Source organism: Lygodium microphyllum, chromosome 15, assembly GCF_053477565.2.
Source record: "Lygodium microphyllum isolate KBCC chromosome 15, Lygodium_microphyllum_v1.1.10, whole genome shotgun sequence".
Classification (NCBI taxonomy): domain Eukaryota; kingdom Viridiplantae; phylum Streptophyta; class Polypodiopsida; order Schizaeales; family Lygodiaceae; genus Lygodium; species Lygodium microphyllum.
The window spans coordinates 146,910,917-147,487,632 of NC_141149.1; the positions used below are offsets into that span (position 1 = coordinate 146,910,917).

The 576,716-nt window shown below is 41.7% G+C and overlaps 2 protein-coding genes across 9 annotated transcripts; both read right to left on the reverse strand.

Annotated features, from left to right (window-relative positions):
• Positions 1-5,659: 5,659 nt before the first annotated feature.
• LOC148025199 (uncharacterized) lies at positions 5,660-274,608 on the reverse strand. 8 transcript variants are annotated; one of them, XM_087695000.1, is made up of 13 exons: positions 274,355-274,608; positions 274,115-274,270; positions 273,643-273,801; positions 226,886-226,980; positions 184,751-184,826; positions 114,351-114,538; positions 82,457-82,547; positions 82,158-82,357; positions 81,772-82,019; positions 77,415-77,566; positions 76,969-77,070; positions 30,596-30,724; positions 5,662-6,882 (listed from the first exon to the last, which is right to left on the reverse strand). In XM_087695000.1, the coding sequence occupies exons 1-13, from the start codon at positions 274,553-274,555 to the stop codon at positions 6,172-6,174; spliced, it is 2,508 nt and encodes an 835-aa protein (XP_087551126.1). In that variant the 5' UTR covers positions 274,556-274,608; the 3' UTR covers positions 5,662-6,171. The 8 variants fall into 8 exon arrangements, with proteins under 8 accessions (XP_087551128.1, XP_087551127.1, XP_087551126.1 ...); XM_087695002.1 differs by lacking the exon at positions 30,596-30,724 and having other exon boundaries at positions 5,660-6,882; XM_087695001.1 differs by lacking the exon at positions 76,969-77,070 and having other exon boundaries at positions 5,661-6,882.
• On the reverse strand, positions 36,586-38,589 carry LOC148025200 (uncharacterized). The gene is made up of 2 exons (XM_087693817.1): positions 37,822-38,589; positions 36,586-37,722 (listed from the first exon to the last, which is right to left on the reverse strand). Exons 1-2 carry the CDS (start codon positions 37,950-37,952, stop codon positions 36,879-36,881), a joined length of 975 nt encoding a protein of 324 aa, XP_087549943.1. The 5' UTR covers positions 37,953-38,589; the 3' UTR covers positions 36,586-36,878.
• Positions 274,609-576,716: the final 302,108 nt, after the last annotated feature.

Genomic DNA, 576,716 nt, shown 5'->3' on the forward strand with positions numbered 1-576,716 from the left:
GAGGATCTTTGTTCTTGGATGCATGCTTGAGAAGAAGAAATCCTATCTTGTAGGAAGGAAATGGCTTATAAATGATTCAATCAATTCAGATTTCCAAAGGAGCCATCATATGACTATGAAGGGGGACCGAGAGAGAGAGAGAGAGAGAGAGAGAGAGAGAGAGAGAGAGAGAGAGAGAGAGAGAGAGAGAGAGAGAGAGAGAGAGAGAGAGAGAGAGAGAGAGAGAGAGAGAGAGAGAGAGAGAGAGAGAGAGAGAGAGAGAGAGAGAGAGAGAGAGAGAGAGAGAGAGAGAGAGAGAGAGAGAGAGAGAGAGAGAGAGAGAGAGAGAGAGAGAGAGAGATTTGGCCTAGGTTGTGACCATACTTTTTGTCTTCTCCCTTCCCACAACCATTCCTTGTCCCAACCCACCCCCACCCACTAGTCTCTTTGTCCCTCTACCTTCTATCTGTAACTTCCACCAGCCTTTTGCCTACCCTCCCAGCCTTTCCTTCATCAGCCCACGTCCTCATAAGTGAGGTTAGGTCACTCATTCATTTTCACATGAATATCTTCTATGTAGATTCGAATAGCTGTTTCAATGTGTTTCTCATGTACACCATTAATGGCACCACTATGTTTGATCTCATGGACATGGCTCAAACCCACACTTATGTTGCAAAAGGCTCGAAAGTCCTGCTTTCACCTTTAATATGATGGATGAGAACATCAATGACCACACTACTCCAATGTCAACACATTCCCATTACCTCATCTCTAAGTTTGCCTACATCACATCCAATTCCACCATGTGCAACTCCAAAATATTCTGCGTGTGTTTCATACTTCCCCCCTCTCATCTTCCACGCTGGATGCTAGATCATGCTATCAAGGCACCAAGTAGCTATTAGATTTGTGCCTAACCTTCCCTTCTTCTCTTCTCCACATGGCATCATGTTCAACTCTACTTTCTTTCCTTATCCTCGAGTCAAAACTGTAAGAAAGAAAGCATTAATCTTAACATTTAATTTCAACAAAGAACCCTTCTCTTAAAGTTTACTTCATATGCTTGGTTTTATTCTCCCTTGTGCCTCCTTTCCCAATCATCAAGAATTCATTGCTCCATCAAACCACACTATAAATTATTTTTCTATATTTCTTACTTTTCTGTTCAATAAAACATACTTTCCTTGTCTTTTCTTTAAAAAAATAGGTGGAGTGCATGATGGTAACATCCTTTGCAAGGGTGTGCTTTGTCATTATACCTTTTTGGGTTTTCTTCATTTCATGGTGTGATTTTTCTTTCTATCCAAAGTGTGAAGTTGTTCGTGTGTGCAAGTTGGTTAAGAGCCCCATCTTTGGTGTGCTACAAGAATTTTTCTTATGGTGTGCTTGTTACTTAGGCAAATACAACCTTGTTGTGTGATTTCTTTTTGTGTGATGTGTGTTCAATGCCCTTTTCACCCAATAAAAGCAGAATCAATCAAGAAGATAAAGATCAAAGAAAGATGAATATAAATATTTTTGCTAGAGCTGATTGTGATTCTTCTTTGACAAGGTTTGTGAGAATGCTTCACACTTAAGTGGGGGAGGAATGATAACCTAGAAATATTGGCAAAAATAGGCATAAACATGTGTTCATCATGGAATGTCTCTTATATCATGAAACTTCCTAGTCATAGCTTCTATTTCTAAAAATAATTTATGAAGCAATGTAAAAACATGTGTAGCCCAAGGTTCATTAAATATTATGAAATGAAAAGAAAGGTTAAAGCCTTTTGTCTCATCCCAAAATTAAAGGATCTTAGATCCTAGCCAAAGGTATGCAAACTTAGTTTTATAATTCAAGAAAGGAGAACAATGGTTTTGTGTCATGGGATCTGAGGAGATGGGTTGTTGAGTTGGTTATATCCTCTCTCTTTCTTTATGTTCTCCTCTCGTGGTCTCTCTCCCTCATTTGGCACAACTCTTGTTCTTTTTCACTTGTAATTTATTGTTCTATCTCTTCCAGAGAAGAGGGAGGGGGGTAAGGATAAAGAAATTGATGTATCTCTTGCATGCCTCTCTTGTGTGTTTAGAAGAGATGGTTTACATTGTGTCATGGCAAGGTGCTTTTCATTCCCTACTATGTCTACACTAACATGGAATATTAATTTTAAAATGGATAGCCATTATACCTTGCAAACATACACTAACACATGCATATATGCTATGTGCATATACTTATATTGCAATTTACATAAGAAGCTAAATTTATATGTATCTAAGCTTTGAACACAATGTAATATACAAAAAAAGATGAAATTAAATACAAATTGCAAGCAATAAGGATAACATTAAAACACATGTTGAAACTAATGACCAACAAGCACCAATGAACTAAGATTTCCCAATCAAGGACAACATAGTCCAATTACCATCAAACAATAACCAAACCATGAACTAACATTGCCCAACCTGGGACACGAGTCCATTAAAAAAAGAACACACATATTTTTTTGCTACAGCCTTGTTCAATGCTTCATCTCTAAGATAACTACAACCCTTAAGATAGATACCCAAGATATAAAGCACTTTGTGATCGTCTCAATGTTTTTCCAAAAATAAGAATTAAGTCTCATAGAGAATCAAGGATTACCTCGTGCTCACTAGAACAAGCAACTTGATCTTGTTTACCACATGGTTTAGTTCTAAATTGTTTTAAAGTATCTCTATGCAAAGAATGGAACCTGGCTCATTGAAAGATTCTCAAAACCATCCACTCAATGCATAAGATACTCTTGATGTTTTGTCCCACATGAGAGTAAGATGAATGCCCTCCCCAAGACTCACTCGAAAGCTAGAGTTATATTCCGTACATATAGTTATATTCCATGTCCAGATAGCCATTGCATTTTTTTGATATCCTGGTGGGACCGTCGAGCTATGGCAATAGCTTGATAGGCCCTTAAAATGTATCTAATTTCAGACAAGTTAACCGGTGTAGCTAGTTTCACCTAGTAAACATTAAATTTAATGCTATTAATATAAAATCTCACGGTCAATATCATTATTTTATTATCAAATCACAAAAATGTAATCATGTCATTGCCATCCCTATCCGTGATGATTTAGGCATTGTCCATGCTAGCCAAAGAAGCATAAATGTTTATGAAGATAGACACTCCCTTGCAAGCTTCTTAATGGAAATCTTACATATCTTTGTCTTCCATTCATTATGATCTGAGCTCTAATTCTCCTTGCCATCACTCTTTTGGGCTTGCTTGTTGTTCCTAGGTTTGTTTGGATTGATGTCTTGTAAGACCTTACCACCATCAAGCCGTTGAGTAGCGAAGCTTTGCACCTTTGCATCAACCACTTGTGCAACAACACTATGCTTTCTCTGATTGTTTGTAGTTTTGGAGACTTGCTACTTGTTCTTAGATAAGGTCATAGTCCCCTCCTTAACATTTGTCTAAGGGCTAGTGTTGGTCTTCACTTCATCCTTATTTGTCTACTAATGTGTCTCTTGAGCTTCCTTTTGCTGCTTATGTGGACAAACCCCAACAAAATGGTGTAACTAATAGCATAGATAGAAAATGTTAAGAAAGCAAACTGGACCTCGCAAATGAAGTGAGCCCGTGTTTATCATTAATCTCCAACATCTCAAGCAATTCCATATGCCTATCCCATAGTATGTATGCTTTGCGTTCACCCTTTGGATTTGAGACTAGAGGAGGAACATATAAGACCTTGCCAAGTGTAGTAGTAAGCGATAAGACCTTTACTTTAGAAACGATGTGTAGGTTGGGGAAAGAGACTTGAATGGGACACTTAGACATAAGTGCTTCTTTAGGAGAGAAAGAGAGACACCATGGCAAGCTATGCACGAGGTTCCCTTTGAAGCCAATGAAGCAAGATAGTATCCCATTTCTTTCACCTTGCGATTCGATTAGAACATGATAGAATCCCTTGCCAACAAACCTATAGTAGTACAGTCCACAATGAGCTTGAAAGGTACTGTGAAACCATTTTGCAAACTCATCTTCAGAGGGCACCCTCCCCATAAAATAAAAACAAGGACCAGTAGAAGTAGAGAAATCATAATAGCATTAACAAAGTGCTTCCATAGGAAGCTCCAATTCAACCTTGTGGGTTCTTTTCTTCTCTAAGAGCAAAGTTTTGAGCTTTGCCTCATTAATCTTAAGTATGTCAAAGGTGAAAGACTACACCACATCTTTAAGGTTTGGAGCCTTGTCCTTTTCTTTTGTGCTGCATATGTCTCAACAAGCATGCTTCCATAGGTTCTCACCCTTGGAGCCTTCAAGCATGCATGTGAGTCCTATGTAGTGTCTTCTATTGTCCTCTTGGCTTGCATGCAATCCACCTAAGGATCACATGTATCACAATGTAGGTTTAAACACTCCTTTCTATCATTCACACCAAACTCTATGTATAGAGTCATGTTGGCAACTTTTGATTGGATCTTTTCTCTACTTATAAATGCTTCATCCTATTTTAGTCACTCATCACAATGAGTGTCAAAGAATGGGGGGTGATCTTTTAATTGCTCCCTTTATCCTGATGGTTGACTAAGTGAAGAGAAACTAGCTAACCAACTATGGTCAATAAGGAGAGGTGAATCAGATCTAGAAAGATCGGATAGACCCTTGTTGACTAGGAAGGAGAGGATGAGGGATAGACCCTTGTTGAGGATGAGCTCCTTTGACCTTTACTTTGTGAGTCTCACTCTTTGTTTCTTTCATAACATTTCTCTCTTGCATTGCAATTTTAGCATTAAAGCTGAGGTAGCCTTGTAGTGCCTTGTTGTGCGATAAGATAGAACGGAGAGGACAAGCTACTTTGAAATTTAAAATTTGTATCACTCTTTGTTTCTTCCACTATCAATTTTTTAAATATCATAGATAGATCAATAGCTTTGATAAGTAGATGTTACACATCTCCATTGTTTACACACACACACACACACACACACACACACACACACACACACACACACACACACACACACACACACACACACACACACACACACACAAAGGAAGAGTAGCAATTGAGCTCCAATGGAAAAGGAATGTGTGGTGCTATCTCAAAGTTGATTATATATGAAATCTTGAGATATCTATTTATACATGCCTTTGAGGCTCCTTCGAGATGTCTAAGAGGAAATCAATATTATTCCTTGTGTCCCACTACAATCCTCCCTCAAGCTCATGTACACACACACACACACACACACACACACACACACTCTCTCTCTCTCTCTCTCTCTCTCTCTCTCTCTCTCTCCAATGCTCCCTAATGATCACGGTGCATGCATGTGCACAGAGAGAGAGAAAGAGAGAGAGGAGGAGGAGGAGCGACAACAAGAGAGCCAACAATGGAAAAAGTGATATGTAACATAGAGTAGCAAGTGCATGGGCATGGTGAAGTGCGCGGGTAAGTAACATAAGCTAGTGTGAGTAATGTGGGAGGTATTAACACATGATGATAGTGACAACCACACCCTTAAGGCAAAATGGTGGTGGAACAAAGCCTCTCATATGGTTGTCATCATTTTGCATTGTTGATAGATGGTAGGAGATTATGCCTAATATGCTTTAGTTCTATCATGTTCCTCATGATTTATTCGATCAAATCTTTAATTGATTGACTAGCCAAATTATTACAATACAAGTTGATAAATGAGAACTTTCTGTTTACAATATATTTTCTATAGCAATCTTCCATTGAAATGGGAAGGAAACATTGATCGCAAAGATTTTGGATGTGTTTTCCCATTGTTTCTTTGACCTTCATGATTATTGTCACTTGTGTACATTGATTACTCCTTTCACAAAAGTTTGGGAACAACAATATGTAGCACGAACCAAAAGTTTAGGAACAACAACTCTATGAAATACGTATCAATACGAATAGTGGTGGCTACATTACTAACTATAACAAAAAGAGCTCAAGTAGAAGTAACTTCCAATTATCATGTAAGGAGAAAGAACTCCCGACTATATCGAACAAAAAGCGAGTCTACGGAGGCTGTTAAATGGAGACAAACAACGCACCACTACAAGGAAACACATCCATCAACCTGGGTGAGGTCAGATGCTCCTTGATTATAGTTGAGACCAACCCGTCAAATTGCAAGCTAATCTGGCGAGGCTGATGGAAGTGAAAAGGGTGCTTGCTGTATTGATCTGCTTAAGGAATTTGATCGTTCAGCGACTTCTCAAGGTCTGCTAACTTGAATAAGAGCGCGGGCTGTCGTATGAGCACGTCCCCGGGCCCTTGCTGCTGTTGCTGCTGCAGAAAGCGTGCGGGAGCCGGTGCTGGCGCATTATTAGTGACAGCACGAGGAGGGAAAAGAGGAGGAGAAGAAGAAGGCGAAGAGAAGGGTTGCATTTCATCCTGCAGCTGCTTTGGAAGGACAAGCGGATGCTCCTTCTCGTAATAGCTCACGTATTTCTCCTCCTGTGAGAACTCCGCCTCTCTGTGTGTCTTGCTTTGTTCCTTACCATTATTATTGCTGTTATTATTATTACTCTTTGCAAGAGAGTACGTTCTCGTAGTATCTGTCGGGGCCAGCCATACCCTAATGGAGTTGTCCCAGGAGCCCGACAAGTACTGGTTCCTGTTGCTCAGATACACCAGCGCATGGACCTGTTCTGTGTGGCCTGTATATGCGCACACTTCTTGCCCTGTCAAGTCCAGTTTATAGGCCCTTATCGAATAGTCTGACTGCATGCTCACCAGCAGAAGCTTGTTTATCTCGTCCACAAGTAGGGCTGTGACCGGCTCTTTCCTGTAGCAGATTGACCTTATTGGTAACAGTGTTGTTGGGTCCCACAATGCGATAGTGCCGTCCTCTGATGCCGTCACCCAGTAACCATCGTCCAAGTTGCACCATTTCACCTACCGATATTGAAACAACCAAAAAAATTAAACGAGTGACACAGAGACCCTGCGCTGGATTATTGTCTATTTTGAGAGAGAGAGAGAGAGAGAGAGAGAGAGAGATTGTGTTTTACGAAAAAAAAAAGAGAGAGAGTGTGTGTGTGTGTGTGTGTGTGTGCGCGCGCGCGCGCGCTCGCACGCATTCTCAATGATCATTTGCATGGTTCCAGTAAAATGCAAAATGCAAAAGACGTCAGTCCTGTTGCGTGTCCAACTGACTCTAGTTAACTCAGGGTAAAATTTTCAAGATTGAAAAAGCAAAGAAAACCATTGTTTAAGCATGCACTTACGGGCAATGCTGATAAAGAACATAAAATAAATGAGTGCAAATCATGCTCTAACATTAAGTATTAAGAGAGATTTTCAAGCATTCTAGGTAAGTCTATTGGTAAGTAAGTTTTCAAAGGGTTTTGAGTGCTTTTACTTTTTCACTGCCATTACAGGCAAAGGAAATTTTGAAGAGCTCATGTTTTCTCCTTTCTTCAAATGGATAACTTCAAGTATCATTGTGCAAATCCTTATTGGGTAAAATGCCTTACATTGCTAGACCAGCTGCTAGAGGGCTTGCTCCTTTTCCCTCTTGCTCGTGCCTTATTCAGGCCAATTACACATCAAGGAAAGTCCCTTGTCAACCTCATAAGTATAGGAGCGTCGAGCCATGTATCAAAAAGGTATAGGCTCTGATTCCTCGTGTTGCAGACAAATCTAGATGGGTAACACCCCCTGCCCAAGTGCATCATCCCCATTTAAGGCACATATAGTCAATTGACATCATCATTAAAAAAACAATGCATTTATGGGGATTTCAACTTCCACCATCTCTTTGGGAAACCATTGGCTTAACCACTAAGCCACACATACATTTTTGAAGGCATTTACTTGTTTTGGTACGTAAAGGATTCCTGCTCGATTTCTTAGTTATTCAAGGTGGGTACGTCGGGGACTGGTGATTGTAACCGACCTCAGCCCCAATACCACCTCCTAGTCTCTTCCTACTCTCAATGGTTTCCAAACCCCCACATTGGCAGCCCTATTCCAAGACGTGGCCTCTACCCTTTCCTCATCAATCATCCCTTCACCTTAGGTGACACCATCATAGAGACCAATGAGGTTGGGAAACTTGTGAAGTACAAGAACTGCATAACAACAAAATGAAGGTGAAAATTGGATCTATAGAAATTAGTTGGTATAGCTCCTCTTCTTTCTTAGGGGACTCCATTGCAACCCCCCTCAATCTTTATACTTGATACTTTCTGGTAGATGAGGTGAAACCAGCCTTCCTTCATCGAAAGGGTGGTAAATCCTTGATTAAGCACTTAATTACAGCAATCAACAAATGTACATAACTTGAAATGCACATATTACCTTAATAATCTTGGACATTGGACACTCAGTTGGCCCCAAAATTGGCACTCCTTTCGGTATTTCTTTAACTTGATTCCTAATGGAATGAGTACAAGTCGAGATTCACAATCTCCTTTGCTATTCCAAAAGCCCCTTGTTGTAGCAACAATCATCACTTTTCTTGTCATTGATAACCAACCTATGCTCGTGCAATTCATTGAACACAATGTTCAAATGTCTTCTATGCTTTGCCTCGTTCTTTGAATTAGACAATCATGTCATCAAAGAAAGTACCCACAAATCCTCTGTGGCTTGAAAATGTGATTCATCATCCAATTGAAAGTGGTAGGAGCATTCATAAGCCCAAAAGGCATGGCAAGAAACTCATATAGCCCAAAAGATGTTTTGAAAGTTGTCTTAGGTATATCCTTTGGTCTAATGAATATTTGATGATACCCACTTTTCAAATCTATATAACTGAATATAATTGCCCCCTATAATCTATCCATAACATCATTGATCTAAGGAATCGGAAAGTGATTCTTTATCGTGATCTTGTTCAGAGTACGATACTCAATGCACATACACCATGAACCATCCATTTTTTGTACCAAAAGCATTAGAGAATAAAAAGGAGATGAGCTGGGTTGAATCAACCCTTTTTCTAACAGCTCATTTACTTTACTCATAATCTTCTCCTACTGGGCTGCACTGACTTTGTAAGGTGGCTTGTTAGATGGGCTACTTCTAGGGATGAGATCTATGCCACGATCTTTCAGCCTTTCAAGCGTTAGCTGCCCTAGAAGTGATTGAGAGAAGCAATCAGCATACATTTTTAGAAATGATATGTGACCTTCTTTAACTTAGATATATTCCTAACATTCTCACTATCATCTTTATACTTAGAAAAAACCAAGTACACTGAAAGATGATTTTTTATTACTTTAGAAATGGCAACTGGAGATAAATAGAGATAGGCTATGTCCATCATATGTTATGACTCCAAACAGCTTTGGCTCTCTATTAGTTGGATAAGTATGATTCCCAGCCTACTGCGTCGTGTGAGCTACCCCTGCCCTAACTAATTCGCCACACCACCATTGCCTGAGCAATCTAGCCCGCTCGACTGTTCCCTCTCCATCGCCCCTGCTTGTTCGTCGCTATCAGTCACCTGTCCCGTCGCCTGTCTTCGCCATATGTCACATCCCCCCCCCTCCCCCGCCGCGACAAAACGTACATGCATGTCCCATAGTTCTTCCTCATCAGCAGCTTCCATACTGAACAGACGCCTGTTTGGTCAGTCACAGGTTTCCCCATGAGCGTATACCTTGTATCCTGGAATGTGAATAGTCTCTACTACAGTGGGGCACGTGGTTCTAGGAAGTTGATTGTTCGGCAGGAGTTGCAGCTGGACCTTGCAAGAAGGATAGACCTCCCACCCCCGCCCAGGCCCATCTTGTAGGGAAGGTTCTTCCAAGCAGGCCACACATCTACTGGGAGTATGCCATCGGTGCCCACGGTAGGACTGGAGGCGTATGTACCTCTATTGGCCTGAGCCTTACCGCTTGCGTACGGGATCATGGGGCGATAGTGGTAGGGAGGGTTCTATGGGTCAGGTTGGATATTGGGGACTCGTGCCTCGGAGTTCTCAATGTCTATGCCCCCACTGAGGTCAGGGCACGTAGCAAGTTCTGGGTGGAGATTGCAGCAGGACTCCCAGAGGTGGAGTCCTGGATTGTTGGAGGAGACTTCAACAACTTGGAGGCCTTAGAGGACTAGCAAGGTAGAGGCAGAAACTACCAAGGCATGGCTGCGGAGGAGCAGGAGGCATGGGAGGTCTTCCTACTGGCAGTAGGAGCTCGCGATGCTTGGAGAGACCCAGCTTTCCATAGGAGGGAAAGGTCGTTGAACTTCTTGTGGGAATATAGGAGGCTAGGCGGAGTCTTGCTGAAGCGGTTAGACAGGTTTTATATGGGAGAGTGGGGATGCTCTCGCAGAGGCCAGATAGGGCAGTTGATTCCCCAGCATCTTTCCTAGGTACACGATCTTGTCGGATCCTTGACTCGATCTACAGGAGAGAGGAGGTGAAGAGATAGATTGAGCAGATTTGGACTAGGGAGTGGAGCAGGAGGGACCGGATCGTAGAGGAGGTTACAGAGGTCCTAGCCGAGTCGGGTAGTATCTGCCAGGAGGTAGCCCTACAGGCCAGGCAGTAGTGCTGGGAGGAGGAGAGAGCACTCCGGCGAGACCTAGGAGCTACACAGAGATTATTATAGGAGACACCAGGGGATCCGATTCTCCACGTACATGAGGTGCGCGTACAAGCGGCCGGCCTAGAGAACAAGCGTTGGAGTTCTCATTCCGCACCACAGTAGCCTTCAAGGCGCGGAAGGGGGACACAATGTGCAGGGAGTTCTTTCAGGCACACCAATCCCGCATCTCAGGAGAGCAGATATGCAACCTTCGGGATCAGTATGGGAGGATTCACTCTAGCCCAGACGAGGTGATGGAGATTGCCACCGATTACTACAGACGCCTTTTCCAGCAAGAGACAACAGGTCTGGGATCACATTCCGTCCCTCGTCATAGAGGGGATGGGATGCTCCCTCCTAGCCCCCTTCATAGAGAAGGAATTAGAGGAGGCTTTCCCATGTTGATTCCTTATTTTGCCCTATGCTCTGCACAACTCAGTAGCATCAACATTGGGCTGATGACTAACAACATCGGGCACCAATTCTACTGATGTTTTGGGCTTCTTTTCTTTAGAATCTCCCAGATTTTCTGATTTTCCAGCTGGTTGCCTATTGGGACAATCCCTTGCAATGTGACTTGCCTGTTCACAAATAAAACATTTATTTGCAACCATCAATTCCCTATGTTGTGCCAATGTTTTCAAGTCCTTTCTTTGTTGTTTTGCCATCTTTATACGCTGATTTTCAGATCTGCCCCTTTTCTCAGCCTTAAACAACTTCTTATTTAACTTTTTTCCACTCTTTAGGAAGCTCGAATCCTTCCCACGCAGCAAAGCATTGGCTATAGCAGCAATCTCTACGAGCTGAGACATGCTAGACACGGTGGATTTAATGCAAAAATCCCTGATTTCTTTGGATAGTCCACAAATATATTTTTTCACTTACTCATGAAGGGGTATGGGGTGTGAAACCAGCCTTGCTCCTCGGATAGGGTGGTAAATCCTTGATTACAACTTAATTACGACAACAAACAATAAATGCAAATCTGAAAATACAAATTTACCTACTGATCTTGGACAATGCATATCCGATTGGCCCCAAAATTGGCGCCCCTCTCGGTATTTATTTAGCTTTATTGAAGAAAAAGTTGACTTACAATGGGATTCTTCTAATCCCTTTCAGTATTTCAACTCCCCTTGCTGTCCAAAGTGACCAGCAAGTCTTCAATCTATTTTGCCCTTTGACTTGGGCACTCAATTGGCCTTCACCCTCTTCATAGACAATGGAAATGCCCCAAATTCAATGGCTTGCTAGTCCTCCACCTAAATTCAGCTGAAATTCACATTCAGCCTTGTTGAAGCTTCCAATTTTTGGCACGCTTCCCAAGGCTACTATTAAACCCTAATTTCTGCAGCAAATTAGGGTTTATAGCAAAGAAATTTGCAATTTCTCAGCCTCCAAGGGTCCAAATGCTGAGACCTTTAGAGCAAGGCTGCTAAACCCTAATTTTTGCTGTAAATTAGGGTTTACAATAAAGAATTTTGCAATTTCTCAGCCTCCAACGGTCCAAATGCTGAGATTTTTTTAGCAGGGCTGTGAAATGGCTGGGAGATGAGAGGAAAAGCTGTAGAGAGAGAAAATTCAGAGTTTTTTCGTGAAGAATGATTGAAAATCAGTCAAGTGTAGCTGCTGCCTTGCCACAATAGCTTATAGATGCAAAGAATTGAAGAAAATCAGTCATTAACAGTTGCTGCTCTGTCTCAACAGCCTGTAGATTGTGCCTCCTGCTGTTGATTGGTCTTCTTTTGCCCTTGGCAACCTCAGAAAGGTCCTCCAATGGTTGCAAATCAGACCAATAGCCTCCTCTCCCTCTCCCTTGCAGGCTGAATTTATAGAAATGCTTCTCTTTAGCCTCTAAAGACGTTTTTCAGTCTTGCATAGGCATTTTTGACAAGTGGCAACCTTCCCAAAGGGTTTTTTCAGCATTTTTCATAATTAAATATTAATTTTTAATCTTTAAATACTGAAAATTGATCTAATAATTATTTCGGTGCTGAAAAATAATCTGACTGGTCAATAATTAAATTGATTAGGTAACTTCCATTCCTGAGTGTCTCTATGCCATCTTTGACCATTAGATTGGCGTTAGGTACCATTAAACGCCACTTCTCTAGTACCACCAATTGACGCTTAAGACCAAATGGATGACCTGGGCCAACAACTAGCACCAGATACTACCAAGTACCTGTGCGGCATAACTTATAGCAACGTTTGCCTTTGACATCCTGTGATTTCTTCGGGTCTCGAGCTCGTAAATTTACTTTAATCCTAGTTGCACCTCACATGTGCGACATTTACTTAATCATGTGATTAAAATTAATCCACATGTTAAGTGAGGTTTCAAAAATACATGTCCTCATGATAGGGTGATAAGAAGTAATAGGTATCAATGCATCCCAAAACTTCTTATTATATTGCTTCAAATTTTCACATTTCTTAGCATCCAACTTATTTCAAGCTATCATGATATCCATCTCAAGGGTACTTGTCAACCAATTTGATGCAAAACATTTGCTTGAATTGTACCCACATTGATGGTGCTCTACCTTGCATCAAAAGAGTGGACCACCAATATAATGCATTCCCTTTCAAGTAAGTTGTTGTCTTTGGAATCTTCGAGGACTTGGTAAAGTTTCCCCCCTGAATATAGACTGTATCAAACTGCTGAATGAAAGTCAAAGCTTTCAACCTATCTTGTGGACCATTGAAGGACTCAAACGTCACTGCTTTTTCACCCTCATCATAGTCTTTTGTTGCCCCTTTGGGTGTCAAGTTGTCATACACGGGCTGTTGCAAAAAGGGCGCATTTGCTAAATTTACATCAAAACCAATACCAAACAGAGCATTTGCATAACCAACATTCATTCCTTGAATCCCATAAGCATTTGGGGATGCAGATGCAATATCAAACATGGTACTTTGTGCCCCAAGCATCAAACCAATGCTATCGTACATAGGGTTTTGTACATTTCCAGCCATACGTGAATACATTGGGCGTTGCACACCATGCATTGGCTGCTGCATGCCATAGGGTTTTGTGCCATACATTCCCATATGTGGTTCCTATCCAATCATAGCATGAAAAATCGTGCTTCCACCAATGTATCATGACTGCTCTACCATAGCATGCATGCCTAGTTGTTCAAAATCCATTGGATTGGCACTTCCACAATAACGTTTGCATTCCTTGCCCATAGGTACCAATTGTTTTGCTTCATTAGCATCTTTGGGAGCTTCAAATGAAGACTTTGCCATTATCTTTCTAAAGGTGTAGAAAATATCTTCTTCTCCTTCCTTTACTGTCCTTCTGAGCATTCAAAAATCAGGTAAATTGAGGATCCTTTGCCAATTCAGCAAAGAGATTTGTTGCTGTTTTCATTAGATTCTTGAATTGGTCATCAAATCCCTCTTCACTTTGCTTGCCATCAGCCTCATTATGCCTTGAAGGCCTTGTATCTTGCCCAACAACAACATTTTTAGCTTGTTGTCCATGCTTTGAGCCTTGTCCAAGATCACACATTGCATTTTCTTCATTCCCATATGAATGTTCATATTGAGAGGCATCATCACTGCTTGATTGCATCTCATTGTATGAAGACATATTGCTGTAATTTCTCAACCGAGAGCAAAAATCAGCACTAGCACAAAGCTTTGGCTTGCAATTAGGTGCCTCGGGCCCACCAAATCAAGGGATTGAGTGGTACCTCGGCAATGGAACCATGAAACTAGTATTCCTTCACTGAAAGGGTGGTAATTTCTTGGTTAAGCACTTAATTACAGCAATCAGCAAATGGACATAATTTGAAATGCACAAATTACCTTAATAATCTTGGACATTGGACACTCAATTGGCCCCAAAATTGGTCTCTCTTTCGGTATTTCTTTAACTTGATTGCTAATGGAATGAGTATAAGTTGAGTTTCACAATCTCCTTTGCTGTTCCAAAAGCCCCTTGGTTGTAGCAACAATCAACAATCAATTCGGGCTAATTGTCCCTTGATTTTTCACCTAGGACTTGCACAAATGGAACCACCAACTAGCTAAATGTTGTCTCAATTTATAGTGAATGGGTAGGCATTTGAATTCCTTGACAATTACACAAATTTCAGGTGCTGAATTCAATGTACGATGCCTTTACCAATGGGCATGGGTTTACAGTAGAGATCTCTCTGTTGTTCACTAAATTTGATTGAAATCTGATCGAAAAGGTTGAGAAATGCTGAGAATGACTGAGTACAATCTGAAGAAGGTGAGAGAATGCCAGAAGAGAGAGATTTCTAATTTTCATGGGAGAAAGACCTAAAATCTTATTGCTGTCTTTACTGGACAACATTTAATGCTGTTGCCAGTTGCTAGGATGCCTCAAACTACTGTCACTTGCCCCAATCAACTGTCGCCAACTCTTGAAGGTCCCAGAATTGCTGTCCCTTGCATCATATGTCTTGATTCTTGCTGCTCTAGCCTCTAGAAGGTCCTCCACAGCAGAAAACTTAGACTAGTAGCCTGTTCTCTCTCTTTTCCTTACTTGGATCTATTGAATCCTCTCTCTCCAGCCTCAAAAACGTTTTTCAGTCTTGCATAGGCATTTTTGCCAAGTGGTAGCCTTCTAAACCCATTTTCCAGCATTATCTAGCCATTCAATTGATTTTCAGAATTAAATAATTCTGAAAATTAAATTCAGCTCTTTTGACTTTGCCCAAATTGAAATGTGCCCATCCATAATTAAATTGGCTAGGCCATTAGCAACTGAAGTGGTCCCCAACCTTTGTTGACACTTAGAATGATATTAATTAAATAATTAATGCTAGTCCCTAGTGTCACCACTGATACTTATTGGCCTATCCACTGCCTTAGGGTTACATCTGATTCCAATTGACCAAGAAAACCCAATCGACATAACTTATTACACCTTTTACCTTCGATATCCACTGCATCCTCGGGGCCCTTGGCCTGTTACTCATAATATTTGCCATGTGCATCACATGTGCTTAAACAACCTTGCACATTTGATTAATAACTTAATCAAATGTTATTAGCAAGATTAAAGCATCTCAAAATTTCATGTCCCCATGACATGAGGTTTGAATTTGGTAGTCCAAAGCATCTTTTTGAATGTTTTTGGAGGAGGAAGTCTATGTAGAGCAACCTCGTCAATTTTCTCTTATAGACCGTAAAGATAAGCTATTTCATTTGCGGAAAGCTCTGTATAGATTGAAGTAAATACTATGACCTTGGTTCCATAGGATGGATAACTTTCCTTAAACTCACGGCTTCAATTCTACCCCTTATGATCTGAACTTATATATGAGAACTATTTCCGAGGGGATCGGCTATATCTTGTTCTATGTCAATGACTTATTCTTTATAGGCTCAAATTCTACTACCATAGCATATATTAAGGTCTAGCTTAGCACCACTTTTGAGATGACTGACCTCGCTCAAATATCTTACTTTTGGAGATGAAGGTAGTTTAATATGGGGATGCTATTTTTATTTCATAGTAGAAGTATGTATTTTAGTTAGTTGAGTAATTTTATACAAATCAAATGCGGCTTGTGGCCACTCCTCTCGATTCCATTGGCAAACAAACTAAGGATCCCCATGGTCAGTCGTGTGATGAGCACAAGGAAATTACTTTGGTTGATTAATACTAGGCGAGATTTAGCATACTTAGTATCATTGCTTAGTTAATATTTTAATGCATATAAAATGTCACATTGCATAGATTGTTTGCATGTGTTGAGAAATGTTTGATGTATCTATTCATATGGATTGACTTATGGTTGTTATTTGGATTTGTAGGTTTGCACCAATTTCAACTGGGTAAGAGATCCTGAAAAACTGGTGTTTCCATGGCCTCTATATCTACTCTTTGGGTATAGATCCTGTTTCGTGGTCTAGTCATAAACAAGAGATGGTGGTTGCTTTCATGGTCGAGGCAGAGTATTGGACCCTCTTCAATGGCACCATAGAGGTTGTGTACTTGAGGGCCTTACAAGTGACACTTCACTTTCCATGTTCCACTTTGATAGTCATCTCTTGCAATAACTAAACTGCTACCGCACTAGGTGATAAATCGATCATCAATCCACGAATAAGGCATGCTGGCATACACTACCATTCCACCAAAGAGAAGGTTGAGCTAGGCATCACCTATCTAGAGTTTGTGCCTTTATTAGATAATTTTGTAGACGTATAGACCAAGCCAGCCAATAGACCAATCTTACAGTACTTGTTATCTCGGATTGAAGTTAGTGCTGGCCCTTTGTACTTCATATTGATGGGGAGAGGGGTTTTCTTCAGCTTTTCCTTTCGCTTTGAGAGGGGGCGACTTTATTCTCTTAGCGGGGATAATATTTTGATTATATTTTGCTTACAAACATTATTATTTTTGTGTATTGTATTATCATCCACATCATTAGGATGGCTACAATTGTAAAAAGGCACTTGGACGGGTGAACAATTCCCTTGTGAGGGTATTGTCTAAGTGGCTGCTGCATAGCATTTCGCATAAGCATGATATCTTGCACTATCCTTTGCATTAAACCATGCCTTGGCATTCTATTCTTTTAAACATGCATCTACGTGCATTTATCCCTTTTTAGTCAAAGGATGGCTTTCGCAAAATAATATTGGGTTTATGTGGCTTTGACAAAATAATTTTTGGCTCTTCCACTTTGGGGCTTTTAAGTCCTGCATTCGCCAAAGTCAGCTTTAGATTCATCCTATTCACGGCAACTTCGATGGCAGTCTCCTAGAGCAATTACTTTGCTTGCATTCTATACCTACTTCCCATATTTCATAGACATCCACAGTAGTTGAGATAGTTGGTTTGATTTGTGATGTCTTTGGTCTAACCATCCCTTTCATTCTTCCCTTGGGTCCTGGATTACTTGATAGGATGGCAACAATTAATCAAACACTCCAAAAAAGAAAAGATTCAAAGTGATTGCATCCACCTTTGCCGGTCTTGATAGACCATTGGGCAGTCAACGAGCGCCCTTTGTTTGATGCCTTGATCTCTTTGCGGTGACCCTTTGGGCTCCCTTGGTAAGATAACCGTCACCTCTCTAGTCTTGGTAGGTGATTGGGTAGCCAATAAACACCCTTTGCCCAATGCCTTGGTTGCTTTGAGGTGGGACGCCTTAGGGATTTCACTTTTGGGTTTGAGAGGGGGGTGTTGAGCTAAAAAATGCATTATAAACTGATTGGCTCTTTATTACAGCCCAAAACTCAAATTAGTGAACTTTCATTAAAAAAGAATTGCATTCCTAGAGAGTATTTGTGTACCATAAGCCAAAGTTGGAAGGACCCATCCATCTATAAATAGACAGGCTGCTTGGCTGCCCACCACTTAGCCTTAATCATGTTTTGCAGATTGTAGGCATGTGTCTTTGCTGTCCACACCTTGTTCGCAGAGGACATCTCAATGCAAGCTGCTGCCCATTGTTGTTCTACACCTGACGCTTGCTGTCCAACCCTCTTCTCCTGTTGGTGATCTGTTTTCAGTCTGGTGTACCATCGGATTTGTTGCATTTACTGTTGCTGATCATGTTTCAGCCTGTGTTTGTCCCAAATCTGCTGTGTCAGCAGCTGCTGATGTCATCATTCAATTAGCGTTTTGCTGTTCCAGCAGTTGGCTCTGCCCTGCCATGTCAAACTGCAGCCTGCGTCTTGCAGTTTGCTGCCATCGCTTGCTTGCCAGGTCATCATTCAGCCTGCATTTGCTGATTTCTACACTTGATTGCTCCATTTGACACTAATATGGCCATCATAGAGCTGTGTTTGCTATTGCTGGACTATTTTCAAAGGCTGTCTATTGCGATTTGGGATCTGTCAAATTATGATACACTCCTACTCATGGTCTTTGTTCTTGTCCTTGAGACATGGGAGTTCAGGGTCAGTATTCACTTTGCATAGTGTGTTTGTTGCATTGAGTATCATATACATTCAACATTCATTCATTTCTTCTTCAATGTTCATTGTCTCTAAGTTACCCTAACCCTAGTTGTGTTCTTTATTAGTCTATGCTTTGTCGTAAGACTGTGTTCTTATTTGTAGATGAGTATTTCTTTACAAAGATGCACTTCTAGATAGAGGAGGAGACAACATAGATACAAGGACAAGACTAACAATTAGAATGGCAATGAGAGTGATCAAAGACTCTAGACTTGTTGCTTATAGAGATGTGGTATCTATTGCACATTTGCATCAGTGGCAGAAAGAAGACGATCCTAGACATGTTGCTTACAGAGATGCAGCATTCAGTGCACATTTGCACCAATAGCGGCAAAGACAACTACGCCTATATTCCCATGTCCTAGGCCATGAGTAATTGAGACACTCCAACTTGGTCGCGCTTTCCTTGCACTTCATGTATGGAATAAAGATGTTTATGTCTTATCACTGGCACAAGGCTTGCCGCTCTTTTTCCAAGGCTAGGAAGCAATGGATTAACCACTTCTTCCTATAGTATGGTTTCAAGCAAATAGCTTAAAACCCCAATCTTGACTTTCAATTGGAGGGCCTTCCTGTGCTAATCATTCTTTATATTGATCAATGATGATTTATCCTTACAAGTAGCCATGTAAAGAAGATTGTTTATATGAGGGAGATAATGAGCTAGGAGTTTGGTATGATGTATCTCGCGCAATTCTAGTTTTTTCCTAAGTCTTGAGGTTTACCAACTTCCTCAAGGCATTGCTACCTTGCATGACCAATAAATCACTGAGATGCTACCATTTTTGGCATTGTTGCTTGCAAGTCCAGATTCTATTTGGAAAGCACTTCACAGTATGTGATAATACCTTGATATCTTAGTTTAGTTAGGTCCTTGATTTGGCTTAGCCACATTTAACTACTCATCTTTGCATGTGTGGCCATTCTAAACTCCTTCATGAAGAAACCTCTTTGTTTCCATAGACTGTATTGTGGATATTGTGGTATCTTCAAGGTACCCATTTTCTTGGGATTCTCTAGGGACAAAAGTACACCCTTTTCAATTGATAATATATAGATTGGGTATGTCACGAGGACGTGAAATTCAAATGCTTTGCTTAGCATTTGATTAAAAGTTGATCAATATGCAAATATGACTTGCACATGTGAGGTGTAAGTTAATTATTTCACAATATGAAATCTAGGATCGCGAGATATTAGTTGGTGCCAAAGGCAAAAGTTGTAACACGTTATGCCTGATAAGTACTAGGTAGTATCTAGTGTTAGACTTGGGCCTAGATCAATTTATTGGCTATTAATTTCAGTGGTGATATTAGAGACTAGGCATGCATTAATTAATTAATGTCGGTCTAAGGGTTAATAACTACTCAAGGATACTTGGGAGATAAATTGGCCTAGTCAATTTAAATATTGGTTGGTGGAGTTAATTTATTGGACACTCAAATAGTTATTAAATTGATTTTTAAAATTAATATTTTGAAAATTAATATTCTGAAAATTAATTTAATAAGATGGATAATGGTGGAAAATGGGATTAGAATGTTGTCACTTGGCAAAACTTGTCTATGCAATTGGGGAGAAGGTTGTTGGAGGTTGGTGGAAGACTATTCTAGCCTCTCAAAGAAGAGGCTGGTAGAGAGAGGAGAGGTTGCTGAATTGATCTACAACATTGGAGACCAGCCCATAAGCTGGTGACAACAGATTTCAAGTCTACAAGTGCAGGTGATAGCTAGAAAGGGGCCGAGCATAGCAGGCAATTGCCCTAGGATAGCAATTCTTGGCTTCCCAGCTATAGAGGACAACATCCAAGGTCTTTTGGATAAAGCAGTTGTTGTTTTGCTCAATTTTCGCGAAGAAAATCAGAAATTTCTCTCTTTAGCATTCTCTCTCATCCTTCAGCCCTCTCTCAGATTAGTTCAGCAAAATCTAGCCATTTGAGCCAAAGGAGGTGGACATTTTGATCAATCTCTATTGTAAACCCTAATTTACAGCAGAAATCAAGGTTTGATAGTTGCCTCGGGATGTGTGCTCAAAATTGAGCACCTAGGACTTGAATTTCAGCAGTTGAAATTAAAGAATTCCAAGGAGATTCAAGAGGCCAGCTAGCTAATATCAAATTTGGCGCTAAATTTGTCTCGCGAAGAGCAGGATGAAGGGGCAAATTGGTTTGAAAGCTTGCTGGTTATTTATGACAGCAAGTGGCACTTTGACTAGAGGGGGAGATTAGAGAATCTTAATTATACTCCATCCATTTTCAATGGAAGATAAAGAAATACCGCAAGGGGTGTCAATTTTGGGGCCAATAGACTGTCCGTTGTTAAAGATTAAAGTGTTAAAGTGTGCATTTTCAGTTTATGTGATTTATTTACTTGCTATAATTATTGATAAATCAAGTTATTACCACCCTCTCTAAGAATGAAGGTTGGTTATAGGGTAGGTGGTGTTTGATAGCTATAAATCTGCCACATATTTTGTATTCACCCTTGGGTCTGGTGCAATTTCTTGGAGTAGCATGAAGCAACCCATTTGCACATCACTTATATATGGAGCATAAAAACAAGCCTTTGTTAAGTTATTTTTACTCTACTTTTAGAGACTATGTCATATCAAGTGACATTGACTTTTTTGGAGAGTTTTTTTTCTTAAGACTTCTCTACATGGGACTGATGAGATTTTTGGACCTAGATTGGATTTTGAACCCAAGATCCTATATCCAAGATTGACATTTTGGACTGGGGTTTGGACCTTGGAATTTGGACCTAGACTAGACCCCAGACCCAAAATTGGACTAGATTTTTTGGACTAAACCTTGGACCCAAGATGCTTGGATTTGGGACCTAGACAGGACTTTGGCTAATGACTGGACTTTGGTCTGCATTCTCCAAGGAGATTTTTTTTGGAGTTAGTCTTTGTCCACAGAAGAAAAGATCTAAGGATATTTCCAATGTATCACCCTTGTCTTCTACAAAAATGAGCAAGTCTCTTATATCAAGGATCATCTAGAATGGATAGAAGTGTGACTTTCTATTGTGCATTTCTTCCTTCTCTTTCCCTATCTATTCCATCTCGCTTCTACTCCATCTCACTTCACCATTGCACTTCACTATACACTTGTCTCCACTCCACCTCAACCAGTACCATAGCTGCACTTCACTTCTCCGCTCCACCACTCTATTGAACTCCTCTCACCTTCCACAATCTTTTCACATCTCTCTTCTTTGTCTTCTATCATCTCTCTCTAGTACTTTGTGTTGAGATGGCAAGCTCAACACGTGCGGACATTGATAATGGACCCCTTGGCTAGATGGGTCTGCACGTCTACACTTAGCACGTTGGTGGTCATTATGATACTCATATAGCCATTGACTTATCAGTGTTACACCTACCACAATCTCCACCACTCTGTTGTACTCCTCTCATCTTTCACAATCTCTTCACATCTCTCTTCTTTGTCTCCTATCATCTCTCTCTAGCACTCTCTTTGTGTTGAGATGGCAATCAACACGTGCGGACATTGATGATGGATCCCTTGGCTAGATGGGTCCGCACGTCTACACTTAGCATGTCGATGGTCATTATGATACTCACATGGCCATTGACTTATCAATGTTACATCTACCTACAACTTACATAGATATAGCACTAGTCGACTAGTGTAGTCAGTTATGCACTGTTTGACTTAGTAGACTACTTTCCTTTATGTTGTATCTTATCTGTACTTTGTGTATATTATATTGTGTGAAAGAAGAAAAAAACCAGCAAGAAAACGTTTTGGCCTCCATCTTTATTATTGTGTTCTTGAGTGAGCTTCCTCTTGAGTATACATCGTGTGTTTGGCGTAGTAGCTCAAGCAAGTCCCCCCACCACGCGATTCTTGACATGGTATCAGAGCGGCACCACTAAGAGAGGCTGGTTTTAAAGGTTGAAGTGAAGGAGAAGAAACAAGGTTTGAGCAAGCAAGCAATGGGTAAGAAGCTCTCCCATTCTTCCACTCCTCTTAGATAGTGCATGTGGAGGCACTGGAAGTAGGGTAGAGTGAAAATCTCAGACTACTTTGAGATTTGGTGTGCGAGTAGAACACTATATATTTTGCTTATAAGCTCTTAAGGGCTTTGCCCGAAGTTTTTTTGGGCATCTGAGGCTGTTTCAAGCTCCATTTTGGAGTCGCAAGGTTACGGACAACAGTTTTAGGGTATACTGCAATTTCAGCTATGTCGACTGAAGGTGGGTACATAAGTTGTAGGTTTTGAATTGAAGCAATCGTGCCTGAACTGCTAATATTTCAGACCTGAATGTCTGCAATTTTCAGCCAAGATATATGAAATTTTTTGTCCTGCCAGTTGTGTGTGCATTATTTCAGCCTTGTGTGTCATTTGTTTGTAAACATTCAGCCTGTTTCATGCAAATTTCAGACCTGAATGTCTGCAATAATAAAATTTCAGCCAATATATATGAAATTTTTTGTCCTGCCAGTTGTGTGCACACTATTTCAGCCTTGTATCATTTGTTTGTGAACATTCAGCATGTTTCATGCAGATTTTAGACCTGAACATCTGCAATAATCAATTTTTAGCCAAGATATATGAATTTTTTTGTCTTGCCAGTTGTGTGCACACATTTTAGCCTTATGTGTCATTTGTTTGTGAACATTCAGCCTGTTTTCATGGCACATGTAGATTTCAGAACTGATTTTTTGCAATTTTCAGCCAAGTTATAAGAATTTTTTTTTCTTGCCAGCCATATATTATTTCAGCCTTATGTGTTATTTGTCTGATGTTTGGACAGCTTGCAGCCAAGAAAATACTATGGCTCCTGATCCTAATTGGTGCCATGTTACTCTCATAACCTCATATGAGGGGTTAGGTGGATCTAAAAAGTGAAAATGTATTTATTGTGGCATGGTGAAAACAGGGAGTGTCACTAGGGTCAAAGACCATCTTGCTCATGTGCCAAGAAGAGGCACAGCTCCATGTGCAAATCTCCGTTGGTCCTTGAGATACAAGAGTTCGGAGTACAGATTTCATTCTCTACACGGTTTGTTTATTGCATGAGCATTGCATGTTTGGTATTCAGTCATTCAATCATATTTTCATTGTGTTCATTGTCTTTGATTTACTGTAACCCTAATTGTGTTTTGTTGAGTTTATACTTTGTTGTACACTTTTATTCATGTTTTTGCGTTAGGGTATTTCTTCCACCTCGGTTTGCGTTAGATAGGGACTATTGGAAGCTCTGGCACTGTTTGCGTTGGTGCCTTTTCTTGCCGTTCAAGCCCAACTCCATATCACCCAGATTTGTTGGGTAGTCTAACTATTGTATTGGCCCCCAAAGGACCACTTTTGCTGCATGGCCCCAACCTGATTATGCAGGTCGGCCAATTTTCATGCTAGAGCTTATTTATAGGCAGCTGGGTTTTGTTTCATTCATTCATTCTTCTTCACTGTCAGCTTTCTTCCTCATCATTGTCAGCAATCTTCCTCTGTGATTGCTGCCCAGTACTGCATGCCCACTTCTGTTGGGATGTAAAGGTCCTCTATTCACCTCCGTGTATTTTACACGTGTATTGTTATGTTGTACATGTGAATGCACCCTTACGGGCCCTAAGTATAAATACATTTTATTCTTTGTGTACCAACACATTTGTTGGTACACCCAAATCTGTTCGTCACTCTTACTCTCACTCTCACTCACCTGTTCACTTCCTCTACTGCAAATCTTCACGCTTCCGCTACCCGCTCGCTCCAACAACTGGTATCAGAGCTGAGGTTTAGGTGCTCGCGCTCCTCGAAGTCCGCATGAGACATCACCAGCTCTTCGCTCGCGAGAAATCAGTAAGTCGTCACTCATACAGGTCAGGTCGCCACTGTTTCAGGCACGTGTATGTGCTGGACAGTCAGGCGACAGTGTTGCAGGTCACGTTTTGTGCAAGCGACAGCCTGATAGACAGGCGACAGGTCGTTTTTGACCTGGCAGGCAGGGACAGGTCGTTTTTTGATCAGGCGGCAGTCAAACAGGTCACGAGCAGCCAGGACAGGTCGTTTTTGATCAGGCGGCAGTCGAACAGGTCACGAGCAGCCATGCGCAGGCTGCACAGGTCACGAACAGGTCACGAGCATCAGGCGCAGGCTGGACAGGTCACGCGATGCTGTTTTCGTCACGTTTTTGATCAGGCGACAGCTCACGCAAGGCTGCCGCAGGCAGCGCAGGTCAACGGCTGCAGTTCGACACGTTTTTTTCTTCCAGAAAATTTTTAAATTTTTTTTCTAAGGTTTACTGCAAGCAACCTCTTTGCCACTGACGGGAGTTCGTGCGCGCAAGCACAGTTCTCAGATTTGGTCAAATTTGAAACAAGAAATTTGGGGCTTTTCCCAGATTTGATGCTGTTTATGCTTGACAGTGACATCTGTGTCAGAAATTGCAGACATTGTGCGCATTGACCTCAATTAATTTGGGGATTTTTCAAAATTTGTTGGAATTTTGCTCATTCGAGTAAAATTTCTTGGCATTGGACCAAGGAAAATTGGGGCTTTTCATGTATTGATGCAATTTTGCTCAGCTGAGTCAGTTTGGCTGACATTTGCGCACATTTGGACCTGGAAATTTGGGATTTTGTGCAGAATTTGATAAAATTCTGCATTATTTGCCTGTGCAATGGCTGGCTTATGTCAAAACAGCAGAGGATTATTGCTGGTTATGCAAGAACAGCAGTGTATTTGCTGATTTAGCTTGTGCTCTTGGAGTTCAGTGCTTTTACACTTGTACTTGTGAAAAATGGCTACAACTTCTTCCAGTTCTGACATTAAAAGTATGATGGAAATCAAGCGATTTGATGGTCAGGGCTTTGATCTTTGGAAAGATCGTATGCAGGGCATACTATTCTTAAAGGATTGTGAGGATGCTTTGCAAATGGATAAACCCGCACAAATGTCTGAGGCGGATTGGGCCAAAGTCAATAAAAGGGCTGTGGCTTATATAAAGATGGGTGCCACTGATGACATTTTGACAGACATTAAGGGTTTAGACACTGGTCATGCAATATGGGAGAAGTTGAAGACTACCTATGAGATCACCACACCTGTTAATCAGGTGCATTTAATACGCAAGTTGGTGAATATGCGGCTGGATGAGTCCAAGCCTGCAGCTGAGCACTTGAGTGCATTTACTGGCATTTTAAATCAGCTCAAGGATGCAAGTTTGGATTTTGATGATAAGTTGAGGGCGATCTTTTTGATCATGACATTGCCTGACTCTTGGTAGACTTTGGTTGTTTCTCTCAGCAATAACCCCAATCTCACTTATGATGGTGTGAGGGGTTCGATCTTGAATGAAGAAATTAGACGTAAGTCTAGTGGAGAAGGCAGCAACGAGAAGGCAGCAACTCAGCTTATAATGTTAGAGGCAGGGCTGAAAAGAAAAATGCAAATGCTGGACAGAGAAGCAGGAGCAAGAGCAAAGGAAAGGAAAAGAGTGATGTTACATGCTATCAGTGTGGTCGGAAGGGCCACAAGAAGCCTGATTGCAGGTATTACAAGAAGGAACAAGAGAGAAAGAAGAATGTAGGAGACAAAAAGAAGAAACAGGAAAAGACAGATGCATTTGAGGCAGGTAAAGGCAAGGAAAAGGCCAATGTGGCCTCTAGTGTTGTCATAGAGGAGCTCTCAGATGCAGAGGCTTATGTATTATGTGCAGTGGATTATGATGCCCTTGTATGTCACATGCAGGATATGCAGATCACCAAGGCTGATGTGATTGATGCACTTTTGTTAGTTGATGATTGTGTCACTCAGACTTGGATTGTAGACTTTGGTGCCTCTTTCCATGTGACTCCATGCTTGGAGTGTTTTGCTACTTTTGATGCAGGCTGTTATGGCAAAGTTTACCTTGGAAATAATCATGCTTGCAGCATTGATGGGATTGGCACCATACACTTGTCTTTGGATAATGGGCAAGAACTTGTGTTGAAAGATGTCAGATATGTGCCTGGCATCAAGAAGAGTTTACTATCTGTTGGACAGCTTGACTTGCATGGTTACACCACACTGTTTGGTGGTGGTTTATGGAAATTAAATAGGGGTTCCATGCTGATTGCTAAAGGAACCAAGAAGGGCACTCTGTATTGTCTGCACTGTAAAGCTTTGAATGGCAAGTTTATTGCAGTTGCTGAAATTGGCTGTCATTTGGAGTTATGGCATAAGAGATTAGGCCATATGAGCCAGAAAGGTCTTGAAGTTCTTACCTCTTTGAAGAGAGTTGATGGAAAAGGCTCTAAACTTGATTTTTGTAATGACTGTCAAATTGGAAAGCAAATGAAAATTTCCTTTTACTCTGGTGTCTCCCGTAAGTCAAATGTATTGGACTTGGTGCATTCTGATGTATGTAGCATGCCTTTGAAATCGTTGGGTGGTGCTGCATACTTTGTCTCTTTTATTGATGATTGTTCTAGGAAGATTTGGGTTTATTTGTTGAAAAAGAAAAGTGAAGTGTTTGCTGTTTTTAAAACTTTTCATGCATTCGTGACCACTCAGACAGGTAGAAAGTTGAAATGCTTGAGAACTGATAATGGGGGTGAGTTCACGTCTAATGAATTTAAGTCCTTTTGTGACTTGCATGGGATCAAGAGGGAGCTTACAGCCCCTTACAGCCCTTCTTCAAATGGTGTGGCTGAAAGATACAATAGGACTCTATGTGAGAGAGTGCGGTGCATGCTGTCCACTGCTAATCTCCCTCATGAATTTTTGGGAGAGGCACTTAAAACCGCGGTTCACATTTGCAACCGCTCTCTAAACAGGTCCCTAAATAATGGCATTCCTGAGGAGGTTTGGTCTGGCAAACCGGCCTCATATGACCATTTACGAATATTTGGCTGTGATGCTTTTGTGCATGTTAGAAATGAGCTGAGGAATAAACTTGACCCGAAATCCACCAAAGGCATTTTCATGGGCTATGGTGATGAGGGTGAATTTGGCTATAGAGTGTGGCTACCTCATTCCAAGAAAATTGTTCGTAGCCGTAATGTTGTGTTTAATGAGGCAAAGTTGCTGAAAGGTACTTTAGCCTCTGATGAAGACATAAAAAAGGTCAAATTTCAGAATTTGCAGCCACCTATTACTTCAAACGATGAGCCTCATGGTGCTGTACCACAGGCTGAAACTGATGATCAGCCGGTTATCTTTGAGCCAGATGATGATGGACAGCAAATAGAAGCACAGGGAGGTTATGGACAGCGAGATAGACTTGCTGATTATGAAAATGCAGGTGCTGGAAATGAAAATGAAGGTGCTGTACAGCATGAACAGCATGCTGAAAATGGCTTACAGCAGCCAATAAATGCTGAAAATAACATGCCTCCAGATGTAGATCCGATTTCTGAGAATGTGGATCATTGGGTACGCAGGTCTACACGCCTAAGAAGGCAGCCACATAGGTATGACCCCTCTTTGCATTATGTGATGCTTACTGATGAGGGTGAGCCTCTGACATATAAAGAGGCTAAGTCATGCAAATTCAGCAATAAGTGGGAGCTAGCTATGCAGGAAGAGATTAAATCTCTATATACTAATGATACTTGGGATCTTGTGTCGTTGCCCAAAGGAAGAAAGCCTCTTCCAAACAAATGGGTTTACAAAGTAAAGATAGTTGATGGGAAACCCAAGTACAAGGCAAGATTGGTTGCCAAAGGGTATGCACAGAAGGAAGGGATTGACTTCCATGAGGTCTTCTCACCTGTTGTGAAGATGACCACACTACGTGTGCTTTTTGCTCTCACTGCTGTATTGGATTTAGAGCTGTACCAAATGGATGTGAAAACAACTTTTCTGCATGGTGACATTGATGAGGAGATCTACATGAAACAACCCGAGGGTTTTGTAGTTCCTGGAAAAGAGCAGTTGGTGTGTAAACTAAAACACAGCTTATATGGGCTGAAACAAGCACCACGGCAGTGGTACAAAAAGTTTGACACTTTTATGCTCTCTCATGGGTTTATGCGCAGCCATGCAGATCATTGTTTGTATATGAAAAAGGATACAGATGGCAGCCCTATCATACTTGTTTTGTATGTGGATGATATGTTGCTAGCTGGGAAGAGAAAGACTAGCTTGGATGCTCTCAAAGATCAGCTGAAATCAGCTTTTTCCATGAAAGATTTGGGGAATGCAGAGCATATATTGGGCATGAGGATTCGTAGGGATAGAACGTAGAAATTGCTGTTCTTATCTCAAGAAAAGTACATTGAAAAGGTACTGGACAGATTTAACATGGCTGAAGCTAAGCCTCTCGGAGTACCCTTACCTCCATACCTTAAGCTTAGTAAAGCCAACAGCCCAAAAGATGACATGGAAGCCAATGCTATGAAGGGAGTCCCTTATGCATCAGCTTATGGCTCTCTTATGTATGCTATGGTGGCTACTCGTCGAGACATTGCTCATGCAGTGGGAGTTGTTAGCAGGTTTATGTCAAATCCTGGCAAACCACATTGGGAGGCTGTCAAGAGTATTCTTAGATATCTGAAGGGTACACAAAGAAAGTGTATTTGCTATGGGCAGGGTGCACTTAATTTGCAGGGTTATTGTGATGCAGACATGGCAGGTGACTTAGACACTCGCAGGTCCACTAGCGGGTATGTCTTTACAGTTGCTGGTGGGGCCGTCTCTTGGTGCTCCAGGTTGCAGAACATCGTCGCACTGAGTACTACTGAAGCTGAATACATATCAGCTACTGAAGCTTCTAAGGAAGCTATATGGTTGAGCAGACTCGCAGAGGATCTCGGCATGTCTGTGAGTACTCCAGTGTTGGGATGTGATAGCCAGAGTGCTGTGTATCTGGCTAAAAATGCCATGTATCATTCACGCACAAAGCATATTGATGTGCGATATCACTTTATCAGACAAATTCTGGAGGATGGTCTAATCACATTGACCAAGATCAAAACACAGGACAACCCTGCAGATGTTCTCACTAAAAGTCTAGGCAAGGCTCAGCATGAGCATTGCATACGACTAGTGGGAGTTGGTTAAAGGTTCACTCCGGACCTTTAAGTGGGAGGTTGTTGGGATGTAAAGGTCCTTTATTCACCTCTGTGTATTTTACATGTGAATGCACCCTTACGGGCCCTAAGTATAAATACATTTTATTCTTTGTGTACCAACACATTTGTTGGTACACCCAAATCTGTTCATCACTCTTACTCTCACTCTCACTCACCTGTTCACTTCCTCTACTGCAAATCTTCACGCTTCCGCTACCCGCTCGCTCCAATAACTTCTGTGTCACTCTAACACCCGTGGAAGGGCTCCAGACAATATATGTAGTATGTTTTTCAGCATTCTATTAAAGTTGTGTTCCTTCTTTTCTCTGTTCGATTTGACATTGTTGCTGAATATGGATTACAGCTGTCAATTTTATGCTGGGGGGACTTTCACATTTAGCTGCTTCAATAGGGCAAGTGATATACCTTCCTCAACCAGCTGGAAACAGAAACACATTTTGCATCCTGGAACATGGACAAGCCCACCCCTCGCTACAATGGCGTTGGTAGACATGAAACTGGGTGAATACTTTAAGCTAAAATGGGGGGTTTTTACAGATGCACGTTTTAGATCTTTCAAAATTGGAAACCCAGCCAGAGAATGTTGAAGCGTAGTGCATTAGCCACCCCTTAATGCTGCTCATCCAATGGCTTGCAAGTTAAGATGCAAGTTTATAAATTCAAGCTCAAGCTAGCAAATGCATCTACTATCCATCCACATAACACATCAAAAGCCAAAAGAATAGCCAAGGAAGGAACAAGATATGGTGGTTTAGGATGGATGCTAGCACCCCAAAAGGTACGCACATTGAGGGAAATACTCTAAAATTTTGGAATTAGAATGCATCTTCTCCATCTCTCGGGTATACTTCCATTTCCAATGCTACCAATCCAATGATAAGGTTATGGGCTGATTTACTGAAAAAGGCATTGCATGATTTTAACACATGATTTGGGGCAGCCTATTGGCAGACATGATGGACATAATGAGCTTGAATTTATGGCAATTGTTTGATGGGTCTTTACTTGCACAGACTTAACATGAGGAATCAATTGCCATGTAAACATTCTAGAAGGGTGGATGAATTACCATAATCAAATCTCCCAACTTGCTGGTAACATTCCTTAGCCGTCTTCTTTTTGGCACATTCCAAAGCTTGAACATGGGTTCTCCAGCGCATGAAGCAAGTTCATCCGTCTTTGTACAATATGCTAAACCCTGCAAATGACTAAAGTGATCATTTGTTAATTTTATACTACTGGGTTGTCTAATGTAAAAGCAACACTGTTAGAAGTCTGACATAAATATTTCTGAGTTCCAGGTTTGTCAATTATCAATCCAACAATTCCATAGTAGTTGATGGTAAAAAGAAAGGCGTTAGTTAGTAAATAGGGTATTGCTCTCCCAAAGCTGTGTGCACGCTTTGTGCTCACACCTTTCCACCGACATGCACCCTCCATAATTTGTGCCAAAATCTCCACCCTCCATAAATTGTGCCAGAATCTCTAAAAAAAGCAAGGAAATATATTGCTCCTCTCCCAATGTTGCATGCTTTCTTCGTGCTCTCACACCTTTCCACCTTGAACATGGACCATCATAATTTGGCCACATCCCTTAATAAAGCAAGGGAATATACCTTATTCCTTTGATGCTATGTAAAAGCACCATCCTTGATTTAGCATTCAAAGAAGTTGACTTGACTACCTGAGTATTTGGGAAAAGTAGTGCCAAGTACATTTCGTCAAAGAAGGAATGGACCAGAACTGAGAAAGAACATCCTTTAATACCCAGGAGGGTCTTGTCTCCAAGCTTCGAATCTTCACAAATCATCTTGCTAGATCATCATTTGCCTAAGATTGATGAACGAGTATCTATTGTGGTGCCTAGTAATCTTCACCTCCTTTTTCCCAAGAACAGGAAAACCCAAGGTAAGAAATCCCTGACAATCTTCACCTTTAATCAACTTGACCCCTTGATTGATGGATGATCATTTGGCATGGTCTATAATAGTCTTCAGTCTCCATCCTCAAGGCTTGGTAAAACCTAGTGGCTTGCTTTGGAGCTCCCCCTTCTGGCTGACATTAGTTATCTCTGCTCTCCTTTGCTATCTCTCTGCCAATTGACTGTTGGAAGATGCCAACCCAACATATCTATAATTTGTGTTCTCTCTCTGAGTAGGCGCAATCTACCAGTCTACTAGGAACCTCATGAGCTCTGTCGCCCGTCATCACTGACCTGCCACCGCGCTCCCGCAACCCCCGTCTCTCCTGTTGACTCGCCATAGCACCCCCCGCGACCCAACCATTTCGCTGATTGTCCCCTCTCGCGACGCGTTGTGCCTCTCCCCCCCTGCCAGATTGTCGCGCCATCGAGCTGTTTCCCACAGCATTGCCCCATGCCCGTCACCCCCTTGCTCTGGCTTTGCCAATAACACCTCTCGCACCAACCTCCCTCCGCCCTTGTTCCGATCCAATACCTAGCGCATTCTGCGAGTGCCCCCAAGTCAAACACCTTGCACGTCGTCCTCTCTGAGGAGCAGCTCTTAGTAGTCCGTGCAGATTGTGGAGGTAGGCCTCATGGGCCGAGGAATCTTCATGGCTCGACTCACCTCTGCGGATGCGACTCGTGAGTTAGTGGAGAGCTCGCCTTATGCCTACACGAAGGGGGGTCATCTACATGGTTTTCTAGTATAGTGGCTTCACTGTGGAGTCATTTGTGCTCCACAACAGATTTCTCAGACACCCAGTTACTTTACTTTTCCCTAGACTAGCGGTAGAGTACCGCCAGTTAGTGGAGGACTTTGGATGACTCTTCGGCATAGTTTTCCCTGCCTCCTTCGCGGATGCAGTGACAGCTGCAAGAGTCCCAAAGATACGAGTGGCTGCGAAAAACACAAAGTGTATGCCAAAGTTCTTAGAGATCGAGGCAGGAGGTCACTCCTTTAGGCAGCAGGTCATTGTGATTGGGCAACCAGGGCAATGGCTGCGTTGCCATGACTTTGGACATCAAGCAGCAGATTGTACGCGCTTTGGAGCCAAGGCGGCTCCGCTGACAGGACTGCAGGTGGACGCTGACGGCATCACACGGGTCCAGAGACGACAAAGAGGGCGACGGCAGGGGGGCCGTAGCCAGTTTCTCAGATGCAGCCCCGAGCAGGAAGGCGAGCGACACCCCCTCGGCAGCACACTCCATAGCCCCCTCCCCCCCCTGGCCCGCCCCACCCGGTACGACGGCAGCCCCCCACAGCCACCACCCGTGCCACAAACTACACTACCTGAGATCCCACAGCCCCCACATCCACACCCCTAACCTCCGAGGCTCCTCCCACTGACCTTGGCCCACAGCCCCCCCTCCAGGGCCACCAGCCCCTCCACACTCGCCACGTATCTTCGACCATCCCACCATCCCTCGATCCTCTTCTCCCCCACCACCCCCCTGCCGAGCATCCCCCCTGATCCGCACCCATTTTAGGAGATGGCCCCCAGACCCACCCTCCCTCCTCCCACAGGTGGCGATGAGCCACATACGCCCACATCCTCCTCACACCAATAGTGTTCCCCCTCCCACACAACCACCAGCTCATCTGCCCCTACTGCCCATCACACTTTCCCGAGACAAGCACAGTTATTGCCATAGGAGTTCTTCCGCGGTGGCCCATGGTCCTATCTGAGAGTTGCGAAGCGTGGAGAGTTCCTCCTACCTCTAGAGGTGGGGATCTTCGTGGTTCGTAAGTCAAGGAGGGGCAAGGTCTGTCTACAAGCACCACCGGATGGACCAAACTATGCCTTTTTCCTTTAGTCCTCTCACTTAGGGGATTGGACGATGACAGATTGATGAGGAGTTGAAGAGTCGGGTGGCGGACCACATCTCCCAGTGGATGGGAGGAGAAGAACTAGCACTGTTTGCACACAGCAGTGGCCTGGTTGCATGATGGACATTAACTGGTGGGCTGGAGCCAAGGTACCACACTTGAGCATCATCTTTCGAGTCCCCTCACAGTGGAGAGCTCCGAGGGAGAGATTGAGTGACCCCTAGCACAGGCAGCCCGTTTCTACCAGTGTACAAAGTCACGACTCTTAGCATGGTTGATAGACGCATTGATAGTACCACTTGGAGCATCTATCACCCCTTTGGTTCGACCGAGAGCCACCATGGGGGATTAGAGTTCATCGTCCAGACCTACGGCAAAGCATACTTGCATGCCCCATAGTTGTTCCTTCTCATCAGCAGCCTCCACACCGAACAGATGCCTATTCGGTCAATTGCAGGTTTCCCCATGAGCTTACACCTTGCATCTTGGAATGTGAATAGTCTCCACTACAGTGGGATACGTGGTTTCAGGAAGTTGATTGTTCGGCAGGAGCTGCAGCCTGCCCTTACCGGACAGATCAACATCTTACTTCTATAGAAGCACAACTTCACTTCCACCCAGGCCCAACGGGTTGGGAAGATACTCCTGAGCAGCTCGCGTACCTAATGGGAGCATGCCATAGGTGCCCGTGGCAGGAGAGGAGGCGTATGCATCTCTATTGGCCCGAGTCTCACCGCTTGTGAATAAGAGCACGATACGATAGTGGTAGGGAGGGTTCTATGGATCAGATTGGATATTGGGGACTCGTGCCTTGGAGTCCTCAATGTCTATGCCCCTACGGAGGTTAGGGCACGCAGCAGGTTCTGGGTGGAGATCGCGGATGGACTCCCAGATGTGGACTCTTGGATCGTTGGAGGAGACTTGAACAACCTGGAAGCTTTGGAGGACCAGCAGGGCAAAGGTAGAAACGACGGCATGGCTGGGGAGGAGCAGGAGGCATGGGAGGTCTTTCTATTGGCAGTAGGAGCATGCGATGCGTGGAGAGACCGTGCCTTCCACAGGAGAGAGAGGTCGCTAGACTTCTCTTGGGGATACAAGAGGCTAGGTGGAGTCTTGTTGGAGCGGTTGGACATGTTTTATGTGGGAGAGAGGGGTGGCTCTCGTGGGGGCCAGATTGGGCAGTTGGCGGCATCACGTTGTTCAATCATTGCCTGGCCGGTTCTCTTGACACTAGATCCCCCAGCATCTGCTCTAGACACACAAGCTTGTCCGATTTCAGACTTGATCTATAGGTGGGAGGAGGTGACGAGACAAATAGAGCAAGTTTGGACTAAGGAGTGGGGTAGAAGGGACCGGATCGTAGAGAGGAGATTGCAAAGGCCCTAGCCGAGTCGAGCAGAATTTGCCAAGAGGCAGCCATACAAGCCAGGCAGCAGAGCTGGGAGGAGAAAGCATTGCGGCGGGACCTTGCAGCCATGCAAAGATTATTACAGGAGGCACCAGGGGATCCCACCCTCCACGCATAAGAGGTGCGGTGCGAGCAGCCATTGTTGGCCTAGAGGACAAGCTTCGCTCCTCAGGAGAGCAGATATGCAGCCTTCTAGACCAGTATGGGAGGACTCGTTCTAGCCTAGACGAGGTGATGGAGATCACCACCGACTATTACAATCGTCTGTTCCAGCACGAAATAGCCTCAGCTAGAGAGCAACGATGTAGACAACAGGTCTGGGATCACATCCTGTCCCTCGTCTCAGAGGAGATGGAACGCTCCCTCCTAGCCCCCTTCACAGAGAAGGAACTGGAGGAGGCTTTCCATACACAGGATGGGCAGAAATGGCCGGGAGAGGATGGCCTCTCTAAGGCCTTCACTACCTACTGGGAAGTGGTGAAGGACCCCCTATTGATGGCCTTCCAGGAGATCTTCACTACCGGATAGATGCTAGGGAGTCTTTCGGCAGGCCTTATCAATCTTCTCCTGAAAGGGGGAGACCGGTTGGAGCTTTCCCAATGGAGACCGATGACATTATTGTCAGTGGTCTATAAGGCACTGGCAAAGATGATAGGCGCCTATGCCCCGTGCTGCCAGACATCATCCATGACACACAGATAGACTTTGTCCAGGATAGGAGCATCTTGGACAATGTATTCACCTTCTTTGAGGTGACAGAGTGGGCTCAGCATAGTGGGTAGAGACTAGCAGTACTACTCTTGGATTTTGAGAAAGCTTATGACAAGGTGGACTTGGACTTCCTAGAGGGCACCATGGTGAGGATGGGTTTCCCCTAGGCTTGGATTCGCGGGGTCTCCGCACTTTACAGATCAGCCACCAGCAGGGTTCTCATAGATGGTAGGTGTGGGGAGGAGTTTCGGTTGGAGAGATCGGTCCGGCAGGGCTGCCCCTTGGCCCTGTACCTGTTCCTACTCTTTACAGATGCGATGTCCCATTTTCGCAGGTCACGTGTAAGCGGATTACGTGGCCTTCGACTTACAGTGAGAGAGGAGACTGAGTTGTTAGACTCAAAGTATGCAGATGATACAACACTCTACATAGAGGACGATGAGTTGATGCTGGAGAGAGTGAGGCTTGCTCTTGAGGTGTTCTGTCTTGCAACGGGAGCGAAAATCATCTGGCGAAAGTCGATTGGTTTCCTCACAGAGCCGGACTCTAGTACGGAGTGGGGCGTCCACTTGGGATTTAGATGGGTGAGCAGAGGGCAGACTGTTCGGTACCTAGGGTTCCAGGTGGGACTTGACATCACCCCCGTCCATCAGTTTCTTCATGTCCTTGATTCTATTCGGAGGAAGCTGACCTATTGGAGCACGGCTTGCCTGTCACTAGCCGGCCGAGCCCTGGTGGTTAACCAGGTCCTCCTAGCGATGGCCTGGTATATCGCCTCGTGTTAGTGCTTCTCTCCTGTGTAGTGCAGCTTCGCTACCTAGTGCGGAACTTCCTTTGGTCAGGGTTAGATGGCTCTAGGGATTCCAGGGCCAAGGTGGTGTGGGCGACCATCATACGGTATCGGTCAGAGGGAGGGCTTGGGAACATAGATCCAGAGTATCAAAGTATGGCCCTCTTGGGCAAGATAGTTGTCTGCGGCCTCACACCAGGCAGGCAGATCTGGGAGGGTTTATTGCAAGAGGGTCTTCAGGATTGTAGACCGAGGCTTTGTCAGAGAGAGAACTAGGGAGAGAGAAAGAGGAGAGAGAAAGACTGCAGAGGAGAGAGAAAGACTGCAGGAAGAGAGAGAAATAGAGTGACGAGGAGAGAGAAAGACTAGAATTGGAGAGAGAAAGACAGGAAAGGTGAAGAAGCCATGGAAGCTTGGAGCAAGAAGGGAGAGAAAGATTGTAATTGTATTGATATGTCAAAAAGATGTGGAAAATTACAACTTATCTCCTTATATACCAATGTCAGTGTGACATGGCATATTATCAACATTTTAACTATTTCCAACTTCTTACAATCCATCCCTTCCCAAAAGTTTTTGTCCTAAAAAACAAACCTAAAAGACTAGAAAAGGATAGATGAAACAGAGTACTACTACTACTCTGATACAAGGGCTACAAAATAGGAAAAGCACTAGTTTGTACTAAGTAATGGAGAGGATCGTAAGTGGGAAATGAAGGTGCAAAATCCTGCTCAAAACCTCCTGGATCAAAAGGTATTCCATCATAATGATTGTCCAAGAGAATAGAATGCCTCTCAACCACATACTCCAATCCTCCCGGATCAAATGGATACGATGAAGTATCCCCATAATCAAATCCATGATCACATCCAAAATCCCCTGGATCATAGGGAAGTACAATGCCATCTTCATATTCATGTGTGCCCAAACCATATATTATATCATCATCAAACATGTGCCAGTCATCATAACCATGATCAAGGTACTCATTATCAAACGCGCTCAATGGCTGTTGTAGACCTTGATTAAGTGTAAACTGATGCCCAAAAATATCATCATGAGGTTTCTCTAAGAGTCTAAAACCTTCAACATGACCATCTACATCTGCAAGTCTTTCATGTGATTCATCAACGAAGATACCATCAGCTTGTACATCTTGCTCTTCATTGTTCACTTCTTGTACATCTTCTTGGTCCTCTTCTTGCTCATCCTCTTGTTGATCATGTTGTTCATTATCCAAATCTTGTTGTTGAAGAGATGGATGCTCATAAGCATAGGCATGTTGACCATAGTAACCACTTTGCTGCCAAGGTTCAATGGAATGATACTCATCAGCATATACATGTTGTCCATAGGCATAAGCATTTGATTCAGGTGTACCATCAGCATATTGATGCTGGCCATAAGCATAATCATTTTTTGGAATGCCTCTTCTTCCAATGATCCCATCTCCATGACCATTTTGGTTGGATGGCTGAAGTGGGACTGAAGGGTCACTGTTTGAACAAGCCTTCTCATTAACTTCTTTTGATGCCTCTTGCAATTGTAAAAGTTTAGAAATTTGTGCCATGAGTAAGTCGTTGGATATTACCAACCTATCAATAGAAGCCTTAGTCTGATCAGTAGATTGAACCATCTGATCCATTCTTGACAGGATGGCCTCATGTCGTTCCCTATGTCTCAGCTCATGGGCACACAAAGTATCAGCGAGTATACTGATTTGCATCCCAAAACCTATATATTCTCAGATGGTGGTTGGTTCATGGATGTTTTCCACAAGAGAGCTAAAACATGTTGTTCTACAGGTTCAGTGATTGAAGAATAGGACTCTGTTAATGAGGCTTTGGTTGCTGCTCAAGCATGTCAAGTCTACTGAGTTGGCGTCTGTTACAGCTCTTAACAAAGTGTCGGAAGAACTAGATGAGTTGAAAGTTAAGCAGACACATGCTGCAGAAAATGAGTTCTCTTCAGGATGTCTGTTGCCACACTTAAAACTCCGAGCTAGTATGCTTGCATCAAACGATTCTGACTCTGCTGCAAAAGTCTTGCATTCCCACGCTCCCTCAAGCTCTGCAACCTGAAGTTTAGGGGTGTTGGGACTTGCCAATCTTCAGCAAGCTAAGTCAGAGGTCACAGACTTGCAGAAGCAAGCAAATATTGCTAAAACCTCCTCCGAAACTGCTACGAGAGAGCTAGAAGTGGCTAAAAGGGACTTGGAAAAAAAACTTTGAAGAGTGGAGCCTCTCTTCATGCCATGGTGATCTTAAAACTCGTGAGAAGAAGCACAGAATCCTGCACGCTGGGGGCACTGGAATTAACTGAAAAGAATGCTGGTCATGCTACGACTCATTTCTCCTCAGTTTTCGCTGTGTACATTGGACAGCCCAAGAATATTATAGGTGTGATTCTTGTAAAGAATCTACTTGCTGTTGAACCTTCTGATGGGCTCACTGTTAGAGATCTTGCTATATGAGAAGTTCGAAGGACTTTCGATAAAATGCCTCTGTATGACATGAAAGTGCACATTGAAAATGTCGATGCTATTTTGGGAGCATTGAATGAACAAAAAGCCAGTCTTAGTTCATCTCAGAGATGATGATACAGTGGAGCCGGTTCAATCAAGTAGTGATGAAACGGAGTCTCATGAGGACGCATCACAGAAGTTAACGAGTATGAAAATCGAGAAGACAGAGAACCAGTCTGTGCAATCCAATCAGATACAGATGATATAATCATCACAGGGCCAAGCAGAGGATTCAGCCTTGGTAGATGGTAAATCTGTAGGGCCTGACGACACAAATATGACGCATCCAGATGGCTCGTGCAAGAAGATAAAACCTGATATGAACAATGAGGAACTGACTGCGAAGTGCAAAAGGAAGAAGGTGGAGGCTACTTTCAGAACCTCACGTCCTTTGCTGCTCGAAGAGAGAGGCCCTGGAACTCGGAGCTCAGAGAAGAGATGAGCACAGAGCTGAACCTATCTCACCTGTTTTTTTTTCTGTGTCACCTTACTTGGGAGAATTATGAATGATCTCTGGAAGATTGCCGTGAAAGGCACGCCTCTGGATAACTTGGAGTTTATACAATGGATGAAGAGATATTGTGATTCGATTAACGGAGGATTCATGAATAGCAGTTACAATCCAATAGAGAGGAGGGCCTTTGGCGCAGAGATCCAGTTGTACAATGGAACACTGGAGAGCATTTTTTTGGAAAAGCAAATGCAGACATTTGGATCATCATCCAAGAGGCTATAAACCTTGCAGCAATTGATTATCCCAAAGAATTCAAGGAGAAACGAGGCGAGATTACAGAGATACTGTTTGAAAGAAGGTTGCTGCACTTGGATGAATCTGTTGAGGTGAATGAGGCAAACCTCTCTGAAGAAGGTGAATTAAGAGACGACGAAGAGGAAGAAGCAAGTGTTGGAAAGGAACACGATGGTTGGAAGAGAGCCACTTTAGTGCTGAATGCAGCACGGAGGTTCAAGTACACAGCAGATGTGGAACGATTGAGGCGGCTTCAACGGCTCAGAACAGGCACACAGGCTGTTCGAGCCATCAAGCTTCCAAAGTGTCCTCAAAAGCGGCCCGAAAGATTATACGATAACTCCTGAGGGTCTAGTGGCTTTAACCCAGGAGAAGAATCTGGATGAAACCCTCCCTAATCTGCTGTTTGGGATCTTGTTGGTCAAGTTCTCACAGCAATGGAAGCCATCTTTGTCTATAGCCAAAAGCTTTTCCAATGCCTCTTCCTGACCTCGCTTCTTGATGCATCCTTGCGGCATATTCTCGCAGCATTGATCGTGTGGTTACTCGACGCAGGTGTCCTCACATGTCCATGTCGATCCAATGGGAGCCTTGTGCCACAGAACATTTATTCTTTCACTCTGCCGTTAGCTTTCCTGCCATTGGAGTCTTTCCATTCTACAGAGCATTCAGTCTCCATTGAAGCTGTCCTTCGATTACCTACAACTGCTTATCGAAGCAGGATTAGTCCGATAGAGGCTCGCAGGATGGTTTTACAGGCAGTAGACCCCATTGAAGCCCTCCTTTGGTTTCATGCAAGTTTTTATCGAAGCAGGATTAGTCCGTCAGAGGCTCGCAGTATGATATTACAGACAGTGCGGGATACATGGAGGCAGCAGAAAGGGTTTTAGAGAAAGTGCGCTAAGGCACGTTGGCATTTTCTGGAGATGTCACAGCAGTTCAGATAAAAATAGAGAGGCAGAAGAATCTGGATGAAACCCTCCCTAATCTGCTGTTTGGGATCTTGTTGGCCAAGTTCTCACAGCAATGGAAGCCATCTTTGTCTGTCTGCCTTATTTTTTTTTGTCCAAACTCCATTTAAGACTCCAAGAAAGTTGCCATTAATGCTCCTGCATGCAGTCCTTGTGGTCCAGAGGTGTAAACTCCCAAGAAAGCTGCCATTAATGCTTCTGCATGCAGTCCTTGTGGTCCAGAGATGCTTTGGAAACTCCCCTACTGCTCCCGTACTTGTGTACCTGTGACTCAAAATTCCATGTAACTAGAAAGTTGTAACTAGGTGAAAATGAGGGACTAACTGGGACCAAGAACCAAGGCTCTGATACCACTTGTCAGAGAGAGAACTAGGGAGAGAGAAAGAGGAGAGAGAAAGACTGCAGAGGAGAGAGAAAGACTGCAGGAAGAGAGAGAAATAGAGTGACGAGGAGAGAGAAAGACTAGAATTGGAGAGAGAAAGACAGGAAAGGTGAAGAAGCCATGGAAGCTTGGAGCAAGAAGGGAGAGAAAGATTGTAATTGTATTGATATGTCAAAAAGATGTGGAAAATTACAACTTATCTCCTTATATACCAATGTCAGTGTGACATGGCATATTATCAACATTTTAACTATTTCCAACTTCTTACAGGCTTGTCCCTGAGATGGATCTTCACGTCAGCCCAGATCACCCCCCCCAGATCACGTTTCCTACGTAGCTTACTCCGCGTGTGGCAGGGCCTCCGTAAGGCCCTAATCCAGAGCACCCCAGGTTGCTAGGAGGAGATAGACCGTCAGACGGTGATCTGGAACCCCCAAGTCAAAGATTGAGAAGGGGCAAAGATTGACGAGCACCCCCACATCTAGTGGGCTGGTTGGGAGGCCGGCCCGGCTTGTACCATCAGTACATGGCGGGAAGTGTACAGGATGGCGGACTATGAGGTGTTGGAGTGAGTATCAAGTTACAAGAGAGGAGTGGAGTTGAGGAGAAGGAAGATAGACGCAGTAATACCTTTGGAGTGGCTTGCTTCCCCGATACGAGTGCCGATAGAGTCCGGGGAGGTTTGGGCTGCTAGGTTTTCACCAGTAGGTATCCCCCTACAGGTGGCAGGTAGAGTGGGCAGTGCCTCGCAGGGGACCTTCACCGTTCGGGGGGGGGGGGGGGGGGTCTCGCCCTTGAGAGAGGGCACCAAGATGAGGGGATAGCTGCCCTTTCGTAGAGGAGGATTCGGGTGGTGGGCCTTCAAGGGAAGACATGGCGTTTGGACCCCTTTGTTTTTTGGAAGGAGCTCAGGGAGTGACGCCTTTGGATCTAAGAGGGCCGATCACTTGATAAGCTGAAGTGGGATCCACGAGAGTGGCTATGGCCGGCCACTGTAGTTGCCAAGAAGCCACCGAGGTTCCTGGAGTACATCGCCAGGATTGACAGACACATACTGATACAGGAGGATATGGATTGGGCACTGTCACGTAGCAGGCACTGGGCGGAGCACAGCATCAGAGAGCCGTTCTGAGGGACCTTCTGGCGCCGCCTATGGGATAGCTGGAGGCCGAGGAGGGTATCGTATTTTCTATGGTTGGTGGTACATGGAGGCTTGGTGGTGGGAAGGTGGCTTGCCCAGATGCAGGAGGGAGGTTGTAAGCGTTGCACATAGCAGCCTCTGGAAACCCCAAAGCATTGCCTTTGGTCATGTGAGAAGGCACAGCTCATGTGGAGAGGAGCATGCCGCATCCTTCGATGTATAGCACCCAGCCTTGGATGTATCTCATGGGGAGCTTTTTGCTGGCAGGCAGTCAGCTAGGGCCCTCACCTTCTGTATGAGGCCGGGATGCAGGACACTATATTTATCATCGAGAAAGGGTCGTGTGCAGAGGTCGGTTTGGAGACTACCCATCCGCCAGGTACTGGAGTCCACAACAGACCGCTCTGAGGTATGGGAGATCATTGGGAGTCTTACTGGATGGCATATCTGGAAGGCGCGGTGTCAAGAGGCTTTCGATGGAGAGAGACTTTCAGTACAGGCGACCTTAGCAAAGCTTTGGACCTCCATCATCCACTCCCTTCGCGGCCGTTGGGATCAGGTGCAGGGCGAGTCTAGGGCTCGTTAGGAGCTCTGTTGTCGTTTCATGCATACTTGGGGCAGCCAAGACCTGTTTTTCGTGATGCAGGCAGGCAGCCCCAGATGATACACCCCCTCTCCATGGCTTCTTGCCCCCATCCCCCCTAGACCGCCTTGAGAGGCTTGTATACATGATGTATTTGTGAGTTTGCATCAGCTCCAACTAGTCTGTTGAGCATGAGCACTCCGTTGTAATCAGTTTTTTTGAGTAATATAATCAGCCACATTTTATTTGCAAAAAAAAACCCAACATATCTATACAGGTCCTAGCCAGCAGAAAGAAAAACCAGGACAGGGGTAGTTTGCTCGGTGTGTAATCTCATTGTTCTTTGCATCCTATGAAATTGTGGGCATGTATCTATAGCCTCCTAAGTGGCATCGTCATAAAACATATTGGTTGGGACAGTGGAGCCCCATGTGACTAAAGGTAGGGATAACTTGAGGATTCAACACTCATAAGCATAACATCTGCTCAGCAATGTCACTCCAGAAATGAGGAGCCATGTGCTGCTCGACAAATCTCACTCAGTACATCTCGTTCAAGGTATCTTTTTGCAGTGCAGCTCTTTGGAGCACATCTGCTAAAGTGAGTGGACAAAAAGCCAACCCAAAGCTAGCAAAAATTTTGTCAATGTGTGAAGTGCAAGTCCATTTTATTGAAAGATTGTTTATATTCTCTACATCTATGTGCAAGTGAACCAGTGAACTTCACATCCAAAATCTCCAAATAAAGCTTGACACACAACTTTCTAGCTGTTGACAAGTTGCTCATAACTTTTTCCACAAGACAAAAATAAATGGTGAGGCTGGATTGCCTTCATGACACAGGTATACTTAATCCTTCCTCTCTAAGTTTCTTGGAGAAGAACCTTTGACTATGGGCTACAGACTAGAGCAAGCAGATAACTCTTCTATAATTCCTAGGAAAGCCCATCCTCTCAATGGATCCTTCCAAGACGTAGAAATGAAACCAAAAACTTTAGACAAGAGTGTCTCCCCATCTCCTATGTACCAAGTCCATTTGATTTCCGTCACACCTCAAGCATAATCCAGATTAGCTAAAGAAGGCTATCCACATGTGCTATGTACCAAGACAGCTATAGTATGAAGATGTTTCATTCCTTGATATCAGACCTAATACATCATAGCTATATTATGCATGCCATGACTGTTGCCATAACCAATAGCCAAGTGACATTCATACTTACGTGTTACTCACTTTCACCAGTAGCAACAGCATAAGGGTACTCCCCACTAAGTTGCATGTGTTAACCATGCTACATGTAAATGTTTTTGAAAAACGATTCATGATCGCAAATAGGCAGTTTGCATCTCTAGAACTTTAGTACTCAACAACATGGATACCTTTGTACTTGACCACATCTCGAAACCGTTGTGATCAAGCAGCAAATATTCATTGTGTTCTGACATAGATACATGTAGAGATTTTTCACTCATGATCTTGCTCCTCCCTTCTTTACAAGGGGGCATGGCAGCCCTGGTAGACATATTTTTGCAATATAAGTGCTATTTCCTTTCTTCTTTATTCTCTCTTAAGTGCTTTCTCTCCCTCCACCTCACTCCTCTAGATGTGGTTCATCAACACACTTTCATTCACCTCACTCACCTCTCAATCCCACTCATCTGTCCTCACCTCTTTGTGCTTTTCTCCCTGCCTCCTCTTGGACTTCCCCAACCCCATCTCTCAGACTTAGCTTCATACCTGAGACCTCCAGTTTTCTTCTGCAGATTCTTTCAAACCTGCATGGTCTTCTTTTCAAGTTTCCTAAGACTACCTGCAACATTTCACAAAGTTCTGTAAAGATTTTCCTGGACTTGTTTGTAGCGTTTTCCAAGGCTCTATGTAGACTTTCCTTCACTTCTTTTGCAGTATTTTCGAACTTCTCTGAAAATTTCCAAACTACTTTGTATCATTTTCTAGTTTCCTTAGACTTCTTTCCATACTAGCGTCTATAGAATTTCCCAATTTCCCTTAGAATGGTCTGTGACATTTTTCTGGAATTCTCTAAAGATCGTCCTTTCATTTAATGGGTTTTCCAAATACTTTCAGGTTCTCTTCAGATCATTACTCTTTGCGGTATGAATTCTGGTCCTCTACTCCCAAAGATTTGACTCACCATTTTAGTAGTACCAGTGGAGTGAGCATATACTCTTCTGCAGAACCCACCTGGCACTCACACCACATTAGTCTACAACACTTGTGAGCCTTGGCTAGAGCTTATGGAGCTCCTTTGATTTCTTCAGCTGGTTTAGATTTTCCAAATTGTCTTAATCTTTGTTTTAACTTGTTAGATCGTATGTCCTTGGGCCCTAGAATTTTCATTGTTTTTTGAAATGTGTTGGATATGAATCCTCCATTGTGTGAACACATTTAAGAGTGCGTATGGATATATACATGTGGGTGTGAAAACCTTGGAGCAACCATCTTGCTAAGAACAACTCCATTAGAAATCATGGAACCCGCTGGCCACAACGATACTCCTCAAATGTGACCCAAGAGACCATAGATACCTGAGGATAAGTTAAAAATGAAGGGCACTTTGTGTCCTCAAGATATGCCAAATACTAGTCCGATTCAAAAAATGACCTTTGTGTGTGTGTAAAGCGTAATTGTATTAATTAATTAAAACAAAATACAAGAGCTAACATTGAACTACATGGCCAACAAAGGTACTGAAGGAACTACAGCATATGAAGAGGCAAAGTCATCCTTGAGAAGGATGTTTGTCGGACGACTACCTCTCCTGGACAGCCACCTTTGTCTTGTTATTTCAATGAAGGTGAAGGCCCCCCCTCAGCCACAGCCGTAGAGGGTTTGAGAATCTAGGAGGTGCATATTGTTTTGTTATTTCAATGAAGGTGAAGACCCCCCTCAGTCACAGCCGTAGAGGATTTAAGAATCTAGGAGGTGCATATTGGATCATGGAGTATGTATCGAGTATCCTCCATCATTGGAGGTATGTCAGTCCAGTTGTGCCAGCACCCAAAAATGAAAAAGTGGAAAACAATCTTCACATGTGGCTGCATAGAATCTATCAATTTGGGTTCCCAAAGGCTACTTCAACTTAGGGGAAACCATTTCAGTATCATTGCATGTTTGGCACCCTTTCCCCACTTACACTTACTTGTATAACCCCTGGCAGGATTGGAGAATTAAATGTTGGCTATTGTTGGACCATGTATCAATTGATCATATATATCATTTGTTTATTACCCATGGTGATGATGGGCTGGCTTAATAAAAACCCTTCCTGTTGTCATGACACTCCATGTCTACAAGTTGAAACCTTACAGGATATCTACTCCTATCGGGATTTCATGTGTGTGTTTACAGGATGTGTTTGTCGGTGTCCATGAGGGTTGTACTTGATCTGCCAATGTATGTCAGGAGTTTTAAAGTTGATTCACATGTCGAATGGAACAAAATAAGTCATGTTCCCCTTGCTGGACATCTAAGTAGTCATTTTAGTGTCCGCAACCAAAGTTTGAGGCTGAATGATGTGGAAGTTGTCTCCAAGAGCAGCTCTGCTTTTTCCAGTGCAATTTACAGGCTGCATGGAGCCACCTATAGGGCAGGGCAAAGTGGCAAGAAAGAAAAGCTTTTTGTCATGCTGAAACTCAAGGAAGATTGGAGAGAAAGCAGGGGTAAGACATGAAAAGACTTGCAGATGCTTGTGAATGCATGTTTGCTACAGATCTGAGTGAGATTTGGGACTGTTATACTGTTGTTATACAGAGATTTGTAGGGCTGAAGTGCTGAGTTGAGAGTTTGCAAAGGATCTTGCCTGGATTAGGGTTCTATCTCTTGCATGTTGAGTACCCGAAAAGGTGGTTTTTGTGGACAGATTAAGATCTCCCTTTTCCTACTGCTGTAGGTGAAAGAATGCAGGGATTTTATGCTGATTGCTCAGGGAATACACAGTTCTTTAGGCTATTTTGATTCAAGTGTGTAAAAGGGTTATATTGGGCCTGTTTTAAGGTTCTACTGGTATTGTCTGTGCGGAGATTGATGTATTGCATTCAGTAAAGCTTTTGGATTGAAGTGTTTGGGTGTAAGCTTTTGTATCACAAGTGTTATTTGACTAAGCCTTTGTTTTGGGCACATGGTTGTAAGTCTAAAAATGACAGTGAAATTACACAGAAATTGAAGCAAAGGTTTTTCGCAAGTAATACAGGATACGATGTGATTTCTCTCTTGCTTACTTCTTTTGCCTACTATTTCTTTTGTCTCTCATTTGTAATCATATTCTCTAAACCCTCGTAGTTTAGGCCTTTTTTTTCCTTGTAAAATGTGGCTGATTATATTACTCAAAAAAATTGATTACAACGGAGTACTCATGCTCAACAGACCAAGTTGGAGCTGATGAAAGTCACAGATACATCATATATACAAGCCTCTCAAGGCGGTCTGGGGGGGATAGGGACAAGAAGCCATGGAGGGGGGGGGGGGGGTGTCGCCATCTAGGGCTGTCTACCTGCATCACGAAGAACAGGTCCTGGCCGCCCCAAGTGCGCATGAAATGACCTTGGAGCTCTTGACGAGCCCTGGACTCACCCTGCACCTGATCCCATCGGCCGTGAAGGGAGTAGATGATGAAGGTCCAGAGCTCTGCTAAGGTCGCCTGTACTGAAAGTCTCTCTCCGCCAAAAGCCACCTGACACCGCGCCTTCCAGATATGCCAACCAGTAAGACTCCCTATGGTTTCCCATACCTCAGAGCGGTCTGCTGTGGGCTCCAGTACCTGGCGGATGGGTAGAGCCTCTAAACCCACCACTGCACATGACCCTCCCTCGATAATGAATATCGTATCCTGCATCTCGGCCTCATACAAAAGGTGATGGCCCTGGCTGACCGCCTGCTAGCAGAAAGCTCCCCAAGAGATACATCCAAGGCTGGGTGCTATGCGGTGAAGGATGTGGCATACTCCTCTGCACATGAGCTGTGCCGCCTCACACGACCAAAGGCAGTGCTTTGGGGTTTCCATAGACTGCTGTGTGCAGCGCTTACAAACTCCCTCCTTCTGCATCTGGGCAAGCCAGCTTCCCACCGCCAAGCCTGCATGTGCCACCAGCCATAAGAAATATGATACCCTCCTCGGCCTCTAGCTGTCCCATAGGCGGCGCCAAAAGGTTGTCGGAACGGCTCCATGATGTTGTGCTCCGCCCAGTGCCTTTTCTACGTGACGGGGCCCAATCCATATCCTCCTACATCAGTATGTGTCTGCCAATCCTGGTGGTGTAGTCCAGGACCCTCGGTGGCTTCTTGGCGACCACAGTGGCCGGTCAAAGCCACTTTCCCGGATCCTACTCTAGCTCATCAAGTAGCCTTCCTGCCTAGACCGAGAGGCGCCACTCCCTGAGCTCTTGCCAAAAGACCAAGGGGTCCAGCCGCCATATCTTCCCCTAAAGGCCAACCACCCGGATCCTCTTCCATGAAAGAACAGCTATCCCCTTGTCTTGCTTCCCTCTGTCAAGAGCCAGACGCCCCCCCTCCTGCACTGTGAAAAAGGTCCCAAGTGGAGCGCCACCCACTCTTCTTGCCACTTGCAGGGGGATGCCTGCTGTTTGTGAAAACCTAGCGGCCCATACCTCCCCGGGCTCTACCGGCTCTCATATCGGGGGAGCAAGCCACTCCTGAGATATTGCTACATCTATCTCCCTTCTCCTCAGCTCCACTCCTCGTTGGCAGTCTGATACTTCCTGCAGCGCCTCCTCGTCCGCCATCTTGTACACCTCTTGCCATGTCCTGATGGTATGAACCGGGCCAGCCTCCCAACCAGCCCACTGGATGTGGGGGCCCTCGCCAATCTGTGCCCCTTCCTGGTCCCTGACCTGAGGGTTCCAAATCACTGGCTGACGGTCTATCTCCTCCTGGCAGCTTGGGGGACTCTGGATTAGGGCCTTACGGAGGCCCTGCCACACGCGGAGCAAGCTGCGTAGGAAGGGTGATCTGGGCTGGCGTGAAGATCTATATCAGGGACGGTCTCCACTCACCGCCAAGCCTCGATCTACAGTCCTGAAATGTTGGGTATTTGACTCACACCTTACTTACGCCTACGCTCATATGGGAGTGTCGGTGATCAGTAGGACATTGGGGCACTTTTTACTCTCGGTAGGAGAGGTTTTTTCCCCCAGACTTATGGTCTTATTATCGTATGTACTTATGTGCTTATGTTACACACATTTGGGCACTTAGTGTGTGTCGGGTGTGAACACCCCCCTACAACCCTAAGGTTTAAGGGTTGTACTTTGTACTTTCGGATTACACTTATTCAGTCTATTATCTTGGGTGTCGTGCTTCAACTCTGTCTCTCACACTCTCACACTGTCTACTGAATCTCTGCTGTACCTTGATCCTCTGTTCTCACATTTGGTATCAGAGCGGTCCTCAGTCAGCAGCCAGCAGTCCCCGCCAGTTTTGCCCCCGTGTTGCCAGCTCCAGTCGCCAGTCTGTCAGCCCGTCAGCGCCTGACAGCCCGTCGTCAGTATTGTCAGAAGTTCGTAGCAGACAGTCCGCCCATCAACGTCATACGGTCTGCGCAGCCTGACTCCTCGAGACTGTTCGATTGTCCGCCTGCAGTCGTCCATGTTAGCAGCTGCGTCGCCTGTCGTCGTCGCCTGTCGTCCATGTCAGCAGCTGCGTCGCCTGTTTGACCACGAGCCGCCCTTCGTCAGACGACGCCCGCCAGACGACCTCGCCTGGTAGGTCGTCAGCCGTCACACGCGACTGTCCTGCGCCCGCCCGTCAAGGTCATACAGCCCGCCTGCCCGCCTGCCGCCGTTTTTAAAATGTTCCGTCTGCAGCCCGCCACGTCAGCCACGAGCTCAGCCGTCTAAAGCGCCGCTGACTGAGCACTGCGACGACTGTCCTGCGCCCGCCAGTCAACGTCTTGCCCACCACGCGCAGCCTGCTCGTCTGACGATCACGTCAGGTAAAATTTTCAACAAATTTTTTTAATTTCAGCCCAGAACACTATTCTGGAAGTGGAGGTTCACACGGGGTTGGCACAGAACAAGTGGAGGGATAAATTTCATGCAAATTTCTGGACTGGATCGTCAGAAATTTTGGGGCTTTTGTGTATTTGGAGGACAGTTGCATTTGAACTGCTGATACAGTCACAGAAAGACTATTTTTGATAGAAATTTTGGCAAAAATTTTGGGGATTTTGACATAACAGTGTTGCAGTGCACTATTTGCACCTTGGGAAGCGTGCATTAAAAGACAGTTTTCTGACAGAGTACGCCCTTGCACATTAATTGCAGAAACGTATTTGCTGCAATTTCTGGAAATTTGCAGATTTCCAGTTCGTCCTGCTTTGACATTGCTCATTTTGTCTTTGGAATTTTGTCATCATGGCAAATCAGGGAGGTGATGTTTTTACGTATGTATCCAAGGAGGACAGACTGGACGGAAACAACTATTCCCTTTGGTCATTCATGATGAAAAATGTATTAGTGGCCAAGAATTTATGGGATTATGTCAGTGGAGAGGAAACTCGACCGGGAGTTGTAGCTCCCGCTACTCCTCCTCCCCATGGCGCACGTGGACAACGGGGACCTCAGCCCGCTCCACCTCAGCCACTTCCTCCAAGAACTGCAGCTCAAAAAGCTTGGGATACCCGTGATGCACAGGCCTTGTCGCTGATTGCTCTGGCAGTTCAGCGGTCCATCATACCTCATATCCGTTCGGCATCTTCTTCACGAGATGCATGGTTGACTTTGGAGCATATGTTTGCAGGAAAGAATGAGACTCGGATCTCTTTTTTGAAGAAAGAGTTGGAAATTCTGAAGATGCATGAAGGTGATTCTATGCAGGATCACTTAAACAAGATTCAGGACTTGAGGGAGCAGCTCATGAATGTAGATGAGTATTTTTCGGATGCACAGTTGATATCCACCACCTTGAATTCCTTACCTCCTTCGTACTTCTCTTTTCATACTGCATTGAACCTCACCATGAGGATTGCTGAGCACCCACTCACTTTTATTCAGCTGGTTAGCTTGCTTCTAAAGGAGGAGCAAACACGGAAAAATAGTGGTGTGGATGCTATAGTCTTTGAGCAGGCTTTTGTGGCAAGACAGAAAGGCAAGAACAGCAAGGTGAAAAATGCTCCACAGAGTTCTGGCACTTCGGGCACATCGCAGAATCAATCACAAGGGGGGACGCAAGCAAAGAAAGGAAAATATCATTATTGTAAGAAGCCCGGCCACTATATCACTGAGTGCAGAAAGCGCATTGCCAAAGAGAAGAAGAAGGAGTCAGGAATGTCTGTTTCTACTACTCCTTCCACTGCTAGTGAGTCCGCGTCCTTTGTTGTGGACATGGACTATTGTTTTTACACTTGCAGTTATGACATCTCTTGGGCCGATCGAACACTTAGCTCTACAGAGGATGCTGACACTTGGTTCTTTGACAGTGGTGCTTCTAGACATATCACATCTCGCAGAGATTTGTTTGCTTCAGTTAGTGCACCTCCCGTTGGGAAATCGGTACAGTGTGCCAATAATGCATCATACCCTGTTCGTGGTATTGGGGAGATTCAGCTCACAGCCATTGATGGCTCTATTCTCCGCTTGCAGGATGCTTTGTTTGTGCCTGGAATAAAGAAGAATTTGCTTTCTATTTCTTCTTTGGCACGTTGTGGTATGCAGGTCACTTTTGATGATGACCGTTGCATGGTTCGAGAAAAAGAATGCATGACATTGGTCTCGACAGGATCTTTATGTCATGGTTTATATGAGTTGGATGCTCTTTCAGTAGATCAGTCAGCATACTTGACATCCACTCTTACTCCTGCTATGATACAGGCGGAGTTATGGCATGCTCGTTTAGGGCATGTAAACTTTGGCAGCTTGATGCTTTTGCAGCGTACTCAGATGCTGGATGGCTTACCTCTCTTGGAGAGACCTCCCGAGCACTTATGCGAGGGATGCATTTTGGGAAAAATGCATCGGTTCTCATTTCCTCGTGATGTTGCTTACAGAGCAACAACCAGATTGCAATTGGTGCATTCAAATGTTTGTGGGCCTATGCAGACCATGTCATTGGGTGGTGGTTATTATTTTGTGACATTCATTGATGACTTCACACGTTTTTGCTGGGTCTATTGTTTGAAGAAGAAGTTAGAAGTGTATGATGCATTTTTGGGTTTCAGTGCACTTGTTGAAAACCAATCTGGATGCAAAATTAAGACTCTCCGTTCGGACCGAGGGGGGGAATACATGTCCTCTATGCTGAATTCTTTTTTGCAGCAGAAGGGCATAGTACATCAGTATACTACAGCTTATACTCCACAACAGAATGGGGTAGCAGAGAGGAAAAATCGGTCACTCATGGAGATGGCCAGATGTATGCTGAAGGCAAAGAGCTTGCCTCATAGTTTTTGGATGGAAGCAGTCATGTGTGCTTGCCATATTTTGAACAGATGCCCTACCAAAGCCTTGAAGACCATCACACCATTTGAGGCTTGGAACAGCCGTAAACCTTCTGTTGTTCACTTTCGTACCTTTGGGTGTCTTGCCTATGCCTATATTCCACAGGTACTTAGAAGAAAATTGGACAACAAGGCTGTTAAGTGCATTTTTATGGGACATAGCAATGAGAGCAAAGGCTACAGACTCTATGATCCCGTTACGAAGAAGGTTTTTGTCAGCAGGGATGTTGTTTTTGATGAAAAATCAGAATTATCCTTGGCTGGTTTGGACACATATCAGGCTGCCCGTGATGTTTTTGAAGGGCTGCTGCCCATTACTTTTGGTGATTCAGCTAGAGGTTCACAAAATGAACCTAATGTTCAGCCAGCTGCTCCTATGGAAAGTGCAGAAATTCAGCCATTGGCTGATCGGAATACTCAGCATCATGCTGAAACAGAAATTCAGCAAGAGCTTGCACACAGCCAGGATGCTAGACAGCTACCTAGATGGTATTTACAGACTATGCAAGATAGTCCTTTGGATGCACCCATGGCTGGTCGTACTAGAAGGCAAACTCGCTTGCATGATTCAGCACATACCATGGAGTTTATTATGGCAGCAAGTACTTTTGATAATGAAGAGCCTGAATGTTATGAGGATGCACAACACAGTGTGCATTGGATGGCAGCCATGCAAGCTGAATTAGATTCTATTACTAAGAATCAAACTTGGGATTTGGTGTCCTTGCCATTTGGGAATAAAGCCATTGGAACGAAATGGGTCTACAAATTGAAAAGAAAAGCAGATGGATCCATTGATAAATACAAGGCACGGCTGGTAGCTAAAGGCTATGCACAAAAAAAGGGCATTGATTATGAGGAGACATTTGCTCCTACTTCCCGTATGACGACCATCAGGTCTATGATTGCTTTGGCTGCACATTATGGTTGGACAGTACATCAGCTAGATATCAAGACTGCATTTTTACATGGGGAACTTCAGGAGGAAGTTTATGTACAGCAGCCCATTGGTTTTGCAGTTGAAGGCTCAAAACATTTGGTATGCAAGCTCAAAAAGGCACTATATGGTTTAAAACAAGCTCCTAGAGCTTGGTATGAAAAGATAGATGCTTTCTTGCTTGGTCAGGGGTTTCTAAACAGCTCATCTGAGTCTACCCTTTACGTATGTAAAGAAGGGGAATCTTTGCTGATTTTATGTCTTTATGTTGATGACCTTTTGCTCACTGAAACACATGCTGATCAGATTTCAGCATTCAAACAAAATTTGCAGCAAACTTTTGACATGTCTAACTTGGGAGTTTTGCATTACTACTTGGGCATCCAGTTCATACATAATGCTCGAGGTATTGGGTTATCACAGTCAAGGTATATTGGGCAGCTTCTTGAGAAATTTGGCTTATAGGATTGCAAGCCAGTTAGTACTCCCATGGAACCTGGACTGAAACTGTCATTACATGATGACAGTGATTTGTTTGATATACATACATATGCTCCTGCAGTTGGATGTCTTATCTATCTATGCAATACTAGGCCGGACATACAATTTGCAGTTTCAGCTTTGAGCAGGTATATGCATCAGCCACATATGTCACATTGGCAAGCTGTCAAGCGTGTTTTTCGCTACTTGCAGGGTACTCGTTCTCTTGGGTTGCTTTATGCCAAGGGGGGACCACTGCATTTACATGCTTACAGTGATTCTGATTGGGCTGGTGATTATGATACACGTCACTCTACTAGTGGCAATTGTTTCTTTCTTGGCACTTCTTGCATTTCTTGGCTTAGCAAGAAACAATCCACTGTTGCCACATCGTCATGTGAAGCTGAATACAAGGCAGCTTTCACTACCACAGTTGAATGCGTATGGCTTAGACGCTTGCTAGCTAATTTGGATGTATCTGTTACTGAGCCTACTCCATTGTTCACTGACAGTCAGAGTGCCATTGCAGTGGCACGGAACCCAGTGTTTCATGCTCGCACGAAACACATTGAGATTCACTATCACTTTGTCAGAGAGAGGCTACATGCAGGTGATATCAGCCTTGTCTATTGTCCTACCACCAGTAATGTGGCAGACATCTTCACCAAAGCTCTTCCTCGTGACAAATTTGAAGCATTTCGCGATGCTTTAAATTTGATATCCTTTGGTGGCGGATGATCCTTGTACTCTTGATCACTCTTCACTCCAGGGGGGTTTGTTGGGTATTTGACTCACACCTTACTTACGCCTACGCTCATATGGGAGTGTCAGTGATCAGTAGGACACTGGGGCACTTTTTACTCTCGGTAGGAGAGGTTTTTTCCCCCAGACTTATGGTCTTATTATCGTATGTACTTATGTGCTTATGTTATACACATTTGGGCACTTAGTGTGTGTCGGGTGTGAACACCCCCCTACAACCCTAAGGTTTAAGGGTTGTACTTTGTACTTTCAGATTACACTTATTCAGTCTATTATCTTGGGTGTCGTGCTTCAACTCTGTCTCTCACACTCTCACACTGTCTACTGAATCTCTGCTGTACCTTGATCCTCTGTTCTCACATGAAAACCCTTCTGCAATAGGACCTTTCAGGTCTGCCCTCCCCGTGTGAGGCTGCGGACAACTAGCTTGCCTAGGAGGGCCATACTTTGATACTCTGGGTCTATGATCCCAAGCCCTCCCTTTGACCGATGTCGTATGATCGTCGCCCATGCCACCTTGGCCCTGGAATCCCTGGAGCCGTCTGACCCAGACGAAAGGAAATTTCGCACTAGTCGGTGAAGCTGCATTACGCAGGAAGAAGAGAAGCACCAACACAAGGTGATATACCAGGCCGTCGCTAGGAGAACCTGGTTAACCACCAGGGCTCGGCCGGCTAGTGAGAGGCGAGCCGTGCTTGAGTAGGTCAACTTTCTCCGAATAAAATCGAGGACTGGAGGAAACTGCTAGGCGGGAGTGATATCGAGTCCCACCTGGAACCCTAGGTATTGGACGGTCTGTCCTCTGCTCATCCATCTACATCCCAGGTGGACGCCCCACTCCATGCTAGAGTTCCGGTCTGTGAGGAAGTCAACCGACTTCCGCCAGTTGATTTTTGTTCCCGTTGCAGAACAGAACACCTCAAGAGCTAGCCTCACTCTCTCCAGCATCAACTCGTCGTCCTCTCTGTAGAGCGTTGTATCATCTGCATACTCTAAGTCTAACAACTCGGTCTCCTCTCTTAGTGGAAGTCAGAGGCCGCGTAATCTGCTCACATGTGACTTGAGGAAGTGAAACATCGCCTCTACAAAGAGAAGGAACAGGTACGGGGCTAGGGGGCAGCCCTGTCGGACCGATCTCTCCAGCCAAAACTCCTCCCCTCGCCTACCACCTATGAGAACCCTGACGGTGGCCGATCTGTAGAGTGCGAAGACCCTGCGAATCCAAGCCTGGGAGAAACCCAACCTCACCATGGTGTCCTCTAGAAAATCCCAGTCCACCCTGTCATAAGCTTTCTCGAAATCCAAGAGTAGTACGGCCATTGTCTGCCCACTGTGCTGAGCCCACTCTGTCGCCTCAAAGAAGGTGAATACATTGTCCAGGATGCTCCTATCCTGGACAAAGCCTGTCTGTTTGTCATGGATGATGTCTGAAAGCACGGGGCGTAGTCGCCTATCAATCATCTTTGCCAGCGCCTTATAGGCCATTGACAATAAGGTGATTGGTCTCCACTGGGAAAGCTCCAACCGGTCTCCCCCTTTGGGGAGAAGATTGATAAGGCATGTCGAAAGACTCCCTGGCATCTGTCTTGAACTGAAAATCTCCTAAAAGGCCATCAGTAGGGGGTCCTTCACCACTTCCCAGAAGGTAGTGAAGAAAGCCTTAGAGAGGCCATCCTGTCCCGGGCATTTCTGCCCGTTCTGTGTATGGAAAGCCTCTTCTAGTTCCCTCTCTGTGAAGGGGGCTAGGAGGGAGCGTCCCATCTCCTTTGTGACGAGGGACATGATGTAATCCCAGACTTGCTGTCTACATCGTTGTCCTCTAGCTGAGGCTGTCTCCTGTTGGAAGAGGCGACTGTAGTAGTTGGTGGCAATCTCCATCACCTCGTCTGGGCTACAACGGGTGTCCTCTAGCTGAGGCTATCTCCTGTTGGAAGAGGCGACTGTAGTAGTTGGGCCCACTGTGCTGAGCCCACTCTATCGCCTCAAAGAAGGTGAATACATTGTCCAGGATGCTCCTATCCTGGACAAAGCCTGTCTGTTTGTCATGGATGATGTCTGAAAGCACGGGGCGTAGTCGCCTATCAATCATCTTTGCCAGCGCCTTATAGGCCATTGACAATAAGGTGATTGGTCTCCACTGGGAAAGCTCCAACCGGTCTCCCCCTTTGGGGAGAAGATTGATAAGGCATGTCGAAAGACTCCCTGGCATCTGTCTTGAACTGAAAATCTCCTAAAAGGCCATTAGTAGGGGGTCCTTCACCACTTCCCAGAAGGTAGTGAAGAAAGCCTTAGAGAGGCCATCCTGTCCCGGGCATTTCTGCCCGTCCTGTGTATGGAAAGCCTCTTCTAGTTCCCTCTCTGTGAAGGGGGCTAGGAGGGAGCGTCCCATCTCCTTTGTGACGAGGGACATGATGTAATCCCAGACTTGCTGTCTACATCGTTGTCCTCTAGCTGAGGCTGTCTCCTGTTGGAAGAGGCGACTGTAGTAGTTGGTGGCAATCTCCATCACCTCGTCTGGGCTACAACGGGTCCTCCCGTAGTGATCACGGAGGCTGCATATCTGCTCTCCTGAGGTGCGAGGCTGGTGCACCTGGAAAAACTCCCTGCACATTGTGTCCCCCTTCTGTGCCTAGAAAGCTGCTGAGGTGCGGAAAGAGAACTCTGAATGCCTGTCCTCTAGGCCAGCAATGGCTGCTCGTGCACGCACCTTCTGTGTGTGGAGAGTGGGATCCTTTGGTGTCTCCTGTAATAATCTCTGCGTGGCTGCTAGGTCCCGCCAGAGTACTCTCTCCTCCTCCCAGCTCTGCTGCCTGGCCTGTATGGCTGCCTCTTGGCAGATTCAGCTAGGACCTCTGCAACCTCCTCTGTGATCTAGTCCCTCCTGCCCCCCTCTCTGGTCCAAATTTTCTCTATCTGTCTCGTCATCTCCTCCCTCCTATAGATCGAGTCAGGGATCCGACAAGATCGTGTATCTAGGGCAGATGCTGGGGGATCTAGTGTCAGGAGAACCGGGCAATGATCGGACAATGTGGTGCCCGCCAACTGCCCAATCTGGCCTCCGCAAGAGCCTTCCCACTCTCCCACATAAAACCTGTCCAATCGCTCCAGCAGGGCTCCACCTAGCCTCCTGTATCCCCAAGAGAAGTCCAACGACCTCTCTCTCCTGTGGAAGGCAGGGTCTCTCCAGGCATCGTGTGCTCCTATTGCCAGTAGAAAGATCTCCCAAGCCTCCTGCTCCTCCCTGACCATGCCCTGGTAGTTTCTCCCTCTGCCTTGCTGATCCTTCAATGCCTCCAGGTTGTTGAAGTCTCCTCCAACAATCCAGAAGTCCACCTCTGAGAGTCCTTCCACGATCTCCACCCAGAACTTGCTGCGTGCCCTAACCTCCGTAGGGGCATAGATATTAAGGACTCCAAGGCACGAGTCCCCAATATCCAATCTGATCCATAGCACCCTCCCTGCCACTATCGTCCCGTGGTCTCATACACAAGCGGTAAGACTCGGACCAATAGAGATGCATACGCCTCCACTCTTGCAGTGGGCACCTATGGCGTGCTCCCAGTAAGTGTGGAGTTGCCTAGGAGTACCTTCCCTACCCGTTGGCCTTGGGTGGGAGTGAGCTTGTGCTCCTGTAGAAGTAAGATGTCGATCCGTCGGGCAAGGGTAGGCTGCAGCTTCTACCGAACAATCAATTTCCTGGAACCATGTGCCCCACTATAGTGGAGGCTATTTACATTCCAGGATGCAAGGTGTAAGCTTATGGGGAAACCTGTGACTGACCGAATGGGCATCTGTTCGATGTGGAGGCTGCTGATGAAGAGGAGAAACTATGAGGCATGCAAGTACGCTTTGCAGGTCAGGACGGCAAACTCCAATCCCCCATGGTGGCTGGCCGGACCATAGGGGTGATAGATGTTCCAGGTGGTACTATCAATGCATCTATCAGCCATGCTGAGAGTTGGAACTCTGTGCACTGGTAGAAACGGGCCGCCTGTGCTAGGGGCCACTTGATCGCATCCCTCGGAGCTCTCCACTGTGGAGGGGCTCGAAAGATAATGCTCAGGTGAGGGACCTCGGCACCTGCCCACTAGTTAATGCCCATCATGGAACCAGGCCACTACTGTGCAAATAATGCTAGTCCTTCATCTCCCATCCACTGGGAGGTGTAACTCTTTAACTCTTCCTTTATCTGTGTCGTCATCCACTCCCTTGAGTGAGAGGATTGAAGAAAAAAGGCGTAGTTTGGTCCATCCGGTGGTGCTAGTAGATGGACCTTGCCCCTGATTGACTTACGGACCACGAAGATCCCCACCTCTAGAGGTAGTGGGAACTCTTCATGCTCCGCAACTCTCAAGTAGGACCATGGGCCACTGTGGAAGAACTCATGTGGCAACAGGTGTGCTTGTCTCCGGAAAGTGTGACAGGCGGTAGGGGTGGATGAGCTGGTGGCTATATGGGAAGGGGTGGATTGCTGGTGCGAGGAGGATGTAGGCGTGTGTGGCTCATCCCCTCCTATGGGAAGAGGGGGGGTGGGTCTGGGGGGGGATCACCTGAACCAGGTGCGGATCAAGGGGGGTGCTCGGTATGGGGGGTGGTTGGGGTGGGAAAGATTGAGGGATCCTGGGATGGACGGAGGTACATGGCGGGTGTGGGGCGAGGGTCGGTGGCCTTAGAAATAGAAGGCTGTGAACCAGGGTCAGTAGGGGGGAGGGCATGGGATGTGGGGGAAGGTGGGTGTGGGGGCTGTGGGAACTCAAGAGCGGTAGTCTGTGGTACGGGTGTGCGGTCCCGTTGGGTGGGGCAGGCTGTGGAGTGCTCTTTCGAGGGGGCGTGGCTCGCCCACCTGCTCCTTGCTGCCAAGACTGGGTCTGAGACGCCGGCTGTGCCCCCCCCGCCGTCTCCCTCTCTGTCGTCTCTGGACCCATGTGAAGCCATCAACGTCCACCTGTGGGCCTATTGACGGAGCCACCTTGGCTCCGAAACGCGTGCAACCTGCTGCATGATGCCCAAAGTCGTGGCAGTGCAAGCACTGTCCTGGCTGCCCCGTCACAATGACCCACTGCCTGAAGGAGTGCCCGCCCGCTCGCCTCAATCTTCTTGACCTCTTTCATTGGCACCCATACCTTTGGGACTCCTGCAGCTGTCACTGCATCCACGAAGGACGCGGGAAGGATAGTGCCGAAGAGCCGTCTAAAGTCTTCCACCAACTGGCAATACTCTATCACCAGGCCGGGGAAAAGAAGGTTGACCGGGTGCTGAAGAAACTTGTTGTGGAGTGCAAATGCCTCCACAGTAAAGCCACTATACCAAGGGACCATGTACATGACTCCCTTCGTGGACGCATATGGTGAACTTGCAAGCAACTCGTGAGCTGTCTGCCGAGCTGAGCCTGACCATGAAGATCCCCTGGCCCAATACAACCGCCTCCATGATCTGTGCTATGCTGATGCGCAGGGTGGGTATGGCGGGGACAACAGGGCGGGCAGGGGGGGGACCAGTAGGAGGGGGGGGTGGAACGGGGGGTCACGGACGGATACTAGGTGGTTGAGATTGTTGGAGCGGTGGAATGGCAGGTCACGGGGACTAGCGGCCGAGTTCGTTGGGGACGGGGGGAAGGACGGATAGGTGGGATGGGCTGTCATGGGGGGGGCGAGCTGTTGTAGCGGCCAGACGTCGTGGGGGGGGGGGGGGGGGGGAGCTGTTGTAGCGGTGAATTGTTGTGGCGAAATGGGCTGTCGTGGCGAAACGTCGTGGTGGGCTGCCGATGGGGGGCGAAATGTTGTGGGAGGCGCGAGCTGTCGTAGCGGGCGTTGGTGATGGCGCAATGGCGTAAGTACACGTGAACAGATGTGACCAGGGGGGGGGGGGGGGCAGCTCGCGACGTGACAAGCGTTGAGCTTCAGGTAAAAAAACTCTCGTAGTTTAGGCCTAACACTTTTCCCTTTTCCTTGGACATTTGGTGAACCTGACGTGAAAGGCCAACTCCAAAACTAAATGATGGAAGACAAGACTGACGAGGTTGTCGGAGCAAGAGATATCAAGGATTTTTTGCATAATTATGAGATGATCAAACATGAAGAGAAAATTACCAAAGCTTTGTAGGACGTTATTGCAGAGGTGAAGAAATTTGATAGAAGAAATGTATCTAGGTTTCTACATATCTATGTAGAGAAACTAGAGATGGTCAGTGTTTTGACTAATGAGATGCTGCAATATTTTATAGGGTTGTGGCTCACGAACTATGAATCTGAATGAATGCAATTTACACAGAGCATGGATGGACTTGGGCTGATTTCAAAGATGAATATTACAATATGCTAAAAAGGTTACAAAAAAGGTCTTTTCTTGAGCAAGTTGTGAAACCTGCCAAAGGCATTTCTACTTCAGAATTGCAGAGGGAATTTGAACAGCATTATTGACTATTTGAGTGCTATAGAGCAGCTTACTCTAGAGATATACAATATTATTTTATTCTTGTAGGCTACAGATCTACAATTACAGATTGAATTGGAAAAACTCTTGGAAGATGATACAACAAAGCAAGGTCTTAAGATAGAGTGGAATGATATTTAGGAAGGTGTTTCTAAATGAGTGAAAAGAAAAAGAAGGGAGCAATTAACTATGCCTAGGATTGTTGTTAGTCCTTCATGGATAAAGCCAGTGCTAAGGCAATTGTAGACAGTGCTTTGGTTGGTCCATCAAAGGATGATGCAATTGATGATCTTGTTAAGAATATGAAGGATTTATAGATTAAGCTTGCAAAGCTTCAAGATCCAAGATGGCCAATAGCTCTGAAGAATTTGCCTAGGGAAGGATTTATCTGTAGATGTATTTGGTGTGACAGTCTAGATCATGACCATAGAGATTATTATATTATAGGGAGGCTTTGCACAAGAATTTGATTTTTTGGAAGGAAGACAAGATTTATGCTAATGAGATAAGATTGCCCCTAGCTACATATTTCGGGAAGGGAGGTATGTAGAAAATTCTTGATGGTTTATTTGTGTGGAATGCCTATGCAGCAGTGGATGTTGCAACCTATGGACTCTTGATAGAAGAGGTTCAAGACAGTATTGCTAGCTCAGGTAGGAAAGTTGAAATTTGGATTCATGCCATATAGATTGCAAGTAAGGGAAAGATCCCTAAAACAAAGTTGAATAATGCAGGGATAAACATTAAGGAAATGACTGGATGGGATTCACCTGCGGATTCTTATTCAGTCTATGTATATTTGACAACAGTACAGAATGCACATGTTATTGTTGAATATAAGGAAAAGGGAAGATGACAATCTAGGGACTTCTAAGAGGGTCACTAGAGGGGGTGGCAGGAGTGATTCTAACTAGTCTACGCCTCTTGCTAGGTCTACACCAGAACATATCATGAAGAATGTTCAAAAAGAGCAAAAGGGGAAAAAGTAGGATCAAAAGCCGAAGCGCAAGCAGCTAGGTTACAAATTACTTTCTGATATAGAGACTTACACAGATTTGAAGAAGGTTTTAGAGGAGCGCATTTTGAATAGTAAGGTTGAATTTACTTTGGGGAAAATATTTGGCATCGCCAAGAGAGAGTTTCATGAGGAGAAAATATATATTATCAAAAGAAAGAGAGTTTGTTGGAGAGCCATCATAGGCTATGATATAGGGTGAAGAGGAAACAGGTTTGCAAGGCATACAGATGATTTGTGAAGAAGATATAGGTGCTGAAAATGATTGTGAAGAAGCTGGAAATATCATTGTTGACAATGCAAAGATTGGGAGGGTGGTGACTTGCAATAATACAACAAAGGGTGTGCGGCCTATGCATTATGCACATGATGAGGCTTCAAGTTTGATACCTCGAAGTCACTATTCCCGTAATCATTGGGTCCATACTACTGCAAAGACAGTAGTGAAAATTGGAAAGCTTGAGACTCCATGTGTTGCTCTCATAGACCATGGGTTAGAGATTAATGTCATGGTCCAAAGTTTGTATGAAAATGGGAAGTGGACAGTGCATGTTGACCATGGATGCAGAATGTAGGTAGCCAATAACTCAGCAGAAGAGTTGCATGCAGCCTGCCTGAATGTGAAGGTTTCTATAAGTGATGTCCAAGATGAGCATTATTTCTTCGTGTAGGATTCTTCTTCTTATCTTGTAATTCTTGGGATACTTTTGCACATATGGAGATGAAGGTTTAGCTTTTGTGTGGTTTAGGAGCAAAGATGGGAAGAGAGTTGTGTAGTTTCTTACTATTTGTGTAAATCATGCTAGGAACAAAGATACTTTGAGAGATTACCCATTGCTGCCCAATGCAAAAGAGTTCAGAGAACCGGGTTTTCAATGAGTACCACCATAGTGCAGGATTATGGTGGTGCAAAGGGAAAGAAGCTCTCACCTATCACTATAGATATAGGTGCTTTTTCTTCGAGATTCTTAGGATTTTCAGCAGAAGGTTTTGTGTGTTATTAGAGAGTTGCAGACATGAATAGGGTAGCAAGACAATATGTAGTTAGGATTGAGAAAAACATGGCAGAATATGGACTGTTGCAAGATGATGAATGTGTTTTCCGGGTTGTATGATGGAGTATCTTATGCAGATAGTGTTAGAAATTGCAGCTATACTAGGATCTGAGCAGAGTTTTGAGACCAACATTATATATGCAAATTCCTTGGATATGTTTTAGGTTATTGCTGATTTTGTGATGCATGAAGAGTTATGTTTGGATTACAGGGCTGAAGTTAGAGTGGATACAAAAAATAAGACAATGGACAAGAAGGTGAAACCAGTTACAATGCCATTGCCTCTTGATAGTGAGGAATTGATTAGATTGGCTTCTTGACAACCAAACTTGAGGGATCCAATGAAGATCAGCCATAGATTTACTATGGATTCCCTGAAAGAGTTGAAGGTTGGAAGCAAAGATTTTTTGTTACCGGCAGAGAGATAATGCTTTGAGAATATGCTATCTAGGCATGGCAGGGCTTTTGCATTTTAACTGCATCACATAGGTTGTGTTAATCCAGGAGTTGTTGCATCCATGGTTATCTTTAAATTCCACATATACCTCGAAACTTATGGCCTATTTCAATTCTGAGACACACTTGCTTAAACTAAATAGATATATTGAATGAGAAGATAAGAATGGGAATTTGAGAGCTCTCTTCAGCTCCATATTCTAACAGGTGGTTCACAATTCTGAAGAAGAAAGGGACCCTGAGATTTACACAAGATATGCAATCAATGAACAACGTAACCATGGGGAATGTGGGAGTAGGACCAGTTGTAGATGAGTTTGTTGAAGCTTTTGTAGGGAGAGTCACATACCTCTTGGATGATTTGTATTCAAGCTATGACTAGTTTCAATTGGCACTTGAGAGTAAAGATCTTTTTTTTTTGCAAGTAAAATGTGGCTGATTATATTACTCAAAAAAACTGATTACAACAGAATGTTCATGCTCAATAGACAAGCTGAGCTGATGCAAAGTCACAAATACATCATGTATACAAGCTCTCAAGGCGGTCTGAGGGGGAATGGAGGCAAGAAGCCATGGGGGGGGGGGGGGGGTGTATCGCCAACTGGAGAGTAAAGATCTTACCACAATGAAGATTCCATTGGGTTTAGTTTGCATATATACCTTGCTACAAGGGGCTACAAACTTTGTGGCCCACATGATGAATGCCATGGACAAAGTGCTTAGAGATTATATTCCACATCTAACTATGCCTTTCTTGGATGATGTAGCCATAAAAGGATGTGCAGAAGATGAGAAGGATGAGGACGTGGATAAGGGATGCAAGAAGTTTGTAGTAGCTCCCATTATTGAATATGAAAGGACATTGACTAGGCTTGAAGAAGTAAATCTGACACTTTCTGATCAGAAATAAGTTTTTGGAATGTATGAAGAATTGATAGTTGGTCATATGTGTAAGCCTTATGGAAGAAGGTTATTCCCAGTGAAAGTGGAAGCTATAGGGAAGATCCAGTAGGCTGGTTAGGTTCGTTCTTTTGTGTCTAAATGAGAAGGTTTTTAGGTGCTTGTGTGTTTTACTTGATTTGGATACCCTATTTTTGGTCATATTGCAGTGATCTATACTGGTTGTTATTGAGAAAGGGTTAGAAGTTCTATTGGGATAGGAAACATAGGAAGGCCATGAGAAAACTGAAGAAGCTATTAAGGACTATGCCTACTCTAAGGAAAGCAGATTATACATATGTAAAATCTATTATCATTATTGTTGATACTAGTTGGATTGGCATCAGTTGGTGGGCGATTGGACAAGATGATGATGAGGGTAACATGTATGTAGTTTGACGCGAAGGTATTGAATGAGAGACAATGAAGATACCCATAGATAAAGAGAGAGTTGTGGGGAGTTGTGACAGCCCTAAAGTGTGTGATAAAGAATATTACATTGGAGCGCAAGTGATAGTGGAGACAGATTGCTTGTCTCTATTAGGAATGATTACCAGTTGTTTGACTCCAAACATAGCTACATTGAGATGGATTGCATTCATAAAATCAATGGATCCAGAGTTTCGACACATAATAGGAAAAGAGAGTCTAGTGGCAGACATGTTATCCAAAGCCAAGTATGAAGACGAAGAGAGTTTGATAGTAGATGATGATGAGGCCGAAATTTCAGCCATCCAGCTCGAGCCGTCGCGTTGCCTGCTACCCCCGCTTCCCTCACGATCGCCGCCTGCATTGGCGCCCCCTCCTTCCCTGCGTGAGCCCTCGCCTTGCCTGCCCGTCGCCCCTGCCAGTCTTCCGCTCAGCCCGTCTGTCCTATCCGACGCCCCGCCCTGCCCTACCCGTCGCCCCCGCCCTGGCCGTCGCCCCGCCCTGTCTGTGGCCGCGACCTGCTCTACCCGTCACCCTGCCTTGGCCTCTTTGAGAAATAGCTCTTAGCCGTCCGAGCTAAGGAGCTGGAGCTAATGGAAACGACGATTTATGGTCAGGTAGGACATTCCCCAGCCAAGGCCCAGCTTCGGGATAGCGCAGATCGAGGAGGCGGTCCTATTGGGTCAAGGGATCTTCATGGTCCGGCTCAGCTCGGCAGACGCAGCTCGCGAGTTACTCGCCAGCTCACCATATGCGTCCACGAAGGGGGTCATACACATGGTCCCTTGGTATAGGGGCTTCACTGTGGAGGCATTTGCACTCCACAACAGGTTTCTTCGGCTCCCGGTCACTCTTCTTTTCCCCGGCCTGGCGGTTGAGTATCGCCAGTTGGTGGAAGACTTTGGAAGGCTTTTCGGCACTATCCTTCCCGCGTCCTTTGCGGATGCAGTGACAGCTGCAGGAGTCCCAAAGGTACGGGTGGCAGTGAAAGAGATCAAGAATATCCCACAGTTTCTAGAGATTGAGGCGGGTGGGCACTCCTTTAGGCAGCAAGTCATTGTGACGGGGCAGCCAGGGCAGTGCCTGCGCTGTCACGACTTTGGGCATCAGGCAACAAGTTGCACGCGTTTCGGAGCCAAGGTGGCTTCGCCGACAGGCCCACAGGTGGACGCTCATGGCTTCACATGGATCCAGAGACGACAGAGAGGAAGACGGCAGGGGGGTAGCCTGCGTCTCAGATCCACTCTCGGCAACAGGGAGTAGGTGGGAGTGCAACGCCCCCTCGGTAGAGCACTCTATAGCCCCCTCCTGCTCCCCCCACCCGGCAGGACCACAACCCCCCACATCCACCACCCGCGCCACAGACTATCTCTCCTGAGTCCCCACAGCTCTCCACTCCCGGGACCACCAGCCCCTCCCCCCCTACACCCGCCATGTACTTCCGTCCACCCCACCATCCCTCGATCATCCTACCCCCCACTACCTCCCGTACCGAGCACCTCCCCTGATCCGCACTTGTTTCAGGCGATCCCCCCCCCAGTCCCATCCCCCTGCCTCCCACAAGAGGTGATGAGCCACACACGCCTACATCCTCTTCGCACCAATAGTCCTCCCCCTCCCAGACAGCCACTCGCTCATCCACCCCTTCCGCCCGTCACACCTTCCCGAGACAGGCACACCTATTGCCACACGAGTTCTTCCGTAGTGGCCCATGGTCCTACTTGAGAGTTGAGAAGCGCGGAGATTTCCCACTACCTCTAGAGGTGGGGATCTTCGTGGTTCGTAAGTCAAGGAGGGGCAAGGTCCATCTACTAGCACCACCGGATGGACCAAACTACGTCTTCTTTCTTCAGTCCTCTCACTCAGGGAGTGGACGACGACACAGATAGAGGAAAAGTTGAAAAGTCGGGTGGCAGACCACATCTCCCAGTGGATGGGAGGACTAGTACTGTTTGCACAGCAGTGGGCTGGTGTCGAGGTTCCTTACCTGAGTATCATCTTTCGAGCCCCTCCAGAGTGGAGAGCTCCGAGGGATGTGATTGAGTGGCCCCTAGCATAGACGACCCGTTTCTACCATTGCACAGAGGCTCGACTCTTAGCATGGTTGATAGATGCATTGATAGTACCATGTGGAACATCTATCACCCCGTTGGTCCGGCCGAGGGCCACCATGGAGAAATGGAGCTCGCCGTTCAAACTGCCGGCAAAGCGTACCTGCATGCCTCATAGCTTCTCCTCGTCATCAACAGCCTTCACACCGAATAGATGCCTGTTCGCGCAATCATAGGTTTTTCCATGAGCTTACATCTTGCATCATGGAATGTGAATAGCCTCCACTACAGTGGAGCACGTGGTTCCAGGAAATTGATTGTTCGGCAGGAGTTGCAGCCTGCCCTTGCCAGACGGATCGACATCTTACTTCTACAGGAGCACAAGCTCACCCCCACCCAGGCCCAACGGGTAGGGAAGGTACTCCCATGCAGCTCGCACACTTGCTGGGAGCATGCCATAGGTGCCCACGGTAGGAGTGGAGGCATATGCACCTTTATTGGTCCGAGCCTTACCGCTTGTGCTCGAGACCACGGGACGATAATGGCAGGGAGGGTGCTATGGATCAGATTGGATATTGGGGACTCGTACCTTGGAGTCCTTAATATCTATGCCCCTACAGAGGTTAGGGCACGTAGCAAGTTCTGGGTGGAGATTGCGGAAGGACTTCCAGAGGTGGACTCCTTGATTGTTGGAGGAGACTTCAACAACCTGGAGGCTTTGGAGGACCAGCAGGGCAGAGGGAGAAACTACCAGGGCATGGTCGGGGAGGAGCAGGAGGCATGGGAGGTGTTATGTGGGAGAGTGGGGTGGCTCTCGGGGAGGCCAAATTGGGCTGTTGGCAGGCACCACGTTGTCCGATCATTGCCCGGTTCTCCTGACACTAGATCCCCAGCATTTGCCCTAGACTCACGATCTTGTTGGATCCCGGACTCATCTACAGGAGGGAGGAGGTGACGAGACAGATAGAGCAGATTTGGACGAGAGAGTGGGGCAGGAGGGGCCAGATCGTAGAGGAGGTTGCAGGGGCCCTAGCTGAGTCGAGCAGGATTTGCCAAGAGGCAGCCATACAGGCCAGCAGGAGAGTTGGGAGGAGGAGAGAGCACTCCGGCAAGGCCAAATTGGGCTGTTGGCGGGCACCACGTTGTCCGATCATTGCCCGGTTCTCCTGACACTAGATCCCCCAGCATTTGCCCTAGACTCACGATCTTGTTGGATCTCAGACTCATCTACAGGAGGGAGGAGGTGACGAGATAGATAGAGCAGATTTGGGCCAGAGAGTGGGGCAGGATGGGCCAGATCGCAGAGGAGGTTGCAGGGGTCCTAGCTGAGTCGAGCAGGATTTGCCAAGAGGCAGCCATACAGGCCAGCAGGAGAGCTGGGAGGAGGAGAGAGCACTCCGGCAGGACCTTGCAGCCACCCAGAGATTATTACAGGTGGCACCAGGGGATCCCACTCTCCACGCACAGGAGATGCGTATGGGAGCTGCCATTGCTGGCCTAGAGGACAGGCGCTCTGAGTTCTCTTTCCATACCTCAGCAGCTTTCTAGGCGCAGAAGGGAGACACGATGTGCAGGGAGTTTTTTCAGGTGCACCAGCCTCGCACATCTGGAGATCAAATACGCAGCCTCTGAGATCAGTATGGGAGGACCCGTTCTAGCCTAGACGAGGTGATGGAGATTGCTACTGATTACTATAGTCGACTCTTCCAGTAGGATCATACACAGGACGGGCAGAAATGGCTGGGAGAGGATGGCCTCTCTAAGGCTTTCTTCACTACCTTCTGGGAAGTGGTGAAGGACCCCCTACTGGTGGCCTTCCAGGAGATCTTCACTTTAGGACAGATGCCAGGGACTCTATCGGCAGGCCTTATCAATCCTCTCCTGAAAGGGGGAGACCTGGAGCAGCCCCACTTTTTCCAATGCAATTTATGGGCTGCATATACGCACCTACAGGGTAGGGCAAAGTGGCAGGAATGAAAAGTTTTTTGTCATGCTGAAAGTCCAGGAAGATCAGAGAGAAAGCAAGGTGTAGATAGGAGAAGACTTGCAGATGCTTGTGAATGCATGTTTGCTACAGATCTGAGTGAGATTTGGGATTGTTATGCTATTGTTATATAGAGATTTGCAGGGCTGACGTGCTGAGAGTTTGCAGAGAATCTTGCCTTGATTTGGGTGCTACCTCTTGCATGTTGAGTACTTGAAAAGGGGTTTTTGTGGACAGATTTGGATCTTTCTTTTTCTATTGCTGTAGATGAAAGAGTGTAGAGATTTTATGCTGAAATTAGAAGGGTTTTGAATCTTTTGCTGAAGGAATACATAGTTCTTTGGGATGTTTTGATTCAAGTGTGTAAAAGGGTTATATTGGACCTATTTTAAGGTCCTACTGGCATTGTCTATGGAGAGATTGATATATTGCATTCAATAAAACTTTCGGACTGAAGTGTTTGGGTTTGAGCTATTGTCTTAGAAGTGTTATTTGGCTGAGCCTTTGTCTTGGTCACAGGGTTGTAAGTTTGAAAGTGAGAGCAAAGTTATATAGAAATTGAAGCAAAGGTTTTTTACAAGTAATATAGGATAAAGGGTGATTCCTCTCTTGCTTACTTCTTTTGCCTACAGTTTTTTTTCTCTCTCATCTGTAAATCATATTGTTTGAACCCCCATGGTTTAGGCTTGACACTTACCCTGCCGACACCATATAAAGTATTTGTTTGGAGAATGTTGGTGGGTGGTCTCCCACTTGCTTTTGCACTCTCAAGTTACAATATTTTCAATGGTTCTTGCTTCTTCTATACTTCTTGTTATGAGACCTGTTGTCATCGATTCTCTTCTGTCCAATGGCAAGAAAGATCTGGTCTTTGTAGACCCAAGTTTTGTGTCATGTAGTTAGAACTACCATGCATCTCTCTCTCTCTCTCTCTCTCACACACACACACACACACACACACACACACATTATGGTTGGCCATGAGCTTGTAAAGCTTTATGGATTTGTACTTGAGCATGAGGTGAGAAAATTGGCAGAGATGCACCAACATCAGGCATGTGGATAGACAAGGTTTAGGAGAGGGTGCCACAAGCTAGACTCATACGACGACTATAGTAGTTGGGGGTCCTTGTTGAGGTGTCCTAGCATTTGGTGTAAGGTTTGAGCTCCTAGAGGGATGTCAGAGGAGATTGTTAGTACTATTAGACTAAAGCAACATTGTCCCTTTCATCCACTCTCTTCGGGCTATACATTGAAGAGATATCAAAATGTTGATAGATTGGGAGGAGATAGGCCTAGCCTTGGGAGAGCATTGATACTTGTACTACTATATGTAGTCAAATGATATGATGCTTATCTTAGACACCCTAGAGGGATTGTAGCACCACTTAGATACACTACATGTCTTTTGCCAAGAGAGAGATCTCACAATGAACCTTGGGAAGACTAAGGCTATGGCATTTAATACCACCACACCAATAGAATAGATGGTCAGTGCCTCATTTTACATATGGTGGGGAGAGAGTGGAGTAAATCCAAAAATACGTCTAATTAGGAATTACTTTTGTAGGGCCAAGATTCACTATGAGGAGAGGATTTGAGGATAAAATAATCCGAGGTTGTGCAGCATTAGAAGCCATGGAGAACCAATGCATGCATATGTAGTTCCAAGAACCTCAAATGAATCTTGGGCTCTTTGACACATTGCTTACACCAACACTCTTATATGGAGCTCCTATTTGGGGATTGAGTCTCTACCATCATAGGATTGTTGGGTTTGACTCACGCCTACGCTCACAGGGGAGTGTCGGTGATCTTCAGTACATTGGGACACTTTTACTCTCCATAAAATAGAGGTTTTTTCCCCAGATTTATTTCTTTTACTTTATATGTATATGTTACACAGTTTGGGCACTTATCGTCTTATACTCTTTGGGTGTGAACACCCTCTTACAACCCTAAGGTTTAAGGGTTGTTCTTTGTACTTGCACCTTATGCTCAAGCTTCGATCCTTGTGCATTCTCTCAACTCACATTTGGTATCAGAGCAGCACTCAGCTCAGCTCAACTTCTGGCCACCACCAGCTGAGCCACCAGCTCACATCTCCAGCTTCTTCTAGCTCTTCCACGAGTCTCCACTGCCCTCCTAGCCAGCACCACAAGGACCGCCAATACCGCCAAGACTCCTCAACGCCTGCATTGCCGCCCCACAGGCAGTGCGCTTGCTACAGAAGTGCCTAGTTCGCTATGACCGCCGCTTGAGTAGGCGTCGCCTTTGCCTGCAACGCCCCTTGCCTCTTTCACCTTTGCTTCTTGCACCCTAGGCACCGCCAGTCTGCAGTGAGTGGCCGCCACCTGAACCAGATGCCACCATGAGTTTCACTGTGCCTGTCCGTTGCGTGCGCGACCTGCAAGACCTGTCAGGTGCCTGTCACCCTGCCTATTCCGCCACCTATGCATGCAACCTGCTCCATCAACTCTGCTACTAGAGGCCAGGTCTGCCTGCCACAGGTCCACTGCCTGCCATGTGTCTGCTCAGTCCATATCAGAGGTAACAAAAGGCAAAATTTATCAATTTTTATTCAAATTTTATTCTCTAGAAGGGGATTTTGCCTTGATAGGGAATCTCTGTTCCAACACATGTCTGGGACACTATTATTGCAGAGATTTTTGTGAATTTTGGGTTAGACATTTGGGGCTTTTGCAGTCAGCTTAGAGATTGGCAAATGTACATCTGTGACAATCTAAAATAGACTGATTTCGTGCATTTTGGAACAATAAATTTTGGGGCTTTTGCACTTTTAGTGCTGCTGAGCATTTATTGCACCTTGGACAGCGTGCATTTCAAACAGTTTTGACAGTGTGTGATTAAATTTGCTAATTACAGCAAAGTACTTGCTGTAATTTCTGGGTATTCTGAGATTTCCAGGTTGTTCCAGCTTGAGATATTGCTCTTTTGCTCTCTAATCAGTGACATTTATCATGGCAAATCGAGGAGGTGATGTATTTTTTATATGTATCCAAGGAGAATAGGTTGGATGGCAAGAACTATTCCCTTTGGTCCTTTATGATGAAGAATGTGCTGATTGCAAATAATCTTTGGGATTATGTCAACGGTGAGGAAGTTAGGCCCGGAGTTGTGGCTTGTGCTACTACTCCTCCAAGAGGATGTGGACAACGGGCAACTCAGCCTGTTCAGCCTGCTCTAGCTCAGCCACTTCCCCAAAGATCAGCAACACAAAGGCATGGGATACACGGGATGCACAGGTTGCGTTGCTAATTGCATTGATAGTTCAGCAGTCCATCATTCCTCACATTCAGTCTGCAGCTTCTTTACGAGAAGCATGGCTAACCTTAGAGCAGATGTTTGCTGGAAAGAAAAAGACACGTATCTCTTTCTTGAAGAAAGAGCTTGAGATTGTGAAGATGGACGAGGGTGATTCTATGCAGCATCATCTAAATAAAATTCACGACTTGCATGAATAGCTTATGAATGTAGATGAGTATTACCACTCAGATGTGCAGTTGATATCTACTACCTTGAATTCATTGTCGCCCTCGTACTTGGCCTTTCATACAGCCTTGAATCTCATCATGGTTCCTTCAATTGATTAGTTTGCTCTTAGAGGAATAGTGGTTTGGATGTCATAGCCTCTGAGTAGGTTTTTATAGCAAGGCAAAAGGGCAAGGGCAGCCAAGCCAAAGATGCTCTGCAGAGCTCTCGGACTTCAGATACTTCATAGGGCAGCAAGAAACAAGGGGGTACGCAATCCAAGAAGGGCAAGTGCCACTATTGCAAGAAGCTAGGACACTACATCATTGAATGTAGAGAGTGCATAGCCAAGGAGTTAGGGATGTCTGTTTCTGATGCATCTTCTACTGCCACTGAGTTTGCATCCTTTGTTGTAGACAGGGACTATTGTTTTTACACATGCAATTATGACTTTTCTTGGGCTGATAGAGCATTTAGCTCTATTGAGGATGCGAGCACATGGTTTTTTGACAGTGGTGCTTCCAAGCACATCACATCTCGGAGAGATTTGTTTTCTTCTGTTATTGCAGCCCCGGATGGCAAGTCTGTATAGTGTGCCAACAATGCATCATACCCTGTTAGAGGTATTGGGGAGATTGTGTTGACAGCCATTGATGGCTGTATTCTCCGTTTGTAGGATGCCTTGTTTGTGCCAGGTATAAAAAAGAATTTGTTATCTATTTCTTCTTTGGCAAAGTGTGGTTTTTGTAGGTCACCTTTGATGATGATAGACGTATGGTCACAGATAAGGAACACATAACTTTGGTTTTGACTAGCACTCTATGTCATGGGTTATATGAGTTGGATGCTTTTTCAGTCGATCAGTTAGTCTATCTAGCGTCTCAGTTGCTTTTAGAGAAATTGCTAGATTATAGATTGTGCTCTCAGTTGTATGTGGCCCTATGCAAACAAAGTCATTGGGTGGCTATTACTATTTTGTCACTTTCATTGATGACATTACTCATTTTTGCTGGGTCTACTCTTTGGCGAAAAAGTCGTAAGTGTATGATGCATTTTTGGCTTTTATAGCACTTGCTGAAAATCAATTTGGTTGTAGGGTAAACACTCTCCGTTCGGACCGAGGGGGCGAATACATGTTCTCTATACTAAATTCTTTTTTGAAACAGAAAGGCATTGTTCATCAGTACACTACTGCTTATACTCCATAGCAAAATGGGGTTGCAGAGAGGAAGAATCGGTCACTCATGGAGATGGCCAGATGTATGTTCAAAGCAAAGAGCTTGCCACACAGTTTTTGGATGGAAGCAATTATGTGTGCTTGCCATGTCTTGAATAGGTGCCCCTTCAAGGCATTAAAGAATGTCATGCCTTTTGAGGCTTGGAACAACTGGAAATCATCTGTTGGGCATTTTCATGCTTTTGGGTGTCTTGCAATATGCACACATTCCCAAGGTACTCAGGAAGAAGTTGGATAACAAGGTTGCTAAATGCATTTTTGTGGGGTATCCTATCTCAAAAAAGATATTTGTCAGTAGGGATGTGGTTTTCGATAAGAAATCAGAATTATCCCTTGCTGGTTTTGACACATATCAAGTTGTCAATGGCGTATTTAAAGGGCTGCTGCCCATTTGTTTCGGTGATACAACTAGAGTTTCAACAAGTGAACTTAATGTTCAGTTGCTCCCTTGGGTAATGCAGAAATCACCCCATGGCTAATTTGAACATTCAGCAAGGTTCTGAATTTGAGATTCAGCAAGAGCTTGTACATAGTTAGGAGGCTAGGCAGATGCCTAGATGGTATTTGCAGACTATGAAAGATAGTCATTTGGATGCTCCTATTGCTGGTTGCACTAGAAGGCAAGCTCGTTCACATGATGTTGCACATACCATGAAGTTTGTTATGGCAGCAGATACACTTGATGATGAGGAGCCTGAATGTTTTGAGGATGCACAACATAGTATGCATTGGATGGCAGCAATGCAAACTGAGTTTGATTCCATCATAAAGAATCAAACATGGGATTGAGTGTCCTTGATTGTTGGGAAGAAAGCTATTGGTACAAAGTGGGTCTATAAGTTGAAAAGGAATGCAGATGGATCTATTGACAAATATAAGGCTAGGCTTGTGGCAAAGGGCTACACATAGAAGAAAGGCATTGACTATGAAGAGACATTTGCTCCTACATCCAGCATGACTACCATTAGGTCTATGGTTGCTTTGGTTGCCCATTATGGATGGACTATACATCAGCTTGATATAAAGAATGCATTTTTACATGGGGAACTTCAAGAAGAAGTGTACGTACAACAACCCATTGGTTTTGCAGTTGAGGGATCCAAACGCTTGGTCTGCAAGCTGAAAAAGGCTTTATGTGGTTTGAAGCAAGCTACTCAGGCTTGGTATGCAAAGATTGATGCATTTTTACTCGGCCAAGGGTTCATGAACAATTGGTCAAAGTCTACCCTTTACGTATGTAAAGAGGGGGGATCCTTGCTGGTTATATGTCTATATGTTGATGATCTTTTGCTTACTAGGACACATGTTGATCAGATTTCAGCATTCAAACAAAATTAGCAGCAAACTTTTGAGATGTCAAATTTGGGGCCTTTGCACTATTACTTGGGCATTGAGTTCATTCATGATGCTAAAGGCATTGGATTGTCACAATTGAGATACATTGGTAAACTTCTTGAGAGGTTTGGCTTACAAAATTGCAAGCCAATTTGTACACCAATGGAACTTGGATTGAAGCTGTCATTGCATGATGACACCAAATGTGTAAGGATACAGGTGGGAAAGTACATTTCATCCAGTAGCTAGAAAGTTAAGAAGCACTAGGGGTTTTGGAGGTGTGTGAAGATATTCTAGGGTTTGCACTAAGAAAACATAGAATGTATGGCCATGACTGAAACACAAAGTCTCAAAAAGTGACATGCAAAAATCAAACCCTAAATACAAAATGCAAAACACAAAACTCAAAACTCAAAACACAAATAGAGAAGAAAGAGAACGCTGAAGTGAATGAATTAATGCTGTGAATGAAGGAAAGAATGTACAAGATGCTCAAGGGTAGAGCTGTCCAACAATTGGTAGCTCTCATTGGAGTGGGTTGAGGGAGGTGTCGATGTGTATCATCCACCGGAGACAGATCTCCAGTGCAGCAACCACCAGTTGGAGTAGAGGCTGATGAAGAAAAGTGCTGAAAACACAAAAATGACCTGATGTAGATGATGGAAGCTGATTAGTGGCAGTAGTGGAAGTTTGGGTGACAGCTATAGACCATGTAGCAGGAGTCGCTGAGGGCTGGACAGCTAGTGGAAGAGGGTTAATTACTGAAACTTGCAAGACAACAATGGGGCAGCTGTCTATTTACAGAAGTGGAAGGATCCCAAATTAGGGTTTTGCATGTGGGACACAGAAACTCTCTAGAACTGCTCCTCGTCTAATGAAACTTTTGGTAATTTGCTATTTTGGGTTTGTTTAAAGAGCTAATCAAGATGTAATGAAATTTTAGCTCAACAAGGTGTGGCTATACTATATCGGGAAGACCTTAAAGGGGGTGGAGGTAAAGAAGAGAGACAATGATGCAAGCTACTTATGGGTTAGGATACACGCAGGAAGACTATAGGAAAAATTCATTGCAATATATTACTTTTCTCGTACAAACTCGACCTTTGCTACATGAGATGGATCGCACTTTGATGTATTCTATGAGTGTACTATGAGATATGCTAGTACTGGGGACATGCTATTAGTGAGGGATTTCAATGCACGCACTGGAGATAGACACAATGACTTCCACATGCATGATGATGCCATGTTCAAGGAGATTGACATAAATGAAGTAGGCCTTTGGAAGAGAGCCTAGGAAAAAGAAGTGAGCACCTAAGGGACACATGTATTGGCTTTAGAAAGTGCACATAGACTAGTCATCTTCAATGGCCTACCACAATGGCAAAACTTTGACACTTTGAAATGTTGGAATCACAGAGGAGGAGCAAGTACTATGGACTAAATAGGCTCACTAGCATTGATACTAGACATCCAAAACTTCAAGGTATCTAAGAGACCAATTGGCATAGTAGCAGATCATGCTATTCTAACTTTTGTGATTTCTTGTGGACATGAAACATGGAACACTATGCCTCTCTAAATGTCCCATAACTACTTTTTAGAAGATACCTCACACATCTATAGTGGTTCTTTGTAGACTAGTTTACATGCATTGGACTTGAGCAAATCGTTGGAGGAATGTACAAGGGACCTAGCAAAGGGTATACATAGATCAGCCATGTATGTATTCCCACATACCTTGCCTTGATGTAGACCTACATGCTCCACTGCTCCCCAAAATAGCTGGCATGATGACAAGTGCAAAGATATTCAGGCTTGCTTATAGAGAGAAGTGGAGTTAGGCACTCCGACACATCGTCAAGCAAGGATGCTCTTCAAACGCCTTGTGCAGAGGATGAAACGAGACTACTTGGCAAAAGGGGAGGTAGAGAGATATCACCTATTTATGGGACAGGATAGCAAGAGTGCATGGTGCTCTAGCGAGATCCATCAACAACATCCACTATGATTCTCACAGAAACTCCTTTATCCTTCATAGACCTTGAAGGCCCTAGAAGTGCTTATCACCACTTAGTGCTTCTAAGCACCATTTGAAAAAGTATAGCGCTTCAATCTCCATATGAGCACAATAGCTCATACCTCTCAGGAAATCAAAGTTTGTAAGTACTTATTCAAACTTAAATGGATTCCTTCTGTCAAGTTCAAATGTAAACATTTCCACAAGCTATTAACAGGATATAACGATAGATGTGAATAAGATGATCAAAATCCTTCACAAAAACCAGGGATAATCAAGTGTGTTGTTTTGATGTAGTACTTGAATGGGTAACTCATGGGCCATCTCAATCATGTCTAATGGTAGACACAAGTTTAGGTCCCACCACCGTAAACTTTTATCATAAGAACCTGAGACCAAAATCTGCAATTACAAGAAAGGAAATTAGAGTTACTTGAAGTAGTTGAACAAAACCATTTTTGTTTATTGTTTACTACAAGTATCAAAAGCTCTGATTCACATTTTATCATAAGAACCTGAGACCAAAATCTGCAATTACAAGAAAGGAAATTAGAGTTACTTGAAGTAGTTGAACAAAACCATTTTTGTTTATTGTTTACTACAAGTATCAAAAGCTCTGATTCACATTTTATGTCATTATGACCTGGTTATTAGATGCAAGATTCATCTGAAAAGTGTTATCATCTCTTCAGTATAAACTGAAAGAGTTACTCCACAAGAGAGAGAAAGGCAAATAATAATCTTACTTCATCCCTACATATAGCAAGTGCTGTTACTTTCCCAGTGTGACCTCGAAGAATATCAGGCCCCCTGCTTGCAGATTGCATTCCTTTTCTCCATTTGGGAACTCCTGGATGACCATCTAAGTTCCAAACTCTCACCTTGCAATCTTCTGACCCTATAGCATAGAAACAATATCTTATCAGATACTGTTTGGGAACAATGGGTTGGACAAATGAATGTTGACGGTTATCGTAATGCAATTGTCTCAAAATCTGGAGTCTGCAAGTTTTCTACTAGACCCAACCCTAATCTTAGAGATGCTGTGGCAACAAAGCTGGTTAAAGGATTCTCTATTAAATCCAACCTTAGCTAGTGGGTAGGCATGATGTATAAGACTTCAAAAATTTCACTACAAGTTTAATTTGAATGATTTTTGCAAAAATGTTATGGTGGAGGATACTTGCTTTAGCCAATGTGGTGGTGGAGACTGAAAAATGTGGTGGTACAAAAGTGGATCAAAGTCTAAGCCTTAAGTTATGGTTGACCATGTTTAAAACCCTAAAGATGTAGATGGACACCTTAACTTGCAGTAGTGGAAGGTTAGCTTAGCCTGGAAGACATGGAGGACAAGAATTGTAAAGAGGTTGAAAAACTTCTGATCTATGTAGGCACATGCAATGAAATCGCTTGACGTTCTGGATAAAGTGTTGTAGCCAAACTCTGGTTTGAACATCTAGATTTGATATCAAGTTCTATATGGACTAGATTGCATGCCATTTTTGTAGTTTTTTTTTTCCCAAACTAAAGTCATTTCTATTAATAACACCTTGAGAAAATCCAAAGTAAAATACAAGTACAAAATAAGCCCTCTAAAGGACTACTAAGTAAACAAACACAATGGCTAGTGAACACCAAGTCCAGCGGGTTAATCCCAAACCATATGTGAATCAAAGTGGAAGAATCTGCCAAAGTCCCATTTGCAAATGAAACTATGCCCCCTCCTCATACACTCAAAGTCACTTGTAGTCCCCCCCATCTCCCACAGAATGAGGATAACTGCTGTCTAGATCCTTGAGAGTCTCTATGGTAAAAATGTCATCGAAATAAATGGTGTGACTGCACCTCATGGTCCAAATGAATCAAGAAATCATGCTAATAATCACTGTAGCAATGTCCCTCAGTCCACTCTACCTCTAAGAAGTCTGGAATGAGAATCATGCTAAAGTGCTAGCCAACAATGAGAAAAGAGCGACTCCCTTAAACATCCTCATATCTGTGTGTTTCCGTGACCTGAGCTACTACCCCCCATGTCACTATCATAGTCTCAGCTTATACCATGAAAGACCGCAAAGAGGGCTCTCCTCCATTTCGCATAAGCCCTAGGGTGATTCAATAGGTAGTGCCTTTGGATCTCCTATGGTATTCCACATCTCACACATGCTACAAGGAGCCTACTATAGCCAAGCCACATGCCAACTACTAAGCTCCTATGTATTTCTTCTTTAGTCTGAAGCTATCATCCAATCTCCCAAAAAAGTAAATCAAGAAAGCCATAGAGATACCTTGTTTGTACGAATGCTGAGTAGCAACTAGTTTCTGCTTTGTGTTCATCTATATCCTCCTCTTGGTGTAGCCAAAGAAGGCTACATTGCAAGATCTGTCCAAGAATGGGTCTGGAAAGCCCCATGTCTATCCCTCCATTGAGCAAGTAGGTGGGTTTGGGTCAATGGACCATGTCCTATCGGAATAAGCCACTACTGTGATCCTCTGCTGAAGCAGCCTGGGAATTTGGCCTTAGTACAGAATTTGTTGAGGGAAAACCAACCTAGAATAAAAGGCTTTTGCCTTAGGCACAGATCCTCGCATGAATGATTTTGGTTATACCCTTACTCATGCAAAGGATTGGATTTTGGGACATTTGCAAGATTCCATACCTATGTGCCCATTTGCTATAAAATTGCTATGAAATTGGTCGCTAGCTAGAAAACACTCTCCCACATCATATGGATGGGAAGGATTAATGCTGAAGGTACTCAACTTTGTATGGAGTGGAAAACCCTAAGATAGGCCTTCCTATTTGTCATAGATGTGGTGCTTTAAATGAGAACACTCCACGCACATTCCACATTCCCTGTAGCTTATTCAGAAATTGTCTTCTTCTCTCAGACTCTCTTCTTCAATTTGGGTTTGGCAACTTGTTGTGGGCTTTCAAGTCATTCTTAGTTACAGCAAAGCCTTTATGGCATTCCTATGGTGTGCATTCAGCTCTACTGATAAACAACACATGATAGTCACTTGTCATTGGAGGGTCTGATAATGAGTGTTCATTGGTGGAAGCCCTGGTGTAGGGACACGATGGATCCATAGATAGTATATGCAAAGGCTTGGATGGCATGAAAAGAAAGAGTATTATGATAACCCAAACCATTGCTTTGGTCTACGATCCACACAAGTACTCCCAAACACACAGACAAGTGATCACCACAAAATACAACAAGAATATATGATGCTTTTGGGGTCGGACATTTGTAGCAATTGGCCTTCATCAGCTACAACTAGCTATAGCTGAAGAGAAGAGGAGGTATCCTTTTCTCTTCAATCACTATTTGAGATTAGAGTCAGGCCACACTCTTGGACTTTCGACTTACCTATCTTAGGGGCGGTTCTCTATACAAGTTGGCTTAGTGACAGACTGGTTTGCATTTCAGGAGCTATTGCATGAGATTCAGAGCTAGAGACTACAGGTTCTCAAGGGATCCAGAGCTATAGTTGAGTCTGTCACAGAGGGGGTTCCACAAGATTGGTGGATGGATACAAATACTTCTCAGACCTGGCTTGTTCCCTTCTGCAGAGGAGACATGCTTCTAGTGGTCATAACAACTGGCAATGAGAGGACATTCATTTTTATGATTGAGGAGGATGGTTGCCTCCAGCGAGAGGCCTTGGTCCAGACAGAGTTCACTCAATGCTCCGTTCAGAGGATCAGAGTAGTGGCACCTTAGATGGATGAAGATATTGAGCTTATCAGAAGAGGCTTCTCCAGAGACTACAGTAGAATCTGGGAGAATGGATGTGGAGGGATCCATTCCTTGACAGGCCATGCAACATAGCCTTCCTTGGCTACAGTCCTAGGCTAAAGAGGAGGATTCACATGACAGGATCTGAGTACAACCAATAGCCACATCCTATTGGCACCGACATGGCATCTCAGACCAGCTCTTATCAGATTTTTGAAGGAAGCTACATGACAGTTTTAGGCCTAGCAAGATATCTGCCCCAAAGCTCAGGAGGTATGGAGGAGAGCCCTTGGTCCTGTAGCTTGGTTCACTGATAGAGGCCCGGCATGTGGTTATGAGGATGTGGACATCATCTGAGCAGGATCACCACTCTGGAGATGATTGCCAATATCAAATCCTAGTACATTTGGACCATGAAGTGTAGCCATGCTATAGTGGAGACTCTTTCGAGGATTTGGACACAGTTTATCCACACTCTCCATGGGAGGTAGGAGAGAATGCAGGGAAAATTTGAGAGGATGAGGGTAGAGGCTTCCAGCCGATTGGGACTCAGGCACCTTTTTCCACACTGCCCCTCAGATGGTCTTACATTATAGCCCACTACATTTGTTGTTCACACAACCATTGTACTTATGACGTACTTAGCTACTCTTTACAGAGTTCCTCATACTTCGTATTTTACCTGGGGGAATTTCCTCCAAGATGTTATTAATAGAATTTTCTTTTCTTGGGGACAAATAAGGTTCTGCCACAGTCACTTCCAAAGCTGATACAAAAGATCTTGAAAGATGCTCTCCAAAATCCAAAAGTGGAGTGTTGCAAGCTGTTGGACATTCCAACAAGTAAGAAGTTTCTCTCCTAAAGGAGTGGGGTGTGGTGGAAACAAAGTTATCCTCTTTGTCACTCACTGGAACCACTGCAAATGGACAGAGGACAGTGCTTCCAGACCTATGTGTGCCAATATCAAGTTGCTCATACTGGCCTACAATTCTGACTCTTAAAGATGTGAATCAACCAAGTCCTGCACTAGAGGGTGAAGACCTGTAGAACACCGTTATCCTAGAAAGTGTATCTTTATGAAAGTGTCAGTAAGTACAAACTTCTGTATGCACAAGAAATGCCATTTTTCCCCAGCAAGAAAGACAGATGCCATAACGTACTACATCATGCAATTGACTCATCTTATGGAAATGCTGCTGGTAAATGTAAGGACACTTCTCATCTGTGACATAACATTTGATTTACCTACAAATAGATCAGAGATACATTTCAACCATAGTGATGCAAAAAAGAGTTGTAATATAAGCCCAAACTGGTTTCTTTTCCATTTATTTATAGTAGGCTTTCAGAGAGCAGGTTGTACCGCTAATAAGAACATCCAGCTTTTGATGGTGTAGCATGCAAAGGATCGAGTGCTGTGAGGGAGGACCCAACTCTGAGAGAGCCCAAGTCTTTGAGGTTCTGTCAGCTTGCCACTTTAGAAGTGCTCCATCACCACCACCACTATAAACCTCAATGTCTGCTGGAATGAATGCATCATCTCCAGAATCAGTATCATCCTGGATCTGAAGCTTTGTTGTCTCTCTCCTTGTGGTAGAAGATTTTTTGAAGCTTTGATTAAGAAACATGAAGTTAGCATCCTATATTCACAAAGGACATTCATAGCTAAAAGATATTACCTGCATTCAAGCAGTAGAAGGATGTCATTATGTGAAATGAAAAAAATGGTAGTGATAATGCACTTATTACAATTTTTTTAAAGTATGCGAGTCTTTGACTGCATCAAGTTTTATCTTGATTCGTTTCCGACATGCAACTACCACTGCTTCAACCCAATCAGTGTGTCCTTGCAAAACACGATGTGGACCGAATTGATTGTATCTCCAAACTATGATCTCACAATCGGTTGTTAAGCCAATGGCTACATCTGTGTCTGCTGCATGGAAGACCTGCAAGAATCTTAGAACTGACCTGAAGCTGCAGCAGTTGAACATTTTGATTTACTAATAGGAAAACTAATGAGGTCCTGGGGGCAAGACTATCTATACTTTGCATAGAGGGAGTTTACGGAAGGAACAGGTATCTGCAACCCAGTCTGTAACATTGGCTGGAGCTAATGCATCAACAATGATGGGGTACCTTTACAGGCCAGAAAAAACAGTTAGTACAGCAGCTTTTCTCCCTATGTTGATTACTTTTAAATCTTTCTAGCAGTATCGTTTCTATTGTGTCTAACATCTGAGATGATGTTCCAATGGCTTGTTAACTTGATGAGAAAAATACAAAAACCATTTTGCTTTCCTTGCACTTTTGCTGCATTGTTCTGAAATGTTATCCTCACACCAACATCATGTTGAAATCAATGAACCACCTCATGCTATAAGATCCAATTATCTCAACTCTACACTAATATGGAAACTCAACCAAATTTCAAAAGTTGCCCCTGAAGTGCTTGAGAAATATGCTATTCAGATTCAATGTTACATGGCATCACAAGTCAGAGATATATGATCACATCACATCACAAAGGAAAAAGGGAGGTGGATGAAGGAGAAAAGCCTTACTATGAAAGGGGGGAGTTGTTCAGAGAAGAAGTGGAGAAGATCAGCAGGCCGGGATGATTTGAAGCAGGGTGGTCCTGCTCAACAAGGAGAGTTGCTACTAGTCCGATGTTTTTTCCTTTTTTTTGGTAATGAAGCATATGGTATGCTGGTCACGCAGACCTATCATCTTGGTGGGCTATAAAAAGAAGACCCTCGAATCATCATCTATGATTGTCCTACTCAGACTTCATCGAGAAAGCTTTAACCTCTTCACTGTCTAGAGCACCACCTAAGATTCACTATGAAAGCTCACGGGTGAATAGAGCTATCATAGTATCACTTTGTTTGCAAATAAGGAAATCTCAATTGTTCTCTAATTTGTTGTGTATGCTCTATTCCTTGTTGACATTGTGTTTTCTTTATTGTGCAATTTTCAAGAAGCTAAGCTAGATAGGACTCCCTCACTAGAAGCCAAGCCCAGTTGGGGTCGAGGATGACTTGATAGCAGTGAAGAATTGCTGCATGGGTGGGGTGGGGGATATACAGGCCGGGGGGATACACAGGCCAAAGTGAAGAAGGGGATGAAGATGGAAGCAGAAGTGAGGCACTCACTGGTAAATCTGAGGAGGAAACCCATGAATATGCACATACGTAACATCCTTATGGAAAGGGGATGCAACTAAGTATTTCAAGTCACTTGCAGAAAATTGATGTAGAAACCTTCCATTTGAGATTGATCTTTGGGTAATGCCATCAGAACGTTTTGTTCTCAATGAAAATTGAACAATCTAATCCTTGCATATGGTAATCAATGTTGGATTGGTAAGAATGAAGATAGGTGTGAACCTTTTGTTATCAATGCAAATTGAACAATCCAATCCTTGCATATGGTAATCAATGTTGGATTGGTAAGAATGATGATAGGTGTGAGTTCAGAAACTTAGAAGAATGGGGTCCAGAGCAAATAATAAACAGGAGATGTGGTTCTTAACTTCACACATGCTCACTTTACTCTTCCTTAAGGGAATTTACTAAGGGCTGACACATATTGGGCCATCCATTGCATGCAGACCTCCTCCAAGCACCAGCCCCTGGTGTGGCTGGCTGTAGAGGTTGATGGACAATCTGGTTGCAGTAAGGCACGAGGATGTGCAGGTGAGGGCATGGAAGTCAACTATGCCGATGCCATACGTGGCTGTGATGTGGATATATAGATTCTGGAGCTTGTGTTATATGAAGACCTCAGGGTGTACAATGGAAAAAGAACAACTGAACTGCAAACCAATAGAAGGCATATCCCAAGGCTCTTGTAGTGTTTTCCTTGGGAAGATTCAAGGACCTTTATGCAAGCTTTGCTCTTACAGATCTATATTTATTATTCATGGGTAAGTTCCTTTTGAAGAAGAATTTGAAAGATGGCTCAGAAATACTTATCAAACCGAGGCTTATCTTCATCGATATAGGTTTTTTGGGAAAGGATTTTCTTCACCATGGTCGCCTCAGCAGCAGAAAGAGAATGGATTATCAACAGTCCAGTTGGTTATATAGGCAATCTGGTTTATGTCTTGCGTTAGTTTGTAAACATTCAAGCCTGAGGATATTTTGCAGCATGTCCTGTTTTGGGTGTCTTTCCCTTGTGGATTGTAAGGTCTTGGTGTGGGAGGTATACAAATTCTAATTCGGGAAGAGATGAAACATCAAGCTTTCTTGGTTGCAGGGGGATGAATCTGTGGTTGCTGTTAGCATTAATGTGAGGAAGAAAAGATCTATGTTGTCTCTGTTTATGCTTCAACTGTTCCAGGTGGAAGAGTCAAATACCAGTAATGGTTGGTTGTATGCTAAGTTGCCGCAATGTAATACATTGGATTTGGGTGATTGGAATATGACTATTCAAGAGTGATAGATCTTAGAGATCTTCTCACATGTGTGAGATGGGAAAGAAGAATTGGGATGATTTGATAAACAAACATAAGTGGGTGGATGTCACAGAACATATAGAAGGGGACTTGGGTCATGTGTATACTTAGTAAAATTGTCACCAAGAGTCAACTTAGAGAATAGAGTGCGCACTCGTAATAAATTAAGGCTAGGATTGATTTCTAACCAGTTGATTTATTTATATAGCTGAAGACTGCTAGGTATTCACTTTTGTCGGTTTAATTGCATTATTTTACTAATGATTGTGAATGCTTCAGTTGATGTGTAGAGATAGCAGCAGTGGCGGAGGAAAGCATTGGAGGATAGCGTGTATTCAAGTTGTCACTTATATTTTGATGGGCACATACCTTAGGCATGGCGCCTATATTTTGTCGCGATTTTATTGAGGCATTGGATATTTATTTATTATTTTGTATGCGCATGGGCATACGATTATGATATTTGTATTTGGACATTGTATTGGGTATGCCTGACTCTTTCGGCGCCCGCCCACTAGCTTTATTTCTATTTTGTGCTAAAGCAAACTCAAAAGCCAAAAGCGTGCAATTTTGTAATTTGGGCTATTATTTGAGCTTGAAGATGATTAATACATAAAATACATGCTTTGTGGAGCGTTCACACAAGGCATGGGGGGAGATTGCACCCAATTGGTCTCTTGTTCATGTCGTGCATGCTTTTTACCTTGAGTTTTGTGCAAAAAGTAGAGTTCTTTTGTTCTTGGGGACCTTCCGGCATTCACTACGCAAGCATACGGCATCCGATCTGCGCACCAGTGAGATTAATACATAAAATACATGCTTTGTGGAGCGCTCACACAAGGCATGGGGAGAGATTGCACCCAATTGGTCTCTTGTTCATGTCGTGCATGCTTTTTATCTTAAGTTTTGTGCAAAAAGTAGAGTTCTTTTGTTCTTGGGGACCTTCCGGCATTCACTACGCAAGCATACGACATCCGATCTGCGCACCACGCCAAGGCATACCTAAAATAATATCACTGGACTGTAATAGTACAACTAGGAAATTCCTTCTTTCAGTGTATTCACCAATTTGAATTTCTAAGTCATGCACCTCTTGTGTTCCATTATACCTTGTGCCTAAGAATGTTGCTTTAATGCGATAATGCGTAGGAACAGTTTGTAATTTCAAATCTTTTACTAGCTTTGCAGAAATAAAATCATGAGTACTAAAGTGGTTTATTTTAGAATTATGAAAAAATCCTAAATTTACCTATTTTTAATGTGCCATTTGGACCTTCCCTATTGCCACTGCATTTCCCATTCTCATTCCCATCTCTTGTTCCTTGTTCAATGTTGCTACGTTGCAAAGTAGACACCAGGTGCAATTAACTTTGAAAACATAAAAGGTCCCTTGCTGTTGTTTCCATGTTTTCTTGGCTTTTGTGGCCTCATGAAAGGTGATTCACACTGCTGCTGCTATGGTCATGCTAAACCCTTCCCAAAAATAACATTTACCTTTAAAATCCTCAAGTTCTAGAATAGTCTCCCTTTTATGCTTATGATTCAATCAGGATCCTCACTGCATGTAGTCTAACATGTTCTTGATGTCGCAAGAATATCTGAAAAGCCTACAAAAGATGAGGTAATATAGGATCTCGGGACTAACAGCCAAGGCAGGCAGAGTACTATTTATCAATCCTGAAACTCCAGCATAAAGATTCTTCGTACACTGAGCTTGCAACTTGCCATTCCTTTTAGACAAACCAACAATAGCACTAGCACAGCCTTTTTCAGCTGGATCTGTATTAGCTTTAGAGACCTTAATCCACACCCTCTTGGCTTTATCAACAACCTTTTTGTTGAGAATAAAACTTATATTGAAGCTAGAAGGATGAGAGCCTGACGTAAACCCTTGATTAATGCAAATAGAAAAATCAAACCATACTGATGAATGATTAGAGGCTTGCATCTCTGAGCATATTTTGTACTCAACCCCAGACGCCAGCACCACCGCACATTCTATACAATATACAAATGAACAATGCATCATATATTAAGATAAATTGATGATACAAAATAAGTATATACTTAAAAGTCTGAAGACTAAAGACTCAAAGAGCCATAAATGTTTGAAGGCGGAAGTACATAAGTCTTATTATGAAAGAGCCAAGGCCAGAGTTCAGGACATTTTTGTCTCCCGAGCCCTTGTAGCTAGGAACATCATCTAGGGTGCTTCTAATTTGAAGCACTAGCTGCTTGCCATAGTTGGTCGATTTATCAAATGGACATCAAAAGTAGCTTTTTGGACAGTTATCTGGAGAAAGAAGTCCATCTAGAGCAATCTCTCGAATTTCCTCTTGCAGAACTTAAGGATAAGGACTTTTGTTTGTGGAAAGCTCTTTACAAGCTAAAGCAAGCACCATGATCATGGTTCCATAGGATGGACAAGTTCCTTTGAACTCATGTTTTCTGTTCTACCCCTTATGATTTAAACTCATACATCCAATCTACTTCAGAGGGGGTTTAGCTACATCATATAATATGTTGATGATTTACTCATTACAAGCCCAGATTCTACTATCATCGCATTAAGGCCCAGCTTGGCTCTACATGTGAGATGACCACCAACCTCAGTCAAATGTCTTACTTTTCGAAAACAGAGATAGTTAGATATAGGAATTCCACTCTCAATAGAAGTATATACTTGAGCTAGTTGAATAGTTTTCCATTGATCAAACATGGCATGTGGCCATGCCTCTAGATACCATTATCAAAATAGCCAAGGATTCCCATGGACAGTGTCATTGCTTAGTTAGTATTTCAATACACCTAAAATGTCACATTGGACAGCTTGCTTGCGTGTGTTGAGATTGTCAGATGGGAGAGGATCGAGGTGCAGCTGAAGTGCAGTAGACAGTGTGAGAGTGAGAGACAGAGTTGAGCACGACACCCAATGCAATAGTACTGAATAGAGTGTTAGCTGAAAGTACAAATGATAACCCTTATACCTTAGGGTTATAAAGGGCTGTTCACACCCGAACACAGTAAGTGCCCGTAAGTGTGCACCACAAGCACATACAAAATAGTACACATAATCTGGGGGAAAAAACCTCTCCTACCGAGAGTAAAAAGTGCCCCAGTGTCCTAGTGATCACCCGCACACTCCCATATGAGCGTAGGCGTAAGTAAGGCGTGTGAGATACCCAACAAACCCCCCTGGAGTGAAGAGTGATCAAGTGTACAAGGATCATCCGCCACCAAAGGGCGTCAAATTCAAAGCATCGCGAAATGCTTCAAATTTGTCTCGTGGAAGAGCTTTGGTGAAGATGTCTGCCACATTGCTGGTGGTAGGACAGTAGACAAGGCTGATATCACCTGCATGTAGCCTCTCTCTGACAAAGTGGTAGTGAATCTCTATGTGTTTCGTGCGAGCATGAAACACAGGGTTCCGTGCCACTGCAATGGCACTCTGACTGTCAGTATATAAAGGAGTAGGCTCCGTAACAGATACATCCAAATCAGCAAGTAAGCGTCTAAGCCATACGCACTCAACTGCAGTAGTGAAGGCTGCCTTGTACTCAGCTTCACATGACGACGTGGCAACAGTGGATTGTTTCTTGCTAAGCCAAGAAATGCATGACGAGCCAAGAAAGAAACAATTGCCACTAGTGGAGTGACGAGTATCAAAATCACCAGCCCAATCAGAGTCACTGTAAGCATGTAACTGCAGTGGTTTCCCCTTGGCATAAAGCAATCCAAGAGCTCTAGTACCCTGCAAGTAACGAAACACACGCTTCACAGCTTGCCAATGCGACATACGAGGCTGATGCATGTACCTGCTCAAAACTGAAACGGCAAACTGTATGTCTGGCCGAGTGTGGCATAGATAGATGAGACATCCCACTGCTGGAGCATAAGTATGGATATCAAACAAATCACTGTCATCATGTAATGACAGTTTGAGCCCAGGTTCCATGGGTGTACAAACTGGCTTGCAATCCTGTAAGCCAAACTTCTCAAGAAGTTGCCCAATGTACCTTGACTGACATAATCCAATGCCTCTAGCATCATGTACAAACTGGATGCCCAAGTAATAGTGCAAAATACCCAAGTCAGACATGTCAAAAGTTTGCTGTAAATTATTTTTGAATGCTGAAATCTGATCAGCACGTGTTCCAGTGAGCAAAAGGTCGTCTACATATAGACACAAAATCAGCATGGATCCCCCTTCTTTATGTACATAAAGGGTAGACTCAGATGGGCTGTTTACAAACCCCTGACTAAGCAAGAAAGCATCTATCTTTGCGTACCAAGCTCGTGGAGCTTGTTTCAAACCATATAGAGCTTTTTTCAGCTTGCATACTAAATTTTCTGAGCCTTCAACTGCAAAACCAATGGGCTGCTGTACATACACTTCTTCCTGAAGTTCCCCATGTAAGAATGCAGTCTTTATATCCAGCTGATGCACTTTCCAACCAAAATGTGCAGCCAAGGCAATCATAGACCGAATGGTCGTCATACGGGAGGTAGGAGCAAAGGTCTCCTCATAGTCAATGCCCTTTTTCTGTGCGTAGCCTTTAGCTACCAGCCGTGCCTTGTACTTATCTATGGATCCATCTGCATTCCTTTTCAATTTGTAGACCCATTTCGTACCAATGGCACGCTTGCCAACTGGCAAAGACACCAAATCCCAAGTATGATTCTTATGAATAGAATCCAATTCAGCTTGCATGGCTGCCATCCAATGCACACTATGTCGTGCATCCTCAAAACATTCAGGCTCCTCATTATCATGAGTACATGCTGCCATAACCAACTCCATGGAATGTGCTGAATCATGCAGTTGAGTTTGCCTTCGAGTACGACCAGCCAAGGGTGTTTCCAAATGACTATCTCTCATAGTCTGCGTGTACCATCTAGGCACCTGTCTTGCTTCCTGACTGTGTACAAGTTCCTGCTGAATTTCAGTTTCAGCAATGTGCTGATTTACTGCATGTTCCATAGGAGCAGCTGGCTGAACATTAGGTTCATTTGCTGAAGTACCAGCTGAATCACCAAATGTGATGGGTAGCAGCCCTTCAAAGACATCACGGGCAGCCTGATATGTATCAAAACCAGCCAAGGATAATTCTGATTTTTCATCAAATACAACATCCCTGCTGACAAAAACCTTCTTGGTCACGGGATCATAGAGTCTGTAGCCTTTGCTTTCGCTGCTATATCCCATAAAGATGCATTTTACAGCCTTGTTGTCCAACTTCTTTCGAAGTACCTGTGGAATATGGGCATATGCAAGACACCCAAAAGTACGGAAGTGGCCAACAGAAGGTTTGCGGCTGTGCCAAGCCTCAAAAGGTGTGACGGTTTTCAAGGCCTTGGTAGGGCATCTGTTCAAAATGTGGCAAGCGCACATGACGGCTTCCATCCAAAAACTATGAGGCAAACTCTTTGCCTTCAGCATACATCTGGCCATCTCCATGAGTGACCGATTTTTCCTCTCTGCTACCCCATTCTGCTGTGGAATATATGCAGTAGTGTACTGATGGATAATGCCCTTCTGCTGCAAATAAGAATTCAGCATAGAGGACATGTATTCCCCCCCTCGGTCCGAACGGAGAGTCTTAATCTTGCAACCAGACTGAGTTTCCACAAGTGCACTGAAAGCCAAAAATGCATCATACACTTCTGACTTCTTTTTCAAGCAATAGACCCAGCACAAACGTGTAAAGTCATCAATAAATGTTACAAAATAGTAACAACCACCCAATGACTGTGTCTGCATGGGCCCACAAACATCCGAATGCACAAGCTGCAATCTGGCTGTTGCTCTAAAAGCAACATCACGGGGAAAAGAGAAACGATGCATTTTCCCCAAAATGCAACCCTCGCATAAATGCTCAGGAGGTCTCTCCAAGAGAGGTAATCCATCCAACATCTGAGTACGCTGTAATAGCATCAAGCTGCCATAGTTTACATGCCCCAAACGAGCATGCCATAACTCTGCCTCTAACATAGCAGGAGTAAGAGTGGATGTCAAATATGCAGATTGATCTACCGAAAGAGCATCCAACTCATATAACCCATGACACAAAGAACCTGTCAAGACCAATGTCATGTGTTCCTTGTCACGGACCATGCAACGGTCATCATCAAAGGTGACCTGCAAACCACAACGTGCCATAGAAGAAATGGAAAGCAGATTCTTCTTAATGCCAGGCACATACAAAGCATCCTGTAGGCGGAGAATAGAGCCATCAATGGTTGTAAGCTGAATCTCCCCAATACCACGAACAGGGTATGATGCATTATTAGCACACTGAACAGACTTCCCAACGGGAGGTGCACCAAGAGAAGCAAACAAATCTCTACGAGATGTGATATGCCGTGAAGCACCACTGTCAAAGAACCAAGTGTCAGCATCTTCTGTAGAGCTAAATGCTCTATCAGCCCAAGAGACATCATAACTGCAAGTGTAAAAACAATAGTCCCTGTCTGCAACAAAGGACGCGGACTCACTAGCAGTGGAAGGAGCTACAGAAACAGACATCCCTGACTCCTTCTTCTTCTCTTTGGCGATGCGCTTCCTGCACTCAGTGATGTAGTGGCCAGGCTTCTTGCAGTAATGGCATTTTCCTTTCTTGGCTTGCGTGCCCCCCTGTTTCTGACTTGTCTGTGAAGTGTTACTACTACCAGAACTCTGCGAAGCATTTTTCCCTTGGCTGTTTTTACCCTTCTGCCTTGACATAAAAGCCTGCTCAGAGGCTATACCATCCACACCACTGTTCCGTCTAGTTTGTTCCTCCTCTAGAAGCAAACTGACAAGCTGAATGAAAGTGATGGGCTCTTTCGAAATCCTCATAGTGAGGTTCAAGGCAGTATGAAAAGCCAAGTAAGAGGGAGCCAGTGAATTCAATGTCGTAGAAATCAGCTGCGCATCTGAGTAGTATTCATCCACATTCATGAGTTGCTCCCGCAAGTCCTGAATTTTGTTGAGATGATCCTGCATAGAATCACCCTCATTCATCTTTAGAGTCTCTAGCTCTTTCTTCAAGAAAGAGATGCGAGTCTCATTCTTTCCTGCAAACATCTGCTCCAATATCAACCAAGCTTCTTGTGAAGAAGCTGCTGAACGAATATGAGGAATGATAGAACGCTGAACTGCCAATGCAATCAGCGACATAGCCTGTGCATCCCGTGTATCCCAAGTTTTCTGAGCTGCAGTTCTTGGGGGAAGTGGCTGAGCGGGCTGAGGTGGAGGGGGCTGAGGTTGCCCTCTTGCACGTCCTCCTGGAGGAGGAGTAGCGGGAGCCACAACTCCCGGTCGAGCTTCCTCTCCACTGACATAATCCCACAAATTTTTTTGCCACTAATACATTCTTCATCATGAAAGACCAAAGGGAATAATTGTTCCCATCCAATCGGTCTTCCTTGGACACATAGGTGAATACATCTCCTCCCTGATTTGCCATTATTTCCCAAAAGGCAATTGAGCAATGTCAATGCAGTACGGGCTGGAAATCTGCAAATTTCCAGAAATTGCAGCAAACACAAGTCTGCAATTAATGTGCAAAGGGTACTCTGTCACAAAAACTGTCACTGATGCACGCTTTCCAAGGTGCAATTAGTGCTCAGCAGCACTAAAACATCAAAAGCCCCAAAATTTTCTGCCCAAAATTTCTGTCACAAATGTCTGTTACAAAAGCCCCAAAATGTGCATTCAATGTGTCACAGACAGACACAGCACGTTTCCCAATGTGCAAACAGTGCAGTGCAACACTGTTATGAATAAATCCCCAAAATTTTGCCAAAATCTCTGTCAAAAACAGTCGGTCTGTGACTGTATCAGCAGTTTAAATGCATCTGTCCTCCAAATACACAAAAGCCCCAAAATTTTCTGACCATTCAGTCAGAAATTTGCATGAAATTTTCTTTCCAGTAGATCTGTGCCAATTGCGTGTGAACCGCCGCTTCCAGAATTTTATTCTGGGCTGGAATAACAATAATTTTCAAAATGTTACCTGAGCGTGAAGCAGACTGGCGTGTGCTGGTTAGACAGGCGGCTAAGGTGGCGAGCAGAGCTGACGTGGAGTTTTGCGGGCAGTTTGGCGGCGCAGATCAACGGGCAGTTTGGCAGCACAGGACAGTCGCGTGTGACGGGTCCGTTGACGAGCGGACTGTTTTACAATCGCGAGCTGCTGACGTGGACTTTTCAAAACGGCGGGCTGACGGGCTGCGTCGTCTGGCGGGCGTCGTTTGACTTAGTGTTGCTGACGTGGACTACAAACGACTCAGGACAGTCGAATTGTGTGGCGGGCGAACTGCAGGCGGACACTCGAGTAAAGGCGACGCACAGAGGAACAGCGCCTGGGCAGGGCGAGTGCAGGTACAGGTGGCGTCTGGGCAGGGCAGTGTTGCGCGCCGTCTGTTGGAGCTGCGCGCAGGGCAGATGCAGAACAGAGGTGGCTCGAGTGCGGTCAGGACTGCACGTTGCAAGCAGAAGCTGAGCTCTGATACCAAATGTCAGATGGGAGAGGATCGAGGTGCAGCTGAAGTGCAGTAGACAGTGTGAGAGTGAGAGACAGAGTTGAGCACGACACCCAATGCAATAGTACTGAATAGAGTGTTAGCTGAAAGTACAAATGATAACCCTTATACCTTAGGGTTATAAGGGGCTGTTCACACCCGAACACAGTAAGTGCCCGTAAGTGTGCACCACAAGCACATACAAAATAGTACACATAATCTGGGGGAAAAAACCTCTCCTACCGAGAGTAAAAAGTGCCCCAGTGTCCTAGTGATCACCCGCACACTCCCATATGAGCGTAGGCGTAAGTAAGGCGTGTGAGATACCCAACAGAGATATATTCACTGTATCTTTCTTATGGACTCACTTATGGTCATGGTTTGGATTTGTAGGATTATACCAATTTTGACTAGGTAGGAGATCCTTACACCCCATGTTTCTATAGCGGCTACATCTACTCTTTGGGCACGACTTCCATTTCATGATCAAACTATAAGCAAGAGATGGTGGTTGCTTTCCCCGTGTACTTTTCGATTGCACCACAAAGGTTGTGCACTTGAGAAGCTCATTGGCGAGCAAGTTGAGCTTGATACCATTCGCCTAGAGCTTGTATCATCATGAGATAACTTTGTAGACATCCTAACCAAACCGGTTAGTAGATTGATTCTACAATATCTTCTGCCACGAATCAGCATGGGTACTTCCTCCCCTTCTACTTTAGCTTGATAGGAAAAAAGGTTTCCCTCTGGCTTTCCCTTCCACTTTGAAAAGGGGTCCACTTTGAAAAAGGCTACATTATCCTCTTGGTGGTGATAGGATTTTGATTACAAATTGCTTCATTGACATTATTAATAGTTTGTATCTTGTATCATAATCTGCATCATCAAGATGACTACAACTATAAAAGGCCACTTGGGCAAGTGAACAATTCCCTTGTGAGGGCATTCTCCATGTGACACAATTGTACGTCATTTTGCATAAGCATATCATTTTACATTCCCTTTGCATTACCCCATGCTTTGGCATTTTGTTCTTATAAATATACATCTGCGTACATTTATCTCTTTTCAATTAGAGAATGGTTGGCTCTTGATCTACCATATTCATAGCAACTCCCATGGCAATCTCCTAGGGTAGTCTTCTTGTTTCCTTCACCACATATCCCCCATAGCTTCCTTCGTCATTGACACCCATGGGTCGTTAGGATAGCTTATCCATTTTGTGATGTGTTGAGTCTAACCATCCCCTTTACTTCTCTACTCAAGGAACAAATTACTCAATAGGATGAAAACTATGATTTAAAAACATTGCCAAAAAAATAAAATTCAATCTGGTTACATCTACCTTTGCAAGTCATGGTTGGCCACTAGGTAGCCAATAAACACTTTGGCCAACCAACAATGAAGACTCTCTCTCTATTTTTCGTAAGGAAGACTCTTTTTTTTTTTTCGTGAAGATAGTTGAATTAAGTAGTAAATATTTACATCAGACCATCAAGTTAGCAAAGAAAAAACAGACAAATGAAAGTCTACCAAGACTTTAACACATAAATATCACGTAGAAAGGACAGCTGGTATGAAGCAAACAATATCTAGCCAGGGAGTAGCAATGTCAGGAAGAGCCAGATCAACTGACACCATAGAGGAGATAACACTAAACCACGAACATGGGCCACATGACCATGGATGCCCAGTACTGAGTCAAAAATAAAGACATTCTGAGTACGCCAAATATGCCACAGGGTTGTCCATCTAAGGAAATGGAAGAGGCAGGAATAATCTGAATGCAAAGTAGACATAGAGGTCATCTTTCCCATACTCCACGAATGAGCTGATATCTGGTGCTGAATCGCCGAGGATCACACAGGGAAACAAAACTCCAAATTTGTCGAGCAATAGGGCAAGAGACAAATAGATGAAACAATGTCTCATCACATGTAGTGCAAAATACATAGTGACCAGTAAAGATCTTGCAGGCATGCAACACATTCCCAGTTGGAAGACCCCCAAAAAGCAATCTCCACATGAACACTTTACCCTGATAAGGAACCTTAGACTTCCAGAGTTGGATAAATCTTTCCTACCACTTCTTTTTGCTATCCCGAATGTGCCATAATTTATTAGCCTTTCCAGTGATCCATCTAATATATTTGGTTGGTTAACATTTCCTCAAAATCATCTGGAAGCACAAATATCCAATCATGCCAGGGAGACAATGGCTGTAACACAGGCAAATGAGAGAACCTCAGAAGCCTGTCATGTATGGACGATCAAATGTTGTGATATCCTCGAGGCACCTGAAAGTGCTAACAAATATGCTGGAAAGATAAAAAACGGGGCTGCCCAGGAATGATACTATCAAGGATTGTCTGCAACCCGAAATGAGCCATCCGATTAAACTTGTCCCGCTGCAAATCCAACAACCTAGAGTTAGCCAATATTTCTTGCAGCGAATTCTCCTCATGAAAATCAAGAGGGCGCCAAACTGCAAAACATAACATCTCCCGCCAAGATGCAATCAAATGAGAAAGGAGAAAAGACTGGGAGACCTTAATAGGCCTCATGGAATTAAGCACATGCTACCAAGAAGCATGAATAACCGTGCTACCATGAGAGATGCCAGTCCGTTCTATGAAAAGTTTTGCAATATCTGACTAGGGATGACTCTCTACACATAGTGCTTGCAAAAGAGCTAGCCTCAAAGCAGCCATACGCAAATTAACATCCAATAAAGCTGCTCCCCCCCATCCTTTTAGGAGTAGTCACATGTTGCCACGAAATCCACACTTGGCCCAAATAATTTCCTTTATTTTTCCACAAAATGAATAAGATAGGCTGAATCAATTCCAAAAGAGACTTCTTAGTCCAAGGAAGCAATGGCAGAAAAAACGAAATCATGCTGATCATGATACATTGACCAGCTTTAAGTCTCACATGAAGAGGCCAGCCTTGAGATTTCTAGTACATGAACCGATCATGAATACATGATGACATCCAATCAAGCAAGGCACGGGGAGCTACATCCACACCAATAGGATAACCCAAGTGTTTTGTTATATCTCCCTTAGAAATCACAACTCCATGCTAGCCCAAGGCTTTCAAATCATTCTCCGTACAAGAGAGCAGTGTAGATTTCTGAGCATTAATATGAAGTCCCAATGCCATAGCAAAAAGATTCCACCCAATCATTGCCTGATTAACATTAGTGCGATCAGCCTTAAGGAGCATAAAGGAATCTGCCAAAGATTAACCCAAAAGTTGGGCACCACTGGGAAGAGACAAACCAACAATCTCACCTTGATCGGCCAACTTATCCAACAAGGAAAGCATCGTGTGAGTGACTAAAGCAAACAGCAAAGGGCTGAGAGGGCAACCTTGCCAAAGAGACGGAGACAATGAAATTTCATCAGTGATTCCTCCATTAAGTGCAATATGAGCCACAACACCTTGACTAATGGTATCAACAAGAGAAATCATGCAAGGACCGAATCCCATGGTGGACATTAGCTACAGTAAAAAAGACGGCTAATATGATCAAATGCCTTTTCAATATCAAGCTAGAGCATAACAACCTCCTGGCCTGAAGCTTTGGCATAATCAATCCCCAGTTGAACATTCAAAATGTTATGCATTATATTCTGACCCTTAATGAAACCCTATTGATGTGGATGAACCAAGTGCGGAAATACTTTCTGCAAGCTGTTGGCAATGATTTTAGAGAAGATTTTATATAAAGAACCCAGAACAGAAATGGGTCTCCATTGTTTCAAAGAGGTCGGAGAGGGAACCCTAGGCAATAACCGAATGATAGGAATTTTCCAATCGGAAGGCATCATACTAGAGTTCCATACTTGCTAACACAGGCGAGTTAATGGGTCCTTAAGTTTCTCAACATGAGCTGAAAACAACTCATTAGAAAGCCCATCCTAGCTAGGGCTCTTCCTTCGAGGCAAATGGGACAGCACATCTTCCACTTCATCCTTTGAAATATCAACCTCCATCAGATCAACTCATTCTCTCTTAACCTCGTTACTAACCAAATCGCAAATGTATCTGCAAGTAGAGTGAACAACATAAAAAAGAATCTCCTGTGGACCCAACAAAGATTTATAAAAGTCAACACACATCTAAATAATGGAAGCAAGATTAGTCAGCATAATACCTTGCTTATCCATCAAATGCACAATATTTTTCCGAGCGTATTTCTGGTGTAAACGAGCAAAGAATTGATGAGATTGAACGTTATTATCATATAAAGATTCTACTCTGGCCAGCAATTTGTATTTAGCATATTCCTCTTCTTGAAGAGATTAAACTCTACATTTCAACCATTCAATGCATGTGAGCAAGTCATCAGTGGTATCCCCTGATTGGCACAGAGACAATGAGTAGGCTAACAAAGATTGCACATGCAGCAATTCAGCTCGTAAAGAGGAAGCATGCTGAATACCATACTGTCCGGATAATGCTTATGCATTATCCTTAAAAATAGCCCATGCTTTCATCCATCCAGATAGGATCCTTGAGCTAAAAGAAGCAATCAATTGCTGAATACACTCCAAAAACTGATTTTGCAGCAGAAAAGATTGGTTGAAATGAAGAGGCAAATGAGCAAGGAGAGCCTTAAAGGCATGAACAGGTCTGTGGGTCAATTCCAAGACCAAAGGATAGTGGTCTGACAAGACATGTTGTTGCTCCACCTACATATCAATGACTGCAGGAAGAAAAGAATCGCTTTGACAAATATAGAACCTATTAAGTTTGACCTAGGTGTTTGGATGCTGAAGAGAACAATAAGTATATCCAGACTATGAAGGATGCATCCATCGCTCTGACAAATATAGATCCTATCAAGTTTGGCCCAGGTGTTTGGATGTTGAAGAGAACGATAAGTATATCTAGACTGTGAAGGATGCATCCAGGACCATGTGTCTTGTTTCAAAGGCATAGTTGCTAGAGCATCCCAAGCCTGTCGCTCAAGACCATCCATGACCGAGTGCAGTGAAGTCGCTTGATCCATAGATACACATGCATTAAAATCACCCATAACAAAGCCTTGATGAGCCATGGCAAGGCAATGAAAGTCATTCCAAAGTTGACGACGTTTCCGTGTAGTAGAAAGAGTATACACATCCACCAGCCACAAAACCTCCCCTTCATATAGGATTTCTAGTATCAGAAGTTTGCTGCGAGGTCCTGAGAAACCAAAGATGGTTGCAAGGAAGATCTGATGGCCAACATAACTCCAGATTTATGTGGAGCATGACCACTAAAAAAGATTGTACAATCCTTATATACATAAGAAGATCCTACCAAAGCATGTTGTTTATGCTCCATAGCATAAAAAACATCCCAATTTCCAACTAACACAACTTTCCACAACTGACATTGCTTACTGCCCAAAGAAATGCCTTTAACATTCTATAAAGCGAGCCTCATGATAAATCACAAAAAAGAAAACTATTGAATCACCACTTTTCCTTTCCCTTTAATATCAATAGCTTTAGCTACGTGAAATCTCTTCATCTCACTTTGGATCACATCTACAAGATCTTCCCTCTGCAAACTAGCAATTGAAGCACAATGACCCAAGAATAATCTTAAGGAGGCAAATTTCGACCAACCGAAGGTGATGCACACTCAATACCAGCTTGGGAAACATTCTTCTTTTCATCATCATGTCCATGCTAGACAAGAGGCACATGATCAGCTTCTGGCTACTGAACCATTTGCTGGGGATGCTGCTCTTGCATATCCATGTCACGATTCAAAGAACATTGCAATACCTCAGGGCTTCTATCACATTCTAAAATGAAATGGCCCAATTGGCCACATCTAAAATAGTGTCCAGCAAATGTGCCCCATTTCACCTCAAAACGAAGAAGCAAGCACCCCACGACCAAGGTTTCTACCAACACGCCATTGCTCCCTCGCCCCAGACATTGAACCAACGCGTCTCTGCCCCCGTCCCGTGGTGTGCGCCTCTGTCCCGCTAGTCCCCCACTACCCCCCCGCCTTTTGCGCCGCCTCTTCCCCAAGTGGGACCCCTTCCCCCAGTGGTACCCCCTCCCTCCCTCCCCCCCCCCCCCCCCCAGTGACCCGTCTGCTTCTGCTCAATGCCGCGTCGTTTGCTCCCCTGCACGCCTCACCTCCCCTACCTCACCCGTCCTGCCTGATCGCCCCCGCCAGGAACCCCCCCCCTTCCCCTCCCCCACTCTGCCTGAACCCATGCCCTATCCTCCTGCCTGAGGATCTGGTTCCCCCCCCCCCCCCTCCCCCACTCTGCCTGAACCCATGCCCTATCCTCCTGCCTGAGGATCTGGTTCCCCCCCCCCCCCTTCCCCTTCCCCTCGCCCACTCTGCCTGAACCCATGCCCTATCCTCCTGCCTGAGGATCTGGTTCCCCACTCCTCCGCCCTGGCCCCCCCGCCTCCCCCTATTGCTGGTGGTAGGACAGTAGACAAGGCTGATATCACCTGCATGTAGCCTCTCTCTGACAAAGTGGTAGTGAATCTCTATGTGTTTCGTGCGAGCATGAAACACAGGGTTCCGTGCCACTGCAATGGCACTCTGACTGTCAGTATATAAAGGAGTAGGCTCCGTAACAGATACATCCAAATCAGCAAGTAAGCGTCTAAGCCATACGCACTCAACTGCAGTAGTGAAGGCTGCCTTGTACTCAGCTTCACATGACGACGTGGCAACAGTGGATTGTTTCTTGCTAAGCCAAGAAATGCATGACGAGCCAAGAAAGAAACAATTACCACTAGTGGAGTGACGAGTATCAAAATCACCAGCCCAATCAGAGTCACTGTAAGCATGTAACTGCAGTGGTTTCCCCTTGGCATAAAGCAATCCAAGAGCTCTAGTACCCTGCAAGTAACGAAACACACGCTTCACAGCTTGCCAATGCGACATACGAGGCTGATGCATGTACCTGCTCAAAACTGAAACGGCAAACTGTATGTCTGGCCGAGTGTGGCATAGATAGATGAGACATCCCACTGCTGGAGCATAAGTATGGATATCAAACAAATCACTGTCATCATGTAATGACAGTTTGAGCCCAGGTTCCATGGGTGTACAAACTGGCTTGCAATCCTGTAAGCCAAACTTCTCAAGAAGTTGCCCAATGTACCTTGACTGACATAATCCAATGCCTCTAGCATCATGTACAAACTGGATGCCCAAGTAATAGTGCAAAATACCCAAGTCAGACATGTCAAAAGTTTGCTGTAAATTATTTTTGAATGCTGAAATCTGATCAGCACGTGTTCCAGTGAGCAAAAGGTCGTCTACATATAGACACAAAATCAGCATGGATCCCCCTTCTTTATGTACATAAAGGGTAGACTCAGATGGGCTGTTTACAAACCCCTGACTAAGCAAGAAAGCATCTATCTTTGCGTACCAAGCTCGTGGAGCTTGTTTCAAACCATATAGAGCTTTTTTCAGCTTGCATACTAAATTTTCTGAGCCTTCAACTGCAAAACCAATGGGCTGCTGTACATACACTTCTTCCTGAAGTTCCCCATGTAAGAATGCAGTCTTTATATCCAGCTGATGCACTTTCCAACCAAAATGTGCAGCCAAGGCAATCATAGACCGAATGGTCGTCATACGGGAGGTAGGAGCAAAGGTCTCCTCATAGTCAATGCCCTTTTTCTGTGCGTAGCCTTTAGCTACCAGCCGTGCCTTGTACTTATCTATGGATCCATCTGCATTCCTTTTCAATTTGTAGACCCATTTCGTACCAATGGCACGCTTGCCAACTGGCAAAGACACCAAATCCCAAGTATGATTCTTATGAATAGAATCCAATTCAGCTTGCATGGCTGCCATCCAATGCACACTATGTCGTGCATCCTCAAAACATTCAGGCTCCTCATTATCATGAGTACATGCTGCCATAACCAACTCCATGGAATGTGCTGAATCATGCAGTTGAGTTTGCCTTCGAGTACGACCAGCCAAGGGTGTTTCCAAATGACTATCTCTCATAGTCTACGTGTACCATCTAGGCACCTATCTTGCTTCTTGACTGTGTACAAGTTCCTGCTGAATTTCAGTTTCAGCAATGTGCTGATTTACTGCATGTTCCATAGGAGCAGCTGGCTGAACATTAGGTTCATTTGCTGAAGTACCAGCTGAATCACCAAATGTGATGGGCAGCAGCCCTTCAAAGACATCAGGGGCAGCCTGATATGTATCAAAACCAGCCAAGGATAATTCTGATTTTTCATCAAATACAACATCCCTGCTGACAAAAACCTTCTTGGTCACGGGATCATAGAGTCTGTAGCCTTTGCTTTCGCTGCTATATCCCATAAAGATGCATTTTACAGCCTTGTTGTCCAACTTCTTTCGAAGTACCTGTGGAATATGGGCATATGCAAGACACCCAAAAGTACGGAAGTGGCCAACAGAAGGTTTGCGGCTGTGCCAAGCCTCAAAAGGTGTGACGGTTTTCAAGGCCTTGGTAGGGCATCTGTTCAAAATGTGGCAAGCGCACATGACGGCTTCCATCCAAAAACTATGAGGCAAACTCTTTGCCTTCAGCATACATCTGGCCATCTCCATGAGTGACCGATTTTTCCTCTCTGCTACCCCATTCTGCTGTGGAGTATATGCAGTAGTGTACTGATGGATAATGCCCTTCTGCTGCAAATAAGAATTCAGCATAGAGGACATGTATTCCCCCCCTCGGTCCGAACGGAGAGTCTTAATCTTGCAACCAGACTGAGTTTCCACAAGTGCACTGAAAGCCAAAAATGCATCATACACTTCTGACTTCTTTTTCAAGCAATAGACCCAGCACAAACGTGTAAAGTCATCAATAAATGTTACAAAATAGTAACAACCACCCAATGACTGTGTCTGCATGGGCCCACAAACATCCGAATGCACAAGCTGCAATCTGGCTGTTGCTCTAAAAGCAACATCACGGGGAAAAGAGAAACGATGCATTTTCCCCAAAATGCAACCCTCGCATAAATGCTCAGGAGGTCTCTCCAAGAGAGGTAATCCATCCAACATCTGAGTACGCTGTAATAGCATCAAGCTGCCATAGTTTACATGCCCCAAACGAGCATGCCATAACTCTGCCTCTAACATAGCAGGAGTAAGAGTGGATGTCAAATATGCAGATTGATCTACCGAAAGAGCATCCAACTCATATAACCCATGACACAAAGAACCTGTCAAGACCAATGTCATGTGTTCCTTGTCACGGACCATGCAACGGTCATCATCAAAGGTGACCTGCAAACCACAACGTGCCATAGAAGAAATGGAAAGCAGATTCTTCTTAATGCCAGGCACATACAAAGCATCCTGTAGGCGGAGAATAGAGCCATCAATGGTTGTAAGCTGAATCTCCCCAATACCACGAACAGGGTATGATGCATTATTAGCACACTGAACAGACTTCCCAACGGGAGGTGCACCAAGAGAAGCAAACAAATCTCTACGAGATGTGATATGCCGTGAAGCACCACTGTCAAAGAACCAAGTGTCAGCATCTTCTGTAGAGCTAAATGCTCTATCAGCCCAAGAGACATCATAACTGCAAGTGTAAAAACAATAGTCCCTGTCTGCAACAAAGGACGCGGACTCACTAGCAGTGGAAGGAGCTACAGAAACAGACATCCCTGACTCCTTCTTCTTCTCTTTGGCGATGCGCTTCCTGCACTCAGTGATGTAGTGGCCAGGCTTCTTGCAGTAATGGCATTTTCCTTTCTTGGCTTGCGTGCCCACCTGTTTCTGACTTGTCTGTGAAGTGTTACTACTACCAGAACTCTGCGAAGCATTTTTCCCTTGGCTGTTTTTACCCTTCTGCCTTGACATAAAAGCCTGCTCAGAGGCTATACCATCCACACCACTGTTCCGTCTAGTTTGTTCCTCCTCTAGAAGCAAACTGACAAGCTGAATGAAAGTGATGGGCTCTTTCGAAATCCTCATAGTGAGGTTCAAGGCAGTATGAAAAGCCAAGTAAGAGGGAGCCAGTGAATTCAATGTCGTAGAAATCAGCTGCGCATCTGAGTAGTATTCATCCACATTCATGAGTTGCTCCCGCAAGTCCTGAATTTTGTTGAGATGATCCTGCATAGAATCACCCTCATTCATCTTTAGAGTCTCTAGCTCTTTCTTCAAGAAAGAGATGCGAGTCTCATTCTTTCCTGCAAACATCTGCTCCAATATCAACCAAGCTTCTTGTGAAGAAGCTGCTGAACGAATATGAGGAATGATAGAACGCTGAACTGCCAATGCAATCAGCGACATAGCCTGTGCATCCCGTGTATCCCAAGTTTTCTGAGCTGCAGTTCTTGGGGGAAGTGGCTGAGCGGGCTGAGGTGGAGGGGGCTGAGGTTGCCCTCTTGCACGTCCTCCTGGAGGAGGAGTAGCGGGAGCCACAACTCCCGGTCGAGCTTCCTCTCCACTGACATAATCCCACAAATTTTTTGCCACTAATACATTCTTCATCATGAAAGACCAAAGGGAATAATTGTTCCCATCCAATCGGTCTTCCTTGGACACATAGGTGAATACATCTCCTCCCTGATTTGCCATTATTTCCCAAAAGGCAATTGAGCAATGTCAATGCAGTACGGGCTGGAAATCTGCAAATTTCCAGAAATTGCAGCAAACACAAGTCTGCAATTAATGTGCAAAGGGTACTCTGTCACAAAAACTGTCACTGATGCACGCTTTCCAAGGTGCAATTAGTGCTCAGCAGCACTAAAACATCAAAAGCCCCAAAATTTTCTGCCCAAAATTTCTGTCACAAATGTCTGTTACAAAAGCCCCAAAATGTGCATTCAATGTGTCACAGACAGACACAGCACGTTTCCCAATGTGCAAACAGTGCAGTGCAACACTGTTATGAATAAATCCCCAAAATTTTGCCAAAATCTCTGTCAAAAACAGTCGGTCTGTGACTGTATCAGCAGTTTAAATGCATCTGTCCTCCAAATACACAAAAGCCCCAAAATTTTCTGACCATTCAGTCAGAAATTTGCATGAAATTTTCTTTCCAGTAGATCTGTGCCAATTGCGTGTGAACCGCCGCTTCCAGAATTTTATTCTGGGCTGGAATAACAATAATTTTCAAAATGTTACCTGAGCGTGAAGCAGACTGGCGTGTGCTGGTTAGACAGGCGGCTAAGGTGGCGAGCAGAGCTGACGTGGAGTTTGGCGGGCAGTTTGGCGGCGCAGATCAACGGGCAGTTTGGCAGCGCAGGACAGTCGCGTGTGACGGGTCCGTTGACGAGCGGACTGTTTTACAATCGCGAGCTGCTGACGTGGACTTTTCAAAACGGCGGGCTGACGGGCTGCGTCGTCTGGCGGGCGTCGTTTGACTTAGTGTTGCTGACGTGGACTACAAACGACTCAGGACAGTCAAATCGTGTGGCGGGCGAACTGCAGGCGGACACTCGAGTAAAGGCGACGCACAGAGGAACAGCGCCTGGGCAGGGCGAGTGCAGGTACAGGTGGCGTCTGGGCAGGGCAGTGTTGCGCGCCGTCTGTTGGAGCTGCGCGCAGGGCAGATGCAGAACAGAGGTGGCTCGAGTGCGGTCAGGACTGCACGTTGCAAGCAGAAGCTGAGCTCAGAGCTGAGCTCTGATACCAAATGTCAGATGGGAGAGGATCGAGGTGCAGCTGAAGTGCAGTAGACAGTGTGAGAGTGAGAGACAGAGTTGAGCACGACACCCAATGCAATAGTACTGAATAGAGTGTTAGCTGAAAGTACAAATGATAACCCTTATACCTTAGGGTTATAAGGGGCTGTTCACACCCGAACACAGTAAGTGCCCGTAAGTGTGCACCACAAGCACATACAAAATAGTACACATAATCTGGGGGAAAAAACCTCTTCCACGAGACAAATTTGAAGCATTTCGCGATGCTTTGAATTTGACGCCCTTTGGTGGCGGATGATCCTTGTACACTTGATCACTCTTCACTCCAGGGGGGTTTGTTGGGTATCTCACACGCCTTACTTACGCCTACGCTCATATGGGAGTGTGCGGGTGATCACTAGGACACTGGGGCACTTTTTACTCTCGGTAGGAGAGGTTTTTTCCCCCAGATTATGTGTACTATTTTGTATGTGCTTGTGGTGCACACTTACGGGCACTTACTGTGTTCGGGTGTGAACAGCCCCTTATAACCCTAAGGTATAAGGGTTATCATTTGTACTTTCAGCTAACACTCTATTCAGTACTATTGCATTGGGTGTCGTGCTCAACTCTGTCTCTCACTCTCACACTGTCTACTGCACTTCAGCTGCACCTCGATCCTCTCCCATCTGACATCCTCCACCGTGTAAACAAGCATTCCCCACCCCCGCCTTCTAGGGCCAAACTTTGGGATTGACTTCACTCCACACTGCGCATCAGCACATCGTAGATAGTGGAGGCTGTTCTAATGGGTAAAGGGATCTTCCTAGTATACGACTCACCTCTGCAGACGCAGCACGTGAGCTACTAGCTAGCTCACCCTATGCCTCCACAAGGGGGGATATCCATATGGTTCCCTGGTACAGTGCCTTCACAGTGGAGGCATTTGCACTCCACAATAGTTTTCTTAGACACTCGGTCATCCTACTCTTCCCCGAATTGGTGATAGAGTATCGTCAGCTTGTGGAAGACTTTGGATGGCTCTTCAGCACTGTCCTTCCCCCCCTTTCGTGGACGCAGTGACAGCCGTAGGAGTCCCAAAGGTACGGGTGGCAGTGAAATAGACCAAGAATATACCATAGTTCCTCGAGATTGAGGCAAGCAGACACTCCTTCAAGTAGTAGGTCATTGTGACTGGGCGGCCAGGGCAGTGTTTGCGCTACCATGACTTTGGGCAATCCCTTAGACACAGCCACGGCAGCAGGGAGCAGGAGGGCGAGCGTCGCCCCCTCAGTAGAGCCCCTCCCCCCCCCCCCCCCAAACCCTAGTTCACACCCTCCCTCCCCTAGAGCTACTAGCTCACCCCCACACCTGCCGTGTGCCTCAGACCACCCCACCATCCCTCGATCCTCCCCCTCCCAACCATCACCCCCTCTGACCAGCCCCCCTGCTGATCTTCACCTAGCACAGGTGACCCTCCTCCCACCCATTCCCCCCCCCTCCCACAAGAGGTGAGGAGCCCTATACGCCGACATCCTCTATCCAACGGCAGTCTAGCTCTCCTTCCCTCCCCCACACAGCCACCAGTTTATCCGTCCATGCTGCCCATCACACTTTCTCGAGACAGACGCAGCTGCTACCATAGGAGTTTTTTCGCAGTGGGCCGCTGTGGTCTTACCTTAGAGTGGCGGAGCGCGGAGTGTTCCCACTACCCCTAGAGGTGGAAATCTTCGTGGTACACAAGTCTAGGAGCGGCAAGGTCCATCTAATAGCACCATCGGATGGACCAAACTACGCCTTCTTCCTTCAGACCTTTCACACAAGAGACTGGATGACGTCTCAAATAGAGGAGAAGGTGAAGAGCCAGGTCGCAGACCACATCTCCCAGTGGATGGGAGAAGGTGGATTGGCACTTTTCTCCTAGCACTGGCCAGGTTGCATGATGGACATTAACTGGTGGGCTAGAGCCAAGGTCCCTCATCTGAGCATTATCTTTCGAGCCCCCCCGTAGTGGAGAGCGCCGATGGATGTAATCGAGTGGCCCCTGGCACAGGCGGCCTGTTTCTACCAGTCTACGGAGTCTCGCCTCTTAGTATGGTTGATAGATGCTCTGGTGGTACCACCAGGCACACCCATCACCCCCATGGTCCGCCGAGGGCTACCATGGGAAAATGGAGTTCACCATCCAGGCCGGTAGCGAAGCATATATGCATGCCTCTTGGTTTCTCTTCTTCGTCAGTAGCTTCCACACTGAATAGATATTTGTTCGGTCAGTCACAGGTCTCCCTATGAATTTACACCTTGCATCCTCCAATGTGAATAGCCTCCACTATAGTGGGGCACGTGGTTCCAGGAAGTTGATTGTTCGGCAGGAGCTGCAGCTTGCCCTTGCCGGAAAGATGGACATCCTACTTCTATAGGAGCACAAGCTCACTCCCGCCTAGGCCCATTAGGTAGGGAAGGTACTTACGAGCAGTTCACACACTTATTGGGAGCACGCCATTGGTGCCCACGGCAAGAGTGGAGGTGTATGCATCTCTATTGGCCCGAGTCTCACTACCTGTGTACGAGACCACGGGATGATAGTGGCAATAAGGGTTCTATGGATCAGATTGGATATTGGGGACTCGTGCCTTGGAGTCCTCAATGTCTATGCCCTTACTAAGGTTAGGGCACGCAGTAGGTTGTAGGTGGAGATTGCGGCAGGACTCCCAGAGGTGGACTCCTAGATCGTTGGAGGAGACTTCAACAACCTGGATGCTTTAGAGGACCAGGAGGGCAGAGGCAGAAACAACCAGGGCATGGCTGTGGAGGAGCAGGAGACATGGGAGGTCTTTCTACTAGCAATAGGAGCACGCGATGCCTCGAGAAACCCTGCCTTCCACAGGAGGGAGAGGTCGCTGGACTTCTCTTGGAGATACAGGTAGCTAGGTGGAGTCCTGCTGGAGCGGTTGGACAGGTTCTATGTGGGAGAGTGGGGAGGCTCTCGTGGAGGCCAAATTTGACAGTTGGCGGCTACCACATTGTCCGATCATTGCCCGGTTCTCCTGACACTTGATCCCCCAGCATCTGCCTTAGACACACGATCCGGTCGAATCCTTCACTCGATCTATAGGAAGGAGGAGGTGACGAGACAAATTGAGCAGATTTGGACCAGAGAGTGGGACAGATGGGATTGAATCTTAGAGAAGATTGCAGAGGTCCTAGCCGAGTCAAGCATTATTTGCCAAGAGGCAGCCATACAGACTAGGCAACAGAGCTAGGAGGAGAAGAGAGCACTCCAGTGGGACCTTGCAGCCATGCAGAGATTATTACAAGGGAGACCAGGGGATCCCACCCTCCACGCATAGGAGGTGCGCGCACGAGCAGTCATTGTTGGCCTAGAGGACAGGCGCTTGGAGTTCTCTTGCCGCACCTCAATAGCCTTCTGGGCGTGGAAGGGGGACACGTTGTGCAGGGAGTTTTTCTAAGTGCACCAGCTTCGCACCTCAAGACATTAGACACGCAGTCTTCGAGATTAGTATGGAAGGACGCTTTAGCCCAGACGAGTTGATGGAGATTGCTACCGACTACTACAAACGCCTTTTCGAGCAAGAGACAGTCTCAGCTAGAGGATAACGATGTAGAAAGCAGATCTGGGATCACATCGTGCCCCTCCTCACAGAGGAGATGGGACGCTCCCTCCTAGTCCCCCTTCATAGAGAACGAACTAGAGGAGGCTTTCCATACACAGGACGGGCAGAAATGCCTGAGAGAGGATGGCCTCTCTAATGCCTTCTTCACTACCTAGTGGGAGGTGGAGAAGGACCCCCTACTGATGGCCTTCTAGGAGATTTTCACTTCAGGAGAGATGCCAATGAGTCTTTTGGAAGGCCTTCTCTGTCTTCTCCCCAAAGGGAGGGACCGGTTGGAGCTTTCCCAGTGGAGACCAATCACCTTATTGTCAGTGGACGATGAGGGTCTCGCAACGATGATTGGTAGGCGACTACGCCCCATGCTTCCAGACATCATTCATGACACACAGATAGGCTTTGTCCAAGATAGGAGCATCCTAGACAATGTATTCACCTTCTGTGAGGCGACAGAGTGGGCTCAGCACAATTGGCAAAGATTGGCCGTACTAGTCCTGGATTTCGAGAAAGCTTATGAGAGGATGGAGTGGGATTTTCTAATGGGTGCCCATGGTGAGGTTGGGTTTCCCCTAGGCTTGGATTCGCAGAGTCTCTGCACTTTACAGATCGGCCACTAGCAGGATTCTCATAGGAGGTAGGCGAGGGGAGGAGTTTCGGTTCGAGAGATTGGTCTGGCAAGGCTGCCCCCTAGCCCCGTACCTATTCCTACTTTTTGCAAAGGTGATGCCTCACTTGCTCAAGTCACGTGTGTGCGGATTACGCGGCCTCCGACTTCTAGAGTGAGAAGAGTCTGAGTTGTTAGACTCAGAGTATGCAAATGATACAACACTCTAGATAGAGGACGATGAGTTGATGCTAGAGAGAGTGAGGTTGGCTCTTGAGGTGTTTTGTTTTGCAGCGGGAGCGAAAATCAACTAGTGAAAGTCGATTGGTTTCCTCATAGACCCGAACTCTAGCACGGAGTGGGGCGTCCACCTGGGATTTAGATGGGTGAGCACAAGGCAGACTGTCCATTACCTAGGGTTCCAAGTGGGACTTAACATCACTCCTGCGCAACAATTTCTTCCAATACTCCATTCTATTCGGAGGAAGCTGACCTATTGGAGCACGGCTTGCCTCTCACTTGCAGGCTGAGCCTGGTACATCGCCTCGTGTTGGTGCTTCTCATCCTACGTAGTGCAGCTTCTCTGCCTAGTGCGGAACTTCCTTTGGTTCGGGTCGGACGGCTCCATGGATTCCAAGGCCAAGCTGGTGTGGGCAACCATACGGCATCGGTTAGAGAGAGGGATTGGGATCGTCGACCCAGAGTATTAGTGTATGGCCCTCTTCGACAAGCTAGTTGTCCGCGGCCTCACACTAGGAGGACAGACTGGGAAGGTTCTATTGCAGGAGAGTCTTCAGGATTGTAGATCGAGACTTGACGGTGAGTGGAGGCTGTTCCTGAGATGGATCTTCACGTCGCCCCCAAATCGATCCCCCAGGTCACCTTTCCTACGCAGTTTGCTCTGCGTGTAGCAAGACCTCTGTAAGGCCCTAATCCAGAGCCCCCCAGGTTGCCAGGAAGAGATAGACCGTCAGCCGGTGATTTTGGAACCCCCAAGTCAGAGATCCGGAAGGAGCACAGATTGGCGAGCACCCCCACATCTAGTGGGCTGGTTGGGAGGCCGGCCTGACACGTACCATCAGGACATGGCGGGAGGTGTACAGAAGGGTGGACGAGGAGGTGCTGCAGCGAGTATCAGGATGCCAGAGAGGAGTGGAGTTGAGGAGAAGGGAGATAGACGTAGCAATATCTCAGGAGTGGCTTACTCCCCCAATACGAGAGTCAATAGAGTCCGAGGAGGTGTGGGCCGCTAGGTTCTCACCAGCAGGTATCCCCCTACAGGTTGCAAGTAGAATGGGTGGCACTCCACCTAGGACCTTCTTCATCGTACAGGAGGGGGGACGTCTTGCCCTTGACAGTGGACAGCAGGATGATGGAATGGTTGTTCTTTCATGGAGGAGGATTTGGGTAATTGGCCTTTAGGGGAAGATATGGCTATTGGACCCTTATGTCTTCTGGAAGGAGCTTAAGGAGTGGCGCCTCTGGATCTAAGAGGGCAGGCCACTTGATGAGCTAGAGTGGGATCTGGGAGAGTGGCTATGGCCGGCCACTACGGCCGCCAAGAAGCCACCAAGGTTTCTGGAGTACACTACCAGGATTGACAGACACGTACTGATGTAGGAGGATATGGATTGGGCGCCGTCACGTAGCAGGCACTGGGCGGAGCACAGGATCAGGGAGCCTTTCCGACGGACCTTCTGGTGCCGCCTATGGGATAGCTAGAGGCCGAGGAGGGTATCGTATTTCTTATGGCTGGTGGCACATGGAGGCTTGGCGGTGGAAAGTTGGCTTGCCCAGATGAAGAAGGAGGAAGGTTGTAAGCACTACACACAGTAGCCTTTGGAAACCCCAAAGCATTGCCTTTGGTTGTGTGAGGTGGCGCAGCTCGTGTGGAGAGGAGCATGCCGCATCCTTCGCCTTATAGCACCCAGGGGGCCTTTGATGTATCTCATGGGGAACTTTCTGCTGGCAGGCAGTCAACCAGGGCCGTTACCTTCTGTATGAGGCCGGGATGCAAGACACGATATTCTTTATCGAGATAGGGTCGTGCGGAGGGGTCGGTTTGGAGGCTCTACCCATCCGCCAGGTACTGGAGTCCACAGCACACCGCTCTGAGGTATGGGAGATCATAGGGAGTCTTATTGGTTGGCATATCTGGAAGGCACGGTGTCAAGAGACTTTCGACAGAGAGAGACTTTCAGTACAAGCGACCTTAGCATAGGGAGTGTTACTGGTTGGCATATCTAGAAGGCGCGGTGTCAAGAGGCTTTCGGCAGAGAGAGACTTTCAGTACAAGCGACCGTAGCATAGGGAGTGTTACTGGTTGGCATATCTAGAAGGCGCAGTGTTAAGAGGCTTTCGACAGAGAGAGACTTTCAGTACAGGTGACCTTAGCAGAGCTCTGGATCTCCATCACCAACTCCCTCCGCGGCTGATGGATCTCCGTTGTAATCAGTTTTTTAAGTAACATAATCAATCACATTTTACTTGCAAAAAAGAAATGAACCTCAAAACAAATTTTGGTTGCTATTCCAAAGTATACAAGCCTTGTTCCTATTGCAGGAGGCCAAGTGAGGCTCCACCAACACCTCACCAAGGGTTCTCAAAACCAAAGGAACAAGTCACCAAAGATGTGAAGGAAAATCAGCCACCTCCACCCAAATTGGGCATGCTTGTCTAAGTACCTCCTGAAACTCAGCCATAGGCCTCCATGGGACCATATGTACTAGCTGACCATCCATGAACAAAGGAATACGTTGCATAATGTGAGCACGCACTTCTGGGAATGAAAAAGGACCTCAAAAAACCCCTTGGGTCCATCGTAGATCTCTTCAACGAGAGGGGCCTGCACTTGCCCTAAAGCATCATCTTGACACACCTCAACACTGATAAGCATGGACTGCAGCCAAGCACGAATCCTAGTAATCAAAGGAGTCCTTTCCGTAAAATAATCAAAGGAGTCCTTCCTATAAAATAAAAGATGGCTACCCTCTCATCGAAAGCAGCAATCTGTTGTAAGACCAGGTCAGTTCCCATGACAGCAACCACATGTTCCCCTTCTGGTAAAGAGCTCACTTTACCCTCATTGGTATGAACATAATCCAACTTAAGATTGTTGGCAGTGGCCTGCATAAACTGAAGAGACCCATCAGTCTATGAGCATGAAGCATGAACCTCTTGTTGAGGCGAATGCAGGGCACATAAAACCAATTCATCAACCGACATCTTACAACGTTTACCCATCTCATCCCCATCCATCAACTGCCTAGAATCTTCAGCCAACAAGTCACCATCCGATTCCGCCAAATCTTTGTCATCCCCATGCCCTATATGCTGATCGAGAAAGGCCATATCAATACCATTAGACACCTGCAGATTTGCCATAACAGAACTTTATGCTGATTACAAGCTTTGTTCTCACCCCTGACTGGCTGTCTCAAATCTGAACAGAATCTGTCTCCTTATTCAGGTCCTGTGTGTATACTGCACCTGTTATGCAGTCAGACTGTGAAGGACTGCACCTGTGCAACTTATGCAACAAAACCCTCACGATGTGCCTTCAATCCCTTTGCGCAGGTCGTGAATCTCGAAGTGAGCAGTCTTTTCAGTTCTTTGCCATCTCCTTCCAGAGTTCGCGATAGGACAGAGCACATCTCCTCTCTGTGCTGTATGTCAAAGGCACCTCACAGGCCCGCAGGTATACAGTGCACCATGGACAGCATTTCAAATCCAGCTAGAAAGCGTTTGATGAAAGGTGATTCTGCAATCATGAAATAGAGACTCCGCATCACGCAGGAACCCGATTACAGAATTCACAACCAAAGACTCTCTCTCCGCCCCTCTGTAAAGAAGTTTGAATTAATGAATTGAATTATTTACAAAGGGCCTTCTGGCCAACCAATAATGAAGACTCACTTCCCCATTCACTAGATAGTAGAATGGCCTCTAGCTGCGTAAGTGCACAAGATCGTCAAATTATATTCCTGTTTGACAAAGCGAGAAGAATAAGAAGGGAACCCCAGGTGGAAGCGTTAGCATAAGTTTGGCATGGAGAAGGGTTCCCAATTTACACCATGGATGACAAATAGCTGTAGTTAAGGATAGAAAATGTTGTTACTGCATGAATTAATGTCAGGTGAACATACTTAGGAAAACCAGGAACGCCTAAATTTATTCACTCAGAGGTATTTGTATCCAAGAGTACCAACATGAGATTCTCACGACAAGGTTCCCACCTCCTAGAACTAGCAAATAGTTTTTGAGATGTCATGGCCTTGAAAACATCTCGCACACATAGAATGAGAATCTCTACAGAAGGGTCTTGAGATGGTAGCCCCTTTTTTCGGCCAGTATAATAGGCAGGGGCAATTAGGATAAAGGAACCCTTGCATTGAAAGTATCAGCATAAGTGGGCTGTGGCCTGCCAAGCAGGCAATAGTAGCTCTCTCCCTCTATCTCAAGACAGAGTAACACTCCTTTCTGTGCAAGACTGACATATAGGCCATGAAGGTAGCTAGAGCAAAGTATCTGTATCATGAAACAGCTTCTTTGTGGAGTCAAGCAGCAGACAAAGTAAGCAGGAACTCTTTCAAACCACAAGCCCATGGACTCTAAGCAAGGTGAGACATCTGAGGAGGATTGATGACTCTATAGCAGAGTCACCCCACGAGGTGAGGTGGGACATGTGACCACTATTAACTGCTTTAATGGGTTTTCACCATAGCGCCACATATTAAAGCTCATTTCTATCATTATTACCTGTTACAGTTCGACAGCAAGACATTTCAAGGCCATAGAGCAGCAACATACCATGATCTCAAAGATGCTTGTGTTTGTAAAGAGTAGATGGAAGAGATAAGGTGACTCACAGCACATGAAGCCTTTCTAGAAACTTGAGATTCATGTACCTTCCATCTAAGGATTCTATATATATGTTGACATTACAGACCACCAGAATGCATTAGACATTCTATCTAAAGACTGGCCAGCCTCAATGATGTTCAGCCCTACATTTATTCCATTGATCGTTTGGGATTTCTGTAATGTATCTTATGATGTTTATCAATGAGGCCTTCAGTAAAATTTCTTTGTGGGAAACTGAAAGCAGTGTTGGCATGAGTGAAAGACCTTGTCTTTCCAGTGATCCAGTAACATTTTGTTTGTGGAATGTATGCTATTGATGTGACGCTATCGATTATATTGTTGAATGTGTCTAAGCAATGCCCTTCGTGGCTCCATAGTTTCACAGATCCATCATAAGAACCAGTAATCAGCAACTTTCCATCTTTGTCATAAGCAGCTGCACTTATTGCTCCCTAGAAAGTTTAATAGCAATGTCCTTCAAAAACTTAAGACAAGAATCATTCCAAAATAAATGTACATATGCTTGAAATGAAAAACCACCTTCACTTAGATAGTATGCAAATAAGGTTTTAATAAGACACTTGAAATGCTGCAACTAAAAATGTTAGGAAGCATATAACTGGTTACTGCTGCAATCCAAATAGGATAAGGGCTAAGGAGGTGGTCCATATTATAGGAACTTAGAGATAATAGGTTCTATATCATGTATAGATTTGTGGCACATGGAGGCTTTAGAAATCAAAAACTAGGGATAAGAGGTTCTAAATTATGTTCAGCTTTGTGACACATACTCCGCCCAAGTCTCAAGCTTGGGACATAGCCTTGCACACCGAGTGTACACATTCCCTTGAAACATGATTTGTATCTAGCCAATGTATTGTGCATCATTGAATTGATATAGATCAAAACATGCTATCCATTTGGCGAGCCGTGAACCAATGTTTCAACTTTCTCTCATTGCATACCTTCTCTCCTTTAAAGGGCTTATTTGGGTGGGACTATGAAGCTTAGCTAGTCAACATTGCATCTCTTTGAGGTGCACTTGTAGAGTTGCCAAAATTGATGAGTCCACATCCAACTTGAAGGAAGAAGAGCCTTTGGGACAATGCCCATGCGTGTGCTAAAGATTGAGAGAAATCAAAGACACCCTCCATGGGTCGGGGTTCATGTCACAACACAATTAAAAACAAATTGTATTCTTTCTATGAATTTGTTTTCTCTATAATAACTAGATATCTAGAAAAGTGCATTAGAGCTAGCCAGTGATGAGCAGTCACAGGTTATGATGGATCTACACAAGGGTTTAGAAAGAAAGATAGTCCACACTTCCACTTTGCCTATGACGAGAGCTGAAGCATATTAGGGTTAGACTTGCACACAAAAAGGACTCCCACACAAAAAGAAAGGGGAAGAGGAAGGAGAAGTTCCTAAAATTTAGGGGATTTCTATATTTTAGGTCCCTAAAATTTAGAAGTTTTTCGGATTGGCCTTAAAATGCTAGTCCTAAGAAATAGGAGTGACATTCTAAAAATAGTAAGTTTGTGTTTTAACAATACTTGCTAAATTTGGTTGTTTTTATTCTTGATAGTTCTTATCCTAAAAGCAAGGCCATGGAAAAAAGACAAGTATTAGGACACTTGGCACACAAGCTTTCAAGAATCTCACCACTTGTCACACCTCATGACATGTGGTTAGACACTTGTGCTACTCCACTTCCCCTCTTTGCAAAAAGTTTATCTTTCTCTTAAGAAGAGCTTATTTCCTCTCATTCTATATTTATTGTAAATCCATGTACAACAGTTGAAGATAGTCTAAAGTTAGTCCCAACCATCTCCATCGTCATTTTTCACTCCACTATCAAATTTGGCTATTTCCCTCCATTTTTCAAGACAACAAATTTTTATAACACATTCTTTTTAAGCTCTTTTGCATTACAATATAAAAAAGAAAGCCATATTGATAAATTGTTAATCAACAAATAAAAAAGATTGGTTTTCTTTCTTTCTACTCTTTTATTGTACAGCTCATGCATGTGATACATGTGTGCATGTTCATCGTTTGCATGATCTTATGAGAATCATAAATACTTTCTCATTTTTAGGTTGATTGTAATTGAGCTCATTTTCTAAGGAACTTGGGTTGAGTAAAAATACATTCCTTTGGGGTGTCATATTTAGATTCTTTATTTCTATTTTCTCTAACTGTTGAGTCTTGAAAAAAAGCTAATATTCTAATTGCAAGCATACTATGTTGTCTATGCACTTAGACTTTACTTGCAACAAGAACCTTAAATGAAAGCATATCATGAGAAGCCATGGTGGTGGTGAAAAGGAGTAGCAATATCGAGAAGGTACATATACATAGAGTGCATGTGGTCATAATTGGCCAACTAAGGTCTTTTTCATTGTTGGTAGTTTAATATCATACAATGTGGAGGCATCAAGGATGATAGGCTTTTTGACATATTGCGATTTCTTCAATTTCTTTGCCATACATGTAGTTCACTTGTGGCTCTTGTATTTTACGTTCATAGTAATTAACACAATTTCCCTCGACAAGAGAAAGACCGTGTGTGTGTGTCCTTAGAGAGAGAGAGAGAGAGAGAGAGAGAGAGAGAGAGAGAGACTACCTTTTACGAAAAAAAAAAAAGAGAGAGAGAGACTCACTGCTCTCCAAGCGAAGGATTTCTAATGGTGGTTGTTTCTTTTGTCAGACGTTGGTTGAAACCCCTTGCCATCGGTTCCTTACTTGTCGGTTGCGATGAAGCTTTGGTCACTACTATCAGCCACTTAGTTCTGGGTGTTTGGGCTATTAATACTTTCAAAGGAATAGGTGGACCCAGTCCTGTATGGACCATCTGAAAGTGCTCTTTCGTTTCTTACCCTTCTAGGGTTGTTGGCATATATTTACCACAAGGAATGCATTCGTCTTCGATGCTTCAGCGGGTGTGCACAGTCATATAGCCTGCTTGAAAGGGCTTCTTCATTGGTGGCTAGACTTGATTAACAGTTAACAGATATTCTCCCTTGATAGGATGTGCTTGCTTAGCACATTGTAGTTTCTCTTACCTCCCTCTATTCACTCTGCTTCCTTTACACCTTCACTGTGATATCTTAGATTTTATGCATGATGGCCTAAAGCCATCCTATACCTTGTAACCATGTAATCTTGTACTGTTTTTTGTTATTTATACAATTACCTTTTATGAGAGAGAGAGAGAGAGAGAGAGAGAGAGAGAGAGAGTGTGTGTGTGTGTGTGTGTGTGTGTGACCAATGCACAAGGGATAGTAACTTAGAGAGAAAGAGCAATATGTATATACTTTTCATTGCTGTTATGGCAAGCTATGGGCAAAACAAAACTATATTTGATGCAGATATTGGCAGGCTATGGGCAAAACAGAATTGTATTTAATGCAGACAAGGATGGTGGCTTTTTGGCTGACAAGGCTGTTGGACAGTCCTTTTGGTTGTACAAGCCTTTAGCTATTTTCGGAAAAAAGGGAGGCCTTTCGTTTAAAAATAGGGCGGAGATTCATTGAATCGACCCGTAAACGTGTTGGCCCGTTGATAACGCAACAAAGGCGGTTGTACAATGGCATCTGCGTGTAGCCCAACCTACGCCTGTCCTGGTGTCTTGGTGATTCAACTTCGCACAACTGTCGTCAGCACAGGCCCGTCTGCTCTCCTGAAAGCCTGAAAGTGACGCCTCCTGACCTGCGAGCTGGCAGTAATTCATTAACTGGCAAACGTCGTCCTGACCGGCCGAACGTAACGGGCCACCTAGGCACAAGCTGCCCCCCTCGACATGCACACACGCCTGTCGTTTCTTGCATGGCACCAATGTCGTGACTTTAGTCGCCTCATAGCCCCGACAAGCCACCAACAGAGCAATGCACGAACATCCCCAACCTTGCTCTCTTTTTTTTTCGTAAACCAACCTTGCTCTCTCTTTTTTTTTCGTAAAAGGTAATTGTATTAATTACGAAAAAAAGTACAAGATAACTTGATTACAAGAAACATGACGCCAATTCCAGGCCATCATGTGAAAAGGGGCTAATTGCTACGAGTTACAAAGTTATGGCAAGGGGGCAGATGAAATTGCCATAAGCCAGGTACGGAAGTCCTCCCTAGAGAGCAAATCAGAATGTCGGAGAAGATCCAACTGCCAATACAAAAGGCCCTTAAGCCTTGCAATATGTCGCTGAACATTATAGGTGGAGTCAAAGAGAAAAGCATTCCTAATGGTCCAGTTATGCCAACAGCCCCAATATCGGAGAAAATGATACATGAGTTTCATATGTGGCTGTGCAGGAGTGGGGTATTTGGGCTGTCCGAAAACCCAATCAAATGGGCGCAGGGTGAATCCAACCGCTCCTTGCCAAATAGCCGACAAAAAGGACCAGACTTTTTTTGCGACGGGGCAAGAAATAAATCTGTGGCGGGCTGATTCCACAGCAGTGGTGCAAAAGAAGCAGTTGCCATTGGAGATTCGTCGCTTGGAAAGAGCTGACGCAAGCGGAAGACCACCAATCATCACTCTCCAAAGAAAGACTTTACATTTGAAGGGGGTCTTGTTCAACCAGCCTTCCATCACAGTTGCCCTCCACCAAGACCGGGGCTTTCGCAAACCCCATAAAGCATTGGATTTGTTAACTAACCATTGTTGATCTTTGATCAGAATATGATAAACTTGATTAGCAGAAGCTTTGCTTAAAGTCAGCCGGCCTTGTAGGTCCCAATCCTGCCAGGGATGATCTGAAGCAAGGTCAGGAAAGGGTTGTCTGCTCTGGAGCATCCGCAAAAGCTGTTCCCATAACGGCCTATATCCCCGCGGGATCCTGTAAAGCCTCCTAGCTGTACGAAAAGATATAAGTACATTGCGACTAGCAAGGGTGGCATCCGCAACCGAAGACAAGCCCAAACGAGCCATCCGGTTGAATTGTGGTCTAAGCTCATTTTTGCCCTCCCATACAAGTAAACGCGAGACTGCCAATAATTCCAATTGAAAAGAATTCATAGCCACGCGATCCTCCGCTGGATGCCATTGAGCCTTTATAAGGACCCGTTTCCAGGAACATACCAAATGATTAAGCAGCGACGAAGAAGAACTGGAGAACCTCGAATCAGCATTAAGAACATGCCACCAAGAAGTCTGGATTTGGGTATTGCCATGTAGAAGCCCATGGCTCTCAAGAAAATAACGGGCTATATCGACCCATGGATGATGATCCAAACACATGGCACGGAAGAGAGACCAGCGGAGTGCCTGCATGTGAGTTTGGGCGTCTAAGATAGCTCCGCCACCCATGCGTTTGGGGGTGCAGGCATGCGACCAAGAAATCCAGGAAATACCTGCATGCAATGAGTCCTTCTTCCATAGCATGAAGCGAATAGACTGAGTAAGCGCATTGAGAGTCATAGTAGTCCAGGGCAATAGTGGCAGAAAATATGTCAACATTGGCAACATAATTGTCTGGGCCACTTTGAGACGAATATGGAAGGGCCAGGCTTGAGATTTCCAATACATAAACTTAGCCTCCATTTTCTGAGAGATCCACTGCAGAAGCTGCTTTGGTGGAACGTCAACACCCAAAGGGTACCCAAGGTGCCTGACAATGGAGCCACGAGGAATAACCCGACCCTGCCAGTCCAAGGACTGCAAATCCGACTCCGTGCAGCTAAGAATGGCTGATTTGAGCGCATTGATGCGAAGGCCGGAGGCTTGACCAAAGATGCCCCAAACATCCAATGCGCGCTTGAGGTTGTCCTTGTCCGCACGCAAAATCATAAAAGTATCATCCGCCAGGGATTGGCTAATGAAGTGCTGTCCTGAAGGAAGCGACAGACCGGCCAACTGAGAAGAGGCTACCATATGGGATAACATGGAAAGAACTGGATGTGTCGCGAGGGCAAAGAATAGCGGGCTCAAAGGGCATCCTTGTCTGACAGAGCGGGCAAGTACAAACGGCTCGGTAACACCTCCGTTCAGCATGACTCGCGAAGACGCTGCCGCGCTAATGGTGTAGATAAGACGAGACATCCGGGGACCAAAGCCCATAGCCGACATAAGTTCAGCAACGAAAGACCAATCCAGATAGTCAAAAGCCTTTTCCAGGTCCAGTTGAATCAGTACTACCTCCTGGTTCGAATGCCGTGCATAATCAATAGCTAGTTGAGCATTCAATACATTGTGCAGAATATTTCGGCCCTTAATGAAACCATACTGTAAAGGATGCACAATGGCCGGGAGATGCTTGTGAAGTCGATTCGCCATTATTTTGGAAAAGATTTTGTACATTGAGCCCATCAAGGAAATGGGCCGCCACTGTGTCAACCTAGATGGCGAGGGGACTTTTGGAAGTAGTTTAATAAGGCCTTCTTTCCATGAGGCAGGCATGATCCCGGTTTGCCACACCTGCTGAAACAAAGCCTGCAATGGTTTCGCCAGTTGGGTAGCAAAAGCTTCAAAGAACTCATTGGTGAGGCCATCCCAACCCGGGCTTTTATCCTTGGGCAAATGTAACAAGACATCCATAACCTCTGCCCCACAAACATCGGACTCCATAAGAGCTTGCACGTCCTGCGGTAGCTGATTGCGGACCAGGTCATAAAAACCCGAACGGGCCTGGGCGATTTGATCTGAAGGTGGCGAAGTGGTGCCGAGAAGGTCACGGAAATAATTCCTGCACATATGCACAATAGTCTGCGGGTCCATGATAAGGTGACCTTCTGCATCCTCGAGTCTGGTCATATTCTCCCTAGCAGGAGAGGCGTGAAGAGCTCGGAAGAACTTATGGGTTTGACATGCATTATCGTGCAACGTATCTGTCAGATGTCGCAGTTTGGCCTGCTGATATGATTGCAATTGAAATTCTTTAAGAAGATCCGCCACCCGCATGGCCAGCGCTAGCAGAAACGCATCATCCGGAGAGTCCACCAGCAGGGAACGAACCAAAGTCAGTATGTCCTCGGCTGCCTTGCGACGCTGCCGAGAAAGCGACGCATGGTGGATCCCATACTGCCGAGCAACCCGCTGCACATTAGAAAGCAATCGTTTAAAGGCCGCAGTGCCCTGAGAAGCGAAGTCAAAGAGAAATCTGTCAATCAATTGCTGCATATAGCCCTGAAAGATTGCATGCTTCAGGTAAGACGAATTGAAACGCAAAGGGAGTCTCCCCAGAAATTGCTTGAACGGGGCAATGGGTTGTGCAAGCAGCTCCAGCTGCAGCGGGAAATGGTCGGACAAGGCATATTGCTGCAACACCTTGATTTCGAGCATCTCAGGAAGAAAATCATCATTCTGCATGATATATATACGATCCAATCTCGACCATGTTGTTGCATACTGGGCAGAATGGAAAGTAAACCCTGTAGCAGACGGGTGTAGCCAGGACCAAAGGTCTTGCTTAAGAACGTGAAGAGCCAACGCCTGCCACATACGACTTTCCGGCGTATCCATCACCAAATGTTGCGACGTGGACTGGGAAGAATCCACACACATATTGAAATCCCCCATGAAGAAGCCCCGTCTGCCAAGTGACAAGGAGGTCTGCAAAGTCTGCCAAAGCGCCCGACGAGAGACGGAATCATTCGGAGCATAGAGGCCAAGTAGCCATAAGATTTCCCCTTCGAATATAATTTCAATCACCAAAAAACGGCCATGAACATCATTTTTAATTAGAACAGGCTAATATTTGTCATGGACAATCATGAGCACACCCGAATAATGCATGGGCTGTGACCCAGCATAAAACAATCTAAAACCATGGCAATCTACCACTTTTCCGGCTTCATCGTGACTCTTGTGCTCAACAGCGCACAGGACATCCCACTGATTTTCATGCAATACAGTCCACATAGCATGTTGCTTGTGCCGAGAACAAATTCCCCGCACATTCCACGTGGCGATTTTCATGTATACTCAAAACAAAATTAGGTACGAGGCACTGCTTGCCTCGCTTTGACCTTGTCAGCGAGAATGTCCAGAACTCCCTCGTCCAAGAAGTCCGCCAACACTGCAAAAGAGTTCTGCGGACCAGATTTGGAAGTAGACGGCATATCTGCTGGCTTTGAGATGGAACGGGGATAGCGACGGTCCCAGGGGGTAATGACATTACCTCTGGTATCAAATGCCAGCTTAGCACAGGGCCCCTTTGAACGATCCGAATACATTTTCCTGGCGGGCTGATGAAGGGGGGCAGAGGAAATCATAGCAGGGGCCGAGCGCTCAGAAGACTGCATTTCCTTCCTGCGCATGTATGTACGCATGGAATCTTGTGATGTAGTAGACGCGTTGTTCTCCATGGCCGCAGCAACCCTGTTGCCTTTTTTTGCACGTACTTCCACCCAATTAGTGGCGGTGGAATCCAGACCCGCAACTTGTTGTTTACCTTTGGCCAAAGCTTGGGGCTGATGGGTAGCATTCAGCGATGGGGCATCACACACCATATCTTCCATGGGCGGCACAGCATGGCCATCCTGGGAAGTGTGTTGCTGTTCCGGGCATTCGGCCATAAAGTGCCCCAACTGTCCACAGGAGAAGCAGTGCCCTGCAAAATTGCCCCATTTCAAACGAAAGTGTAATGGGTGCATGCCAGAGAAATTGAGGCGTAACCAGGCAGGCCTTTTTCGTGCAGTGTCCCAGAGCATACACAAGCGGTTGCGATTGACAGCCCGGAGACTGGGAGGGACCAGAACAGTGCCCACAGCGGCCATAGCATCCTTCAATAATGGCCAATAAACAGCCGGACAGTTTTCCACCTCGACCCAGACCGGGCATTCACGTTGCAGCAGACGCTGGAAATCTGCCATTGGACGCCATGGAACCACATGAACCAACCGGCGATCAAAAAACAAAGGCAGTTTAGACAGGAGAGCAGCACGGTGCGTTTCTGATTTCAGCAGGACCTCAAAAAAACCCCGGGAGCCAACAAAAATCTCTTCAACACATTCCCCTTGTAACAGATGTTGCAACCACTGGCGGATACGGGAAATCAACGGCATTCGCCCAGTGAAGAAGAGTATGACAGCGCGATCATAGAATACCGAAAAGGAGCGTAAGACAGTTTTTGGGTCCACTGTGGCATCCAGCACATCATGAGGTGCAGAGTCAGCGAAGGCTTCCTGATTATGTTGAACATAATCGCCAAGCAAGGTGTTTGCAAATTCCAGCAAATGTTCCCAGTCCACTTCCTGAGAGTCCACCGAATCCGAGGCAACCTGAGCATAGGACCGATCCTGAGGAATGCCTATCTCTTCCGAAGCATGCTTGGTACGTTTACCCGCCGGCTGGATGTCGGGACCAGGGGGCAGCTCTTCGTTGCACGGAACCATATCCTCAGGTTCCTCCGCATCAGAATCCGGGCCCAGTGCGGCCACTGTTTGATCTATGAAATCAAGATCCAAACCAGCCATCGTATCTGATGAGTTGATCTCGAGGGAGGACTGACCCTCTCTTTTGCCGGCTCTCTCGCTTTTCCTTTTTTTCTGTACAAAGGTGCTGTCCCGGGGTGTGCTTGGCAAGGAGAGCTAATGAAAATTGAGATTTACCTGTCACCGTGTAGGAGCAGACAGGCTGGGGTGCGGGGCACGCCGGCCACGGGCGCCAGATGCTGGCGACGGCAGGGCGGGGCACTCAGGCAACGGGCGCCAGGCAGGCAGCGGCAGGGCGGGGCACGCAGGCAACGGGCGCCAGATGCTGGCGACGGCGGCGGGGCCTGCAGGCGATGGCGGCGGGGGCTGTAAGCGAGGGCGACAGGGCATAGGCGACGAGGGCTGCAGGCGAGGGGGCACAGGGGACTGTGGCACAGGCGACGGGGGCACTAGCGACAGGGGCTGCAGGCGAGGGCGACGGGGCGTGGCGGACAGGGCGGCGACGAGCCGGTCCCGCAGGCGATGTCGATGGCTGCAGGAGACGACGGGCTGCCCAGGACGAGCAGGCGAAGCAGTCGCGGCCGCAGTCAGGTCGCAGACGGGGTCGCCATCGCTAACGCCGTCCTGTTGCGCGCCATCGAATTCTTCTCTCTAACACACTCTCTCTCTCTCTCTCTCTCTCTCTCTCTCAACCTTGCTCTCTCTCTCTCTCTCTCTCTCTCTCTCTCTCTCTCTCTCTCAACATCATTTACTCTCTCCCCCTCTCCCCAACACCCTTTTTTCATCTCCTCGATTTCATCTCATACTTTGTCCTTGTGACATCTTATTCCACCACATTATGAGAGTATGTTCATTCTTACAGTAGATGTGAAATTAGCATGAATGTTACATTAGTATTAATATTGTCTTTGCGACATTTTATTCCACCACATTAATGCACATTAGAAGTAAATTTAGCATGAATTTTCACATTAACGTTAACGTGAGTATTAAACTTAACATTAACGTAAAACATAAAAACAATAGACATTGACATTAATGCACGTTTAAGAGTAGATTAAACCGACATTACATGTAGAATTGACATTAATGGTCACTCTAACATGATCATTTCTATTAAATTTTACATTAGCAATAACAAAAAAAAAGTAAACTTCTAATGGTCACACTAACATTATCATTACTACTAAATTTTAAATTAGCGATTTAAAAAAAGTAAACTTCTAATGTTCTCCCGATTGCTAATCATACTTTGCTATGCCTCAAACCCACAACTCCTTGGGTTCCAATCTTTGACACCACCAAACAAACTTGCACATTCATTATCCCATACACATCTTGAAGATAAATACTAAACAAGAAACATACCTTGTACACCACTTGCAACATGTGCCCGAATGCATGCCCCGCTTGCTAGTACCATCCCATATGCCCCTATTTGAGATTAAACATACATGAAAGTTTTGGACCATCATGATCCTATGAGCAAAGAGTGGTTTTGTGTACGTCATTGTATCCCACATCAAATAGCATGTCATTGTATCTTGCATCAAATAGCATGTTGACACTACTACCTATGAAACATTCTCCTAAGATGTAACTTGCATATGATACAAACAATATCCACGACAAAGAACATAAAGGGTATGAATATCATACTCATCTTTCAACCGTCAAGTCGAATAGGCTCAATGACAAACTTGGGAGCTAGTAGTATATCCGGTCACCAAGAGTTGGTGTCACATACCACAAGCCCACACTATTCTAATGTGTAGATAGGTTGGCATATAGGTGAAGAGTTCAAGAGTAGTAATCATGCAATGATGTACACAACAGAGCCTAAAGTCCTAAAAATATGACTCAATTGCCTTGACCCCAAAGTGCCTTTAGTGCTTTTGCACTAGGTCACTTCATGACCGCTTTGTCCAATGCTACTGGCACCCATCTAGATGTCCACGACACCAAGGAGGATGAATAGACACACTATAGCAAAGGATGGATATTCGTGTCTCTAAGTGGCCCATGGAGAGTGTGAATGTGCACCATAATCAAATGATGGATATTCCTATATCTCACTGGTTGTAAGTATAGGTCCAAGAGGAATAAGGGGGATATCCAACAAAGTTATCTTAGTATAGACAAGTTGTTTACTTGTAGATACCTTGCAATAGAGGTCTAGGAGGCATGAGGGGGATATCTAATAGAACTATCCTAGGATAGGCAAGTATGCTCACTCATGGTTACATGGGAGGTAGAGTGTGGGAGTAGCATTCTCAACAATGGAGTACCAAGGTACAAAATGGCATGCAGTTGTGTGTAAGATGAAAGCATTGTTCATGACAAACATTTTTGGTAGAAGATACAAAAACCTCCAACTTAAAAGTTTTGGAGGGATTTTTGAATCAAATTAAGATTTTTTATAAACCTTCTTTGAATTTTGAAGGTTCTTTTTTAAAATTTTTAAAATTTACTTTACATTAAACCTCGATTTTTCATGAATATTGGAGGATGAAAGTCCAAGCAAAGACACCTAAATACGAATGATCTAAGTTAACATGTGAAAATCAAAATGAACTTTGAGATGACATGATTGATCCTAAGCCTATACGTGACATTGAATGAATGGAACCTAAAGTTGATGTAAGTTTAGTGTCTAATCCTTTGCTGCTTAAAGCACATGGAAGAGAACCTAATTACTCGTATGAAGAGTCAAGGATGGGAAGGAATTGAGAATGGTTAGCACCAAAAACATATGAAATGGAAGGTAATAATAAGAATACATAAAGATACACTTTTGCCTCTACAGTCTCCTATATTAACGAATACTGTTACTCATCATGATCCTTGTGGGGACTAAAAAACGTATCTTCTACAATAGGACCAACAAAGGGGGGTTTGGATCGTACAAATCAATATAATTATATAAGCTCGACATCCGGCATAGCTGAGATAAAGGTCCAACGGATATCCACTCAACATTTGGTAAAGTATAGAACGATGAGGGGGAGGATGCATTGTCCTCTTCATTGAGATCATAATAACACCTCGGACCCTTCAATGAAGGAGAAGCCCAAGAAGACACTATAGGTCATCAAGGAAGAGGTGTCTGAGACATTGTGAATGGGTTATGTGTTGCTCGGCTAATTCATATAGATCAAGCCATCATGATAGCCATAGGATACTCTTTAGAAGAGCAATGGCTCTCATATGATGTGAAGGTATGCCAAGGATTGCACAGAGAGCACAGAATGTGGAAACGTGACTGAAACGCAATAACTCTGAAAAAAACACAAAAATGCCAAAATCAGAGAGGAGGATCTAATGAATGATTGAATGAATCCTGAATAGTGAAGAAAATGACATAGATGAGATGCTCTAGGCTTGGAAATGTCCAACAATAGTACCAAATCTGGAGTAGGAGTAGAGGGTGATGTCACATAGTAGCCAAGGGCCAATCTGGGTGGACTATCACTAAATATATGACAAAGGTGTAGAACATGCAGATCTGCTGATGACGATAACATGCAGATCACAAGATGATTTCCCAGCTGTAAATCAGGTTGCCAGTTCTGGAAACAGGTTGCTTGCTGTTTAGGGAGTAGATGAAGTCCTGACACCTGCAGCAGAGCAAAAGAAGATTCCGATTGCAGCAGATGAGGTCATGGATGCTGGCAGCAGTCAAGCACAGCTAATGATGACATGCGGCAGCTAATGGAAACAGGAGTTGTCCATGAACAGGCTGACAGCAGCTTAGTGCTGATGTAGAAGGCTAGCACAAGGGCAGCACCCTCAAATCGTGTGAATGAGTGTAGAAGATTTTGGTAACAATCGTGGTGGCAAAAGGATAAATAGGAAATCTGAAGAAAATGGATTGACTCATGAATGATAGGGAATGTCGAGCTAGAACATGCATTACATGCTGATTGGTCCCTTAAACAGCCCCAAAGCATGCTTGATTAATGTAGAAACCTTAAAAGAGATTCAAGAGAGTTAAAACAAGGAGAGGTTCTAGATTGTTGACGATCCAAACTTTCTATTACTAGACATGTTGCCCTACATTCAGGCTCAATCTCATTTTTGCAGATTCCACGTGATAGAGCTTTGCTGTCCACACCCGGTTCGTGGAGGATATCTCAGCTGGAGCTGCCCATCATCATCCATCATAGGTGCATGCTGTCCAGCCATTCCACACTGTTCGTATTCATCTCTCACTGTGTTGCTGTCAGCCAGGTGATTGTTGCCGATCACTCCACTACTGTCATACAGCCTGCCACATCAGCCCTACTACTGTGTTTCCAGTTCCAACTGCCGCCCAGCTGTCAAAGTCACTTCTCTAGCGGTAGCCATCATCTCAGTTGCCTGTGTTTGCTGTCTTCTCTCTCCTAACAACTCCATTTTCAGCATACTCTCTCTTCTGCCTGTCTGGCATAAGATCTGATTGTCTTAGTTGCGTTTGGTGGTGTTGGACACCTTCAGCGGCTGCCATCTGTGTTTTGGGATCCATTCAATAGTACAACACACTCTCCAACTCAGTCAGTATCTCTGCCTCAGTCCTTAAGACATGAGAGTTCGAGGTTCAATAGTCATTCAATGCATGATTTGTTTGTTGCATGAGCATTGTATATTCAGTAGTCATTCAGTGTGTTAATTGTCTTTGAGTTACCCTAACCCTAACTATGTTTTGTGTTCAATTTGTGCTTTGTCATACGATTGTCTTGTGTTTTCTATGTTAAGAGCATTCCTTCACATGGTATTAGAGCTAAGTACTCTCTGAGAAACATGGGCCTTGATTTGAAAGCTCCTCTTATAGAAGCTAGAACCATATAAGGGAAGATGACTTCGAACACATCTTCACCATGATGCTCTCGAGCCTAGCATATTGAGATTCTGTTAGGTTAGGGTTCAACAACATGCCCATACTCACACACACTCACTATGAATAAGTGAATAGCAAGAGAGAAGAGAGTGCTAGAAGATCACATCCACTATGCGAGAAGGAATGAAAGTACAATCTCTAAGGTACTAAGTACTAGACGCACTCATGGGTGATCATACAGGGAAACAAATCCTTCAACTAAAAGGTAAAAAGTACCCATGAGATAAGGGAGCATTCACACTAGAACTTAGGAGGAACATGATAAGCGTAACAAACCCCCCTTGAGTGAATGATGTAAACATATATAAGGAATAGGTAGGTCAACCCCAAAATAGTATCAAGGCAAGAGCCTTACAAAAGGCTTTGAGCTTCTCTCTAGAGAGCGCTTTCATAAACACATCTACCAAGTTATCCTGAGTAGGGACCTAAACCAAGTCAATCTCCCCTACATAGAGCTTCTCTCTGACATAATGATAATGCGCCTCAGTATTCTTATAGCGAGAGAATGAAAAATTGGGTTCCTTGCAACTGCCATGGCACTCTGACTATTAGTGTATATAGGAGTGGGTGACTATTGTCTCACACTAAGATTCTCGACCAAAAGGCATTTGAGCATTACACATTCCAATGTAGCTGTAAATGCTGCCATGTATTTAGCTTCATAGCTGGATGTGGCCATTGTAGACTACTTCTTTCTTAACCAAGAAATGCATGAATCGCCAAGCATGAAACAATTGCCACTAGTAGACACCCTCGTGTCAAAACAACCAACCTAGCCACTATCTGTAAATGCATGTAAGTAAAGAGTAATGTCTTCAGGATAGAAAAGGCCCAATGTTTGAGTGCCTTTGCAATAACGAAAGGCAAGTTTAACTGCTTGTCAATGTGTAGTACTAGTGCTGTGCATAAAGCATACCAACTAAGAGACCCTAAAGTGAATATCTAGCCCCTATTTACACGGGCTTTAGTGGCTTGAATCAGGACTCTGGTTTCCATTAAATGTGTTATTTCTTTTTAGAGTGTTGTAGCTAGTTCGCCTGCAGCCCGTCGCCCCCGCCTGTACCCCTGCCTACCATTGCCCCCTCCGCCATACCATGCGCCCCCCTCCCCCCCCTCCCCCCCTCCCCCCGTGCGCGTTCTCCTACCTCATCTACCTTGAGATAACACCACCTCTTTGAAAATGAGAACAAAACCTCTTTGAAAATAAGACGCCGGCGCATTCTCCGAGTACCCCCCAGTCCTGTGCGGATGAAACTTGTGAGTTAGTGGAGAGCTCGCCCTATGCCTCCACGAAGGGGGTCATCTACATGGTTCCCTCATATAGCGGCTTTACTGTGGAGTCATTTGCACTCCACAACAAACTTCTCAGACACCCACTTACTTTAATTTTCCCCAAAATGGTGGTAGAGTACCACCAATTAGTGGAGGACTTTGGACGAATCTTCGGCATAGTTCTCCCTACCTCCTTTGTGAAGGTAGTGACAGCTGCAGCAGTCCCAAAGGTACGCGTAGCCGTGAAAGCCACAAAGCGTATCCCAAAGTTCCTGGAGTTTGAGGCAGGACGTCACTCATTTAGGCAGCAGGTCATTGTGACTGGGCAACTAGGGCAATGCTTGCGCTGCCACGACTTTGGGCATTAGGCAGCAGATTGTATGCGCTTCGAAGCCAAGGCGGCTCTGCTGACAGGCCCGCAGGTGGATGTTGACAGCTTCACACGGGTCCAAAGACGACAAAGAGGGCGACGGCAGGGGAGCCGCAGCCAGCTTCTCAGACACAATCCCAACAACAAGGAGCAGGAGGGTGAGCGACGCCCCCTCTGTAGTGCACTCCACACACCCCCCCCCCCCCCCTTGCCCGCCCCACCAGGCAAGACCGTAGTCCCCCACAGCCACCACCTACACCATAGACTACCCTACCTAAGATCGCAGACCCCCACACCCACCTCCCCCACCCCACCCCCCAACCTCCGAGGCTCCTCCCACTGACCCTAGCCCACAGCCCCCCTCCTCCAGGGCCACCAGCCCCCCCCACACTCACCACGTACCTCCCACCATCCCACCATCCCTCGATCCTCTTCCCCCCCCACCACCTCCCCTGATCCGCACCCATTTCAGGAGATTCCCCCCAGACCCACCCCCCCCACCTCCCATAGGTGGCGATGAGTCACACATGCCCACATCCTTCTCACACCAGCAGTGTTCCCCCTCCCACACAGCCACCACCTCTTCTGCCTCTGCCGCCCATCACATTTTCCTGAGACAAGCACAGTTATTGCCATAGGAGTTCTTCTGCAACGGCCCATGGTCCTATCTAAGAGTTGCGCAGCACGGAGAGTTCCCACTACCTCTAGAAGTGGGGATCATCGTGGTTCGTAAGTCAAGGAGGGGCAAGGTCCATCTACTAGCACCATTGGATGGACCAAACTATGCCTATTTTCTTTAGTCCTCTCACTCAGGGGATTGGACAATGACATAGATTGAGGAGTTGAAGAGTCAGGTGGCGGACCACATATCCCAGTGGATGGGAGAAAAAGAACTGGCATTGTTTGCATTGCAGTGGCCTGGTTGCATGATGGACATTAACTGGTGGGCTGGAGCCGAGATACCACACTTGAGCATGATCTTTCAAGCCCCCCCACAGTGGAGACCTCCAAGGGATGTGATGGAGTAGCCCCTAGCACAAGCCGCCTATTTCTACAAGTGTATAGAGTCATGACTCTTAGCATGACTGATAGACGCATTGATGGTACGACCTCAAGTATCTATCACCCCTTTGGTTCGGCCGAGGGCCACCGTGGGGGACTGGAGTTCACCGTCTAGACTTGCGGCAAAGCGTACTTGCATGCCCCATAAATGTTCCTCCTCATCAACAACCTCCACACCGAATAGATGCCTGTTCGGTCAGTCATAGGTTTTCCCATGAGCTTACACCTTGCATCCTGGAATGTGAAAAGTGTCCACTACAGTGGGACACGTGGTTCCAAGAAGTTAATTGTTCGGTAAGAGCTGCAGCTTGCCCTTGCCGGACGAATCGACATCTTACTTCTTCATTTTAGCATACAGCTTACTATAGGTGCCCATGGTAGGAGTGGAGCCGTATGCACTTCTATTGGCCCGAGTCTCAAAGCATGTGTACCAAACCACGGGACGATACTGGCAGGGAGGGTTCTATGGATCAGATTGGATATTGGGGACTCGTGCCTTGGAGTCCTCAATGTCTATGCCCCTACGGAGGTTAGGGGACATAGCAGGTTCTGGGTGGAGATCGCGGATGGACTCCCAAAGGTGAACTCCTGGATCGTTGAAGGAGACTTCAACAACCTGGAAACTTTGGATGACCAGCAGGGCAGAGGCAAAAACTACGACGGCATGGCTGAGGAGGAGCAGGAGGCATGGGAGGTCTTTCTGCTGGTAGTAGGAACACGCGATGCTTGGAAAGACACTGCCTTCCATAGGAGGGAGAGCTCGCTAGACTTCTCTTGGGGATACAGGCAGCTAGGTGGAGAATTGCTGGACGGACAGGTTTTATGCAGGAGAGTGGGTTGGCTCTCGTGGAGGCCAGATTGAGCAGTTGGTAGGCACCATGTTGTCCCTGGTTCTCCTGACACTAGATCCCCCAGCATCTGCCCTAGACACACGAACCTGTCGGATCCCTGACTCGATCTATAGGAGGGAAGAGGTGACGAGACAGATTGAGTAGGTTTGTACCAAGGAGTGGGGCACGAGGGACCGGATCGCAGAGGAGGTTGCAGAGGCCCTAGCCGAGTCGAGCAAAATCTGCCAACAGGCAGCCATACAGGCCAGGCAATAGAGCTGGGAGGAGAGAGCATTCCAACGGAACCTTGCAACCATGCAAAGATTATTACAGGAGGTACCAGGGGATCCCACCCTCCACGCATAGGAGGTGCGCGTGTGAGCAGCCATTGCTAGCCTAGAGGACAAGCACTTGCAGTTCTCTTTCCACACCTCAGCAACTTTCTGGGCGCGGGAGGGAGATACCATGTGCAGGGAGTTTTTCTAGATGCACGAGCCTCGCTCCTCAGGAGAGCAGATACGCAGCCTTCCAGATCAGTATGAGAGGACTCGTTCTAGCCTAGACGAGGTGATGGAGATTGCCATCGACTACCACAGTCACCTATTCCAGCAGGAGACAGTCTCAACTAGAGGGCAGCGATGTAGACAACAGGTCTAGGATCACATGCCATCCCTCGTCTCAGAGGAGATGGGACGCTCCCTCCTAGGCCCCTTCACAAAGAAGGAACTAGAGGAGGCTTTCCATACACAGGACGGGCAGAAATGCCCAGGATAGGATGGCCTCTCTAAGGCCTTCTTCACTACGTACTGGGAAATGGTGAAGGACCCCCTACTGATGGCCTTCAAGGAGATCTTCACTTTAGGACAGATGCCAGTGAGTCTTTCGACAAGCCTTATTAGTTTTCTCACAGAAGGGGGCGACCGGTTGGAGCTTTCCCAGTGGAGATTGATCATATTGTTGTCAGTGGCCTATAAGGCACTGACAAAGATGATTGGTAGGCGACTACCGCCCGTGCTTCCAGACATCATCCATGATACACAGACAGGCCTTGTCCAGTATAGGAGCATCCTAGACAATGTATTCACCTTCTTTGAGGCAACAGAGTGGGCTGAGCAGAGTGGGCACACACTAGTCGTACTACTCTTGGATTTTGAGAAAGCTTATGACAGGGTGGACTGGGATTTCCTAGACGTGGAGAGGGCACCATGGTGAGGTAGGGTTTTTCCCAGGCTTGGATTTGCAGGGTCTGCGCACTTACAAATCATCCACCAACAGGGTTCTCATCGATGGTAGGCACAGGGAGGAGTTTCGGTTGGAGAGATCGGTACGGCAGGGCTGCCCCGTGGTCCCGTACCTGTTCCTTCTCTTTGCAGAGGCGATGCCCCATTTCCTCAGGTCACGTGTGAGCAGATTACGCAGCCTCCGACTTCCAGTGAGAGAGGAGACTGAGTTGTTAGACTCAAAGTATACAGATGACACAACACTCTACATAGAGAACGATGAGCTAATGCTAAATAGAGTGACGCCAACTCTTGAGATGTTTGGTCTTGCAGGGGGAGCGAAAATCAACTAGCGAAAGTCAGTTGGTTTCCTCAGAAACTCGGACTCTAGTACGGAGTGGGACGTCCACCTGGGATTTAGATGGGTGAGCAGAGGGCAGACCGTCCAGTACCTGGGGTTCCAAGTGGGACTCGACATCACTCCCGCTCACCAGCTTCTCATCTTGTGTAGTGCAGCTTCGCCGCCTAGTGCGGAACTTCCTTTGGTCAGGATCAGATGGCTCTAGAGATTCCAAGGCGGCCAAGGTGGCATGGGCGACCATCATACGGCACCGGTCAGAGGGAGGGCTTGGAATCATAGACCCAGAGTATCAGAATATGGCCCTCTTAGGCAAGCTAGTTGTCTGTGGTCTCACACTAGGCGGGCAGACCTCGAAGGTTTTATTGCAAGAGGGTCTTCAAGATTGTAGATCGAGGCTTGGCGATGAGTAGAGGCCGTCCCTGAGATGGATCATCACGTCAGCCCAGATCACCTTTCCTACGCAACTTACTCCGCGTGTGGCAGGGCCTCCATAAGGCCCTAATCCAGAGCCCCCAAGGCTGCCAGGAGGAAATAGATCATGAGCCAGTGATATGGAACCCCCAGGTCAAAGATCAAAAAGGGGCATAGATTGGCAAGCGCCCCCACATCCAGTGGGCTGGTTGGGAGGCCGGCCCGGCTCGTATCATCAAGACATGGCGGGAGGTATACAGAATGGCGGACAAGGAGGTGCTGCAGTGAGTATCAGGCAGCCAGAGTGGAGTGGAGTTGAGGAGAAGGGAGATAGACATAGCAATATCTCTGGAGTGGCTTGCTCCCCCGATACGAGTGCCGATAGAGCCCAAGGAGGTATGGGCCGCTAGGTTTTCAGCACTAGGTATCCCCTTACAAGTGATAGGTAGAGTGGGCAGCGCCCCGCAGGGGACTTTCTTCACCGTTCAAGAGGGGGGGTGTCTAGCCCTTGATAGAGGACAGTAGGATGAGAGGATAGCTGCCCTTTCGTGGGGAAGGATTCGGGTGGTGGGCCTTTAGGGAAAGACGTGGTGACTGGACCCCTATGTTTTCTGAAAGGAGCTCAGGGAGTGACGCCTTTGGATCTGGGAGGGTAGACCACTTGATGAGCTCGAGTGGGATCCAGGAGAGTGGCTATGGCCGGCCATTATGACCGCCAAGAAGCCACCAAGGTTCTTGGAGTACACTGCCAGGATTGGCAGACACGTATTGATACAGAAGGATATGGATTGGGCGCCGTCACGTAGCAAGCACTGGGCGGAGCCCATCATCATAGAGCCGTTCCGACACACCTTCTGGCGCCGCCTATGGGATAGCTGGAGGTTGAGGAGGGTATCGTATTTCTTATGGCTGGTGGCACATGGAGGCTTGGCGGTGGGAAGTTGGCTTGCCTAGATGTAGAAGGAGGGAGGTTGTAAGCGCTACACATAGCAGCCTCTGGAGACCCCAAAGCATTGCCTTTGGTCATGTGACGAGGCGCAGCTCGTGTGGAGAGGAGCATGCCGCATCCTTCGCAGTATAGCACCCAACCTTGGATGGATCTCATGGGGAGCTTTCTCCTGGTAGCCAGTCAGCTAGGGCCGTCACCTTCTGTATGAGGCCAGGATGCAGGACACAATATTCTTTATCGAGGTAGGGTCATGCGCAGTGGTCGGTTTCGAGGCTCTACCCATCCGCCAAGTACTGGAGCCCACAACAAACCACTCTGAGGTATAGGAGATCATAGGGAGTCTTATTGAATGGTATATCTGGAAGGCACGGTGTCACGAGGCTTTCGGTGGAGAGAGACTTTTAGTACAGGCGACCTTAGCAGAGCTGTGGACCTCCATCATCCAGTCCCTCCGCGGCCGTTGGGATTAGGTGCAAGGCGAGTCTAGGGCTCGTCGGGAGCTCCGTTGTCATTTTATGCGTACTTGGGCCTCCATGGCTTCTTGCCCCCATCCCCCCGAGACATCCCTGAGAGGCTTGTATACATGATGTATTTGTGACTTTGCATCAGCTCCAGCTAGTCTGTTGAGCATGAGCACTCCGTTGTAATAAGTTTTTTTTTAGTAATATAATCAGCCACATTTTATTTGCAAAAAAAAAAGTCATATATTACACAGGTACAATAAACAACCAATAGGTTATTGATGAAAAGAAGCATCAAAAGGTTCTCCTGCATCCTCAAGTGTAAACTTGTGGCCAGTCTCTTAACGAGAGTAGAGATAGGCTTGCAGTCTTGTATCTGAAAACACTCAAGAAGTTGCCTAATGTACTTAAGACTGTTGCGAAATAATGCCCCCCTCAATTTCAATAAATTGTATGCCAAGATAATATTGCAAGTGGCCAAGATCTATCACATCGTAATGCTGCAATTTAACTTTTAAAGCTGAAAAATGTCTTACGAGGTCCACTTGACAACATATAATTCATGTAAAGAATGAAAATCAAGAGGCTATCCCCATCTTTGCAGACATAAAGTGTGCTCTCAATCTGTGAATTACTAAAGCCAAGGGCAATTAAGTATGCATGTATCTTCTTATACCATGCCCTAGGTGCTTGCTTGAAATCATAGAGGGCCTTATGCAAATGACACTGTTTCTTGCTAACCCTTTTTGAACAATGCCAAAAGGTTGAGTGACATAAATCTCCTCATGAAGATCACCATTCAGAAAAGCAGTCTTCATATCCAACTAATGCACATGCTAATCATAATGAGCAGCCAAAGCAATGACATTGCGAATGTGATCATATGTGAAGTGGGTGCAAACGTCGCATTGTAGTCAATCCCGTGCTATTGGGCATATCCTTTGGCAACAAGACATGCCTTGTAGCGATCAATGCTACCATCAGATCTGCACTTTACTTTGTAAACCCACTTAGTGCCTAGCACGCTTGCTAGCAGGCAAGTCACATAACTCCCATGTGCCATTTTTATCAATATAGTTTACCTTTGATTGCATAGTTGTTATCCAATGTTTGTTTTGTAAAGTATCGTGTAAAGAAATAGGTTCTTCATTGCATGCAGTAGCTATAAGTGCCTATGCAACACAGTTGCCTTGTGCATGGTCAGTGGCTGCTCTAGTTCTACTTGGAAGAGAAACACGTTGTTTGCTGTCCCATAATGTATCTAACAGGCTAGAGATTGTTTTAGCTTCCTAAATAGCAGCCCTCTCATCGAGCACTTCATAACTAGCAATGTCTTGATCAATGGGCTGAAAATCAGGTTGCTGTTCAGCATGTGTTTGTCACTAATTTTGCTGCTGTAAACCCTCGATAGGTTGATGAAATTGACCAAAATCAGGTTCACCTTGCTGAAATAAAGGCAGAAATTGTTAAACATGTCCATTGGGCCCAATATTGGGTTGATTTTTGCAGTCTATGAAGGGCTTACTAGCATGTTTAATGAATACCACATCTCTACTAACAAAAATCTTGTTGATGGAGGAAGGTACAAGCAATACCCTTTACTTTCTGTACTGTAATCAATAAATATGCATTTGATAGCCTTGTCTTCCAATTTATGTCGGTGCATGGTTGTGGCACTAAAGCATATGCCAAATAACCAAAGACACGGATAAGTGATACCACTAGTTTTTTACCATTCCAAGCCTCATAAGGAGTACAATTAGCCAATGCTTTAGTTGGGTTGTGATATACACTGCATATATGATAGTATCAAGCCAAAACTTTGAGGGCAGCTGTTTGTGTGATAGCATACAATGTGCCATTTCCATCAAAGTACAAATCTTTCTTCTAGCCACACCATTTTGTTGAGGTGTGTAAGGCGTAGTACGCTAATGGATAATACCCCTTTCAACCAAGGAGGAGTTGAACTCCCGTGACATATATTTCCCCCCTCGATTGGTATGTAGTGTAATTAGCTTGCATCCACTGCCATTTTAAGCCAAGACCAAGAAAGTTTTAAAGCATGAAAACACTTTGGATTTGTGCTTCAAAGCGTATGCCCAACAATGACGAGTCATGTTGTCAATGAAGGTAACAAAGTAGAAGTATCATTTGATGGATGTGAAATGCATGGGCCCACAAACATCACTATGCACAAGCTGCAACTTTTGACGAGTGTGCATAGTACCACCCTTGGGAAACGAAGCACGATGCATTTTACCAAGTACACAACTTTCCACATACATTGTAAGTAGGTACTTTCAACGGAGGGAGACTAAGCACCATATTTTTGCTTCTTAGACGTAGCAAACTACCATAATAAAGATGACCAAACGAAGCATGCCATAACTCAATGTCATTCACAATGGTGGCATCAATATGTAATGTATCCTCTAATGCTCTCCTCTCATATAAATCAAGCTAATAAAGTCCATTGTACAAAGTATCAGTGACAATGAGAGCATCCCTATCACTATAGTCATAGACATTGCATCGATCCATGTGGAATTTAATCACAAAACAAACACATGCAATGGCTAAAACTAAAAGTAAGTTTTTCTTTATACCTGGCACATACAAGATCTTTTCAAGTATGAAAGTTTTTCCATCCACTACAATAATAGGAATCTAACCAATGCCTTGAATTGCATATGAAGCATTGTTTGCACGTACAATTGATCCCCCCTTTTGTACATTTGCATATGATACAAACAAGTCATGAAAGGATGTTATGTGCATAGAAGCGCCACTGCCAAAATACCATCTGTTGCAATTTTCAGTAACTAAAAGACCATGCTCATGTGAAGAAGGATCATATGAATAATGCACAACAAAGGCATAAGACAAGCTTGCCATATGTGCAGTTGCAAACTTTGCATTTGTTGAAATTTCACCAACATTCATGCCTGATTGTTTCTTCAATAATATGCCCCTTCTTCTTGCAATAATTAGACTTCTTTTTCTTAGCACCATCATCCTTGTTGATTGAGGAGTCCATAGAAGAAGTTGCTTTGCCTTTTCCTTCCCGGTTTGAGGCCTGCCATGATGAAACTAGCCTTTCTTCTCCCATAGAATGGTAATCCTTGATTAAGCACTTAATTACAAGAATCATCCTTGTTGCTTGAGGAGTCCATAGAAGAAGTTGCTTTGCTTTTTCCTTCCCAGTTTGAGGCCCGCCATGATGAAACTAGCCTTTCTTCTCCCATAGGGTGGTAATCCTTGATTAAGCACTTAATTACAACAATTAATAAATAATCATAAATTAAAATGCACACTTTACCTTAATAATCTTGGATTATAGACACCTTGTTGCCCCAAAACTGGCACCCCTTTTGGTATTTCTTTAACTTCAATTGCTAATGGATTGAATATAAGCCAAGATTCCAAAATCTTCTTGGCTGATCCAAAAGCCCTTTGCTATACCAATAATCAACAAACAAATTGGGCCAATTGCCCCTTGAATTTAACCCACGGCTCGCCCTAATGGAACCCTAACTGCCTAAATGCCCCTAAATTTACAATGGATGGGCTAGCATCTGAAATCTCTCACAATTCCACAAATTTTAGGTGCTGATTTCAATGTGTGATACCTTTGACTGATCACACAGTTCCCGAGGTGATTGCTTAACCCTTATTGCCGCTGTATTAGGATTTACAATAGAATTCTCTTGCTATCCACCAAATCTGAATGTGATCTTCACCAAATGGTTGAGATTTGTTGAGATAACCTGAGAGTGGATTGGAAAGGTGAGAGATTGTTGAGAAGACAAAGACATTAGAATTTTCTCACAGAGAAATCCTTGAATCTACCTGATGTCCTATCCTGGACAGCATTAAATGCTGTCGCCTGTTGCCTAGAATCCCAAACTTGATGTCGCCAACAGCTTCCTATGCTACAAACGCTGTGCCTTGTAGCTCCTGGCCTCTTGACAACTGCCTCCTAGCACCAATGGCTGAAAACACGCCTAAAATCTAATTAACAGCTCTCTGTGTATCTCTCTCTCTCTCTTGCCCAAGTTGAAAGAATTGAATCAATCTCCAGGCTCAAACCCGTTTTTCCCCAATTGGCATTGATATTTGTGCCAAGTGGTAGCCTTCTAAACCTATTTTTCAGCATTATCTAGCCATTAAATTAATTAATTTTGAAAACTTATTTCAATTCATCTAACCCTTCCCTAACTTAAATGTGCATATCCATAATTAAATTGGCTAGGCCATTTGCAACCTGGAGTGGTCCCAACCTCTATTGAAGCTTAGACTAGCATTAATTAGTTAATTAATGCTAGTCCCTAGTGTCTCCATTGACACTTATTGGCCAAACAACTATCCCGGCGTCAAAAATGGCACCAATTGATCACTAAAGCCTAGTTGGCATAACTCATCACAACTTTTGCCCTTGATATCCATTGCATCCTTGGGGTCCTTGGCTTGTTCCCATAAAATAACTACCATGTGCGATGTGTGTACTTAATAACCTTGCACATTTGATTAGCAACTTAATGAAATGTTACTAGCAAGATTAAAGAGTCTCAAAATTTCACGTCCCCGTGACAGACCTCTCCCTTGGAATCCTTGCAATCGTCCTCAATTGCACTACATGTGCTAGAGAAAAAGTGCACCGCACTAGAATTTCCATAAGGCACAGTCACAACATTGGCCACTGTTGTCTGACCATGCTATATGCCCCAAAACTTGCTGAGAATTTCCAGCCAGCATAAGCATGACATAAAACTGAAAAGCATTCTAGAACAATGCTAGAAACCTATTGGATGTATCCATAACTCATGTTTCTCAATTGTTCTGACTTTACAACCATAGTAAAACATATTTTAAAGTATAATCCATGGCTAAAACTATCAATGGCATTGAGTAACATGATGTTGTCCATGGAACCACCTATAAACCATTGAAAATTGATGATTTGCTGATCTGAGCACCGATCACCAATTGTTCCACTTGTGACCCCAAACTGATAATAAAATGATTGCAAAAACTGATGCCAAAGTAATCATAAATTATTCTAAAACTGATCAACGACTGAGCTGAAGTCGATATGAAATTGATCTCAAAACTGACCAAAAAACTCTTGCCAAATTGATCATGAACTGATCCCAAATCGATGTAAATGTATAGTCATAGAGCCGTGGTAGCAACCATACTCATCAGCACACATCTCATAGTGGCTACCACACTAAATAGTGACCTCATGGCACACATATTGTCAACACAGTACCTTCGATGCATGCTGAATACATCCGAGATCCCCTACATATGAGAGCTATTCAAAATTGGTGGAGTGGAAATGCTACCTCCCCCTTGAGCAATAGGCACTGCTTTAAACCCCTACCTTGTTGAACTTGACTGAGCCAGATCTAAAGTTGTCTCTAATTGAAAGGCATCTCAGTAAAGCTGCAACAATTGAGGATGTTTTGCCAAGTTATCCTCTTCCATCCATTTTGCATCCATTGGTAAATAATTCTAAAACTTCATCAAATATCTCTTGGAAACTTTACTTTGATCTTTCTTTCCTTACGTGCCAAAATCTGCTTGGGTACCAAGATCTCATTCAGCTCTTCAACTTTAAGTTGAATTTCAGCAGATGCATCCTTTGGTACATCACCACGAAAAGGCCTCAGCAAACTGACATCAAAGGCATTTGCCAATGTGGAAGTAATTTCAGTTGATATGCCATATCGCTGATACTTTTCAACACTTAGAAGAGCCCAGAGTATCTCATACTCAACTTCCAATATCTCTCTCTTCCTTTCATCTTTTTAAGCATTGCCTTTTCAAAACGCAATAATACATAATGGCCCTCTGCAAACTATGAAGCATGTCTATGGTGATCAGTTGTCAACTTTTGCTTTTCTTGTGATCTCTAAAGTGCATACTTTATCGTTGCATAGGCTGCATCCAAGTTTTCCACATAACGATCAACCTAAAAAATCTTATCCTTAGTATGCAAGATAGGTGGTACCTTCTTGCCACCCACAACCACCTCAAATGGAGCTTTACCAATGAAACTATGCACTGTATTGTTGCATGTAAACTCAACCAATGACAAAAACCGCTCCCATTGTGTTTTGTGATCTGAAACATAGCTCTTTCTCATAGGCGTGTAAAATCCTCTCTGCACCATGGAGAAGATGGCTCTCATAAGCCCCAACTCGGCCATCCTGCATTAAAATAGCGCCAACATTGTTTTCATATACATCACACTGAACTACAAATGACTTCCTTAGATCAAGCAACACAAGCATAAGATCTGAAATCATCTTTTCTTTTAACTTCTGAAATGTCGAAATTCCCATTGCTCTTGATCTAAATGGCACATTTTTCTTTTGCAAAGCACGCAATGGAGATGCAATTTCAGTAAACCCGCATACATACTTCGTGTACTAAGAACGTGAATCCAAGAAGCTATGTATCTCATGTACATTTTTCAAAGGTGGCCATGATCATATTGCTTCAACCTTTGTAGAGTCCATATAAATACCATGAGCCAATACAATATGCCTCAAAACAAGGATTTCATGCAAAAAGAATTCACCTTTTTTATCATTAATGACCAACCTGAGCTTATGCAGCTTATTGAACACAATGTCCAAACGCTTTCTATGCTCTGCCTCATTCTTTGAAGAAACAATCATGCCATTGAAGAAAGTACCCACAAATCCTTCTATGTCGCCAAAAAATGCGATCCATCATCCGATTGAAAGTGGCAGGAGCATTTTTAAGTCTAAAAGGCATGACAAGAAACTCATACAACCCAAAAGATGTCCTAAAAGTTATATTAGGCACATCCTCCAATCTAATGTGTATTTCGTGATACCCACTTTTTAAATCTATATGGCTGAAAATGGCTGCCCCTTCCAATCTATCCATAACATCATCGATCCGAGGGATTGGAAACTGCACATCCTCCAGTCTAATGTGTATTTGGTGATATCCACTTTTTAAATCTATACGGCTGAAAATGGCTGTCCCTTCCAATCTATCCATAACATCATCGATTCGAGGGATTGGAAACCGATTCTTTATTGTAATCTTGTTCAAAGCACGATATCAATGCACATGCCATGAACCATCATTTTTGTGCACCAAAAGCATTGGAGAATAGAAAGGGGCTGAATCAACCCTTTTTCTAGTAGCTCATTCACCCAACTTATAATCTCGTCCTATTGGACTGCACTGACTTTGTAGGGTGGCTTATTAGGTGGCCTACTTTTAGGGATACGATCTATGCTATGATCTTCAGGCCTTTTCGATGATAGCTGCCTTGGAAATGACTACAATAAGCAATCATCAACCAAGTACGCTAAAAGATGATTTTTCATTACTTTAGAAATAAGAGCTACATATACAACAGAATAGATTCTCCTTTCAACTTTACATCAAGTGTGAGAGCCTTTCCCTTATATTGAATAGTGATCTCTTTGCACATGAATTAATCAATGCATGCATACAGTGACACCATGGCATACCAAACAACACATCACAACCCTCCAATGGTGCAATGAAGAGCTCTTCGTTGTCCACATATCCTTGAATGTAGAATTAAAGCTTTCCAATGAGTGATATGGCAAGCTCTGCATGACCCTTGCATGCCATTCCAACTTGCCCATGGGTCCCATCTCATCCTCAACAATGTCTAAATAGGCTGCCATGTCTACACAGATGAAGTTAGCTTGTGCACCATTATCAAAGAATATCAATGCATGTTAATCCTTGATTTTGTCCCATGCTCTGCATAACTCAGTAGCATCATCATTGAGCTGATCATTAACAACATTCAACACAAATCCCATTGATATTTTGGGCTTCTTTTCCTTAGGATCTCCTTGATTTTTTGATTTTCCAACAGGTTGCCTGTTGGGACAGTCCTTTACAATATGACTCTCTTCAACAAATCAAGTATTTCTTTGCAACCATCAATTCCCTACACTACAACAATGATTTCTAGCCCTTTCTTTGTTGTTTTGACCTCTTTTCAGGTTGATTTTTAGATCTTCCCCTTTTCTTAGCCTTAATCAACTTTTTATTTGGCTTCTCTCCACTCTTTGGGAAGCTCAAATCCTTCCCATGCAACAAAGCATCAGTTGTAGCAGTCGTCTCTATAAGTTGAGACATGCCAGACATAGCAAATTTTATGCAAAAGTCCCCTTTGGGTAGCCCACATACATATTTTTCCACTTGCTTATGAAGGGTACCGGATGATGAGAAGTGATGGGCAACAATGCATTCTAAAACTTCTCATTGTATTGCTCTAAATTCTTGCATTCCTTGGCATCTAGCTTATTCCAAGCTATTGTGATGTCCATCTCCAAGGTACTTGTCAGCCAATTTGATGTAAACATTACTTGAATTGTACCCATATTGACAGCGCTCTACCTTGTATTAAGAGTTTGGATCACCAGTGCAATGCATTTCCCTTCAAGAAAGTGGCTGTCTTTCGAATCTTAGAATTAAGTTTCCCCATGAATAGGTTGCATCAAACTGTTGAATGAAAGTCACATTTTTCAACCTATCTTGTGCACCACAAAAGTACTTAAACTTCATTGCTTTTCCATCCTCATCATAGTCTTTTACTACCCCTTTTCAAGTCAAGTTGTGATACATTGGCTACTGCAAAAAGGGTATAGTTGTTGTATTTACATCATACCAAATCCAAATGAAGCATTTGCATAACGAACACTCATTCCTTGAGTCGCATAAGGATTCTAGGGTACATACCTAAATACATTTTGCCTTGCACACCATGCGTTGGTTGTTGCATATCGTAGGAAGTTGTGCTATACATTCCCGTATGCAGTCCTTGTCCGACCATTGCATAAAAATTCGTACTACTACCAAAGTATCCTAGCTTTCCCATCATTGCATGCATGCTCGACTATCTAATATCCATTGGATTGGCACTTCCATGATGGCCTTACATTTGCACACCTTGCCTTGTAGAAACCAACTATTTTGCTTCATTAGCATCTTTGGGAGCTTCATTTGAAGGATTTGGCACTACGTTTGTTACACCTTATTGTCCCGAAGGTATAGAAGACAATTCCTTTTTCTTGTCCTTGTCCTTCTTCGAAGCATTCAAAAATCAAACAAACTGAGGATCCTTTGTCAATTCAAAAAGAGATTTGCTACTGTCCTCATTTGATTTTTCAACTCTCATCAAATCCCTCTTCTTCTTGTTGGTCACCGGCCTCATTCTGCCTTGAAGGCCTTGCATCTTGTCCAATAGCAACATTTTCAACTTGTTGTCCATCATGTGAGCCTTGTCCAAGATCAGGCATTGCATTTCCTTCTTTCCCATGTGAATGTCCATACTGAGAGATATCATTAGTACTTGATTCCATCTCACTATATGAAGACATCTTGCTAAAATTACTAAGTTCAACACAAAAACAAGCACTAGCACAAAGCTTTGGCTTGCAATCAAGTGCTTCAAGCCCACCAAATCAAAATATTAAGTAGTATCCCAGCAATGGAACCATGAAACCAACCTTCTTTCTTGGATAGAGTAGTAATCCCTTATTAAGCACTTAATTACAATAATCAATAAATAAGAATAAACTAAAATGTACACTTTACCGTAATAATCTTGCAAAGTAGACATCTTGTTGGCCCCAAAACTGGTACCCCTTTTAGTATTTCTTCAAGTCCAATTGCTAATGGATTAAATACAAGGCAAGATTTTACAATCTCCTTGGCTGATCCAAAAGCCCTTTGTTGTACCAATAATCAACAAATAAGCTGGACCAATTATAACCAGTCTTCCTTCTTGGATAGGGTGGTAAATAACCTAATAAAGCACCTAATTATAGCAATTAATAAATTCACGAAACTGAAATGCACACTTTATCATACAATCTTGGACATTGGATAGCCTATTGGCCCCAAAATTGGCACCCCCTTGCAGTATCTATTTAACTTATATTGCAAATGAAAGGAGTACAATTGAGATTCTCTAATCTCCTCTGCTAATCCAAGTGCCTCTTGCTATCAAAACTAACCAACAAGCCTCGAAACCAACTAGTCCCTTGGTTTGCTTGGGGATTGGCCTTCACTTTGCTCCTTGAAAGACAAATTCAGCCCCAAATCTAACCTTGGCTGACTGGCCTCTTCAATCTCCCCAAGATTTCTCAATTTCAAGTGCTGGAATTCACATCCTAGGCCCTAGATTGGAGTGCGTGGTGGACCCATGGCAACTATAACTTTGACCTTCTCGGGGTCTGTCGCAATTCCTACCGAACTGACCACATGACCCATCAATAGCCCATAAGGTACTCCAAAAACACACTTCTGTGGGTTTAGGGCGATGCAAAATTGGGTGCGAGCTTGCTAAACATCCATGAGCTCTCTCATTAACCTTATTATCTTGATTTTTTCCTATTCCATCTGTGTTCTAGTTTCATTCGATTGCAACCTGGCTTTGTCTACCTACTTCTACACCTCTTTTAGGCCTTGAATTTGGGCCCTAGACTCTTCTAGTTCTTTTTCCTTGCTCTTCATCTCTTTATCTTTACTTTCTATTTAGTTGTGGAAGTATTGCTGCTATTGTGTGGCTTGCTGTTGAGATATCGAGCTCCACTCATGATACGCCAGGGTGACCGTTGTGTATTTATGTCACCGACTTGTCAGTTGCAGATGCGGTTGGTACACCGCCCCTGAATAATAGCTACATGATAGCTATCCTTATCTACTCTAGTTCGCCTAATTTTTGCTGTAAATTAATGTTTATAGCAGAGATTGATTGAAATCTCTTCCTCTAATGGCTCAAACTGCTGGAAAATGCTGAGATAACTTAAGAGAGGATTGGGATATGAGAGAAAATGCTGTAAAGAGAGAAATTTCAGAGTTTCATCACGAGAAACGTTGAGAAGCTACTGCTGCCCTGCTCAAACAGCCATGGAAGCTATCATCTACAGCTTAGGACCACCAAAAAGACCGTTGTTTCTCTTGTATGTTGTCATCTGCACGAAAAGGATCTTGGGTTGTTGTCACATGCTCCTAAAGAGCTTCAAACTGCACATATTGTAAAATTGATAAATGGTGGTTGCAAATTACATCAGCAACCTCTCCTTGCTCTACAATAGTCTCCTCCTCTCTCACAATGACTGGAATAGACTTCCACTAGCCCATAAGAACGTCTTTCCCACTTGCATGGGCAAGTTTTACCAAGCGGCAACCTTCTAATGCCATTTTTCAACATTATCCACCTTACTAAATTAAATTTCAAAAACTTGCCTATGCAAGTGAGAAGATGTTTTTAGAGGTTGATGGAAGTCTATTCTAGTCATTGTGAGAAAGGAGGCTGTTAGAGAGCAAGGAGAGAGTGCTAATGTGATTTGCACCCACTAGAGCTCAGTCCTACAGCATGTCACAGTAGTTTGGAGCTCTCCAAGAGCAGTGATAACAACCCAAGATCTTTTTGGTGCAAATGACAACATACAAGGAGGGCAACGGTCTTTCTAGTGGTCCTAAGCTGTAGATGACAGCTTCCATGGCTGTTTAAGCAAGGCAACAATAGCTTTTCAGCGTTTCTCACGATGAAACTTTGAAATTTCTCTCTCTCTAGCATTCCCTCTGATATCCCAATCATCTCTCAAGTTATCTTGGCATTTTTCAGTTGTTTGAGCCATCAGAGGAAGAGATTTAAACGTGCTCAGAATTGAGGGCCTAGGACATGAATTCCAATAATTTTCAGGAGATTCAAGAGGCCAACCAACCAACGTTAGATTTGGAGCTGAATTTGTCTTTCAAGGAGCAGGGTGAAGGCCAATTCCCAAGCAAACCAAGGGGCAAATTGGTTTGCAGACTTGCTAGTCAGTTTTGATAGCAAGAGACACTTGGATTAGCAGAGGAGATCAGAGATCTCAGTTATACTCCTTCAACTTGCAATATAAATTAAATAAATACCACAAGGGGTGCCAATTTTGGAACCAATAGACTATCCAATGTCCAAGATTGTATGATAAGGTGTGCATTTTAGTTTAGTGAATTTGTTAATTGCTATAATTAAGTACTTTATTAAGTTATTTACCACCCTATTGAGAAGGAAGACTGGTTGCATGGTTCCATTATTGGGATATGAAACCAACCTTCCTTCTTCGAAAGGGCGGTCGTTCCTTGATTAAGCACTTAACTACACTAATTAATAAATGAATATCACTTGAAATACATAAATTACCTTAACAATCTCAGACTTTGAATACCTTGTTGGTACCAAAATTGGCGCCCCTTTTGGTATTTCTTTACCTTGATTGCTAATGGAATAAATACAAGCTGATATTCACAATCTCCTTTGTTGTTCCAAAAAGCCTCTTTGATGTAGCAACAATAAACAATCAATTCACGTCATTTGCCCCTTGATTTTTCACCCAAAACTTGCACAAATGGAATGACCAACTGGCCAAATGCTGCCCAAATCACAATGAACGGGCTAGTATCTGAATTCTATGATAATTACACAAATTTTAGGTGCTAAATTTAGTGTATGAAGCCTTCACCAATTGGCACAAGTCTTGAGATGGCTATCAAATCCTAATTTCTGCAAAAATTTAGGGTTTACAGTACAGATATCTATGTTGTCCACCAAATTTGGCTGAGATTTGCTTAAAATGGTAGATAAATACTAAGATCTCTTGAGAATGGATTGGAGAAGGGGAGAGAGAGCCAAGATGAGAGAGAGATCCAATTTTCTTTGAGAGAGAACTGTAAATTCTGCTTATGGCCTGCTCCAACCAACACTAAATGCAATCATCTACTGCCAAACACCTCCAAAATGCTATCACCTGATCAACAATGGTGTTGCTAGCCCTTGGAAGGTGACTCTTACTATCCCCTACTTGTTGAGGTTCCTAGAGGACTGTCTTCTACAGCAAATTACTCTTCTCTAATAAAAAAATGGACCAGCAACTCTCTTTCCCTCTCCCAAGCTGTAAATTGATTGAATGGCTGAGACCCAACGCCAGAAGCGTTTTCTCAGTTTGCACGGGTATTTAAGTGGCAACCTTCTAAACCCATTTTTCAGCATTATCTAGGCATTTAAATAATTTTCAAAATTAAATAATCCTGAAAATTAATTTCAGACCTTCTAATCCTATCCAAAATTAAATATGTCTATCCATAGTTAAATTGGCTAGGCCAATTGTAGCTTGGAGTAGTCCCCAACCTGTGTTGACCCTTAGATTGACATTAATTAATTCATTAATGCTAGTCGCTAATGTCACTAGGGACACTTATTGGCCAAATAACTGTCCTAGGGTTAAAACTGACACCAACTAATCCCCAAAGCCCAACTGGCATAACCTATCATAACTTTTGCCTTTGACACCCATTGCATCCTTGGGGTCCTTGGCCTATTACCATGAAATAACTGCCATGTGAATCACATGTGCTAAACAACCTTGCACATTTGATTAATAACTTAATCAAAGGCTATCAACAAGATTAAAGCATCACAAAGTTTCACGTCCCTATGATACCAATTGGCCCTTGAATTTTACCCACGACTTGCTTTAATGGAACCCCAACTAGCCAAATGCTACCCAAAGTTTATAATGGATGGGCTGGTATCTGAAATCCCTAACAATTCCACAAATTTTAGGTGTTGATTCACCCTAAGTTTACAATGGATGGGCTAGTATCTGAAATCCCTAACAATTCCACGAATTTTAGATGTTGATTTCAATGTATGTGGCCTTTGATTCATGGCTCTTCTCTCGAGGTGATTGCTAAACCCTAATTATTGTTGTAAATTAGGATTTCACCACAGCTGCAATCTTCTCCGAATGGTTGAGATTTTTGTTTTTTTGCAAGTAAAATGTGTCTGATTATATTACTCAGAGTGCTCATGCTCAACAAACTAGCTGGAGCTGAGGAAAGTCACAAGTACATCATATATATAAGCCTCTCAAGGTGGTCTGGGGGGGGTGGGGGCAAGAAGCCATGGAGCCCCCGAGGGGCATATCACCATCTGGGGTTGCCTGCCCGCATCACGAAAAATAGGTCCTGGCCGCCCCAAGTGCGCATGAAATGACATTGGAGCTCTTAACGAGCCATGGATTTGCCGTGCACTTGATCCCATCGACCGAGAGGGAGTGGATGATGGAGGTCCATAGCTCTCCAACCAGTAAGACTCCCTATAATCTCCCATAGCTCAGAGCGGTTTGCTGTGGGCTCCAGAACTTGGCAGATGGGTAGAGCCTCCAAACCGACCATTGTGCACAACCCTGCCTTGATAATGAATATCGTGCCTTGCATCCCGGCCTCATACAAAAGGTGGCGGCCCTTGCTGACTACCTGTCAGCAGAAAGATCCCCATGAGATACATCCAAGGCTGGGTGATGTACGGAAAAGGATGCGTCATGCATCTCTCCACACAAGTTGCGCCGCCTCATATGACCAAAGGCAGTGCTTTGGTGTTTCGAGAGGCTATTGTGTGTAGCGCATACAACCTCCCTCCTGCATCTAGACAAGCCAACTTCCCACCGCCAAGGCTCCATGTGCCACCAGCCAAAAGAAATACGATACCCTTCTTGGCCTCCAACTATCCCAAAGGCAGCGCGAGAAGGTCCGTCGGAAAGTCTCCGTAATGCCGTGCTCTGCTCAGTGTCTGCTACAAGACGGCACCCAATCCATATCCTGGTGCATCAGTATGTGTCTGCCAATCCTGGTTGTGTACTCCAAGAGCCTCGGTGGCTTCTTGGCGCCCGCTGTGGCAGGCCATAGCCACTCTCCCAAGTCCCACTCCAGCTCATCAAGTGGCCTACCCTCCCAAATCCAGAGGCGCCATTCCCTGAGCTCCTTCCAAAAAACAAAAGGGTCCAACCGCCATCACTTCCCCTGAAGACTAATCACCTGGATTCTCCTGCATGAAAGGACAGCTATCCCCTCATCCTATTGCCCTTTGTCAAGAGTCAAACGGCCCCTCTCTTGTACGATGAAGAGGGTCCCAAGTGAAGTGACGCCCACTCTACCTGCCACCTGTAGGGGATGCCTCTTGTGAAAACATAGATAACCATATCTCCCTGGGCTCTATCAGCTCTTGTCTTCAGGGGGCAAGCCACTCCGGAGGTATTGCTGTGTCTATCTCCCTTCTCCTCAGCTCACCTCCTCTCTAGCAGCCAAATACTCGCTGCAGCATCTCCTCGTCCGCCATCCTGTACACCTCCTGCCATGTCCTGATGGTACAAGCTGGACCAGCCTCCCAACCAGCCCACTGGATGTGGGGGCGCTCGCCAATCTAAGCCCCTTCCCGATCTTTCACTTGGGGTTTCCAGATTATCAGCTAACGATCTATCTCCTCCTGGCAGACTAGGGGGCTCTGGATTAGGGCCTTGCGGAGGCCCTGCCACACGTAGAGCAAACTGCGCAAGAAAGGTGATCTGGGGTGGGGTGATCTAGGCTGATGTGAAGATCCATCTCAGAGACGGCCTCCACTCACCGCCAAGCCTCGGTCAATAGTCCTGAAGACCCTCCTACAATAGAACCTTTCATGTCAGCCCTACTAGTGTGAGGCCATGGACAACTAGCTAGCCCAAGAGGGCCATACTTTGATACTCTGGGTCTATGATCCCTAAGCCTCTCCCTGACCGATGCTATATGAGGGTCGCCCAAGCCACCTTAGCCCTGGAATCCCTCGAGCCGTCTGACACCGACCAAAGGAAATCCGCACTAGGCGGCGAAGCTACACTACGCAAGACAAGGAGAAACACCAACACAAGGCAATGTACCATGCCGTCGCTAGGAGGACCTGGGTAACCACCAAGGCTCGGCCTGCTAGTGAGAGGTGAGCCGTACTACAGTAGGTCAGCTTCCTCCGGATAGAATTGAGGACTAGAAGAAACTGCTAGGCAGGAGTGATATTGAGTCTCATCTAGAACCCTAGGTAATCAACGGTCTGCCCTCTGCCCACCCATCTAAATCCCAGGTGGACGCCGCACTCCGTGCTAGAGTTCGGGTTTGTGAGGAAACCAACCGACTTTCGCCAGTTGATTTTCACCTTCGCTGCAGAACAGAACACCTCAAGAGCCAACCTCACTCTCTCCGACATCAACTCATCGTCCTCTATGTAAAGTGCTCTATCATCTGCATACTCTGAGTCTAACAACTTGTCTCCTCTCTCACAAGAAGTTGGAGGCCACGTAATCCACTCACGCGTCACCTGAGAAAATGAGACATCGCCTCTGCAAAGAGTAGGAACAGGTACAAGGTCAGGGAGCAGCCCTGCCGAACCGATCTCTCTAGTCGAAACTCCACCCCTCGTCTACCACCTATGAGAACCCTATTCTTGGCCGATCTGTAAAGTGTGGAGACCCTATGAATCCAAGCCTGGGGGAAACCCAACCTCACCATGGTGCCCTCTAGGAAATCCCAGTCCACCCGTCATAAGCTTTCTCGAAATCCAAGAGTAGTACGGCCAATCTCCACCCACTGTGTTGCACCCACTTTGTAGCCTCAAAGAAGGTGAATACATTGTCTAGGGTGCTCCTATCCTAGACAAAGCCTGTCTCTTTGTCATGGATGATATCTGGAAGCACAGGGCGTAATCCCCTACCAATCATCTTTGCTAGTGCCTTATAGGCCACTGACAATAAGATGATCGGTCTCCATTGGGAGAGCTCCAACCGGTCTCCCCCTTTGGAGAAGAAGACTGATAAGGCCTGTGGAGAGACTCCCTAGCATCTGTCTTGAAGTGAAAATCTCCTAGAATGCCATCAGTAGGGGGTCCTTAACCACCTCCCAATATGTGGTGAAGAAAGCCTTAGAGAGGCCATCCTCTCCTGGACATTTATGCCTCAATCTCCAAGAACGTGGGTGTACTCTTTGTGTCTTTCTTCACGGCCACTCATACCTTGGGGACTTCTGCAGAGCTCTCACTGCATCCGCAAAGGAGGCAGGAAGAACTGTGCTGAATAGCCGTCCAAAGTCCTCCACTAACTGGCAGTACTCTATCGCCAGTCCGGGGAAAAGTAAATTGACCGGGTGTTTAAGAAATCTGTTGTGGAGCTCAAATGATTCCACTATGAAGCCGCTATACCAGGGAACCATGTGAATGACCCCCTTCGTGGAGGCGAAGGGCGAGCTCTCCACTAACTTACGAGCTGCATCCGCAGAGGTGAGACAAACCATGAAGATCCCTCGGCCCATGAAGACTGCCTCCACGATCTACATTGTGCCAATGTGCAGCGCAGAGTGAAGCCAATCCCGATGCTGGGTGGGCCCTGGATGGAGAGTATCCTATTACCTGACCGAAAATCGTTGTTTCTTTAAGCTCCAGCTCTGTGGCACGAACAGCCAAGAGCTGTTCCTCAGAGAGGATAGCGTGCAAGGTGTTTGATTGGGGGGCACTCCCAGAATGCACGAGCGTCTGACCAGGGGTTTCCATTGCGCGATCCTGTTGAGGACTCCCGCTATTGTGCTGCTGAAATGGGAAAGGTGTTGCGACAAGTGGAGGGAGCAACGGTTTGGGGAGGGGAGGAAACAACGGCGATTACACTCTTCATGCCATGCAATAGGTCCTGGTGGCCAGCTGGCCCCGGGGGGGGGGGGGGGGAAGTTAGGAATAGGAGGAGAAGGATTTGACGGGGGAAGGGCGGTCACGCAACATTCAGAGTAGAGGGGGTGCACAATACTACAAGGGGAGGCTGGTAGAAGAGGGGGGAGCTGAGGAGAGCTGGCGGGAGAGAGGTGGGCGTAGCGCGCCTGCTGTGAAGCAGCGCACGGCGGAGGGAGAGGGACAATTGGGTGGCCGGAGGAGGAGGGGACGAATGCTGAGGAAGGCGGGGGGGGGGGGGGGGGGGGGGGGGGGGGGGATTTTGGAAGGGGGCGGGGGGCTTTGGGTGAGCGCAATGGAGGGGGGACAAAGTAGACGCTGACGGAAGAGAGGGGAACTGACGAGAGCTGGCGGGAGAGGGGTAGGCGCAGTGCGCCTGCTGTAAAGCAGCGCAGGGCGGAGGGAGAGGGACGGCTGGGTGGCTGGAGAAGGAGGAACGGCTGGGTGGCCGGAGGAGGAGGGGGTGAATGTTGAGGAAGGCGGGGAGGCTCTGGGTGAGCACGATGGAGGCGCTGGGTAGGCACAATGGCAGTGGAGGCATGACGCAAGGGCAGCATTTGAGATTTGTTGAGATAACTTGAGTGTGGATTGGATAGGAGAGATTGTTGAGAAGACAAAGAAATCAAAGTTTCCTCGTGGAGAAACACCCCAATCTGCTTGCTATCCTATCTTGGACAGCATTGAATTCGGTTGCTTGCTGCCTAAAGCCCCAAACCTGCTGTTGCCAACACCTCTTGATGCCACAAATGCTATCGCCTGCAGCTCTTGGCCTCTTGGCTATTGTCTCTTGCCTCCAATGGCTGAAAACAAGTCCAAAATCTGATCAGCAGCTCTCTCTCTCTCTCTCTCTCTCTCTCCCTCTCCCTCTCTCTCTCTCTCTCTCTCTCTCTCTCTCTCTCTCTCTCTCGCGCGCGCCCAAGCTGAAGAGCTGAATCAACCTCCTTTAGCCCAAAAACATTTTTTCCTAGTTTGAATGGGTATGTGTGCCAAGTGTAGCCTTCTAAATCCATTTTCAGCATTATCTAGCCATCGGATTAATTTTCAAAATTAATTAATTCTACAAATTAATGTCAACCCTTTTGACCCTGCCCAAAATGAAATGTGCCCATTTATAATTAAATTGGATAGGCCATTTGCAACCTAGAGTAGTCTCCAACCTCTGTTGACCCATAGAGTGGCATTGATTAATTTATTAATGCTAGTCCCTCGTGTCATCATTAATACTTATTGGCCAAACAGCTATCGTAAGGTCAAAACTAGCACCAACTAACCACCAAAGCCCAATTAGCATAACTTATCACAACTTTTGCCTTCGATATCCACTACATCCTTGGAGTCCTTGGCCTATTTCCATAAAAAATTTGCCATTTGCAACACGTGCTTAACAGACTTGCACATTTGATAGCAACTTGATAAAATGTTACTACCAAGTTTAAAGCATCTCACAATTTCACATCCCCATGCGCATGACTTCCCTTTGTTATGATGGCTGGCTACAAATGCTTGATTATCCATACTTACATTACAACGATTCATTGATTGCTCTTCTTGCAACAATAGTGATATGAACATATCACATGTGTAAGCATTAGCATCTCCCTTTGCAAGTAAACGGACTCTAGTTGCAAAACTCTGATAAGTATCAGGTAGACAAGCCAAGACCATAGATACATCGGGAATGATTTCATCAATATTAGCAAGCTGCTTTGTAATGTCCTTAACACATGTCATCTAGGCATTGATAGAATCACCCTCTCTCATGTGCTCCATGAGGACGGATTTTAAAGCCGAAATTCAAGGGGAAAAATGACTCGAGAGCTACAAAAGAGAAGGTTTTGGTGAAAAATGTTACAGTAACAGATCAAGGAGCTAGAGTTCTTCTAGATGCATTTTGACGCTAGGAATCCAACGCGCAAGTGTTTCTTTGTCAATCGGAGTTCATTTGACCCCCATTTAATAGCCCTAGGTTTGGTGTTATGATGTAACTACTGGATTTGAAAGCCAGAAAGCATGTGATGAAGGCTAGGGTGATAGATTTCGGTTCCTGAAAGCTGCCCCTCTAGTTGGATTGCAATTCTCAGGCTGTCTGCCCCTTCGTCCAATTCGAACCACTTTGGATCAAGTGTGAAAAGGAAAATTGGAGCTAGATAAGTTAGAGGTTAGTGTTTTAATCATGGTTAGTAGGGCCAAAAGGCAAAAAATTCACACGAGATGGGGGCTGCATTTTTTTTTCGGCGCCTCTTTCTCCCATTAAAAGAATGGTTTTTTCCAACTATTGCAACTCTCTCCATCCTTTGGGACTTGAGATCAATCAATTCCTCGCCACTCATCGCTTCTCTCCTGTTTCTCTCTCCTCTTTGTTCCTTGTTCATATGACTGCATATGAGAGAGAGAGAGAGAGAGAGAGAAAGGGAGGGTTGATTTGATGAAATGGAGATGAATGATGGTTTAGAAGCGTAATGGTACGTAGATCAAGTGATTTGGAAGTGTTGGCAGCTAGAGAATAGTGTAAGCGGCTCCACTTTCTCAAAATACGAGACATGTATATGCGGATTTTAGAGTAAGCGACCTTTATTTAATTTTTATGATAAATAGTTAGTGCATATGATGGAAATATGATTGTAAATGATTGGAATAGCTAATGTCTGTAATTTTTTAAATTCATTTATTTTTCTTTACTCATATTGAAAATAATAAAACCGCAAAATCCGAAACACAATATTTAATGAAAATTTGTGTTGTATTTGGATTTTGGGGAACGAATGATATTTGTATGGCATAAAAATGAATATGCTAATGGATCACACTTCACATAAGTCATACAAATCAGAAATCTAAAAAAAAACAATAATTTATGTTGAAATAAAGATAAAATTTCATGAAAAATAGTCAAATAAATGAAAAACTTTAAGAAAAAATGAGTTCAGCATATTAAAAATTACAGCAAATTAAAAGAATGTTTGTGATTGTGTAATGAAGGTAAAGCATGAGGGTTTGCCTTAGTTTGCCTTTAATTATATTTAAAGTGCATGGTTAGAGCTTATTTCTATGGAAAGTTGGTACGAAATCTCCTTGTATTTGTGGAAGCAAGAAAAACACAAACGATAGGGAGTGTGGGACTGAAATGGAAAGATATTTGATTAAGTTGTTGATTCCTTTGCATATCTTAGCATATAGACTGTGGTTTTTATAAGTTTTAAAGGGTTTAACAGCACGGGTTAGCTCGATGTTGTTTTCTAGCAATGCAACACGATGCTAGCAGAAATAAATCATGTGGCTAGTTTTTAGTTAAGTTCTTTGAACATAGTGCATACACTTTGCATATGTAATCTAAATATGGTATCAAAAGATAAATTCTTGGATGCATTGCAATTGTATATCTAGGTAAAAACCAACGTTGAGAGTCTAAGATTCCCCTTTGCTGTAGGGTAGTGCGATATCTTGGGAAACGGATTAAGTGAGGAATACATACAATTGCCTAAAATGGTTATATTTATGTTATGAGAGGACTTTGTTACGTTCGTGTTTTATGTCAAGATGGTGCAGCCTAAGGCCAATGCCTAGGGTGTAGGAGAGTCGCAGAAGCCACAGCACTCTGTAGGGGAAAGCTTTTTGTGTATGTGAATCGAGGTATTGATCACCTAACTGTTTGGGTACTCCCTGTGTTGGAGTTGGGAAGGAAAAAACCATTGGACTGTAATTGATACAAATGCGTGATTTATTAAGAGTAGTGTAGAGTCCCCAAACACTCCTGGTCGCGAGGCCATGAGGGTGGTTTGGTAAGCATAGGAGGCTCGACTAGAGCCCTCAACCAGTGTCAGGCCCGTTTCAGGTCCCAACAGGTGGTGCGTTTGCTGAGAGCCGCTAATAAGAGACGGTTTTCGAATCTTGGTTATTAGGGACCAGTTGTTTAGTGTATGTCAAAGAGCATTGAAATAGATCCATTATTTTCTAATAGACACCGTCGAGCCGAAATTCAACAACAAGAAAGAGTTGAAAGGACTAGACAGAGAGCTGGAATCATTACGAGATATTCTTCTAAGCGTAGTAGTCCGATATCCTTGAGAAAGAGAGGTCTTGTTGACCCAATTAATATTGTAGGTTTTCCCTAAAAAGTCAATCTACTTCGAGTGGGAGCGTAACCCCTCCAATACAGACCCCTATAGCAAACCCGATCATCATGATAATGTAATCCATTGCAATATCTATAGGAACGCCAGATTTGCTAGCCTTAGGTCTCTCTCTATCCATTTTTGATGGGTTAGCAAAGGAACATGTGAAACTTTACCTTAGTGAGTTTCAGAATTTAATGCTCAATTGTCGAATTCAAGACGAAGGATACCTCATAATGTTTTTCAATGACTTTGAAAGGAAGAGCTACAATATGGTGTCATAGCTTGGAAATCGGAACCATAACCACGATCAATTTATTCTTTGCGGCCTTTCGAAGAGAGTTTGCTCGAGAGAGATGATTAATATTGGCTGCATATTTTGAATGTGACGTGTCAAGAGCCTCGTGAGAATACTCGAGCTTATGCCAAGAAACTAAAAGAGGTGTTTTGCAAATTGCAAACCTCTATTCCTATTCCACTTGCTGCCCAATTGCAATACTTTTTACATGGATTAGACTTCAATATCTAAGTGTAGTTGAGTAGTGTTGCTCTTGCTAATATAGACACTGCTATTATACAAGTAGAGGAGGTAGAGTCTTTCTTACAAGTGGCCTACGCATCCAAAATAAACCTAAATTCGAGTCTAAGTCCTGGAAATAATTTGGCATTGATTAGTGAATATCAAGGTCTAACTAGTACACCTATGATCAATTCGAATGGAAGAGGAAGCATAATGCAGAATGTGACCATGCTACCAACTTCTCTTAATGTTGCTATGCCAATGGCTAGCCAAATGGTTCCACTAAATAATAGAAAGCCAAATGACGAACTCTCATGCCAATTAATCAACGGTCAATCCCTAATTAGGTGATTAGGCCTGCTAAATGGCAAGCGCATGATCACGATTATGAGTCTAGTGTATCAAATATTCTTGGCGAAGTCAAGGGCATGATGAAGCGTTATACTAATATGATAACAAAACAATATAGACAAATAGCCATAGATATTAATTTCCTAAAGAGGCAGCAAAACTTGATAGAAAGTCGGCGTCATAAAGAAGGTGGTTCATCAAGATTTAGCTGTAAGTGATATGGTGGTCAACACTTTCCGAGGAATTGTCCTAATGTCAAATGCCACATATGTGTGAAGTCCAACCATCTAGCTAGTACTTACTGAAGTAAGATAAGCTCTCTTTAGCAAGGGAGTAAGCAGTCACGTCCGATTAATCATCAAGTACAAGAGAATAATCTTTAGCAAGATGAGAGACCCAAGCAAATATTGCATAGAGGAAAAGCTGTCATAGAAGAGCCGCCTAGTGGTGGTCGTGTTTGCCTTACTGAAGCTGTGCATGTCAATACTATTGAGGCTTCCAATTTATGAGCCATTACAAGAGGACAAAAGGTTAAAGAATGCATTAGAGATGATGTAAAACATGTAGAGAAAATTCCTAAATAGGATGATAAGGAGACCCAAGTCCTTAATCCTAACGTGAAAGCCGGTCCTCTAAAAGCTACTGATGGCAAAGTTGACTCCTATAAGGAGCTACTAAAAAAGAAGGTGAAAGCCAAGAAAGATGCATTTAAGCCTGTTCAACAACCAGGAGAAAGAATGGTTTGGCAGGAGAAAAGAACTATTGCTAATTATCATGAATTTCACTTAGCCAATTCTCTTTGCAAGGTAAAGCCTAATGTAAACCTTCTGCACACAACTGATCAAGTTATCTCCGAGAGTGGGTAAAGAGTTTAAGAAGATTCTTCATACTGGGTATATCGTTGAACCCTTGGGAATAGCCCGTATGGGAGATGATTGGTTTGAACATGCCGAAAAGCATTGCCCAAGAGTAATAGCATATGTTGAAACCATATTGGTAGATCATGTCATTGTGGATACAGGATCCTCCATCAACATTATGAGTTCAAAATTAATGGAAAGGCTAGAACCGGAAATCCAAAAAGGATACCTCCACAATTCTCCAGATGGTTGATGACAGTTTAAGACATCCGGAAGCTTACATTGCCAAAGTCCACGTGATTGTTGCTAATGTGAGATACATCTTAGACTTTAGGGTTATTAGATTTACAAGGCAGCCAAGCTATCAAGTATTATTAGGAAGTCCATGGATCTTGCAATCTGATTGTCAAGTTGATATACCTGTTAGTCGTTTGATTTTTGGCAAAGGTGCCAGAGGCATAATAGTAGATGCATATCCTAAATCTCCTCATAGCGAGAGAGTATCTTTATCCTCGACAAAATTAGACGCATTAGAGAATCCTTTTGGCAGTGGAACTTTGTCAAGTGATGAATCAAGAGAGGAATCCACTACAAAATATATCTACCAGGTGACTCTGAATAAGCCAATAGAATCTCAAAACACAATTAGAGATGCGGATGTAATTGAGCTAGATCTCAATACGTTGGATGAGCCATGGCAGATTAAATTAGGATCCATGCTTAGTGTAGAAGAGAGGAAGGACTATGTATCCTTGATCCAAGAATTCCATGATATTTTTGCTTGGAGCTATGATGAGCCGAGGGGTATTCCTCCTAGTCTGGTTGTGCACACTATTCCCTTGAAGGAAGGTAGCCACCTTGTTCGACAAAAAGTGAGACGTATGCCTTTTGAACTAAGAAACTGACTATTTGAGGAACCACAAAAATTGTGTTTAAGACTAGCCTAATATTTCTTATGCAACATAGGGAGTGGTGTTTACCGATAGTTATCACAAAAAAGCAAAATAATAAAATTCAGCTTTGTGTAGATTTTAGGGAGCTCAATAAACAGACGGTTAAAGATTACTATCCGTTTCCATTCATTGATCGGTTTCTACACTAGTTAGCAGATATGGATATCTATTCGTTTAGGGACTACTTTGCTGGTTAATATCAAATGGCTATTCCAGAGGAAGATAAATTGAAAACAACATTTATCATTGTATTTAGTACCTTTGTGTATCATGTTATGGCTTTTGTCCTATGCAATGCACCAAGGTCTTGGCAACGTACAGCTCATAAAACTTTTGGTAATATTTTCCTAAAGAAGCTGAAAGTCTTCATTGATGATTTGGAGGTAGCTATCACAAGGGGGAGGGAGCTGATTATTTTAAGAAAATGTTTTGAGCAATGTAGGTAGTTCTACATTGCTTTTAACCCAAGGAAATGTGTCTTTAGAGTGCCCTATGGATTGCTGTTGGGCCATGTGGTTAGCTCCACTAGTATTGTGACCGATCTTGAAAAAATAAAGTTATTGTCGCTATGAGTCCACCATGTACTCCTAAAGAAGTGCATAGCTTTCTATCGTCAATCAGATATTATCAATGATTATTAATGCACTGGCTGAGAGGATATTGCCATTGACGAATTTGTTGTCCTTTAACTGTCTGTTTATTTGGAGTGATCAGTGTCAAATATCCTTCGACGATGTAAAGCAGGAATTGGCAAAAGCACCAGTCCTGAAAGCATCTAAAAGAGGTAAGATATTTTATATATTTTTAATGGCTACGATATATAGTATCAACTATTGTTTAGTCCAGATTTGGGAGGAAAAGTGGTACCATCCGATTGTGTTTACGACTCACAAATTGGAGATGTCTGAGATTAATTATACCTACATGGAGAAACTATGTCTTGGGATAGTCTTTGCAACGAAGAAATTTAAGCACTACATCCCATATGAAAAGGTAGTATTTTATACAAAGGCAGAAGGGTTGAGACTGCTATTGGATAAGTTGCAACCACCTCTGACCACCTAGCGAAGTGGCTGATCACTTTGTAGGAGTTTGATTATAAAATTAGGAGTAAGCCACCAAAGTTGTAAGGCATTGTTGAATGTCTTGTGGATTTCATGAAGCCAAAGGAAGCCTTCACAAAGTTATCTAAAGTCCGTGCTACGATGAAGGATAATTCCAAGGAAACAACTAGTTTTATTTTGGAACAAATTATTTGCCGTTTTGATCTACATAAAGAGCTTGTGTTTGACCATGGGACACATTTTTTAAATAAATTGACTGAAGCTCTGACGAAAACACTGAAGATTAAACATTATAAAACCATGCCTTATAACCCCCAAGCTAATGGGTAAGTAGAGAGTACTAATAAGTAGCTTGTGGGGATTTTATCCAAGATTGTATCCAAAGGTAAGCGTGATTGGGATAAAAGGTTGTATGTGGCTGTTTTGAATTATACTAGAACATTTCAAAGAGCTACAAGCCACACCCTTTTTAAATTAGTATATGGAGAAGAATGTGTTTTACCTTTGGAAATTGAGCTATCTACAATAAGGTTTACTCTAAATCATTCTTTGGCTGAAGAGAAAGCATTGCAAAAAAGATTCATTTCCCTTGCACATCTTGGCGAGATTAGGTTACAAGCCTTGTGTTAACCCCAACACGAAGAAAGCAAAAAGAAGTGGAAAAGACGCAGGGCAAAGGCGGAAAAAGGTAGCCCGACTGAAGAAAGAAAAGGAGAAAAGGCCAAAAGCGCAGGGGCAACCTTAAAAGTCCAAGGCAAAGGCAAAAGGAGAAAGACGCGTTTTAAAATAAAAAGGCGCACCCTGAAATCTTGTAAAAGAGCGCCGGGTTCTCACCCAGGGTTCTCACCCGTGCAATTTGTAAATGTAGACGGGCGGTGGAATGGAAGCTAGGAAGATAGAAGGACAATGGGAAAAAGGGCCTAGGCTATGACCGGCCATGTAAAAAGGGAAAAGGGGATGACCGCCCAAAAGGGATTTAGGGTTTTGTATATAAAGTTGAAAAGTGAATGAGAAGCTCATTCTTGTGTGTGGCCAAAAGTGGCTCTCCTCTTCTCCTTCTTCTTGCTTGCTTGAGCTTGTGCTTGAGAGAGGGAGTGTGAGAGTGTGAGGGAGTGAGTGTGTGAGGGTGAGGGACCGAGGAGGAGAAGCTCTCCATCGTCTCCTCTCTTCTTCTCTTCTCTTCTCTTCTCTTCTCTTCTCTTCTCTTGCTCGCGGCAATGGAGCTTGGAGCGTGGAGCTTGAGGATGGAGCTTACTTGAAGCTTGCACTTGGATCGTGGAGCTACCGGAGTGCGCGGGAGAGGAGGTAACTCGAACGGCATCAAGGTAAGCTCACTACACCCGTAGATATGGATGGCGCGTCGGCTATGTGAGAGGTAGCCATGAGTGCTCGGCTTGGAACGCTTGAAACAATAAGCGATCCGTGGGTCTTGGCGGTTGAGTGAAAGCTCCCACATTTTGGTTCCGTTGCTGGGACAAACGGATTCAAGCCTTGAGCGCTTGCGCGCTTCGAATCGAGCATCAAAGTAAGGGGTTTCCCCCGAACCGGTGCTTGAGGTAGATAGGTAGTAAGCGAGGGGGTTGAAGATGGTATTCGATCTCCTTGGCAAGTAGGTTTGTTGCTTTCTTGATATTTATGTTGTGGAATGAAGTAGTGTAGGTATTTACTTAATGAATTGGGTGCATTAGGGTAGGAAGAAACAAAGAAAAAGAAGAAAAAAACAAGCAAACAGTAGCGTTTTCTGTTGCTGTATAACAGGCTAAAACAGGGAAACAGGGGACCAGATTCAAGTTTCTGGGTGAGACATGGACAGGGAACTAGCTGTAAGGTTCTGCAGCACTGGGAAAGGACCTTAAGAGGCCTGGGAGGCCAGGACAGACCTCATTTCCTGGGTTGGCCTTGTGTGAGAGAGAGAGAGAGAGAGAGAGAGCTTCTGGTTCACACGACGAGGAAGTGCTACCCCGATTTCTAGGCGACAGCGATTCGTGCTGCTCCAGGTGAGTCTCGTGTTTCCCAATAAGTGCTCTAATCAGATCTAGGAAGTCTGTGGTGATTGTGTGCAGCAGACAGTAAGGAGGGGTCAAACAAGCGGGAATCGCGCCCTCCGCCGACGCAGTCGGACCAACTCGCAGTGGTCCGATTCCCAGAATCGGACCACCCGAGTTCTGGAGTCAGACCGTCCGATTTCCAGAATCGGACCGCCCGACTGAGAGTGAGTCGGACCAGTCTGGTCCGACTCCCGGAGTCGAACTAGCCCGATCGGACGTGCCACGTGGCACTCGGACCACTCGGACCAACCCGTCCAATTTTGAGAATCGGACACTCGGACCAACCTGTCCGACTCGGACACTCGGACACTTGGACCAATCCATAATCGGACCACTCACAATCGGACCAGGCCATCCGAGTCCCAGAATCGGACCAGCTCAGAATCGGACCTGCCAAAATCGGACCACCCTGTCCGATCCGATTCCCAAAATCGGACCACTTTGAAAATCGGACCACTTTGAAAATCCGACTCCTAGAATCGGACCTGACCAAAATCGGACTACTAGGCCGATCGGACCAACCCAAAATCGGACGTCCGATTCTGATAATCGGACTCCTGAAAATTGGACATCTGAGAATCGGACAGAAAACTGTCAAAATCGGACAGGGATCTAGAACATGAATTCTGATCCCAAGATTGACCCCAAAGACCGCATAGAGCTAAAGGCATATCATAGATCCATAACCGGGCTAAAATTTAGAGCACGTAGTTCAAAATTTGGCTATAAACGGTCCTCCAAATTGCATATGGCGTCTACCGTAACGGCCCTGCAGGCCGGGGGGGACTGCCCCCTCGGACCCCCGCAGAGGGGGCTCTGCCCCCTCCGCACCTCTCCCGAGTAGGTTGGAGAGAAAACGCGCGCCGTGACAGGTCTTCCAAATTGGACCCTAGTGAAGCAATGGCTCTAAACGAGTATGGATTCTCACTTGCAAAAGAGCAACCGAAAGCCCATACCCGAACAGAGAGAGACAGAGACCCTAGAACATCAATGGGCCAATCTAGCCATCAAGGGCAAAAAGGCCACACCACTAGAACACAAAGACATTGTGTTCAAACTGTGTCTAGTCAGAGCAAAATGCAACTTCAGCAAGCTACAAATGCAAAGATGACTAGACATGACACTCTTGACGAGAGATGTACCTTGAATAGCACTGCACTGACAATCCAAGACAGCAGTGGAGAATCCACATCTGGTCGTGCAGTCGAGAACTCAAGGGCATCTGTCAGAAGGCTTAAATTTACAAGCCAGGACCCGGAAGATGAAGACATAGTACCACCTGCTTATCTTAGGGTCAAACTCACCGCGAAAAGAGAGCATACTATCGACGCTCTGATTGATGAAGGAGAAGATTTTAACATCTTGACCTATGAATCATGGATCGTACTAGGCCAACCAGAGCTCACACCGACTAGTGCAACTCTTAGCCCTTATGGGGGACACCCACAAGCACTCATAGGGAAGTGCAAAATCCTTGCGACAATTGGAACGGAAAGCTTGCCTATCCTATTTCATGTTCCTCCAAAAAGTGCTAGCTGCAAGAAAGAAACCCTCCTAGGAAGACCCTTCAAAAGGGCAACCAAATGTGAGGCTGACTATGTAGCACAGAGGATACACCTGACACTACCGGGTGTGAGGATAGTCACCACCTTTAGCAAGGGTGACCTCATCAAACCTCAAGGAAAAGGCAAGGAAGGTGATGACATAATAGTCAAGCCTACAAACGAGGGCAGGGACTTGTTGGAAGAGTTGATACAAGCACAGGTCGAACAACGAGGATCAGTGAGTGAGGCCATGCTTGAAACAAAAAGCTCAAGAGACAATGCCAAGGACGGGCTTTGGACTTACAAATATCGTAGAAGACCCCAAGAGAAGCCCAAGCCTTATAGACGGAGGCGTCGATGGAGAGCCAGCACAACGCCACGATGGATATCCAAGGCGTTGCTTCGGGCTCAAGGGTATTATGCAGGCAACCGATGGATTTGGGTGCCAAAACCCCTTGCTAAACCTCCCTGGTCGACTGAAGGCCAGAGTGCATCAAAAGCAACGAAGCATAGGAGGAAATCTAAGAGAAACTCTAGGTCTCGAGGCAAGAAACCAGACATGAGTGTTCGAAAGAAAGAGCCTCAAACTAGCATGCTTAATAAGCAGATGTCATATGTAACCATTGAGCGTGCACAAAAGCCATTAGTGCCCAATGAGCCTTTGATTTCCCAAGGGGAGAACAAGCATCATAGGCACAACATTGCTCATGGCAAGGCTACTCGCTCAACAAAGCAAATGGCACAATCATCTAATAGTCTTGAGAAAATCATTCAGCTAGTGCCACATCCACCTAGGAGTCCTAGATCTCCTACGCCCTCTTCTCCCAAACAGACACAGGAAGCACTACAGCAGTTGTCAAGGGCAACTGCTCAATTCCAATCTCTATCTCCATCTAAGCTTCCAATCATCAAAGAGGTGGGACATGATGCCATCTGTAGCTCTCGACCCAAGGATATGCCTGAGCCACCTAATGCGACTAGATCAGCTCATGTTCGATCTACACAAATGAGGGCTCAAAAGCCAACAAAAGACACAACCACTTCTGATCGCCCTAGGGACTTGACACCGCAATCCACCAATGGTATAGCCAGTCCACTGAACTAGCCACCACTACTTCCAATCAGAAATCACAGCAGTCACAGCCCTTGGCCGTGACAACGCCCCTAGTGGAACATATCCTTAGTAGTTTACCTGTGGAGGAGGTGTCGCAACCAAATCCCTCGACAACTCCAGCACTTTCAAAGTGCCTAAAGCCTAGGACGGAGGAGTTAAACGCAAGGGAGTTGGTTGAAAAGCTAGACTCTCCGAAAAGAGCGGTAGTTGTGCCCTCACAACCAGGCAAGGCTATTCAGCAAACCACGGCTATGTCCCATAAGGACACACTAGAGAAGGGAAATGCTGAGGCCCGACTAAGCACATCAACGGTCGATATAGCCTAGGGTCCTGAGTTGTTGAGAGAGGCACCTTTAGTGACCAAGAAAAAGAGGAGAAAACAGAGAAAATAGCAACAGATGCAGGTGGTTGTGGACCCAAAGAACATTGAGACGAAGGGCGCTGGAGAGCTGATGAATAAAGCATCGAGTCCATCCACCAATGGACCCACTGATGCCTCTCCTAATAGCGGTGAAACCCCAGACACATCCGTGTGTTCTGAGAAACCAAAGCAACCGTTGCCATCAACAGTTGCTTGCAACACTCTATCCACTGACAATAGAACTCACATTGATCAATCAAGAGTGGATACAACGCTGTCACAACAGGGTGACAAAGCTATACCAGTCACATCCAAGAAGAACCATGATGAAATAACAGCAAAACCTCAGGAGAAACGTGAGAACCCCAAGAGCATAAGAAAACCTAGCGTGGACCAATCTTGCTCATCTAGGCCTGAGCCCCCAGCCATGCTAAAGCCTAAGGAAACTCTTAGAACTTTGCATGAGATAGCAACCGAGCAAGCCCTAGTTGAACATAGAAGTGTCGCAGAATGCTTAACTGAGTTGGAGGCTAAGCTCAAGGTGGTCGCGCGTGTCTACATTCTTGCGGACATGGGCACGATCCCCAAGGAGCAGCTTGGAGATTACTTGACATTTCCTCTATCATGGAAAGAACAAGAGCATCTTAGTGGGCACTACGACAGGCTCCTGCATGAACATATGCGACTCATCCCTGACGAGGAGGCTGATGAACTGCGCTTAACCATCACGTCCAATGAAGTGCTCTGCCGACCGAATCTCGTAGACATAGAGCTACTAAAGCGACTGTCAGCAAGCCAGAGTCAATTTGAGCAGCGTTGGTGCGAAAGCCGCGTTGTAATGGCCGAACTACGGGCTCAGATCATGACGGTCTCAGAAGAGCGATTGGCCAAATGGCGGTCTCAAAGTTGCGGACTTGGCTGGGACTAGGCTACAGGGCCCTTTGATTTATAAGGTTCTCACCGAGGAGGAGTTACATATTGCCAGTAGACTCGGTCAAGGTTCCATGCTACTTGACGGGGCAAAATATCTATCAGTATTAAGTCAACTGCCACGAATACTAGATGCGTGTGCCACGCCGGTACAACCCCGAGTTCTACACTTGGTTCTTATCCTCGTGAAGTGACATGGATTCATAGACATGTATATAAATAAACACTCATTTTTGTGTCACCATGTATAAACAATATCAACACACACAAGCAATGATAGTCAAGCGCAGGGAGAAGAGTTGGGTTTGACAGGCTAAGCTCCTCAGGTCCTCCTCTCATCACACTTTTAAAAGTCGTGTGACCAGTCCCACCTCCAAGTGAAGGGCATGCAACCCATATTGCCGCCATAGGAGGCCTTGACCAACAACTCTGATGGTGTAGACAGGGTGTAGTCCCTTCCTATACACCTTCTTTCCTTTTTGGTCTATCCTTCCGAGGATGTATCCTGTCCCACTCCACGACAACTCCACGCGACTTAGCATAAACTAATATCCGCTAATGACTGGAGGCAACGCGAACATCAGCATGGGGACCATTCCTCTACAACAATCACCGCATGCCTCACCCCTTCTTGTCATATGCGCTTCATAAACCACACTAAAATCCCTTCCGTGCAAACAATTGTATCCTGTATCAAGGCCTAAACCCTTGGATTGCGCCTTGCAGGTTTCCTTTTGCAGCAGAACGCATGGAAAATCATGGGGATCTAGCATGCAAAGACGCTCTTCGCAGAAGGCGGGAGCATGTGGCACGCGCCCCTCCACCAGAGCGCTATGTGCCCACCATCAAGAGGTATGCCAAGAAGCGGGGCCCTAAGCGACATTGCCCAGGGCGAAGGCCGAAGAATCCTCGAGTCAAGAAAGTCGAGACTCGAAACCCGCAACAGGCCGTAGCACTAGTGGTACGCACTCCCAGCTCCCGCTCGGGCCCCAGACGCTCAAAGGCAGAAAGGACAGCTCGGGAAAGAGAAGAATTTAATGAACTATTTAAAGATATTCTGGAGACGGTAGCGGGCCGGGATTACACCATTCATGTCCCGGCCGACATGTTCCCTGCTCACCCCCACGGAAGCCCCACACCAACAGAGCCCCAATCACCCGGCCATCGAGACTCGCCCCGCCTCGTACAAATCGAGTAGCCCATAATGCACAAAGGGCTTATCAAATGATAACTGGCCAGGACTTTTTGTTTTTAAATGGTTAAGTGTTCCCGACTTGTTAAGTGTTGACATGTTCCTGACTTGTATGAACTTATCATATCTGCGTTTAATATATGCTACGCCTTGAGCAAAAGAAAAAGCTAATCAAGCGCAGGTGATAAATGTCTAGTCAACACCATAGAATTCAAATAAGTGATGTCTCCTTGCATTGCACTGGTTTATTATAGTTGCGGCATACACAATGCATATGCTCTCATGAAGCGACAAGTGGATGCAGGATAATACAGGTCCTTGTGCGAAAATGTTCAATACCCAATCACCACAACACCCACAACCCCACAACGAGCCGCGGCAAAGCCACGCTGCCGAAAGCACCCTTGCCAACCGCCCACATTGCATGGCCCACAAAACATTCCTGGGCCACGCCCCCTTTCTGGGTCAAGCTCTATAGTTGGCTCACGGCAGCCGTTACCTCAATTGTACCCACATCGCATGTGCCGCAAGGAGGGTTGCAATAGCTCAAGTGTATCTCCCCCTTTCGCCAACTGCTTCTCTAACAACGAGGCTAGGGCACCATCATCATTGTACTATTCATTTTCGGAGCCTTCGAAGCTTGACATTTTCCAACCCATTGAAAGGCTGATAGCCTCAACATATTGTAATGGTTGTACTCAGGCAACAAAAAAAAAAAAAAAAAAAAAGGAAAAGAAAGGAAAAGAAAAGGAAAAGAAATGAATGGAAAAATAAGAAGCACCCACGATCACAGCACAGCACCTAGGGGTCCTCAAATTAGGTACGTCTGGTGACCTTGGTCGACCGGCTTCGTCCCTAGTCTCCTAGCCCCTACAATCACCCACAATTGTTCAGGGCACATCAAGGGCAGGACATACCTGGGGAGCTTGTCTCGCCTAGGGTTAGACCTGTCACCCTGACCCACTTGCACAATTTTCTTTTGCACTCTGCCTTAGTACCATTGCAATCAGTGGTGATAAGCACCGCACGATTGGCCACGAAAAGTACACCGTACTCACCAAGCAAGTCCAATAGTTTCTAGTTACTGAGAGTGCGGTGTCCCTATATTCAATTATGCTCCGTCGTACAGTCACAATGCAAAGGATGTCTCATATACCTTCACGTGTACTTCTTCTCAACACGGACAACTTTGCTTCATCCACACATTGTTATGAGAAACTAGCCCACGGTCTTCTAACTACGTAATATCTAAGTATGCACGAGCACTTACATAATATCTGCACCAAAGTATATGCACAGTTTGGGTCCTCAAGTGCAGGACAATACTCTCAGCTTGCTAAGAGTTCGACCTGTCTCCCAAACTAATCAAATATATCTTGTGCACGATAAGAAGACTACCACTACCCCTTAAGGAGAGACCACATGTGAGGTTTTCCAATGGTGTTGTTCGCACTTCATCAACATTCAACTTTGAATGCTTGTCCCTTACCATCTGACAAGCCCGCAAAGAATCGTCATGTGCAGAATCCCTAACAAACCAACACTTGTGCTGGCCATCAATGCAATCCCCAACACAGCATAGCCCTACCACCAACTCCAACAACCTTCCACCAGCCACCTGGGCCACCAACAAGCCCCAGGACTTTCTGCCACACCACCACCAACACTCCTCCATGGAAACCACAGGCGTCCTTGTCACCCACGTCTTCGGTGCATGCTACAGCCTGCTACCTACGACGGTGAGTGCCATGGGACTAGCACTCGTCTAGGAGGGGGGTAATGTTAACCCCAACACGAAGAAAGTAAAAAGAAGTGGAAAAGACACATGGCAAAGGCGGAAAAAGGTAGCCCGACTGAAGAAAGAAAAGGAGAAAAGACCAAAAGCGCAGGGGCAACCTTAAAAGTCCAAGGCAAAGGCAAAAGGGGAAAGGCGTGTTTTAAAATAAAAAGGTGCACCCTGAAATCTTGTAAAAGAGCGCCGGGCTCTCACCCATGCAATTTGTAAATGTAGACGGGCAGTGGAATGGAAGCTAGGAAGATAGAAGGACAATGGGAAAAAGGGCCTAGGCTACGGCCGGCCATGTAAAAAGGGAAAAGGGGATGACCGCCCAAAAGGGATTTAGGGTTTTGTATATAAAGTTGAAAAGTGAATGAGAAGCTCATTCTTGTGTGTGGCCAAAAGTGGCTCTCCTCTTCTCCTTCTTCTTGCTTGCTTGAGCTTGTGCTTGAGAGAGGGAGTGTGAGAGTGTGAGGGAGTGAGTGTGTGAGGGTGAGGGACCGAGGAGGAGAAGCTCTCCATCGTCTCCTCTCTTCTTCTCTTCTCTTCTCTTCTCTTCTCTTGCTCGCGGCAATGGAGCTTGGAGCGTGGAGCTTGAGGATGGAGCTTGCTTAAAGCTTGCACTTGGATCGTGGAGCTACCGGAGTGCGCGGGAGAGGAGGTAACTCGAAAGGCATCAAGGTAAGCTCACTACACCCGTAGATATGGATGGCGCGTCGGCTATGTGAGAGGTAGCCATTAGTGCTCGGCTTGGAACGCTTGAAACAATAAGCGGTCCGTGGGTCTTGAAAGGAGCCCCTTTGGCTCTACCCGCACATAATGATTCAAAGCCCGCAAAGGTAGAATATGGATGCCATGAATAGATATATTGCCCAAGAGCATTGGAAGGAAGCCTACAAAGCAAAGGAGGGAAAGATGGTTGGCAATTTGGTCACCGCACTTATATCAACTTCTGTAACATCACAATGGGAGAATTGCTTGTGCAAAACCCTGCACTGTAGCAAGTGTTAAAGCAATGGGTAGAACGAACTGATAGACATGAAGCGCAAGACTTGCCTGACCATGACACTGTGACATACATAAGCCTAACGTTGAATCCAATGTTTAAGTCCCCATAAGTGAATACCTTTTGGAAAGGCACTAATATGAAAAGAGAGGGGGAGAGATGTGCAACGGAGAGTGGACGGCATGGGATATGAAGGCTCAACCATTTTTCATGTTCATCTTCTTCTTTTTCTTCATTCTTCTTTTCTCACAGTCTACTACAAGTGGTATCCTCAAAGTGATAGATATCCTCAACTTAAGGACACTTTACATATGCTTCTACTTTAGATACATACAACCATACGATATGACTTAGGATATCTCATATTTATCAACACTCCCCCTCAAGCTCAAAATGAGCTTGCACACATAAGACTACAAGTGCACTCTTGAAGTACTCAAACTTATCTTTACCTAATGCTTTGGTAAAGATATCAATAACTTGGTCATTTGTTTTCACATGGACCAAGTCAATCTCTCCATCAATGACTTTTTCTCTAATGAAGTGATAGTGCACTTCTATGTGTTTTGTCCTTGCATGGTAGACTAGGTTCTTTGCCAACATAATGCTGCTAACATATTCACAACCTCCACAGAGCTTTCACTCAACCACCAAGACCCACGGACCGCTTATTGTTTCAAGCGTTCCAAGCCGAGCACTAATGGCTACCTCTCATATAGCCGACGCGCCATCCATATCTACGGGTGTAGTGAGCTTACCTTGATGCCGTTCGAGTTACCTTCTCTCCCGCGCACTCCGGTAGCTCCACGATCCAAGTGCAAGCTTCAAGCAAGCTCCATCCTCAAGCTCCACGCTCCAAGCTCCATTGCCGCGAGCAAGACAAGAGAAGAGAAGAGAAGAGAAGAAGAGAGGAGACGATGGAGAGCTTCTCCTCCTCGGTCCCTCACCCTCACACACTCACTCCCTCACACTCTCACACTCCCTCTCTCAAGCACAAGCTCAAGCAAGCAAGAAGAAGGAGAAGAAGGAGAAGAAGGAGAAGAGGAGAGCCACTTTTGGCCACACACAAGAATTGATCTACTTGTCGCAGAGTATCTAAACCGAGGCAGACTCATATCGCACTTGACTCAAAGAGAATGGGAAACACTACTTGTTGGCATATTTGGCTGCTGATGGTTAATATGGGTTTCTGTGATGGACGCATCGGATCGTTCAACAACACATTCGTAAGACACCCCTCATCATTTATACAAGGGGGTTAGCTAATAATTTGATGCATTTAGAGTAGACCTTGAGCAACCCATACCCTTGGTCTAGTTTTGTGCTTTAGTAGGATTTTCGTGGAGGACCAAGGACTTGTTTTCAGTAATAGGATGATGAATGGTATGCTTTATTGGTTAATTTCGTTAGGCCAAGAGGGCCTTTTGTTCTTGCAGAGAGTTGTTTGATTTCGTTAGGTCAAGAGGGCCATTTGCTTGTTTGGTGCAAGTATGGTTAATGGTTGTGTTGTACTAAACAGGTTCGAAGGAGCATCGGGAGGGAGCCTTTTGATTGTGTAGAAGCTTCTTGTGGCCAAGTCTAGGTGATGTCCTTCTTTTATGAGCCCTTTCCCTTTGCGCTTTATGTATATATATATATGTGGGGAAGTTTTCCTTTGTTGGGGACTAGCATTCAAGGCATGAAGTTCCAAGATTAGGTTAATATGTTTGGGGAGGTTTGAGCAGTTGTTCGCCTCCTATAAAAACATTGTCAAGCACTCTAAGAGTTGTTCTTGTGAGTAGTCTTAGTGGCCTTGTTCTGCTAGCCTGCTAGGAAGCTGTTTCTAGAAATACTTATTAGTCGTAAGGCAACTAGGGAAGCTTGCTGAATCAAAGGGAACAAATTATCTGAAATATATAAATACAAAGGTGTGTAAAAAGGGGTTCTGATCCCTAAAATAAGAAAATAAAAAAAGAAAAATAATTCCAAGAGTAGATGATCATTGCCTTACAAAGACCTAGTAGGTTCTTGAGGACGAGTCACAGACCTGGGCTTTGTCTTCTTGGGGGTAACATTTGGCCGGTAAAATTAAATAAGTATGGTTGAAGCAAAACTAAAAGTGAGCAAAATAAAAAAAAAGATTTAGTGTCACCTTGCAAGCGCTTGGTAGGTTCTTGGATACCAAGACAAGACCTGGGGTCCATGCCTTGTTCTCCTTGGGTCATAATATGCTCAACTCTCTCCTTTTTACATGCTCGAGTATAAGATACTAAAGAAAAATGTGGTCAAAGAAAAAATATGTGACTTTTTATAGACCAGGCTATAAGAGTCCTCGCCTAGTAGGAGTTCCTGGTCCACTTATCCTAGGTCAGGTAGGCGTGTTAGAACACCACGTAGGATAACTCCTTTAATAGTTCTTTTTAACCATTTTATGTTGGAGCAGTTGGTTAGCGACTAGCTCTAGATCTGTCAAATTATGCTTGGCCTATCCCTCATGGACTTCATGCTTTGCTCTTGTCAAGGGGTAGGGTGAGAGCTGTGTTCGTGCTTTGTTGTGTATTTTTGTTTGTAGCAGCTTAATGCTTTTAATGGTTTATGTTTGTGTAAATCAGTTCATATGTTTGTGTAAATCAATTCTTGAGTCGCTCTATCTCATAGTCGTCAATGAGAACAAATTCTCAAGCCGAAATTCAAGTGCCAAAATGACTCAAGAGCTGTAAAAAAGATGGTTTCAGTGAAAAATGAAATAGTCACGGATCAAGGAGCTGGAGTTTTCCTAGATGCATTTCGGTACCAACAATCCAACGCAAGTGTCCGTTCGTCAATTAGAGTATATTTGACCCCCCACTTAACAGCCGCAAGGTTTGGCCTTATGAAGCAAATATTGGATCCGATAGCCAAAAAGCATGTGAGGAGGCCAAGGTGATAGAGTTTGATACCAAAAAGCTGCACATCCAATTGAATCCTAATTCTAAGGCCGTTTGCCCCTCCATCCAGATCAAAACCACTTTGGATCAAGTATGAAAAGGCAAACTTGAACTAGATAAGTTTAGGTTAGTGTTTAAATTATAGTTAGTAGGGCTAAAAGGCAAAAATTTAACACGAGATAAGGGCACGCATTTTTTTCAGTGCCTCTTCCTTCCATTAAAAGAATGGTTTTTTCCAACTACTACAACTCTCTCGTTTTTTCCAACTACTACAACTCTCTCTATCCTTTGGGGCCTCAAATCCATCAATTCCTTACCATTCATTACTTCAGAGATCATACAAAATGATGTAGTAAACAAAAAGATCCATTTTCAGTCTTTTTCTCTCTTGTTTCTCTCTCCTCTTTGTTCCTTGTTAATATGGCTACGTATGAGAGAGAGGAAGAGCTGATTTGATGAAACGAGAATGGACGATGGTTTAAAAGCATAATGGTACATAGATCAAGTGATTTGGAAGCATCAACGGGGCGGCTAGAGAATAGCATCAGCGGCTCCGCGTTCTCAAAATACGAGACGTGCATATGTAGATTTTAGACTAAGCGACCTTTATTTTCTAAAATTCATTCATTTTCTTATACGCATATTCAAAATAATAAAATCGCAAAACCCGAAACATGGGATTTAATGGAAAATAGTATTGTCTTTGAATTTTGGGGATGGAATGATATTAGTATGGCATAAAAATGAATATATTGATGGATCACACTTCACATAAGTCATATAAATCAGAAAACTCAGAAAAAGAAATAATTTATGTTTAAATAAACGAAAAACTTCATGGAAAATAATCAAATAAAGGAGAAAAATTAAGAAAAAATGAGTTTAGTATGCTAAAAAATACAAAAAATTAGAAAAATGTTTATGATTGTATGATAAAGATAGAGAATGGGGGTTTGCCTCAGTTTGCCTTTATTTATATATTAAAGTGCATGTTCAGAGCTTATTTCTATGAAAAATTGTCACGAAATCTCTTTACATTTGTGCAAGTAAGAAAAACATAAACGGTAGGGAGTGTGGACTGAAATGGAAAGATATTTGATTAAGTTGCTGCTTTCTTTGCATATCTTAGTATATATGCTGTGGTTTTTAAAAGTTTTAAAGGATTCGGTACCACGGGTTAGTCCAGTGTTAGTTTCTAGCAACGCAGTACGACGCTAGTAGAAAGAAATCATGAAAAGATTGTTCATGTACTTCACATTGGCTGGTTTTTAGTTTAGTTATTTGAATACAAAGTGCTATATACTTTGCATATGCAATCTAAATATGGTATCAGAAGATAAATTCCTGGATCCATTGCAATTATATATCTAAGTAACGACTCATGCCTACGCTCACAAAGGAATGTCGGTGATCCGCACTAGGACACCATGATACTTTTTACTATCCTTATGAGAGGTTTTCTCCCCCAAATTTATTATCTTTTATTTTATATGCCTTGGTTACACAGTTCGGACACTTATCGTGTTTTACACCTTTCAAATGTGAACGCACATTAACAACCCTAAGGTTTAAGGATTGTACTTTGTACTTGAACTACACTCTTTGATTATTACATTGGGAGTCATGTCTTCACTCTCACACTCTCTTCACTGTCAACTGTATGCTCTCACCTGAGCTTCAATCTTCCCATCTCTCACATTTAGTATCAGAGCTCAAATTCAGCTTAGCCTCTCACATTGTCCAGTCCTGTACCAGTAGCACTCGGATTTGCTGAGCTCTTGGTCAGCTCCAGCTTTGTCAACAGCTGCCACCATGGCCACCTGCCTGCAGCACCTAACCTACAGGTTCGTCCGCCAGTAACACTGCCACCTGCCTCCAGAGCAGCGCCAGGTCTGCCGCTGTACAGAACTGCCTGCAGCGCAGCAGGCTGTGCCTGCTGCTCTAGTCAACAGTGCCTGTTAGATCCACTGCAGGGCAGCCACCTGCAGCACCTCCAATCGCCCTCTGCGCCTGCAACCAGCACTATGCCCTAGTTCTGCACCACCACCACCAACCTCAGCTCGCCTGCCTAGTCCACCCGCCAATGTCCCCCGTTCCTGCTCCACCTCTGCCATTGTCTCCCCCCACAGCTCGCCACTTCGATAGCATCCTCGGCTCAGGAAGGAGGTAAAAGATACATTTTTTAAAAAATTCAACTTTGAATTTCAGAAAAGGGCTTTTGCCTGAGCAGTCCATTTTTCCTCTTGGACGTGTCTTGGACACATTTACTGCAAAAATTTCTTGAGATTCGGGCCAAAATTTTGGGGTCTTTTGGTTAGTGCAGGCATCGGCACGTGTACTACAGCTTCAGTCTGAAATAGACTACAATTGTGTATTTTGGACAACCTAAAATCTGGGGATTTTGCATTTTTTGTGCTGCTGAGCACTACTTGTGCATTGGATAGCATGTCCATTGGACATTTTTTGATAGTGTGATCAGATTTGTTAATTACATTGGACATTTTTTGATAGTGTGATCAGATTTGTTAATTACAGAGTGGTGCTTGCTGTGATTTCTGAAAATTTTCAGATTTCCAAGTTGTTCCAGTTTTAGCTCTTACTCTTGTGCTCTTTGAAACGGTGACATTTACCATGGGCAATCAGGGACAGAGTAATGTATTCACATATGTATCCAAGGAGGATAGATTGGATGGCAACAACTATTCTCTATGGTCTTTCATGATGATGAAGAATATGCTGATTGTGAAAAATCTTTGGGATTATGTTAGTGGTGAAGAAGTTTGTCCTGGGGTTGTGGCTCCGACAACACCTCCTACAGGAGGATGTGGTCAAAGGCTTGCTCCAGCTCGGCCACTTCCCAAAAGATCAACAAAACAAAAGGCTTGGGACACATGGGATGCTCAAGCATTGTCACTGATTACATTGGCAATTCAGCAGTCTATAATTATGCACATGTGGTCCACAGCTTCCTCACAAGAAGCATGGCTTATACTTGAGCAAATGTTTGCTGGAAAAAATGAGACACATATCTCTTTCTTGAACAAAGAGCTTGAGAATGTGAAGATGGATGAAGGTGACTCCATGCATGATCATCTTAATAAAATTCAAGACTTGCGTGAGCAGCTAATGAATGTAGATGAGTATTATTCGGATGCACAATTGATCTCTACTAGTCTGAATTCCTTGCCGCCCTCTTATTTGGCCTTTCATAGGACCCTAAATCTCACCATGAGAATTTCTCCGTAGCCACTTACTTTTCTTCAGTTGGTTAGTTTGCTCCTAGAAGAAGAGCAAACAATAAAGAACAGTGGGGTGGATGTAATAGCCTTTCAATAGGCTTTTATGGTGAGGCAAAAGGGTAAGGGCAGCCAGACTAAAAATGCTCTGCAAAGTTCTGGAAGTTCAGGTACTTCACAGAGCAGCAAGATTTTGATACATGGGGGCATGCAAGCCAACAAGGGCAAGTGCTACTACTGCAAGAAGCCAAGTCATTGCATCATGGAATGTAAGAAGCGCATTGCCAAGGAGGAGGAGGAGGAGGAGTTAGGGATGTTTGTTTCTGATGCATCCTCTATTGCTACAAAGTCTGCATCTTTTGTTGTAGACCAAGACTACTATTTTTACACTTGTAGTTATGACTCTTCTTGGACTGAGAGATTATTTATCTCTTTTGAGGATGCTAGCACTTTGTTGAATGTTCTTCGACAAGTGCTTCTAGACACATTACATCTCGCAGGGATTTGTTTTCCTCTATTATTGCAGCTCCTGTTGGCAAGTCTATATAGTGTGACAACAATGCATCTTATTCTATTAGAGGTATTGGGGAGATTGTCCTAACAGCCATTGATGGCTCCACTCTCTATTTACAAGATGCATTATATGTGCCAGGCATAAAGAAGAATTTGTTGTCTATTTCTTATGTGGCAAATTGTAGTATGCAAGTCACATTTAATGATAACAAATGTATGGTCAAGGACAAAGAATTCTTGACTTTGGTTTTGACTGGCACATTATGTCATGGACTCTATGAGTTAGATCGTTATTCGATTGATCAGTCGGTCTATTTAGCATATACTCTTACTCCTGCTATGTCACAAGTAGAGTTATGGCATGCTCACATGGGACATGTCAACTATGGTAGTTTGATGGTTATCCAGTGTATACAGATGCTAGATGGCTTACCTCTCTTGGAGAGACCTCTTGAGAATATTTGTGAGGAATGCATTTTGGAAAAAATGCATCGATTCTCGTTTCCTCGTGATATTGCTTCAAGGCAACCGCCAGATTACAAATTGTACATTCAGATATATATGGACCTATGCAAACAAAACCATTGGGCGGATGCTATTATTTTGTCACCTTCATTGCTGATTTACTAATTTTTGTTGGGTCTACTCATTGGTGGAAAATTCAAAGGTGTATGATGCATTTTTGACTTTTGTTACACTTACTGAAAATCAATCTAGTTGCAGGATTAAGACTCTCCTCCATTTGGACCAAGGGGGGAATACATGTCTTCCATGCTGAATAATTTTCTGAAGCAAAAAGGCATTATCCATCAGTATACTACTCCATATACTCCACAATAAAATGGGGTTGCAGAGAGGAAGAATTGGTCACTCATAGAGACGGCCAGATGTATGCTGAAAGCTAAGAGTTTGCCACATGGTTTTTGGATGGAAGCAATTATGTATACTTGCCATGTTTTGAATAGGTTCCCTAACACAGTATTAAAGAATGTTCCGTCTTTTGAGGCTTGGAACAGCCGGAAACCTTCAATTGGCCATTTTCATACTTATGGGTATCTTGCGTATACTCATATTCTCTAAGTGCTAAGAAAGAAGTTGGACAACCATACTGTCAAATGCATTTTTGTGGGGTATAGTAGTGAGAGCAAAGGATATAGATTGCATGATCTTGTTTCCAAGAAAGTATTTGTCAATAGGAATGTGGTTTTTGATGAAAAATCAACATATTTATACATATTAGGCTGCAAATGATGTGTTTGAAGGGCTGCTGCCCATTTCTTTTCGTGATACAACTGGAGCTTCAGTAAATGAGCATAATGTTCAACCAACTGCTCCATTGAGCAATGCAAAAATTCAACCTATGGCTGATCTGAATATTCAGCAAGATGCCGAATTTGAGATTTAGCAGGAACTTGTACACAATCACGATGCCAGGCAAATGCCTAGATGGTACTTGCAACTATGAAAGATAGTCATTTGGATGCTCCTATTGCTGGTCATACTAGAAGACAAGCTCATTTGCATGATTTGGATACTCCTATTGCTGGTCATACTAGAAGACAAGCTCGTTTGTTATTAGCATGATCATGCTAATACAATGGAGTTTGTTATGGCAGTACATACACTTGATGATGAGAAGCCGGAATGTTTTGAAGATCCACAACAAAGTGTGCATTGGATGGCAGCAATGCAAGCTGAATTTGATTCTATCATAAAGAATCAAACATGGGATTTAGTGACATTGACTGTTGGGAATAATGCCATTGGTACAAAGTGGGTCTATAAGCTGAAAAGAAATGCAGATGGATCCATTGATAAGTATAAAGCTAGGCTTGTGGACAAAGGCTATGCGCAAATAAAGTGCATTCATTGACTATGAGGAGGCATTGGCTCCTACCTCCCGTATGACTACCATACGGTCTATGGTTGCTTTGGCTGCCCATCATCGTTGGATGGTGCACCAACTTGATTTTAAGGCTACATTTTTACATGGGGAACTTCAAGAAGAAGTGTATATACAACAGCCTGTTGGTTTTGCAGCAGTTGAGGGATCTGAACACTTGGTATCTAAGTTGAAAAAGGCTTTCAATGGTTTAAAGCAAGCTCCACGAGCTTGGTATGCAAAAATTAATGCATTTTTCTCAGTCAAAGATTCATTGATAGCTCATTAGAGTCTATGTTAGGTTTCACTCATGCCTACGCTCACAGGAGAGTTTCAGTGATCAGTTCACTGGGGCACTTTTTACTCTCCGTACGAGAGGTCTTTTCCCCCATATTTATTCTCTTTATTTTACGTGCCTATGTTACACATTTACGGGCACTTATCATGTTGCACACACTTTCAAGTGTGAACACCCTCTTACAACCCTAAGGTTTAAGGGTTGTACCTTGTACTTTCATCTTACACTTTTCAGTCTATTACATTAGGTGTCGTGCTTCACTCTCCACACTATCTACTCCACTCTCAACTGAGCTTCAATCCTCTCCATCTCTCACATTTGGTATCAAAGCTGAGTTCAGCTCAGTCTTCTCTTCCTGTGCTCTGCAACTAGCAGCAGGGTCCAGCTCTGCTCTAGCCTTAACCTCTAGGAGTCCCCACCAATTGCCTTACATTGTACCTTGGTACCAGCGACCTGCAGTCTGCAACTGCTGCCCGCCTGCAGCAACGCCTCTTCCAGTTGACCTGCCTACAACTGAAACATTGCCCCACCAGCTGCCTCACCAGCAGGGCCTCCACCAGCTTCCCCGCGTGTAGCAAAAGCGTCGCCTCAGGCGATAGTCGTTAGCCACCAACAGCACAGCTCAGCTGCTATGCCTTCCACCGCCCGCCCGTCTGAACTCCACCTTCTCCCTATTGTACCTTGTCTCTGCAGCTTCTGAGCCACCAGCCCAACTGTCTTCTGCACCACCACCAGCCCAACTATCTTCAGCGCGCCTCCAGAACAGACTGCCACCATAAGTATAGGCCTCCACATTGACCTTCGGAGGTACAAATTTTCTTTTAAAGAAAAAAAATATTTTTTATTTCAGATTCATTTCTAGGGAAGGGGTTTTTGCCCGGGCAGGTACAATCAGTCTCAGAACGTGTCTGGGACACAATTATTGCAGAAATTTCTTGGCAAATGAGTCAAGAATTTTGGGGCTTTTGAGTTTGTGCAAACATTGGTACATGTAGTACAGTTTCAGTCTGAAATAGACTGTGTGATCATCGCTATATGCGTCTCTATTAGTGATGCATATAGCGACGATAATAGTGATTGTTCTATGACTTCGCTAATATTGACGTTTTTTGCGACGACGGGGGCAAATTTTTTTGCGATGACGGGGGCAAATTTTTTTATGACCATTTTCGTCGCTTTGAACATCTATATGAGGCCTGTATCTTGTAGTGCACCTTCCTTGCCACCCTCCTCCCCTCCTTTCCTACCCTCCTTTGTCCCCCAATTCTCCTTGCCTGCCCAATGGGGCATTTAAATTTTAGGGCTTTTGCTTCTACAGTGTTGCTGAGCATTGAATGCACCTTGGACTGCGTGCATTACAAACAATTTTGACAAAGTGTACTTCAGTTTGCTAATTGCAGCAAGCTATTTGCTGTAATTTCTAGAAATTTTGAGATCTCTAGATTGGTCCAGCTAGGACATTGCTCTTTTGCTCTTTTTGGCATTGATTATCATGGCAAATCAGGGAGGTGATGTATTTTGGAATAAATGCATGGGTTTTCGTTTCCCCGTGATGTTACTTTTTAGAGCCATAGCTAGGTTACAGTTAGTGCACTCAAATGTATGTGACCCTATGCATATTAAGTCATTGGGTGGATGTTACTATTTTGTGAGTTTTATTGATGACTTTACTCGCTTTTGATAGGTCTAATCTTTAGTGAAAAAGTCAAAACTTCAAAAACCTTAGATACCATAGGATAAATACTTTTGGCTTGCCTTGACCTCTTGTAGATACAATTGCTCTAGGATAGCCATGAATAGTAGGATTTCAAATGTTTTTGGGGAGTTCATTCATATTGAGGGGTCTATGCCCTACAGGAAATAAAAAACAAAATATATCTTTGGATACAACACATTTAATAATAGTTGGGTTGATCTTAAAAGGGTACAAATCACAATGGTCCATATGTATAAATTTATTGTATAAGAATGTGGTGGTAACTCAAAGTATGTGCAAAAGTTAGATGAAGTGCAGGCTGAAAAAGAACAAAATATCAAAAGAGTCGACATTTGTATCATGAACATGACACTAGAATATAGTAACAACAAGGGACACGAACAACATCCTAAGATTTAGTCTGAGATATCTGATGGCAGACGAAACAACAGCTCTTTGATTGATCCTTGATTTGTTGCAAGTGACCTTACACTTACCCTTTTTTTTCTTATGCGACTCCAAAGTTGGCTGACGAGTTGTTGCCGAGGTGAATAACTTCTTCGACTTAGAGATTGAGGTAGCTTGATAGGAACCCCAAGTCAACTAGCTGTCCCCATTTGCAACCAAAGTATTACCAAAATTCTTTGCATGCCTATAGGCATCCTCGAGCAAGTAACGAGGATTGCAGAGCACCTCATTCTAGTAGTCCGGCGATAATCCAAAAAGACATCGCATGTAGAGCAACAGTAAGAATTATCCAAGGCCTTCATCTTAGACAATAAATCTTTAAATTCTTAGGAATATGCATCCAAGCTTTTCTTCCCCATATCAAGTTCAAATAATTTTTGAAAATTTTCAATCTGATCATTGGTCATGAAATGTTTTCGAAAAACAAATTGAAAGTCAATCCAAGTTGCCAGCTTAGGGCGTAAGCCTACCCACCAAGCATACACCTTTCTCTATAACACGATTTGTATTTGCCCAATGCATTGAGCATCTTGAGCTGATACACCGTCCATTTGGCCAGGCATGAGTCGATGTTTGTCTCATCACATTCCTTTTTCTCTCCTTTAAAGGGATCAAATTGAAATTGAAGAGACAATGTTCTCATGGATGTAAGCACAAGTGGAAAATGGGAAGTGCAGAGCTCGACTAATTGGCATTGCATTTCCTTCACTTGAGCTTGGAGAATTGCCACAATAGACAAATCTCCTTTGGACTTGAAAGAAGCAAAAGCTTCGAGATGCTGCCTGTGCATGTGTTTGGATTCGAGAGAAGATTAAGCATCCTCCATGGCTGAGATTTTATGGGAATGGGCACATCAAAGGAAGATGCGCCATGAGAAGACATGGTATGAATTAAAGGAGAGGTTTTAAGAGAGATTAAGAGTCAAGTGGCTTTGGAGTTCAAGGAGTGCAAGAGAGAGAGAGAAGCACAAGCAGCAACATTCTGCTTTTAATGTAAAACTTAAGCTTATTTTTTTGTTTTTGGAGAGAGAGTTCTCTTAAAGTTTGGAAAGAGTTGAATGAAATAGAAAGAGGGAGGGTTGAATTTAAACATGGTGAAACACATATAAATGTGATTTAAGAAATAATATATGCGAACCCGAATAAATAGTCCATTCTCCATTCTCCACCCCTCACAACTCCCACATGGAGCAATCTTGGCGAGGTCATGCCCTTCAGTCCGAGTGACAAGTGTCACTTCACAATTCTGCCACTCTCCACTCGCCCAACTCCTTCTGCCCACACCATCCTTGCCCACTGCTTGAATGTCTACTATTCCCTGCCTATGAGCCATCAACTCTTGGTAAGCCCCCCACCTGTTGGAAATGATTCCCACCAAAGGCAAGAAACGCCTACAAATGGCAAGTCAAACCAAATACAGAAAACATCCGCACAGCAAACTTCTTTTCTCTCTTCCCGTCTGCAGTTTCTCTCCACCCATCCACTTCTTGGTGTTTCAATATGCCGAACAAGTAGGAGAAATCACATCTTCCTAGCTTCCTTCCTACCAATCATCTACCTTTACAATTTGCACACGTGAGAGCCCAACACTCTTAAAATAAATCATGGTGCACCTTGCACTCTTTTACAAAAGTATTGGCTTGTGCTTTTTCTTGTGCGCCTCTCCTTGATTTAGGACCTTTTTGCACTTCTTGTGTTTCTAGATTTTTCTTGACACGCCTTCATCTTCCGTTTCACTTTTGCCTTGGCCTTGTCTTGTGCTTTAGATTTTCCAGATTCTCCACCTTGTTCGTCTGAGGGTTAACACCCAAGATAAGCACATCCTCTCTCAAATATAGCCAATGAGGTACTAAGTTGCAAAGGTCCTTCATCTACCAGAGAAATAGACTCTAGTCTCCATAATGATAGCTATATATGAGGCTTCTCGTCTAAAAGAAGTCCCCCTCACAATCACCTTTGATGCTCGACTCTGACCATATGCTACATCCCAAGCTACTTTAAGTCCTCAATGGACTTGCACCTCCACCGGAATAACAAAAATTCCTAATGAGGCACCTCACCTAGCCAATACACGACCTAGAGAAAGCACGATAAGAGGTAATATACCATGGTAGCAAGTAAAACCTGATTTGCAACCACTACTGTCCCTACTTAGAGAGAAAGTCTTTCCATACTCCAATATCGAAGCTTGTGCTTGATGCTTAAAAGGTAGGGTGCTAGATGTTGCTCTAAGGTACACGTGGCAACCAAGGTATCTCACTAAGGCTTTGCAACAAGAAACTTGAGTGAAACTCTCATGAGGCCCTCAATTTGGCAACTTCGTGTCACAAGCCCAAAATCAAACTTGTGCCAATTGATAAGAGGTTCTAAGGCCTTAAAAGATATAATGCCTTCCAAAAAAAAGACATTTAACTAGCCTTTTAGCATTTCCGAGGGCTTGATATATATTGATATATGGAATGGAAGTCCTCAAAGTAGCTCCACATTTTTAGTACTCACAAGATATTTATTGTTAACATTATTTAATGGTGGCTAACAAGTGTAGAGCGATACTTAAAACAAATTTTATACTTGTGCATGTATACATTTACTTCACATACAAAAATAATTATTTTGCAAACTCAAGGGGTGAAATAGAAGCTGCTAACTCAAATGATGTGTGTCAGCTTGGTTAAAAAGTTGATGAATTTCTCTTAGCTCTAATTACAATTCTAAGACTTCATGTGTATTGTGATAAAGCTATTTTTTGACTTTCAAACACTAATCTTCAATGTAATATTTCTAGAAAGTACTGCCAACATTTTGAAAAACTCCTAAGAATCAATTCTTTACTTCATAAAAAACCAAGTTATCGATCCTGACACAAAAAAACATCTACTTCCTTTCAAGATCCATTTCATTGGAAAGCACAAATTTATTATGTGTTTGATAAGTTCTTAATTCCATTTTGTGTGTATATACTTTCAATGCTATAGTTTACTAATTTCAAATTCAAACTTCAACTTTTACAACAAGACAACTCCTAAGGATGTTGATATGATAAAGAATAACCTCATGGCATCTTGATATTTTCATTATAGTGTCTCCTGGTTTAGCACTGTTGAAGATGCATATTGATTTGTCAAATCTGTAAAGGTAGTAAAGGGTAAGAGCCTCCTTCGTGTGTGTGTGTGTGTGTGTGTGTGCGCGCGCGTGCGTGTGCATCGCGCGGCATATTGATTTGTCAAATCTGTAAAGGTAGTAAAGGGTAAGAGCCTCCTTTGTGTGTGTGTGTGTGTGTGTGTGCGCGCGCGCGTGCGTGCGTGCGCATGCACACGTGCGCACACACCTCTCTCTCTCATAATGGATAATTGTATTAACTACAAAGAATGTATGAGTCACATAACTACCAAGTATCAAACAAAGGGACTAAAGAGATGGCAGCACACTCCAGAGTTAGATCCTTCTTAGGAAGAAGATGTGCATACTAGATGGTGCTGAAGTGCCACTCAAGAAGACCTTGCTAACAACCAATACGGCTTTGCGTGCCAAAACTCTTTCCCCCCCCCCCCCTTTTTTGTAATGAGTAGTTTATATTATATCAAATTACAAGGGTACAACAATCACAACACAAGAAAGATACAAAAGACATAGCAAAGAAGCAAAAGAAATTACTATATGCTCTCCTTTTTTTTTGCTCATAATGTGTAGTTATATTATACCGAGTCACAAAATGAGTACAAGAGTCAGAAAGAAGAGATACAAAATCACAGCAAAGAAGCAAAAGAGATTTCCATATTGTCTCTTTTTTCTTCCTAATAGGTAATTGTATTAATTAAGAAGAAAGATACAAGATTACAAGATGTAGGATGGCTCTAGGCCATCATGCAGAAAGTTGGCTTTTTGTTTGTAGAAGGTCATCTAGAGAATCAACTATCATCTGTTGGATGCCAACTCAGTTTTTGAAACATGCTAATGGGCTGATCAATATTGAGTACATGCCACCATAAACCATGTATTTTAGTATTTCCATGCACAATATTCATATTTTCAAGGACAATGTGAGCAATGGCTGATGACCACCGCATGTGGCTTGAAACAATGACCAACAAAGGGCCATCATGTGAGTTTCGATATCCAAAATGGCTCCACCACCCATTCTTTTGGGAGTACAATATGGCCCTATGAAACCCAGGAAATGCTAGCATGCAAGGAGTCCTTTTTCCAAAGCATAAAGTGGAGAGCTTGAGTGATGTCCCTCAAGCTCCTGAACCAAGGCAATAGGCTCTAGTAGTAAGCAAGGATAGGCAGTATAATTGTCTATGCCACTTTAAGACACACATAGAAAGTCCACACTTGCAATTTCCAATAACTAAATTTAGCTTCCACCCTGAGAGAAATCTGTTCGAACGACTACTCAAGAAAAACATTCACCTCCAAAGGGTAACCCAAGTACCTTGCAATATTTCCCTTGGGAACAACTCACCTCACCACTCTTAAGACTTGCAAATCATGTTTAGTGCAGCTGAAGAAAGATAAATTTAGAAGTCTTAACATGCAGTCATGAAGCCTGACCAAAAAGTCCCAATGTCCAGTGTTTTATGAAGGTTATCAACTTTCAAAACCACCAGCCAATGCATGACCAACAACTATTGATTCAAAGGAAGAGACAAGTCCACCGATTCCCCAATAGCAGCCAAATGCAATTGCATTGTCAGAACACAATGCATAGCAAGAGCAAAAAACAAGCAACTCAAACAGCAACCTTGTATGTACAAGTAAATGGTTTAATACCACAATTCAGTATGACTGTAGAGGCAAATCTAACTATATGAGAACCACCTCTTGATTTGCATGTTCTGCATAATCAATACCCATTTGCACATTCAAAATATTGTGCAAAATGTCTCTCCTTAGTAAACCCATATTGACATGGATGCACAATATCAAGAAGATGCTCACGGAGATGATTAGCCAACACCTTGGAGAAGATCTTATACATGCCACCTAGCAACAAGATTGGTCTCCAATGTTTGAGCATTGAGAGCGAGAGAACCTTTGGGATCAACTTAATAACACCCTCTTTCCATAAAGCACGCATCATTTCATTCAGACACCCAAACCTCTTGACACAACTGCCAAAGGTGCCACCAAGAAATTAGCATAAGTCTCAAAGAACTCATTCGTAAGACCATCCCATCCAGGACTTTCATCCTTGAGTAAATGTAACAAAACATCATCACCTGATCCTCACGAATATCAACCTCCAAGGCAGTTGTTATAGCAAGAGAAAGTCGATCCCAAATCAGCTCACAAAACATAGAATGAGCATGAACAATACAATCTGAATGTGGTCATTGCGACCCAAGAAGATCCACAAAATATTGCCAGCACATATGCACAAGTTTGAGGGTCCACAACCATTTGATTATCAACATTCTCCTATGCAAAGGAGGTATACAATCACCGAAAGAATTGGTGTGACTGATAGGAGGTACCCTGCAATCCCTTAGTCAAAACCACAAGATTGGCCGGCCAGTAAGAGTGTAACTGAAAGTATTTGCCAAGATCAGCCAAACGGACAGGTGAAAATATGAACAAAGCATCATCTAGAGACTCAATTAAAAGGGAGCAAACCAATGCCAACATTTCTAGAGTACCATGCAAACATTGCCTGCAAAGGAGGCATGATGAATTCCATATTACTTGCAACCCTTCGCACATTGCCAATCAGCCAATCCAAAGATGCTATTCTTTGACATGGAAAGTCAAGCAAAAACCAATCCAGTAGTTGATCAAATAGAACATACTGCTGCAAAACTTTCATTTCTAGGATCTTTGGCAAGAATTCACCATCATTCATGACATACATTTCATCCAATCAACTTTACGTTCCTATATGTTGGGGGGAATGGAAAGTGTGCCCATGAGCTAATGAACACAACCAAGGCCAAAGATCCTGCTTGAGGATTGCTGATGCAAACTCATCCCAATCGGTGACCCTCTGGTGCATCCTCTACACAATGTCTAGAAGTAGAGTGAGAGGGATCCACCCACACTTTGAGATCACCCATCAACAAACCTGGTCTACCAAGAGAAATACTTAATCTGAGCTGTCTCCATAAATCATGCTCATACGAGAGACCAATCGCGCATAAAATCCAACCAGCCATAAGATTTCGCCCTCATGTATGATTTCAATGAACAAAAATCTGCCAAACACCATTTTTAACTAAAATAAACTCAAGTTTTTCATCAACAATCATCATGATACTAGGATGCCTCATTACAATGCCCCCAGCCTGAACCCATGGCAATGAGCAATCATGCTCGCATCTTTGTGACTCTTATGCTCAATACTACAAAGTACATTCCATTCATTGTCATGCAAAACACATCACACATCATGTTGTTTGCTACAAGAGCAAACACCACAAACATTCAAAGCAGCAATCTTCATTTCCAATATGAACAAAACTCAGATCTGAGGCTTATCTTGCCTCAATTTGACCTTAGATACGAAGGCCTCAAGCACTCCATCTAAAAAATCTACCAGCATAGCAAACACATTCTGCCCATAACACTTCGATTTGGAGGTAGAAGATTTATCCTCATTCTTCGAGGCGGAGCATGGATAGCATCGATCCACAAAGTAATCATCTTGTCTTGTTTGTCAAAGGCAAGACATAAGTGTGGATCCCAACATCGATCAGCACATACCTCAAAATTGTAAGGCACCTTTGAACCAAAAGGGCCCTTTTTGTTTGCATTTTGCTCATGAGAGGTGTTATCCTTTCTATGTACATATGTATATGGAAAGAATCCAAGGCCTAGCCAATGCACCAGCATGTTGATCAATATCATGCTTTCACCTTTTTGGTATGAACATTGATCCATCCAAGCTCCATAGCAGGTCATGGCAGCATACGTTGCTTGCCTTTGTCCAAATCCACTCAATAGGGCATTCATTGATGCCATAACCCATCAATCATCATGCCCTAGTCATTGTTTAATGCTCGCACTTCTAGCTTGTCAAGGCATTCAGCCATAAAGTGCCCAAGCTTCCCATAGGAAAAAAATGACCAACCAAAGTTTCCCATTTGAGGCGAAAGTGTAATAGCTGCATGCTGGCAGAATTGATGTGGAACCAATTAGGCCTCTTGGCAGCCATGGCATCTTCCAATAAAGACCAATAAACAGCTAGACATCCTTCAACCTCAACCAAGATATGACACTCTTGCTTGAGTAAATGTTCAAAATCTACAATGGGCTGCCATAGCACCACATGAACCAGCTGACAATCAAAACACAAAGGCAGCTTACTCAAGAGAAGGTAACAATTTTTAGCTGAGTTCAACATGACTTTGTAAATGCCCCTGTGACCCACAAACATCTCCTCTACACAATTCTCTTGCAACACTATATGTGACCACTGATGAAATACCTGAAACCATGGGAGTTGTAGCTGTGAAGAACAGTATAACCCCTTGCTGATGAAATACCTGAAAGTATGGGAGTTGTAGCTGTGAAGAACAGTATAACCCCTTGCTCATAAAAAGCAGAAAATAAGCGCAACACTGTCTTAGCATTCACATGTGTGTCCAGCACATCACCTTCATCAAAGTCTGGAAAGTTATGTTGATTATGCTCAACATACTTTTCCACAAGAGTATTAGCAAATTCTAGCAAATGATCCCAATCCAAGTCTTCGGAATCATCAAACTGAGTACAAGCCTCAAGCATATGAGCAAGAGGAGCCTGAGAAGGCTAACCATCAACTCCCTACAAGAGGTCATCCACAGCATGCTTGTTTGCACTTGACAAAACCAGCTGCAATTCTGTGCATGGAACACTTCTTCCTCCTCCTTTGAATCAGAGCCCATGGCCACCACCACTTGATCAATGAAGAGTATATTAAGGTCAGCAATAGTTGAGAAGAAAATGATGATCACACTGGTCCACCCAAACTGATACTATTATAAATGCTGCTCTGAAATCACTTCTTCCTGGCTGCTAGGTTATCACTAGTGACTGCAGTTCCCAGTTGATCTAACAGCCTACAATTCATGAACTGCAGATCTGCCCCACATGCCAAACTTGTGATTACACAGGTTGGCACCACAAGTCCAATGCATTGTAGGTCAAGGCAGCTACCCCTCTCTCTCATACATCCTTGTATATGGATTGTTACTATTAGCAATCGTGCTTGTTATGCACTGTCATCTCCTACCTATGAACCTCAATCTGAGCCAGACAGGGACACTAGGAGCTCCAAAATGTTCGTCATGTGCTTTGATACATTAGTTGGCCAGCATTTATTGCCAGTCGGCCAACCATTTTTAGTGGTTGTTGGAGCAGTCGGCCAAATTTGGCCATTTACTTTCAGTCGGTACATGCTGCCTTCTTCTCCATATTCCGCAAGGACTGCTGGCTGCACACTCCATCTCTGTCACCATCTCCATCTCCGTCATTGTCACCGTCATCATTGATGGTTGTCATCATTATTCAGCCTGATTTGGTGCCCTCACTAATGCCTTGGGCTGTGGACAGGGAGTCCACCCCTTTGTATTCAACATTCTTTTTCAGTCAGTGCAGATTTCTTTCCTTCATCTCTTGCTATCTTTCTCTTTCTCCCTGTGTTCATCATTCGCTTCTATTGTGCACTCACATGATATCATTGCTGAAATGAGTACATGGAGACCCCCTGAGCTGAAAATGCAGATTTTCTGCATATGATTGCTCCATATGACTCGGACGGAAACTCTGCAATCATTCGTTTGTGGAGAATCGAGATGTAGCTGAATTCCACCATTTGGGACCATCTACAGCAAAATAAAGATTTTTGTGGGTGTTTGCAAGTGTTGAAGATGTCTTACCATCAGTCCGAAGGCTTTGATGACTCCAATGAGGAGTCTATTCATATACTCCCTTTGAGAGGCGGCACGATCATCGCAAAGATCGGAGTTCCCAGCCCCATTCTGAGTGGGAGCCCTCTCTTGACACGTCACATAAATCAAGTAGCCATGCCCTCCCCCATCTCTCCATGCCTCCCACAAGGCCCATCCTTCTGGCCCTAGGATGTCTATGATGGCACGGTCAATGCAGGTGCTTGATCTTCCTTCTCTTCCCGAAGAAGTCCATTAGGAAATCAAATTATTCTCTCTGTCTCTATAAGGTGGAGTATATTCTTGACACCTTTGATATTTGGGAGTTTGTTACCCACCCTATTCCCTGTCTCATGGAGGATGCGAGAGTAGGATCAACGATGGATCATGCTACCCTATGGGATCAACTCAATTCTAGTGCTTGATCTTTCCTCTTTATGAGCTTACAAGATTATGTCCTAGTGCATATGTGCAGGTTGCAACACGCAGCAGAAGTGCGGACAAAGCTTGCTTCTTTATACCATTAGAAGACATTTGCCCCCTGGATTACTCTTGAGAAGAAATTACCGATACTCGCTATTGATGACTCTCCTTCCATGAAGGATCACATCAATAGGTTGATGTATATGAGGGATTAGCTTTCTTCCCTCGGTAGGATCATCTCTTTGGAGGATGTGACCATGATTCTTTTGACTTTGCTGTCCTCTCTGAAATACGATGTCTTCTACACCAACCTTTTTACCTCGAGGACTCAAGAGACTCTTCTATGGAAGGAGCTTGCTCCGCTTGTCTTGGAGCATGATAAGCATTCGAAAGAGGTAGCCAGTGGATCCAGCTCCACAAAAGATTTTACTATAGGTACGAAAGGGGGAAAGAAGAAAAAGGAGAAAACAAAGGCCCAAGCCCAAGGAGCCACAAAAGCATTCTTCAAGCTCTAACACAAAAGATAAGCCTCGATGCCCACATTGTGGAAAGGGGATACATCTTGAGAAGCAGTGTTGGACGAAATATCCTCACCTTCATCCAAGAGTGAAGAATGGAGCTACATCATCCGGATCTTCCTCTACCTCTACACCGATTATTACCCATGAGTCTGTGTTCCTTCATATCCATTGTTGGAGGATCCTTCCTCAGTGGTTGGCTCGTCTTCAAAGAGCCCTTGGCTCATTAACTGTAGTGCTTTGAGTTATATGGCTCCACGAGGAGATATGCTACACGATCTTTGGCTTTTTGAGGGTTTAGTCACTATTGGTGGCATTTCTATAGTGCCTATTAGTGGTGTTGGCACTTTGTGGTTATTTGCCAAATTTTTCCTTTAGCTTCCTTTCGAAAGTCCTACATGTTTCTAATTTGAGCTTTCTACTCCTCTCTGTTTATGGCCCTACTAGACTTAATACCCGGGTTGTCTTCACCAAGCAGCCCATATTAAAGCACCCATAGTATCTCATACTCACCTTTGGATACAACCTCTCTCTAGCTTTCATATATTTCAACCTTGCCTTTTCAAAATTTGGCAATATATAATTGCCCTCTACAAACTAAAAGCACGTCTATGGCGATCAACTATCTTCTTTTGCTTCTCTTAAGACCTCTGAAGAGGATACTTTACCTTTGCATAGGCTACATGCATGTTTCCTACATATTGATCAGCCTCAAAGATATTGTCCTTTAGATGTAAAATATGGGTCACTTTCTTACCACCTTCCACAACCTCAAATGGAACTTTGTCAGTGGAACTATGCATTGTATTATTGTATGCAAACTCTACAAAAGGCTCCCACTGTGACTCATACTCAGATACATAGCATCTCAAGAGATCAAGCACTATAGAATTTGCCTCTTCTAACCGACCATCTATTTGTGGATAGAAGGCAAAGAAAATTTCAATGTGGTACCTATATTTTCAAACAACCCCTTCAAAACAAACTGGTCATCCGAGGGTCTTAATCACTGACGATCGGCTTTGGTATGCCATGATAAACACATGCTGTAAAAATAAGCATATCATATGATCGACCTTTATCTTCTTCCTCACTGGAATGAAATGGGCTTGCTTAGTAAACCGACAAATAATTATCTATAACCCATCATTCCCTATAGGTATTCTAAGAAGCTCAAAGATAAAGTCCATAGCAATGCTCTGCCAAGGCTCATCTAGAATATACAAGGGTAGCAATAAATCCAACATCTTTTGCCTATCATACTTCACCTTCTAAGATGCAATGCATATTCTAACAAACTACTCAGCATCGTGTCTCAAAGAAGGCCAATAAAAGAAATGCTCCACTGCTCTAATTGTAGCATCAATCCCTCTACGTCCCGCATAAGGAGGAGTATGACTCTTACTGATCACTTTAGGCCTCAACTGCTTTGTGACATGCAGTCATCCATGTATCATCAAAAAACCATCTCTAAGCACAAAGTGCTCATGCCTCTAGCCATTGCAAAGTTGATCACATACATTTGCAAAGTCTGAATCAACAGCATATTGATCTTTCATGGTATCCAAGTCAGTGTGATATACCCCAAAGTGACAACCAAAATCTAAGGCTTAAGTGACAATGCATCAGCCACCATATTCTTTTTCCCATCCGTGCACAATCTAAAAGTGAAACATAGATAAGAATTTGGTCCATCTCATAGCTTCTCACAAAACTTGGTTTGACTGAAGAAATAATGCAATGTCTGATGGTTTATCTACACTATGAAATCAGCCCCTAAAAGATAGGTTTCCATGTCAAAAGTAAATGAATTACAGCAAGCAATTCTTTCTCATAAATTTGTAAATTCCTCTTTGCACCATGGACAACACGACTCTCATATGCCACAACTTGGTCATCTTGTATCAAAACAGCCCCTATGTTGTTCTCACATACATCACACCAAATGTTGAAAGAGTTCCTTAGATCTGGCAACACAAGCACAGAATCTGAAGTCATCTTTTCGTTTAACTTCTCAAATGCTAAAAATTTCACTATTGTCCACTTAAAAGGCACACCCTTTTTTCTACAAAGCATGCAATGGAGATGCAATTTCAGCAAATTTGCATGCATACTTCCTATAATAGGAGCATAGACCCAAAAAGCTTCGAATCTCATGTGCATTCCTTAAAGGTGGCCATCAAGATATTTTCTCAACCTTTGTGGGTCCATACGAATACTATGTGCCCCAAAAAGTGGATCTTATGCAAGAAAAATTCACTCTTCTTGTCATTAATAACCAACCTGTGCTTCATAGCTTATTGAATACAATGTCCAAATTCTTTCTATGCTCTGTCTCATTCTTTGTGTAGACAATCATATCATCAAAGAAGGTGCCTACAAATCCCCCATGTGGCCTGAAGATGCGATCCATCATCTAATTAAAAGTGATAGGAGCATTTATAAGTCCAAAATGCACGAAAGAAACTCGTGCAACCCAAAAGATGTCCTAAAAGTTGTCTCAAGCACATCCTCGGGTCTAATGCAAATCTAATGATATCCACTTTTCAAATCTATATGGTTGAATATGGCTACTCCCACAATCTATCGATAACATCATCAATCAAGGGGATCGGAAATCAATTATTTATCGTGATTTTATCCAAAGCACGATAGTCAATGTAGATATATCATGAACCATCCTTTTTTTGCACCAAAATCACTAGAGAACAAAAGAGAGATTAGTTGGCCTGAATTAACCCTTTCTCCAACAGCGCATTCACCTAACTCATTATCTCCTTCTATGTTGCACTTACCATGTAGGGTGGCTTATTAGATGGGCTACTTCTAGGGATAAGATCTATGCCATGATCTTCTAGCCTTTCAGCTAGTAGCTGCCCCTAAAGTGATTGAGAGAAGGAATGAGCTTGCACATGATGGTACTAAGGCATATCAAGCAAGATATCACAACCCTCAAGCATACCAATAAAAAACTCTTTGTTGTCTACATATCCCTGATGGTGCAAACCAAGCTTTCCAATGAGCAGTGTGACAAGCTCTACATAGCCCTTGCATGCCATACCAACTTCTCCCATGGGTCTATTGTGCTAAGAAATACACTTACTCACTTAAACAGCCTCAAAATATGCTTATTTTAGGCTTATTTTAGCCAAAACCCTAAAATAGGGAGCGGATCGAGAGAGTTAAGTAGAAGAGGATCTAGAACCCTAATTTTCTATAAATTGGCAACTAGCCCTCCACTCTTCCCTCAATCTTGTTTTTGCAGATCTCAAGTGTTTTAGCTTGCTGCCCACACCCCGTTCGTGGAGGACATCTCAGCCGAAGCTATCCATTGCTGTCTCCATAAGTTGGCGCCTGATTTCCAACCCACTTCACACAGTTTGGAGCTGATTTCAGTCAGGCGACTGTTGTTCCTGTGTAGACTTGTTGCCATACAACCTGCCGAGTCATCACAGTGCTGCTGCCTAAGTTTTCAGTATTTCATCTCTCTCCTGCAGGCTGTCCTGCCTGCGTTTTCAGTCTTTCTCTCTCCTGCAGGCTATCCTGCTTGCATTTTTAGTCTCTCTCTTGCCTGCGTTTTTAGTCTTTCTCTCACCTGCTGCCTACGTTTTTAGTATCTCTCTCCTGCAGGCTGTCCTGCCTGCGTTTTTGTCTTTCACTCACCTACTGCCTGCATTTTTAGTGTTTCTCTCTCCTCAGTGCTGTCTGCAACAGATCCAGCTTCTCACTGCTGCGTTTGCTGGTGTTCGACATCCGGAGGCTGCCTTGCTGCGATTCCAGATCCGTTCCGAGTACGATACACTCTCCAGCTCATTACCGTTGCCCTGATCCTTGAGATACATGAGTTTGAGGTTCAGTATTCATTCACTGCATAGTGTGTTTGCTGCATGAGCATCATATTATTCAGTAGTTATATCACTTCATTTATTCACTGTGTTCATTGTCTTTGAGTTACCCTAACCCTAACTGTGTTCTTTTACCAGTCTGTGCTTTGTCGTACGGTTTCTATTTATGTTTCTGTGTTAGGGTATTTCTTAACATGGTATCAGAGCTTGGTACACTCTGAGAAACCAAGGCCTTTGATCTGAAAGCTCTTCACAAGAAGCAAGAACAACAGTAGGTTCAAATGACTTCGAACACAACAACACCGATTCAATCTCCAAAACCAACTATGTCGAGAACCAAGCAAGAGTGGGCCGATCAGCTTGCTCCACAAAGTTCCGACATGGTGGATGACACTTCTGATTACATGGAAAAACAACTAGGCAAGCTGACCTCTGAAGAATATAAACTGATCATAGCTTATAGACGAAAGAAGATTGAGAAGCTCGATCAAAGGATTGCCCTTCAAGAAAATCTCCTGAATAAAGGTATGCATGAATTTCTCTCTTCAGATTTTGCACGTAAGTCTGATGATGTTGCAGGGCCGTTGAGACCTCCATCAGGGATGGACCCCCCTGTTGGAAAATAAGACCCGGGGTATGTTCCTTTATTTCATCCACTTCCATCAACTCCGGTGCAAGGTACGTTAGATTCATCTTTTGTGCCTTCTTCTTTTACTTCTTCTACTTTGCAATATTCTGGTAAAGATGACGTGGAAGAAAGAGTACAGTTTGTTGACTACGGAAAAGGTCCTCTTGAGGACCAATTCTTGTCTGTTAACACACGTCGTGGAGATTATCAGAAAAAGCAAGGTACCTCTTCTTCTAACCTTCCTTCTTTTCAATCTACTTCACAAAATCAGAATGAATTTGGTGTTCCTTTTTCTTCATTGCATGATGCATCATCATCTTCACATTTTCATTTCCAATCATTAAATGATAAAACTGAACAAAATGCATATGCACCTCATACACATCATTTTCAAAATCCACCCATCCCACCACATTCATCTGTAGCTTCTCCACTTCCATTCACACCATTCACTTTTCCATTTCACACACCTTATATCGCACCGCACATCACACCGGGGGGTTATGGAAACATAGGCACATCCTTTAGGACCTCATCCTTACCTCTGCCAAGTGGTGTTCCACCTACTTCACACACACTTTCTGGATCATTGCAGCCTGGGTATCCCCCACAGTCTCTCCCAACTATGGATCAATTGACTCCACAATTTTCCTCCATGGTTTTGCCTAGTGGATCTTCTGGTCATACTATTGTGCCCCAGCCTCACTTTGGACAAGGTTTCCGTGTCCCAGTGCCTTCATATGCACCGGCACCTTTTGGAAACATTCATGTTCCAGTGCCTACACCTCAATCGGCACTCATTGGACACTCACAACCTACTTCTTCCTACCCATCTTTTCCCCCTCCTCCTCCTCCTTATCAGACACATCAATCTCCACCATCTTACCCTTCACAATCTTATCCCCCATATCCATCTTACCCTACCTACTCGAAACCTCATGGTTCTAGCTCGTATTCTGCCAAGCATGCATTTAATGACAAGACTCATTTTAACGGGTCAAACTTTACTACTTGGTCGAACTTGATGAGACATGTCCTCGACTCCCAGAATCTATGGGATCTTGTGCAGGGTTGGAACCCCAACCCGATCCCGCACTTGTTCCATACGAGGTTGTCCGCTCATGGAAGGCTAGGAATGCCTCTGCTACTGTCGAGCTGATGCAAAGCTTAATGCTTGAGTTTCATTCTCAGCTTTAGCATTTTGGCTTAGCGTTAGAGCAATGGGCACACTTGACTGACTGCTATATAGCTCGGGATAGGACCCGTCATATTAATCTTGACCATGAGCTTCAACTTTTCAAAATCACTAACTAGGATGACTTGAAAGTCAAGTTGGTTAAGTTTCAACGTCTCCTCACTGAATTCTCCACTACGGGGACTCCTAAGTCCTCTGACGATCAGGTCACGTTGTTCCTAAACAAACTCCCTAGGAAATACTTCAATTTTGTGGAAGGCATAATTTCAAAACCTACCATGCCTACATTCTATGAATTTGAGTGTCAGTTATTGCATTACGCACAGTTGTTCAATCAGTTTCCTATGAATTCCTCTTCAGAGGGGGCTCTTGTTGCTCATTCTCAAAAAGGGCAACAAGGAAAGGGAAAACAAAACCAAATCTCCACTCAAACTCAAAATCAAAATCAAAATCAATCCAAGGAATCACAAGGAACATGCCAAACTCTCAAACCTGGGTGGCAGAATGTACCTAAAAAGAATAGGTATTGTCAATATTGTTAAAAGGCTGGCCATTTTGACAACGAGTGTCGATCAAAGGCAAGAGGCACAGCACCAAAACCTCAGTCTCAGACCCCCACCCCTCAGTTGGGCAACCCCCTGCAGGGGAGGCAGGGTGATAGCAAGGGGCAGTTTAAAGATCAAACTCACACTGCCACCGCACAGCCATCTCAATCGACAACGTTCTCAACTCCAGAGAGCTTGTCTGACTGGTCTGTAGAGGCCCACATTATCTCCATAAAGACATCAAATACGAGTCTCGTCCATATCTGTGAGTTGCCTCTCCCGACGGGGTTACTGCAGAGGCCCACTCAACACACCCAAGCACTTCAGCTTCTATTTGAATTATGGATAGTGGAGCTACACATCACATGACTCCTATAGAGGACATCTTCTGTACCGAGCCACTACAGCCACGCAGGTCCGCGTAGGAAACAACTCCTCGGTCAAGATTCAAGCACAAGGTTGCGTCAGTTTTGCCACTGATAAGGGTCCGGATCTAGCTACGCTAGACAATGTATATCATGTTCCTCAGCTTGGGTGAACTCGTTATTTGTTCAGCAGCTTTGCTGATTGGGGCGAGCCGTTTTCTTTACAGTGACCACAGTCAAGATACTTGACTCTCTGACTGGTTTAGTGATTGCTCGCGGTGAGGCACAACCTAATGGCCTATACCACATGACACTTTCTGACCGAGCCGACAGCCGAGGGCTCCGTGTTCCATAGCTTCTAGGCCTTAGCCATCTCTCGAGAGCCTACGAACAATGAGCGTCTTTGGCATTTTCACTTGGGGCATCTTGGTTATGACTCACTTTATGAGTTGTCACGCCGTGAGCTGGTTGAGGGCCTTTCATGCCTGAAGCTCGCTCGAGATGTTTGTAAAGCTTGTCAGCTCCGGAAAGCAGTACCGTACCCATTTCCTCAGCGGTCCTCTCCTAGAGCTGAGGCGCCTCTTAGATTGATTCATGTTGATCTTTGTGGGCCAACATCTACTGCTGCCTTGAATGCCGCACTGTACTTCTTTTTGATAGTGGATGATCATTCTAGATACTTGTGGGTGTACTTTCTCAAGCATAAATCCAATGCTTTCACATACTTTTCTACTTGGGTGCTGCTGGTTCATAACCAGACTGGTCGTCGTGTCGGTTGCATAACGAGTGATAGCGGTGGTGAGTTTATCTCACACGAGTTTTCTGAGTTTCTACAGCAACATGACATTTCTCACCAGCTCACCTCTACCAACTCCCCTTCTCAGAATGGAGTTGCAGAGCATAGGAACCGGACAGTCATGGAAATGGCACGCTCTATGCTGTTCTCAATAGAGCTTCATGAGCGCCTTTGGGTCGAGGCTATTAACACTTCAGTATACATTCTTAACCGGTGCCGGACTGCGGCTCTTCCTCAGAAGACCCCGTATGAGGCATTCTTTGGCTCTCAACCTATTATTTCCCACTTCAAAGTCTTCGGGTGTCATGCATACACACAATGCCTGACAACAAGATAGGAAAGCTCACTCCCTGAGCTTATCTTCTTATTTTTGTGGAATATTCCTTTGAGGCGAAAGCCTATCGTTTGTTCGATCCTCGGACAAACAAGGTGATCGTTAGGCGGGATGTTATCTTTGACGAGGGGGATATTGTGCAATCTTCTGCACCGGATTCCGATCCAATTCTTTCTTCCACATCATCGGAGATCGTGCCTACTGAGCCCGGTCTACTTCCCACTCCTGACCTTCCCGCAGATTCTTCAATTCCTAAGCCCCCTTCGCAAGACCCGTTACGTCGCTGATACCACCAGACGTTGCGGGATTCGGGGATCCTACCACCAGATTCCACTACGAAAGGACCGAGAAGATCTGTCCGGCTTGCTCGTCAAGCATCATTTGCATCGCTGTTTACAGCTGATTACATAGCGCATTCTGAGCCGGATACATGGCAGGAGGCTCTTCAGAACCCTCAATGGCGAGCGACCATGGAGAAGGAGCTCGAGAGTATTGACCGAAATGCGACTTGGACATTAGAAGATCGTCCGAGCCACAAGAAAGTCATCGGGACAAAGTGGATTTTTAGGACTAAGCTAAAAGCTGATGGGACTTCAGACAAGTACAAGGCTCCCCTTGTAATGCAAAGGGTTTCGACAAAAGCATGGCATTGATTATGAAGAGACCTTTGCCCCTATTGCACGGTTGACTTCCTTTCGGTTGCTACTCACACTAGCCACTCACCACGGTTGGCCGATACATCAGATGGATGTCAAGAGTACCTTCCTAAATGGTTTTCTCGAGGAGGAGGTCTATGTGGAGCTGCCACCAGGCTTTCCTTCTGGCAACCCGAGGAATAAGGTATTCCGCTTCCATAAAGCTCTTTATGGACTAAAGCAAGCACCGCGGTCTTGGTTCCATAGGATGGATGAGTTCTTACAGACTCATGGATACCATTCTACCCCTTATGACGCGAACTTATATGTTCGATCTGCTGCAGAGGGGGTAGCTATATCCTGCAATACGTTGATGACTTACTCCTCACAGGTTCAGATTCTACTGCCATAGCAAAAATTAAGACTAAGCTTCAAGCTACATTTGAAATGACAAACCTTGGTTTGTTGTCCTATTTTTTGGGGATGGAGGTGGTTCGTTCTGGGGGCTGTATTTTTGTGTCACAATAGAATTATGCATAGCTCATGGACCAGTATACTACGGATCAGATACGACCAGTGGCCACACCTCTTGATCCTACTGTCCACTTGTTGAAGGATACCCTAGGACAGCCCTTCGATAACCATACCTATCGCTCTATTGTAGGAAAACTTCTTTGGTTAATTCACACTAAGCTAGATTTAGCTTACTCGGTTAGAATACTCAGTCAGTATTTCACAGCACCTAGGATGTCACATTGGACTGCATGTCTTCGTGTGTTGCTTTATTTGCGGTGTACTTTTTCTTATGGCCTGACGTATGGTTCTGATTTATATTTGCAGGGGTACACTGATTCTGCAAGAGATCCTGACACCCGGCATTTCCATGGCGGCTAACTCTTTACCTTGGGCACAGCTCCCATTTCTTGGTCCAGCCATAAGCAGGAGACGATGGCGGCTTCCACGGCCGAGGCTGAGTACCGGGCTCTCTTTGATGGCACCATCGAGGCCATCTATCTGAGGAGTCTACTGGCGGCACTTCATTTACCATGTGAATCTCCCACAATTGTCTACTGCAACAACCAAATGTGCCATTGCCCTTGCGGGCAATCCGATCATCACACCATGGACACGGCATGTGGAAGTCCACTTTCACCTTTCTAGAGAGCAGGTTGAGCTAGGCACTATTCGCCTCAAGTTTGTGCCTTCATCAAATAATTTTGCTGACATTTTGATCAAAGCGGTCAACCGGCCGGTTCTTCAGTACCTGCTACCCAAGATCGACTTGGGTACTTCCTCCCCTACTTCTTCAACTTGATGGGGAGAGGGTGCTTTCCTCTTGCTTTCCTTCCTGTTTGAGAGGGGGCGGCTTCTACTCTTGATAGTGACAATGATGATGCTTATATTTTTTAGACATTACATTCATTTATTCTTTTGTATTGTATCATGGACATTTGTAACTTCATCCACACTGTCAGGATGACATGATTGTAAAAGGACACTTGGACAAGTGAACAATTCCCCTGCGAGGGCACTGTCCAAGTGGCACCGTTGCATAGCATATTGCATAAGCATGTCATCTTGCATCTCCCTTTGCATTACCCCATGCATTGGCATTCTGTTCATGTAAATATACATCTGTGCGCATTTATCCCTCTTCGGTCTTTTGGAGTGGTCAACTCTAGGATCCACCATATTCGTGGCATAACACATGGCAGTTCTCCTAAAAGGCAATTTCCCTACCCTTGCTTTGCTTGACTTGCTCAGTCCACCATCATCTTTTTTGCCTCTATATATATTCACCACATGATTCACACACACACACACTTTTATCATCCTTAGGCACTTATCCTAGTCAGTGTGAGGGATTGACTTGTTAGTTTTGTGAATCACTTGGGTTTGAAACTCTCTTTATCCTTTCCTATCTGTCACTTCATCAACCACTTCCCCTATATTTCTTATTTATTTTCAAAATACTTTTCCAACAAAAAAAAAAACCAAAACACAACCAACACAGTCCATTGTTGTATCCATCTGCCTTTGTAGGACTTGGTAGGCCCTTGGGCAGTCGACGTTCACCCTTGGTCCGATGCCCTGGCCTCTTTGGGGTGATCACTTAGGCTCCCTTGGTAAGATAACCATCGCCTGTGTAGTCGTGGTAGGCCATTGGGCAGCCGACGCGCACAATTTGTCCAGTGCCCTGGCTACTTTGGGGTGGGACACCTTGGGGTAAATCAAAATTTAGGCTGGCCTACTTTTCTAGCCCTATTTTGGGCCTGAGACGGGGTTTTGTGCTAAAAAATGCACTTAGTCACTTAAACAGCCCCAAAACATGCTTATTTTTGGCTTATTTTAGCCAAAACCCTAAAATGGGGAGCGGATCAAGAGAGTTAAGTGGGAGACGATCGAGAATCCTAATTTTCTATAAATTGGCAGCCAGCCCTCCACTCTTCCCTCAATCTCGTTTTTGCAGGTCATATGTTTCAGCTTGCTGCTCACACCCCGTTCGCGGAGGACATCTCAACCGAAGCTATTCATCGCTGTCTCCATCAGTTGGTGCCTGATTTCTAGCCCTCTTCACGCAATTTGGAGCTGATTTCAGTCAGGTAACTGATGTTCTTATGCAAACCTGCTGCCATACGGCCTGCCATGTCATCATAGTCATGCTGCCTACGTTTTCAGTCTTTCTCTCTCTTGCAGGCTGTCCTGCCTGCATTTTCAATATTTCTCTCTCCTGCAGGCTATCCTGCTTGCGTTTTTAGTCTTTCTCTCACCTGCTGCCTACGTTTTTAGTATTTCTCTCCTACAGGCTATACTGCCTGCGTTTTTAGTCTTTTTCTCTCCTACAGGCTGTCCTGCCTACGTTTTTGTCTTTCTCTCACCTGCTGCTTGCGTTTTTAGTCTTTCTCTCTCCTCACTGCTGTCTACATCAGATCTAGCTTCTCACTGATGCGTTTGCTAGTGTTTGATATCCGAAGGCTACCTTGCTACAATTCCGGATCCGTTCGGAGTAGGACACACTCTCCAACTCATTACCCTTGCCTTGATCCTTAAGAAACAGGAGTTCGAGGTTTAGTATTCATTCACTGCATAGTGTGTTTGTTGCATGAGCATCGTATTATTCAATAGTTATATCACTTCATTTATTCACTGTGTTCATTGTCTCTGAGTTACCCTAACCCTAACTGTGTTCTTTTACCAATTTGTGCTTTATCGTACGGCTTCTGTGTTAGGGTATTTCTTAAAAGGGTCCGTCTCATCCTCTCTAATGCCTAGACGGGTTGGCATGTCTATAGAGAGAAATTTGGCTTATGCTCCATTTTATCAAAGAAAATCAAAGCATGTTGATCTCTGATTTTTTTCCATGCTGTACATAACTTTGTAGCATCATCATTGGGCTAATCACTAACAATATTTAGAATCAATTCAATTGATGTTTTGGGCTTCTTACCCTTGGGATCTCCCTAATTCCTTGATTTTTCAACTTGCTGCCTATTGGAACAATCCTTAGCCATGTGATTCTCCTGTTCACAAACAAAGCATTTATTTACAGCCCTTAATTCCCTACATTGAGCAACTGATTTCTAGCCCTTTTCTTATTGTTTTGACCTCGTTTCAAGCTGATTTTGAGATCTGCACCTTTGATGACTTCTTATTCAGCTTCTCCCTGCTTTCTTGAAAGCCCAAATCTTTGCCATGCAGCAATGCATCAACTGTAGCAGCAGTTCTATGAGCTAAGACATGCTAGACATGATGGATTTAATGCAAAAATCCTTGATTCCCTTAGGCAATACACATACATACTTTTCAACTTACTCATGAAGAGGAACTAGACGATAAGAAGTTACTAATAACAAGGCATTCCAAAACTTATTATTATATTGTTCCAACTTCTTACATCGTGTTGCATCAAGCTTGTTTCAAGCTATCATGATATCCACCTCAAATATACTAGTCAACCAATTTGATGCAAACATTTTCTTATACGGTACCTATGTTGACAGTGCTCTACCTTGCATTAAGAGCATGGACCACCACTGCAAGAAAGTGGCTGCCTTCCAAATCTTTGAGGATTTCGTGAAGTTTGCCCCTGAATAAGTTGCATCAAAATATTGAAGTCAAGGCTTTCATCCTATCTTGTGCACCACTGGAGGACTCAAACTTCACTCTTTTTCCATCCTCTCTTTTGCTGCCTCTTTGGGAGTCAAGTTGTCATATACTAGTTGCTACAAAAAGGATACACTTCTTGTATTTGCATCATGACCAATGTCAAAAGAAGCAATTGCATGACCAGCACCCATTTCTTAAGCCCCATAAGCACTTGAGGGTGCAGATGCATTGCCAAACATGCGACTTTGTACCCCAAGCATCACGCCCAATGCTGCCATACATAGATTGATGCATATTATCAGCCATACCCCAATACATTGGGCCTTGCACACCATGCATTGGCTGCTATATACCATAAGGAATTGTGCTATGCATTTCCGTATGCAATCCTTGATCCACCATAGCATGGAAAATAGTGCCACCACCAAAGTATCCTAGCTATCCTCGTAGCTGCCCCATCGTTGCATGCATGGCTAGTTGTCCAAAACCCATTGGATTAGCACTACCAAGATGGCCTTGCATTTGGCAATCCCACTGGTACCATTTATTTTTGCTCATCCCCAACCTTAGGTGCATATTTAGGCTGCAGTGGCTCTCCTTTGGAATCTTCTTGCTGCCCAATAGCCTTTGAAGATGACATCTTCTTCTTGCTCTTGCTATCCTTTTTGGGAGAATTCAAAAATCTCTCAAACTGTGGATCTTTGGCTAATTGAACAAAGATGTCAACTGTTGCCTTCAACCAAGCCTTGAATTGGTCATCATATTCTTCATCTCCTTCCCAATCATTAGCATCTTGTGGCCTTGAAGGACCGACTTCTTGGTCAAAACACACATTTTCTCCTTGTTGTCCATGCTGGGAGCCTATTCCAAGATATAGGTATTGCATTTTCCCCTTCCTTACGTGCATTTTCAGAATGAGATACATCATCACTCCTTGATCCTCTCTCACTATATTTTTAGAATGAGATACATCACTACTTAATCCCATCTCACTGTAAGATGACATACTTGTTGTAAATACTGAGCTAAACACAATTTGAGTACTTGAGCAAAACTTTTGACTTTCAATTAGGCACCTTGGGCCTACCAAGTCAAGGGATTTGATGGTACGTTGGCAATGCAACCATGAAACCAGCCTTCCTTCTCGAAAAGAGTGGTGATAACCTAATTAATCAACAATTCCAGGAAGCATAAAATTCACATAAAGTGAAAATGCAAATGGTACCACTTAATCTTCAATTGTGGTATTTCTTTAACTTGTATTATAAATGGATGGAGTACAACTCAGATTCTTCAACCTCCTCCACTAATCCAAGTGCCTCTTGCTAACATAAATGAAATTTTCCCTTAATTTGCTAGGGGATCGGCCTTCACCTATGCTCCTTCGGAAATAGATTAGCCCCAAATTCAATGCTAGTTGGCTGGCCTCTTGAATCCTCTTGAAATACAAAGATTTCAACTTTGAAGAGTCAAGTCTAAAGCCTTCAAATCTGGGCGGGATTCCCGAGATGGCTGTCAAACCCAATTTCTATTGTAAATTAGGATTTACAACAAAGATTGACCAAAATCTCCACCTCTAATGGCTGAATTGCTGTAAAACTTTGAACAAAAGTTGGAAAATGGCTAGAGAAAGAGAGAGAATCCTGTAGATTCAAAGATTTATCACAAGAATTTGGTGACCTAATTTTCCAACCCCAAATGGATTCACCAACAACAAAGGGAGTATCAAAGGCTGTAATCTTCAACAGAAGAGCATTAGCCTAGCCACGATCAGCAACTTCCGCCAATCAAGAAGTTGCAACTGCTTTTACCAAAATGGTCTCCAATGGCTAAAAAAGGGCCCCAAAAATAGGGAGAAATAGCCCAACCTCTCTTCCCAACAACTCCGAAATGCAAAAACGATATTTCCTTCTCCCCTCAGCCCTAATTCAGCTTTCCCAAACTTGTATGGGTAAGTTTTGTGAAGTGGCAATTTAATGTTCTAGCCATGTTAGGCATTACTTATTACAACTTTTACCTTTGGCACCAGCTAATATCTCAAGGTCTTGGGTCCCACACTATGAAATAATTAACATGCACCTCACATATCCAAGTCACATTTGCACTGATTAACCTTTAAATAAATCCTAAGCAAAGCAATAAAATTTCATGTCCTCATAACACAATGTGCTACTTCATTCTAGCGAATTCCCCACATGCACCACAGAGGGAGAGTCACCATATTTACCACTATATGTGGATATTATACATTATTCTAATATTGGAGATGTATTGTTGGCTGGGGACTTTAATGCTCTCACAACACAGAGATAGGTTGTCTTCTTCGAGGACAAGAACCACATGTATAGAGAGATAGCACTAGAGGAGGTGGGGCTCAGCTAGAGATCACAGGACACAACCAAGTGCACAAATTATGATGACCATCTCCTAGCCTTGGGAGACACATTAATTGTTGAGAAGTAAGCATGTGAACTCTCCTTATATGGGAGAGGATAAGGGTAGCTAGGTGTAAATGAACTGGAGGACAGGGGAGCAAGGGGAAACCCTAACCCTAACTCCTCCAAAGGCTATATGAACTGCCAAAAGTACACCCTCACAGTTAAGGAGAGTGTACTAGTTGTACCTTGAACAACTAACTAAGCAAGATCTTCTTCTTGTACTTGAGCTCTCTCTCTCCCTCTTGTGCACACTCTCTCATGCTTCCAACTCTAATTTTACACATGGTATCAGAGCCATCTCTGATCCTTTAACTTCTCTCAGCTTCCTTAAATCAGTAAGTGCACATGAGCTTTCAACTTCTACCTCTTACCTCTTGACCACCATATCCACAGCCTGACCCACCTCTGATGGAGGACTTGGGGAGAACAAAGGAGGGGATTTCAGCTCAAGGTTTCTTCTAAGGAACTCCTCCCCAGCTCAAGGTGCAATAGCACAGCACGAGAGACCCCAACATCGTGGATGCAAAAGGACAACATTGCTGAAAACGCAGGAAATTGCGCAATTTTGACAACGTGCTGTTCAAGGGCTTCGTGCTTGCTGACGACGGCGCAATCACGGGGGCCACCATAGGGCTTTCATAGCCCCCCCGGTGGGCCATCTCCCTCTAAGAGAGTTTGGAGAAATTCCTCCTCTGCTGGCTGCTATGGGCAAAACCCTAACTGTGGGTTTCTCGCAGCCATAGCCAGGAAGCTTCAAGCTCACTCATTTTTATTTTTTCTCAATCTGGGCATTATCAACAGTTGTTACTACCCTGTGGAGCTTAAATGCAAAGTCTCTTCTCATTCCATGCGCAATATTAAGCTTGTAAGATCAACCTACATTATGAGTACTAGAATGAAAGTTAGTAAGAGTGCTTCTTAGCACTACTAATGTATTCAACTAATGCTCCTTATTGTTTGCTAATGGTAAATCAGAGAAATGAGTGTTATTGTACTCTCCTCTAATTCATCCCATAGCATAGAGTTGATTGATAAGCCGTGTTCCACCAATAACTCCTCTAATAGGCCACATGGTTGAGAGGAACCTGAAGTCCCAGTCAAAGCTCACCTCATTGAAACCTAGGAAAACAATAAAACTTAAATCAAGGGTTGTTCAAAGAACAAGACCTCCAAAATCTTATCTTAAGATATTACATATGTATGATTTCCAACCTTTTTCATATCTACATCTTTAAAGTTGGTTATCATTTATAGGGCTATCAGTTCTGCTATGTGGTTCGTACCTAGCCACCTGTAAAGAACTAGACATTGCCATTGCTTAAGGCAATAGGTAAGACCTTCCTATAATGGCCATGGCCTATGCAGATGTAAGGCCTCCAATTCACAAGTTCACAGGAAAAGATTTCCATCCCTGGCAAGTGCTAGTAAAATATAAAATGATGGAACGAGGCTATTGTCCCTTTATAAAAGGGACCAAAGTTATTGACCCATCCAATCCCCTTGATGTAGAAGATGATGAAAGAGCTCAGGCCATCATTATGCTTCATTTGGATGAACCTTTAATTCATCACATTGACCAACTTTCCACTGCCAAGGAGAAGTGCGATAAGCTTGAAAGGCTCTATGGCGCTACAGGGAAGAACTCCAAGATCTTTCTAAAAAGATTGAGTTTCTTAGCTTGGAGTATAAATAGGGAGAAGATCTAAGCAAGTTTATTTCACATATGAAGGGGCTCATGGCACAGCTGGCCTCCGTTCAAGCACCGATTCATGATGAAGATGTCGTTGCCATCCTTCTGAAGTCTGTAAAGAAGGTCTTTCCAGCACTTGTTACTACCCTAACTAATATCCCGAACCCAACCTTGGCAAGTACCATCCAGTCATGCCTGGATGAAGAGAAGAGAAACCATAGTGAAAGGACTTCAGCATTTACTTCCAGTGAGCAAGTGTTAGTCCGTACAGTTTTTTTTACTAAGTGCTCCTTCTGTCATAAAAAAGTGCATATTGTAAGCAATTGTTGGAAGAAATATCCTGATAAAATGAAGTGCAATAAATGCAAAAAGACCGGCCAGTAAGTGTCCTAGTATTCCAAAAGTACCTAAGGAATTGGAGGCCAATTTTGCCTCCCAATCCACAGATGATCAACTTTTTTAAGTCTTGTAACACTCTCTACCTATAACCATCTTTTGTAGCCTGATTTATAAAGGCATCTCATTGTGGATTAAGGAGGGGCATCCTATCATGCTTTATCCAATGCCACTTGGCATTGAGGGGGGGTATTGAGAAGTAAGCATGTACATTGTAAACTCTCCTTATACGGGAGAGGATAAGGATAGCTAGGTGTAAATGAACTAGAGGACAGGGGAGCAAGGGGAAACCCTAACCCTAACTCCTCCAGAGGCTATATAAACTACCTAAAGTACACCCTCACAGTTGAGGAGAGTGTACTAGTTGTACCTTGAACAACTAACTAAGCAAGATCTTCTTCTTGTACTTAAGCTCTCTCTCTCCCTCTTGTGCACACTCTCTCATGCTTCCAACTCTGATTTTACACATGAATTAGGCATCCTTAACCGCTTGGATAGATGGCCTAGATCGGACGGTCTCACATGGTTTCCACATAAGCATGCACCTAGACATACAAGAGAAGGCCCATCTAGAGGAGCTATATAGAGACCGGGAGCGAGCAAGGTGGATTGTCTATTAGGGGCCCCTATCTCTCATCCTCGAAATACAATCCTTTAGAGCGTCCTCTCATTCACTAGCAGTGGCAACCGACCAAGCCCACCTATAGTTTACCATCACTTGCAAACATGATGTGATCCCCCCAGTGAGTAGCAACCCAAGATTCTCCAAATACCACTTCACTAGATTGACAGCAAGTGCCTACTCAAATCACCTCTACTGGAGCTTGCAAGAGATGGATCCCCATAAACCCTTGGAGGAGTTTATAGCACAGCTTGCTGGAGCACTTCACACCTCAACTGCCATGTATTTTCCCAACACATGTCTCCATTCCACCCCTCCAAGCAAGAATGTCCCACAAGATAGCTAATATGATGAAGAGTGCAAGGAAACCCGTCTTTGTCTCCAACAAGGCAAAGCACAAGGGACATACATAGACAAACAAACACTCGGTTTTTCGTCACCTAGTGCAGTGAAAGAAGAGGGCTTATTTATCCAGATTGGAGCACGAGTTCTATTAGATATTCTAATTTCTTGGGACAAGACAACAAGGAGGTGTGGGAGGCATCCCAAGAGCCCTAAGCCCATACATCCATTACCTCCCCAGATACATGACATGCATATACTATCTCATTGTATCACGTACCTGAGCAGCCCCTGCCGCCTCAACAACCAGAGAACAAACCCATGTCATCTACCCTCTTCAACATAGGGAGGGTTCATGATGCCATCGACAAACTCCAAAATGGGTGAGCTCAAGACCATGATGGACTAGTAGTAGAGCACCTATCACATGCTAGAGAAATACTCGCACCTCTTCTATCCCACCTGTTCAATAGGGCCCTATGTGAAGATGCATTAGATGACAACTATCTTGAAACTTGGAAGTATTCCTTGCCTTTTCAGATGCAACATTTTGGTCTCGTATGCCGATTTGGCCTTTTGTAGACATTAAATATCTTTCTTTCTTTCTTTCTCTAGGGCTACACAAGTCATGTAGCTCTCTCTCTCTCTCTCTCTCTCTCTCTCTCTCTCTCTCTCTCTCTCTCTCTCTCCATGAAGAATTTGGAATTCATGCATAGCAAAATTTTACAAAGGGCCTTTGGCCAACCAAGTAGACTCAAAAGACAAGAAAAAAGCAACGTAGGAAGCCAACAGGCTTCATTGTGGCACTTTGGTTTCTTGAGCAGAATTTAGAGCATGCCATGAGGCTTGGATTTTAGTGTGACCGTGTGAGATGCCAACATCATCAAGGAGAGCTATAGCAATGTCCCCCCAAGGATAGTATTCCTCATATAAGGACAATAACATCCGATAGGGCAATCTGCAAAATCCAACAATGCAACACCACCCAAATGCTTTGACTTGGTAATGTGTTGCTAAGAGACCGTACCTCAACCAAATGCTTTCCTTGCTTTTTTAATAGTACAAAATGGATATGCTACATCAATTCTTGCATGACTTTTTTGTCCAAGGAAGCAAAGGCAAAAATTAAATAATTATGCTTATCATTACTGTGTAAGCAACTTTGAGACACACATAGATTTGTCATGAATGCATACTCCCAATACATAAGTTGCCATGAATGCGAGCCGTGATATTTCCAATACATAGATTGTCATGAATGCTAGCCTTGATATTTCCGATACAACAGCTTGTCATGAATGTGTGTGTGTATCCAATCAAGCAATGCTAGAAAAGCCACATCCACACCATTTGGATATTCCAAGTTTCTAGTGATCTTCTTCCAAAAAACAATCCCACCTTGCCAATCGAAAGCATGCAAGTCTCTCACTATACACCTAGTGAGAATAGACTTCTATGCATTGATGTTGATGCTTGAGGCCAAACTAAATAGTTTGCAATTGGCCATTGCCCTATGAACATTACACTTCTTAAACTTGAGAAGCATAAGCCCTCATCTGCAAGAGACTCTCCTAGAAGCTTAGCCCCACTACAAAGAGACAGACTTATGATTTCACCATCAATCATCGCGAGCTTATCTAGTAGGGCGAATGAGTCACCAATAGGCACAACAAAGGACTAAGTGGGGCAGCCTTGACAAAGGGATTGAGTGAGGGAAATCTCTTTAGTTTATGCAATTCACCCCCTCCTCCACCCCCCTCCCCCTGTAATGTACCTACATCACTCACTCAACATGGCACAAAAAGGTAACATGAAAGAAACGGTACAATATAGGCACATCTCAGGACTACACCCTCACGATGCCGCACATATAAGGGTTCACTACTAAATAAATCATTGTCACTACTATTCCCTATATAGGTGTTTCTGGCAGCAACGCCATGGTATGGCTACAAAGCCCTTACATTCATCCCCACACAATGGATTGCTGTCCTCAACAATCTAAGGATAGTGTTTATTGACTCATTTCGGGGTCTTAACATAGCTCATGCTAGCAAGCTATTCAATGTATGTCGATCTAGGACTTAAAGACTCATTTGCAGGGTCTTAACATAGCCTTTTCTATCAAGCTGGTAACTGTCTACTGCACTACAAGTTGGGGGTCATAACACAACTTTTTCTATCCAGTTGGCCACTGTCTGCCCACTAGACTCTTTGTTTTTATTGGCTTTTTTATTCCTTCCACCCTTGACTCAATTACATGTGAGAATTGGAGGCTTGAAAATCCTATGATAATCTAAGGTATGACTCAAGGTACATTGAAAGTATTGTTGGTATTCTCCTTGAGCCAAGTAGTGAAGACCGCTTTGTTGCATTTGTGAGCCTCTACTTCTAAAATCCAATTGGCTTCTTTAAGAGGGCACCCTTTTCACTTAGCAAGGTACTCAAGGTAACCCTTGTACTCCCAATGCCGAAGGATTCCTTCTACTTTGAAGGGGCCGCTGGAAGAAGCAATGGAACATGCCACCCCCATTGGGTGTCGGGGTAAAACCTATGCATAAGGCGTGCATGGAATGCATTGTGGGCGTAGATGCTCTCTAGTTCATATTCTTTGGCAAGGACATATGCTTGGAGGAGCTGACGAGGACCATGTCTCCTTAGTAAATAGTACTACCTTGCACTTCTTGTTGGCTTGTTGTGTCATGGTGATTTTGCTCTTTTCCAAACTTTGCTTGGCTGCTACATTTCTCTCTCTCCATTTCTTCAAAAATTCTTTTGCATCTTGATCTTCTACTTTGGTAACTTCTAAGGCTAAGGCCAATGGTGTGATGAATTATTTCCCTATGTCTAACTCAAAGGGGGTGTTGTAGTGAAACTCGAGCACATCAAGGTACAAGGCCCAATCTTTTGGTTCGCCCAAGCAAAGCTTTTGAGATAGTCTTCAATACTCTGGTTCCCTCTCTCTGTTTGCCCATCTATCTCGGGGTGAAAGGATGATGAGAATATAAGCTGTGTTTCCAAAGTCTTGAAGAGTTCCTTCCACATGTCACTCATGAAGCGACCATCTCTATCTCATACAATGGCTAAGGGTAGCCCATGTAGCTTGAAGGCATGAGTAACGAAGAGACAGGCTACCTCTTTGGCATTTAATGGTGGCTTGGTGGGTATGAAGTGTACTTTCTTGGAAAAACAGTCCACTACTACAAAAATGATGGTATAGCCATGGGATTCTGGAAGTTCCACAATAAAATCCATGTTGATAACGTCCCATGGACCGCTTGGCACTGGCATTGGTTGAAGTAAGCCAACTGGCTTGGTGCATGGAACTTTCACTAGCTGGCAAGTGGGACAAGTCTTGACATAGTCTATGACCTCCTCCTTCGTGTTTGGCCAGAAAAATTGTTTCCTTAGGGCCTCCAATGTCTTGCTTTGGCCCTTGCGTCCCCCTAGCTTTACATCATGCACTTCATGTAGGATGATCTTCTTTAGCTCCACATTATTGGGAATGTACAATCTCTTGCCTGCAAACAAGATTCCTTCTTCCAGTGTGTACATGCCATATGGCATCTTCTCAGCTTGCACTTCTTCTATTAGTTTTTGCATTTCCTAGTCATGTTCTAAGGCCTCCTTCACTAACTCTAGGAAGTTGCTATTGGCTATACTCATTGCTTTCAAATCGGCCTTGCAACTTAGGACATCTGCTATGTTGTTTGTGGATCCTAGCTTATGTTTGATTTTCATGTCGAATTCTGCTAAGAAATCTAGCCATGTGGCTTGTTTTGGCAAACAACTTGTGCTCGGACTGGAAGTATTTGAGTGATATGTTGTCCATGAACACGACTCTTTTCATAGTGCTTCCATTTTCTAAGGCAATGGATTACTGCTAGCATCTCCTTCTCATGTGTACTCCACCTAGTTTTTGTGTCTATGAACTTTTTAGATTCATAGGCTACAGGGTGCCCATCTTGCATCAACACTCCCCCAATGTTATAATCCAACACGTCTGTGGAGATTTCAAAGGACTTGGTGAAGTCTGACACTTTGAGTACAAGGATCTAACTCATACACTATTTCATCAAATCGAGGGGAGCTTGTTGATTGCACCCCCATGTGAAATTTCCTTCTCCTTTGGTCAAGTGGATAGTGGGGCCTTGACCATACTTTTTGCAGCAGCCAGTGTATGACAACTTGATATCCAAAGGGTTAGCAAAAGACTATGATGAGGGTGGAAAAGCAATGAAGTTTGAGTCCTTCAATGGTGTACAAGATAGGCTGAAAGCTTTGAATTTCATTCAGCAGTTTGATGCAGCTATTCAGGGGGGAACCTCACGAAGTCCTCAAAGATTCGAAAGGCAACCACTTTCTTGAAAGGGAATGCATTACCGTGGTGGTCCACTCTTTTGATGCAAGGTAGAGCACCGTCAATGTGGATACAATTTAAGCAAAGATTTGCATCGAATTGGTTGACAAGTACCTTTGAGGTGGACATCATGACAGCTTGGAATAAGCTGGATGCTAAGAAATGTAAGAATTTGGAGCAATATAATAAGAAGTTTTGGGATGCATTGCTGCCTATTACTTCTTATTGCCCCATATCCCTTAATGAGCAAGTGGAAAAATATGTTTGTGGGCTGCCCAAAGGAATCACGGATTTTTGCATTAAATCCACCGTGTCTAGCATGTCTCAGCTTATAGAGACTGCTGCTACAGCCGATGCTTTGCTGCATGGGAAGGATTCAAGCTTTCTAGAGAGTGGGGAGAAGCCAAATAAAAGGTTGTTTAAGGCTAAGAAAAGGGGTAGATCTGAAAATCAGCCTGAAAAGAGACCAAAATAACAAAGAAAGGGCTCGAAAACATTGGCACAATGTAGGGAATTGATGGCTAAAAATAAAAGTTTTATTTGTGAATGGGAGGGCCACATTGCGAGCGACTGTCCCAATAGGCAACAAGCTGGAAGATCAGAAAATGAGGGAGATTCTAAAGGAAAGAAACCCAAAACATCAGTGGGATTGGTGCCCCATATTGTTGGTGATCAGCCCAATGATGATGCTACTGAGTTGTGCAAAGCATGGGGCAAAATTAGGTATTAGCATGCATTGATTTTCTTTGATAATGGTGCATGAGCCAACTTCATCTCTGTTGACATGGCCACCCGTCTAGGCATCAAAGAGGATGAGATGGGACCCATGGGGGAAGTTGGAATGGCGTGTAAAGGCCATGCAAAGCCAGTCACACCGCTAATTGGAAAGCTTCGATTGCATATACAAGGATATGTGGACAGCGAAGAGTTCTTTATTGCTCCACTTGAGGGTTGTGATGTATTGCTTGGTATGCCATGGTGTCACTGTATGCATGCAGTGATTGATTCTCATGCAAAAAAGATCACTATTCAACATAAGGGAAAGGTACTCACACTTGATGTAAAGTTGAAAGGTGAATCTATCCCTGTTTTATCTACAGGTGCCATTTCTAAAGTAATGAAAAATCATCTTTCAGCGTATTTGATTTTTACTGAGGATAAAGATAATAGTGAGAATGTTGAAAACATGTCTAAGTTAGAGAAGGATCGCATGACATTTTTGAAAATGTATGTTGATTGCTTCTCTCATTCACTTCCAAGGCAGCTACCGCCTGAAAGGCCAAAAGATCATGGCATAGATCTTATCGTAGCCCTACCTAATAAGCCACCCTATAGAGTTAGTGCAGCCCAACAAGAGGAGATTATGAGTCAAATAAATGAGCTGTTAGAAAAAGGGTTGATTCAACCCAGCTCGTCTCCTTTTTGTTCTCCAATGCTTTTGGTGTAGAAAAAGCATAGTTCCTGGCGTATGTGCATTGATTATCGTGCTTTAAACAAGATCACAATAAAGAATCGCTTTCCAATTCCTCGGATTGATGATGTTATGGATAGATTGCAAGGGGCAACCATATTTAGTCGTATAGATTTGAAAAGTGGGTATCATCAGATACACATTAGACCAAAAGATGTGCCTAAGGTAGCTTTTAGAACATCTTTTGGATTGTGTGCATTTCTTGTTGTGCCTTTTGGACATACGAATGCTCCTGCCACTTTTAATCATACGATGGATCGTATCTTCAAGTCACATAGAGGACTTGTGAACACTTTCTTTGATGACATTATTGTCTATTCAAAGAATGAGGCAGAGCATAGAAAACACTTGGACATTGTGTTCAATGAACTACATGAGAATAGGTTGGTTATCAATGACAAGAAAAGTGAATTCTTCTTACATGAAATCCACTTTTTGGAACATATTGTATCGGCTGATGGTATTCACATGGACCCTGCAAAGGTTAAGGCAATACAATCATGGCTACCTTTGAGAAATGTACATGAGATCCACACCTTCTTGTATGTTCTTACTACAAAAAGTATGTATGCGGGTTTGCTGAAATTGCATCTCCATTGCATGCCTTGCAGAAGAAGGATGTGCCATTTAGATGGACAGCTATGGAAATTTCAGCATTTAAAAAGTTGAAGGAAAAGATAACTTTAGATCCTATGCTTGTGTTGCCCAATCTAAGGAAGTCATTCATAGTTCAATGTGATGCATGTGGTAACAACATTGGGGCTATTCTTATGTAGGACCACCAAGTTGTTCCTTATGAGAGCCGAATTCTCCACGGTGCAAAAAAGAATTTGCAGGTCTATGAGAAAAAGCTCATGGCTGTAATTCATGCACTGTCCACATGGAAACATTATTTGTTGGGGGCTGATTTTATAGTGCAGACAGACCATCAAACTTTGAGGTACTTTTTGATGCAGACAAAGTTGTCAGAGAAGCATATGAGATGGGCAAATTTTCTCTCTATGTTTCATTTTCAGATTGTACATATTGATGGTAAAAAGAATGTTGTGGCTAATGCACTATCACGTAAGCCACAAATTTCAAATATCGGCATGGTTTTTCACACTAAGTTGAATACCATGAAAAAGCAATATGTTGCTAAATCGGACCTTGCTAATATTTATGATCATCTTTGCAATGGCCAAAAGGCATGGACACTTTGTGCTGCTAAATCAGACCTTGCTAATGTTTATGATCATCTTTGCAATGGCCAAAAGGAATAGACACTTTATGCTAAGAGATGGATTTCTGATGATGCATGAAAGACTATGTCACAAAGCAGTTAAGGCCTAGAGTTATCACTGAAAGTCATGCTCCTTCGTATGCAGGACACACAGGTATTGATGCCACGGTCAAGACAGTGGAGCATTTCTTTAATTGGCCAGCTTTGAGGCATGATGTAGAACAGTTTGTTAAGACATGCATCATATACCAGAAGGTAAAGCATGATAGGCAAAAGATGTCGAGCTTGTTGCAGCCGTTGCATATTCCAGATAGGCCTTGGCAGAGCATTGCAATGGACTTTATTTTTGAGCTTCCTAAGACACCTACAGGGAATGATGGGATATAGACTATCATTTTCAAATTTAGCAAATAAGCCCATTTCATTCCGGTGAGGAAAAAAATAAAGGCTGATCATATGGCACCATTGTTTTTACAACACATCTTTAAGTATCATGATATGCTAGAGTCGATCATTAGTGATCGAGACCCCCAAATGACCAGTTTATTTTGGAAGGGCTTGTTTAAGAATATGGGTACCACGCTAAAATTCTCATCACCCTTCCATCCATAGACAAATGGTCTGTCTGAGGAAGCAAATTTCAGAGTGTTAGATCTTTTGAGGTGCTATGTTTCAGACATAGTTGTCAGGTACAAATGGTACGATATGATACGATACGATAAAATACGATCATAAATGGTACCTTAAGATTTTATAAGGTACGGTACGATATTAGTACGAAAAAAAATAACTTGATTATTTTGGACTATAGATAATAGAATAGATATTTGAAGTCTAAATAGCAATGCTATTAGAGTATATAAGATGAGTACTTGAGAGTAATATACCAAAACCTAATGCTACATGGACAACATACGCTACTGCTATCTACAACTTATAACTACATAGATGGGAGTGGATACATCATACATGCATGATCATACAAATAAAAGAAGTGTAGGCTTGAGACAGAGAAGGTTGAGAGAAATTGTTTAAATCTCAAATAACCTAATCTCATGGAAGAATCATATCAAGATAAGTAGCATTTAGCTAGTACCAAAGTGCAATTCGAATGGGAAAGATGTATCCATTAAGTTGGTATCTTATGGCACTAATACGTAAGGTACAGTACCTAAAGTATGGTATAGTATGAAACCTTTCGTACGTGGTACTAGTGTAACTATTGTTGAGAGAGAGAAAGAGGCTAGAGAGAGAAGGTTGAAAGAGAGAGAGAGAGAGAGAGAGAGAGAGGCTTGGGGGAGAGAATTAAAAAAGAAAGAAGAAAAAAAAAAGAAAGGACAAAGAAAAAAAGTAAGTTGTAGGCTTGAAGGAGAGCGGCCAAAAAGTGTCTATTTTTATGTACTAAACCGTACGGATACGTACTGTATGGATCAGTCTATACTACGTACTATGTACAGAGACAACCCTAGTTTCAAACCACAAGACACAGTGGGAGCAGTATTTGCCCTTGGTTGAGTTTGCTTACAACAACGCAGTGCACAGTTCTACGAGCAAAGCTCCATTTGAGGTGGTTGGGGTGGCAAGAAGGTACCATCTATTCTGCAAACTAAGGATAAGATCTTTGAGGCTGATCGTTATGTGAAAAACTAGAATATAGAATATGCAAAGATAAAATATGCACTTCAAAGATCGTAAGAATGGTAGTTGATCGCCACAGACATGCTTTGCAATTTGCAAAGATTGATTATGTATTGTTGCATTTTGAAAAGGCAAGGCTAAAAAAGATGAAAGGAAGAGAAAGATTGTATCCGAAGTTGAGTATGAGATACTATGAGCCCTTCGAGGTGTTGGAGAAGATCAGCGATATGGCATATCCGCTGAAATTACCTCCACATTGGCAGATACACAAGGCCTTTCATGTCAATTTGTTGAGGCCTTTTCATGATGATGTTCCAAAGAATATATCTGTTGAAATTCAATCTAAGGTTGAAGAGCTAGATGAGATTTTGGTACCCGAGCAAATTTTGGCACATAAGGAAAAAGAAGTCAAAGGTAAAGCTTCCAAGAGATACTTGGTGAAATTTCAAACTTATTCACCAATGGATGCCAAATGGATGGAAGAGGATGACTTGGCAGACCATCCTCAGTTGTTGCAGCTTTACCTAGATGCCTTTCAGTTAGAGCCAACTTTAGTTCGGGCTCCGTCGAGTTCAGTAGAGCAAGGGTCCCGAGTATTGCCTAATGCTCAAGGGGGAGGTAGCACTTCCACTCCTTCAGTTATGGGCAGCTCTCATATGTAGTGGATCCCGGATGTATTCAACATGCATCCAAGATACTATGTTGACAGTATGCTTGCCATGAGGTCACTACTTAGTATACTAGTCACTTTAAGAGATGTATGCAGCTGAGTATGAGTTTCACCCGGGCACTAGAACTATACTTTTGCATCAACTTATGATCGATTTGGCATGAATTTTGCCTAAATTTTGAGACAAAATTCTGATCAGTTTCAGCTCAATTTTTTATTAGCTTGAGAACTGTTATGGTCATTTTTAGATCAGTTTTTGCATTAATTGTTGGTCGGTTTTTGCAATGAGTTTGTGATCACTTTGGGGTCACATTTGCAACAGTTTGTGATCACTTCTCAGATCAGCAAGTGATCAATTTATGATAAGATTATGCTCAGTTTTCAACGGTTTACATCTAGTTCCATGGACAACAGCATATGTTATGACGCCATTGATGTTTTAGCCATCGTTTATGCTTGGTTATGCTATGCTATGGTTTGGTTTTGCCAGATGAGCTGAGCTCATGAGAAATAGGCATGTCACATGATAATCTGGCATTTTTTTTTTTTTAAAGATTCTTTGTGAGTCTTATGGTTTGTTATGATTGGCTGGTAATTTTCAGCATGTATTGGGCATATGCAATGGTTGAGCAATAGTGCACAATGTTGTGTTAACTATGATACCTTGCGGAAATTCCAATCCACTATTTTGCTTTTGATGCATTTGGCAGTGCAATCGTGGACGATTACAAGGATTTTAAGGGGGAGGGTTGTCATGAGGATATGTATTTTTGAAACCTCACTTAACATGTGGATTAATTTTGAATTACATAGTTAAGTAAATGTTACACATGTAAGGTGTAACTGGGATTAGAGTAAATTTACGAGCCCATAACCCCTAGGTCATTCATTTGGCCATAAGTGTCAGTTTGGTGACACTAGAGAAGTGACGTTTAATGATACCTAATGCCAATCTAATGGTCAAAGATGGCACAGAGACACTCGAGAATAAGTTGGCTAGCCAATTTAATGATTAGCCAATCAGATTATTTTTTAAGGCACTGAAATAATTATTAGATTAATTTTCAGTATTTAAAGCCTGAAAATTACTATTTAATTATGGATAATGCTGGAAAAACTATTTGAAAAGGCTTCCACTTATCAAAAATGCCCATGCAAGACTGAAAAACGTTTTTAGAGACTGGAGACATGCATTTTTAGTGTATTCAACCTACAAGAGAGAGGGAGGAGATGGTGGTTTGATTTATAGCCATTAGAGGACCTTTTGAGGCAGCCAAGGGCAAGAGAAGACCAATCAACTGCAGGTGACAGCATCTACAGGCTGTTGAGACAGGGTAGCAGCAGTAAATGACTGATTTTCTTCAGTTCTTTACATCTACAAGCTGTTCATAGGGCAGCAACAGTAAATGACAGATTTTCCTCGGTTCTTCGCGAAGAAAGTCTGAATTTTCTCTCTCCTTAGCATTCTCTCTCATCTCCCAGCCTTTCTACAGCCGTGCTCCAAAGATTGCAGCATTGAGATCACCAAAGACTGAGAAATTTCAGATTTCTTTGTTGTAAACTCTAATCTGCAGCAGAAATTAAGATTTAGCCGTAGCCTCGAGAAGCGTGCCAAAAATTGGAAGCTCCAAGACTTGGATTCAACAGGGTTGAAGTTGTTTTTGGCCTATTCAAGTGGAGGGACTAGCAAATAATTGAATTTGGGGTATTTTCCATCTCCATCAAAGCGAGTGAAGGCCAATTAATTGTCCGAAACAAGGGGCAAATCAGATTGAAGACTTGCTGGTCACTTTGAACAGCAAGGGGAGTTGGAATATCGAAAGGGATTGTAAGAATCCCATTGTACATCAACTTCTTCTTCAATTAAGTTAAATAAATACCGAAAGGGGGCGCCAGTTTTGGAGCCTACAAGGTGTCCAATGTCCAAGATTATATGGTAAAGTGTACTTTTCAGTTTTGTGAATTTGTTAATTGCCGTAAATAGTGCTTAATCAGGTTATTTACCACCCTATCCGAGGAGGAAGACTGGTTAGACTATCTACTTGTGCTTCATCTTGAGAGAGAGGGAGAGTGAGTGTAAGAGTGAGGGACTTAAGAGATGAAGCTCATTCCTCATATATGCTATTCTCTTCTTTCCCTTCTTGGGTGAGAGACAGTTTGGAAAAGAGATCAGGTGGCCTTTCTTCTTCTTAACATTTGCTTTTACAAATCAAATGCTTGCAGACCGGATGGTCTTCTTCACATCTCCTGTCGTAGATCAAGTGCTTGCAAATCGAGTACCATCACAGGAATCATGGAGCCACCATCGAGCCTTTGCTTTATGTCCTTGAGGAGAAGGTAAGGCGGTGAGTTCACTGCACCGGTTTCCCATGCCAGCAAAAGTGTATCAGTGAAACCAGTCTTCAAAAGCCCAAAGGGCAATAGACTGCATTTAGCAAACACTTAATTCAGCTTAGCAGTAAATTCAGCAACAAAAATCCACACACAATTGGAGCTAGAGTGCTTCTACACCACACATGACACCTATTGGCCCCAAAGCTTGGCGTGCCTTCCAGTATTTCCTTAGATTACTAATGAATGCTTGATATTGACTATAAATGTTTGTATTTCAGCAATTTTTCACAACATAACTAATCCAGGGATGTACAATGACCTTGTCACCTACAATGTTGACCTCCAACCAACTATGGAGTGTTCAAAAAACCAAATAAACACTTCAGCTTGCCACACTCTAAAAATTACAGCCAACATTTGAATCCAATTTCGCATAGCATTCGCCCAGGCAACTATATGCATATTTCTTGTGCAATCCCACATTGTTCCTCTCACAAACAGAGAGATTTCACGTGGTGAAACTATGAGAAGTTGCTTTCTTTATGACAAAATTGCCTAGAAAGTGCACTAGACTTGAGATCTCAAAGGATAAGATAATATCTTAGCCCATAATGCTGTAATAGATTGTTTTTCTTATATTTAATTCAGAAATAGCAACACACCGCATTGTATCTGGAGTTACAAGGCCGACCAATGAAATCCCCATGCCAAGAAGAGAAGGTTGGCTGCTGTCCACACTCCATCCATGCTATTAGCTCATATTACGTGGCTGAAACTTGCAATTTTTGCAGCAAAGAAGATAAAAATGGCTATCTTCAAACTTAGGCTGCTCAAAGTGAGAGAAAAGTAGCCTCAAATAGCCAAGATAAGCTTTCCATAACATGAGTAACCAACTGCTCCTTAATCACATCTCATTTTTTATTAAGGGCTAATTAATGACTTAGTCAGTGAACCGCTCACGGGACGAAACATTAGCTCAAGGCCTACTTAAGAACTTAAGTACCCTAAGTGAGCTACTTACTGGGTAAAACTTTCAATGTATCTTAATTCTAAGATGCAAGCTTTCAATTTAATGGAAGTTTCACATTACACCTTGTTACTTTTACCTTGTTTTTGTACCAGATAGCTTGTACACTTGTCCACTACATGACCAGTGTCAATTTTTCACTACTTGTGCAACACTCACCATGCTAAGAGCTAGGAATACCAGAATTAAATTATTTTAATTAAAAACCTTTGTGAAGTTTAATTAAATGATTAAGTTCATTTCTCATTTTGGTGACAATCAGTAATAGAAATCAGCCTAAGCATTACCATTTTGTTCAATATGGGTCCCCTCCGAAACAATCTTAAAAGCATCCAACAACTTAGCTTGTAGAGATTTGGCTAGCAAGCAATCAATGCTTGGATGCCGAGAAGACTTCTCAAGCACCACTTTCCAAGAAACATTTAAGGTTGATAGACTGATTAGCATTAATAAAATGCCACCATGAGGCCTCAATCAAATATTGCTGAGCAAATTACTCCCGTCTTCCAAAAATAATCTCACTATAGAAACCCGAGACAGTAAGTAACATGTATGGCTTCAAACAAAGACCATCCAAGGCTGTCATGTGAGTCTCCATATCTAAAATAACTCCACTCCCTATTTCTTTAGGTGCACAGATATGATTCCAAGAAATCCAAGAAATGTTAGAATGCATAGAGTCCTTTTTCCAAAGCATGAAATGAATAGATTGAGTGATCTGCCACAAATTAGTCTTCAACCAAGCAATGGCAAGTAATGTAAAATCATGGGCCGTGATTCAAAACGGGCTCTATGGGAAACATGGAGAGAAGGGGGAAGAGAAGGCGAATGCTGCTCCGAACGGTGAGACTAAACAAAAGGGCTCGAAGAACTCCAATCTTCACAATGATCACGCCGCCTATCAGAGGACTGATGAGAAATCTCCTCGTCAGAGTCATCAAAGCCATTGAACCAATGATACAACATCTCCAACACCTACAAACACCCACAAAAATCTATGCTTTGTTGTAGAATTCCTCAAACAATAGAAATCAGCTACACCTCCGTGAAGAAAAGATTGTAGATGTCCTGCCTAAGTGGTATGGACCAGTCGCCTGTCTATGTTTTCAGCAAGGAACAGATCACTAAAAATTTGTGTTTTCAGCCTAGGGGGTCTTCTCTCAATGGGGTACCTCACTTTGGCGATGATCCCCTGTGAGAGAATAGAAGAGAATCACGAACATGGAGAGAAAAGCAAAGAAGAAGAAAAGGCAGGAAAAGAAGATGATCTGCACTGGACAAAGAAAAAGGTTGAATATAATGAGGACTGTTCAGTCCTTGCATGCAGCCCAAGGCGTCAATGAGGCCGCCAAATCATGCTGAATAATGATGATAGCACCGTCAATGGTGATGGAGACAGTGATGGTGACAAAGACGGTAACAAAGACGGTGACAGAGACAGAGTATGCAGCCTCCTGTCCAAGCTAGAAAAGGAGAAGATTGTAGCCACCTGATGGAGCACCTCTGAGGCAGAAAAGTGAGTGATTGCCCCAACCCAGCCAGCTAGCTATAAATAGCTGAAAACCTCTAAATCTGACCAACCAGCTCTTTGGGGCCGCCAAAAATCTGGCTGACCTGCATTAATTGCAGTTGGGAATAGCAAAAAAACATGAAAATGCGAATGTGGCTTCCCTGGACAAAATCACAGCATCTTGGAGAAAAATCGCTGAATAACTGGGACGTGGCTGCCAAACACAAGAAGTACACACAAAATTGTCAGAGCTCCAATGTCTCCATCAGACCCTGACAGGAACTCACAACCAATACAAGATAGACTGACATACATGAAATGAGGAAGAGGCTAACACTTACAAGGCATCCTTGTTTGATAGACTTGGAAAGAATGCATGGCTCTATAACACCTCCATTACGTATAGCTCTTGAAGAAGAGCCCCTGCTAATAATGTCAATCAAATGAGACATTCTTGGCCCAAACTCTATTTTTTGCATAAGTTGGGCTAGGAAAAACCATTCAAGATAATTAAAGGCTCTCTCTAAGTCTGCTTAATCAATTCTTACTCCTTATTTGTATGTTAAGCATAATAAATTCCCACTTGCACATTCAAAATATTATGCAGAATATTCCTCCTAAACCCATATTGAGCAAGATGCACAATTTAGAGATGTGTTTATATAGCTAATTAGCAACACCTTTGCAAAAATCTTATACATACTACCCATCAAGGAAATAGGTCTCCAATGTTTAAGAGTGGAAGGCAAAGGCACCTTTGGTATTAATTTAATAACACCCTCTTTCCACAAGGTAGACATAATGCTGGTTGCCTAGACTTCTTGACACATAGTGGTCAAGGTTGCTACTAGTAGATATGCATATTTTGCAAAAGTTCATTGGTGCAGCCATCCCACCCACAGCTTTCATCCTTCGGCAAATGTACCAAAACATCACTCACCTCATCCTCACATATGTCTGCATCTAAATTCACAGCTATATCAAGTGAGACTTGATCCTTGACTAAATCATAAAACATAGACCAAATTGTTGTTATTCTATCTAACACCTGTAAATGACTTTCTTCATGGTAATTCATAAGAAATCCTCCCCATACTACCTGCAAGCAAACGGCCTTGCCAAATCAACAAGTAAATCATAAGAAATCCTCCCCATACTACCTGCAAGCAAACGGCCTCACCAAATCAACAAGTAAGACCCTGTGCAAAATTCTCACAAAGCTAGTAGAGCATCACAGGAAAGATTGGGATACCAAGCTTCCAGCGGCATTATGGGCTTACTGCACATCATTTAGAGTGGCAACAAGCTTGATTCCTTTTACAAGCTTGCATTCACCATCGAGGCAATTACGTCTCTCGAATTTATAGTCCCCAATCTCCAGATTGCTATCAAAGATCAACATTAACATATGACAACCAAATAGCAAAATTGGAAAGACTACTCCTTATGGACTCATTGCTACATGTTATTTCGGATGCAACAAAATAGCAAACAATTGAATGGGACAATAGTGAGAAACATTGTGTGTGCAAAAGAGGCATGGATAACCTTGAGAAATATTATACACCACAAACAAACAAAATATGAACTAAATTGCTCATTTTTTACCTAATACATTTGCAAGGTCAACATGTGGGCAATCATAGAGATCCGAACCTATAGGAGAACAATTAGTAGTACAAGCGTATACATAAAATAAGATGATGCCAATATCTTGGGTTATAGTACATTGTTAATACACATTTTAGGAGGCTAGGGATCTCACTTTGGATCCAATTTATTGCGCTTGTCTTTGAGAATATGGAAGAAAGCCTCACATCCAAAGACTCACAAGTAAGCATACGAGGGAGGTTTCCCAAACCATACCTCCTCTGCAACTCTACCACCAAGAGTAGCACATGGGGATCTATTAATAAGATAAATGGCAGTAGTAACTACCTTAGCTTAAAAATACTATGGTAAGCCTACCTGACTAAGCATATTACGGACTCATTCCTAAATAGTCTTGTTCATGTGCTCTGCAATACCATTCTAGGGTGGGGTGTATGGGGCAGCCAATTGATGCTTAATAACCCTCTCATGGCCAAAAAAGATGGGCAAAACAGAGTACTACTCTATTTACAACCATATGAATAATAGGAAATGAATGAGAAAAATCAAATTTTTTGACTAGAATGAAGACAAAAATAGAAGTCTCCGCCATGTACGCTATCTAGATGTCTTCAAAAGATAACTTGACCCTTTAAATCTTCAAGAAAAGGTCCATGCAGTCAGTAGACAGCTTGCTGGAAAAAAGAGGTCCTATTGGACAAAAACTGCCATAACTTCTCATAGAGTAGTCCAAATGGCACATGCCACACATTGAAACATAGCTCTCAAAGAGTACTTTGTCTCTATGTAGGTGATCTAATTGCATAGATACAGAAATCAAGAGATCTGTCATCTGGAAAGGTAAGTGCACCAATGCCATGACTTGCTCACAAACATACCATCTCTATCTACAAAGTGAAGCATGATGAATTCCATATTGTCTAGCAACTCTCCGCACATTAGAAACTAACAAGTCAAAGAAGACAGTCCCCCTCAATTGGGAGATCAAGTGAAAATTGATCCAACAGTTGTCTCATATATCCACCAAATGTTGTATACCGAAGAAAGGAAAACTTAAACACAATTGCAACCTACCCAAGTAACATCTGAAAAGATGAATTAGCTGTTTAAGCATTCCAAACTCTACCAAAAAGTTTCCTAAATATTTTTTATCCTTTACATCGCCTTCACTTACTCCTCTCCTTTCTTTGCTTCTTTGCCTTCTCTTTTCCCTTCTTTCTCCCCTCTTACATTCCTCCCAACCCCAACAACTCACCCAGCCCCTCCTTCCCTCTTCCTCCTCCCCTCCTCCTCATAGATCCAATGTGCATAGCTGAGGAATCACCACCATTTAAATGAAGAGAGAAATTTTCTGTGACTTCAGTCTTAATCTTTATTGTATGCAAAATACCAATCTCTTCAGCATAATGTATGGACATCAAGGTTAATACAATCTATAATGAAGCATAACATGCATCAAAACGACATATGTATGTGATTTTCTCAAATCTCTCAAGTGACGACCCTACTTGAAGGTTTCATATTGCATACAGTTACTTATGACTTTACATTCTTGTTTTTGTTAGATTGTGCAAAAAGAGAGTGGGAAAACTTGTGTTACCCAGTTGTGAAGACATCCCCCAGATCTGATGCACATATGCTTTGCACCACGTCTTTATGCGTATATAATACAGTGTGATGGATCAAAAATTTGGCCTGAAAAAATGTTCAAAAGAGCTAATACTAAATGCATTTTAACATGAAAAAGGTATGGATTTGCTATATGTACCCCATTTCCAAGCTTTGTGTTTAGGTTTCTTAGAGAGGATCATTGAAAAGAGGATGCTACATGTCTCTCAATGACTTCCAAACTGTTATATGCAATTACATTGAGTTATGATGAGTCTCATGAAGCAGTAGAGTCTATGAATTCATACTTGACAGGCAAATCTGTAGGCATTAGGGTGCTCAGGCTACTCATCAAAAGTTTGATGACCTTTATGTGGAGTTCTCAGACAATACAATAGTGTAATTAGATGGGCATGAGGATCACTTCAGGACTTTTGTAGCAGCGATAAAGATCTTCAGTAGAGCTTCTGCTGCTCTCATTAATTGGCATAAATCCTACATTTTGTGGGTATTGAACACTAGACAAGTGGAATAGAGATCCCATGAGAACTTCATTAGGGGTCCTCATGGGATCTCAATGAGACTCCATTTCATAATTTGTTTCCAAAGCAGCAGCCCCCAGCAAAGATATAACACAAACCCTTTTAAAGGGAAAATTTAGCCATCTTATGCACTACTATAACAAGCTAGTCCAATTTGTCTAACTCGGCTGTTTTATGGTGCTAGATGATATTACTTTTGCTTTAGGAGACCCTTGCAAAGCCCCTTCTCTTCATACATGGGCTTATCAGAAATCATGGGCTTAAATGGGCTTATCAGAAACTGGAAAACATGGGCTTATCAGAAATCATGCTTAAATGAGGAAATGAAAGCTGTTCATACCTCTAGTTTATAATCTAGATGAACCTGGCACTGTGTATAGCACCATTGTCACCCTTCCAATCATCATCTATAACAGTTAGCAAATGAACAAGCCTGGTATTAATCCACTCTCATGGGCAGAACACATACTCCAGATTTCTGTAACCCTGGACAGTGGATAGGCAATGTATGAAAGGTCAAGCACTATTTTTTTATTGGATCTCGTTTTTTTCTTTTTCACACAAACCTTACTTCGGTATCAAAAAAGGTATGGTCTAAATTTATCTCTTAGGATCTAGCGATTTGGATACGGTTGTTAGTAAAAGCTAATGACTTACTAAGAAATTGGTCTATCCACATCAATTGGGCATTTTGGGCACCCCCAAACCAAATTGATACCAGGAGAGAAATGTCTTTGTTTCTCTTCTGTGATAGGAGTAGGTTCGAAAAATGGGTCAAGGGGTGAGCACCTTCCGTTAGATTTACTTTACTTTATATAGGGTAAAAATGTAATCAATTAACTGTAGAGGATCAAGGAGAAGAGAAGAAGACTGTGATAAATCATGACACATTTTCAACTCTACAAGAATAAAACTTGCATATCCACAAGCCATACCACATAGGGCCAATTGTGAAATGGCTTAATAGATTATTGCAAAGATGTTGACATGTCTTTTGTGATAATGTTTTAAGACATACAAGACCAGCTGAAGGGATATAGTCAATCACAAGCACAATGGCCACTCCATGATAGTTTTCCTTGCATGATGAGCTTTGTGATACAAAAGTTCAGCTGAAACCTTGGGTAACATCACAAGCATGTTAACTTACTTTGTGCTCTAGGCATGATAAGCATTGCATTGGTTCTGTTTGATGTGGGTAGGACCTTGGATAAGGTGCATTTCCCCTAAGGTTAAATGTGAAGCTTTCCATTACTGTTTAAAGAGTGGTTTTTGACCTTTATGTGAAAGTTGGGCAAGGACAATTGAAATTTTTAAAACAAAGTCAAAGTTTGGGCAGGATCACTAGAATTTAAATTTGTCCTTTTTGAAACTTTGGACAAGGCCAACATTATCTAAATCTCAGAGTCACACTGCCTCTGATCAGCCATCACAGTCTGCAACTTTCTCAACTCCCAAGGGGATGCCAAATTGGCTTGTCAAACTAGCGATGGAATTTGGTCCTTAGCCCCACTTCATCTCTATAGAGACATCAAAGGTTGAAAGCTTGGTCCATATATACAAGTTTCCTAGTACTATAGAGGCCCACACAACATGACCTTGTGGCCATATGATCACTTTGATTGTGGATAGTGATGCTACACATCACGTGAACATGCTTGGTAACATTTTTCCCTTACGGTCTTATAACTATGAATGTCCAATGCGGCAATAACTCCTTTGTCAAGATTTAGCCCATTGGTCGTGTCAGGTTTGATACTGACAAAGGCTTGGATCTCACTAGATTGGACAATGTTTACTATGTCTCCCCACTTGGGTTGAATCTTCTCTCCATCCATTAGCTTTGTCAAAGTGAAGGTACTTGATGCCAAGGCTAGTTTAGTGATTGCTCACAATGAGGTACTGTCATGAGGACATGCATTTTTGCAAGCCTCAATTAACATGTGGATTAATTTTTAATCACATGTTTAAGTAAATGTTGCACATATGGGGTGCAACTGAGGTTAGTGCAAATTAATGAGCCCAAGACCTGAGGGAATCAACAAATGTCAAAGGAAAAACTTGTAGTTAATTATGTTGCACAGATACTAGGTAGTATCTAGTGCTAGTTATTGGCTAAAGTCATTTATTTGGCCATAAGTGTCAATTGGTGACACCAGAGACGTGGCATTTAATAGTACTTAACACAGATCCGATGGTCAAAAATGGCACACGGACACTCGGAAGATGAAGTGGCTTGGCAAATTGAAGTACAGACTTGTCAGAATTTTTTTTTAAAGAATCGAAATAATTATTATATTGATTTTCAAGCATTTTAGACTGAAATTTATTATAATAATGTGGATAATGCTGAAAATTCATTTGGAAAGGCTTCCACTTGTTAAATTTTCTAAAGAGGCTGGGAAAAACGTGGGGAAGGCTCCGAGAGCAAAAACAAAGGCTTACAGAGAGAGAGGATCATTCATTATTGTTGGAAACACATCATGAGCAGCTGGAGCAGCCATTATAAGCTGAGTTTCAGCCATTACCAGCAGCATGCATTTGTAGATTTGGAGTGGCTGACAGTTGCATGAGATCCTAGGCAACTGGGCAATGCAAGCAACAGCATTTATTGCTGTTGGGATAGGATAGCTGCTGCATTGACTGATTTTCAGTCATTTCTCGCAACAAAACTCTGAATTTTCTCTCTCCTCAACATTCTCTCTCATTCCCCAACCATTTCACAACCTTACTTCAAAGATCTCAGCATTTGGACCCTTGGAGGCTAAGGAATTTCAGCTTCTCTGTTGTAAACCCTAACTTACAGCAAAAATTAGGGTTTAGTAGTTGCCTCGAAAAGCGTGCTAGACATTGAAGACCCCAAGACCTGAATTATTTAGGACTGAAGGTGATTTTCAGCTGAAAATCAGGCCGAGGACTAGTCGGCCATCAAATTTGGGGTATTTCCACACTTCTCGAAGTAGGTGAAGACTAATTGATTGTCCGAATCAAGGCGCAAATCAAATTGAAGACTTGTTGGTCACTTTGTACAACAAGGGGAGTTTCGATTGTGAAGGGGTTGAGAGAATCCCATTGTAAATCGACTTCTACTTCAATAAAACTAAAGAAATATTGCACGAGGCACCTGTTTCAAGGCCAAGCGGATGTCCACTATCCAAAGATTAGTAGGTAAATTTGTATTTTTCAGTTTTTCAATAAATGCTTAGTGCTGTAATTAAGTTATAATCAGCTAATTACCACCCATCCATTGAAAGGAAGGCTAGTCGCATGGTTCCATTACCGGGATACCATCAAATCCTTTGAATTGGTGAGCCCACGGCACTTGATTGCAACTTGGGATCATCGCAATCTTACTGAAATTGTTCTCATCAGTGAATTACAGCAAGCGTGCCTTCACAAGGTGATACAAGACCGAGTGGAGAGGATGCAACACTCCTTGGTCATTCGCGTGGTGAAGGAAAAAATACAATGACTAATGTTGGGTATGGTTCTCAGCGTGGACGGCAAGCTGAAAACATAAAAAAAGACCCAAATGTTGGCACTTCTATGCATCAAGAGGCTGATGACTAGCAAGAGGCTGAAGAATTCGACGATAGCTTCAAGGATTAGATGTGTACAACAGCAAAACTCTTTGCTGAATTGGCAAAGGATCCCCAATTTACTCAATTCTTGAATGCTCCAAGGAAGGACACCAAAGGCAAAGAGAAGAAGACCTCTTTTAAAGCTTCGGGACAGCTGAAAGAACTGAAGGAGATAACTAGGCCTTCTTTGGAAGAGCTCAAAAATCTTGACAGGCACAAGCAGTTGGTACCCATGGGACAAGTAAGTGCAAATGCATGGCCAACTTGGTGGTGCCAATCCATGGAAGTATGGACAGCGAGGTATTCATGCAAATGTAAGCATAGGGCAGCAAGGATACTTTGGTGGAGGTACCATTTTTTATGCTATGGTTGGATAGGCACTGCATATGGGAATGCAAGACACAAATCCCTATGGTATAAAGCAGCCAATGCATAGCTCAAAACACCCAATGTATCCGGGTAATGCAAGAGGAATGCATAATCTCATGTATGGCAGCATAGGCATGATGCTTGGGACACACGGTGGGCCATATGGACATGTATCTGCACCCCCAAGGACTGTTGGAGCACAAAGATTTGGTGTTGGTCATGCAAGTGCATCTAGTAAAGCTGGTTTTCATTTAAATACAGCAAATGCACCCTTTGTGCAGCAGCATATTTATGATAATTTGACACCCATAGGACCACCAAAGTACTATGATAAAGGTGGAAAATTTGCGAAGTTTGAGCCTTTCAAGGGTGCACAAGATAAGTTAAAAGCATTTATTTGTATTCAACAATTTGATGCAGCCTATTCTGGAGGCAACTTCATACAAGCATCTAAGATATGGAAAGCAGCCACATTCTTGAAGGGAAACGCATTGCAATGGTGGTCTAAACTTCTCATTCAAGGAAAGACACCTACCACTTGGGTCAAGTTTAAGAAAATGTTTGCTTCAAATTGGTTGGCAAATACCTTTGAAGTAGACATTATAACAACATGGAATCAATTGGATTCCAAGGATTGTAAGAACTTGGATCAGTACAACAAAGAAGTTTTGGGATGCTTTGTACCACTTGGGTCAAGTTTAAGCAAATGTTTGCTTCAAATTGGTTGACAAATACCTTTGAAGTAGACATTATGACAACATGGAATCAATTGGATTCTAAGGATTCCAAGAACTTGGATCAATACAACAAGATTTTTTGGAATACTTTGTTGCCCGTTACTTCTTATTGGTTAGTACCCCTCCATGAGCAGGTGGAGAAGTAAGTTTGTGGTTTGCCAAAGGGTATACAAGATTTTTGCATGAAGTCCACAATTTCTAGCATGTCTCAGCTCATAGAAAGTGCTACTACAGCTGATGCATCGTTATGTGGAAACCAACAATTGAGGGCTCCGAATTCCAAAAACTTCATTAGCTAGCTACAGCTAGCAATCCTACAAGTGAGGAGCGTTTTTGGCATTTCCGCTTAGGACACTTCGAATATAACTCTCTTTATGAGTTGTCATGCCATTAGATGGTTGAGGACTTTCCATGCGAAAAAATATCCAAGGACATCTATAAAGCATGCCAATTGGGGAAACAACATCGCATACCATACCCTTAGCAAACCACACACAGAGTTGAGGGGCCCCTTCAGTCATTTCACGTTGACCTTAGTGGGCCGATATCCTTGGCAGCCTTGAATGGCATATTATACTTATATTAGTGGATGATTATTCAAGATTTATGTGGGTATACTTCCTAAAGGCAAATCTGAGGCTTTCTCATTTTTCTCTACATGGGTGAGATCAATGCAAAATCAGACTGCATTGGGATGCTATGGAGTGATAATGGTGATGGGTTTGTCTCCCACGAGTTCTTCGAGTTCTTATAGGAACATGGCATTCAATGCCAACTCACTTCAACCAACTCTCCCTCACAAAACTGTAGTGATGAGTCAGCACGAAGATCGAGACAGTAGGTGTTCGTTAGGCGTGGAGAGATAGAGAGAGTGAGAGTGAGCAAAGTGGAGAGTGCGCACAATTTCAAGTACAAAAATGACGAGTGTACCACTTTAGGTTTTTAGATAGATATATATGTGTAAGTACAAGTGCTAAGGGTGTATTCACACCCGAGCACATTAAAAGGCACAAGGGCCTTTATTCCCAACAACCTCCCACCTAAAGGCAATGTGCCTTAAGAGGATAAAAGAATCAACTAAGTCTAGGTATGTACAAAGCTGAAATACATATATCTATCCAACTCCCATCATCTGTCAACAATGAGCAAACCGCTCTACTGGAAGACCCTTCGTGAGAAGGTCTACAAGATTATCATCTGTATGCACTTTGACAAGCTCAATGCTCTTGTTGTCAAGTACATCTCTAATGAAGTGGTACTTCGCCTGTATGTGCTTTGTCTTTGCATGAAAGACAGGATTCCATGCTAGCATAATAGCACTCTGACTATCACAATGGAGAACAGGTAACTTTGTGATGCCAAGCTCGCCCACCAAACATGAAAGCCATAAAGCCTCCTTGCATACCTCAGTGGCAGCCACATACTCTGCCTCTGTAGTAGACAATGCAGCACACTTTTGTAGCCTGTAGATCCAAGAGACTGTTCCTCCTGTGAAAGTAAACACATACCCAAAGGTGGATTTTTTGCAATCCGCATGACTAGCATAGTCTGCATCCGTAAAGCCTACAACAGATGCCTTCTGCTTTCCAAAGCAGACGCATAACTCATTTGTGCCTTTGAGGTATCTCATAATACCTTTCACTGCATCTCAATGCTTCTTGCCAGGGTTTGCCATGTATCTGCTAACCACTCCCACTGCAAAGGCAATGTCAGGACGTGTAGCACCCATAGCATACATCAAACTGCCAACAGCTGAAGCATATGGTATCTTGGCCATTTCAGCCTTCTCATCATCAGATGTAGGGCTGTCCTCTGCACTGAATTTCACATATGGAGGCAATGGAACCCCAATTGTTTTCCCCCCCTCCATATTGAAACGCTGCAAAACCTTGGAGACATACTCTTGCTGAGATAGATAGAGTAAGCCTTTCGATCTATCTCTGAGTATTCGCATGCCAAGAATGTGATTTGCATCACCAAGATCCTTCATGTCAAAGCTGCCATGAAGACTTTCCTTTAGTGAGTTCAAGGCATGAGTATCCCTGTCAACAATCAACATGTCATTTACATACAAAACCAAGATAATCAGGCTACTATCTACTGCCTTCTTCGTGTACAAGCAGTGATCCACTTGACTTCTATGGAAACCTTGAGATTGCATAAATGTATCAAATTTATGATACCATTCTCTTGGTGTTTGTTTCAACCCATACAAACTCCTTTTGAGTTTACATACCATCTTTTCTTATTCTTTTTCAACAAACCCTTCAGGTTGCTGCATATATATGTCTTCATACAGATCACCATGTAAGAATGCAATCTTTACATCCATCTGTATGAGCTCCATATCTTCAACTACAACCAAGCCCAAAATGATTCTCAATGTAGTCATCTTGACTGCAGGAGAGAAAATCTCATCAAAGTCAATTCCATGCTCCTGCTTGTACCCCTTTGCAAACCAATCTTGCTTTATACTTTGGTGAAGAATCAAAAGTGACCTTGATCTTGTAAACCCACTTGCATAGAAGTGTTTTCTGCCCTTTAGGCAATTGCACCAAGTCCCAAGTGCCATTTTTCTCAAGAGATTCCATCTCTGACAACATGGCTTTGTACTATTCCTTCCTGTTCTATCTGTCCATTGCTTCCTTGAAGCAAGAGAGTTCACCACAGTCCATCAACATGACATAATCAGCCACATTATTTGCACCAGGAACAAATCTATCAGGTTGTCTAGTAGCCCTAGACGATCTCCTAACCCAATGATCATTGTTTGTTGGCTGTTAAGTATTTTCAGCATGCTGTCCTGGCATTTCAGCCTGCAAATCAGCATTAATAGCTTGTTGTCATGGCTGTTCCTGCACATGTAGTGGCTCATTATCATGGGCAATAGCTGGCTGATCATTTCCAGCATTATTTTCTGCATTTACAGGTTCATTTATGGCAGGTATTTGCTGCTGTATAGTGGGCACATTTTGCTGTCCAAAAGGTATTTCTTCCCGGAATACAACCCTATGGACCTCCTTAATCTTTTCGGGCTATTTATGTATGCGATCTTCCCGAAAGATAACATCATTGCTGTGTACAACTTTCCTTTTGTCACCAAGTGGTGATACTTTTTACAGTTGCTTTTCTTATTTACTTATATAAATATTTTATTTTTCTTTTCTTTTGTTGTTGTTGCTTCTTACCCCCAGAGTTCTCTTGGAATAAGCCGGGATCTTTGCATGGCCAGAAGAGGCAGCCATTGGGACAAATTGGACTAATGGTTTATCTAAGCCTTAGGACTGGTTCCATATTGAATGGGCACTGAAGAATAGAATGGCAGTGGTTTGGGACTGTGTGCTTAGCCATTGGAGATGGTGCAGGACAATTAGCTTGGCCAAGATAGAAGATGCACATGTGAGAATGCTCACGGAATAAAAGTCACTATAGCTGAGCCACATTACACTTTTGATGTGGTCGCAATGATAAAAGTTGCACGGAACAACTTGAGAAATGCAGGGGTCACCATCCCTAAAATTTAGGGAGTTACTATTTTTGGACCCCAGAATCTGTTCGCGTCATTGTCTTCGTTTTTACACGATGAATAATTCTCTGGTCTGTGCCGAGGTCAAATTTTGCACCGATCATGGAGAATTTTAGACCGGAAGGTTTAAACGGGAAAATTAATACATGTATGCCATGTGGCACAAATTCCCAAAAGAAAGAGAGAGAGAGAGAGAGAGCATTTAAAAAAAACGTAATAGGCATAAGGGACAGATGGGAGAAAGAAGTTTTGAGGAGCTGAGGGCAGATTGTTGCAAGAAAACCAGCCATGGAGAGTACTTCTACGTCTCTGACTCAAGCACGAAGGTAGAGCTTGCTCTCTCTAATCACCTCTCTCTCTATTCTCAAAAGAAATGCTTTGCATGATGGATTGATTCCATCGAAGGTACAATTCGGTGTTTACTCTATTCATGCTGAATAAGAACAGTGAACTCTACACATACTGAATCGTAAGAGTAGTGACCTTTGCTCATGCTGAATAAGAACAGTGAACTCTGCTTATGCTTAATAAGAACAGTGAACTCAGCACACGAATCATTGAGTTTTGGTCACATACTAAACAGTAAGAACAGTGAATTCTGTATATGTTGGACAGTAAGAACAATATACTGGACAGTAAGAACAGTGAATTCAGAGATCTCCAGATTGTAATTCTGCACACAAATCATTGAGTTTTGGTTACATGCTAAACAGTAAGAACAGTGAATTCTGTATATGTTGGACAGTAAGAACAATATACTGGACAGTAAGAACAGCGTGCTAGACAGTAAGAACAGTGAATTCTGCACATGCTGGACAGTAAGAACAGTGAACTCTGGGCATACTGGACAGTAAAAACAATGAATTTAGAGATCTACAAACTACAATTCTGCACAGGAATCATTGAGTTTTGGTCACAGAAAATGCTTTCCTAAAAGGGATGTTGATTTGGACATAATGTACTGTTCTTATGCAAATGGGATTTACTCAGAAGAGATGAAAACCAATTGTTCACAGGTTATGTATTTTGGAACATTATTATTTTTGTAATTTTCCATCTTTTAATTGATAAAGAAATACCGAGAGGGGCACCGATCTTCAGGGTCAATCTGGTGTTGAGCGAGAGAGTGAGGTCTTTGCTTATGTGTGTGTGTGTAAAGACCATGTGTTGATTGAAGGAACTATCGCTTTATGTGAGTCATAGACAGGTTTCACCTTTTCTCGGGATCCCACAATCTGTACCCCATTTCACCCCCGTCACCATATCCTAGGAAAATGCATTTACAAGACTTTGGCTCAAGTTTATTGCGTTTTTCTTTACGAATGTGCACAAAAGCCTCACAGTCAAACACTTTCAGGTGAGCATATGAAGGTGGCTTGCTTGACCACGCTTCTTGGGGAACTCCCCCCTCCCCAAAAGACCTATTTGGTGACCGATTAATTAAGTGTACGGCTATCATAACAGCCTCTACCCAAAAACCATGGGGTGATGCAGCATGAGACAGCATCATACGGACCTTATCCTATATGATCTGATTCATACGCTTTGCAACTCCATTTTGGGGTGGATTATGAGGGGCAGTGAGCTCTCTCTTTATCCCTTTGCTGTCACAAAATGCATAAAAGGCTTTGGATACATATTCCCCACCATTATCATAGCGAAGACACTTCAGTGTCTTATCAGTTTAATTTTCAACCAATGCAAAGAATTTTTTATACTTGTCAAGCACTTCATCCTTGCTACAAATTGGATAAACCCATACCTTCCATGTAGCATCATCGACAAAGGTAACAAAATATTTCTTTTCCCCTAAAGATAATCCTGGCATCTAACATACATCTGAATGTACTACATAGCAGTCCTGAATGTATCCCAACTCTCTGGAAGAGTGCAAAACAAGAACGTAGCCTTAAATTCTTCATCAATCAAGAACTTCAAGGCAACCAGCTGGCTGAAAATGGAGTTAAACTCACTCAAGTGAGTAGACATTGCTGTACCCTCTTTCATACGCAAATCCATAAGCTTTTTCAGCCAATACACTTTGCTTGCAGCACTCTTCTGTGCATACAATTCTTCCAGTGGAATCCATATAGCATATGCAGAATCCAAACCTTCACTGTTAAACAACAAGGCATCAGAAATCGATAGCTCGATGGTTGAGCATGCAAGCTTATTTAACTCATCCCAATCTTCATGTTCCATGTCCGCGGGCTTTGCCCCTTTGGTTTTAATCGGCTTTGCCTGCTTCTTTTGCAACAGGATATTGTAGCACTGTTTTTGCCAAACTACAAAGTTATGTGCTCCTTCAATCTTCTTTATGTGCATGAAATTACTGCTGCCAGCCATGATTTTCAGCCCAAATGTGACCAAAAAATCAGCAAATGTAGGCCCAAACTGTCATCCAACTGACCAAGGTACAAATAAGTACCAACCAGCAATAAATGACCACGTAGAAGCAAAGATTTCAGATCTGTAAATAAATTTTCAGAAGCACCAAACCATGTGCTACAGCATTCCACAACTAGTTACAGTTGTTCCAAGGACATATACATCACATTACATGAGAAATCCCGAATTTCAGCTGCAATTTCTGTTGTACATGTACCCATCGGCATTAAATTTGACACGCACGGTCAAAAGCCCCAAAATTTTTGTGCTCAAAGCATCAACCACACATCTGCATTTTCTATGTCATGCATAGAACAAGCCAATTTTGCCAAAATAGAGCGATTTCAGCAAAAGCCCCAAATTTTCCAAGTGTTGGATGTCCAAATTACATGGAATTGAACCTGCATGTACATAAAATGACCAAATGGTGCACAAATTTTGCCCAAACTGCAAAATCCCCAAATTGCATGGGGTCCAATGTGCATCAATGTCGAGAAATTGGGTTTCAGCCCAATTTGTGCATGTACATGAAAAGCCCCAAATGTCGGAGGCAAAATGTCACAAATTCCTGCAATTTCTGAGACAGATATCACTGTTACATCTTGCTCGCACCAAATTTGGACAAATCCCCAAATTTTCCAAGTCTTGCGTGCACTAATTTCAGTGAAATTGAAAGAATTTCACTAAAATGTGAAAAAGCCCCAAAATTCCCGGACAAATGTGCACCAACTTTGCAATTTCTGAGTCAGATTGTCCAGTTCTGCGTTAAGATCCCCAAATTCGGAAAAAGCCCTAACTTTATGGGCTTGAATTGCACGAAAATTTGTGTTGTGCCTCTGTGTGTGAACCCTCGGTAGGGAAACTTCAAGAAAAATAAATTTTGAAGGGAAAAAAAGTTGAATGATGGGTCAACAGTCGTGCAAATCGCCACTTAGTACCTGCTATCGCGTCGCATGTGCAAGCCCGTCAACAATTCCATCGTGCAGCTCGCTCATCGCCTACAGTCGTCGTGTGCAGCTCCCCTCAGTCGCGTCTCTGAGTCGTGCAGCGTCTATTGTCAGCACTGCCACGCTACAGCTCCCGACTCTCCACGCCGGGGCCAAGCGCACACTCTCCACGTTGGAGCCTTCTACAGCTCACGACCTATTGCCTGTGACAAAATGCCGCTTCATTTAGGCTACAGCTTCTGCTAGTCGCCTGTCCAACGACTAACTGCTTCACGACTGCTTGTCAAGTCAAAAAACGACCTCATGACCTGCTCGCCTGTCCTGCTCGAACTTCAAGGGGTATACACGCCTCAACCACAGCTGTGATACCAGTTTGTAGTGACGAGTTAGTATGAAGATCGAGACAGTAGGTATTCGTTATATGCGGAGAAACAGAGAGTGAGAGTGAGCAGAGCAGAGAGTATGCATGATTTCAGGTACAAAAATGACGAGTGTACCACTTTAGGTTTTTAGATAGATATATATGTGTAGTACAAGTGCTAAGGGTGTGTTCACACCCGAGGTCCCAAGCACATTAAAAGCCACGAGGGCCTTTATTCCCAACAAAAATAAAGTCATAGAGAGGAGGAACTGAACTATGATAAACATGGCTCGCTCTATGTTGTTTATAGCAGAGCTCCTGAGTATCTATTTTTCAAGGATGTTAACACTTCAATGTACATTCTCAAACAATGCCCTATTGCAACAATTTCTTAGAACAACCCCTTCAATGGATTACATAGTATTCAACCTAACTATTTCTCAACTTTGAGTCTTTCGAAGTCATGCATACTCTTGATGATAGGATGCATAAGCTCATGCCCAGAGCAAGCTCTTGATTTTTGTAGGCTACTCTTCCAAATCTAAGATATAACAGTTGTTTAATTCTAAAACTAACAGTATCCTAGAAAGAAGAGATATTGCATGTAATGAGAGGGATACCATGCAATCCCCTCCACCAATCGAGTCGTCTAAGCCTATCCCTAAGCCTACACTTCCTAAGATCATGCCATCTAAGCCTGGTCTTCTCCTGCTCTTGACCTACTTCCAAAGTATTCAACTCCCAAGCCCCCTCCTAAGGAGAACCCGTTACCTCACTAGTACCAATAGACCAGGGACGATTTGGAAATCACTTGTCAGGGTTCCAATTGGTAAAGCAGCTATCTTCTATGGCTGTAAAGAGCAAGGACTGTGCAAATGGTGGCCATATAGGACATGGGGGCAAAAGTATCATGGAAGTCAACACCTAGCCACTATGCAAAGCCTTTGACAACCAATCATACCTTGTGCTTGTCGAGTGTGCCATCACTAAGATACTTAGTCTTAAAAACTCACTTAACTCTAATCACCTTGCCAAGAGTACCCCGAGGCACAAGGTACCAAGTGCCATTCTACTCAATAGACTCCATCTCTTGCTCCATGGCCTTCCGTCGATGCTCAAACTGTAGCATCTCCTTTATCGATGTCGGCTCCCTATCCTACATGGCACAGGTCATCAAACCATGGCCCAACGAGGAGAAAGCCAATACTCCCCTTGCTGCTCCACCTCTAGCAAAGTCTCTAGAACATCCGCCAATGGTAAATCTAGTGGTGAAACAATCTCCTCATCTCTAGGTGGAGCCTCAAGAGGCATAGGCTCCACAAATATTGGCTCGGTACCCAATTATCACCTAGATCTCCAAGAATAGGATGCTCATCACTCCCTTTGCAAACTGGAATCTCAACAAACTACACATTTAGGCTTGTATAGGCATCCCGTGAGATGGGATCATAAATCTTGTACCCCTGTGAATTGAGAGCCATAGCCAACAAATACATGTCTTTTTGAAGCCCACTTGAACTTATCCCTTTGCTTTTTGGGAATGTGAACATATGCATCACACCCAAAGACCCTGAAATAGGAAACAAAAGTTTTAGTCCAAATACACCTCAAAAGAAGTCATACGAGTAACACCGATTTTGGGTGACTAATTTAGGATATAAACTACGGTTGCCATTGCTTTGGCCATCCACACTAAGATGTCTAATGATGCTCCATCATAGTTCAAGCCATCTCAATCACACTCCTGTTCTCCTACTCCAATATGCTATTCTCTTGAGAAATGTCGGTGTTGACATACTCCTAATGAATCACTCAATCTCCACATAACTGTGCTAATTCCATCTCAAATAGTTCTCCTTGAAGATAAGCCAATTCTTAAAGTGTGAGAAAGCTTTAGATTTCAATGCTTGAAAGTATACCCATGTCATCCTGTTGTCATCATCCACAATCAACATAAAGTAAAGACTCCCGTTTAGGGACTCTGTTCACATTAGTCCACACAAGTCTGTAGAAACAAGCTCCAAAAGCTCTTTTGTCCATCTTGAAGTTTTTTTAAGAATTGTATCTCCATGCTATTTGCCTCAAATACAAGATCCACATTGCAAATGGCTCACCCCAACATCTTACAATCCACGCACAAGCTGGCACAAGCTGTCTTCCAAAGATACTTGTTGAGGTGACCATAAACGAGCATGCCATAGCTCAAATTGAGACTGGGAAGTGAGAAGAAGAGAATTAAAGGCTGGAGAACTCCACATCTTGCAGACACCATTTTCCTTGTGCCCATAGCAAAGCACTTGTCTAGTCTTTCCATCAAGAATCCAAAAGGAATCCCTCTCAAACTCAACCATGAGGCCAAGTCCATAAATCTTGCTCACTAAAAGGAAGTGATAGGCCATGCTTGGAACATAGAGAACCTCTGAAGTAGTAGCAGCTAGTTCAGTGGACTGGCTACTATTGGTGGATTGCGGTGTCAAGTCCTTAGGCTGATCGAAAGTGATCCTGTCTTTTGTTGCCCTTTGAGCATTCACTTGTGTAGATCGAGCATCAATTGGGCTAGCCACGGTGGATTGCACAGGCATATCCTTGGGTCGAGAGCCATGGGTGGTGTCATGTTCCACCTCTTGGGCATTTGGAAGCTTAGTTGGAGACAGAGATTGGGATTGAGCAACTGCACTTAACGACTACTGTTGTGCTTCCTAGGCAATGCCATCTAGAGAAGGGGCCATGTGGCAGGAAGCGCCATTGTCCACAATCCACTCTCGAGACTATGGGGTCATCAACACTGCATCAAATGGATCCTATGAAGTAGAAAAGCTATTCATAAAGGAGCAGCTAGCGCACATGAGTCCTTCGTGGTCTTCTTCTTCTCCTCCTTGGTATCCTTATCCTTATGGGGCAACCTTTCTTCCAATGACTATCTCACCACAAACACAGCAAGTGAACTCCTTGTCCTTCTTGTTCTTGTCATCCTTCTTTTGCTTTTGCTTCCCCTTCCTTTGGGAAGCTTGACCTACAAGAGCCTCAAATTTCCATGAATTTGTACCTAAAATCAGCCTTCCTTCTTGGCAAGGGTGGTGATAACCTCATTTAACTCAAATTACGGCAAGCATTAAATACACAAATCTGGAAATGCACACTTTACCACTTCAATAGCCGACACGTGATTGGTCCCAACAATTTTCGCCCCTTCTGGTATTTCTTTATCTTGTATTGCTATAAGGTTGAAGTACACTAAGATGTAGGCTAATCTCCTTCAATCTTCAATACAAATGGTTGTCATAAATGACCAACATTTTTTGGGCACAATTTGCTCCTTGGCTATATAACAATCCAGGCTCAGGTTGGGTCTTCAATCTCTCACATGAGGGCACAGTAATTTGGGAATGGGATACCCCTTGGAAGCTGCAAACTAATGCCTTCAACTGCTACACCGAGTACTTGGGTCTTCAGTAATTGAGCACAAATCTCGAGGTGGCTGTGGAAACCCTAGTTTTTGCTCTAAATTAGGGTTTCAGCAGCAATTTCTTCAATTGCTCTTCACTCTGTGCTGAAAATGGCTGAGAACTGCTGAGGGATAATCAATAGACAATAGAGAGAATCAACTGAAAGGAGTATCTTTTGATCGGTAGCTCTAATGGCGCCAACAGCTTCAAAAGGGAGGTAAAACCCTAGTGCGGTAAGCTTGTGCTGCATGATCAGCCAACGCCTCTCTCAAAGCTCATCTGATGATGGCTCCCTTCCTCCTCGGCCTCTCAACATTGGAATGACCTACAGCCAACCCCCAAACAACCGTCTCTCAGTTTGCATGGGTAATTTTGACAAGTTATCCATTTGACCCTGCTCAAGAACTAGCTAATGCCCATTCACAATTATTATGCTAACCCCCATGGGACATTTAATGATCCCACCATTAATCCCCTTGGGACTAGCATTAATTTATTAATCAATGCCATAGTCCCCCAATGTCACCACTAAACATTTAATGGCCCAATAAATGCCCTACTGTACGTGCCCTAAGTATGAATACGTTTTATTCTTTGTGTACCAACACATTGTTGGTACACCCAAATCAGCTCGTGCTCTCTCTGTCACTCTCGCTCACCTACACACTTCCCCTGCTACAAATCTTCATCCTTCCGCTAGCTAGACTTGAAACAATTGGTATCAGAGCCACAATGGTTCACGCATGCCATAGGCATTAGTCGCCAATTGCAAGCTCGACAAGCAAGAAGCTTCCAACCAGGGCGATAGGCACACCTGACAGCCGACACAAGGCGACCAACAAGCAGGTCATGCAGAGAACCAACGAGCAAAAGACGGGCAGGGTGAACTGGGCGACGGGGTCCAGCGGAGGGGATAGGAGACACGGGCTGCAGGCGCACGCAACAAGGTCCCGATGGGACGGGACGGGACGGGACAGACGGCGACAGGAGGTGCGCGTGACGAAGACGCACGTGACTGACACGACGGGACGGCAAGCCAATGCCCCCCCCCCCCAAATTGGGACTTTTCCCAGATTTGATGTTGTTTATGCTTGACACTAACATTTGTGTCAGAAATTGCAAACATTGTATATGTAGACCTCAGTTAAATTGGGGATTTTGCCAATTTTGTTGGAATTTTGCTCATCCAAGTAAAATTTCTTGACATTGGACCTGGAAAAATTGGGGCTTTTCATGTATTGATGAAATTTTGCTCAGCTAGGTCAGATTGGCTGACATTTACGCACAACTGGACCTAGAAATTTGGGATTTTGTGCAGATTTTGATAAATTTCTGTAATATTTGCCCGTGTGGTGGCTGGTTTATGTAAAACAGCAAAGGTTTATTGCTGATTGGGCAAGAACAGCATTGTATTTGTTGATTCAGCTTGTGCTCTTGCAGTTCACAGCATTTACACTAGTGTTTGTGATAAAAATGGCTGCAACTTCTTCCAGTTCCAACATTAAGAGTTTGATGGAAATCAAACGGTTTGATGGTCAAGGTTTTGACCTTTGGAAAAACCGTATGTAGGGCATATTGTTCTTAAAGAATTGTGAAGATGCTTTGCAGGAAGACAAACCCGCACAAATGTCTGATGCAGATTGGGCCAGAGTCAACAAAAAGGCTGTGGCTTATATAAAGATGGGTGTCGTTGATGACATTTTGACAAACATTAAGGGCTTAGACATTGGTCATGCAATATGGGAAAAGTTGAAAACTACCTATGAGATCACCACACCTGTTAATCAGGTGCATTTAACGCACAAAGTTGGTGAATATGCAGTTGGATGAGTCCAAGCCTGCAACTGAGCAATTGAGTGCATTTACTGGTATTTTAAATCACCTCAAGGATGCTAATTTGCATTTTGATGATAAGTTGAGGGCGATCTTTCTAATCGTGACACTACCTGATTCCTGGGAGACCTTGGTAGTTTCTCTCAGTAATAACCCCAATCTCTCATATGATGGTGTGAGGGGTTCAATCTTGAATAAAGAAATTAGACATAAGTCTAGTGGAGAAGGTAGCAACTCAGCTTACAATTTTAGAGGCAAGGTTGAAAAGAAAAATGCAAATGTTGGACAGAGAAGCAAAAGCAAGAGCAAAGGAAAGGAAAAGAGTGAATGTTACTTGCTATCAGTGTGGTCAGAAGGGCCACAAAAAGCTTGATTTGAAGGTACTACAAGAAGGAACAAGAGAGAAAAAAGAATGCAGGAGACAAAAAGAAGAAAGAGGATAAGATAGATGTATCTGAGGTAGCCAAAGCCAAGGAAAAGGCCAATGTGGCCTCCACTGTAGTCATAGAGGAGCTCTCGGATGCAAAGGCTGATGTACTATGTGCAATAGATTATGATGCCCTTGTATGTCACATGCAGGATATGCAGATTACCAAGGCTGATGTTCAATGCAAGCAAATATGGAAATGTATATTTTGGAAATAACCATGCTTGCAGCATTGATGGAATAGGCATTGTACACTTGTCTTTGGATAATGGGCAAGAGCTTATGTTGAAAGATGTTAGATATGTGCCTGTCATCAAGAAATATCTGTTGGACAGCTTGGCTTACATGGTTACACTACACTGTTTGGTGGTGGTTTGTGGAAATTGAAAAAGGGTTCCATGCTGATTGAAAAGGAACCAAGAAGGGCACTTTGTATTGTCTGCACTGTAAAGCTTTGAATGGCAAGTTTCTTGCAGTTGCTGAAATTGGCTATCATTTGGAGTTGTGGCAAAAGAGATTAGGCCATATGAGCCAGAAAGGACTTGATGTCCTTACCTCTTTGAAGAGGGTTGATGGAAATGGCTCTAAACTTGATTTTTGTAATGACTTTCAATTTGGAAAGCAAAGGAAAAATTCATTTTACTCACGTGTCTCTTGTAAGTCCAATGTCTTGGACTTAGTGCATTCTGATTATGTAGTATGCCCGTGAAATCGTTGGGTGGTGCTGCATATTTTGTCTCTTTTATTGATGATTGTTCCATGAAGATTTGGGTTTATCTATTGAAAAAGAAAAGTGAGGTGTTTGCTGTTTTTAAAACTATTCATACATTTGTGACCACTCTAACAAGTAGAAAGCTGAAATGCTTGAGAACTGAATGGGGGTGAGTTCACATCTACTAAGTTTAAGTCTTTTTGTGACTTGCATGGAATCAAGAGGGAGCTTACAGCTCCTTACAATCCTTCAAATGGTATGGCTGAAAGATACAATAGGACTTTATGTGAGAGAGTACGGTGCATGCTATCCACTGCTAATCTCCCTCATGAGCATAGCAGCCAGAAACGTTAGAAACGTTTAGAAACAAAACGTCAAAAACGTGTTTCGTAAGTTTCTTTCAAGAGGGGGTAAAATAAAAAATGCAGGTTTTTTTATATAGGGATTTTTAATAGTTTTGATTGGGGAAAGAGGTTCTAAACCTCTATGGAACTCTCTCTTAAACAAAGAATGGGTAATTGAGCTTGAGTGATAATAGAGTCAATTGAGAATAATGCATTATACGTTACATATCCATGATCCATTATTGACTTGTTACTTATGTCAAAGTTAGTCTTTGGGCAAGCTATACTATAGTTTAGAACTCAAACATTATGATTCATACATATCATACAAAGAAAATTGAAATTAACATGTAAATAGCCTATCTATAATATGGATTGAGTCAAGTTGCAATATCATGATTCTCATTTCAAAACAAACTGACAAAATGTCAAATCAAGAATGAATCGTAATATATTATAAATAACTTATAAATGAGACAAAGGTCGTATAATATTCAAATCTCAATACAAGAATAGATACTAGATTGACAAAGTCCAATAACTAAACAAAATCACAAAAACATCAGTCTCTCATCCAAAATCTTGAGCCCTCACGCTTCATTACACATCATCATCATCATCATCATCATGTTTAACATTGCCCAATAGTTTTTGTCAAATAAACCATGTTTTAGGTCCCAACCACCAAAAATATATTAAAAAATAAAAACGCCCACGTTTTTTACTTTAAGAAACGTTTCACAAGTTTCAAATTCAAAGAAATGCGTTTCTTAGCTGTTATGCTCATGAGTTTTGGGGAGAGGCACTTAAAACCATGGTTCACATTTGCAACCGCTCTCCAAACAGGTCCTTAAATAATGGCATCCCTAAGGAGGTTTGGTCTGGCAAATCAGCTTCACATGACCATTTACAGATATTTGGTTGTGATGCTTTTGTGCATGTCAGAGATTAGTTGAGGAGTAAACTTGACCCCAAATCCACCAAAGGCATTTTCATGGGCTATGATGATGAGGGTGAATTTGATTATAGAGTGTGGTTACCATAGTCCAAGAAAATTATTCGCAATCGTAATGTTGTGTTTAATGAGGCAAAGTTGCTGACAAGTACTTTAGCCTCTAATGAAGACATGAAAAATGTCAAATTTCAGAATTTGCAGCTACCTATTACTTCAAATGATGAGCCTCATGATGCTGTACCACAGGCTGAAACTGATGATCAGCAGGTTATTTTTTAGCTAGATGATGATGGACAGCAAATAGAAGCACAAGGAGATCATGGACAGCAAGATAGACTTGTTGATTATGAAAATGTAGATGCTGGAAATGAAAATGAATGTGTTGTACAGCATGAACAGCATGCTGAAAATAACATGCCTCCAGATGCCTGAGAATGTAGATCATTGGGTACACACGTCCACACGCTTAAGAAGGCAGCCACATAGGTATAACCCCTCTTTGCACTATGTGATGCTTATAGATGAGGGTGAGCCTCTTACATATAAAGAGGCCAAGTCAGGTAAATTCAGTAGTAAGTGGGAGCTAGCTATGTAGGAAGAGATTAAATCTCTGTATGCTAATGATACTTGGGATCTTGTGTCGTTGCCCAAAGAAAGAAAGTCTCTTCCAAACTGCATTCTGTTTCAGCTTGTAGACCCATTTTGTTCCAATGGCTTTTTTCCCAAAGGGCAAAGACACTAAATCCCATGTTTGATTCTTAGTGATAGAATCAAATTCAGCTTGCATTGCTGCCATCCAATGCACACTCTGTTGTGCATCCTCAAAACATTCAGGCTCCTCATCATCAACTGTGCTTGCTGCCATAACAAACTCCATGGTATGTGCAATATCATGCATACGAGCTTGCCTTCTAGTACGACCAACCATGGGTGCATCCAGATGACTATCTTTCATAGTCTGTAAATATCATCTAGACATTTGTCTTGCCACTCAGAAGCACTCTCCAGGCATTAGATCTCCAAGAGCTCTCTCGTAGAACAAAAACATGAATCAAAAATAATAGCTCCTTCTCTGCTGCGCAGAACCCAAATCTGATGGCTCCGTTGGCTCCGAAAGGGGGGTAAAACCCTAGGACACCTACTCATGGATCTCCCAGATCACTCATTCTTCCTCTTCCAGTTCAAACTGCAGTTTTCAGCCTGTTTACAACGATCGCAACGCGCGCGATTTCGTCAATCTGTTTTTTTTATGAAAATCCCATAACTGGCTAAAAAAGTAACTTGCTTTTTGCATGCCATCCTAATCTAGAAGCTTTTTTAACTTTTTCGGATTTTTTACAATAAATAATATCAAAAATAGGCTAAAATTATCCAAAAATCTAGTATTTTTAGATAATCCATGCCACTCACACTAGTACTAATGACTCAAATCACATTGACTCTCTTGATCAATAAGAAAGTCGGATGATGATGCATTCCAGAGTTTTTCACACCGTGTCCGCGTAATGGCATGACATCCACCCCCTCTGAATCTGCACATCCTCCGATATGTGCCAAAATCCTAGTTGTCACCGGATTCTGAGTCCTCCTTATCCTCTGCAACCATATCCTTTGCTTCTTCATCTTCCATATCTTCCTAGCTAGCCCCTGTATCATGGCCACTATTTTCTTCCCATTCTTGCAACTCATAGGCAGTAGATTCCCGCCTCTTGAATAATTTGACTATTTTCCCTGCTACCGAAAGTTTTATGGCTGTCCTATCCAACTCATTTAATACATAAGTAGTATTATCAAACACTTGTCTTACCATATAGGGTCCAAACCATCTTTTGGAAACTTTACGCATGGCACTATGTTGGTTGTCTAAACTGCTATCATAAACCAATACCCAAACCCCATCTTGTATGGTTCTTGGTCTCAGTCTATGTCTTTTGTCAAACCGTTTCTTGTTACGTATCCTTGTTGCCCTTAACTTTGCAATTGCTACCTCTATGTCTTCTGATTTTCTTTCCAACTGTCTAATGCGTAAGGCCAATAACTCCTCTCGATTCAACTCCTCCTCCCAAGGTAGCACACTCCATATGACAGTCATCTCTTCTATCGGCATGATAGGTTTTTGACCATACATCAATTCTACAAGCATATATCCTGTAACGGCACTATGAGTTGTTCTGTCAGCCCACAAAGCATAAGGGAGCAATCGTGGCCACTCTTTTACCTTCTCTCCATATGCTTTTGCCAATGCCTTCACAATAGGTGGATGACCTCTTTTACTTTTTCCATTTCCTCAGGGTTATAGGCTGGAGTTAAAGCAAGCTTTATCCCCAACCGTACAAAGAAATCATGAGCTTCATCTGCATCCAACTCACCCCTATTTGCTGTAATTTTTCCCACACAACCATACTAACAAAAGATCTCTTCTAAGAGAAAAGTACACACGGCATTTGTTGTCTTAGTACGTAAAGCTCTCCCTTCCACTTGATTAGTCAAGTCTTCACGGGCAAGCACAAGATATCTCATTTGCCAAAGACCTGTAGCATCGTGACTAAATCCACCACCCACTTAAAATGAAGAGACAATGGATATGTGGGCTGCAATCCATCCCAATGTCTCACAGATGAATACATTTGAAATGTCGTACATGTTTCAACAAAGTGAGCAACATCCTTATACATACCCTGCTACCAATATCTTTCTTTGAGCTTTGCAAAAGTACCCTAAACACCTCTATGACCAGCCCACAAGCTTTCATGAAATTCTTGCATAACATTTACTTGTGAAGCTCTGTCACCCAAAACTCGCAATGGCATACCCTATTTTTTTTTAGCATGTTTCCATAAGTATCGATCTTTTAAGAAAAACCCATAGACTTTCCTCTTAATCTTTTTAAACTCCTCATTTGACCATTCATCTCTCTTTGTTAATGTACTGAGGTACTGACCAATACTCAGCCACTATCCTGCATATTTGTTTTCCAAAAACACTTCTACACAAGATGCAAAACATCTAAAGTGTCTTCTCTTTGTTATCCAAGCTTCTGTTCATGCTGTAGCAACACCTTGCATTGCTAAATTCACTCTAACAACATTATTTTCAACCGCAAGAAAGTCATCTTCTTCCTTCTCATCCATCATCCCATCTTCATTCTCATAGCATGCCCGAGATAACATGTCTGCCACTGGGTTATCTCTTCCTACAATATGCTAAAATTCAGGGTTCAAAGATTTGATGTATGCAATCCACCGGAGCATAGCAATGTCCGGGGTAGCACAACTAGTAATCATAGCCGATACCGGCAAACAATCGGTCTCAATGACTACATGAGCACCCAAAAAATACTCCTTATCACATTTAAGGGTTGTCACAATTCCCCATAATTCTCTTTTTACCTGTGGGTATCTTCTCTGCCGTTCATTTAATACTTTAGCACCAAAGCGAATTGCATATCTTTGCCCTTCCTCATCATCTTGCCCAATTGCCCATCCAATCCTGACTGGGCTTGTATCAACAATAATAATGATAGGCTTTCCATGTGAATAGTCAGCCTTTCTCAATATAGGAGTAGATTATAAGAGTTGCTTCAATTTCTTCATTGCTTTCTAATGCTTTCTTTCCCAATGAAATCTCTGACCTTTCCTCAGAAGCTGATATAGAGCATCGGCTACATGTGCAAAGTGAGGAATCCATATCAAATAGAACACGCACGCACCCAAGAATCTACGCATCTTCGATACATTCGTGCATACATCTTGCATTCTATCAATCCCATCTATTTTTGTTGGTGATGGTCTTCGCCCATAGGGCCCACACATATGCCCAACAATCAAAATCTCTTCAACTCCAAAGACAGAATTTTGTTCAGAAAGAGTTAAATGCACCTCTTCTAGACGTCAAAATCCTCTCACAATCCACAATATGGTGTGCAACAAACTATCTGCATCCATGAGCATTCATCTCTTCATTCTTTTCATCCACTGCACACCCTTTTATTGGAATAGCAACCAAGAAGGGCATAGTCAATTGTGGTATAAAATCCCTGAGTACCCTATTCATAGCATTTGTCATGTGTGCCACTGAGTTTGTTACACCTGGTGGGAGAGTACACATCCGTACTAACCCCAAGGGAGTCTTCATGGTTGTGATATCCCTGCTTTCAATTGCAAGTTGAAACTGATCATACCCCGAGTAAAGATCACCCAAAGAATAGATCGCTCTGCGTGCAAAAGCCTCTGCAAATTCATCAACCATAGGACCTGCACCCACATTTCTTATGGTCACTTTATTGACTGGTTGCATGTCTTGAATAAATCTCAAAGCCCCATTCTTTTTGGGCACAGTAAACCAACGATTTGAGTACGGGGCTGAAGAAGGCTCCAAGATCTTCATGCGAATCTTTTCATTTAGCAAATCTATCAGCTTTGGCAAGTAAGCTTTAGGCACTAGAATAGGCCTCAAGTTCCATGGTACATGTGGCACAGTAAATATAACCATAGGAGAGACAACATTTGGATTCACACAACCTATTTCACTTGGCTGAAATACAAATGCATTTCCATGCTAGCCAACATCCGCATAAAACAGTCTCTCTCAGCAAGCAAAAGAAACCCTTCTGCACCAACTTTCAATTTCTATAATGTTTCAAATATAGACTGATGACCTATATCTTTAGAATCTCGTAAGCTTGGCTGCCTTGACACTTTTTCATACAAACCCTCACTCTCTGGTGGAAGTGACATACATAGCCAAAGAACAATGCTATAACATCATACATAGCCAAAGAACATACTGACAACAATCTGTTTTCAGCCTCATTTTCTGCATGTATAGTTGCTGAAATTTTAGCCATAGTGTCATTAATATTCAGCCCATAAAAGATGCCTGAAATGCTTTCATTTTCAGCTAACAATCCCAATGCTCTTAGTTCCTTAGTAGCTTGTTTCATAGATATGCGTTTAGCCTTGCACATAGCTTTCATAGGCTTAAACCAACATGAACTGTTTGCTGTAAACTGAGAATAACCAATAGTAAATACATGCTTCATTCCATCAAGGGGCGAGTACATCCTCTGAACAGCACTACTGTAGCCCCGCATTATAGCAATGCTTAATGAAAATCTAGGTCTTTGAATTCCTTTGCATTTGGAGCCAAAGGAGACTCTAAGTGTATCTCGATTTCTAGAATCATTAACACAAACAATAAGAAATTTGACTACTTTCTTCCCATCCTTGCTTCTGACTCTTGCATAAGTAGAACCATCATCAAGCACCTTTGTTTCCATACGCACTCCTGTAATATAGAGCTGTCTCAAAATCACTACATATGAGGAATTATCTTGCACAAAGAAGTGTTGCTCTTCTTGTACATCACCAATTGTCACTTTTACATTAGGACATGCAGCATAAAGCTCTCCCGAAGAATTATTTGCAGCCCTTATACACCAACCATGATCAGTGTCTACAGGCCATTCACCATTTTCATACAATCCACGCTCAATGACATTTATCTCAGACCCATGGTCAAGTAAAGAAACACAAGGAGTTTCACATTTCCCTATTTTCACTACCGTTTCAATGGTAGCTCTAGCCCAACGATTTCTTGTGTAGTGGCTTCGATGAATAAATCCTAGAGTCTCTTCCCCATATTGTTGCATCTGCCTTACTCCACCATGCATATTGCTACAAGACAATGCATTTTCAGCCACTTTCTTCTCTTTTCCACATGTTGTCCACTGATTAGTAGCATCCTGCATAGATAATCCAGTACTTACTTCATGCTCATATTCAGCCCGAATACCCAACAAACCAGTTTCCTCTTCAAATTGCAGCAATGCACTAGTGGTATCACCAAGAAACTGACGCTTCCTCTTAATTATGTCAATGATCTCATCATGAAATTCTCGCTTGGCGATGCCAAGCACCTCTCCCAAGGTGAATTCCACCCAACTGTTTAAGATCCATTCTTCAAGAACCTTCTTAAGATCTATGGCTGTCTCAATATCAAATTGCAACTTATATCTTGGCTACTTGCCCTTCTTTTTGCCCTCTTGTTTGTTATCATGTTTTTGCTCCTGACTGACCTCTTCCATAACATGCTCGGGAGGTGGCTGATTTGCAGCTTTAGATTGATCCACACTTCTTCTTGTCATTCTTTTAGATGTCCCTGCATTATCTTTATCTCTTTTTTGTTTTTCTTCCACAAGTACATCCGTGTTTTGTACCTTTGCTAAATATGCATATACTGAATGTGTGTCTCCCGGTGATTCTCAACCAGTTATGCCACGAATGTCTTGCCCTGCATGAGACATTTCAGGATCAGTGATCTTTCTCTTTTCAGTTGCATGTAAAGCATGTGTCCATATTTCAGCCTTTGGATCAACTATCACTTGGCCATACATTCTATTCAACTGTAAACCAAAAGTAGAAGCATGTACCGCCGCATAAGCATTTCGGACAGCCAAGTCTTCCAACAACTTTTGCATACCTCCCTTTCCAAAATTCAAAGCAAGAGGCAATCCCGTTTCTTGTGCATGGATCTTGCCATCTTTCAAAAAGATGAGCTATCGTGCCAAGGCCTCCTAATAGGCAGCACAATCCTTTCTCTCATGCTGCAAACTATCACACCACATACATCTTTTTCCTAGCTTAGGGGCTATTGCCAGTGCCCTTTCCTCTTGTTCTTTTTCATCCAATTTTGCAACCTTCAATTGAAGATCCCGCATACCTTTGACAAATTCTTTTAAGACATCTTCCCTAACATAGGGAATAATAGCATGTACAGCCATAGGGTTAGCCACAAAAGTAGGTGGCTTACTGGATACATCAACTGTCTTGCTCGTAACAATGGGCAAGCTAGAGACATGCAATCTTTCTCTTCTTCTATACTTCTTCACAAGTGCAGTAATAGCTTCCTTGACATGTCTCCACTCTCTTTTCAGACTTGTCTCTGTAGTCTGATCCTCCAGCAAATCATCAAGCTTCTCTTGAAGCTGCCTGTAGAAACAATTCAATTTTTTGACTTACAAGAGTTTGTTGTTCTACAAGATCCAACTACTCAAATCGACTTTCGAATTCTCTTAACAATTCTGTAGCCACAAGACCCTTATTGGGTTGTAAAACCCACTCCTGAAAAGTCTTGCCCGTAATCAAACTAGTATCTTCAATGTAAAATTCTTCCCTAAGTGTCTTCTTGAAAGCTACCTAGTCAGCATCCTGCAAGTATAATTCAGTAATCTGTGCTTTCAGTTCATGTACAGTAACACGTACAAAATACCGGCTCCATGCAAGTTAAGCCACTCCAAAGAATTCCATCTTTTAAGCATATGTATGTACATATGCAGATATATTCCTACCATTGAATAACTTCACCTCACGCTCAATTGCTTGCAAAGCATTCATCACAACACTTTTTGTTTGAGCAAAAGCTTGCATCACCTGTTGTTGTTGTTGTACATGTATAAGCATATTCATATTTTGCACCAACTGTTGCAAAACATCACTAGAGATTGTGTTCGAAGGTTCTCCCATCTTGTCTTTCCTTCTTCTAACGACCTTTCACGTCAGGTTCACCAATGTCAGAGGGGTTTTTGTTAAAAGGTCAAATCCACTGTGGATCAAAGGTAGAAGGGAGTAGAGATAGGAGATGGAAGAAAAGAAAGAGAATACACAAGTGGTAAACACGACAAAGACAAAGCACAATGAATTGAATCAATATGTATTGAAAGAACCTGAAATCCTTTGTCTGGCACTACTCAGAAGCACTCTCTAGGCATTAGATCTCCTGGAGCTCCCTCGTAGAACAAAAACGTGGATCAAAAATAACAGCTCCTCTCTACTGCTCGGAACCCAAATTTGATGGCTCCATTGGCTCCGAAAGGGGTGTAAAATCCCTGGACACTAGGTCATGGATTTCCCAGATCGCTCATTCTTCCTCTTCCAGTTCAAACTGCAGTTTTCAGCCTGTTTACAGCGATCGTGGCGCAGGCGATTTCGTCAATTTGTTTTTTTTATTAAAATCTCATAACTGGCTGAAAAAGCAACTTGCTTTTTGCATACTATCCTAATCTAGAAGCTTTTTTAAATTTTTTGATTTTTTTACAATAAATAATATCAAAAATATGCTAAAATTATCCAAAAATCAAGTATTTTTAGATAATCCATGCCACTCACACTAGTACTAATGACTCAGATCACATTGACTCTCTTGATCAATAAGAAAGTCAGATGATGATGCATTCCATAGTTTTTCACACCGTGTCTGTGTAGTGGTACGACATCGAACTTGTAGTTCCTGGAAAAAAGCACTTGGTGTGTAAACTTAAACGCAGCTTGTATGGGCTAAACCAAGCACCACTGCAGTGGTACAAAAAGTTTGACACTTTTATGCTCTCTCATGGGTTTACATACAGCCATGCAGATCATTGTTTGTACATGAAAAAGGATACAAATGGCAACCCCATCATACTTGTTTTATATGTGGATGATATGTTACTAGATAGGAAAAGAAAGACTAGCTTGGATGCTCTCAAAGATAAGTTGAAATCAGCTTTCTCCATGAAAGATTTGGGAAATACAAAGCATATATTCGGCATGAGAATTCTGTAATGTATCCACCTGTTCCCTTCAGGACACGTCTTAGCAGTCCATCAGAAAGGAGGTCTAGAAAGCCCCGCCCGGCACTCCCATGGAATGTCACGGGGTTTGCAATCTAGGACTTTCCGCATCTGCCACGTACCGGAAGTATTCTGGCCGTTCCCACTTAGGACCAACCTGAATCAGGGTTTTTCCCAATGGTCATTTCCTAAACGGCAACTAGCGTCGAACCCCGAACGAACTACTTTACGCCGAAACGCCACGGCCGAAGCGGATTCACGCTGCACTTGGTTCAAGGAGAATGGGAAACGAGAGGGATGCAAAGCTCAACCTCTCTGCCATAAGGCATAGCCCCATTCCATTCCCCTAAAACAGCGTAAATCGGGATTATTATAACTTAGACTCTAGGTCAGCGCCCTTGCTATTCGTCTCCTCTCAAACGATCTTCTTGCTGTCCATCATGATTGAGAAAAGTTCCCGGCCAACCGGGACCACCCATCCGTAGGACGGACCCATAGCCACATCCACCACACTCTCCTCAAGTTGTTTTAGTTGTCTAATTACCTGCCACATTTAGTTGGACATGCATCAAGCAGCTTTCTTAATTAGCCGTTAGGCACTGGTTCCTTCGCGTAATCTTAACACTTGACATAGAAAAATAGTGTCAAACAAGTTCCTTTTCAACAGGTTATCATATTTATCTTTGGAATACATTTATAAAGTCCAGCCCCTAGGCTTATCCATAATCTGTCCGAAGGCTATCCAGCAATCCACAGGGATTACTAATCCAAGACTCCGCCCATAGACTAGTATGCCGACCTCGAGATCCAATCCCGAGTCACGTTGGCCTCTTGTGTAGGGCCCGGAAGGCGAGGGAATTACGGCCAGAGCCCCCCCTGGCACCCAAGCGTCCTCCTGCTCCAAGTAGCGCTCAACAGAGAGACCTCACGCGGCGGGTTCGGTCCACCTTCCTAGCGCGGCTAACAATCCCCTTGGTTAGGATCACGCAGACAGTCGGGGGTAACTGAGGCTGCCTCTCCCTTCAGGCCTTCAACCTAAAGCATTAGATATATTTTCATCTTTTAATTCCTTGAGCAAACAAAGCAAACAATGCTCTCTAAACTGTTACAAGCACAATCATTTCCAGTGGTCGTTAATTTGGCCAACTGCTAAGGAGTGAATCCTTCTTTCCGAATACATCCAGCACTCGATCCGGGATCAATTGCGACTTGGCAAGATCCCCAAGGGTTTGTTTGTTAACTCTTATGTCCTTGGATTAGGGCTGTACCCCAACTTAACCAATACCTTAAGTTCTATTAATAGAAAATATGTTGCTCCAAATTATTGATTGGTCTTTTGCTTCCAAGCAAATATCTAATTCCCTTATCTTGGTCACTTTTCCCAAGAAAGGTACTATATCACGGACGACTACTCATCCTTTTGCAAGATAAACTTGCGCAAGAATCTACCAATCTCATTCCGAGGAATTTGGTCATTCTCTTGTGGTTAAACCACAAGATCATGCGACTCTGCAACTTGTTGCACAAGTGTCGCATCTAATACATGGGACTATTTTCACCCATCCAACGACGTCTTCTAATCACAGAATCATGATTAGATAGGAACCAAGGTTAGAGTGTCTTCATATCCAATCCGTTCCTGATTGCACTAGGCCGACATCGTCGGACCTAGGGTTCCAACTCCATCCGAGTTTCATCTTTTTAGCGAGCGATCCTTAGGGCAGAAATCCTAGATCGTTTCTCACAAGTATGTCCTATTGTCCCTATATTCCGTGAATGTGGACAGGTCTTTAGATTATGAGAGTTTCAACTTGGCAATAAGTGCGACTAGGTCACGTCCTCGACGTGCTACACCCTAGTTAGCACTTGGGATATGTTGTATCGATTTAACCATTCCTAAGTGATTCCTTTGCGGTTTAGGTGTTTAGGGTAACCCAATTTACTTGTCTATTCCAGAAGATATTTACGATACCATTCTCGTAATCACATGATTCATTGCCTATGTATGATTAGATTTACAAACCCTAACTTTTCTGGTTAAGAACAAAGCATATGCTAAGTTACGGCATAATTTCTATTGATGCATTCACGAATCATGCTGCTAAGCTTTTAGGGTTTAAGTTAAAACGAACCATGCAGCCGTTTCCTAATTTCATTTCTGAATGAATTATTCGTATGCTGAATGAGCATTACACAACCTTTCGTAACTACTTACGTAATTGATTGAGATTTATGCCAACTGACTAGAGTTTAATCTACTTCGTGCAGCCCTAGAATCATATCCATGCCTTGCAAAAATCCTACGGTTGTTAGCAACCTTCTTTAATGAATCATTGTGAAGAAGAGATGTCTAAATAATGCGACATGCAATTTAATCTTTCCATGCATAATCGAAGTATACTACAATAATTTCGACTTGTAAAGATGGTCATTAGTTGATCTAGATTCGATACTTTGCAATGTATAGAAACAACTTGCTAAGAATGCATAGACATCTTATGTTCTTCTTTCGTTCGTTTCTTTGGGAAATGCAAATGACCGATTCTTCAACTGTGAGTTAATTCCTTAAATTAGCCAATGTATTTCAAGCACAAAAATGCATCTTTATCAAACTCGGTGGATTTGACAAGCATAAGCGCAACCTAATTCCATGAATTAACCATGCATGTTTGTAATACTTCGACATAAATCAAGAAATAGGACGAAAACCTGGACTTGTAGGTTCGATGAAATGTCCACATGAATGTTAGGAGATGATTCTCCTGCGGCTGCGCCTTGTGCCTTTTTAGGGGCCATCGAGACTTCGACCTTCTTGCCTTGGCCGCAAACTTATGATCTTGGCCCGTCTCCCTCACACGCGCAAATTCCCTTTGAGATTCGGCTTCCTTGACCGATGCACCGTCTTGTGGAGTTGGGCTTTGGAAGACCTTATAGGCTTTCTCCTCGAAGCTTGGAGAAAAGAGAAGATAACTTTAGGAGGGTTCAATGGGAGAGCCCTTAAACTTGGCAAAGATTTTGGGCTTGTGACGGGTACAATGGGAAAGCTTTAAATCCAGATTATAATGGGCTTACGTGAGTCCACGGAAAGGACTTTACAATCGGCAAAATGGCTTTTGGGGAATGTAAGGGAAAGGGGACTTGGAAATTCCGGATATAATAGGGCCTTCACGAAAAGGGATACAATGGATTTAAAAGACTTGTGCGGGATGCAAGGGGAGGCTTTAAAAGGAAACGGGGTTAAAAAGCCTAGTGGAAATGCTATGAAAAGGGGCTTAAAAACCCGGCTAGTGTGAGCTTTATGGGGGATGCAAGGGAAGTGCTCAATTCACGAGGATGCAAGGGGAAAGGCCTTAATTCCGGGGGTGTAAAGACCGCTTGAGAAGGGCCAATGAAAAAGAGTTTTAAGAAACCCAAGAGTAATATGAGCTTGAGTGAGGATTTCCACGAGAAGGGTTGCTCAAACCCCAAGGTAAGGTGAGCTTTATAGGGCTTTGGTGGAACCCCACGGGAAGGGGTGCTTAAATCCCGCGCGCGGGAGGGGGGGAGGGAGAGGGGGGGGTTTTATAAAAACCGCTTGGGAAGGGGCTTATGAAAGCCCACAGGAAGGGGGGCTTCCTAAGGACCCTTAGAAGCTTCTGGGGGCGTGGAGTACCCACGTGGACGAAGACCAATCGATTGGCAACTTGGCGGCGCCTGACGATGGCAACGGCGGCTCAATCTTCAGGCGGCAACTTCCCCAATCGGCGGCAGTTGGTGCAGCCCGGCACTCAACGGCCTTCAGCTCTGACCAAGCACGGCCTGGCGCAGTCGTTTCTTTCTGTCGCCCTCCTTTTTTTTTCACGCTCTCTCTCCTTTTCTGTCAGCCTTACCACCCTCCACCCCATAGCGAGGGTTTTTATAGGTGAAGGGAGGGGGGAGAGCTCCCTCCCACATGAAGCCCCGCATGCTATCCTCCCCTCCATCTCTCTAATTCCATTTCAGTCAATCACCTTCCCTCAGCCACGCTTCTGCTGGGGGAAGGTAATAAAAAAATTTGCAATAATTATAACCTTATCCTCTTGACCTCCTCCCAAGAGGAGGTTCTCATGAAGATATGCGGTTTCTTTTTGGTCTCCTTCCTGCCAATCATGATACGTTGTGTACAATCGCACCGTCCGTATTTTCAATGCCGGCATCGTCATTGCATGAGACTCACGCGGCTCGTAATATTTTCAGCAGAAATATTACAAATTCGCAAGGATAGAATGCAGAAATCCTTGTTCTTATCTCAAGAGAAGTACATTGAAAAGGTACTGGACAGATTTAACATGGCTGAAGCTAAGCCTCTTGGGATGCCCTTACCTCCATAAGCTGAATATATATCAGCTACTAAAGCTTCTAATAAAGCTATATGGTTGAGCAGACTTGCAGGGGATCTCGACATGTCTATGAGTACTCCAGTGTTGGGATGTGATAGCCAAAGTGTTGTGTATCTAGCTAAGAATGCCATGGGGAGGTTGTTGGGATGTAAAGGTCCTTTATTCACCTCCGTGTATCATACACATGTATTATTATGTTGTACATGTGAATGCACCCTTACATGCCCTAAGTATAAATACATTTTATTCTTTGTGTACCAACACGTTGTTGGTACACCCAAATCAGCTCATACTCTCTCTTTGTCACTCTCACTCACCTACACACTTCCCCTGCTGCAAATCTTCATCCTTCCACTAGCTAGACTTGCAACACAACTTAATAACACCAAACCTAAGTATTAAAAATACAAAACATCATGCCAATACCCCTCAATTGTTCCTCTTGATCCAAGACTATAGGTTAAGAGTCTCCATTTTCCCTCAAACCTGCTACGAAAGCATTTCAAGAATCTTCAAGTTTGGAAGCTAACATGTCAACAAGCTTAGTCAATCTCCTCCCTAAAGAGGGAGATTGTGTCACGAGGACGTGAAAATTTGATGCTTTGCTTATGTTTAATTGGCATTTGATTAAAGGATTAATCAAATGTGCAATTATAAGATGCACAGTGTTGCACATGTGAGGTGCAAGCTACTTTCTCACAGTTGAAGACCGAAGGACCCTGTGAAAAAGATGGTGTCAAGGGCAAAAGTTGTGACAAGTTACACTTGTTAGATTCTAGGTGAATTTTGGTGTCAGTTTGCCCCTAGGACCATTAATTGGCCATTGAGTGTCAGTTGTGACACTAGGGACTAGGCATTAATTAATGGATTAATGCTTGTCCAAGGGTCAATTAATGCATGGGACCACTTTGGGTTGCAAATGGCCTAGCCAATTAATTTTGGATGGGCAAGGTCAATTTTTTGGGCATGGATTAAGGGCTGAATTAATTTTCAGAATTAATTAATTCTGAAAATTAATTAAATGACTGGAAATTGCTGAAAATGGATTAAGAAAGCTACCACTTGGCAAAACTTTCCCATGCAAGTGGGGGAAAGGCTAAATAGGGCTGAAGGGAGAGGGAAATCTCGTTTTTTCATTTTGAAGCTGTTGGAAAGAGATATTGGACTGTTGCTGCCAGCTTTTGGGGGCAATTCCCAGCCATTGGAGACCATTTTGGTGATGGAGATTGCATATTCTTAACCTTGGGAAGCTGACAATTGCTGCTGAAGCACTTTCTCCTGAAGATCACAGTCTTTGATGCTCCTATTGTTGTTGGTGCATCCGTTTGGGGCTGGTACAGCAGGGCAGCAACTGATTTTGATTAGTTCTTCGCGACAAGTCTCAAAATTTTCTCTCTCTACAGCATTCTCTCATCTCCTTCAGCCTATGCTCAGCCATTCTCAGCAATTCTCAGCCATTCGGAGGAGATCTCAGCCATTTTTGGTGGGCTGATCTGTAATTTCTGCAGTAAACCCTAATTCACAGCAGAAATTAGGGTTTAGCAGCCACCTTGGGATCCGTGCCAGAGATTGAAGGCTCAAGGGACTGAAATCAGCAGCTGATAATTGAAGATTATCAAGGGATTTCAGAAGCCAGCCCATCCCGAATTGATTTGGGGCAACATTTGGCCAGCCAAGGGTCAAATTGGAGAAGAAGTTCTGGCTGAAACAAGGGGCAAATGACCCAAAAGGCTTGCTGGACATTTATGACAGCAAGAGCAATTGGTTAGCAGGAGGAGATTGAAGAATCTCAAGTTGTACTCCTTCCAATTGAATGAAAGCTAAAGAAATACCGCAAGGGGCGCCAATTTTGGGGCCAACAGGGTGTCTACTGTCCAAGAATGTTATGGTAAAGTGTGTATTTCATTTTATGTGCATTTATTTATTGCTGTAATTAACTCTTAAATCAGGTTATCACCACCCATTCCAAGAAGGAAGGCTGGTTTCAGACTGCCTAGAGTTGTCCCAATGGTGGCCGATCACATTGCTATTAGTCACCTATAAGACACTCGCCAACATGATTGGCGGCCAACACTATCCCATTCTCCCACACATCATTCATGACACACAAACAAGCTTTGTCTAGGATAGGAGCACCCTAGACAATGTGTTCACTTTCTTTGAGGCCACAAGGTGGGCTCGACACAACGGTCAACAATGGGTGGTAATACTCCTTGACTTTGAGAAGGCTTGTGGCAAGGTTAACTAGGAATTCTTGGAGGACACCATGGCATGGCTAGGCTTCCCTCAATAGTGGATTACCGGGGTGTCTATCATCAAGGGCGGAGAGGAACACAATTTCAGTTGAAGTGGTCAGAGCTCCTAGACTTGGAGTATGCCAATAGCATGGCCCTCTATGTGGAGAATGATGAGGCGATGTTGGAGAGAGTAAGACTAGCACTAGAGGTGTTTTGCTTCATAGTAGGTGCAAATTTTAACTAGCAAAAGTCAGTTGGTTTCCTTACAGATCCAGATCCTAGTACCAAGTGGGGCATCCACCTAGGTTTCAACAATCAGACTATCAAGTACCTCGGTTTCTAGGTGGGACTTGACATCAACACCAATCCAACAATTCATCCCGGTGCTTGACTCCATCTGGTGGAAGCTGACCTACTCGATCATAGTCCACCTCTCCTTGGTGGGTAGAGCCCTTACTGGTCAACCAAGTCCTGTTGGCAACAACCTAGTACATTGATTTCTTCTAGTGTTTCTCTTTGTTATCATGAGTGGTTTAGTTATGCTCTATTTCTCGAATGTTTTGGCCCTTGGTTGTGTAGATCTAGCATATAGTGAGTACATGTGTGGCCATACATAGGTTTGAAGGTTTTGCATCATACAAGTATTATGGACTACATGCATGCTTAAAGGAATCATCATTCACGCTATGAAAGGGATGTTCTCGAGATATTGTATTTTTGTGACCGTTAATAAAAATCATCATTTATCATGCGGATATTGTATTGTGTGACTATTTTCAAGATGAAGAACCACACTGCAAAAGAAACATCCTCAAACTCAGGGAAGGGTATGCCTCAAAAGGAAAGAACACTATACAAGGGTCACCTAGGAAGTCACATTTGTTGCATGCATACAAATTTGCCTAATTGGTATCCTTGCCTTGCAAAAGAGAAATGCATAATCAATCACTTTAGATTTGCCAAAATTCATGCATGAAAACAGGTTAGAATTACTCTGTGTTTAAATTTGGCATAAAATGGTTGTCATGGCCATTTTGAGTCTAGAATATTTTAGGAAAGGTGTGGAACCCAAAAAAATAGTAAGGTGTCAAGACTACAGAATAGGTATGTACAAATATAAATTTTACCTTGTTACCACAAAGTATAATTGTACATTGTACATATCTTTTAAGTAGTGACAATGCACAATGACTATAGTAAGGTGTCAAGACTATAGAATAGGTATGTACAAATATAAATTTTGCCTTGTTACCACATAAAGTATCATTGTGCATTGTACATATCTTTTAAGTAGAGACAATGCACGATGACTATAGTAAGGTGTCAAGACTATAGAAGAGGTAAATATAGTAAGATGTTAGGACTATAGAATAGGTATGTACAAATATACATTGTTCCCTATTACCACATAAAGTATCATCATGGATTGTATATACCTTTCAAGTGGTGACAATGCACGATGACTATAGTAAGGTGTGCATGACTATAGTAAGGTGTCAAGACTAAAATTCTGTCACCCTATAATTCTCTCACCACCATACCTCCGCATACTTCTTATCATCGGATCATTGACACCCTTGTTGATGGTTTTGTCCATGCTCTCTGTTTTATGATTTGTGAGCCAACCATCCTTCTTTCCCCCATGGGCATTGTTACATTTAATCCAAGAAAAAAAGTTCAAAGTGGTTAAACATTGCCTTTGCAGGTCTTGGTAGGCCACTAGGCAAGCAGCCAACAAGTACCCTTTGTCCGATGCCTTGTCCTCTCCAGGTGGACCTTTGGACTCCTGACATAAGATAATAATTGCCTCTATAGTCTTGATAGGTTCTTGGGTAGCTAACATGCACCCATTTTATGAGCCATTGACCAATGCCCAAGCTACTTTGGGGTGGGACATCTCAACATACACATGGTAACCTTTGCTTGCAGCCCCTTTCTAGTTCTAATTTTGGGCTTGAGAGGGGTGTTAAGCTAAAAAATGTGCATTACACATTAAACCTTCATTGGCCATCAAACAATCCCAAAATTCAAATACACTCAGTGTGTCTCAATGCCCCATAAAAAAAACTCCCCTATTTTTGGTAAATTCCCATCTATAGATATAGAGTGTGCTAGGTCACTTACATCCTAGTCTATCCCCAATTCATCATCACATACCTGCCAAATCCTCCTCCTCCTATTGCCCACTCATTTCTCATCATCCTCAACTATTGCCACAATCACCCAAAGGCTGCCCACACCTGCGTTTGGTTCCAATCATAGAAGCAAAAGACGCCTCAAAACTCCTCTTCAAAGGATCCAAAATGCTGAAATGTAAGGAGTCCCGCCCGAAACGCGTTTCCCCAACCGAAACATTTTCCCTTTGAGAAAACAACGACCACGTGGCATTTTGGCTTGGGGAAATGTTTTGGGTTCACCCATATCCTAACATGCTTGAATGTGGCTTAACTAAAGAATTAACATTTAACGTTTTCCGTTTTTAATGTTATCGTTTCTATTCTTTTAATGTCTTTAGTCCTTTTTAATGTTTCATTTTTATTCTTTGAGTCGCCAGGGCTTCATGGCACAAACCAATCCACATGTGTATGATTTGTTCTAACTTCTAGAAGGTTGTGGCAAATTGCGATCGTTTCTCTCTACCATGATAATGGCCTTGATTGGTCACTATGCTAAGAATGACTATAATAGACACCCCCCCCCCCCCCCCCCCCTCTCTCTGTCTGTGTCACAAGATTATCAAATTACAAGATGATGATGGATCATGCCACCAAGCTTTTACACAAGAGAAGAACAAAAAGGAGCACAAAAACCACAACATGGTCACTAAAGAGACTGCCTAATGCCAAGGCACTAAATCCTCTATAGACAAAGTATCAACATGCTGAATAAGACCAACTGCCACTGAAGAAGACCTTTCAACTTCGCAACATGACTTTGGATACCTAGGATAGCATAAGAAATGAATACATTTCGAGTGACCCAAAGCCAACACCCCCAGAATCTGAGAAAGTGAAGTAGAATCTTCATATGGGATTGCACCAGAGCATGATGCCTAGGCTTACCAAAAATCTTATCAAAAGGACACATCGTAGTGCCCACCTCATCATTTTAAATGTCTGAAATGAGGAGCCTGTTGTGCTACGCATTGCTCTTAGCCACTTAAACAGCCCCAAAACATGCTTATTTTAGGCTTATTTTAGTCAAAACCCTAAAACGGGGAGAGGATCTAGAACCCTAATTTTTTATAAATTGGCAGCCAGCCCTCCACTCTTCTCCCAATCTCGTTTTTGCAGGTTTCAAGTGTTATCATCTCAACCCTTGCTGTCCATCACTGTTCCCTACAGTCTGGCGCCTGTTTCCAGCCCTCCACACGCTGATTGCTGCTGTTTATGCCTGGTGACTGACTGCTGATCATCTGCACTGCTGTCGTGCAGCCTGCCACATCAGCAAGCTGCTGCATTTGCAGGTCCCAACTGCCGCCTTGACAGTTTTCTCTCTCCTGCTGCAATCGCTACAGTTTTTCTCTCCTACAGGTTGTCTTGCCTGCATTTTGTCTCTCTCACCTGTTGCCTGCGTCTTTAGTCTCTCTCTCTCCTGCAGGCTGTCCTGCCTGCGTTTTTGTCTTTCTCTCACCTGCTGCCTGCGTTTTTAGTCTTTCTCTCTCCTCACTGCTGTCTGCATCAGATCTAGCTTCTCACTGTTGTGTTTGCTGGTGTTTGACATCCGGAGGCTGCCTTGCTGCGATTCAGGATCCGTTTGGAGTACGACACACTCTCCTGCTCATTACCCTTGCCTTGATCCTTGAGATACAGGAGTTCGAGGTTCAGTATTCATTCACTGCATAGTGTGTTTGCTGCATGAGCATCATATTATTAGTAGTCATATCATTTTATTTATTAATTGTGTTCATTGTCTCTGAGTTACCCTAACCCTAACCCTAACTGTATTCTTTTATCAGTCTGTGCTTTGTCGTACGGTTTCTGTTTATACTTCTATGTTAGGGTATTTTCTTTACATGGTATCAGAGCCTGGTACTCTCTGAGGAACCTAGGCCTTTGATCTGAGAGCTCTTCGCAAGAAGCAAGAATAACAGTAGGTTCAAATGAAATCGATCACATCAACACCGATTCAATCTCAAGAACAGCCTATGCCGAGAACCGAGCGAGAGTGGGCCGATCATCTTACTCCACAAAGTTCCGACATGGTGGAAGACACATCTAAGTACATGGAAGAAAGAATAGGCAGCCTGACCTCTGAAGAATATAAATTGATCATAGCCTATCAACGAAAGAAGATTAAGGAGCTCGACCAAAGGATTGCCCTTCAAGAAAAGCTTCTGAATGAAGATATGCATGATTTTCACTCTTCAGATGTTGCGCGTAAGTCTGATGATATTGCAGGGCCGTCGAGACCTCCATCAAGGATGGGGCCCCCTCTTGGAGGGCAAGATCCGGAGTATTTTCCATTTTTTCAGACTTTTCCGTCCTCTCCGGTGCAAGGTACTTTTGATTCATCTTTTGTGCCTTCTTCTTTTTATCTCTTCTGTTTTGCAATATACTGGTAGAGATCATGTGGAAGAAAGAGTCTAGTCTGTTGACTATGAAAAAGGTCCTCTTGAGAACCAATTCTTGTATGTTAACACACGTCGCAGGGATTATAAGAAAAAGTCAGGTACCTCTTCTTCTGCCCTTCCTTCTTTTCCGTATACTTCACATAATCAGAATGAATTTGGTGTTCCTTTCACTTCATTACATGGTGCATCATCATCTTCACAATTTCATTTTCAATCTTTAAATGATAAAAATGAACAAAAATAATCTACACCTCACTTTCAAAACCCACCCATCCCACCACATTTTTCCACTGCTTCACTACTTCCATTTACACCATTTACATTTCCATTTCAGACACCTCATGTTGCACCGCACATCACACCGAGGGGTTATGGAAACATAGGCACATCCTTTAGGACCTCATCCTTCCCTCAGTCGGGTGGTGTTTCACCTACCTCATATACACTTTTGGGATCATTGCAGCCTAGGTATCCCACTCACTCTCTCTGGAGTGTGGATCAGTTGCCTACACAGTTTGCCTCCATGGCATTGCCTAGTGGGCCTTCTGGTCATCTTGCTGTGTCCCAGCCTCACTTTGGACAGGCTACCGTGTCCCAGTGTCTCCACCTACACCGGCACCTGATGGAAACATTCATGTTCCAGTGCCTCCGTATCAATCGGCACTCATTGGACACTCACAACCTCCTTCTCCCTACCCACCTCTTTCCCCTCCCTCTTTCTCTTATTAGACACACCCACCTCCATCATCTTTCCCACAATCATCTTACACCACCTACCCGACACCTCATGGTTCTAGCTCATCTTCTACCAAGAATGCATTCAATGGCAAGACTCGTTTTAATGGGTTAAACTTTACTAATTGGTTGAATTTGATGAGACATGTCCTTGACTCACAGAACCTATGGCATCTTGTGCAGGGGTTGGAACCCCAACCCGATCCCGCATTTGTTCCATATGAGGTCGTTCGCTCATGGAAGGCTAGAAATGCCTCTGCTATTGTCAAGCTGATGCAAGGCTTATTGCCTGAGTTTCATTCTCAGCTTCAACGTTTTGACTTAGTGTCAAAGCGATGGGCACACTTGACTGACCGCTATGCGGCTCGGGATAAGACCCTTCGTATTAATCTTGACCATAAGCTTCAGCTTTTCAAAATCACTGACCGGGATGACTTGAAAGTCAAGTTGGCTGAGTATTAGTGTCTCCTCGCTGAGTTCTCCACTACGGGGACTCCCAAGTCCTCTGACGATCAGGCCACATTTTTCCTAAATAAACTCCCCAAAAAATACTTCAATTTTGTGGAAGGAATAGTTTCAAAGCCTACCATGCCTACATTCTATGAATTTGGGTGTCAACTGTTGCATTACGCACGGTTGTTCGATTAGTTTCATATAAATTTCTCTTCAGAGGGAGCTCTTCTTGCTCATTCTCAAAAAGGGCAACAAGGGAAGTGCAAACCAAACCAAACCTCCACTCAAAATCAAAATCAAACTCAAAAGCTAAATCGATTTGGGGATTCTCAAGGAAACTCCCAGTCACAACTTAAACCAAGGTGGCAGAATGTACCTAAAAAGAATAGGTATTCTCAACATTGTCAAAAGGCTGGCCATTTTGATGTGACGAGTGTCGATCAAAGGCACGAGGCACAGCACCAAAACCTAAGTCTCAAACCCCCGCCACTTAGTCGGGCAACCCCCAGCAGGGGAGGCAAGGTGATGGCAAGGGGCAGTTTAAAGGTCAGACTCACACTGCCACCGCACAGCCATCTCAGTCGACAACGTTCTCAACTCCAGAGGGCTTATCTGATTGGTCTACAAAGGCCCACATCATCTCCACAAAGACATCCGATGCGAGTCTCGTTCACATATGTGAGTTTCCTCCTGAAGAGGTTACTACAGAGGCCCACTCGTCACAGCCGAGCACTTCAGCTCCAATTTGGATTGTGGACAGTGGAGCTACACATCACATGACTCCTATAGAGGACATTTTCCATACCCGCACCCCTGCAGTCGGGCGGGTCTGTGTAGGAAACAACTCCTCGATCAAGATTCATGCTCAAGGTTGCGTCAGTTTTGCCACTCACAAGGGTCCGGATCTGGTTTCGCTGGACAATGTATATCATGTCGCTCAGCTTGGGTGAACTTGTTATCTGTGCAGCAGCTTTGCCGGTTGGGGCGAGCAGTTTTCTTTACAGCGACCACAGTCGAGGTCCTTGACTCTCAGACTGGTTTAGTGATTGCTCGCGGTGAGACACAGCCTAATGGCCTATACCACATGACTCACTTTCTCACCGAGCCGACTGCCGAGGGCTCCGTGTTCCATAGCTTCCAGGCCTTACCCACATCTCCGAAGCCTACGCACAATGAGCGTCTTTGGTATTTTCGCTTAGGGCATCTTGGTTATGACTGACTTTATGAGTTGTCTCGCCGTGAGCTAGTTGAGAGCCTTCCACGCCTGAAGCTAGCTCAAGATGTTTGTAAAGGCTGTCAGCTCGGGAAGCAGCACCGTACCCCATTTCCTCAGCAGTCTACACATAGAGCTGAGGAGCCTCTTAGATTGATTCATGTTGATCTTTGCGGGCCGACATCCACTGCCGCTTTGAACGGCGTGTTGTACTTCCTTTTGATAGTGGATGATCATTCTCAATACATGTGGGTATACTTCCTCAAGCATAAGTCAGATGCTTTCACATATTTTTCTGCTTGGGTGTTGTTGGTTCATAATCAGACTAGTCGTTGTGTCGGGTGCATGAGGAGTGATAGCGATGGTGAGTTTATCTCCCACGAGTTTTCCGAGTTTCTACAGAAGCATGGCATCTCTCGCCAACTCACCTCTACCAACTCCCCCTCTCAAAATGGAGTCCTAGAACGTAGGAACCGCACAATCATGGAAATGGCACGCTCTATGCTGTTCGCAGCACAGCTTCCTGAGCGCCTTTGGGTCGAGGCTGTTAACACTTCGGTGAACATCCTCAACCGGTGTCCGACTGCGGCTCTTCCTCAAAAGACCCCATATGAGGCATTTTTTGGCTCTCGGCTTGTTATTTCCCATTTCAGAGTCTTCGGGTGTCGTGTGTACACACACATGCCTAATGACAAGATAGGTAGGCTTACCACTTCGGATCAGACGCAGCCAGTGGCCACACCTCTTCATCCTATTGTCCACTTGTCGAAGAATACCCTAGGACAGCCCTTCGATGTACACACCTATCGTTCTATTGTAGGAAAACTTCTTTGGTTAATTCACACTAGGCCAGATTTGGCTTACTCAGTTAGCATACTCAGTCAGTATTTCATAGCACCTAGGATGTCACATTGGATTGCATGTCTTCGTGTGTTAGGTTATTTGCGCTGTACTTTTTCTTATGGCTTGACATATGGTTCTGGTTTATATTTGCAAGGGTACACTGATGCTGATTGGGCAGGAGATCCTGACACCCGGCGTTTCCATGGCGGCTACCTTTTTACCTTGGGCACGACTCCCATTTCTTGGTCCAGCCGTAAGCAAGAGACGGTGGCGGCTCCCACGGCCAAGGTTGAGTACCGAGCTCTCTTTGATGGCACCACCAAGGCCATCTATCTAAGAAGTTTACTAGCGGTGCTTCATTTTCCATGTGACTCTCCCACAGTTGTCTACTCCAACAACTCGAGTGCCATCGCCCTTGCGGATAGTCCGATCATCACACCACGGACACGGCATGTGGGAGTCCACTTCCACTTTTCCAAAGAGCAGGTTGAGCTAGGCACTATTCGCCTAGAGTTTGTGCCTTCATCAGATAATTTTGCAGATATCTTGACCAAAGCGGTCAACCGGCCGGTTCTTCAGTACCTGCTACCCAAGATCGGCTTGGGTACACCCTCCCCTACTTCTTCAGCTTGACGGGCAGAGGGTGCTTCCCTCTTGCTTTCCCTTCCAGTTTGAGAGGGGACGGCTTCTACTCTTGATCATGACAGTGATGATGCTTACAGTTTTTAGACATTACATTCACTTATTCTTTTGTATTGTATTATGGGCATTTGTAACTTCATCCGCACTGTCAAGATGACCTGATTGTAAAAGGGCACTTGGACAAGTGAACAATTCCCCTGCGAGGACACTGTCCCAATGGCACCGTTGCATAGCATATTGCATGAGCATGACATCTTGCATCTCCCTTTGCATTACCCCATGCATTGGCATTCTGTTCATATAAACATGCATCTGTGCGCATTTATCCCTTTTCAGTCTTTTGGAGTGGTCGACTCTAGGATCCACCATATTCATAGCATAACACATGACAGTTCTCCTAAAGGCAGTTTCCCTACCCTTGCTTGCTTGCTTGTTTTGCTTGTCTTGCTAAGCCCACCATCCTCTTTTTTTGCCTTTTCACATATTCGCCACATGATTGGCACATAGACGCACTTTTTCTCATCCTTAGGCACTTATCCTAGTCAATGCGAGGGATTGGCTTACTAGTTTCTCTCTCTTTGGATTTTGTCTCATAGGCCACATTGGCCTTATGTAGATGTTAATATTTCTTTCTACTCCCCTCCCCCCAAACAAACATGCCAACAAAACAAAAATAAGTGCAAAAATGTTAATAAGCAGACTGTCATTTAGCCTCAATATTGCATTATGCATAATTTTCGTTTTTTCTTCCTCTCTCCCCCTCAAAACTTGGAAATTAGAAAGCTTTGGTTTTAAGTATGAAATTTGTATTCTAAGTTCTAACATCTAAGCTCCCCCCCCCCTTTTCCCATACTTTTGCCCTCTCCCCCTCGATGACATGGCGTTTCCATTTCCCCTCCTCATTCATTCATTATTCAATTATCTTCATTTTGCATTTTTGCACTTTTGTGTTTGTGTCTTAGTGTTTGAGTTCATTGTGTTTTAGTCATGGTTGTAAGCTATGTGTTTTCTTTTGCAAACCCTAGCATATCTCCACATTGCAGTCGGGATTTGGCTAGCATAGATATAGCAGGAGAGAGTTTGGAAGCACTACGCACAGCAGCACTTGGAGATGCCAAAGCATTGTCTCAGGTCCTACAAGGCAGCCGAGCTGGTGTGGACAGGAGTTTATCATCTCCTTTGCCAAATTGCACCTGGCCTAGGGTGTATATCCTAAGAAGCTTTCTGCTAGCAATCAAAGAGCTAGAGCCGCCACCATTTGTACGAGACAAAGATGCATGACATAATCTTCATCATTGAGGCAAGTTCCTACACTGTGGTTGGCCTGGATACATGGCTGTTTTACTGGGTAATAGAACCCATGACGTCACGATCAAAGGTTTTGGAGATTGTTGAAAACTTCACAAGGTGGCATCTCTGCAAAGCAAGCTGCCAGTTGACTTTTGGTGGCAAGAGTCTCTTTGTACACACGACCCTGGCAAAGCTCTAGGCTTCCATCATCCACTCACTTCATAGCCCTTGGGACCAGCAAAGGGCGAGTCCCGAGCCCGTCAAGAGATTTGACAACAGTTCTTACTTACCTATGGTGGCCAAGAGCTGTTCTTCATGATACCACGCAGCCCTAGGTGACAACACATTCCCCCTTCACGGCCTCTTTCCCCCATAAACCCCCCCAAAACAGCTTGAGAGGCTTGTACATTTGGTTGTTTTGTGGTTTTGAGCCAGCTTCAGCTAGACTATTGAGGACGTGTACTTTGTGAAACTCTTCTCAGTAACATGATTAACCACATTATTTTACCCAAGGGAAAAAAAATTTGTACAAGGGATTCCCCTGGACAAAGGTAGGAGAAAGGTTGAATAGAGACTTCAAAAACACTATGGATTCTAGAAAATCTTGACAAGGAGTAGGAGACTCAAGAGAGCAAATGGATCAATAGCTCACGGGCCCACAAGAGGTTGGACAAGTGGCTACAGATTATTATATAGCATTGCTACAGCACCATTAGAATCCAATACTAGACTCCCTGGATATGAGATAGCAATGCAGTTAAGCAGGGCACTAGAAGGGTAGTCAATCACAGCATGGGCAAACACTTGATGGCCCATTTTACAAAGAAAGCAAGTGCCCAAGAAATGAAGGATTGGACAACACCCTTTTCTTGAGGTACTAGGATATTCTCAATGGAGACCTTCTCTAAGCTTTCCAAGAAATCATGGCATCAAGAGACATGACAATGAGACTATCTGAGGGATTGATTCATGTCATCCCAAATGTGGTGAAGGCAAATTCTTAGAAATCACTCAACTACAGACCCATAGTAATCTTTCTAGGAATTGTGCATAAGATCCTAGCCAAGGCAACCAGTCTTAGATTGTCAATTCTGCTACTGGATACTATCCACCCCATCGAGATAGGATCTGTTCAAGAATGCAGGCTCCTAAACAATATTTCCCCTTTTGGAAAACCTCACTGAATTTCAGCCAGTGCCTCTCATTTTGCAGAAGCTCTAGTTCATCATCGCATATCAGATTTCCCTCAGACCCTAGCAATGTCTTAACAATAACAGCCATAGATTAGCTTCAAAGAAGCAGCCTATATAATGAATCTCTACTGCATGAGTTTAAGGTTGATAAAGACAGGAGACCACATATCAGGATTCTATGCTTGGTAGAATTGGCAAATGCTTAATAGCACTTCTAATTCATTCCAGTTGGAATAGAAGAAAAAAAGTACCATTTCATAAGCAATAACGTCTTCATCCAGGGATCATGTTTTCATGGACCAATTTTACACTTTCAAAATTTCCCTCTGTAGTCTGTAAGAAATAAATTTCTACACTAAAGAAGAGACAAAGAATGGTTCTATTCTTGGATTTCATCTATGAGCAAAAATGAGATGCAGGAGTTAGAAATACATACAATTCCTATCCTCTGATTTTGAGAGTCTGATTTGATGTACATGCTGGATGATGACCTAACACAGCGGAAAAGTTGAACTACACCTTGTCCACCTGCTATTAAGTGCTTTCCTTTGGCATCCCATGCAAGGCAATTCACAGGTTCACCAAACTCTACGATCTGTAAATGAGAACAGTAAGTCTTGCACAAGGCGCACTCTCTCTCTCTCTCTCTCTCTCTCTCTCTCTCTCTCTCTCTCTCTCTCTCTCTGTGTTTATTTATTTATTTATTTCGTGAAGAAGTTTGAATTAATCAACTAAAATATTTATAATGGGCCTTCTGGCCGACCAAGTAGACTCAACACCAGGTAGAAAACAACACATGGAGCCAAAAGGCTACAAAAAGGCATCTCTCTCTCTCTCTCTCGCCACACTTACGCACAGAGACAGCATGCAAGCAAGCAACAACTGATCATTGCAAATCAAGTCACTACCTGCAGAAGTTTGCCTTTGTCAGACCAGACGAGGATATTGCCATCAAGGGAGCAAGAGAAAAGTACGCATGCTGCATACGAATAGAGGAGGTCTGTAACCCAGGCTTGATGACCCTGCTGAACCCGTAGCTGTTTTCCGGTCTCAACGTCCCAGACCTGCATGTCGAGTAATATAGAAAGGATGTCAGCATGCGTCGCTTTATCTCATGACATTCAAGTGCGCCGTGCCATGATCATCACCTTGATTCTAGCATCCTGCGAGCCGCTGTAGATCTCCTTGCGCTCTTTGTTGTAAGCGACGCTGGGAATGGGGCAGGCATGTGCGTTGGGAATCAGGCACGTTATTTCCATCGCCATGGCGGCTGCGGTCGGCAGGTGACGTCTGCAATTTCGGTCGTGACATATGTAATAACCAAATGCTTCTAAACGAACCAAGGTCATAGAGCCACAGCACGAGGGCAATACTAGCGCGGAGCACTACTATCGCTCTCTCTTTGTCGCACAATGCATGTTTAAGAGAGCCGCCAAAACATCGAAAGTTTATGTTAGATTATCCACATGTAAAATTAACAAAATATAAATGATCAAAGCAACATCAAGTCTTAAAATAGATTTCTTTTGTGAACATTACTAAAACACTAAGTATATCGACCATTTGCAAACATAACCAAAACATTGTGTATACCGGGCAACTTGCACTCCATCCAAAACCATAAAAGAGTCTCGAATATGATAGTATCATTTTTTGTACATATTTTAAAAATACACTTCTGCTAAGACATGTGCAAGCATGGGTCATTAGGGTACTTGTAAACCAATGGTGTTTAATAATCTTCTCTGTGTGTGTGTGTGACACATGAGGTAGACCTATGGTGAGCAAGTTCTCTCTCTCTCTCTCTCTCTCTCTCTCTCTCTCTCTCTCTCTCTCTCGCATGAGGCAGACTTGTGGTGAGCAAGAATGTACATGTGGCATGAGGTAGACTTGTCGTTGATGAGCAATGCAATGTACTGACGTAGGGATGTACATATCATGAGGAATATCTATTGTGAGGCAAACCTATCATGAGGAATGTACCTAACATGAGTTAGACTTGATGTGAATATACGTGTTGTGAGGCACCTGACATGAATGCACCTATCATGCTCTCCTAATGTGGATGAGTATTGAATGCACTGAGATAGGAGTATTATATGCAATAATGTACTAACACATCAATATATTGATTGTTGCACTGTGCATACTGATGTAAATGTGCTCAGAAGCCTGACATGATGTGCTAACCGATAGTTTATGCTACAATCACATTTTCTATTACAAACATTTTGACATTTAATGCTATAATGATAGTATAGGGGAGAATTGATAGTTTTATGCTACACTGACAGTTTATGCTTCAGTTACATTTTATAGTGCAATCACCGTGACAGTTTTTGATACACTAACAATTTATGCTATAGTGATTGTTTATGTTACTGTTTTATTGCTCTAGTCAAATTGTAAACAAATTATGCTACAGCATATGCTATAAACATGATGGAAGAAACTGAGAATGAAGGAGTCACAAAACCAACCATGGAAACAATGTTTCATACACCGCCAAAGAACTCGAGATACAAAACCTATGGGTGTAAAACGCGAGATTGCAATGTCTCTCTTGGGTCAAGTAGATATGTAAAGACATCCTGCAAAATCAACAAAACACTATATGAGGAGATGTTGACCATGCTCCATGCTGAAATGCATATCATGAGGAAGGAAATGAAAAGTGATATACAAGAGCGGGTTCAAGCTAAAATGATGGAGAAACTAAAAATAGAGATGCAACAAACAATGGATGTACGCTTGGCAAAGAAAGACTCAATGATCTCCAACCTAAAAGAAGAACTAGAGGAATGCAAAAAGAAATTGGACGCACAAAAGGAACCACAAATCACACTAGGTTATGCATTCTTATGCAAGTGTGATGGAAAGCACCCAAAACAAAATGTAGAATATTGAGAATGTTGTCAAAGAAAGTGCAGAATGGATAGATGCGGCAAAAAAGAACAAAGGAACACATGGCAACAAAGTGGAATTTATGAATGCCACCTTGGAAGAAGAGGCAAAAAGACAAGCACACACACTCCATGTAAGAGTGGTTGGACTAGATGAGAAAAGCTCCCCAATTGAAGATGCTACAACTCTTGCCACCAAAATTGGGGCTACAGATGTACCCATCATTGGGGGGCCTTGTGAGTTGGGAAAGATGACACAAGAACAAAAGTGCTCATCGTAAAGTTTGGAGACTTGGAAAAGAAGAGAGCCTTCCCCTCCAAGAGGATCACTCTCAAAGGAGAAAAGATATACCTAGGTGAAGACCTCACCTCAGGCCAGATAGCCCACAAGAGGAAAAACATGCCACATCTTCTAGCGGCATGAAAAGCAAGTAAATAGGCTATCTACAGAGATAGAAAAGTCATCATCACGGAGAAAAGGATAGCATGACGGTGCTTAGCCTATGAGACCCTGAAGTTCACATTATGGAATTGCAATGGCTCTCTGAAGACACGTAGGTTATTTTGAGATACTTCCAAGGGAGTGCGTGCGAGGAGTGAGCTTTTCTAGGCAACCTTCATTTCTTGTTCCACATAGTCCACTTATTTCACCCCTTGATTTTTTTTTACCTCCACCACCACTACTGTCACCGCCACTACCGTCACCACCACCACAGCTACCTCCACCACCACTACCGCCATCTGTGTCGCCGCCGCCAATACTGTTGCCACCTCCACCACCACTACCATTATCCCCACCACCTCCACGATTGCCACCACTACCTTCACACACACACACACACACTCTCTCTCTCTCTCTCTCTCTCTCTCTCTCTCTCTCTCTCTCTCAGTTTCTCCCTCTACGTGTATATTCTCTTTTTCTCTTTCTAGCACACTTGATCAAATAGCACTTCATCTCATGTAAACGATTTCTCTCTCTATAGCACGTAACGTGGATTCATTCATGCGATCACCCCGGAAGAATGGAACACCACGGCCCACACCTCTCTCTCTCTCTCTCTCTCTCAAATTACTCCATGTCTTTACTCTCTCTCAATTTAAGGTTGTACATGCAATTTCTCCCTCTCACTCTACATTCTCTCTCTCCCTCTCACCTACACACACACACACACACACACATATATACATATATAAATCTTAGTCACTCTCTCACTCTCTGTATTTATCTCCCTCTCTCTCTCACTTTCTCTCTCTCATGCATGCAATTAGTCCACATTGTATCATAATTCCTCACATCAGATTCTGGCATGTGTTGTAACAAATGCTTCTCTTAAATCCTAAATACGTCTCTCTCTCTCTCTCTCTCTCTCTCTCTCTCTCTCTCTCTCTCTCTCTCTCTCTCTCTCTCTCTCTCTCTCTCTCTCTCTCTCTCTCTCTCAATGTGAATGCTTGGGTAGCCACTCGGTGTTTTTAGAACTTTAATTTCAATGCATTGATAGCTCCCTCCTCTCCCCCTCTCTCTCCCTTCCCCTCCTCTCCCCAACAAATATGATACAAGTCAATTCATACAAGCAATCCAAATGTACATTTATATTGTGTTAACTCTAGGAAATGTGCTTTTGCTTGTCAAATTAAGAGAGACCAATTCACCAAAGGCTTGCCATCCAAATGGATTGTATAACGTGGCTTCTCGACAAAATAAAATGCGGTTATGTTGAGAGGCAGTGTTGGCATTACATTGCTGGTCACTATATAGGTGGTGTTGGAAAAATTCAGCTTCCAAATACAATGTGCAAGTTTTCTTCAGTGAGTGTGGGTTGGTGTATAAACATGTTGGCATTTGTATCCATCCCAAACACTCAGAGGTACACATAGTATAGGTGCTTGCATACCAAATACGCTTTTCCTTCTGTAGCACAGTCTATGAAATCCTGGCAATTACATGTTGGATTCTTTGCAATGTGCACATCATAACACTCATGCATGACACTTGAATTAGTTGTCTCTATTTTAAAAACCTCATGCTTCAAGACCTTCACCATTGTGTGGCCCTTCACATTTGCATCTAGAGCCAACACTGAGTCTATCATTTTCCCTGCAGCCTGTGAAACACCTCTTTGATATCTACATGAGCCCTCATTAACATCCGCCTTTTGTAAAACAAACCCACCACTCTCCAATATGTGAATTTCTTCTACGGTCAAATTAGTGCCTCGTGCCATTGGCCATACTTATGGAACCTTGGGCAATGCGTGTTGAATGGAAGAACAAATGTTCCATGTATGGTCCACACTATCATTTACAAAACCACATGAACTAGCGCTGCATTCCATGTTGATTGCTAGCGTCTCCTCTTGAGCTAGACCACTCCATGATGCCCCAAAATGAAGGTGCCAGCACCCCATGTGACGTATTTTTTATAGGTTTTTTGCATTTTTCCTCTCTAGCTCCCAACCATCCTTGGCATTATACATGACTGTGAGATGGAATTCTTCTTATAGCCCAAATGGTGTCATGAAGGATTGTCTCCACCACCATTTCCTCTGAACAATTTGGTGATACTACCCTTGATTGGTTGGAAGGCAAAGGGTCCTCAAAGTTTAGTTTTCATGTACCCTTTCTTCTAGGTATGTTTTCGGTCACATACTCATGCATGTGAGAGGCATTGGCTTCCTTGGACCCCACTTTTCCATCAACCTTTCATTTTCTTACTACAATCACATTGTTCCCTTGAAAATCAGGACATTTATGTAATTCAATTTCTCTTGCCACCTCCTCAACCATCCTTACCGTTGCTTGAGGTATGGGGCTGATTCCTTGTTGTAGTCGACTCAAAAGCTTCTATGCACTTGGTCCTGCACCATGGAACTTTCTACCAATGAATGCATGTCGTTTTGTGCTTTGTAGTAGAGCATTGGCTAAATCACTGACACATGCATCGTACAAGCTGATAGATCCCTTGAATCCCTCCCTTGCCAACCAACTTGCATGCATTGGCTTTGGTAAGTTTGTGGTTGGCATATGAGCAACGTCCTCCACCACCTGGACAAAAATACAACACGAGATGGTATGGAGTGCGAGAAAACAAATGCACTACATATCACATCCTACTATTACGACGAACTAGTCTTACCCAGACAAAGTGCCGCCTCTAACATGGATATTTGATATGCCACCAACTAAGCCAACAATACATTGCTGGTATATTGCAATCTGCAACTTTCCCTGAGACCCAACAAGCCTGAATTAATCGATATTGCATTGTTGCATCATCTATCGTGATTGCACACCTCCACATATGGCACAAGCGCTTATGCTCATCTTGAAAACTCTTGTGCACATACTGTGATGTGTTTATTTGGAGACTTTGTTTCCAATGAAATAAGCAAGATCTCTCCCTTCCTTGCATTATGTTGTCCGAGCCACCATTGAATACTATGTGGATGGCCCTCCAATCGGTAGCTACCTCATCTACCATGAATCCTTGAAAATCAATGCTTGGGTGTGCACACTTCTCCATCACCTCATTCATCTTTGTCCAAAAAAGAGCTTGTGCATTTGTATCCTCTTTCTTCATCTCACATATTGCTAGAGTCATCAACTCTTGTACACTACAGAAACACAAGAAAGGAATGGGAGAGTAAGGAGAACTATGTTACTTAAGTTTGTGTTGTGACAGTAGAATTAGGTAAGAGAAACTACCTTGGGTCATACACGTGCTGCCATGGTAGTCCAATCATTAATGCGATGCACGTGGTCAAAGCATATCTAGCTATTGCGTAGATCCCCAGTGCCATTCCTTCGCATACGATTCACTAAGTCAACCCCTGAGGCTGGCCCAGTTGTTGTTGACATTTTGAATATAAAGCACCTATCATTGTCAACGGCTTGCTCAAGAAATAGGCTACCATGGAAAAATCTATATGCACAACATTGCTTTAACTTTAGAAGAAAAGATTCCATTTCCTTATCACTCTCATCGCGTGTTGCACAGACCATGTGTTTGAGCCTGCATGCACAAAATTTTGATCTTCATATGCATGGCCTTTTAAAGGTATTTTGAAATGTGTTGTGAATGGAATAATATGTTACCTATTCCTCTGAATGAGTGGTTGGAGTTCCTTGAGCATCGTCGAGAGTTTAGTGTCGAACATGGGGACACTTTACTCACAAACCAAGGCACCCATCACTAGCCTTCTAGCCATAGTCATTTGCAGGTGTTGAGATCTAGCTGCTCTAAAGTCTCTTACCATTTCTTCTACAATCTTTCGCACCTCTTTGACATTAGCTCTACATGTGCCTCTTTGCACCTCATGGTTATGTGTGCCTTGATGAATAAATAGTCTTGACATTGGCCTTGCTAACATCACATTATACATTGCACACTCACACTTGGAGAGCAAGATGGGGGGGTTCTTACAATAGAAGCATCCAAGGCTTCTGAGACCAACAACTAACATTCCAACAATCGGTATGGTGGTACTAAGTTTACCTTCATGGCATGTATTTGGACTTGATTAATGTAATTTACTTGCAATAGGGTTCTAGAACTATGTCATGCAACTCTGCAATCACTTTAATGATAGTGGAGTGAATGAAGAATCTTGCACATGTCCATGCCACCTTGTTTGGGGATTTAAAAATCAACCTATTGGTACAATCTCTGTTGGGACACTCTAGCTCTCCATACATTTGCTACGGCGAACAGTACCAAGGAATGTCATCGATGTTGATGTGGGCTTTGTCCAGCAATGGCCATTGTACTTTTGCTCCATACCGGTATCTCCATTGGATGCATATTGTCTGCTTTTGGCTGGTGGAAGCTCGTATGCCACATTGCCATAATAGAAAACTGGGATCTCCTCCACTCACTCTATAGCACTCATATTCTAAAGCAAATGACATAAGACTCAGTGTCGGGCCCCCGAAGACATTATGTACTCAACCACACTTACATCATAAGAGGATCGTCACATCCCCTCCTCTTCCACATCAAGCATGATAGGGATGGTTTTTTTTTTCTCAATGTCCAAGGGGGGGTGGTGAGGCTTCCACGATGATTGTTGTTTTCTCAATGCTATAAGGGCCCTGGGTGAGGTCTATGGTGGGGGAAGGCTGCAATGTAGACCCATTTCCTTGTTCGACAAGATGGTCTTGCGAGACCAAGGTATCCATAACATATACCTAAGCAGCCTTATGGTCATTGTTACAATGGATCGACGTGATTTGTATTTGGCCATTTGCATGGGTGATAGTAAGAACATGGTAGCCATTGCCGTTGCAAATGTCTTCCTTCTTCAAGATCAGGAACCAACTACTTTGTGTAGTGCATAATAGGTTTGGCAAAGAGGCACGATACCTATATGTAGACCTTGGTATTTGGTGTAGCATTGGATGTTGGATCCATTTCCAAAGCTATCTACACATGTACGAATACTCATGTCAGATATGGGTGTCATTGAAAGACTTAGTGTGGGGAGAGAGAGAGAGAGAGAGAGAGAGAGAGAGAGAGAGAGAGAGAGAGAGAGAGAGAGAGAGAGAGAGAGAGAGAGGAGGATATATAAAGTGTGTGCATGAGAGAGAGAGGGAGGGAGATAGAGAGTGTGCATGCATGTGCGTGCGTGCGAGTGCTATATATATAAAATATTTGATATGAGAGAGAGAAAGAGTGTGTGTGTGTGTTTGTGTGTCTATGTATGGATACGGGTGTCAGATATGAGAGAGAGAGAGAGAGAGAGAGAGAGAGAGAGAGAGAGAGAGAGAGAGGAGGGAGATGTGTATGTACTTGCGAGATTAAGAAAATAATCCACAACTTGAGGGAGGGGGAGGTGTTGTGTCAAAGGGGGTGTGTGGCCTTATATAACCACTTTGACATAGTGGGGCATTAAATGCATGAGAGAGAGAGAGAGTGTGTGTGTGTGTGTGTGTGTGAGTGATGGAGAAAGGGAGATTGGGAGATGTGCATACGAGAGATGTGAGAAGTAAGGATGCTAGCCATATTTTTCTACATCAAATATTGGGCTGCTAGCAACCCCTTCTTTGGCAAAAAAATGATCCCAATCTAGTGTGTGAGAAACTCCCACTAGCTTGTAGGAAAATCTTATTGGGAAGTCACCCATCCCGGTAGTGTCGTCACTCGAGTGCACTTAACTGCCAAGTGACTATCCACTAGGCTAGTTCTTTTTGTTGTTTTGTACTATAAACATGGTTCCATTCCCTCCCCTTTTCACATTGCAAATCGTTCCACTCTTTGTATGTCTCTCTCTCCCTCTTTATCCCTCCCTCACTCTCTCTCCTTTGTCTTTAAAAGGATCCCCCTCCCCTTGCAATTCAACTTCTTATTTTCTGTCCCCTACCCTCAGTACAGTTCTGTCTGTCTCTCCCCCCTCTCTCTCTCTCCACACCTCTCTCTCTAACATAGTCAAACATACTCTGTCTCACCGTTCTATCCCAAGCTTTTTCCCTCTCTCTCTCTCTCTCTCTCCCTCCCTCCCTCCCACACACACACACACACTCTCTCTCTATTAATCTATCCCCACCTTCCTTCATCTCTCTATCTCGTCATTCTTCCCCCTCTCTCTGTCTGTCTTTCTCTCCCTCACTCTCTCTCCATGTATTTGCCTCTCACTCACTCACTCTCTTATCCCAATGTCATCTCTTCCTTCCCATCGCTCTCTCTCTCTCTCTCTTTCTCTCTCTCTCTCACACATACACACACACACACACACACACAAAATTGGTATTGCATTGGCAGAAAATTGAGGAATCAATATATTTGTAAGAAGTAACCCTAAGCCCCTCTATTATGGCCAAATCTGATTTCAAAAGACAAGATCATGTCACCCTTTACGAGGGCAATGAAAGGACTGCAGAAGGTTTAATCCGATAAACGGTCCCTCACCGAGCTTACTTCCTAGACAAGTAGGAGTTCTTATCACCATCATGCATCAGAGGGGTGTGAAGGCCTGCGACGGCAAAGGTAATACAGAGATTGACGTTGAGGAAAACACCATTGTGCAATGGCCAATTGAACAGATAGTAAGCAACTCCTCTCTTGATTTTTGTTACAATTGCTCTTTCTCCCCCTCTTATCCTATTTCAGATTATTGTTTGTAGGAAAGAGAGTGACGATCGGACGAGTCTCCTAAGGACTTTGACTTGCCTCCATGATCTACAGTAGAAAAACAGGCTATTGTCACCGACAACATGCAATCACAAGGGGGGAGTCGCCCTCTAAGAGCGAGAGGAAGAGTAACACAAAAACGATCATTGGAGCTACAAGCAATCGTTGCAATTGCATGTGGGAAAGGAGTGACATTAGGAGAGGGTGGGCACGCTTCGATGACGTAGGTGAGGAAGGGCAAGAGAAAGCTCGTACTATTGGAGAGTGATATTGAACGAGGAAAGCAACAACCATCAAAGCATCGAGTCCGTTGCTGGTGAAATGACTAGCAATACCGCTCTCATAGTCAAGTCTTGCGATAAATGTATTGTGCAAGCATGCATAGAAGACCAGATGGAAACATTGACGGTGAGTGCTTGCAAGAGATGGCAGCATAATTTAGATTATGGTTTTTATTTCTTTACATTGATTGGACATTAATTACTTCATCGTCTCATTTAGATGCGGACATCCATCCCTTTGCCACCCATCCCATTATGTCGTTTGGTTTCCATGCCTACAATTAGGCAAGTCATATCGAGTTACAAGAAACTCTCGAAAACCTTTTTTAGCAATGGGTACGTTAGAGGGATGGGTACATTCATAGTGTCATTAGAGACTCCAAGACACCAGTGCAAGGAGGTTGATGATATGATTAGAATTGAGTGGGACCCCCATTGGCTAAAGAAGCATGAGGACTTTGAGGCAGAAATCAGTGGCACAGATTGGGCCTTTTTATCAAATTTCATGTTTTATGTTTGAAATGGTAACCATTGGCTCACAATATGGATGAATGAGATACACACATGTGAGTGGCCCTAAACTGTAGGACCTTACATTTTGCAATGTGTTTATTTCTTACACCATCCTTAACATAATTGACTATTTGCAACAGCCTTTCTAGATAATATGTGCGCGTTGGTTATCGCCTTGTGAAAGTGACAAGTGCAGAGGGGAAGATTTTGTCAGCTATTTCTCGTACAAACAGGTATGCAATGGACCATATTCATGAGATCCTAATATGCATGAGATCCTAATATAGAATGTACGCAGGTTGGCACAAAAGTGAAGGCGCCTCCGCCTAACCGCCCGTGTATTACTACATTGACAGTATCCGCCACTACACACTGCAGGTGCCGGGCGCCCATCACTGTCACTTATTCTTTGTTCTTTTAGTGACAGTTTGAATAAAGGAAGGCCCGACCACACATTGTGGTTGTTGGAGTTCCCATTTGCGTCTCTCTCTCTTCTTGCTCTTGCTTTCTGCCATAGCTCACTTCCAAGCAAGCTTCAATCCTTCTCACCTTTCAATTGGTATCAGAGCGAGGCTTCCCAACTTCCCGAGCTTGGTTTGTGGCATTCTTAGCTTCCATTCAAATACCTACAGCATTGGGTCTCCTTCCCGGCAGCCATAGCTGACGTCCCGAGCTCCCATCACTCCCCAGCTTCCCAAGCACCTTCTCGGCCTATTGAGGCACCCTCAGGGCATTGCTACAGAGGTATTGAAGTGTTCTTTTAGTGTTTTTCTTTAGTTCTCAGGTTGCAGTCAAACAGGGCAGCCATAGCTCAAACCCTTGGAGCTTGGAACTTGCTCCCTCTTGCATTTAGGCACTTGAGACTTGTTGTGGGCCTCCCTGGGCACCCCTCGGAGCCTCCAACCACTACCATTGAGGCCACGTGGATGCATAGGAGCAGGAGAAGGGATCACAAATTTGCGCCATTTTTTTGGTTGTTCTGGACAGCACACTACAGCAGCTCACCTACTTCTCATATGGCTATATCAGGCTTCTTCGAGCTTGGCAATGCACTTGGAAATGGTCTCTAACTTCGATTGAAGCCTCCTTGATCATTGGCATCAATTTTGGGTATGATTTGTACATTCCTAGGATTGTTTACAGCAGTCCCACAGTCATGTTATGTAGAAGTAACATTGGCATCTAATGCTATGCTTATTTGGGCACTTCTACTTAACCGGTTTAGTACCTATTAATGCTCGATTGTTTGGGGGATGCAAGGCACATGTTATGCCATCATTTTGGACTAATTTTCTTGCTAAAAATACTCAATTTTGAACAATAAATCACTGCTGCACTACAGTGGGCTGAAGCCTATTATCTCATGTTTGGTTATGCCTATTGGTTTTGGGCTATGTCTTTGGGATATGCAATGAAATATTGACCTTTGGGTATGACATCGATCTTGTCTTTGGTTTCGAAATGCTTTTGAGCTTGTATTAAGCTCCGACTTGGTTGTTCTTCACTGGCATTTGGCTTTAGTTTTGGCATGCTTTGGACCGGTCTATGCCTATTGTAACTGCTTGACATTTAGGCCTCTTGTATTTATGCTTTGGTCAGATATGGATGCCACTTGGTTTGCCCATGCTTGATAGTTCCTTGGAGCTTCATTTTCAGATGTATTTAAGCATTTTGGATCTACTGGGCATTACATTTGGCTGTCAGTTTCATGCTCTTTGAATACTTTCAAGTTTATGCTTTACAAATCTGAGATAGCTTGGGATTTATGCTCCAGATGTACCCTACTAGGATTTGGCATGTCTGATGCTATGTATTTGATGTATTAGAGCGTTGCTTGCTATCTTTGCATTTGACTTCACTTCTAGTGGGAGCCTCTTGGTATATTCGGATGTACATAGAGTCTTATTTACAGATGAGCTTGAGCTTGTGGGACAGTTACATGCATTTACTCTCTTGAGAGCTTTATGCCTACAATTTGTTTGTAGTGGGCTGATTTGATACGACTATTGAGGCAGTCACCTATCTCTGCATAGGTTTGTTAGTTTTGTATGCATCTTGGATGGTTATGTATTGAGCTTCTTGCTCTATCAGTTGTGCTTGTGCTTGGTCTCTTCTCTTACCCTGAGACCCATTACATGCATGACTTCTAGACCTATGAGATGTCTCTTGTCTGATAGGTTATTGGTTTGACAGTTCTTGGTACCTTCTTTCCTCTGGAAACTCACTGTTGGATGTATCTTGTTACCCGGTAGTTGCAGTGACATATGTATCAGTGATTGCTTCATTTTTGGGACAGTTTTACATACTATTGTCATTTATTACAGCAAGCTGAAATCTGCAGATTTTGAGCACTTCTATTAGGGTCATGCTTACTATTTGATGTTATATTGGTCATATTTGGTGGACAGGTGCTTCTCTTGGTGAAATCCACCCTTTCAGCCAGTTTTAGCAGTGGTTTTAGTGCATTTTCCGCTAATTAAAACAACCTGCAATTTTACTTTTTTGCTTTGATTTGGGACAATATGGTTGGTCATTTGAAAGATACAACTCTCTTTAACATTGCCAAGTTGGATGGTACCAACTATGGGTATTGGAAGTCCCAAATATGGTAGGTTTTGGTGCAAAAGTTGTAGATTAAACCCTTGTGTTTCAAGGGTGTTAAATCTGAAGATATGGATGATGATATTTAGATGGAAGTTGATGAGCTATGCAAGTATACCATTATTTTCTCACTCTCAGAAGAGGTCCATCATAATGTTGTTGAAGATGAGAATCAGAGTGCATGGAATTTATGGGAGAAGATTCAGGAGCTTTATGCGCAGCAAAGTCATGCATCACAGATGTATTGATTGAAGCAGTTAATGGACCTTCGCATGAAGGAGGGGACCTCCCTTTTATCTCATTTCAATCAGTTTCATGCTATCATGAAGAGTTTGTTGTCACAAGGTATTGAGTTCAAAGACAACTTGCACTCGTTGTTTCTGCTTGGCACCTTGCCTAAATCATGGGATGTATTTCATACTACCATATGCATGAACAAGCTTGATGGGCTGAAAATCAAAGATGTTGAGAGTGATTTATTGACTTAGGAAATCAACAGGAGAAACAATGATGCTTCTCGCTCTTCACATGCATTGACCATTAGAGGTAGCAGAAATGGCAAGCATGTTAATGATCATAAGGGCAGGGACTCTCAGAAGTCCAGGTCCAAGTCAGGTGGTCGTAGTAAGTCCCGTGGATAGAAGTCTGATCTTACCTATCATTATTGTGGGAAAGCATAACATATTAGGCCACGATGCCATAAAATGCGCAATGATAAGTGCAAGGAAAAGGGAAAAGAAAAAGTGCACGAAAAGTCTTCTGAGCGTAGTATTGTACTTGCAAAATACAATGTGAAGATAGAAGAGGTTAATGTCATGCATGCCACTAATTCAGATAATGATTACATACTTGCAGCTTCTGCATGCGATGCCTTACAGACTTTTGAGATACATTCTATGTATGCGCAACGCTGGCTCTTGGATTCGGGTGCATCCTTTCATGTGACACCCTGTTGAGATTGGTTTATACCTATCGTACCATGTCTGGTTCTGTGCATCTTGGTAATGACAGGTCTCTTGACATTGTGGGCATTGGAGATGTTAGGCTATAGTTTCCTTCTAGCAGTTCTTTTGTTTTGCATGATGTACGCCATGTATCTGCGTTGACTCGCAGCCTTATGTCAGCTAGACAGCTTGATGATGTAGGGTATTTTGTATCTTTTGGAGACTTTGCATGTAAGATTACTCGTGGCAGGCTTGTACTTACAAGAGGTGCCAAGTCTGGCAGCCTCTATCTCTTATTTGTATCAAGAGCTACATTAGATCATGTTTTGTCTGTGGGTTCTATTACCCCATGTATCCCTTTGGCATGCTTATTTGGGTCATATTTCTCTTAAAGGAATGAAAATGCTCCATGCTTTGCAGTATCTTCCGCTTTTTGACTCTTCGCATTTTGATTCTTGTGATCATTGTTTATATGGCAGGCAAACTAGAAATATGCATAAAAAGTCTGTTAAGAAACGCACGGGTGAGCCCTTGGCTCTTATGCACTCAGATGTATATGGACCCATGCCCTGTTAGTCACTTGGTGGGGCAAAGTACTTTGTTACTTTCATAGATGATTACTCACGTAAGGTTTGGGCTTATCCAATAAAGAGGAAATTTGATGTCTTAGACACCTTTCAGCGTTGGCTTGCATTGGTAGAAAGCTATCCTGGGAAAAGGCTAAAATGCCTAAGGTCAGATAATGGGGGTGAGTATGTATCACATGCTTTTGAGCAGTTTTGTGATGAGCGGGGTACATTTCAAAGTTGGGTAAGACAAGGGACCTTTTGGGCCACGTTGCAAGACATCGGAAAGAGTTTGCTTTTGAGTTGGGAGTACTTCTATAACATTCGAGTGGAACATGATTTGTTCCTCCAATACACCCATGAGATAAAGAGAAAACATAGAGAGCAAATGTTTCACATTGTCTTCCATGATTTCAAGCGAGATGAAGATATAGAGTCACAAAAGTCAACGAAGTTGGTAGCATGGAGGCTTCTATACAGGTAGTTCACAATATCCTTCTTTAGTAGCATGTCAGGGGTGCTATCTTGCCAATCCATTCAAGATTTATAATGGTGACTTTGCAAGTCAAATTCATGTACATCAGTATCTACTATATTATTAAAAATTAATGGGTTTCCACGTTGGCTTTAAAGCTTAAGGAAAAATCCCATTTTCAAAAATATACGGCTTGGCCGGCCCTCCTTAGGGGGAGCTTTTGAAAGTTACTCTGTTTCCCAACCGAAAGTGTGAACATGAGCCATACTTCGTGGGGGTAGATGGAGAGGAGGACTATATAAACTTTGCCAAGAGAGTGTAAGGACTGGGCAAACATGCAATGTATGAGGATTACCAAATAGAGCAAGAGTGGGACGATGAGGTATATCGAAGATGCCCTATTTTCCTTGACTATCTAGAAGGTGAATACCTCTCCAATGAGAAAATTTTGTACAAAAATACTCAAGGAAAAAAAAACACAAGAGACACAAAGATCCAGAGGCGTGGTAAGTGAAATGAGTTGCATTCTTAGGAGTATATTGCACTTTGTTGTTTCCTAATGCAGAGACTATGATGGGTCACGAGAAACTAATACTAGTAGTGCAGTTACTATAAAAAGAAAACAGAAGAGCAAGTGCATATCCAATATCATTGAAGAGAGGCCGCCCTCATCACCAATTAATTTGGTTTCTTCACACATAAAAGGTTTGATATTTTGTACTATAGCCAAGACATCTATTGTGTCCATCTAGTAAAAATATCTCCTTAAATATGAATCATAACCATCAAACCATGTAGGCCCCTTCGTTGATACCACTAAAGAGCAGATCACAATGGAAGGCATCACCGAGGAGGTCCATGACATTGGCATGGATAGAAGGATACAACAGGTTCTTCTAGATCTTGTGGTGGAGAGTGTTATCTTATACACTGCTATAGAGAGATGCACGACAATGATGAGAAGCAATGAGGCATCACATGGAATTGACACATGTATTATAGAGCACCAAGATGGTAAGCTTGCTTTTGTACAAAACTCATGATGTGAAGGCACGCAATTCTTGTTCATCACCAAAGTAACATCAGCACTATTTTTTAACATGCAGAGGGTGGAATAACTGAGTGTCTTGGATTTGAGGTCACGTCAGACGTGGTGCATGCGCATAGAGGTAAATAAACTATGCTTATGAATTCCACACATGTCATGATTGGATGATGTCAGAGCTTTAAAATATTCTATAATTATATGATGTTAATAGTGATGTGTGTCCTTGTGTAGGGAAGAAAAGAATGCAAGAACAAGGACTAGTCATGCTAGGGGATGTGGCAACTATCAGTAAACAAGCGTGACTCGTGGTTTTTTTTCCCCACAATACAATGCCAATAAGAATGGTCTGTATTTTTGTAGAGGGGGATACAATTTTTAATTTTCAGCTTATAATGCTGAAGGATGTGCTAGCCACCACACACACTGGTGAATAACATGTCTCAATAATACTATCTACAATAACATTTTGAATGAAAAGTTTGTTGCTAATTATGAATTTATCATGCAGAGGGCCATACTGAAAGTCACGTGGAAGTCCACTTGCAAGACATCATTTCCCACGAAGTTACAATGGTGCAAGTTGTTCCAACCACACATGCAGGTAAACAAATGTGTAAGAAAAATATTATCTATCGTTAATATTCACTAAGAAGAATATGTTACTAATTGAGGAGTCAATGTGCAGAGGTCCACAACATTGAAAGCCCCATGGAAGACCCCTTGTAAGTTATTGTCTCCCATGCCGCTATGGTGGTGAAGGTGGAGTGGCTTACTATTCTTTGCAACCCATTTGAGATCGGACATGCATTGCAAAATGATCAGCCAAGTGAAGCATTCTCTTGATTGGTAGAGGCATTAGAGGAGGTCAACCAAAACAAGATGGTCGACATTGATGAAGAAACCACAAACACAACATGCAATATCATGGTGGTTCATCTTCCTGAAGATAGTGTCGTGCATGGATTGGGGGATGGAATTCCGTCATGGAACTTCCATATTGAGGTAGAGCCAATTGATGCCATATATCTAGCTGATCATGTTCTCAAGGACACAAGGATGTTACTTTTCCTTGCCACAACACACTCCTTGGTAGAGCTTGTCGAGCAGGTTGTGGAGGATGGACACCGATGGATGGATTTAAGGCAGAAGTGTTGGGCTTTACGCATGGCACAGGTTGTTCATTGTGAAATGCCTGTATATGTCATCGTAGGTAAAGAGGTGAGAGTTTTAAAGTCATGATATGCTCATGCTTGATACTGTTTATATATCACACTTGTTGGCTCCATTTAGTGAGTATAATTACTAAAATTAGTATTCCAATCTTTAAATGTAGGTACATGTGCTCTATATTCTAGCGTACATGTGTTCAGATTTCGCTTACAATGGAATCATCCCTCCGGAGTTCACAAAAGACGATATTATTGCGAATGAGTGGGTGTGAGGTACATTAGGATCCCCAATGAGAGGCTAATATGAGATCCAATGTTGTTAAACTATTGTAGATATATTTTGTGAACATTTAGTAGATTTCTAATCCGCTATATGATTACCAAATAATGTAGGTGGCATACAACGTGGTAGGGCTTTTTGGAGCTTGTTCTTGCAAATGTACACAAAAGAAAGGGACACCATTTTAGATTGCAATGTGTTATGTGGTGACTTTGCATCAGTAGTGCTAAATTCCAATAGATTAATTGCATGTCTGTATCACTTCGCCGAAGATAAAATATATCTAAAAGCAAAGGTAACATGTTTACATAAACTTGTACAATATCTGATTGTAATGCAACGTTCTTTTTCATCATACCAATACATGGGTGCTCACCCTTCCACGTGTGCATGTATAGCTACCTCCCACAACTCGAAAATTAATCATGTTCGATATGAATGGGGTGCTTCTACATAGGCGGAGAAAGCAAAAGGGATCGTTACCAGTGAAGCCCCTACAAGTGGGCAGGTATTGGGTGATTTTGTGGAGCTCGCCAAGTTTATGAAGGAAATATCTACATTGTTTGACATTCCATCTGGAGATCCATGAAGGAAGACAACTTAAGTGAGCTACTCCAATGGGTTAGAAGTGAATGTGTGAAGCTGTCAAAGCAAGCACCAACCTTTGTGTTCCAATATGGACAAGGAAAGTGCAGAGTAACTCCCACAACAACTTCTGCCGAAAGGAGTTACACAAAGCTCATTTTCATGAAATGTTTTGACAACACTGATTGACCGCACTTCAGCCCAACAACAATACTATTTGTGGATGATAGCATGGAGAAGATGCAGATGAACCCACCCAACTCCTTTATATGCCCACCCCCATTTGAGGGAAACCCCATGGACACTATCCTTTTGGAGCACATGCTTCCCTACTTGACTGAGCTAGCATGCTTTCGTGGTTCAATCCTAGACTTTGTTAGGGATTACCAATTCCACCCCCCCCAGTAATGGAACTCGATTGATATTTGATGTGCATGATGAATATGTACTTTCAGAATTATTAGATTATTTTTATTTACAAGCGCAATAAAATGAGGATGAGAGGGAAGAGGAGAAAGAGAGAGGAATGTGCAAGTGAAGGAGATTCTATATAGGCATTCGCTCAATTGCAATACTACAACATGTGTAAACAGAGCATGTGCAAAATATCTAGGGAAGGGTGGAATGTAGAAACATGCATGCATGTGAATGTATATGTGCACAGTGGATTGAGTAACAATGAGGTGATATTGTTGTCTCGATATTAACTATTCGAACAAAGTGAAAGACAATAGATATTACACATTAATGCAGTGAGTATAATAAACTATTTGATACCCTATTCTCTTGTAGTAAGTCCACACAATAATAATCGATTGAAAGTAGTGAAAACATGTGCAATGTAGTTTTGCTTATGTGTGCACAACAATGGAAGTGATATATTAATATATAATATCAAATTATGTACATTAAAGTGAGAGGTACATGAATGTATATATGTATGTGGGATAAAAATGTGATATTCTTTTTGTCATGATATTAACAGCTAAAAGTGTTTAATATAATTTACCTCATGCAAACCCTTGACCCTTGTAATAATAAGAGGGTTGTGAAAAATGGATGGATGACCCTTGCAAAATTAAGAGGGGGAGAGAGAGAGAAGTTACTAATTTAAAGTGTGTGCGAGAAAGAGAGAGAGGATGCTATTTGTGTGTGTGTGTGTGAGAGAGAGAGAGAGAGAGAGAGAGAGAGAGAGAGAGAGAGAGAGAGAGAGTGTGTGTGTGTGTGTGTGTGTGTGTGTGTGTGCATGAAAGGGAGAAAGTGAAAATTTGCACAGAGAGAGAGAGAGAGAGAGAGAGAGAGAGAGAGAGAGAGAGAGAGAGAGAGAGAGAGAGAGAGAGAGAGAGAGAGAGAGTGTGTGTGTGTGTGTGTGAGTGAGTGAGTGTGCGTGTGTGTGTGCGCGCGTGTGTATAAGAGGGGGAGAAAGAGAGGAGTTGCTTATTTGGTCTAGTGCTCTTTGATCTAATATTCATTAGTTGCTTTATTTAGTTGCTATATTTGAGAGAGAGAGAGAGAGAGAGAGAGAGAGAGAGAGAGAGAGAGAGAGAGAGTGTGTGTGTGTGTGTGTGTGAGTGAGAGAGTGAGAGAGAGGGTGATGGGGAGGAGAGAAAATAGAGAGAGAATAATTGGTGGAAGATGGGATATATATATATATATAGCTTAATTAACATGGGGGGAGAAACATGGGAGGGGACAGTAGTGGTGAAAGCGGTGGAGGTGGTAATGACAGTGGCAATGGAGGTAGCAGCAGAGGTGGTGGTAGTGGCGACGGTAGTGGTGGTGGTGGCGGCAATGGTGGTGGTGGTGGTGGAGATGGTGGTGGCACTAGGGGCAGTAGTGGTGCTTGATATGTGCATAAGAGAATAGGAGGAATAAGTGAAACAAGAAATGGAGGTTGTCCAAAAAAGCTCACTTAAATGCTCGCTCGAAAAGCTCACTTCTTGCCCTTCCCCCTTTCAAAGGGATAGACATTGCTATGCATATTGAGACACACCAGTGTAAAGACAAGCGTCTACATGATGTATATGGATATAGATGGGAAAGTACATGTCGTCCTTAGCCTATGAGGCATGGAGGGATAAGGGGATTAGTACTTGGCAGAGTTGCTTGTGTTGGGTGCATCGTGCACTATGTCATTAGGTATGAGATCCAACATAAGGGCTCTTTACATGTACATGTGATCCTATGGTTACATGAGATAATTACATAAGCACAATACAATCCAAGTGGTACATAGAGATGCAAAGGCAAGATAAATGTGGATCAAGTTACATACAAATAGAACTCGAGACATATATATTATATCTGGACGGGTGGCTATCATGGCATATATAAGACTGTCCACGGCGGATGCATAGGGAATCTTGGCCATCTCGGCCCTTTGCTCATCTATCTGCGAACAATCGGCCTATGAAACCTTCACATGAGAATGTAATGGAGAGCCAATAGACTTAACATCATGCATGCGGAAGCTCCCAAGGACTTTATGAATGTACTCCCTTTGTGACACAAATAGAGTAGTCCCTGAGATCTATCGTGCGTAATGCGCATACCAAGTATATGAGAGGCATGTCCCAGATCTTTCATCTCAAAGCTCTTCTTGAGCTAAGCCTTAAGAGCATCTAGCTCCTCATGAGTTGTCCCTGCTAAAAGCATGTCATCCACATAGAGTACCAAAATCAATAAAGAACCGTCACGAGCTTTCTTTGTGTACAAGCACGGATCCATAGCGTTGCGGTTGTAGCCCTGTGACTGCATGAATGCATCAAACTTATGGTACCATTCCCTAGGTGCCTGCTTCAAGCCATATAGACTCTTTTTTAGTTTGCACACTAGGTGTTCCTTGCCAGGTTCTACAAAGCCCTTAGGCTGCTCCATGTAAATCTCATCATGAAAGTCCCCATGTAAAAAAGCCGTCCTGACATCCATGTGGTACAAGTCCAGGTTAAGCTGTGCAACCAAGTCCAAGACTAAGCGTAGGGTGGTCATCTTGACCACAGGAGAAAAGACTTCATCAAGGTCAACACCATGCTCCTGCTTAAAACCCTTAGCAACAAATTGAGCCTTATATGCTGGCTTGGGGTGTCCATGGGTACTTTTCAGCTTGTACACCCACTTGCATGGCAAAGCCTTCTTACCATGAGGCAAGGAAGCCAAATCCCAAGTTTGATTCTTATGTAATGAGTCAAGCTCAGACTGCATAGCCCTCTCCCAAGAGTGACAATCACCCCTGCGCATAGCCTCATCATAAATGAGAGGCTCTCCTGCATCTGTAACCAGTACATAATCCATAGAGGGCACAAAACTGTCAGGAGGTTGTCTATCTCTAGTAGAGCGTCTCAATCCAGACTCTGCTACCTAACCAACATCCTTCTAACATCAGTATGTCTAACATCTGGGCCATGAGCATCAGGTGATGCTACAGCTATCTAGCTGGCCGTGGAGCGGGCTGAACAGGAGCAGGTGGCTTCTCTTGAAAGATAACTCTGTGTACCTCAACCACTTTTTCAGGCTGCATATGCATTTTGTTCTCATGAAAGATGACATTATGACTATGAATCACTTTCTGCGCTTGCGGATCCCATAGATGGTAACCCATCTCTCATGCACCTCCATGGCCAATGAAAATGCATTTGACACTTTTAGGATCTAGCTTATTGCGTTTGTCCTTGGGCACATGGTAGAATGCCTCACATTCAAAGACACGCAAATGATCATAAGAGGGGGGCTTGCCTGCCTATACCTCCTCTGCAACCTGAAAGTCTATGCCACTACTAGGCAACCTATTAATGAGATGCACTGCAGTAGTAACTGTCTTAGCCCAAAAGTGCTGCGGTAAGCCAGCCTGGCTAAGCATGCTATGGACCCTTTCCTGAATGGTCCTATTCATGCCTTCAGCCATACCATTCTGGGGAGGGGTGTAAGGGGCGGTCAACTGACGCTTCATTTCCATCTGCTTGAATCAAAGATATGTTGTTTAATACCAATTCGTATGATGCACATAATTTAGATGAACAAGAATTACCTACGTTCAGGCATGCCCATCAATGTTTGAATTTTCCTGTCAGAACTCTCCATGGCCTTCAATATCCTTACATGATCTACCTCGTTTAGCTTTGAGGATGCCAATGTGTATACTCTCTCCTTGTTCAATACACCCCTTGTCTTGCAGCTCCACTCCAAGCATGAGACAGTTGTGCATTGATAAAAACATTATTACTTTGGACCAATGTAGTATGAGTACATATAGATGGCAGGTACAAAGAGGTAGCAACTTATTGATAAAAACATTGTTACTTTGGACCAATGTAGTATGAGTACATATAGATGGCAGGTACAAAGAGGTAGCAACTTATTGATAAAAACATTGTTACTTTGGACCAATGTAGTATGAGTACATATAGATGGCACGTACAAAGAGGTAGCAACTTATTGATACTACTTCTCTCCGAGGCTAGGACTTGCAACTCTTAGCAAATGTCGAGTTTCTTGATGAGCTTTTCATTAACACTGTAGTACACCTCACCCCACTTGGTTCTAAACTCGGAGTCAGAGAGCTGTGTCCGTTTCTATTCAATGGGTCGCACTGCCATATCATACTCGTCCTGCACTTGGTAATTAGGGATAACATCATTGCATTAGGAAAAAATGCATCAAGAAAAACATTGTTAAGATATCTTGAAGAACTACCTACTTCCACTAGCAATATTGAATGTCAAGTCATTACCCAATCTAATAGGTCTTGTCATGGTATGATAGGAGTGGAACCACTCTCGATGAGGGGTAATATAAAATAAAGCCCATGAATCAATAAGCCAACACTATGTGTAAGTAGATGAGGTATCAATCAACTATGAAACATCAAGAGAGGAAGCTGCAAGTATGTAATCATCATTTGAATCAATCTATACGACACTAATCATCAAGAGAGGAAGCTGCAAGTATGTAATCATCATTTGAATCAATCTATACGACACTAATCTCTTCAATCTTGACACTGAACTTACTAGGGATAATGATGTGATCATTATTCTTTTCTTGAACTTTGCCCTTTCCCTTTTCCTTGTGCTTATCATGACACATTTTATGGCATTGTGGTTGAATATGATATGGATACCCACAATAGTGATAAGTCAATGGGAACTTACAACCAGGAGGTTTATTGCAAGATTGTCCACATGAATGAGAACAAGACTTTTGAGAGTCTCTCCCATGGCAGTCATTACCGCTCCTAGTATTATTGTCTTAGATTATCAAAGTATGAGAGCTACAGGAAGTATCAACTTTCTTTTTGTTAAATTATGCATTCAATAATGTACCCTCTATATCCTGCAATTTTAGCCCATCAACATTAGTGGGAGTTTGAGGTTACTTTTCAACCTTTTAGCATATAGAGAGAGAGTGTGCTCCACCAATGAGGAGAAGGCTTTCATGTTGGAATTTTTTTTCAAAAATAATTTTCATATTTTTGAAAATAGATTTGGTAATTTTGATATTGTTACTTTTATTCAAATAGTAAAGTAATTGTCACTTTCCAATAGTAAAGTGGAGTGACTGCCATTTTCCAATAGTAATGTTTTGTCATCATATTTCAACCATTTCTCTTATCGAGGGAAAAAAAGGTGGCGGGAGCCTCTTCTTATTTGAAATCTTTTAGCGTTCAATGCTCATTCTCTCTCTCTTGCCTCCACTCTACACCCTTTAAAGTTTCTATTTGTTTTCCCTCCACTCAGCTGCACATTTCTACCCTCCATCTTTCTACTCCATGGAGGCGTCTTCTTGGTACAAAAGACCTAGTATTTCCATCAAGTTTATAGTCACTTTCAATACGCTGGATTTGTAGGATAGTAACGTGGGCTAATGCAATCAATGGTGTCTTATACCATGTGGGAATGGGTGCCGGCTTTTTGTGCACTTGTACCCATGCCTTTGCCTCATCAGTTAGCTTGTCAAAAATAGTTGTGTGGTCAATCTGCCCTAGCATCCTTGCTTAACAAACAAGGTCTGGATACAAGGTATGGACAACCCCTTTTTTGAAAGGTCAGAAGGATTGAAACTTGCTTGGAAGTGAGCTATGGCGGAGAGCAAGAGCAAGAAAAGAGAGAGTCGCAAATGGGAACTCCAACAACCACAATCTGTGGCCAGACCTTCCTTTATTCAAACTGCCACTAAAAGAATAAAGAATAAGTGACTATGATGGGTGCCCACCACCTGCAGTGTGCAATAGCGGGTACTATCAGTGTAGTAATACACGGGCGGCTAGGCGGAGGCACCTTTACCCCCAACAACCTTCTACTTAAAGGCGAATCTCCCTAGTGAGAGAGAAAAAGAAAAGATAGTACAACATGTACACATGTACAACTGGATGAGGAAAAAGATGTCATCTCATCCAATGCCCATCAATCTCCTGAGGAAGGCAAAGCGCTCGATAGTGAGGCTTTTCATGAGCAAGTCTACAGGGTTCTGCTCAGTCGAAATCTTGACAAGGTCAACAGATCTGTCCTCAACGACGTTACGAATGAAGTGATACCTCACCTCAATATATTTCGTCTTCACATTGAAGACCGGATTCTTGGCCAACTGAATGGCACTCATAGAATCCGAATGTAGTCTAGGCATAGCATCTATCATACCAAGGTCTATAATCAAACGGCCTAACCAGATAGCCTCCTTGCAAGCCTTTGTGGCTGCAATATACTTGGCCTCTGTAGTAGAAAGAGCCGTACACTTCTGCGCCTTGGACATCTAAGAGATAGCCCCTCTAGAACGACTCCTATATCCTAGCTACCATAACAAAGACACATATCTGTTGTGCCCTTCAGGTACCTCATGATACCCTTTACAGCATCCCAATGTTTCTTGCCAAGTGTAGCCATATAACGTGCCACAACCCCAACATATGCTACTTTTCCTTGCATAGTCTAAGTTTGCCCCTATAGAGGCATCCCCATATACACCACTATATGAGGACATAATGAGATTTATGAGCATTGGGGATGTTTTACTAGCAAGAGACTTTAATGCATGCATAGGAAGCAACCAATCTACTTTCTTTGACACTAGCAATGAGATGGTCGAAGACATTGCATTAGATGAAGTGGCACTAGTCAACCCAAGATAGAGAGATAACAGAGTATGGAACACATAGATATTGCATTAGATGAAGTGGGACTAGTTAGATCAGCCCAAGATAGAGAGATAACAAAATATGGAACACACCTACTAGCATTGGGAAGTGTACATGGTTTGGCCATCTGATGGTTTCACATGCTGGAATTACAAGAAAGGGTCAAGCATAATGGACTACTTGATTGGATCACCCAACTTGCTACCTGACATAAAAAACTTTAAAATCTTAGATAGACCAATTGGATTAGCAGCAAACCATACTATTCTAGCTTTCACAATGCAATATGGACATATACATGAGACATAGTCACAGATACCAAAATCACCATGCTATGATTTTGTGGAAGAAACCTCACACATATACAACAATACTCTATGATATGCATTGAGGGAACTAGGCACACAAGCCTCTCTAGATGAGTTTACAAGATAGCTAGCCAAGATAATACATACTTCAACAGCAGCCTATGCTTTCCCACACACTACACCATCAAATAAGCCTCCACGAGGTAATGCCCCATAGAATGGTTGGTATGCTGATGAGTGTAGAGAGAAAGCATACACCTTAATTTTTATCACATAGGGCGGCCACCTTCCTTTAGGGGAATGGTATGAACAATCAGGCTACGAGTATGTTTTGAGTGGAGGTGGCACTTGGCATAAGTACACACAAGCATGCTTTGAACACTCTTTAGATGACTGATATGCAAAAAGAAGTGGGAATACCTTAGCAAACTAGAGACAAAAATGTATTCCATGTTCTTGGGACATGATAGCAAGAGATCATGAAAAAGGATACGTGAGAGCCAACCACCTATACTAATTACTAGACCAGATGATTGGCATGAATATGCTTGCACACTTTATGATGTTCTTGGCCAAGAGCCTATGCGACTCCCCTCAACCTCAAGGCCAACAAATGGTACATTTTTCATAGGAAAAAAAGTGAGAAATGCCATATGGAAATTGAAAAATGGTAAAGCCCAAGATCGTGATAGTTATAGTAGCAAAACACTTCATGCATGCTTTGTGATATCTTGGCACCAACACTGGTTCACATATTTAATAGGGCAGTCTGTGAGGGGTTTTCAACTATTTGGTCAGACCATACTATTATGCCACTCTTTATTAAGAGTGGAGACCCCGTCCCGTGCTACTTAGTAACTCTTGAACTATCATGATTGGACACTGGCCAAAATATATGGCTCAAGCATTGAGTGACTGGGTTGAGATGCATAGCCTAAGATCAAAAGGTCAAGTTGGCTTTAGGAGGGGTTATACAACTCTACACCATATCTTTATGTTGAGGGCAATCATTGAAGAAGGCAAGGCATTCAAGAAAAAGATCTACTATTGTTTTGTGGACTTTTGCAAGCCTTTGACATAGTGCTACATGCTGTGCTGATAGAGATATAGTGGAGTGTCTATGCCTTGAATGAGACAATGATAGGCAGAGTACGAAGACCTAAGGGCATCTCAAACACAGTCAATAGCACCATTGGGGTGAAACAAGGTTGCCCACTTTCACTAACACTATTTGGGCTGCACATGGATGAAATTTCAAAATATATGGATAGAACTGGTGGGCCTAGCTGGAGTGCCAATTCCATTACTACTTTATGCAGATGATATTGTACTTAGATCTCACTCACTTGAGGGTCTAAATAGACACTTGGATGCATTATCAACTTTTTGCAGAGATAGAGACCTTAAGGTGAACCTTGGAAAAACTAAAGTTATGGTATTTAACACTTCAGTTGCTTGGGAGTGCTAGTTTACTTTTAATGGAGAGTCAATGGAGATGGTCAAGTAGCATGTTTATTTGGGGGTCACATTGAAGGGATCACAGTTCTCTTGGAGAGAGACATTAGAAGCTCGTTTGGCAGAAGCATATGCAGCCTTAGGTGCATTGGAGAAGCAATGTGCTCACATACAGTTTCATGAACCGCACACCAAATTGTGGCTTTTTGACACCCTAGTTACACCCACACTCCTATATGGGGCAATATTTGGGGTTCAAGTGTCTTCCACATGAGGAGATAGCCTTTGAGAGCCCAGGGTGGTCTAGAGAAGGAATACTATGATGGGTGGGGTGGTCATGATGATCTCACATATGATATGAGCGAAGAGCTTGATCCCACATGAGATTATCAAAGTTGAGTTGGGAGCATCACCCATGGTGGTGGAGGCCTTAGTCCACCAAGCAGAGACTTTCATACATGGAACATGGGAACTCCCCCAAGATAGATACCTATGGCTAGCCATGGCCTCTTCTAAACAACTAGTAGCAGATGGTGATAGACATTGTTGGTATGCTTAGATGAGTATATGGATGAGTTTACATGGGTTGTAGATTGACATACTACCCCCCTTTGACTATAGCATGTATTGCCCTACACTTGACCTAAGATGTCAAAGTTGAACCATGTGATTAGAGCAGACATACTCAAGTTAGATATGGAGAAGACTAGGATCCCACCCCCTTCTGCCATGGGACGAGGATGTCATAATACCAAACCCACTTTCTTCAGGTATCTAAGGATGATTTCATCACTTGGCCTAGTCACATGGATACACAATTGCCTCATGGATTGAACACAAGGTCAGATTTGCACCTCATCCCACCACCTGAGAATTGAGACATAGAGTGAGAGGGCATATAAACAAAGGAATGCATATGTCCATTATGCAATAGAGAGTCAGATATAGAGGAACACTACATCTGCCAATGCACTGTATATTATGATATACGAGGCAGATACCACTATCTATTTTGAGAGGGTTTCACACCCTTGAGATGAATCATGCAATTTTGAGGATTAGAGATGCTTGGGTTTCTTCCTCTTGGAGCTCCAGAGGTGCAAAGCACCTATTCTACAGAGTAGGAGGCCCCAAGAGGTTTGACTCACATAGATAGAGAGGGGTCATTGACTTTTTCACTACTACATGATTGAGTATGGCACAAAATATATTGCTTGTGCATACAATTTCCTTAGATTAGCACCCATGTAATACAAAATGATTTATTGTGATCTGCACACCAAGAAAAACATAGAATAAGATAAATAAAAACGTATGTGTGCTAAAATTAGGGATGCATACATGTTTCTTTGTTCGTTCACCGAGGCAGAGGGGGGTGGTAGATGTTTATATATCTAATTTGGATTCCTGAAATGCATGCCACATAGGTTTTACCTCGTAATTTCAAGTTTCATGATAGGTTTGAAAGCTATGAACATAATAGATGGTATACAGATACATACATCATGATAATTTTGTAACCACTTGCACTTTGCATTCCTCACAAATATGTAAGTATTTCCATTCAAAGCAACATACTTAAAATAATAATGTACATAAAAAATAGTTGGAGATTGAGATTTGTATTGCCACATCAAAATAGATATGCCCAAATCATCAAACATCTAATGCAATAATAAGCACACATTATTTATTAATTGAATGAGTTTAGTAAAGAGGCATTGTAAAATCATTCTTGCACTCATCAAAATTTTCACGTATATGCAAAATATCTCTGTATGCTCCTAAAGAAACATGTGCACCCATAAGTTACATAAAGAGCACCATGCTCTCTCTCTCTCTCTCTCTCTCTCTCTCTCTCTCTCTCTCTCTCTCTCTCTCTCTCTCTCTCTCTCTCTCTCTCTCTCTCTCCATGACCCTAGAAAGTTTCACCTGTAACCCCATCATGGCGGCTTGTAAGAAACAGTGCCAAGTACTCTCATCAATGCATACCACCGCATCATAGTAGCATGGCCATCAATCGCACCTTTGACGACTAATTGTTGGTCTTCAAAAGAACTTCAGGGTTGACGAAAGCACATGGCATCCTGCTCCACGAAGGTGTATTTGTTAGTGTGGTAGCACATGCCAAGATACATTGCACCGGTGCTCATCAATATCCAACAGTTGCCTTGGCAAACAACTTCACCTACTGCTTAAGAACTCGGGACTTCATATGACAAACTATGGTAGCACCACCCATACAATCAGATCTGCTCATGCAGTCAGCTGCAATACCAAATGATACATCTTTCCTCAAAAGGGAAATGCCATGAGCATAATACATAATTGCTTCTTACTTTCCATAAGCTTATAGAACAAAATCACTTCCTTGAAAGGACCTACTAAGAGTACATATTGGGCGCTTAGTTGACTCAAGAATCTGGTAAACAACTTGCTTCCTTTCTCTGCCTTCCTATTTCATAGCCAGCTTCCTAGCTCTTGAGCTAAACATACTTGTTTCTTGACTTAAAGAGAGGAGTTGCACAGTTGCACGCACAGAGCTCTCTTGATTGAAGTTGCCATGTTTAGCATCCAAAAGATCAAGGTCTAAGCTTACACTTCGGAGTTGGAGAAGCACATTGTTGGGGTCAGCACACATGTCGTGGAATCATGGCATTCAACAGGCTCATCTTTAGCAAGCTTCGATGGTGCAGGATGAGCCGCACAGGCATGAAACTCATGAAAAACCCAGCATTCAATGAGCTTTGACGGCATATGTGGAGCCATATAAGCAGAGACTTCATGCAAATCCCGGAGAGTAGCAATGGGATAGGCCTACTGGAGGCACAAAGTTCAGTGCAAGCCTTTATGAGGGATGCTTCAAGGCTTACTAGGTGAAGGTAGAGTGAAGGCCAAGGAGTGTGCGCTGGGGGGATCCATGATGGCAATGAGGTACTGCATCGTTGCAGGTTGAGGCGAAAGATCTGCTCCATGAGCTTTTGTCATAGACCAAAAAAAGAATCAACCGCCGACACGTGGAGGAAGCGAAGCAAGTTCGAGACATCATGCAAGAAACATGCACCATAGAAAGAGCCCTTTGTTTTTGTTTTTTTTTTTGAGGTGGGTGCCTAATCATGTTCAAAGGCGGAATCCTTTGCCACTAGCTCATGATTTCGGTACTTCCTTCAAGAATATGCTCTTTGGAAGACTTTGCTTACCACCCAAATGACGGAGCGTAGGTAGGCACCTAGCACCCCGGTTCAAGGGTCTACGAATAGTGCTAGACTCTCATAACCTAAAACCACCAATTCTGGCAGGTTTCCTTAAAAGGATGCCATACCCCAAGGTTGGGCGAGCATGCACAGAGAGAGAGAGAGAGAGAGAGAGAGAGAGAGAGAGAGAGAGAGAGAGAGAGAGAGAGAGAGAGAGAGAGAGAGAGAGAGAGAGAGAGAGAGAGAGAGAGAGAGAGAGAGAGAGAGAGAGAGAGAGAGAGAGAGAGAGAGATTCTTTAATGGCTGCTCTAGAAAGAAAATGATGAAAAAGAGTAGGAGTGGGGAGAGAGAGAGAGGATAGGACTTCAACACTATCTCCCATAGGTTCTTTAAGATCCCGGGGAGTTGGGATCAATGGTCACAATTAATTGTAACTCTCGTTTTGCATGGTGATCTCGTCAGATCATGGAAAAGTAAACCCAGCCCGGGTCATTAAACCCGACCTCAAATATTAACCATGGTCGCTAGAATTTGGTTGCGATTAGTACTTACCGTCATTCCTGTCGATTTGGTGGGCCTTGACTCGTGTGGGAAGTAGTAGGTGTTGTTCAGGGCCTTAAAGATATGTAATTATTCCCTAGCTTTGTGCTACCGACACGCACTATCTCTAGCTTGGCTATTCTCATATGCCGCGCACATGACCAACTGTGGGCATGTCATGACCAACAATGGTGATGTCATCTCCTATATGTGGCTCGGATATTCCTAGGCATCTCCGTTCACCATGCATAGGTCTGATTACCACGAGGAGAGCTCGTGTTATACCACACAAGTAGAAGTTAGACCATGCTCCATCGCCACATGTCGAATCCCCATGCATTCCTATGAAAAGCAATTTCACAGATTCCTCCGCTTCTCTTTCCGCCGCTCCATCTCCGCCAAGAGGAGCGAGGCCATTGCGCGCTTCCCTTCCATCTTTAATGTTAAGAGGCTCCTCGTCTGCAAGCATCGCCCTTGCCTGCTTGGCCACGATCATCAACAACAGGTACCAACTCCCTCTCTCTCTCTTTGACATGCACGCAATCGTTGGGTGCAATCTCTCTCTCTCTCTCTCTCATATGACGTGCATGACATGCACCCAATCGTTGGGTGCAATCTCTCTGTCTCTTGCTCTCGTGTAGGACTTTTCCACGATCATCAGGATATTGTGTTTGCTGTGCAGGTCATCGTTTGAATCAAAAGGTATGCTCTCTCTGTCTCTCTATCTCTCTGTCTCTCTCTCCCTCTCTCAGACCTCTCTTTGATAATAGTCATTATTCATAGAATTGAGCACGATCATTGTTATCAAATGACGTGCATGACATGCACCCAATCGTTGGGTGCAATCTCTCTGTCTCTCCCTCTCATGCGGGACTTTGCACAATCATCAAAATATTGTGTTTGCTATGCGTGTCATCGTTTGAATCAAAAGGTATTCTCTCTCTCTCTCTTCCTCCCTCTCTCATACCTCTCTCTGATAATAGTCATTATTCATATAATTGAGCACAATCATTGTTATCAGATGACGTGCATGACATGCACCCAATCGTTGGGTGCGATCTCTCTGTCTCTTCCTCTCGTGCAGGACTTTGTACGATCATTAGGATATTGTGTTTGCTATGCGTGTCATCGTCTGAATCAAAAGGCATGCTCTCTCTCTCTCTCTCTCTCTATTTCTCTCTCTCTCTCTCTCTCTCTCTCTCTCAGACCTCTCTCTGATAATAGTTATTATTCATAGAATTAAGCACGATCATTGTTATTTGATGACGTGCATGACATGCACCCAATCGTTGGGTGTGATCTCTCTGTCTCTCCCTCTCGTGCAGGACTTTGCATGATCATCAGGACTCTTGCGTTTGTTGTGCGTGTCATCGTCTCAATCAAAAGGTATGCTCTCTCTCTCTCTCTCTCTCAGACCTTTCAGATCTCCTCTCTAAGAGAATAGTCATTATTCGTAGAATTAAGCTATGCATTGATGAGAAGCAAAAGCATGATCATTGTTATCAATCAGCTTTCGACCATTGTTATCAGATGAACTAGCTTTCGACTGTTGTTATCAATGGAAACAATAGTTTCACAGCATTCCATCATTGTTTTCAGATGAATCAGCAATTGACACGTGTGACTGTTTTTGATAGGTTCAAGATTTTCGAATGAATCAACATAGAAAATACGTATGCATGCAACATTATTTCAGGTCTGAGAAATATGTATATGCATGCATCATAACATCTTTAGAGCTCTTCAATTGATTGAGGTAAACTTTGAGCACTGATGTTTCATTTAGGTAGTTAATTACTACTTACTTGAAATCTTGCAAATCATATATCCAAAGATTAGAAAAGTAAAAAAGAGAAGATACAGATATATGGTGTGGCATATAAATGTCAAATATATGAATAAGGTCTTCTCAGTAGAGACTTGATTCTAGATATAAAATAATTCAGTTTTGTTTTTGAATTAATTTTATACCCTGATTTTCTAGGCTTTAACATAAAGGATGTAAGTATGGTATCTCATATGGATGTTAAGTGTACAAATAAGCTCTTCTTGGTAGACAATTGATTCTAGATATAACATTATTTAATTTAGCTCTTAATTGATTTTACAGTTGATTTTTGACAAACTTTTTGAGAGTATCCACTTCTTATTGATGTTTTTTAATGTGGGAGTGCCCTTTGTGAAAATCGCAAAGAACAACTACTATGCCATGGATATTGGTTAAGGATTTTTGTTTAGTTTTTGAAATGTCATTATTGATTGACGTGATAGTTTCTTCATTTATGGACATTGAAATGTTGTTCTCAAAACCCAATATCACTCATAAGAAGGTAATGAGTGACATTTATTTAATCTAGATCCCCTCCTTTTTCCTTGCTTTGGTTTACTACTTGATGATAACAAAAATGGTTCATTGAAGGCATTTCAATCCTTTATGAGAAAATTTAGAACGGAGGGGATATCACATTGTCTTTGCTGGTTCCATCAACATTGTATTAATAGTGATTAAGTTTTATATAGTAATTTATTTTAATCTTAACTAACTTGGGTTTAGGTATCCTTACAAGAGCTGGATAGCCAAAGTTTTGTTATGCCTTCTATTTTAGAATTATAATAGCTAGCATTTTGAGTATGATCGAAAACTTGATGCTTTTTGGTAGAGCGATTTTAACTAATGATAAAGGTTTAACTAATATATAGGTACTTGAATTATATTTTCTTAGAAAACACATCAAGTATTTATATATATTCACATCAATTAACACAATCATAAGTACTTGTAGGTTTGCTCAAAAATGGAAGGACAAAACCCTTTCTTTCATCCCCATGCCTTTGCTCCGTTTCGCCCCCCACTTCCTATGACGTCTAGGCCTCTCCCTGCTGCAAGCATATCAAATGGTATGACAGGCAATGGGACCCAATTGTCTGGCTCATGCTTTGGCAATGATATTGTGGAGAGCACCTAGGCATCCTCTAGCGGAGTGTTGCCATTTAGATGACCTTCCAAACCTTGATGCATGAGGCACTATTAGAGCAACCTCCTTCTTCCCCTTCTTTGGTGCATTCCATGGGTGGTGGAAGCCCCTCCATCACCCAAAGAGCACTCTAACCCTTACCATCAAGCCCCATGCAACCCATGGCGTCACAAGCTCCCACTACCAAGGCTGTGGAAGCGACCCCTCCCCCTCCCATAACAGTTGGTGTAGTGCAAGTGGCAACATCTAAGGCAGCTTCAGCTCGAAGGAGAAAAAACACAGAAATATGGACACCAGCCCTTGTCGAGGTACTGTTTGTTCTGTACGAAGACAAGTGGATTTCCCTTAACAGGGGTAATTTCAAGGCTAAACACTAGGTAGACCTTGCACGATTCCAGGTGCATCTCCATATCTTCTTCTTGTATTGTTGTTTTGCTTTCATCATAATGGACCCCACTAAAGTATGTGTGATGTTTGCATGGCAGGTGCGACACAGACCTCTCAGATAGCCAATGCAAATACAAGTGGGAAAACCTAAAGAAAATATTTATGAAAGAAAAGCAAAAAGAGACGCAGTCAAGAGCGGAGCCCTCTAGGTGGGAGTTCTTCAATAGGATGGAAGAACTTCTTGGAGGCACGCCAAAGGTGAGAGGTTTGAATGATGGCTTCTCGGGCCAAGACTACATCCCTCTCGAAGTGGTTTCTCTTGCTGTGGATGAGGAAAATGCACAAGGAGATGAAGATGCTACTGTGCCTCCCCCTCCAGTTGAGGGCGCTGATGAGGACCAAGACACACCAATGGCAGACAACAACAACAATGAGCCAATTCCGGGCCCAACTGTCACACACACAGTAAGGGGCCAGAAGAGAAAGAAGCAGAAGATGGAACTAGCATTGGATGGTCAAAGGTGAGAGGTTTGAATGATGGCTTCTCGGCCAAGACTACGTCCCTCTCGAAGTGGTTTCTCTTGCTGTGGATAAGGAAAATGCACAAGGAGATGAAGATGCTACTGTGCCTCCCCCTCCAGTTGAGGGCACTGATGAGGACCAAGACACACCAATGGCAGACAACAACAACAATGAGCCAATTCCGGGCCCAACTGTCACACACACGGTAAGGGGCCAGAAGACAAAGAAGCAGAAGATGGAACTAGCATTGGACGGTTTGGGAATGTCCATGGAACGTTCTATTGGTGCTTTGGCGTTGGCTTTGGAGCGAGTTGAGTTTCGATGCATTGAATTGGAGAAGAAAAGGTTGGAGATGCAGCCTAGGATGGCAAAACTCCTAGCTCCTCGTCATCCATCCACATCAAGTGATCAACACGAGTAGATAGAGGACACACCTTAGGGTGGAAATAAGCACACTTGTTGTGGAACTTGTTTGTGTTTCCCAGACTTAGTCTTTGTCACTTCATTGTGCCTTGATGAGTTGACAGATGGTATTTGTAGATGTTGAATTGATTAAATGTTTGTTGGTCGTACGTGATTGCTAGTATCATTGTTCATTACCTCAAGCGTTTGTTATATCGATCATGAATGAATGTAGATATGATTATAAGCAAACCCACTTATGGAATTACGACAATCAAGTTACACTAGGAGAAAAAAAAAAGAAATGGTTACACTTCTACAATTCCATTGAAAAAGAATGCAATAGCAACAACTACCTCAAAATGTAGGTTGGAACAACAAAAGTGATGATGTCAAAATTGTTGGTTTGTAAGGCATGCCAGGAGTCAAGATATTTTCATGCGCTGGGTCCACTACTCTTGGTACATAGCTTGCCACAAGGCTTGACCCTGAGCATGCTCAGATCTTGTAACATTGCACACAAAACCGCCATCATTCAAATGAGGATCGAAGTCATCCTCTCGATGCTCATCTCGCAGGTCATTCATAAGAAGATTGTGAAGAACGCAACAAGCAACAATGTACTTGGGGACACGATTCAGGCCCACATTGATGTCCCTAAGGATGCGCCACTGATTTTTAAGCATTTCAAATACATGTTCAATTCGAACCAGCGTAGGCATTGCCAACGGATTTACAATCCGTCCCCATTAACCACTCGAGCATCGACCCATAGATATAAATTCTATGAAAAAGAACCAGAAGTGTCAAATTAGAATTCATTCACACTCGTCCCTTTGACAAGTGGTGATTGAACTGTTTCCAATCTCCAGCAGGGCTGGAGGGTGCCCCTCCCTAAAGGGATTGATGAGGTGTATACATGCCCCATACCCAGAATCAGCCAAGAGGTAAGGGCACACACAAACTCCATGAAGTAGCATGGCTGGCTCTTGATTGTTTTTGAAACGCTTGTAAATAGTTGGTACTTTCCAATGCGTAGCGTCGTTGGTACCACTAGGAGCCAAAACACAAACTCCCATATGCGCTTCTGCTCATCACAAATGGCTTGCAAAAGAACAGAATGGAAATGATGTCTGCACCAATATTGTGCCAGTATATCCTCTGTGTTAGGCTTCTTGGAAAGTTTGATGTGCGAGCCATCAATAGCATCACAAACGTTGGGTAGCAATGTGAGCGAGCGCCTTGAATTTTGCATTTTTCTATGCAATTTTGCCCCAGACGGAATGGAGATGATGCTTGCCCCGAAGCTTTGTGGCAAGAATATCGACCACAATGTGACAATATTTGCACATTGTGGACTCACCCATGCCAAAGGTATTAGTGATATGATGTGTAGTCGTTGTGCACAAGTCGAAGAAGTGCACAATTGAGAGCATGCTTTGGCTTGATTGGTGCGCGAACATAATCTCCTTCCCCTTGTCTTGGCCAGTGAGGCTACAGGAGTTGTAGAAGCATTTCGAAGGAGGCATAATCAAATCTAAACCGCTTGCAAAAGAGTAGGTTGCGTGCATCCAATTCATGGATCCAAACAAATTGTTGAACCTCAAGCCAAAATGTGTGTTGTCTTGGGAAGACCCACCAGTTTCGAAAATATGCTGCTGATTGATGCACAGATCCTGTAACTGCTGGGAACAACACAAATAAGCACCAGTATATACAAAGTAAGAATGTGAAAGGTACGTACGTGTCCTTGGCTTCAAATGTGTTTAGGAATGCGAGCATTCGGTACATGTCGAGGGAGTGATCCATGTGTAGGATTTCCTAGGACAGTGTGCTTAACCGCAAGAGGAATGCAAATGGAGAGGGAATTGAGGTAGGCCTTGAATGAAAAATGACTTGAGGCAAAGTAAGAGTATAACTAGGGGGATTTGGAGGGGGCTACAATGGCAGGCACTACTGTAGTCGAGTAGAGCAGCCGCTGGTCTATTGTGGAGGTGATCTTGCATGTGAAAGAGGTGACACGTAGCTGTGCAGCGCCACTGTACTGATTGCAAACCAGGTTTTTGTAATCGTTTCTTGCTTTTCCTACCGATTTACGCTGTTTTAGGGGAACGGAATGGGACTATGCCTTATGGCAGAGAGGTCGAGCCTTGCATCCCTCTCGTTTCCCATTCTCTTTGAACCAAGTGCAGCGTGAATCCGCTTCGGCCCTGGCGTTTCTGTGTAAAGTAGTTCGCTTGGGGTTCGACGCCAGTTGCCGTTTAGGAAACGACCATTAGGAAAAAACCCTGATTCAGGTTGGTCCTAAGTGGGAACGGCCTACGATACCACAAACTGTGGAGTCTAACCAAGAGTCATGTGCGTAGATGCTGTAATCTAGTGAAACTGCACTTTTAACGGAGCAACTGCGGTTGACCAACTGTCGTTGGTCATGTGCGCGTGATATCACCTCCGCTTATTCGCCTGGTACAGTGGTACTAGCCTACTTTTCTCTCTATCATCACCTGCTTTTCTCTCCATCGTCACCATAGCTTGCTCTCACCACAGCATGCCATTCTCTCCATCCTTGCAATCTGACCACATCCTCGCCATCCTCTCCATCGCCACCACATTGGTTACTGAGTGAGGCACCTGACATGACGGGTCGGCATCCTCTCACTATGCCACGCCATGCCACTTGTTGGAGTGGGCCACCTGCTGAGTGGGGCAGATGACATCTCCCACCATGCCACCTATTGCGACTCTCGATGTCCTCTCAGTGCCACCTGTTAGAGTCGCCCACCTACTGGAGATGGAGCGGACCATTCTCTCCATCTTTGCGGACTAGTGTTGCCCTGGACGTGTGAAGGTGGCCCGCCCCTACGCTCTGTCGCCATCATAGCATACGGAACTAGAGTCATATGGCCCTGGACTCGTGTGGCCATCCTCTCCATCACAGCGTGCGGTCCTGCGGCCACAACACTCGTGTTTGCGCCATCTCTCCCACCACGCTATCCTGCAAGATTTTCGGCTATCGCGTGCACTCCCCCCTCTCTCCCCCACTCTTCAATGTGCATCACGGAAATATTTTTCACACGAGAATTATTTTTTAAGGCTTTTGTTGCTATCAACATACATGGTTCTTTGTCTCAATATAAGTTTTGAAAATATTGTTGCAAGGGTTGATCTCAAAGTGCCACATCATGTGATGGTTAGAAATATCATATTCATTTGAATGGTCCGAATCCTAGCTTGATAATGTTTTTGATAATGTTTGTAGTATATTTAGCCAATGCGCATTCCCCCATCTTTGCATCACAATTCTTACATATATACAAATAGCACTTCACATCACCTTTATATTCACTAGAAATGTGCAGTGTGTTTTACATGTATATATCCTTTTAAAGGATAGAATATGCTAGTAAGTAGAGACATCAGTTGTATATGAAGCAAAGAAAAACAGATCCCCCACCACTGGTCCCAACAATGCAAGTCATGGAACTCTAGTTTATTCTTGTGGCTCCATTTTTTGGACAATTGTTGATGCATTTGATGGATAAATTCCTAGACACTTGCTTTCTCAAACATGTTATTGTTCTTGGATGGTTGCTTTCTTAGATTGTGTGCACCCTTTAATTATTTTCAATCACCTTAGCAATAATATTTTCAACGGAAATTCCCCATATCCCTCCACCTTTTAATTCCCTTGTATCAATTTCGTGCCAAAATGTTTTTTCCTCTACTTTAACAATGGTGCCTTCTTTCATCTCGTATTTATGTGTTCTAATGTTATCGATGCTCATCAAGGCATCCGACTCATGTTAATAATTTTATAGCTACCTTCGATTGTATGTTTAGGTTTGTAATTGATCTTCTTCAGGGCGTACCAACAATTGCAGATGTGTTATTGTATCTATGATCATGGCCATCAAATTGTATCTATCTTTCATGTGCTTATGAGCACATGGATTGTAGTTGGAATGTTGTAATCTCGTCATTAAAATTTATCAATATTAATTTCTTTGCTTGTAAGGTGCCGTCTATGTGTCTTATTGTGAGTTGTCCCAAAATCTTCACTTCAAATCGTACATTTAAAGGCCCATTATTATGTTTGTATGATGTAATCATACTTGTAAAGTATGGTTTCCATAGGGTTGCTTAAAATACCATAGCATTATAATATATGTTGCTTCTTATAGTGAATATTTTGATGATTGTGGGTTCACAAAGGGCATGTTCTTTTTGAACAAGTGTATCAATAGTGGGCCTTAGAGGAGAGAAAATCGTTCATGGGAGAAGGGGGGTGGGGGAGCGGGATATAAAAAAAAAATTGAAGCACATGAATATTGAGCCTTGGTTTTGCGATTTGGACAAGGGTGTGTGAAAATGTATTACCTAACTTGTCAAGGATTTGTATTTATTTCAAAGTACGTGTGCAACACTAACAAGATCATCTATACATTGCTAGGTTGCAAAAGTAGATCATTGGAGCACTCTAAACACCATATGGTCATTTGAATTTTGCTATAGCTTTAAGACTAGGAGTGTCCCATGACACTCCTGTGATAATGCTTGTTTGAGAATTCTTTACTCTTGTCATAGCATACATTTGCAAAATAAGAACATAATGGATAAAAGTGTGCATTTGGTCCTCTCTCTTTTCTTCTCTCTCTCTCTCTCTCTCTCTCTCTCTCTCTCTCTCTCTCTCTCTCTCTCCACACACACACAAACACTTACACACTCATTATTGCACATATGATGCTAGAAGTAAAATTTTCAAATCTTGTAGGCCCTACTACATATGTTGGTACTATGGCCCTACATTCGTGTAGTTAGTCCTCTCAAGCATAGTCTACATCGGCAGGCTCAAGCATGGGTGCAAAAACTAATGTAAAGTACTCATGGCATGTGAGTTTTGATATGCACATCTTAATTCTTGCAAGATTTCTATAAGGAGTGTGAAATCTCATGATCCATGTTGCATCTCCTTCTTCAGGTAGTCGTAGAGGCGCTCCTGTGCATAGTGTATCTCGAGCCTCTATTGATGTGGGCTTCTCAAGCAATACTTAAATAAGAGTATTTCTTTTGAGCATTATGAGCTATCAATATGACAACACTTTTCTTTTTTTCCTAAGCATGGTGGGTCTTTTTACTAAAGTTTCAAGTAGGGGAAATGCATGCATGGTATTTGTTTGCACTCTTTTCTTTGTGAAGTACTATGTGCATTTCAAATCTATTAAGAAGACATATGTCTTTTTCATGGGGGACATCCACCATATATTACATTGTCCGATTAGGTCTTCGCACATCAATGCCGTACTAGCATTCTTTGCCTTAAAAGGCATGTAAACTTTTCTAGGAGGGGAAGGATAATTGATCACTTAAGAGTTCAGCATGGTTTGCATATTCATATACCCAACAAAAAAACTGGCCACCTTGTGGGAATCTCTCGTTCTCATACTGTTGTGGATGCCTGGCAATATCAAGCAAAAAACCGATTTGTTGACTTAGAAAGGAAGTTAGATCAAGCTTGAAAAAAGTACGAGAAAGCTCAACGTGAGAAGGCTAGTTTATTATGGGATTTACTAGAGGATGAGGAGCGTACCATGGCAAGGGAGGAGTACATAGGTGCATTTGTGATGAGAGCCATGTGTAAGTATGACTCAAAAAGGGAATACTGCATTGAGAGAATGTGAAAGTGCATTGCAAAGGGTTATGAAGCACATAAGTACTTTGAGATTTTTTAATAATCATTGTTAGCATTAAAAGTGCCATTGATTGTATCATCCAGGTTCTAGAACTCTTCATTTATGCACACTTTTTTATCATTTTCCATATAGAAATGACAATGCACACGAGAGACAAAGGAGGTGCTATAGGTCCAGGTTGAGGAGATTGCTCTAGGTATACATCAAAACATGGATGATGATCTTGAGTTGTAGAGTGGTGATGCTGATTTCTAAATGATAGTGGATACTATGTCACTAGTATTTGTAAATCATTGTAATTGTGCTAATGCATTTTTGAAGTCTTCACAATGTCTATGTACTAAACAATCATGCAAATTTGTATTCGATGCTACATCTCACACCGCACAATAAGTGAGTGAGATTGTTGAGGAAAGATTGTCTTACTCTGATTAGCATCTGCTCTCCTCAACAAGATGTACCCTTTTCTTCACAATATGTGTTTATGATTAGCACTAACACTGTTGATATTCTCAAAAACAATATTAGTCTAGTTAAGAAAAGAGGACAAAAGCAAGAAACATCGAGATAAGTAGTTACTATGCATGGTTAAAGTCAATATAAAATCTTATTCTTGTTATTACTTTGTAACGAGCTTTGCAATATGTTTTGTTCGTATTTAAGATTGGAGTGGGGTATGTATATGGAGTTCATCTCTAACTACTCCAAGCTCTTGGAGGATGTTGACATGTATAATAAAGCATAAGTCACCTTAGTCTAGAGTAGGCTAGGGTTAAGTATAAAAGGGGGGAGATGTAACTTGTGAGGGATCTTTTTGCCATTTTTCAACATGTTTTGAGGCTCCTTCCTCCCACCAACTAAGAGGGCGCATGCTCTTAGCCACCAAGATATGGGGTGCATACCATGTCCCACCTTGACATGAGGTGAATATTCATGTTGCAGCTTACATATTTGATTCTCAGCCTTCCATGGTAACATTACTTCAAGCTTAGCTACCTTGGCTATGGCTACTTTACAAACATGGTGTATTTCTTGTATTTCTTTGAAGAATAGTATATTTCATGAATTTCCAATCAATTGATTTGCTGTGAGAACTGGTTTATTACATTGGTATTAGAGCATGGACTTTGATCCATGAGAAGAGTCATTTTCATGGAGAATTTAGTCACAGGGACAAGAACTAGTTAATTGGAGCACCAAGATTTGGTCATAGGGTTTGGTACAGTTCAAACCGTGACTAGTCAGATATCTTTTCAACAAGTCATGACTAATTTTGGAGGTTTCTTGAAGAAGATATTGAGGAAGATAGAGGTTCTTGGCTGAAATAGCAAGACGTGTCAAATGGAGGTCCATTTTGAAGGTTTTTGACCCTAACTGGAGTCTAAGTAGGGTTACAGAGGTTAAACTGAGATTACTTTTTGGGGACTAGTTTCTCTCTCTTCTTCCTCTCAAGATTTTCTCCAAGAATCCATGGATTCAATTGCTGCAATCTTCTTCCAATGGCAATTTCCCACTAAGGAGACATCAAAGCTTGATTCTTGGTGCCATGAGCTTCAACTAGAGTAGCCTATCACTTAGCCTTGGTGAACTTGAGCTTCCAGGGACAAGAGGATCAGCTGGCGCAATTTGCGTTGAATTCCCAACCCTTTTTCTTTACGATTTCAGCCATGTCAAGTTGAAGCCAAGGCATATCAAGCTAAAGCAATCTTTATTGGAGGTCTTCATCAAGCATACATGGTTTCTTTAAACTCCTTGATCATCCTTGATCATTCTTGAGCTTTCAAAACCCTAGGCTATGGCAGATTCAGGGCAGCAAATATTAAGTCATGGAGACCATTCAAGAAGATATCAGAGAATAAATCAACGATCAAAGCAATACTAATGAGGCTCTCAATCATGACCAACAAGATGATGATGTAAGCGTTGGTAATGCCCATAGTGCACGGCTGCATAATGATAGAAATTCTTTGTCTCACGATCTTTTTGAAGAGCACATGCTTTCAAGAGAGATGTGTATGTTAACCATTGGGATGCATGATCAATATGAGAAACTTTTCAAATCCTTGGGGAAGATTGAGAATACATCAAACAAAGTGGATGAAGGACTTCAGCAGCTGGTCAAGTTCATGAAGAGTGGATTTGAGGATGTAGTAGCAGCTATCAAGGATTTGAAGACTCAACCCACATCTTTTACACCAAATGAACCCACTATTTATATTTAAAATACTTCAATTCAACCATCCAATATGAAAGGAAAGGGAATTGATTAGCCTATTATGTCAACCTTTGAGAAAGGAGAGCCAACTACAATGAGGAGCCCTCATTACCAGCCACCAATATCATCAAAGCACCATGCTCATCCTCAATTTAATCCAAGATGTGAAGCTACTTATGAAGAAGAGGAGGATATAAGAAGAGAGGAGAATGAGGAGTTTCATGGATGTGACCCTTTTTACAAATCTTTTTCCTCTCAATTTGCCATCAAACAAAAAGAGTTGGAGTTTCATGATAGGAGTGGAAGATTTGATGAAAGAAGGTCATTTCATGATATCACCAAAAATAAAGATAGGTCATTTTATGGTTAGCCCACTAATGGACAGCATCATTCTTTTGGATTGAGACAACTAAATAATAGTGGTAATAATCCTAGACTAAATTCCTTCGGAAGGGATTCAATGAATAGAGATTTTTTGAGACAATCATCTTTGGGACAGCATTCCAACAATTTTCAGCCAACTTATAATGAAAGGGAGTACAAAGAGAAGATTACCATTTCCAACTTCAAGGGGGATAATGCATCTCCAACGGAGTGGGAAGAATGGATAAACAAATTGGAGATGTACTTCACACTTTTTCCTTGCCATGATGTAGCCAAGATCTATTTTGCGGCACTCCATCTTGAAGGCTACGCGCATACATGGTAGAGATATATGCAAAGAGTTGGTCACAATTTCACTTCTTGGGAGGATTTTAAGAAGGCAATGTTGGAAGTGTTTGTCTCTCCAATGGAAAAAGAAAGATTGCAAAGAAGATGGTATGGTCTTCAACAAAGGGGCATGTTCGTTCGTGATTACTCTAACATGTTCCTTAATCTTTTTATGTACATTGAAGGGATTGATGATTTGGCCAAATTAAACAAATATATCCTTGGTTTAGATTCAGCCCTCTCTTCGGAAGTAGGTGCAATGCAACCCAAGACAATTCATGAAGCCATTTTATATGCTAAAAGGTATGGGCAGAAATATAGAAGAGATTCAATGGGAGTTCAGCCAAAAAGTGCAGGGTATTCATTACCTACTCAGCCTTCAAAGATTGGAGCACATTTCAGCTGGACATACTCACCCCCATTATCTGTCCTTAGGCATTTTAGCCTATACCCAGACTGGTTCTCAACCAATGCAAGACATCTTTGAAACACAGCTAAGACATCGGATTTTAGCTTAATGGAATAAGCCCAAAATTTTCATGAAAAATCATCTATGAAAGTAACAAAATACTTTGTACCACCCATGAACTGACAAGGCATGGGCCCACAGACATCCGAATGTACCAATGCCAAGGGCTCACTCATGCGTGGCCTACCAGACTTCTTATGCGTAGACCTAGTCTGCCTGCCATAAAGACAATGCTCACATGAATCAAAACATGCATAATCAAGGGGCGGTAAGTATTGCAAACCAGAAAGCATTTTCATTTCCTTCAAAGACATATGGCCTAAACGGGCATTCCAAAGAGATACATGTGGGATAGAACCCACATACAAAACATGATCAAGGGAAGAAGTGGATACAATCAAGGGATAGAGGTTGCTAGCCTTGGCACCTCTTGCAATCAAAGTCTGCACACGAGTGATCCTCCATGCAGAGTCTCCAAAAGATACATGATAACCTGCATCATCAAGCTGTCCAGCTGACATGAGATTGCGTGTCAAAACAGGTACATGACGTACATCTTACATAACAAAACTGCTACCAGAAGGAAACTGCAGCCTAACATCACCAATGCCCACAATGTCAAGAGAGCTGTCATCACCCAAGCGCACAGAACCCGAAACAGTACGGTTTGAATGAAACCACTCTCGGCAAGGTGTCACATGAAAGGACGCACCTGAGTCCAAGAGCCAACACTGTGCATACATAGCTTTCCATATCCATCATTCCTGCCTTTAACTGTCATAGCATGCGACACAGGAAAGGCATCCAAATTCTTACGGTTAATCTCTTCCTGCAGAAGAGCACTCTCAACATGAGATATTTTCAAGGTAGCAGTAGAGGCATATAATGCAGTGTGAAATACATCCTATGATTCATTAAGAGTACCAAGCAAGAAAAGAGGAGTGACATCCTCTACAAAAGTGATATCCTGCGAAGTCAAGTTCTTGAGTATAGCATGGAATTGGCTCAAGTGAGCAGATATAGTCACATTCTCCTTCATGCGCAGATCCATAAGCTACTTCAGCCAATACATTTGACTTGCTGGACTTTTCTTGTCATAGAGATTCTTGATTTTATCCCACAACTGCCATGTACTCTGTTCTTCCTCAAATACATTGTAATGAACCTATTCTGTGAGAGATAGTACAATAGTGGACTTGCATAACTCATCAAGCTCAAGCCATTCCTCATCTGGCATCGTTGCAGGTGGATGCCCGCTCAACCTCAATGGTTTGATCTGTGATTTCTACACCAACACCTGCCAAATCTGGCTCTTCCAATAAGAGTAATTCGTACCATCAAGCTTAGTGATGTTGAAAATCGCATGATCAGTGGACGAACTCGCCATAATGCAGGCTGGAAGACTGCAGACAGTTCAAAATTGCTTGATGTTTACTGTAGAAAATGAAAAAAAAATCACCAAAATCGAGAGAAAATGGCAAAAAAGTGTAACCAAAGTTACTGCCCACCAAGTACTAGTGAAAGTACATCATTTCAGAATATTTTAGCATGAAAAATCCATGTCAGTCCAGAGTTATATACTTGCTGTAATAAATGACATCAAGGTATTGTGAGAGTCAATTGTTGACCAAATCACTACATCAAGTCAATAAATGAAAGCCAAGACATGAGCAGCCATAAACATGCGTAAATCAATACCAAACAGTCATCAAGACCCTGAGCAAACACCCAAACATGTCACCAAAGCATCCGTCAGTGTGAGTAGGCATACCCCCTGGACAATAGGGCAAAGTATACATAACACTAGCAAGATCTGACACCAATAGGTGTATGCTCACAAGAGTGCAAAGCCCAAGCTCAGGTCAAAAGCAACTCCAAGATATCAGTGCATGAACCATGCAACATTTAAGTGTAAGAGATCCCAAAGTCTCAAGTATCTGCAAAATGCTCAAATAATATAAACCTCCTGCTCAATGTCGGTCAAGCATAAAGATGCTCCCACTGGCACAAAAGGCGGATAAACGAGCTTAACAGCTCAATCAAACCAAGTCAAAGTACCAAAGGCAGGTAACCAAGACAATGCCTCAATAGCATCCCAAGAGCATGATAGCTACAAAGCAACTGTGGGTAGCATCCATGAGCAAGACATACATCCCAATAAATATCTATGACAATCAAAATGACATCCAATACAAAGTTTCAAAATAGCAAATGAGAATCCAAGCCAAGTCTTTAGAGAGCACTAAAGCTCAACAAGTACATGGTACACTGTGCCAAGACAAATGCATCAAGCCGTAGGCGTCGGGTAAGCATGTACCCAAGGAGTATATAACTGTCAAAGCACTGATCACTGTCAAGCATAGACCAATGTCAATAAGTGTGGGCTGAAATAAGCTCAAGCTTCCAAAAGCATCCGGATCCAATGATAAGCTTGAAGTCGTCTCTCAATGATCAATACATCATAGCATAACCCAAGACATACACCCGGAACCAATAGGCATGTCAAAGCATGAAAGATGGCTTCAGCCCAAGAGTATTCAACATGCATTTACTGTTATAAATTGAGTATTTCTAGCCCTAAAATCAGGACAAAATCATAGCATTACATGTAGCTTCAATCCCCAAGTCAATCGGGATGCAATAGGCATCAAACCGGTTATGTAGTCATGCCCAAACAAGCATAGGCATAAATTGTGAATGTAGCACTAGCATCAATTATCTGTGGACTATTTATAACAGTCCTGAAACACTATTTTCAGCTGCCAACTAATGCCTTATCCCAAAGGAGCAATGCCAAGCATCAATACATGTGCAAAAGGCTTGAAATGGAGCCCCAAACAAGTGCTCAATGCCAAGCTGGAGTTGGGGCTAGAGTGACTTATGTGTTGTTGTCCACAAAACATGTGCAAATCTATGTGGAGTTGCTGTTGGTCCTGCTGGTCCACGTGGCAACTCTGGAGTGGTTGGAGGGCTCAAACATGAGCCAAAGGGGCATGGGAACAAGCCTCTAACAGCCCACAACCGGTAGCAAAGAGATATGAAGGTTGGAAGCTTCAATGGTGGCTGCCCTATTTGCCTAGACCTGTGTACTGAAGTAAAAACTCTGAAATAATGAAGCAATAACTCAATGTCAATGCCCTGGTGGTGCCTTAATAGGCCAGAAAGAAGCTCGGGAAGTCGGGGAGCGACGAGAGCTCAAGAGAATGAGCTATGGCTTCCGGGAAGGAGGCCCAATGCAAGTGGGGAGTCAATGAGAAGCTGAGAATGCCATGAGCCAAGCTCAAGAGTCGGGAAGCTATGCTTTGATACCAGTTGAAAGGTGAGAAGGATCGAAGCTTGCACTCGAGAGTTATGGTGGGAGAGCAAGAGCAAGAAAGAGAGAGACAAGAAATGGGAACTCCAACAGTCACAATGTGTGACCGGGCCTTCCTTTATTCAAACTGTCATTAAAAGAATAAAGAATAAAGTGATGGTGATGGGTGCCCGCCACCTGCAGTGTGCAGTGGCAGTGACTATCAGTGTAGTAATACACGAGCTGCTAGGCGGACCTTTACCCCCAACACTTTCATCATTAGTCAAGTCATTTCCCAACATATTCATAAGCTTAGGCAGTCCAACATTCATTTCAGGTTGCTGATCACATGTTTTCTGCATGAGGTTTATACTTCCTATAGCAATATTTACAACTTTTTCCTTTCTTTTTGAACCCTGGATTGACAAACCAAAGAGGTCAACATCTCTAGAGTAGGCTAGCTTCGGAATTTTCTGAATCACTACTTTCATGACCTCCAACATCACTTTCATATCCATTTTGTTGGGGATAAAGGTGCCTCCGCCTAGCCGCCCGTATATTACTAGACTGACAGTCATTGCCACTGCACACTGCAGGTGGTGGGCGCCCGTCACCGTCGCTTTATTCTTTATTCTTTTAGTGATAGTTTGAATAAAGGAAGACTCGGTCACACATTGTGACTGTTGGAGTTTCCATTTCTTGTCTCTCTCTTTCTTGCTCTTGCTCTCCCGCCATAGCTCTCGAGTGCAAGATTCGATCCTTCTCATCTTTCAACTGGTATCAGAGCTCGGCTTCCCGACTCTTGAGCTTGGTTCGTGGCATTCTCAGCTTCCCATAGACTCCCCACTCGCATTGGGTCTCCTTCCCGGTAGCCATATCCGACTCCTTCGAGCTCCCGTCACTCCTCGACTTTCCGAGCACCTTCCCGGCCCCTTTGGGCACCCTCAAGGCATTTACACAAAGGTATTGCTTCACTCTTTATAGGGTTTACCTCAGTTTTCAGCCCTCTTGAAATAGGGCAGCCATTACACTCCTAGCTCTCATTTCATATGTGGGCTGGGTTTGAGGCCTTCCTTGGCTTTAACCGGACCCCTTCGAAGCTTCGCCACCATTTTTTGCAGCCCGAGGACCAGCATTTATAGTTGGCGCAATCACGCAGCCCTCCCATATGCGTCTTCAGCATTGACAGTCACAACAATAGCTCTCCCCCTCCATTGGCACTTGGAAAGGCTCCATTTCGGGCATATGAACATGCTTTGATGCTTGGTTTTGATGGTTGATGTGTTGGCATAGCATTTGGACTGATTTAACATTGTTTTGGAACTGTCATAACAGTCCACATGTAGTTTATGATAGTGTTACACTAACATTTGATGCTACAGCTTGTTTGGCATTGCCATTTGATGCCCGGTTGGTCTCGTTTTGATGCCTGGATGTTAGGGGAATACAGTATGGTATGAATGAAACTACTCTCGACAAGGTGTCACATAAAAGGACGCACCTGAGTCCAAGAGCCAACACTATGCATACATAGAGTGTATCTCTGTCATTTGCGAAGCACTAGAAGAAGCTGCAAGGATATAATCATCATCATCAACATCCTCAGGCTGCATAACATTGATCTCTTCAATTTTAACACTGGACTTTGCAAGCACTATGCTGCAATCAGAAGACTTATCCTGCACTTTGTCTTTCCTCTTATCTTTGCGCCTTTCATTGAGCAGTTCATGGCATTGTGGCCTAATATGGCCCTTTTTCCCACAATGGTGACAAGTAACATCTGCATTGCTGCCACGGGATTTGCTACGTGACTTCCCATTGGACTGAGATTTCTGAGAATCCCGTTGGTCTGCCACTGCCATGCTTTCCATATCCATCATTCCTGCCTCTAACTGTCATAGCATGCGACACACGAGAGGCATCCAAATTCTTACGGTAACCTCTTCCTACAGAAGAGCACTCTCAACATCAGATAATTTCAAGGTAACAGTAGAGACACATAATGCAGTGCAAAATACATCCCATGACTTATTAAGAGTACCAAGCAAGAAAAGAGGAGTGACATCCTCTGCAAAAGTGATGTCCTGCGAAGTCAAGTTCTTGAGCTTAGCATGGAACTGGCTCAAGTGAGCAGACATAGTCACATTCTCCTTCATGCGCAGATCCATAAGCTGCTTCAGCCAATACATCTGACTCGCTGGACTTTTCTTGTCATAAAGATTCTTGATTTTATCCCACAACAGCCATGCACTCTGTTCTTCCTCAAATACATTGTAATGAACCTATTCTGTGAGAGATAGTACAATAGTGGACTTGCATAACTCATCAAGCTCAAGCCATTCCTCATCTGGCATAGTTGCAGGTGGATGCCCGCTCAACCTCAATGGTTTGATCTGTGATTTCTACACCAACACCTGCCAAATCTGGCTCTTCCAATAAGAGTAATTCGTACCATCAAGCTTAGTGATGTTGAAAATAGCATGATCAGTGGAAGAACTCGCCATAATGTAGGCGAACTCGCCATAATGCAGGCTAGAAGAGTGTAGACAATTCAAAACTGCTTGTTGTTTACTGCAGAAAATGACCAAAACATCACCAAAATCGAGAGAAAATGGCGAGAAAAGTGTAACCAAAGCTGCTGCCCACCAAGTACTAGTGAAAGTACATCATTTCTGAATATTTCAGCATGAAAAATCCATGTCAGTCCATACATATATACTTGCTGTAATAAATTATAGATTTCAGTAAATGAGAGCTAACAGTGCCAAAATCGGATCCCAAGTTAATCAGATATTGCCAAGACTAAAGCCCACGTCATGCGGGCATAACATAGACATATGACAGTCGAAAAGCATGAATCCAACACCCAAACATGTCATACAAACATCTGCCAATGTGTAGGCACACCCCCCAGTCAAAGGGGCAAAGTGTTCCTGCCACTACCAAGACTTGACACAAGTAGGTGTCAGCTCACAAAGAGAGGGACCCAAAGCAAAGAGTCAGCTCATAAGCATCAGAGGAACCAAGACATATAAACCATGCATCATCCTGAAGGGTAAAAAATCCCAAATAGTCTCAAAAGCTCAAAGAGCATAGACCGCCTGATCAATGGCTGTCAAGCATCCAAAGACGCTCCCACTGGCACAAAAGCCGTAAATATCAAGCAACAAAGCTCGAACAAAGCATGTACAAGCACCAGTGACAAGTATCCAAGATCAAGCATCAATGGTACATCCTGGACATGTAGGCGGTAGAGCATCCATATGTAGCATCCATAAGCATGTAAGACATCATGTACATCCCAAGATACAACTCTGGCAAGCCAATAAATAGCTCAAGTAAGCTCCGAGAATCCAAGGTCAATCCAAGACCGAGCTCCAATAGCAATAGGCTCCAAACAATGTAACTAGCATGTAGTAATGGCATAAGCTAAGCATGTCAAGACCGGTCAGACATAAGCAACATACATGCCATAAGTACATCCAAGACGGAGCATCCAAATGCTTTGCAAAGCAATCTCAAGCTCAACCAACGATCCCGAATCAAAACCAAGCTCTATGTCGAGCCCCAAGTGTCAATACATCACCATATATGCTCGAAACATAGCCCGAAAAGTATAGGCATAAGCATACATGAGTAAAATGACTTCAGCCCAACTGTGTACAGCAATGATTTACTATTCAAAACAGAGAATTTCAACACCAAAATCAGCTCCAGATGGTTGCCAAACAATAGGCAGATGATGGCAGCTCTCTTGATATTGTGGGCATTGGTGATGTTAGGCTACAGTTTCCTTCTGGCAGCAGTTTTGTTATGCAAGATGTACGTCATGTACCTGCTTTGACACGCAGTCTCATGTCAGCTGGACAGCTTGATGACACAGGTTATCATATATCTTTTGGAGACTCTGCATGGAAGATCACTCGTGTGGCAGACTTGTGATTGCGAGAGCTGCCAAGGCTGGCAACCTCTATCCCTTGATTGTATCAGCTTCTTCTCGTGATCATGTTTTTTCCCACATGTATCTCTTTGGCATGCGTGTTTGGGCCATATGTCTTTGAAGGGAATGAAAATGCTTTTTGGTTTTGCAGTACTTACCGCCCCTTGATTATGCATGTTTTGATTCATGTGAGCATTGTCTTTATGGCAGGCAGACTAGGCCTATGCATAAAAAGTCTGGTAGGCCACACATGAGTGAGCCCTTGGCATTAGTACATTCGGATGTCTGTGGGCCCATGCCTTGTCAGTCTATGGGTGGTGCCAAGTATTTTGTTACTTTCATAGATGATTTTTCATAGAAATTTTGGGCTTATCCCATTAAGCTAAAATCTGATGTCTTGGCTATGTTTCAGAGATGGCTTGCATTGGTTGAGAACCAGTTTGGATATATGCTAAAATGCCCAAGCACAGATAATGGGGATGAGTATGTCTCACGTGCTTTTGAGCAGTTATTATATGGGAGGGGTATTAAGCGTCAGTTGACCGCCCCCTAGACCCCCCAGAATGGTTTGGCTAAGCGGATGAATAGAACCATCCAGGAGCGTGTACGTAGTATGCTTAGCCACGTAGGCCTACCACAGAGCTTTTGGGTTGAGGCAGTTAGTACAGCTATGCATATCATAAACAGATCATCTTCTAGTGGTTTGGATTTCCAGGTTGCCGAGGAGGTATGGACTAGAAAACCTCCCTCTTATGCGCATCTCCGTATCTTTGGATGTGAGGCATTTTGCCATGTGCCCAGGGACAAGAGAAGTAAGCTGGATCCTAAGAGTGTCAAATGCATTTTCCTTGGTTATGGGGATGCAGGCGAGATGGGTTACCGTCTTTGGGATCCACAGGCGCGAAAAGTCATAAGCAGTCATGATGTAGTCTTCCATGAAGAAAAGATGCCTAGGCAGCCTGAGAGAGTTGTTGAGATCCACAGGGTCATATTTCAGGAGGAGCCGAGAGCTCCCGCACAGCTAGTTTTGGACAGCCTACAACTGTAGCAAATGCTCATGGTCAGGGTGTTGAACAGGCAGCTAGGCAAGCAGCAGAGCCTGTTGTGAGATGGTCTACTAGAGACAAACATCCACCTGATAGATTTTAGTCCTCGATGCATTATGTCTTGGTTACAGATGCAGGAGAGCCTTTCACTCATGATGAGGCTATGCATAGGGGTGACAGTCACTCCTGGGAGAGGGCTATGCAGTCTGAGATAGACCCCTTACATAAGAATGAGACTTGGGATTTGGTTTCCTTGCCTAAGGGCAAGAAAGCTATGCCATACAAGTGGGTGTACAAGTTGAAAAGTACCCCTGGACACCCGAAGCTGGCATATAAGGCTACATTGATAGAAAAGGGTTTTAAGCAAGAGCATGGTGTGGACTTTGATGAGGCCTTTTCTCCTGTGATTAAGATGACTACCCTACGCTTAGTCTTGGCTTTGGTTGCTTAGGTTTACTTGGATTTATACCAGATGGATGTCAAGACGGCTTTCTTACATGGAGACTTGCATGATGAGATTTATATGGAGCAGCCTAAGGGCTTTGCAGAACCTGGCAGGGAGCACCTAGTGTGCAAATTGAAGAAAAGTCTTTATGGCTTGAAACAGGCACCTAGGGAGTGGTATCATAAGTTTGATGCCTTTATGCAGTCATAGGGCTACAGCATGAGTGTTATGGATCCGTGTCTTTACACGAAGAAAGCATGTGATGGTTCTTTATTGATTTTGGTCCTCTATGTGGATGATATGCTGATAGCAGGAAAAGCTCATGATGAGCTAGATGCTCTTAAGGCTTAGCTCAAGAAGAGCTTTGAGATGAAAGATCTGGGACATGCCGCTCACATACTTGGTATGCGCATTAGACACGAGAGGCATCAGGGACTCCTCTACTTGTCATAGAGGGAGTACATTCATAAAGTCCTTGAGCGCTTCCGCATGCAGGACGCAAAGCCTATTGGCTGTCTATTGCCTTCTTATGTGAAGGTATCACAGGCTGATTGTCCGCAGACAGATGAGCAGAGGGCCGAGATGGCCAAGATTCCCTATGCATCCGCAGTGGGCAGTCTTATGTATGCCATGATAGCCACTCGTCCAGATATTGCCTTTGTAGTTGGTGTTGTGGTACGCTATATGGCTACACCTGGCAAGAAGCATTGGGATGCCGTGAAGGGTATCATGAGGTACCTGAAGGGCACTATAGATATGTGCATATGCTATGGCAGCCAGGATACAGAAGTCGAGGGGTACACAGACTCTAATTATGCAGGACATGTAGATAGTAGGAAGTCCACTTTCGGCTATGTATTCACATATGTTGGAGCTATTGTTTCTTGGATGTCCAGGGTGTAGAAATGCACGGCTCTTTCTACTATAGAGGCCGAGTATGTTGCAGCCACTGAGGCTTGCAAGGAGGCCATTTGCTTGGGTCGTTTGGTTGCTAACCTTGGTATTGATGCTATCCCTACACTGCATTCGAATTCTATGAGTGTTATTCAGTTAGCCAAGAACCAATCTTCCATGTGAAGACGAAACACATTGAGGTGAGGTATCACTTCATACGTGGGGTCGTTGAGGACAAGTCTGTTGATCTTGTCAAGATCTCGACGAACTAGAATCTTGCAGATCTGCTCATGAAAAGCCTCTCTACAGAGCGATTTGCCTTCCTCAGGAGGTTGATGGGCGTGGGATGAGATGACGTCTTTCCTCATCCTATTGTACATGTGTATATGTCGTACTGTCTTTTCCTTTTTCTTTTCACTCCTCACTAGGGAAGATTTGCCTTTAAGTAGGAGGTTGTTGGGGGTAAAGGCGCCTCTGCCTAGCCGCCCGTGTATTACTACACTAACAGTCACCGCCACTGCACACTGCAGGTGGCGGGCGCTCATCACACCGTCACTTTATTCTTTATTCTTGTAGTGACAGTTTGAATAAAGGAAGGCCCGGTCAGACATTGTGGCTGTTGGAGCTCCCATTTCTTGTCTCTCTCTTTCTTGCTCTTGCTCTCCCGCAATAGCTCTCGAGTGCAAGCTTTGATCCTTCTCACCTTTCACATTTTTAATGACAGACCCTATTTTCATGCCAAAGATCACCCTCTTATGAGCTGGCTTCTTTAGATATATTTCTAATTGACCTCTATACCAATCTTGTCTGGACCTCATACAATCAACCACGGTTGTCCCAAAATGAGAGGATATGACCCAAGTTTTGTAGGCATAACATGGAAATCCAAACCTGCTCTTTGGCCTCCAATGTTGATTTCCAAGTTCTTAATGACTCCCAAACATTTCACTTTTGAGTATTTGCCACTTTAACTTTTAACAATGACTTCCTTGTCATTTTAAGACGCATTTGTAGCATTGCTTCTTTAGTGATTACACAAACTTGCACATCACCCTCTTATGAGCTGGCTTCTTTAGATAGAGTTCTAATTGACCTCTATACCAATCTTGTCTGGACCTCATACAATCAACCATGGTTGTCCCAAAATGAGAGGATATGACCCAAGTTTTGTAGGCATAACATGGAAATCCAAACCTACTCTTTGGCCTCCAATGTTGATTTCCAAGTTCTCAATGACTCCCAAACATTTCACTTTTGAGTATTTTCCACTTTAACTTTTAACAACGACTTCCCTGTCATTTTAAGATGCATTTGTAGCATTGCTTCTTTAGTGATTACACAAACTTGCACACCACCATTAACATAAACTTGATCAATTTTCCTTCCCTATATCCATGTGTCCATGACATGTATAATGTCTTTCACACCTGATAGGTATACCACTCCAACATGCCCAGTTCTAGTTTCAAACCATGCAATTGCCTCCTTAGAGATAAGTTCATCTGCAGCAACTGACCATATGTAACATCAGTCTTCTTACCTTTAAATCCTTAAGAAAGTTGTAAGAAACTTGATTGAATTCCAAAGCAAAGTCCCCCATTTGAATCTTCCTTCATTGTCTAGCTTTCTTGCTGGTTTCTAGATCATCTACAACCTATTTTCGCTTTTTAATCATTGCTACCCTTTGAGTTTTAGTTTCAGTATTCCTCTCTCTAACTCTCTTGTTAGGAAAAACATCTGCATTTTCCCCATCATCAGACATGCTAGTTTCGACTAAATTCATACCCAATGTGGCTTCATTACGTCTTCTTTCCAACTGTTGCCTGGTTGGTTCAAGTAACCTTTGTTCTTGTTGAGGTCTAACATCTTGCCTAACATTGCATTGTGGCATGGGATACATCTCCCCTCCTGTTCTTCTTGGATAAGGGAAATCAGGAGCAATATGACCGCTCCCTCCCAATTGAAGCATTCAAAATTTTCCCATCTATTTCTTGGAGGTCCTCTAAATCTAGGTTGCATTTTAGGCTGCCTTGCCTGCAATAGGCTCATATTCAAATTCCGATTTGCCAACTATTCGTGCAGTTTATTAATCACATCATCATCAGGTTTCCTATGGCCTTGTTGAGTTCCATTCTCTGCTCTTTCAAATGCCCCATGAAGATTCAGAGCTTGATATCCTGCATTTCTTGCAACAGTGTCAACTTGATTAGGCCGTAAAAATGCATGCATAGCAATACCTCTTGATTAATCCAACCTCAATTGTATTTTTCTTTACTTTTTTGGCTATTTTGATTGCATCTTCATATGTATCAGGGTCTTTGATTAGAACCTTTTCTCTAATTTCAGGTTTGAGCAATGAAACAAACTTGTCCTTTTTCAAGAACATCATGGGAGGTTGGTCCGTACTCTGTGCAATTTCTATCCATTATTCTTCAAATCTCACAATAAATTTAGACACTTCCTCATTTTCCCCTTGAAACATCCTTTCCAAAGATTTCCATAAACTCTCAGGAGTTTTCTTAGATGCAAACCTTGTAAGGAACTCATTTTTTACTTCATTCCAATTTGCCATTGTCTCTTCATTCAGCGAGTTCCACCATAATCTTGCAGAACCTTCAAGTAGCATGCTGATCATTTGAAGCTTATCTACATCAGTGTCCCTTCAATCTTGGTAGGCCATCCACTCCAATCTCTTGACAAATTGATTAGCATCCTCATTTTCGGTACCAAAGAAGGGTTCATATCCAAAAGCCGCCATGTTTGAGTTTGTGTATAGGTTGGTTTCCAAACCTTACATTTCCCACCTGATAAGATCAGTAGAGATCTTCAACGTAGGAGATCCTCAGCGAGGGCACCAATCTATGGTAAGTGAATTGGGTAATCGGCCTCTAACAGTGGGCTTGCATGATGATAAAGGACAAGAGTTCAGAGTTGAGTGTTGATGAAGAGTTGACGATACTTTCATTGGAATCTGCAATACCTGCAATTGAAAACCTCTCATATGTGTTCTCTCCAAGGGTAGTGCTAGTCTTTTTATCGTGCACAAGACGTAGATTGATTAGCTTGGGAGATAGGTTGAACTCTAAGCAAGCTGAGAGGACCCAAATTGCGTATATATTGTGGGCAAATATTATGTAAGTACACGTGCATACTTAAATATAACATAGTTACTGGTTTGGTTCCTCGTAGCAATGGGTGGATGAAGCAATGATTTGATGGGGTGGGAAAAATTGTCAATGTTGAGGAGAAGTACACTTGAAGGCTTCTTGAGACATCATTTGTGCTTTTGATAACACATTGTAGCATAATTGAGCTCATTGATGCCTCTTCAAGAGCTATATTTTGATATATGGCACGTCTCATTTGGACATTTCTACTAGAAGTTATGGCAGATTTGGTCCAGCATGGTCTATTTACACAACAAGCTGTCTACTTCATTTTGAGATTATCAGTTGAAGATTTCATGGCTCCATATACTTTTGAAGTATTCTTGATCATGTATATAGTTGAGGTCTACTCTTGTTCTTCTATTTTAGTCCATGTGTCAGTCATTTTTCATTCATTTTTCCATTTGTAAAGTTGTAAAAAACAGAGTAGCACTTTGTTCTATCCATCCTTTTCTAGTCTTTCAAGTTTGTTTTTGAGGGCAAAAACCTTTGGGAAGGGATGGATTGTAAGAAACTGGGAAGAATAAGGATTTAGTGTACAAATAATATGGATGTTATGCCATGTCACACTGACATTGGTATAAAAGGAGAGGACATGTAAATTTTCACATCTTTTGACACATTAATACAGTTACTGTCCTTCTCTCCCATCTTGCTTACAACTTCTATGGATTCTCTCTCTTTCTTGTCTTTCTCTCTCCAATTCTAGTCTTTCTCTCTCCTTGTCACTCACTTTCTCTCTCTTTTGTAGTATTCTCTCCCCTCTTTCTCTCTCTCTAGTCAACTCTCTAACAGAAATACATGGCAGGGGTGTGTATGCAAGCACAGTCTGAATGCCCTATTAGTAATGAAGATGATGCAACCACAAATGTAATCCAATCAACAAAATCCAACCGGGCTGAAAAAGTTTGCCAATAATAATGAATTTGGATATAAATGGTGAACTATTTGGATATAAATGGTGAACTAATATTTTTTCTTGTGTGGTTGATAAAAAATACAAAATAAAAGTGAAGCACAAAAGTTAAATAAAATTTTAGAAAATTTCCAAATTTTGTTTGCTATTTTTTGGAGTGGAATTTTTTTTACAAATAATTTACATTTAAAAGAAAGGTTTTTTCTTTCAATTAATTGTTTCCAATTAAGTTCCATCATGTCAGCCTATACAAGTAATCTAAATATGAAAATGATTTTTTGAAATTGTGCTGAAATTTTTTCTAATTGGTTTGACAACCATTTTTAAGTAAATTTTCATGAAATTAAGGGTTTTAACGATTTTCTAATTTGTGGTGATCATTATCATCAGAGGAAAATTTTGAAAATTTTTAGAAAGTTGACAAATTGTTTCAACAAAATTTTAGATTATTTATGGCATTTTTATGAAATTTTAGGGTTTTTATAAGGTTTATATGTTTTAAATATTTTTTGACTTTGATTACTTGCTTGTCGGGTTTTGAAATTCAATATTGAATTTTCAAGAATTGTTTAGAAATTTTTTGATTTTTAGTGTCATTTTTAGCGTTTTAATGAATTTTTAAATGAATTTTTACTCAATTTACCTTTTTTTAAAATGAAATTTATGGGTTTTCTAATTAATGGGAATAAAATAATCAAAGTTGGGACAACAAAGTACCTGACAGTAGCTCCATGTGCGAACGGCAACTCCGCGTCATGGACGAAACAAGTCACGTGTCTTGGCGCGTGAACGGGGGCCTAAAACACAAGTACGTGACTACGTACACAACGTGTGAACAATAGCTACAAATGCATAGAAATTTCCAGCATGCTAATACGTGAGCTAGCACGCGAATAGGCCCCAAAAATGCGGACACCGAGACGTGATCGATGGCCAGAAACGAGGCTTGGGGAGGGTGTGGGACCATAGGGGAAAAGGGGCCTGTGAGGGGAAAAAGGGGGTTTGGTGTTTTTTTTTCTTTTTGGATTTTGTCTTTTGCAAGTTTTGGGGGTTGGGTGGGAAGGGGGGTTAAGGGGGGGGGGGGGGGGGGGGGATGGGGTGGGAATGGGGGCAATGGGGTGGGGATGGGAGGGAAAGCAGCGAGGCGAGGGAGGTAATGGGGTGGGGGTGGTGGAAACCAACATGCAGCGGTGGGCGGGCGGCCCAATATGGCAGTGGGGTGGGTGAGGAAGCCTGGGGTGGCGGGACCCAGTACGGCAGTAGGGGCGGAATGGGAGGCAGAGGAGCATCGCGAGCGCTGGTTGAAGGGAGGGCATAGATCACTAGCGGCATTGGTAGGGCCCTAATGACAACAGGCAACGGGGGCGGGGTGTGAAGGAGAGGAAGAAGAGGAGAATGAGGAGGAGGAGGAGGAGGGGAGGAAGGAGGAGCAGGAGGAGAAGGGAGGAGGAGCAGGGAGAGAGGGAAGAGAGAGAGGGAAGAGAGAGAGGGAGAGAGGAGGAGGAGAAGAATGGAGGAGCATGGAGAGGGGAGGTCAGGGAGTGAGAGAGAAAGAAAGAGAGAAAGAAGAGAGAAGAGGGAAGAAGGAGAGGGGGGGTGAGGGGATGCGGGAGGGCGGTTAGATGGGGGAATAATTTAAAAAATAAGTACAAATAAATAAAATAATAATAATAAAATTAAAATAATAAGAGAAGAAAAATAGCCCATGGGTGGGGGGTAAAAAAAAATCGACGATGACGAAGGATATTACACTCAACTCACGGTTACTCATATAGAATGAAAGAACAGTCGCTTGCTCTACAATAGACATTGCTTGATTGGATAATGATGGAAACCCAGTCTCACACCCGGTTTAGAAATCAACAAGGGAGATGGTTTAGGGGGAGTATGCTAGTGTGCACAATTGAAGGTGCATTAGTGCGTCCCACCTTGTCTGGCATAGGTGCAAGCAGAAAGGCTAGGGAGCCATGTAGTGTGCAGTATACAGAATAGGGTGACATGTCTTGTGGTGATGGCAGAGATCCATCCTGTATGTGCATAGGGAGACGAGAACGTACCTAACATCAAGTGTCGTAACGTCTCTCAATCTGCACCTCTCAATAATTGTTTGAGGAAGCATCAATCACGCTCAGCTCTCCCTCTGTCTCACGCTCTATTGATAAATACCGGAGGGGAGCCCATTCCTAAAACCCATTGATGTAATCCTCACTGTCACTTGTGGAGAGGGTGTATGCCTTGTGCGCAATTGATGGTGTAACTGTGCATCCTGCCATGTGTCGGCATACGGTGCAAGAAGGCTAGGGAGCCTTATAGTGCCATGCACAGGAACACGTTGGTGCTTTATGCATTGAGAGACCCATCCCATGTGTGCAACGCTCCATTCATACATCTCACCTCTCTGTTGGATATAAAGGGTAAGGACTGGTTACTCAACCCACCCTATGTCTCACACTCTATTGATGAATATAGAGGGCAGCCCATACTCACATCCCCATCCGGTTAGGGTGAAATCCCAAAACGATCTAGGTTTGTCGTCGATGAGAATCAACTTTGTCTGGTTGATGGTGTCAATGTGGATTGGTTGATGAAGAGGAATACCTAGGGAGGTAGCCAACAAGTTCAGTCCTTGGATTGCATGTTGGAAACTTAGTATGTTGTAGGAATTAGAAGCACTAATGGGGTTACAAGATTCAACGCACCAAGGAAGGCGGCTCGAAACTTTTTCTACAAGAGTTCGGCTAGAGATTTGGCGATCCTGGACTACGGGATGTGACCATCTTTTCCACAGCCAGCTTCCTAATGTGCCACCTTTTCTTGGAACGAGGCATGTTATGATATGGAATTGCTTCCTTTTCTCCCATAACAGTTTTATTTTTATTTTGTTTTTTTTTCTTTTCTTTTGCCCTACTCTTGAGGGTGTTTTCATCTTTTCTCGAAGAATAGGTCGGCATGACAGGGACCAAAGTCATTTTCTCCCATGACCGATATATTTTTATTTTTATTTTTATTTCTTCTTATTGTATTTGAATCATAGAACAACAAGAATGCCATGTATCAAAACCATCCTCGCCACCTCTGTTGCATCATACGGAAGGAAAGCTAAGGAGAAGGGGAAGGTGGCTACGAGGGGGTATCAGAACAAAACCATATCATCAAGATCAGCAAGAGGGTTATCAGGAGCATTAGGTAAAGGCATATCGACCTTCATATAAGGAATGAGGAAGCTATCAACGGTGATTGTAAGGATTCCTAGGGAGGGTAATACTTCTTGAGGCGATAGCCATTAATAAGGAAGGGATCATCCAAAGTATCGAATGTTTGGTGAGCCATTAGGATTGACAAAAAGTACCTTATAAGGGCCCATCCAACATTGTTGAAGCTTGCATGCAAACTTGCTAAACCAAGAATCATAAGCTAGGACTAAGTCGCATTCCTTGAACTCATTTTGCTTGATGAAGCTATCATGATAGACCTTTCTGTGAGCTTGCGTGGCTTCCATGCACTATAGGGCCATCCTACAAATCTCATCGAGACATTCCACATGCAAGAGATGGCATTGCAAGGACTCGTCATCTCCCGAGCATTCTTTGATGGCCACGTTGGAGCCCCAAGAGGAACACCAAGGAAAAAGGGATTCTACTGCAAGAAAATCTATCTTGTAACATCAACAAGCTTTTATTTCATTCTTTTGATAACCAAAACAAAGAAAACAACAATTCTTCATGCAGCATCATAGTAGATATCTCCCAGGATTTGATAGAATCAACCATAATCTTCAATATCTTCACAAAATCCATCAATAGAACAAAGAACATAAAAGAATACACCACTTTTTGAATGGAAATCAATCACATAGTATTCATCTTCAATGTCTTCATAGTTTTCTCTCTCAATCTTCCATATACAGATACACTATTTTGATAGAATTAGCTATCTCTAGCTTTCTCTCTCTCTTTATATATATATATATATATATATATATATATATATATATATATATATATATATCATCTCCTCACTACAATACTCAATAATAACTCTCAATAATCCTTCTTAGGTCATGGATGCACCTCCCAAGAGGTATGGGAGGTATGAAAGGGCACGAGAGTCACTATAGTGTCTCTTCATAGCTCACTACTATCACTGTCACTTCAGTCTTCTCTTCAGTCTTCTGCAAGCTGCTTCTTCCATTTGTTTTAGCTCTTTTGAACTTAGATTCAGAACTTAGATTCATCCTTTCCAAAACTTTTCCAAAGTCAGACATACATTCTATAGAACACTTACAGAAGATCTACAGAACATAATAGAATAGGAACATGAACATGAATAGAGTAGAGACAGAGGCTCTACATAAGGTTTATAGAGGGTTACAGAAGGTCATTAGAGAACTTCAAATCCTTATAATTCATACTAAAACCATTCAAAACTATAAAAAACTATTCAATAAACCTTTAAAAGATTTCAACCTTCATTAATCATCAATCCATGCTTCATACAGAAGAAAATCAGAACAAAACAGAAGCTAAACAGAAGGTATTAGAACCAATTAGAACCTCAACAGAACCTATCAGAACATCACAAAGCTTCATATTTCTACTAAGAATCATCATGAACTTCCAAAACATAATCAATATAATCCAGAACACTCTCAAAAACTTCTATTAACAACCATATATCACTCTAAATCTATCAAAAATCAACCATTCAGACCTCAAAAACAACAAAAATCAGTCAAAAATTCAGTCTTTTTCCACTCTCAACATATCCCCACACTTAGAAAGGAAGCGGAAAAGAAGAATGTAAGTTCAATAAAGAGCTCAATTTGATCTTCTTTAGTATCTTAAACAATCACTCCACCATGACCCCAACTTATCACTTGTATATCTGATAATACTACAATGAAAGGAAAATACCCGTTTGGATATTATTTCTATTTTTTAAAAAAATGGTTAGCAACACAAATTCATAAAGGATATAAGAGTTTTCTTTGAATTAGCATCATCTTCTACTAGCTTGTAGTCCAACATATTCTTCATCAATCCATCTTCAACTTCAGCTCCATCCAACAAAGATAAACAATATATACATACCACATATACAACTCACACAGACACAACACCAGGCAATATGAATGGCACATGTCCCCAAAAATGGAGAGCACAAAAAAATATTTCCATTAAAGAAAAAGAACTGATACATCCAAAAAGAACTCCACTGCTAAGCAGGATGCAAACACTTCTTCTTAAACTGCATGCTAGACTTGAGACTCTCCATGGAGAGTTTTACTCTCATCTACAAAATGCAAAGGCACATTCTGAAGGAACTGTATACAACATATCCTTTCCAGTAAAATAAGAAACCTGGCAAAACTGGTAATAAATTTGCTGGAGACCAAAGGAGTAGAGGTTTCCTTGTGCAGGAGAGAAAGGATCTCCTCAGCTGTGTCAATAATTGATTTCCACTAGGGATGAAAGATGCTAAAAGAGGCAAACACAACTCATCACTGATATTGGCTGTGGATAAGCAAAAGCATCAGTTATAAACCAAGCCAGATTGGTTCTTATAGGATGCCAGGAAGGAGTAGCAAATTGTGTTGTCCACTGGCGGAAACTTCAAAGCCACAAAAGGGCAAAGACCAGCACGACAAATGCAATCTGCCTGCAGGAGAAGAGCATAGTCATGCACCGGCAACGGCACATGTTGGATGACAATAGAAGGAATAGAGATAGATGCCATTCAGACTACACAGAATACCCACACACACAACCAAGGAAAAAGATGAAAAATTTCCTGCAAAACCCAAACAAATCAACACTGAGAAGAATATCAAAACAAAGAACAGATGACCAGACCAGACTGGACCAGACTTCCCCAAACAATCCACATCCTATGGAAAAAAAATTTAACATGACCTATGCACTCGTGCGATCAAAAGCTTCATGCTATGCAACAAGCAAGCACCCTGATCTCGTGTAATCAAGCAATCAATAAAAAAAGCTCAAATATACTATACCCAGGACAATGACCGCGGACTCAAGTAGAATCCAAGACTTGGACCAACAGAATAAAGACAGATGAATAAGACTGACGTCTACTTAACAAATCCCAATCCCTGTAAACGCATTGCGTAAACCTATGGTGCAGTGAACATGGATGGGTGAACACTATCGAATTCATTTTAGCTATGTACAAATTAGATTGTGGTTCGTTATTAATTAACCATTAATGCATAGTGAGTCGATTCTGCAATCCCAACCCCTACTTAGAATGACTTGACTGACTTGGGGTCTCTAAAAATGCACTTCATTGTTACAACTTACGTGATCTGTGGCGCAAAGCGCATGCATGCGTGACGGCAGGGGTTCATTTTAATGTCAGAGAGAGAACTAGGGAGAGAGAAAGAGGAGAGAGAAGATTGCAAAAGAGAGAGAAAAAGAGTGATGAGGAGAGAGAAAGACTAGATTTAGAGAGAGAAAGACATGAAAGAGGGAGAAGCCATAGAAGCTGTGTGAGCAAGATGGGAGAGAAAGACTGTAATTGTATTAATGTGTCAAAAGATATCCGTAAAATTACATGTCTTGTCTTTTTATATCAATGTCAGTGTGACATGGCATAATATCAATGTTATTTACACTAAATCCTTATTCCCAGCTTCTTACAATCCATCCCTTCCCAAAAGTTTTTGTCCTAAAAAACAAACCTGAAAGACTAGAAAAGGATAGATGAAACAGAGTAATACTCTGATACAAGGGCTACAAAAATAGGAAAAGCACTAGTTTATACTAAGCAATGGAGAGAATCATAAGTGGAAAAGTGAATAAGCCATATGAACATCCATTTTGAAATGATAAAATTGAAAACTAAACCATCATAACTCCAAGAAAGGACACCTGCAAGAAATAGACAGCTTTGTGTCTACTATAGAACCTGCTGTAGTAAAATGGAGATATCTTGTGATGGGCATATCCAAATCAAGTGTGCTATGAGTCAAAAGAAAACTCATTAGACATACTTGCAACACATATAGATATCCCTCTTTTATGATCAAACTAGAATTGAAGCTGAACCAAAACAATAAGCTGTCCAGAAACTGTCTGCAGTAGAACCAGAGATAAATGGACTAATTTTCAGCCAAATAAACCTCTCAAAGATGAAGATTCTGAACCCCAATATGGACGTTGGCCTAATGAAAGTGCAAAATCCTGCTCAAAATCTCATGGATCAAAAGGTATACCATCATAATAATGATCAAGAGGAGAAGATTTGTCATCAAACTCATAATCTTGACTACCCGGGTCAAATGGGTAGGAAGAAAGATCCCCATAATCATCACAGTATGCATATCCATCATCCGTCATATTATAACCATCATGAGTCTCATGTACATCCTCATTATCAGCATACCAATCATCAAAATCATTATCCAAGTTGCCATAACCATGGTCATAAGCATTTAACTCTTCTTCTAGTTGAGGTAGATCCTAATTGAGTGTGAACTGATGCATATCCTCAACTAGTCCATCATAAGCATGATCAAGAACAGTAAAGTCTTCATTTTCAGTAGGTGCATATTTCTCTTTAGATGGTCCAAAAGGCTGATTACTTACCAAGTGATCTTCATATACATTGGCTTCAACTACAGCATCAACTTGTTGATCAGCTTGGTCTTCTTCATATGGTTGACCTTGAGGAGACAAAGAGTTCAACACTGCAATTGGTTGATTCCCATTGATTTGCTGACCAAGATCTATGGAATAATTCTCTTCATTCTGGCTTTGTACCAAGTGTACTTGCTGTCCATGATTTATTTCTACAGATTTGGACATAGAAGCAGCATCAAAGTATTCAAAAGAAAGAATCACATGTTGTAGAGTAGGCGAAACCTGATCCTTGAGGTTAATACACCAAGTAGCAATTGCTGTAAGCATTTTCTTTTTCCATAAAGCATTTTTCAGCAAAAGGTTAATAGCCATCTTTACACAATCACAAATTCCTTCATGGTAAATAGAGATACGAATCAGGATGAAAGAAGCATATTCCGCTAACTTGGTAGAACATTTGCCAAGAAGTTGGACCAATGAATTTGAACCAACATCCAATATTTCCCATGCTAGCTATCCTTCTAATGAATTCCATGATTGCTTACTAACCAATGGAGGTGTATGAACTATCATAGCCCACTCATTGTCATCAATCTCAACAAAGAGAGTAGAAAGCAATACCAATGCATATTCTAACCGTTGGTGAGACGATTGATTAAGCAATGATATCAACCAATGTAATACATCCTTGCCTTGAAAAGACTGCAAAAGAGTAGTACCACTGCTACAAAAGTACTTCATTGATGCCCACAAATCAGCTTGAGGCTCCACATTCTCCATGGTTAGTAATCCCAACAACATGCGTTTAGCTTCAGCATTGCATATACATTCTTGTAAGATACTGTTATCATAGAGATTGATAAGAGTCTGCATTACACCTTGCTGAACCAACTGAGATGTATGTGGTTGCAACTGATGGATAAGTACTTGCTCAACCACGCTCACATCTATCTCTTCCAATGCCATTTGAGAGTCATCATAAGCCATAAAAGCATGTGCCAAAGTACTCATAACGTCTACCAAAGGAATATCCACCCTCTTAGAAGCAACATCTCTAATTAGACCCATAATACTCTGTTTCCCTGTCTATGTAAAGTGTAGTCCTGCAGTACCTATAGGTACTAAATTAGCCATAACTTTTGACTGAAAGCTCCTTTTGACAAACTTTATGATTCAAATTGAAGCTACCACTTTCCTCTTCGAACAGAGCTCTTAATAGTAAATTTTAGAGTAGGTCATAAAAGTTATGATAGCCCAAATTTGGTTGACTGAAACTGCCTACAACTTGTCCTATTTTGAATGAGTCTGTAAGAGGTTTGTAGATCCAACTTTGACCTTGTTGAACCTTGAATACTCACAAATAGAACTGAGAGCACTCTCAAAACACACTGTCTGATGTTGCAAGCAAATAATTCACTGTTATCAACACTTCTTCACATCCTTTCTCGTATAGAACCCCAACTACAATCATACCCTGCATTCACTTGCCCATTGCTACATACATATGCATCAAAAATCGCTGCTTCTCCGACTGTGTTTAGAGCCCCCTTCTTCTAGCCCATATTTCTCTGGCTGAACTGGTTCAGCACTAAACCTCTGAGATTTTCGATGATACCAAGTTCTGCAAGACTGCTGCTATAACTGATGTGTTTATAGCTGATGCATGTATTGCTTCAGGCTATGATGATATGGTTGGCCAACATAAGCACATCAAAGAAGCCAATGATAAGACAATCTTCCAGTTGCTATGTACTGATGCCACAGTTTCAAACAGCCATATCTGGACTAAAGTGTCCATACATCACAAGGAGATAGCATTTGTCACTATGGAGACTCGGCATTCATCACTGCTAACTAGAAAATTTTAGTTAAGATTGAGTAGTAGCATTTCTCAGTCAATATCCTGATACCTCATAAGCCCACATCAACACCTCTGTAGTCCAGAATCCTGTTGCATATGTTCATAGTAATGTTGGTGGCTTTGTGACCTTGCTTGAGCAATATAAGAATGGCATTTAACATCCTGCAGCATTGCATACCAATACATTTAGTGGTATGCCAGATCTTTTGAAATTGGCAACCGCGTGACCATGATCATCAAGATACTTTCGACAAACTGGAGAGTGATATCCTTGGCCACAGATGTACTACCCTTTGCTTTTGATCTGAATTCATAGCGGTCAGACACAGATTTGCTTCTGCTAAGACTGAAATAAACACCTTCATATGAACCATTTCCATATCAGTTTGAGTACATCATGTTGTGAATCAGCATCCTCCTGAGCTTAGGTGCTGTGGGTGTTCAATCGATTTTGCTGAACACACATCCATAAAGTTGATTGGCACCGATCGACCAGAATTGCTATCAGTTATCTCTGCTGTTCTCACAAGCCTCAAGTGCAATGTTGCTGTTGAGGTTTGGACTCACAATGCAAGGGTAGCATGTGTAGTGTATGTAACTGGTGAAGTTGCTAGTGGTCCTACTTACTGATGATGCACAAAAGCTGGTGTCCTCCTGGGGTGTGCATTGACTGATTCTTGTTTGTGAATGCTGACCACCGAGTAGCCTTTCTCGAGGCAATTTTCGATTGAAATCTAAGGTTTGTAAGAGCAGCTTGATTGATAGGACAGAGCAGAGGCTTCATAGTCCCGATCTGCAAGCATCAACTGATGCAAACGTCTCTCTGTATGGGTCAAGCCAATTGAGAAATCAATTTTGACACCTTTTCTATCATCAGTGCTTTCAACACATTCTCTCAGTGAAACGAGCTGTGCCAAGCTTCGCAAAGAAGAATCAGTTGGATGTGATGCATTTCCTCCTCCACGTTTGCTGATGGGAGTAGAATTTCTAATCTATACCCCAGGAGGCCAACACGCATGCAGCATGCAAAGCATTTGTTGGTTGTTTTCCTGTCAGCCTATGATTCCATTGGCCAAAACACTGCCATATTGTCAAAACCAGATTCTGTGTATACGACAGAACCACGTAGCAATTTTACCGAGTTGTTATCTTTAGATGATCAGACCATTGAATCTTCTCCCTCAAGGGAAGTGTTTCCATCTCAAAGTTAGCCAAAAACCATCATCAGTCATCAGTGGCCCAACCATGGCTTCTGTAATGAGTCCTGGGCAGAACATCCCATTGAAAAGTTTTGGACCGAGATGTGCAGGATGCTATAATGGCAGGCTTGGAGAAAGTGTACAGCCTACTACACATTCTATCACAGCAACAACAAGGGCAGTGACAATTATCAGAGGATTGCTGCTCAATAGTATCAGATACCCTATTAGATTTTCAAAAAGCAGTGAGATTGCTAAGTAGAAAGGGGCATGCAAGGGTTAGACGAGGTCCAACTGAATTGCAGTATGTTGCATTTGGTTGCCTTGGGCATGGGCTGATAGAAAGTTCTCATGTCCGCCTTGATTCCAGCAGCACTCCTGACACAACTTCATCCATCACCATACACATAGTAGCAGGCCAATCAATCCAGCTGTATGTACACTCTCACCCGCTCTCGCTCTGAAACAGCTCTCAGGAGGATGGCCCCCTGTCAAGCAGCCATGGAAAATGCGTCTTTGCCTAGATCGACTACCAAACGCTCCTGTCGTTGATTGAGGTAAGATTGAGTAGATCCCATCGTCTCAGGCCTGAGGCTCCTGTCTTGTCGTACAAGACTGATTTTTCACATGCATGGAGGAAGAAGATGTTTGTTGGTTTCAGATCATTAGCTTCGAACTCTCCCCAGTAGCATGCCATCTATTCTTGGAGCTTCTCAGCTCATCACAATCTGATGAGGCCCTTCTTAGATCACCTTGTAGCTTGAGAATGAAGAGAGAGAAGACTGTTCTTGAAAAGTAACTAGGACTTTCCCCTCTTCTATTCCATTTAGCGCTGTCTTTTAAGAAAATACCTTCAAAATTGGCCAAAAATGATCCACGACCTACTAAATGTGGTGTTGCAGCCTCCAATCTTGGTCCAAGGATTCAATTAATGCTCCTGACTGCTGTCCTCTTGGTCCTTGACCTGTAGCTCTTCAGTGCTCCTCCATTTTTGTGCCTGTCATTGTGTACCTAAAGCTTCTTGGATTTTAAAACTGAAAATGATGGTAACTGAGTATGTAAAGTAACTAAATGGATCAGAACTAGAGCTCTGATACCACTTGTCAGAGAGAGAACTAAGGAGAGAGAAAGAGGAAAGAGAAGAATGCAGAAGAGAGAGAAAAAGAGTGACAAGGAGAGAGAAAGACTAGATTTAGAGAGAGAAAGATAGGAAAGAGGGAGAAGCCATAGAAGTTGTGAGCAAGATGGGAGAGAAAGACTGTAATTGTATTAATGTGTCAAAAGATATCCGTAAAATTACATGTCCTCTCCTTTTATACCAATGTCAGTGTGACATGGCATAATATCAATGTTATTTACACTAAATCCTTATTCCCAGCTTCTTACATTTTATTACAAATAAATTGTGTCTGTAGTGCGTGTGCGCATGCACTGTGCATTTATTTTAAAAAATTATGTGGGTTATTGTGCCATGTGCTCATGCAATGGCGAGGTTCCTTTTACAATTAATGGTTAGGTTCCTTTTAAATTAAAAATTAATGAAGTGGATTCTGTTTATTTGGTGGGTGCGACAGTCGGTTGATTTTATTACAATTACATGTGTGTTACGGTGCAACGTGAGAGAGGGAAAAAGAGAAAAAACCTGGCAATGGGTGGGGTTGTTTGCAAAGTTTGATACCACGTTCTAAAAAAGAAGAAGGAAAGGCGCAATCCACAAATATTCCACACAACGAACAAAAGGTCAACTAAAACTAGTCGTCCTATCGTACAGAAAAATGAAAAAACAACTAACACATTGACCAAAAATAAAAAAAAAATGATATGTATAACCAAAATAAGAAGATGGATATGTTGGGATGTTGAATTGATTGGGATTTATGGTTATGATTTTTTGGGGTTTTTTTAAAAATAATATATTTTGGTTTTTTTTAATAAAAAGGATGTGAACATGAAATTTCAGCAACCAATCATGAGCATCAAGTGTCAAAAAGATAATCACATTTAATTCACATCTTTCAGCTCATTGTTGAGATTGAAAATGAATTTTGCATGAATTTGGGCAAAAAATGAGGGTTTTGTCTTCAAATAATACTTCGGCCAATTAGGAAAGCATTTTCAATTGAGAAATGATTGACAAAAGGGACAATGAAGTTTGTAGAATTTTTGGATTTTTTTTTGAAATTATGTCGGTATTTTTATCAAATTTTAATGAATTTTGGCTAGTTTTTTATGTTTTTAAAAAGAATTTTCAATTTTTGAATTTTTACAATTTTTTTTAAAGATTTCCAATTTGAAAAATTTTTCAATTGTTTGCAAAAATATTGGAGATTTTTCAGAAAATTTTATGTAAATTTTTTGGATTTTAATTGAATTTTAATGAATTTTTGGATTTTGTATGTGTTTTTAGAGACTTTGGGATTTGAAGTGCCAGTGACTACATATGAACGGTTGCTAATGACTGTGACTGCATAGGAATGGCTGCAAGACCCTATTGTATGAACAAGTCGGACGCGCGTCCTTGTGCGTGAACACACGCGAACATCCACCGACACCAAAACATCGACTGTAGCGCGCGAAGGGGGGCGAACAAGGATGGAGGGGTAAAGGGCAGAGGTAAGGGGGTGGGACAAGGGGCTTAGGTGGGGGGGTGAGATAAATTAAGAGAAGGGGAGGGGTAAATGTGGGGAGGGGGTCAAATTAGGGGGGGAGGGGTTAAATTTGGGGGGGTGGGGGGTTAAATTTGGGGGTGGGGGGTTAAATATGGGGGGGCGGGGTCAAATTAGGGGGAGGGAATTTGGGGGTGGGCAGGGTGGCAATGGGGGGTGGGTGGGCAGGTTGGGTGGTGGTGGAGGAGGAGGAGAAGAGGAGGAGAACAGGAGGAGAAGAGGGTGGGAGAGGAGGAGGAGGAGGAGGAGAAGTGGTGGAGGAGGAGGAGTTGGGGGTGGGAGAGGCGGAGGAGAAAGAGGTGGGAGAGGAAGAGGAGTGGTGGGAGAGGAGGACGCAAGCGGCGCGACAGTAACAAGGCGGCGCGGATGAAAGAGGTGGGAGAGGAGGAGAAAGAGGTGGTAGAGGAAGAGGAGTGGTGGGAGAGAAGGACGCAGGCGGTGCAACAGTAACAAGACATCGCGGATGGGTGCAGGCAGGCGGATGGGGCAAGGAGATAGTGCGCAGGAGGACGAGGCGAGGAGGCGGCGCATAGGCGGTAGTAGGGAGGGGAAGGGGAGGAAGAAAATGGGAGGGAGGAGGAGGAGGAGAAGGAAGAGAGAAGGAGAAGGGAGGAGGGGGAGAGGGAGGAAGGAGGAAGAAGGAAAGGAGGAGGAGAGGAAGGAGGAAGAAGGGAAGGAGGAGGAGAACGGGGAGAGAGAAAGACAGGGAGAGAGAGAGAAAGAAGAAGAGAGGGAAGAAGGGGGGACGGAAACCGTCGGGGGGGGGTGTTTTTTTTTTCTTTTTTCTGTTTTCTTCTTCTTTGGTTTTGGTCTTTTGTGTGCTTTGTTTTTTGGTTTTTTGGTTTTTTTTGTTGTAAATTTTCTCCTTTTTTTAAATTTCGTTTGTTTGCTTTGTTTTTTTAAAATGATTTTTTTGGGTGTTTTTTTCAAATAAAGAAAAAGAAAGAATGGGGATTCGGTCTCGTACCCCGCGCATGCGTGGGGCGGGGTTAAAAAAATTTTGTAGGGATGAGAAACAACAGGGGCCAGGACTTTGGGACAAAAGGGCGCGAAGAGAACGAGGCATGTCGAGGCGCGTAAATTCAAAAACGTGCGCGTTCATGCGCAAGTCAAGCAAGGCGCACGGTGACATGGAAAAACAAAGAAAAATTAATAACTCGCAAACCGTTCGTCGGAACGCAATGTGATAAAAAGGAAAATTGGGTCGGAAGATAAGGGGGAGATTGGAAAAAGTACAATAGGATGGTCGAGATCAAATCAGGGCGTTCCCCTGGGAAAAACACGAAAAATGACTCCAAAAATACATACAAGGATTAATATTGGAAAAATCAGCACGCCGGAACGCGAGACGGAAAGAAGGAAGATTGTGCCAAATAATGTGTCGGACAAGGCTATCATGTTAAAACACGGTTCCGATCGAGAGAGGCCGCGCCGCGTTCACATGGAAAAAACCCAAAAACCAAACCTAAAAATGGGCTCAAAAATTAATACGAAAAGAAACAAGCAGCGAAATGAAGGGCAATAAAAAGGAAAAATGTTCGCAAAAAGGGGATGCATGGGGCTGTTACGTCAAAGCTCACGTTCAGTGAAGTTAGAAGGGGTTCACATGTGAAAAACACAAAAACCAAAATCGAAAATATATTGAAAAATTAATAACAAAAAATACAGCGGTCGAAATAGGGGGAAGAAAAAAGAAAAAATGTAGGGAAAGGCTGGCAAAACCCAATAGTCAAATGAAATTGGAATTTTTGTGAAAATAGGGCATGTTCACATGGAAAAATATTAAAATATGCACAAAAATGGCCCGAAAACGTGCAAAAATTAACATCGGATGAATCGTGCATTGCAAGGATAGGGAGCAAAAAGAAAAAATGTCAAGAGGAAGATGGAGGATAGGGATGCCATGTCTGATTGTTGTTTGGAAGCAATAAAGTTGCATTCACATGGAAAATCGTCCAACTTACGAGAAAGGCTTCAAAAATGAATAACTCAAGAACCGGAGGTCAGAAAAGGGGTTGGCAAGAAGGAAAAATGGTCAACTCAAAGGGACAAACAGGGCTATAAGGTTGGATGGGGGTCTTGATGAACGTAGGATGCGTTCTCATAGAAAATCATCACAATAAGGGATAAAGGGAGAAAGAGAAGGAACAACCCCAAGGGTGGGTTGAATAGGGATAGGTGGGTGGGGAAGGGACCCCATCAGGGTAAAATCAGATTATGGCATACATACATGATTAAACTGAGGCATATCTAAGGGGTATGCATCATAGACGTGTATGGATGCGTCCCCACACTGAAAACCTTAACGAACAGGGTTAGATGCAACAATATGGCCTAGGACTCGTCAATCGACTGGACTCTGGTATCCCCACACTTAAAACATAATGTACACTTGCAATCATAAGAATAGGGTTAGAAAGACTTGGCCCGGTTCGCATATGGTCGAAGGAACCATCATTGCTACAGAAGGATTGGAGTCGACTGCAGAAGGTACCACGGCTCGCTCCAACGTTCAGCCCGCATGGCAGGGACCATGCAGCAACACCTAGGGAGGTAGCTGTGATGAAGCCTGTCAGGGGAGGTGTCATTTGACGAAGGATAGTCACTTAGCTCATTGGCACTCAGATGGGATGAGAGAACAATCACTCGCCAACTTACATCACTCGAGTTAATAATGATGAAACCCAGGTCTCACACCCGGTTAAGGAATCGATAAGGGAATGGCACAGAGGGAGGGAGTATGCCAGTGTATACATTTGATGGTGCATCAGTGCGTCCAACCCCGTCTAGCATAGGTGCAAGCAAGAAGGCCAGGGAGCCTTGCAGTACCATGTACAGAACAGAGTGACATGTCTTGTGCTGATGGCAGAGACCCATCCCTGGGTGCACAGGGAAACAGAAATGTACCTGACGCCAATTGTCGTAATGTCCCTCAATCCTCACCTCTTAATACTTGATTGAATAAACATCCGACACATTCAACCCACCCTCTGTCTCACGCTCTGTTGAAAGATACAAAGGGCAGCCCATTCCTGAAACCCGTTGATGTAATCCTCACCGTCACTTGTGCAGAGGTTGTATGCCTTATGTGCATTTAATGGTGCAACTGTGCATCCCGCCTTGTGCCGGCATACAGTACAAGAAGGAAGGACAGGGAGCCTTATGGTGTAGTGCACATGAACAGATCGTGCATTGTGCATTGAGAGGCCCATCCCGTGCGTGCAACACTCAAGTCACACATCTCACCTCTCATTTGATTTGAAGGGAAAGATTGGTCACTCAGTCCACCCTCTGTCTCATGCTCACTGATAGATACAGAGGGTAGCACGTACTCACGTCCCCATCCTGTTAGGATGAAAGCTCACATTAGTCAAGGGGTTGGTGATGAAGATCATGTCGGCTATTGTTGTTATCAGGATACTGAAGAAGAGGCATACCTAGAGAGGTAGTCAACAAGTTTGGTACTTCAATGATTTGTAAGAAAGGTCATCTATTAAGAAGGGCAGACAGACTGATATTGCAGAGACAGCGCACCAAGGGAGGTGGCTTCAAATTATTGGCTGAAAAGGTTCTGCTGGTGAGGCAGCTATCCTGAACTGTGGGGTGTTACCACCTTTTCTATAGTTAGCTTCCAGCCCAAGGGTGTTTCCACCTTTTCTTGGAATGAGACCTATTATGACAAGGAATTTCTTCCTTTTCTCCCATAACAGTTTTGTCTGTTTTATTTATTTTTCGTTAATAAAGAGAATGGTAGAAATACCATGTGTCAGGACCAATCTCGCCACCGTTGTTGGATCAGATGAGAAGAGAACAAGGTAGGGTTGAGAGGTATCTGTGAGGGGCTAGCAAAACGAGACCACCTCGTGAGGAAAATCATAAGGGCTATCGAAAGCACGAAGAGAAGGATAGTGCGATGCCCAAAAGGGAAAGGGTGGGTCGATTGTGATTGTCAAGTTCCCCAAGGAGGGAAGTACTTCTTCAAGCGATAGCCATTGATCAGAAAGGGATCATCAGAGGTATCAACGGTCTGTACCTGAACAGAGCCATTAGGATTGATAGCAAGTATCTTGTATGGGCACATTTGCCGTTGTTGAAGCTTGCCAAATCTCGAATCATAGGCCAGGACAAGATCACCTTCTTTGAACTCCTTGTGCTTGATGAAATTGTCATGATAGGCCTTGCGTCGTGCTTGAGTGGTTTCCATACACTATAGAGCCATCTGCCGTATCTCCTCCAAACATTCCAAGTGTAGGAGGTGGCGTTGCAGTGACTCATCATCTCCCAAGCGTTCTTTAACTGCCACTTGCAAAGAGGGCAATTCCAGTTCAACAGGGAAGACGGCTTCTGTACCATACACTAGCTGGAAAGGGATCTATCCTCTAGCGGCCTTATAGGAGGTTCTGTATGCCTAGAGGGCCTCTGTAAGTCGATCGTCCCAATCGCGATGATGTGTAGCAATCGTTCTTGTTAGGATCAAGCAAAGGACGTGATTGGTGACTTCAACTTGGCTGTTGGCTCTTGGGTAGTAAGGAGTGGATTTGTGATGGTGGATCTTATATAGATTTCCTCCATGATTTTGTTAAGAAAATGAGTATCTCTGTCACTTACCAGCTCGAGGGGACTACCAAAATGGGTGATAATATTTTTGTACATGAATAGAGCTACGTTGTTACCATCATCCTGCTTCAGAGCTTTAGCTTTATATCACTTTGTGACATAATCCGTACATACTAAGATGTATCTATTCTGCTTCCGTCTGGTGGGTGGATCAGTGGGACCCACAAAATCAATCCCCCACTTCTCGAATGGATTTAGGGGAATAATAGGTTGCAGTGGCATGGCACTTGTTTTGGTGGGTTTTCCCATTCGCCAACAAGAATCACATCTCTTGCACTAGTCATATGCATCCTTGTGGAGAGTCAGCCCCACCAATATCTTGCTAATAGAGCCTTCCTAGCTATCGTTTCTCCTACGAAGTGTCTACCACATGGTTCGTCATGGCACGCTTTCAATACTATGCCGATTTCATCTCCTGCAACACATGTTCGCAATACTTAATCTTTCCCTCTCTTGTACAGTGCACCTAGCAAAGTGTAGGGTATTGATTCTAACAAAAGGTTCTTCTTCTCACGACTTGAGATGCCAAGAAAATACCGTTGAGTTGCCAGGAGGTTGGCTATGTCTGCATATCAGGGAGTAATTGTTTCAACTAGAAACAAGGAAGCATCAGGAAGGTCTGGATCATCCTGTTCCTCTTCTGTAATTTGAGGGATACATGATACATGATGGCTAGGACATGGGAATGGCCAGGCTTAGTGACCACTTCAAAATTAAACTCCTAGAATAGGAGCAACCATCTCATCAGTCGTCCTTTGACATTTGCTTTATTCATCATAGGAAGGATAGGGCTTCATGATCCACATAGAACTTGAAATGTGTTGACAATAAATAGTGTCGAAACTTCTCCAGTAGTGCAAACACCATCGCTAAGCGCTCAAGCTCTGTCACAGTGTAGTTTCACTCACGGTCAGTTACTTTTCGCCTTGCATAATAGATCGGTTGATCTAACTTAGAGGGAAGCTTTTGACATAGGACATCACCTAGCCCTTCAACTGATGCATCTATGTGCATATGAAACTCCTTCGTCCAGTCAGGAGGCTGCAAGATAGGTGCTTGGATAAGGCATTGTTTTAGGGTACTAAAGGCTTCTTCACAGTCATCAGTCCAAAGTAAATCTGCATCTTTCCTTAGGAGCTTGTGCAGGGAGGCTACCTTGGCTGCAAAATGTGCAATAAATCTTCTGTAGTAGCCCACATGGCCAAGAAATCCTCTCAATTTCTTAAGGTTTGTTGGTGCTGTCAAGGCGGCAATCTTCTCAATATTCACCGGGTCTGTTGCAATCCCTTGTGTAGAGACAATATGGCCCAGAAGTCGTGTCCTCATCTAATATTCTACTAGAACCAGTGTCCTCCTTCTGAACATATGACTCATTTGTTTGTTGAGATTGCTGGAAGGGTATCAGGGCTTTGTTTGCTTTTGTATGAGTGGTGATTTCTTCTAGACTTAGGGATCCATCTTCAGAGGATGAGTCCATGAATGTCACATAGCGCAAACCTTCTATAAGTCGTGGCTTTAATAGCTCTAGCTTCTGTTGACAAGGGGGATCATCATCATCTTTTCTCCGGAATGAATGGTCAGGGCTACAGGAGCCATTGGTGAACTTAATTTTTATGCCTTTAATCCATTGCTTATGCAGATTCTACATACTTTGTGGTCCATTAGTCAACCCAAATGGAACCATGGTCATTTCATCCAACACCCCGAGATCTTCGACCTCTAAGGTCTTTGTAGGGACATCAACAAGATCGTCCGCTATTAGAGGAAATTCTTCATCTGCACTTTCATATCCTGCTTTGTTTTCTTCCTTATCCTTTTCATCCTCTTCCTCTAGAGGCTCTATCTCTGCTTCTGTAGAGGCTTTGTAGGAGAAGAACATATCCTCCACCTCTGTGTCTGTTTCTATTTCTGCTTCTGCTTTTGTCTCTGCCTCTGTCTTTGTTACTGTCTCTGCGATTGCCATGTAACAGGGAGAATAGTACATCCATGCTTCTATCTCGCTGTCAGAGGTGATTTCATAAGTCAATTCTAGTTGAGGCAGGAGGTATTTTCCCATAGACAAAGACTTGGCTTCCTTTGGTAGTTGGCTTACAGTGCCCACTGTTAGGGACTGTGCCTCTGTTTTCTTGGGAAAGATCTGTTTAACAGCCTCTTCGTCTCCTAATGTACCATATGTTACTTCGTTTGAGGAGTCAGTTAAGACTTTGATGGATGTGGATCTATTACCTTTTTGCGATCCATACAATTTCAACACCACTTTGTTGGGTCCTATGCCTAGGGTTAGGGTTCCTTTGAACCAGTCCCCGTCCTGGCTCTCACTTCAAAAAGGCAAGGTCTTCCCAATAGCAGAGGGTATAAGGTCCCATAAGAATTTGGTTTGACCACTAAATATGTTAGCCAATAGTCTCTTCCTGCAAGGGTTGTTTTTACATATGGTAGGATGCCCAATAGTTTAATTCTGCTTTGGTCTGCCAATCTGATAAGCCACTATGTAGGTTGAGTTCCTTGCAACACTAAGTCCTTCATTGTCACATCCATCATTATGTTTATTGATGAGCCTCCATCAATCAATGCATTTGAAATAAAGCATCCTTCGATCCACACACTAATCTCTGGGGCTCTAGGATCTAGGAAGGCATTAGCCACATCTACTTCCTTTACAGGCTCCGAGGCCTTATTGGTCTTGGTCGCTGTTGAAGGAGCAATCCTTAGTCCACATCTTCTTGTCAAGATGCTTTTGAATTTCTTTCGGCAGCTGGGAGACAGCATCAACAATTGTTGGAATGTTAAGTTTGGTTTAAAAGTGTTTAGGTCTTTTACCAAGTCATATTCTTTGATAGGATCCACGGGCTTTTCCAGCTTGTTGCGGAATGGGGCTACACCCATTTTCATCTTTCCTTTTTCTTCTAGTAATGGCAGCATTGACACTTCCTCTGTTTTCGGAGGTGCTTCTATATCATCTATCTCCTAGACCTCTGGTCCTGTTTCTAGGACTGTCTATGTGACTCTGTGTGGCGCTACAGTGCTCTCTACTGCACTGTTTTGTCCTGTACTGCTTTATCCCTCTGTTTTGGTAGGTTGAAATTCACAGTCTTAGCAGGAGAGTTGTTCTCTTTTTGGACAACTGGTTCCTTCTTCTTGGCACGCGTGATAGCGACAACTTCCAACTCTACCAAATTGGAGGCAGGTTTTTGTACCTTCTGTTGGCTATAGTGGCATTGACCTTGACAGAGGCTGGACTTGGACAGTCCTTTGCAGTGTGGCCTTCTCCTTTGCATCGGCTGCATAAGGGCTTGTAATCCACATATCTTCTAGGGTTTGGACAATTCGGGGAGATGTGACACTTTTCTCCACATTTGTAACATTCCACGTCTGATCTTTGACCACCGCCAAATTGTCGTCCTCTGTAACTTTGAGAGGGAAACCTCCTTGGACCAAACTTAGGACCAAAATCCCTAGGCTTTGGTCCAATGTCATGTGTTGTCATTTTGGATTCTAGCAAGTTGAATCTTACATTTTCATCTTTCTGTCTTCGTTCGTGCATCTCTTTCAGAGAGCAAATATCCTCTGTATGGTTCTTCCACAAATAGTAGGAACAAAAGACTCCAGAAATGATTGGTTTTTGAGTACATTCAGTGGCTAAATGTCTCGCTTGATGACACTTTCCGCACCATGTATTAGAACACATCACATCTCTTCCAGCTCCCATAGGAGTAGATATATTAGCGGTATTCACCTTCAACGTCTGTAGCTGCTCTGTAATCACATCCATAAGCTCTTTCTTGATACTTGCAATTAAGTTGGATAAGTAGTCCTTTAGATTTTCACCTCCTGAAGAAGTACTTGTACTAGGGTTTTAGGAAGCTTCTGTAATTACTGCATACACTAGTTGGGTTGATCCAGAGGGTCCTCTGTTCTAGTTCTAATTCAAGGCTCCTGTTGAGACTTGGGATTGTTGATTCCAGTTGGTAGGGTTCCACTATTGTTGAGCCGCCATTGGAGAAACTGTTTAAGGTCACTGTTGTTGTGGTTGAACCATCATTTGAGGCACTGTCGTCTATGGTGACTATAGTGGATTAGGTGCATTATACTGCGGCACTGTTTGCATCTGGGGATAGGGATAGGAAACTGTCCCTGGGACTGCATTTGGTGGATATACTGTTCCTGGCATGGGAGGAGGTAAGACTCCTCTTCCTGGAGTCATTGACAACCTTGCTTCAACTTCATCATACAATCTTGCACCTTCCACTACAGCTTGTAGTTTGATTGGTCTTCTCAATTCCATGAACTTGCAAACTTCTGGTTGTAGGCCTCTCAAAAACACTCATTTCTGGATAGCTTCATCCAAATGATGGTTAGTCCATCTCTTCAGGATGGATTCCATTTGCGAGACATAAGCTTCTACTTTTTCTCCAGAGGACTGACTTAGGATCATGAACTCCTCTCGCATCTGCTCTTCAAAACCTTCACGCCTGAATTTAGTGAGGAAGGCCAACTTCAGGTTGTCCCATGTGCCAAACGTTCGTGCTGCTTGTCTCTCATACCACTGAAATGCTGCATCCTTGAAAGTGGCAGGGAATATTGCTAACCAATGCTCAGGGGTTCTGGCATTGTTAGCTACACATGCTATCATAAACTCTGCTACATGAAGATCAGGGTATTCATTGTACTCTCCCTTAAAAATTAGCAATGGGACTACATTTGCTGGCTTGTCATCAATATTTCTAGGACGAATCTGACTAGGAAGGGGACCTTGAGTCGCCATGGGGACTTCTGTAAGAGTGCTTTTAGGGCGTCAAAGGAGGCTTCTGCTGTGAGCTCGTTCTCAGCCTTGATTCTTGCATTCTCTCTTCTCATGTATCTCTGGACTCGTTCTAATGCTTGCCTCTTGATTGCGTCATTCATCAGGGGGTTGGCTCCAACCAGTTGGTTTGTACTCAACAGAATAGAATCAGAGAAGGCTTCAGTCTATGGGGGATTCTCTGGCCAACATCTCTTCTATTTCCTTCTTTTCAACATCTCTGAATTCGGCTTTCAAACCACTTACAGAGGGGGAGATATTCCATTATGAAAGTATTAAAACTCATTCTTCTTAGGATCGTTGGTGTGCCATCATTATAATAATGCTAGCTTTTGAGGGTTTCAACAGTGTATTCCACTGCAGCTTGCAGATTGATTGGTCTTCTCAATTCCACGAACTTGTGAACTTCTAGTTGTAGGTCTCTAAGGAAAACTCCCTTCTAGATGCCTTCATCCAAATGATGGTTGGTCCATCTCTTCAGTATGGATTCCATTCACGAGACATAAGCTTCTACTCTTTCTCCAGAGGATTGACTTAGGTTCATGAACTCCTCTTGCATCCGCTCTTCAAAACATTTATGCTTGAATTTAGTAAATAAGGACAACTTCAAGTCGTCCCATGTGCTAAAAGTTCCTATTGCTTGTCTTTCATACCACTGAAAATGCTGCACCTTTGAAAGTGGCGGGGAATATTGCTAACCAATGCTCGGGGGTTCAGGCATTGTTAGCCACACATGCTACTATAAACTCTACTATATTAAGATCAGGATCTTCATTGTACTCTCCCTTAAAAATAGGCAATGGGACTATATTTGCTAGCCTGTCATCATCAATATTTCTAGGATGGATTTGACAAGGAAGGGGACCTTGAGTCACCATGGGGACTTCTATAAAGGGCGTTAAAGGAGGCTTCTGTTGCTGCAAGCTTATTCTCGGCCTTGATTTTCGCCTTCTCTCTTCTCACATACCTCTGGACTCATTCTAGTGCTTGCCTCTTAATTGTAGGGGTTTGGCTCCAACCAGTTGGTTTGTACTCAACAAAATAGAATCAGATGAGGGCTTCAGTCTTTGGGGGATTCTTTGGCCAACATCTCTTCTACTTCCTTCTTTTCAACATCTTTGAATTCGGCTTTCAAACCATTACAGAGGGGGAGATATTGCATTATGAAAGTATTAAAACTCATTCTTCTTAGGATCGTTGGTGTGCCATCATTATAATAATGCTAGCTTTTGAGGGTTTCAACAGTGTATGTTGTGAAAAACACTCTTTCTACCAAATTCCAGTGGGTTGCTAATTGGACAAATAGAAGATTGTCAGTGCACCAAGCATCCCACGTATCTTGCTGTTGAGCATCCATGAACAAATTCCAACTCTTTTCCTTCTTGTTTTTGTGAACCTCCACAGACCACGACTCCTGAAGCTTCTTCACAATCTCCCACTTGATGATGTTTAGAAAATTCTCATTGAATACCAAATCTTCCATGGATAGTCATTTTCTTTGCTTCTGCTCTTCAGTTTGTTTTCAAACAATTTGCTACCAAGATGCAAGTTTATGTTGCTTCAATAGGAAGAGGAAACAGTCCACCGCATAGAGCTTGCATCATGATGGTAATATGTTTCTGCCATTGTGGGATGAACTTCTTGTGGAAAGTGGCTTTGATAATGAGAATCTCCAACTCTTCAGTGGAAGAAGCAACTTTGTAAGCATCCATTGAATTCTCCTCTTCTTGGTAAAACCATTTTCTTCATTTTCAACCTCTTCTGATGCTTGTTGATGGCAAGTTTCCTCGGCTGCGCACAAAAAACATGGAGCCCCAAGAGGAACACCAAGGAAAAAGGGATTCTACTACAATAAAATCTATCTTGTAACATCAACAAGCTTTTATTTCATTCTTTTGATGACCAAAACAAAGAAAACAGTAATTCTTCATGCAACATCATAGTAGATATCTCCCACAGATTTAATAGAATCAACCATAATTCTCAACTTCTTCACAAAATCCATTAATAGAATAAAGAACATAAAATAATACACCACTTTTTGAATGGAAATCAATCACATAGTATTCATCTTTAGTGTCTTCATAGTTTTCTCTCTCAATCTCCCATATACAGATACACTGTTTTGATAGAATTAGCTATCTCTGGCTCTCTCTCTCACAATAATACATCATCTTCTCACTACAATACTCAATAATGACTCTCCTTAATCCTTCTTAGGTCGTGGATGCACCTCCCAAGAGGTATGGGAGGTATGAAAGGGCACTAGAGCCACTATAATGTCTCTTCATAGCTCACTAATGTCACTGTCACTTCAGTCTTCTCTTCAATCTTCAGCAACTACTTCTTCCATTTGTTTTAGATCTTTTGAACTTAGATTCATCCTTTCCAAAACTTTTACAAAGTCACACACACATTCTATAGAACACTTATAGAAGATCTACAGAATAGAACAAAACACGAATAGGAACATGAACAGAGCAGAGAGACAGAGGCTCCAGAATGTTTACAGAGGGTTACAGAAGGTCATCAGAGAACAATAAATCCTCATTACTCATACTAAAACCTTTTAAAACTATCAAAAAATATTCAATAAACCTTCAAAAGATTTCAACCTTCATCAATCATCAATCCATGCTTCATACAGAAGAAAATCAGAACAAAACAAGAGCTAAATAGAAGGTATCAGAACCAATCAGAACCTCAACAGAACCTATTAGAACATCACAGAGCTTCATATTTCTACTAAGAATCATCATGAACATCCAAAACATAATCAATATCAAATGAAAAACTCTCAAACACTTCCATTAACAACCATACATCCCTTAAATCCATAAAAAAACAACCATTCAGACCTCAAAAACAACAAAAATTAGTCAAAAAGTCAGTCTTTTTCCACTCTCAACACACGCGTAAGGAGAGGGTAGCTCGAGTTCAATAGGAAAGATGGATTATGTTCCATAAACTAATTGGAAAGGAGTTTGCATTGTAGCCATCTTATGGGAGGTTCTGTATGCCTAGAGGGCCTCTATAAGTTGATCATTCCAATCACAATGATGTGCGGCTATCGTTCTTGTCATAATAGAGTAGAGGATGCGATTAGTAACTTTGATTTGGCCATTGGCTCTAGGGTAATAGGGTGTGGACTTATGATGACAGATCTTATACAATTCTGTCAATTCTTCCATAATCTTGTTGCTATTACTATCATCTCGCTTCAAAGCTTTGGCTTCACACCACTTGGTTACGTAGTCTGTATAGACCAAGATGTATTTTTTCTATTTCCTTTTGGTTGGTGGATCAATGGGGCCCATGAAATCAATCCCCCACTTCTCGAATGGCTTTAGGGGAAGAATGGGTTGCAAGGGTATGTCACTAGATTTGGTAGGCTTTCCCATTCGCTAACAAGCATAAAATTTTTTATTGTAATCATAGGCATCCTTGTGGAGGGTTGGCCACCAATATCCTACAAGTAAGGCCTTTCTGGCTGTCGCCTCTCCTACGAGGTATCCACCACAGGGCTCGTCATGACATGCTTTCAATACAATGCCAATCTCTTCTCTTGCCACACATCTTTGCAAGACTTTATCCTTGCCTTTCTTGTACAGAGCACCTCCTAATAGGGTGTAGGGGGTTGATTCCAACAAAAGCTTCTTCTTCTCATGGCTTGAGATACCCCGGGGGGGGGGGGGGGGTACTGTTGAGTTGCCAGGAGATTGGTTATGTCCACGTACCATGTGGTAACTATTTCGACAAGAAATAAGAAAGCGTCAGGAAGGTCTTGATCATCTTGCTCTTTTTCATCATTGCTTTGAGGGGTTCATGAGAGATGATTAGCCAGGACATGAGAGCAATCAGATTTGGTAACCACTTCAAAGTCAAACTCTTGAAACAAGAGGGGCCATCTCATTATTCTTCCCTTTACATCGGCCTTTTTCATCAGAAATGAAAGGACTTCATGGTCCACGTAGAATTTGAAATGCGTCGACAGAAGATAATGTTTAAACTTCTCCAAGGCAAACACCATTGCTAGACACTCAAGCTCTATCACTGTGTAGTTTCGCTCTCTATCGGTTAATTTCCAGCTTGCATAATAGATAGGTTGATCTAACTTAGAGCGGCCCCTTTGGCATAATATTGCACCCTAGGCCTTCAATTGATGCATTAGTGTGCATATGGAACTCCTTTGTCCAATGAGGAGGCTATAGGATGGGTGCTTCAATCAAACACTGCTTGAGGGTATTGAATGCCTTGTCACGATCAGTGGTCCATGTGAACTCAGCATATTTTCTTAGGAGTTTATGCAAAGGGCTTGCCTTTGTCACAAAGTGTGCAATGAATTTTCTATAGTAGTCCACATGGTTGAGAAATCCCCTCAATTGCTTAAGGTTGGTTGGAGCTGTTAAGGCAGTAATCTTCTCAATCTTAGCAGGATCTATTGCTATCCCTTGTATAGAGACAATGTGACATAGGAGAACTCTTGATGAAACACCAAAGACACATTTGTCGGGATTGAGAGAAATCCCATACTCTCGACATCTGTCAAAACACTGCTCTAATTGTCCCAATGTTCATGGATTAGGCTATAGACATAGAAGTCATCGAGGTACACCTCAATGAAATCATGTAGATGGTTCTGGAAGGTAGCCATCATCATTCATTGGAAAGTAGTAGGAGTGTTATAGAGCCCAAATGGCATTACTTTGTAAGCATAGGTTTCCCATTCTGTTGCGAAGGTCGTTTTGGATTGATCTTTCTCTGCGATTTGGACTTGATTGTATCCGTTGAATCCATCCAAGAGGGAATAGAGCTCATGGCCTACCAGCGTATCCAACAATTGGTTTGTGAAAGCGATAGGGAAATGATCATTCTTCATCTTGGAATTCAGCTTTCAGAAGTCCACACATATTTGCAATTTCCTGTTCTTGGGTACTAGCACAATGGGTGAAACCCATTCACTGTTAGCCACTGGATAAATGACCTCAGCTTCAAGGAGATTTAGTAATTCGGCCTTCACTAGGGCAGAATACTATGGATTCATGTGCTCTGTCTTTGTCTCACAGGTTTGGCATCAGGCTCTAGGTCGATGTGGTGTTGGTATATTGTGGGATCAATCCCCTTTAAATCTTTATACAACCATGCAAACATGTCTAAGTTCTCCTTTAGTAGGTATCCATGACTAATAGTTCTTCTCAAATATTTAGACCCACCTTCAGGTGATGTTCAGTACCGTCAGCATCCATGAACGTCAATTGCTTTTCACCTTCCACCTTACGGATAAATGTCCCATGGACTCCTTCAAGGGAATGGTCTCCTCTTCTGATGATGCACTGGAATATTTTGCCCTCTTTTAATGGAGGCTTAGCTCACTCTTTGGGAGGCTAAAAGGGTATCATTGAGGTTTCGCGTTTGGGTTGGATGAGTTACTTCTTGGCTCCAGGATTTGTCTCCTAAGAATGCATCCAAGAACGTCACATAACATGAACATTTTGTGTTCTATTTGAGCTACCAAACTGGGGGTTGTTAGCAAGGTGCATCATCATCATCTTCTCTTAGGAAGAGTAACTTTGGGTGATAAGAGCCACTATTGAAGAAGAGCTGATTCTTCTTAATCCATTTCTTATAAAGGCTTTGCTTATGACATGACTCATTAATCAGTCCAAAGGGTACCATAATCATTTTCTCGAACAGGATCTTCTGCTTCTGAGGCTTCAAGAACTTCAGGAACTTCTTCCTCATCTTTGCCTTCTACCAGTACGCTTGACTCTTCTAGCTCACTTCCATAATCTTCGGTTGCATTATCGCCTTCATCCTCTTCAGGTTTTGTTTTTGCCTCAGTGGGGGCTCTATAAGAGAAGAACAAGATCTCTGTTATGTCCTCTACTTTTGCTTCTGCTTTTATCTCTGTGTCTGTGTTTGTCTCTACTCCTGTCTCTATCTCTGGCTTTGTCCCTATGACTGCTATATACCAGGGAGAACAATACATCCATGCTTCTATCTCACTATCGTAGGTGATTTCAAAAGTTAATTCGGGTTTAAGTAGGAGGTATTCACCCATTGACAGAGACTTTTCTTCCTTCGATAGTTGGCTTACAATGCCCACTGTCAGGGACTGTGCCTCTATTTTCTCGAGAAATATCTACTTGACGACCTCTTCATCTCCTGATGTACCATCTATCACATTGTCAAAGGAGTTTGTTACGACTTTGATGGAAGTGGATCCATTGCCCTTTAGTGATCCATACAACTTCAACACCACTTTGTTGTGTCCTCTGCCTAGGATTAGGGTTCCTTTGAACTAGTCCATCCTTGCTTTTGCTTCAAAAAGCCAAGGTCTTCCCAATAGCAGAGGGTATGAGGTCCCGTAGAAATTTGGTTTGACCACCAGATATGCCAACTACCAATAATCCCGTCTTGCAAGAGTTGTGTTCACATATGGGAGAATTCCCAATGGTTTGATTCTACTTTGGTCTACCAACCTAATAAGCCATTGAATAGGCTGCATTCCTTGCAAGCCTAATCCTTCATTGTCACATTCATCATTATGTTTACTGATAAGCCTCCATCAATCAACGAGTCTGCTACTATGAAGCATCCTTCAATCCACACGCCAATCTCTGGGGTTCCAGGATCAAGAAAGGTGTTAGCCACATCTAACTCCTTTAAGGATTCTGAGGCTCTGTTGGACTTGGTCACCATAGTGGGAGCAATTCTTAGACCTCTTTTCTTTTGACAACTAGGAGACAACATCAGCGACTATTGAAATGTTGAGTTTGGTTTCTCTTCTCACGTATCTTTGGACTCATTCTAGTGCTTGCCTCTTGATTGCATCATTCATCAGGGTGTTGGCTCCAATCAGTTGGTTTGTACTCAACAAAATAGAATCAGAGGGGGCTTCACTCTATGTGGGACTCTCTGGCCAACATATCTTCTACTTCATGTTTTTCAATGCCTCTAAATTTAGCTTTCAAATAGCTACAGAGAGGAAGGTATTCCATTATGAAGGTATCAAAACTCATTCTTCTGAGGATCCTTGTTATGCAGTCATCATCATAATGCAAGCTTCTGATGGTTCAATAGTGTATGTTGTGATTAAGAATACTCTATCCACCAACTTTCAATGGGTTTCTAATTGGACAAATAGGAGATTGTCAGTGCACCATGCATCCCACGTGTCCTGCTGTTGAGCATCCACGAACAAATTTCAACTCTTTACTTCTCAATGAATGCCAAATCTTCCACAGATGGTCATTCTCTCTATTTTTGTACTTTTGTTTGTTTCCAAACAGATTTGCCACCAAGATGCAAGCCTCTGTTGCTTCAACAGAAAGAGGAAATAGTCCACCACATTGAGCCTGCATCATGATGGTAATATGTTTCCTCCATTGTGGTATAAACTTCTTGTGGAAAGTGGCTTTGTGATGGGACCTAAAATGGGCCGGCACTGGCTATAGTACTAGCCGGATCTCATGCTCATGACATACAAACACCCTCACGGCCTCGCGGACCAGGAGCGTCAATCTAATGCTAAGGGACACACTGCCCTAAAGCTTAATTCCTGCGTTTATAGGTTATAGTCCAACATTTCCCTTAAACTCCTCAGAGGGAGAACCCTTATACATTGGCAATGCCACGATCACATACATATAGGAGGCACTCCACCGACTAATAGTCGGAAGCCCCACTGTAGCTCTCCTACATCTCAGGGATTGGCCCTTTGATGCGCTGCTAAATATATAACACAAACGAACACAAACTCCTCTCTTTTATATTTATCGTATTTCCAAGAGATATACCATGCTTTCTCACTTCACAGTCCCTTAGGAAACTGACCCTCTACGCTACGGCAAGGGATAACCTCACACTCTCAATCGTGGTTCAAACTCCTAAGAAAACAATTGCTATGTAGTCCAGGAGATGTTCCTTCGATACCATGAACCATGCATAGTGCGTAATGTGAATGGTTTAGTGCACAACCAATAGAAAATCAGCATTGTGCATCGTGCGCAACCAATCTTTTCATGATTTCCATGCTAACGTTTATGTATTGAAACGAGGAGAGACACCGAGCCTTACGCTCATGCTGCCTTTTCCTTTATTTTAAAACAATGTCCTATAGCCATGATGCAACACATAAGTCAGATTTAAGATTGTACTTTGACGCTCAAACTCCCCTCTCACCCTACCGTTTAATGTTTTGCAATCGTTGATAGGTGTAAGAGTCATTTTATGTGTATTTCTTTGTAGAGAAAGCAATAAATACGGACAAAACATAGAAATGAGGGTAAACTGAGGCTAACCTCGTGCTCTACCTTCATTATACATTGCACAAACACTTATGTAATTTTTTGGAATTTTACTTTTATCGTTTCCTAATTTTCTCCCATTTAAAACCCATTTTCACCATTTTTTGGTATTTTTCCTCTATTATTTTCAATAAAAAATAATTAGAAATTGAGATTCATTATGGGCTGTGGCCCTTAGGTTCTTTGACAGCAAAATTTCAGGTTTTATTGATGTTATATCTCATGTTTCCCCTTTATTTTGCACAAAAAACCCCATTTTGCCTCTTAAACGCGTGTTTTACGCGTTTTATACCATTAATTTCAGTCACAACACTTATGATTTTTTGATTTTCTGAGCATAAACTGATCAAAATCATAGCAAACAACAACATAATGCATAATCAGCCCATGGGAACAAATATTCATGAAGCAAATTGCATAAAACATCAATTCCCTTTGTAAAAATAAAATTACCGTTCTTTGCGGGTTGCGGGTTTTTATTTGCCATGTTTCGGGACTGATTTCCAATAGCCATTAGTGTCCATGACAGTCCAGAATCAGCAATCTACCCTCCTTTTGCATCACGGAGCAATCCCATCTCGGTTGGACAAGCATCCGTCGATCCTTCTTCTTCCCACATGAATCTGCCTCTAGAGGAGAGAGAGGGAGGAGAGAGAAAGACTGATTTCTATTCTCTTCATTCAGGCCACCATTGGACGGGCGAAGAAAGGTGATAAGATTGGCCAAGAAGGAGAAGATCAGGCCCAAGATTGGTTGTATGGGGTACTCATAGCCTGCCATCTCCATCTCCATCCATGGAGGCGCCAAAAAAATGGCGTGAAGATGGCGCCCTCTTCCTCCATTCTCTCTCCACGTTTTTTCATGCTTCTTGATCAAAAATTTGAAGGGGGGGTTAAAATGTCCCAAAGGGCACCCCTTTTGGTCTTCTCCAATGTCCACCTTTTCATATCTTGACCATTTGTTGGCCATTTCCCCGTCCGGTGTCCAAATCGAGTGCTGTAAATTTTTGCGCGTCTGGCTTGACATCCCGCATTGGCTACAACTCTTGACAACCGGCACGGCAGTCTGAAAATTTATCAAAAATCAACAAGTGTTGCTCGGGCGCCTTTAAAGCACTTAATGCTTAAAATTATCCCAGCTGGAGCCGCCGCCTTCGACATTGAATATTTTTTCCTTGATATTCGTAATTTTTAGCTATTTTTAAGCACTTCTCGGCATCAAAACTCCGCTCTCATTGGTGACCATGGGATAGGGCGACTCAGCTTGTCGAATCCCATAGTAAATCTGCACAAAACAACCAAAGGAAGCATCAAGCTGATACAAAATAGATACATATTAAAACACATCATAATGCTCACCCTACCCCCTGACAAAACCAAGGCATGACATCCACAAGGAGTAGGCCTAGCATAATTTGATAGAAGGTCCGAAGTTAGTCACTAACCAACTGCTCCAACATGGCCAAACTAAAAAGAACTATCAACGAGGTTGCCCTAAGTGGTGGTCTGAACTACCTGCCTAACTAAGGACAACACAACCAGGAGCTCCTACTAGGCGAGGACTCCTATAGCCTGATCAAGAAGTATATTCTTTAACACATTGCTTCTTTTAGGGTTTTTATGTTTCATACTCGGGTATGTAAAAAGGAGGGAGTTGAGCGTAGTGACCCAAGGAGAATAGAGCATCGGCCTCAGGTCCTGTCTCGGCACCCAAGAACCTACCAAGCCCTCGCAAGGCGACACTTAATCCTTTTCTGATGCTCACTTTTATTTTCGCTCCAAGCTTCCTTAATTTCTTCTTTTCCAGCAAGATGCCTCCCCTAAGAAGACAAGGCATCGGCCCCGGGCCTGACTCGTTCCCAGGAACCTACCAGGCCTTCGCAAGGCGATGATCAACTGCTTATAAATTTTTCTTTTTTTTCTTTTCTATTTTGGCAGGGGTTAGAACCCCTTTTTACACACCTTTGTATATATTTATTGTCTTTTGGGATATTCAGGGTTTCTTTTCCTTTATCCTTATTTTTCCTTTTTCGGCAGGCTTCGCTTCTCTAACTGCCTCACAACTAACAAGAACTCCTGGAATAGCTACCTAGCAAGCTAGCAGAACAGGGTCACTAGGACCCCCTTCTAAAACAGGTCTTTCAATGCTTGACAATGTCTTTACAGGAGGCAACGACTACTCAGACCTTCCTTCAGACAAACTTAACCTAAACCTGGGACTTCATGCCTTGGACGCCGGTCCCCAACAAGAAAAGAAAATCCCCCAAAAAGTACACATACACATATAGTAGAAAAACATGGTACTCATAAAGAAGAGATATAACCTGGATAGGGCCACGAGAAGCTTCCCTACAACAAAAGGCTCCTTCCAAGCTCTTCTTCGAACCTATCTAGCACAGAACTACAACAAGAAACCATTAACCGCACCTGTACTAAACAGAAAAATGGCCCTCTTGGCCTAACGAAATTTGGATGTAATATCCAAAGCAGCTAGCCTTCCTAGCTTAAAACTAGATAGGTCATTGTAGTCCACGTAATACTGATATCCTTGGCATATACATCACACCCTATCAGACTACCCAAGGTGCCAAGGATAGCATATCATAGGTCGCAATGAATAAGGCCGATCCCTTCTTGGGCACTATGAGCTGAATGAACGGCCTCCATGGGCTTGCATGTCCCACATTTATTGTCAGCCGAATAAACTGGTCATTCAAGCGGCTGAGTGGCTCCTTTGGCAGAAAGAATCATAGCTTTGTACTTATTCGAACCTCCCCTATTTGGGTTTTCACATAAATCAGTGCTGCGACCCAAACTAGGTAGAGCTTCAAGCCTAGGCACATCACATGGGTGTATCCCAAGGCAGTGTATATTGCCAGATGTATATCCAGTCTTATCCTCTTGGGGGTTCAACAGAATATATCCAGATGGGATCCTTGGCCTTGCATCCAACACTCCTGCCATACTTTTGGAGATTTTGGGTCTCCAAACCCATCTCACATTTCCCTTAATATTCTTGCACTCCCTCAATTTGCTGCACTGGTCTAACGAACTCAATGCAAACTTATCCCTATGGCCAAAGGGCCTCACATCCTTATGACCTTTGTGAAGCACAGGTGGACTTTTAGCATTTTGCATTCTCTTTACAAAAGATGTCTTTACTTGTTTACGTCCATACTGCAAATTTTTTCCCATAAGAACCATATTTTCACTGAAGGGAACAACATCCACCCGGAAGCAGGATTCCGACACCAAAGGTCTCTCAAGAGCCTTACTAGCAACAAAATTAGAACCACACACAGAATGCTTATCAACACTCATCGGCCCATTGGTTGTATCCATGTTGCCATCACAACCACTTCTCGTGGAAGTGTTGCAAGCCCTAATGGGACTTACATGGCTTGGCACCTGTTCACTGAGAGGCATGTCATTACTACTCATAGGATGGCCATTTTCTGCTTTGAGATTTTGGCCACCAAGCTTCTCCTCATAGGCTGCATTGGTATCAACAAGTGAGCTGTCTCCTTGCAGAAATGATTGGAAGCTAGGATGCACTTGTACTGAGCGGGGAAAACTCCAAAAGTTTTCCCAACATCTCTGAATATGACCCTCATAATCAATGGCATGCATTTTTGCTTCCTTTAACGACTTAGGATTCCGCAGTCCCACTTGGATTTGTGTATTAATCTCTAAGCCATTCAGAAAGAGCTCACATAGCACATCATCCGATAGTGCATTGGCTCTTCTTGGCCAAAGCCTAAGCGTACTATCAAAGGCTCTAGCATACTCTTTATCAGAAAGATAAGACTCCTGTCTAAACTGCATAAGGTGCCCTAAGACCTGAATCATAGGGAGCTCCTTTTCATACTCATCTAGAAACCTATCACAAGTCTCCTCAAATGATTTGATCGACCCTCTTGGGAGGCTCCAGTACCATTTCCTTGCCTCTCCCTTTAGGGTACTTGGGAATACGAGCATCTGATGTATATCATCGAATCCACTTGCAATGCAAGTTAGGTCATATTCTCTTAAATGAATCATCGGATCCTCATTTGGCAACCCATAAAACACTGGGAGATCCCTATAAAGAGGAGGACATTTAGTCCTCCCTTTTGGGATCAAGACTGGGTCATTAAAATCTTCGTATTCCTCTTGACCTAATACCAGTGTGTTAGGGTCTTTAATCTCTTCCATTTCCACCTTTACTGGTGTGGAAGAGTCACTAATTCCATGAACTTCTCTTTCCGCCAACTCACAAAGTGGTTTAGGGAGTCCAACACTCTGCAATAGGGAATCTATCCCGTTATCTGCTAGTGGTGTTCTAGTAAGCCTATTCTCATCTACCACCACTTTACTAGAACTTAGGATAGGTCCTAATGAAATCTTCCTTACTAACAATGGTTTTCCACACACATGGACATCATCCAATGCTTTATGGATCTTGGCAATCACACTACGGTACCCAACTGCATTGGGCACTAGCATCAGATGTATCTTTAGATCATAATCATCATGTCCTCCTATGTGCATATTAACCATCATTGTCACAGTCTTTTCTATGACATTATCATCATGAATGATCATAGATGACTGTGCCATCTTAGCACTACTTTCACTTTCCCTTTTCTCTAATCTCCATGGGCTGTTAATCTTAGAGGTAGCTTCATGGGTGTTTTCCCATAGTGACCCAAACTCAAGCATGGTATCACTTTCAGGGCAAAGGGTAAAATAGTCAATCACCCGACGTGTCAAAGATCTCACTAGACTGTTCAAGATAGACAAAGTATCCTTTGCGTGTTGGGAATTTCTTGGATTGACTGTCATATTGATGACCAAGGTTTTTATCAGACTAACTTGATATCCACCGCTTCAAGGCGGCTATCAACCAATAGAATAAAACTAACAGGTCCCTTATGAGACCAAGATTCAAGAACCGCCACTTATTGGCAGCTCCCGGCAGATGCACCACTGATGGGACCTAAAATGGGCCGGCACTGGCTATAGCACTAGCCGGACCTCATGCTCATGTCACACAAACACCCTCACGGCCTCGCGGACCAGGAGTGTCAATCTAATGCTAAGGGACACACTGTCCTAAAGCTTAATTTCTGCGTTTATAGGTTATAGTCCAACATTTTCCTTAAACTCCTCAGAGGGAGAATCCTTATACATTGGCAATGCCACGATCACACACATATAGGAGGCACTCCACCGACTAATAGTCGGAGCCCCACTGCAGCTCTCCTACATCTCAGGGATTGGCCCTTTGATGCGCTGCTAAACATATAACACAAACGAACACAAACTCCTCTCTTTTATATTTCTCGTATTTTCAGGAGATATACCATGCTTCCTCACTTCACAGTCCCTTACGAAATTGACCCTCTACGCTACGGCAAGGGATAACCTCACACTCTCAATCGTGGGTCAAACTCCTAAGAAAACAATTTCTATGCAGTCCAGGAGATGTTCCTTCGATACCATGAACCATGCATAGTGCGTAATGTGAATGGTTTAGTGCACAACCAATAGAAAATCAGCATTGTGCATCGTGCGCAACCAATCTTTTCATGATTTCCATGCTAACATTTATGCATTGAAACGAGGAGAGACACCGAGCCTTACGCTCATGCTGCCTTTTCCTTTATTTTAAAACAACGTCCTATAGCCATGATGCAACACATAAATCAGATTTAAGATTGTACTTTGACGCTCAAACTCCCCTCTCACCCTACCGTTTAATGTTTTGCAATCGTTCATAGGTGTAAGAGTCATTTTATGTGTATTTCTTTGTAGAGAAAGCAATAAATACGGACAAAACATAGAAATGAGGGTAAACCGAGGCTAACCTCGTGCTCTACCTTCATTATACATTGCACAAACACTTATGTAATTTTTTGGAATTTTCCTTTTATCGTTTCCTAATTTTCTCCCATTTAAAACCCATTTTCACCATTTTTTGGTATTTTTCCTCTATTATTTTCAATAAAAAATAACTAGAAATTGAGATTCATTATGGGCTGTGGCCCTTAGGTTCTTTGACAGCAAAATTTCAGGTTTTATTGATGTTATATCTCATGTTTCCCCTTTATTTTGCAAAAAAACCCCATTTTGCCTCTTAAACGCATGTTTTACGCGTTTTATACCATTAATTTCAGTCAACACTTATGATTTTCTGATTTTTTGAGCACAAACCGATCAAACTCATAGCAAACAACAACATAATGCATAATCAGCCCATGGGAACAAATATTCATAAAGCAAATTGCATAAAACATCAATTCCCTTTGTAAAAATAAAATTACCGTTCTTTGCGGGTTGCGGGTTTTTATTTGCCATGTTTCGGGACTGATTTCCCGAAGCCATTAATGTCCATGACAATCCGGAATCAGCAATCTACCCTCCTCTTGCATCATGGAGCAATCCCATCTCGGTTGGACAAGCATCCGTCGATCCTTCTTCTTCCCACATGAATCTGCCTCTAGAGGAGAGAGAGAGAGGAGAGAGAAAGACTGATTTCTGTTCTCTTCATTCAGGTCACCATTGGATGGGCGAAGACAGGCGATAAGATCGACCAAGAAGGAGAAGATCAGCCCCAAGATCGGTTGTATGTGGTACTCACAGCCTGCCATCTCCATCTCCATCCATGGAGGCGCAAAAAAAAATCGCGTGAAGATGGCTCCCTCTTCCTCCATTCTCTCTCCACATTTTTTCATGCTTCTTGATCAAAAATTTGAAGGGGGGGGTTAAAATCTCCCAAAGGGCACCCCTTTTGGTCTTCTCCAATGTCCACCTTTTCATATCTTGACCATTTGTTGGCCATTTCCCCGTCCGGTGTCCAAATCGAGTGCTGTAAATTTCTGCGCATCTGGCTTGACATCCCGCATTGGCTACAACTCTTGAAAACCCGCACGGCAGTCTGAAAATTTATCAAAAATCAACAAGTGTCGCTCGGGCGCCTTTAAAGCACTTGACGCTTAAAATCGTCCCAGCTGGAGCCGCCGCCTTCGACGTTGAATATTTTTCCCTTGATATTCATAATTTTTAGCTATTTTTAAGCACTTCTCAGCATCAAAACTCCGCTCTCACTTTGGCAATGAGAATCTCCAATTCTTTAGTAGTAGAAGTAACTTTGCAAGCATCCATTGAATTCTGCTCTTCTTGGCAATGCCATTCTCTTCATTTTCAGCCTCTTTTTGATGCTTGTTGATGGCAGTTTTTCCTGGCTGTGCACCAAAAACATGGATCCCCAAAAAGGACACCAAGGAAATAGGGTTTCTACTGTAAGAAAATCTATCTTGTAACATCAACAACCATATCTTTGATCTTTTATATGATCACAACAAAGAAAATAACACTATGAACAAAAAATCTTCACGCAGCTTCATAAAAACAATTCTTCCACGGCTTTATCTTTAACAAAATTCACCATTCTCTTCACATTCTTCATACAATTCATTGATAGACATAGGAAATACAAAAGAATGCTCCACTTTGAATGGAAAAATATCACATATGATTCATCTTCAAAGATCTCCTAACTTTCTCTCACAATCTCTTATATATAGATACATTGTTTTACATAGAATTGGCTATCTCTAACTGTTTCTCTCAATCAATAGTACATTATCTCCTCACTACAATACTCAATAATCACTCATAATAATCCTTCTTTGGTCATGGATGCCCCTTCCAAAAGGAGTGTTTGATAGAAAGGTCACCAGAGCCACTACAATGACTCTTCATAGCTCATCACTGTCACTTCACTCCAGTCTTCTCTTGAGTCTTCAACAACTGCTTCTTCTACTTTCTTGAGCTCTTTTGAACTTACATCCACCTCTTTCCAAGGCTAGAAAACTTTTCCAAATTCACACATATATTCCAAGAACACTTATAGAGGCATACATAACAGAACATAACAAAAATAGAGGCTCTATAGAAGCTCAATAGAGGGTTACAGAAGGTCAACAGAAAGCATCAAAACCTAACTCATACTAAAACCATTCCAAACTATCAAAAGCCATTCAATGAACTTTTAAACAACCTCAACCTTCATCAATCATTACTCTATCCTTCATATAGAGGAAAAATAGAACAAAACAGAAGCTAAACAGAATCTATCAGAAAGCATTAGAATCTATCAATGACATCACAGAGCCTCATACCTCTGCTTGAAATATTCATGAGCTTCCAAAACATAATCAACCTCATCCAAAACACTCTCAAACACTTCGAAAACAATCAATTATCATGTAAAATCAACCATTTGGCCCTCAAAAACAACATAAATCACAAAATCTAGTCATTTTAGCATTCAACACATGCACATACCATGAGTAGAAAAGAACTAAGTTATGATGAGCTATGAAATCTTAGACAACCATTGTGTAAAAAAATTTGATCATGTCTTCCAAGTCATGTTAGTCTTATTTATATATGTGTCAATGGTAGATTCCTTCCTTTTGACCTTGACTTCTAATGCATAAGATTGAGAACTTTGAGCATCCATAATGTAAAAGAGTTAAAGCTATCATCTATGTTGTGATACCTATTGGGGGTAAAGGTGCCTCTACCTAACCGCATGTATATTCATTACGCTAATAGTACCTGCACACCTTTACATTGCAAGTGTGGCAAGTGCCCATCACTATCACTTTCTTCTTTATTCTTTCAATGATATTTTTTCTTCTTTCATTACACTGACAGTACCCACACACCTATACATTGCAAATGACAAGCGCCCATCACTATCACTTTGTTCTTTATTCATTTAGTGATATTTGAATAAGGGAAGACCGTTACACATTGTGACTGTTGGGGTTTCCACATATGGTGTCTCTCTCTCTTGCTCTCTTGCTTCATTTGTCAATGCAACTGTGAATGCCATAGTGCTCAAACATATTATAAATTAGCATTGTGTGGTGCAACAAACATGTCTTTCCATGATTTCAGTCTACACGTCATGCTTCCTTGCTAAGGGTTATCCTTGAGCCTTCTCGTGCGGCTTAACCGCCTTTTAACTTAATTTATAAACATCCTATATATGGTATACACAAACAAATAGACCAAAATTTTATATATTTTCAGCAATTAATCATAATCAAAACCCCTCTTCTCCCCTACCTTTTAGGTTTTGCATCGTTGATAGATGTAAAGAGCGGGTTTTTTGCGTGTTTAGTTGAAATGAGGCTTATCCCTTATGCTACAGCCATGCCATACATTCACGGTCATAAATCTTATTTTTTTTCTAAATTTTTAGTGTAAAAAACTAATTTTTTTAATTTTTTGCTATTTATCTTCATTTATTTCTTTATAAAAATATGATATTTCAAAATTATGAGTTTTCACTGATTAAGGACACTGAGCATTATTTTCATATCCATTTTTATCCCATATGACCCCAAAACACTCAACAAAAATCCCAAATTTCATTATTTTCATGGGTTTTGTGTGTTTTGCGAGAAATTATTATATCATCATATTTTTTGATTTTCTTTCATATTTCAGAGAGAATGCAACATGGAAAATCAAGAGAAAACAAAACCAAGCACTTTCTCCTGTCATTTTCCATAAAGCATAAGAACCGCTCACTTATGCATAGAAACCCAGCTTTGGAGACTTGTATTCCATGGTTGGGAGGCCGCTGTCACTCTCTCATAACCCAATCTACAATCCTCTTTGCTCCAGCACCATCATTCCATAAAAAACGTCCATCAAACCCCACTCCCTTCTCCCATAGAGTTACCCATATGAATGGGCAGCAAGAGGAGAGGGGAGAGAGGAGAGAGAAATACTAAAAATTAGAATTTTGATTCCCATCATGAAAATCAGCATGCTTATAGTCAAAATCTTGCTCTTGGCATGTAGATTAGACTTCCATAAATAAATAAATAAATAAATAAATAAATAAATAAATAAATATCTCTCTCGATTGGGGTGTATTGAAGAGGCACAAAGCCATCCAAAAATGAGGTGCAAACCAAAAAACGCCCCCTTCTCCTGTGGGGCATGAATTTGCATGTTTTTTTCATTTAGATTTCATTTTATGTCATTTATTAAATGTCCACTTTGAAAAAAACCACTTTCACACTGCTCCGCAAGGATTTTCAGCTTGTTTAGAGGGGGAAACAAACTTCGAATTGCGATCCGACTGGATGGCTGGCTTTGTGATATCGAAATCTATCAATTTCGACCCCATCATACACTTTCCAGCTTGCAGATCTGATAGCTACTTTATAATGCCAAAACTTGCAGGGATTAAATGGGGGGTCAAACGGACTCTGATCAACAAACCGAGACTTGCGTTGGATTCCTTATGTCGAAATGCATCTAGGAAAACTATAGCTTGGTCATCTGCCACCGTTTTTTTTTTCATGAAAATTTGGTCTTTAGCGCTTCTCGGGCACTTCTTGCTTTAAAAAAGGCCTCAAATGCTTCAAGCACACAACTCCTAAAATCCAGCTCTCACTTGAACTAAGCTCAATTACATAATTTTCAGGAGGATTTTTATGTACATCCATAGCAAAGAGGGAATAATTGAGGTGACTTGATATTTTAAATTTAGGAACAAATGAATTATGAGATCGTAATTCAATGTGATAATGACGTACAACTCATGTGAGTTGAGAATACACATACTAATATTGATTGATTAGTTGCTATTTACAAGAACAAGAGCGTCAGAGTCTTTAGTTTTGAAGAACCAAAAAGCTTCAACTAATTTGAGTTCTTTGAGAATTTGAGCTCTTAGAATATCTTTTTCAATTTGTTTGACTCTTTCAGCATCCACGAGGTATTTCTCATTACATAAATTTCAACTTTCCTCTTGGATTGCTTGCCAATCTGATCTGAGGATGGTTTTGAGAGTAATCAAGGCAACATCATACCTAAACAAGCAATTATTGGATCCACAAGCTATAGTATATAATGCTCAAAATATCTTGTGGCCCATAAGTTGATTAACAAGTTCCTAAGAGAATAAGTCCTAGTTTTAGTCCATTGATCACAATATTGAATAAATTAAAAGTCCTTATTTATAACTTTAATATTATCATAATGATAGAGCATAATTAAAATTTAACACTCTGATACCACATGAAATATACCCAATCCTAGTTTGCCTTAGGGAGGATAGTTCGGTAGTCATCTAGGGACCAATCCTAACCACTACCAATCATGCTGACTTTGAGCATGCAAACTTAGATGACTAGGTGTTCCCTAGGTGTATCTCACATGTGAAGCATCTGGTCTCATTCCAGAAGGATGGACTTGTAGGTTCCTAAAACACAACTATAGTCTCTAGTCGTATTGTAACATTGAACTTAAAATGAATGCATTTCACAAATAATCTAAGATTGAGGTAGGAGAGAACTAATGTTGGTTCTATGTGGGGTTCAATGAGAATGAGAAATAAGAGGGAGCTGAGCATCAATCCCTCTATCTATAAAATACCATATTAGAGAATTTGGAAATCTCCCAAGTTCCACTTTGAAATAAGGAGTAAAGATTTGACCTAGTGGTTAAATCTTAACCCCATATTTGAAAGTGGGACTTGGGGGGATTGCTTATATAATATCTAGGGAAAATTTCACCTTCAAGTAAGGGGATAAGATTCGATCATGTGTCAAAATATTAATCGCATTAGGAATTCCCAAACTTTATGAAAATTCCCAAATTCCTGAATATGTGGTTATAAGGCATAGCCTAATAGCACCACCATAAAATAGTGCTTATCAGTTCTAGAACTAACTCGTAGGAAGATTTCACTTATCGACCTTTGTTCTAAACTTAGGGAATCCACCCATCTAATCAATTCCATTCAATCGTAGGATAATTCCATTGAGAAATCATCCACCCGCTTCCCATCGTATTGAGGCATATTTTAGTGTTTTAGAGAGACATGATACCATGCTATGATGATACATACAATTTTTTTTTTAAATTGTCAATCTCTTCACATGGTTCAGTGGTATGTCCTTAAGATACAGATACAAAGCAATCAATTTTGGAAATAAAGCAATTTTAAAATATTTAAAATTCTTATATATACAATTGCTTCAAAGGCAAACCAACCCAGAACTAGGTTACCAACCTTAACTATTCATTCGAGGCCCGTGTTGGGCTCATATAGGTTTTTAACCCTATCTTAGGTCGTCCAAGATCGATATTACAACTCATATCAGAGCCCCACTAGTTCTTGCCTACCATAAGGGTGAACCTTCCTATATAGAAGACCAAATGCATCTAACTGGTGGTTAGCCGCATTAGGTAGTATATAAAATACTTGGATGAAGAGTAACCAAGGTGGCCATGGGGATGGTATCATGCCTCACTCCCATTCGGTTGCTTAAGCCATGATGTAATTAGTATAATACTTTTCATGTCTTAAAACAACCATAACTTGTTTCTAATTTTTCAATAAATCAAAAATCAATAAATAAAACTTTTCTATGTTTTTTCAATCAATGAAGTTCATCTTGTGCATTTTCACACATTTTACTTTGTACCTATAAATGCACCTTATTTTTTATTTTTCTGTTCATGAAAATAAACCAAGAACTTTATTTCATGCGAATATACTCTTAAAAAAATAAAAACTAAATTAACTTCTTACAAAAAGAACATCAAATTCATAGTAATTAGACTATTTATCTTAATTTATATAACTAAATAAATTATAAAATATTTTTAAAAATAAAATAAATAATATTTAAAATTTAATTTATAAAAAATAATTTAATAATTAACTAAATTAAATATTAAATAAGATTATTTACTAATTTATATTAATTTTTTGTATTTATAATAAAAATTTACTAATTTTTAAATTAAAAACCACTCAAAAAAAATCTTTCTAATAATACTTTATTAATTTTAATTTTCATCTAATTTATTTTTTATGTTTAATTTTATCAATTTTTTTTCTAAAATTTAGATATTACTATGATTATATTTTTAATTTTTTAAAATGTAAAAATACTAAAGAAAATAAGATAAATATTATTTTAGTATTTTAAAAGGAGTTTATAATATTAAAGCTAATAAAAAATCTAATCTTCAAATATAAATAGTGATACTTTTAATTTTAACATATATAATTTTTAAAAGCTAAACATCATTTGGACCATTTTTTAACAATAAAGAATAAAATTCTATATCGCGACTCTAGTAACGATAAGAACTTCAGTATCATGGTTGCTCGAGGGTATTGCTATATTGAGGTGCTTGTCAAAGGCCATGGTGGATGGGAAGGATGAGAAAAGAAAGGATTTGGAGGTATGGGGACAACGCGTGAGTTTGCCAATATCGCATTCTTGTAGAGTTTCCTCACCATTAACTTGTGATTATCACATCCTCTCTCACTCTCAAGAGTGAACTTGTTGTCATCGTGTTTAAAAGGAGAAAAGGGGCCCTCCTTTAAATAGTTTTTTTAAAGGGCGGGGGTTTCATCTTTTTTATGAGGTTTTGACAAGGAGAAACTATTTTTATTTATCACCAAAGGGTTTTCATTTGTTTTTATAGAAAATGAGATTTTTAATTAATTTATTGTAAAATTTTTACTTCTTTTATTTTTTTATGAGAATAAGGGAAAGGGGGGGGGGGGGGGGGGTGACAAGGACAAACTTGCTCCCCTTGCCCCTATTACCTTATCTTAAGCCATATTTTTTAATTGTTTAAATAATATTATTTTACATGTGTGTGTGTGTGTAATATGGGATCATTTTTCAACGCAACATTTTTGAAAAAATTTGTTAAAATTCCATGATAATATCTCGATTATTTTAAGAGAAGAAGAAAGATTTAAAAGATCCTAATTAATGCGTTAGAATTCATTTTTGTCTAAGAAAGTGTTAATTGACCCATTTTGAGTAGAAAGGGATGGTGAATAAAGTTGAATTTAATAGTGGAGTTTGGGGTATGTTACAATGTACTATACATATGGTTTATACAAAAAATGATTGCTTGATAAGTATAATGAACCAGTATGTAAGATATTATAGAGCTATTGGAAGGTAACATAGATAGTATCAAAGGAAAGGATGGCCATTATTGTATCATGCTCTACATCCAGGAACTAGATGTTGGGGCCATCTTGAAGTAACCAAGAAATATGCAATTTTTCACTGTGAGTGAATAATGCATTTACTTATAGATCATGACTTGTTTGATCAAGAATACATTTATGAAATGATAGCCTAGATGACTTGTAACTTGGCCTTGGGTTAATGTGACTTGTTTTATCAAGAATACATTTATGAAATGATAGACTAGATGGCTTATAACTTGACCTTGGGTTGATGATTTTGTGAACCATATTTCACTAATAAAGGGAACCCTCACTACTTTTGTAAGAACTTATGAGATGTGCATATGCTTAATATCTGGGTTATTTTGATAGGAAATTGATGAGGTCCACCACTTGTGGTTGATTTTTGAGATTGTATATGTGATGACTTGTTAATCGCATGTGTTGAAATTCTAAGAGAATGCCCATTCATATTCCCATTAGCTCAGGACATTTCTTCTTTATAAAAGTTTTCTCGTATTCTCATTAGCTTGGGATATTACATTAGAGGTTGGAACTTGGAATGGAATGCCCAATGTTTAGAATTTGATAGCTCCTATCTAGATCAATTTGAATCAATGGTATTGTCTCTTTTTTTCAAATGATCAACTAAAAAAGTGTGCGAAAGCCTAAGTTTTGCTCACCATGTTATATTTTTAAATATTTTCTTTTTTGGAAGCAACTTCACAAACATCACAAATAGGGATGGAAAATGAACACCATAAATAGAGACACTCTAGGTTGAATCAACATTACAATTGGAGATGGCAATGTTTGAATCTAGGAGATAGGCATATCACCTCCATGTTGAGCTTGATCGTGAGTATGAGCCATTACGTAAGAAAAATAAACCTTGTCTCATGTCTTTTACATCTAAAGAAATGTGTAGGCCACAAGAAAATAAGAATATAGATCTATACATTCATGTGAGATTGTATCCAAAAGGTTATTTGCATAACTCTAAACCTCCAATTATAGTATTGTTAAATTTTTTGGATAGAATTATAATGACCTCTTAGAAAAATATTTAACATTTGGATGCATTAATGTATATAAGTTAGAAGGAGATTTGTTAGAGAGGAAGGATGCCTCTTTGAGACTAACATAAGAAATACAAGGACAAAATATTATACAATAAGCACACTATTTTAGAGCTGGAGAAATAGAGAGATTGATTGAGGCTCAAACAAATAATGTTAGGGGTTCACAAATAATATAGGGAACTTTGGAATATTCAAGATATGAAGTTACAAAGCAAGAGCATTAAAAAAGGGGATACACACAATGAAGTAAGTAAGCTCTTTGTTTCTTATTTCTCTATCTCAAAAAAATATTTTTTCCAAGTATTTTATATTAGTTGAGTGTTTTGATTTTGAATACAAAGTTATCTTGCAACCTACTGAAGAAAGCGATTCAAATATGGAGGAGTTAACTACAAATATAAAAGTGCTTCTTAATAAGAAAGCTATCAAAGTGATCATGAAGGATCAACAGCTTATAGAAAAAGAGATTGATGCTTTCTTGAAAAAGAAAATCAACTCAAGCGATATGCATGCCTTGTTAGGTGAGATAGGTGTATCCAACAAAGGATATATAGCTATTTAGAAATCTCCTCAATTGAAGATGGACTCTAGGATACAGAGTTCGATATTACCCAATCCATGATCAATCAAAATAATGAGAAATGAAGTGAATATGTAAGTTCTATAGGTCCTAGGATCTCCATTTCATATTAAAGATATGTATTGTGGAGCAACAACAAAGGTGGTCTATATTAAGTATGATAATATATTTTACAACTAGGAGGCCTTGTAATCATACCCTATTTAATTATTTGAAGTGATTTTATTTGAATGTGATGTTATCCTTAAAAATTTTCTCAAGTTTGATGAGTGTTAGATTGTGAAGCATAGAAAGCTAGAATGGGTCCCCCGTCACCCTAGTGAACTTGGGGTAAAGTTTTAGCATTTAAGATATGAGGTTTTGGATAAATGGTCAAGTGTTTAGGGTATTACATGGGTTAAGGTTTGGGATTTAGGATTGATGATTGAGAATTTGTAGTTTAGGGTATAGGGCCATGTTGGGTTATAGGCTAGAAAGAGACACAATAGCATGACATGGGTATACAACCGTAGTTAAAATCATGGGTAAACAACCATTGAAAATGTGACAAAGCAATCACCATGTGTTCCTATACACATGACTATATCCACATTTTGAAATGGTTTTTTTTGTTTCTCTTGACCAAAATATATATATTTAAAAATTTATCAAGGGATTTGAGAATATACCCAGTATGATGAAATGTCAAAGAAAACTAGAGTTCTTAATTACAAAGTGCCAAAGCGACATGATAGCTACAATCGCAATTTGAAGAGTTTGTTATAATGCCAAAATTCTCCTAATAAATCATTGGGGCTACGAATAGACCATGTAAGTTTATGTTTTCTTAAACTAACCTAGCATAAGTGTTAAGATTAATAGTTAGCCTCATTTTATATGGTTTTATGTAGGTTGATCACTTGGAAATTTATATGGATGATGACATTATGACGTTTAGACATGAGAGTTTGGAGAGTCTCATCAACTATCTATTCGACAAAAACACCTTGGTACCACTTGCTTATGAGTCTCCACCACCACACTCACCACCTAGAGATGCTAGAAGGCATGCACCTACATTTTCTCATCCAAATACTATAGATATGGTCTAGATTAGAGTGATGCACTAGAGTATGAAATACATGACATAGAGAGTTGGCATGCAACGAGTTTAGATGTGGAGAGAACACATAACTCTAGATAGGCCCAACCATGTGCATGGTAGCCACAAAAACTCGCATTCAAAATATAAAATTTCCTCTTGTATATGAAACACAACTTTATAATCAAACTCTAATAATATTTGTAATAGAATTAAAATAATAATTTTAATACTTTTAATCATATTTATAATTTTTGGATGTATCTATATCATTGCTATAGCTCAATTCCACATTGTCATAATTTCTTTCATGTAGGTTGAGGTATAGGAAAACTTGTTTCATTAATAATGTCTCTACATGAAGCATTTTTGTATTTTCTTTGAGGCACTTGCACATAAGGTTCACCATAATTTATATTATTAATTTAGAAACATATAACTTAGTTGATCAAACATAAGCTTAGATTATGTATTTTGTTTATCTTGTAACTATTGTATTCATATAGATATGTAATAGAGATATTTAGGTCCTCATCTACTAGGCCCATTCACACTTGATATAAAGAAAGATTTTTCCTTACACTAAGCATCACTAAGAGCTCATTCTATAACCAAACCTCTAAGACTATTAGAGGATTACCAATGTTATCCTTTAACTCTTGATCAATCATATTAAACTTTGCATTCATCTAATGTGATCTCGTGTACTAGAAAGTCAAAGTAACATATTCTGATGAAGTTCTATATTTAGGGACAATGGATTTCTTTTGTATTTTGGATATAATCCCATGCATTTCCTTTGTGATCTTGCCTTTGACCTAGAAAGTCAATTTCTCTAATTTGCATATGGACATTGATAATGTTTTTTGAACTTCCTCATCATAAACGAAGTCTAAAAAGACATGTAATGGCATAAAGATTGTGATCTTCACTTACTGACTTGCTACAATAGATTGTAGATATCTTTAAATATCAATATAAATCTTTATTATGGAATCACCTTTGATTGTCAAGACCAAAATTGTTGTAATATCCATGATCCCTCTCCACATAAATGGAGGCTTGTGGGGGATAAAGGTAAAAGTTAAATAAACCATGGTTCCTTCTTTATGACTCATCGTCTCTTCATAATTAACTACATCATTGCCACCTTTTTTTTCTATCATTGTTATCATCGATGATATGTTCCTCAAGATCATAAGCAAGGACATGAGCTCCTATGTGTGCACAAGATTGCTACAATCTATTGAGCTTGAGGGAGAGATCTCACCAATAGAAACAAAGGAGGAGGACTTGGCTCATCAACCCAATCATCTGAGAGAGAGAGAGAGAGAGAGAGAGAGAGAGAGAGAGAGAGAGAGAGAGAGAGAGAGAGAGAGAGAGAGAGAGAGAGAGAGAGAGAGAGAGAGAGAGAGAGAGAGAGAGAGAGAGAGAGAGCATGTGAGTGGGACAATAAGTAGCACATTGAGATTTGGATGCACACTAGGCCTTCCATAAGGCTAGTCATAGAGGCATTTACCAAGGGAATACTTTTGTTTGCTATGGATACTAGGATTGAAACCAAATGCAAGAGATCTCTTTGTAGGGATTATATGTTAGGTAAGAGGTAATAAGGATATTGGGGGGCTCTAGCCACAAATTCCTTGGGCATCTAGGATTAGTCTAATCCCTTATGAGCTCAAGATGGTTCTTTTTGAATGCCCTGATGTTGGCTAATGATGGATCTGTTATTATTTCCTTTGGGCAAAGTCCTATACATATGTTGCTACATTTATGTAATAAGATATGATTACTTATCTTGGAATAAAGTATTTATTTTCTCAAATGATTATTTTCTATTGTTTTTATGTTTGTGATTAAGCTGTATGAATGAATCTTGTTGCTAATGGGTTAAATTAAGAATATTATTTCTATGTGATAAACTAAATGTGATAAGATAATTAGATAATTATGTGGTAGATAATTAGATAACAAAGCAAACCCATCACAAAAGGGAAGTAGGAGAGAAAATCCCTGATAGGTTTTTCCTATGTTTGGGTGTTCTTGATCAATTGAAAGGTTTCCCTTAGAGAAGTGATAGATTAGGAGGGATTTAGGAAAGGCATAATGGTAACTGTAATAAGAAATTATCATAGATCCCAACATTCTATCATTTTAGGGAGTTGGGTTGAGACTTTGCCTTATGGCTAGAGGTGTCAGTGCAACCCTCCCTCACTTCTCACTCTCTTGAACCATGTGGGATAAAGGTATGATTCTATTTGAGCTGACTTCCATAAGCGATTACCCATAACCAATGCTAAAAAACTATTCGATGACCTTAGAAGTTATTTAGGAACCTTGTTATAGGTCAATCCTTGTGGAAAATGGAATAGAGGATACACTTAAGCAACCCTAGTAAACAAATTTTGGATATTTCAAAAGAGTTTGGAATTGTGTCACCTAGGCCTAGCTCTAGATTACCAAAATTGCACCATCAAGGGTTTGCTAGAAAGGCATGTCACACATGGTATTCGAGATTAAAAGGAAATTATAGTCATGAAACTTATGTAGAATTATTTGCAAGCCTATGTAAGATACAATTGGCTTAACGAGAGACTTGCATAAAATAATTTATAAATTACAATGCTTTTTTCAAAACGATGAAGCTTGGTAGAGATATCTAATGTTTTGAGATATGTTAACTTTTGCTATATGCACTCTCCAGAGTTGATCATAGAGACTAATTTATGTGGAACTTGGAGAACATTTACGATCCTTCTTCTTTGTATCAAGAATAGCATTGAAAGTCAAGTGGTGTATACTATTTCATTAATGCTAACCACTTTGCTTATATCTAAAATAACCTCAAGAAAAATAAATTGATGTAGATTGTTAAACTATTCATTTTCAAAGAAGTTTGATTAGATCCTACCCTCCACCTAGGTGGACAATGAATTTGACACAACTGCTACATCTATAAACAAGAAACCCAAGCTATAATGGCCAAGCATGTTTCTTTTTTAGGCCGCTCTCGTCACAACAATTATTGTAAAGATGGTTTTCCCAACCTTCCTTCTAGGCACAAAACCTTAGATAATTTTTTCTCAACCTCCAATTTATAAAACCATTGATGTATCCAAATTACAAAGATACGCCTTATAAATAGATTAAAAATTCCCTACTTTGATATATCGTCATTTGGGTATTACAGTTATGAATAATAAAAATATTTCTATTGTACCTTCCATTTGTGCAAGATCAATATTTTTGAATGTGTAAAAGTTTACGATAGCAAGGTAGTTTTTTTACAAGTAAAATGATTATTACATCTTGGAAAGATCCTTTTAGGGTTTCTAATAATATTCTAGGATCTTAGTGGGCTCTAGATCTTCATCACTATCCCATTCTTGAGGGAAGGCAAATGTTGAATTTGTGCAACCTCGCTTTGTTTGCTAGTTTCAAATTCACGATAGTCTACATGGATATGTCTGAGCTCATTGTAAAGGAAGTACTGGCGATTGGGGCATCTCTTTTGGATGTGATCTATCTCATTGCACTCAAGACACTTCTTTGCTTGGTCCTTTGAATCATCATAGTCTTCTTCGGTCTTTGCTAAGAAGTAGTTATCTTCAAGAAGTGATGTTCATTAGGCTCGATCAAAGCTATAGCTTGTATAAGAGGATCTTGTAAGTCTACTCTTAATCTTATCAAGATCTAAGAAAAGAAATTTCTCCTTAAGCAAGTCAAGCCACTTGAATTTGATGGCAAGGGAAAATATATATAAATAGATGCTGAATTCTAGATTGAGACAATGGAGATTTATTTTTCTCTCACCAATGGAGCCAGTGCCTCAAATTAGGCCATGATAGCCAAGCTCAAGTTGACATGGGAAGCTTGGCTATGATAGAAGTGTTATTGAGATTATGGGACATTCGAGTTGTTTGCCAGATGGGAGCAATTAAAATTAGATGTATGCTACCTCCACCATCTTATCACAGTGTGAAAATGAATGAGCTCTTCACCTTATGTCAAATGGAGTTAATCCTGGATGTTACTATTCTTGAATCATAACACTTGAGAAATACACCCCTCCTATGGACACTACTTAATAACATGTAGCCAAGTTCTACCATGGATTGAATTCTCCATTGGATATTCGATTAGAAGCAATACAATCCTTCGATCTTTAAGATGCATTGCTACAAAAAAACCCGTATACTAGGAAGTAAGGGAAAAAATATTGGGGACAGGGTTCTCTAAATAAGATACCATGTGTCTTTATCAAAAGAGCCCAAGGCCAACAATAAGTTGACCAAAGGAAGAAGGCTAAGACCAATGTTGTTAGAAACTTTATCCCAACAATTAGAAAAACCAATTTTGGTACTCAATAGATTAATGAATTCCAAATTTTACATGATTTTCAACAACGAGTCAAAATCTAAATTTTGATAAACTTAAAGGCATAATATTTGAGTCTCAATATTCTAAACAATAAAAAGTGAAACTTGAGAGATTCCCAAATTAGTTGAGATGGTGTCCTTTATGCTTTCATCCAAATCTACATATGAAGAGCTATTACATTCCTAGCTAAGGATATTCTCCTTTGTGGTATCCCTTGTCTTGCCTTATTTCAAACCTAGGAATGTGCAAGCTTTTCAAGATTGATGAAGAATACATGAAAATGGGACTAGTGATGCAATCATAGAATGTGTACACTTGGGATGACCCTTAAACAATGTAGTGTGGTAGCAGAATAAGAAGTAGTGCATGCAAATGATGTCCCTATCAGACCTAGTCAAGCTCAATTGCCCTTGTTTATGCTTAAGATGTGCTTTTCATATGTTAGATAAGAGTCTTATATTTTTTAGTAGATAACAATGCATATAGTGCAACCATTGGAGCTAAAGTATCTTATGATGTTTCGTGACTTTGGTAGGTGGATACTAAGGTTGACACCCTACGAGGGAATTTTCAAAATATCTCCTCCTATGATGGAATTAATTTAGGTGTTGTATAATAATTTTGTGATGGTTAACATAAATTTTGTATTGATAATGATTGTGTGAATAGAGAACAAAGTAACAAACTATAGTTGAACTCCTATAATAGAAAGATTAGTAGAATTCCTTTCTAGCTTTACATTCAATAGGATGTTATATTAAATTTAGTTTGGATTTTCTTAAAGGAAGTTGAAGAAAAAAAGACACTAGTTCTTTAATGCTAATTTTGAAAGAACATTGGGTTATCTTAAAGTTAAGAATAATTATTACCTAAATTAGTTTAGGTAGAAGTAAAAGGATAACTAGTCTTGACTAAAATAAAGAACTTGAAATGTTGTTTATAAGCCCATTTCACTAAGGCATGGTCATAGAAGAATTAGTTGAGAAAAGTAAGTACATGCTAACCAATGGGATTGTCATTTCCTTGTAGTGGCAAGGCATAAACCTTATGAAAGTTAAGATAAAGGATAGACAAGGTAAATTAATCTAGTGAACATGTATGAGATTGTACACATCTAAAGGATTTTCTCAAATCTCCTTGTTAAAAGAAACTCTCCATATCCTTAACAAGTCTAAACTTCTATGTCAATAAAGGGGGGCTATGATGTAGAGAAACTATAAAAAACCTTAAATCTAAGTACTTGAGTTTAGAAGAATTAAATATTTCCAAGGAGGGGAAATCAAATCCAATTTAAGATGTCAAAAACAACAAAAAAATATCGAATTATATTCAAGGGGATAGGCTGACACCTTCCCTAAGTTCATGACAACCTAGGAAGCCAAGTGGAACCTCAACGTAGAAGAATGGTACACAAACTAGATTCCAATACATAGAATATATTCTAAAAGATCAATTGATACATTTAAGAAAGAATTCTTGTTGATTGTGTGTTCTAATTAAATTTGTACTAATAGAGGTTGAGCTTTGGATGTGCACTGGGCCTCTCCCAAGGCTAGTCATAGAGCCCTTTACCAAGGGACTAGCATTAGATGTGAGAGGTCTCTCAATAGGGATTACATGTTAGCTAAGAGGTAACAAGGATACTAAGATTAGCACTAGATGTTAGAGTAGGACTAACACTAGATGTGAGAGGTCTCTCTATAGGGATTATATGTTAGCTAAGAGGTAACAAGGATGCTAGGGGGACTTTGGTTCTAAATTCTTTGGGGTTGTAGGATCAATGTAACCATTGGAAACCAAGGATATTTCTCTTAGAAGGCCTCAATGCTAGTTGAGGATAGATTGGTGGTTCCCACCTTTGGATAGAGTCCGATATGTGGACTATTGAATTGGTGTTATTGACAAGTTTGCCCAACTTGGAACAAAATATTTATTCTATAAGGATTGCTTTCTATTATTTTCATGTTTGTGATTAAGTTACATGAAAAAACCTTATTCTTGATGGGTAAATTAAGAAAGTTATTTTTATGTATTAAACTAGATGTGATAGGTAATTAGATAATGAAGCAAACTTATTACAAAAGGGAAGTGGGAGGATAGATCCCTAATGAATTCATCCTATGGTGGGGTGTTCTTGGTTTGTTGAGAAGTTTCCCTCAAAAGCGATAGATTAGGAGAATTTTAGAGAAGGTGGAATATTGACTATCATAGGAGATTGTCATAAATCTTGACCTTGTGCCATTTTAGGGGGTTGGGATGAGACTTTACCTTATGGATAGAGAGATCAATGCATGATCTCCCCCTCATTTCCCCCTCTCCTTGAACTAAGTGTGACATGATTTTTCTTTGGTTTGGTTTGACTTGCATAAAAAATTGCCCATAATTGATACTAGAAGACAGTTGTGCAAACTTACTAACTTATTAGGAATCTTAGTCTATAGGTTGATCATTATGGGAGAATGAGGTCGACCTTCCTCTATGAGGGTAGAATCAAGTGATCCTAGACAAAATCTTTCGAATATTCCAAGGGAGCTATGAATGGCATCGTCTAGGCCTTGATAGACTACCAAATCATGCCGTCAGGGGTTCATTAGATAGGCATGCCACAATTGTGATTTCTTTGACACAAGAAAGATGCTATGCCCGTGAAGCTTTCATTGAAATATAAGACAAAGAAAACCAAGATATTCAATAAAAAGTTAGAATTTACGCATATCACTCTTTTAACCTTCCCATAGTCTTTTTTTGACATTCAGAAACATGCCCATAGGGTGGGCATACAAGATAGCAATAATAATACCAATCCTACTCTTTTAAGTCATCCTTTGGATTGTAAGCACATAGATTTTGGCCATAATGTCTGTCATGAAAATTGAGACATCATTGTTTTATGCAAACCATAGAATATAATTGGTATCTCGAGTGATGGAATCCATCTTGATAAAGAGAAGAACCTTTCCATGCACCATTTTTGGACATCACCATTTTCTACAAACCACAAAATATCATAGATATCTTGAGTGATGGTGTCTATCTTGATAAAGAGAAGGAACCTTTTCGTAAACCATTTTATGTGATGCTTGCATAGTGGATCAAGTTGACGGAGCATGCATTGGTTCCTTATGCCTATAGATTTTCCAAATTATGATTTCATAGCTTCTTTGGTGCAATGTCAACATTTTATATTATCATTGATTACACGATTGAAAACATCACTAAATAAATAATGAAGAAGTGAGTTCAAGTTAACCCCCAAAATTCTATGTCTTTCTTATGATATCTATTTGAGCTATTGCACAAGGATTATTGGACCATTGGCTCTAATGCAATTTAGTATAATGGAGAAGGCCAATTTCCATAAGCTAGGGTTGAGTGTTTGCATCACTTGTATCAATATGAATAGTAAAATAAAAAAATGCAGTACGATGCTTGCCTGATGATGATTGGCAATTTTGGGTTGACTTTGGAAATTATCATGCTTTAAAGGCACCAATATTGGTGGGCTATCACTTCAATCAAGGTCACCAATATCATTACATTGCTATTCACGGTGCCATTTAACAAGAAGCTTCTCACCTTTCTTAGCTCTAGTTTTTGCAACAGGAGAAAAGGAGGAAGTAAAGAATATGGCAACAGACATCGATATGGAGGAGATGGCTATGTTTGACTTGGACTACCCATAATTTTTAATAAAAAGGACTTCAAACACTTGAAATGTAGCAAAACTTAGAAACTTTTTGCACCGTAATTTCCTTTTTTCCTCATGAGGAATTTCCGTGCAAAACTTCATGAGATGAGTTACATAAAAATCCATGAAAATGAGAAATGTTTGCATTTCTCACATAGGAACTATGGTAATGGTTCCACAACTCCAAATTTTCGTAGTGGAACTATAATCCTTTTTATAAATCCAAGTCAATAAATCCAATATCCACAACCAATGTATCATGTATCAAGCAAGTATAAATAATTATTTCAAAACACCTATATCTATTTCCATAAAAATTCTTCTAAACCACATGAACATCCCCACTAAATTCCACAATTCCTCTTAGGAAACTACAATAGTTACTTGAAGTAAATTAACTTCCATTTCTTTTTGAGTTTATAAATACTCTTTGGGACCATCATAATTAGGTTGAATTAGTTTCTTTAGCCTAAAGGCACTGATAGTTGGCTTAATGAGCTATCCTTGCAAATTTGCCAATATGAAAGTACCTTATTCTACATCTTTTACAATTTCATAAGAACTAATATATTGGAGCTTCAATTTATCAAGATGCTTATTGAGTTTAGAACTATACACCATTACTATAATGAAGGGACCTAAGAGGAGAGATAAAGAGGAGAAAGAAGACTATAGAAGTTAGAGAAATAGAGTGCAAAGGAGAGAGAAAGACTAGAAATGGAGAGAGAAAGTTTGAGAAAGAAGAGAGAGATGGCTGGTAGCCATGAAAGGACATGAGAGAACCTTGAGAAGGTGAAGGAAAAGTTATATTATTCAAAATGATGCATGCACAAGTGTTCTTTACATATTTTATAGTTAGGTCAATGTGACACTAAGTATTATACAAATATTTTTCTCCATTATAGTCCATCGTTGCTTGGATGTTTTGTTTCCAAAAACAAAGAAATGAATGACTTATCAATGGGCTACAAAATTATAATGAAAAGGATATAATATTTTATGTAGATGTTACAAAAGGAATTACAATCTCCCAAAATCTTCATATGAAAGGTTGTTTGCATGGTTGTAAGCATACAATTATATGCATGCATTAGTGTGGAGTTAGAGAAATGGTAGCTTGATGTATTTTTCTTCAATCATGAATTGTAGCATGATAGAATAATCATGCTATCATAAGGCTAAACCAAAACAAGTGTTAAAAGATCTATAAAAAGCTCTTTTAGCATATTTTCAAGTAATGCCAGTAATTTTTCTTTTTAAGTAATTAAGAATTTCCAAGGGCTCAAAACAGAGAGCTAGCAAGAAGCAAACTATAGTAAAACATTGTTCTTAACTTACATCCTCTGCATCCAAACATAATTGTGAAGATACGATGATTATCCAAAGATGATTGCTGACCTATAGAGATTCTTTCATGAGTCTTTTCATCTACCTGGATCAAAGGGGAATGTTACATCAATACCATCCATTGAATCATCACCAAAGAAAGCATAGTCAAACATAATTGAAATGAGTAATGTCTCATGCAACAAATCTTCAATAATATTCATAATATAATTTATTATCTCATCCTTTGGATCACTAAAGTCCATTATAGCATGTGCGATTGAGATGTATGGAGTTGAAATTATCATTGCATTCTCATGGTGCAACAGAAAATTCACTTCATATTTGGAAGGAAAGTCATTCTCATGAGGCTCTAATGAACTTCTCTCATGCTAGCTTGTAGTTAAGCTTTAATGTGGCTTTTAGGTTGTTGATTTACTACATTAGAACGACTAATAGGCTTCAAGATAACTTCTTATTGTGTAATATTTCCATGCAATTAAAAGTTAGTTGGTTAGTTTGAAAGTTAGTTAGTTAATTAATAAGTTAGTAAGGTTACTAACTAGAGACTAACTAAGGTAAAAACTAACTAACATTAATAACTAACAATTTTTATTTAATTAAAAAATATTTTATTAAAAAATTGAGAGTCGTAAATTTGATATTTTCCTTGGATTAACAAGGATCATAGCCACCCTTCATGAAAGTTACAACGTGAATGAGAGTTATGAGCTTTATTAATCACTAGGTTAATGTGTATAGTATGGATGATCTAAAAATATTAGATTTTTGGACAAGGCTAGTATATTTTAGATATTTTAGATGTTATCCTAAAAAGATATGGAGATTTCTAGAACTAGATGCCATTTAAAAGAAAAGACAAGTGATGTTTTAGTTAGTTTTGGAGATTTCATAAAAATAAAAAAATAAAGAGAGAGATTGGCAAAATTGTGCGTGTCGCGATCACAGTCTATAGATAGTAGACAACACTTCGAACACAGAGAGAAAGAAGGAGTGATTTGAATTGGATTCTTAATTGGATTAATTAAGGAAGGATATTTTGCATGGGTGGATCATCTCCAAGATTGCACTGCAGATTACCCTGAGAGGGCATTGCTCGATTCACGGGCCGAAGGTCGAGTGGTGAAAAGGCCAACCACGGAAGTTGTATCTCACTCATAGGTCGCTTGGGGTCAGTGGAGCTTTAGACATCCCTTGCCTAGACCGGAATGGAATTGTAGACTATCGTGAGCCCAATGTTAGGGCGTTCGAAGATCCTATTCTAGATAAATGATGGAAATTTTAGTGCCATGTGATTTGGATTGGGTACTTCTGTTGGATAGAAGGGATACATAATTTCTCTTGTATGGGCAGGAGACAAAGATTAACTTGAAGATAAGTTAAGGAACTTGTTTATCAAAAGGTCAGCTTGCTCTATTTTTGTGTCTATGCTATAAACTATACAAACGAACCCTGTTTCCTAAAGGTTTAATTAAGGAAGCTGATTTTAAATGTCACACATAAATGTGATAGGACCTAATTAGATAACTAAAGACTGCCTATTGAGGGAAGGGGGTGGATGGAACCCGCGATGGGTCTGTCCTACGATAGGGTGGTCCCAGAGAATTGGGAGGCTTCTCACAAGGATTTATCGCCATTCGAGTTTAGCTATTGTTAAGTTAGAACCCGATTCATGCCGTTTTAGGGGGCCGAAATGGGACTATGCCCTACGGGCAGAGAGGTTGAGCAAAGCATCCCTCTTATTTCCCATTCTCTTTGAACCAAGTGCGATATGGATCTGCTTCAAATTGTGTATCTCCTCGTAAAGTAGGATGTCCAAAACATGAGGCTAGAATGTTGTTAGGAGTCCCTGTCTATTAGCAACCCAAATTTCAGGTCGATCCTAGTGGGTTTAGCCATGGACGTTCCGTTGCGAGGCGGACTTGGGAGACCCTAGGCAACAAACCCCGTGATATTCCATGGGAGTGTTGGGCAGCGTCGCTTAGACTTGTCTCTCGATGGACCACTAAAAATGTGCCTGGACAGTCGATAGGCGGGCATGTTACATATTATAAGCATGGTTGAACCTACCATTGTGACAGCATCAAGTAGCATATTGTGGAGATTTATTGCAAGCATTTTTATTTTCAAACTAGCATTCTTTAACAAAATAATTTTTACAATTTCTATACAAGCTCTAAGATCTTCATTATAAATGCAAAGATTGACTAGGATAATCTCAACATGTTCCCTAGCCTTAATAAAATCGGTCTCGGGTAGCTTGATCAATGCAGGTATACCATCTACAATTGCAATTGCCCATGCCACTAGTTAGCATCAACCTCTTTAATAAAAATTGTAGAGGTGAGCACAAGCTCAATTGCCAAGACCCATGGACTGCTTATTATTCAGGCGTTCCAAGCCGAGCACTAATGGCTACCTCTCATATAGCTGACACACTATCCATCTCTACGAGTGTAGTGAGCTTACCTCCATGCCCGAGCGAGTTGCCTTCTCTCCCGAGCACTTCGGTAGCTCCACGATCCAAGTGCAAGCTTCAAGCAAGCTCCACCCTCAAGCTCCGCGCTCTAAGCTTCATTGCCGCAAGCAAGAGAAGAGAAGAGAAGAGAAGAAAAGAGAAGAGAAGAAGAGAGGAGAAGATAGAGAGTTTCTCCACCACAGTCCCTCACACTCACTCCCTCACACTCTCACACTCCCTCTCTCAAGCATAAGCTCAAGCAAGCAAGAAGCAGGAGAAGAAGAAGAAGAAGAAGAAGAAGAGAGCTACTTTTGACCACACACAAGAATGAGCTTCTCATTTACTTTTCAACTTTACATACAAAACCCTAAATCCCTTTTGGGTGGTCATTCCCTTATCCCCTTTTTTTACATGGCCGGACATGGCCCCGGCCATGGCCTAGGCCCTTTTTCCCATTGTCCTCCTATCTTCCTAGCTTTCTTTCCATCGACCATCTACCTTTACGATTTGCACCCGACACTCTTAAAATAAATCTTGGTGCGCCTTGCACTCTTTTACAAAAGTATTGACTTGTGCTTTTTCTTGTGCGTCTTTCTCCTTGATTTGGGACTATTTTGCACTTCTTGTGTTTCCAAATTCTTGTTTGGTGCACCTTCGTCTTCCATTTCACATTTGCCTTAGCCTTGTCTTCTTCTTTAGATTTCCCAGATTTTCCACCTTGTTTAAGAGTTTTACTTTTGTCTTAGCTTTGCCTTCTTCTTTAAATTTTCCAGATTTTCCATCTTGTTTGTTTGAGGGTTAATATTACCCCCTCCTAGACGAGTGCCAGTCCCATGGCTTTGGCATGCACTGAAGATGTGGGTAGAAGGGACATCTATGGTTTGCCTTGGAGGAGTTTTGGTGGTGGTGTGGATGAGGGTCGGTGGGGGCATGTTGTTGGCTTGGGTGGTTGGTGGTCGGGTTGTTGGAGTTGGGGATAGGGTTGTTCGTTGTTGGGAATTGCATGGAGGGCTGGCACAGGTGTTGGTTTGTGGGGATTCTACACATGACGGTTCTTTGGTGGGATTGCATGATGAGAAAGGACAAGAGTGCAGAGTTGAGTGGTGATGGAGAGCTGTCGGTACTTTTGTTGGAGTCGTCAATGCCTGCAATTGAAAACCTCTCATATGGTCTCTCCCTAGGGGTTGGTGATAGTCTTGTTATTGTGTGCACAAGACATAGGTTGATTAGTTTGGGGGACAAGTCAAACTCTAACCAAACTGAGAGTAATGGCCTGCATTTGAGGACCCAAACTGTGTATAGGTTGTGGTTCAAATATTATGTGAGTGCCCATGCATATATAGATATTACGTAGTTAGAAGACTGCTGGTTTGGTTCCTCGTAAGCAAGGGTTCAATGGGGTGAAAAAAATTGTCGATGTTGAGGAGAAGTACACACGAAGGTCTGTTGATCCATCATTTGTGATTTTGACAATACGATGTAGCATAATTGAGCTTATTAACACCTTAACTTTTGGTAGCTAGTGGCTAGTTGTGTTGTTCAAAGAGTACAATGTACTTTCCATGGTCTTTCATGCCTTGCTTGCCACGATTGATTGCAATGGTACCGATATGGAGTGTGAAAAAAAAAGAATCGTGCAAATGGGTCAGGGTGATAGGTTTGACCATAGGCGCGACAAGCTCCCTAGGGATGTCCTGCCCTTGATGCACCCTTAACAAATGTGGGGGATGTGTAAGGGGCTAGGGAGCTAGGGACGGAGCCACTCGACCAAGTTTACTGGATGTACCTAATTTGAGGACCCCTAGGTGTTGTGATGTGATCGTGAGGTCTTCTTTTTTTTATTTTTTTATTTTTAATAATATGAATAAAACCATTGCAATATATTGAGGCTATTAGCCTTTCATTTGGATTAGGAAATGTCGAGACCCAAAGGTTGTGAAAATGGATATTACAACGATGATTGTGCTACTACTCTTGATGCTAGAGGAACAGTTGTTGAGATGGAGAGATACACTTAAGATTTTGCAAACCTCTTTGTAATATGTGAGATATCGGTACAATTGAGGTAGCAATTGCAATGAGCCAAATGTAGAGTTTGGCCAAGAATGAGAGAGTAGCCAATGACTATGCTTTGGGCCATGCTCAAATGTAATGTGGGCATTTTGAAAGGGTGATTTTCTCTTCTAGTAGTGGAGCTTCCATCATGGTTCTTTGTTCTTAGTATTTTTGGTGCTTTTATGTAATGGTTCTTTGTGGGGTTGGTGGTCTTGTGGTAACTTGGACATTGAACGCTTTCGTACAGAGACCTGTGCCATCATGTATCCACTTAACAACTCATGAGCGCACATGCAAGTAATATATTTCAACTATAATGAATAGATGCAGCAAAGAGACATCACATATCTGAATCCCATGGTGTTGACTTCAATGCCTATCACCGTGCTTGATTATCTTTTTTGTTAAAGACGTGAAAGGTATTAGAAGTAGGTAAGGCTAGTTTGTACAGTTGGGGAACCTGCCCCTTTTAACCACCTAAAGACAAAAATTCATGGCAAGATAGCACTTGGTAAGCATCTTATACAAAATAGGGGCTTTTCTATTTGTATGAAGCAGGGGGAGTTTGGGTGACCAGACGATTGAGGTATTGCATGCAAACCTGCGTCTTGATCCACTATGTGGGGGGTTAGAGTCAAGCAATCGAGGAGAGTTGCACATCTTGATTTGGGCTAAGGGCAGTGGAGGCATTGGCCAGGATCCAAATGGTGTAGTCCTTGGCTGCTACTTAAGAATGCTCTGGAATATTCAACAATTTCATTCTTAATTTTTTCTTCTTTCTCCTCCTTCGAGCATCTAATGCCCAAGCGTCTGGGGAAGGTTTGCATGTTAGGGATTGCTACCCTGTCTGGGGATTCCTTTGAACCTTACTCTTCTTGGTTTGGGGAGCATTCAGCTTGAGCTTTTCTGCTTTGGGTCATGTCTTGGCAAATACCGCTTCAGGGTGGGCACGTAGCATTCCAACGACGGAGCTTGCACTGTGTGCTCCTTTCTGGGGAGGAGAGCCTCCTTATAGGCCAACATCATGGGGTGCTCCATGACTGGTGACTGTTGAGGAACCTGCAAAATGTGGACTAAGGGTTAGACCCTAAGGTAGGACAGAGCTACTCACTGAGTGGAATTAAATAGCAGGTTAACATGCGCATATGACGAGGAGGGATGAGACGAGGCATGCAGTATTTTCTGTGGAGGGATGACCCCTGTGATGATACTCATATTGCCTCAAGTGTGGGGTGGATTCCAGCTAGTAATAGATCTTCGCTCATGCTAGGTTGTGTGGTCTAGCCATGATGGAATGGAGCAGGGCTCGTCCCTAGAAGAATAGACCGAAAAAGGGGAAAAGCTTGTAGGAGAGGATGGTGCCTCGTCTGCATCCTCAGAGGTGTTGCCTAGGGCTTCCAATGGCGGCAATGAGGGCTCCATTCCCTCCACCTAGAAGCAAAAATGGTCACATGACTTCTCGACACGTGGTGAGGGGAGGACCTGGGGAGCTCAGCCTATCAAGCCCAAAATTTTCTTCTTGCACTTGACTATCATTGCTTGTGTGTGTTGGTATTATTTATGCATAGTCACAAAACTCATTATTTATTTATGTACACATTTATGAATCCATGTCACTTCATGAATATAAAAACCTATTGTAGAACTCAAGATTGTATTAGAGTGTGGCACATGCATCGATTACTCGTGGTAGCCTACTCAATATCAACAAATATTTTGCAACATCAAGTAGCATGGTACCTTGTCCGAGTCTACTCGCAACATGTAGCTCCTCCTTAGTGAGAATCTTATCAACCAGAGAGTTCTCTTGGCTAGTTCAATCTAAGTCCATGCCCCGAATGGCAGTCAGTACTCGAAAGGAAGTTGGCACCACATAGATTGGGTCTCTTTGAGACCGCCATTTGGGCAATCGCTTCTCTGAGACTGTCATAATCTAGGCTTCAAGTTTGGGCTATTGTATTGTAGTTTTCAAACCAACGTTTTTTGAATTGACTTGGACCCTTTGATTGTCACTTTAGTTGCTCTATCTCTAAGAGATTTGGTTGGCAAAGTGGTTCGTTGAATGTCACAGTTAGGCGTAGTTTGTCGGTCTCCTCATCAGAGATGAGTTGTATACATTCATATAGAAGCTTGTCATAGTGGTCGTTAAGATATTCCTGCTCTTCCCAAGATAGAGGAATGTGGCAAGTATTCCTCAAGCTGCTCCTTAGGGAATATACCCATGTCTGCAAGGATGTATACACATGCGAATAATTTGAGTTTAGCATCCGACTCAATTAAGCATTCTGTGACACTTCTATGTTCAATGAGGGCTTGCTCGGTTGCTATCTCATGCAAGGTTCTGGGAGTATCCCTAGGCTTTAGAATGGCTAGGGGCTCAAGCCTAGATGAGCAAGATTGGTCAATGCTAGGATTGCTTATGTCCTTGGGGTTTTCATGTTTCTCCTGAGGCTTTGCTGCTATTGCATCACGGTTCTCCTTGGATGTGATTGGTATACTTTTGTCAACCTATTGTGACAGTATTGCATCCACTCTTGATTGGTCAATGCAAGTTCTGTTGTTGTCGGTGGATTGAGTGTTGCAAGAAATCATTGATGTAATGGTTGCTTTGACTTATCAGAACACACGGATGTGTCTAGGTTTCACCGCTATTAGGAGAGATGGAATTGGGTTCATTTGTGGATGGACTCGTTGCTTTATTCATGAGCTCTTCAGCACTCTTGGTCTCAATCTTCTTGGCATCTACAATCACTTGTAACTGTCGTTGTTTTCGTTGTTTTCTCCTCTTTTTCTTGGGCAACTGAGGTTTATCCTTTAAAGATTTTGGACCCTAAACTAAGTCATCCGTTAATGTGCTTGGTGGCCTCAGCCCTCTTTTCCTCTAATGTGTCCTCATGGGACGTAGCTGCAGCCTTTTGATCAGCATTGCTAGGTTGTGAGGATACAATTGCCTCTCTTTTTGGAGATTCTAGCTCTTCAGCCAATTTCCCTTTGTTTAGCTCCTCATCTGATTGCATTGGCAATCCTGGTCGGGAGTTTGCTCTAGGCTCTTGTCCTTACCCATTGTTGGAAAATGCCTCCATTGCTTCTTATCAGTGTACGTGTTGTGTTTAGAGCTGTTTTTCTCTTGCTCAGGAGATTTGGGTGACTCTAGTGTAGAACCAAGAGACAGTTTAGGGTTCTTCTCATGTAGGCTTGGACGGAACCAACTGAAGAAGTTAGGGTTGTATTGACAAGAAGCATAGAAATCTAGGATTGTAGGGACTTGAGTGAGGCAGAAGACATATTTTCTGACATCAAGAACCATGGTCCCTACTCTTAGCATGCTAGCTAGGTGTAGATCTTCTTCTAGAAGCAGTTTATCGTACAAGGGATGTTTTTTTGACAGTGGCAGAAAGATGGACCTCATGGACCATTGCCAACACTCGTAATGAGGTTGGGGAAACGTACGTGGGGTCATGTATTGATGTCTTGCTCAGCGAGTGCCATTAGTCAGTGGCCAAATTTGGCTTCCAGACTTTGGTTGGAATACCATTTTTGTGCAAAGTTGCATGGCCCTTTCCCTTTTTGTCTGATTGCTTCGAGATTTTCCTTGTTTGTCTCACATTGAGTAGTATAGAGTGAGGGTATCAAGCCCAATTCTCTAGTTGTGGCTTTTGGGATGTCCTTTATGACGTCTTCAGTGACAACTACATAGCCGGAGAAAACATGTTGCTCATTCCAAGTTAGGGGTTCGACTATGAATTTCATGTGCTCTGATGTTGGCCTTCCAATGTCCACATGGATATACGCACGTGTGATGGCTATCAGCTTGTGATCAAGCTTCATCATGCACTTCATCTCTGGTTCATTGGTTAGATGCGCCATCTCCTTAGCCAAATCTTTGAGAGATTTCTCCTCAAGCCTAGGATCTAGGTGCTTCAACAGTGTTGGAGGTGTCAAGAATGTTGGTTGTGACACCTCTTCCATGAGTGAATTGCTAAGGACATGTTCCGCAAGAGGCATCATCACGGCCAAAGGCTATGACTGATGTGATTCCTGATTGGAAGTAGTAGCAGCTAGTTCACTGGACTGGCTACTATTACTAGATTGCAGTGTCAAGTCCTTAAGCAGATCAAAAGTGGCCATGTCTTTTGTTGCCCTTTGCACATTTACTTGTGTAGATCGAGCATCAGTTGAGATAGTCACAATGGTTTGCATAGGAATATCCTTAGGTTGAGAGCTAAGGGTGGTGTCATATCCCACCTCTTGGACATTTAGAATCTCAAACGGAGATAGAGATTGGGATTAAGCAGCTGCACTTGATGACTACTATTGTGCTTCCTGTGTCCCTTTAGGGAAAGAGGTATAGAAGACTTGGGACTTCTAAGTGGACTTGACAGTGGCTGGAGGATTTGCTCGTGGCTGCTAGATGATTCTGCCACTTGTTTTGTTGAGAAATCAATCTTACCATGAGTAATGTTGTGGCTATGATGCTCGTTATCCTCTTGGGAAATCAAAGGCTCCTTGGGCACAAGTGGCTTTCGTGTACACTCAACGGTCACATCTGATATATGCTTGTTAAGCACGCTAAGCCTGAGGATCTACCCTTCGAATAGTCCTGGTTGGTTTCTTGAATTTAATTATGAGGGGCTTAATCACTCCAATGTTGTTGACTCGAGACTTGGTTTTTTGTTTAGATTTCCTCCTGTGCTTCTTCGCTTTTGATACAGTCTATCGTTCAGTTGATAGAGGTGGTTTAGCAGGGGGTTTTGGCACCCAAATCCATTGATTACCTACGTAATACCCTTGAGCACGTAGCAATGCTTTAGATATCCATCGCGGAATTGTGCTAGCTCTCCATCTATTCCTTCATCTATAAAACTTAGGCTTCTTTTGTGGTCTTCTACGATATTTCTAAGTCCAAAGCCCATCCTTGGCATTGTCTCTTGACCTTCTTGTTTCAAGCATGGCCTCGCTCACTGGTTCTCTCTGTTCAACATACACTTGTATCAACTCATTTAATAAGTCCTTGCTCTCATCACTAGACTTGCCTAGTATGTCAAAATGTTCCTTGTCCTTCCCTTGAGGCTTGATGAGGTCATCCTTGCTAAAGGTTGTGATTATCCTCACACCCGGTAGTGTCAAGTGTATCCTTTGTGCTACATAATGAGCCTCACACTTTGTCACTCTTTTGAAGGGTCCTCTTAGGAGGGTTTTCTTTCCATTATTAGCACTATTTGGGGGAACATGGAATAAGATACGCAAGCTTTCCATTTCAATAGTTACAAGGATTTTGCATTTCCCTATAAGTACTTGTGGGTGTCCCTCGTAAGGATTAAGAGTTGCATCAGTTGATGTGAGCTCTGGTTGGCCTAGTAGGGTCCATGTTTCATAGGTCAAGATATTAAAATCAGCTCCTTCATCGATGAGAGCATCGACACTACGCTCTCTTTTTACAGTGAGTTTGACCCTAAGATAAACAGATAGTACTATGTTTTCATCTTCTGAGTCTTGGCTTATAAATTTAAGCCTTATAATATATGCCCTTGAGTCCTGACTACACAACCAGATGTGGATTCTCTATTGATGTCTTGGTTCGTCTATGTAGTGCCATTCAAGGTGCATCTATCATTAAGACTATCATTTCTAGTCATCCTCCCAGTTGTAGCTTGATGTTGTTCCATTCCGCTTTGACTAGATGCAGTTTGAATGCAACATATACATGCTTTTGTGGTGTAGCCTTTTTGCCCTTGTTGGCTAGATTGGCCCATTGAGGTTCTAGGGTCTTTGTTTGTCTTTATTCGGGTATGGGCTTTTGGTTACTATTTTGCAAGTGAGGATCTATGCTTGTGTAGAGCCATTACTACACTAGGATCTAATTTGGAGGGTTTGTCTTGGCACGTGTTTTCTCTCTAGCCTACTTGGGAGAGGTGCAGAGGGGTAGAGCCTAGTTTTGAACTACTTGCTCTAGATTTCAATTTAGTGATAGATCTATGATGTTCTTTTGGCTCTATATGGTCTTTCGGCCGGTTTTAGGGTCTACAATTTAAAATTTTGAAAAATCTGAATTTTCGATCGGTCTACAATTTAAAAATTTTCACCGAACTTGCATGGAATTAGTCGCACTGTGTGATTGAGGCCTTCCCACTGGTTGAGCACCTTCAGATCTTAGCTACACATGCAGGAGAACATGTGGGAGTACCTGTAGTGGGAAATGAACTCCTCGGCGACGAGATTGAAGTAGGTCCATGTAATGAGGCTCTCTCTCTCCAACTCTCCCTAAGCCCTAAAATGCAAAATGAAGTCTCCCTTGCCACTTCTGGCCTGTTATCACCCTGCCCAGGTCTGCATTCACCTTAGCCTTGCTCCCCTTACCAGCATTCAACCCAAAATTTTATTTTTTGCCCTTATTTTCCTTATTTTAGCGCATGTTATACAGGTAGAAACCCTAATGTGTGCTCAACTATTTTGCTCCTATCCTACCTAAATGTAAACCAAAATCATAAATAAAGCACCTACGCTACTCCAATATACCTTCCCAAATCCAAAAAACCAAAAACTTACTTGCTAAGGAGATCGAATACCTCTTCAAACTCCCTCGCTTCCTACCTATCTACCTCAAGCACTGGTTTGGGAAAAACCCTACTTCGATGCTTGATTTGAAGCGCATAAGCACTCAAGGCTTGAATTTGTTGGTCCTGGCAACAGGACCAACATGTAGAGGCGAGCACTCAATCGCCAAGACCCACAGACCGTTTATTGTTCAAACGTTTCAAGTCAAGCACTAATGGCTACCTCTCACATAGCCAACGTGCTATCCATCTCTACAAGTGTAGTGAGCTTACCTCCGTGCCCGATTGAGTTGCCTCCTCTTTTGTCGAGCACTTCGATAGCTCCACGATCCAAGTGCAAGCTTCAAGTGAGCTCCATCCTCAAGCTCCGCGCTCCAAGCTCCATTGTCGCGAGCAAGAGAAGAGAAAAGAAGAGAAGAGAATAGAAGAGAAGAAGAGAGGAGAATATGGAGAGCTTCTCCACCACTGTCCCTCACCCTCATACACTCACTCCCTCATACTCTCACACTCCCTGTTGAGTGTTGAAATGACCTATTTTTTGGCTGATTTTTGTTGTTTTTGAGAGCTGAATGGTTGATTTTATGAGATGATTGATTGGTTTGGAAGTGTTTTGAGAGTGTTTTGGATAGGTTGGAATGGTTTTATTAAGCTCATGATGTTTATTAGTAGAGATGTGAAGTTCTGATGAAGTTATGATATGTTCTGTTTGGTCCTGATTGGTTCTGTTTTGTTCTGTTTTGTTCTGTTTTGTTCTATTTTCTCTCTATAAGGAGAGATGGAGTATTGATTAAAAGGGTTTGAGATTATTTGAAAGCTTATTGAGTGATTTTTGATGGTTTGGAATGGTTTTTGTATGAGTTATGTGGTTCTGATACTTTCTGTTGACCTTCTGTAACTCTCTGATGAGCTTATGTAGACCTTCTGTATGCTTCTGTATGTGTTCTGTTGGATGAGAGTGTAGCTTGGGAAAGTTTTCTAGCCTTGGAAAGAGGTGAATACAAGTGCAAAAGAGCTAAAAGAAGTGAAAGAAGTAGCTGGCGAAGACTCAAGTAAAGACTGGAGTGAAGTGACAGTGGTGAGCTACGAAAGGATACTGTAGTGGCTCTGGTGCCTCTTCATATCAGACACACCTCTTGGAAGGGGTATCCACGACCTAATAAGGATTATTGTGAGTTATTATGAGAGATTGTAGAGAGGATATGATGTATTATTGATGGAGAGAGAGAGAGAGAGTCAGAGATAGCCAATTCCACCAAAACATTGTGATTGTATATGAGAGATTGAGAGAGAAGACTATGAAGATATTGAAAATGAATACTATGTGATGTATTTCCATTCAAAGATGGTGTATTCCTTTGCTTTATTTGTTCTATTGATGGATTTTGTGAAGATATTGAAGAATATGGTTGATTCTATCAAATATGTGGGAGATCTACATGATGTTGCATGAAGATTTGTTGTGCCTGGTGTTTTTTTCTTCATTGTGATAATATAAAACCTAATAAAAAATCTTGTTGATGTTACAAGATAGGTTTTCTTGCAAGAGAATTCTCTTTTCCTTGGTGTTCCTCTTGGGGCTCCACTCCCTCTCTCAAGCACAAGCTCAAGCAAGCAAGAAGAAGAAGAATAATAAGAAGAAGAAGATTAGAGCTACTTTTGGCCACACACAAGAATAAGCTTCTCATTCACTTTTCAACTTTATATACAAAACCCTAAATTCCTTTTGGGCAGTCATCCTATCTTCCTATCTCCCTAGCTTCCTTTCCACTGCCCATCTACCTTTAAAATTTTGCACGGGTGAGAGCCCGGTGCTCATAAAATGAATCCTGGTGCACCTTGTGCTCTTTTAAAAAAGTATTAACTTGTGCTATTTCTTGTGCATCTTTCTCCTTGATTTGGGAATATTTTACACTTCTTGTTTTTCCGGATTCTTCTTTGGCACGCCTTTGTCTTCCATTTCACTTTTTTCCTTAGCCTTGTCTTCTTCTTTAGATTTTTCGGATTTTCCACCTTGTTCGTTTGAGGGTTAACAAAAATGAAGAGTAGGGCTATATCATATTCTTGTTGTTATTGTGATAATTCTAGTAAATATATGGATAAATGAACTCCAACTCTACCTCTAAAAGACTATCAAAGATTGTGTCACTGCTACACCAATTTCTCAACAAATCTAACAAGTCTTTTTGAACTACTATATTAGCCTTGGTTATCAAGTCAACCATCATTTTCTTACCTTCTATACATAAGCCAAGTCTTCTTATAAAACAATTTTACCATAAAGATTGATGAGAGACTCTATAATACATTGTTTTACCAACTAAAAATCACAAGATGTTAGGTGTTGTAAAAGTACTTGTCCAATCATGACTACATCTACCACTTCTACCCTCATCGTGGTTGTTAAAAAACATAAGTGCATATGCTAGTACATCGATTAGATTTTCCATTTTGGTATTTGGCTTATTGAACTGAATTTCTTATATAATACTTATGATTACAATAGACATACCACCAAGAATATTGCCAATGCATCCATTGTTTCCCTAGATAGATTCCCATGAGAGTGCTACTATGGCACTCATCAAAAGAGATATTGCAACAACATCATACAAAAACCACCTTATTGCTTGCTCTAATAGCTAGTGGATTTCTTTTGGGAATTTCACTAGGGTCAAAATCGAAGTTATCTACATTGGATCCTGAAGTGAATAGGTTAGATAAGGGGGCAGTGGTTTTTGAGAAATACACTTTCTACTCCTAGAGTTTTTGTAATAGCAAGACAACAATTGATTACAACAACACCCTTTGGTGTAAAGGACTCCTACATTAGGTTGTTAAGAGAGAAAGAGGAGGAAGAAGATCAAAGAAGTGAGAGAAATAGTGTAGAAGATAGAGAAAGACGATGATGAGAGACGAATACTAGAAATGAAGAGAGAAATACTAGAAAAGAAGAGAGAAATGGCCGATAGCCATAAAAGAACAGGAGAGAAGCTTGAGAAGGTGAAATGAGAAGTTGTACTATTCATAATGATGCTTGCACAAGTATCCTTTACATATTTTATACCTAAGTCAATGCGACACTAAGTATTATTCAAATATCTCCCTTCATTACAATGACCGTACCTCTTTTGTTAAAAATATTCTTCTTGATATGGTGGTTAGCCCATGCCTTTTTTCATGCATGTACCATCCTGACAAGTTATGTGCAATGATCTGATCTTCATCCAACTACATTACTTGGTGCAACATATTATTTGCTAATTCCTTAGGAGACAATTATGCTTTACAACAATCCTCAAGCTAGGTACAATGAACTCCTCCATGGGCACCATTGCTTCCACACCATGAACCAACTTGAATGGATTAATCCCATTGTTACTTTTTAAAAGCTATTTGAAAAGATAATAGAGAAAAATTCAATTTGGTATCAAAATCTTTGTGGTTTCCACTAACAAATTTTTTAAGTATACACAATAATATCTTACACATTGTAAGAAAATGGAGCGATAGTGATGGCGATTTGTGATGCAAAATAGCAGCATTGCTATCCCCTTCGCTATTAGCATTGCTATTTACATTGCAATAAGAGGTAATTTCATCTATGATGCTAATACTAGCGATGCTTGGTGATGTTAATTGTGACACAAATAGTGATGCCGGTTTGAGGAAAAAAAGCATCGAAAACCTAAGTGCGGAATTTGTCGCAAACGTTTTTGAGAGAGAGCAAAAGAGAGAGCGAGAGAGATCACCCCCGAGAGAGAGAGAGAGAGAGAGAGAGAGAGAGAGAGAGAGAGAGAGAGAGAGAGAGAGAGAGAGAGAGAGAGAGAGAGAGAGAGAGAGAGAGAGAGAGAGAGAGAGAGAGAGAGAGAGAGAGAGAGAGAGAGAGAGAGAGAGAGAGAGAGAGAGAGAGAGAGGAGAATGAGTAAGAGAAACAACGAGGGGGGAGAGACAAAAATAGAGGCAACAAATAAAGCGAAAGAGAGAGAGAAAGAAAGAGAGGGGGAGAGAGATGGAGAGAGAAGAAAGAGGTAAAAAGAAGGGTGAGGTAAAGAGATGAAGGAGAGTAAAAAGAAAAGTGAGGGAAAGAAAAAGAGTAAAAATAGAGAGAGAAATATGTTAAGACTTTAAGCTTAGCTCTACTATCTTTAGGTTGTGTGTACTCGATGCTTAGCTTGTCCAACTATACTACATGCGAACATTAAATAAGTCGGTGACTTTAGACTTAGTCTGTACTTGGTGTGAATGGTCTTATATACCTTAGTGTGTTGTATTCACTTCAGTTAAATGAGTCAATGATATAATGGAAAAAAGAGAAGAGAGTAGGCTACTCCTCTCTGTTGGTTCAAATGTCTATCTCTCTCTTTCAACATGGTATCACTACCATGAATGGGCTTTGTGGTGGATAGCATTTGTAAAGCAGACTTGGAACTTGAAGATTCAAGGTTCTTGACAAGAGGGGTTGACTGCCATTGCTCCTGTTGAAGGTATGCATTGCATCATTTGGTTTGCCGTTGCTCAAGAGGTTGTTTGTGTAGAGCATTATGGAGGCTTTAGTGAGAACTTGAGAGTAAGCATTGCTCATCATTTCATTGTGGAGCTACTACTATGATCATCATACTAGTCTACATGTTTGTCTCTGATACTGAGGGAATCTCCTTGGCTGCCAACAAACTCAATAAACACTTACTAGGCTATATGTTTCTTGGAAATGCTTCTTAAAAGGTGTCATTTGATGTCTTGATATGCTATTGCTTGGTTTGGAGATGATATATGAGCTGGAACAACTGGTTACAGGTTTGGAATTGAAGACTTTCTATTGTACACAGACAACATACAACATGTATGTATCTCTAACATGAGCTTGGAGCTCTATAACATACCCAGAAGCCTCATTGGAGCATAGATATATGCAAGGAGGACATATGGATTAGATTTTGTGCCTTGGAGCTCAAATTTTTTGCTAAAATACTCATATCTTGGAAATTTTTCATAGGCTGAAAATTGTCATTTACTGTGGACAACAAGCATTGTCTTTTACTGAAGCAATACATGACATTAAAAGGCTTTTGTCATCTGTAGAACTTGGCGTATGTCTTCTGAATGTCCAGTGGATTAAGAAGAGTATTGGAGGCTACTGAATGTTGAAGGTTGAACTTGGAAACAAATGCAGTGACATCTACTTGGCTGGTTGCAAATAGTAAATGCATTATGTGATATTGCTTCTTGAAGACAGAGTTTATGATGCCGATATGGTCATGTATTGATCCCTACACACAATAGAAAATGTATGAAGTGATTTGAAGACATTCTTGAGCTAAAGTACACCTTGGTTGTCAATGTCTTGGCTATCTGCAACTAGTGAGTAGATTTATAACACTTGTACTTGATGTATATGCACCAATTTGTGCTTGTATGATCATGTATGGACTTCTACATGTACTAACAGATGTTTGGGAGTTTTTGGAGCATGTATGACATGTATAAAATTCTATTTTGGCATGAATTAGCTGCTAATTATTAACAATATGCAAATTTTAGACTGCATGTTTTCTTGACTGCAGTAAGGTTGCATGCGACAGTGTTAAAGCACCTACATGGTCTAGGTGTTGGGTAATGTACCTACGGGTTATGCCACATGTTTGTGGAAGGAATTGAGATAATAAGGGGCTGAAATACTCTAGTTTTAGCAATGAATTTGTTGCAGAAAACTGTCATAAACAGTTAAAGACTACAGCTAGTCAGTTAGACTTGTTGGCTTGCAGGAAGTCAGGAAGTGACTATATCTTGTTTGGTACGATATGGCTAATGTAGATAGGACCGACACTATAACCTAGATAGTGGGGGAAAAGCTTGATAGTAACAATTATGCCATATGGAAGTTCCGCATGGAGAAATTCTCGATAGGTAAAGGATACTAGGAGTCGGTGACTTGAGTAGGAGCTGAACTCGAGCTCCCAAAGAGGCCTACAACTGATCAAAGACAAACACACCGAGCTTGGATAGAAAGAGCTTGTAGGGTTTTACATTGGTTGTCTCTATGTATCTCGGATGCTATGGTGATGCAAATCATGAATTGCAAGTCACCAGAAGATGCATGAAACATTCTGATAAGATATTATGGCACAACTACAAGTTCCAAGAAGATACAGTTAAAGAAGAAATTTAAAAACATGGAGAAAAAAGATAGATCTATATAGGATTATGTCATAGAGATTAAGACCATTGTAGATCAGTCAGCATCCATTGGTACACAGGTTGTGGATGAAGATATGGTTGCAGTGACATTAAATGGTTTGAGGCCTAAATATAAGTCATTGGATACCTCCATATCTGTGCGGGCTACAATGTCGGCTTTAATGAGCTAGTTGCATTGCTCATCCATGAGGAAGTTAAATTGGGTTTGGCTACATGTTTTAGTAGCTCCAAGAACAAGGTTGCTATCTTTTATTCGAATCAATGTGGCCATGGAAATCTTGGTAGAGGTTATGGTTCTAGCAGAGGAGGCCAACAAAATGTCTTGTATGGCAATAATAATCAGTAGGGTTCAAATGCACGAGGAGATGGAAATTTCAAAGGCAAGTGGAGATCTAGCCCTAGAAGCAAAGGCTCCTAGCAGTAGCAATGCCCATTTGACAATCCTAATAAGGATAAGGATTGTCACTATTGTGGAAAGTATGGTCATATTACCAAGGACTGCTAGAAGAAGCAGGGCAATCAAAGAGGCAAACAACATGGAAATTTTGCATCGTCCAGTCAGGCAAAAGATGCATCTGGGGTTAGATGATTTGCCATTACATATATGAAAGATAGGGCTGCTGAGAAGTCTCATGAGGATGCAATTTGGTACATTGATTTGGGGGCATTAGCATAGAACATAAATGTAAAGTACCTTTGGTAATCCATGATGGAAAGGAGAAGAACTTACATGATGTATTGCATGTCTCATCAATTACTAAAAGTCTATTATCTGTGGGTCAAATGACTAAGAAAAATTTGCAGGTCCAATTTAACAAGCATGGATGCTTCATTGAGGAGTTTGGTAATGCCTGCAAATTGATTGCTCGTGATCATAGGAATGGCAGGATGTTTACTCTTGATGCCATTTTGCCATAGCTGAAATCAGTAGTGTTTGCCCATGGCTCTGGCACAGTTAGAGATTTAGAAATATAGCATAAGAGAGTGGGACATGTTAATCTTCAGCAACAACTGCAAATGATGTAGAAGAAACAACTTGTGACAGGTTTACCCAAGTTTCAGTGTACAGATATTGGTCATGTCCTATGATGCTTGCTAGTTTGGTAAATAGTTGAGGTTGCCATTTGTCAGGTATGTAAGAAATAGTACGTGACTGTTGCAGTTAGTTCACTCTGATGTGTGGGGGACTAGCCCATAATGCACCCATGGGAGGCTACAGGTACTATGTGACATTTATTGATGATTACAATTGCTATACTTGGGTTTATATCTTGAAAAAAAAGGACAAGGTGTTTGCTGTTTTTTAGTAGTTTAAAAAGCATGTTGAAAAGGAATTTGATTGTTACATCTCTTGCTTAAGATTTGACAGTGGTGGGTAGTATGTGTCAAATGAGTTTGATAGTTTTTTGGCTAAAAATGGCATACGTAGGCAGCTTATCTGCAGAGCTACACTCCTTAGCAGAATGGGGTAGCTAAACAGAAAAATAGGGTATTGATGGAAGCTACTCGGAAAATTATGAATGAGAAGAATATGCCACTCTATTATTGGGCTGAGGCTGTTATGACAGCCATGTATATCTTGAATAGGACTCCCACTGCAAATATTCATGAGATGACACCATTTGAGAAACTGTATGGCTACAAGCCTGATGTCAGTCACATGAAAGTATTTGGCTATCTTTCTTATGTGCATACACCTAATGAGAAAAGGAAAAAGATGGATCCAAAAGCACATAAGTGTGTCTTTATTGGATATTTGCAGGAGAAGAAGGCATACAAATGCTATGATCCCTCTACTCGGAACACACTAATGAGTAGAGATGTCATCTTTGATGAGATGGCCTCTTGGTATGCATCAGCTACTGCAGTGCCATCAGATATGCCTTCTATACATGTATCTATAGTTAATTTGCAGCAGAGTATTTCTTTGATAGGTTCTAGCAATTTGACAGTATCTCCATGGACAGAGAGATTGCAGAGCTCTAGCTCACTGTCCACTGATTGGTGTATGTCAGTGAGGGGGAGATATGATGTGATGGATAGCAAAGGAAAAGAAAAAGCTTCTAATGATGCATCTGGTGTGATGACAAATGGCACTTCAAGTTATGACTCAGCTGACAGTCTCTAGACAATGAGCTTCGTATTCCGATAGTGTATACGCATGACACTAGGTAGAGTAGTTACATTCCGCCTCATGAGAGAGGGGAATCGAGTAGTGCACCACATCTTAGATGATTGCAGGGAGTCGAATATCCCATGGATAGGCCAATTTACAGTGGTTTTTCTGTGAAGCATTTTGCTTATATGACAAAGGTGACAAAGGTCAAAGAGCTTGCTACATTTACTGAAGTAGTGATGGATAAAAATTGGTGCACAGATATGGATGAGGAGATAGAGGCTTTGGCTAAAAATAATACTTGGGATCTTGTGCCATTGCCAGAAGGAAAGAAGACCATTGGTTGCAAATGGGTCTACAAGATTAAATACAAGTTAGATGGCAGTGTAGAGAGGTACAAAATTAGGCTACTTGCAAAGGGATATGCCTAGCAATATGGGTTAGACTATGAGGAAACATTCATCCCTATTTCCAAGATGGCAATCATAAGAACAGTGATCACATTGGTTGCTGTTAAAGGCTAGAAATTGCAACAGATGGACATGAAGAATGCTTTTCTCAATGGTGACTTAGAAGAGGATGTTTATATGGATCAACGCAAAGGGTATCCAGACCCTGCTTTTTAGCATTATGTATGTAAGCTAAAAAAAGCGTTGTTTGGGGGATGAACCAAGCTCCGAGAGCCTGGAATGCAAAGATCGGTAATTACTTATAGAGTTTAGGATTTACTTTTGGCAGGGATGATCACAGTCTGTTTACGAAAAAAACAGGTAGTGCTGGTCATCTATGTTGGTGACTTGATAATCACAAGTGATGATGACTCGGGGATACAACATGTTATGCAGATGCTGAAATTTAAATTTGACATGAAAGACTTATGTGAATTGAAGTATTTATTGGGTATTAATGTGATCAAAGCTGAAAATGGTTTATGGCTGATGCAAAAACACTATGCCATGGAAAAGCTGAATAAATATGGCATGGCTGAATGTAAACCACTAGACACACCTCTTGATCAGAGAGTCAAGTTGGACATTAGCACTGGAGCTGAAATTGATGATGTGACTATGTATAGGCAGATGGTTGGTGGTTTGATCTACTTGACTATCACTAGGTCGGACTTGAGTTATGCAGTTGGGCTCATAAGTCAATTCATGCAGAATCCATGGCTGAATGTAAACCACTGGACACACCTCTTGATCAGAAAGTCAAGTTGGACATTAGCACTGGAGCTAAAATTGATGATGTGACTATGTGCAGGTAGATGGTTGGTAGTTTGATCTACTTGTCTATCACTAGGTCGGACTTGAGTTATGCAGTTGGGCTCATAAGTCAATTCATGCAAAATCCTAGAAAGCCACATTTGGATGCTATTAGGAAGATTATGAGATATGTTAAGTCTGGTGTAGATTATGGTCTATTCTATGTGAAAGATAAGCCCTTGACATTGGTTGGATATACAGATGCAGATTGGGTAGGATGCTCATATGATCACATATCTATGAGTGGTTATGATTTTGGCTTTAGAAGAAGAATGATTAGCTGGAGTAGCAAGAAGCAACCTATGGTTGCATTGTCTAATATCAAGGCTAAGTACAAGGGTGCTGCATTGGCAGCATGTGAGATTGCATGGCTACTCAAGCTTATGGTTGATTTGGACATATAGGTGGATGCTCCAGTGACCTTGTTATGTGAAAATCTTAGTAGTGTACTCCTGGCAATGAATCTAGTATACCATGCCAGGACTAAGCACATTGAGGTACACTACCACTTTATGAAAGAGATGGTTCTTACAGAGAGAGTAGATCTCATGTATGTGAAGACTGATGAACAAGTTGCAGATATCTTTACCAAGGCTTTGGGTAAAGATAAGTTTAGTGTTTTTAGACAGTTACTTGGTGTATAGATGCTATCTTGAGCTTGAGGGGGAGTGTTAAGACTTCAATCTTAGCTCTACTATCTTTAGGTTGTGTGTAACCGACACTTAGCTTACCTTAGTGTGTTGTATTCACTTCAATTCGATGAGTTGGTGATATAATGGAAAAAAGAGAAGAGAGTAGGCTACTCCTCTCTGTTGGTTCAAATCTCTATCTCCCTCTTTCAACAAAAGAAAGATAGAGAGAATAACAAATAGAAAGTGAAAGAGAGGGAGAGGGGGAGAGAAATAGTTAAATAATGAGAGAATAGAGAGAATGGAAAGATAGAAAAATAAAGGGGGAGGGAAGAGAGACACAAAGAGAGGTGGGAAGAAAGGGTCTTTTAATGTCCTTGTTTTATAAGTGTTTTATTTTCTATCCTTGATTTTTATTGTAATGAGATGATTGAGTGAGAATGGAGAGGGAAAGAGAGAGAGAAATAGAGAGAAGGGAGGGAAAGGAAGAGAGAGAAGAAGTGAGAGTGGGGAGGAAAGATGGGGGAGAGAGAAACAATAAGAGAGAGAGGGGGGAGAGAAACAAAAAAGATGAAGGGAGGCAAATAAAAAAAGGGAAAGAGAGAGAGAGAAAGAGTGGTGGGGAGAGGAATAGAGAGGGAGATATATAAAGATAGAGAGACAGGGAGAGAAAAGGAATGGACAAAGAGAGATGGAGGGAGGCAAACAAAGAAAGGGAAAGACGAAGAGAAAAAGGAGTGGGGGGAGAAATAGTGAGGGGGATAGATAAAAATAGGTGAAGTTAAAGAGGAGAAGAGAGAAAAGGAATGGAGAGAAGTAGAGAGATGGTAGAGAGAGAGAAACAATGGGAGAGAGAGAGAGGTGGGAGATAAACAAAGAAAGGGAAAGGGAGAGAGAAAGAGAGGTGGGGAGAGAAATAAAGAGGGGAGAGAGAAAGGAACGGAGAGAAGTAGAGAGATGGTAGAGAGAGAGGAGGGAGAGAGAGAAACAAAGGGATGAAAGGAGGCAAACAAAGAAAGGAAAAGGGAGAGAGAAAGAGGGGTGGGGAGAGAAATAAAGAGGGGAGAGAAACAAGGAATGGTGGAAAATATAAGAATGGATATCGCGAGAGATAATTAGATATTAAAATGGAGGAGGTCATGAATGAGTTTAAAAAAACATATTGTTTGTTGTAAAATAGACCAAATGGAGAATGATGATCGTCATGACATCCAAGATTGTGCGGCGTATCTTAATCATCATATCCCATATCCTTGTACTCAATGCAAGCTGGCAATCAGACAAAAGTGTTGCTTATCCATAGAGTACCTACAATGCTTCGGTGAGTTTCAATTAGAGATAATTGACCAAGCAATCTTAGACTTTGAGTGAATGGTAAGAAAAGTGTGTATCAATCATGCTTTACTTTTGCAAAGTAATTGAATATCATATACAAAGATATTAAACGTGCCCTGGAGATTTGTACAGAGAGGTGAGCTTCATCCCAAGGAACACACTTATTGCCGCTCGTTAGAAGGGTTCATGGGTGTGCAATGGATGGAGTGTCTGAGCTGATACACCAATTGGAGGGCACTCCATAGACTACAACCTCCATACCAGAGGAGATAGTGGGCCTTTGGATCTTCCTCCAATCCTAGAGCCTGAGATGGAGGCAATAATCGATGCATTATTGCCCATGAATGCGAAGCCATTTGATCCACTGAGAGAGGAAGTGTCCATACCATTGTATGATGGGTGCCGAGTATCTTGCTTAAAGATGCTGCTTGCACTCCTAAGTGTGCAAGAAAAGTATGGGTGGAGTGATGCAAGTGTGACCGAGTTGTTCAAGTACATTCTATTCTTCGTTGATTTTTTTGACTCTATTATAAAAAATTCTTCTTATGCTCTTCAAGGGTGCCTTGTTTTTTTAAAAAGTTGCTAAAATATCATATATTACCACTTGGAAACACAATGCCCAAGTCTCGTGATGATGCACAATTGGTGTTACGAAAGCTTGGCATGGACTACAATAGCATCCATGCATGTGTCAATGATTGTGTGTGCTGTTTCAAGGAGACTACAAGACTATGGAGACATGTCTGAAGTGTAGTACTCATAGGTATCGGCAAGACTTGCAAGGAAAAATCGTCCCTTAGAAGGTTGTCAGACGCTTTCCACTTATATCGCATATATATAATCACATGTTTCACATATCAGACACATGGCGAGCTTGAAAACGTGATATACATAGAATAAATCTATAGATAGAGTCCAATGAATATCAACAAATTCACGTGCATGGAGCCATATTGACTCCACCTTTCCAGGCGAGAGCCAAGGAATCTCCGGCTTGGTCTTGCTATGGATGGCATGAATCCATTCAGTCTCCACTCAACTTCTTATAATGTGTGGCTTGTAGTCCTTGTTAACTACAACATCTCACCACATGACTTTCTATCTACAAAGAAAGGACACATGATCCTTAGCTCGTGCCTAGGTACTACAAAGTCAAGAATATGGACGTCTACCTCCATCCATTAGTTGATGAGCTTAAGATTTTGTGGGAGGAGGGGGTTATTGTGGAAGACATAAGTAAGCAGGATGGTTGATGGTTCACTATAATCTACGAGCCATTCTCATGTGGATCATGAATGACTTTTTGGGATTTGCAGAGTGCTTAGGTAAGTGGGCTTCTATTCTCATTGTTGATATCATTCAAGTTTGTGTTGACTAGATAGGGATATTGTGATAGGTCAACTTACCTCAAGTTATCATGCATGTCCATTGTGTGGGCCACAATTAGACTCCTTAAGGTCATGGACTATGAAAAAGATGGTATATCAAGGACACACCACTTTCTTTGTGAATTGAGGGAAGGTTTTATTGGATGACCTTGAGCACGAATAAATGCCCAAAGATGGTACAAGTTGAAAATGGTCCACAAGGAGTCATATCCAAGCGGAATGTAAGAGTTCTAAATTTTCTATGAGTTTCCATATTGGACCCACTTACAAATCAACCATTTATTGGATCCCATACATATTTTCAAGAATGTGGGTAGCTTATTATGGGACCATATCACAAGAAGGAGACATACTGAAGGGGCATAAATGGGTTTAAAGGAGGCATGTAAGATGTAGGCGCTTTGGCCCTGACTGTCGCTTGCAACTATCTCACACTTCTTGGGTCCTATCCACTAAAGAAGAGCACATTGTGAAGCAAATCATCAGGTCTATCCAGATCCCAATAAGTATGATGCATTCCCTTAGGTTTTTGTTTTTAAAGATGACTAGTTAACCAGGGCTAAAATCCCACGATTGGCATACGATATGCTAGGTTTGTCCTGGCCTTGATAGCAAGCAACCTTAGTATTTTACTATTTAGTGTCTATTCAATGTTTGTAATGCTTCAAATTTTTTATAGTTTGTCCTATCGATAGCGATCACAACTTGCCTCACTCCAAAAATATGCTCGGTGATTTATAGGTTATCGAATTTAGTGCAATGGATCTCACAGAAGAAGATCAAGATATCCTTTATTGAATTTGCAAGGCAAGGAGAAATTGAGACAATCTGTCGCTTTGAGAAATAAGTATGCTCACAATATAAACTCACCTCTTGGTACATCTTGTAGATGAAGTGGAGATTGCGGGACCCGTCCATAAGCAATGGATGTTCTTCTTAGAGCACTTCATGAAAATCCTAAAGGGCTTTGTGCGATAATGAGCTGGGCCAGGAGGTAGCATGACTGAATGTTGGCTACTATCAGAGGCATTAGTACATATTTTGGAGTGGCTACTGACAATGGATTCAGACAATAGTATGCTATGGTTGCTTAAGGACGATGATAGACTGACCAGAGATGTGGTGGTTGAAAATGGGGTAGAAACAAGGATGGATGCTGCCATGGTGGAGGAGAAAGTGAATTGCTTTTGTATGTTGCATCATGCATCCATGGAGAAGTGTCTCGCTACGTATGAGTAGGCCAAAAAAGAGTAGGAGGGAGCATGACCAAAATTTCAACATGGTACACACCATAGATTGATTAGATATCCCAAGGTATGGAGGAGATACCGTGGTTTATGTCTATGCATTGTGGTTGCATGAAGCTTTGAACACAACTTCTCGAGAAGGGATAGAGGTCTCAACTCGAGTGGGAATTCTCGAGAGGATGTAATCCGAAGGTGATCACATGTTTTATTTGTTGTCATATCTAGACTTTATGCACAACGACTAATCTAAAAATTTTGATGTATGCCTGGCTGGCTTATTTCTTGTTGCACCTCCACATCAATATCATAATCAATCTTAAAGTGTCTTAAGCTCTTCCAATGACACCTCATAGAAACACGAGTCATACCTTATTGATAAGGTACTAAAACTATCATACCTAATTTGCAGAGTGTTTGGCATTGCTGCTAAAATGATAAATAGTCTTATATGTATGAATGACTTGTAAAGAAGAACGAGGCATAGTTAGAACTTCAATAGAGTTGAATAACAATTTGAATAAAGGGAACCAAAAAATATGGTCTTTGAGTGATTGCAATAACATGTCATCCATATGCGTTATTTTAAACAATTGTGCTAACTCATTCTCATCTTTGTCTCTTTTTTAATAACTTTTTGTTTTTTCACAATGATGTGGTACATATTCATAGTAACGGTCACTAACTTGCTTGATGGTCATTAAATTTTTAATAAATTTTGTTTTTTTATAATGATGTGGTGCACACTAAATATTCACACTAATGGTCACTAACTCGTCTGATGGTCATTTACTCTCTCTCTTTCTCTCTCTCTATGTCTCTCTCACTCATGATCATTACATACACTCTTTCTCTTTTAGCGTTTCTCATTTATTCACACACACACACACACACACACACACACACTCTCTCTCTCTCTCTCATTTGTGGTCGTTACACAAACTCTCTTTTTGATATCTTTGTCTTGATATTTCAAAGAGAAAGTGTGTCCGTGTTACTATCTATGTGCAGGCAAGCATATGTGATGTAAGGAGGTGGTTTCCTACATGCTAATTTGTAAATGGTTAAGCGTGTTTTCAAACTACAAAACCATGTCCTTTTAATAAATCAAGACTCCATTACTATAGGAGAAGGGATACAACTGATAACAAAAATCTCATGAAGCATTGAAATACATTATGATGCCATTATGGGGATACATATAAATTTTTTGATATACAAATAATTTGGTGGATGATGCAACCTCTATTGTAATGCAATATCATAGTTGAGTTACAAAAATAGAGAAGAATATCTCTAATTAGAAAATTAGCTTCTTTTTCAAATCTCTACAAGCAACTTATAACAACCCAAATGTACCTATGTGCATATGCTAGAAATGTTTCTATACTCTAGGTAAGTGTGTTATGCTAAGTGTGGTCACACCTCCAGATACGATGTTCTCGCTTGGGGCAAAACTCTCGATAGGAGAGAATCTATGATAAAAACCTTCTCTTGAGCAGTAGAGGGAAGGTTTACAAGAATTAAGCTGCAAAAGCAAATAAATAGTAAGATTTAGGCCATATGCATATACAAGGAAAACATGTAAAATTTTCAAAGTTTCATAATAACTTAAGACTGTGGTCATTACACAATCTTTGACCTCTTTTTGAAGGTCTAAGAGGACTCAAATATCTTTCTCACTAAAATGGATGGCATTGAACTATTGCTCGTATGGCATTTTCTTAGAGGTAGCACAACATAAAAAAAAGAACCCAGAATCTCAAGTGCCTCATGACCTTGTCGAAGCTTGAAGAGAAAATGAGTGATTATGGAAGATCACATCTTTATAGTAAAAGAAATTTTGTTTGACTAATATACATGTGCCCCTTGGACTAAAAGATATCATACTTAACTTTTTGAGCAAAAACATTTGCATAGTATCACCCATATTTCATATTTCAATTGCATACTCAACATGTTACCCTCTAAGGAATGTTTCAAAAACTCTTCTTTCTATTTCGGAAGCCCCTCCCTCAAATGTTTTGATGAACTGGTTTTCAGATATAAATTTTTATTCCCTCTTCAATCCTTAATGTATAGGACCTATAATACTATCACAATATCCTGCTATATATGTGATTGACATTTATATGAAAAGAGATTCTACTAGAATACCTATATCATTTTGGCATTGTTTGTATTGACATTGTTAAGGATAGACCCCTACATGATCTTGTTTATAAGCAATACAATCATATCCCATCTATACCCTTCAAATGAAAGGAAGGAAAAAAAACCTATTAAATTGCTTCAATTTTTTTTTTGTGCATATTAAATAAAAATGATAAAATTATGGAAATATTTTGAAGTTATAGCTCAAAAAAACTTATGGTAGCTATGGTTATCATGTTTCCTTTTGCCATTATAAAACCATTCTCAATCTATGTGGACTAATTACTATGACACCTTTTTAATTTTCTTATTGATAAGTCTCCTGACTAAGTTTACAACATGATAAAATACTAATAAGAAAGCACCACAATGTATGTACTTGTGGTCACTAAGTGTAAATCTGCTAAGGAAAGAAGAGGTGGCACAATGAATATGCTATAAGTAAGGATGGACTACATGGGTGTAGTCAAGCTGCTATAGAATCACTAGCGTATCCTTGTATCGGCCCAGGAAATTCACTATATGTATACCCTCTATATCACGTGCTTTCAAAGTCTATCTATGTATTCTTATTTGTGAATGTTTTCTTAATAAAACATAATCCATTTCTATTCAATCTATAAGTTACCCCTTTATATGGGACCCCTCTGCACGTTTAAAAAAATGTAAAAATGGTATTTTAAAAATCCCTTATGTTGAGTCCACATGATACATATATATATATGATTAACTCCCCAAGCATGTTGGTCACCTAACATGCCAATCAATAGTATCTAGCAACATCACCAAGATGTGTAGTGGATGCTAGCCTGTATAGAGCTTGACATCTCAACACTCCCCTTTGAGCTCAGCATGAGCTCATGAACTCCAAGCATAGTCTTGAAGTGTTCAAGCTTTTGAGCTCCCAAGGCCTTGGTAAAAATGTTAGTAGCTTGATCCTCTATGATGACATAAACCATTTCAAGATCATGTGCCAGAAACCCTCTCCTAAATGAAATGGTAATGGACCTTTATGTGTTTGGTTCATGCATGATACACTGGGTTCCTAGCCAATTAAATGCTACTAAGGTTATCACAATCGATTATAATATTATTTTTCACTTGTATACCCAAATCACCAAGTATCTTGTGTAACCAAGCTACCTCACATGCTGCACATTACAACATATTTATACTAGACAAGGCAACTATTGTCTGTTTTATGTTGCTCCAAGTAACAGTAGCATTGCTAGAGAAAAATATAAAACCATTGGTAGACCTCTTGCTTGAAATATTACCATCCCAATCTGCATCTATGTAACCATGCAAGTCTAATGGTATGCCTATACCATAGAATAAGGCATAGTCCAATGTGGACTTGACATAGTGCAATGTGTGCCACATTGCATCCAAATGTGGCTTCCATGGAAGCTACATAAACTGACTCTCCAAATGAACTATGTAGTTTAGGACTAGCTTAGTGATTGCCAAATAGATAAGGATGTCCACATGTTTTTGATATGCAGTTACATCCTCAATCAAGTCACCCTCATGTACACTAAGCTTAGGATTAATATCCAAAGATATAGAAATAGGCTTGCAATCAACCATACCATACTTGTTCAACATACCCAAAGCATATTGTCTCTGTGACAACCATATACCCTATGGATTCTTGATTATCTCTATGCCAAGAAAATAGTGTAACTCTCCCAAATCCTTCATCTCAAATTTAGTCTTGAGAAGACCCTTCATACGATCAATCTTTGTCTCACTATCACCCATAATGATTAGATCAGCCACATATATAGTAACAACCATAAATCTATATCACTCTCATAGACAAAGTGAGTGATCAACATATGCTTTGCTAAATCCAATGTTGACAAGGGATTCTACAATCCTATTATGCCATGCCCTAGGTGCTTTCTTTAGGCCATATAAGGCCTTACAAAGCCTATATACATAATCTGCGTGATTCTCATCTATATAACTAGGTGGCTGCTCCACATAAACTTCCTCTTACAACTCCCCTTGCCAAGAAGGCATTCTTAACATCCAGTTGATACATGATCCAACCTTTTGATATAGCCACTACAATGACAATTCTTATGGTAGTTTTAGCCATTGGAGCAAAGTTTCCTCATACTCAATACCATGATTCTGCGCATACACTTTGGAAATCAGTTTTCCTTATAGTGCTAAATAGATCCATTTGACTTCTGTTTGAAAGCCCATTTGCGGCCAATAGCTTTCTTGCCTTCACGTAAAGGCACCAAGTTACATATGCTTTTTTGCTTAGTAACTCCATTTTGCTATGGAATATGTCTATATATATATTGTCTCTGTATTCCATTTTTGTGCAAATAAATAGAAAACTCATTGGAGAGATATTCTCCCCCTCCACTTGACCTTAGAAATTTAATATGCAACCCTGTCTCCTTCTCAACCAAATCCTAAAAGCTTTTAAACTGAGTAATCACCTCACTTTTCTCACGTGTAAAGTAAACCTATAATTTGCAAGTATGATCATCAATGAAGGAAACATAACACTTGTAACCACTCAAAGTTGTCATCTTTATAGGACCCCACACATTAGAATTTATCAATTCAAGTGGCTTCTTACATGCATGATTTTCATGTAAAAACACATGTCTTGCATGCTTTCCAGATTGACATGCTTCACATACTCTAGCATCCCATCAACTCTAAACTTGGGCAAGATATTCACAATCTGTCTTGACTGCTTGTCTTTTAGCTTCTGCATATTCACACGATCAATTCTCTTATGCTAAATTTCAATATTAGCCACAATACCTAGACCTTGTGTAAACATGGCAACATCCATTTTAGACAGACTTACATCAAACGTAAACAATTTTCCAATATGTTTCCCTTTTGTAATCAATCAGCAATCATTTTTGGGATCTTTTGCATAACAACTATTAGGTGTGAATCGAACCTAGAGTCCCTATTCTACCATTTGACCAATAGAAGCCAAGTTTTTTGTACTATTTGTTACCTGCAACATATCAAATAGGTACTTAGTTTTACCATCTTGCATACTCAAAGGAACATTTCAAATATGAATAATGGGGTGAGTTGTATTATCCCCTATCTCCACAACCTGGAGACTTTGGACTACGCATCACTCTAAACCACTCTCCATGAGAAGTCATGTACTTAGAGACACCTGAGTTTATATACCATATATCATTATTTAATGAATCATTAGTAGTTAGAGTATTCATAAGGCACCGCATAACAAATAACTCTTCACTTCTATCATCATTGTTTCTACTATTGGATGCATAATTGCCTTGCTGCTTTTTTTCTTTTATAATTTCAGCCTTCTTTTTGAAGCAATTTTTAGAAATGTGGCCAATCTGACCACAATGTCAATGCTCTTTACTATTATCAGAATTATGTTTTCTATTAGAATCACCAACTTGCCCTCTTTGACTCCCCTTTCTTAGGGTTGTTCTCTCTTTTGATATGCATCATAACCTCAACCATGGCCACCATCTTGGCCCCTGCCCAACCACAACCTCTAGCATTGCTAATAGAGTAAATTACCTATTCAGACTTGTCCTTGCTTTGAGAAGAAGAGGAATCCAAGACAAGGTTCTTCTCCTTAAGTATTAGCATAGAAATCGAGTCTGTAAAATTAGAGATATCATCCCTCATATTCATAAATGACCTAAAGCTCTTGTACTCATCTCCAAGTCCATCTAAGCATGTATGCACAATATCATCATTATCAACTACCACACTGATAGATCCAAGAGATTCCACAATAATCTTAATCTTCAAGTTAAAATCATTAATGGACAGGTTTTCTCTTTTTACTTGGTTCAAATCTGACTTGAATTGTAGCTTTTTGGTCTTTATGTTTATTTTGATCAACCTTTCCAAGTTCTTCCATGCAAAAGTAGGGATTTCAGATTCCTGCAAATAGTCCATCATGCTATCTATGATACTAATAGATAAGCAAATATACATGACTTTACTATGTATCTACTCTCAATCTTTCTTAGCCTTTACCTGTTTTTATTAGCATTTTGTGTAGGAACTTCAGGTGCTATTGCCATGTCTCCTTCATTGTAACTCCAAACCCCGGGGGGTTTACCTATAAACAATCATCTATATAACGTACATTCAAAGGATATTAAGAAATACCCTTTCTTTACATGCTATAAGGCCTTAAAATGATCCCTTTTACTTTACTAAACTTAAGGATTTTTTTCAAATTGTAATTAAAAAATCCATTTTGTTAATATAATCCTATAAATTTTACTAAATATAAAACCCTTTATTTTGAACTCACATGGTATCTTACATGTTCTATAAAGTGGAGTCATGGAGCTCCAAATACCTTTACTTTTTAATAAATTTATCATCTTGAACTCTCATATAGGATAATTGTTCTTATCAAGCTTCTCACTAACAATCTAGTTGAAGAAGTTAGACATTTTGACAAAGGATAATTGTTCTTATCTTCAAGCTTCTCACTAACAATCTAGTTGAAGAAGTTAGACATTTTGATAAAATGGACACCTTTCAAAAAACTGCAATATGTAAGCAAGTTGATACAAGGTGAACCACAACTAAACACATAGCCCTTTTCACTATTTGCACAACAATAACTACAATTTGCAATTTAAATGTGCAAATAGCTTCTCTGTCTAACCCAACAAACATCTCAAACCTTAGAGATTCACAATCTGTATATATGCAGATGTAAACAACCAACACAATCAAAACTGTAGTATATCCAAATACTAACATTGGGACCACTTACAAGTTTAGAATGGAGGTCAAAAAGACCTAAGTTGCCAAAAATATACTATTTTTCTTGCTCACCAAGTTTCATTAAAATTAGAGACTACAACCTTGTGAGCCTTAGGAGCCTCCTTCTATGACTATATCCTAAGGAAAATTGAGCAAGGTGGAAGAGTTTCTTACTCATTGCTTGCTTGCTTACTTTCATGCTCCAATGCCTTCACCTCAGCCTTCAATCAAGCTTCATGCAACTTTGGGAGATGACTCTAATACCATGAAAACAAACAAGAGGGAAGAGAGGTGAAAAAACCAAGAGCACACATACAAAGATAATGGAGACTTAAGCACAGAGAGAGATAGAGCTAAACTCTTCTTATATTCTTCTTCCTTATTCTTCCATACAAAAGAACTAAGTCTACAACATAATAAAAGACTAATATAAAATTACCACAATGTATGTGCATGTGGTCACTAAGTGTGAACGTGCTAAGGAAAGAAGAGGTGGCACATTGAATGTGCCATAACCAAGGATGGACTAATGGGTGTAGACTAGCTGTAGAATCACTAGTGTATCCTCATATTGGTCACCTAACATGCCAGTGAATAATATCCAAACACATCACCAAGACACATAGTGGATGTTAGCTCATGTAAAGCTCGACATCTCAACATCTAAGTTAGTCACCTCTCATAGAAATAGAGGTGTCTAAGAACTTGTATATAGGACCAAGCCCATTTCAAATGATTAAAACCAAGTCATCATTAGCAATAGGTGCATTGATTGAACAAGAATCTTTGCAATTTGCCCAATCTCTATAACATAATCACTAATGCTCCGATTTTTGCACCATGCACAACCATGTAGACCTTGCTTTAAATATATATTTCTTGCCTTCGTATAAGTGCCATATACCTTTTCAATTATCTCACATACATCCTTACATAGACTTGATTTTTTAAATGTGCCAAATCAAAGTCTTTGAAATACATATGGAGATCCAATGTAGTACATGCATATTTTTACATGTCCAGTCCCTATAGTCCTTCTTCTCTCCCTCTATTGGCTCCTTCATCCCCAATAATTTGTATTAACCTATTTCACCTCTAGATAAAGTTTCAAAAATGTAGTTTTGTGAGCCATGGGATGGTGTGTCCTAGTGTAAATCACTTGAAATAACCTCTAAATAAAGTTTTAGAGATGTAATTCTCTGAGCTATCATGGTATGGTTTGCACTAGCACAAACCACATGAAATAGGTCATGTTCATAGTCATTCTTAAAAGTTTTTGACCATTCAAGCTTAATTTTGGGATCAAAGTCATTCTTTAAATCTCTAAGTGGTCTATACTAGTGTAGACCATCCTATGACTCATAGAATTGCATTTGTGAAGCTTTATTTAGAGGTGAAATAGGTTATATTTGTAGTTGTTTTTTAAGGTTTTCTAGTCTTTTGAGCTCACTTTTGGGATCAAATCACCAAAATTTACACCCTTATGTATTTCTTCTATGGATCATAATTGTAAAGAGGTGTTGGAATATGATTAACTTCAAGTTTTTTCCCTATGTGTCTTGTGTGTGTGCACGCCCGTGCACATATGGGTATTTACATATATCAAAACTATTGGTATGCTTGTCTAAATATGTAATTTTTCTCCCCCTAAAAGCACATCTCAACATATTCATTGCGTGTTTCTCTCTAGGAAATTGTGTGTTTTATTTAAGAAAATTTGAAAAATCAAAGAATTTATAGATAGACCTTGAACACACATAATATAGAGGATTTACATACGGTGCGCACCATAAGTTATTGTACACTACAATAGATCTTGAAAGATGTGAAGAATTAACTAGACGTTTAAAGCTTGTAAGGATTGATATGGAGGGCTTGTGGGATAGGGTATCAAAATTTGAGGGGGGGGGGGGATGCAAATATCATTTTTGCGAATTGTCATGAAATTAATTTTTTGAAATGACTATTCTCATTCTAATAAGCTTGAGGGATGAGGGCCCAAATGTTTGCAAGGTCCCTAAATTTGTGGGGATTGTTTTTTTTTTTTCATGGGAAGAAAAGCATAACACAGAGGATCGTATTTTATGATGGATGGGTGTTTCCATCCATGCATATATGTATATGTTACAAACACCCACATAACCAATCATGACACTGATAGAATTTTATATTCTAAACATGATTTTATACATCATGGGATTAGAAAGTATGCCCTAAAATCTTGCTAACTAGGCATATAGTTGGAGGAGCTCACCTAAAGAATCTCAAAAAAAGAAATCACCCCCTACGAGACTAGAAAGTGGTCTCTTTAGTAGGGATGTAAATAGAAGACTATTTGTTAGATGAAAGAAGTTTAGGAACCCTCAATATTCTACCCTTTTGGACCCACACTTGATGCTTCACTACAAGGTGGACTTAGAGTCCACTAATTGGCAAAGTCCATACATCGTATGGAATTTCAAAGGTTCTAGTCACCAAGAGTTGTCCAAGTAAGTACTAAAGGTTACCTCTTATAGTCTAGTTAGGGGTGAATGCCTTACATTCATATGAGAGAAAAAAAATACAACGTTGAAGTATATCTTGAATTATATAGAAGCTAACATTTCAAAAATCAATAGATGATTGATGATCTTCTCCTCATTTAAAAAACCAAGGTGAACTTTGGTCATCAATTCGCTAGACCGTGTAATAAGTATCCATCAAACCATTTTCAAGTCTTCAAGAATTGAGGATACTTGTATTTGGAGTCATATGATTTTGAGTCTCTCATCTAGGTTGAAAAGGAAATGCTTTCAATAAAGAAGAAAGAAGAGTCTTCTAGTGAAGGTAGGCAAATAAGAGAAACTAATTTGGAAAAAGAGTTGTGATACTCTACATAAGATAATATCAACCATCTTCTTAATTAAGCATACTAAGTTGACTACACATGACTAGAACATATATTAGCTTAGGAAGTAGTACTTGAGGTTGTTAAAAATGTTTGCCAGAAAATGTATGATTATTGAAATATGGATAAACTTATAGTTAGATGATATCTATATTGTATCTTGGCTTGCAAATCAATTATTAATTTTCTCATAGTTTCCAAAATAGCCTCTTGAGTTGAGGGAAGTTCTATTGTAAATTTTACATATTATCCAGAAATTAGTTTTTGCTAGATCAATGCCTTGTACATGGAAGTTTTAAATATGTTTCTTCTCAAGTTGATGAAAGTCCCTCCTTTAATGGATAAGGATCTAAGGTCGAGAAGGATACTAAGGTCTAAATAGAGTAGAGGTCATGGATGAGTAACTTTCACCACCAATACCATTTCTACCAAAATGAGTCCAATCTTCCATGATTTCACCTCAATAGTGGTGTGAAATTTTGGTGGAAACAATGGTCTAAGGAGAATGTGATATAAGCACACCAAACCTAAGAGGACATCAAGATAGATGAGAAGGACAATTATCTAAAACTCCCTCATGTTTCCTTAAAGATGAATGAGATTTTTAGCCTAATGCAATATAAAATTTCACCCTATAATAATCCTACTCAAACTTCATTACCTTGAGAGATTACACTCCAACATGATGATTAAATGATGAGTTTCAAGGTCCAATATTCCCCTAGACCTTAGCCTAGACATGATGAGACCTACATCCTTAGAAGATGCACTCATCAAAATTCAACCACTCGTTAAAATGATAAATTCCCATGCAATACATCCCCATAGAAGACAAAGCCTTGAATCTTATCTTGAAGAAGATCATTCAATGATATTCAATATGGATCAAATCTCAAGTTTATTCTCTCGGGGGAAAAGGAGGGGGGGTAGAAGGGCATCACTCATAAATTTTGACCCTAGGAGAATCATAATTAAATTTCATTACCTTGAGAGATTACACTCTATTATGATAATTAAATGACAAGTGACATGAGTTTATCAAGGCCCCAATACTGCCCTAGACCTTAGCCTAGACATGATGAGACCTACATCCTTGGAAGATGCACTCATCAAAAGTCAACCACTCATCAAACATATTAATGTCCATTCAATATAACCCATAGAAAGAAAACCTTGAATCTTATCTTGAAGAAGATCATTCTATGAAACACATGATGGATTGAATCTCGAGATTATTCTCTTGACGGGGGAGGGGGGAGGGAGGGAAGGGGTCACTCATAAATATCTAAGCATATCACGTGGGTTTAAAAGGATGAATTCACCAATTTAATAGAATTGGGTGTGTTTTAATACAAGAAAAATCAAAGTTAAGAGTATTTCTAAATAAGCCTAGAATGCATGTGATATAAAGGGTTACATATAATGAACCTCTTGAGATTATTCTATGGAGGGAGCAAAGAGCTAGCCTAGGAGAAGGTTTTCTTGTGTCCATTTCAATGAGCAAGGAAATTTTCAAGGAAGATTTCTCAAGGTGTGGAAGAGCTCCAATCAAAAAATCTCAAATCCCATGATATAATCCACATAAAGTATTATATCCTTAGGTAGTGAACCCTAGATTATTAGAATGGATTGAGTAAGGCTAGCTGTAAACAAATACCCCTACTTCTTGTCAAGGTCTTGGTCAAGATGAGAATATCTTGAGTTTTTTAAGAGTGGTGTGGATTTAATGTCTCTAAAAAAATTCTACCAATCATAGTATCAACATTTTTATTGAGGATATTCTTAGCTCTTAGAAGAGATTATTAAAGTTTGATAGATTAAATTTAATAGTTCACTTACATCTTATACTAAGCTAATGGAACCCAAGTATGTGAGCTCTCAATTTCTTAAAGAAAGATTGGATAATATGAGGACAATACATGGTATGGCCTACCTTTAAGCTCCAAAAGTTCAATCTTAGTAATGTGCAAATCTTGTGCAAATTATTTTGAATAAAAATGATTCCTTTATTAGGACAATGATATTTACCAAAGTGACTAGATGTAATGTGAAAATGTTGCTTCTATTGGAGTGTAAAATAAAGTGCAAGCATCCCTTGCTTCCAAGAAAGCACAAAGGAGCCATCGATTTAAAAGCCCATTTAAGCACAATAGTTGTGGCTAATTTTGATGGAAGCAAGGGTTGATGATCTTGTATGGAGGATTTTTAAAGAAATTAGAGCTTGAGAGAGTTTGTTCTTGTAGGGCAACCTCTTTTTTTAAGGAGGAAGATGAAACACATAAAGCTTAGTACACTAAAGCTAAGGATTTTTTTGTTTACAAAAGCATAACCCCTCTCCCTAATTCTTATTGAGAATTCACCATCCCCTCTAAATGTATGTAAAGAAACTCCCCATTACCAAGCACACACAACCATCCTTTAGTTTAAGATGAGAACACAAGTCCTAGAGGCATTGTTGCAATAAGAGGTTGAGATAAGGGTACTCTTAGATGTAGAAAATTTGTGAAACTACCAAATATTTGCCTTATGCTCTCTATTTGAAACTTTTATTTTGAGAAAGGATTAATCTAAGCCCTCAATGCACCACTAATGTGGCTTGAAACTATTGATCAAATGATCTCTTGACCACATATCACTATTTGAGTGCTAGCTCCATCTATGCCACCACCATTGTCACTTCCAACTTATTTGGAAGTAATGGGATGAATATAAATACGAGTGAGAAGACAATAACCACGATTCTATTAGGTAACCAAAATAGTAGTACGTATAGAGCAAACTTTTGATACCCTCAACTCAAATTGTTTCATATTATACTAGCATTGCATTGCTATACTCTCTTATTACCAACATACTTTGTTTGTGAATGATATATTTATGCTATCGACTGACTCCTCTATAATGTTAATCAAGCTCTGAAGGACTCTACTAAACATTGGTATAATGTACTTGGGATATTTTTCTAGCCTTGGAGTGGGATGGTCCTCGAGGGTGGACCATGTGATCACTTATAGTGATGTGCATTGATCAAAAGATATCTGGCATCAAGATACAATATAGGTAGAGAAATTAACCCAATCATATGTTGAAAGATATGAAAAATGATGTATGCTCTAGGAAGAGATGCTCCGTATCCCATAAGCACAGTGAGGAGAGTGGAACAACCCAACCGCTACATAAGCATGTACCAACTAGTTCTTATTCCAATGCAATGTCATTGTACTTTTTGTCCCTTCAATCATGCGTCATTATCTGGACACACAAGATTATGTTTATGAGTCCAAGCTTCCATCTTGGAATCTAATTCACTTGTGTGATAGTCAATCCTTCTTGTCTATGTTATCATGAGTCTTCTTTTTCTCTTCCATCCACCATATCCATGCTCTAGATCCATGCATTCTAACATGGTATCAGAGCCATGGTGAGCATGGCTAAGCCTCGGGGAGGTCAATCATAAATATATCTATGTATCACATGGGTTCAACATAAAGGATTTTTAAAATATCATTTTTACACATTTTTTTACATACAGAAAAGTCCCATATAAAGGGGTTACTTATAGATGGAATAGAAAAGGGTTATGTTTTATTAAGGGAAAATTCACTGATAAGGATTTTTATAAATAGGTCTTGAATACACGTGATATAGAGGGGATACATATAGTGAACTACCCAGGCTAAGGGGGGGCTAAGCTTATCAAACTTTTCCTTTAGCTCCTCTTTATCTTTGGTCAGCTCATTGTTAGCTCATGAGTTCATTTCTTACTCCAACTCCACTCTTTTCTTCATGGCAGCCATAGCTAGCATGCACCTACCCTAGTTGGAGCTTTCATATCTCTCAAACTAGGGCATATCTCACTGAACTTCCTTTTGTGGACCTCTTGCTCTACTTAGGAGGCAATTTTTTGTCAATTCAAATATCAAGATTGCCCTGCTTTGAGCTCAACATTACAAGAATTCATCATCAATGCATGTTCTTCACCTGCGCCTATTCATACGGCATGCTCTCCTTGCACGCAATGTGATTCTCAGTGAGTTCATAAGGCAATTGAAGCTCCATACCTAAGCTCTCTCCAATCAAAGGGTTTTCAAAATGGTCATCTTTGTGAGTTGCAATCAGTGAAAGACCAAGCCCTTATCCTGAAACCCTAAACAGGAAGCCATAGCCATTTGGGTTGAAGCTCATAATACACTTCATTTTCTCACTCCTCTCAGCTCACTCAAGTGTTTGTCACTCTAATTTGGTGCTCCACTCAATTCCCAACACTTCAAATTAGTAAGGAGGGGAGAAATCATCTCAACATCAAGTTCTTCAAAGTATAGTATCTTTTGATACTCATTTTAGTGCTTCTTGGCACTTGTATTTCTTGACACATCCAAGAACAACTCATTTGCTAGTTTTAGGAGTCAGTTATTGCAATGACAAACATGAAGATTTTAATGTGGAATGCCCAATTGATTAAATCCCTTTGTAAGACTCAATCTCATTGTAAAAGGATAGACACTGCCCAAGTATACTCACGGTAAGACCTTCTCCAAAATGTCTGAACTTGAGCAAATAGCCAAATTCAATGGTGAAGGCTTTCACATCTGGAAAGAAAAGACAATGTACCATCTCATGAGAAAAGACATCTGGGATCTAGTTGAGGATGATACATGAGATGTAGATGGGAAGAAGGAAGATGATGAAGACGGGTTTGTTAAAGAAGTCCAGTTCTAGAGAAAAGAGTGGAAAAAGATGAACAAAAAGGCTCTAGGCATCATTGCTTAGGGACTATTTGATGACGTATTGCACCATATCTTCGATATCAAATATGCAAAAAAGCCATCGGATAAGCATGACAGGATCTTTGGAACTCAAGCTAAAAACTCAAAAGTAAATTTACTCATGCAGTTCTATACGCTCAATGTAAAGGATACTTCTTCTATGACCATGCACAAGCTACATAAGCATATACTTGGTTGTTATTCCAATGCAATGTCATTGTACTTTTTGTCCCTTGAGTCTCAGTGTCATTGTCTACACACACAAGATTGTGTTTATGAGTCCAGGCTTCCATCTTGGAACCTAATTCACTTGTGTGCCAGTTATTCCTTCTTGTCTATGTTATCACGAGTCTTCTCTTTCTCTTCCATCAGCCATAGTCATGCTCTAGATCCATGCATTCTAACATCCTAGTGATTCCTTTGGTGGGGCTGAAGGGTCAGATGTTGTATATTCCAAGAACATTACCAACTAGCTCATTGCCTTTTTGGCCACCTAGGATGAGATACGATCCCTTAGGGTATACCTAATGAGAGATAACAAGACTAGACTAGAGCTACCAATGGATTGTTTTTATCTAATGAAATCGATGTTAATGAATAACTCTTTAGCTATTATTTATAAAGAAAGTGTTTTGCATTACTAGTTGGTATGTTGTGCTTATACGAATGGTTTTATGAACTTGTGTAATATATTAATTATGAGAGCTAATTCATTATATATGTCAAAGTTGTATAGCAACATAAATTGTTTAGATAACAAAAGATTGCTAGATGAGTGGGTGGAAAGGGGGTGGATGATGATCTCGGCATTCAAATTCTATGAATAAGTGGATTCAATTAGTCTAGCATAATTTTATGTTATTATTTAATATTGTGCTACAAGGTAGAATATTATTTTAGGACAATGTAGTGTAACTAGGTTATAATATAGAGGGGTTCATACATCCCTCCCGTTCATTTACACTCTCATTCAACTAAGTAAAGTGTTTTTTACTCTTGTCATTTAGAGATTTCCAACAACCAGTCTCTTTAGAAGAGCTGTTAGACTAAGTATGACCTTTGAAGTTTAAGAGTACCCTCAGGTTCCAGCCCTTTGGATCAAGATATACTCAAAGAGCCTAAAAACTTAACTTGCAACTTTAAAGAAGAGCATAGATGAGGATGAAGCCATAACAGTGCTACTAGTAAGTGAAAATCAAAAACCATATGAGAAACTTGTGTCTACCCTAAGTAATGTTCCTAATCTCTCACTCAAAGACATTGACCATTCTCTACTTGATGGAGAAAGTGAACTTAAAAACAAGGATGCAAAAGAGATCATCTCAAAGGAAAACTTCTTGTACACCAAGGGCACTTATGGAGCAAAAGGACGTGGACGAGGATTCAACACCAACACCAAGGATCGGGTCATATGTAATTATTGTGGTAAGACCAGGCACATGGTTAGTGAATGTTTCCACAAGAAAAGAGATCAACAAGTGCAGAATGGTAACCATCAAAGTCAGTTCATGAATAAAGAAGATACTTCTACTATATCGACAATAATTGTGACAGATTGTTTTGAAGAATTTTTCATTGTATCTTTTCCATAGTGGATCTTATGTTTTCCCATAGTGGATTTTGTTTCCCTTGGTGGATGTTGTTTTGTAAAAACCCTTGCCAAAGATGTACAGTTTCAAGCTTTAAATTGACTAGGCTGCCTATGAGCTAGTCTCCCAGGCCATGTCATCATGTGGGGGGGCACATTATGATTAGCACGAAGATACATATATGTAACAGGTAGAAGTGGTTAGCCCGTCTAAAACGTAGGCTGGAAGAGACTTCGATGACAGGCCCCACACTCGCAAACGTTTTTGCCTTTTGAGGTGGTTATATGCAGAATAGATGCAGGGTAAAACTGCGATTCACCATGGAGCTATGCCCATGCCATGGTCATGCATCCATGAGGTCTGTCGCGGTGCCTTGATTCCTCACACTTTGGACCCTATTAATAGTCTTAACCACTACTAACCGACGTTTTACAAAGCTAATAAAATATATGACTCTCTTTTCCTTTGGTGACCCTCTACCATTCTCCGTTCAGGAAAACAGTGACCTCCTCTCCTTGCGGTCCTCCTCTATTACGAAAGGACCCTCCTCCATTCCCCTTCCAACACTCCTCCATTCCTGTCCAGTCATTGCAGCATACCAAAGCTACCATTCTACCATGTTTTGAAGCAACCCAAATGGCATTGAGGAAAGCAAAGCTACTGTTTTTGAGCCATTTCTACCAATAGCATATCAATCAATACAACATCACAAAGTACACATTTCTAACATTTTTTAAGCCTAGCAAAGGGCCTATTTTTTGAAAATTAGCAACTTAGCTACCATTCACACCATAGGCTATATTTGCAAGCACTTACATAGCTGAATCCCCAACACCATGATTCCCATTGTTAAACATCCATATCCACCAATGCAAATCCAAAAATTAAAGTTCAACATCTCCCATCTAGTCTATTTGATGCCTCTAAACTTCAATGGGAGGCACGTATGAATCCATCATCAAAATATGATGTCCAAAACATTGCATACATCCAATGGGATTGGTTGGATGATTTCATCTGCTTCTGCAAGCAATGGACATCAAAGAACGCACTGGGCAAGCTATTACGTCTGACGGCATATAGTCATACACAACTTATAGGGTATGTCCGTATTTCCAGAGCACAATGTGATATTTTTTAATTAAGCAACTATTTACGAACGTGGAGTACTTTCTAATTAAGGATCTTTTTGCCAATGTCATGTCCTTTTTGCCAATACGAATCCAAAAAACCTAGTTCTAGTTTATGAACCTTCAAGAAGTTCCATTAATAATCTTGTTGCATTGCATTCTTCACAAGGTCTACTTTCCTAGATTTCCTCTACGGTCAATCCTAGACAATCGCATGCTCACCTTGTGGTGCAAGTTCATGCACCTCTAAGCATACCCTTGGGTTAGAATCTAGAACTAGGTTTGTAGCCACACCATTAAGTGCATCTTCTTGCATCAGAACCGTAGATGAAAGGGGAAACAAATTTAACTTCATTGTGTAGCAAAGCACTTAAATCTTTGAGCATTATCTTCTATCCCTATTGCACCTTGCTTTTATTATGATGCACTTGCAATGTTCCATTGAGCATTTGCAAGAGCTTCTACATCTTTTCAATTCTTTCATATTTTATTATGATGCATTTGCAATGTTGAGATACTACATCTTTTGAATTCTTTCATCTCCCTTTGAGATTGACAAGAATTTTATACATTTCTATTGACACTTGTCAACTTCAAAACCTACTAAAATGGGGATATCTAATGGAACTTTACTCCTTTTGGAGCACAATTTCTTTATTAATGTAATGTATTTCCACCCTTGTAAGGTTACTTTAGGTCCAAACTTTTCACTAGTGTGAAGTACTTTTTGTAATGCTATATTAATGCTCTATTTTGTTGTATAGTTATTGGTGCAACTTTGGCCCCACTGATGCTCGTGATAACCCACCAATAATGAAAGCCCAAAAGAAGGCAGGTAAATGTAGGGTGGAGTCCCAAACCTATGCCACTTTGTGGCTGCACAATTATACCTTTGGCCCACAATTTGTTGTTTGAATTATATTCAATACGAGCATGTTGATGCAAAAGGAAATGTGTGTCATGGGGCATTATACACAGGACAATACAATGCAAGGATGGCCTTTGCACCATAGTTGTCAATGGGGATGCGATCATGGATTTGTGACATGCTTCATAAAGGGTTCATCCCGCAACAGGTATTACAACATCAACCGTCACTCTACAAACATACCAAGATGATGCATGTAGCGTGCACAATTGGGTCCTCACCTATAAGGGCCAAATCTTGTATTATCAGATCTTTGATGAGGCAAAAGGGCATGCATTTGTACTCGGTGTGCAAACCAATTGGCAACTGGAGATGGCCAAAACACATGGGAATGATGGGTTGCTGGCAATGGATGCCACCTTTGGCACTAATAAATATAAGGTATTATATTTCCATTGTTGTGTGCATTGAAAATATTTAGTTATTGTTAACTAGAATGATCTTTTGCAGTTTCACCTATACACAATCTTGGTTTTTGATTCTCATCGGAATGGCATCCTTGTTGCTTGGATTATTACATCTTCAAGCACCATGGCTGATATTCGAACATGGCTGGTGGCCTTTCGGAATCGATTGCTTGATGCAAAAAAATCATGGTAGCCTAGTGCATTTATGGTAGACGATGCTCTTGCAGAAATACAGGCTACTAAGTAAGCCATCCATATATTGATTCCTTTATATAATCTATTTTTTAATGAGAATTTAAGTTGCAATGTGTATAAGATTGGATGATCATTTGGTGGGACTTTATGTTGGATTGTGCATGGAATTGAATGTTCATTTGGTGGCTCTTTGTGTTTTATTATTGACATCAGGGAGATTTTTGGTATGCCAATATACCTTTGCATTTGGCATGTTCGACAAGCTTGGTTAAAGAACTTAATCAAGAAGGTTTCTAATGCATCAAAACGGGTTGACATGTTCAAAGCACTAGGTCAAATAATGAACATGTGAAGCAAAGGGAACACAAATCAAGTGAGTACGGAGCGAGAAGCCATGGACCTAGTGGATAGTTTCTTACGTACATATAAGGAGGAAGAGGGCTTCGTCAAGTATTCTAAGGACCAATGGATGGCATCAATAGGTAAGGGTTTGTGGCTTTAGCTAGTACTTTTGCCTCTCTTATTTGCTTAACATTTATTTTTTACTTTCGAAGGAATGTGGATTCGAGCAACTCGCAATTTGCCTCACTCAAATCAGGAGACAAATGGTAGCATCGAATCCTATCATGGTATTCTAAAATCATGATTTCTTACTGGTTGCAAGACAATTCATGGTCAGAGGGTAGATTGGCTCCTGCAAAAGCTTTTGGGCCCTTGTCATTCTTATTACTAGTATCAGGATATGTTGAAGAAGGCCGGGTTCAAAAAAAAATTTAATATCTTGGACGTTATTGCAAGATCTGTGCAATGTGCCCAACAAATCCCTAATGACAATGTAAAGTTCTTGGATATTGAGCACAAGGTTGACTTGGTGAAAAACCAGAGCAAAAGTGACCTATGGCACAAAGTGGAGAATGCAAATTGCAAGTGGGAATGTTGCTCATGTGAGTGGGCCATGCGTGGCAACCTTTGCAAACATCAAGCAAAGGTATTGATGATTGGTGGTTTACAATTTACCCATGTCATCAAGGCATCCATGGACTTGTATGACTTATCTACCAAAGATGTTCCATGTAAGCCATTTTTTTGGTAAAAGTTTCTTATTGTGCTTTACAAGCTAGATTGTGAAGTAATTATGCCTCAAAAATTTTGACAGGTCATGGATTCTTATGCCACATGGACTCGGCCATTGTCCTTCTATCTTCCTAGCTTCCTTTCTACCGCCCGTCTACATTTACAAATTGCACGGGTGAGAGTGCGGCGCTCCTTGAATTAAACCATGATGCGCTTGTGCTCTTTTACAAAAGTTTTGACTTGCGCTTTTCCTTGTGTGCCTTTGTCTTCCGTTTCTCTTTGCCTTGGCCTTTGTCGTTGTCTTCTGCTTTAGCTTTTCCGGATTTTCCACCTTCATTCATTTGAGGGTTAACATAGTCGGACAAGGAGTTGGCCTAAGGGATGTAACATTCCATGCATTCATGCAGATAAAGAAACTTCATCAATACAAGCATAGGAAATAGGGAAACAGATCGAGACAACTATAAATTGGTTGTGTGGATAAGCTGGACTAATACTAGTGCAGACTCACTTGAATTAATCAGTTTGTGAATGACCCAATTTGTTGCACATTGAGATGATTCCTGTGCAAGCATATCCCATGCATGTAGTGGTGACATCAATCATTTTTCTTTGTGGATTTACCATTAAGATCATGCCTTAAAACAACAACAATCCTTAGTCATGGCATGACATTAAAAACAACGAACAAAAGGGACTCTTCAAGGAACTCACCACCAAGTTAATGAGAGAGGCTATGATCAAAGCCTAGAAACATCCAAGGTATGCATCTGCTAGATAACCACCAAGCATAGGAGAAATGTAACATGTGCCATTGCTTATGCTGAGAATTTTGGCAGCATTGACATACTCTAAATGGAATTCTTATGTGAGGTATAGGATCATGCTAAACATCAGGCCTATTCTTGCAAGCTTGTCACATAATTCATTACCTGGATAAATCAGTTGAGCATAAGACGAGAGAGTTTTTCAAGTCATTGATGCTTGATGGAAAATCACAGCAATGTCCGAAAAAAGAGAGAGAACAATACACTAACATCAACCTTCCTCCATATTGCATATATATGTACTTGTTAAACACCATAATACAACTACAGTGCTACAAATCTAACGTGAAGTATTTAGATGGAATCTACCTAATATGAATGGCATGGTCTTCTAGTCTCTAGGCTGCATGGCTCTCTTCTTCTCTTTAACTATGCCAATTGCTCTTTGGACTTTCGCCCACAACAACATTGCAGGAGAGCTAGAGCTCCAAAATCCCTTGCAGTTCTCCTATCTTTGCTTGTCACTAGCGATGCCATCCACTCCCATGGTTTTTTTGTTTCCTGCTGGTGCTATCTCTCCTAATCAAGCTTAGAAAATGAGCAAAATCTCCAAGTAAACTGTGAAATCCACCATGATCCGCTTCAATCCTAAAGGAGGGAGGAGAGAGAGAGAGAGAGAGAGAGAGAGAGAGAGAGAGAGAGGATGCCATCCACTCCCATGGTTTTCTTGTTGGCTGCTGGTGCCATCTCTCCTGATATCAAGCTCAAAAACTCCGACCATGAATTGTCTTGCAACCAGTAAGAAATCATGATTTTAGAATACCATGATAGGATTCAATGCTATGATTTGTCTCTTGATTTGAGTGAGGCAAATTGTTAGTTGTTGGAATCCACATACCTTCCAAAGTAAAAAATAAATGTTAAGCAAATAAGAGAGGAAAAAGTACTAGCTAAGCCACAAACCCTTACCTATTGATGCCATCCATTGGTCCTTAAAATACTTGACAAAGCCCTCTTCCTACTTATATGTATGCAAGAAAGTATCTACTAGGTCCATCACTTCTCACTCTGTACTCACTTGATTCGTGTTCCCTTTGCTTCGCATGTTCATTATTTGGCCTAGTGCTTTGAACATGTCGGCCCGTTTTGATGCATTAGAAACCTTCTTGATTAAGTTCTTTAACCAAGCTCCTCGGACATGCCAAATGCAAAGGTATATTGGCATACCAAAAACATCCCTGATGTCAACAATAAAACACAAAGAGCCACCAAATGAACATTCAATTCCATGCACAATCCAACATAAAGTCCCACGAAATGATCACCCAATCTTATACACATTGCAACTTAAATTCTCATTAAAAAATAGATTATATAAAGGAATCAATATATGGATGGCTTACCTAATAGCCAATATTTCTGCAAGAGCATTGTCTACCATAAATGCACTAGACTGCCATGATTTTTTCGCATCAAGCAATCGATTCTGAAAGGCCACCATCCATGTTTGAATATCAGTCATGGTGCTTGAGGATGTAATAATCCAACAGGGATGCCATTCCAATGAGAATCAAACACCAAGATGGTGTATAGGTGAAACTACAAAAGATCATTCTAGTTAACAATAATTAAATATTTTTCAATGCGCACAAAAATGGAAATATAATACCTTATATTTATTAATACCAAAGGTGGCATCCATTGCTAGCAACCCATCATTCCCATGTGTTTTGGCCATCTCTAGTTGCCAATCGGTTTGCCTCATCAAAGACCTGATAAATAAAAGATTTGGCTCTTATTGGCGAGGACCCAATTGTGCACGCTACGTGCATCATCTTGGTCCGTTTGTAGAGTGACGGTTTCCAACTTGCTTGAAATGTTCAAAATATCTCGCAATGTAAGAAAAGTGTCTCTTGTGGTCTTTAAGCTACCATTTGTAGCACCCCTTTGCAATGTATGTGATGTTGCAATACTTGTTGTGGGGTGAACCCTTGATGAAGCATGTCACAAATCCATGATCGCATCCCCATTGACAACCATGGTGCAAAGGCCATCCTTACATTGTATTGTCATGTGTATAATGCCCCATGAGACACATTTCCTTTTGCATCAACATGCTCGTATTGAATATGGCATAGGTTTGGGCCTCCACCCTACGTTTGCCTGCCTTCTTTAGGGCTTTCATTATTGGTGGGTTATCACGAGCATTAGTGAGGCCAAAGTTGCACCAATAACTATACAACAAAATAGAGCATTCAATATAGCATTACAAAAAGTACTTCACACTAGTGAAAAGTTTGGACCTAAAGTAACCTTACAAGGGTGGAAATATATTACATTAATAAAGAAACTGTGCACCAAAAGGGGTAAAGGTCCATTAGATATCCCCATTTTAGTAGGTTTTGAAGTTGACAAGTGTAAATGGAAATGTATAAAATTCTTGTCAATCTCAAAGGTAGATGAAAGAAATCAAAAGATGTGGTATCTCAACATTGCAAATGCATCATAATAAAATATGAAAGAATTCAAAAGATGTAGAAGCTCTTGCAAATGCTCAATGGAACATTGCAAGTGCATCATAATAAAAGCAAGGCGCAACATGGATAGAAGATAATGCATCAAAGATTTAAGTGCTTTGCTACACAATGAAGTTAAATTTGTTTCCCCTTTCATCTACGGTTCTAATGCAAGAAGATGCACTTAATGCTATGGCTACAAACCTAGTTCTAGATTCGTGCATGAACTTGCACCACAAGGTGAGTATGCGATTGTCTAGGATTGACCGTAGAGGCAATCTGGGAAAGTGGACCTTGTGAAGAATGCAATGCAACAAGATTCTTAATGGAACTTCTTGAAGGTTCGTAAACTAGAACTAGGTCGTGTGGTTTCGTATTGGCAAAAAGGACATGACATTGGCAAAAGGATCCTTAATTAGAAAGTATTCCACGTTCATAAACAGTTGCTTAATTAAAAAATATCACATTGTGCTTTGGAAATACGGACTTACCCGATAAGTTGTGTGTGACTATCTGCCGTCGGACATAATAGCTTGCCTAGTGCGTTCTTTGACATCCATTGCTTGCGGAAGCCAGTTGGTGCATCCTTTCTTTGAGACTCATCGCATATGAAATCATCCAACCGATCCCATTGGATGTATGCAATGTTTTGGATGTCATATTTTGATGACAGATTCATACATGCCTCCCATTGAAGATTAGAGGCATCAAATGGACCAGATGGGAGATTTTTAACTTTAATTTTTGGATTTGCATTGGTGGGTATGGGATGTTTAACAATCATGGGAATCATGGTGTTGGGGATTGAGCTATGTAAGTGCTTGCAAATATAGCCTATGGTTCGAATGGTAGCTAAGTTGCTAAGCTTCAAAAAATAGCCCCTTTGCTAGGCTAAAAAAATGGTAGAAATGTGTACTTTGTGATGTTGTATTGATTGCTGTGCTATTGGTAGAAATGGCTCAAAAATAGTAGCTTTGCTTACCTCAATGCCATTTGGGTTGCTTCAAAACAGGTAGAATGGTAGCTTTGGTATGCTGCAATGACTAGACGGGAATGGAGGAGTGTTGGAAGGGGAATGGAGGAGGGTCCTTTCGTAATGGAGGAGGACCACAGGGAGAGCAGGTCACTGTTTTCCTCAACAGAGAATGGTAGAGGGTCTCCAAAAGGAAAGAGAGTCATATATTTTATTCGCTTTTTAAAACGTCCGTTAGTAGTGGTGAAGACTATTAATAAGGGCCAGAGCGTAAGAAATCAAGGCGCCGATAGACCTCATGGATGCATAACCATGGCATAGGCATAGCTCCATGGTGAATCGCAGTTTTACGCTGCGTCTATTCTGCATATAACCACCTCAAAAAGCAAAAACATTTGCGAGTGTGGGGCCTGTCGTCGAAGTCTCTTCCAACCTACGTGTACATCCGACAAAAAACCCCGCTTGTAATCTATCCTGACCCGGCTAGAACAGAAGTGTTTCCATGCCCGTTTGAGCTCCATGAGGGCCGACCTCCGGCAAGCCTTCTTCGCTGTTGCCGGTACGCGGCACTTACGTCATTCATATGATCCATTGCGATTACTCGTGTAATGCAGCCAAATGTTCGTGCTCGTTATATCACTCGTACTGCAGGGTCAGAGGCGGTTGAGACGGAAATTAGCTAGGCTTTGATGATGTCCGATGATGAGGATGAGTTACTCGCTGACGAAGAGATCGAATGCAGGAATATTTGTAACGAAGACAGCTCCTTTATTCATGCAATTCATCGCACGCAGCCCAACACCAGCGGACTAATTGACTCTACACTGATGACGAGAGGAGGCTTGCGGAGAGCATAAGGAAAGAATTAAAGATGGAGCTTCCTGGCTGGTTTCGCTCTCTGTGACTGAGATTATTAATGTTCCAAGGCAAGACGTCTGATCTGGAAGCAAAACTAGCTGAAGCGGGTCGAAGATCAAGGCTGCTCCTTGACGGTGCATTGCCGTAATTCATACACTGATACATTGTAGAATTCGTCTTGTCGTGATCATGCCGTGAATATCCTGCTGCATGCGACATGGTATTCATGCAAATCTTCAAACGCTTGCCCAAATTACAGCCTCTGGGATCTTCCATGATACTAAGTGTGAGCGACAGCTAGCGCTTAAACAATGGTCCGCCAAGCTGAGCTCAACAAAGGAACCTACTTCAATTAGGGATGACAACTATGAACCTGAAAGGACGATCACGATATAGCCATGCCTTTTACGGAGAGAGAGAGAGAGAGAGTCTAGAGAGAGAGATTTGTCTTCGAGACGTCTTTTGTACGATGTTCCTGATCTGCCTTTGCTTTTCAGTTGAGAGAGAAAGAGGGAGAGAGAGAGAGACTCGAGAGTCGAGAGCCTGATCAGAGGTTCGTCCTAAATCTGTCAATGTCCTGGAAGCATAGTAGAATTATGAGAAGACAGCGCTCGTCACCTTCACATTGTCAATAAGAACCACCATATCGTTTACGCGTATCAAAATTATATTAACATGATTGATCGACATGACTCTTACTTCATTAATTGTAGCAAATACTAAGATCGAACGTATGGACAGAGAATACAGCTGCTTTCTTATTTCAACTATAGAAAGCATCAAACTGCATTCCCTACTTATTAGCTATCCATAGTACGTTCTTCTCTCTGAATCATCAAGCTATTGATCATAGCACTACCTAGACTCACAAATTATCCTCATTTTCCTAAACCCCGAGCATTTTTGCCACTTGGCAAAAGAAGGGGAGCTAGTAGATAGTTTTATATGTATGAAAAGAGAGATGAAACATGAAAACATGGGTTTTTAGAGGGTATTTCCGTTTGCAAAAAAGAGAAAAATATGAGAGAATATTATTAGCTTTTTGGACAAGTTGCAAAGAGAGAGAGACCTATATGGCTAAAATTTTTGTGACCTTGGAGCTTGATGGAAATGCACATGGATATAAAGCCTTAGAATTGGGTTTGCTTCTATAATGTCTACTTTTTTCTAGTAAAGTAGTAGGAGAACTATTGTATTTTGAGTTGTAGATGATGTATGGTAGATGTTTGAGGGTTCCACGTTAGTAAGAAAATGAAAATAAAGGGTTTTGAGAATTGCAAGCATATTATCCTACATTGATTGCATACTATTGGTTATTGACTAAATAGAGAATTCAAGATATGGAAAACATGAGGTGTTTAAAATAGCCATAATTATAAATTACAAATTTCTTTAAATGAGAAAAGTCTTTCTCCAATGCCCAATCCTAAATCTTTTTGTCTACTATTTTGTAGACATCTTGTCAAAGAATAGCTTGCTAAAATATGTACAACTCTATGCAAAAGTAGAATTTTGAGTTCAAGAATAATCTATCACCTATAAACCTATAAAAAACATGCCTTGCTTTATATCATTGAAGCAAATAAATAAATAAGAATTGTTTGTGTAAAGAAAAAAGAGATTCATGCATGATCTCTATCCAGCTTCCATTGGTTTTCCAAAATAGGCTGCTACGCCCAATGTACCTTGCCTATCTAATGTGAGTGTAATACTTCCATGCAATTAAAAATTAGCTGGTTAATTCGAAAGTTAGTTAGCTAATTAACAAGTTAATAAGGTTACTAACTAAAGTCCATGTTTCACGTTTGTAAATAGAGTCAGTGAGCATGGCACCTAGCGGGTAGACACTGGCCGCCTTGATAGTGAGGCGTGTTAAGACCCCCGACGATAAATATGAGTCTGAGTCATCTTGCAATTTTCAAAGGCCAGTAAGTTGTGCCTCCCCCACTCGATGTGGTCATCGAGTTTTTTCAAGGGGAGGTGTGTATGAGGGAGTACTCCTTGTAGCTCCCTCACCCACGGTTTGGGCGTCGTGTTGATGCGTGTTGATAGCTCCACCCACCCTCCGTGACATGGTCCCTTGCTGAGCCCGTGCAAGCTTGTAAATGCTTTCTAGCTATGAATATGACGTAAAGCCCCCAAGATGGGCCCTTTGGTAAACCTCGCGTCGTGCTCCATTCCGTGTCGCGTTCCGTGACGTGTTCCGTGACGTGTTGAGGTGCCCCGTGACGCGTTCCGGGGTCAAAATGCAAAGTTTCCAGAAAGGGTCTAGTGCCGCCCCGGGGCCTAGACGGGGTCCCGAAAGGGTCCCGGAAGGGTCTCTGAGGCACTAACATTAATAACTTAAAAATGTTATTTAATTAAAAATAAAAAAGAGTCGTAGTGTGATATTTTTCTCGAATTGACAAGGACTATAGCCACCCTTCACGGAAGTTACAACATAAATGAGAGTTATGAGCCATATTAATCATTAGTGTTAATGTGTATAGTATGGATGGACAAAAAATATTAGGATTTTGGACAAAACTAGCATATTTTAGATATTTTAGATATTAATTATTGCAAATATTTTAAAAAGCTATGGGGATTTTTAGAACAAGATGTCATGTAAAAAAGTAAGTGGTTTTTTAAGCTTGTTTTGGAGATTTAATACAAAAAAAGAAGGATTGGCAAAATCACATGCATTGCGATCATAGTTTACAAGCAATAAACATCACTTCAAATAGGGAAATTAAGGAGCAATCTGGACGATTTCTAACCAAGTGTCTTGGTGCTTTACTTCCCTTTTAGAGCCAATAAAACTATCAAAATTGTGATTTGAGCATCAGATAGTTGATTTTTCCAAGATCCCCTCTACAAAGAGCTCTTCTTCTCAGCCACAGCTCTTGTTGTCTTGTTTAGCTATAAATATGAGGCATGGGAAGTAGTTAGAGAGCACAAGAGACCCCGAGAGGTTGCGAGAGAGGTAGAGAGAGGGAGGTAGAATGATACCTCCAAGAGTTTGCGACAAGCATCTTGTGAGAGAGAGAGAGAGAGAGAGAGAGAGAGAGAGAGAGAGAGAGAGAGAGAGAGAGAGAGAGAGAGAGAGAGGAGTTACCCCGAGAGGCTACGAGAGAGAGAATCAACTCAATTTCCTTTATCTCGGTCTTTGACTAAGTCATCTTCTCTTACGCTCTCCCATCTCAAATCCATTCCTCCTTCATCTCTCGAATCCACTTGTAGACGATGGCCCCTAAGCGAAAGTCTCTCCAAACACTGAAACTCCCACCATAACCAATGGGACCACAACTACAGGAAACACATCTCTTATGAATCAGGTGTATCCCGTTGTATTAGGGAAAAGAAATAGGGAGAAAAGAACATTTAAATTAATTATCGCAACTTAATTGAGCATGTTTTGAGATAATGAGGGTACTAGGAAAACTTTGTTCATCGCATTCGTCTTAGGTGATCAATTAAAATTGCACTTAAAAGTCATTAAATCGCACATAAATTGCATGAAAATTTCATACTAATAAATATATAAAAAGTTTCAAGAATACGCATTAAATTGCAATTAAGCCAGATAGATTTTATGCATCCGCATTTGTTTTTTTGATTGAAATAATAGGAAATCCTATTACATCTTACAAAACATAGATTGAACTTGTGATAGAATACGTAAGGTTCCTCGGAAGTTGAAAGAATTTCAAACCCTAAAGTATTAGAAGTTGGAAGGATTCTTCTCAAGGCCTATCTTGCTTGAAGCTAAAAGGAATTCAAAGTCCTTAAGTAACTATATGAATTATGCGATAGACCCTAGTTCAAATGAATACGTAGGGTTTTGTTGTAGGGAAGCCAATGTCCCAAATTGCAATCAACATTGCAAGGATACTCCTTTATTCAAAAGAATGAGGAAATTAAATTTAGATATCTTTGGAAATCTCAGATGATAACGAGGATAAAGCCAAGACTGAATGCTATCGCATCAAATCGGAATTTCCTTCGACAAAGAGAACAAAGAATCGTCTAGTACATAGTGTGCACTTCTGCTTGTGTTTGTACTTAGGAACACCTGTTTGGAAAAGGAGCCATCTAACAAAGAAATTGATAAAAAGAAAATCTTTCAAATTGGATTCAAGTTGAAACACTTGGAAAAGGCGTGCTGAGCACCCCTAGCTAGGCACCAATCCTATCCAAGGGGGTTTTTGATAGCCATGTCAGGAATGTGGATTGAACCCATCGTGAGAGGTCTCTCCGTAGAAACATCTGTTTATAGGAAGATGCTCGGGTGCCAAGGGGAACTCTGGCTATAAATCCCCTGCCTCCGAGTCCTACTCAGATGGTCTACGTGACTCGGGAAGGAATCTCGAGGCCTTGTTACTAGTGCAAGGGCAAAAAACTTGGAGGAAAATAAGACACATCCTTACAAATTGCAGGAATCGTCCTATGGACGGGATTTGTATCTAAGTTGAAATTTTAATATAAATTTTACTTTCAAAGAATTTGTCAGATCTGTTTTCGTGTCAGTGCATAAAATTACATAAAGGAACATGTGACTAACTGGTTAATTAAGGAAGCTGCTTGTATGTGTTACCACTAATGTGCCCTTAGGCAAGTAGGAAACTAAATCTATCAAGGGAAGAGTGTGGGAGAAACTTGTGATGGATCCACCATCCTATGACAGGGTGGTACCAGACAACTAGGAGGCTTCTCAACATTCAAATCGTGATGATGTATTGACCTTAGATAATGTAGGGTAGAACCCTGGCTCATATCATTTTGGGTGACTGGAATGGGACTTTACCCTATGGGTAGAGAAGTTGAGCGATGCATCCCTCTCGTTTCCCATTCTCTTGAAGAACCAAGTGCGATATGAGTCCGCCTTGGTTTAGATGCTTGGCAAAGTAGATTATCTGAAGACTAATGCTAGGAGGCTATAGAATGACTTGACCATTAGAAACCCAGGAAGATTCAGTTTGATCCTAACAGGGTTGGCCGATACGTTTCGTTGTGGAGTACTATCGAGACTCACCAATCGACAAATCCTGTGACATTCCATAGGAGTGCCAGGCAGCATCTTTTAAATTAGGCTCTCGATGGACTACTAAAATGTGTCACGATCTAGGCACGTTATAGTTGGTATCAAAGCTTGAAAAGGGGACAATCCATGTTGCTCTCCATAAAAAGGGACCGAATTGCCAATTCTTAGTGATCCAATCCCCTTCACACTACCAAGGTAAGAATTTCAAAACCTTGATTGAATGTGGAAGTACACATTCTTTTATTTCTCTTGCTTGTGTAAGAAAGCTAGGAATAACCACAGTAGTTGCACACACTTGTGAAATTAGCAAATGGGCGTGAAATCACTTATACTAGACAAACTGCCAAAGTGAGATTCCTGCTCGGTGGAAAGCCAACAATTGTAAAATTCAGAGTAATGAACTTAGGGACTCATGAATGCTTACTTGGCATGGATTAGTTAAAACCCAACGATGCCCACATTCACTATGGAAGGGGCCAAATTTCCTTCCAAAGTTCTGAAGCGGAACTAGTCACAACTCAAGGAGAGACTAGTAAACCCAAAATCCAATTAGCAAAGGCATCACGGATAGTTAAGGGAATGCATAAGGGTTTACCCATCTACTTGATCAAGCTGAATAAGCTAGAGCAAAGCAAGGAGTCTAAAGAAGAACCTTCATGGCTGAAGAAGTACATAGATGTATTCCCCGAAGACTTGACGGAGCTACAACTCCCAAGGGAGATTGATCATGAGGTTGAACTCATACCAGGTGCCGCTCCAGTTGCAAAAAGACCTTACAAAATGTCTATTTTCAAAGCTATCAAGTTAAAGGAGCACCTCAAACAACTTTGCCATGGAAGAAGCTAATGGATTGTAGTAGAGCTTCATCCCATTCAGTAGTAGAGACACTTCTGTTGCAAGGTGTTGTTTCAGAAGAAGAAAGATGGAACACTCCGACTATGCATTGACTATAGAGGGATGAATCAAGTAACCATCAAGAATAAATATCCTATCCCAAGGATAGATGAGTTACTTGATCGCCTACAAGGGGAAAAAATCTTCTCAAAAATTGACTTAAGGTTAGGATATTACCAAATCCACATCAAGGATGAGGATATTCCAAAGACAGCTTTCAACACCAGATATGGCCATTTTGAGTTCAAAGTAATGTCGTTTGGATTAACCAATGCTCCTGCTACATTCAATAGGCTAATGTAGAATATCTTTAGACCATAGCTTGACGACTTTGTACTTGTTTTCTTTGATGAAACCTTGGTCTACTCCAAGGAAGAAGAAGACCATGAGTCTCAACTTTGCATTGTCTTTGAAATCATGAGGACACACAAGGTTTATGCCAAAAAGAATAAGTGTGCCTTCCTCAAATGAGAGATTGAGTATCAAGGCTTCATTGTATCGGAAAAGGAAATCTCTATGGATCGTGCAAAGGTTAAAGATGTACAAGAATGGCCCCCACCAACCACTATTACGAAAGTGCATAGCTTTCTTGGTCTAACAGAATGGTATAGAATCTTCATCAAAGATTACGCCTTAGTTGCGGCATCCGTCTCACAGATCTACTAAAGAAGTAGGTTGCCATAGTGTGGATAGCCACTGAACAAGCAAGCTCCCACCAACTCAAACATAGCTAGTGACAACACCAATTCTGAAGCTTTCAAACTTGAGCAAGGAGTTCAAAGTTGTTATAGATGCCATCTCACTTGCACTAGGCTCTGTACTAATGCAAGAAGGTCATCCCATGGCAAATTCGTCAAGGAAGTTAAAAACCCATGGGAAAAATTATGCTACCCATGACTTGGAACTGCCGATTATCATTCATCCCCTCAAACTCTAGAGGCACTACTTGCTCAGCAACAAATTCTCATTGGTTACAGACCTCAAGAGCCTCAAATGGATCCTCAACATCTAGAAACGCCACTAGATTGAGGTGCTACAAGAGTATGACTTTGAAATCAAATATAGACCTGGCAAAGATAATGTGGTCACTGATGCCTTAAGTTGTAAAGCGTTCATCAACCCTCTCATTATGGAGGAACCTTGGATCACTAGCCACCTTGGTGTCAATGCCAATCAACCCTATCCTCAAGTTGGCTAGGGAAGACTCTAAGCATGATCCACAATATCAGAAAATAATAAAGGAGATCCTAGAAATGGACCAAAGTCCCAAACTCAAAGTTAAATACCAAGAGTACTTTGTCTATGAAGGCCTAGCCTACTTCAGGACAAGACTATATATTCCTTCGAGCCAAAGACTTAAAGAATAGATACTTAAGCACATGATTCCCCTTTCTTGGGTCATCTAGGATATGCCAAGACCCTCAACATGGTCAAGAAGAGCTATCATTGGGAAAGACTTAAGGGAGACGTACTCAAATATATCACGGAATGTTTGTCTTGCCAATGCATCAAGTCAAAGCATGTCAAGATGCTTGGAAAGCTACAACCCCTCGACATCCCCAAGATGAAGTGGGAATTTATCAGCATGGACTTTGTTGTTGGGTTACCCTCCAGTTCCAAGTGGGTACAACTCAATTATGATTGTAGTAGATATGCTCACCAAGGTTGCACATCTCATACCAGTAAAGACAAATTATAAGGCTTCAGATATTGCCAGACTATTCATTAAGGAGATATTCACACTCCATGGTCTACCCAAAAGGATCATCAGTGATCAAGACTCCCTTTTCACATCTTATTTCTAGAGAGGGATATTTGAAGCTATTGGGACTCAGCTCTGTTTTAGTACGGTCTATCATCCTCAAACTAATGGCCAATAAGAAAGGGCCAATCAAGTGATTGAAGATGTGCTTAGAGCATATTGCTGTCACGAACCCAAGAAGTGGATCCAATATCTACTACCCTTGGTGGAGTTCGTCACCTACAATGCTTCCTTTTGGCAAAGCATTCAAATGACACCTTTCCAAGCATTGTATGGGCATGATTTCCATTCTCCATTAAATTTCTCGAACCCTACTTTAAGGGTAGAGGCTTCCAAGAATATGCTAGAAGAAATGGATGAACAGGTTAAGGCCAATAGGCAAGACATCAAAGCCGCTAAGAATAGGCAGAAGGCTTATGTGGATTTGAATAGGCAAGAGTGGCTCTCAAGGAGGGGAATATGGTTTTCATTGGTATATGATCCAAGAAGGGTTTTCTATCCTTGGGAGATTTTAAAAAGCTTAGCCCAAGGTATTGCGGGCCTTACAGGATCCTCAAAAGCCTAGGACCTACTGCTTACAAACTTCAACTCCCTGAAAATGTAAAAGTCCACAACGTACTTCACTAAATAAATATGTGCCTAATCCTAGATATATTGAGTGATCAACAAATTGTAATTCCCAGCCGAGTCCTTGAGCTCTGCAACCAAATAAAATCCTAGATACTAGGGAGAGACAATTGAGGAGTAGAACCCTTAGAGAATACCTTGTCCAGTGGAAGGATTATCTTGAAGAAGATGCTACATGGATAGATGAGGATGCTCTTCATCAACGATATCCATGGTTTCTCTCAGGATGAGGACATCTCGATTTTTCTAAGGGGAGGAGGATGTAATACTTCCACGCAATTAAAAATTAGTTGGTTAGTTTGAAAGTTAGTTAGTCAATTAATAAGTTAGTAAGGTTACTAACTAAAGACCAACTAAAGTAAAAACTAACTAACATTAATAACCAACAATTTTTATTTAAATAAAAATTGAAAAAACCGAGAGTTGTAATCCGATATTTTTTCCAAATTGACAAGGACTATAGCCACCCTTCATGGAAGTTACAACGTGAACGAGAGTTACGAGTCATATTAATAACTAATATTAATGTATATAGTATGGATGGTCCAAAAATATTAGATTTTTGGGCAAAAATAGCATATTTTAGATATTACTTATTGTAAATATCCTAAAAAGCTATGGAGATTTCTAGAACAAGATGTTATGTAAAAAATGTAAGTGGTTTTTTCAACTAGTTTTGGTGATTGAATACAAGAAAATAAGGATTGGTTAAATCACATGTGTCGCGATCGCAGTTTACAAGCAGTAAATAGCACTTCGAACAAGGAAAATAAGGAGTGATTTGAAAGATTTCTAATCAAGTGTCTTGGGGTTTTACCTCACTTTCAGAGCCAATGGAACTATCAGAATTATGATTTGAGCATTAGATTGTTGATTTTTCCTTCCCTCCACAAAGAGCTCTTCTTCTCACCCACAACTCTTTTTCTCTTATTTAGCTATAAATATGAGGCATGGGGAGTAATTAGAGAGCACAAGAGACCCTAAGAGGATGCAAGAGAGAGGTAGAGAGAGAGAGGTAGAAGGATACCCCTCCAAGAGTTTGCGAGAAGAAGCTTGAGAGAGAGAGAGAGAGAGAGAGAGAGAGAGAGAGAGAGAGAGAGAGAGAGAGAGAGAGAGAGAGAGAGAGAGAGAGAGAGAGAGAGAGAAGAGTTACCCCGAGAGGCTACGAGAGAGAGAGTTTAATTCCCCCTATCTCGGTCTTGGACTAATCCATCTTCTCTTACGCTCTCCCATCTCAAATCCATTCCTCCTTTATCTCTCGAATCCACTTGCGGACGATGCCCCCCAAGCGAAACATCTCTCCAAACACTGAAACTCCCACCACAACCAATGAGACCACAAACCAAGGGATCGTAACTACTAGAAACACATCTCTTATGAATCGGGTGCATCTCCTTATATTAGGGAAAAGATCTAAAGATAATAAGAAGTTCAAAGTAGTGGAGAAGAAAGGTTTGAGAAGATGGTTAGAAATGTTAAACTCATAGGAAGAGGAACTCATGGACAATGATGAAATTAAACACAAGTTCCATCTCAATACTAAGGAAATGGACTAGCTTAGAGCCATGCTAGCTAAGAGGAAAGAAGAGTGGCCCACCTCCAGGGTCTGTAAGAACAAACACCTCATTAAGTTCCTAGTTACAACTAGAGGTAAAAAGGCGGTTCAAGCTAAATGTTCGAAAGATTTGGAATCAAGGAAGAATGATGTGTTCCTCAAGTAGAAAATGGATTGGAGATCCATCTCCCCTAGAGAACATTGGACAATATGGTAGAAACGCTCTAGAAAGGTGTGTTCTAGTACTCTATCGAACAAATTAAATACCCTTCTATGGAAGGTGTGCATGTAGAAGCTAAGCATGAAGGAGAGGCTCAATAAGTTTATGAAGATCCAAGCATAGTGTATCATGTGCCATCAAGCTTGGGAGTCAATCCCCCATGTTCTCTGGCATTGCCTTATGATGACACAAGCTCTTTGAAAGAAGGTGATGGGGAGGATTAAGACTATAGGGCTTAATATAGAGATTAAGATGAAGTTGGCATTGTTCGAGGACAAAGGCATATTGGATGAAGAGATACTAGAACTTCGAAATTCTCATTGGGGCATTAGCATCAGGGCCATTTGGGCTAATAGGAATGCTAACATATGATCTAGTGTTTGGGCTTCTTAACCTAATCCAGCTTTCTCAAGCCACCATCACAAGGGTGCTCCTCAGCATCCCCACAAGAAACGCAAGTGGAAGCCAGGTACAGTGGCCTTGAGAGAAATTAGGAGTTATCAACACTCTTTTGATCTCATCATTCCAAAGGCGAGCTTCTCGTGACTTGTTCACGAGATTGTGCAAGACCTCTATCGCACGAAAGCAGGAGGTGGTTTTTGGCACAAGGCCAGGATAGACTTGATCGCTTCACAAAAGAATGTCTTCATGCTCTACAGTGTGCTGCAGAGGCCATTTTAGTTGACTTGATGACTGATGCTCAGGAATGTGCAATACATGTGAAGCGCATCACTATAACTCCCAAGGACTTCCAACTTGTAAGAAATATTCAAGCAATGAAGGATGCATTCATTCCAATGGAATGAACATATTTTGTAATGTTATCTTTTTTGGCATAGTGTTATCAACAAGGAGATCATACATGCATGTCTAGGATACCCTACCATGAGATACAGGGAATGTAATTCCCTAGTGATACATAGGGAATCCATAAATACATTAGTACAAAAATTTAGAGAATTTCCTACATTTCATGATTTTTCCTATGTAGGAATTGTTCAAAAGCTCCTTGTGATGGTGGATTCTTTTATATTGGCCTACAAGCACTAGTACCATCCCCTGTGTTTCATTACTACTCTCATGACAAATGACACTTATGTGAAAGCTGGATACAATCATCCAATCCCAAAAATAGCCAAGAGTTGGGCACACAAAGGATATATCTTGGAGAGTAACTATTTTCTTCTTTCTCATACTATCCACATTTTTCTTTTCCTCTTTTTCTATGGGTCATCTTGCTCAACTTTGTAGATTGTGGAGCTAATATGGCATAGATAGACAACCATGCTGCAAACAAGGACTCAAAGAGTCTTGAATATGACTTTGGTGATGTTAAGGAATAGGTTCTTGGGGACCCTAAAGAAAGCAATGATCAGGGTGACACGGAAATGCATGGAAAAATACCCACTAAGATTCTTGTCTATGAAGAGCAAAAGGGGGAGCTAGAAGAAGAGGAGGAGCCTGCTATGGTTCCTGTCTCTAGATAGCTAAAAGGGGGAGCTAGAAGGAGAGGAGATCCTGCTATAATTCTTGTCTCTAGAGAGCTAGAGAGGGAGAACTAGGGGAGGAGGAGCCCACTACACTTTATGTCTCTAGAGAGTAGAAGGGGGAGCTGGAGGGAGGATGTGAGCCCACTATGGTTCCTTAAAATGAGCAAAGACGAAATGAAGATAATATGCAACTCAACCACTTTTAAGTTTAGCTATTTGTTTAGTCTCCTACACATGCCTAATTTGTTAACTTATTTTGTAGTCCTAAGAGCCTGATGGCTCGAAGAGGAGTCTGTTGTGGAAAGTAAGCTTCCAAGTGATGTTTCTACAACCAGGGGCAGTTTGATAATCATTGATTTCAATGCGGTGCTCTTGAAGGAATCAAAAGAAACTTTTAAGTAGGACTGGCTTTTGGAGGGGTCCAAACCAATCCGGATTAGTGAGAATTATTACTATATGGTGAGGTCTAGAGTGAAATAGATTTTGTTGTCAATTAGGAGCCAAAGAAAATATCATGGTTTGGAGTTATTGCAACAAGCCAAATTTGATGCAGATTTTGTCAACATGCTTCTTCTACACATTGACAAACAATAAAATTTTTACATATAAAGCTACTTGGAATATAGTCTTCCTATTGGTTGAGCCTTATGTTTTCTATATAAGTAGATCTACTCTCTCAGGAAGATTGTGAAGTGTGGTGAAAGATTTTTTGCCAGATCCCTTGTGTTGATGAGCAATATTGGAAGAAACCTATGTTATTATAGAGCTTGTGGAAACAATCAGTTCGATGCTAGCAACACCATACTCTTCAAGAACTATCTCTACAAGTCTCTAAAGAATGAATATAAAAGCTGTTTATTTGTCTGTTCCTATGTACCAAGGTTGAGACCCATAACACTCCATCATATTTGATGGGTACTATTGAGCCCCTGCTTCGAGTGTGGGTCGAGGAGCCCTGCCCCCACTAGTCTATAGTAGGAAACGTCCCATGTATGACATCAAATATGACTTGTCTTTGGTGGTGATAAATTATTTCATTTAGAAGGAGGGCTATTTGTATCGGCCTAAAAGGCAAAATGTATGAGTTGTTTCAATTGGTTCTAAGGTCATAAGTGTGAGATCTCTTCCTTGGTCAAAATTGGCCAAGGTGCTAGTTGCTAATCCCAACCAAGTCTTTAGTTCCTATACACATATGGTTATTCTCTCTTCATAGTACTGCAATTACTCCTCAAAGGCTAACTATAGCATGAGCTTGTCATAAACATGTCTTCTTAAATTTTCAAAAATTGGAGTTGAAACTTTTTCACAATTTGTAATAGAGTTCCATGTTATTAAAAGTGATTGCATCTTAAGGTTATATTTAGTTATGGAAATGTTTATACTAGGAGGAAAACTCTAGACAATGTGCTTAGGGCCATGATGGAAAGATGCAACATATCTTCATTGTTCAAAAGATGGAGTATATATTCTTGTTGAATTTCCATGGAGTTATTGACAAATGGTCTTAATATATGCTTATATATGTATTCAAGTCAGAAGAATTTTCATAGTAGAAAGAACATTCTAATTTTGCTAACTTACTAGAAAGCACATTGACTTTACTTGGTTGGATTTGATATTATGTGTAATAGTATGTTTGTTTGAAGTTGTCTTATTAACAAATGTTAGGAAACTTCTTACTTTGGTTAGGGTAGTGAGGTAAGGGTTTACTTTGACCTCATTGTTATTTAATCACAAAAAAGTGTATGTTGAGTTTGCATGACATTGGTGAACAATTTGGGCAAGATTGGATAGGTGATCATTTATTTCTCTCTCCCGTATACTCACACACACTCTCTTTCTTCCTCTCTACATGATCCCTTTTCTACTATCTTTACAATAAAGTTTGATGCTAGTTCTAACTTAAGGATCAATTGTTGTTGCAACACTTAACACAAGGTAGAGCACAAATTCTGTAGCTCAATTTACGGGTATATTTGCCATATTTTGTGGTGCCAAAATTTATTCATTTAATTAGCGAATTTTATATTTTATGGAATTTATGTTTTATTTTTTCCATCATTTGCAATGGGTTTTGATCAGCAACGATTCAATCTTATCTTCAATATTTCCGCTTATAGGTAAATTGGCCCTATTTTGTATTGCTTCTATTCATGAAGTTATCTAGATATTTTTTGTTAAAGGTATTCATGCAAGTATTTTTGTTAAAAGGGATTTATAGATGTATTTTTTAATACATGCAGGTATTGTACAAGGTTTAGGTGAAGCACATAATTCTCGATCGACTATTTTGATGTGGTGAGTGATTCCTTTGTGCTGGATGATATGGATCTGTTGGAAGTCGATAGTTCAAAAATCCTCTATTTTATTGGTCCTGTGTGTCCATTCGGATCTCCATGCCAATTGGCAATGATCTATGAAACTCTTGTATCATATCTTCCATATAACGCACAATGTGTTGAGTCATAGAATATCTCGGGTGTCAATCCAATGTGAATAGTAAGATTTGCATGCCATGTGGCTGCTATCCTTGTAACAACTACTCTATAATACCCACATTTCATAAAATGTATTGAGTCAAATCAGACTCCTATTCATTATGATAAAATTTATTTTGGCAAAATTCTCTGAGTATTCTTGTGCTATTCTTTTCATTATATTTCATGTAAATGGTATGATTAAAGTGATGCCTTGAAATTGAATCTATACTTTGTGTCGATATACATATCCATATGCATTTTGATATCGATATTTGTGTCTATTTACAAAACTGTAAATATCTCTTAATGCCATGTTGATTTGTATGGCATATTGGTGATTACTAGGCAGACTTAAAATGCTTATTGTTTATGGGTTAATACATACTTCTTTACATTTAATGCATAGGTTATAATGCTTGAGAGAAGAACAAGCATTCTCCAGATAGGAGTACGTAACAAAAAATATGAAGAAGGGAATTGGATCACTAATACGTATCATTGCTCGTCTTGGGTACATATGCATTCAAGTATGAAGAGAGCTTTCAGGGTGAAAGCATCTGCAATTGCAGATGTATCAAAGCACTAGAAGAGTAAAATTTTAGCTCTCAAAAAAAGGAACATTGATTCTCACCTTGTAACAAAGGCATTTGTACAACATGTATTCATGCAAATACAAATACATATTGCGACCACACTGTGCCATTTCAATGAAACATTGCAAATAGTAAGTATTTTCAACTCATTGAGAATGAGAATTTTCTATGTAACTATTGTCTCATATTTACAAAAGGGGCGTACACCTAAGCAGCTTACAGAGGACCTTGTTTTTTTCTATGACTCCAAGTACATATTGCCTAAGGGGGGTCGAGAATATAGAACCCTTGAGTCTGTGCACATATCAAATCTTAATAGCATAGAATGGCCATTGTGTAGTGGTGACATTTTGCACATGTGTAGCATAAAGATTTCAGCAAACATATATTGAACTCTATGAAGCCAAGCACTAGCTCAAGGAACGTACATCTAAGCTGGTTCATATTGATTGCAATTTTTGCACATATCTTCAAGGAATGTAAGGGTTTGAGACGTATTAGAAGCATGTACGTCATAAAAGTGCATTGCAGGATTACGTAACAAGGATTCTAGGCAAAACTTGGATATCAAAAATGAATCTCACTCCTAACACAGCGGAGTGTCAAGTCACAACAAGGGACATGGCTTTTAGGTAAAATTTTTCTCTCCTAGCTAACTATTATCTTATTTTGGGATGGATCGTCTAACTTTCCTTTCCAATTACATGTACTTTGTCACATGACAGACTTTATGCTTAGTGTTGAAGTATCGTAGATGGAGGATGCTCAAGGGTAAATGGTTGTGCCTTGATCAAGACATGCGTGAAAGTGCAGATGTGGATGTTACTGTCATTTGTGAGGACCACGATCCCCAAGTGTTGCAAATGGAGGATGATTGGCCCTTGAGTATAATGCACCAGGAAATTACTATGCTAATGCAGAATCCACATGTTAGCTTCTATTTTAAACTAGATGGTAGGAAAATTCGAAGCCGAGCTGAGGATATTGTTAGTTGATTTGTTGTTTGTATCTAGCCTAAACTGAATTGGATTGATGAAAATAGTAGTTATTAGACGTATTTGCAGTGCAAAGTGCGTGGCTCCACATATTTTAGAAATTGTAGAGTCTCCCTAAAAATCCCAACACCACTTGTAATATCCAACACTTGTAAATTTTCAGATTTTTTTTGCCAATAGAATATTGTTGCTTGCAAACTTGTAATATTTAAAAATTATGGTATTTATGTAAAATCATACACTTGCTATACACTTTTCACATCAATACATTTACATATGCATGTAAAATCAAACACTTGCTATACACTTTTCACATCAATACATTTACATATGCATGTAAACTTTACAAAGATGTAAGTAAAGAAATAATTAAATATCATATGCGAGCAACCCTTAATGGTTTAAAACTTAAGGTTTTTAAGGTAGAACTAGTTTAGTTCTTGTTTCATTGTTTCATTTCACACTTTCTCTCTTCATCTCTTTATATCCACCACATCCCTCCTACCTGCTACGATAGATGCTTGCGTACACTTTGACGAGTGGATCCATGAGACTATCTTTGCTAGCTAGGATGACCAGATATTTTAGGTTTTCTCTAAGAACTTCAACCTTGAAAGCGTGCTCTCATCGTTGGATCTCCCCCTTTAGGTTTTGGAAGACTTTGTGAGCACCATTGCTACCTGCACATACTCCATCGAGGGATTCGACATGACTTGGGTGCCTCTGGAACAACTCATGGTATTTCAGGCAAGGAAGAATCACCAAAAAGTGGTGAATAGGTGTGTGGCCCACGTGGATCCTTTGCATAGAGTATGCACTGTTCCCATGGGCAGTGCACCAAGTATAGCACCTTTGAATCTCATGGAGTGTGATTACGCATTGGCAATTTACCTCCTTGCATTAGATACACCCCTAGAGGAGGAGAGTGATGAAGATACAACTCCACAGGTTGTTGCTATCACATACACGGGAGAAGATTCGATTGAAGAGCTCATAAATATTGAAGAGGAACATCATGTGGAGGCAAAGTAAGGGTTGGCTCTCATGGTGCCATCTTCTTCAGAACAACCACAAGTCGAAAAACCCAACCTTGCCTCCTTGACGCCCATTGAAGTAGATGGTATACAATACTTGCTTCTATCAGATGTGTTGCAATACTTGGAAATGAAGGAAGAAGAGTTGTTTTCCATCCTAGTCAGGGATCCAATGGAAGACTTGATCGATTATGATTACATGGATGTGCATCCGATGATGGCAGAGATTGGAAGATATGACGGCACAAGCTTAGATATAATGAGTTCCATCATAGTAGTACATGAGCACATTACCTCAGTTGAAGAAGATTACCTTGTGTCGGATGCTGAATTTGAAGCACTATAGCATGATCTATTCAGACCAAGGCCCCAGTTTCCTACCAAGGAGTTTGTAGATCCCTCTATCTAAAGATGTGCCTTGCTGACACACGAGGAAATGAAGATACAAGATGATCTGCAAAAGGTGAGATTTCTAACTACCATATATTTTTATGCAACGAAACTTGATGGTAGGGTGCATCGGGTCCCCCGGAGTCCACTACTAAAATCTTGGCAAAAAATGATGCCTGCAATTTTCTTGTCTAAAGTATGCCATTTGAGGCCACTTTCGAACTTCAAACAGGGTAGCTGCAAACATCATTTTTTGCCAAGATTTCACAGGTGGACTCCGAGAGACCTGATGTACCCCTTCTCAATCTGGACTCCATATGCAGAAGCATCTCCTCTAGCTATCACATAAGAAGTACGCGTAGCCATGTCATCCACTAACTTCTTCATTTCGCCTTTCCCAAAGTTGGTAGCAAGTGGAGCTCCTATTTCAGTCAACCAAATCTTACCATCTTGTCCCCAAAATACCAAATTCTTCCTCCTTGCATCCTGAAAAGATTCACAATCCCTGCAATGTTGATGGTCTGTACTATCACACCAAATACATCTTCGATCTCTCCTAGGTGCACTAGGAGCACTCCTAGGTGCAGTAGGAGCACTAGAAGAAATAGTAGGCGCAGTCGAAGCAAACTGCTCTTTCAATTTTCCCACCAATTCTGCTTTAATTGACTCCAGTGTCAAATCCATTATGCCTTTGATTATATCATCAAGAGAGGAAGGCACCGATGGAGTGGATGGTTTTGGAGCAGAAGGTGCTGGCATTGGTCATGGAACAGGAGGAATAGGAGGAGTGGAAACAGTAGGCACTGGCATAGGCCAAGAAACTGGCTGAGGAGGAGAAGAAATAACAGGGATAGAAGCAGGCATAGGAGCAGAAGACGATGTCAGTGTCATAGAACCATTCTGTAGGCGGGTCTTCCATATCCTCCTCTTGGTTAAAGTCGAGACTGCATCCTGGGCATCTTGCCAATCCGTTTTAAGACCCATAGGCTTCGTGCGATCTTCAAGAAGTTCTCCTAATTCTTCTTGAAGAGCAGGATCTGCATCTTGCAAGAAAAGCTCAACTTTCTCAACATCCAATGCTCTTTGTTCAATGGCATCAAGCTGACTATACCTCTCTTCAAATTCTCGAATCAACTCTGAAGCAGCTAGACCTTTGTTTGGCATGTAGACCCACTCTCGGAATGATCGCCGTGTAGCCATCCCAAAGTCCTCAAGGAAATACTCTTCTTTCAGGGCTTTCTTAAAATCTTGCCAATGCAAATTTTGAATAAAAATATCAGTCACTTTTGCCCTCAAGGCAAGTGTGACAAGATGAAGGAAATACTTACTCATAAGTCCAGCTGGTTCCTCTCTCTCTCTCTCTGTTTTCTTTCAACTTCTCCATCTCTAAAGCCTTTGTTGAATGATTGTGGGGCAAGAAGTTCAAAATCTAATGGGTTATGAGGAAGCCTTAAACAAACTTTAGACACCCTATATAAAGAAGGTAAAAGGACAAAAAGGTGATGTATTGGCTATTTGTACTCATTGATAATATAGCCGGGTCAGGTCAAATTTCTAAAAATTTGAGACAAATTCACACTCAGCCCAACTGGTCCGAATTGCAGGGGGCTGAGTGGGTGATTCGGACGGGCCGAGGGACGAATCATACTAGTCCGAGGGCTGAACTTTTCGCGGGCCGAGGGCCGAATCTTGTTGTTCGGACGGGGTTGCTTGGACGGGCCGAGGGAATCAAGTCTTGGGTCAAGGGCTGAGTTGGTCAATGGGGCCGAGTGCCGTCACTCGGATGGGCCGAGGGCGGATTGGGGTTTCTGGGCCGAGTTGGCCGAATGGTAAGGGCTGAGGGCCGATTGTGGGACTCGGCCCAGAAATAGCCGCTCGGATGGGCCGAACACGGCACAATCAATATAATGTGACAACAATTTCAATCAAATCTCATGATTTAGACTGTCAAGTTTTATCACTTTTTGATAACTCTAGGATATTTGCTAAATATATTGTTTGATTTGACTTTGTCATTCAGGACATATTGTATATAGATGAGTTTGCATCAAGGCAAGGAGGAGCTTAGCATGTAGATCAACAGAAGGATTCAGTTCTGAAGGAGTACATTGGCAACCTTGTTGCAGACTTGGTGGTCTTCCATAAGAAGTACTCACCATGAGGGCAAGAAGGTGGTGCTTATCAAGCGGTCAAAGCTTCTTTACTTGTTTGACCAAACACGTGGTGAAGCAATGTGTGTGCTTGCTACGTTAGGTAACCTTGCTAAAGTGTCAGATCCGCTTCTCCTGGAGAAAGAGTTGAAGGGGGAGCATGTCATTTTTGAAGCAAAGAAGGAACTTCTCTTTTCATCAGAAGTTGGCCCCTCCTCTCTACCAATGAAAAAGCCAAGGAACGAATGAGAGGTCTTGTTGGCTATCGACTTTTTGTATCTGCCATCACTATCAGCCATCACATGTATTTTTCTTGATGAATATAAGATATTTTACTTTTTTCTTATAAATAAATATTTATTGAATAAATGTGTGATTTGCATAAGTGTGATGATAATGTGTGGTATGTGAATGATGCATTCGCATATGTTAACATAATCTAATTTAATTATGTCAATGCGTAGTACTAAACTTGTGATTGTGCATAAGCAATAATGTAACTCATATCCGCACCTATTACTAATTTTGATGTGTGCGTATGTTAAACCAAAATTAAGAGTCATACGCTTCAAGAAACAAAACAAAACAACTTTACTCAATTATTTTAATTCCATACACATCGCATGAGATATTATATATATATATATAAATATTCTAATGTGGCAGAGTATATAAAATTTTGGGCCTTCTAAGATGCTATGGTGCTATAACACTCATTATAAAACCTTGTATCATGAATCTCATAATCTATGGACGAGTCTCCTTGCCGTTTCGAAGCCAAATGATAAAGTTCATGTCTTATCTGTGATTGTGACATGCTTTGCATGGATGGCCGCTAGCTGTTTATCATCAAACAAGTCGATGAGAAACCCCTCTAAAGCCATTTGCAAGGCCTCCATAGCTACAACAGTCCACCTTTCTACTGATGGGCCATCCCCCACTCGTGCCAAAATCTTCCCATCACTTTCAGCTCCAAGTCTTTCATGACTCCCCAAACAACCTTATGAAAAGATATTTTGGGGATGAGAAGCTCGTATCCACATTGGATTCTCCTTATCTTTTGAAGGGCAACAGCGCCTGGTTTCCATCTCCTCTTCTTTTGTGGTGGTCATTGTGCTCTATGGGGAGCACCTGTTGCTGCACTAGAGGAGGCTCCACCTTGTGCTCCAAGTGGCGGGCCTTGGTGTGAGGTCTTCCCATGGCCGAAACGGTGACATGCTTCCTTAGTGCGTGCAATGCAAGCTCGAGAAGGGCAAGATGGAGAAGAGACGGAGGTTGGGGGTGTGAGAATGGAGGAAGCAAAGAAAGCAAGATGTGAAAATGAGAAGAATAATGAACTTTTAACCCATTTAAACCCCAAAACTAGGTTAATGCAACTTCATACGCACTATCTATCATGTGATCATAAATCCATAACCTTATATTAGAATGCGACGAAACTTCACATGCACACTCATTAGATGGTCAAGAGCCCTTTTTTTGTGGAAATCTATTCATCAAAGTTACACTAACTCTTTCAAGCTTTACTCCTTTGATGACCTTACTTTCATCTAATTTTAAAACAAACTACAATTTGCCATTACATTCCTCAATAGACATATTGTAGTACATTACCATTGCCAACTAAACCTTGTACAAATCTAAATAGTAATTGTTGAGTTCGGTGAACTTCACCTGATATGCATTTTTTGTCCCAACCTTTAGTGTTTCCACGCATTGAACATGCATGGGATCTCCTATCACCTTCAAAACCTTTGTATTAAGTTGCCATCGGGCCTCTATTAACTTCCAAGGTTGAGGAAGAGGCACGATTCTATTTCTCTTTAGCACATGACTAAACCCAGCCTTCACACCTTTGAATATCTTTGAGTAAGTCATTGTGCTAATACTGGCCTTGTCACAAATGGATTGTGCATCTACAATTAAGAACTCGTTTGACACATCTTTTAATGTGCACTCAATCACCTTTTCCTTCACAGCCTTAAACTTAGGATTGCTCAAAGCATTTTCCAATGTACTTGCCTCTTCAGCAATCTACTAATACATGATCCAACCTCACCCTCACCTAGGTTCTCATTCTGAGCTACCTTACAAGCTTTGATACATCGCTTCCACTGGCCGCTATTTACAATTAACTCATTGATCGGCTTCTTCTTTCATTTGCGCTCCTATGTTAGCTTGTTGTTGATCTTTCTTAGGTCATCCAATTGTGCCTTTGCCTCCTCATATGAGATACCAATGCCATGGGTAGTGTCATACATTGAAATAATTTGATTATTTTGTTGAATTATAGTGTCATTTAGCTATGCCACTTGTCTTATGAGCTGTTGTATTATATGAAGTTAATGTGTAATAATCATATCATGACAATTTTTAATGGTTGCTTGGCAAGTTGTAAATACTTTGAGCACATGATAATTGAGCTACCTAGTATAACCGAGCAACCCATTTTCACCATCGCGCACATACTTTAGTAAATTTGTGATTCCTGAGAAAGTTGGAGGTTTATTATTTAAGGGGTCAATTGGGTAGATTCCCCCATCAACGAGCCATCAACCTACAAGTCCACATGTTTCAATCCCATTTGCATGTAACTCTACAAAACCTGAGGGTTGACACTGGTACGCTAGGTTCTTTTGAATAATAGGATGTATTCAATCTCTACCTCAATATGCAGCTCCTTCTTTCTTGTATTCATTGTACTATTAATAGAAACAAGGAGTCTACTTGGTTGTCACAGTAGGTAGAGTCGAGATGCACAAAGAGGCACACAAAGGTGCCAAGGAAAAGGAGGGCATAAGTAGTTCACTCTGTTAATGAAGGTCGTATAAACACAAAGAAGAGGTCACAATAGAGTCATAAGAGAGTATAGATATGGGAGAAAATAGCTCAGAGGGTAGGGATATCTAAGAACTTTTATATTTTAGACATTTCTATTTTATCTCCAAAAACATTTTCAAAAAAGACAAGATTTGACTAGTTGGTTTGTTTTTTTACCAAAAGCTAGAATATTAAAAATCCCCAAAATATCTTAAAAGAAACTTTCAAAATTTCATTTTTCTTGTTCTTGATTAAAAAATCAATTACATTGTATCTACTAATCATTTTGCGTTGAAAATAAAGCACCACACTCTCGTAACTAACTCCTTTTTTAATATAAAATTTGGTTGAAAAGACTTCTTGAATGAGGAGAGAGAAGGAATCAGAGTATATCTTTGTAGATAATATAAAAAAGGCAAAACAAGATTGCAAAAGAGGAGAGAGAAGAGGATTATTTTACTATTCTTCTCTCCTCTTCTCCTTGTTTTAAGAAGGAGAGAGGGGGGACTAAAAGGCCCATTTGTGAGTTTATTTTTTTCCTAATGGACCTTTGACCCTACACAATTGTATCCACCAACTTTCTATGTGAGTATTAGAAACCATGCTCTCCATGGCATCTTTTTTCTTCTTGCTAATCCCCCTACTGCCCCTCTTTGGCCCATCAGCAGCCCCCTCTCAAGTTTTAGTATCAATAGCATCCAGATGCCCCTCGACCCCAACAGCATGTGGCACTGCCTCATCAATCGAAGAGTCCTTGCCAACCCTAGTATGCTCCAGATCTGGCATGTCATCCTTGATGTTCTTAGATTTAGCAGTATCAACCCTTGGGTCCTAGTCTCATGGGACATCTCTCACCTTCTCCGTACTATACAACTCCTCATGTGGTATTTTTGTCTATAATATGGCATGGAAACTCGTGTAAGTTACTCATGAATATATGTTGCATCACGTGGGTTCAAAATAATGTATTTTTAAAATACCATCTTTATATTTTTTTTACATATAGAAGGGTGTAATATAAAGGGGTTATTTAGAGACTGAATAGAAAAGGGTTATGCTTTATTTAGGAAAAATTCACAAACAAGGATATTTAGAAATAGATCTTGAACACACATGATGTAGAGGATATACATATAGTAACTTCCTGGAGCATAGGAAAGAGTGTGAACCTCCTCCCCTTCTTCATGTCAGTGATCATCTGGTTGATAAAGTCTATATGGACCTGCCGTTCCTTGTAAGAGGCATCTAGCTTGTCCCATTGTGACTACAAGTGAAAAAAATAAAGAGGATTAAACTTACAAAAACAAGACATCACATGAACCAAGTAGTAAGTATGAAAACTTTCAACCATTATATCATTACCAACCATTGTTGCAATGATCGTCAATTTATCAAATGTACCAAAGAGTACCAAATATCCCCCAATGATACCAATAATAGCTACAAATAACAATAAATGGAACCTTTGTACAAAAAATAACACGAGGAAGTACCAATAAACACCAAAGGTACCAAAGAGTACAAGCAAACATTAAGTACCAAGGAACCAAAAGGTACCAAATGTACCAAATTTAACAGGTTGCTTCATGTACCATAGAGCTTTGAGTACACCTACAAAAACCACCAAAGTATAGCTAAAAGAGATTGAGGTAGTATCAATTAGCTTTTTAGTAATGAAAATAGCCAGAGAGTATCTAGAAGCTCCAACGAATTCAAAAGCAACAAATCTATTCAAAAATACAAAATGCTACAAAAAGATTAAGAGAAAGTACCAAAAAAAAGCACATACTACACCAAAGGTTCAAATACCACAAAAGGTTCCAAAAACCACCAAAAAGCACAAATTGCACCAAAGCTTCAAAAATAATGTACCAAGTCCTATCAAATGCTTTAAGTACCAAAGAGCTTAAAATATAGTAAAGAGTGCAAGAACCACCAAAATATCTCAATAAGAGTTCAAATACTTCCAAAGGTTCCAAAAACCACCAATTGCACAAAAGGTTCAAAAATAACATACCAAGTTCTACCAAATTCTTTAAGTATCAAAGAGCTTAAAAGATACAAAAGAGTGAACCACCAAAATATCCCAAAAAGAGCATGAGATAATATAAATAATCTTTTTAGTGATGAGAACAATCAAAGAGAGTACCAAAAAATACCAAATGGTACTAAAAGGGTTTCAAGAGTACCAACTATATCCAAAATAACCAAGTGCTCCAAAATTATTAAGAAGCAATAAAGTACCAATTCCACCAAAAGTTCAATAATCCCAAAGTACCAAAAAACACCAAATGCACCTTACATTTTCATGTGTACCAAATGCAACCCCTAAACCTAGTGCATCAAAAAGAACCAAATGTATCAAACAAGACCAAATGTCCTAAAGAGTACAAAATATACCAAAATAGCCAAAGTTTGTGCCAAGAAGTTTTTTTACTAAAACGATCATCTAGAGAGTTCCAAGGGGCACTAGATAGTACTGAAATGGTTTCAATAGTATCAAATGTATCCAAAATCACCAAGTGCTCCCACAAGATTAAGAGGCGATACCGGGGACAAACTAAGACAAAGTACATTGAGTATACCTACTTAAGCTCAACCTCTTGTCCCAACCATTTTATATTCTCACTGATCCCGAGACGTTGTAGCATTCGCTGGCTCACTCCTAGGTTAGTCTCCACCTTCTTTACCTCCACATCATTACATAGAATTTGATGTTGAAGCTCTTGGAGGCATGCTTCATACACTTTAATATCATCCTTTATGTGCTTGGCCACTACATTCAACCCCTCGTACTTGAGCAATGCCCCCTTCTTTTGCTGGATCAAAGCCTTCAGTTCTGATAGCCTATTCAGTTTACTCTTGATCTTGCCAAGAATTATCTCCAACAATGACTCCAAATTAACAATGTAATCACAAATTGGCCCTACATACCTAGGCCTCGGCTTTGGACAACGGCTCTGGGCAAATCTCACTCATAGACTTTGCAAAGCGAGGCTTTTTTCTAGGAGAAACATTGGCCTGAGAGGCACCATTCGCTCTTCTCAATGTCCCACTCTTCTTTTCCAACCCCCATGGCTTACTCTTGCACATCTAAATCACACTTTTTCCAAACTTGGACCATGCTACTTTATGGTGTGTAAGGTCTTCTATCCCATCATGGCATTGCTTAAATGCATAGCACCATACAAACCTAGATGGGATCTCACCACAAAATGGAGATGCTTAATGGACCTTGTGGAAAAGTAACCTACAATCTCCTTCCAAGTGAGGGTGCACCTTTTTGGTACTTATGATTGAGGACAGTCAACCACTAGTCTTCACAAAGGGCATCTTCATGTAAGTTTGAAAGCACCCCTTCCAAACTTAGGTTGTACTCTTGGTGCAGCTCCTCTACCGTATAAAATTTTTTGCTCAGCTATGAGTACTCTTCAATTTTATTTTTTCCTAAGAGATGTCAATTGATACTCAAGGTTAGAAATACCATGGCCCTCTTCTGAAAGTAAAATAATACTTAATGTATATAAAATTTGGAATGATGTTAGACACACCTCCCTGGCATTATTATCAGGTATTCCTCATTAGTGGGGCTGATGGAAGTGGCAATGTAGCTTATTTTTTGTATCAGAATTAGGTAAAGATGACCGCTAGTCTAGTCAACTCTAGTTTCCACTATCTACAATCAAGTGTGCAGAGAACCTTAGATTCTCAAAATTAGATATTCATAGCAACAATTATAGTTGACCCTTTCATTGTATTGATTGAGGCACAGGCATTTGCAAACCAAAGAATTGCAAATTCCTTTGGAAAGTCTACTAACTTCTCATTGTGCCCACATAGCATATCATTCTTCATGTCTTTAGATATGGTTTGTGAAACCATACCGAAGCTCGAAGAATAACCTTGCCATGATATCTTTCCTATAAGATCTTGCAGCTTCTCATAAATATATTTGCTTTGTGGGTTCTTTTTGTTGGAGACTAAAAGGGACTGAGTGTTTCCTTTGGCATCAATCCATCAACAACATCATGGCTTCTTCCAAGCCTTATTTACAACTTGCATGACTTCAATCTCTCATGCATCCTCTTACATTCAGGTTGCTACATAAATATTAGCTATGTAGATATAGGCTGAAGTAAAAATTTTATCTATCTCAAGGATACAATCAAAAGCCAATCCCCTAAGCCTCGTGGCTAACTTGGCCTGCATTGGAAAGAACTGCAACTTGATTTTTCATATATATACAGGGTTGCAGACAAAGGAAGGGCAGCAGGGTTGAAAATTTTAACATTCGTTAACTCTCTAATTTGTAGGCTTTTCTCACCACTTGAATACAATTCTCACCCTCACCACATACAAGGGTTACGGCCATGCAATTTGAGGACCCTTCACCACTGAGATGGGGACCTTTTGCTTGGTGCTAACCCATATAGGGTTCACAACACAAAAGGGTCACCACCAAGTGATATGGTACTCTTCACCCTTGGGAGGGGCCTTTCTCTCTTTGTAGTGACCCATTATGTGTTTAAAGTGTGAGGGTCACAACCAAGTAATAAGCTCTTAGGAACAGTGAGATCGACCACATGTGCCAATACGGCAAATTGCATGAAGTCCTAGCTAAATGTGAGAAAATATAGAACAAAGAAAGTGAATCCCAAACAAACTAATACCATGGAAGATCACCTCTAGATTTTGTCAAGGATTTCTCTTCATCATTAAACTAGATTGATGTTTTATTATACTGCTCCACAGAGCAGTTATCCTTGCATGCACCAATGGTTAGGGTCTATGTCTCCTTCGACATGGTCCATAGTGTCTTGTTGATGCTACAAGGGGGATTTCATCCCCTCATTGTGCTTTATCATTGGGGGCTTCACTAGGGTAGTTTTAACAACCCCCTTCCTTGAATTCCTCATGGCAACCTGCAAATAGGCCAACTAGATGCAAATCACCAAGAAGAGAGTTTGAGCGGCACAACAAAGAGTCCTAGGGGTTGCATTGAAAGCTTAATGGCTAGAGAGGGGTCCTGCTATATCTAGGGCAGTGAGCTTTTGCACATATCATGTGCCCCTCGATTGGATGATGGTGGGATTCATTTACAGGATAGAAGTTTTTGAGGAAAATGCTTTGCATCTTTAAGTATTTCGCCAAAAAGGTAGCCAATAGGCTTGTAATTATCTTTACTTCACTTATTAAATACAAGTCGACATTATTTAAAAAACTCTCGATTGCCTATTTTTTCATGTGCTTCACTTGAACTCTCCAGGTTTTTACTTTGAATCTAGCCTTTGAAGGATCATCCATACTCGCATCTATTTTGGAGAATTTACATTCAAAAATTAAATTGGATGTGTTGCCTTTCAGACGTTAATATTGTTTCTAAGTTGAATATTCACTAGTGACATCATCTCAAGCTGGGATTAATCTTTCCACAAAATTTTGAGAAGTAACTCTGTCTATGGATGACAACCGAATGAATGGTCTTGGGCTCATGTTAAATCTCATGGTCTAGTGCCCGATGACATGGTACCTAGTCACACCCAATGACAATGTAAAGCCCTCCCTTTGGACCAAAATGGTACGATGTTGCTACTGCCAAGAGTTGGATTCACACCTTCTAACTGGTAATCGAGCACCTTACCATCTCACTTGTGCGCGTGCAGTTGAAGGAGTATGGATTTCCTAAGTTTATATATCAAAAAAACGAATGTGACCGCTAAAAAGTGTTGAGTCACCAACACGTGACTTGTCTACTGGCAATAGCCCATAGCGATCATGGTCTTGGGCATTGCAGCACCTATTATGGATTATCTGATCAATGTACAAAGTTGTTAGGGCAATTGCAGGGATGTGATAATTAGCTCTAAATGCGACGAAAGGATCGAGCTTAAATTGAAATTCCCAGCATGGCCTTTGCATGAAAGCTCACATACAGATGCATCTATATGATAAACTAGGGGCGCATCTATATAATAGTGATGGCTAGAGCTCACATACACATGCAATGCACCAAGAAAGGTGTGTGTTGTAGCCTGTAAGGAGGGGATCTTGAGGGGTAGTACAACCATCAATGGAGCATGCATGGGCATGTTGTGAGAGAGGTTGTTGTTTGCAAAAGGACTCGTACCGTGGAGAGAGAAGAATGTACTATGGATAGGTAATAAGTAGGGAATGCAATTTTATATTTTATGTAGTTGAAATAAGAAAGCAATTGTATTCTTTGTCCATACATTCAATCTTAGTACTTGCTACAGTTAATGAAGTAAGAGCCATGTCGATCAATCATGTTAGCATAATTTTGATATGTGTAAATGGGGCCTCTCTCTCTCTCTCTCTCTCTCTCTCTCTCTCTCTCTCTCTCTCTTTGTGTGTGTGTTTTTTCCTAGGTGAGCTACATCTTGCTGCTCCAAACTTTCTCAGAGCAGCTCCGCAACCACATGCACATCCATGTCACCAAGGCCCTCACTGCTATAGCCAACCTCTAGCAAGCCTTCTTCACTTGTTATCGATACATGGCGCTTATGTCATTTATATGATTTGTCATGATTACTCGTTTAATGCAACCAAATTTTCATGCTCGTTATATCACTCGTACTGCAGGGCCAAAGGAAATTGAGATGGGAATTAGCCAGGCTGCTTTGATGATGTCAGACGATGAGGATGAGTTACTCGCTGATGAAGAGATCAAATGTAGGAATGTTTGTAATGAAGATACATTCTTTATTCATGCAATTCATCACATGTAGCCCAATAGTAGCGAACCAATTGACTCCTTGCTTCCCACCAATGACGAGAGGAGGCTTGCAGAGAGCATAAGGAAAGAATTCAAGATGGAGCTCATGTTGGGGGTAAAGGCACCTCTACCTAGCTGCCCGTGTATTACTACACTGACACTACCCATGCCTGCACACTACAGACGGTAGGTGCTCGTCACCATCACTTTATTATTTATTCTTTTAGTGACAGATGAATAAAGGAAAGGCCACTCACAGACTGTGATTATTGGAGTTCCCATTTCTAGTCTCTCGTTTTCTTGCTCTTGCTCTCCCGCCATAGCTCTCCAAGTGCAAGCTTTGATCCTTCTCACCTTTCAATTGGTGTCAGAGCTTGGATTCATGACTACTCAAGCTTGGTTCATGACTCCTTCAGCTTCCTATTATTACCTACACTCATTGGTCTCCTTCCCGGTAGCCATAGCCGACCTTCTTGAGCTCCTGTTGCTCCTGGGCCTCTTGAGCACTTTCCTAGCCCCTTTGGGCACCCTCAGGGCATTCAAAAAAGGTATTCATTCATCTTCTTCAAGGTTTCTTGTTGTTCATAGGTCTATAGGTCAGCAGTCAAGAAAGGGGCAACCACCATTGAAGCTTGCTTGCCTCATATCTTCCCACAACCCTTTGTGTGGCACCTTAGGCTTAGAGTCTACCTTCTTTGGCACCCCTTGAAGTCCCCCCTTTCCTTATTCAGCAGGAGCGTGGCCAACAACAAATAGTAGTATGATGGCACCATATCTCTAGGCAGCATGGGAAGCTCATTGTCTACCTCATGTTGATCATGCTTCGACTCTTGGGCATTGTGGCACTACTTGGATTGATCCTTGGCATGACTTGAGCCTTGTAGAGGATTTGGGGCACTGATATTTAGCTCCTATTTGACTGTATGTATAGTAGGCATGCCGTCTATGTTTGAAATTGACATTTACATGTAGATTGGAGCTCTCTACATATACTACTTCATGCCCATATGCTATGCCATTCATGCCTATGCTTGGTGGACGTCGTGCACATGCTTTGCCATGATTTTGGCCTGATCTTTGGGCCGAAAAATCATAGTTTTCAGTAGTGAATCACTATTGTACACATGTGGACTAGAGCTCATTTGATTATGTTTGGATATGCCTATTGGATTCAGGCTATGTCTTCGATGTATATATTGATGTAGTGACTCTTGGGGATCGACATAGAGCTTGGATTTGCTTTCGGATCATTGGTTGAGCTTGAGTCACTTTGCATAGCATTTGGATCTCCATCTTTCATGTACTCATGGCATGTTCTTTGATTATGTCTGACTGAGGTCTTGTCATTCTTGGCTTATGCCATCTCTATACATGCTAGTTACATTGTCTTGGAGTTGATTGCTACTGTGGCTTACTTGGGCTTGACATTTGATTGTCTGTAGCTTACTTCGACTATTTATTGGCTTGCCAGAGTGACATTTTGGATGTACTTGATGTCGATGGATGCTATGTATGGATGCTACATAACCTATATGCTCATGATGGCTTATTAATGCTTGATTCTGGATCTTTTGTTCATTGGTGCTTTCATATGCCTTTGTTGAGCTTTTGTGCTTGACACTTATGAATTTTGTGCCAATGGGAGCGTCTTTAGACACTTAACAGACATTGAGGAGGTGGCTTATGCTATTGAGCACTTTGAATACTTGAGACTACTAGGATCTTCACTTTGGATGATGCCTGGCTTCTACTGTTTAATCCAATGTACTTGCTTATGAGCTGGCTTGGGTCCGTTTTTTGTAAGCTGACACCTACTTGTGTCAAGTCTTGGTAATGGCAGATACATTTTGCTCCATTGATTGGGGGTGTACTGACTCATTGGCAAATATTTGTATGACATGCTTGGGTGTTGGTTCATGATTATCGACTATCATATCCCTATGCTATGCCCGCATGATGTTGGCTTTGGAATTGGCAATATTTGATTGACTTGGGATCCACTTTTGGCACTATCGGCTCTCGTTTTCAAAGTTCTGAAATTTATTACAGCAAGCATTTATGTATGGATTGACATGGAATTTTCATGTTGAATCATCCTAGTTTGATGTACTTTTGATGGTACTTGGTGGGAAACATCATTAAATGCTTGTTTCTTGCCATTTTGCCTTGTTTTTTGTGTTTTTTTTGTCATTTTATGCAATTTACAAGAAGCAGTTTTGAACTATCTACATTGTTTTAGCTTGCAGTATGGCATCTTCTTCCACTGATAGTGCTATCTTCAAAATAACAAGCTTGATGGTACAAATTGAGCCTATTGGAAGAGCCATGTTTGGCAGGTATTGGTGCAAAAATCACAGATAAATCCACTAAGGTTGAGTGGAGAGCAACCTAAAACTATGACTAATGATGAATGGATCTCTTGATAAGTTATGCAAGTCCACCCTCATCTTGTCTCTCACTGAACAGGTGGATTACAATGTGGTTGAGAAAGCACAGAGTGCTTGGTAGCTTTGGGATAAGATCAAGAACATCTATGACATGCAAAGTCCTGCAAGTCAAATGTATTAGCTGAAATAGCTTATGGATCTCTGCATGAAAGAGAATGTGACCATGTCAACTCATTCGAGCCAATTTCATGCTAGTCTTAAGAGCTTGGTTTCACAGGGCATTGATTTCAAAGAGGATGTCACTTTGTTGTTCTTGCTTGGAACTCTTAATGAGCCTTGGGATATATCCTGCACTGCCTTATATGCTTTTACCACTACTCTGAAGCTATTGATGTTGAGAGCTCTCTTCTGTAGTAGGAAGAGATAAACCATAAGAATTTGGATGCCTCTCATGTGTCTCATGCTTTCAATATTCGAGGCCGACATGATGGAAATGGAGAGAATGACCATGGTAATGGCCATGGGCAGGATCTGTAGAAATCTTGGTCTAAGTCACGTGGCAAGTCGTGCAGTGTGTCTCGTGGGAGATATGCAAATCTAACTTGTCATCATTTTGGGAAGAAAGGCCACATAAGACCACAGTGTCATAAATTGCATGATGGAAGGTATAAAGACAAGGGGAAAGAGAAAGTGCAAGAAAAGTCTTCTGATCGTAGTATAGTACCTACTAAGTCGAGTATTAAAATTAAAGAGATCAATGTTATGCAGCCCAAGGATAGTGATGGGGATTATATCCTTGCAGCAACTTCATCTAGTGTTTCGCAGATGATAGAGATACACTCTATGCATGCACAGTGTTGGTGTTGAGTGCTGAAATGATATTTTTTTGGGCCGATTTTTTGTTGTTTTTGTTGCTAAATGGTTGTTTTTGGTGATGGATTGTTTGAAGGGTTTATGAAGGCTTTTGATGAGAATAAGTTGTTTTGTAGGGTTTTGTAATTTTTTCTTTTTGGTTCTATAAGGTCTGATTTTCTTCTATTTTCTTTTGTTTTGTTTCTGTTTTGGTAGTTAAGATGGTTGAATGAATGTTTTGAGAGATGTTTGAGGTTGTGTTAAAAGGTTTATGAAATATTTAATTGGTTTTGGTTTGGTTTTTTTGGTTCGTATGGTCTCTATTGATCTTCCGTAAGGCTCTGTAGCTTTTGTAGTTCTGTTCTTCTATTGTCCTGTTGTTCTGTGGTCTGTTCTGTTCGTTTCCTATTGAGTGTTATGTTGGATGTATGGATGTTTTTTGAAGTGTTTTTGTTTTATGAAAGGGTGAATGGAAGCTCTATTCAAGCTAATTGAAGTGAAGAAGTAGCTGTTGAAGATTCACAGAAGGTTACAAAAGAACAGTGACAAAAGCCAGATCTCATAGGACACTATGATGTCTCTGGTGCCTCTTCGCATCAGACATATCTTTTGGAAGGTGCATCCACAACCAAGAGAGGAGAACTGAGTGTCATTATTGAGTATTGTAGTGAGGCTACGATGTATTATTGAGAGAGCAAGAGTATGTGAGAGAGAGAAGTGAGAGAAACTCAGTTCTATGCCTAAATAGAAAGAGAGCTATGAAGACAATGAAGATGAATCATATGTGATATTATTTCCATTCAAAAATGGTGTATTCCTTTGTATTCATTGTTCTATTGATGGATTCTGTGAAGATATTGAAGATTATGGTTGATTCTATTAAATCCGTGGGAGATATCTACTATGATACAGTGTGAAGATTTATTTTTTCCCTTGTTGTGGTTCTCAAAAGAATGAAATAAAATCTTGTTGATGTTACAAGATAGATTTTCTTGCAGTAGAAACCCCTTTTCCTTGGTGTTCCTCTTGGGGCTCCATGTTCTTGGTTTGAGCTGAGGAGACTTGCCATCAATAAGCATCAGAAGAGGCTAAAAATGAAAGAAATGGCATTGCCAAGAAGAGAAGAATTCAATGGATGTTTGCAAAGTTCCTTCTTCCACTGAAGAGTTGGAGATTCTTATTGTCAAAGCCACTTTCTACAAGAAGTTCATCCCACAATGCGGAAACATATTACCATCATGATGCAAGCTCTATATGGTGGACTATTTCCTCTTCCTGTTGAAGCAACAAAAACTTACATCTTGGTGGCAAATTGTTTGGGAACAAACTGAAGGGTGGAAACAGATAGAATGACCATCCATGGAAGATTTGGCATTCATTGAGAAGTTTCCAGACATCATCAAGTGGGAGATTGTGAAGAAGCTTCAGGAGTTGTGGTTAGTGGAGGTTCACGAAAATAAGAAAGAAAAGAGTTGAAATTTGTTCGTGGATGCTTAACAGCAAGATACGTGGGATGCTTGCTGCACTGACAACCTCCTGTTTGTTCAATTAACAACCCATTGAAAGTTGGTAGACAGAGTGTTTTTCACAACATACACTATTGAAACCATCAGATGTTGGCATTATTATGATGATGGCACAACAACGATCCTAAGAAGAATGAGTTTTGATACTTTCAGAACAGAATGCCTCCCCCTCTATAGTGGTTTGAAAGCTGAATTCAGAGATGTTGAAAAGAAGGAAGTAGAAGAAATGTTGGCAAGAGAGTCCTCTAGAGACTGAAGTCCCCCTCTGATTCTGTTCTATTGAGTACAAACCAAGTGGTTGGAGACAACCCCCTGATGAATGATGCAATCAAGAGGCGAGCGCTAGAACGAGTCCAGAGGTATGTGAGAAGAGAGAATGCAAGATTCAAGGCTGAGAACGAGCTTGCAGCAGAAGTCTCCTTTAATACCCTAAAAACACTCTTTACAGAAGTCCCAATGGCGACTCAAGGTCCCCTTCCTAGTCAGATTCATCTTGGAAATATTGATGATAAGCCAGCAAATGTAGTCCCATTGCCAATTTTTAAGGGAGAGTACAATGAAGATCATGATCTTCATGTAGCAAAATTTATTGTAGCATGTGTGGCTAACAATGCCAGAACCCCTGAGCATTGGTTAGCAATATTCCCCACCACTTTCAAGGGTGCTGCATTTCAATGGTATGAAAGACAAGTAGCATGAACTTTTGGCACATGGGACGACTTGAAGTTGGCCTTCCTCACTAAATTCAAGCGTGAAGGTTTTGAAGAGCGGATATGAGAGGAGTTCATGAACCTAAGTCAGTCCTCTAGAGAAAGAGTAAAAGCTTATGTCTCGCGAATGGAATCCATCCTGAGGAGATGGACTAACCATCATTTGGACAAAGGTATCAAGAAAGGAGTGTTCCTCAGAGGCCTACAACCAGCAGTTTGCAAGTTCGTGGAATTGAGAAGACCGGTCAATTTGCAAGCTGCAGTGGAAGGTGAAAAATTGTATGACGAAGTTGAAGAAAGGCTGTCAATGACCCTAGGAAGAGGATTCTTACCTCCTCCCATGCCAGGAATGGTATACCCACCAAATGTAATCCCAGGGACAGTTCCCTACCTCTATTCCCAGATGCAAACAGTGCCATAGTAAATGCACCTAATCCACAATGGCCACAGACAACAATGCCTCAAATGATGGTTCAGTGGCCTCAAACAACTCCTCCAATAGTGACTCAACAACAGTGGAACCCTATCAACTAGAATCAATAACCCCAAATCTCAACAAGAGATCTAAATTAGAATCAGAACAAAGGAACCTCTGGATCAACCCAACCTGTATATGCAATAATTACAAAAGCTTCCCAAAACCCTACTACAAGTATTCCAGGAGGTGAAAATCTGAACGGCTACTTATCCAACTCAGTTGCAAGTATCAAGAAAGAGATTATGGATGTGATTACAGAATAGCTACAGACGCTGAAGGTAAATACCGCTAATATATCCACTCCTACAGGAGGTGGGAGAGATGTGATGCGTTCAAATACATGGTACAAAAAGTACCATCAAGCGGGACATTTAGCCACTAAATGTGCTTGAAAATCAATCATTCCTGAAGCCTTCTATTCCTATTGTTTGAGGAAGAACCATACAGAGGATATCTGCTCTCTAAAAGAGATGCAAAAACGAAGAAAGAAATATGAAAATGTAAGATTCAACTTGCTAGAATCCAAAATGACAACGCAAGACATTGGACCAAAGCTAGGGAGTTTGGTCCTAATTTTGGTCCAAGGAGGTTTCCCTCTCAAAGTTACAGAGGACAACAATCTGGTGGTAGTTAGAGATCCGAGGTGGAATGTTACAGATGTAGAGAAAAGGGTCATACCTCCCCGAATTGTCCAAACCCTAGAAGATCTGTGGATTACAAGCCATTATGTAGTCGATGCAATGGAGAAGGCCATACTACAAAAGATTGTCCAAGTCCAGCCCCTGTGAAATCTACTTCTGATACCCAACAGAAGACCCAAGAACCTACTTCCAATTTGGTGGAATTGAAAGTGGCCACAATAACGCGAGCAAAGAAAGGAGAACCCGTAGTTCCAAAAGAGAACGTTCCTTCTGCAAAGACTGTGAAATTCAACCTTCCTCGAAAAAAGTAGAACAATGCAATCTAGAATAAGGTAGTACAGAACACTACAGAGCCACAGAGAGCTACAGAGACAGGACCAAAGGTCCAGGAAATAGAGGATATGGAAGTCCCTCCTCACAAAGATGAAGTGCAGATGTTGCTACTCCTAGAAGAAAAAGGGAAGATAAAAATGGGTATGTCCCCATTTCCCAATCGATTGGAAAAGCATGTGGATCCTATCAAAGAGTATGATTTGGTCAAAGACCTAGACACCTTTAAACCAAACCTAACATTCCAACAATTACTGATGTTGTCTCCTAGTTGATGAAAGAGATTTAAAAGCATCCTAACAAGAAGACGCGGCCTAAGGATTTCTTCCCCAACAACAACAAAGTCCAACAGAGCCTCGGAACCTATAAAGGAAGTAGATTAACGCCTTCCTAGATCCTGGAACCCCAAAGACTAGTGTATGGATAGAAGGATGCTTTATTTCAGATGCATTGATGATGGAGTCTCATCAAAAAACATAATGATGGATGTGACAATGAAGGATCTAGGTTTGCAAGGAATTCAGCATACACAATGGCTTATCAGATTGGCAGAGCAAAGTAGAATCAAACCGTTGGGCATGGGCATGATCCCATACGTAAAAACAACCCTTGTAGAAAGAGTCTATTGGCTGACATATTTGGTAGTCAAACCAAATTACTATGGAACCTCATACCCTCTGCAGTTGGGAAGACCTTGGCTTTTTGAAGTAAGAGCCAGAACGGACTAGTTCAAAGGAACCCTAACTTTAGGCAGAGGACCTAACAAAGTGGTGTTAAAATTGTATGGATCGCAGAAAGGCAATGGATTCATATCCATCGAAGTCATAACCGACTCCACCAATGAAGTAATAGATGGTACATTAGGAGACAAAGAGACTATTAAACAGATCTTTCCCAAGAAAATAGAGGCACAATCCCTAACAGTGGGCACTATAAGCCAACTATCGAAGGAAGCAAAGTCTTTGTCCATGGGAGAATACCTCCTACCTCAACTAGAATTGACTTCTAAAATCACCTTTGACAGTGAAATAGAATCATGGATGTATTGTTCTCCCTGTTATATGACAAAAGTAGAGACAGAGATAGAGACAGAGGCAGAAGCCGAAGCCGAAGCAGACACAGAGGCAGAGGATCTATTCTTCTCCTACAGAGCCTCTACAGAAGTAGAGACAAAGTCTCCAGAGGAAGAGGATGAAAATGATGAGGAAGAAAACAAAGCAGGTTATGAAAGTGCAGATGAAGAAGTTCCTCTGATAGCGGAGGATCTTGTTGATGCCCCTACAGAGACCTCATAGGTCAAAGATCCTGGGGTTTTGGATGGAATGACTATGGTTCCATTTGGATTGACCAATGGACCACAAAGTATGCAAATTTTGCATAAGCAATGGATCAAAGGTATAAAAAGTAAGTTCACCAGTGGCTCTTATTGCCCTGACCATTCATTATAAAGAAAAGATGATGATGATGCCCCTTGTCAATAAAAGCTAGAGCCATCAGAGCCATGACTTATAGAAGGTCCATGCTATGTGACATTCCTAGGCGCATCCTATAAAGATGAATCCCTAAGTCTAGAAGAAATCACCACTCATACAAAAACAAATAAAGCTTTGATACCTTTCCAGCAATCTCAACAGACAAATGAGTCATCTATTCAGAAGGAGGACACTGGTTCTAGTAGAACATCATACGATGACACTACTCCCTTAAAGGAGTCAGACCTCTATCCAGAAGCAATCCGTGGGACATTTATCCGTGAAGTGGAAAGTGAAAGCTAGTGACATTCTTGGATACTGACGGTACTAAACGACACCTAAAAGTGGGTCTCAATCTTCCAAAAGAAGAACTAGTGGTCTTGCAAGACTTACTAAAGGAGAGCTTAGATGTGTTTGCTTGGTCATATAAAGATCTAAAGGGGATTGATCCCATAGTATGCCAACATCACATTGACCTAGAGCCTGATGCCAAACCTATAAGGCAAAGATAACGACATATGAATTTTAATTATTTTGCTCTAGTAAAGGCTGAATTATTGAAGCTTCTTGAAGCCGAGTTCATTTATTGTGTGGCTAACAATGAATGGGTTTCGTCCATTGTGTTGTACCCAAGAAGAACGAGAAACTTCGAATATGTGTGGACTTTCGAAAGCTGAACTCGAAGTCAAAGATGGTTCACAGACCAACTATTGGACACTGTGGTAGGCCATGAGCTCTATTCCCTCTTGGATGGATTCAATGGATATAACCAAGTCCAAATCACAGAAGAGGACCAATCCAAAACAACCTTCACAATAGAATGGGAAACCTATGCCTATAGAGTGATGCCGTTTGGGCTATGTAATGCTCCTGTCACCTTCCAATGAGTAATGATGGCTACCTTTTAGAATCATTTGCATGATTTTATTGAGGTATATCTCGATGACTTCTGTGTCTATAGCTTAATCCGTGAGCATTGGGGACACCTAGAGCAATGTTTTGACATATATCAAGAGTATGGGATTTCTCTCAACCCCAAAAAATGTGTCTTTGGCATCTCATCAGGAGTTCTTCTAGGCCATATTGTCTCTACACAAGGGATTGCAACAGACCTGGAGAAGATTGAGAAGATTGCAACCTTGACAACACCAACAAACCTCAAGCAATTGAGAGGATTTCTTGGCCATGTGGGCTACTACAGAGGATTTATTGCACATTTTGTAACCAAGGCAACCCCTCTGCACAAGCTCCTAAGGAAAGATGCAGATTTTCTTTGGACTGATGATTGCAAAGAAGCCTTTAATACCCTAAAACAATGCCTCATCCAAGCACCTATCTTGCAGTCTCCTGATTGGACAAAGGAGTTCCATGTGCACATAGATGCATCAATTGAAGGACTAGGTGTTGTTTTATGTCAAAAGGGCCCCTCTAAATTAGATCAACCAATATTATGCAAGTGGAAAGTAACTGACCGAGAGCGGAACAACACAGTGACAGTGCTTGAGTGCTTAGCAAAGGTGTTTGCACTAGAGAAGTTTCGACACTATCTACTATCAATGCATTTCAAGTTCTACGTGGATCATGAAGCCCTATCTTTCTTGATGAATAAAGCAAATGTTAAAGGACAAATGATGAGATGGTTACTCCTATTCCAAGAGTTTGATTTTGAAGTGGTCACTAAGCCTAGCCGTTCCCATGTCCTAGCCGATCATCTGTCATAGATTCCTCAAACTGTAGAAGAGGAACATGATGATCCAGATCTTCTTGATGCTTCCTTGTTTCTAGTCAAAACAATTACTCCTTGGTATGCAGACATAGCCAACCTCTTGGCAACTCAATAGTATCCTCCTAGCATCTCTTCAAGCCGTGAGAAGAAGAAGCTTTTGTTAGAACCAGCCCCCTTCACCTTGCTAGGCAGTGCATTGTACAAGAGAGACAAAGATGAAGTATTGCGAAGATGTATTGCAGGAGATGAAATCGGCAGAGTATTGAAAGCATGCCATGAAGAACCATGTGGTGGACACTTTGTAGGAGAAGCAACAACCAGGAAGGCTCTGTTAGCGGGATACTGGTGCGCTGACCCTCCACAAGGATGCATATGACTACTACAAGAGATGTGACGCTCGTCATCGAATGGGAAAACCCACCAAAATAAGTGCCATGCCACTGCAACCTATTCTTCCCCTAAAGCCATTGGAGAAGTGGGGGATTGATTTCATGGGTCCCATTGATCCGCCTACCAAACGAAAGTAGAACAGATACATCCTGGTATGTACGGATTATGTCACAAAGTGATGTGAAGCTAAAGCTCTGAAGAGGGACGATGTTAACAGCGTAGCCCTGTTCATGTATGAGAATATTATCACCCGTTTTGGTAGTCTCTTAGAGTTGGTAAGTGACAGAGGCACTCATTTTCTTAATTAGATCATGGAAGAGGTGACAGAGTTGTATAAGATCCACCATCGCAAGTCCACTCCTTACTACCCTCCAGAGCTAACAGCCAAGTTGAAGTCACCAATTGCATCCTCTGTTACGATCTTGGCAAGAACGATTGCCGCACATCCTCGCGACTGGGATGATCGACTTATAGAGGTCCTCTGGGTGTACAGAACCTCCTATAAGACTGCTACCACTACAAGATATAGACCTTATACCGACGTTTAAAGCGACGAAAATACAAACAACAAAATTTGCCCCCGTCGTCGCAAAAAGCATCGTTACTGACGACACCATAGAAACGTCACTATTGGCGTCGCTATATGCGTCGCTATTTGTGACGCATATAGCGACGCAACCAGTAAATTTGCGACGCATATAGCGAGGCCAATAGCGACGCGAGCAGTAAATTTGCGACGCAAATAGTGACGGTAACAGGGGAAAAAAAAATTTGTGGCAGGGCAGCAAGCCACATATAGCACTGTGTGTTGTATGAGAGCCATACAAAATAGTTTCTGCACTACTGCATACAAAGCGCTTGCAAACAAAAAGAATGTATACTGAAATCATAAAACTGATACATGAAATAAATACATGATCGCATAAAATGCGATTGGTACAATCATGAAAGGATATCACTAATACATAGAAAATGTCTACATAGATCAGGCGACTAAAAACTAAAGGTGTATGAGCTCCAAGGATCCAAGGGCGAGCTATAAATCCTCGTCCCCCGAAAGCTCGTCCCATCACAAAGGAGCATCGAACGGATTCTGTAGAAAAAGAAACAACATATCAATCCACCATACAATAATGCATTCAAATATCTCATGGTAACTACGGACAAGAAAGATGAGTGACTTACAGGGCCGTCGCGTCTATCCAATCGGTCGATCAATGCATTGAGACCGTGCCTCTCTGTATATCGAGTCTCAAGGCCTTGCGGATCGCGATTTGTAATGGAGTGCTGCAAAGAAAACAAAATGCTAACTGTTAGAAACATGATTGTTAGTACAAAGAATATTTCAAAAAAACAAACAAGCAAAACAAAAGAGAAACTTACAAAGTCCTCCAAATATGTCATGTGGCCACCACTCCCAAGATGATGGACCACTCCGGCCTCAAGTCGTGCCCTCGCCGCCTCCCGCTGCTAACTCCAACGTCCTGGCGAATCTGTAGCCTCCTCCCTCAGTCGGGCGCCAGTCGTCTGCATCTAACCACTCGGGCTTTGCAACCCCACTCTTGATTGCCTACGTGCATCGGATCGTCTATGTGACATGTATGCACGCATGCAATCCATCATCCAGCCCGTAGAGAATCTATCTACTGCTCATGCAAGGATGCTACTATGTAGTCCTTGCTCCCCTCCAGTGTGTTCTTCCAATGATCCAAGACATTGTGCCGAAAAACTTGTTGGCACAACTCTCTTATACGAGCCATCACCCTCCTCCCCTCATCATTCATGATGATGGCTCCTGACCTACTATCAACCAGGTATCCGTAACCCCTAGGAGTCTGCCTAAGATGGGTCCTCTCCCATCTCCGTCCACGCTCTTGGGCATATCCAGGAGACCCCTCTACATCCGGTGTACCGACGGGGGTAACCTCTCTCGGAGTGACACTCAAAGGGGTGCCACCAAAGGGGGTGCCACCAAAAGGGGTGCCACCTGTGCTGACGGCTGCGCAAAAGCCGGAGTAGCTGGAGTAGACGTCCCCACAGGTGTGACAAATCCTGGAGGTGATGCAGCTCCAGCTGAACGACGAGACGGAGACACCACATCTGTGTCTCCACAGCAGCACCCCATGATCCCGATGCACTCCCTCCCTCTGTCCCAAGTCGTGAGTGTCGAGATCGTCTACTCGAAGCTGAAGCATCTGATCGCGCTGAAGTAGATCTAGCAGAGCGCCCTAACGAAGAACGAGACAGCTCCTAGTCTGCCATCTCTCTGAATCTCGCGAGCTGGTCTGGAGACATGCGTGCCATCATGTCCTGAAACTCCTCATCGCTCATCCCTCGACTCATCCTGAAAATGTCACCTGCACAGATAAAAAATGGTGTTAGAATAATCAATTTAAACTATACAAAGCACAGTAATATAAATCATTTTTGAAAAATCCCTCTTAAAATGCATATCTTATGTACCTTTATGGAAGATCTAAACAACGAATTGAGTAATACAATTCTCCAAGAATGAAGTATTCTATGGTCCCATGTTAATCTCCTGACACAACTCTGCATACACTGGAAGGTCGATAGACATGTCACCACAAAAGAACGAGTATGCCTCGTTATTAAAAAATTCTTGGACTACTGTATTTCCATCATTGTTAGCCGATGCGGGCTCCAAGCTTGCGGTGGCCTCCACCCCTTGTAATATCGACCCCTCTATTTGCATATTATCTTCATCTATGCCCGGAACATCGCTTTGATCATATACTCTCGCACTTCGAGGAGTTGAAGGTATAACATACCACCATCGAGGTTCTCGGGGGTTTGGATAGAAGATTACCTGTTCACAAACACGTACAAAGTGAGTTCAAACCATTGTGACATAAACCATGTCGTATTACAATTAGCAAGCAAATGACTCTATGCACCTGTTCACAATGGGCCGGCAATACAAAGGTGTCGCGCAAATCCGTCCATTTTTTTTCGGAATCTATTTCGAGAAATCCAGATGGACCTCGTCGAACTGTTGCTCCAGCTCCTCCAAGTACCACTTTGAACCACTGCACATCGAATAGTATCATGGAGAAGCTACGGTAATCCACCGTAATAATACTTTGCAAGTTCCCAAAATACTCCATCTCATCCACAACCATGTTCGGTTCCGTTGCTCGTCGCCGGCTCTCTTGCTCAAACCTTGCCATGACACCACAGTCCATTGTGGAGCACATTTTGTCAATACGCTCCACGCGAACATGCCGTCCGCGCGACCACGCTGCACTATATATTTTGTACTATACATTGAAACACTCAAATTAGATATCGCATATAAAATTTAGATACGACATATTCTAAACCCCTCATCACCTTTGGACTACATCCCCTCGAGAACTCCCACTCCTCCATTGAGACCTCTGTCCCTTCGCTGGATGCTGTGGTCAAGGCTCCATGCAACCATCGTGTTGACATAAACCGCGGCATCTCCTCCATGCCTTCGGGATATCGAATCGGTCGATGATGCGTACTGCATCAGAATTCAGCTCGCGCTTCCTCTCGATCTTGCCTTGCAATCTGGTACTTGGCGAGCCACGTCTCCATGGAGGCATGGTGCAACATACAAAAGCGATTCACCTTCTCTTCCATTGAGGCATCCATTTTTTTTTCCAACCACCACATCTCTAGTCAGTCTATTATCTCCTTCAGCGTCCATAGCATTTCATTGTCTGGTTCCACCGTTGGTAGCCATTGTGAGATATGCACTAACGCCTTTGACACCAACCAACCTTCCGCCATTCTACCTTTTGGACGAGCTCGTTGTCGCACAAAGCCTTTCAGGGTTTTCATGAAGTGCTCTAGGAAGAACATCCATCGCGTATGGACAGGTCCAGCAATCTCCACTTCGTCCACAAGATGCACAAGAAGGTGAACTTGTATCGTGAGCATGCTAGTGGGCAGGTATTTCTCAAAGAGATAGACCGTCTCCACTGCTCCTCGCCTTGCGGATTCAATAGAGGACGTCTTAATATCTTTCTGTGAGATCCATTGCACCAAAGTTGACAACTTGTAAATGGCCCCGCGAATTTCTGAAGTAAGGCATCCTGCGATCGCGATCGGTAGGACAAATTGCCACAAATGAGAAAGCATTATGAATAATGGCCACTTTTCAAATTGCAAAATGCCCACGCTAATTACAATCCATTCTGTTCACAAACGTGACATATCGTATGCCAATCATGGGATTTTAGCCCCGACATTTGGTCATCTTTAGAAAATGCGGACCTGAGAGAATGGATCATACCTGTCGGAGTGCGGATAGATTTGATTACTTGCTTTACAATGCGCTCTTCTTTGGTGGACAAAACCCAAGGAGCACGAGGAAGCTGCACTCCCCCTTCAGCACTCGACTGTGGCCAAAGCGCCTCCATCTTACCTACCTCCTTCAAATCCATTCGTGACCCTATAGTGTCTCTCTTTCCTGTGATGTGGTCCCATAGCAAGCTGCCCACATTCTTGAAAATATGCATGGGATCCAACAAGTGGTTGACCTGTAAGTGGGTCCAATATGGCAACTCATAGAAAACTGAGAACCGTCGCATTCCATTTGGATGTGATTCTGGGTTTACCATTTTCAGCTCGTACCAACTTACAGCGTTCATACGTGTTGGAGGTCGTCCAAGAAAACCTTCCCTGAGTTCATGATCCTCTGGCAAGAAAGCAGCATGTCCTTGATATACTATCTTCTTCATGGTTCGTGACCTTCGGGAGTCTAACTGTGGCCCACACAATGGACATGCATGATAACCTGAGGTAACCAGACCTGTAAGGCGAGCCACGACCTAGTGAATACTTGATTGAATGAAATAAAATATAGATATTACCAGCGAGAACGGAGGTCTGCTCACCTGAGCACTCTCCCAATCCCGGAAAGTCATGCATCGTCCACATAAGAATGGCTCGAATGTTGGCTGACCGCCGACCATCGCGCCTGCTCATATCTTGCACAATGACCCCCTCCTCCCACAAAATCTTGAGCTCATCGACTAATGGACGAAGATACACGTCCATATTTTTTACTTTGTAGCGGCCCGGGACGAGCAAGCTAAGGATGAGATCTCCTTTCTTCGTAGAAAGCCATGGAGGGATGTTGTAGTTGACAAGTACTATAGGCCACACAGTGTAAGAAGTCAAGCGCAGACCGAATGGGTTCACACCATCCATGGCGAGACCGAGCCGAAGATTCCTTAGCTCTCGCGCAAAGCCTGGGAAGGTAGAGTCAATGTGGCTCCATGCGCGCGAATCCACTGATATTCTTTGAACTCCATCCGTGGACCTATTCTGCACATGCCACGTTGTCAAGCTTGCCATGCCAGACGTGCGAAACATGTGGTTTATGCGGGGGATGAGCGAAAAGTGTCTGAGAACTTTTTGAGGGATGGTTTGCACTTGCAAGTCCTGTCGATACCTGTGAGCACCACACTTTGGACATGTCTCCATAGTCTCGTATTCACCTCGAAACAGTATGCAGTCGTTGATACATGCATGGATGTTATTGTAGTCCATGCCAAGCTTCCGTAAAACATGTCGTGCATCATCACGAGACTTAGGCATGGTATTTGCAGGTGGTAATATATGATATTTCAATAACCTGAAAAAAATCATAAAACACCTTGAAAAAGCACAAATGTTTGCAATAATACTGTAAAAAATAAAAATCAATGAAGCCTATGTGCAAGGTACCTGAATAACTCAGTCACACTCATATCGCTCCAACCGTATTTTACTTGCACACTTAAGAGTGCAAGCAATGTCTTCAACCGAGATACTCGACACCCATCATATAATGGTATGGATGCTTCCTCTCTAAGCGGGTTAGATGTCTCAACATCCATGGGAATCAATGCATCGATCATTGCCTCCATCTCAGGCTCCAAGATTGTAGGTAGGTCGGGAAGGTTGTCTGTCTTCTCTGGCATTGACGGTATAGATGGGCCTTGCGAGTGGTGGATTGGCTCCTGGAATCCATCCATCACACGTCCACGAACTCTTCTAATTGGCTGCAAAGGGTGCACTCCCCCTTGGGTCGAGACATCACCCCCCTGGATAGAAAATTTGCCAACAAGACCCAATCTTATTGTGTATGGTTTTCAATTAGCTTGCGAGTACAATGCATGATTAATATTAACTTCAAATTACCGTTTGCTGAAAATCTGCAATCGCCTGATCAATGATCTCAGATTGAAACTCGCCAAATCGTCGTACGTGTTCTATAGACAATCGGTGTTTTCATCTAATTGCCAACTTGCATTGAGAGCAAGGACATGGAACACTCTGATTAAGATACATCTCGCGATCTTGAACAATAAGACCTTCTTCGTTTTCCATCTTATCTACATTATAGCAAACGAGGCTTAAATGGATAGCTTTATGGAGATGTACATCAAGTTGCAAGTTGACCATAAATCTTGCATTGTACATAGTAGTTGAGAGATTTTTTTATGTTATATCTCGGCCTTGTATCATGCTCAAGGATTTGTTTGTCCCGGTAGATAATTATTCGTTATTGTAAAAAACTACACTAGAGGGCTTTGAGTATAAGTAATCCATTTATGAGCATCATTGAGGATCTCTTAGTCTAATAATAAATCAGTCTCAACAAAAAGCATCTTAGAAATGTGGTTTTTTTGTCCTAGGATCGCGTATTAAAATTAATGCCATCTATGAAATTTATCAACTATAGTAATAAAATTTATTTCAATCAATTCTACTCACAGTCATAAGACCTGAGATAAAATATCCTATACTCAATTTAAGGGATTCTTCTTCTATAACAATACTTTTGGGTTCATTTTGATGAAGTACCGTAATGACCATTAGCTAGGGTATCATTTTCTTTTAGTCCTTCCGTTGACTAGTTGGCATGATTTCTACTTTGTTATGCCTATAAAGTTAATACAAAAACAATGAATTATATATATCACAATTAGATCCCCTACTTGGACATTATGAAGGACATGACCAATTTTAAGCCATCTTAAAGAGTCACCAATGTACGTGGCCCATGGCAAAGCACATTGCATACCATTATCAATAAGTCTATTGTCGTGTATCTTAAATCTCTTAATTAGACTTTATAAATGGTATGACTAATTTTTAGCCCCCTTAAGGAGTCGATGTAATGGTACCCATAAAAAAAGCAAAGTGGATACCATTACCATAATCATGGATATGCTATCATTCCAATATATGTTATCTTTCTCTTTCTCTCCCTCTCTCTCCCTCTCTTTCTCTTTCTCTCGTATTTCCTCTCCCTCTCACAATATATCTTAACACTCTCCAAAAGCAAAAGGGAGAGGGAGAGAGAGAATGCACTCTCCCTCCCTCTCCCTCTCCCTCTCCCTCTCGCTCTCTTTCTCTCCCTCTCCCTCTCTCATTTCCTTCCCCTCCCTCTCCCTCTCTTTCTCTCCCTCTCTCTCCCTCTCCCTGTCTTTCTCTCTTTCTCTCTCATTTCCACTCCTAAACAAGCAAAAAAGAAAGTGATTCAAACATTAAACAAGCAAGAGGGAGAGTGAGAGAGAGAATGCACTCTCCCTCCCTCTCCCTCTCCCTCTCCCTCTCCCTCTCTTTCTCTTTCTCTCCCTCTCTCATTTCCTTCCCCTCCCTCTCCCTCTCCCTCTCTTTATCTCCCTCTCTTTCTCTCTTTCTCTCTCATTTCCTAAACAAGCAAAAAATAAAGTGATTTAAACATTAAACAAGTAAAAGGGAGAGGGAGAGAGACAATGCACTCTCCCTCTCTTTCTCTTTCTCTCCCTCTCTCATTTCCTTCCCCTCCCTCTCCCTCTCCCTCTCTTTCTTTCCCTCTCTTTCTCTCTCATTTCCTCTCCTAAACAAGCAAAAAATAAAGTGATTTAAACATTAAACAAGGAAAAGGGAGAGGGAGAGAGAGAATGCACTCTCCCTCCCTCTCCCTCTCTTTCTCTTTCTCTCCCTCTCTCATTTCCTCCCCCTCCCTCTCTCTCTCCCTCTCTCTCTCCCTCTCTTTCTCTTTCTCTTTCTCTTTCTCTTTCTCTTCCTCTTCTTCTCCCTCCCTCTCCCTCTCCCTCTCCCTCTCCCTCTCTTTCTCTCTTACTCTCTTGTTTCCTCTCCTAAACAAGCAAAAAAGAAAGTGATTTAAACATTAAACAAGCAAAAGGGAGAGGGAGAGAGAGAATGCACTCTCCCTCTCCCTCCCTCTCCCTCTCTTTCTCTTTCTCTCCCTCTCTCATTTCCTCCCCCTCCCTCTCCCTCTCCCTCTCCCTCTCCCTCTCTTTCTCTTTCTCTCCCTCTCTCTCCCTCTCCCTCTCTTTCTCTCTCATTTCCTCTCCTAAACAAGCAAAAGAGAGTGATTTAAACCTTAAACAAGCAAAAGAAAGAGAGAGGGAGACTCACGATGAGATATGGCGAGCATGGGGCGACTCCTCTTTGTGAAGGCTCCTCCTCTCCTTCGTGAACAACGGCGGCGGCAGCGGCAAGTCTTCTTCCTCTCCTTCTCTCATGACGGTCGCTCTCTCCCTCACTCTCGCTCTCAAAACTCACAAGCTGCAAACGCGAAATGAAAACCGCGCTCGGCTTCGGCCGCTTTTTTTCCCTGTGGAGCGTCGCTATTTGCGTCGCAAATAGCGACACTATTAGCGATACCAATAGCGACGCCAATAGCGACGCCGCTAGCCGCCGTCGCTAATCGGCGTCGCTACTAGCTCAAATCCTTGTAGTGTACAGGATAGACCCCTTTCTTGTTGGTGTATGGCACAGAAGTTGTCTTCCCTATTGAGTTGGAGTTACCCTCTATGTGAGTGGCAGTTAAAGAACACTTGGGAGATGATGAGTCACTGCAACGCCGCCTACTGCACTTGGAATGTTTAGATGAGATCTGGTGGATGGCCCTGCAGTGCATGGAAACCACTCAAGCGCGATGTAAGATCTATCATGACAGCTTCATTAAGCACAAGGAGTTCAAAGAAGGTGATCTGGTTCTAGCCTATGATTCGAGATTTGGCAAGTTTCCTGGCAAGCTTCAACAACACTGGATGGGCCCGTACAAGGTACTTGCTGTCAACCCTAATGGCTCTGTTTAGGTGTGCAGAGTGTTGATGCCTTTGATGATCCCTTCTTGATTAATGGCTATCGCCTGAAGAAGTACTTCTCTCCTTGGGGATCTTGACAATCACAATCACCCCATCATTTCTCCCATTGGCATGGCACTGTACTTCTTCTGATGCTACTTCTAATAGCTGTTCTTCTGCCACTTTTGAAGTGGTGCATGCAACCCTATGTCCCCTCTGGCCTATCTCCTGTCCCTGATCTCTTATCCTCTATTTTCAATCAGCCATGATGGAGAGGATGGTTTTGACAAATGGTGTTTCTGCCATTTCCCTTCTGAAAGCGAGAAAAAAAATAAGAGAAAAAAAAGAGAAAAGAAAACTATTATGGGAGAAAAGGAAGAAATTCCCTGTCATAGCAGGTCTCGTTCCAAGAAAAGGTGGGAACACCCTTGGGTGGGAAGCTAACTGTGGAAAAGGTGGTAACACCCCGTAGCTTAGGATAGCTGATTCACCAGAGAACCTTTCTAGAAGCGATTTGAAGCCACCTCCCTTGGTGCGTTGTCTCTACAATATCAGTCCGTCAGCCCTCCTTAACAGACGATCTTTTATATAAATCATCGAAGTACCAGACGTGTCAGCTACCTCCCTAGGTACGCATCATCTTCAACACTCTGTGACAACAACAGCCGATGCGATCTTCATTAGCAACCCCTTGAGTGATGCGAGCTTTCATCCTAACAGGATGCGGACGTGAGTATGGGCTACTCTCTATATCTATCAAAGGAGTGTGAGACAGAGGATGGGGTGAGTGACCAGTCTTTCCCTTCAAATCAAATGAGAGATGAGATGTGTGAATGGAGTGTTGTATGCACGGGTTGGGCCTCTCAATGCACAACGCACGATTTGTTACTGTGCACTACACCATAAGGCTCCCTAGCCTTCTTTGCAATGTATGCTAGCACAAGGCAGGATGCCCTGTTGCACCATCAAATGCGCACAAGGCATACAACCTTTGCACAAGTGAATGTGAGGATTATATCAATGGGTTTCACAAATGGGCTGCCCTCTATATCTTTCAACAGAGTGTGAGATAGAGGGTGGGCTAAGTGTGACTGGTGTTTCTCCTCAATCAATTCCGAGAGGTGAGATTGAGGGACGTTACGACAATTAGAGCCAGGTACGTTTGCATTTCCCTATGCACACACGGGATGGGTCTTTGCCACCATCATAGGACACGTCACCCTATTCTGTATACTGCACTACAAGGCTCCTTGGCCTTCCTACTTGTACCTATGCCAGACAGGGTTGAACGCACTAATGCACCATCAACTGTGCATCCTAGCATACTACCTCTACACCATTCCCTTTGTCAATTTCTAAAGTGGGTGTGAGATCTGGGTTACCATCAATACTATCTCGAGTGATGTCAGTAATGGGGCGAGTGACTATTCGTTCATTCCCATTTGACTACTGCGAGTTAAGTGTGGGGACGCGTCTTTGCGCGTCTGACATGCATACCCCTGCATATGCCTCCAATTGATCATGCATGTATACCATGACCTATTTTTACCCTCATGGGGTCCCTTTCCCACCCACCCGTCTAACTTTACCCCACCCTTGGGGCCGTTCCTTCACTATGTCCCTTTATCCCTTGTTTTGATGTTTTACATGTGAACGCATCCTACATTCACTAGAATCCAAATCCAACCTTACAGCTCTGTTTGTCCCTTCGAACTGCCCATTTTTCCTTTTTATCAACCCCTGTTTCGACACAAGATTCTTGAGATATTACTTTTTGACGCTTTTCATGTAAATTAAATGGTTTCCTTTATTGCTTCGGAAGCGTGATTTAACATGGCAGCCTGATAGCCACCTTTCCCTTGACATTTTTTGTTTTTACTCCATGTCATTCCGATGCACGGTTGGTCCCATATTAATTTTTGCAGGTTTTCAAGACCTTTTCGTACGTAATTTCCACATTTTTTCCATGTGCACATGCCCTGTTTGCCCCGAACTTCCATTTTAATTTGACAGTCGTGTCCAATCACCTTTCCCCACTCTTTTTCCTTTTTTTTGCCCCCTATTCCGAGCGCCATATTTTTAGTTATTAAAATTTTCATGTGTTTTCAGGTGTCTTTTTTGTATTTTTTGCATGTGAACCCCTCTTACTTCCCACAGAACTGCATGTTGATGTGAGATCCCTATGAATCCCCTTCCCAGATACATTTTTCCTTTTTACTGCCCTTTGTTCTGGTGACCAAATCTTTTTATATTAATTTCTGTATACCATTTTGGGGTTGATTTTTGGGTTTTTTCCATGTGAATGGGCCTTATCTCCATAGGAACTATGTTCTGACATGATAGGTATGTCCGCTATGACTTTCTCACAGTTTTCCTTTTTCTCGTGTTTCATTTCAGCAAACAGATTTTTTGATATTAATTATCCTACGGGTTTTCAAGCTTGTTTTTCTTGCCTTTTTCCTATGAGAACGCCCTGACTTGATCTCGGACACCCCGTTGTACTTTTCCACAGTCTCCCCCTCGCCTTCCGACCCAGTTTCCTTTTTACTGCATTTCATTCTGACATACGATTTGTGAGTTATTAATTTTTCTTTGTTTTGTCGTGTCCCTGCGTGCCTCGTCTTGTGCGTGAACGCGCGCGTTTTTGAATTTACGCGCCTCTAGATGCCCATGTTGCCTTTGTGCCCTTTCGTACCAACGTCCTGGTTGTGTTCCATCCCATCAATGCCCATTCCCCCCCCCCCCCCCCCCCGTGCATACACACCGGACAGGGGTGCGCTCCCCTTTTTCGAGCTTTTCTTTTATTTCATTTCCCTTTTTAAAAAATTTTTAATTTTCCCACCCACTAACCCAAATCATTTTTAAAAAAAGCCCAAATTAAAAAAAAAACCCAAATATTAAAACCCACAAATTTATTTTTTAAAAAATAAAAAACACCCAAACAAAAAAACAAAAAAACAAAAAAAAAACCACACACAAACAAAATTCACACGCATAACTTAATTTCAAAAAAAAAAAACACAAAAACAAAAACAAAAACCCACACACACAAAACCAAAAAAAACATAATAAATAATGATAATAAATAAAAATACAAAAAACAAACACACAAACAAACTTAAACCCATTTATATAAAAATTAGGAAAAAAAAACCAACCACAACATTAACAACAACGATTTTATTTAAAAAAAACAAAAAACAACAAAAACCACCACAAAAAAGGCCAAAAAAAACCAAACAAACAAACAGAAAAAACTAACCAAAAAAAAAACACAACCAACACAAACTTAGAAAACCACACATGTATTTTTTATTTTAACACACAAAAACAAAAACAAATAAAAAAACACAAAAATACCAAACCAAACAAATTAAAAATTTAAAAACAAAAAACAAAAAAAACTAACCTTAATTAAAAAACACACCCACGAAAGAACCAAAAAAAAAATCACCTTTAAAAGAAAAAAAAAAGGTTCCCCCCCCCCCCTCGCGGCCAACCGCTCTCCCTCCTCTTCTTCTTCTTTCTCCTCCCCCCCCCCTCTTCTCCTTCTCCCCTTCCTGCCTGCACTTCCTCCGTCGCCCTCGCCTTCTTCCTCCCTGAGGAAGTTGAGGAAGTGCCACCCTCGCCTCCCTACCTCCCGCCGCCCTGTGCCCTCCCCCCTTGTGCCTCCTGCACCTCGCCTTCCTCCTCCTTGGCTTCATGCGCCCTCCCCCCTTGCGCCTCCCCCTACGCCCTCGGCCCTCCTCCTCGTTCTACCATGTGTCCCTCCTCTCCTTGCGGCTCCTCTCTCTGCCGCCTCCTCCACCACCATCACGTCCCTCCTCTTCCACCACCTCCCTCTTCTACCATCACCTCCCTCCTCCTCCACCACCTCCATTCTTCCCCAGTTCCTCCTCCGCCACCATCACCTCCCTCCTCTTCCACCACTGCCGCCTCCTCCATCACCTCCCTCCTCCTCTACCTCCTCCACTGCCAACACCTTCCCCACCTCCTCATCCACCTCCCTCCTCCTCTACCACCACCTTCACCATCTCCTCCCACCACCTCCAAGCCCTCCTTCCTATATCCCCTACCAAGCCCCCCTTCCTATATCCCCTAACAAGTCCCCCCCTTCCTATACCCCCCTAACAAACCCCCCCTTTCCTACACCCCTTCCCAAGCCCCCTTCTCCCACCCCCTATTAAGCGCTCCTTTCCCCACCCCCTCTTCAGCCCCTCTTCACGCGTAGCAGCAGTTTTTTTTTTTAAAAGTGGGTTATCGGTCTTCGTCGCGGTCGTTCACGCGTCCTTGTGCATAGTCATGGAGTCCGTGGTTTTTGCGGGCATTCATGCGTCAGGACATGTGTCAAACTTGTTCATGGGCGTGCGTCATTGCTGCTGTTCACACATGATTGTTCACTGGCGTGTCCGGATATTCATTTTTGAAATCCTATAAATAATTCCAGAAACAAAACAACATAATTAATTAATTTTAAAAAGCATAAAAAAATTCCAAAAAATTTACAAAAAATCACTGAAACTTTTTCCTACAATTTAATTGTTTTTTTCATGCAAAAAGCCATTAATTCATTACTAAAAATTCCAAATTGTCTACAATTATTTATAAAATTATGAAAAATGATTTTTAAAATCCCAAAAATTACCTAAAAATTTAAAAAAAACTTAAGAAAATCAAATTCACTTTCTTTCCCATTTTGGACATTTTTTTGAATGAAAAATTATTAAAATATTTTTTGAAAAATACTTCTTTTGTGGGCAAATCTTATGGCAATGTAATTATCATAAACACATCCTTTCAAACTTCCAAACATGATAAGAAATTTTCCATCACATTGAAATAGAATGGTTTTCAGCCCTCATAGTGGGACAAATTGGTTTCTTGGTTATTCTTTTAAAAAATAAGAAGAAAAAACAAAAACAAAAACAAAACAAAATACACAAGAACAACACAAACCAAACCAATGAAACAAACCCTCATTTTCATTTATTATTTTTTTTAAAAATAACAAAAAAACACACAAAATAAAAACAAGAAAACCACACAAATCAAAATATCCCACTAAAATTCCAATCCCCATCTTCTCCTTCATTTTGGTCCTGTGTATCATTGTTTTGTTTCGTCAAGTTGTTAGTTAGTTTTCATTTTTTTAATCCAACAAGACGACTATTGTCAGTCGACCCAACCTTTTGTTCGTTTTTGTGGATTTGCGTGGATTGCGCATTTCATTTTGGAGGACGCGGTTTCAGACCTTGCGAGTGTCCACCCACACATTGCCAAGTTCCTTTCTTTTTTCCCTCTCTCATGTGCACCATAATACACCATTAATTGTAAATAAAATCCATTGACCATTGCATACACCCAACTAACAGAATGCGCCTCATAAAATTATCATTAAAATGAACTAGATGTTAATTATAAAAGGAACCCCGCCGTTGCATGTGCACCTTTGCAACCTAACTCATGTAATTTGTAAATTCAAAACCATTCGCAAGTGCACATGCGCACGCATTATAGACACATTAAATTGTAATTACAATAAACCCCCCGAAGTCACGCATGCATGCACTCAAGTGCCACACATCATGTAATTGTAACAATGAATTGCATCAGTAGAGACCAAGTCCAATCAAGTTGTGTCAATCTTGAGAGGGGCTGGGCTACGTTTTCGACTCACCATGCATTAACGGATTAAATTAACAATGAATTGTGTTTAATGGATTATCTAATAAAAAATGAGTTGTTAGTTTCACCCACCCACTTCACCGCACTGTAGGAGGCTGAATATTACATGGGGTTTGGGATTATTAATCTGACCTTGGTTCATATGGTGCTTATTCTATTTTTAGTCAGAATATTTGGTTCAAGCATGATTTTTTGAGTCTATGTCTAAGCTACAATATGTGTGTCATTTTTGTTTTATTTTGCGTGCTTGATACGGGGTCTCGGGTGCATATTTGTTGCATAGCATGAAGCTTTCGATCACATATGTACGTAGGTCATGTCGAATTTTCTATAGGATGTGGTTTGTTTGGGGTGGTTTGGTCCAATCAGTCTTCTCCCCAGTCTATTTCCTATCGATGGTCTCAGTGGAGGTTTTGCTTGTGGGTTTTGCAAGTTTTCTCTTTGTCTTCTTGGTTTTGTGTGTGTGTGCATTTTGCTATAGTCTGAATGGCACCTACTTCTACCTCTCCGATTGTGGTACAGCATGTTCCCCTCGTAGTCCAGGATTATTCCCTCCTTTTAGAGGCGGATTGCATTCGATGTGCAGGCATCCACCCATTTGTTGTCCTCACATTGCCGTGTGTGGGATGAGAAACTTTGTTACTCCTTCTTGGCTTCTTACAAAAATGAGTCTGGTCTGGTTTATAACCGCACCTTTTGTTTATCTGTATAGCTAACATCAGTGAAGCACCGTGCTTGCCCATTTTTTCTTCATTTGTGCCCAACGATAACCAGTTACTCACTACTGAAGAGATTGTTACGCTAATGAATTAGGAAACTTCTACCCCCTTGCTCCTTAACTAGCTCATTAATAGTTCAAGGCTATATGTTTTCCATATCTCTTCTCCCATATGGAAGCAGCTATGTCAGTTCCTCCAGGACCGGTTTATGTCAAGCAAGTTTGTATCCAAGTATTTGCCCAAAGAACTGTTCACAACTTCTGTGAAGATTCTAGAGGGTGCTAAGTTCAATTGGGCAAGCTTCCTATTATCCAAGATGGATCAACATTTTCAGCGAGTACGGAAGGGTCAAAATAGTAATGTCTCCTATGGTGCCCTATTACAGAGAATCCTCACTTTTGCACCTCCTCTTGGTGGTGTTCCAGTGCCCGCTCCTACTCCTTTACCAATGCAGCCTACATCTTCAGTTCCCTCTCCTCGGCCTATGCAACCTAATTCAGAAGATGAAGAGTCCCGTGTTGTATTTTCTCGCAAAAATACCTTCACACAAAGGGTCCTTCCAATCCTCATGTACTAGATTCCCTGGTACAAACATCCACTGCTATTATTTCTGGCAGTGTCCTTCCTTCATTCCTCTCATATACCAATCTATTTGTAGCCCAAAAGGAAGGACAGTTAGATTTACAAACTCCTTCGTCTTTACAAACCATATTATCTGGACCTATGCTTCCATAGATGGTTTCAAATGTCCAATCTACTCTAGAAACCTCTCTCACTTCTTTTCTTCAGACACTATACACAAGTGTTTACACTTCCATGCAAGACAAGGTGGATTCCTTAGCTAGTCAGTTGAGTAAGGCATTGGAGGATCTGCCTTTCGAAAGGGCTAAACTTAGTGATATCCATAACCAAATGATTATTGCCACAGCGTTAATGGATTCACAGAACGCAACTATTCAAGAGCTCTAATCTAAGATTGCTATATTGGAGGAGGAGAATGCATCTCTGATTATTGAGAAAAAAAATTCCCTTGAGAAAATATTCACTTTGGCTAGTAAACTTGCTACTAGTGAGGAACAGTTGGAACACTCTCAAGAAACTGTAGAGTCCCAAAAGAAACTTATTGAAGAACTTAACCAAAGAGTGGATGTTCTTTCTGTTTCTCCTCCCGCTCCTGTATCTTTTTCTTTGTTTTCCAAAGAGGAGCTTGATCAGTTGCAACAAAAATCTAAACTATGTGATGGGTTCTCAACTAAGGTTGAACGCCTTCAGCAGCGTATGGATTGCATGCAGATTGATTTTGTCAGTTATACTGAATTGGTGTCACCTCCTCCTTCCTTTTGGGTGAAGTATAACCATCAGAGATTTGCTTTATATATATCCTTAAGCAATGTGGATTTGGAGCCACCAGAGGATGGATGGTCAAGTCTCTGGACTGTGGATCTCTTGAGAGTTGTTTTTTATCACTTTATGGATGAGCTGATTTCCCATGAGGTTTAGTTACTATATTTCATGTATCTTACAGGCCATTTGCAGATCTCTGATGAAGAAGATTTGAATGTTTATGTGGGAGATGTTATCTTACAGGCAGTGATGTATGTGCACTCAGTTGAGCTTCTGCTAGCAGAGAGTTTGCGAATCTATCATGAGCAGACATTTTGGTGTAAGGGACATGCTTGGCATCCACCTTTGGAGGATGTTGCTTTGGAGCCTCGTCGACTCTAAAATGTTTTTCATAAATCTGATATCCAACCTCTACAATCTGAGTTATTAAGCTTTATTGTTGATCACCCGTTATTTACTGAGTCCTTTTTTCAAGACCTTAATTTTCGTTGTTCTATTTATCCCTTAGATCCTATAGATCTTCTTTCTTATTCCCTCATATCTTATCATTTTCCTCTTTATGTTTCTCTTCTTTCATTAGTCATGACACCATTCCTCTCTTATCCTTTACCCCTTTTGGATTTTCTCATATTCCTGTTTTTACTACATGTCCTTTCATTGTTGGTCCTACATTATCTCCTACTCCTTCTGAACCTCCACCTACCGTTCCTCTTAATCCTTATGTTTTTCCAGTAGAATCCCTTCATACCTTTTTGATGTATTCTCTGTCTTTTCCACCTTCTTTATCCCTTCATTTACCTTCCTTTTATGATCTATCATATCCTCCATTATAATGTTCTCATTTTATTCCATTGCCCTCTCCATCTGATTACATTAACCTTCCTCCTCAGACAATGCTAGATACACCAAGGTATGATAGTGATATGCTTCGTCGACAACAATGGACACTATATGATTTTGTGACAAGACTGGTATTTAACTGGCCTTTTATTCCAAGGTCCTGGGATGCCTGTGCAGCATGTTCGAACTCTTACCTCCATTTTGCTAGAGTACATGTTACTTTTAGATGAGTTCATAATTTTACTACCAGGTTCATAATTTTACTGGAAAGGATGTGCTGTCTATAGTTCCTCCAAAATGTACCTCAGTACTTTGTAGATGAGAACAAAGCCTTAGACTGTCTTAAATTTAGTATGCAATTTAAGAAGAAATACCTTCATCCTACTTAGTAGGAGGGTTTTCATGATTGTATCCTCTCTTTCTTACTGGAAACTTCTTCTTTGTCTCCAATTTCTAAGGAGTTTGTGCCATTCAAACTATATTTGTATATGGTTATTTTCTATGTTGGGTTTTGTTTGTTTTTTATATTGTGAGGAGTTGATGAAGATGAAGCTGTGAAGATTATTGATGATGGTTATAACATGGTTGTAGTGAGAATTTGGATGATGAACTCTTATATCCTTTAATAGTTTGAGTTATTTTGGTTTTATGGTATTGGAATGGTTTTTGGTGTTATTGGTTTTCCTTTCATATGTGTTTTAGATACAAGTTCTATGAAGCTGATATGTTGGGGTCATGATAGTAGCTGGTGATTCGAGTTGGATTGAAGATTATTTTTAGCAAGTATTAGATCTTTTATTCATTTTTTTTCTGGGGTCGCGAGGATGCTTCCTTTCTAAGTGTGGGGATATATTAAGTGCTGAAATTATATGTTTTTTGGGCTTATTTTTTGTTGTTTTTGTTGCTAAATGGTTGTTTTTGGTGATGGATTTTTGAATTTGAAGATATTTTGAAGTGTTTGGAATGGCTTGAGTACGTTTGAAGGGTTTATGATGGTTTTTGGTGAGGATAAGTTATTTTGTAGGGTTCTGTAAATTTTTTTGTTTGGTTCTGTAAGGTCTGATTTTCTTCTGTTTTGTTTCTGTTTTGGTAGTTGAGATGGTTGAATGAATGTTTTGAGAGATGATTGAGGTTGTGTTAAAAGGTTTATGAAATATTGAATTGGTTTTGGTTTGATTTTTATGGTTTTTGTGGTCTCTATTGATCTTCTATAAGGCTATGTAGCTTCTGTAGTTTTGTTCTTCTATTGTCCTGTTGTTCTATGGTCTGTTCTATTCATTTCTGTTAAGTGTTATGTTGGATGTATGGATGTTTTGGGAAGTGTTTTTGTTTTAGGAAATGATGAATGGAAGATCTATTCAAACTAATTGAAGTGAAGAAGTAGCTACTGAAGATTCACAGAAGGTTAGAGAAGAACATTGACAAAAGCCAGATCTCACAGGACACTATGATGTCTCTGGTGCCTCTTCACATCAGACATACCTTTTGGGAGGTGCATCCACAACTAAGAGAGTAGAATTGAGTGCCATTCTTGAGTATTTCAATGAGGCTATGATATATTATTGAAAGAGCAAGAGTATGTGAGAGAGAGAAGTGAGAGAAACTCAGTTCTATGCCTAAAAATAATGTATCTACTATGAGAGATAGAAAGAGAACTATGAAGACAATGAAGATGAAGCATATGTGATATTATTTCCATTCAAAAATGGTGTATTCCTTTGTGTTCATTGTTCTATTGATGGATTCTGTGAAGATATTGAAGATTATGGTTGATTCTATTAAATCTGTGGGAGATATCTACTATGATGCTGCGTGAAGATTTATTTTTTTCCTTGTTGTGGTTCTCAAAAGAATGAAATAAAATCTTGTTGATGTTACAAGATAGATTTTCTTACAGTAGAAACCCCTTTTCCTTGGTGTTTCTCTTGGGGCTCCAGTTGGCTCTTGAACTCAAGTGTGTCCTTTCATGTGGCACCTTGCCGAAAGTGGTTCCATTCATACCGTTCTATTTCAGGTTCTGCTTGGGTGATGAAAAGTCTCTTGAGATTGTTGGCATTGGTGATATTAGGTTGCAGTTTCCTTTTGGCATTAGTTTTGTGATGCATGAATTACATCATGTACCTACATTGGTACGCAGTCTCATGTCCAGTAGACAAATTGATGACGCAGGATATCATGTATTTTTTGAAGATTTTGCATGGAAGATTACTCATGGTAGGCTTGTGCTTGCAAGAGGTGCCAAGGCTAGCAACCTCTACCCCTTAGTTGTTTTTGGATCTACAATCGATCATGCTTTACAATGAAACCCTACGTATTCATTTGAACTAGGGTCTATCGCGTAATTCATATAGTTACTTAAGGACTTTGAGTTCCTTTCAGCTTTAAGCAAGATGGGCTTTGAAAAGAATCCTTTCAACTTCTAACACTTAGGGTTTGAAATTCTTTTGACTTCTTAGGAACCTTATGTATTCTATCACAAGTTCAATCTATGTTTATGAGATATAATAGGATTTCCTATTATTTCAACCAAGCAAATGGAAGCAGATGCATAAAATCTATCTCGCTTAATTGTAGTTTAATGCGTATTCTTGAAACTTTATATATATATATATTAGCGTGAAATTTCTATGTAATTTATGTGTAATTTAACGGCTCCTAAGTGCAATTTTAATTGATCACCTAAGATGAACGTGATGAAGAAAATTTTCATAGTACGCTCATTATCTCGAAACATGCTCCATTGGTTGTGATAATTAATGTAAACATTCTTTTCTCCCAATCTCTTTTCCCTAATACAACGGGGTGCACCTGATTTATAAGAGATGTGTCTCCCATAGTTGTGGTCCCTTGGTTCGCCGTCTCATTGATTGTGGTGGGAGTTTTAGTGTTTGGAGAGATCTTTCACTTGGGGGCCATCGTCCACAAGTGGATTCGACAAATAAAGAAGGAGGAACATATTTGAGATGGGAGAGCGTAAGAGAAGATGACTTAGTTAAAGATCGAGATAGGGGGAATCGAGCTAACTCTCTCTCTCTCTCTCTCTCTCTCTCTCTCTCTCGTAGCCTCTCAGGGTAACTCTCTCTCTCTCTCTCTCTCTCTCTCTCTCTCTCTCTCTCTCTCTCTCTCTCCTTCTCGCAAACACTTGGAGGGGTTTCCTTCTACCTCCCTCTCTCTACCTCTCTCTCCAGTCTCTCACGGTCTTATTGTGCTCTCTAACTACTCCCCATGCCTCATATTTATAACTAAATAAGATAAGAAGGGTTGTGGCTGAGAAGAAGAGCTCTTTGTGGAGGGGATCTTGGAAAAATCAACAATCTAATGATCAAATCACATTTTTGATAGGTTCATTGGCTCCAAAAGGGGGGTAAATCTCTCTACCTCTCTCTCGCAGCCTCTCACGGTCTTATTGTGCTCTCTAACTACTCCCCATGCCTCATATTTATAACTAAACAAGAGAAGAAGGGTTGTGGCTGAGAAGAAGAGCTCTCTGTGGAGGGGATCTTGGAAAAATCAACAATCTAATGATCAAATCACAATTCTAATAGGCTCATTGGCTCCAAAAGGGAGTAAAACACCAATACACTTGGTTAGAAATCTTCTAATAGGTTCATTGGCTCCGAAAGGGGGGTAAAACATCAAGACACTTGGTTAGAAATCTTCTAGATCGCTCCTTCTTTTCCCTATTCGAAGTGTTGTTTACTGCACGTAAACTATGTTTACGACGCACGTGATTTCACCAATCCTTCTTTTTTTGTATTTAATCTCCAAAACAAGCTGAAAAAGCCACTTGCTTTTTTTACATGACATCCTGTTCTAGAAATCTCAATATCTTTTTGAGATATTTACAATAAGTAATATCTAAAATATGCTAGTTTTGCCCAAAATCCTAATATTTTTGGACCATCCATACTATACACATTAATACTAGTGATTAATATGGCTCATAACTTTCATTCATGTTGTAACTTCCGTGAAGGGTGGTTATAGTCCTTGTCAATCTGAGAAAAATATCAGATTATGACTCTCAATTTTTAATTTTTTAATTAAATAAAAGTTGTTAGCTATTAATGTTAGTTAGTTTTTACTTTAGTTAGTCTCTAGTTAGTAAACTTACTAACTTATTAATTGACTAACTAACTTTCGAACAAACCAACTAATTTTTAATTACGTGGAAGTATTACACTCACATTGGATAGGCAAAGCATATTGAGGGTAGGAGCCTATTTTGGAAAGCCAATGGAAGCTGGATAGAGATCATACATGAATCTCTTTTTACTTTATACCAACAATTCTTATTTATTTCTTTGCTTCAATGGTATAAATCAAGGCATGTTTTATAGGTTTATAGGCGCTAGATTATTCTTGAACTCAAAATTCTATGTTTACATAAAGTTGTACATATTTTAGCAAGCTATTCTTTGACGAGATGTCTACAAAATAGTAGACAAAAATATTTAGGATTGGGCATTGGAGAAATACTTTTCTCATTTAAAGAAATTTGTAATTTATAATTATGGATATTGTAAACACCTCATGTTTTCCATATCTTGAATTCTCTATTTAGTCAATAACCAATAGTATGCAATCAATGTAGGATAATAGGCTTACAATTCTCAAAACCCTTTATTTTTATTTTCTTACTAATGTACAACCCTCAAACATCTACTATACGTCATCTACAACTAAAAATACAATAGTTCTCATACTACTTTACTAAAAAAAAGTAGAAATTATAGAAGCAAACCCAATTCTAAGGCTTTATCTCCATGTGCATTTCCATCAAGCTCCAATGTCACAAAACTTTTAGCCATATAGGTCTCCCTCTCTTTGCAACTTGTCAAAAAAGCTAATAATATTCTCTCATATTTTTCTCTTTTTTGCAAACTAAAAGACCCTCTAAAAACCCACTTTTTCATGTTTCACCTCTCTTTTTATACATATCAAACTATCTACTAACTCCCCTTCTTTTGCCAAGTGGCAAAAATGCTCAGGGTTTAGGAAAACGAGGATAATTTGTGAGTCTAGGCAGTGCTATGATCAATAGCTCGATGATTGAATCTTCTTCGACATTATGTGGCCTTCCAAATGCTACAACTATTGAATGGTCTTCTTGGAGCTTTCAAAAACCGTTGGACTTTGGTGAGCTACCACATGTAGGGAGTTTTTTTCTTATCCCATGCTTCATAATTGATGAGTCTTCATTGTGTTGTCTTTGAGGCACATCTAATCTATCGATGAGACTCAAGAATTCATGGTTCTAGCATCAACTACTTGTTACTATAGCATTTATTAAGTATCAAGAGGGGGTGCTTGAAATATCCATGCCACTCTACAAAGTGCATTGTGGTTTCTCTTGAGGGTCCTTGTTTATATTATTTATACTTTACATTGTGTTGGTATCAACTAAGTGCATGACCTTGTGATATTGTCTTGGGTAAGTTACTCATGAATATATGTGTGCATCACGTGGGTTCAAAATAATGTATTTTTAAAATACATTTTTATATATTTTTTACATATAAAAGGGTGTAATATAAAGGGGTTATTTAGAGATTGAATAGAAAAGAGTTATGCTTTATTGAGGAAAAATTCACAAACAATGATATTTATAAATAGGCCTTGAATGCACGTGATGTAGAGGATATACATATAGTAACTTTCTCGAGGATATTGTAAGCACACACTATCTTCCTCAAGAAAAGAGCTTACTAACCAAGGAAGGTAGTGGACTAGCTCTCTCTTAACCCAACTAAGCATGAACAAAAGGCCTTTCCAATAAATTTGTATTTGACCAATTGTGGAACCTCCATTTTAGAGGGTATTCGCCCATGAGAAATGTAATGTGTCCACCTATTAGTTGGGTCCAAGCACATTTTTAGCGATACATCGAGAAACGAATCTAAGTATCGCTACCCAGCACTCCCATGGAATGTTTGTGGCTGAACCCACTGGGATCGACTTGAAATTTGAGTCCCTAGTGGTCAAGGTATCTTGATAAGGATTATTTGACCAATAATCTCCCATCAGCAAGTGAAAAAACTTAAAGCAAGTGGAGAGATTTTAGAGATTAAGTAAGTGGAACACCTTGATTAAGCTTAAAGAAGATAATTGATGTAAGATTTAGTCCAATTATTGGAAGAAGATTCCATAATCCACCATGAAACTCCAATAATCCATAAAATCAACCCATATATGCTTGTATAAGATTGAATCTATGAAGAATCAATGCCCCAAGCTTACTTAAATACTTGAATGTTAAAAATCTAAGCTTCTTGAAGAAAAGCCACAAAATAATCCTTCAATATGAGCTTCAAGAGGCTCCGTATGCTAAAATATTTGAAATGCCTTCAATCTTGAAGTCTATCTTGCTTGAAAATGATGATAAAGAAGCCTTAAAGGTTAGAAATAGATAAATATTGAAGGAATTGAAGCTTCTAGATCTGTGGCTATGGCTACCCTACTATGTATTAGGGTTTTAGAGAAGAAATATGAAGATCAAAGGCTTCTAAAGGCTCATCCCTGTTGCTGAATATAATGCCAAGAAATGGTCCAAAGAGTAGGCAAGCTAGAGATGGATGATTGTTGACTATCAAGAGCTAGAAAGGATGTGTCATAAATTAGCACAAAATGCGATGCAAATCTCGAACCTACTCCTGCTGATCTCCAATGTGTCAAAGCTCAAGTTTAGTAGTTGAAATGGTCAATAAGAGATAAAGATTCATTACCCAATGCTTTTATAAGGAGATAGAAATGATTACTGTGAGGAGAAGCAAATCTTTATTGTCCACTATGAGAGCTTTAGCCAAAATCTTGAAAGAAAGAGGAAATAGAAAGCCTATCTTGAAAAGTAATTAAAGTCCTAAGCAAGACTAACTCTATTCACCCTGTCTTTAACCATTTTACCTTCAAAATAGTCTGTTAATTGACACCTCCAACTTTGCCTTCAACTACTCCATTTGACTCTAACTTGCTGTCCTTGGTCTTCTTGGTCATTGCACTTAACCATTTTCCCAATTGAAACCCTATACTTGAGTAATCGGAAAGTAACAAGACAGTGGAAGAAAATCCAAGAAAGGATTGTACCAAATGAATCAAAGACCAATGCTCTGATACCAGTACTTGTTAAGGAGACGACTGAGAGGTCAGAGCTATGGGAAGTTACTGTACATATATCCTCTACATCAAGTGCATTCAAGGACTATTTATAAAGGTTATTATTTTGACATGCTAGACAAGCATCTTTGAAGAAAAATGAAATATCTTCTCATCCCTTTTCAACTTCTTACTCCTCTTGATTCTCAATCAAAGCTAGGTGATTGGCACTTTTAGTATTATTTACATAGTAGTGGCCCACCCTATATCTTTGTTGCTGGCCCACTACCAATTTACTTTAGGTATAATCTTACTTCTTCTTTAATAAATGTTCATGCTAATCACACTTGGAAAATGAGTACATCTTCACATGGGAGGAGAGAAATCCAATATTGTGTTTGGAAATGTAAGCTACCTTCGGAGTCAGGACTTCTCTTTTCAAGATATCTAGTGGATTGTAATGCCTTATGGTGTTCTTCTTGCAAAAGGAAGCACTACTACTTCAACTTGTCAAATATATACTCCATTTGTGGAAATTGTCATTCCATCCTCTATCTCTTACTTGTTTGAACATATTTTCTACATGCATGATAATAAGATTCCCTTTAATGCTTTCTCTCACTCTTTTGCTTGGGTCAAATTTTGGGGACTTTTGGTCATTGAAGGAAAGAAGTCATATATTCTTTGATGACATGGTACTTGATCCATTTTATTTTTCCAAAACATATTTCAACAATTCTTGTTACAGTTGCATTACACTTCATGATTATTGATCCTCAATGCAAAGGGTTTTTGATTTTGATAAGTTATTTGCTCTTCATACACATATTCATTTTGTACATTGTTTTTGCATAATGTGTTTTTGATACATGTTTTCTAATGCTCACAATGTTGAGCCTTCTTGATAACATCAACATTGTATATAATCTTAATTGAAACAATGATTTCATAAAAAATTGTGTGTGCATGCGTGCAAGTACACAACACATTAATGTAATCCTTAGATATACAAAAGTCTATTCAATATGAAGGTGAATCATTTTGACTATGGTCATTGAACATCTTTGTTGTAGGTCCCATTAATATTTTTAAGAAAGCATTTGAAAATATAATTCGTCAAAGATTTAACTTTTTGAGCAAAGAAACTTGCTCTTCCATCTTTTTGGAGTCTTTCCATAGGAATCTTACAATAATATCATTGTTGCTCTACTGATGATGAATGCATAGGAAGAAGTGAAAATGAGATTGGTTCAAGCAACATGATTGGAACTAAAGCAAATAAACAATTGGTTTATCAACCAATGCAAGAGGAATTGGAGCAAAAATCCACCAATAGAATATTGCCCAAGTGCACTATTTGAATATCAACAAAGTGGTAATTACTTTCCCTTCTATTATGTAAATAGAACTAATATATACATTATTTGTGTTTCTATGTACATACATGTTGAAAATCTTGATTAAGATAATGAATTATAACAATAAAATAAAAATTTCAAGAAATAATGTAAAATTTATAAACAATAAATTCATGTATACTAATCTAGATCTAGACTTTAGACATTTGATGAGCATGATTATGATTAAGATGATTAATAAAGACTAGCTATCAAATAACATGCTTGCTTTATTACAAGACAATAAAAAAGATAAAGCACTATATATTGATCATAAAGAAAATAGTCTCAAGGTACAAATTTCTCATCAGTAGCTTGTGTTAACAACCAGGAGGAGTTGTGTAAGGATGTCAAACTTCAAACTTCACACACAAAATAGCAAACATGGAGAAGCAGCCTACTCTTTCATGAGAACACAATTATCTTATCCAAGGATCTTACGATGATTTTCATACAATTTGTGAATTTTAGACATTTGGAATGAAAGAAGTTAATCAATGGTTTCCTCCATTGTTAAGCCCATCGAATCAAAAAAATTAGCAATATAGTATAAAAAATTATGTAAATATGGTGTTGAACACTCATTACAACTTAGATGTGTATCTCTTTTCTTAATCTTAATGTAGAGGGTTATCCAATTGTATTTTGAGGAGATATTTTAGTGAGTAATTTAGGGGGTTGTATAGTATACATGTTTTCATGGGAGAGGCTTGTATGCTTGAGGGTCCATTATAAAGCAATCCTATATATTATGTCTCCTCAACTAGTATTTGCATTTACATATTTTCATGAGATACGTAACTTCTCTTTCCTCATAAAATTATGAGTTCTCCAAAATTTGAATTCAATAAATCTTTTGTAGTAAAAAAATCTACACATTTTACTATGAAAATAGAAATTAAAAGACCCCTTGTGATGACTCACTTGCTACACTTACGCGTTTTATGTTGCAACCCCCTAGACCTTGTGCTACACTTATTGAGACTAACTAATACATGATTAGTATGGATATAGTTAACCTATATTAAAAGAAAGAAAAACACACACATGTCCACATGAAGGCTGATATTTTACAATATCATTTTTCATGAGTAAATTAGAAGGTTGAAAAAGAATAGGTTTTGTGATTATATAGGTGAGCAAGGATTGGTAAACACAATACTACGAATCAATTTTTCTACATAAGGTAATCCATGCTAAATCATGTTGGAGGAAAGATATGCATAATCTGTTAAAGAGAATCCAATAATTTGCTTTTATAATAAAAATAAAATATGATAGCTAAGTAATATATGACTCTTCTTAGTTGAAATCCATCATAGGATATCAATAAGATCAATAGCTACACATTGTGCATAGTTGATTGTCAAATGGATTGCCCATATCCATGGAACGGCCTTGATCCAAATATCTAACTTTCCTTTCTATTTTCAACATCAAAAGAGGTGTTACATCATAGTAAGGTTTCTTTACAAACGTGTATCCATGAAAATTGAATACATTAATAGTTTTATAAAAAAAGGTTTGGCAAAAAAATCTAGGCCTTGTACTTAGAAGGAAGGTCTAGGTAAGCTTCTTTATAATATTTTTGGTAGTAAGAGTGGCCTAAAATAGTGATATGTTCTATCAAAATGACTTAAGTCACTTGCTCATAGATAAAGCCATTTTGTCCGACCGCGAGTCCATGGATCACCTATTGGAGGGTAGGATTTAATCTAAATTCTTCAAAGATGTGAATAGCTTAACAACTTTGAGATTTCCCATCTACTAGATTCTCTTCAAGTTAGTTTGGATATAAGCAAGATGGTTGGCATTAATAAAGTAGTATATGCCATTCAATGTCCAATATATTTCATGGTACATTGGAGATGGATTGTAAATTTGATCTAAGGTAAACTTGAATCAATCTCTCCAATTCAATCCAAAGAATGCATGAATGAAGTAAACACATCCCAAAATAATGGGAGACACTACCAAGCTTCATCATTCATGAAAAATCCATCATTCATTAGTGGTAGAAATACTTCATAAGAAAGTTGCCAGCTTAACCATAACCTTGTATAGCCTTTTCAAACAATTCTTCATAGCTCTATAACCACAATTCCCTTCACTTTGATACATCATGTAGCTTTCTATCTAGAGCATCCTTGATAACATGATTTGGTTGTCCACCAAAACGGATATATCTAGGAAACTTGTGCAAAATATCCAAACTTCATGGCCTAGGATCACCCAAGTATGCCTTCACAAGGGAAGTTTTGCCTCATTTACAAAAGGCCAATTGACTTGAAAAGAGGGTCCTAATTTACTCTAGGGTCTCCTAGCTAAGATATCTAATGTCAATTTGGGTCACTACTTATGCAAGTCATCTTGAATTGAAGTGGATTGGTATCAAACTTTGTTCAAACTTTGTTCAAAGAGAGTGAAAAAAGACCCACCCCCAATCTAACAAATGGAAACAAAGGAGCATGGATAAGTGTCTCATGGTTTGGTGCTAATTATGCATAGTTGTAAATTATGGCCACAACAATCCCTCTAACAACCTTCAAAGATGCAAAGACAAAGTAACTACAGACACCTTCCCTTAATACCATCACCCAACCACTCAAAAAACATCTAAAATCCACTATCCAAAAGGCTTTACTTGCAATAATCCATCAATATAATTAAACACTTCTAGATCATAGCATTAGCACTTATTTCAATAGCCTATCAAGAAGTAATCAAGAGGACTGCTACCTAGAACTCATCAAAATAATTGGAAATTTGGGATCTTGTGCTATTTTACTCTACCCCATAGGAAAAGCTCTACCTCAACCCCACAAGGATGACTTGAAAATGAGAACCTAATTTAAATACTATTGTTTCCTATTATCCATCTAGCATTGACTTCTAGGGTGATTGCATTGCTATCATCCTTAAAGACGAAGTAAACCATTGCCACATTTGGTCCAAAGAGAGCACGGGGAAGCAACTATATGTATACCCTCTATATCACATGTGTTCAAGGCCTATTTATAAATATCCTTATCTATGAATTTTTCCTTAATAAAATATAACCCTTTTCTATTCAATATGTAAGTAATCCCTTTAAATGGGACCCTTTTGTATATTAAAAAATGTATAAAATTGGTAGTTTAAAATCCCTTATATTGAACCCATGTGATACGTACATATATTTATGATGGGCCTCCCCAAGAAAGAGAGTGAGAAGTGAAGGCGAGTGATGTGTGTCAACCCCTGTACCCATAGGGTAAAGTTTCATGATGATATGCTAGGATAATCAATATTACGTCATTCTTAGACTTGCTTATTCTAATGATTGAATTGTGATGGAACCCTCTCAATGAATCAAGATCACCTTGCCATTGGAATGATCCATCGAACCACCTGCTTTCCTTAAGAGTTTTCTCTAGTTTGCTAATTAATCCTAATACAATTTAATTTGATATATAGCAATTATTTTTATTAATTATCCCTTTAAAAAAATATTCATTCGTGCAAATTAGTCACAAATATATACAAATTTTAAAGAATATTTTAAAAATATTTGTAATAGCTATATCTATCTACACCTTCTCCAAGGTGCAATGTTGTGCCAACATTCTATCCCTTACATTGGGACCCATATCCAAAGTACATAAATACTCTTACATGGGCACAATCCACCCTTATTTAGCATCAAGACCTTCTAAGAAGACCACCCCACGGTCACACATATTAGCCTAGTCCTCAATAATGAAAGGAATTTACACCCACCAAAGCCCCTTTAGCAACCTTGTTGCCTACTCATAGCCTAAGTCCTTCCCTCTCCCATCTTAGGACAAGTCCACCACCCATTGTGGACAAATCTAGCCCCTTGGTAAAGGGCTTTGCCAAGGGGCAACCACTAGTCTTGTGGGAGATCTAAGGCATATATTCAAAGAATTTTCCCAAGTAGGCACAATATCTCACACAAACAAGGCAATCCATCTATTCCCAACAAGGAAACCATCTATATTTTAAGCAACAAGCATATCTTAGACATTTCATTGAAACCAAAGCGTTTTATTTTGAATATCCCATAAGAGGAGGCGAAATCCATAGCTTATTTCTCCTTAGAGTGAAATCATCTAAAGCGATACATGATATTCGCCTTAGTTTTTTAGGGTATGATACTTCCCAATCCTCTTTGAAAATTTTCAAAGGTCGACCATAAGGTTTTCTTCTAGATGATATAACATGTTAGCATGCAACACTTTAACATGCATGAATAGGGCATCTATCTTTTGCTCCTAGTAGCTCCATCCTTTAAGAGAGATAATCATGACTAGTTCCTAATGAACAATTCATTTCCATATCCTAAGATTTTTGTAAGTTGCAATTCTTGCTTGAATGCATATTAATTTAGGATATTGAAGGTTCTTGAATACATGGACAAAAACTACATTCCCTTCATTGTTGTGAGTAGTAATATTAGCCAACTAGATATAAACTAATCAATCAAGCAATCAATCCTTTTATTTAATCAAAATATATTTTAATCTATCCAAAGGCATATAAATGGACATTGTTGTTGATGGGAATTTGTATATATGTGAAATCTTTAGTCCTACTCCAAGTCTTTTTTGCTTTGGGGCAATTGTAGCAAGTTAACTTCTTCTAACGTGCTCTTTGCTCTATTCATTCTTGGATCCTTGTAGCTTCGAATCCATATGTCTTAAAGTAAACTAGGCGAGGAAAATCAAATTCTTAGTATTTGGAAAGCAAGCAAGTTTCTAGGCAAGGAGGAAGGGATAATCCAAGAATTATCCAACTCTCTATTCTCCTCTCTTCCCAGTATCTCTCTCCTCCCTATCTCTTCCCATCTTCCCTTCTTCTAACTACCTTCCCCTCTTCATATTCTTTCTCTCTCTAACTCCCTCTATCTTACTACCTCTCCCTCTAAATCCTTCTTTATCACTATCTTTGGCTATCTCTTCTCTCTGTATCTCCTTTTACTTCTCTCTCTTCTCTTCTCTCCTCTCTCTCTCTCTCTCTCTATACATACAATCATATATATATATGTATATATATGTATATATATAGGCCATTGCTTGACTAAGAACAATAGTAATGCCTTCTATAGGTTATGCTAAGGCTTTAAATAGACTTAGGCTAGTCAATCATCACACTTGCTTTACTTATTCTTTATGAGCTTTACTCAAATTTCTTAAGTCGTTGATTCTGATGCAATCTTTGTAGATGTGGATATTGATTTTGGGATCATGCTATTAGCTTTGTGGATGCTAACAAAAATGCTCGTGTGATCACGTAGATGATGAGTATAATAATGATGATGTATATGATGATGGAGGGGTTTCACGCTGGTGTGTAATATCCCCCGTAGCCAAAGGACCCCACCCCCGCCTTTAACAATTAAAATCATTCAATTTTTTTTAAACGCCCCTGTCTACGCTGCCGGCTGGTGCAAGGAGGGGGAGCTCCAATAATAGTCGACATAGGTGAACAACACGATGATGACGGAAGAACTGCAAAGGGAAACATTGAGCTTCATTCAGCTGACGACACAATCAACAATGGGGGGAGGGGCACACATGTGCCACCTCTCTCTCCCACTATCCCTTCTTTCCCCTTAGGAGGAGCTTGCATGGCGACGACCAATTTGGTCGCCCAAATGAAGTTAAGGTCTCCATATCATGACGTCCCCCCCCCCAAAGCAAATAATACCCTCCTCCCCCCTATAAAATTCCCCCAGGAAAGAGGAGAGGACACGTCATTTTCTTCTTTAGGCAAAAATACTCTTCTTTTTTCATGCTGCCGGAGAAAGAGAGAGAGAGAGAGAGTCTCAGAACACGAGGAAGATAGAGAGAGAGAGAAAGAGAAGAAGGATGAAGGAAATTCCCTCCCTCCCTCTCTTGAAAAGAGATCACAAGTACCCTTCCTCCCTTGCTATTCCCATGGCTTTTCTATCAACCACCTCTCTATTGAGCAAAAGGTTGTTGGAATCAAAGTAGAGTGATAAATTCCAGCATAAGGAGGTGCACCGAGAGAAGAGAAGTCCCTCATTCGAGCTCTGAAATGGCCCCGAATCGTAAATTCTCCCAGGTAACCAGAAAGGCCACAACCACAGGATTGGGCAAAGATGCCACCGCTAACACGAATGTGTTATCGGGTATTAATGCCAATTCGTCACTCCAAAACGAGGTACCACTGCGGTGTCTTGTCCTATGAACGGAATGGTAGAGCATAATTATCATAGAAAGGAATCATACTTTTACATCGCATAACTTGTATAACTGGAAAGGTAGATGCATAGGTTTGAATCAAGTTCATGGTGGCCATGATATGCTACTAGTTGATTAGGCATTCATGGGTATTAAACTGATTATTAGGCATAAATTTTGCGAGTGCATCTTAGATTACCCATATATATAAATATACAAGATCGTGTAAGACGATTGCATCCTATAAACCCTTAAAGAGAATTAGCTTGCATTTACATTAGACATGATGAATTCATGTACCTCGCACTTAAAAACATTGGTCACAATTTATGATTTGCATAAATTCATTGAAATGAATATTCAAAAATAAAAGCTTTGCATTGTATCATCAACTCAAGAAAGACTTGCATCTAGATTTGCATGGGATCGTGGATAGTTCGGTTGCACTACATGATAGAGATTCATTCTAAAAGATAGATTCAAGATGTGTATGCAAATTGTTAAACTGAATTGCAAGAGGCAATTTAACAAATGAATCCCTAGATGGTAATTAAGGCTAGGGTTTAATTGTAAATAAGTCAAATTAATTCTACAATCATAGGTTGAGTTAAAATCAAGTAAATACGTTCATAGGTCTCTACCATAGCGATTAGTAGCGATAAGTCTAATAACACTCTTAGAGGTATCATTTTAAACCATGATATACCTCAATGTCGATGTGAGAAAACTCGAATGTCATATCCACATGAAAGAAAGAAATTTTGCCATGTGACATTCGATGCTCGCAACTACTCAAGGATTGCAAAAGACTTAGTTTAGCCTTGGCTTGTGGGGGAGATGAACAAAAGTCCCTGTCATGAAATCTTGAGGGAATGAAACCTTAGGGTCAACTTAGGAACCTGATAAAGTTCTAAGGAGAAAAATGGTTACCAAATGACCAATTTGAATCCTAGATTGAATCATCTAGATCTTCTGATCTCAAGACAAGAAACCCCGATTTAAGAATTATTGGATATAAACCCAATTGAGTAAATTCTCGCTCCTATCACATAAGAATGAGTGTTGAAATGAGGGTGATTCCTACCCTTTAGAAGGCCATTGTTGTTGTTACCAAGACAAGGAAAAAATCCAAAGGGGGAATGCTAAGCATAAAAAATAGGAACTCCACCTTAGCAAATGTTCTAAGCACTCACCTCCATTATTGTTTGTGTTTGTTATTCTAGGAGCACTGTCTGTAAAAGGATTGATTGAACCAAGACCTTATAAGAAACAGGTTAAATTCATGGAGGGCGCGCCAAACCACCCCCAATTGGCTGCCAACCCTATCCAAGGGGGTTCTAAATAACCATGATGGGAATATGGACCAAACTTGCCATGAGAGGTCTCTGCGTGGATTAGTTTGAACATTCTCTTTGAGGAAAGGGATGTCCTAGCCCATCCTTCTTTTGGCTAGGTGGTGCCCCTCTTTAGCTCTCTTAGTGAGGATTGGAGACTGGGTGGGTAAGAGGAAACCCATTCATCTTTTCAGCTCTCAATGATATAGAATGGCCTTCTTACATTAGTACATGGCCTAGTGCAAGTAAGCTAGCATTCGTGACAACTTCGAATTCCTCGCTCAAGTCAGGGAGTAAAATTTAGACACTGACATGAAAGCAGTTCAAACAAGTTCCTTGGACATAAACTTTATATTAACATTTCAGTTGAGTTACAAGTCTCATCCAAAAAGGATGATTTTCCGCAATCCATGAGGATGTGTCTTCTTTCCTCAATTTTCCGCCCTTGCACTAGTAACAAGGCCTCGAGAATCCATCTTGAGTCACGTAGATTGTTTGAGTAGGACCTGGAGGCAAGGAATTTAGAGCCAGAGCCCCCATCATCCAAGCGTCCTAGACTCACTCATAGGTTACCTCAAAGAGATGAACTAGCATGAAGATATTCTAGAGTGCTCTCATGTGCTTGTCATTGTTCCTTTACATCTCCATAGGCTCCTTATATAGCCTCCATGAGAGATTAGATTAAGCTAATATTTTTTATTAACGTAATCCTAGATTATGTATGGCATCTTTGAAAATATGGAGAATAGTGGATGAGACAAGTCCCCACCTTAGTCATCATGCAAGAAGCCAGGGTGGTTGTAGACAAGCTAGAGAAAGGGAGCTAGATTACAAGAGATGGGTGCCCAAAGCATATTATTATAATATATTTACAAGAAGAATAAAATGGGAAGCTGATGTGGTGAAAGAGAGAAGAAAATTGCATGTAGCCAGCAGTCTACGCCTTCGTAACTTCAAATCGGTAAAGAATCTGAAAAAAGTTCCTTCTACAACTTTGTAGACCAGGTCGAAACCAACTGGGGAATAGGGGAATTTTCTTGAAATTTACTTTTGGAGCCCCAAAAGTAACACCAAGGAAAAGGGGTTTCTACTGCAAGAAAATCTATCTTGTAACATCAACAAGCTTTTGTTTCATTCTTTAGAGAACCACAACAAGGAAAAGAACAAATCTTCACATAGTATCATAGTAGATATCTCCCATGGATTTGATAGAATCAACCATAATCTTCAACATCTTCATAGAATCCATCAATAAAACAAGAAACATAAAAGAACACACTACTTTTGAATGAAAATAATCACATTGTATTCATTTTCATTGTCTTCATAGTTTTCTCTCTCAATCTCTCATAGATAGATACATTGTTTTTGACAGAATTAGCTATCTATGACTCTCTCTCTCTCTCTTTCAATCAATAGTACATAATCTCCTCACTAGAATAATCAATAATCACTCATAATAATCCTTCTTAGGTTGTGGATGCACCTCCCAAGAGGCATAGGAGGTATGAAAGGGCACTAGAGCCACTACAGTGTCTCTTCATAGCTTACTTTTGTATTTGTCACTTCAGTCTCCTCTTCAATCTTCAGCAACTACTTCTTCCATTTGTTTTAGCTCTTTTGAACTTAGATTCATCCTTTCTAAAAGTTAGAAAACTTTCCAAAGTTACACCCTCATTCCATAGAACACTTACAGAAGATCTACATAACAAAACATAACAGAAACAGAGCAGAGACAGAGGCTCTACAGAAGCTCATCAGAGGGTTACAAAAGGTCAATAGAGAACAACAGATCCTCATAACTCATACTAAAACCATTCCAAACTATAAAAAACTATTCAATAAGCTTTCAAAAGATTTCAACCTTCATTAATAACACAATATTAGTTAGTTTGGGAATCTCCCAATTCTCATTTTTTGAATACTAAAAAGGTGGCAACCGGATAACATGCCCATAAGTTTTTCAAAACCATATGATGTGACCTATCATTGGAAATCACTTTAAAAATAGAGTCTATTGAGCTATAGAGCGCTCGATTTGGAGTTATATTGTTCAAATTATGACAAATCCAAAGATTTGACCATGTGTCCCAAACTTTGGAAAATTTATATATTCCCCAATATGGTGTTTAATCATCAATCCATGCTTCATACAGAAGAAAATCAAAACAAAACAGAAGCTAAACAGAAGGTATCAGAACCAATCAGAACAGAACCTACCAGAACATCACAAAGCTTCATATTTCTACTGAGAATCATCATGAGCTTCCAAAATATAATCAGTATCATCCAAAAATATTTTTAAACATTTCCAAAACAACGAATCATCACTCAAAATCCATTAAAAAACAACCATTCAGACCTCAAAAATAACAAAAACAGTCAAAAATTCAGTCTTTTTCCACTCTCAACATATCCCTATACTTAGAAAGGAAGCGCCCCCGCGACCTAAGGAAAATAAGAATATAAGTCTTCAATAATCACCCCACCACGATCCAAATTTATCACATGTATCTAAGAAAGAATAATACAACTAAAGGAAAACATCGTTATTCAATAACACATCGGATAAACAATAGAAAGTCATAACAAATTTGTAAAGGATATAAGAGGTTCCTCAGCTTTGCATCGTAGGATTTCCATCCACCATCACCATCAATATCAATAGTAAAAAAGAGAGCTCTCGAACAATTATTCAACCAGCATGAACTTATCACATAAAAATTAATACAACACAAACACAAAACAACCATCTGAATGGCACCTCCAAAAGAGAGATATAGCATTAAGAAGCATAAAAGATACTTTCACGGGTTAGAATTTGAGGAGCACCCTGAGGTTGGAAAAGGAGAGGTAAGATGGCTGTTGAGAGTTGGCGGGCCATTTGTTGATAATAAAATAAGCTAGAAACAGAGGGACCTAAAACAAATCGTTGATGGTAGGCATCAAAGAAGGATAAATCAAATGGATGGTTCTTGGAAAGATAAGCTAAAAGATCCACCCTCAGTTGGTTAGTGTTCTGCACATGAGTAGATGCTGTATTCTGTTGTTCGTTCAGGACTATAGAATCAATCATTGAATGCCATAAAGTGTCAAGGCAAGCCGCCACTTTAGAAGAATAGCACTGAAATATTTCATTCATCCTCAACTCCAAATGGTTAACATATAAGGTGGCTTGTAAGACCACATCCCCTACATACCAAGCTAGATCTATATCATTTGGAATTAATAGATCACCTTGTAGATACATATAAGAGAATAACATGGTATCCAAAGTCATAGAATCTTCAAAGACCATACGGACAACTTCTGTCAGCAAATCAAAAGACCAGAATCCACTTCAACCATCCTTTGGAAAAGGTAGATCCATCATTGAGAGCTTAATATAGAAGGCCAACGTCTACAACTGATAGTGGACAAAAAAGGAATGGTTGGAAGGAACATACTTCTGAAATTGCTCAAATATGGACCATAATAAATCCGTCATAGACTACAATCTTTCCACTGTAGCTTGAAACAATGGACATAACGTGTCGTATCTCTGGAGAACTGCCAAGTCCACAGGGGTCAAAGAAGGAACTAGATGTACAATAGGGCTCTGTGAAGAAGAACATGACTGGACCAGTTGCTCGTTAAGGTGCTGAATTTGGTTTCAGCTCTGGTCTAAGATGGTATTTGTTATTTTAAGCTCCTCTGTCTGGGCGGCTAGCAAAGCCTGAAGCTCGTGAGATTCTTTCAGCAATCTATCTCATTCCTCAGTTACATTAACCACTTGAGTGTTAGTGTCAGCCAACTGAGTGTGCAAACTAGAAATTTCCATTTTTTGAGCATCAATGATCTTAGTCTATTGCTCCATTTGGATACAAAGATCAGAAAAGCATTCATGAGCAGAAGCTAGCTTTGCATTTGCCTTTGTCAGCTCTTCTTTGATCTGTTGGACTTCATTATAGCAAGAGGAATAGAGTTGCTGGATACATGCAGTCACTGAGAGCTCAATATAATGTTGAACAACTTGACATAGGAAGGGAATTGCATCTCCAATTACCAAACGTTGCACTAAAGGGATGGGAATCTCTAGAGTACCCTCACGATGTGCTCTGAAAAGATTCGGCGTGGTGAGGAAAATTGGTAGGTGACTGCTAGATTGATCAGGAACGGAGACTAGAGGAGGAGTTGGAATTGATTCAGCCACTTGTTTTAAGCGTTTCCTCTGAACTACCACAAGAGGGATAGGATCAAGATCCTCAATGACGACATCAGAGTGTTCAGCTGGGGGAGGAGCTAGATTATAAAACTTAATAAGAAAACTGTGATTTATTTTTAAAATATTAATTACAAATTAGTAGGGTAGAACGATGCGTTTAACGGATCTCGGACCTCAATACCCAAATTGGGTCTCTAAATACAGATTCATTGATTAAAAAATTAAGTGTGTGTTTAACACTTTTTGTGTAGTGTGTGTATTCGTGATGACAGGTTCATTTTTAATAAACTTAGATATGTTTGTAGTGCATAAAGCGCATGCTAGGTGAATGGTTGGTTCATTTTATTCGTTTAGAAAAATGTGTGTTTGGCGCGATTGCGCGTGGAAAAGGAAGTGATTAAAGTTCATTTAAACAATTAACCATGGTTAAAGGGTGACTAAAATAAATAAATAAAGAAAAAAATATAAATACCTAACAGGGGTGTGTATGCAAGAGGCTGAGGGTGCATGGATGGATCCCAAGATGTAATGAGACCAACAAAAAAGCAAAAGCCACTACTAAAAAAAATGAATCACCTTATTCTTTAAAAAAACATAAAGACAAGGTTAGTTGGGTCATATTTGTTTTAATTAATTTGAATTAGTATTTGGATGTTATTATCATTATTATTATTATTTATGTGTTTTTTTTCGTGGTTTGTGTTTATGTTTATGTTTTTCTTTGTATGTTTGATTTATTATGGTTTTGTTTAAACAAATTTAATAACTAGATTTCAGCAATCAACCCTAAGTGAAAATTGAACAATTAGGCTTCAACAATGGATTTGTAATTTTCAGTAAATTTTTAGTCTATTTTTGGAAATTAAAATAAAATCTCTATAAATTTAGGTAAAAATTTAACATTTTGGCTTGAAAATAATAGGGTGATAATGTGTCAAGACTTTTTGAGCTTATAAAAATATTACAAAAGTAGTCAAATGCATTGATGGAATCTTCTATGAATTTTTTAAATTTTATTCTAATTTTAATGGATTTTTATTGATTTTTTCTCAATTTTCAATGAATTTTGAAAGATTTAAATTTTCTACAATGAATTCTCGGCATTATAACCAGCAAGATAAAGAATTTTTTTTTTCAATTTGGTAAATAATATTTTAGATATTTTTTCTATTTTTTAAATTGAATTTTAATGAATTTTAATGATTTTTTAACGGTTTTAAGTGTTTGTTTTTTCTTTTTGAGTGTTAATTGGTTTTTGAAAAATTAAAGAAGGTGGGTCCCGGGCTACATGTGAACAGCAGGCGTGTGCTTGGATGGCACGCACCACCGCACCAAGAAGACTAGACATGCGTCCTCGCGCGTGAAGACCCGCGATGTAGCGCACGGATGCGAACACACAATAAACACACCTGCGACATGCGTGAACACCCTCACAAACACTCGCAAGCGGGGTGGAGGGAGGAATTGTTGGTGCTGGGGTGACTACGAGGTACTGCGGGGGGGTCATGGTTTGGCGAGGGCAGCAGGGGGACGAGGGCCAAAAAGGGGGTGTCTTCAGGGGGTAGGGGGTGGAAAGAGGGGCTTAGGAGGGGGTGGGAAGAGGGTGTGTAATGGGCAGGGTAGGGAAGGGTGGGGTGGACAAATGGGCGGGTGGGGGTTAAGTTGGGCGGGGGTAAAAATAGGGGGAGGGGTTCCGAATGGATGGGTGGGGTTTAATTTGGGTGGGGTAAAATTGGGGGGGGGGAAGGTCAAATTGAGGGGGGGTCAAATTAGGGGCGGGCCAAATCAGGAGGGAGAGCCATATTAGTGGGGGGGAAGCCACGGGCGGTTGGGGAGGGAGATGGTGGGAGGGGGTGGTAAAGGGGGTTGTGGGAGGGGGTAGTAGGCAGATGTGAGGGAGATGGTGGGAGGGGGTGGTAAAGGAGGTTGTGCGAGGGGGCAGTAGTAGGCAGCTGGTAGCAGCAGACGCAGGCGGTAGCATGGGCGACCAAGCGCGGGCGGTGGCAGCCAGGCAGTCGCATTGGCGACTAGGTGCAGGAGGTGGTGTGGGTAGGTAAGGAGGGAGAAGGAGGAAGAAGAGGAGGAGAAAGAAGAAGAAGAAGAAGAAGAAGAAGAAGAAGAAGAAGGAGAAGGAGAAGGAGAAGAAAGAGGAGGGAAAGGAGGAGGAGGAGGAAGAAGAAGGAGAGGAGGAGGAGGAGGAGGAGGAGGAGGAGGGGAAAGAAGAAGAAGAAGAAGAAGAAGAAGAAGGAGAAGAAGGAGAAGGAGAAGAAAGAGGAGGGGAAGAAGGAGGAGGAGGAGGAAGAAGAAGGAGAGGAGGGGAAAGAAGAAGAAGAAGAAGAAGAAGAAGAAGAACATGAAGAAAAAGAAGATAGGGGAGAGAGAAAGAAGAAGAGAGACAGAAGAAGGGTAGGGGGAGGGAAAAACCGTCGGGGGGGAGGGAGGTTTGATTTTTTTTTTCTCTTTGGTTTTGTTTTTTTCGTTTTCTTTTGTTTTTTTTTTGTTTTTTTATGGTAAATGTTTGAGTTGTTTTTCTTTTTTTTGCTTATTTTGGATTTTTTGGGTTTTTTTTCCTTCTTTTTTTCTTTTTGTTTTGGGTTTTGTGTTTTTTTGTTTTGGTGGTTGGTTTTGTGTTTTTTTTGTTTTAAAAAAACCTATAAATAAAGGAGAAAAAAAGAAAGAAAGAAAGAAAGAAAGAATGGAGGCCACCCCTGTCCCACGCGCGTGTGCGGGGCGGGGATAAAAAAAATTTGCAGTGATGGGAAGCAATGGGGGCCGGGACAGTGACGGGGAAGGCACGGACGCCATGGGGCATCATGAGGCACATAAAAACAAAAACATGCACGTTCACATGCAAGGCGAGGCGTGCAGAGATACGACAAAACACAGAAAATTGAATAACAAGCAAACCACGAGCCGGAACCACATAAAAATTAATTACGGACAAGCAAACCATGAGCCGGAACCACATAAAAATTGATTACGGAAAAATTGTACATGAAAAAAAGACACGAAACCACATAAAAATTAATTACGGACAAATCATACGTCAGAATGACAAGTGATTAAAAGAAAAAATATGCAAGGGAAAGCGTAAGATAGGGCTGGCATGTTAGATCACTGTTCCGAAGCGGGAAGGGCACGTTCGCATAGAAATACATCCAATTGTGCATGAAAAGCTTCAAAAATTAATAACGCAAAAACGGTAAGCCGGAACAGGGGGATGTAAAAAGGAAAAGTGTGTCATTCGAAGGGATGAACAATTTTATAAGGTTTGATCGGGATTTTGGTGAATGTAGGATATGTTCACATAGAAAAGGAAAAATTAATCACATAAAAGTAACCACAAGGGAAACGGCCTTGACGACAGGGGAGACAATGGTGGGTGGGTGAGGAAGGGACCCCATCAGGGAAAAACTAGGACGTGGTAAACACACATGATTGGGTAATGACATATGCAAGGGATATGCACATCAGACCCACAGGGAGGTGTCCCCATACTTAAGACCTTACCGGTTAGGGTAGATTGATTGGCACGACCACGGACTCTAGACGTTGGAGTCCCCACACTTAAGACATAACATGCACTTGCAAACAGAAAAGTAGGGTTAGGAACACTTGGCCCATTTTGTAGATGGTTTAAGGGAACCATCATTGTTGATGCAGGAAGATTGAAACCGTCGTCGGGTAGCAAGAGGGACCAGGGCATGCCACAGAACATGTTCAGCATGGTAGGGACCGTGCAACAATACCCAGGGAGGTAGCTTTGTCCATAAAGTCCCTCGATTCAAGTGTCACGATAAGGAATAATAGAACTCTCAGCTCATGGGCACTCAAGAGGATGATAGAGCAGTCGCTCACCCCATGACGCAAATCACTCAATGAATAAGCATGAAATTCCATAACTCACGGTTGGTGTAGAACTGAACAAGGGGAAAGTGATTAGGAGGGAGTATGCCAGTGTACACAATAGATGGTGCATTCATGTGTTCCACCCATCTCTCGTAGGTATAAGCAGGAAGGCCAGGGAGCCTTATCATGCACTGTACAGAATAGGGTGGCATGGCTTGTGATGGTGGCAGAGACCCGTCCTGTGTGTGCAGAGGGAAACGAAAATGTACCTGACTCCAATTGTCGTAATGTCCCTCAATCTCACCTCTCGAAATTGATTGAGGGGAAACACCAGTCACACTCAGCCCACCATCTGTCTCACACTTTGTTGAAAGATACAGAGGGCAGCCCATTCCTTACACCCATTGATGTAATCCTCACATTCACTTGTGCAAAATTGTTGTATTCCTTGTGTGCAATTGATGGTGCAACTGTGCATCCCACCTTGTGCCGGCATACGGTGCGAGAAGGAAGGCTAGGGAGCCTTATAGTGCAGTTCACAAAAACAGATCGTGCATTGTGCATTGAGAGGCCCAACAACCCGTGAGTGCAACACTCCATTCACACATCGCACCTCTCAATTGAATTGAAAGGAAATGACTGGTCACTCGGCCCACCCTCTATCTCACGCTCACTAAAAGATATAGAGGGCAGACCATACTCATATCCCCATCTGGTTAGGATGAAAACTCACAGCACTCAGGGGGTTTTCGATGAAGATCACTTCATCTGTTGATGAAGAGGCATACCCAGGGAGGTAGCCAATAGATCGGAAATGTGTATCGGATATAGAACATGTCGTCTGCTAGAAGAGCGTCAAACGCTCGGCAGAGAGGTGCAAGACACAGCGTACCAAGGGAGGCGGCTTCATAACTAGGTCCTAGAGATGTCAATTGATGGATCAATTTCCTGGACTGCTGGGTGTTACCACCTTTTCCACAGCTAGCTTCCCGCCTAAGGGTGTTTGCCACCTTTTCTTGGAACAAGGCCTGCTATGACAGGGAATCGCTTCCTTTTCTCCCATAACTTTTTTTTTTCTTTTCTTATTTTTTTCTTATTATTTTTTTATTTTAATAAAGATTATGGTAGAAATACTATGTGACAGGACCATCCACATTACCACTACTGGATCAGACGAGAGGAGAATATAGTAAGGATGGGAGGTGCCTGGGAGGGGCTAGCAGAACGATATCGCCTCATGAGGAAGATCATAAGGGCTATTGAAGCACAAGGATAAGGATAGTGCGATGCCCACAAGGGAAAGGGTGCGTCAATTGTGATTGTTAGGATCCCTAGGGAGGGAAGTACTTCTTCAGGCGCTTCACGCGATAGCCTTTGATCAGAAAGGGATCATCAGAGGCATCAAGGACCTGCACTTGGACATAGCCATTAGGATTGACATCAAGTACCTTATAGGGACCCATCCAACATTGTTGAAGCTTGCCAGGAAACTTTCCAAATCGGGAATCATAGGCTAGGACAAGGTCACCTTCTTTGAACTCTTTGTGCTTGATGAAGCTGTCATGATAGGCCTTACATCGTGCTTGAGTGGTTTCCATGCACTGTAGGGCCATCTGTTGAATCTCATCCAAACATTCCAAATGCAGTAGGCAACACTGAAGGGACTCATCATCTCCAAGGCGTTCTTTAACTACCACTTGCAAAGAGGGCAACTCCATCTCAACAGGGAAGATAACTTCTGTACCATACACCAATTGGAAAGGAGTTTGTCCTATAACTCTCTTATAAGAGGTTCTGTATGCCCAGAGGGCCTCTATAATTCGATCATCCCAATCATGATGATGTGCAACAATCGTCCTTGTCAGGATCAAGCAGAGGATGAGATTGGTGACTTTAACTTGGCCGTTGGCTCTAGGGTGATAGGGGGTGGACTTGTGATGGTGGATCTTATACAGTTCCGTCAACTCTTCCATGATGTTGTTAAGGAAATGAGTACCTTTGTCACTTACCAGTTCAAGGGGACTGCTAAAACGGGTGATAATATTCTCGTATATGAACAAGGTTGCAATGTTACCATCGTCCCACTTCAGAGCTTTAGATTCACACCACTTTGTGACATAATCCATACATACCAGGATGTATCTGTTCTGCTTTTGTCTGGTAGGCGGATCAATGGGGCCCATGAAATCAATTCCCCACTTCTCAAACGGCTTTAGAGGAAGGATAGGTTGTAGTGGCATGGCACTTGTTTTGGTGGGTTTCCCCATTCGCTGACAAGCATCGCATCTCTTGCAGCAATCATAGGCATCCTTATGGAGGGTCAGCCACCACCAGTATCTCGCTAACAGAGCCTTCCTAGCTGTTTCTTCTCCTATGAAGTGTCCACCACATGGCTCATCATGACAAGCCTTAAGAATAATTCCAATCTCGTCTCCTGCAACACATCTTTGCAACACTTCATCTTTGCCTTTCTTGTACAGTGCACCGCCACCTAGTAAGGTGTAGGGAGCTAATTCCAACAGAACTTCTTCCTCTAACGGCTCGAGATGCCAAGGGAATACTGTCGATTTTCCAAGAGGTTGGCTATGTTTGCGTACCATGGAGTAACTATTTCAACTAGAAAGAAGGAAATATCAGGAAGGTTTAGATCATCATGTTCCTCTTCTGCAGTTTAAGGGATCCGTGGCAAATGATTGGCTAGGACAATGGAACGACCAGGCTTAGTGACCACTTCAAAATCGAACTCCTGGAATAGGAGCAACATCTCATAGTCGTCCTTTGACATATGCTTTGTTCTTCAGGAAGGACAGGGCTTCATGATCCATGTAGAACTTGAAATGCGTTGACATTAGATAGTGTCAAAACTTCTCTAGTGCAAACACCATTGCTAAGCACTCAAGCTCTGTTCACTCTAGGTCAGTTACTTTTTGACTTGCATAATAGATTGGTTGATCTAATTTAGAGGGGGCCTTTTGACATAAGACAATACCTAGCCCTTCCACTGATGCATCTGTGTGCACATGGAACTCCTTCATCCAGTCATGAGGCTGCAAGATAGGTGCTTGGATGAGGCACTCTTTTAGGGTATTAAAGGATTTTTCGTAGTCATCGGTGCAAAGGAAATCCACATCTTTCCTTAGGAGCTTGTGTAGAGGGGCGGCCTTAGTTGCAAAATGTGCAATAAATCTTCTATAGTAACCCACATGACCAAGAAACCCTCTCAATTACTTGAGGTTTGTTGGTGCTATCAAGGCTGCAATCTTCTCAATCTTTGCCGGGTTTGTTACAATCCCTTGTGCAGAGACAATATGGCCTAGAAGAACTCCTGATGAGACGCCAAAGACAAATTTTTCAAGGTTGAGAGAGATCCTATACTCTCGGCATCGGTCAAAACATTGCTCTAGGTGTCCCCACTGCTCACGGATTAGGCTATAGACACAGAAGTCATCGAGATACACCTCAATGAAATCATGCAGATGGTTTTGGAAGGCAGCCATCATTACTCATTGGAAGGTGGCAGGAGCATTACAAAGCCCAAACGGCATCACTCTATAAGCATAGGTTCCCCATTCTATGGTGAAGGTTGTTTTGGATTGGTCCTCCTCTGTGATTTGGACTTGGTTATATCTGCTGAATCCATCCAAGAGGGAATACAACTCATGGCCAACCACTGTGTCCAACAGTTGGTTTGTGAAAGGGATAGGTAAATGATCCTTCTTCGTCTTCGAGTTGAGTTTTTGAAAGTCCACACATATTCAAAGTTTCTCGTTCTTCTTGGGTACGACCACAATGGGCGAAACCTATTCACTGTTAGCCACGGGATAAATGAACTCGGCTTCAAGAAGCTTCAATAATTAAGCCTTCACCAAAGTAAAATAATTAGAATTCATATACTATTGTCTTTGCCTTACAAGTTTGGCATCAGGCTCTAGGTCAATGTGATGTTGGCACACTGTGGGATCAATTCCCTTTAGATCTTTATATGATCGAGAAAACACGTCTAAGTTCTCCTTTAGTAGGTCTTGCAGGACCACTAGTTCTTCTTTTGGAAGATTGAGACCCACTTTCAGGTGACGTTCAGTACCGTCAGTATCTAGGAACATCACTTGCCTTTCACCTTCCACTTCGCGGATAAATGTCCCATGGATTGCTTCTGGATAGAGGTCTAACTCCTTCAAGGGATTAGTGTCATCATCTGATGTTCCACTAGAACCAGTGTCCTCCTTCTGAATAGATGACTCATTTGTTTGTTGAGATTGCTGGAAGGGTATCAGAGCTTTGTTTGCTTTTGTGTGAGTGGTGATTTCTTTTGGACTTAGGAATTCATCTTCAGAGGATATATCCAGGAATATCACATAGCATGGACCTTCTATAAGCCATAGCTCTGATGGCTCTGGCTTCTGTTGACAAGGGGCATTGTCATCATCTTTTCTCCAGAATGAATGGTCAATGCGATAGGAGCCGCTGGTGAACTTAATTTTTATACCTTTGATCCATTGCTTATGCAAATTCTGCATACTTTGTGATCCATTGGTCAACCCAAATGGAACCGTGGTCATTCCATCCAACATCTCGAGATCTTTGGCCTCTGAGGTCTTTGTAGGGACATCAACAAGATCGTCCACTATTAGAGAAACTTCTTCATCTGCACTTTCATAACCTGCTTCATTTTCTTCCTCATCATTTTCATCCTCTTTCTCTGGAGGCTCTGTCTCTGCTTCTATAGAGGCTCTATAGGAGAAGAACATGTCCTCGGCCTTTGCTTCTGCTTCTGCTTCTGCTTCTATCTCTCAGTTTGTCTCTGCTTCTGACTCTGTGACAGCCATGTAACAGGGAGAATAGTACATCCATGCTTCTAATTCGCTGTTAGAGGTGATTTCAGAAGTCAATTCGAGTTGAGGCAGGAGGTCTTCTCCCATGGACAAAGACTTTGCTTCCTTCGGTAGTTGGCTTACAATGCCCATTGTTAGGGACTGTGCCTGTGTTTTCTTAGGAAAGATATGTTTAACAGCCTCTTCATCTCCTAATGTACCATCTATTACTTTATTGGAGAAGTCTATTATGACTTCGATGGATGTGGATCCATTGCCTTTTTGCGATCCATACAATTTCAACACCACTTTATTTGGTCCTCTTCCTAGGGTTAGGGTTCCTTTGAACCAGTCCATCCTGGCTCTTGCTTCAAAAAGCCAAGGTCTTCCGAGCAGTAGAGGGTACGAGGTCCCACAAGAATTTGGTTTGACCACCAAATATGTCAGCCAATAGTCGCTTCCTGCAAGGGTTGTTTTAACGTATGGGAGGATGCCCAACGGTTTGATTCTGCTTTGGTCTACCAATCTGATAAGCCATTGAGTAGGTTGAATTCCTTGCAAACCTAGATCCTTCATTGTCACATTCGTCATTATATTTACTGATGAGCCTCCATCAATCAATGCATCTGAAATAAAGCATCCTTCTATCCATATACTAATCTCTGGGGTTTCAAGATCGATCGAGGAAGGCGTTAGCCACATCCACTTTCTTCACAGGTTTTGAGGCTCTGTTGGAATTTGTTGTTATTGGGGGAGCAATCCTTAGGCCACGTCTTCTTGTCAAGATACTTTTAAATCTCTTTTGGCAACTAGGAGATAACATCAACAACTGTTGGAATGTTAGGTTTGGTTTAAAGGTGTCTAGGTCTTTGACCAAGTCATACTCTTTGATAGGATCCACATGCTTTTCCAATTGACTAGGAAATGGGGCCATGCCCACTTTTATCTTCCCTTGTTCTTCTAGGAGTGAAAGCATATGCGCTTCTTCTTCATGAGGAGGTACTTCTGCATCCTCTATTTCCTGAACCTTTGGTTCTGTCTCTACAACTGTCTCTGTAGCTCTTTGTGGCTCTGTGGTGCTCTATGCTTCCTTATTTTGGATTGCATTGTTCTTTTTTTCCCGAGGAAGGTTGAACTTCACCGTCTTGGCAAAAGAAATGTTCTCTTTTGGAACTACGGGTTCTCCTTTCTTTGCTCGCATTATTGCGGCCACTTCCAATTCCACCAAATTGGAAGTAGGTTCTTGGGTCTTCTGTTGGGTATCAGAAGTAGATTTCACAGGGGCTAGGCTTGGATAATCTTTTGCATTATGGCCTTCTCCTTTGCATCGGCTGCATAAGGGCTTGTAATCCATAGATCTTCTAGGGTTTGGACAATTCGGGGAGATATGACCCTTTTCTCCACATCTGTAACTCTCCACCTCTGATCTCTGACCACCACTAGACTGTCCTCCTCTGTAACTTTGAGAGGGAAACCTCGTTGGACCGAAATTAGGACCAAACTCCCTAGGCTTTGGTCCATTGTCGTGGGTTGTCATTTTAGATTCTAGTAAGTTGAATCTTGCATTTTCATCTTTTTTTCTTCGTTTTGCATCTCTTTCAAATAGCAGCTATCCTCTATATGGTTCTTTCACAAAAAGTAGCAACAGAAGGCTCCAGGAATGGCTGGTTTTTAGGTACATTCAGTGGCTAAATGTCCCGCTTTGATGGCACTTTCCATACCATGTATTAGAACATATCACATCTCTTCCACCTCCCACAGGAGTGAATATATTGGTGGCATTCATCTTCAACGTCTGTAGTTGTTTCATAATCACATCCATAAGCTCTTTTTTAATACTTGCGACTGAGTTTGATAGCTAGTCCTTCAGAATTTCACCTCCCAATGTACTTGTAGTAGGGTTTTGGAAAGCTTTTGTTATTATTGCATTTACAAGTTGGGTTGATCTAGGAGGTCCTCTATTGTGATTCTGATTCAGAGCTCTTATTGAGACTTAGGGTTGTTGATTCCAGTTCGTAGGGTTCCACTGTTGTTGAGTCACCATTGGAGGAACTGTTTGAGGCCACTGTTGTTGTGGTTGAACCATCATTTGAGGCATTGTTGTCTGTGGCCACTGTGGATTAGGTGCATTGTACTGCGGCACTATTTGCATCTAGGGATAGGGGTAGGGAATTGTCCCTGGGACTGCATTTGATGGGTATACCATTCCTGATATGGTAGGAGGTAAGACTCCTCTTCCTAGAGTCATTGACAGCCTTGCTTCAACTTCATCATATAGTCTTGCACCTTCCACTATAGCTTGCAAGTTGACTGGTCTTCTTAATTCCACGAACTTGCGAACTTCTGGTTGTAGGCCTCTAAGGACCACTCCTTTTTGGATGCCTTCATCCAAATGATGGTTGGTCCAATTCTTCAAGATGGATTCCATTCATAAGACATAAGCTTCTACTCTTTCTCCAAAGGATTGACTTAGGTTCATGAACTCATCTCGCATCTGCTCTTCAAAACCTTCACGCCTGAATTTGGAGAGGAAGGCCAACTTCAGGTCGTCCCATGTGCCAAAAGTTCCTGCTGCCTATCTTTCATACCATTGAAATGCTGCACCTTTGAAAGTGGTGGAAAATTATTGCTAATCAATGCTTAGGGGTTCTGGCATTGTTAACCACACATGCTACCATAAATTATGCTACATGAAGATTAGGGTCTTCATTGTACTCTCCCTTAAAAATTGGCAATGGGATTACATTTGCTGGCATGTCATCAATATTTCCAAGATGAATCTGACTAGGAAGGGGACCTTGAATCGCCATGGGGACTTCTGTAAAGAGTGCTTTTAGGGCATCAAAGGAGTCTTTTGTTGCAAGCTCGTTCTCAGCCTTGATTCTTGCCTTCTCTCTTCTCACGTACCTCTGCACTCGTTCTAGCACTTGCCTCTTGATTGCATCATTCATTAGGGGGTTGGCTCCAACTAGTTTGTCTGTACTCAACAGAATAGAATCAGAGAGGGGCTTTAGTCTCTGGAGGATTTTCTTGCCAACATCTCTTCTACTTCCTTCTTTTCAACATATCTGAATTCAACTTTCAAACCACTACAGAGAGAGAGATATTCCGTTCTGAAAGTATCAAAACTCATTCTTCTTAGGATCATTGTTGTGACATCATTATAATAATCCTAGCTTCTGAAGGTTTCAACAATGTATGTTGTGAAAAACACTCTGTCTACCAACTTCTAGTGGGTTGCTAATTGGACAAATAGAAGATTGTCAGAACACCAAGCATCCCACGTATCTTGCTGTTGAGCATCTACAAATAGGTCCCAACTTTTTTCCTTCTTATTTTCGTGAACTTCCACTGACCACGACTCCTGCAGCTTCTTCACGATCTCCCACTTGATGATGTTTAGAAACTTCTCAATGAATTCCAAATCTTCTATGGATGGTCATTGTCTCTGTTTCTACTCTTCAGTTTGTTCCCAAACAATTTACCACCAAGATACTCTGTTGCTTCAACAGGAAGAGGAAATAGTCCATCACATAGAGCTTGCATCATGATGGTAATATGTTTCCGCCATTGTGGGATGAACTTCTTGTAGAAAGTGGCTTTGACAATAAGAATCTCTAACTCTTTAGTGGAAGAAGGAACTTTCCAAGCATCTATTGAATTTTCCTCTTCTTGGCAATGCCACTTCCTTCATTTTCAGCCTCTTCTAATGCTTGTTGATGGCAAGCTTCCTCGGCTGTGCACCAAAAACATGGATCCCCAAAAGGAAAACCAAGGAAAAGGGGTTTCTACTATAAGAAAATATATATTGTAACATCAACAAGATTTTGTTTCATTCTTTAGAGAACCACAACAAGGAAAAGAAGAGATCTTCACGCAACATCATAGTAGATATCTCCCACGGATTTGATAGAATCAACCATAATCTTCAACATCTTCATAGAATCCATCAATAGAACAAGAAACATAAAAGATCATACCACTTTTTAATGGAAATAATCACATAGTATTCATCTTCATTGTCTTCATAGTTTTCTCTCTCAATCTCTCATAGATAGATACATTGTTTTTTACAGAATTAGCTATCTCTGACTCTCTCTCTCTCTTTCAATCAATACTACATAATCTCCTCACTACAATAATCAATAATCACTCATAATAATCCTTTTTAGGTCGTGGATGTACCTCCCAAGAGGCATGGGAGTATGAAAGGGAACTAGAGCTACTATAGTGTCTCTTCATAGCTCACTTCTGTCTCTGTCACTTCAGTCTTTAGCAACTACTTCTTCCATTTGTTTTAGCTCTTTTGAACTAAGATTCATCATTTCCAAAAGTTAGAAAACTTTCCCAAAGTCACACCCTTATTCCACAAAACACTTATACAAGAACTACAAAAAACAGAATAGAACAGAAACAGAGCAGAGACAGAGGCTCTATAGAAGCTCATCAGAGGGTTATAGAAGGTCAACAGAGAACAACAGATCCTCATAAATCATACTAAAACCATTCCAAACTATCAAAAACTATTCAATAAGCTTTCAAAAGATTTCAACCTTCATCAATCATCAATCCATGCTTCATACAGAAGAAAATCAGAACAAAACAAAAGCTAAACAGAAGGTATTAGAACCAATCAGAACCTCAACAGGACCTACCAAAACATCACAAAGCTTCATATTTCTACTGAGAATCATCATGAGCTTCCAAAAATTAATCAATATTATCCAAAAAAAATTTCAAAACAACCAATCATCACTCAAAATCCATCAAAAACCAACCATTCAGACCTCAAAAACAACAAAAATCAATCAAAAGTTTAATCTTTTTCCACTCTCAATAGCTTTCCTTTGGGATTTATTAAAATTACTAAAAACGCCTTCCAAAAGTTGATTTGACTTTAGTTTCTCATGTATATATAAATGCATATAAGCATGTGACAGAGGGGGGTCCATGCTTGCAAGATTTTGTGTAAGATCCAAATGACACCATGATGTGGATATTTACTTGTGTACAAGGGTGAGGTGTTCTCTAATGATGGTGATAGATTCCAAATCTTGGTGATGCAGGTGGAATCCACATGCAGTTGGAGGCTAGTCTTTGAAAAATTCTATGCACTCACTCAATCCCTAGGTGTAATCAATTTCCATAACCCATCCCTTTTACCCTTTACATTGACATCCCTCCTAAGAACTTGTTCCCCCACTTGCTAGAGTTATCATAACCGAGAAGCAATAATGTAGCATACTTAGTGCTTGAAGAGTAAACCCAAAGTGATATGGTAAGGCTCTTGATAGGGATTTTGGCCAAATTTTGTGATAGAAATCCGGTTTGTAAAAAACTTGGATCATTAGCCCTCCCCTTAGGCTAGAGGCATTGATGCCTCTAGCTTACTAATGATGGTCCAATAGAGGAGGGAGGACTGCACCCTCTCATTGGTGGCTCTTCATTGAATGACTGCTCCAAAGAGTCCCTATTTCTTTGAAAATAAGGCTTGATCTGCCATCCATTTACCCTTGTCTTATGAACCCTCCCATCCATGTCACCTAGCTTATAGCTGCCATTTGGGTATCTCCTTATGACCATGAATGGCCCTTCCCACTTGAACACAAGTTTAGCATCCTTTCTGTTATCAAAGTGATTATCATAGGTTAGCACAAGTGATCCTTCCCTTATGTGTTTGCTAGCTAGCTTCTTATTTGTCTTCCTCCTCTCTTCAGCCTACATGGAATAGTGTTGGACTGCTGCTTCTCTATCTAACTCTAGCCTCTCTAGATCCAAGATTCTTTCCTCTGACTTCTTATCTTGATTCTTATTTCAACCGGCTACTAAAATTGTAAGCTGGCTAGTTCTACCTCTATAGGAAGCAAAGCCTCTTGGCCATAAACAAGGTGAAATGGAGTATAGCCAAGTGAGGTTCTGAATAAAGTCCTGTAGACCCAAAGAGTTGCACTCAATTTTTTATTCTAGTGCTTGGGGTGCATGTGTACTTGCTTGGTAATTATCTTACAAATCAGCCCATTCACCTTTTCGACCAAACCATTACACTATGGGTAGTAGGGAGTAGAATGCATGCGCTTGATTTTTAGCCTTTTCATTAGCTCCCCCAGTAGATTGGCCCTAAAACCAGGACCCGGGTCCGAGATAATTTCTAAAGGTGTGCCAAACCTGCAAGAAATGTTTTCAAACACAAATTGTCCCACTTCTTGGGCTATGATCCTACTAGTTGCTGAAGCCTTGCCGACGTCGTCATGTAGTCCACACCCATTATGATGTATTCCTTGCCAGATTGAGTTCGTGGGAGTGGCCATATTGCATCAATCCCCCATTTCTCAAATGGTCCATATGTAGTTATGGGATTTTTTTCCTCATGCACTAGCTTCCTTGGTCCGGCCTTTTGGCAAGCATCACAAGTGCGGCACCAATGTTGCACATCTCAATGTAGACTAGGCCACACAAAACCGTCTTGGAGAATCTTTTTGCTCGTTATTTCTTGAGCAAAATGTCTATCACAAATCCCCTCATGGCAGCTCTTAATCACATCCATAATCTCCTTTGTTATTGGCACCCTTCTAAGCACTCCATCCTTTCCTTTGTAATACAACACATCATTTATCAAGCAGTATTTAGTGGCCTTAGTAGCCAACCACCTTTTCTCACTCTTACTCATATGTGTAGGTGCCTCACCATGCTTAAGAAAATAAAGCACATCCTGTAGTTGAAACTTGCCCTGAAACAAGGGGAGCTTTACTGCAATGATGCCCACCATTACCTCTTTCAATTTTTCAGCTGCTAGAGCATTTGCGTTGCCATTTGTGCGCCTTGGCACAAAATAGATATGGGCTTTCTGTAGCTTCCTCATGAGATTTTTAGCTTCCTCATGAGAGTTTTAGCTTCTCTCCTTGGCACAAAATAGATATGGGCTTTCTGTAGCTTCCTCATGAGAGTTTTAGCTTCTCTCATTTTTACGGCTAAGTTATCATTTTTACAAGCCCAGATTCCTTTCATTTGCTTAACAATTAGCATAGAATCCCCAAAAACATTAAGTCGAGTGACACCATGTGAGAGAAACCACCTCAAATCTAAAAGCAAGGCTTGATATTCTGCCTCATTGTTAGAATGGACATCCTCCAAGCTAATACCTTCTCCATAAAGTTTGTCACCTTCAGACTGAACACCACTATTCCTACTATCGCTCTATCTTTAATACGCTTGTAGGCCCCATCGAAGTAGAGGGCATGGGCATTCTCCACCCATGGTGGGTCCTCAAGAGGAGGTGTCTCCTCTTTTACCTTTCCCTTCTCTTTTTCCTTCTTTTGATGGCATCTATGGGTCAACAAATCAGCTAGGCAGGCCTGAAGAGAGTCCTCCTCCTTGAAGGTGTAGTCAAACTCTTGGAGTTGTATCACCCATTTAGTGATTCTGGCTGAAACATCCATGTGCTATAAGGCATAGGGAAAATGCTCTTATGTCATGATTACTGTGAACGGCCTAGGGAGAAGATAAGTACGAAACTTTCTTACAGCAAACATTAGAGACAAAATCATCACCTCCACCATCTTGTACCCTCATTCTAATGCTGTGATTACTCTGCTAAAAAAGTAAATTGGCCTCATCAGGCCATTTTTAGTATCCTTTTGTATTAGTGCTGCCCCTAGAGCATCTTCCCCAAAACTCGGATTGACGAAAAACTCTTGATCCCAGCAAGGTTGTAAAATTATGGGAAGGGTGCTGAGAGCCTTCTTCACCTCGTGAAAGCACCTTTTGCTTTCGTCACTCCATAGGAGCTCCTCAGAGTGGGTCAACTATTGTAGTGGAAACACTAATTGGGAGAGGAGATGAATGAGACGCCCCATATATCGCACCTTCTGAATGAAAGAGATTAGTTGCTTCATAGAAGATGGTGATGGCACTGCCAATAGGGCCTTAATTTTGTTTGGATCCGCTTCAATGACCCTCTCACTTATGACATGCCCTAACAAAGTTACACTACTTTCAGCAATACAACATTTCTCATGGTTTAGCTACCCTCCCATTTGTGTGAGGCGGTTGAAACCTTCATCCACCTTCCCTAGTAGATATAGAGCCTTAGAACTATAAATACAAAAATCATCAATAAAGACCTTGATGAACTTCCCAAAATATGGCTGGAAGACATAATTAATGAATCGCTAGAAGGTAACTGGGGCATTTGTTAATCTAAATGACATGTAAGCAAAGCACCCCCAAAGTGTGATGAAGGTTCTTGATCCTTCTTAGCTATTCGGATTTGGAAATAACATGAATACCCATCACAAACAGAGTATCTCTCATGCCCGGCCACCTCATTGAGTATTTCATCCTGAAAGGGAAGAGGAAAGTGATCTCTCTTTGTTATAGCATTTAGCGGCTTATAGTCCACACAAATCTGCCATTTTTTGTTCTTCTTAGGTGTCACCACTATAGATGAAACCCTTTCTTAGTCCCCTACTGGATAGATGAAACCTGCCTTCAAAAGTCGCTGCATCTTAGGGAGTAGAGTGTTTTGTTGAACTACTCCCAACTGTCATTGTCGTTGCACCACTGACCTTGCTCCATCTTTTAGATTAATGTGATGTTGTACTGCTGTCACACTTGTGATGTGTTCATAATCAGAAATAAAAAGTGTAGAGTGTTTTATCACCACTTTCATGTAGACTGTCTTCTCCTTAATTGATAGATCCTTAGACAACATTTTTTATAACCCCTCCTTCTTGACCTTTGGAAGCTGTTGCGGAATTTCACTACTAAAAGGCCCTTTCAATGTAGTCCCCATCACTTTTAGAGAGCTTTCTTCCTCCTCATTAGAAGACTCACCCTCTATCGTAGATGACCAATCCTTGATGGAGCTCCATTCATCAGCGGTGGTCTCTAACACAAGGTCCTCCTGTCGGCCCTCCTTAATGTTGTAGATAGTGCTCTTCCATTTTTTCTGCAACCCCTTCTGTGGCCTTAGCTCTAAAGCCCCTCTCTCCCAATCTTGTCTGGCTTTCATTCCCATTAGCCATGGTTGCCTAAGAATGAGTGGATAGCTGTCCCCCTTCATTGGCATCACATATATGTCAAGCTCCAATTGCACTCCACACACCTTTACCTTGACTTTCTTTATAAGCCCCAAATAATTTACTGTGAGATTTCACCTACTTACTTGCTCTTCATCCTCTTTTTCAGCATCCGAGTGCCCTTGCCTCTCTCTATTTTGCACCCTCCTATGCTTCAAAAGCAATGACCAACAGCATCTTCTTCTTCTTATATTTCTTTAGTTTATACTTTTTCTCTCTACCTCTTTCGCACAGGGGCTAAGTTTACAATGAGGAGGAGAAGTATGCCAACTATTTTATGTTCATCTTCTCTACATTATTGGTGTGCATCGTTGCAGAAGGACTTTTCATCGCCATATAATTTCCCTCATGTTGTAGTTGTTGAGATTAGCTTCTTCCCCGGTTGCGCACTAAAATGACAGCAACCCTCCCACGAACATAATCAACCACAAAACCAGGGACAAAACACACAAAATCTATGTGTATGGCTTTGCCATTAATCCCAAAACCGAAAAGAAATCATACACCTCTTTTTTAATAATAAATAAATTTATCATCTTTATCCATAGCTTCAACCATTATGCAAGAACAAAAGGGAAAATAGAAAATTTTGCACAAAAGACAGAGGAGAGAGGAGAGAGAATAAATTTTTGCACCACCAAAAAGGAGAATATGCGATTGGAGAAGAGAGGGAAGGGAAAGAGGCACATAATCACTTATGCACTCCACCCCACCTCTTCGCCAAAAAGCACACCCCTTCGTACTTTATTATTTATTTGAAACTTTGATACATTTGATATTATAAGGCCTTTGGCCTTTAATATTGAGTATTCCTACCCTTTACAAATGCATGCACGTAACACTTGAAAGCATACCATTGACTTTAATAGATGTGGCCCCCCCTCCCCCTTATGTGAAATATTATTTTAGTGATTTTGCAACAATGTGCTTATTATCTTTTTTACAAAAAATGAAAATATGATGTATGTATAGATTTTGTTGTGCACTATTTTTGTGCTTCTTTTGGTGTCATTAAGGATGCTAGAGAACTTGAACTGGCGATAGAGGCCCTAGATTCAGTGGAACAAGCCTCTCCCTAGGTGGTGTCACTTGTTGTCCCCTCCTTCTTGGTTGGAATGCATTTCCTGGAAGACACCTCGAATGAGGGCAAAAGTAAATACCATGGCGAGTCTCCCCACAATTATAGCAAATATACTCTTTTTCTTGTCTCCTTGGACCTCGATTGCCTTCATTTCTAAGGGGAGGGGGTTGTACTCCTTGCACTAAATTCAACGAAAGGCTTTATCAAGGTCTTCATGCCTTGCAACAACAAACACTGTAACTTACCCTACAACCAAAGATGCATGTAAAGTTGAGAAAGAGGGGTCATGATAAATTTCAAGCTCATTCCTTTGTCATTTAGTGGAGTTTATTGTCACTACACACATCTGCATATGTGCTACTATCACCATGCCACCAACACTCAACCTAAGAAATCCATACGCACTTTCCTAATGGGGTTTAATTAACATAACTTATTAATAAGCATTTCACAATGTTTATCAAATTGTTTCTAACGATTTGTGAATTAATGCTTTCACACATGAGGATGCAAGCTCAATACCTCCTTTCTACATTTTGGTACCCTTCTATTTGCTAAAAACATATTCTTTTTATCTCAATGCCCATATTCTATTACAAACACATTCACCTTTTGTTTGTCTAAATCATTTGTATCTCCAACATTTTTCTTATCTTTTTTCTCTCCACATTTGATGTAGTTGTTTGCTTCTTCTTCATATTTTAAAGTCCCATTGATACACATTGTGGTATAGGCCTTTCTTTTATGTGATTGTCCACATTTACAAGCATACTATATAGGTTTAATTTATAAGAATAGACATATCAAAGTGAACCAACCACATACGATTTTGAAACTCATACAATTTGTTATATCTAGATGAATACAAAACCTCTAGAAAATAGAGTTAAGTGCTATTGCAAGTATCTATCATTTTTAATTTATATAAGTTCATTACCCCTTGACAAATCTGAAATATCAAAGAGATACATTAAGTGTGATGATACTGTGCTATAGCTTCCCAAACATAGAATGTAGTTCATGAGTTATAAAAAGGACGTAATTTAGTGTGATGATACTTTATTATGGCTTAACAAACATAGAATTAAATAATGAGTCATAAAAAGGAGGGTAGCACATATAATATAGATTAGAAAACAAGGTGCATGGATTTATCCCTCTCTCTCTCTATGTAAAATATTATTTGCATTCATTTATCCTTTTAACTATTTGTGATTTGTTTTCTTCTCATAAGTGTGTCTCTCTCTTACACATTATGGTTGGGATATTAGTTCTACCACTCTAATGCTATCTCTTTTAGAAAAACTATTAGAAGTTTTCCCTTTATACACACATCAACATTACCATCTTTGATCCAATCATGCACATGCAAATGCATTACTTGCTTGTACACACTTGAGAGTAGACCTTAACCTATCATGACATGGATTCTTAATGGTTGTGACACATTTCCAATGAAATGTCTCTTGCTACAACATTCCTGCATGCATGCACACACACATGCATAGAGAGAGAGAGATATATATGCATACTTACATACATGTATATGTATGCACACACACACACACACACACATAATGTGTGTGTGTGTATGTGTGTGTGTGTGTGTGTCTACATACATACATACATACATGTATATGTATGTACACACACACACATATACACACACACACACACACATATGTGATGCGAGTTTTTTACAAACCGGATTTCTACCACAAATTTGGCCAATACCCTTATCAAGAGCCTTACCCACAGCCTAAACCCTACATCTTATCACTTTGGGTTTACTCTTCAAGTACTAGGTATGCTACATTGCTTCTCGATTATGATAACTCTAGCAAATGGGGGGAACAAGTTCTTAGGAGGGATGTCAATGTAAAGGATAAAAGGGATGGTTATCTTAGTGAAGATGGAAATAGATTACACCTAGGAGTTGAGTGAATGTATAGATTTTTCAAAGGACTAGCCTTCAACTACATGTGGGTTCCATTTGCATCACTAAGATTTGGAATCTCTCACCATCATTAGAGGACACCTCACCTTAGTACACAAGTCATTATCCACATCATGGTGTCTTTTGGATCTTACACAAAAGCTTACAAGCATGGATCCCTTCTATCACATGCATATATATATATATGTATATATATATATGTGTATATATATATATATATGTATATATATATGTGTGTATATATATATATACCCACGGACCGCTTATTGCTTCAAGCGTTCCAAGCCGAGCACTAATGGCTACCTCTCACATAGCTAACATGCCATCCATATCTACAGGTGTAGTGAGCTTACCTCCATGCCAATCAAGTTACCTCCTCTCCCGTGCACTCTGGTAGCTCCACGATTCAAGTGCAAGCTCCATCCCCAAGCTCCATGCTCCAAGCTCCATTGCCGTGAGCAAGAGAAGAGAAGAGAAGAGAAGAGAAGAGAAGAGAAGAGAAGAGAAGAGAAGAGAAGAAGAGACGAGAAGATGGAGAGCTTCTCCTTCCCAGTCCCTCACCCTCACACACTCACTCTCTCACACTCTCACACTCCCTCTCTCAAGCAGAAGCTCAAGCAAGCAAGAACAAGAAGAAGAAGAAGAAAAGGAGAGCTACTTTTGGCCACACACAAGAATGAGCTTCTCATTCACTTTTCAACTTTATATACAAAACCCTAAATCCCTTTTGGGTGGTCATCCTCTTATCCCCTTTTTTACATGGCCGGCCATGGCCTAGGACCTTTTTCCCATTGTTCTCCTATCTTCCTAGATTCCTTTCCACCACCTGTCTACATTTACAAATTGCACGGGTGAGAGCCTCGCACTCTTAAAATAAACCATGGTGTACCTTGCACTTTTTTACAATAGTATAGACTCGCACTTTTTCTCATGCGCCTTTTTCCTTGATTTAGAATTTTTTTGCACTTCTTGTGTTTCCAAATTCTTCTTGGTGTGCCTTTGTCTTCTGTTTCACTTTTGCCTTGACCTTGTCTTCTGCTTTATATTTTCTAGCTTTTTCACCTTGTTCGTTTGAGGGTTAACAAAGTGGATGCTTGACTAGTGCTACCTTCTTTTTTATTTCTTTTCTCTTCATCTAAACAAGACAAGATGGCGCTTTTCGAAGTTGGATTAGGGATATTGGTAAGAGTAGTTACAAGGGTTGGAAAAACCTTCTTTAAAGCCTTCAAGAGAATTGCAATGGTATATTCATCATGAATTGGAGATTGAACTGAGGCTAGTTGTGCCATAAGCCCGTTCATGTGAGAAATGAACTTACCTAGGTCTTCTCCTTATTTATACTCTAGACTGAAAAATTCGATCTTAAGGAAGATTTTAGAATTCTTTCATGGAGCACCATAAAGCTTTTCAAGATCATCCCATTTCTCCTTCGCAGTGGAGAGTTGGTCAATGTGATGGATTAGTGATTCATCTAGATGAAGCATTATTATGTCTTGGGCTCTTTTATTATCTTCTACATCAAGTGGGTTAGATGGATCAATGACCTTGGTCCCTTTGATGAATGGCCAGTAGCCCCATTCCATCATTTTATACTGCCATGGATGAAAGTCTTTTTCATTAAACTTACAGATTTGAGGTCTAACATCGGCATAAGCCATGGCCATGGAAAGTCTTACCAATTGCTCTAGGCAATGGCAGTGTCTAGTCCTTTACACAATGGCCAATAAGTGCAAATAAACTGAAGGAAATGATCTATGTGTTCATAGATCCCACATAGCCTTACAACTGTGTAGACTTAAAACTACAAGGATGAGAAAGGTTGAAAGTCATACATCTGGAGTACTTCAAAATAAGACCGTGGTGGTCCTTTCCTTTGGACAACCCTTTTTTTAGGTTTGATTGTCTTCTTAGGCTTTAATGAAGTGAACTTGGATTGAACTTCTGGCTCCTCCCAATCTTGTGGTCACTTTAATGAAGTGAACTTGGATTGAACTTCTGGCTCCTCCCAATCTTGTGGTCTAGTGGATGAGTATTTGGTTGGACAAGGTCAATTGAGAACTTCAATAATTGGAGAAGAGTCTGAGGAGATTTCAATTACATCCATATTTCTATTTCATCATAAAACAACAACAACTAATGACAACAAAATGCATTTTAGTGCTAAGAAGCACTCATCTCAAAGTTAAGATCACTTGTTGAGATGTTAAGTATCCATCTTGGCAAGCTTAGTGATGCCCACCAAATGAAGAATAATCATTTAAATGAAAACCATCGAACATTAATTGACTCTAGAGGCAGTGATTCAGTGATTAAAATCACTATTGATGATAGATAGTAAAAGATGAAAAAAGCAAAGAAAGTCAAGCTTTCAAGCTTGTGGCTATGGCTGCCACTGTGATCCACAATTAGGGTTTGCCTACAACAACCAATAGGAAGGGAATTAACCCAAACCCTTTTAGGGGGAGATGTCCCACTATGGGGGACTAACAAAGCCCCATGATAGGCATCAAAATTGTGCCACCTGCTCATCGTGCCAAGCCACTATTATTCACACTACCTAGAATGCACCTATTTTTCATTTGCTGCAATGACGACAACCTCATCAACCAATTTTAATGTTTGATGCATTGTGTTGAAGCATCTTGAGTTGCAGATGAAGTCTCTAGAAGAAATCACTAGCTAATATGGCCTCCTTTGCACACAGCAGCTCCTCCAATGTCAAGGGGTCAAGCTGGCTATGGTGGAGAAGAAGGTAAAGTGAGAAAAATGAGATCCTATGCACTTAGGTTAGGATGTAGCTGGAGGAAGCTTGTTGGGTCAGAGATGTCGATTCTGGACAAAAAAAAATCAAACATGGCTTTGATCCCATGTTGAAATATCAGAGTGAGAGCATGAGAGTGTGCACAAGATGAAGAGAGAGAGAGCTCAAGTACAAGAAGAAGATGCGAGTTGTTCATAAGTACATGTACACTCTCCTCTACATTGAGAGTGACCTTTAGGCTATTTATATAGCCTCTAGATGGCTAGAGTTAGGGTTTCCCCCTACTCTCTAGTTCATTCACACCCAACTAATCTTATCCACCCTTGTATACATAGGGTTCACATGCCTATCTCTCAACATGAAAGGTTAGGTAGATAGACTTGACACATGCACTCTTAGCTCAACTTAAGGTGGGTAACAGTCTTAGGTAAATTGAGCTCCATGTAAACTTAGGTAGGAAACACTTAATGAAATTGTGTCCTATGATGCTTCTAGGGCTTATGTGGCCTTTTAATACTCCCCTTTTTTTAAAATAGGTCTAGCTAGATCTTTCACTTACTCCTCTACTAGCTATGGTAGCTTCCCCCAAAATCAAGGCTTCTCAATCCTCCTCTATTACTCCAAGTAGGCTATTGTAGATGGGAATTAGAGATGGTTGGAGAAGTAGGATTTAGGAGGTGGTTATGAATACTTATGGGCACACACACACACACACACACACATAGAAGGTAAGCAATATATCTATAACCAATCAACTAAATAAATAGAAGTCAATGAAAGAGAAGAAGACCAAAATATACCTTTGTGAACTCAATCACATGGGTACTCTTTCAATACTATTGTTGAGACTACTAGCTTCTCCTCTACTCAACTACCACTACAAATATCTATGTGTCTCACTTTCTTGCTCCTACACCCTAACATTTCTCTTTTCTCTTTCACTCCTCTCTCCTCTCTTGCCCTAACTTGACAATCTCCTACAAGTATACATTCCTATGTTCTCCTTATAGTCATGGATGGAATCATAACCCCCTCTCCCTAATTCTTATTGAGCATTAACCATCCCTTGTAAATGTATGTAAAGACACTCCCCATTACCAAGCACACACAACCATTCTATAGTTTAAGACGAGAATGCAAGTCCAAGAGGCATTGTTGCAATTATAAGAGGTCAAGATAAGGGTACTCTTATATGTAGAAAATTTGTGAAACTACCAAATGTTTGCCTAATGCTCTCTATTTGAAAACTTTCTTTTGAGAAAGGATTCTAAGCCCTTAATGCACCACTAATGTGACTTGGAACTATTGACCAAATGATCTCTTGACCAAAAATCACTACTTGAGTGCTAGCTCCATCTACGCCACCACCATTGTCATTGCCAAATTTGATGCAAGTAATGAGATGAATATAAATAAGAGTGAGAAGACAATAACCACGATTCTATTAAGTAACCAAAATAGTAGTATGTTGTAGAGAAAACTTTTAATATCCTCACTTAAAATTGTATCATACTATAAGCATTGCACTGCTATACTCTTTTATTAGCAACATAACTTCATTTGTGAATGATCTATTTATGCTGTCAATTGACTCCTCTATAACATTAAGCAAGCTCTGATGAAGAACTGTACTAAACATTGGTATGATGTACTTTAGATATTTTTCTAGCCTTCCGGTCCTCGAGGGTGGACCATGTGATCACTTATAGTGATGTGCATTGATTAAAAGATATCTAGCATCAAGACACAAGATAGCTAGAGAACATAACCCAATTCTATATTGAAAGATATGACAAATGATGTATGCTTTCGGAAGAGATGCTCCGTATCCCATAAGCACAGTGAGGAGAGTGGAACAATCCAAAGGCTACATAAGCATGTACTAATTGGTTCTTATTCCAATGCAATGCCATTGTACTTTTTGTCCCTTCAATTAGTGTCATTGTCTACACACACAAGATTATGTTTATGAGTCCAAGCTTCCATCTTGAAACCTAATTCACTTGTGTGATAGTCAGTCCTTCTTGTCCATATTATCATAGTCTTCTTTGTCTCTTCCATCCGCCATAGCCATGCTGTAGATCCATGCATTCTAACATGGTATCGAGCCATGGTGAGAATGGCTAAGCTCATCAAAATTTTCCTCTAGCTCCTCTTCATCTTTGTTTAGCTCATGAGTTCATTTCTTACTCCAAGTCTACTCTTTTCTTCATCTCAACCATAGCTAGCTTGCACCTACCCTGCTTAGAGCTTTTGTATCTCTCAAATCAGAGCATATCTCACTAAACTTCATTTTGTGGACCTCTTGCTTTACTCAAGGGGAAATTTCTTGTCACTTCAAAGATCAACATTGCCCTGATCTAAGCTCAGCATTTTAGGAATTCATCATCACTACATGTTCTGCACCCACGCCTGTTTGTACAACTTGCTCTCCTTGCACGCAATGCGATTCTCACCGATTTCATAGAGTAACTTAAGCTCCATACCTAAGCTCTCTCCCACTCAAAGGATTTTCAAAATGGTTATCTCTATGAGCTACAATCAATGAAAAAATAGACCCATATCCTGAAACCCTAAACAGGAAGCCATAGGCATTTGGGTTGAAGCTCATAATACACTTCATTTTCTCACTCCTCTTAGCTCACTCAAGTAATTGCCACTCTGATTTGGTGCTTCACTCAATCCTAGCACTTCAAATTAGTAAGGAGGGCAGAAATCATCTCAACATCAAGTTCTTCAAAGCATAATATCTTTTGATACTCATTTTAGTGCTTCTTGGCAATTGTGTCTCTTGACACATCCAAGAATAACTCATTTTCTGGTTTTAGTTCAGTTCTTGCAATGATAAATGTTAATATTTTAATGTGAAATTTCCAATTGATTAAATATCTTGTAAGCCTCAATCTTATTGTAAAAGGATAGACATTGCCTGAGTATACTCGGAGTAAGACCTCCTTCAAAATGTTCAAACTTGAGCAAATAGCCATTCAATGGTGAAGGCTTTCACACTTGGAAAGAAAAGACAATGTACCATCTCGTGAGGAAAAACTCCTTGGGTCTATTTGAGGATGATACAGGAGATGCGGATGGCAAGAAGGAAGATGATGAAGATGGGTTCATTGATAAGCAGTCCAGCTCAAGACAAAAGAGTGGAAAAAGATGAACAACAAGGATCTAGGCATCATTGGCTGGGGACTATTTGATGATGTATTGCACCATATCTTCGACATCAAATATGCAAAAAAGGCATGGGATGAGCTTGACAGGATCTTTGGAACTCAAGCTAAAAACTCAAAAGCAAAATTAATCATGTAGTTCTATAAGCTTGATATAAATGATAGTTCTTTTATGACCAAGCACATTAACAAGTTTAAGAGCCTAAAAACTCAACTTGCAACTTTAAAGAAGAACATAGATGAGGATGAAGCCATAATAGTACTACTAGCAAGTGTAAATCAAGAACCATATGAGAACCTTGTGTTTACCCTAAGTAATGTTCCTAATCTCTCACTCAAAGACATTGAGCATTATCTACTTGATGGAGAAAGTAAACTTAAAAATAAGGATGCAAAAGAAATCATCTCAAAGGACAACCTCTTGTACGCCAAGGGAACTTATGGAGCAAAAGGACGTGGACGAGGATTCAACACCAACACCAAGGATCATGTCAAATGTCATTATTGTGGTAAGGTTGGGCAAATGGCCGATGAATGTTTCCATAGGAAAACAACACAACAAGTGTAGAATGGTAACCATCAAAATCAGTTCATGAATGTTTTCCTTAATGGATGTTGTTTTGTAAAAACCCTTGCCAAAGATGTACAGTTTTAAGCTTTAAATTGACTAGGCTGCCTATGAGCTAGTCTCATAGGCCCCATGTCATCATGTGGGGGGGCAAAAGCCAACAAGTGTAGGAACTCATCATTTGAGGGGGGGTTGTTGAAAGATATGAAAAATGCTCTAGGAAGAGATGCTACATATCCCATAAGCACAGTGAGGAGAGTGGAGCAACCCAAAGGCTACATAAGCATGTACTTGGTTCTTATTTCAATGCAATGTCATTGTACTTTTTGTCCCTTCAGTCAATGTCATTGTCTACACACACAAGATTGTGTTTATGAGTCCAGGCTTCCATCTTGGAACCTAATTCACTTGTGTGATAGTTAGCCCTTCTTGTCTATGTTATCATGAGTCTTCTCTTTCTCTTCTATCTGCCATAGCCATGCTCTAGATCCAGGCATCCTAATATCCTAGTGATTCCTTTGGTGGGGCTTAAGGGTTAGGTGTTCTATTAAAAAACATTACCAACTAGCTCACTGCCTTTTTGGCCACCTAGGATGAAATATGATCCCTTAGGGTAAACCTAATGAGAGATAACAAGACTAGACTAGAGCTACCAATGGATTGTTTTTACACAATGAAATCAATGTTAATGAATAACTCTTTAGCTATTATTTATAAAGAAAATATTTTGCACTACTAGTTGGTATGTCATGCTTATACGAATGGTTTTATGAAATTGTGTAATATATTAATTAAGAAAGATATATAATTATATATGTCAAAATTTTATGGCATCATAAATTGTTTAGATAATAAAAGCTTGCTAGATGAGTGGGTGGATGATGATCCTGACATTTGAATTCTATAAATAAGTGGATTCAATTAGTCTAGTGTAATTTTATGTTATTATATAATACTACCCTACAGGGTAGGATATTATTTTAGGACAATGTAGTGTAATTATATTATATAGAGGGGTTCATACATCCCTCTCGTTCATTTACACTCTCATTCAACTAAGTAAAGTGTTATTTACTCTTGTGTTTTAGAGATTGCCAACAGCTAGTCTCTTTAGAAGAGCTACTAGATTAAGATTGACCTTCGAAGTTTAGGAGTAGCCTTAGGTTCCAACCCTTTAGGTTAAGTTTTGATGCTTCATCATCGTGAGGTATACTCAAAGTTCAGTCGATTAACTAGATCCATGCATATGCATCTCTAGTTGAATATCTCTAGATGAATTAACAAATCACCCTAAGGTTGGATGTCAAATTAACACCTTTCCCTAATGGTTGAAAAGAGCATACTTAATATCAAAACAAATGTTAATGCAAACACGAAGTTGGAGGCACAAACATGCAAGAAAATGTTTGAACACTTGGATTTGAAACAACATGCATTTCTGAGGCGGCCTTGGTTTCTCATTATTTTGATTCAATGATGATATAATTTCCAGAGTATGAGACTTACTGTTTGATATGGCCACTTGGAATGTGATTTCCACCAGTGCTTAAGAAGTGAAGTAATTGAAATGGGAAGCTTACCAGCCCACCTCTTCCTTACGATCTCATCCCTCATACCAGCCAGTCTACTGCGATAGTTCTGTTATACAATCAAAATAGTAGATTATGATTAGCGCGAAGATACATATACGTAACGGATAGTAGTGGTTAGCCTGTCTAAAATAGAAGTGTTTCCATGCCTGTTTGAGGTGAAAGGTGAGAAGGATCGAAGCTTGCACTTGGAGAGCTATGGCAGGAGAGCAAGAGTAAGAAAAGGAAAGACCAGAAATGGGAACTCCAACAATCATAACATGTGACTAATCTTCCCTTTATTCATATGTCACTAAAAGAATAAAGAATAAAGTGCCGATGACGAGCGCCCGCCATCTGCAGTGTGCAATCGTAGGTACTGTGAGTGTAGTGACGTGATGGAAATGCAAAGAATGACCATGGTAATGGCCATGGATGGGATTCCCAGAAATCTTGGTCTAAGTCGCATGGCAAGTCGCGCAATAAGTATCGTGGGAGAAGTGCAAATATGAATAGTCATCATTTTGGGAGGAAAAGCCACATAAGGCCATAGTGTCATGAATTGCGCAATGAAAGGCACAAAGACAAGGGGAAAGAGAAAGTGTAAGAAAAGTCTTTTGATCGCAGCATAGTACGTGCTAAGTCAAGTGTTAAAATTGAAGAGATCAATGTTATGCAGCACGAGGATAGTGATGGGGATTATATCCCTGCAGTAGCTTCATCTAGTGTTTCGTAGATGAGAGAGATACACTCTATGTATCATAGTGTTGGCTCTTGGACTTAGGTGCATCCTTTCACGTGACACCTTGCCAAAAGTGGTTCCATTCATATCATTCTCTTTCGGGTTCTATGCGCTTGAGTGATGACAAGTCTCTTGAGATTGTCCACATTGGTGATGTTAAGGCTGCAGTTTCCTTCTGGTAGCAATTTTGTTATGCACGATGTACATCATATACCTACATTGATATGCACTCTCATGTCTGCTGTGGTGGACAGCTTGATGATGTAGGATATCATGTATCTTTTGGAGACTCTGCATGAAAGGTTACTTGTGGTAGGCTTGTGCTTTTGAGAGGTGCCAAGGCTGGCAGCCTCTACCCCTTAGTTGTTTTTGGATCTACAGTCGATCATGCTTTGTCTCTTGGATCTTTACCTCATGTATCTCTTTCGCAAGCCCGTTTGGGACACATGTCTGTTAAGGGAATGAAAATGCTTTCTGGTTTGCAGTACTTACCACCCCTTGACTATTCTCATTTTGATTCTTATGATCATTGTCTTTATGGAAGGCAGACTAGATCTACGTGCATAAGAAATCCGCTATGTCATGCATGAGTGAGCCCTTGGCTTTGGTACATTTTGATGCTTGTGGACCCATGCCCTGTCAGTCTATGGGTGGTGCAAGTATTTTGTTACTTTCATAGATGATTTTTCACATAAATTATGGGCTTATTCCATAAATCATAAGTTTGATGTATTGGCAGTTTTTTAGAGATGGCTCGCTTTGGCAAAAAAACCAGTCTGTGCATAGGTTGAATGCCTCAGGAGGACAGACAATGGGGGTGAGTATGTCTCACGTGCTTTGGAGCAGTTATGTGATGAGAGGGATATTAAGCGTTAGTTGACTGCCCCCTCCACCCCTCCCTAGAATGCTAGGGCTGAGTGTATGAATAGGACACTAGTAATAGGGCCTTGAGATTCCTTTCCAAGTCAGGTAGACCACCTGAAAGGGGATTTAGAGCCAAAGCACCCCTGGCACCCGAGCATCCATCTACAAACATACATTTCTACTAAGAGACCTCTCACGATGGATTTGGTCCACAAACCTGACATGGCTATAAAAAACCCCCTTGGATAGGGTTGGCAGCTAGCTGGGGGTGCTCAACACGCCTTTCTTAGGTGTTTCAACCTGAATCCAATTTGAAAATTTTTCTTCATATCAATTCCTTTGTTAGATGAATCCTTTTCCAAAAAGGTATTCCTAAGTACAAACACAAGTAGAACTTAACACCATGTACTAGAGAATTCTTTGTTCTCTCTGCCGAAGGAAATTCCAATTTGATGTGATAGCATCTAGTCTCAGTTTTATCCTCGTTATCGTCTGAGATTTCCAGAGATAACCTAATTTAATTTCCTCATTCTTTTGAATGAAGGAGTATCCTTGTAATGTCATTGCAATTTGGGACATTGGCTTCCCTACAACGGAACCCCACGTATTCATTTGAACTAGGGTCTATCTCGTAATTCATATAGTTACTTGAGGACTTTGAATTCCTTTTAGCTTCAAGCAAGATGGACCTTGAAAAGAATCCTTCCAACTTCTAGCACTTTAGGGTTTGAAATTCCTTCGACTTCATAGGAACCTTACGTATTCTATTACAAGTTCAATCTATGTTTTGTGAGATGTAATAGGATTTCCTATTATTTCAACCAAGCAAATGAATGCGGATGCATAAAATCTCTCGCTTAATTGCAGTTTAATGCATATTCTTGAAACTTTTCATATATATATTAGCATGAAATTTCCATGTAATTTATGTGTAATTTAACAGCTTCTAGGTGCAATTTTAATAGATCACCTAACATGAATGCGATGAATAAAATTTTCCTAGTACGCTCATTATCTCAAAACATGCTCAATTAAATTGCAAGAAATTAATCTAAACATTCTTTTCTCCCAATTTCTTTTCCCTAATATAACGGGGTGAACCTAATGCATGAATGCGGGTAGTAACCTAAGTTAACTAAGTTAAGTTAATAAGTTAAGTAAGGATAGCAAGTGTAGACTAACCAGGGGGAGGAGGAAAGTGGTGAACGGCGTGGTGGCGGTGGGGGAAGAGGAGAGGAGGAGAGGAGGAGGAGATTTGGGCGGGGCGGAGGAGGAGGAGGGAAAGGCGAGGTGGAGGAGGAGGAGGGAAAGACGTGGTGCACGGGGGAAGACTAGGCGGGGGAGGATGGAGGCGTCGAAGGGTGGAAGGCGGGGGAGCAGGCGGCGGAGGGTAGGCGAGGCGAAGGCGGACGGGGGGAGGTGCGAAGAGGGAGAGGGTAGAGGAGGCACGGTGGAAGAGGGAGGATGCAGCGCGGGTAGGAGAGGGTGGGGGAGACGGCGTTGTGGAAGAAGGTAGGGGTGAAAAGACACAATGGACTGCGACTGCACGAGGAGAAGGTAATACATTTTTTTAATCATTTTTTTTTGTTAAAAATGTTTTTTTGTTAAATTTCATTTTTGTTGTGCTCTTTCTTTGGGTTTTGTTTTTTTTTTATAAATGTTTTTTTTAAATGTGTTATTTGTATTGGGAGTTGTTTGGAGTTGTTAATTGTTATGATTAGTTTTTTTTTCTATGTTTAGTTTTTTTGGTTTTTTTTGTTTGTTTTTTGTTGTGTTTTTATTTTTGTTTTTTTTAATTATGGTTAGGAAGAATGAGCGCACCCCCATTCCGCACACATGTGGCGGGTGGGGGTTAAAAAATTTTGCATCGGCGGTATCAAATGGGGCAGGGACGGCAACACGCGAGGCACCAAGGTCACGGGGGTGTCCCAAGGCACGTAAAACCAAAAACAAGTGTGTTCACGCGCAACACGAGAAACGCGGCCACACAATAAAAAAGAAGAAAAATTAATAAAACTCAAACCGCATGTTGGATTGAAAAATCGTAAATAGGAAAAAGGTACCGGAAGACAAGGGAAAAATGATGGAAAAATGTGGCACATGTTCCGTAGCAAAATCAGGATGTTCACATGGGAAAAACGCAAAAAATAAGCCCGAAAATACATACGTGTGTTAATATCGAAAAATCCACGCATCAGAACGAAGTGCGGAAAGAAGGAAAAATGTGCAAAACAATGTGTTCAATAACCTTATCACGGAAAAACACAGTTCCGATCAAGATAGGACGTGTTCACATGGGAAAATCCCCAAAAAGAGACCCAAAAATGGACTTAAAAATTATTACGAGAAAAACCAATGGTCGGAACGAAGTGCAATAAATAGAAAAAATGTCCGGAAGAAAGGGATTCACATGGTTGGTGCACTAAATCTCAGTTTTAGGGAATTAGGAGGGGTTCATATGGGAAAAACACAAAAAACGCACCCGAAAATACTCGAAAAAATTAATAACTAAAAATCTAGTAGTCGGAAGAGGGGGGAGGAAAAAGGAAAAAGTGGGGGAAAGGCTAGCGGGACACGACTGTCAAATTAAATAGGAATTCCGATGAAAATAAGGCATGTCAAGGAATAGCCCTGAGGACAGGGTGAAATAAAACGGAGTGGGGAAGGGACCCCATTAGGGTAAAATGAAGTCATGGCATAGATGCATGATCATAGCAGAGTATATGCATGGGGGTATGCAACATAGACGTGCAGGGACGCGTCCCCACACTTAAAACCTTAACAGGAAGGGTAAACCGAACATCAGGGATCTAGTACCATACATCAGACCAACCTCAGACCCTAACCATGAATGTCCCCACACTTAAGGCATGACCATCATTGAGAAACTGAAGGTGTAGAGTTAGAAAAACTTGGACCAAATGGCCGAGGAGTAATGTCGACTATCGAGGTTGCATCTTGTATCGTTGTTGGCTGTAGGAGATACCCAGATGTCTTCTCAGCACACATCCTTCGTGGAATGGACCACTCACCAAGGGAGGTAGCTGGTGGAAGAAATCGCAGGAAATTCTTCGATGACGAGGGATATTGCACTCAACTCATGATCACGCAAATGGGATGAAAGAGCAGTCACTCGCTCCATTACTAATATCACTCGAGGAAATAATGATAAAACCCAGAGCTCACACCCAATTTAGGAATCGACAAGGGGGTGGTGTAGAAAGAGTATGCTAGGGTGCAAAATTAATGGTGCATCAGTGCATCCAATCCATCTGGCATAGGTGCAAGGAGGAAGGCCAGGGAGCCTTGCAATGCAGTGTACAAAACAGAGTGACATGTCGTGTGCTGATTGGCAGAGACCCTAGCAGAGACCCATCCTGTGGGTACAGAGGGAAACGAGAACGTACCTAACTCCAAGGGTCATAACGTCCCTCAATCCTCACCGCCCAATAATTGATTGAAGAAACATCAGTCACACTCAGTGCATCCTCTGTCTCACGCTCTCTTGAAAGATACAGAGGGCAACCCATTCCTGAAACCTATTGATGTAATCCTCACTATCACTTATGCAGAGGTTGTATGCCTTGTGTGCAATTGATGGTGCAACTGTGCATCCCACCCTGTGCAGGCATACAGTGCAAGAAGGAAGGCCAGGGAGCCTTATGCTGCAGTACACAGAAACAAATCGTGCGTTGTGCATTGAGAGGCCCAACCTGTGCATGCAATACTCTATTCACACATCTCACCTCTCATTTGATTTGAAGGGAAAAACTAGTCACTCACCCCACACTCTGTCTCACTCTCTGATAGATACAAAGGGTAGCCCATACTCATGTCCCCCATCCTGTTAGGATGAAAGCTCACATCACTCAAGGGATTGGTGATGAAGATCATGTCGACTGTTGTTTTCATCAGGATTTTGAAGACGATTCATACCCAGGGAGATAGCCTACAAATCTCATACTTCAATGATTTGTAAAAAAGGTCATCTATTAAGAAGGACAGACGGACTGATATTGCAAAGATAGTGCAGCAAGGGAGGTGCCTTCGAATTACTTGTTGGAAAGGTTTTGCTAATAAATTAGCTATCCTGAACTGCGAGGTGTTACCACCTTTTCCATAGTCAACTTCCCGCCCAAGGGTGTTTCCACTGTTTTTTGGAACGAGGCCTGTTATGATAGGGAATTTCTTCCTTTTCTCCCATAACAATTTTGTTTTGTTTTTTTGTTTTCTAAAGAAAGAGAATGGTAGAAATACCATGTGTCAGGACCAACCTCGCCACCGTTGTTGGATTAGATAAGAAAACAAGATCGCGTTGAGATGTATCTGTGAGGGGCTAGCAGAACGAGACCGTCTCATGAGGAGAATCATAAGGGCTATCAGAAGCATGACGAGAAGGACAGTGTGACACCCAAAAGGGAGAGGGTAGGTCAACTGTGATTATCAAGATCTCTAGGGAGGGAAGTACTTCTTCAGGTGATAGCCATTGATCAGGAATGGATCATCAGAGGCATCAATGGTCTACACCTGAATAGAGCCATTAGGATTGATAGCAAGTATCTTGTACGGGCCCATCCATTATTGTTGAAACTTGCCAAATCTCGAATCATTGGCTAGGACAAGATCACCTTCTTTGAACTCCTTGTGCTTGATGAAACTGTCATGATAGGCCTTGCGTCATGCTTGAGATGTTTCCATGCACTATAGGGCCATCCGCCGTATCTCATCCAAGCATTCCAAGTGCAGGAGATGACGTTGCAGTGACTCATCATCTCCCAAGCGTTCTTTAACTGCCACTCGCAAAGAGGGTAATTCTAGCTCAATAGGGAAGACGGCTTCTGTACCATACACTAACTGGAAAGGGGTTTGTCCTGTTACTGCCTTATGGGAGATTCTATATGCCTAGAGGGCCTCTTTAAGTCGATCATCCCAGTCGCGACAATGTACAACAATCATTCTTATTAGGATCGAGAAAAGGATGCGATTGGTGACTTCAACTTGGCCATTGGCTTTGGGGTAATAGGGAGTGGACTTACGATAGCGGATCTTATACAACTTTGTCAGCTCCTCCATGATTTTGTTAAGGAAATGAGTATCTCTATCACTTACCAGCTCGAGGGGACTGCCAAAACGGGTGATATTTTCGTACATGAACAAGGCTACGCTGTTACCATCATCCCCCCTCAGGGCTTTAGCTTCACACCACTTTGTGACATAATCTGTACATGCTAAGATGTATCTGTTCTGCTTCCGTCTGGTATGTGGATCAATGGGACCCACAAAATCCATCCCCCACTTGTTGAACGACTTTAGGGGAAGAATAGGTTGCAGTGGCATGGCACTTGTTTTAGTGGGCTTCCCCATTCGCTGACAAGCATCATATCTCTTGTTGTAATCATATGTATCCTTGTGGAGGATCAGCCACCAGTATCCTGCTAACAGAGCCTTCCTGGCTGTTGCTTCTCCTGCGAAGTGTCCACCACATGGTTTGTCATGGCATATTTTCAATACTATGCTGATTTCATCCCTTGCAACACATCTTCGCAGCACTTCATCTTTGCCTCTCTTGTACAGTGCACCGCCTAGCAAGGTATAGGGGGTTGATTCTAACATAAGCTTCTTCTTCTCACGGCTTGAGATGCTAGGAGGATACTGTTGAGTTGCCAGGAGGTTGGCTATGTCTGCATACCATAGAGTAACTGTTTCAACTAGAAAAAAAGAAGCATCAGGAAGGTCAGGATCATCCTGTTCCTCTTCTTCTATTTGAGGGATCTGTGATAGATGATCGACAAGTACATGGAAACGGCCAGGCTTAGTGACCACTTCAAAATCAAACTCCTGGAATAGAAGCAACCATCTCATCAATCATCCTTTAACATCTGCTTTGTTCATCAGTAAGGACAGGGCTTCATGATCCATGTAGAGCTTAAAATGTGTTGACAATAGATAGTATCGAAACTTCTCCAGTGCAAACACCATTGCTAAGCATTCAAGCTTTGTCACTGTATAGTTCCGTTCTCTATCAGTGATCTTCCAGCTTGCATAATATATTGGTTAATCTAATTTAGAGGGGTCTTTTTGGCATAGGACATCACCGAGCCCTTCAATTGATGTATCTATGTGCACATGGAACTCCTTCGTCTAGTCAAGAGGTTGCAAGATAGGTGCTTGGATAAGGCACTATTTTAGGGTATTAAAGGCTTCTTCATAGTCATCAGTCCAAAGGAAATCCGCATCTTTCCTTAGGAGCTTGTACAGAGGGGCTGCCTTGGTTGCAAAATGTGCAATAAATCTTCAGTAGTAGCCCACATGGCCAAGAAATCCTCTCAATTGCTTGAGGTTTGTTAGTGCTATTAAGGCGGCAATCTTTTCAATCTTCGCCGGGTCTGTTGCAATCCCTTGTACAAAGACAATATGACCCAGAAGAACTCCTGATGAGACGCCAAAGACACATTTGTCGGGGTTGAGAGAAATCCCATACTCTTAGCATCTGTCAAAACATTGCTCTAGGTGTCCCCAATGCTCTCAGATCAAACTATAGATACAAAAGTCATCCAGATACACCTCAATGAACTCATGCAAATGATTTTGGAAGGAAGCCATCATTACTCGTTGGAAGGTGGTAGGAGCATTACAGAGCCCAAATGACATCACTCTATAGGCATAGGTCCCCCATTCTGTGGTGACGGTTATTTTGGATTGGTTCTCTTCTGCGATTTGGACTTGGTTATATCCACTGAATCCATCCAAGAGGGAATACAATTCATGGCTTGCCACTGTATCCAACAGTTGGTGTGTAAAAGGGATAGGGAAATGATCCTTCTTTGTCTTCGAATTGAGCTTCCGAAAGTCCACACATATTCGAAGTTTCTCGTTCTTCTTGGGTACTACCACAATGGGTGAAACCCATTCACTGTTAGCCACGGGATAGATGAACTCTGCTTCAAGAAGTTTCAATAATTCGGCCTTCACCAGAGCAGAGTAATTAGGATTCATACGCTTTGTCTTTACCTTACAGGTTTGGCATCAGGCTCTAGGTCAATGTGATGCTGCCATACTGTGGGATCAATCCCCTTTAGATCTTTGTACGACCAAGCAAACACGTCTAAGTTCTCTTTGAGTAGGTCTTGCAGGACCACTAATTCTCCTTCTAGAATATTGAGACCCACTTTTAGGTGATGCTCAGTACCGTCAGTATTCAAGAATGTCACTTGCCTTTCACCTTCCACTTCGTGGATAAACGTCCCATGGATTGCTTTTGGAAAGAGGTTTGACTCTTTCAAGAGAGTAGTGTCCTCGTCTGATGTTCCACTAGAACCAGTGTCCTCCTTCTGAACATATGACTCATTTGTTTGTTGAGGTTGCTGGAAGGGTATCAGAGCTTTGTTTGCTTCTATGTGAGTGGTAATTTCTTAGGTATTCATCTTCAGAGGATGCATCCAGGAATGTCACATAGCACGGATCCTCTAGAAGTCGTGGCTCTGAGGGCTTTGGCTTCTGTTGGCAAGGGGCATCATCATCATCTTTTCTCTGGATTGAACGGTCAGGGTGACAGGAGCCACTAGTGACTTAGTTTTTATGCTTTTCATCTATTGTTTATACAGATTCTGCATACTTTGTGGTCCATTGGCCAACCCAGATGGAACCATGGTCATTCCATCCAGCACCCTGAGATTTTCGACCTTTGAGATCTCTGTAGGGACATCAACAAGATCATCCGCTATCAGAGGAAATTCTTCATATGCACTTTCATAACCTACTTCGTTTTCTTTCTCATCATTTTCATCCTCTTCCTCTGGAGGCTCTATCTCTGCTTCTGTAGAGGCTTTGTAGGAGAAGAACAAATCTTCTATCTCTGTATCTGCTTCTGCTTCTACTTCTATCTCTATTTCTGCTCTGTCTCTGTTTTGCATCTGCTCTGTGTCTGTATCTATGATTGTCTCTGCTCTGTATCTATTATGTCTATGTTCTGTCTCTGCGACTGTCAGTGAAATAGAACCATGGTCATTCCATCCAGTACATCCATGCTTCTATTTCACTGTCAGAGGTGATTTTAGAAGTCAATTTTAGTTGAGGAAGGAGGTATTCTCCCATGGACAAGGACTTTGCTTCCCTTGGTAGTTGGCTTACAGTGCCCACTGTTAGGGACTGTACCTCTATTTTCTTGGGAAAGATTTGTTTAACAGTCTCTTCATCTCCTGATGTACCATCTGTTACCTCATTGGAGGAGTCAATTATGACTTCGATGGATGTGAATCCATTGCCTTTTTGCAATTCATACAACTTTAACACCATTTTTTTGGGTCCTCTGCCTAGGGTTAGGGTTCCTTTGAACGAGTCCCTCCTGGCTCTTGCTTCAAAAAGCCAAGGTCTTCCCAACATCAGAGGGTATGAGGTCCCATAAGAATTTGGTTTAACCACCAAATATGTCAGCCAATAGTCTCTTCTTACAAGGGTTGTTTTTACATATGGGAGGATGCCCAATGGTTTGATTTTTCTTTGGTCTGCCAATCTGATAAGCCATTGTGTATGTTGAATTCCTTGCAAACCTAGATCCTTCATTGTCACATCCGTCATTATGTTTGCTGATGAGCCTCCATCAATCAATGCATCTGAAATAAAGCATCCTTCAATCCATACACTAATCTCTGGGGTTCCGGGATCTAGGAAGGCATTAGCCACATCTACTTTCTTTATAGGATCTAGGGCCTTATTGGTATTGGTCGCTGTTAAAGGAGCTATCTTTAGTCCACGTCTTCTTGTTAAGATGCTTTTGAGTTTCTTTCGACAACAACTAGAGACAGCATCAGGAACTGCCGGAATGTTAAGTTAGATTTAAAAGTGTTTAGGTCTTTGACCAAGTCATAATCTTTGATAGGATCCACAAGCTTCTCCAGCCGGCTAGGGAATGGGGCTACATCCATTTTCATCTTTTCTTTTTCTTCTAACAATGGTAGCATCAACACTCCTTCTGTTTCTAGAGGTGCTTCTGTATCATCTATCTCCTGGACATCTGGTCCTATCTCTGGGACTCTCTTTGTGACTCTCTATGGGACTGCAATGCTCTGTATTGCACTGTTCTATCCTGTACTGCTCTGTCCCTTTGTTCGTAGGTTGAACTTCACAGTCTTGGCAGGAGAGTTGTTCTCTTCTTGCCCAATTGGTCCCTTCTTCTTGGCGCGCGTGACAGTGGCAACTTCCAACTCTACCAAATTGGAGGTAGGCTCTTGTACCTTGTGTTGGCTATCAGTGCCATTGACCTTTACAAGGGCTAGACTTGGACAGTCCTTTGCAGTGTGGCCTTCTCCTTTGCATCGGCTACATAAGGGCTTGTAATCAACAGATCATCTAGGGTTTGGAAAATTGGGGGAGATATGACCCTTTTCTCCACACCTATAACATTCCACCTCTGATCTTTGACCATCGCCAGACTGTCATCCTCTGTAACTTTGAGAGGGAAACCTCCTTGGACCGAAATTAGGACAAATTCCCTAGGCTTTGGTCCAATATCTTATGTTGTCATTTTGGATTCTAGCAAGTTGAAAATTGCATTTTCATCCTTCTGTCTTCGTTCATACATCTCTTTCAGAGAGCAAATATCTTCCGTATGGTTCTTCTGCAAACAGTAGAAACAGAAGGCTCTAAGAATGGTTGGTCTTTGGGTACATTTAGTGGCTAAATATCCCGCTTGATGACACTTTCTGCACCATGTATTAGAGCGCATCACATCTCTTCCAGCTCTCGTAGGGGTGGATATATTGGCGGTATTCACCTTCAACGTATGTAGCTGCTCTATAATCACATCCATAAGCTCTTTCTTGATACTTACAACTGAGTTGAATAAGTAGTCCTTCATATTTTCACCTCCTGAAGTACTTGTAGTAGGGTTTTGTGAAGCTTCTGTAATTACTGCATACACTGGTTGGGTCGATCCAGAAGGTCCTCTGTTCTGATTCTGATTTAGAGCTCCTGCTGAGACTTGGGATTGTTGATTCCAGTTGGTAGGGTTCCACTATTGTTGAGTCACCATTGGAGGAACTGTTTGAGGCCACTGTTGTTGTGGTTGAACCATCTTTTGAGGCACTGCCGTCTGTGGTGACCACAGTGGATTAGGTGCATTATACTGCAGCACTGTTTGCATTTGGGGATAGGGGTAGGGAACTGTCTCTGGGATTGGATTTAGTGGGTATACCATTCCTGGCATGGGAGGAGGTAAGAATCCTCTTCCTGGATTCATTGACAGCCTTGCTTCAACTTCGTCATACAATCTTGCACCCTCCACTGCAGCTTGCAGATTGACTGGTCTTCTCAATTTCACAAACTTGTGAACTTCTGGTTTTAGGCCTCTGAGAAACACTCCTTTGTGAATGCCTTCGTCCAAATGATGGTTAGTCCATCTCTTCAAGATGGATTCCATTTGGGAGACATAAGCTTCTACTCTTTCTCTAGAGGACTGACTTAGGTTCATGAACTCCTCTCGCATCCGCTCTTCAAAACCTTCACGCCTGAATTTAGTGAGAAAGGCCAACTTTAGGTTGTCCCAAGTGCCAAAATTTCCTGTTGCTTGTCTCTCATACCATTGAAACACTGCACCTTTGAAAGTGGTGGGGAATATCACTAACCAATGCTCAGGGGTTCTGGCATTGTTAGCCACACATGCTACCATGAATTCTGCTACATGAAGATCATGGTCTTCATTGTACTCTCCCTTAAAAACTGGCAATGGGACTACATTTGCTGGCCTGTCATTAATATTTCGAGGACAAATCTTACTAGGAAGGGGACCTTGAGTTGCCATGGGAACTTTTGTAAAGAGTGCTTTTAGGGCATGAAAGGAAGCTTCTGCTCTGCGAGCTCATTCTCAGCTTTGATTTTTGCCTTCTCTCTTTTCACATACATTTGGACTCATTCTAACGCTTGCCTCTTGATTGCGTCATTCATCAGGGGGTTGGCTCCAACCAGTCGATCTGTGCTCAACAAGATAGTATCAGAGAGGGCTTCAGTCTTTATGGGATTCTCTAGCCAACATCTCCTCTACTTCCTTCTTTTCAACATCTCTGAATTCGGCTTTCAAACCACTACAGAGGGGGAGATATTTCGTTCTGAAAGTATCAAAACTCATTCTTCTTAGGATCGTTGTTGTGCCATTATAATAATGCTAGCTTCTGAGGGTTTCAACAGTGTATGTTGTGAAAAACACTCTGTCTACCAACTTCCAGTGGGTTGCTAATTAGACAAACAGAAGATTGCCAGTGCACCAAGCATCCTACGTATCTTGCTGTTGAGCATCCACGAACAAATTGCAACTCTTTTCCTTCTTGTTTTCGTGAGCCTCTACAGACCACGACTCCTGGAGCTTCTTCACAATCTTCCACTTGATGATGTCTGGAAACTTCTCAGTGAATGCTAAATCTTCCATGGATAGTCATTCTCTGTGCTTCTGTTCTTCAGTTTGTTCCCAAACAATTTGCCATGAAGATGCAAGTTTCTGCTGCTTCAACAGGAAGAGGAAACAATCCACCGCATAGAGCATGCATCATGATGGTAACATGTTTCCGCCATTGTGTGATGGACTTCTTGTGGAAAGTGACTTTGATAATGAGAATCTCCAACTCTTTAGTGGAGGAAGGAACTTTGCAGAAATCCATTGAATTCTCTTCTTCTTGGCATTGCCATTTCCTTCATTTTCAGCCTCTTTTCTTATGCTTGTTGATGGCAAGTTTCCCTGGATGCGCACCAAAAACATGGAGCCCTAAGAGGAACACCAAGGAAAAGGGGATTCTACTACAAGAAAATCTATCTTGTAACATCAACAAGCTTTTATTTCATTCTTTGGATGACGAAAACAAAGAAAACAACAATTCTTCACGCAGCATCATAGTATATATCTCCCACAAATTTGATAGAATCAACCATAATCTTCAACATCTTCATAGAATCCTTCAATATAACAAAGAACATAAAAGAATACACCATCTTTGAATGGAAATCAATCACATAGTATTCATCTTCAATGTCTTCATAGTTTTCTCTCTCAATCTCTCATATATAGTTACACTGATTTTATAGAATTGGCTATCTCTGGCTCTCTCTCTCTCTCTCTGTCTCAATAGTACATCATCTCCTCATTACAATACTCTCATAATGACTCTCAATAATCCTTCTTAGGTCGTGGATGCACCTCCCAGGAGGTATGTGTGATGTGAAGAGGCACTAGAGCCACTACAGTGTCTCTTCATAGCTCACTATTGTCACTGCCACTCCAATCTTCTCTTCAGTGTTCAGCAGCTGCTTCTTTCATTTGTTTTAGTTCTTTTGAACTTAGATTCATCCTTTCCAAAAGTTAGAAAACTTCCCCAAAGTCAGACATACATTCTACAAGACACTTACAGAAGATCTACAGAACAGTACAGTACAGGAATAGAGCAGAGACAGAACATATACAGAACAGAGATAGAGGCTCTATAGAAGGTTTACAGAGGGTTACAGAAGGTCATCAAAACCTCTAACTCATACTAAAACCATTCCAAACTATCAAAACTATTCAATAGGCTTCCAAAAGATTTCAACCTTCATCAATCATCAATCCATGCTTCATTTAGAAGAAAATCAGAACAAAACAAAAGCTATACAGAACCAATCAGAACCTTAATAGAACCTATCACAATATCACAGAGCTTCATATCTCCACTAAAAATCATCATGAAATTCCAAAACATAATCAATATCATCCAAAACACTCTCAAACACTTCCATTAACAACCATACATCACTCTAAATCCATAAAAAATCAATCATTCTGACCTCAAAAACAACAAAAATCAGTCGAAAATTCAGTCTTTTTCCACTCTCAACAACCATTCCCTTGTCGATTTCTAAACCAGATGTGAGATCTAGATTTCCATTAATATTCACTTGCGTAATGCAAGTTATGGAGCGAGTGACTATTCTCTCATCCCATTTGAGTGCCATGAGTTGAGAGACTCTCCTTCATCAACGACACCTACTTCGATGAGCTTTATCAACTAGCTACCTCCTTGGGTGCTGCTGCATGGTCCTTGCCATGCTGGCTGAACACTAGAGCGAGCCGTGGTACCTCTTGCAGTCGACTCCAATCCTTTTGTAACAGTGACGGTTCCTTCGACCATACGTGAAACGGGCCAAGTCTTTCTAACCTTATCCTTATGATTGCAAGTGTACGTTATGTTTTAAGTGTGGGGGACGCTAGAGTCCAATCGGTTGACGAGTCCTATGCTATGTTGTTGCATCTAACCCTGTCCGTTGGAGACGCGTCCTTGCTCATCTATGATGCATACCCCCTACCTATGCCTCAATTTAGTCATGCATGTATGCCATGACCTGATTTTACCCTGATCGGGTTCCTTCCCCACCCACTCGTCCATGTTCACCCCACCCTTGGGGCTGTTCCTTCTCTTTTTCCCTTTATTCCTTGCTGTTCCGTTTTTTCATATGTGAACGTATCCTATGTTCACCAAAACCCACATTCTCCTTACAACTGCGTTTGTCCCTTCGACCTGACCATTTTTTCTTTTTACCAACCCTTGTTCCCATCGACGGTTCTTGAGTTATTAATTTTTGAAGCATTTCTCGTAAATTGGATGATTTTCCATGTGAACGCACCTTTATTGCTTCTGCACGATAATCTGAAGTAACAACCCTATCCTTTATATTCCTCCTCACATTTTTCCTTTTTGCTCCCTGTCCTTCCAATGCACGGTTCATCCGATATTAATTTTTGCGCATTTTCGAGCCATTTTCTTGCATATTTTTAACATTTTTCATATGAACATGCACTATTTTCATCGGAATTCCAGTTTCATTTATCTGATCTGTCCAACCAGCCTTTCCCCACATTTTTCCTTTTTTCTCTATCCTATTTCGCTTGCTGTATTTTTTGTTATTAATTTTTAAATATATTTTCGGTTTCGTTTTTTGTGTTTTTTGCATGTGAACCCCCTCTAACTCCACCAGAAGTGAGTTTTGACATAATAGCCCTATGCATCCCCTTCTCGTGGACATTTTCTCTTTTTACTGTCCTTCATTTCGTTGCTCAGTTTTTTCTCTATTAATCTTTGAGCCCATTTTCGGGTCCGTTTTTTTTGTTTTTTCCATGTGAACGCATCCTCTCTCAGTCGAAACCATGTGTTGATGTGATAGGTTTGTCAGACACGTTATTTGGCACATTTTGCCTTCTTTCCACTCTGCCTTCCAGCAAGTGGATTTTTCAATCCCCGTATGTATTTTTGGAGCCGTTTTTTGTGTTTTTTCCATGTGAACACCCTGATTTTGCCCTGGCACCCGTGTCGTAGTTTTCTGCCATATTCCCCTCGTCTCCCGTCACATTTTTTCTTTTAACAGTTTTTTGATCCGGTGTATGGTTTGGGTTTTATTAAATTTTCTGCCTCTTAACGTGTGGCCGCATCTCTCGAGTCACATGTGCACACATATGTTTTTGGTTTTAAGCGCCTCGAGACGCCCCTGTGGCCTCTACGCCTCGCATGTCGCCGTCCCTGCCCTGTTTGATCCCGCCGATGCAAATTTTTTTATTCCCGCCCCGCGCATGCACACAGGACGGGGGTGCTCTCACCTTATAATGGCTTTCGCACAACCCACCAAAAACATAGAAAAACAAAAAAACACACACATACATACAAAAACACCATAATAATAATAAAAACGAGAAAAAATACCAAAAGAGAGAGAGAGTGTATGTGTGTGAGGAAAAAAAAAACAATAACAACAACCAAATAGACACAAACAACCACTAAAGAAAAACCCCTAAAAGATGAAAAAACCAAAAAAGAAAAGAACAAAACCACACATGAAAAAACAAAACACAAAAAGAAAAACAAACCACATAGGAAATACTTAAAAACAAAAAAAAAACGAAAAAAAAACAACAAAAAGACAAAAAGAAAGGGGAAACAACAGATAAAAAAAGGAAAAACACAACCAACGAACCAAAAACCCAAGAAAAAAAAGGAACAAAAAGGAAAAAAAAAAGAAACAACCAAATTTAAAAAAAAAACAAAAAACAAAAACAAACAAAACAAGAAAAAAACAAAACAAAACAAAAACAAAAAATAATAATTAAAAAATAATTTAAAAAAAGAACAAAAACAAATAAGAAAAACCAAAAAAGACAACACCAACCAAAAAAAACAAAGAAAAACAACACCCACATGAAAAATAATTTTTTTAATTAAAAAAAACACACAACAGAACCAATAACATTGAAAAAAAAACAAACACAAAAAAAATCACAACGAAAAAAAAAATACATATTTACATGTCGTCGCGTGCCTCTTCTTCCTCCAACCTATGTCTCCGCTCCCTCCCTCCCTCCTCCTCTCCTCTTGCGTGCTCTCTCCCCCCACCTCGTCCCTCTCGGAGCGCCTCTCCCTCCACCTCCTCCCTCCCATGCGCCTTCTCCCTCTCACAACGCCTCCTCCCTCCACCACCTCCCTCCCGCAGCGCCTCCTCCCTCCTGCGTGCCCTCTCCCTCTGCCTCCTCCCTCCTGTGCGCCCTCTCCCTCCACCTCCTCCCTCCCATAGCGCCTCTCCCTCCCTGCCCTCTCCACCCTCCCTCCTCGTCGTCTGCCTCCACCTCCGCCTCCTCCTCCTTCCACTCCTCCTCCTCCTCCTCCTCCTCCTCCTCCTCCTCCTCCTCCTTCCACTCCTCCTCCTCCCATTCCTCCTCCTGCTCCTCCAACCCTCCCACCTCCCACCCCTCCCGTCGGTCGCCTCCACACCTCCCCTAACCCCACCCATAAATTAATCCCCCTTCACACCCCTAACCCCACCCCTAACCTAACCCCCCTTCCCACCCCTAACCCGTAGCCTGTAACCTAACCCCCCTTCCCACCCCTACCCCATTACCCCCTCTCCTAGCCCCCCATTTCCACCACCTCCAACCGCAATCCCCAACCCTTCTGCCCGGTGGTCCCTTGTGTGCATGTGTTCGCGCGGGCCTTGAGGTGTGCTTGTGCATACGTGAGCTGCCAGTGGGTGTTCACACGTAAGGCCGCGCGTTTGGTCTTATCCGTGCGGTGGTGCGTGCCGTCCTCGAGCACACACAGCTGTTCACCATGGTATCTCCTTTGATTTTCCACAAATCCACGAAAAATACCTAAAAATACTTAAAAACATTTAAATTTCAATTAAAAAACATACAATTACTGAAAAATTTCTTATTAAATGAGGTAATTTTTTGGTTTCTCTTGATGATTATAATATAGAGAATTAAGTGCAAAAAATCAACAATATTTAAAATTCTTTTTAAAATTTACTAAAATTTGAGAAAAAAATCATTAAAAAATCCTAAAAATTAGAATTAGATTCAAAAAAATCGCAAAAAATTCCATCAATGCATTTGACTACTTTTGGAATATTTTATAAGCTGAAAAAGCATTGACATATGATCACTTTATTATTTTCAGACCCAAATGATAAACTTTTAATTTAAATTCATTAAAAAATTTATTTTAAATTCCAAAAAATATGTTGTAAAATTTTAAAAAAATATAGATCCATTATTGAAGCCTAATGGTTCCATTCTCACTTAGGTTTAATTGATACCTTAATAAATTAAATATAACCAAAAAATAATAAATAAATAACAACAAAATAAAAAATACAAACAAATAAAAAATGGATAAAAACAAAAACACACCTAATTTACAATTAAAAAAAACTAATAATATCACCCAAACACTAATCAACATTAACTAAACCAAATGTGATCCCACTAACATCACCTTGATATTTTTTTTAAAAAAAAATAATAATAAGGTGTTTTATTTTTTTGAGTCAATGGTTTTTGCTTTTTTGTTGGATTCCTGGCATTTGGGACTACTCCGTGCGCCCTGAGTCTCTTGCATACACACCTCTACGAGGTATATATCTTTCGTGCTTTATTTATTTTTGGTCATCCCTTAACCACAATTAATTGTTAAAATGAACTTTATTCACCCACTTTTTCACGCACGCTCGTGCTAAACACACATTTTTCTAATAAATTAAAGTCAATCCGATGTTCACTTTACACGCGTACTTCCGCTTCAGAGGCACTTTAGTTTTAAATAAAAATGAACCAGCTGTCATGGAAATGCACGCGCTGAAAAAGAAGAGCGCTTCAGACACATTAAATTTTTAATCAATGAATATGCATTTAGAGACCTGAGTCTGGGTATCGAAGTCCGGGCTTCGTTAAAAGCACAGTTTCACATTAATAAATTGTAAGTAATAATTTAAAAATGAACCGTCGTTTTCTTATTAAGGTTTACAAATTAATAAAATTTCAACCATTGTTAATAATTTATTAAAACAAACCCTTCACTAAAATTATTCTTCTCACTACACTTTTTTTCCTTTTTAATAAATACGCTTCCTAGAATGGGCACGTACAGTCCTTTAAGCTGACATTGTTTATCAAAGTTCTGGTTATGTCCTAATTAGGTTATTGAGGTACTATGGTTTGATTGTGTGATACGATTACGGGTGCGGTCTGTAGTTTTCTTTTCTGCCTGATACAGGGTCTTGGGTGCTTGCTTGTTGCATAGCATGAAGCTTTTGGTCGCATATGTGTAGGGGTCATGCGGAAAATTTTCTAGGATGTGGGTTGTTTGGGGTGGTCCGTCGGTTAGCTACACCTGTGTGTGCTTATTTTGATTGATTTATTTTTTATAACTATTTTTTAATTTTGCAAGCATTCAGTGTGATTGTACGTGTTTGTGGTGTGTGTGTATATTCCATTTGAATGGCGTCTCAAGCTCCTCCTCTTGTTCAGTATGTCCCATTGATCAGTAGGGATTATTCTTCCCTACTGACTTTTGAGCCTATTGCGAAAGATGGTCTTGCATCTTTTGTGGCTGATTCACTCCCTTACAACCCCCTTGGTTAGGGTCAGGCAGGCAGTCGGGGGTAACTGAAGCTGCCACTCCATTCAGGACTTCAACCTAAAGTATAAATATCCATTTATCTTTTAATTTATTGATCAAACAAAGCCAAACAGTGCTCTAAAATCTATAGCAAGCACAAACATTTCCATTGATCGTTTTTGTTGTTGGCAAAGTGCTAAGGAATGAATCCTTCCTTTCGAATGCATCCAACACTCGATCCAGGATGACTTGCAACTTGGCAAGATTCCCTGTATCCTAGGTTAGGGCGTACCCTATTAACCCAACTTGGTCAAACCTTAAGTTCATTGGGTACTTCAGTTTCTGGTCTTTAATTTCCAATTAATCTTCATTACTCAAGAAGGATACCACAGTATTCATCCTCTTGCAAGATAACTTGCATAAGGATCCGCCATCCTCGTTGCGAGAATTTGGCCTTTTTCTTGTGATCCAATCACAAGACCATATGACTCCATACTTGCTGTGCAAGCGTTGCATTGTACTATGCGACAATGGAGTCACGAAACAATCTGTTTCAGGTTCTTTAAACTGACATCGTTAGACCTAGGGTTTCCAAGTTTCATCTTTGTGAGATTCCTAGGGACAGACCCTAGTTCATTTTACGATTACAATTCACTGTCCCTACATTCAGTGAATGCGGCAAGTATTTAAGGTATAGGCGTTTCCTGGAATTTAACTTATTTCGAACGAGTAATCCGCGGCTCAGGTGTTTAAGTTTTATGCCAATTTGGTTAACTCTAGAAGATAATTTCGAGATTACTTCCACATGATTTGTTGACTATGCGTAAATTGATTTTTCAATCCTTAACTTATCGGTTTGAGGTCAGGCAAGGTTAATTTCAACTAATGTTCCCTTTTCTTTGCGAACAAAATTCATGCTAAATAAGCAACCTTTTCTTTGCTAATTTATACAGTTAACAACGATAATTTGATAGAGTGTATGCATCGTAAGAATCATTTCATGATTTGCACTTTCCATGATGATTCATTGCAAAAAGAATAGGGGTTAATAGTGCGAGATGTAGTTTTATACCTTTAGGCTTAACCGAAGTATACTATTTTAATGGGTAATAATCTAGCTCATAATTCATTTCAATGCATAAAGCTATTTGCTAAAAAATACGTTTATACTTTATTTATTTTGCATGTTCCATTAGATGTATTATTGACTAAATTCCTTCGTCGTGAACAACTAGGACAAAATATATCTTATTTCTAACAACTAACCTTGCATGATTGAATTACAACGATATAAAATAAAAATTAAGAAGGAAAACCTGGTTTTGGGGTGAGATATCCACATGGATACCGGGAGATGACCCTTCCGTGGCTGCGCCTTGGACTTTCTTAGGAGGCATCTCAATTGTAGTCCTTCGGACGTGGAAGCAGCTTTACACTCCTTTTCGGAATTCCACCGTTGCTCCCTTGCACCTCAATACTTTTCTTCTCTTTTTTGAGCAGGGGAAAAAATCAAAGTCCCAAGGGTATTTTGAAAAGGGTAAGGAACGGCTAAGGGTTTTAACCACGGGAGAAATGGGGAGTAATCCCTAAGTCCAAGAGAAAGGCTTAAGGAATTTTATAAAACACGCGGTTTTTAAAGCCCACGGGAAACATGGGAAGGCTAAGGAAAAAAAAAACTTATGAGCTTTAAACATGAGGGGGTCTTCAATATGTCACAAGGGAAGGGAGATAAGGGATTTTACACACGGGGGTTTTCAATATGTCACGGAAAGGGCTTAAAGGTTAAGTCACGAGAGGTATGGAAGGGTTTTGAAAAGGCACGAGAAGGGGGGTGAAAGGGGCTTAAGGGGTTTTAAAACCTTGGGGGGGGGGGGGGGGGGGGGGGGGAGAGGGGGGTGAAAGGGGGCTTAAGGGGTTTTAAAACTCGGGGGGGTGAAAAGGGGCTTAAGGGCCCCTTGGAAGCTTCCACTCCTTGGAAGCTTCCACGCCATGTGGAAGAAGAAGCCCAACGACGAGCAGGCGTGCGACAAGGAGATGCGGGAGGGGAGCCTGATCTTCTGCGTACGAGGGACCGCAGAGTGCAGGTGGTGCTTTCCAACGGCGAGCAGGCAGCAGCGCTGGCTTTAATGGAGGCGGCTCCTCCCTCCTTCCCTTTCCTCACAAATTTCGTCTAATTCCCTCCTCAGACTGGCGGCATCCCGGCTCATCCCTGCCTTGTGGCGATCTTCCCCCTTGGTTAAATAGGGGAGGGGAGGGGGGAATCCTCCCTCTTGATGTGGCGAGAGACATGGCACTCTGCACCTGTGAGCTCCCACCGAGGAGCTTGCGCTTCATTGCTATTCTCCTTCCCTTCCAGCACATCAGTTGGCTGGGGAGGGGAATATTTAAAAAAAAATTGTATTATCCTTTAAAAAAATGTTTATGCGGACGTTACACATACAGTAAGAAATCAGGCTTGGTGCGTGGTATTTCCATGGTCCTGACACCTAGAGGGTTAGAGAAGGCTTTGTCTCTTCCTTACAAAGGAGAACCCTTTGTTACAGCCAGACAGTTATTCTCAAATGACGAGATTCTCAAGCTATTACAAAAGCAGACTAAAGAGGTCCTTGATGTTAAGAAAGGTGATTAACACTTTAGGAGTGTCTTTCTCAATGATCATTGATCCTCTCTGGAAGCTAGTTTGCCAATTTCTCTAGGACAGGTTCATGCATTCCAAGATATTATCTCATTATTTGTCCAAGGAGCTCTTTACAACTTCCAAGATGGTTTTAAAAGGGGTTGCCATTGATTGGAGTACTTACCTTCTTACGAAGATGGACCAGCATTTTGTCACAGTGACTCGAGGGAATGTTACCAACGTAACATATGGTTCATATTTATATGCTTTCTTGACATATTCAGGCCTTAAGAAGGGTGTGCTACCTCCTCCTCCATCTGATCCAGTCCCTCCCCCTCCACCTTCAGAAGATTTTGAACCCATTGGCATAGAGGATATTGACTTCCCTCCTCCATTGGTCATTCAACGGAAGCACTTGAAGCATATAGCAGAGAAAATTTCACTAGTCATTCCTTCAGTGTCAGTTCCTGCCACCTCTGGAAGTGACCTCCCTACCTACCTCACATAAAACAACTTATTCAGGGCACATCGAGAGGGTTCTTTGGAAATATCAGTTCCTTCGCTGAATAGCTTAGTGTCAGGGGATGCCATTCCTTTCCTTTGTAACGACATTTATAGTTCTATTGAACTCTCAGTGAGAGCTTGTGTTCAACAATTATATGCTTCTTTCTATAAAGAATTAATGCAATCCAAAGACGAGATGCATAAGGAAACCACAGAGTTAGCCTCTGCCAAAGACACTCTTTCCAATCTGTTTAAGCAAATGCAGCAGAGAAGACATAAATGATTGAGACCCAGAGAGAAGAAATATCTTCTTTGAAAACTTAGTTAGCAGAAGCTCAGTTAGAGGTCACTAGAGTTTTGGAAGAGAAAGAGAAAATGTCCAAAGAGGCTCAAAAGTTTCATACTCTTTTGGATATGAGACAGTCAGCTTTGCAGACTGCTCACAATACAGTGGAATCCCAAGCTTCCCAGATTAAACAGTTGAAGGACCAACTGGCACAGTCACGGTCCATTCCTCCAAGTCCCAGTGTCCCCATGATTCCTTCTATATCTCAACAGGACTTGGCAGTTCTCTAGAGACAGGCCACATTATGTCCATTGTTTCAAGATAAAGTGGAAAGATTGCAGTCCAGGATGGATTTATTATGGTCTACATTTGAGCAATTTTAGGAGTATGTTCCTCTCAATCATTCCTTTTTTGTCCACTATCAGTTGCAGAAGTTGGCTTTCTATATTAAGCTCTCAATGATGGATCTCCCTCTTCCAGAGAATGGTTGGGGTGGAGCTTGGTCTTTTGATTTGCAGACAAAAGTTGTCCGTATGGTCTTTGAAGATTCCATGACGCGACGGATACCATGTTCTTGTCTTATATGTATCTACGAGGTGATTTGTCAATTTCAGATGATGTAGATCTGGCTTGGTATGTGGGGGATGTGGTCTTACAAGCTGCCTTATATGTCAACCATTTGGAGTTGAGGATAGATGACATGTTCCAGTGCTATTCTTCTAAAGTGGCTACTTGCTCTGACACTTCATGGCATTCAATGATTGATTCTATAGTCCTGAACCAACGCCCATTTTGCTTGGTACGTAGCATATATGCATAGACATTCCCATAACGATCAAAAGGCCATTCCAAAGCTTTGTATAAATGTCAATGTGAACATTGATTCCCAACAGTTGGATGTCCTATATTTTCATGCCCTTTGTCTACCTAGCAGATACCTTGTTTTGCTAGAACGGATGTGATGCCTTCAATTCTTTCAGAATCCTCCAAAATCTTTTGTAGATGAGTCTTTATCCTTGGATCGCTTTCGTAATCATCAAGCTTTCAAGAGGGATCATCTTCATTGATACCCCTGAATGTATCTTCTATGCTTCTTAATGAGATATTTTTTGGAGGTGCCATTGAGATGGTTTTGTTTGTGTTTGTGCTATAATAATTTGTATGTGATGAGTTCATGCTGGTTCAATAATTTATTCGAGAGCTCTCTTTCAACTATTGATACTGATGGTGGATGGCAAGCCTACAACACAAAGCTAAAGAACCTCTTATATCCTTTATAAATTTGTTATGACTTTCTATTGTTTATCATATGTGTTAATGAATAACGAAGTTTTCCTTTAGTAGTATTCTTTCCTAGATACATGTGATAAGTTGGGGTCGTGGTGGAGTGATTGTTGAAGATACTAAAGAAGACCAAATTGACCTCTTTACTGAACTTACATTCTTCTTTTCCTTGGGTTGCAAGGACGCTTTCCTTCTAAGTGTGGGGATATGTTGAGAGTGAAAATAGACTGAATTTTTGACTGATTTTTATTGTTTTTGAGGTCTAAATGGTTGATTTTTGACGGGTTTAGAGTGATGGTTGGTTGTTAATGGAAGTGTTTGAGAGTGTTTTGGATGATATTGATTATGTTTTGGAAGTTCATGATGATTCTTAGTGGAAATATGAGGCTTTGTGATGTTCTGATAGGTTCTGTTGAGGTTTTGATTAGTTCTGATACCTTCTTTATAGCTTCTGTTTTGTTCTAATTTTCTTCTGTATGAAGCATGGATTGATGATTGATGTAGGTTTAAATATTTTGAAAGTTTATTGGATAGTTTTTGATAGTTTGTAATGGTTTTAGTATGAGTTATGAGGTTCTGATGACCTTCTGTAACCATATGTAAACCTTTCTGTAGAGCTTTTGTCTCTGTTTTGTCTTTGCTCTGTTCTTGTTCTATTATGTTCTGTTATGTAGATCTTCTGTAAGTGTTCTGTAGAATGTATGTGTGACTTTGAAAAAGTTTTCTAACTTTGGAAAGGATGAATCTAAGTTCAAAAAAGCTAAAACAAATGGAAGAAGAAGCTATTGAAGACTGAAGAGAAGACTGAAGTGACAGTGACAGTAGTGAGCTATGAAGAGACGCTATAGTGGCTCTGGTGCCCTTTCATACCTCCCATACCTCTTGGGAGGTGCATCCACGTCCTAAGAGGGATTACTAAGTGCCATTATTGATTATCGTAGTGAGGAGATGATATATTATTGAGAGAGAGAGAGAGAGAGAGAGAGAGAGAGAGAGAGAGAGAGAGAGAGAGAGAGAGAGAGCCAATTCTATCAAAACAATGTATCTTTATATGAAAGATCAAGAGAGAAAACTATGAAGACATTGAAGATGAATACTATGTGATTGATTTCCATTCAAAAATGGTGTATTCTTTTATGTTCCTTGTTCTATTGATGGATTTTATGAAGGTGTTGAAGATTATGGTTGATTCTATCAAATCTATGGGAGATATCTACTATGATGCTGCGTGAAGATTTGCTGTTTTCTTTGTTTTAGTCATCCAAATAATGAAATAAAAGCTTGTTGATGTTACAATATATATTTTCTTGTAGTAGAATCCTCATTTCCTTGATGTCTCTCTTGGGGCTCCAAGAGAGCAGCCTAAAACTATGACTAATGATAAATGGATGGAGCTTGATAAGTTATGCAAGTCCACCCTCATCTTGTCTCTCACTAAACATGTGCATTACAATGTGGTTGAGGAAGCACAGAGTGCTTGGTAGCTTTGGGATAAAATCAAGAACTTCTACGACAAGCAAAGTCCTGCAAGTCAAATGTATTGGCTGAAACAGATTATGGATCTGCACATGAAAGAGAATGTGACCATGTCAGCTCATCTGAGCCAGTTTCATGCTATTCTTAAGAATGTGCTTTCGTAGGGCATTGATTTCAAAGAGGATATCACTCCATTGTTCTTGCTTGGAACTCCTAATGAGTCTTAGGATGTATTCTGAATTGCCTTATGTGCTTCTGCCACTACTCTAAAGCTATCTGATGTTGAGAGCTCTCTTCTGCACAGGAAGAGATAAACCATTAGAATTTGGATGCCTCTCGTGTGTCTCATGCTTTGAAAGTTAGAGCTTGACATGATGGAAATGCAAATAATGACCATGGCAATGGGCATGGACGAGACTCACAGAAATCTTGCTCTAAGTCATGCATAAGTCTCGTGGGAGAAATGCAAGTATGACTTGTCATCATTTTGGGAAGAAAGGCCACATAAGGCCAGAGTGTCATGAATTGTGCAATGGAAGGCACAAAGACAAGGGGAAAGAGAAAGCGCAAGAAAAGTCTTCTGATTGCAGCATAGTACGTGCTAAGTTAAGTGTTAAAATTGAAGAGATTAATGTTATGTAGCTCGAGGATAGTGATGGGGATTATATCCTTGTAGCATCTTCATCGATGACACAGATACACTCTATGTATGCATAATATTGGATCTTGGACTCAGGTTCATCCTTTCACACCTTACCGAAAGCGGTTCTATTCATACCGTTTAGTTTCGGGTTCTGTATGCTTGGGTGAGGACAAGTCTCTTAAAATTCTTGGCATTGGTGATGTTAGGGCTGCAGTTTCCTTCTGGCAGCAATTTTGTTATGCACGATGTACATCATATACCTGCCGTGATATCTTTCCTATAAGATCTTGCAACTTCTCATAAATCTATTTTCTTTGTGGGTTCTTTTTGTTGGAGACTAAAAGGGATTGATTGTTTCCTTTGGAATCAATCCATCAACAACATCATGGTTTCTTCCAAGCCTCATTTGCAACTTGCATGCCTTCAATCTCTCTTGTATCCTCTTACATTCGTGTTGCTACATAAATATTAGATATGCAGATATAGGCTACATAAATATTGGCTATGCAGATACAATCAAAAGCCAGTCCCCTAAGCCTGTGGCTAACTTGGCCTGCATTGGAAAGAGCTGCAACTTGATTGCCATATATATACAAGGTTGCACACAAAGGAAGGGCAACAGGGTTGAAAATTTTAATTTAGAACTCATTACCTCTCTAATTTGTAGGTTTTTCTCACCTCTTGAATACATTTCTCACCCTCACCACATACAAGGGTTAGGACCATGTGATTTTAGGACCCTTTACCCCACTGAGATGGGGACCTTTTGCTTGGTGCTGACCCATATAGGGTTCACCACACAATAGGGTCACCACCAAGAAATATGGTACTCTTCACCCTTGGGAGGGGCCTTTCTCTATTTGTAGTGACCCATTATGGGTTTAAATCATGCGATGGTCACGATCGAGCAATAAGCTCTTACGAATCACGATAAACGTAAAAACCATGATAAGCGTACTCTTCTCTAGATCCTTCTAGGAGTCATAGCCTTTTGAATATCTTGAGCAATTTTGAGTTTAAAACTCTCCATTGTTGCTTCATCAGGCATCTCCCATTCCAAAGATGAGAGGCTTGGTAAATGTAGATCTTCAAGGTATCCATACGCATCTACTCTTGAAGGAACCACATATTGTGCATAATACACAAAAATTCCACTTTTATGAAAAAAACTCGTGGTCTGATTGTCATAAATAATGTCTGAAAATTTGTTATGAATGGCATGGAATGTTCCGTTGAGGCTCTCCATAGGTTGCCACTCAAAACTTGTTGATGGAAAGATATCTACAACCAACAATCCATTATTTAGCATATCCTTCAAACAAAACCATATACTCACGTATATTTTATAACTCAAACTTATAATGTGATTGTTGGAGAAAACATTCCCCTAGAGCCAAGTGCATATCTCTAGCCATGTAAACATGTTGCACCAAAGCAAACTAGCCTTGACACGTGGTTTTGAAGGCAAAGATATGTCCCTTCCAATGATATTTGATATCCCCTTGTTTTGTTTTTTTCACTCTATGAGAACCCCTATAAGATGGTAGTATTTGTAGCCCAATCATTTATAGTAAATTTTTTGGGCTCCCATTCTCCATTTGCGCTCTTTCTATACATGGTGCAAGAGTTTATTGAATGATAAGGACGCATTGTGGACACCATGTAAAAGACAATGAGTATGCAAACAATGTGCAGAGAAAGAAACCTAAAGAGAGAGGTCAAGGAGACATATTAAAAATACTATGAGCACTAAGAACTTTGAAAGTTCTCTTGATTCTCAAAATGGTCCTAATTAACTTAACTTTGGTATGTATTTATCAGAGGTTTTATCAGCTTTTATTAGTTAGTAGGGGCCATTGGGACTACAAAAACTTATCAAGGTTTGAAGATTTCGGCTAAATAGGAGGAGAGAACCACAAAATGAACTCTACTATCTCAAAAGCAAAGGAGAAAAGAATACCATATTTTTGTCTATGTGGAAAAATCTATTTGGCCCTTTCCTTAATCCATGGATTAACAAAAGTTCCATTTTTAACGTTTTCGGCCCTAATGGTTGGTGACTAGTATGAGAAAATGTGAGCTCGTTCACTTAGGTTTGAATAAGCTAGCAAAGTGATGGGGATGCTAGGATTCAAAGTAGTGGAATTGGGAAAGCATTCAAGTATTTGGGTGTTGAGAGTGGAAAAAGACTGAATTTTTGACTAATTTTTATTATTTTTGAGGTTTGAATGACTGATTTTTGATGGATTTAGAGTGATATATGGTTGTTAATGGAAGTGTTTGAGAGTGTTTTAGATGATATTGATTATGTTTTGGAAGTTCATGATGATTCTTAGTGGAAATATAAAGCTATGTGATATTCTGATAGGTTCTGTTGAGGTTCTGATTGGTTTTGATACCTTCTGTATAGCCTCTGTTTTGTTCTGATTTTCTTTTGTATGAAGCATGGATTGATGATTGATGAAGGTTGAAATATTTTGAAATCTTATTGAATAGTTTTTGATAGTTTGGAATGGTTTTAGTATGAGTTATGAGGATTTGATGTTCTCTGATGACCTTCTATAACCCATTGTAAACCTTTTGTAGAGCCTCTGTCTTTGTTCAGTCTCTACTCTGTTCTTGTTCTGTTTTGTTCTGTAGATCTTCTGTAAGTGTTCTGTAGAATGTATGTGTGACTTTGGAAAAATTTTCTAACTTTTGGAAATGATGAATCTAAGTTCAAAAGAGCTAAAACAAATGGAAGAAGCATGCTGAAGACTGAAAAGAAGACTGGAGTGACAATGACAGTAGTGAGCTATGAAGAGACACTGTAGTGGCTCTGATGCCTCTTCGCATCAGACATACCTCTTGGGAGGTGCATCCACGACCCAAGAAGGATTATTGAGAGTTATTATTGAGTATTGTAGTGAGGAGATGATGTACTATTGAGAGAGAGAGAGAGAGAGAGAGAGAGAGAGAGAGAGAGAGAGAGAGAGAGAGAGAGAGAGAGAGAGAGAGAGAACCAGAGATAGTCAATTCTATCAAAACAGTGTATCTATATATGAGAGATTCAGAGAGAAAACTATGAAGACATTGAAGATGAATACTATATGATTGATTTCCATTCAAAAATGGTGTATTCTTTTATGTTCCTTGTTCTATTGATGGATTTTATGAAGATGTTGAAGATTATGGTTGATTCTATCAAATCCTTGGGAGATATCTACTATGATGTTGCATGAAGAATTACTGTTTTCTTTGTTGTGGTTATCAAAAGAATGAAATAAAAGCTTATTGATGTTACAAGATAGATTTTCTTGCAGTAGAATCCCTTTTTACTTGGTGTTCCTCTTGGGGCTCCATGTTTTTGGTGCACAGCTGGGGAAACTTGCCATCAACAAGTATCAGAAGAGACTGAAAATGAAGGAAATGGCATTGCCAAGAAGAGGAGAATTCAATGGATGCTTGCAAAGTTCCTTCTTCCACTGAAGAGTTAGAGATTATTATTGTCATAGCCACTTTCCACAAGAAGTTCATTCCACAATGACAGAAACATATTACCATCATGATGGATGCTCTATGTGGTGGACTATTTCCTCTTCTTGTTGAGGCAGCAAAAACTTGCATCTTGGTGGAAAATTGTTTGGGAACAAACTGAAGAGCAGAAGCAGAGAGAATGACTATCCATAGAAGATTTGGTATTCATTGAGAAGTTTTCAAACATCATCAAGTGGGATATCGTGAAGAAGCTTCATGAGTCGTGGTCTGTAGAGGTTCACGAAAACAAGAAGGAAAAGAGTTGGGATTTGTTCGTGGATGCTCAACAACAAGATACGTGGGATGCTTGGTGTTCTGACAATCTTCTATTTGTCCAATTAGCAATCAACTGGAAGTTGGTAGAAAGAGTGTTTTTCACAACATACACTGTTGAAACCATCAGAAGATGGCATTATTATAATGTTGGCACAATAACGATCCTAAGAAGAATGAGTTTTGATACTTTCAGAATGGAATATCTCCCTCTACTGGTTTGAAAGCCGAATTCAGAGATGTTGAAAAGAAGGAAGTAGAGAAGATGTTGGCCAGAGTGTTTCCCAGAGAGACTGAAGCCCCTCTTTGATTCTATTCTATTGAGTATTGAACAACTGGTTGGACCCAACCCCTTGATGAATGACGCAATCAAGAGGCAAGCGTTAGAACGAGTCCAGAGGTACGTGAGAAGAGAGAATGCAAGAATCAAAGCTGAGAACGAGCTCGCAGTAGAAGCCTCCTTTGACGCCCTAAAAGCACTCTTTACAGAGTCCCCATGGCGACTCAAGGTCCCCTTCCTAGTTAGATTCGTCCTACAACTATTGATGACAAACCAGCAAATGTAGTCCCATTGCCAGTTTTTAAGGGAGAGTACAATGAAGACCCTGATCTTCATGTAGTAGAGTTTATGGTAGCATGTGTGGATAACAATGCCAGAACCCCTGAGCATTGGTTAGCAATATTCCCCGCCACTTTCAAAGGCACGACATTTTAGTGGTATGAGAGACAAGCAATAGGAACTTTTGGCACATGGGACGACCTGAAGTTGGCCTTCCTCACTAAAATCAGGCGTGAAGGTTTTGAAGAGCAGATAGAGAGGCATTCATGAACCTAAGTCAGTCCTCTGGAGAAAGAGTAGAAGCTTATGTCTCCCGAATGGAATCCATCCTAAAGAGATGGACTAACCATCGTTTGGACGAAGGCATTCAGAAAGGAGTGTTCCTTAGAGGCTTACAACCAGAAGTTCACAAGTTTGTGGAATTGAGAAGACCAATCAATCTACAAGCTGTAGTGGAAGGTGCAAGATTGTATGATGAAGTTGAAGCAAGGTTATCAATGACTCCAGGAAGAGGAGTCTTACCTCCTCCCATGCCAGGAATGGTATACCCACCAAATGCAATCCCAGGGATAGTTCCCTACTCCTATCCCCAGATGCAAACAGTGCCGCAGTATAGTGCACCTAATCCATTGTGGTCACCACAGACGATAGTGCCTCAAATGACGGTTCAACCACAACAACAGTAGCCTCAAACAGTTCCTTCAATGATGACTCAACAACAGTGGAGCCCTACCAACTGGAATCAACAATCCCAAGTCTCAATAGGAGCTCTGAATCAAAACCAGAATAGAGGACCCTCTGGATCAACCCATTTGGTGTATGTAATAATTACAGAAGCTTCCCAAAACCCTACTACAAGTACTTCAGGAGGTGAAAATATGAAGGACTATATCCAACTCAATTGCAAGTATTAAGAAAGAGCTTATGGATGTGATTATAGAGCAACTACAGATGCTGAAGGTGAATACTGCCAATATATCCACTCCTGCAGGTGCTGGGAGAGATGTGATACATTCTAATACATGGTGCGAAAAGTGTCATCAAGCGGGACATTTAGCCACTTAATGTACCCGAAAACCAACCATTCCTGGAGCCTTCTATTCCTACTATTTGAGGAAGAACCATAGAGAGGATATTTGCTCTC

Excerpts from the sequence above, each read along its gene's own strand:
- LOC148025200 (XM_087693817.1), bottom strand. The coding sequence starts at position 37,952 with ATGCAAATCAGTATACTCGCTGATACTTTGTGTGCCCATGAGCTGAGA. Across the intron at positions 37,723-37,821 it reads ACTAAGGCTTCTATTGATAG|TGACCCTTCAGTCCCACTTC; the intron begins GTTGGTAATATC and ends TTGTTCAAACAG.
- LOC148025199 (XM_087695000.1), bottom strand. The coding sequence starts at position 274,555 with ATGACCTTGGTTCGTTTAGAAGCATTTGGTTATTACATATGTCACGAC. Across the intron at positions 184,827-226,885 it reads GGGGATGTCTTCACAACTGG|ATTTGACAAATCAATATGCA; the intron begins GTAACACAAGTT and ends CTACCTTTACAG. Across the intron at positions 114,539-184,750 it reads AAATATCAAGATGCCATGAG|GGAGCAATAAGTGCAGCTGC; the intron begins GTTATTCTTTAT and ends TAAACTTTCTAG.